The sequence below is a fragment of the Struthio camelus genome, chromosome 18 (assembly GCF_040807025.1).
Source record: "Struthio camelus isolate bStrCam1 chromosome 18, bStrCam1.hap1, whole genome shotgun sequence".
Taxonomy (NCBI): Eukaryota; Metazoa; Chordata; class Aves; order Struthioniformes; family Struthionidae; genus Struthio; species Struthio camelus.
Window position 1 is genome coordinate 8,576,316 of NC_090959.1, and position 572,229 is coordinate 9,148,544.

General features: G+C 37.9%; 4 protein-coding genes and 1 long non-coding RNA gene across 74 annotated transcripts; 3 read left to right on the forward strand and 2 right to left on the reverse strand.

The window, feature by feature from the left end:
- Positions 1-2,972: 2,972 nt before the first annotated feature.
- On the reverse strand, positions 2,973-89,648 carry ZMYND8 (zinc finger MYND-type containing 8). 25 transcript variants are annotated; one of them, XR_011135339.1, is made up of 26 exons: positions 88,949-89,199; positions 87,479-87,590; positions 86,677-86,832; positions 68,833-69,066; positions 58,887-58,957; positions 43,700-43,848; positions 39,224-39,442; positions 38,184-38,297; positions 35,478-35,570; positions 34,217-34,304; positions 33,617-33,672; positions 32,463-32,540; positions 31,497-31,612; positions 29,920-30,401; positions 26,284-26,424; positions 21,237-21,389; positions 19,872-20,375; positions 16,319-16,693; positions 14,029-14,219; positions 12,846-12,926; positions 11,596-11,674; positions 9,483-9,722; positions 9,155-9,312; positions 8,686-8,850; positions 7,653-7,742; positions 2,973-4,438 (listed from the first exon to the last, which is right to left on the reverse strand). XR_011135339.1 is itself a non-coding variant. In XM_068912580.1 (25 exons), the coding sequence occupies exons 4-25, from the start codon at positions 68,844-68,846 to the stop codon at positions 4,337-4,339; spliced, it is 3,519 nt and encodes a 1,172-aa protein (XP_068768681.1). In that variant the 5' UTR covers positions 68,847-69,066; positions 86,677-86,832; positions 87,479-87,590; positions 88,949-89,199; the 3' UTR covers positions 2,973-4,336. The 25 variants fall into 25 exon arrangements, 22 of the variants coding, with proteins under 22 accessions (XP_068768681.1, XP_009669374.1, XP_009669379.1 ...); XR_011135340.1 differs by having other exon boundaries at positions 7,653-8,850; positions 39,224-39,367; XR_693582.2 differs by having other exon boundaries at positions 7,653-8,850.
- A 223-nt stretch (positions 89,649-89,871) lies between these two features.
- Positions 89,872-114,254, forward strand: LOC104141673 (translocating chain-associated membrane protein 1-like 1). 8 transcript variants are annotated; one of them, XR_011135343.1, is made up of 14 exons: positions 89,872-90,128; positions 95,824-95,884; positions 98,661-98,779; positions 100,022-100,138; positions 100,245-100,303; positions 101,051-101,135; positions 101,470-101,540; positions 101,622-101,726; positions 103,927-104,070; positions 104,944-105,104; positions 108,128-108,303; positions 110,171-110,247; positions 111,660-111,835; positions 114,079-114,254. XR_011135343.1 is itself a non-coding variant. In XM_068912654.1 (11 exons), the coding sequence occupies exons 1-11, from the start codon at positions 90,009-90,011 to the stop codon at positions 108,199-108,201; spliced, it is 1,116 nt and encodes a 371-aa protein (XP_068768755.1). In that variant the 5' UTR covers positions 89,872-90,008; the 3' UTR covers positions 108,202-110,164. The 8 variants fall into 8 exon arrangements, 1 of the variants encoding a protein (XP_068768755.1); XR_011135342.1 differs by lacking the exon at positions 114,079-114,254 and adding an exon at positions 109,480-109,617; XR_011135347.1 differs by lacking the exon at positions 114,079-114,254 and having other exon boundaries at positions 103,927-104,080; positions 108,128-109,617.
- Positions 114,255-117,459: 3,205 nt separating this feature from the next.
- Positions 117,460-216,322, forward strand: NCOA3 (nuclear receptor coactivator 3). 19 transcript variants are annotated; one of them, XM_068912622.1, is made up of 25 exons: positions 117,489-117,631; positions 142,938-142,979; positions 150,714-150,787; positions 183,712-183,787; positions 191,160-191,267; positions 192,972-193,144; positions 194,093-194,193; positions 195,198-195,372; positions 195,923-196,111; positions 196,372-196,473; positions 197,311-197,451; positions 198,706-198,853; positions 199,795-200,183; positions 200,419-201,299; positions 203,074-203,209; positions 204,359-204,547; positions 205,070-205,309; positions 206,906-207,032; positions 207,557-207,728; positions 208,528-208,824; positions 210,087-210,191; positions 210,661-210,886; positions 211,107-211,281; positions 211,868-212,009; positions 213,034-216,322. In XM_068912622.1, the coding sequence occupies exons 5-25, from the start codon at positions 191,179-191,181 to the stop codon at positions 213,043-213,045; spliced, it is 4,209 nt and encodes a 1,402-aa protein (XP_068768723.1). In that variant the 5' UTR covers positions 117,489-117,631; positions 142,938-142,979; positions 150,714-150,787; positions 183,712-183,787; positions 191,160-191,178; the 3' UTR covers positions 213,046-216,322. The 19 variants fall into 19 exon arrangements, with proteins under 19 accessions (XP_068768718.1, XP_068768728.1, XP_068768732.1 ...); XM_068912618.1 differs by lacking the exon at positions 150,714-150,787 and adding an exon at positions 124,842-124,914 and having other exon boundaries at positions 117,498-117,631; XM_068912620.1 differs by lacking the exons at positions 117,489-117,631; positions 150,714-150,787 and adding exons at positions 117,857-118,047; positions 124,842-124,896.
- A 1,783-nt stretch (positions 216,323-218,105) lies between these two features.
- SULF2 (sulfatase 2) lies at positions 218,106-380,923 on the reverse strand. 21 transcript variants are annotated; one of them, XM_068912643.1, is made up of 23 exons: positions 380,708-380,861; positions 303,361-303,469; positions 282,053-282,237; positions 280,146-280,390; positions 273,664-273,903; positions 260,876-261,027; positions 257,133-257,302; positions 252,736-252,886; positions 251,148-251,323; positions 247,210-247,338; positions 246,169-246,225; positions 245,212-245,341; positions 236,044-236,251; positions 229,562-229,805; positions 227,476-227,572; positions 225,593-225,687; positions 223,952-224,011; positions 223,340-223,509; positions 222,625-222,767; positions 221,758-221,881; positions 220,413-220,443; positions 220,051-220,107; positions 218,106-218,937 (listed from the first exon to the last, which is right to left on the reverse strand). In XM_068912643.1, the coding sequence occupies exons 4-23, from the start codon at positions 280,318-280,320 to the stop codon at positions 218,907-218,909; spliced, it is 2,640 nt and encodes an 879-aa protein (XP_068768744.1). In that variant the 5' UTR covers positions 280,321-280,390; positions 282,053-282,237; positions 303,361-303,469; positions 380,708-380,861; the 3' UTR covers positions 218,106-218,906. The 21 variants fall into 21 exon arrangements, with proteins under 21 accessions (XP_068768744.1, XP_068768754.1, XP_068768743.1 ...); XM_068912653.1 differs by lacking the exon at positions 303,361-303,469 and adding an exon at positions 253,445-253,512 and having other exon boundaries at positions 380,683-380,834; XM_068912642.1 differs by lacking the exon at positions 303,361-303,469 and adding an exon at positions 377,912-378,071 and having other exon boundaries at positions 380,683-380,792.
- Positions 380,924-536,829: 155,906 nt separating this feature from the next.
- On the forward strand, positions 536,830-540,191 carry LOC138061550 (uncharacterized). Its single transcript, XR_011135378.1, has 3 exons — positions 536,830-536,916; positions 538,849-538,924; positions 540,153-540,191. It is a non-coding gene; the product is annotated as an uncharacterized lncRNA (long non-coding RNA).
- The last annotated feature ends 32,038 nt before the right edge of the window (positions 540,192-572,229 follow it).

Genomic DNA, 572,229 nt, shown 5'->3' on the forward strand with positions numbered 1-572,229 from the left:
CTGCCACTTCTAGCAAGTCTTTCATTTTGTGGAGTGTAACACAAAGCACCTAGCTCGTAACAACTAAATCAAAACTTTGAGATAAAGTGTACCAAAACAGGTTATCTTCTTAGGTCTCTTTTTCTTCAAACTTTTAGTTATTCAGTTAAAACAGAGCTTGGATCTGAAGCATCCAAGCAGCTTTGGCAAAAATCACATTTGGGCCCTGCCCATCTGTGAATAGTTCAGATACAACAGAATAGCTCTTTGTCAAATAGCCAGAAAATTGCAAAGTAAATAGTTGCAAAATATACCTCGCTGCTGAGGATGGAAAAAACACATCATAATTTTTCTATTTTACCAATTTCTTAAGTTGAATTTCTTTCCCTGCAATTCTCAGGTTTAACCACTGGAGGGCAGCTGGACTTCACAGTAAACCACACAGTGCAGAAATGTGGACATACCTCCTTCTTCCTGTAGGCAGTTGTGTAACAAAATCTTAATTTAGTGAAGTCCATATCAAAACTCTTCAGTCTCAGCAGTCTTTCCTGACGAATGTTACTTAAGCAAAAACAAAATTCTCAGCATTTTACCATTTTCATATGAAAGATACTAGCGGACAGATAAGGCAAGCACAGAAGAGCTGACCGACACTTGGCAAGTTCAAGAGTGGTATTTGGTTTAAAAAAAAAATCCAATGACAACGAAAAACCCTTTACTTTCCAAATGTCTTCAATTAAGGTGCAGCTGTACAGCCATTTTAAAAACTAGAACAGCCCTTGCCCTGCATATTCATATGAGCCACTATCATTCACAAAGCATAGGTGTTAGAAGAAACAGGCAGTTTGGTCTCACGGTTCTACCTCTTTGTGTAAAGGACAAAATGGGACATCAGCCTAGACGAAGCACTGATAGCAGAATTTATAGCACTGCCTTTACACTGACGTACCTGCCTGTACTGAGCCTATGGCCTTGGAAGGACTGTGTTGCACCTAATTAACTGCTCCATGTTCCTCCGCTATATAACCACTTACATTTCTATTATTTGAATACTGAGAACCAAATTAACTGGCAGCAGCACAAGAAGGTGACAGCCCACTGAGAATGAATTCTGAAATCCTGCATCCTTAGCCTGCCCATAGTTTCAGTAGGAGCATATTCGCCTCTCTCCAACTAAAACTGCCCAAAGGTAGGCTATGACTACTGCAACAATCACAGATACGTGGCACTGATCCAACTTCTGGATCAGCTGGTCTGCTGCTCATATCAACATATTAAGTTCAGGCTTCTAACCATATCATGTTAAACTCCATCTAGATCATGCCATTTTGAGGGCTACAACAAAACCTCAGAGCACCTTGAATGGAGTATTAGCACATACTATTTGAAGGATGTAGGATTGCTAAAGTTACAGAGAGTTACAACGTTAAAAGAGCTTTTTTTCCTCTTTGCTCCAAAAATATTGCCTATAGAGCAAACTAACCTTGAGCTGACGGGCTCAGATAAGAATGTCAGTCTCCCCTCCTTTCCTCACTGAAAGTCCAAGTGATAATGAAGATTAAAACTGGAATTCCAAGACAAGCTAATTTTGTTCCCCCAGAACCACAAGAATCAGCAAAAATATGTCCACAGGCCATAGAGTAGGTCATAACAGAGGATGGTAAACCAGAGAGAGCGCCAGTGCCTGCAGCTGAAGATGTGTTTTGCCAGGATGATATGCTGGCCAAGGCCAAAGAAGCCTAAACGGATCAAAACCCCTAAGTCAAAAAAAGGCAGATCCTCCACAGAGTAGGGGGTACTCTATACGTAAGTGATGGATGCAGCTTGTGCCTAGCCATGCTTATTTGCCCATATACTTAATAAAGCTGTAGCCTATCTTTCAAATTCGTATCATATGCCAGTTCTCCTTCCATGTGTCCAAGCCAAGGACAGAAAAACAATGTACTTCATACTGTAATCAGCTAAAATGTGAAAAACAATACAGTCACTAGACTATCAAGATTATACCTTCATCTTGACCTGATAAATCCTGTTAAAATCCCCCTCTTCATTGGGATTGTGTCAACTATTCTTTTACATGAGGAAAGAAAACAACCCTATTATAGAGGAAACAATACCCATTAAAGGAAAAAAAACCCATAAACACTGAAATAGAGGCTTCAGAAAGCATCCCGTTTTCCTGTAATACTCTTTTTGACTTTTCATCCTTCATTTTTCCTTCTAACACAAGATCTTATATCAGTGATAGCGATTACAAAGTTACTAACTCAACATTCATAATACATGGGGCAAGACAAAACATCATTTCAAGCTTTCAAGATTTGCACTTCTCTCTAAAGAGTAGCAGTGGACACATTAACTTTAGTTGTTTTACAAATGTATGTAGTAAAATAGCTACATGAGTGGGAACTTTTAAGACAATATTCATATTAAGATTTTATAATGAGCTGCCTGTGTTTCTTCTAACAGATAATAAGATGCATAGCAGTCTCGCCCATTTCATACGTTCTTAAGAGGACTACAGCAGTACTCATCATGGAATCCCCCATCTCTAACCCACAGACATAACTAACAAGACTACAAATACCAGTCCATAACGTCCAGCCTCAATCCAAGTAATGAATAAATGTTACAGAATAAACGCTGGGCCTTTGTTGCTATTCAAAATAAGAGAAAATGAAATGCTACTGAGTTTTATACATAAATGGCTTCTTATTTACAGACTGCCGACACTGCTTTGTTTTTTCCCCAGTTTGACAGGCTGGGATTCAAAGGTCCCACACTTGTGAGACTGAACACCCTAACACAGATAACTATGATCTGGAGACTATGCAGAAATATACATTCATCCAGATTGAAGGAAACTGGAAATTCCGGAACACAAACTATTTTTCTAAAACAGTTTAATAAAAAATTGTGAAGTCTCTTGAAAAATTGGAGAAACCCAAAGCATATTGCGTGTCACCTGTATCAGTCACAAAGAAACACAATCATCGAAAAAGATATTTAAGTTTAATACAAATTTTATACAAAGAAAATGTGAAAAAATACTTCCATATGCTAAAAGCAATTATGCTTCACAAATAAGGCCAGCTAGGCTATTTTTGACACAACTGCAATTCACGAATATTCTGTTCTCGCTTTTTTCTTCTAATACTTTTTTCCCTCTAATATGGGTACTAGCTGGAGACTGTACAAACCGCATTCTTTTATAAACAATGGGAGAAATCAACATGACTAAAATGTACAACAAAATGTACTGGAATGGTATCATACAATTAATTTTCTCATATACATACATCACCTTTGCTTTGTTCAATGCTTTCGTTTTACACAACATACAAAATGGTACTACAGTATAAGTGTAACAGACAGCATTTTCATGGGTTACTTTCTCTCATACTGTACTGTTTCATGCTTACATAAAAACATAAATTCCATCATATAAATAATACATGCTCTGGCCCAGCATCAAAAGTCCTTTGCCCATGTTTCCTGATCCATACATTTCTCCACATCTAGTTCTTGTTCCACTTGAAAAACATTTCAAAGTCCTTTTTAGAGGATTTTTTAAAAAAGAAAACCGAACGGTGAAGCATAGGAAAAAGCTCTACTTTTCTTGTCTTTGATATCTCTGATCAGAAATCATGCTACCAACCAGCTGGTGTTATTCTTTCCAACTTTTCTGATATTAGGCTGAATGAAATTTTAATTTGTTTCCTGTAAACAATATAAATTTCAACAGTCTTGTCACTGTAAAAAACAAGGTAAATACCCTCTTTATGTATTGCAGGTCCACAGACTGGAAATGTCATAATTTGCCTAGGACAATTAACTGAAAGGATACACTTCATCATTTGGTTGCACAGAAAGAAATTCTAATAGAGTTTCAAAGTGCAGAAATTGTTTTCAATCCAAATGCAAATCAAGTTGTTCAGATTCTCCTGATTACCAAACATTAAATGATTTGATGCGCAACTTCAATTTCCCAAGACCAGTCTTCAGTGTTAGCTTGTGATAAGGCTGTTTGAAACCTTCCTTTACCAACTTCAAACGCTCTTTATAAGTTAAAGTCAATACAAATATAAAAAGGAGATGGTACTCTAACTTTAATGACATCCACAAATTGTACATTATTTACAAAAGAAGCATAGATTTAACATGGATCTTACCTGTCCTCCGCTTTTTAAGCCAGCGCTAATGCTTTACATTAATGTAGTGTAGTAAATGCTTTGTACACATATACAAAGCTAAAGTCTGAACCTTTGAGGTTAATCCAAAGAACTGTGTTTATTTTTCACATTTCTATTAGACAGATTTATTTATTCCAACAATTGTATGGACTTCTTGTTAGCAGTTAGACTCTTCGTACTTGGACTGGCATTGTGGTCTGAACATACTGAACTCCAGTTCTCATTGCCACTGTCCCAGCAGAAGGACTTACCACTACAGGAATGGTCTGTGGATTAAAACCAAGAGAAACATATCGTTATGTTAAAGGTCACATAAACATGACCACAGAAATAGAGATTTATTTTCCAGGGAAAATCCAGAGCATGTTCTAGCTTTGTGCAAGAATTAATACCTTTATTACCGCAGTATTACCTCATTCCAAGGCAGAAAGTAGTGTTTTACTTACTTTCCTAAAAGACAAGGTTTTTTTCTTTGTTACTATTACTTTATAATTACAGTGGCAGGTGGTCCTATAGGCACTGTACATACTCTGCCTATGCTTGGAGAATTAAGTTTTCATAGTTATTATATCCAGTTATGTATTTTCCCCAAACTAATACACAAGGAGAGGTAAAGGGCTAAGAAAATCCTTTGTCATTTGAAAAAGAGTTTTCATGAATCAAACTGGAGTACAAAAATACCCTTATTTAAAAGCATATCCTTGTTACATGTTACTTAAATCTTTTTCCCCAAAAGGAACTCCTTCCTGCATTCAGTTGACACAGAAGAGAACATAAAACATTCGTTTGAACAAAAAAGTACTTTAAGTTAACTTTTGCACAAATCAATAACAAAACCATCAACATTACTGGAAACTATCTCGTACTCCCTGCAAAAATACTAATATAGAATAAACTTTGCGCTTTCATCGTGCATATCATGATTTAGAAATCTTAACAACAGAAGTTTCAGGACATCTCTAGAGTAACTGATTTACTCTACGGTAATCGATTCTACAGATGGAGAGACAAAGGCACAATAATGTTAAACAATCCGGTCAAGGTCACATCACTCTGGAAGATCTGGAAAAGGATTTATTGAATTTTGAGTCTGAATCTTAACCTTCCTCCAGAAATGTGAGGAAGTTCAGCAATTCTATACCATACAAACTGCAAGTATGTTTCGATACAGTTCCACTGATGCACAACTGATGATCAAACAAATGCATCCATTTCAGTTCACAAGGTTTTAATGTGGAAGAAACAAGAAGTGAGATTTTGAGGAATCTGAAAGGGATGCACAGGCCTCTCCCATGATATTAGCGTAAAATTCCAAAGAGAATATGGAAGAAGAAGTACAAGTTCACTGAAGCCCAATGTTTCCCCACACTGTTTTAAGGAACGACATTAGTGTCTTGATGGCATTTCAACAAAGGTTGTGAATATCCCTACTGAGATTACATCCTAGAGTGTTTATTAGTGCCTCTGTGACAAAGTCTTGTCTTCCAGAAGCCTACCATTCCATTCCCTGGAATGCAAAGATGATGAACTCGTATTTTCACAATATTTTAACTGCAGAAAGAATAAAAACCAAACATGGAATCAATCTGCTAGATCAATTGAAGATTACTGCTATTTGGTAATCAAAGGATTTCGGATGTGTAAGGAGAGTTCAATGGAAATGGTACAAAGAAGATTTACTGAAAGTTGTTCAGAGGAAGAAATTCCTAGTCGGAAACAAAGTGCAAGTTGAAGCCTAAAGAAGCCATTATATAAGTCATCATTCGTATTACAGGTGGGGAACTTAAGGTCGCCACAGTGATCTTTTAAATATACACACTTAGACAAATGAAAAAATAAGTTTCAGTTCTTATAGTGATCAGGATATGGAATGTGCAAGACTCTCTAAATGTGTTAGGATCATTCCCTGAGAGGTAATTTTTCCACCTCTGCCAGTTTTTCCACAAATGTACATTCTGCATACATATTAACATGCACTAAGATTTAAAATTATTTAAATTGCACGTGCAATCATTAGCATACAGAGGTGTCTGTAGCTGTGCAAGACTTATGCAAATATGTGTACAAAGTTTTAAGCATGCACAAATAAAGGCTGAAACCTTGCAAACTCTCCAATTATGTTTTACATAACGCAATATGCTTTGTATTACAGAAAACCGATGAAGATAATGGCCATTTTTCTGAATATTACACGAAACCGCCTTATGATCATTAAACCTCTCAGCCATTTACAAAGAACCTAACTTGTCTGATGCTCGCTACTGATTTTAACACACATATAAAACCTTGTTGTCATAGCAACTCAGTCCAAGTAACTTGGGGCCAATCCTGTGAAGATACACAGTGCTCTCAGTTGAGATACAATGAGTTGAGTTAAAATGCTGTCAGGAATGTGAAAAAAATCATGATACCCAGCTAAAAGCAGTAAAATTTTTGTATGCAGTATGATGGCTATGAATTACTGTAATGTATGTCTGTGCGTGTGTGTGTGTACACACACAGACACAGATACATACTGACATATATATGTTGCAGCTGCTACATATATATGCCTATGTGTAATATATATGCATATATACACAGTAACTTTTATAGCAAATTAGGCCTCACAATCACAGTATGAAAATTAATTTAAATTGTCTAACTTCAGTCAGGAAATGAACTGAAGTTACCTAAACATGGGCTTCTCCTGCTGAACCCACCACTGAGACAGGACATGCAGTTCAGTTACCAGTGTAATATAAGCATTTTTCTTTCTGGAAAGAAGAATGTCAGCTCAGATCCCATGCTGCCTCTGAACTGAACACTGCAGAACATGACCAGTTAAAAGAATGTGATATTATGGCGCATTAAAACAGAAAAATGAACTCACTTCTGTCCCATCTCTGGTGACTGACATTAGGGAATTCAAGTGTCCTTGGTTAATTTTCAATGAAAAAAACCCAGGACTGATTCCAACGCTATTTCTCATCATTTCACAATGCTAACGTGCAAGACTGCCTAGGAGATAACACTACTGATAAATACATTTTTTCCCTTAAGAGTTACTGAGATGTCACAGGAATATCAAGCATAGCTCAGGATTAGTTAAATCTTTTTAGGATACCACAGACAAAAAGATATTTAAAAGATATTTAAAATGAATTCTATATATTTACATTGATGTGGTCAAGTAAGCACATGAAACGGACAAATAACTAACGTAATAATGTAAGATGGAAGTCTGACTATCCTCAGCGCCTTAGCTATACTTAATGACAACTTCTGAATCCTTGTTATAATCAACGATGAAATGAAAGATAAGCCAAGGGTGGAATGTTGCACAGCAAAATAAGGCATTTTGCACTGCAAGTTGAGACTATACCAGTGAATTCATATCTTGATAGAACAGCAGACGGAGACAACCCCCCAGAAATACTGAGCAATTTTAATGCCAGGAACAGTGCTACTGCAGACTGTAAATGATGATGTTGTACTTACAATTGTGGGTTGAGTAGTTGGAATATAGGTGGTGGTCTGCGGTACCTGGACCAGTTTTATAGGCTGGTTGCTTGTCACACCTGTTGCTATCTGCAGAGACAGCACAGGCAACCTCAGTAGAAGTCTCAGCTTTTACATAAATTCCACCTAGTTATTATTATTATATGAAATTTATGTTGGATGTTTTGTTTGTGTTAAAAATTGGCATCTTAATGAATTCACAGGTTACTTCTTTGTTAATAAAACAAAATTCAAATTATGAACATGATTGATGTATACAGCATGATGTTTCAGCCTATGTGAAAGCAATTACAGATTTGTATAATTGGAATATTCCCTGGCAGAAGTCCTGGTAATTTGACTTTCTCCCATCCCATTCCCCTAGTAATACAAAGGATGTGCATCCACAAGCAACACACGTGAACACTGACTGAGCCAGAGAAGTTCAACTAACTTCACCAAAGTATTCCGGTGGAACAGCACATCCTTCTTTCCCTTTTCAAATCTGTTTCCCAAGTGACTCCCTTGGAGGAGATGTCATGTCCAGAGATCCAACATCAGACAGTACCAAAAGTGCCAAGAAATGAACACAGCTCTCTAGTTTACTATGCTTCCCAATTCTAGAGGACTATCTGAATGAGACATCATGCTGGAATCACAATACTACTGAAAAATATTAGTTTGCTTTTAATATTTTAAAATACAACAAGGCTCCTACTGATGGGGGGATCATGTGAAAGGGTCTGAAAGATCAGCCCCCTGTAAAATTTTTCATTTAATAAATCTTGCAAGGGCAGAAGAAAAATGCTGCTGAAATTGGTAATAGTCAAGCCCTACCTATGAAGCAGAATCTTTTCTATAAACATTTTTCTATATACGCAATGTTAAGTCCCTTTTATTAGAGCATTCGCTCATCCTTGCCTACTGAATGCTATCAGAGTAGATGCTATGGAGGATTTCGTAACTGCACACTGCTCCGTTAACTGTAGATCCAGGTGAATTGCTGTATCAGTGTTATGGAACATTGTGGTACCCTAGTGGCAGTCTGTTGTGATAAAGTAAGTTGATTTGAATGCAGGTCTTGAGCTTGGCCTCTGAACCCCCAGGCAAGAAGGGCTTGGAAGTGCTGCAGTCAGTATTGCTTATCAGAAGGCAACTTGTATCGAAAGATCCAGACCAGAAGCTACACTGATGGGTCCTGGAGAGAGAGAGAGAAAGAGGTCCAGTCCCCCTTGGCTGGAAGGATGAGTCAAGCCAACACAAGGTTTTATTGGGAATGAGTGGAGGGGAAAGGGTGTTCCCAGAGGACAGAAGGAGTTTTTTTGGCCAAGATGAAGAAAAAAAAAAAAAAACCACAACTCCCTATCTCACTCCCCAAATCACACACTCTGAAATATGCAAATGGTCAAGAATTCCTGGCTGATCCAGGGAAACCTTTAGGGGTAGATTTAAGAGAAATCTTATATGTTATTTTTGTTTGAAGTGACCACAACGATACTCACTGTAACACCCTCTTTGCTTTTATCAGCTGAACCTTCTTTTTCCTTGGGGGTGCTGGCTGTTTCTGCAGGTGTAGGCTGCACACTGGAACTGGGCTGGGATGATTTATTTAATGTTTCTGTGCTAATTTCAGTATCTGTTTCTTGCTGTGTTGCAGTAGCTAAAATAGAGAAAAAAGACAGAAAATAGCCCCTACTCATGTGCCAGTCCACGGTCACTCTTTTTCACAGGCACATTTGCACCCATGCAAATGAATAATATTGAGTCATTGTAAATTCCATCCACCCTAATTCCCTCACTTGTGAAATAAACAATCCAGAGCAAGAATACCTGACTGCGTGCAGGATTTCATATGCTCAGGCCAGTGAGCTTGCTGGCAGGGATAATCACAGTAGCTGGTATTCCAACAGCAATAAAAAATGGCCTCTTTCTTGCAGTTGGCACACCACTGCTTCTTTTTAGTTTCATCCACTGCTTGCTGCTTTTCCAATTCCAGCTGCTTTTTCACCTCAGCAATCAAGCGATCCCGTTCCTGTTCTAGACTCTGACGCATTTCAGCCATTGTCAGCTCTACTCAAGATACAAAGAAAGATGAGTTGGCATTTCTTCCAACAGCAATGTGCAAAGCAATAATTTTTTTAAGTTTAAAAGTCAATATGAAATTGCAACTAATAGCAACTTAAAAGACAGTGAGCTTGAGCGTTTCTGATTCATACTTCCTGAACAAATGAGTCCTTCATCCCCTTTTCTTATTCTGACAGCGTTATTCTAACCCTTAATCACCACCTACCACTGGTATAACGCTTTATTCCTAGATGTCCCACAAAAGATCAGAACACAGGTGTACCAGATGCAGCATAAGCACAAAAAGCTGCTATTAAAAGACTTTGTCTTTAGAAAACCAAACTGTCTCTACAGAGAATCATGTTTCTTCTCTTTCCTTATGAATAAATAACAGCTGATCGCTTCTTCATTGTGCCTTGGTTTCTTTACAAAGAAAAATATGAAAGTTGCAAAGGGAACCCTGATAAAGCTGCAAAAGCATACCACTACGGAAATAAAGCTGTAAATTTGAGCCTAGCTTTAGGATTGCTCTGAGAGGCACACATTATTGATGTAGCTGTAAATGGATACCCTCAGTCATTATGAGGAGGGAGAGAGAGCAAGCTTGACATAATACTTCAGAAAGTGGGCAAATATGAATAAAGCACTCCAATGGCAGCTACCGTGACTTAGGATGAATCTTTGAGTCCTCTGAAAAACTCTGAAGCTGATATACATTCAAAATATTACTAAAGGTGTTTATTTAAATAAACAGTACTGTAAGACTGGTGACCCCAAGGGATTTTAACGATTTTTTTCCAAGTGTCTGAGCACACCTAGACGTTCAGTCATTCTGTGAGTTGCAGCCAAGTTGTTGCCATACCCAAGTAATTCTGAAGAATGCTGTAACTGGACTGCAGAGGTGGAGAAACTGGCCTGTTCTGATTTGAAAGAGCAAAATGCTATGAACAAACCAAAAGTATGAGTTTGAATATGGCCCTTCTCAGCTGCAAAAATTCAGCCCTTGGCCCCACCTCCACTCCAGATGTGCTCTGCAAGAAAAAGGCAAAAGGTGGACTAGGATAGTATTACACAGTCCTAGGGCTGCTTGGACTGCATGTAGGTTAAAGACGACTAACTTTTTCTCACTCAATTGCAATCATCTTCCCACAGGCAGTGTATTAAATAAATATAATTTATGAGGAATGTCATTACAATCACTGTTTCATTTCCTGCCTATCCAGCTGAGTGAATGTGAAGTAAAAATCCCCCTCTTTGGAGGGAACCTATCTGTTTAAGCCAGTATTTTGATCTCCTTTCACTGACAGGCTGGCATCAAGATTGAGTCAAGGCTGAAGATTAGTCAGTTTCTTTAAAAATAAAATCTACTGACAGCTAATTTGAATGATAATGTCAGCTACAAATTCTACAGATCTGAGGATGCATGTGCCCCTGGAGGCTATATTGACAGAACCTGGTTGGAAATAAGACTCCACACCCAAATCCATATTACTATGGATTTTGTTCATATAAGAATTAGCACAAACTAATCAGCATAAAATACCTCTAACAGAGTGTCTCATAAGGATGGGTTATCCAACGATCCATGAATTAAGAAATGAGTTATTCTAACTCCTAACAAAAGTCCTCTGTAGCCTAAATTCCTCTCACGGGGCTAAAGCAACACCTGTTGTTTACTAAAATGCACAGATAAAAGTAACTCTGAATATGTACTGGAAATGTGTCTATTAACGTCAGCACAGCACATTCTGTAATGTTTTCTGCCCTTCACGTGGGTAATTTATAGTATCACACGATGAAAGTAAGGTACACCACAGGTATTTCAATTTTCTGTTTATGATCAAGACTGACAAACTGTTTTTGACTGCTGTTTTCATACCTAGATTATGCTTCATTTCTGAGAGTTCCTGTTGATGTAACCATTGAAGTTTTTCTATCTCAATCCTCAAACGACGAATCTAAATATTAAAGAGTTAAGATTTAATAACAACAGTGTGGAGTATGTAATTCTTAATTATTATATAGAAAAACACGCCCAAAATAAAAAGTCTGATTATCACTTACACTAAGGCTCCTTTTCATTAGAATGAGGACAAGACCACAGTCAAACAAAAAACAAAGTCTAAATTATTCTAAACTCCTTTTTGCTAGATTTTCCTGCCATGAAATGGACAAGACTGCTTGAAAATATGAAGCCCTTCTATCAAAACTTGGTCTTTCTTCCTCTGAAATTAGTTGAGCCTCAGATTTCTCTGACTGGATTCAAAATCCTCTCTCTCAGGTTTTCTTTCTATTCATTTGCATGCCATTTGATTTTTTTTTTTTTTTAACTAGATCAGGTTTATGAAAGTATGTTTTCATTCACTGTGGATTGGAAATACAAATAACATTGCTCTCAACAGTAACTTCTTTATTTTGGTTAAAACAAGCAAACAAACCATCAGACACTTCTACTCTGAGCTTTCTCTTGCTCACATTTGTGACACAGCATAAACTGTGTACAATCAGCTTTCTCTAAGTTAAAAAAAAAAACATTTAAAAGATACCGACTATCACCTCTAAAGAAAATGACAAGCAATTTCATACTAAACGCATAGTAAACAAAGGATGATAATATGGTCAGCAAACTTAAAGAGAAGTATTAAAAACTATGGTCATAATCACATAACTGGATAAGCTATTATACTACAAGTAAATTAAAATCCTCTTGCTCTGGTAGATAAATACATGCTTTAAAAAATTATGTCTAAAAATTATTTAATTTCTGATATCACTCTGGTAAATCCACACAGAAGGAAACACAAAAACAGATTCTCAACAGAAGCTAGACAATTAAATATCTTTAAGGATCCGGGCTTGATGGCTTACTGCTTTTTTCTGCCTAGCATGTAGGGCCCCCATCTGATATTTTTTCAGTGTATTTCTCTACCACACTAGTCATTACTTCTACAACATCACAGCAACCAGGATCTCCAGACAGTCTTAACTCAGACTATTTTGCAGGTACAGCTATAAGGTATGTATCTCAATTTAGTTACTGAATACAGAATTTATATACATTACACTATATTACAATTTTCTAAGTTAAATATAACCAGTATTATTTTGCTTTTCTTATCTTACACTAACCTCAGCTATTGTACTTCCAGTGGTATTTTTGGAAAGATCATTATATATTTCAGTCATTGTTCCTTTAATGGCATCCATCATCTGAAAGATAAAAAAGAAAAAAAGTTTCTTTGCTATATGTTTTTAATAGATACCCATTTTATCCTGCTGTTAACCCCTCTAATATGAACTTAATATTACTATCAACAATGTCACATATCCATACATATATTTGCCTGAGTCTTTTTAGAAGGTAGAAGAGAAAATTTTTTGATCAAGGGTCTGATTTTTAAAGTGATGCTGCCAAGATGGACGATTGTACCACAATCCTGAGTTGGTAAGCTGGTTTACCTTCTGACCTCCAGGAAATGCCATTGATATAACTTATGAGCAAAAAATATAACCATAAATTTGGGGAAGAAAAGCAATGGAAAAAAAAAAAAAAAGAAGAAGAAATAAAGGCATTTACTGACAATCCTGATCTCTGACTGACAATCCCACCACATCTATATGGTTGAGGAGGATACTGACAGTTGAAAGTCGAGATTAATTCTGCTACTTTTAACTTCTGGGTACTCAACTTTATTACCTTATACAGTATTCTCTTTGACTTCTTAATTTTAAAATCTAAGAAAGCATATCAAAAGCTAATCTCCCTCCCCTCACTGTGACTATTTATTTCGACAATCCATGTATTACAGTACATTTTCTCATTTACAACTTGGCTTGTTTTAATGCGTGAATACATGCTTACAAGTTGCCATCTGATGAGGCTGTACAGTGTTTTAAAACAGCATCACTTTTTTTGTATGTATTACTGAATACAAATGATGAAATATTTATGTTTACTGTAAATTTGACACTTTCCTAAATACTGAGGGGATATCTAGACCTTCAAGAGGACATACAGAAAATGGTCCAAAACACAGTGCAATGTAACAAAAAAAAAAGCAACTGGGGGAACATGACAGGGAATGGAGCTAAAATATCTGGGCCCCTGAAGTCTATCCCATATAAACTGTGGCATACAATGGCAGCGTTCAGTCAACTGTACAATGACAGCTCTGCACTCTCATCCAAATCCAGCCGATACGGCCCAGCCACACAGAACAACCTAATGCTTACTGATTTCAAAAGAAAATTTTTATTTCAGAATTTGAAATGTCAAAATAAAATTTCAGGAAAAACTTGCTCAAGAACTTACTTTGCTAGTATATTTAGCAATATCTGCAGCCACATCAGCTGAAGCTGTTGCTATTGGCAAGTCTGTATTAACTGAAGAAGAAAGTGTACTTGCAGATCCAGAACTGGTAACCATAGAAATAGGCTGAGTACTTGTAACTAAGGTTATAGTTGATGTAGAAGTGCTCTGGGTGATCTCTTTTTGCTGCACAGCTAAGAAAAGAACACATACAGATGATCATCAATCACATAACAAATATGAAAATGAATAGGCAGACTTCTAACTTTAATGTCTGTTAAATGTATGCACAGAGTCATTTCAAGGCTTTTATTATTTATAAAATGGTGCCATTTACTCAATTATACAGCACCCAGCCACTGAACCATATACAATTACAAGCTTCCAAAGTAACTAAGTAAATATAACTTCTAAATGTAAAAGTTTTTGCCTGGCTAATACAAAAATCTCCCTCAAATTTGCATTTTCCACAGTTTTGGACTCCTCCATTCCACTTCCTAGGAATTCACTTCCTAATCACTCAACTTGGAGAATTCCCAACCGGTATCACACACATGAGCACAGGTTAGCCTTTAAAATTGCCATTTGTCGCGGTTTTGAAATTTATTATTGAATTATTCTCTTTTATTTTGAAACAAGATTTTTTGAGCCACTGTTCAAGAAATTCTGTTTTTGCCTTACTTCCTGATGTTATTTCCATTCTTTTGTTATTAACGCTATGAATATTGTTGGTTTTCTGTTGTGATATGTTTGCTATATATAAATTCAGGTCAACATTAGCCTTTGGTTGGCTGCAGAGCAAGGGATGCAACATTAGATTAACTCATTAAAGCAGTTTTATTATGAGAAACCTTTGCTTATCCTTCTTCATTATTTTAAGCAATCTTTAACTGTGGGTACTAGTAAAAATCAAAATGAGAAAAGTCTCACCTTTTCATCCCTAACAAGTTATGTGCCTTTTTTTTTTTTTTTTTTTTTTTTTTTTTTAGGAAGATACATTTCAATCTATTTTTAATGATTCACATCATAAAAGGTCTCTCAGTTGCTGACATCCTCAAAATAGAATTTTTTGAAGTAAAAGAAATTATTCAGATTATCTGTATTCAGTACTCTTTCATTTATGCCAATTTAATATACAAGAAAACTATATATTTTACAATATTTTCATCTGATATATTTCTAGCATATAATACTTCTGACAGAACACAGCTATGATACAGTGAATAGTAAATATATTGATAAAATAAACTTATATATTGAATATTTAAAGTTCAGTCCACACTATTAAGTCCTTATATAAAAGTATGAACCTAGTAAAAATAAGAATTCACAGTTTCACATTCATTTTTCTAACTGTTTTTTTTTTTTTTTTTTAATCAAAGTCATACAGTCTACAGGTAGAGAGATATCATTTCTTATTCTTAAAGGACTGTTCACAAAAGCAGTTTGGGAACAGACAAATGTCACTGATGTATGTCTGTACTGCGCTCCCTGTTACTTATACCTCTCTTCTGCCAGAAATTACTGCCTTGACAGCAGTCTTAGCAAAATGGAAAATACTTGCATGCATCGGGCACATCAGTCAACAGTCCAGTTTATTAACTAGAAACTACTAATAAGGCTAGATTTGCATAAAGTTGCTGGTTTGTGAAGTGAATCAGTTTAGGCATGGGCTTACATTAGCACATGTCTAATACTAGGGAAACCTCTCTGTCAAAGGGATGATAAGAAAACAGTGGTGGAAACATTTCAAAATGCCATTCCTGTTTCAGTGTACTAGCAATGCAGTCCTGTTAAGTTCATTACTCTCGTTAGCAACAGGATTTCAAAGACAAATGCAGTCTGGGTTAATTTCTCTGTCCTCAAATTATACTCTAAGAAAAACTGTACAAATCAGCTTCTGGTCAGATAAAACTGGATCCAGTTTGTAGAAAATGAGATAAGAGTAGTAATCATGCAACCGGAACAGAGTTAATGATTTTATCTTGTAATCCAGAAAATAATTCAGTTCGCTCTCCCAGATCTGTGATGGCTGAGAATGGCAAAAATATATATACAGATACATATACAAACTTTTTGTCATTATAATAAGCAGACATGACTCTAAATACACACCAGAAAGAGCAGGTATGGTGAGCAAAGTTGTTGTATTTTTAAAGTCACTTATCAGAGTAGAACCACACTTTGAGATTTTGTACATATGGAGGAATTCCCGGTTAGGCAGCCTTGGAGAACTGAGATCACTACTGGGGAATTATGGCATCACGGGCACATTGAGTTAGAAAGTGTATACCTTTAACTGCTTGTCTTGTCTGATATCTCGTCCCTTGAGAGGACTGAGGTTGCTGTGACTGAGACTGCTGGCTCTGCTGCTGTTGCTGCTGTCTCTGCACCTTCTGCATGTGCCATTTCTGAGAAGAAGTCTGAAATTTATTTGAGGAATTCCACACTACTCGCTGCACAGCGGGCGCAGTTTCCTTAGGTAGTAGAGGCCTCTGCTTTTTCACAGGGCTTCCAGTGGCTGCAGATGGAGCACTAACAGTAGAAGTAGCACTAGTAGTTGCTGTTACACCAGCTGGTGGAGTCTGCGCTGCAGAGCGGGTAAGTACTGGAGTTTCTGGTGGGGGCTGGGTGCTTGCACTGGAAGAAGGTGGAGTTTTACCTAAAACTAAACAAAAGTAAAATGTAATACGAGCTTTTCATCATCACATTTGATCTATAACTTCCCATCTTTTTTTTTTTTTTTTTTGGAAAAGAATCACATGCACCTTCCAGTCTACCTTGAATTATATTCCTCAAAAATTTTGTAAATGAAATTCTATCAGTAAACTCATTTCAGTCTAGTTGAAGCTAGTGGCAATCCAGAAGTACTAGCCATTAAAGAAAACAAAAAAAGTAAAAAAAAATTCAGAAAACCAGCCTGACCTTCTCTGGAAGATCAGAAGTTAGCATCTGTTAGAGCATGTTTCTGAGTTACCACTAACACCTGTTACCCCAGTTTCTTTAAGAAGAAAAGTCAATTACACTCAAAAGGAACAATTAGCTAAAGAGAAAAGTAAATTTTTCTTCAAATTTCAAATTTCAGCCACGGCAATACCAAATAAATGAAGGAACAGCATGCTAGAAACCTTCTAAACAAAATTGAACTGGCACTGACCATCAAATACAGCGTATTAAGATTTCTACATTAACTGTGAGGTCTTCCAGAGTTAATAGCTGACTGTTCCACATATCAGAGCCTACTCCCCTACTATGCAGCCTGGCAGGAAAACATTAACATTGGTCAAAAAAAATATCTTCACCGCAATGGCTTGTGAGCTACTTGCATGGATGCTCTTAAACATATTTTCGTGCTGTGACTGAAGTGATTTTAGCAAATCCTCTTCTGTGAAATAGTAAGAGACAAGTAACTCTTTAAGACACCCAGTCAGCAAACAGGTATCTGAAAGCAGCTGTTATCTTGTAACAAGCTGCATCAGCCAGAGTGCGACTGCTTACAAACAGAGCGTAAGCAGAAGTTCTTAAACAGGCAGTGTAATTAGGCCAAGAACTGGAATATAGTATCCCATCATTACCTGTTTGTCAAGTCAGGGAAAAAAAGGCAAGAACGCTTTAGCTATAATAAATAATAAAAAACCTAACACTGGACACATGAAATCCTTGTTCAGTCAAAAGGAACATGCAGGAAATTTATTCACACTAGAGTTGTGATACCCGTTCAGGGCCTTTACCCATTCAATAAAGCATGGCAATAAACAGTCAAGCTTTGTTCTGGGTAGTCAGCTTGTTCAACGCTGAACCACTTGCAGTGAGAGAATCCTTACAGAATAATTAAATAAATTTGAAAATCAATTTCTATCTGTTGCGTACAACAAGATTCTCAAATCAGCAAGAACACTAAACTGTTTTAATTTAATTTTAACTTACATTTATAAGAAAAATGGCATCATCTCTAGCCATGCAGTTGCAGGTGTAGGGTTTGACTTGGATCAAAAATGGTAAATTATTCCTCGTGATTCACCACTGCCCACTCTTACTGAGGATTTATCACTTGCTGAATAACTAGTATCCTGGGCCCCACTGAAAGGTTTTTATATACCTCAGCTCACCTAGAACATGTTAATTTATTTTCAAAATCCAGTGGCTAGAGAAGTCCCCTCTTCCTTCACATGACGAAAACACTAAGGAAATTGGGAAATCCCTTTCCTAAAGGTCTAGAGATCTTTTCCCCCTGTCTCTGCAAAAGCCGTAAGAAATTCATCCCCTTTACAGCACCAACAGCAAAGGGGTAATGAAGCTGAGTGGTCCTCTTGGTGACCTGTCTGAGCTTGGGGCAACTAATACAATGGGACTCTTGATCCCACTGGCAAGCTCCAGTACACGAGTTAAATCTCAGGCACAATGTATTTTAGGAACTGGATGAGTCTTCCTAAGCTACGGCCAGGAAGAAGATGTCTGAAAGAGAAGGCTGCTGCCTTGTCAGTTTTCAAAAAAAAGGGGCACAGACCTTCTGATTTGCATGCGTCAGGTCTCCTTCCTGAACTGAGGGATTTTAGTATCTGAGAGTCATGAGTAAAGCCTTGGAATCACACACTGGACAACTTATATCTGGAGCATATTCATACAGTTTTTATATGAATATTTAAACTCACTTTTAATTTCTTTCAGAATATGTATTATTATTTTGCCTATGTATCAGAGTCAAATTTTAGATTTACATACTATTTCAACCATCACTAGGTTTAGGTTACCAGTTATACATGAAGCAGTGATTTGGAAATTAATATAGCTGCCTTGATTTATCAAGTTTTAAACAAAATAAGGAACAGAGAAATTATAAACCTCTCCAAAATAATATTTCTACCATTTTTAGTTTAACATGTATGCCTATTTTCTAAAATATCTCATAGCAATATTTATCCATTAGGTTCCACTTTTTAAGATTCAAAATACAGAAGCACTAAATAAGCTGTCTTCTAAAGTACACTTAGCAAACTGATTAAAAATATTATAAATGTTCTAAATAAAATGATTGAAGTAACATGCTGGGTAACAGAGAAGAAGAAAAAATAATATGAAGAATATTTGTTTTTAATTTCATTTTAACCTATTCTGTTTTTCTATTTTGTTTTGTCAAAAAGCTAACATGCAGAGCACACAGTTAGCAACAGCATTTTACTCAGTAGTTCAGTATGCTTTCCCTTTACTTTTACTAACACATGAAAATACTACATAAGGGACAATACATATGATTTACCTGTTCTTTACATGTGATTTACCTGAGAACATTTACACTGGCTTTAACTGGACATTATACAATTTACATAATAGATTTAATTCCAACTTCTGCTGCTGCTGCAATTTTGGGAGGTTTATGGAAATGCTAAAATTTCAGCCGAACGTCATGAAAATTTGCAAAAAGAACTCTAAATTGACAGAACACATTATATATGTTTATAGCTCTGTGCTGCTGGAAGGAAACTCAAAGAAAGATTTTTTATTTAAATCAGAAATTATAATGGGGACTGAAAACCTTTTTTTCAGAGTCACGAAGAATGAAAAATCATTCACACAAATTAATTGTTTTGGCATAGGTTTTTTTAAAATATTTTAATGCAATAATAAAGCTAACAGCTAAGGCTTCATTCAAATTGGCTTTGATAATAGTCCTAAAGTAAAGTTTGGAAAAAAAAAGGGGGGGGGGGGGAACCATTTCACCCTATAATCTTCTTCAGGAGGCATCTTAATGCAATAATAAAGTTAAAAGCTAAGGCATTCTGTAACTTGGATTAGATAATAGTCTTTAAGTAAAGGAGGAGAGAAAAAAAGGAAAGATTTCACCCTACCATCTGGTTTAGAAGGCAGTTCTTTAGGTTCTTTCTTGGTTTTCCGTCCTTCACGCCCACAATGATCATCTCCTAGGTCGATGACAAGTTCACTCTCAGAATCCGAGTCCAGCCCTAGATGCACAGTTGGAGAGTCCGTTTCATCTTTACCTTTCAGTTTTTCTTTTGCAGGATGTTGCAAATTTTTTCCCTTTTCAGAAAATTCTTTTTCAGTGTCTGTAATTGCCTTTTCTTTAACTGGGTCATCTGTTTTCTCCACTTCTGGACTTGTGCATTTAAGTTCCTCCTTGTCTTCATTCTGAGATGGGGGCTTAGGTTTTTTTTTCAATGTCAATGATTCTTTGTCACTTCTTGCACCTTCCTTGTCCTCTCCATCTTCTTGATCATTCTTTGATTTCTGATCCTCATCGCTATATTCACTGTCACTGGTGTCAGATTTTTCAGAATCTTCAGAGTCACTGTGTTCTACTGCAGTATAAACAGCTTCAGATATTTCATTTATTCCTAATTGTGGGGAGGAAAGTACATTCCATGCTGACATCAGACTGACTGACATTACCAAAAAATACTCTAAATGCTGGAATAAAGTACATACATACCATTACCTTAACTGTCAGTCCTTAAACTATCAACACCTTCCTTACTGCCCTATCTCAGTATCAAAATATGCAAGAATCACCTTCCAGATATTCTAAATCATGCTTTATTAGATGTAATGGACCTCCTTTCACCACTTTTTTCCATTACCTCTGAGTTGTAATTTGTTCAACCTAAGACCAATGCTGCCAGATATTCACAGGAATAATTTTTATTGACGCTAAACCACCGTAAAAATCAGTAACGCCATTTATCTGGTTAAGGTTATTTACATACATGTTTGCAGATACAATTTTAGACTCCATAAGTTTTGTTAGAAGAATCTCTAATTTTTCAGTGCCTACAAAGTCTTTAATACCTGCTAAGTGCTATACAGCACTAATGTTTTGTAACAACAACCAGCTCCTGTATGATTGGATAGATCATTAATACGTGTAACTGGAATGAGCTAAGTATAGTTCTGAATTTTTAAAATTACAAGCAAATAGTAAGACTATAATGCTGTCAAACTATCTAAATCAGAACGGCATAAGATCAGATTAAAAGATGAAAGCTTGTTGACAAAAATTTGAAGTATCAGGTTCTATTATGTTTTAAATTAAACTAGCTAAGTGCATTCCATTTGCCCTGAAGAGTTCAAACATGCTCTTATCTTGTTTTAATGCATAAAATATTTAAGGCTTTACAATTTGAAAACTTTTTCAAACTCTAAAAAGTTTCTTCAAGTGTATCCTTCAGGTGCTCATTGTATTCTTGCAACACACTTACCAAGTTGTGCTTTACAACTCTCTATTGTCTTGTCAAGATTAAGCTGGAACCTACTACGGATCTGTCGTTTTGGTGAAATGAGTGGCACGGGGGTGGACTGCTGTTGGACTGACTCACTCAACTCTTTCAGATCCATTTCAGCTTTGCTACGATCTAAAAAAGAAAAAGCAATTAAGAAAAATTAAAAAAAATCATGATCTGTGAAAGACAGAAATGTTACTGAGTAACAATGTGGGACCATCTGAAACATATTTCATTTATTTTATAGCTATGGGCTGCAAGTTCTAAACAATAATTCTAAAATGACTTTACTACAAACAATGGATTTCTCCTTTCAGATGCTACATATTTCACATTCAAACTGCACGCACTAGTTATGTGCAAGTTTTCTCTGCTATGCGAAATTATCAAGTAAGCATCAGTCTAGCCTTGTCAGTCATCTGACAGTACTTCCAGTAAGCTGCTGCTGTTATTTACCACTAGTAGTACATTTCTTCAGAGACTGAGAAATTGAAAACAGAAATCCTTATAGTCATAAATCAAAGTTCAAAAGATAAGTTCAGGGGAAGAAAAAAATAAATGTTGATGGTTACACGAAAAATTAATGATTCAAACTTTTTCAATATATGCCAGCAAAATCTTCTCTTGAGCTCTCCCATACACTTAAAAGTTTTCACTCTCAAACGTATGGACCTGTCTGCAAAGAGTACAGACTAGAGTGATAAACCTAAAACTATCTTAGCAACTAAGCTCCACTTTTTTGTCTCAATTTTTCCACATAGGTGATATTTCTATTCCATAGGCCTATCCTCTACCCTCTGCCAAAATTGCTGTTTGCCTGACAGTCCATTGCCTGACTCCTGACAGTCACTCAGGGAGCTAAACCAGTTTTGGGTTAGTTGTCTGCTTGAGGAGGACATAGAGAAAGGGGAAGGAATGAAGAGAGGAATCGGGTTCTGCCCTTTGGCTCCCTGAACTGGGTCATCACAGGATCAAGTAGGAGCCAATGCCATATTCTGGGAAAGGGGAGAAGCCATGGAAGAGAAGAGGCAAGGCAACACTGGCACAGATGTGAATTTATGCTTCTCTTAAGACTGTCACCGAAGCACAATTAAAGATGGTCAAGGTCAGTGTTGCCATTTTTTATTTTTAAACATGTGGATAGGACATTTTTTGATGTGCGATTCATAGAGAATAAAAGTGAAACAAATATGAAGGACTAAGCCAGTGTTTCCTCTGGTCCGACATTCTTTACAAGCTTCAGCTTAATATCAAGGTACCTTCTAAACTTAAAATTTAAGAACCATAGTACAAAATGACTCAACCTCAGCAGTGCAGGTGTCAGAGTCAGATTTTGCCATTCTCTCTCCTACCAGGTTGCAAATAGAATCCATATTACAGAGAGAGCGCTTCCTTCTTTACCTGCTAAGCAGCTCATGCAGTTCTCGTTTACTGCTAAAATAAGTTTCCCATCTCCTCCAAGGGAAAGGCAGAAACTTGTATGGAACAATCCCAGGAGCCAAACACACAGGCTATAGTTTGGACCATCCTAGCTTATAATATACATGTAGTATAGACAAACCAAGAAGTCAATCATCCTTCCTAGAACCAGAGAAACGATCATAAAAGTAATAGTGAATTTCACAGTCCTCCTATCACACTTCCATACTGGAAGAGGCTAAACATAATACAAACTCAGTCATCACTCAGAGCGATGTAATTGTTTTCCATTGTTTTCGAATATAAAAGACAAGGCTCCAAGTCACTTAAGTACTTTTGAAACATTTGCTCTTTGTATTGGAGATGAGTTTACTAAATTAGGTTTCTTCCTCCTGTGCACTTATAGATGGATAATATCACTTTTAACCTTTTGTAAGAGATGGTCTTCAAATTTTAATTCAGCTCAATTCAGGAAGATAATTTTCTGGATGATATGAAGTACACTGATTTACAATTTTGGAAAATATTTGGCAAGGAACCACAGCCAATTATTGCAGCATGAACTGCATGGTCGCTTAAGGTAACTTGTAAGCTAGTGCTGCCTTAAGAATGGTTTTTTCTGACAGTGTTTGGGTTTCTCTGCATAAGGAAATGGAGCTAAAATTCTCCTTACTCTAAACAAGGCTTCTGAGATTGAAGCAAAACCAACCCAATTCAAAAAGTGCACAGATCAGATTATCTCATTTGAACCAAACAGATAAGTGAGTTAAACAAATTACTGACAACTTCTGTGCAGCCTTCTAAAGCATAATCATGCAATTTTATCCTTTAAATAATAGTATGCAAGTCCTTGAATCTTTTTCTTCACAAAATGTTCTCCATCCCAGTTTCAGCAAAACAAACTGATACAAAAAAGATATTTCTTTCCACAGTTACCAAGTGACACTTAAAAACTATGGACTATAGAAATCTAGGTTCCATATGCCATATAAGGTTCTATATTCTATGTAAGGAAACAATAAACTTATTTCGTTTTCCCCCCATAATATTCTTTAGCTCCATCACCCAATCTACTCTAATTCCACAACAGTAATACTAATATCCTGCTTAGCAGAGAAGGTGATTCAAAGACTTCACAGTGGAAGAGATGCCTTTTACAAGGTTTAAATAGTTTTAATTTTTTTGCTTAATTTTTAAAATAGTTTAAATAGAGTTCTTTTCCTCCCCGCTGTGAGAAAATAGGATAGAATATGAATAACAAAGCAGAGCACCAAAGAAAATTAGTCAAATCACAACTGCAAATCACAGCTTAATTGAACTCTGGCTTTTATTTAACTGTCCCAGAGAGGCTGAAATAAAAATCAAATTTCAGAGTCTAACTTCCATCTAAACTGGCAGCAGGTAACCCTGCTATATACCAACTCAAGTCTCCTTGATTTCTAGGTTGGAAAGGTAAGCTATTGGCAAAGTTTAAATTTTGTTGTGATGAAAGAAATACTCCTAAGAATTAATTGTGTTAGTATATTTATTTTCTAAAACTGCACATTTAGAAAGCAATTAATGAATGTCATTTACAGTGCTGAAACAAATAAGACATCTAGTTCCAGTGCATATGTAAAAAACAGACTTAATGTATTTTACCGTTTTTTTCCCATTGTTATTCTAGATATTGCCAGAATAACACCCTACAAATACTTACAGCAGTCTCTTAAGTTTTGTTCCTAAATGCCGTAAGAATGTATAGTGTTGCTGCAGGACATGGCAAATACAGAATTACCGTTAGTTAACTACATAGAAGGATACAAATATAGGCAACAATAGAAGGAGGCAGGAAAGATGAAGACGAGAGACGCTCTAGTATTTCCCCAGGGAACCCTACCTCTTAACATATGAGAGAAGACTCTATCCAATCAACAAGGTGTCACTGAAAAGATGGGGACTTGCAATTTGCTTTACTAATGTCAAATTATTAGTAGAAAGAAAGCAGACAAAAAGGCAGAGAAATCCACCGAGGAGAAATGTTCAGGTTCTCCTCTCCCATCACTCCTCTAAAAATTTTCACTCATTATTGGGTCAAAGTTGTTCTTCAATCTTTTCTGCCTTTGTCCCTCATACAGACACAGGTCTCACGCTATCTGGAATATTTTCTTTTTTTCCAAACCATCTATGTATAGTACAGCTTGGTCATTCACATAGTCCGTTTTTCACTTCAGCCGGTCTAAGAGTAACTACAGCTGGCTCACACGCACTATTTTTCTTTTCTTACTGCTATACTGAAGGAGAATCATAGGAGCCCTTCTAGTTCTCTGCCCGAAGTATGTAAGTGTCTTTCTATTCTGGAATTTCGCTTCTGTTTTTCAGAGAGTTTTCACTTTTCTGTTTGCGTTACGCTTGACAGTAAGGTACAACGAGTCATATCTGAAAGCCATACAACTCACAGACGAATCTATGCCTGGCAGAGCTGACACTATCTAATGGGAAAAGGCTGCCATTTTCATGCCTAGCAAAAACAGCATGTTTAGCAAAAGAAGCTTCCCTAAAGCTGAACAAATAACTGATATTTTATCTGAATATGTGCTGTTATTTTACAGTGACCCTCATGAACCATTACACCAGGTTTTCAGTTCTGCCTCATTTATTCAAAATATTCTACGTCCCAGCTAATGTCTCCCAACTGTGATTTACACCATTTCAGCACCACAATATTTCTTAAGGTTTGTTGCAAATGAATCATACCTCAGATAACAAGACAAACAGCTGCAGTAGAGCAGAAGAAATGATTTTATGGTTCTGTCAAACAGACAGCTTAACACTGGAAAAATAGACTATAAGCTTGTTTCCACAGTGAAAAGATCCGTAGCTCACCAAAAACATGAATCCAACATTCGAGCTCAAGCCCTCCTGGATTTGTCTAAGACCCAGGGGCAGAAACCTGTCTCTTCACGTAATATCACATGAATGTAACATGTAGCCAGTATTCAAACACTGAACCAGAACACAGCATGATTGAGGAAACCTATTTACATCAGTTTGGCTTTCAGAACTATTTTACCTAGTTAGTACTTAGCCACCCCATCTTTCAAAATACCAGAATCCCCAAATTTACTTTTTAGGAGTTTTCAAGACATCGGCTAATTCCTTTCATCTGTATCTTTCCCAAGAGAGGGATGGTCCACTGAGGAAGCGATGGGAATGTAGCAAGGGAGATGCCATAGTAAATCCTAAATCCTAACAACCACAAGAAAGCCTTGCCAACAATCCACTGAAAAGACTGAGGGGTGAAGAGTGGCAATGTTCACGTGCCTACAGACCTTCGAACCTCACCCACTGTTTAGAAACATTAATTTGTACAGTTCAGGTAAATATCATCCTTGATCTACTTCCTTTCAACCGCAAGAAGAAATAGTAATAGGACCTTTCAATTCCACTCTTAAAAACAATAAAGAATAGCTTATTTGATGAAACAATAATTACATACATGCTTCCTTTAAGGCCATTTGTCCATCTAAAGCCATTTACAAAAAAGTTTGTTCACGTTATCTTGTACTGACACCACCGTAATTTATTCAGCTGTAACAGTATTAGACTTTCAAAGGTCAAGACTAACCAAGATTAAGATTCAGAATGCTTCCTGGAGTGGAAGTTCTTTCTTGCTTAGCAGAAATTGGTGTTGAAGCTTGAGGAGAGAAAGGTTTGGGGCTGCCTGACAAGCTCCCTGCTTGACCCGTTCTTGTTGGTGCTGGAGAAGCTGAAAAAGCACAAAATTAATAAAGACAGATTTAAAAATAATCAGAATAAAGCCACCTTCACTGGGACAAAACAGCTTTTAACCCTGTAACAGCAGGGAAAAGATTTATTTAATAGTTTCAACTTTGTATTACACCTCTCTTACAAACTACAATTATTGCTTTAATATTAGTTTAATAAAAAAGAAATTGTACTGAAAATAATTTCATTGCAGCTGTTCTGTCAGGCCAAATGTGCATTTACCCTCAAAAATACTCTGTTTTAAGTCACTCAAGGGTTTCTAGACTTCAAGACTTGGTTATTTTAAATGTTAATAAAGTCTTGACACTCTGAATTGGCACCTTTTTATTTCATGCACGCAGGTAAGCATTAAAAAGACCACCTACCCCAGTTTCTAGATACTTTAACAGAGAATTAAAAGCACAAATCACAGTAAGTTTAATGAGAGCAGCTCGAGATCAGTGACCAAATCTCTCAGATACAGTAACAAGATATTCCTATATATACACAGTATAAGCAAAATCCTATGCTTTAAGTCTTCGGAATATCCATGAAGTAATGGCTCAAAACCATAAAACTTCTAGTAGAAACAGCCAGACAGTTTATAAAAGGAAGCATCTGTAGGCTGCTACCTAAATAAGTAAATAAATAAACAAACCACTCTTTTCTGCCAGCAAGTCTCATTTCTGTCCATTTAATCTCTGCCTAATGCTTTGAATATGTAATCTTAAACTCACTGTTGAACTCTTGTTCTTTCCCAGCACATAAAACGTTGCCTATATGTTTTCAGATTCCTAAAAGGTAGCTATGTCCACTGTTTCAGTAACTATTTCCAAGTTATTTTCTTCCTTTCACTCACGATACACAACAAAGGTCAAAACCTATCAATGGCATCCAAATACAAACATTCCTGTTGAAGCATAGGGCAGTGATACTACTTCAACTTTTTTTATAGCCAACAAATAACTTAATTTAAATTCTTCTCAAAACATACAGATTCTACATGATGTAAACATTACAAAAGTTAGTGTTTATAACAATATTCAGGTAGAAATGCCAGGTGAGAAACTGAATATACTAGTTAACTGCTGTCAAGCCAAATTCAGGACTTTTATGTACTATAGGAAAGGGTCAGCAGGGCCTCACAAAAAGTTAGAAAAAATCCCTAGAATTACTGTAATAGTCAAGAAGCTAAAGATTAGGGTAATATCTACCATCTTCTTTTATCTTTATCTGACAAAACAGCTTTAATATGACTTTCCATGATTATCTCCACTATTACAAAGAAATAATAACGTGGTATAATAAAAGCCTTACATTTTAAGACAAACAAATCTGGCAGCTACACCTTTTGTATGGAAGCTGTATACAAATATGTTCACGATAATTTATGTATAAAATGATTTAACTTGGAAGAGTTTCTCCTGGAGTCAGCTAATAAGTCAAACTGATTTAAGTCTAGAGATTTTCTGAGATTTGCTTTCCTTTGTTACATGAAAACTTTGATAGTGAATTACTCCTATTCACTTGGCATTCTCTACTAACAAATCCATGTATTTTGCTACATTCAAATTCCTTACAGTTACCTTATCATCACTTTCATAAGAGGGATAGAAAGCTGTGAACGCAAATTTCATATCACAAGATACTTTTTGTACCCGAAGTTAGTTTCATGTCCTATCCTTTATTGGGTAGGAAGAGTAAGATTCCTAAATGGCTACTTGTCAGGGCTGAAGTACACTCTTTTTGTTTCTTGTAGGGCTACTGTCCGTCTTGATTTTCATGTTTGTCTGCTTCTTTTTAAGACATTATTAAATAACACTGCTGAACAAAGGAATAAGCATTATAGTTTTATTACAATTATTTTTTTAAAACGTTAAACTTACCAAAGGCATGTATGGCATGCTGTATCTTGGCACTGATATCTCTAGCTCCAATACTGATCTCAAAAGCAAAAATTCATTAGATCTCAAGCTTACTTTTCCTGGTCCTGATTCCTCCTTTCATATGTACCCATAACTAGTAACACAGGACTAAAAAAAAAAGTGTACATTACTGGTGCCCCAATACAGAAACTGAGTAACTTAGCCCATATTGCTGCTGTTCACCAAAACCTCCCTAAAAGGTAATCCCACTAGTTTGAAGGAATCTTCGACACCTTCCACAGAGGTTACTGTAATACTAAACTGTCTAAAACAAAAAGCTAGGAGGGAAAAAAAAGACTTCTCTCAAAATTCATGCAAATAAAAGGAAAAAATACATATATATCATGGCTTTTTCTAAACCTAATTCTTCTTTTTGCTTACAATTTTAAATATAACAACATGAAATAAATTCTATGATATTGTCCACATCAAAGCTTAATTTAAGAAACTTGTGCTCGCTGTCACGCAACTTGAACTAGTTTTTTCCAGGCTCCAGATTTTTATATACATTCATGTATCTTTTATATGTAGTTGTAAAAAATTTTCTCTGTTCTTTCAGCTCTCAAGGTCAAGAAGTTTCCGCTTCCAAAAGGTTTCAGTTTCCACTGAAATTTCACCTATTTATATGCCCATATCTAAAACTACTCTTTGAAAAGAAACTCTGAAAAACTGGGCTCTGCCAAAAACCGTACCAAAACCATTGGTCACATTGGAAAATTTCAGTCATTCAAAAAAATGCAACAAAAAAGTTGAAAAATTGTAAGTTTAGTTTGAAACAATTATTTACAAGTAAACTATTAGGCCAGATTAGTAAAAGTTTATCTTCAATCAATTTTTAAAAATTACCAAAAAAAAAAAAAACCCACAGTATTTTCTCTAAAAACGGCAACTCACAACAGACTGATTTAGCTTTCTTTACAAAGAAATCCTTTTATCCAAAACTGAAGTCTTATGAACAGTCTTACTAATTAATACATCACACCATTTCTTTCACATATTGATGGTTGTTATTTTATGGATGACATATATAAGGCCCATTTAGATAAAGAGGTTTGGCTGAGTGTCACAAAATTAGTCAGCAGTTGATCTGGGACTACACTGGAAGTCTGTGATGTCCAAATTCTGTGTTCTTTAGTCCTTTTTCCTTTTTACCCACTGTGCCTATCGCAAGTGTAGTTTTACCATATTTTAGCACTCAGTACTCAATGGGGGAACACTGTGAGTGAACTAAGCTCACTGCCTTGAGCAACGGCTATCAAATTTTAAATAGAATATTCCTAATCATGGCATTTTTAATATCTATTTCCACCCTCCATTCACTTTGACAGTTACAACTATTTCCTGCCATTTAAACTGAAGGTTTTTGGTCACTTTCAAGATGATTTATTCCTTCTCAGGGCAACAAAAAGGACTGTTATTTCTTATGTACGAAATTGAAAGTTCAGTTCTTTTTTTTTTTTTTTTTAATAAAATTTCTTTATAAAATGATTAATAACTTCTGTCTTTGAAAAGCACATTTAATAAAACTAGTGCGTTAACCAAATGCAGTCACGTCTCCTCATTTTTTTTACCTGTGTTTTTGTCAATAAAGTCCATGGATTCTTCACTTGCGCTAAAGTGACTGGAAGTTGCTTTTTTTTCCGCATCCTGTTCAACATCAGATCCAGTGTGGACTGATGAGTTTGTACTCATTGGTGACCGTGGCATATCTGTCAGTGAAATCCTACGACCTGTGCTACTGCTCAGCATAGGCTTGCTCATTAGAATCTTCGGTGATGCTGTCATATCAAAGTTCAGTTTGATTTTCTCTTGTTTGTCTGTCTTTGCAGTTCCAGCAGTTGGGTTTGCAGGGTCTAATAACATTTGGTATTGATTGTTGGGAGTATATGGTGTCCGGAAAGGTGCGTAGTTAAATACCCCAAACTTTCTACGAATGTTATCAACATAAACCTCCATCTCTTGCATTGCACTGTTGAAGATGCTTTTAGTCTTTTTCACAGAAAAAGGAATTTCTTTAGACATGAGGTAGCAATTATTTATTGGAACCCAGGCCCTATACATGAAACAGAAAGATAATCAAATTTAATATTGAGGATTTGACATTGGCAACTTTTCTGCACCAACCAATTCATTTTATTCTAACCCTAAGGATATGCACACATCAGATACTTTCAAAGGACCATGTCCACTTTCCTTTTCTTCTAATAATTCATTGCTTAGCCTTGGTAAATAAGTAAACTGCACGTCTTAGACTACCACTAGTTTATTTCTTCTACTCCAGTAACACATGCAACACAAATGAACACTGGTCAAAAATGACAAGACATTTCTAAACAGAGTATTCCATATAACTGCAAGAAGACCACTACTAAACGATCTTTTGATCAAGATGTCATAGCTAGCAGAGAAACAGAAAAAGCAGGTTAAAAAGCCAAGACTTCCCAAGCATAACACATTCTTAAAAACATGTAAACATTTTAAAAGGTAAAAAAATGTAGAAATTTTATTTTTACACCCCATGCCAGGGTGATCAAACTCCACAATACTAGGAAAAATTTTATCGGCAAGTTTTGCACAGATTTCATTTATTTTTCAGCCACAGTCTAAAACCTTGCCTTCCAAAATAAGAAAATTCCAGGAACTTTGACCTAAATATATCATGGCCATACACAGTTTTAAAGTTTAAAGTTTTAGTGTTTTAATAACTATATAGATTCATATTTTCAATTAATGATAAATGAACTAGTTTTTTCCATGGCTACCTCCATCTAAGCAGAAGGTTGACAAGTATAAAAAAAAAACAAACTCCTTCCTAGAGCAAAACTAGCATTTGCAACATTTTATATTTCTATTTCTTTTTTAAAATATACAACAGTGTATTTACTCCCATAGTGCTTAGATAACGTACACGACACTTTTACTGGCCTCTTTCACCTTTAAGAACTACAATTCTTTGCAGTACAAAACCATAGTCACAGGAAATAATTTGCATATTGATTGAATGTTTAAATATATACATATTCTAAAGTATTATACAGTTTATTAGGGTCAAGCTTCAAAAGACAGGACAGCAGAAACACTGAGAGTACAGAATTACAACAACAATTTCTTAAGCACAGCCGAAGATATCCTTTGATCAAATTCCTACCTGTCATGTTGGCCAAAGAAACGGGCATCAACTTGCCCATCTTTATCCCTCAGTGCTTTAGCAGGCCAGAATGGAAAGCCTTTGAGTTTAGCCCAGACCAAAGGGTGAGGATTGCTCTAGAGGAAGAGGCAAAACGCAGAGTAAGAAAATATAAGCAGTTTTACCTTCAAAATCAGGTACCCAACACATTTTTAAAAATTGTATGTATGTATTAGATTCGATCAAGACAACGCATGCAAAGGCATTTGCCAAATACAAGATACCATTTTAATACATACTTTATATATAAACAGAGAAAAAAAAAAAAATTACACACAATATCTTAAGTATCTCAAACAAACACTCTAAACACCCTAGCCCTAATAAACACCCTAATGGCACTTTTTAGTTTATTTTTACTTAGTCCCTTCCAAATATTTGTTTAACATAACCTAAAATTTAGGCCTAATCTTTCAAAATCTCTAATTTCCACTTAAGTACAAGAGATGATTTGATGCATTACACGCTTCCACTTAAGAATCCTAAGAAACCTTTCCAAGCCTGGTAAAACATTAAAAATAGACCACCTATTAATACATCATAAAACAAAATCCAGTCTAAATTCTCAGATCCATGCCTACAGAAACTGACATTCACATTTCAAAAATCTCATCCTAAGTACCATATGCAAATATAGGAGTATATATTATATTTGAGGACAGAGAAACTGACAACTGGCTGTTGACACCCTCTGCAAACAGTTATTTCCGACTGAATCAATCGCTTTGTGAAAGCAAGTAGTCTGACACCTAAATTTGTTGATATCATCCACAAAGTGAACGATTTGCCATCACTTTGTAAGCTAGAGCAGCTTTCCTTGACTCAGTAACCAGCAGAGGTTTTGCAACAACGGAGGAATAACAAACAAGAGTGAAATGGAAGTTTTAGTTTAATGCATTAGCTAGACTAGCATAATCTTTAACTTACACAAGGCTCACAAAACCAATTCTCTCTTTTTTGGCAAGCAGCTAAATAACATTCCGGACATACTTCAATTTCATTCATCTGAAAAGAAAAAGCAGTTATTGAAGAGTTTACACATAATCGAAGGTATGATGAATAAGTATTATTATGGTAGTCTGTCCAGATTACTAACATCAATTTTCCACAAACTGATGGTCATAAATTGACCTGTACAGATTTTTACTTCCTGTGAAAGCAACAGGGTTTTGAGTGACATCAATCTTTTTCTACTCTAGCTGCACATTCCGGTTAATAAATCAGTTGCATTTTTACATCTCTCTTCAGACTATATTCTACCATTTACTCCAGTGATAAAAATACATCCTTTGATGTTGTGTTTATTCCAGAGACAAAAACAGAACCTCAGAGTGGGCATTTAATTTCATAAAAATTTGTGCAGAATCAAAAATATTTTATTCTTCATACTCATATTATATGAACTAGTTCAGAAATTGAGTTCCAGTTAAATATACTTAATTTCTACTGTTAAAAACTGATATATCCTCAGATTCATGTGAATCATGGATATTTCTGTCAACCGGGGGTCAGGAAAGCATTTGGCCTCAATAAAAAGGGCTAGATCATCAGATAAATCATATCAATGAAATATAGTTCAAAAATGCTACATTTAGAATAGCAATTTTTTTGTAATAGGAAACATTACGGATTGTCACTGAAATAAAATCAGTGCAAATTATCAGTTAAAAATGGATGCAGTCATTTGGGCATTCATTTACACTTTGCATATTGTTACAGCAAATGAACCACCAAAAATGCATCTATGAACCGGAAGATCTCAGTCTCTTCTTCCAGGTCCACATATTCATTTAGCAGGTAGGTGTATTGCTCCAGGACCATGTCTCCTTTCCCTTTTTTCCCCTCACTGAAAGTCTGAATTACACATAGCGAGTATTCTAATGGAAGACAAATTAGCAATGCCCTTGCCAAAATCATTCTGACGGCCCTAAGTATGCACATCTAAACGTAAGAAAGACTACAAAGACTGTATTTATATAATGCACGTTATAAAGCATTTAATATTTTACTCAAATATCTGAAATAGAATTAATGATTTAAAAATACAGACAGAACAATTAAGTTAACTGGGATACACATACCTCATGCTCACAGATTTTGATGATGACTTTTGCTGTTTGTGTCAATTTGTGATTTCCTGAGGGCACAATAAAGAAAACGCTTTAATCAAGAAAACTGTCATATTAAAATTAAAATAAAAACAACAGATATTGTTTGAAAAGAAATTTAGGTTAAAGACAAAAGAGAACATCTGAAAAGACAATTTAAAAACAACTACGTATAAAAGTAGTGGGTAGGTCTGTCCACACAAGCGTAACACAGTAACTACTCTTCAAATGTTACTTTCCAAGTCTATTGCAGCCTGCTCACCACTGATTTACTCAAGTGACCAGCATGTTGTATCATTCATTTCCTCAGTTAAGTTTCCTATAAAGGATGGCACCATGCAAAATACTAACACATACCTCCTATTTGAAAATTTTTAAGGTGGAATGAGCAAGTGTCAGCACAGACAATATTTGGTCCTAGAGTTATATAGTTAGTTATAGAGTTATATGCTTCGGTGCTACAGTAATTAACAGGAAGACACTTTCAGTCAACTGGAAATCTACAAATTGATCTATGACTGTATTCACTCTGAAGTTTTCTCTTCTAGGAAATAAGCAGATATCAATATTTACCCCCATTGTAAATAATGCAGTTGTGCAAAATCCATTTGGCATCAGCCAAAAATGCTTCAGTGCAACCGTACATTTTCTTTTTAACATTCTGGAAAGAAAAATTTAAGAATACGTCAGGAACCAGAAATGAATTAAAAGTGACATCCTCTTCCTAAACAGTTTTCCCTATCAATTATACTATCAATGTGATTACTTATGTTTGGTAAGACTTACGATTCTAAATACTGAAGAATCTGTCCAATTCAGCCTACCTTTTGACTATCCTAAAACTATAGGAACTGTCTAAGTGAATTCCAAATAATGAATTATTTAAATCAGTATCTTAAACTTTCCAAAAATATGTTAATTTCCTGAAGCAGTGTTCTGCTCAATGTCTCTGTAGGAAATTGAGTACCTGATTTCTTCTACTGGTGTATTACCGCTCCATGGCATTTGTATTTTTTCAGTTTTCTAAGACCCAGACAAAATTATAGGTCATATTACATGACAGTAGGCTTGATTTTCCAGTCTACCCACTGGGTAATGTAGCTTCATGCAGACAAAATTAGTAAAATTGGCTACACCTTTATACCATAAAGACGTCAACCTCCACTGTACGGGCAGGGTGAATGAAAACTCTTAGTGTCTCTTCACCTTTTTACCAGGTCCTAGCAGAAGAAAACTCTGCAAAGCTCTTCATTAAAGCAGGGGAAAATGGAGAACTTTTTCATAATTTGAAACTTTTAATGTATTATTAGACTGAGAATCAAACTCCTATACGTCAACCTCTTGACTGTTTCCTTTTTCTCCCATGCCTCAGGGCACAGAGGAGATTACAGTATTTGCTGAATGATCAGTAAAATGAGCCTGGGCTGGTCCCTGCATACATACACTCAAATGGTCCCAAGGCAAATTAATGGAACGATGATCCACTGATAGCTAGTAAACACCATGGTCACATGCAAACTCTAGTTAATGAGGTCTCCTCACACAACGATTCCTGGAATCAGATGGGTTTATATAGGTAGAGATCATCAGTGTAAGTTCATCTGCTTTCATATTATTTTTACTGAGCCTTTGCTACCAGTTCAGACAAAATCATGGACTCGCTCTGTTAGCATACGATTGTTTTTAAGCTGTAATAGAACTAACATCTGCAATAACAAAAAATAGTATCAAAATAATTTCAAACAGTATCTCTCCCCTTCCCACCAAACACCCCAGAAACCTGAACAGCAGCAATTAAATTCAAGGAATCTCCATCCTTTGGCTTCATGCTAACCTTTTCTAATGTACAAAGGTCCATTGGATGAAAGATATATTCTGCATAATCTGGGTGCTGATCCAGTGAAACTGGCTTTTGAAATGGCTCTGTCTGTTTGGAAAAAAAAAAAAACAAACTGTTTATTAATACTGAACTGCTTCACCAATCATGTGGTAGTGATTCTTCTTTTAATACTACTTCCAATTGGGATGTCAGAGAAAATTCTTTGAAGATAATTACAAAATTTGGTGAACTAATAAGAGAGGAAAAAATGCAGGCAGAACAAGAGGAACTAAACAGTCTCATTTAACAGTTTTATATATATATATATATATATATATATATATATATATACACATATAGAATGTAAAGAATTACAAAGTTTGGATTTTTGGAAAATCATCTGCAGGTGAGGGAGTATCAAACCACACAACAGTTGAGGTTGGAAGGGACCTCTGGAGATCATCTGGTCCAATCTCTCTGCCCAAGCTAGGTCAGCTAGAGCCAAGTTTTCCAGGACTTTATCCAATTGCGTTCTGAGTATCCCCACAGATAGAGACTCCACCACCTCTCTGGGCAACCTGTTCCAGTGTTCAACTGCTTGCAGTGCAGTTCACCACCAGCAAAGAAGCTTCTTCTTATGTTCAGATGGAATTTCCTCTGTTTCAGTTTGTGCCCGTTGCCTCTTGTCCTTTCACTGGGCACCCCTGAAAAGAGTCTGCCTCTGTCTTCTTTACACTCCCTCCCCAGATATTTTTAAACATTGATAAGATCCCCCCTGAAACTTCTCTTCACCAGGCTAAACAGCTCTCTGCCTCTCTTTATATGACAGATGCTTCAGTTCCTTAATCATCTTTGCAGCTCTAAGAGACTTGAAAGATTTTAGCACAATGAAAATACCTTTAAAAATCTCCTATTAACTAGGTCCACAAAACCTCTTTCTCAGATTCTCATTAGAATCATAACTTTTATAACAATAACACAAACTTAGTAATACAGACATGTGCAAACTTTTATCTGTGGGGCTCTACATTTTATTTGCTTACGTGGCGGGGACTGCAGTTTTCGGAAGATAATCAATTAAAGTACTCTGGCACCAAAACAACAGATTATTAATTAAGTGCCTAAAGGGCAAAAATTCTTAATAACATTCATTAAACATTATCTTTCTAATTGCATTTTCAAAACATCTCTATTGGGAATTCAATACAAACTAACATTGACACTTTGCTTCTGAAAAGCAGCACTTAAAATTTCTAATGGCTCATTCTAAAAGCATAGTATTTACCACCCCACAGTAAAAGAATTCCAAGCGCCAAAATTTGTCAGTACTTAAAGAGTATCCTTCCCCCAAACTGCCACTATTGTTCTGCTAAAATACTTATCATAAGAGAGATCAGAGTTGCAAAGAGCCCACAAGTCTGCACATCTGATTCCTCCTCCCCTGCCCCCAACATCTTTTACACTGCAGGCACAGAGACACTGCCTTTGCTCCTCTAACTTGAACAAGAGCGCAAGTTAACAAGAGTTAAGAGAACTCTTTAAGAGAACTCTTGGCAATTCATCAAAAGGACATCTTTCTTTACTTTTTTCTTCACGCATGAAAACTCGATAAAGCTTCCACAGTGAAGAATGGGGGAGGGGAACAGTTGAAATGCAGAGGCACGGTGATTTTGAGGAATAAATCTAAGACAGATATGAGGAGAAAGGTAAAAGTCGGGTGAAAAGCTTAAGTCAGTTTTGACCCTGTGATAAAAATTCATAGATCAGCAACCTTATATTGCATGAAAGCTGATGGCACAGGTCTTCGGCACATCAAGGAAAATTTCTTCACTGTTTCACAAGTATATTCACAAGTACTTCTCAAGTGTATTGTAACTTCTGTGATAAGCACAACTTCTACTGACAAACAGAAGCCAGGTTTTCAACTGGTATAACCAACAACATGGCAATGTCTGTGCCTAATCTTCTTGCCCATGTAACCAGACTGGTAAGAGGTCATGCCTTCCAGTTCCCCTGAAAGCTATGCCAACAGCCCCTTGTATCAGAGCGATGGCCTTGTCCCCTTTCGGCGAGTGAGAGAAAATAAGTCCCACTGGAAAGGCACATTCTATTTTCACTAGACTTACTGAAATATTAATTTAACTCCTTCTTCAATTGTCAGTTAATTCCAATAGCTTTTATAGGAACACTACAGGGAAAGATCTCAACTTCTGTTGCCTCGGATGCATACTGACATTAACACCTACTTCCTGTGTAACCATAAGCAAATTACTTAATCTCTCGGTGTCAGTTTTTTCCATTAGAAAAAGAGGAGGACGTGTAAGAACATCTAAGAACAATCTAAATTGTGAGGACAAATCTGTTCATACCTTAACATAGACAGACACTATTTGGAACCTCAGGGGAAGAGTGTAAGCAGAATAAACAAAAGAGCCATACTGATACTGCAAAGATAAGCCAAATCAGATCATAAACATTCTCCGTAAGTTGCATCAAAAAACTACATTTTATACTACAGTATATATAGTACTAATAGTACTACAGTATATGTAGTCTAAACTAATCTGTCTGTACCAGACAGGTGGCAAGCAACACAGCCCGCTGATTACAATCTGATAAAGTAACCGAGGATGGTGGCCCACAAAACAGAGCAGAACCCAGTATCATGAAATTCAAATCTAAACCAAAAAAAAAAAGAAAGAAAAAGAAAATTCTCCTTACCCCTGGCTGTTTCATTTTCTGTAGTGCAAACTTCAGTAAATATGATAGCTGTTCAATGGTGAGCATTGTCATAGCTTTACTCTGTGTTTCTATGCATTCTGCTACAGTGATTTTCTAAAAATTAAGATTATAAAATATTTTATTAGCAAACATTTCTAGGTGAATTCTTCTCCATTAAAACATTCCAGTATTATTCAAATGGAAGATAATAACTATCTCATAAGAAACACAACATTTCTGATGATGCAGTGTAAATACTTCAGATATGGTTTTTATTCAGCTTCAATTCTGGTTATGTTAGCTCCCCCCCCCCCCCCCCCCCAAAAAAAAAAAAAAAGGAAAAAAGAAAAAGAGAGCAAAAAGTAAAAGAAAAAGGAAAACTACATTCATCTTCTAGATCACGCAAAGTGAATGTGTGAAATATAAAAAAATTCCCAAATGCAATGCAGGTTCACAGCAATGTGAAGGACTTAGAAAGTCACCTGAGCTTTAATACAATAAATGGTCGAAGAAAAATGTGTGATTAACTGATGTTACTTTTATTAAGGATACTATGGTCCTAAGTATTCTTTCCCCAAGAATCACTGGAGATGAATGGTTAAATTCTCCCTTAGCCCTACAGAAAACAACAGTAATAATATCCACTTGTCTAGGTATAACCTACAGCGCAAATTTTTCGTGCACTGTTGCAGAATTGATCAGTTCATTAGAAAAAGCATAAACTAAACTACTCAAAACCTCAGAATGTTTTCAGAATTAGAGGTGTCTGAGGAAGGGATGACCCTCTGGAATGGTGCCTTTTGTAGAGATGGGAATAAAAACAAATGCGAAGATTCATGGTAAGAAGGCAAAACCAATCCAGGCAGGCGTGCATGCACGTGTCTGTACATATAGTAGTGAGGTAGCTTTCTGGTACAAATCTTTTTTGTTCCTTTTTCAAAAGGTAATTATAAGAATAAAACAGAAAAATTTGAGAGTTTAAAAAAAGCTGCTTAAATCTCATGAACAAAAAGGGAAATCACTCCTTATCTCAAACTAACCTCACATTCTGGGCAAAACCAATCCCCCTCTGGTTCCGCTGTCAGTTTCAGACACTTAGCATGATAAACCCGAGGACAGAGTTCACAGCAGAGGACTTGGCCTTCCCGATGACAAACCCAGCAATAGAAATCATTCCGTCCATCCTGTGGTACAACATCAACAGGGTCTGTGGTGAGTGGCTGCTTCATATAGTAAAACGGACCATGTCTTAGTTCTGACTGAAATGTAGGCAAGAAAAACAGGTTTGGTTTCAAAACAAATTTGCATTTCCAAATAATATTCATAATATATAAACAAACAGCAGTTTACAGAGCTTAATTAACATTTATGCAGGTACAAAATCTTATTCATTTCACAAAATCATTCATGAAGAGGTTTATTTCATATTCAGGTGCCAAACGCTCGCTTAAATTAAAGACTGAAAATGACTTTGTGACAAGCGAGGGCATCAAGTGCAATCTAAAAAAAAAAGGTCAGTAGACGCTTTGAAAGGCAAGCCTAGCTTTTAGAAGCTAGAGGTCCCAAAATTCTCAATTCCATGGGGCTTTGCAAGCTGAATACTGCAAGATACTTTGCGGTGGCTAAACCTGAGATAACTGAAGAAGCTAGTCAGTCCTCAAATAAGAAGTTGAGCAACATGCAAATCCGACCTAAACTGCAGCAATTTACAACCTTGCACAATGAGGCAAGCCAGTGCTGATTTTGGTTAATAAGGCAATCTGTAAACTAGGATAACACAGGAGCAGAATAACACCCTGTTCAGCCATCTCTGCCTCAGACACAGGAACCCTGGGAAAGATTTAATTCACATGTAAATGTGTATCAGAATTTAAGACTCTCAACTACCAGAATTTAAAACTCTCAACTACCACAGCTTTGCCTGCACTGGAAAACAGTGTTAAGGTCGAAAAATCTGCATGAACTAGCCTCTCACTTGAGCCCAGAACAGCTCAAAGGATGACACAGCTTATGTTAAAAAAATAAGAAGCAAAGAGTATGGGATAGCCAAAATGGGTCACCAGATACCTAAAGTTCATTAAATGAGATTTGAAGAGCTGCTAACGTTTCTTGGAAAATTGTGGTAAGGGCGGGGGGGGGGGGAGGAGGGAATGCAGAGATACAACATCATATTTGTAAATGACAAGGGAACTTAGTTTTCTTTTTGGTATTAATTATAGGGATGGTCTGCTGACGAGGGCAAGGTGGGAAAATCCTGAGTTTTAGGCAAAGTTTGTTCACTGTTATTTTTTGTTTGATATAAACACATATGCTCATGGCACAACCCTTAACTATTGAACTGACTGCTTGTAGTTTGCAGAACTATTCTGTTTTGTTCACTGGTGATTTTGCATGCTTCCTACGCCATTTATGCATTTGCAGGCTCTTAGACCCTTGAACTGTCACTTGCCCACGTGACCCCAGAGAACAGCGCAACGATATGCATGCTCTGTACTTCTGCAGCATCCCGTACAAAACTAGTCACACAGGACATAATTAAAGTCATCAGAAACCACCATCCAACCAGCTTGACCTGTCGTCTTTTTAGATTTCTAACGTTACAAAGGACAAGGCCTTTCAGTAGGAAGGTTCGGTAAGATCCCGTGGATGGGCAGCATAAGGCCTTATCCACATTTCCAATTTATTAATATTTCAGTCATTAAAACCTAGATACAAAGGCATAGATAAACCCAAAGTAAAGACCGGAAAGTTGCAATTCAGAGTGAAGCAGCATGTTATGCTTGCAGTTATATGCACCACAGGTGTGAAACCAGTATCTCAACAGGTCATACTTGGAGATGCAGCTATGGGGCATTGTCATCAATTGCAGACAAAGCAAATTACCAAGAGAATTTAATATGTATTCTGACTTTGATGTGCGTATAAGCAGTAAGCCCACATGAACTTCCTAATAATCAAAGATCTTGTTTTAAAACAAATATCCTATAAATCTATTACACAGAAACGAGCATCATTATTTCCAAATAGACTAGAAGTCTGTACTTCCTAGAAGATGAGAGGAATTAAATTTCTGTTTGAGGATGAGCACATCTTTTAGATATCTATCACCTTAATTCAAGTTTAAGGACAAAACACAGGGTTAGAAACGAGACTCAAGAAAGATCCAAACAACAAAACTGAAGGACTGAAAACGAATGACTCAGCTGCTCTAATCAGCTTGTTCTAATCAGAGTAAAATGTTTGAAGAGTTTAAAAGTTATTGAAGGAAAGCTTTTTTTCCTCTCAACATTTTAACAACTAGCTGCTTCAAGCTAAAATAGCTGGTAGCTTGTTTTTAAGTCTTCATTAAAGTTATTAAGACCTTTATAATAAACAAAAAAATTGAAGAAAAACACAACAGTATTGTAGTATTATTTTGGAAGAAAAATACTACTTTTATGCATTCCAAATTAATATTGAAGCTAGGTAGGAAAACAAGCTGCCAACTTCAAATACATGATAACTGACCAATTAAGAGCCAGATTTTCCTGATTTTTTAACCTTTCTTAGCTAAATTCTTCAATCTATAACTCTTCACTTGTATTTAAACACTCTAAATACCTGTTGGCACTGTTCTGAAGATCTTTTCCTGCAACTATGATTTTAGTTGACTGTATCTTGAAACACTCACACTTACTAATGTGGAATAGTATGGTAGAGCTTTTTAGTGATGCCGAAGCTTTTTAGTGATCCATGTCAAAATGGATTTATCAGCCAATGAGAATCATAGCTAACGGCCACATTATATCCGAAACCTAATTTGACAGCAAAGCAATTAACTCTATGCTTAGCTCGCATCTGTTCAGCAGTAAAAGGACCTCTACACATCAGTCTACACATCTGTCTTTATAGCAACGCCTGCTACCACAAAGAGTGGAGTTTTGCACCTGCTTTAGAAACAATCGTCTCCAGGCATGCCCAATTCAAAATTGACCAGATATGCAAGATGATATCTAAATTAAAAGCAACTTTTGAAAGCTAGACAAAACAAAACACAATATTCTTAATTGTTAACTTATGATAAATATGGAAAAATAAATGTCTGTTTGCTTTTTGTCATTAGATATACAATTTTATTCTATCCTATACAATCTCAAATCTGAGAGACCTGAAAATCAGAAAAGGATTTACTGAGGGGAATGTATTACGTTTCAATACCTCCAACTGTGATTTTGCATGTATTTTTAAATGCATGAACAAACACTGGAAATTTGCACCTGAGATTCAATACCACTGTTCATATAATTATCTCTACACTGCACAGGTGAAAGCTTAGACTTTCAGCAGGGCACCATCCCCCCAGTAAACATCCAGGATGAAGAGTTTATACAGCCTGCAATGAAGCTCAGGAAAATCCAGACCCATTGAACTAGTTCACTACACATGCTATTACTAGACCTCTCTATTATCCTTAAATAAAACACTCTTGACACTGAAAGTTCTCTGGTAAGGTCTGATCTATTCATGGCCTTTGTTCCGGAATAACTATAGTGATTAGGAATCTCATTTTCTTTTTTAACCAGTACAATTGTACCCAAATAACATTTAACATGGAAGCTATTATAATAGGAATAGAAGTCTTAAGCCCAGAGAACTTAATCCTGCGTTTATATGACACTTGCAAAATTCATTGTTTTAGAGCACAAAAGCACTTCAAACAACACACAGGCATGTCATCTATAAATCAGATTAAGAATAATTTCAGCAGGGCTAAAAATTGCTTTCATGTAACCTCCTCTGGGATGACCTAGATGCTTTTCAGCAATCACTACTCAACACAATTCATAAAATCTTTTCACCCTCATCATACAACGAATCAGCAATTTTCAAGATCTTCTGGAGTCAACTTCTAAGAGCTACAACAAATGCTATAAATTCAGTACTCAGAAGACACTGAAAATAATAGTTTCAGACATAAAGAGTGTAAAAAAAACCACTAGTGCAATCTCTGATTCAACTACTTTGGTAGCAGCAGCAATTTTGAGGAAGGGGAAGAAAACTGACAGAGTATCAAGGGAGCAGCTAGACTTTTGTTAATAATTTGCAATAGGAATTACAGTAGATAAGAGGCTTCCCCTCTCATGACCATATCTTTCTTAATCCGAGATATCGTATCACTGAATGTTTCCTTAGTAATAGCTTTAATTAATAACAGCTCTTAAAAGTAAAATTATACACGTAGTCCTTAATAATCTCTTTGCTAAAAAATCCATTTCCTGGTCATAGGTCTTTTATTAGCTTTATGAAATAAATAAAAAAGGACACAGGTACTCTTTCTCCTATAGAACTAAAAAAAAAAAAAAAACCCAAACCCAACTTATAATGTCAACTCTTACAGTCACTGCATTCAGTAAAGAATACCTACTTCTTATAGTAGGAACATGGAGCTTACTAAACAAGAAAGAGCTCCTGATCAGCTAGCTGTCTCTATATCCTTATCACACATCCTAGCATATCAAGACCATGACTTCTTTTACCTGCTCTTTGTTATTACTGTTCAATAGACCAGGTTTCTTTTTCTTTTTTATAGGACTCGTTGATGCATCTTGTGGGGAGTGGCCATTGGAAGAATGTGGAGGGCTGGGAAACTTCCTTTTTTGTGCTGTGCGTTCAGCAGAGCCAGGATCTGTAACAGATACAAACAACACAGTTAAACGAGTCCATAAAACAATTCCTAAATTATTCAATGAAAAACATTCAACCAAATTTATGGTTTGTCGTTCACACTCCTTCACTAAACAGACTACAAATTCTCAATTGCCTTTTACCCAGTTACTCACAAAACGGGAAGCAGTGGGTTGGCTATGCAATGCTACACCTCCTACTATGTAAATTCTCTACAGTCATTCAGATTAAGATGAAATATCTTTTCTTTTCTCAACGAATTCTGCCTATTAATCTCATCTTAAATTTTAGTGTCTTTAAAAATATATCAACTATTAAATTCTGTAGTTAAGCAGAGCACCCTTCCATGCTAATTTATACCCTTTAAAAGCAAAGAAATAACATTAACAATTCCGGACAGTTTCAGCTCATGTATTTAGGAACGTAAGCAACAGAAGTTAAAACGTAGTAAATGATGAGGCCACACTTTCTCTTTCCTATATTTAAATAAATCTACTGAAATGTTAATAGAAAAACTGAAATTGTCCTATACTCCTAAAATAAATGTGCTACCTCAAGTATTCAGCCTGCTTATTGGATTGTAAAAAGATAAAATTAAGATTGCAAGACTCCCACTCAACTTTGTCTACATCTTAAATCACCATGCTTACATCTGTCAGAGCTCATCTGCCACACCGCTAAGCAGCATATTCGTTATTGAGCTTCAGAATTGAGTTGCTCAATTAAGAGCAACTGCTCTAACCACCTGATCCAGTTCCTGAAAAGTTCATGCTGCAGAAGCTCACTTTCAAGTGGCTCTGAACCGCTTTTTTTGAAACATGCACAAAATTTAAGACAATTAGAAGGAATCTGAGAGGCAGCTCTACCGGTTTGTCCCAATGAGTATCTATCACATTAATTTTCACATCTGCTTCACTCCTTCAACTATGCTAAATAATTGAGTTCTTCAAAGATTTTGAATCGATCTTTATCTGGTCACTGTCTTGTTTTCATTAGAATACTTAGGAGGAATTATTTACAGGCTTAGAAGAGTTAATACACTTGAAAAAGTCACCGACAAGCCTATCAGAAATAGCCTAGGTAAAAACATGAGCATTTGCAACTTCATTTCCTCAGAACAAAATTTAATATATTTTAAAAATTTTAATAATTAATAAATATGGAAAGTTCAGCTGAAAGAACTTACTGACATTTTCTGAAAGAAACAAGCACACAATCAGCTGCAAAAGACAATCAGCGATCAGTGAAACCATCTTTGACAAAACAGAAGTGAATGTTCAGACTTTAACATCTGTTTAACTTTTCCTTAAACTTGTCATACATATAACAAATTAAAATGATATCTAGATAAGACCCCAGGGTGGCCAGAAGTCACCACCAACAAAGTGAAACAACTGAATCTTCCCCAAAGTCGTTCTCATATTTTCGATTTCATACCCATTTGTGCTATTGCAAATGTTTTCATGGCTGTGCAGTGAATGAGTGATGAATAAATCTGTTTGAAAAATAAATTTCTTCTGAGTAATTTTTTCCACAATCCCATTCACTGCACAGCTACACAAATGCTCCTAATGGCATCAGTGAAGAAGTTATGCTGGACAGGACAAGCAGCCAAAAGGAGAAATGCTGCTTTAGAGAGTAACGCCACCTTGAAGGTTTTTGCCAAACTACAGCTTTTGACAGCTATTACTAGAAAGTCAAAGTCAATCAAACTGCTGGTCGCCATGATTCTATATACCCTCGCTCCTGGATTGCCCTTTCAGGGCTCACTGGACCACAGCCTGAGTTATATCAGATTGCCAAGTCACCAAAACTCATTGAAACACTTCACCTGAAGTCTCCAATGAGCATCAGAGCTAGCAGAACAACAGAGAGCAGCTTCTCAGGGGGTCTAAGAATGCATTTAGATCTATTATCAATAGATCTCAATTCACTATAAAAAGGTCCACTGAAAACTACTGAAAGTTGCCCCTATGGAAAAACGCTGAAAAACACAGCGCTAGACCATTTCACATGGGCAGCGGACAAACATCTTTTCTCCACAAATGCCTCCCAACCTGATTTTAACTACTTACTGAATGAGGTAATTTTGTTGAGTTACAACATAGGCCCTCTTCCATCCTCCCAGAAAACACTTACTAAAATTGTATTATGAAACCTCCACAGATACCAAAATGCTGCACTACAGGGTTGAATATAGGCAGATAATATTTTACTCTCATAATTCTTTACATCTTACTTTACGTTTATCCCCAAATGACAAAACGGCATTACTCCCATCAGCACTGCTATCATAATCCATTTATCCTTGTGTGAGGGAGATACACGCACATTTTACATCTACAAGGCCAAAAGCTGAATTACACTTTTGTTAGCTTAACCGTATCAGGCAGTTAACATTCCTAGCCTTCTACCCCACCTGTAGCAGATGACCTGGAACCGCAGCAGGTTTTAGCCCAGCCTATTAATCAAATTTGATGCTGAAAACTGAGGCGCTTCAGATGCTCGTTCAGAAGTGAATCGGACGTCTGCCTCAGAAGCAACAATGCTCACTGGAGGAGCTGGCAGATGGTTTGAGCAGGTTACATCTCAGGCATCTGATTTTAATCCACTGCCACCTGTTTGTCAGGGCCCTCTGTTAGCAGACCAGACTAGTCAAGAGTCCCAGCTCCTCCTAGATGTCATTTCTCTTGGGGAGCAGATGTTCCCCACGGCCTGTACTATTTCCCAGTACCTTCAGAAGTCTTTATAGAGGTACCTGAATTTGAACAGTTGTCACCCTAGTCTGCCTGTATAGCCATTAGCAAGAGAGAGGTGCATGCAGGCCACGATTCACATCTTCGGGATCTCCAGACTTACCTCCTGTTGTACTGGTAGTTAAGGGCAAGCATGCTCACAACTTAGGTACTTCAGGCAGGAAACTGAGGTTATACGGACCGAATTCAGGTCTGTGAGTTTAGAGCTATGAACCTACATCAGTGGAAAAGCTTCGAGTGGCTTGTCAGAACAAATCCAATATAATTCCCTTCTACAACAGAGCAAAAAGCCTTTACAGCAAAGCCACAGATATCAAATAATGTGTCCCGACACTTTCTCTTTAGACATTCTTTAGAGTGAGCTAGGAAAACACAGTTCAGCTGAAAAGCGTACTCAGAATAGTTCACTGCCAATCTGAAAAGTTACACTGACTAGCATTTAAAACTAAGGTAATATGTCACATAGCATCCGTCTTAGAGGGCCTACAGGCACAAAGAAGAACTAGATTAGACTTCTACATGATTTCTGCATCTTGTACATATGTGGAGGGGAAACTGTCAACAGGCAGTAGAATATTGTTTGGAATAATCATTTGCACAAATGGAGATAGGATCAACAACCTGGGCACATTTCTTTAATTAAAAAAATTATTTGGGACAATAATATGAGCATGAACTAACTATAAAACAGTGATTTTGTTCTGTTGTGAAAAAGGGTAAATGACACTGTGATGTAAAAATAAGAGTGATAAATACAATGTAATCTTGATGTTAACCTTGAAAAGCTTGCTTACATGCTTAATTGTATTGAAAATAATATATTATTTGTTTAAACACTCAGAGTGAGCGGAAAAAATGAAGCAATGTCAATCTCCTACAGATACCCATGAAGCCAAGCCACACAATTACTAATTCAGCAAAAGTTTGAAAAAACACAGTCAAAAAATTTGAAGCAGCTAATTCTATTCATAATGTAAGCTCAAGAAGCACTCTAAAAGCATATTTCTACACTCACTACGTTTTTAAGAGCATAGGCAATTCACATGCATGGGAGAAAATACGTAGAAAGATGGAAAAGGTGTAGCGCAAGAACTTCCTTTTGTGCAAGAAGCAGTATTGGTCCACACCGAACTGTGAAAACAGCAATCTTACCTATTACAGCTAGTAAGGCACTCTTTTCAGATGGGACCAGATGCATGAAAGATGTTAACTTTTACCTAATCAGCTGCAAACAACAGCATTTTTTCAGTTCCTGGAGCTTTTAACTTCCCCCCCCCCCCCCAAATGTAAGTCAGCACAGAAAAGAGCAGTGATTTTGATTTCTTTCTATGCAATTCTAGGGAAGATCCGGTGCTATGTGATGACTTCTGACTGACCAAAAGCACAGCAACATACATCTAGCTAAAGACTGAGCATGAAAAGCTGATAAATAAATATGAAAACTATCACTGATGTTTCAGAAAGAGGACAGAAAGAGGATAAGGAGGATTAAACAGAGAGGGGGGAAGGAATTTAGGAGCACCTGTTCATCTTCAATTTTTTTCATCCAAAACAGCTTCACCAGGTTAACTACACATGTAATTTTGACGATACTAGGGAAAGTGTCTGCCGCTGTAGGCACAGCTATTTGAGCAGTGTCGCCTAGCAGAAATGCAGTGTCAGCCATCAGAAACTTTTCAGATGACGTAAATTATAAAATCTGAAAACTCTTCCTAAGTTACCTCTCACACTAAGAAATGATTTTTTCCTCCCCCCTCTCCCTTACTACACTTGCAGCTAAGATCAAAAATCAGCTATACTCTGTCACGTCTAGGCTGAATTAACCCAAAACATTCTGTACGAGACCATTCCTGTTACTTGAATGACTTGTTTCAGTTTAAATGAATTTGGCTCCTAGTCCTTTAGGGACAAAATTTACACTGATTTGACAATGCAAAGAATTATCAGATAAGGTACGTCACCTAAAAGTGTGAAAAATATGTCTGTGCCCACCCTCACTGAAACAATTATGCCAATAAGAATCCTAATATAGACACAACCATGCCGACAGAAGACTCAGTTTTTCAGTTTGGCTAATCATGTACAGAAGGTGGCAGAAGAACTCCTTCGGCTGGCATATGCTTCATATATTCCAAAAGAGCTGAGTCAACAGAGCTATACTGGAAGAAACATTTTAGCATCCGTGTCAGCTAAACCAAAATCTGCCATTTAACCAAAGGGATCACACTGAAAACCAAAACAAGTTCTGAATTTTACTTTTACTTACAGATTGAAACAGAGGTTACTCAGCATAGGAACTGTTTGCATTCAGAGGGATCAGCAAAAACAGCATCAAGCCATATCGTTTTTCAGCTATCACCACAAGGCACAGAACAGGATGTACAATATAAGTCTTTGTTTCTTCACTATAATCTGCAGTCCTCAAGAGGGACTTTCTCCACATTCCTAAGGGAAGTTATAACTAAAATACTCTTACCGTGAAGTATTGACCATGCCTTTAATCCCTGTTTTCCCACAGCAGAGATCTGCAAAATTGTCTGTCTCTACTGCAAACAGCATCCTGAAAGTACTTGCAGAGCCCTATTAGCCTCGGGGTCTCTCCTGCAAATCCCTCACCATAACTCGCTGAACAGATTTGAACATTTCTTTCCTGACTGTACAAATGCAGGCACAGCTTAAGCCAGGAGGCGAACAGGAGAGTGCTGTTGGACTTTTCTGCCCTTTGAGTTCCGTTTCTTACTACCAGCCACAAAACTGCCACGAGTGCAGCACAGCAGTTTCCTCTCAGCTCTTGAGTCTCAAATTGTGGGCATTATAAAAAAGCTGCTGTGACACTGCACGTGGTGCCTCAGCTCTGGTAGAAAAAAAGAAAACGGAATGCAAAGTTTCAGTCCTTCACCCGTGCCCTGCCTCCACAATGTCACCTTTCTCCTGTTTAAATGCTGTTTTTTTCTGCGTTAACTAATTCAGGGTCAGGTTAACAAACTGTTTCTGGCTAAACCAGAACAGAACTGTGATTCAGTCACAGATGAATCCAAACTGAAACAAGTACCGATTCAACAGTAATAAAATAATAATGATCACACAGACATATGCACTTAGTTAACTGGTTTTAAAATCTACGTGCATTCAACCAGTGTAATTTTCTTGTGTGGCTGAAGCCTGAGAATACTAGGGATTTTCAGATATACTAGTGGTGACTCATAGACAATAGATGAAAACAAACCTGACATATATATTTTTTGTAACTGACAAGTTATTGGAATGCGCAGAAATTTTCTTGAGGTAATGTAAAAAGCCACTGAAAAAAAATTAAGGAACAGAAAGGAAAATGGCAATGCATAGGCTTTTTTTTTTTTTTTTTTTTTCCTTTCCCCCAGATTTAGTTGTGCTAACTGAACAGGCTAACTCCTTTGATGATCACTTGGTTGGTATGACATCATACCAACCTGTGAGGGACCTAATCATATGAACGATCTCTATTTCAGTTCAATTAAAATCAGAATAACATCCACTGAAGTTGTTTGAGTTACACTTTCCAATTCTAATTAAAGAATGCTCAAGTTCCATTTTTTGGAGAATTTCTTTCAACAGCAGCGCCCAGTTAAGCAACCTCAGCCTCTTGTTCCTCCCTGGCTCTTCCAACTGCGCTAACAGAGTTTATGGAGCTGTGCTATGAACCAGCTCAAGAAATTCATCCATATTAAAATAACCTGTGAGGAGGAAAGGTAATTTTTAACATGGATCAGTTCCTCAGTGCAATTCCTTTTACTACTTCATACCTGTATAAAATGAAACAATTCCAAGAGGAAAAAGACCAAATTGGAACTATTCAGTAACTTGGTAACTAGGATACTTACTTGGGAGGTGGATTCAAGCTTCCACTCAAAAAGGTGCAGTGAGAATTTCTCTCTCTCTCACATGTCAAGCAAATATTTCAGAAAATATGTTTAACAAGCAAGCATGATCGCCTTTTGGAGAGTGGCTCACCCGTACCACTTCAGTCACTTGTCAGTCAGCACATATCCCTGCAATCTCTACTGCTGCTTCTAAAAAGTTCCTGTCATATACTGGGCAAGGCAACCTGAACTAAACTTTTCACAGACGGACACCAGTTGTACACCCACCACTTCTAACTGCAAATGAGATCTGACTCGCACTGATCTGAGCCCTCAGAAAGATGTTAATATGAAATGTCCTCTGTACTAAACGAAGGGCATTACTGAAAAATAGTAAATGATCATTTCATTAAAGATTATATGATAAACTATCTGTACAATTGAATTAGCTTGCCAAGCAATCTTACGGTACATATTTCTTGATTTTGAGTAGGTAATGTTGCCTTAACATTATTTTAAAATTGTGTTTCCACTGCAAGTGAAAAAACAGACACTTCAAACAACCCTTTAAATCCTCATTAAAAATTCCTTGCTTTTCATCACTAGTTTATTATTAATTCCTCTGTAATGTTTCCAAGGCTGTCATAAGCACTTACAAGGGCTCTCTCAAACCACCCACTGGGGAATGACAAGCTAACCTGAGCTTCATGTAAAGCTTGAAATCATGGTTTCAACATGCCATCATGTGACTAAAGGATCAGTAACTACCGCTCCCATGAGACAGAATAAAACACGCTTAAACCCTAAAGCAACTTCAGCTTCACATTTTATGACTATTTTAAAAGTCCATTTTCCTATGATGGCAATCCAGTTTTTAAGCAGATAAACTATGATATTGACATAATACTAGAAAATCAAGCCTATAAAAAACAACAAATTTTACGTTCACGCTGTATCTCTGAGATCTCATCTTTCCGCAGTGTATGGTCCATAATGCCATGACCCTATCTTCCACGTTCTATAGACTGCCACATACTGTACTGTAAGCATTCCGTAACAATGATCCCTAACAACTGAGGAGCTCATTTATAGAAAATGCCGAAAAGTAAAATGTTATTTTTCTTGCTTCTTCTATGATACTCAAATGGGATTCCTTCTATAAACACGCAACACCAGTGTGCCATACTGTAAAACAACACAGAATAAACTGCTCAGTATTGAAGACTTATTAACTTTGTCTTATGTCCTCTTATGCTCTCCTTTACATAAACCTTTATTTCCAAACGCAGATACACAGAGCGTGCAAGTTAAAAAAAAAAAAAATAAAAAAATAAAAAGACTATTGGAGGAAACTGCAATGTCGTTCTTACCATCATTATGTTGCTGCTTTTTTTTTTAATTTAAGAACTTGTCAAAGCTAAATGCAACTCAAATTAATCCACACTAAAACCAAAATTTAATGGTGTCCACATGTGCATTTCTAGATATCTAATGGAAACACCATAATTACACTTGCATTAGTTTCTCTACCATTTTACCAATGAGAGCTCAAATCCACAGGAGGATACAGATATCTAAGTCAAGGCTTCATAGTACCCCTCTACAGATATGCTTTCCTCCCTTGCCCTTTCTTTAGCACTGGTATTTGTTCAATCAGGAAGCAAAACAGCTTAGATAACTGACATGGCCAAAAAGAAAAAAAAAGGAAGGAAAAGAAAAACTGATTTCTTTTCAATTGAATCAGCACACCAATAAGTCACAAAGTGTCAGCGTCAGTATGAAGGAAAAGGACAGAAACATGTGGCTGATATGAAGGAGAGCAGAAGCTGACCTATTTCAGCTACACTGACTTAAAACTTGTTATCCTTTGCACTGAGGGTACAAGACAATTAGACAAAAGCCTGTGTATATTAGTCTTACATTACGATTTTCAAATTCAATCTCGCAAAAAGGTCAAGCAAATAAAACAGTTTCCCCAAAAGTGTGGAAACTGCAAATAAAACAGTTTCCCCAAAAGTGTGGAAACTGCAAGAAAAAAGCTTTTTGTTGTAGCAAAGAATTACTCACTTTGTGAGTTGGCATGGAAGGGAAGAAACAAATTTGACACTTCAAAATAAAGCACTGAGAATCAAAAAAGTGTCTCATTATCTCAACTACATCAAATCTACTATAATTCCATGAAGAATATTAGGTATTTAAATTCTATATCCAATTTTCTTACATCTTAAATACTATTACTTTTAAAAATGTGCTATTTTAAAGTGGCAATATCTACAGCTTATAGAACAAAAACATTTCTCTTCTGGAAATTTTCAGTCAGAAAGGGAAACTCAGAAACATGTTTGTTTAAACCCGGGGGGAGGGGGGGGCGGGGGAAGTCTTTTCAATATGAGTGGTAATAAAGATAGTAAAATTATCAGCCATTTGTTTTCCATGTGCCAGAGACAACATCATGTTTTTTTCAATGGAAGTGTTATTTTAATCTTCCAGGGAGGATAACGGACATCTGTAAACTGAGCCTGAGCTAGTTACACCAATAAAAGCTTCCTGTGGTGTAAGTAGGTCTTTGGTGTTTCAAAGCAAGGGTGTCAAATACGCAAGATTCTGATTTAGGTTTCCAATTAGAAACCTAGATAATTGTTTTATTTAAAAGTTTGACATTTGGCCAAAGCGTTACTGAAACAGACCTTGCCTAAGCCTACCTCTCCCAACGCTCCTTCCTAATCCCATGCTTTTATTATGATGACACAAATACTTGTGCCAGCACTTGGTAAACCAAATCATGAAACTAAATAAGACCAAACGTAACTGAAAAGAAAAAAAAAGTCATTAAATCAGTTTAACAAAGAGCTCACTTCATACCTGGAAGAAATAGCTGGACGAGCATAAAAGAGAAGGTAGCACGAGCATTGGAACCAGTAGCCAAGGGTGAATAAAGACTGCTTGAGCAGTCATTACCCCACAGAAACATATGCTGAACTATGCCTTTATTTAAAAAAAAAAAAAAAAAAGGCAGAAAACTGCTTTCCACCTAGACAGTTATTTCTTCTCCCTTCCTTCCTACCCCTCAAAAGATTCTGAATTGTACGTATTTTAAAATGTAGCGGGGGAAAAAAATCAATGAAGAATTCTGAGAAAGGAGCAACACTAACTCCAAAGTCAATATCATTACAGTCTGATTGGATAAAACAGGCTTCAATTAATAAGGTGTACGGATTCCAGAACTGTGAAGTCTCCCAGTTATATCAGTTTATTATCAAGAATGGTTGCTAACAGATTTATGATCTTTCAAACCCATTACCTGTTATACTGTAACAAGCCCTATTATCTTAAAAAAATTAACAAAATCATAAATAAATCTGTCAGAACCTGTATTCAAAACTCTGAAGCATTTTAAACTTATGCCAGAATTTTGAAATACGGTGCAGTTGCAACCACTAAAGTTTAGTTTACATTAAAAAAACTTCAACTGATGCAATTAACCCTATCTAGTTGTTTAATATAATAAATAATTGAAGTATAGTTGTGTAAATCCTGATGAACTCCTACATTACAGTTTTGGACAAGTACAAAAAGACACCATCGCGTTTCTACAATGTAGGACTTTGGAAGATACAGAATAGGAAGCACTTCCCAGACTCTTCCAATACAAGAAAAATAAGCTGTTTATAACCTATACCCCGCCTTTAGGGAGACTTATCGGCCCAAGACACTCTTGAAGACCCCCTGTTGATTATTAAGTAACAAGGCCTCTTTTCTAGAGATAAAAGCCTCAGGCTATACTACTTTCACTGGAGCATTCTCAAACTACATTTCACATTGGAGCAAAAATCTCATCGCTATGTGATTAAATACTTGGTATCGCCGCAAAGAAAATTGATACACAACGTACTCTTATGAAATTGTTACAAAACACATAATTCATTCTGGAAATCCCATTTTGCATTCACATTCAAAATATCCCAACACACATACCGCCATTTATCACTGTGACAAACCCCTAAGGCCAAAACCTTAAAACCCAAACCTGCAGCAATGCACCAGCTGTAGAAGTCAAATTCTCACCATTAAGTGTCTCAGCATACGGTTTTATGATACAGATAAAACTATCTAATGACTAGCGGTCACTGATAGGGGTAAGTCTGCTCCTAGCAATGATGTCTCTCCAATTCCTTAGTAATCTAATTCAGGGAGCTAGGCAGGTAGAAAACTGCTTCTACACACAACTCCTTAATGAACTCAGAATAGGACCGGGTAAGCATCAGCATAGCTGCAAAGGGATCATGAGGAATGTATGGCTGAGGATGGGAAGGAGAGAGTGAAAAAGCCCTTTTTTAGTGACAATTAGTCACTAGACAGGCAAATAGCTGTGGTACTAGTCGAATTACATGAAACCTACACGGAAGTCCATTTTCCACTGCAGCTAACTGCTGTCAGTAGGTAGTTAGATAAATCGGCAGAAAACTTATAACTTAATAGACTGAGAAAGCTCAGTGAAGAGTTCGCTGTTCTCTAAAGAGAATAAATGCAAGTGAAGACAGAACTGCATCAGCCAAAAAATCAAGCTGGTTAGGATATGGAACCACAAGCTGGACATACTCGGAAAGTTCTCCAGAAAGCCTTGAAAGCCCCATCTTGACATATTTATTAAACAAGGTTAAAAGAAAGTCCACAAGGCTGGAACAGAAAAATAGCACGATGCTTCTCTCAGACCCGTTAATATCATATGCAGATAACCAAATATTATAATAATCTATCCATAGCCTTTCTCCTTTAGCTAAATAGCTATCATCTGCTGACTTTGTTTTGTGTTTTTAGATTCCTTATATTCTTTTTAAGATGTTATTTCCCATTTCCGGTGCTCAGATTCCTTATGCCTTTTATTTTGATCAAAACTAGCATAATTTAAAACCTCATCTTGAGCAACGTTGCACACCCACAGCTTAAGCAGATTTAAATCAGACCTGCTATGGTAACTTTCCTTCCCTTCCCCATCCCACTAGATGTCTGTCCCCACAACTTTTTGCAGACAGGCACTTGTGTGCAATCACATGATCAATCGGGTCCTGATGCAGGCAAAAATTAATACTACAAGAACTGACCCATTTTCAGCTAAGCAGCTTCTTGATACAGCTTACTATGTGGCAGCACAAGCATCAGTGCCAGCATAGGAAAGAGGTAAAAATAGGTATCTGGAGATAAGGACGTAGGATTGCATTGCTCTCACCTATTACTATAGAATCACTCTTATATAGCACATTCTAAAGCATAAGAGGCCTCAGCTATGGTTTTAAGCTTTAGTTTCATTACACCTAAACTGATCTAAATGCTGGCTGCCAAAGCTCTGTCCTTCCTGTACCCAACTGCTACTATATTCCTGCCCTCTCTTACAGCAGCTCTGGCAGTCTCCCAAGCCATTTCAGCACAGTAAGCTAGTAGAAAACTATTCACATTTTATGGTTCAGTTAGTTTCCTGCCAGCTTAGCTATGGAAGGAAGTGGATAAAACTGCAGCATCCAGCAGTTTGACCAGCTTACGCTGCTTTGAAATCACTGCCTTACTTAACCAGTTGAAAAGGCTACATTGACACCCTTATTGCAGATCTAACAACGCACATTTCAGCTTAGCTTAAAGTGAGTTGGAACTGATTTATAAAATATCAAGCTGCTTATACCAAAACCAGAATGCTCGTAAAGAGGTCTGAATCAGGTTAATTGCTTATAAAGCACTTTAACTGATTTTGGTACATCTTTTTTCAGATGTGACCTCACATACCTTTTTCTGCCTTATATACTGTATAACGATTGTTTCAAAATTCTGTTTCTAACTTTTGCATTGCAGGAGTACCGTACTGAACTAACAGAGAAACTTGTCTCAATTCAATTTACAGAACGCCAGAGATTCATTTTCGCTGGCCTATAATATGGCCAACTCTTCTATTAAGCACATGACATTTCTGAACAACTATCATTCCCTTTCATTTTATATGAAAAACTACATTCAATGAGTATAAATTTCTACCACAAATTCATAAATTAGGAATACAACTTTAAAAAAAGATGGCTTATAGGTAAGTCTCAAAATTCCTTTACAGTGTACACCACTTCTTCACTGACAAAATACATACCTGAAAGTGGCTGGGTCGGTTTGTTGTTGTTTTTGCCCCAAAGGTGGTGCTAATACAGGTTTTTCCCCAACATACATCTCAAATTTAACAAACCAATTACAACAAATCAGTAGCTAGTTAAACAAACATCAATTTCATTATTATCATTCCATTCATTCTACTTCTGTTAAGTTTAATCTTTACTATGGTGATATTTGTCCGACAAAGACCTAAACTAACTAGCACTAAATCTAAACTAGCACTGTGGTGATCCTGCCTTTCTCTTCCAAACCACTCCCCTTTCGGTTGCTACCAGGGCTTGCCTATGAGCTGGCTCAGGTAGCTGTACTGACAGTATAAAAACGTGAGCCGTTTTCTAACAAACTAACTCTCCAAGGGATCAGATGAGCACCAGAACCAAACCAAAAGAAGCAGCAAGATCACATGGCTTAGAGTAAGGGTGGGAAGATGAAAGAATGACCCTTTCAGTGACAATGAGGTATTAAATCAGCTCAGAGCCTTGGGAAACGTCATCCTAACTTTATAAAAAAAAAAAAAGCAAAAAGTCTCCTGTGGGCTTAATTCATTGAAACAGTTCACCTTGAGGTCACATCAGCACTAGAACTGATGTAAGGGGATTGCAACCTGTTTGTATGGACCACAAATCTGCTTCTGAGCAGAGTAAAACAACTGTGCTAAAATGTAGCCACCTATATAAATAGGTATCAGATTCATAAATGATTTTTAGATACAGAATATCGCAGTGGGACATAAGTGATAAGTTAGCTCACTTGATACATGTGAAATTCTTATTAGTACTTACATGTGGGCCAAAGCCTTTCTAAGGTGAACTGATGGTGAGATTTCATGAGTAGCTAAATGGACCGAATGATCTCCTTTGTTCTCTTTCATCGGGTTCTGGTACTCACCAAACTCTTTCATGAATAAACTGGTCACTAAAGCAGCCAAAGAATGTTTCAGTTTTTAAGTTGGTTAGAAAGTTCAAGTGGCTGGGATCTGACAAGCATCACAGAGGAAGTGGTGGGAGTACAAAGCTGGGAGCAGGGAGGACCACAAATCCCCCCTTTCAGCAGCAATCATTAAAGCAACAAAAAAGTAGTTAATTTTCTGCTGGCTTAGTAAATTGAAACATGGAGACAAGTAAACATCCAAAGCAGCAGAGGGATGGAGACTGACATACAAGACCTGGAACAGAGGAGGGAGAAAAGGACAAGGAGAAGGGGGGCCACAAGGAGCAAGTCCATCTCTTTTGATCATCTAACTATGTCATCTAACCGTACCATGAGAGCAGGAACAAGCAAATTGCTGTCCATCAGCACAGACAAGGACCTAAATTTAATTTTATAACCATGCTGTCTACCCAGACTCCTTAATTTAAAACAGTGGAATACAGATGACCTGTGCCATGCTTTCAAGAAAATTAAATCTGCACAGTCAGAGTTAACAAGACTATGACCCCTGTAGTAGAAATTTGAAGAATAGGTGGGCCTGTGCCAGAATTTAAATAGAATGGTATTAATCCTTGCCATGGTTTTACAGAAATGGCTTTTCAGGTAAACTGAGCCACAAAGTCAAGTACAATAGGGTATGGAAAGACAGTTGGTTGCCAACTACAATGAGTGGGGGTAGACACTATTAAGCACAAGTATTCTGGTTGAATGGCATTTCTGTTCCCCCACTCTAAAAGACAGTGGGATTATTTACATTGATCTAAGCAGCTATATATTAGGCTTTCTTTGTTCTGAGAGATAACAGCATTTGCCTATAGTAATTAATTCATATGAGAAACCCCAGAAACCAGAGGGATGGAGATTCTCAGGCCCCTACAATTCCAACAACTTTAGTTCATGTCAGGATAACAGGGTGCACCGTGAAAGTCCTTCAAATAGGAACTGCTCACTGGACCATTTCAGCAAAAAAAGAAACGTTAAGGTTCTTGTTTGTTCTTAGGGTAATTAGGATTAGTTACTACAGGAAATGCTACCTTGTTACCTTCCCCTACACTGCAAATTCAGAAGTACTTCAAAGGAAAACAGCATCAGTGAGATGATATAAGAGGCTGACATTTTTTTCAGAGACGTAACCAAAGTCTGTTATGCATAAACCAGAAATAACAAGTGCAGTGGGAAGGGGAGAGGATTGCAAAATATAATAAAAACTAAGCTACAATTAAAAAAAAAAAGTAAGCTGTAATATTGTTTTCTATTAACTAGATCAGTAGTCTTTACGAAAAATACAAGCCTAGTCCAGGTTAACCTCATAGCAGGATACAGAATTTGTGCTGTAGAATGTAGGTGACATATTCCTTCTCACTCACCTTTGGATCGAGTAGAGATATCCATCCCCTCCACCACCTCCTGCTCTGCCTTTATTTCCTCTTCAGCCAAGCTGCCAGAGGGAAACAAATGAATTAGAAGAGTGTTAGACTGTATTATTTGGACTGTATGTCCAAATTCACGTACAGAAGTTGAAACACTGTCAAACACAACTATGTTAAGATTTCTGATGAAAGCAAAGGTCTCTTAATTGTCAAGAGTTTATACTGATCAAAATGTGTAGGGAAGCAGTCCTGGTCCACATGCACGCTGCATGCTACCTGTTACAAAGGTAACATTTTCATAATATTGAACAGGCACTGAACTTTAAGACAAACAGAACTTCTGTTCCTCATAGCTCATAATCTAAGGCCTCCATAAGCTGTGTGGACCAATTCCAGATGACGTTCAAATGCTCACCAGCATCAGTGAGCAAATTAGCAAAAGGAACAATTTATCAATGCAGAACAACTTGCAAAATTAGAACCTAACGTGCAATTTCAAAAACTATTAAACAGATAATGTTAAGGATTTTGAAACTACACTGTAAAACAGAAAAACAAGTATTTATAGTTTATTGGTAGTGCAGCTACACCAATTATTATCTATAACAAAGAATAAACAAATTAGAGCTATCACTCAACCATCCAATTTTATATAGCCAGTTTTATTGTACTCCAGATAGGATTAAGTACCAATTAGACAGCACACTGTATGTGACTTTCTGATAGTCTACCTTCTGCCAGTGATTCCATTCAAGAAAATAACCCTCCGCATTTTGCTAGTTCAATAACTCTGGGGAAGGAAGGTAGAAGGGAAAGGAAAAAGAACTAGAGTAAGTACTGAGTTAATAGTTTTGGAGGTTTGACTATTACAGACGAAAGACAACGTGTGGTTGAAGCAAGCCCAAATTCAAAATGATAGACAAATGCAGTTATGGAGCCTGAAGCAGCAGGCATCCTGAAGCTGTCCACTAACACAACAAGAGCAAAACGGTCAAACAGGAAACAGACCTTTTCCTCAGAAGCGACAATTTACTGTCTAGTTTGTTAATGTTAAGTTGTCATTGATATCATTTACATTAATATGGTAGATTGTGAACTATTGCTGCTACGGAGCAGACAGAGATCCCATTCAGCCATCTCAGCTATAGGGACAGCTATTTCTAGCATAGGGGCAAAGAGAACAGCTAGAGACCTCTGCTTTAGCCACTGTGGTTAAATCTGCCTGAGATAGTTAATCAAGGCTTTGAAACAACACTGAGGACTTGGTTATGCTTAAAACACAAAAACTCTCCAGGTGGACAAACAGTTTAAATTAGCGAGATTGCATAAGTTAAAACAGTTCCCTAAACAAAGTAAAACTTACCAGCAGAAAGACATTTTTGACTGGTATTTGTCAAAACTACTTTTAATCAATTATCAGCTACTGGGGGGCTGGATTGCAGCTGCTTTCACATTTCTAAATAGGACAGCTATGCCAGCAAAATGTTTAAACATAAGTGAACCAAGCTCAGTGCATGGAAGACCCAAAGCTGAGAAGGCCCATCAACTCCGGAAAACATTATTCTATACTTGCCATTCATATGTATCAATACTTTACAAATGAAGCTGTTTAAAGCCATAAAACAACGAAGAAAAATTCTAGTCTACCAGTATCCAGTCTCCCAGCTTGTGGGTCACTCAGTTTATTGCAGGAACAAGAAAAGGCACTCACGTGACCAGAATTCTGGTAAATGCATCGCACAGTTGACCATACTACAATGCTTCTCAGATTTATTTTGCATGAGCAGACCAAATGCATAGCATAGTTGGCCATACAACAATGCTCCCCGATTACAATGCATGGGCAGATCAATTATACTTGCACATTTGTTACACCCTTTCCCAGAGGGCCTCCAGCAAAGAGAAGCTGGCAGTGTATTGCAGGCACCAAAACGTTTCATGCACCACTTGCCTCTGCCTGTTCTCTTTCCAAGGGTTCCTAAGCAATGGAAAGGGATGGGCTTACAGGATAGGCTGATTGTTCTCTTCCCATGGTGCCTTGTTTCCTCCCCACCTCGCTTTAAAACCCGATTTCAATATTACCACCGAACTGTAAAAAAAACTATTAAAACAATCAACTTTTATATATGTAACAATATATACTAATTCTGTCAACAATGAAGTAAGCTAGCTGTATGCATTAGCTGCTTTTAAAATATAGATCCAGGTTCACCACAGATTACAACATAAGTCACTACAAGACTGTTTGAAGTCTCAGGATCATTTTACACAGGTTGCTTCTCAAAGGGATGGACTCCCCAACCCCTGACTTAATGTTCCAAAAAAATCAAACGTTAATTTTAACTGAGGAAGTTCTGTGATTAGCTCACTGGGCTGCTGCATGAGCAGTAGCGCCATGCAGAAAGGAGGAAATGGGAGTGCACCACATATGCAAACGGGGAGAGAGAAGAAAGAGGAATACCCTTTTGGCAGCAGCTCACATTTAAGTTTCATTTAAGCCATCATGACATTCCAGACTCCATTCGAACGTATCAGATGATATTTTGTTCAGATCACCAAACCACAGTGGAAGGTGATACAGCAAGAGAAAAGAAGGATACAGTAGTTGCTACAAATCAGTATTATGAGGCACAGAGCTGTGCAAGAATTCTGGCTGAGAAATGGGTACAGCAGATCAATACAGCAACATAGTAGCAGAAACTCTGCTACTTCTTACATCCTTGACCGAAGTAGCAGGGGATGTTACATAGCTGACTGAAGATGCTTTGCACCTGAGGTCCAAATCTAGCACAGAAAGGGTATTACAGGTCAGGACTCCTACACGTTAGTTACAGTATGTAAGAAGGTGTCTTCCGCTCTAAATCTGTCTCTCCCCATCTAAGTTAGGAAATTCAGTCAGCTCCTTCATCACCTTCTAAAGTGTTCTTTCAATATATCAATAGAGACAACAAAAACTTCATAAACAGTTCCAAGATTAACAAAATATCTGGACTTGACACTTCTCTGCTGTATCATATAAAAGTCAGACAGATGTGATGTCTGAAGATAGCTTCTCCAAAGAGGTTAAGTTTAAAAGAACAATCGAAAATGCATTCACACATTCACCACTAGACACAAAAGTTCTTCATTTTTGTTAGCAATGATGGTACATACATCCTATATAAATATATGCACGCTCTGCTTCACCCATAACTAAAACAAAAATCAACAAATACCTGCTATATCATGAAAATTAAGACTTCGAGAACAGATTGCATCTGTATTTTCTCTGCTACAAGTCATCTCACTCAATTGTTTAAGGGCACAAACATTTAAGTATGTACAAAAATGACTGAGATTTGTCTGAAAAATTCAAAATGCTGAGAGGAGGAGGAGTTAAATAAATGTATTAAACACTTAGAGAAGACATTCAAAACTCACGCTGACCTTCAGAAGCATCTCCCAGTGTTTTATGTGCTGTAATGTATTACGACTTGACCAACATGACATTGTCTGAATGGGGCCAGTGATGGCTATAGTGGTAATCTTAAAGACTGAAGTTTGTAAATAAATACCAGCAATTCACAGCAAGTTTACACTAACTTTTCTAAAGCTGAAAGATCTTTTTACCTTTGCACCTTCCACCAATATGAGCAATATTCTGAAAACGCTTTAAACAGCACAAACTTCTGAACCCAGAAATGTCATTATCAAAAGATTTCAAGTGAAATAATTCAAGAAGAACAGGTCCTTAATGATAGCTTACTATTACCCGCAATAAAATAAAAAGAAAATTAAAAAGAGCATCAAAATAACTGCAAACATCTGGTTCTATGGAAAGAGTAGTTGTTTGATCAAGTAGACCATTCTATAGAGCTGCATTTGAAACAGATTTCATTTTTGCAGGATTGAGAGCTGTTACTTCAGATAGGATGCATTACTATTATGCGTGTGTATTATGAATGGGATGCCCTGAGGATGCGGATCAGAAATGATCCTGGTATATACTCAATTAAGTACCTAGCTGAGCTTATATCACTCTGAGAGCTACTCTTATTTCCTTATTAAAATTAATGAACACAGATGAACATATGGTAAGAAAATAATTGATATTTAAGCTTTGCAAGTTTCACTGTCAATTGACTAGAACACACATTAATCATTTAAAACTTCCCATACTCATACTGACAAGACTTAGTAAAAAAGAAAAAAAAGAATTTTTTTTTCTTAATGTTAAAACTAACTTGTTTCACACAAATTATTTTAACATGACTGAATGAGGGGGGATGGGTGCAGATTATTCTTTTAAGGGATAATTGCAGAGAAAAAGAAAAAAAAGGATTGCAAATATACAGGACTTACTGATCCTTATTTAAAAAAAATGCAAAAGGAACTTATCTGCATGATATTTAGAAGATGTTCTCTATTAAACTAAAAAGAGCTTTTTTCTTTTTTTTTTTTTTAAATGAAATTCAGTTTTTCAAATTTCAGACCAATAAATAAAATACTGACTTTTCTATTTAGGAAAATCATTCCTGCAGTAGTAGTACTTACCTGAAAAAATGTACACATACAAAAATTTTTAAAACTGCTCTAATCCATATCAACTACGAAGAGCAATTAAAAGTTGCAGATGAACTACTGCACCTTGACATTTAACCAAGAAAAACTGACAGATATGGAAAACCACTCAAAACAGCCAATGCCCACATACACGGTCTAGATCTACATATGGGAATAAACATATTAATTTAAAATCAATAACTATATATTTATGGAATTTTTTTCCTTTTAATTAATATAAAACAAAACAAAAAAACACCCCACTGATTTAAGATTATAAGCACTAAAACTGAATTTCATCCTTAAGATAATTCCTGTCTCTCCCACATCACATTTGTGAGCAGCAAATATAAATAATGATTTCAAAAAAACTGCATTCAATAAAAAATTGAAAAAAATATTTGCATGCCATTGCTGAATAAATAGCAGCTTTGTATAAGCACTCACCTATAACAGTCTCTTACTCATCGGTAGCTATGCTATTTATGCAGGATTCTTAAAATGGCGTCTGACAGCACTGCACTGCCTCATTCCTGTACTGTAGCTAAAATGGTAGCAGTTTATTCAATAACAGTATCTCTTGTTTAAACAGCAGTGCTATATTCGAAGCAAGCATCTAAATATCAGAAATGGTAAAGTATGACAAAAGGACACCTGACATCCAAATGTTTAACTAAAAAGGCACAAGACAGGGAGTTTTGTGAAGTCACAGGTTACTAAGGAAATTGCTCAATTTTAGATTCACTCTCCGGTTTGAGTCTCTCATATTTTATGTTTCCTTTTGCAGAAGCCCCTGCAAAATGCTCATTTTGTATTACGCATTTAATACACACAAAACGCTTGTTCAGCTATACACATACAGCAAAGCTTAAGCTAGCCACCTCTGAAAAAATGCAAAGCAAAAAAATTTTTTTTTTTAATTTAAAAATTACTTAGCTGCTTTTTAATACCTCCCTCTTATTCGGTGTACATTTAAACTAGCTCCACAAAAAAGAAAATCAGGGAAGGGAGAGAGACCTTTGGTGACACACTGTCTTCTGTAGGCTATCAACTACAGAACTGAGGCCCAAGCAAGGCAATCACAATAGTTAAAGATTTCAAAACCAAACAACTCAATTTGAGAACAATCATATTTGAAAACAAAGGTTTATATTGGCTACATCAAGGATATTAACATCCTGTTACAACATGGCTTTAATCCCACAGTATGAAACCCAGATGTCATGACAACTGCCAATAACGGGTTAACTTCCGAATGCCAGACAATGTCTATCAAATAAATAAAATTCAGTTCCTATGCAGCTATTTCTAAGTTAGACCTTAACCCATGAATACAAGACAAATTTGTTAATAAATATAAAGAAACAAAGTTCTAAACCCAGTTTAAAGGGCCAAGCTAGATGGCCTACTACAGTGGTTTTCAACATGTGGTTTGCAGACCCCTCAAAGTCCATAGACTACTTCTAATGGGTTTGCAAACAATAATTAAGTTATTCAAACCTACTCTAATTGGCTTAAATTCACTAGAATGGGATTCATATGCCCATGGGAAAAACGTTAGGGATCCACAAAGAACAAAAGTTGAAAACTACTCGCCTAGTGAACAATACTACATTCTATCTGGGCAAAGGTTTATGTTCAACCTTTAAGATATTTAAGGGATTCAAATTAATACGCTGAATTCCAGACTGGGAGGAGGGGATCTTTTACTGAGATTTATCACCCCTTAGCCAATTACATTGCAGTTGCACTATTACCATGGAAAACTGACCATGACCTATTACTTTTCAGCTATTGGATCCACATGGCCAATACACCGGAAAACAAAGCAACCCCCCCCCCCAAAAAAAAAAAACAAAATAAAAAACCCCAAAATAACTTAAGCAAAACTGATAGCCCACAATGGGAGAAGGCTCAGGAAGAAGAGCCAAATGAAGTTTGTGGACGCTAATACAGAGAGATAAATCTAAATACCAATTTCTGGTTTTTGAACATGAAGTCCCTTTCAGTATACGCCTCTTTAGCTTCAATTTAGGTTTTTGTCCACATTTCAGTATTCCTGCCTGACTGGGGGGGGGAGGGGGGGTGCGGGGTGGAGAGAAGTGTCACATTTGGAGTGGTTTCTACTCTGCACTTTTTTCATTCTCAGTATGTTAAGTAGTGTCATTTGCTCAAAAAGTCACTCAGTTTTTCCCTAGCACTATTTAGCTTCCAACTAAAACAGTTTGTCTGCAAAGAATGAAAAGAGCTATGTAGCTTTTAAAAAGCTACTGTTTTCATTGTAATTTATAATCCAGATCACTCCTTTGTTTTTCCCCCCTACATTCTCTGTCCAGCTAATTACAAAAGTAACTGGATGTTGGCAGTAAATAATAATGGCTAATCATATTCATCCTGGGCAATCCAAATTCCTCTTTAGTAGCCAGAAAATTTAAAGTCCAATTACACGATTAACTCCTAGTTACATTAGAATAACGGCCACTTACTATAAGCTGAATAAACCTGAGCTACATTGCTTCATACAGGTTCTGTTTAACTGTGATAATAACAAGATCCAGTCCTGTAAAATCTTGGGTAGAAAGAATACGTGCTCTCTTTCTTCCCCTGTGTCTATCGCTTAAACAAAACCCCACATTCCATCTGTCCTGAACAGCAGAAAAACAGCACAGAGTGCGTCTTATTATGCAATCTATGAAAGTCAGTGATAACATCATACCTTGACAAAGCACCAAAAATATATGAAATTCTTCAGCTTGGCTGAATTTGCTTTACTTAGATGGAACAAAGATGGTAGAAATTTCCAGAAGGCCTTTCTCAGTCTTGCCACTGCAATTGTCAATCTTTAACCTACCCTCTGCTTCTATTGGCTCAAGCACTCCATGGAGCAGCGCGATTGGGCTGATCTGTAAAACAACACTGCTGTCTCTACCTTGCCTCAGACATCTTGCTGCAATGCAGACATTTATTTTTTTGTGAACTATAAAAGAATTGTATTTGAGTGATTAAAAATAGTGAACTTTAACAGACCCACGATGCTACGTTTCATTACATGCACAAGGACAGCTTATACAAATATGCTTCACTGTCAGCAACGAGTCTAGAAGTGCAGATTTGAAACAGATCCTATTTTAACAAAACCTGTGGGAGCCATTTTAATACAAGCTTTTTGATTGCAGATCACTTACTCCTGCTTCCTCATATTAAACAAATATAATGTTGTGCAATATTTAAGACTCGAAGCAAACTGCTAGTGTGTATGAACTACTGCTATGAAAATTATGTCCAAATGTAAACTGTTTTTAGCAACCGAAGAACAAAAAATAGAATAACTTCTTAGCTGTGTCAGCAGCTTTCTCTATGCCGAAAAATGCAATAAAGGTGCATACAAATCTACTCTCACATGTAACTCAGTGGTACAATCCAGCAGTGTTTTAGGTTGCAAACTGAACAAGACATTCTTATCTAATCCTTTGGGGTGGGGGGGTGGGGGGCGGGTGGGGGTAGAAAGAAGCAAAGTGAGATATTCAAAGAAATATATTCATCCTAGCAAACAAGTAACCAGACGTTTATGGCTAGGTTACAGAATGTTATCAAATACATGACAACCTTCTATAAAAGTCAGCAAGTAACAGTGCCTAGTAACCATCATTTGCAAAGCCACCTTAGACCAAAGTTCTTCCTTAAATCAGGAATGTGTGTGGACTACTAAAAACTACGCAAAAATTAAATTAAAAGAACCAAAGAGCATCCCTGCTTTGCTTTCATAACTGTATTGGTGTTCAGTGAAAAGCAGATTGTTAAAACAAGCATGCAAGTGTTACAATTAAAATGTCAATAAAGGGCACAAAATGTTTAAAATTAGCTATAAATCAAGCAAGTTTATCTGAGATTATACTTCATTTACTATCAAAAACATATGCTCACTAAGTATTATTTACTTAACTGTTTAAGGTCATTTCATTGCTGAGTACTAGCACTTTCATCACACCTCAAAAGCCTAAGGAACGACCAAACTGCACTCTACCCAATAAGCATGGTAATTAAGGATCTATGCATAAAGAGCAAGTAGAACATTTTTCACTGGCCTTAGGTAAACAGGAAGTATAAGCTTCAAACTTTAGAAGCAAATTATCAAAAAAACAGTGCATTCAAATTAGAACAGTTTACATGAACAAGTCCCTTACAGTGGAAGCTAAACAAATCTCCTAAATTTTTATATGACTAACCACTAGCATTACTTCACCTACTGGACTAACTGACCCACAAAAAACAAAATGTTTGGAAAACTATTAAAAACGTTCAGAGTAGCAGCATGCTGCTTACTTACCAACTGTTCAAGCACCCATCTCATTTTTCCAGTTAAGAAGATACAACAGGCTGGCAGATTTGGGAATTGATCAAAAAGGAATTCTTTGAAATAATTACGCAGCGTTAAACCAAAAGTTAAAAACAAGGCAAAAAACAAGAACGAACAACATGTACTACTGTCATGAACCACATATGATTTTATATCCTCTGGGCTCCACAACACAGAACTGTGGCTGATACAGTGTAAAACAAAAAGGCACAGATAAAAGGTACATTAGTTTATTTGGACTACGTAAGAGAAGAAAGCTAACAGTTCAAAAACATTTTCCATAAAGAATCAGATTTGTAAACAGATGTATTGCTGCATTTAATTGAGCAGCAACCTATTTCCAAAATCTGCAGTATAAAAACTCCCTTTCAAAGGAACAAAATATTAACCATACATTGTCCCTCAGAAAGAGAAATACGTTGTATTAATTATTCCTGCAAGAAAAAAAGTTCAACAATCATTTTAAGTTAAGATAAGCTGCATAAAAAACATGATGCAACAGCACACAACCACCTAGGCCCAATATCTACAATCTGCCATTAGCACTTTTTGCTGATGTCTAGGTTTTTAAAAATCCCATATTTTCTCAGAGATAACTTATCTTAGCTATTCCATTCACTGTTTAGAAAGGTAAACTTGCCTGTTCTTCTGTCTGCCATTATCCCTGCTTGACTCCCTGTAGGGCAGTTAAATGCATCTGCTCCCTAGCTTCCATTTTCTCTTCAGCAGGCATGTGACACAACAGACAATAGTGCTGGCAAACTGCTCAGAGAGAGAAAGCTTCTTTGGAATACCAGGATCTTGATAAACTCTAAAAACACCATCCTCCTGTGAAGAAGTAGGTATGCCAAGGCTTTGCCAGTCTGCAAAATAAAGCTGTGGCTAATGGCTACTAACCATGTGACCCAAGAAAGCAAATTTAAACAGTTTCAACTTAATAAAGTGCTGTGGTGTGAGTTTTGCACAACAAATCACAGAGAATCACACTCTCAACCCACAACTCATAGGTCTTAGAGAAAAAAAAATGTAAAAAGTAAGGCTTACCTCTGTGGATGCATTGTTAACACAGTGTTATGTCAATACTTATAAAACATGGAGGACAGGCTCTCAGTACTCAGACAGAAAGGGCTTGGCACTTCAGCTTGATGATCTGTCTTCCCAATAAAAGCTAATCCTGGATTGGCTACTTTGGTAAATCCGAATGTAAAGCTTCAGGGGATTGGCTGAAACACTTCCTGAGCGATTATCTTTGTGCAGCTCTGGCAAGCAGGAGCCATCCTGTGCATAGAGAAGACAGGCTAAGCTAGGCCCGTTTCAGCAGGAGAAACTTGAAAAGAAACCCCAAATGCGGGCTCCCCATAGAAAATACATAGATTTTCGAGCAGAGGGAAGTGATCACAAACTGCCTGCCTGAGCAAACGTGTTTCAGCATGTCATTGCTGAAGGCATCTGGATATTTTAAACCTGCAGGAGGGAGAGTTCGCACAGGTCACAAAAGCTATTCGTTCTAAACGAAAAGCTAAAATCACTTTGCTGCTACTTTGCAGAGTGTCTCACAGAGAAAGCCAGACTTTGCAAAGAGAAGAAAACACTGAAACTGAACAGGCAAAGCATGGATCAAATTTAAATAGTGGAAATTCAGATATAATGTTCATATTCCAGAATTTAAATATATTAATACCTATTGTAGCAACCATATACCAACAATGTAATTTCTTTAGACACTGTGGTAAGCAGAATCTTAAATAACAACAAATTATTGTCTGATTTCTACCAAAAACCATTATACAATTTCAATTGCATCATCAAATAGAGTGCTGCCATTCAACACATGCCTTCCCTGTTTATAAAAATGCTGCAGAGGATAACCAAAAATATCAGTATTGCACCAGGTACTGTACTCTCAAATTCCCACCCCCCCCCCCCGGCCCCCACCTTTCAGCCTGCTAAGGCTGTCAGTTAAACAAAAATCTGACTTCCGTATTAGTCGGCTGCAGCTGCAGCTTCCTGTCTATTAACCCTGTAGGACTTGGTACTTTTTAAGACATGGGCCCTAAAAAGAAATAGATTTCTCCATATGGTATGGCATCAGTTTTCACATAAACATTAGTACAGATCTTCAGATTTTTTGCTTTAGCTTTCATCTTCTACTAAAATTCTGCAAGTGAAACAAAATGAGAAAATGGCATATAATCTTGAATTAGAATACAATGCATACGAACAACCAGTTTGATCTTGAGCCAATTCCCAAGCATTTTATTCAAAAATGCTTTCATTTCTTTCCTCAGAACCCTGTGATTCAGTTTGTTTTCCTAACGCAGTGAAAGTGGGCGGATTTATCACTATGCCAAGAAGGAAGAAAGACATAACTCCAGACAGAGATTTTAAAGGCCAAATTTTGACAAAGGCCCCAACCAGCCTTCACGTTTGTATTCAAAATTCTGCATCTGTATTAGGTAGTTAGGTATTATCATTCTACAGCCATCAACAAATTACAATGAAAGCTGCAGATGAAAAGGCTGATTCTGAAGCATATTGCCTTTTATCAAAGAATTACTTATGCAAGAAAGGAAAATATTAAATCTTTCTCTCTGCAACTCCATTTGTTTAAAACAATAATTAGCAAATAACAAGCTAAAATAACCAAAGCAAAATAAACATTCTTTCACTACTAAAATGATTTGATGCAGAGTCTAGGGTAGTGCAAAAGCAGTCATAGAAAATCATCTCTCACAAATCAAGGCCAGTCACCATCAAAATATGCACTTCACTCTAACTCACCTGAGTGCTAATGACCCCCTAAAACAATCACCACGAATAAAACTAATACCCTCCTTTAGCTCCCAAGAGCATCTTTCAGGGTATAACTATTTTAACATACAAACCTCTTTGCTGAGAGCCGGCATGACTCATACCTGTGCAACTCAATAAAATTAGTAATCCCACTCTGCATTGTCGCATACTGAATTCAGACTATTTCTGAGATAGCAGTCATTGTCTCAGGGAAACTGCCGAACCATCCTATCACTGTGCTTACTTTTTTTGTGTACTTGTGTTCTAGTCTGCACCAGTGGATTAAGAGCCAGAGTCTCTTAATGTTCATCTCTTAAGTAATTCTGGAGTCCCTGCTGGAAGCATTTTCCCTTTTTAGCTTTGACACCATTTTTCAGGGCAGAGAGCAGGAAGGCTCATGGACTACACTGGCAGTTTGTTCTGTTTTAGGAATGTAACAGAAACAGTGCTGCTATAAAGGGAATCGTACAGCCCTCTACAGCAGCAAGAACACACTGGAAGTGCATGACGTTAAAGTGAACACTTGCAGCAGTTTTAACAGTTCACACAATTCAAGATAGTTTTCTTTTTTACCGTATACCTAAAACCCTCTGCCACTCAGAAACAGCACCCCCCCCCAAAGCAAAAATATCCAAATTTTGATTTGTCCATGCAGTAAATGTAAGTAAGAGAGGACTATCACCCATTAACATTTACTATCATTAATTGACTGCTCTGCTCTAATATTATTCTATTCAAAAAACTAAAATCCTAATCCCTATGAAGCACAGCAAGGGAGTAAAACTAAACACACAGCATTTGTCAATGCTTTGTGCTAACCAAGACCTGACTCTGGGAATGCAGTAATGCTGATGGTGACTGGGAACTCTGCCAAACTGACACACTTGGACCTAAGGGAAAGAATTGGCCTGCAGCAGACAGAGGCAGAAGCAGCAGAAAAGGCCTAAGGTCCTACCCTCTTGATTCAAGAAAATGGAGGCCTAAACACAAAACAAAAGTTTATAAACCTTCAGTCATTAGCTAGCAGAACAGGGACAAAAACCTAGAAAGCCTCTCAGATAGAATACAGCGTTTTTATTCATCTACTAGGTTACTCTGCTAAGATACATAAAAGAATTCTATCTGCTCCTTCAGAAACAAATCAGGGAGAGAAAGCTTGACCTATGTTTCTCTTTATTTTCTTGCCCATACACATAATTTAAATAGGAGGTACAAATCCAGTAAAACGATATACAGGTACTTCTGGAAAAACTCAGTAGATTCTGTCTGTTAAGCCATAACTAATGCATTCCCTACTGCAGCTTGAGCAATTCTTTTACATAGGAGGGGTGCATTTTTTCGAGGGGGAAGGGAAAGAAAGGAAAAGAAAACAAAGGAGAGAGAGGGGGGAAACTAAAAAGCTTTGTTAAAGCAGAAGAGAGGGAGGAGAGATTAGATTAGCTAGTATTTGTCCTTTTCAATGCTTTGGAGATGTTAAGAGACAACAGGGGATTAAAGCAGAAAAAAAGAAAGAAAACAAGGGAAAGACGGAAAGCAAGAATATAGTCACAAGGAAATTAAAAGACAACAGTGTTACAAGTGCAACCTACTATATTTAGGGTCCTTTGCAAAGACCTGTGCAAAATCTCCAGAAGGTGCACTCCTCAAGCATCACTGCCAAAAGATAGGCAGAAAACAATGTTGTAAGGGACTATACTACTTAATATACACTGAAAAGCCCTCAAATTAAAGTAAATAAACACCAGTAAAGAACAGACTTGCCTGCGTGATTGAAGCAGGCAGTTTGGATATATGGCCTATAAAGGAATCCACCGAAAACAGTGCCCGGGGGGGGGGGGGGGAGGGGAGGAAACGTCAGTGGCAAGGAGGGAACGAAAGATGGACAACAGATCAAACTTTCAATGGTAACATTTTGAACAGATATACAAAAGGAAAGGGGGAAAGTCATATTCCCGAAGGATAACCAGAAAACGGGGAAAAAAGTTGCACTAAGGACTTGTAGCTCGGTCCCAGGTTTCCAAGTCACCGTATGAGAATCCTAATTTCTAGAATGATTCATGTTCCTAATCTAATTCAGTATCTTTCCTTTAGGGAGTTTCCCAAAAACTTCCCCCTTAAGTCTCAATCTGCTAAGGTATCATTAACTGCTTAAACTCCACAGGATACGACTACCCCCTCATACAGAACCCAACAATAACTATCTAGAAAATAGTTCCTGAATGTTTAGAATTATGCTGCATGCTGAACTTACTGACCTGCCTAAGAAGATTGGTAATTCTGTAAATTATCAAATACTCTACTGGAGGGTGTGTTTATGTCACATTAACTGATTTGCCCTTAAGCTTAAAGGGCTTTGTGGCCAGATGCATGCACGCATTTGTCCTGGTGAACAATACCTTTGAATACTTTTGGTTTAGTTTATTTGTTCTGACTCACACTGATCACTCACTGTCTGCAGACTGAAAAGCTGTTTTTGTTTATAATACACACTGAATATCTGGTACGTTATGAAAGTTTCTCTTGACAATCATTTTTAGTACACTGTGTAACGTATCTCATGTACATTGCCTTCCATGTTCAAACATCTGCCAAAAATACCTCATAAAACCGAAAGCCCCCTTGAGCCCTTTGCTTTAGCAGCTGTAGCTCTTTTAAAAGAGATGCTGCAGCCAATCTCATCTTAAGGCACAAGCCCACGTTTTTCAGCCTTTTCACCTCTGAAATGGTCTCTCCAAGATTTAACAGCCAGGAGCAGGGCTGTCACATATCCTATGCAAAACAGAATTTTCATTATTATATATTTAAATTATATGTTCTACACGAAAAATCTAATCATCTCACAATATTATAATCATCCCATATTTCATCTGCAGCCAAATACTTTTTCAGATACCTGGAAAGCAGCTGTGAGACATCTGCAGATAGACTGCATGTCAAACCTAAAGCATATTCACCATGCAGTCGAATTGCACCTGCCATAGCAAGTGGAATTATCATGCATTCTCTGTGATAACATGGTAACGAGTCCAACCCACTCACTGCACAGGCAAGCTTTGTGGGTATGGGGATATATAAATCCTGCATAAGACTACATACAAAATCCTAAAGGTAGTTTGCATTTCAGCAAGTGACTCCAATGCCCAAGTGCAAGATATCCTGCATTCAAGCACTTATTCTGACATTGTATTCTTCCCAAGAAGATAGAAGACAGACTCTACTGCTAGAGAAGAATTATCTAGGACTGGCTATGAATAATGCTAAACCCTAGTCCCATTGCTATGATTTTTCTCTTCTCATTTTTCTCCCATTCAGGAATCACTTGGTTAACATTTGCAATAGTAAGACTGATTTTTTTCTTCATTCAGAACATACAAGAACCTTTTTTTTTTTTTTTAAACCAAAACTGATTATCTTACCAGAGGGCTCCATCAGCTAAAGCTCATGTAAAATATTTAAAGTGATGGAATTACAAAAATACTGCTACTGCAGTACTTTTCCTCTCTTTCAGACTGAGAACTCTTCGCAACCCACCATTGCACATCTAGATAGCATCACACTTATGTGTAAGCTCCTGCTCCTAGACACAGTAAATTTACAGTCTGACCTCAGCTTTAAGACTCTGCATACTACAGCTCCTTCCTTCCTATCTGATATTCCCATTGCTACGGGAATTCATCCAATTTTTCTACTCTGATTTGCCTCTCACCAGCAAAGAGTCTGTTTCTTTTTCCACCACAGAAACACAGTACAATCACCTTCATAAAGGCTTAACCCACAGTTTCACAACATTTCTTTTATCAAAAGTACCAGCTTAAACATCTCACCATTCCTCCCAGCCACAACAGTCTGCTCAGTCACTGTCTGCATGACTATGTAGAATGGGATCAGTGAATAGACCTTTTTTTTTTTTTTTTTTAATCTATTGGGTTAGCTTTAACCCAGGACAGGCACCAATTCACAACAGTTCACAATGCTGCTGCACAAATATTTGTGGTGGCATGACTGAGAGGGCAGAAATGAGCAGCTCGAGTAACTTAAACCATCACTAACACTAAAATAAATTGTTTTGAAAATACACACTCAAGCTCTGCATCTACATTTTTGTTTTACAGAATTTATCTTAATTAATGTTTTGTTCATGCCTAAATGACGCTACAGATTTGTCCTTGCCTCTTCAAACTTTGTGAAAGGGCAGGAGAAAAGAAAGAGTTTGAAATATAATCACATCTCTGAGAAGCAGCAACACTTTTTCCAGCTGTGGCTTTGTCTTGTGAAACCAGCTGAAAGACTTGCTCATAATTAGCATACAGAAAGGGCTTACTGTAAAGACATCTATACCCACATCAGAGAACATAATTCTGAAAAAGGAGAGGTAAGAAATCATATTGTATTTATTCTACTTGCCAATAATATAAGATTCAAGTGTGTGTTAACTAGGTATACAAGTAAGTCTTAGCTATGAGACTTATTCATTATTAAATAAACTTTAATATGTTTTTTAAAGTCATAATAGCCTTGAATGACATTAGAGTGGACAGATAGAGTTGACAGTATTCAGAAGTGACAACATTTCAACCATGCAAGGACTTACAGAACAAAAGTAAAATAAATATATTTCTGGGTTGAAGTCACTACAGGTCCAAGAACAACTCAAGCACAAATGCCAATTTACCTATTTCTAAAGCATTATTTTGACACCATGTAAAACAGTCTTGCTTTATTCTGGCTTTTAAAGATATCCTGGGATGTAACACACTAGGCACTACAATGCCAATGGAAAATGAGTTGTGATATTACTCTGCATTTCAGGCTGTCATTAGCAATTCAGGAAATACCAAGATATTTCACAGCAGAGCAAAAAGAGAATTCTAAAAATATTTCTTAAGCAATTATATGCAACATTCATTCACAGGCTGTTCAACGATAAAATTAGTACTGTGACCCTTGTTTTACTGTCATTCTGTCCACCTCTCAGCTGTATTTCTCTTTAAATCACTTCAGTTTCCACCCATGAATTTTGCACCTTTTTAATCTCATTTGTGCGTTCAGAGATCTACAATTATCATCGTTTCTTTCAAAGGATGTGGGAATGTATTAGAAAACAACCAGTCCTGCATATTAGCACTGTGCAAACCTTTTAACACGGCAAATAAACGTGATTCAGAAGAAAAGGATTTGCAAGCTGATATAATTATATTATATTTAACAGTTCATTTTCCTTCACTATGGCAAAAAGTATTTAAAATACAAAAGGAAAAACTGTACTGACAATTCTAACTTTAGGATGCAAACCAAAATCAAGTAGATGACCTTAATAAAGCCTGGCAAAATAAATGTTCCCAGCTTAGCCCACCAACACAGACCAAGGTGGATTCAATTAATTCCTTGACCACTATTGAATGTCCCATGCTTGTAAACCTTACAGAGAGGTAAACATTCAAATCCATGAAGATGAAGAAGAAGCTTTCTAAACTGCAGATTTATCAAAATAGGGCATTATCTTCACATATACTTAGGGCTTAGCTCCCAAAAGAGCCCTCAGAATGTAATTAAACAGGATAGTTAAGCTTATAGGAGAGCTTATTGCAGCTGAAAGGGGCTCTCTTATTCACCTCCCCATTCTTAGCCACATATTCCTACTTCTTCCATTGCAGTGGATTTATTATTTGTATGACCCTGCAGTGAGCCAGTTCAGTGGGCTCAATCAGCAGAAAATTAGATGGAAGAAGGGTGGGATTAGATTGTGCAGCCACAAATGGTAGGGGGAATGAGTGGGATTGTCCCTTTTAATAGTTAACAGCTGTTAGATCAATTCAAATCATCTCATCTGTCCCCTCTCTTCCGCAAAGACATTACTACGAAAAGAAAATTTTATACAAATATTAGCCAGTTCTCCGTATTTTCCGTACTTTTAACTTCACAGTGCTGAAAATCTCCCCATATAGCCCCTGCCACTTATCTACAGTGTTTTGGGTGAGGTTGGCATTTTGCAGTCCTGTGAGTAAAATGAACCTTTCAGCACTTGGTCTTGTTTCGCTCTGTAAGAATCTATATTAAAAACAAGACAAACATCACAAAACCCAAACCTACAATATATTTGCAAGGAACTCTTGGGTTTATTTAAATGTGTATGTATTTGTTTAGGAAAGCTTAGATCTTGATGGAAGGATAACATGGAATACTGCCAGCATTTCAGACTGCACCTAAAAATCGATGCTGACACTTTTTTCTGACAGCCCCAAAAATGAAGAAAGGGACTGAATGAGCCATGAACAAATACTACTCTCTTTTTAAGAACTAAACAGCATGGTTGTATAAGGCATGTGCAGCAGCAGAAAACCCAAAATGCAACTGTTTGCATAATCTAAAATATAAAAAAAAAAGGTCTTACATGACTTGTGTATAATTGTTAAAAAGAGTCTCTTTAATATTGCTTCTGTTTGTGAAAGATTTGTAAAACAAACGCTTTAACAGACAATTTCTAAAGAGCAATTTATTTGAAAGTTAAGGTTGTCATTCCTGCTTGCTGCTTATTTTTAATTAGAAGTAATCTACATACATTTTTACATGCATTTGCTCCTCATGCTAAAACATGATGAAAGTTTATATAAATGTTCAACAACATTTAACTATTTCTGTTTTGTATAGTTTTTATAAGCTCTTAAAAACAATGTAAATTATTTAAAGGACAAGAAAGTTAAAGTGCAGAAGAATCAGTCTTGTCCTATAACAGCCTAAATTTTAAATCTGTAAGCCATTCCTTATTTGTTGTCAAAGGCCAGTTTTTAAGGTTGGGGCCTAGATTAAACATCTCTGTAGCTTTGTAGATAAAGTATATGAACATGTCTTCACCTACTTTTGCACGTAGCCTAACGAAATGAGATCCTGATCTTGATTTGGATATTGCTATAGCATAAATATGTAAAAATAAACTTCTTGTTTATATAAACACTAAGGACGTTTTATCCTGACATGTATCTTAAAAAAGATTTTTAAAATTATGTATTTCTACTCACTTGGATACGCTGCGATAAAATACCCCTATTATACCGATGACCAAAAGCTGTTTTCCTCACTCTATTTGTGGGAGGAAATGGTAACGGTGTGCCTACACCGTTTTCTAAATATGGTAGAAGTGTAGCACCCCCTAGTGTTCCTTTACCGGTCATTACACTGGAATTAAAAAAAAAAAAAGTCATACCATCACATATCCAGAAACTGCTATTTAGAACAGTTTTTGCCATAGGATTCAATATTCCTTTCTGATGCAGAAATTAAGATTTATATTTCAGAATTATGTGAAATGCTCACATCAAAATACGACCCCAGTCCCCAGAAGAATCATTTTCCACTAACTGAGCTCTCTGAAAACTACTTCTACATAGTCACATGAAGGTTTTGGCCTAGAGACTTCACTGATCTGCCCGAAAACCATAGACAATTTGAGGGTGAAGCTCTCCTCGAGGGATACCAGAAATCTCTCCACTGTGGCAGCAGAAGAGAAGCTATCAAAGAGCACGTTTATACCCTATACTCAAATCGCATCTACTGGTTGATGTCAACGCCAACACCAAGGCTGAGCCATCCCATACTGACCTGTGTGGCTCTTACACGAGCACTCGCCGTTCTGGCCCTCGTGAGGAACCCTGGCCAGCAGGGTGTTCAAAGCTTTCTTTGTGAGGTAAGCTGGGAACAGTCCATCCTGCACTGTGATGGAAAAGAAGAGCTCACACACTTCTCACTATGCTAGAGAATGACCTTCTAGCCACATCACGTGCCTCATGAGTTAATTTAATTCTGGGGAAGCAAACAAGCGTGATGCATTGCTAAGTCTCAGTCCAGACATTTTTCTGCCATATAAGTTTACAGTAAAATATCTAGGACTACATAAGCAAATCTTAGTAAACTTGAACTAAAACGACAAAAGCTAGAAGCAAACTCGGGAACAAAATTGTTCTTGTACACTGCAGCAGCAGGCAGAAAGGAAATTGGGGGTCCTCTGCCAGAACGTTATCAGGCAATGAAAGAAAGTACCACCACCAGGGGACACTCACATAATCCCAATAAATACATATTCAAGAGAGCTCAGCATACCCGTGAAAACACTTTCTGAAGAACAGAAAGATATACGGGCCCTCAAAGCACTCCTCTAATTTCATCACAAATTATTACCAAATATCTTCAAAGATCTGTCAACACTAGATGACATTTAAAATTAGCCTCGTCTTGCACAAAGCAGATTTGATATTATGAGTTTTGATACGTCAAATTTTAATCCAGAGTTTTGCTATAAAGCTAACTAAAAATCAGGCAGGTGTGTCTGAGCTTCTAAATTTACATTTTTCTTTTACATTAAAAGCAAGCAGCTGCAACCAGGATGTCACTCACTCTGAACAAACGGAATATATTCCCATATACCTCAGAAAATAGAAAAAACTGTCATTCTTTCAAGTGGTATTGCAATCATGCTATTACAGTGTTACAGGTTAATCAGGAAAGGACATAATGGCTCAGTTCAGAGTATCCGTTTTCTCTGCAGTAACCCAACGGGCACAGAGATCTAATTCACTTAAAAATGCCATGCACTACGCGCCTTGAGCTCAGGGATGGGAGAATCTCCAATCACAAATGTATTTTCTTAACCTCTGGTCTTCCTGAAACTCTTTTAAAGATTTTTTTTCCTGGTGATGGGAGGAAGCCGCCTCACTGTGATAACAATGAGCACATAACACACATCAAACTACCCTTCTGAGGAATTCTTTTTGAGAAAATTCCCAATAAAATTCCCATACAGCACAAATACATTAGTAAAAGTCAGTCTCCTCTGGACAGCACGATGGCACAGCTAAACTCTTGCCAGCTAAACTTACAGAAAATAGCTACACTGGACAAAACGGTTTTAATCAGCCTGCTTAACTACGCAGTGCTTTAGAAATAAACCACTCCACTTCTCAGCTCAGGCAGCCTGAGAGCTGTTCAGTTTTGTAACTAAAAGCCCAACTACTTTAATCAGTACAAACAAACAAACAAAATCTTCCTACTTGAAGAGAATAATTCAGACACCTAGAGAGACATCTATTGATATTGTAGATGTCCTAGGATATCCCACGTGGCCTCTAGCTGTCACTCCAGAGGGCCAAGAATCTTTCATAGGTCCCACGTCATATGTGTCTGCTCTGTGAGGACATCTCAGCCCCCAGAGAGCACTACAAATTGCACTAGATACCTCTGTTTAGGAAGCTAAATCCCACCCTTTGAAAAATTCCTGGATTAAACATAGTTATGGTGCTGGTTAAAAGACACCTGGAATATCAAGGAATCAAGGAACAGTCAGAACTAAGATATCCAGGCAGACAAACAATTTACAGAACTTTGTTCTGAACAACATTGTTCAGAACAGACTAAAATGACAAACATAACTACAGGAAGAAGGAGAGAGAAAACAGAGTATTTCTGCAGGACTAACAACTTTATAAAATTCCTTGCAAAATTCTATCATATATATAAAGTGGAAGCTACGATGAACACATCTGGCACCAAACTGCACGAATTAATACATTTAAAATATATACATCATTAAACCACAGAAGCATAAAATTGAGTCTCTTAGCAGTACATAGAATGATTTCTCCTCTTAGGTTCCCAAGTGCGCACTACTTACTACCACTGAAATACTACAAGCGATAACTCTCACTGTTTTGTACAGGCACACAATCAGGAAACATTACTATATAGATTTATTATTTTTCTCATGTTTTCTTTTGTGGGTCTAGGTTATACAAGTTGTATTTACAAAAATACTAATTTTAGTGTTTCTATTTACTAATTTTCCATTTTTCTCTAGTGTTTAATTGGTGTGAACATTGCACAGAAAAGAAATGATGCTGTTGTTATGGGAGAGTAAGAACAGATGCTGGCAGAGAACATATTAGTGGTCAACAGCTGTGAATGAATATTCCTTCTCATAGGAGAGAACCAAATAAGTTTAAAAAAAAAAAAAAAAACACTTGTTCCTGAAAGAGAGGGGTTTCTGTGCGTCCGGTAATTAGGCACTATTAGCTGCCCTGCCCAGGCTCTATTGGCAAATTGTATTTGCATGACCTCAGCCTGATAGTTTTCAACCGTCTCACACAAACTTTCAGTTTGTAATGTGAATAGTACTAAATCATAACAATAACTCCATAAAAAATGTTCTCAATTCCCTATTAAAGTTTATGTTTTATTGCACTTTTAGGAGCAATAAAGGTCAACAATGTATTCAATCTTTGTTCATTTTTTTAACCCATTTTAGGTGATTTGCTCCTAGGTGTTTTCATAGCTGAGCAATACTACTGTAGTATGTTCACGCACTACTGCATTGATACTAGCTCAACTGCAGCAAAACAAATTTCCAATAAAGGATTAAATGTAGTTATAAATATTGATTCATTAGAATAATCTTTAGAATGCTAAGAAATAAAAGCAGCTTATCCACCCAGATAAAAGATAAAGAAACATCAGATTAAAAAAAGGTTTATTTCCAGGTCCAATTATTTCTAGTCATTAGTTTTTCCTTGACAGAATACTTAATGTATTAATGCATGAATGAAATATTTGTCTTTGCATTGCAGGGTCATCTATTTAAATGTCAGTTTAATAGCTCATTACATAAAACCCCAGGGTGAAATCCAGGCCCTATTATCTCCAGCGAGGCCAGAGTTTCACCCAGGACGTTCATCTGGTTTTTCAGTGCATGGAAATTACGGTCTTTCAAGGACAATAAAATCTCTTCTAGGCAAATTAAAAATTATTAATGTATCTAAGCCCTTCTTGTGTCTGTTGAGCAAGTTCTGGAAAATAATAGTTAATAGAAACGTTAAGGTGACAGAAACGTTAGAGGGACGAGGAAGAAACTTTCCATCCTATTTTCATTAATCTATTTTCTTGTATTACTGTTACTACTTTGCAATTCTCAATACTTTGATTTTACGCAGCACTCTCCAAACACTTTATAAAAGCATCACCAAGCCTATTTAATAAATGGGAAAAACAAGGAGGGGAAATAGTTTATTTTCCTCCTGTATATGACAAGGTAAACCCAATGTTTTGAGTCCTGAGTGATCAGGCTGGAATGTTTAAGAAGGGGAACACTGGTTCAAAGAAAAGGGTATGCATTCTCTCTTCCTTTTGAGCTTAAACATCCAAAGGCTCAGAAAATTGTTCAGTATTTCTTCAGGCGACTTCTGTTTTTATGATTCATCGGTGAACCATAAGATGCAGGAAAAAGGCATTAAAAACATGAGCCTTTTCTTTCCTTAGTAAAGCTACATGCCACCTTCAAGCCAAAATAACTTTGGTTGCACAGTGTGAACAAGACCAAATACGTTAACACTGCGAAAAGGCTTCTTGGGAAATAAGGCTAATAGTAGGGAGTTCAGCTGTATCTAAATCATTGTAGAAACATGTCTATCACCTTGGTCATGACCTCTAACAACAGAGCTTTTTACAAGCCAGTCTTGACAGTGCGTATTTCTGATGCACACAGATTTTGCTGCAAAAGGTTAAATTTAGGTCTTAACACAAAGTAACGCATTTTTGGCTCTGTTAAAAACTCTGCAGCCTTTCACGGGCTTCAATCTGACAAAGGTAAACAGAGATGACTACTAATAAACGCTCATGGCTCATTTTCATTGTTCTCTATACAGTCAATTTATGAAGGCCTGCCCCAACATCGCTGCTGACTTGCCTTCCTTTTTCAAGCCGTATTGCCCCTTCATTCAATCGAAAGTCACCATACTCATTCTGACATAAAACTTATTCAAAGAAAGGGCATAAAATAATAAAATAAAAAAGAAGAAACATAAGTGAAGCAGATCCCAATTTTATTGGGATCGAGTGGGAGGAAATGTCTTTATTTAGAAGAATTAAGTTTAGGAATTTGTTAGAAATTATACCACACAGGACAATTTTAGTTACCTGAAATTTACACACTTGAAAGGGGAAGAAAAACATAAAATTTTAAACATTTGCATAGATTGGACTGCAAAATCCTGTTTGTAGCGCAGTCTCCATTCTGGGCGATTTTCACGACCAGACTGGATAAACCCATGTTCCACCACATCTGATCTCACAACTGGACCCTGCTTTAAGCAGGAGGTTGGACTAGATACCTATCAGAGTCCCCTTCAACCCAAATTTTCCTACGATGCTATGATTTGCAAAACAGTATATATTTCTGTTTTAAAGCTCTCTTCTTTCTACTCTATTAATAGTCTTAAACATTGTCAAAGGTAAAGTTCAAGGAAAGTAAGCCTGTAAGATAGTTTTTCTAGCAACGAAGTCAAAGAACAGGGCAGAGCTGTGCTTGCCTTCCTATTTATGTTTTGGTGATGCTTTTTAGGTGATCATGAAGAATACAACAAAGAATCCAACGTATTTGGGGGGGGGGGGGAATACATAGAGAAAGAAGTTATTCACAAACTAATCGTACCAATAGGATCAATATGCAGTCTCCATATATCACATTATCAATTACTCCAGACTCACAGCCCACCTCTAGTGCAAACATATATACCGCATTTGAAGATTTATGCTTATTCTTCCTTTATTAGCCAGCCATTTTCAAAACCATGAAAACAACTATGCTGTGCAGCTTTTTGGTTTTACTGCTATATTATTAACCTAAAAGGGACAAAAAGGGAAAAAATTCAGGGAAAAATGGGTTAATATATACTCTTACAAAATAAAATGCAAATGCAAAGTGTTTTCTGGAAAATTTTTACAGGTTTTTTTTTTTATTTTATATTTTCCTTAAAATAGTTTTTTTTTTTTTGTTCGAATTAAATCTGCCCAACACATGGCCAAAATGTAAAAGTTTGAAAACATAATGCACTAATGTATTATCATTATCCAAGCTGCAGAAAAAGCACATATTACTCTGACAACGTAACATTAAATAAAAGTGTTTACATTTTCTATTTTCCAGAATGTTATTTCTGAGATAACAGTTTTTTATATAACAGTTCTAATCAGTTGGTGATCGTCAAAGCTGTTCTTCCTTTTTGAAGGACTGCCTATTTAGAGAGACAGTCTCCATTCCAAAAGGGAAATGTACGATCTCATTAAAATGGAAACAGCACATAAGTGCATAAAGATATGTGTGGAAATAGATCATCGTTACTTATGTCACTCATATGTCAATAATATCTAAGCAATTACACAGACATAAGTGACAAATTATAATATAGCTTTGTTCTTTTCTACTGTGCCCATTACTCCAGCCATCTAAAGTAAGCTCTTTTCACATCAAATCATGGATTTACACTGTATATATTACTTGCTTAAATGATTACTGTTTTTCAATGCAAATATCCATGTTGTAAAATAACGTAGTTTCAATTCCAAGTAGATATATTATGAAATACACTAAATACCAAAACAGGGTTTAAAACCTAGCATAAACTAAAATACAGGGTTTTTAAAATGTACATTAAAGTAGATTCTACTTAGACAAGAACTGACTCTTCTATCTAGAGAATCTATTTACTACATTAAAGAGAGAAATGCCTTAAACCTCTCTATTTTTGTGCAACTATACAGACCTCTAAAATAGCTTAGAAAGAACAACAACCCACCTAATACCAACAAACAGACCCCCTTGGCATAAATAAGCAAAACATAAGCAGCTAGATGGCAAAAATCATCTTCGTGCCATGTTACACTACTAAGATAACATTTTACAACAAAAGCAATACAATAAAGAGCAATTTTATCTCAAAGGTTTTACTGAAACACCAATAAAAATGGCATTTTCCTTGTGATCTGAAAGTTGAATCCAACATTACTTCTTTTTAACTGCACAGTTAATATAAGACTAGAAAACAAACTAGAAACTAATTTTAGATAAAAGCGATAAGCTGACTTTTGTAAAAATAACTAACCCCTGCCAAACCAATCATTCTATTTCAAATTCACTGCCTGTCCTTTCCTTCTAGAATACATCTCATGCCATGACAAAAAAATTCAACAACATTTGATCTTCTAAATAAATTGTGCTCTTCATCACTTAACAGACACCCGTAAAACAAAGGAGTGAAACTAGACTGCAATGGGATTTCTAGCTTGAAAGGAGAAGAGAGCCTCAAAACAAAAGAAAAGGTATTATAAAACCAGAGAGACCTAGGAGCTTGCATTAGAAGTACTGTCTTTTAAGAATGCGCTACATTAATGTATGCAGCAGTTGTTCCACCTGCTCTGCAAGTAGAATATTCATTTACTTAATAGATTCTAAATAAAAACTGCAATCAGTCACCACAGAAATTGCATATCGTTATATAAGAGGCAGTAATTGATTACCAGATGCTGACATTGAACGGGATTTCTACTTTTGTTTTTCATACAAGATAGCTTTTCACTCTTATACGCTACCTAAAATCTAGAGCCTGTTTCCCACCTTTCTTAAGTTGCCATTCAACTACATATTACAGGAAAATGACGTCAACTACTGTCTAATTTTGAGGAGGTTTTTTTTGATGTATGATTCCCATTGAGCATTTTAATTATAGGACAGAGGCACAAATCCATACTTGTTTCACTTCCCTCAAACCAGTTATGTGACCTACCCTGTACATTACTAACAGTTTTCCTTTATTGCAGAGATAGCAGATCTTCAAGAAACAGGCAGATTGTTCTCAAATTGCAGCGCAGAATATTCCGAATTCACTATCGTATTTTTAATACTACAACTGCTATCCCTTTTTTGCACAGTTCCATTTTTGCAAAACTGAGAAGCATTTTTACTCAATGACTAAATCTTGAATTTTAATTTTTACAGAGTCTGCTTCGTAGTGCCTTATGAAAAGGAAAGAAAAGCAAGCAATACCATGCAGAAACATATCAATCATACATCCAGTTCAGAGTCCTGACTCTGCAATAACGACTGGATCGTATACTTCAGAGAAAGGGCCAAAACTCTATTTCCCGTTGTGAGAAGTTATACTGTAATAGAAAAACTCCCTTCTGAGCCCAGCTAATTCTTTAATTCTCAAATGGACAAAGATTGTTAGGCTCCTGTAATTTTCATTTCAGCTACTATTGTTTAACTAGAACAGTTTTTATTTTAACTAGAACTATTTTTATTTTGTTGCTGTGGCATTTTATTTTTCTTGCTATTAATTGCCAAATGTTTAAAATAAGCCTGTCCCACTCAAGTGTTTTCCTTTAGGCAAAGGATAGAGAAAACATCAGACATGCATGTCTTCTACTTCCTCATATCTTGTATCTGCCATATCCTTCTCAAACTAAGGTAGGACCTTTCCTGCCACATACGCTGGAATTCCACTAGCTTTAGGAAGATTCTCTCCAGGCAGAAAGTTTGGTGTAAAGAGAATATTTTACAAAAATATGGCCTAGAAATCCTGATCCTTTTGTACTTTGCCTTGTAAATCCTGTGTATTAAGAACAGACAGAGAGCAAAACAGGCTCAAACAGATCAACCCCCTACCCTCAAATATTCCTGGGCCCAGAACAAGTCAAGGGAGATCACCCTCATTTCAGTCACACTCAAATGATGCTTCCTCTCCTCCTGCCATATAACTACAGCTGAAGACTGCAGAAGGAAATCACCCATAGGAGGAGCAGCAGTAAAAGCAGGGATATGACAGTCCAACATTTGCAGACAGGCTTGCCTAAGACTGTTTTTCCCTTGGTGGTTTGCTCCAGTCCTTCTTTCCTAATGCTTTACCATGTGTGTCTGTGGCCCTCTTCTGTTTTCCCCAGCTTGTCTTTTCCTATGTAATCTCTCTCCTCCCCAGAAAGTCCCAGAAGAACAAAATTAACGTGTTTTGGTGCCAGTGGACTATTTACTGCTTACGAGGCATGGTTCTTCCCCATAGTGAATCTAGCTTGTCTATTTAGATCCTAAATTCTGCTAGATGCGGTCTCTACGCTACTCAGTGTTTATACGGTGCCTAATACAAAAAAAGCCAACAACAAAATACCCCCCCTCCATGTTGGCTGGCCCTTTAACACCCCCCCCCCCACACACACACACAAAAGGAAATCATGCAACCAGTTTGAATGTATTTGCCTAGTGATTTTTAAATTGGGTTTACTTACCCCACGAAAATGACTAGTGCTTTCTTCTTCCCTGAATTTACTCCAATTCTGAATTAACTCATCTTATTTAACTGAAGCATAAAATAAAGGAGTCAGGTTGGTCATTCTTAGCTACTTCAGCATGGTCAAGCAGGTCTCTGGTTGATTTCTACAGCTCTGCAAATAGCATTAATAAGTGTAATGATACAACTACAGAAAAGTTTAAACTGCAGGTTAAGCTTTTTTGTTTCATTTATTTAACAGAGAAAATATCTATGAAAACAAGTAAAAAAGGAAACAACAGCTTTCTTGGCTAAGTTAATTTGTTTAAAGGAGAGGACAATGGAAATGACCCACTAGGAGCCAAAAAAAACTGAAGCAACCTTCAAATTAATTAATGAACTACCAGTACTCATTAATGTATTCTAGAAGAACCTACTCTGCTCTACCAGAAAAAGGGATGAGGGGGAAAGGCTGTTGCCATGACAGTGACATAATTTAGAAATACTGATGAGAAGATGCCCATGTATAACGCAGAAGTTGTGGAATCAAAGAGGTAAAATACTTGAGACTTTAAACCTGGAACTTAGAGCTTAAATAATATAGATACAGAATTATGAACCAGGCAGGAAAGTAGATAACCAACAAGTAAGTGGGTTGTCTTTTGGCAGGCCCACCCAGTTTTGTCAGTTTTCAAATCGTAAATATAACTTCTGAAAAGACACCTGAGAAAAGTAAGTAAATGTAAGCAACAGAAGTATGGCATTTCACTGACCTCTTTATATGTATTTATATAGTGCGTTAAACAATAGAGTTTACTTACTTGCCAAAGACAGAGCTCAGCAATCTCAAGTCTTCTTCAAGACGCGCATCATACACACATTGGAACGAAAGGGTCATTTCACTTCATTACCTTAACATGATGTTGCCCTCAACTGCCAGAGGAGAAAAACAGAACTTGAACAGAGGGTTCCACAGGGTTCTAACAGGTGAAAAGGTGGTCTGAGACTTCACTTGAGCGCCTTTTTTTTTCCTCTTGCCTCCCAGACACAATGTTTTTAACTCCAAAGTAGGTTCAAGACTTTTGTCAATTCAAATAATCAGTTTAGACAACTGTTAGCTCCTCTTGTGCACAGAGTATATCTATATTAGAAACTTAAGTTAGTAAATGTACAAAGGCAGAAGTCAGTAGATATCTCTAGGAGCAGGTACTTGAACTCAAATACTCGTTTAATATTACTGTAAATTATCATATCTGACTGCCTCATTGTATCTCATTGTCTAAATCAGTTTTATACCTAGCAAATATGCCTCAAGATTCATTTTTCTGAAAAAATATTACTAGATTAATTACAAATCTTACTTAGGTCATGTATTAAAATTGAGTTTCTTGTAAGAAAACATGCATCGATGCAAGTGGGGAATCGGTAATAAAAGTTATCTGCTCCTAAATTTCTTTAGTTTTGTTTCAAAATAAAAAGTCAAACAACATTGCTTGTTTGGAACTTGAGCAAATATATGAGAGCTGAAGTTTATGCTGAGACTATCTACAAAGCTATAAACATAGAACGTAAAAATATAAAAATCCAAATAAAATGAATAAAAAAATCCATAAAAATATAGAGCCCTATAGCTTTTTTCTTCTAGAAAGTCATGTTCCCAGTTCATAAAAATACAGACTAGCTTGCTCACCGATATGGGACAAAAACGGTGCAAATTATATTAAAGGGGTATATTCTGGGTTGCAAAACCACATTCCAGGCTTGTGTTTCTTGGTACTGCAAATTCCCATTTCTATTTGGCATTATTTGCCCCTATCTCTAATATGTTTCCAGAAGAAGGGAAAAAAATTTTGAATCATAGTTACAATTTCAATTGGGGATACTCTTTTTAGCTTAAGAAAAAAGAAAAATAGTAATTATAATAAACAATTAAGTCTTGCTATTTTATCATTTCCTTTTCATCAAGAAACCAATAATGGTTTGTAAATGATTTACTGCAAGTATTTTTATTTAAGAATCCCTCTTTTTGGCTGAGGTAAAGCATATGCATGGCCGTTGCCTCACCAAACGTCCGTATTGTACAAGCGCTCTGTAGCAATGCTTAAATTCACACATAAAATGCAGCTTCTGAATACGTTACCTTGAAACTCAAAATGAGGGTAGAAACAGGAGCATGAGTATTGTCAAACTGACTAACTAGGAGAAAGCATAACAGAAAGGAAATTCTGTGGCACATAGAAACCGCTTCAGTGAGCCTAAAACATTTAAAAATCAACAGGTAGCAAAACTACCTTCAAAACGGAACTGATTTTTTGGTCCTATTTAGCAGCTGGCTCCAGATGAATCATCCCTTCACTGGAATCAGCAGACGCTATGCTCCCCACAGCAGGGGAGGCATCTGCGTGCAAGATGGAAGCGAAGTTCTTTTTTCCCCTTTCAACCTTCTCCTCTGTGATGCCATCACCCCCTCCGGCCTTCCCCTGCCTCGGTCACAGTTTTGGTCAACCGGTCTGCTTTCCCCCTTGAATTCCAGCTAGAGCCTGCAGGTGGCCAAATCCTCACATCTCTAGGGCCTCAAAGCACCTTTTAGCCCCTCCCCCTCCATTTCAATGGAAATTATAAAAAAGGAGGGTAAGGTGGGGATTTCCCAACAGCTTTTCCGTTTTTGCCTAGCGGTGGTGAGCGACCACTGCCCGCTCGGAGGCGGAGAGCGGGGCGAGGAGCCGCTAGCCGGCTCTGAGGGCGGCGCCCGCCACCTGCGCAGGCGGCGCTCCTCGGGCCTGTGAGGGGAGCTGGCCGCCCGACCTGTCTCGCTCCCCGCGGGCCCTGCGGCGGCAAAGCCGCCCTGTCGTCCCCGGGGCTGTGGCGAGCCCAGCCCCGCCCCACGGAGACCGGCTCGAGCCGGGCCAAACCGGACTTGCCCGCTCCCCACAGCCGCCGCCACCTGCAGAGACGGCGAAGGCGCGCCCCGAACGCCAGCTGAGCCAAGCCCCGCCCACCGACCACTATCTGTGGGGGGGGCCTCCTGAGCAAGCCCCACCCATCCGCACATGGGACTGGATGAATCCCGCGTCACTCATGTCGGACCCCCGACTCCAGTCGTGAGTGCCCGACTGCCGCTGAAGTACCGCCCCCCTGGAAACCGCTCCTCCCGGCCGCCTCGCGACTGGCTGCTAGGGCTGCTAGTTAGAGGTCGTCTTCAGCTTGATTGGCTGGCCAAGGGTGGGAGGCGGGCCCTGGGAGCAGCGGCGTTTACTGGGCGGGAGGTGAAAGTGGCTGCCGCGGGGCGGGGGTGGGGAGGTGCTGCTCCCCTCGGCGGGGCCGCCGGGGCCCTGGGCGCCGTCCACCGCCATGGGGCTCCGCCGGAAAGCCAGGAGCCCGGCAATGCTGAGCCACGAGTTCGTCATCCAGAACCATGCAGACGCCGTGTCCTGCCTGGCGGTGGGCCTCCTGCTGGGGCTAATGTTCGAGGTACCGGAGCAGGGTGAGGGGCCCGGTGGGCGCCGAGCCGCGCAGGGACGCGAGGCGACAGCGCGGCGCTCCGGCTTACCTCCGCGGAGCTCCGCCCCGTACATCCCCGCCGTTCGCCTCCGCGCCGCCGCTGCGCAGCTCTGCCCTCTCCCCTCTTCCCTGCCGGGCTGTGCCCCGGTGCCTCTTTGCCCGGAGGCCTGTTGGCTGCCTGGCACCCTGCCCGCGCCCCCCTCCGCGTCTCGACAGGAGCTTCGGCTTTGCTCGCTCCCGCTTTGCTGCTCGCTCTTCGTTTGTTTGGTTTTCTTTTTTTTTCGTCCAGCTTTCCTTCATCTCTGCATCTGTTGCACGCCTCGCAGCCTCCCGTAAATTCCCTTTTACTCAGTTCCGTTCCCTTGAATAAAAAAGCTCCTGAGACCCCTTTGCTTAGAGCAAATTCGTGTGTCTCTTGGTCGTGTGTGAGAGTTATTTACTTTTTTTTTTTTTTTCCCCCTGTTCAGACGTCCACGTGGTGAAGCATGTAGGAGCACTGTTGCAAAGAGGGCTTCAGGCAGCCACTGATGTTTTAAGCAGGCTTAAACCAAATGGTAGCTAAAAACTGCTTAGGCGCCCTTTGCACCGCTGCTCCCTCTGTTGCTGAGTCAGCTCGGTAGTGACGGATGACCTGAAGAAAAACGCAAGATTTCACAATCTCAGACTAGTTTCTGAATTTCTCTTTCCCTTTGCATTTGAAAGTTACCGTACAGTTTATTTCTATATGCAAGCAGCTTATTAGTTTCTTGGGTTGTGGCTGTTCTCTTTTAGACATCTTTTCCCTACCTTTGGGACAAAACTGTTGTGTGTTGCCGTGTGAGTCTATTAGGCTGGTGTCGAGTGTGTGGTAGGGCTTTGTAAATTAATAGATAACTTAAATACTTTCCTGAAACATTTTAACATCAGTTGGCTGAGATGTAAAATCAGGTTATTTTAAAAATGCAAATGCTTTTAGATTCTCAGAGAAGATACTTCCCTGCAGATGTCTTTTTTATTTTTATCTTGACCCACTTCTGAAACTGTTAAGGATACTGTGCAGGAATAGAGTGGAGAAAGGAGTCAGCAACAGTCAGACAATTTCCTTCTAAATGTTGGACAAATCCAGTGTTGATGTGTAATAAATTATGTCTATGATATGAAAGTTAATATGTGAAATGCAGAACTGATTTAAAAAAAAAATAACTAGGCCCTTGGGAGCTGAGGTGAAAAAGGCTTTTTAGTTAGCTTTTAAGGAGGAGAGTAAATGCTTGCACCTGGGATAAAACATTCATTTTAGGATTCATTCGCATATGTAGAACTTCTTATGTATCTTGTATATGTTACTTTTTAATGAGGTTGCCTTGTGTGTCTTTGCTGTTCTAAAAAAAAAAAAAGTGTGTTTTCTGGAATTCAGTCTCTAAATTCCATTTGTCTTAGCTCAGACTTTGTATGAACACAGGAGTTGTGCTTCTGTAAGTAGCTGGTAAGTCTACTGGTATTTGGAGGTACTGTGCAGCTCCCCCAGCGTATTTTTGCTCTGGTGGTGAAGCTTACCTCTTTTATAGGAAGAAGAGTAAGCCAATATTAGTTAAACCCAAGCATAATTAGCAGAATATCTCATTTCTACTCAGAATAAATCTGAAAGTTTAAAATTTTGCAGACTAGATTCCAGTGTAGCTTTTGATTATTTTCTTTTTATTGTGTTTGTTTGACTAGACTTGTGTGCTTTTTATAGTATAACTTAAACGTTCTGCATGTCCGTTTTTGATGCAAAAATTATCTGTAGATTGGGACAGCATTCACTTCTTATGCAGAGGAACGATGGTTCTATGTAACAGGTGATAAACGGTTTTGTTGCCATAAGTATAATATTAAAAAAATAAATTCTGTACAGCCTTTCATTCTATTGACAAATTTTTTTTGGTGCTAGACCTCTGTCTCATTCACCGCAGAAAAGCACACAGTAGTTACTGAATGAAACCTATATTTCATTGTTCACCATGTAGGCTTTGTACCATATTTATTATGTGTAATACAAACTCTGACAACCAAACAAAACTACTGATGTTTTTGAGTATTTTTTGTGACGTTTATCAAGACACTATGTTGAGTGCTTCATAAGTGTTACTGAACATGCCTACACAGCTGTTATCCCCATTGCCTTCTGGTCTTGATTTCCTCTCTATATTAAAGTGAAATTATTTTTAGGTTTTGAGTTTTGGGGCACTGAATGACTACTATTTTTTTTTTTTTTAAATCAATGTTTTTCAGAGCATTTTGTGCTTGCTGTGATTTCAGCTGCAGCTGTCAGTGGCAGGTTTCCAGATCCAACTTGTGGTACCTTAGATTGTACACTTACGAACTAAAGAATGTACAAATGAAACTTTTTACAGCTGACTACCTCTTTAATGATTTACTCAGGGCTGTGTAGTGACATCAGAGTAAATACAGGTTTTCTTTTCTAGGTGGCATTCAATTGCCTATATCCATGAGGCCATCCAAAAAACAATAGGTATGTTAGAGTTAGAAATTAGCGTTAGTATGTAATAAATTAAATTATAAGAATTTCTTTAAAGGAAATTCTTATGCATGGTTGTTTTTCCACCTTAATTGTGCTTTTTTATACCTTAACTTTGCTAATTATTATGAAGTCTTTAGAAGTTTGTAATGAGATCCACTCTGATTATAACATACTGAGAAGGGGCTGTTAAATTTAGTACATAACTGCTATTTTCTTTCTTCTTCCTTCCCTGAGAATCTTTATACAGCAGCCTTTGTGTGTCTAGTCCCAGCGCTTTTCTTGATGAGAGAGTGGACTTTGTCTTTGAAAGAAACTGCACTTTCATTGTGCACGGTTCTTTTTAAGCCACTAGTGCAATCTCAGAAAAATTTCGTGTGACGTCCTTCTAAAACAATTTCCGTTGTTGCTTGCGTTCTGTGGTAGGGTGGCCACAGATACCGCTTAATGGAGCTCCCGTACTTCCAGCAGAGTGGAACATTTGTGGTATGTTATCGGCTTAACAGACAACCAGAAAAAGTAATAGCTAATGTGATGGGCTTTAGCAAGGTTACCTGCCACCTTCTTCTCCCAAAGTGCGTGAAAAGTAGCTTATCCTCACAAAAGCTACTGTCCTAATATATCTTCAGGAGATAATTGAGTATGATTTCAGTCCCCTTTCAGAATGAAAGGAGGCTGCCGTGAACTCAGAGAGCAACACTTTTTTTTTTTTCTTTTCTTCCAGAAAGAATATTTTTCTCCAGACTTTGAAGGGCAGCCCTGTGGTTACAAACCATAAATTGAAAAATTGCCTTTCACTGCCTTTTAGCTGGACCATAACTTCAGGTATCTTTGTGGCTGTCTATAAATCTAACAGTTAGTGCAGTGCAGTGAGCCTGTATTGTAAAAGCAAACTGTGTCATTCTTCTAGACTAACTTGCTTGCAAGTTTTTAAGAATTCTTCCTGTACTTAAGGAATTTTGTTAATTAAGTAATGATGTAGAGGGTATTCTGTATACTTTGTTAAAGTACAGACCTCAAGGTTATGGAGTTGTGACCAATACTTTTGTTTAACTTACAGATTTTTCCTTCTGTTGTCTTTGCGATTTGAGCTGTTCTGCATTTTGTAACGAGGCTTCTCTCGGAGCCTGCAGTCATTCTCTCGCTCCAAAAACAGCACAGTGAGGGCAGAATTGTTGACCACTTCGGTATTGCTAAGGCTGTCAGGAAGCTCTCTTTTGACATGGGCAGTGACAGGGAAGAGGCATGTCCCCTAATAAAGGGGTCTGCAGGACGTACCATGGTGCTGTCTGAATGCTGTGCCACAAAGGAGCCTGTTGCTGTGGGTCCTGAGTCGTAACTGACTGAAAGCAAGCATCGTTGTTTTAGCAAGATGCTGATGGCATCAATACCTACGTAACTATATTTTCTCTGTCTGCTAGAAGCAAACAGTTGTCAGTGAATTCTTTGCACTTTCGCTGAATGAGTGTTTTAAGTTGTTTTTGCTGCTTTGGCTGCTTGTTCTTCCCCTCAAGCAGACACAAGACTTTGTGTAGCTGACCAGTGCAGCAGGTTAGGAAACTCATCTGTGTTAAAATTAATAGTTTTTCCTCCCTCTTGTTTTGCCGAGTCAGTTTTAACTTATATAATTCTGCTGTCCAATTTACCGTGCAGCTACTTGTGATGACACGTGCGGTGCAGAGACAATCAACTGGTGGTAAAGAGAAAGGCCAGATTGCTCTTCCTGATGGTAGTGCTGGCTTATGCAAGCTTAGCTTGTTCATGGAACTGCAGTGCAGTCTTACAGTCAATTTTGTATGCCAGAAAAATCACTACTTTTTTTTTTTTTCCTTACTGAGAATTTCTTTCAAAAGTGCTCTTCAATATTATGACTCCTCTGCTGCTTAATTTCACAGGTGCACTCCCAAACCCGTGTACGTAAATGATTTGCCTCCCCCTCCCTTTTTTGTTACAGAGGATGTTCTTCTACCTTGTTGTGCCACTTGCTTACTTTGTAGCTGGGTAAATTTGTGCTGGTTTTATATGTTCCAGTATGTTCTTATTTATATTTTTAGCAGTTAGGTTGTGTAACATGAGGAAAAATAGCTTTCCTTTTTTAGTTTACGTTTCCTTGTAAGTCATCTCTATGAAATCCAGTTTAAGAGAAAATGTAAAAGATACAAGAATTTATTCTCCTTTCTTATGTTAACTTTCAGTTAATGCCTGTTGTCCATCTCTGATTTATGTCCTAGATAACGGAGTGCTTGCCATCATAATAAATGTATTTGCTATTGGCAGTGTAGGATGTAGTTGCATATTGCGTTTTCTGCAGCAATGAAACCGGTTAGTTTTTCCCCTCTACTCACTTCTTTCCATGTGCTTATCAGTCTCTCGGTTAGATGAGCGCAACTGTTTCTGAAGTCATGCAAACCAGATCAGTGAAATGTTTTCAGTTAAACTTAAAAATTATGTTTGCCTCTTATCACTCAGTCATAGGTTCTATAAGCCGTGCTGTAAACCAGATGATAAACAGTTCCATTGCCATAGCTAAAGGCTAAATACACTGCAGCATGGGAGCGGGAAGAAGTTGTCGGGAGATACAGATGACTGAAAACTTTTTAACTAGCTTTGCCACTGGAGAAAAAGTAGCATGAAAGTATGCCATTGCCTACTTAGATTGTACCGTAGTTCTTAGAAAATGTTTGCTTTCTCTGGCTTGATTTATCATACAAGGAAATTCATGGATGGATTTTTTAGTTCTGTTATTCTTTGAATACCCAACTTATTTATGCTCGCTCTTAGCCAATATGTCACTCTTGAGTATCTTGCAAGGTTAGCTGAAACTTTCTGTCTGCATTAATTTAAAGGATCTTTTAGCTTTTGAAATAACTGAAAGACGTTTGCACTTCTAAACACTTAAAAACGTTATTTAGTACAACGGTGAGTAATTGGAGCCTTAGCTAAAGGGATGTAATTCAAGTTCTGACTCTACGCAACAAACGTTAAAGGATTTGCAGCATGACGAGCCTCTGCGGTTGTGGGAGATGAATAGCACTTTCGGGACCCCTTTGATTTAAATCATGTATGGGAGAACGTTTGTTGATGCCATAATCTTCTACTTTTGGGTGTTTATAGTCTAGCTTGTTTGAAATATCTGATACCTTTTTCTTGTCTCTTTTTAAATTTCAGGTCACAGCGAAGTACGTCATCATCTTTATTACTGTGCAGTACAATGTCACCTATGCCACTGGTAAGATTAAATCAAATGTATTTTGTTTCTGTGTGATGCAAGAACCCAACTATTAAGAGAGTATATATTTTTTCTAAATACTTGACTTTTATAACACAGTAGTACTCTCATGTTTGTCTGTCTGCTTTTGGATTTACTAATACTGTATTTACTAAAACGTTCTAGTGCTCTCTCTGTTGCTCGTGACTAATACTCAGCTACTTTTCCCATAGTTAACACTGCTACAAAATCGTACTGATATATGAGAAACATGTTCTTTCTAGCTTTTGATACATACAATGGGAAGTTATTGAATAGCAGAAAATTATTGTTAAATTCTAAATATCTGTTGCTTATTCTTGATTTTTTTTTATGCTCTTGATAATAATTTTTTTTTTTTAACGTTTCAACATTATCACATTATTGTTCTTGAAGAACTAGTATAGCTGATTAAAAGCATATTTTTAGATACAAAAAATAAGGGAGACTAGTATGGATTTTTTTTTTACCCCCCTAAATATTTCCTTTTCGTCAGTCTTTTGTAGCTGCTGTACCAAACACGTGACTGGTAAGAGGCTAGTGGGATTTCTCTATTTGATAACTTAATTTTTCATGATAGTATTAATAACAATACACTATTTCTAGAAAATCTTACATGGGCATCACTAAAATTAGAGAAATTGAAACTTAATTGACGTTTTAAATTCTTTAAAAATTAATACCTGACAAATATGGTCTAGAGGACCCTGTTTGAGCAGGAGGGTTGGACTGGATGATCTCCAGAGGTCCCTTCCAACCTCAACCGTTCTGTGATTCTGTGAAATTCATTTTAGCATCTATATACTTGTATAACTATGTTTATAGTAGTGTCTTTCCCCTAGAGGATTGCTTCATTCAGTTTCTTTTGTCTTACACGTGGCTTTCATCATAATTTAAAGCAAACTATCTGAACCTTGTGTTGAGAAAAAGCTCATAAATGTATTTCTTCACAGCAATTTTCTATGTATTTCCAGAAATTAATCTTCTCAGTGTTTTGAAAAAACAGGTGCCATGAGCCACCCATTACAGATAAGGAACTAAGGTACACGTATGTTAGAACAAAAGTCATCAGGATTCTACAAATTTTGGCTTCCAAACCAAACAGACCTCTGTGCTGTGACTGTTCCAGACAGTGTAGCGCTTTCACTGCGTTTAATACATTCAAAATAATGCATTGATCAACTTCTCTTACAGTTGTGAGTACACATTGTTTCTGCAGACTTTTCCTGAGATGCCTCATATTGAAAACTTGAGGCATACGCAGTCAGTGGACTTATGTTTAGCTAATATTTGAGCAACATCAGGTAGGAATCTCATACAGCAGAGACAAAAGTAAAATTCGTTTCTCAGAGCAGTTACCAAGATGCTGTGATGTGAGCCTTCATAACGTTTGGCATTTATATATGATAGCTATCACCAAGGCATAGCTTCCTTTAGTTTTATAGGTGCGGATGAGTTCCACACAAGAAATTTTAAGGTCTCAACTCAGGCCCTCAAAAAATAATGAAAATGTAACTAGTGGATGTCCTTTTTGAAAAAACAGTGCTAGGTACCAGTCAGAAATAGCATTTGATATGCAATTACTTGTACATTGGTTATGTCACAGGTTACTTTCAAACATCAGAACAGGACATCTTACGTATAATTCTAAAAAAAAAAAAAAAAAAAAAGTCCAGTGCGTGAGGACCTTAGTGTACCATTCACGTTATAGGAAGCAGTAATTGCTTGCTTGACACTTTCTACCATAGTTTACTTTAGAAAACATGTTTTATGATGACTATGTTTCTGTTGATCTATTTTGGGCAGCATCAACCAAGCTTGATAAAGGGTAAACGTCCTAAAGACAACAGAATTCTTTGACATTTATGAAAAGTGATGGCTGTATAGAGAAGAAACATCCAAATTAATGCTGTCACTTAGAAAGCAAAAGAACGCAAATTTTAGACGTGCTAGCCTGCAAATCAGGATGAGCGTGCTTTTGAATAGTCACCATACAAGTTATTTCTTTTCCATTGCAGTCTCATAGATGCATAAAGGAAAGTGAGGTTGGGTGTTTGTGGATCAAAGCTGACACACCCCTATGAAACAAGGCTTCCTGAGCGTTACTTCTCCTTATACTTGCTTTTTTAATTGAATTTCATTTGCGTGCTCTCCTCTGGTTCAACGTAGTAAATGCAAACTTTTGAAGTGTTGCTGTGGCAGTGGGAACGTTTCTTTATTTTTTTTCTACAATTTTGCTTTTAATTTATGAGAACATGTTACTACTTCTCTAAATGTAAAATTATTTGTAACTGCGCAACATCTCTTATAAAGAGGGAAGTTACTTATTTGTTATTGACCCATGTGGTTGAACTCTTTGGGGATGCTATCCTCACTGTATAATTTCTTTCTTTCTACATGTAGTCATGCTGCTTGAGATGGAATTTCATTTGGTCTCTACCAAAGTGTAGAGTCTTGGTTTTGTTTTTGTTTTCTATGGCCTAGTTGAAAGAAAGAGATAGAGGCTGCAGGTCAGTATGTAGAGCTCTCAACCGTTCTCTCCAGGTTTGTAAGTGTAGCATTGTACTGAAGAAAGAGAGGATTCCAGCTTATTTAATCAGGTACAAAATCCAATTTGTCACAACTGGATAGTTTAGAATCCTGTTGCAATTCAACAGAGCTTCCAAAAAACACAGATCACTAGTGCCCTTTCTCAATTGCAGAGAATACCTCTTCATAAGAAAGTAAAATGTATGTTAAAAGCCTTTTTCTTTTTCAGATGACAAGAGCGAACACATTCATTTTTATGGCTATGGTCCAAAAGACATTGCCACTATCTTCTTCTACATGCTCATAGCTATTATTCTGCATGCTGTGATCCAGGAATACATATTAGATGTAAGTTTACTACTGGGATATAATTTATTTTGATAAACATACTACTACTAGCTATCAGTTGCTTAGCAGTTTTTCTTTGCGATAAGTATATAAGCCGTGATAGAAGAAATAGCTTAGCGTTTAGAAGCGCTATTATGATTGATCCTTTTGTTCTTAGACAAAATTGCAAATAGACTTTGACACTTGCATAGTGATAGTTCCTCAAGTTTTCTCTAACGGTTTTCAGTAGTATTTTTTTTTTTTTCCTATAGGTAGGTGTGTTACTTCATATCCCTAAAATACCTAATGTGGTAATCAACTAACAAAAGATCTTTTATGCCTTCAATTTTTTTAATGTTATTTTATATTTTGTTTAAAAAACAAAACCAAAAAAATAACGTTTTCCTCAAGTGTTGTTCATTTGGAAATGTTCTTACTCTTTTATGCTCTTGTGTGTTTAAACACATGTGTAAACGCTTGTAGTTTGAAAAATACAAAATAAATGCTGTCGTTCTTTTCTAATACTGATTTAAAAAAAAAAAACCTAGCATCAGATCTTAGATGGTGAATTTTATCAATATTTCTTTTTTTGTGTCTTTTGGCTATTTACATGAGGACTTTTGCTCATAGACCTTCGAGCTTGGACTGAATCTTTCTTATTATCATGAGTTCCGTTATTGTGCAACAATGGATATTAAACGTTCATGTCCTGCTCAGAATGCCTGTGAATGAGGCTTGCTGCTTTAGATTCCTAATAATTTTCAGAAGATCAAAAAATGAAAATAACTGCATTGTGATAGGTTCTTATTTGTCAGCTGAGCCTCAATAACTTCATCATATGCTGTTTTATACCAACTCAGTTGCAAAGTAAAATGAATTTGCCGAAGTCATCGTGCAGACGAATCATTATTGAATGGCCTTGCAGTGACTTCACAAATAGGTCATGTGAGTCACAGAAACTCAAATGTATTTAAATGTGCAAAGAGATTTGAAGAATTTAGCAATACAACTGTGATTCTGGGGGAAAAATACAAATGTCTGCCTTTATTGTCTGAATATTTTCCACATCTACTTTGGCAGCGAGTTTTATTGAAATCAATTGTCATATATGCTTCTGCAGATCGAGCTCTGAAATGGTAGGAGCTATGTATTTTGATTGAGGAACGGGAGATTAGAGATGTAAAGAAAACAAGAGCGAACACTAACTACCAAATAGCATTCTTCTATTAGAAATTTAATTGTTGATCTGCTTTTCATTTCTAGAAAATTAATAGACGTCTGCATTTGTCAAAAACAAAGCACAGCAAATTCAATGAATCGGGACAGCTAGCGTTTTTCTACTTGTTTTCATTTACATGGGGAGCAAGTATTTTGACTGCAGTAAGTAAGTCACCCTAATTGCCTTTTTATTTATTTATTTATAAAATAGATTCAAATATTAAGAAGGTCCTTAAATCAATGCCTTTTTTCTTTTTTTCCTCTTTAGGAAGAATTCATGATGAACCCAACCTCACTGTGGAAAGATTATCCCCATTCTCGTATGCTGTAAGTGTTTTAAAACCTGATACTTCTAATGATTCAATTTTAAACTGCCTGGGATTTTGGGGACTACTAAAAAGGTATTGACATTGGTACATTGTGAGAATGACAGCTAGGTGAAAGTAGTTTCTTCTGTTTAAAAACTGTCAGCTATTCTATCCAAAGGCAATTTTGCGATGCTTTAAACATCAATCCAGCAGACATTTGCATGTGTCTTTAGTTGTGCCGTGGCAGCTGACTTAGAGTGAAAGCGTTTGCAAGATGGGGTATATAATAGGACAGATGAGATGTTTCACGCTAAAGAAACATATGTGTGTGGGAGGGTGAATGCTCAAATTAGAGGGGATATATAGCTTGATTGTTATTAGGATGCCTTACGAAATTGTGTTGTTTGTCATCCCCCCCCCACCCCTTTTTCTTCTTTTTTTCCAGTGAGTATGGTACATGGAAGGGGGAGGATATGCATTTTTAAGAAATGAGTTCCACTGCTCAAGGAACTGCCTGTTTTTCTTTTTGTTTGTTTTTAATACTATTTCAACAGGTGATTCAGAACATGCTATCAAGAAGCGTATAGACGCTAATTCAACAGACTGTCACCACTGAGTTGTTTCACGTGTGCAGCACCTATGATTTAGGAATCATATAATTAGCCAGAATGAATTATTTTAAGATAATAAATTAAAATCTTGTATCTACTATTGAAAGCCTGAAAACTCATCGTTTTTTGTTTTCTTCATCTGAATTATTATTTAGTTTTCAGGTAAAATTCTTCTATATTTGCCAGATAGCCTATTGGCTTCATGCACTACCAGAGCTATACTTCCAAAAGATCCGAAAGGTACGGAGTGAAGTCCTCAGTACAGTTAATGGCATATATATTTCTTTCCGGTTACTTGTATTCATATTTTTGTTTATTTATAGTAACTAAATCTTTATTTACATATTTATATATACAGTTATCCATATTTGGTTGATACATGTTAATGGCTTGTATTTGCTAGCTTATTTAGTCTGGATTGGAAAATTGCATTATCTGTAGGCGTCGAATCAGATGTGCTTCCGAGAGATGTGTACAGTAGTGAGAAAAATAATCAAGAGTAATGAGTTACATGCTTTTCCTTTGGATGACATAGCTAGACTGTAACAGTGTATTATAATTTCTCTAATTTTAGGAAGATGTTCCAAGGCAGCTGTGTTATATTTGCCTTTACATTGCTCATATCTCTGGTGCCTATATATTAAAGTAAGTGTTTGCACGTTCATTTTGAACAGATGAGTTTATGAACTTCACAATTTTATTAATTCTATTTTTTCTGTTTTATAGTTTGCAGCATTTGGGGCTAATTCTGATGGTACCTCACTATTTAGTGGAACTCATTTTTCATGCCTCACGTATTTTCTACTTCAGTGATGAAAACAAGCAAAAAGGGTAAATCTTGCATGTATTAATTAATATTCAGAACTTTGGATACTGTTTGCATATAAATGTGTTTGCGTGAATGTAGAAGTGCTCAGGTAGCAAACCTCACCTGCTCTGTGCCTGATACTGCTTGCTTTTAATTCAAGCAAGTCGTTGTCACTATATAGAGGAAGAAGCAACTACGCAACTTCATAGTTATCTTAATAAGATTTTGCTTAGGCTTTTGTTAAAGTCCCATTTGAATTTGCGTTGGCTACTTTGGTTTCTATAAGTTGCCTCTTTGCATAAATGTTTGCATATAGAGACGCTCGTTTTTAAACAAGTTAACCTAAGAATCAAAGGAGCATTCCCCATAAGTTTTTGCAGGTCTCTCCTTTTTTTTAAGTAAGAGTAAAAAGGAAATAACTGTACAACAGAGGAGGTAATGTCTAAAATGTTCATAGGTGATAAAATCTCTTCAGTTATGTTTCTCTTGAATAAGATTCTCAGCTATCCTGGAAAGGAGGAGTATGAAAGTAATGCATCCTTTGGAAACGAAGGAGATGCACTGAGATACTTAACTGTGAGGCGTGCATGCTAAGAATGACTGCGTACATTTCACCCTCTGAATGCAAAGACTTTTGGAAGTTCTGATATGAATAAAACAACATTGTCCCCTTTGGGTGTTCTTGGCTCTTATTTGGTCTTCCTTTGCTGTGCAACTGCCTACCTGGAAGAGATTTTCATGTGCATCTTGCTTTCTTTCATGTCATCTTTTATATATAGGCAGCCTCCTTTGAGGCAATCTAATGGTGCTGCTCTTTCTGATCTTCTCACGAGATCCGTTCATGTCACTCCTTAAAGCTAATAATTAAAGTAGGTACAGTAGAACGTTCTTTGCAGAAAATCAATATTTACTGATGCAAATAGGGAAAATGGGAGAAAGCTTATGTTTCATGTGTCATATTTAACTGTGTTTTTTTTGGAGCTGTGAGCTTATCTGCTTTTCCATATGCCATCCAAATGCATCAAGGCTAAAATACTGATTAGAAGAACATCTTTTTCTGTCTTATGAAGCATATAATGGTCAAGTAAGCGACTGTGTGCGTCTTTGGCTGGAAAGCAGTTATCCCGTGTGCAGTATTGCCTCAATTTAAATAACTGGAAGTGGAAATTGGATTTCCTGAAAGATGATATGCAGAAGCATTTGGGGCATTTTATTTCTATTACAACATATAGCACTTGTAATTTTAACTGTAGAAACAATACAATGTCAAAAGCCAGGTATTTTCCTTGCCCAGCATATGTTGTTTCTACTTATGGGTTCTACATTCAGACTCTGTAGCTTTCCTCAAAATCTTGTTTTGGAGGGGATGGAAGAGGGCTGCTTTTTTTTTTAAGTAGTCTTGCTTACTATACCATGACAAGTTTGAAGTGCAAGTTTTCTTCAAGTTTAAAATCGGTTGGACAAGCTGATTTTTTTTCAACGGAGATTTTGAAAAGGTACTCTTTTTTCACGTTGGTATAGCCTCTTTGAATCCGTTCATCAGTCACGTGATATCAAGTCTCTTGTCTATAGAAGTCTTTATGTAATGTAGTGGCAATTACCAATATGACCATGTTAATTTTTAGAATTAATTGCTGTTGACTAGCACTCTGAACTTAAGGGTTCTTTGCCACATCCGAGAGCAAAAACTTCCAGATGCTGGAAGTTTTTAGAGTGGCATCTTGCTCTGTTAACTATAATGTGAAAAGGTTGTGATTTGTTACTTGTTCTTACTAGCTAACTGACTATTGTTCTTTCTCCTCTTAATCTATAAACTTCTGCTTGTTAAAAATGCATATATTGCCTTGATCTGCCAACTATTTAATATATGCATATTATACCCTTATGCTCATCTTTCTGGCTCTGTAACCTCACTGCTACTTACAAATGATTCACAGCATGAACGTCAACTTGAGATGTACCTTTGTGCTTCATTGTGCTTTCTCGTCAAAATAGCATGTAGTTTTTTACTTTTGTTCACTCAGTGAAAACTCATTTTCTATATTGAACACTTTGAGGCAGGACTGAATGGTTTGGAGAAGACCAGGAGTTTTTCTGCAAATGTTGGCTCCTTCCTTCCCCTGTTCATTGCTGAGAGAAGCTTAATGAAAAGCTCTGTGTACTATATTGAAAAGAAATGGACTAAAAGGAGAAAGCACATTAATTTCATTATTTTGTTTCCAGATTTACCATTTGGGCTTTACTTTTCGTAATGGCACGTCTTTTGACCCTAACTTTATCTGTCCTCACATTTGGATTTGGTCTGGCAAGAGCAGAGAATCCGGGTTTTTCCATAGCAGATGGAAACTTCAATGTACTCACTGTGAGGTATAACAAGGCTAGTAGGCATTCATGCTTTTGTATAGTGTGGCATTTCAAAGTATCTTTTAATATAACAGTGCAAGATGATGATGTGCTTTGAAGAGGCTACCTCTCTTCATGTCTTAGAGGTGACGTTTTCCTCTGGGTTTTTAATGGGAAGGGAAATTTTGTTCTCTTTTCTGTCATCTTTTCACAAAAGTAGTAAAACAGATTATATGGGAAGCATAAGACAAAAAGAGAATTTCTTTTCAGTGAATTGTTGATTATTGTCCAAAAACCTGGGATAATCATCTCGTGAAAGCTTGCTTGTTTGTTTGTTTTACTTTTCCTGTGTCCACTATGGGCATAATATCATTTGGAGATATTAATAATATCATTTTTTAAAAATAATTGCTGTTTGGGGCCTTCCTAAAATGTTTTCAAATATCTTTTGTTCTTGCTTGTTCATTTTGATATCTGATTCCTTTTTCAGCCTAAGCTTATCACTTTAATATCACTGTTGTTAAAAATGTCTGGAATCAAGTAGGTAGGAGGGTTTTTGAATCTGTATGATTTCTCATTTGTAGTTCAGTTGGCAGGCAATTGCATAACAGAGACCTCTTCTATCAGCCACTGAAAGCTAAGATCATAACTTGATGATAAACATGATTGCTTCTATAAATATATTTGCATGCAATTCCCATTTGTTTCTCATGTGGGTATACACCCCACCTTGAGTAAAGTTTTCTGATACATCTGTTTCCCGGTGATATGAAGATTTTAGTTGTTTGATTGGTAGACATTTGGGGAAAAAAAAAAAGCAAATACTGATTTGCAGTATGTTCATGGACAGCTGAAACTTTTATCTAACTGTCTCTTAATTCTCAAATCTTTTATTAGGGTTAGCTGCCTGACTGCTGTTTGTCTAACACAGGCCTGGATGATGTGGAAATTTATAAATTTCCAACTGAAGAAATGGAGAGAGCATATTCAGAACCAGATTCCTAAGAAAAAAATAACTAACATAAAGAGCAAACCAACAAAAAAGGAACCAGACAGAGGTCAGCAGCCTAATGTTTTTAAGCTGTTTCTAGGCTAAATGTTTTTTATACAAGATGCATCATCGTATATCTTTCCTTTTTGTAAAAGAGCAAAAGCGTCCATCTGTTGACATATAGAGAGTATAGATAAAATTACAGTTTCTTCAAACATTGGAAAATATTTTTCTCTAATTCCATATTGCTAGCAGGACAGCACACTGTCTTTAAAGTTAGCACTGAAGAATCCTGGAAGATCTTCAGGACTAGTGTTATTCATTTAACTCTGCATTAATCTAAATGCAAGGAAAGTTTCATGAAGCTGGGCTTAATGATTCCAGGTTGTTTTTCTTTTTAAAACCAGTCTTTCACAACGCTGCCAAAAGTTGTTTAACTTTATTTCTACTGTATCTCATAAATTGTTTGTATTATATTCAGACCATTAAAATTTAGTTCATTTGTTTGTTCTATATGCACGCAGACACACCTTGTAAAGAAAATTTCAGCAACTGAAAAGGAACATTGCAGTACCTGGCAAAGGACAACTAACGGAGAAAGACTTTTTATTAAATGACATTATATAATTTTCAAATTCAAATGTTTTCTCAATTAGATAACTTTATATAATTTTCATAAATCCTATTTAAGAGAAATTTCATTTTCCTGTTAGTAAATATATGCAACACTGGAGAGAAATATGTGTGACAGCTTTGGGATAGCGTCTCATGAAATTTGGGTAGAGCTTTGAAAAACACCGTCTGTTGGGAATTCTACCACATGCTGTCTCTGTCTCTCAAGTTATTCTTTATGTATTTGGTTTTACTGAGAAGGGTTGAAGCTCTTCACATTCACAGATTGCTAGCTCTGAGTCAGCGTTAGCTGAAATCAACTGGAAGATTCTAGATGAGCACAAGGGTGTTAATGACACTGTTTTTCCTTATCCTTCCAGAGCCGCCTTTCTGCTCTGAATAGAGCTGCAGGTGCATTTGTTTCCTTCTCCAGTCTTGTAGGTCCTTCTCTCCTTTCCCAGTGAATAACTTCATTGCTTTTCTGGGTTGCTGTATGAAATTAACGCAGTTCTTAAGTTCCCCAGATGATTATGGTCTGGAATAGCGGAAGTGAAATCCGAACTTATTGACTTTGTTTTGCTCCGGCTGAGCAAAACAAGGAGCAGCAGAGGCATTAGAGCTCTCTGATTGAGTATGTGGGAAGATGTTCACACACTGTTTATCAATTAATCTTACTTCTAATTGCAAGAGTACTCACACCTGGAGAAATATTTTTAAGGAGAGCTTGGATTCCACTAAAGCCAGTAGTTTAGTTTCAGGCATTGTCTACAAGTCGCTTTCTAACCTCCTGAAGGTAATAGACTCTCCCTGTCCTCCTACCCTTAAGAATGCAGACTCAGTTGCAGTGAATGTATCTACTTAATGGTTAGTCATGATCTGCATTGGATCCCAACAGTGTAAGAAAATAATATATATTTGAGGTGGTTAGGTGTGGAGAGTTCGTGTAGCTGGTAGTAAAACATAATAATCAAGTTCCGATTTAATTGGGAAAAGGAAGGCTAGGAGAAATTAAGTGTGCCAAAAATTCTATGCACACTGCTTTGTTTTGTCTGTCCTGCTCCAACTTCTGTTTGTGCTTTGGCCTGATGGCACAGAAGGCTGATAAGTGTGAAAGGGCCTACTATCTAGGATAGCGCATTCTTTACTGGTGTATGGCTAATAACACTGTATCATAGGGGGAAAAAAAAACCTGAGAAATTAATAAAGCTGATATAAGAAATGATGAACAGCTAAACTAAAATCTCAGTTAAAGAAAGATGTCATAGGAGAAGAGGGGATGTGGATTAATACTTGGCTGATTAGTAATTGATTAAAAGATGGGGAATGGTCAATTGACACTCTGAAGAGAACTTACCAGTGGGACCCAACAGGTTTCTTTTGGTGACATATTCATAAATAAACCAGTGAGGTGAAAAAAATCTGTAAATGAAGCAGAATTATTTCAAATCCCTGACAGCAGGGAGTGGCAGAAGGATCTTGCAAACATGGAATAGATAAAAACTGGCGGATTTAGTATGCAGTTTCTAGATTTCTAAGCTACTTAAATAATGCACATTATGAGAGAAGGGAAAAGGGAATTAATGTATACATACACAACATTGTGCTTCAAATTAGCATTCATCTGAAGGGAGAGATTTTCTAAAGTCAGTATTTTTTCTGCAAACGTCAAGTTGATGCTTTGCTGCAGTCAAAAGCAAACAAACAAAAAACTGGCTAGAATGTACCATTGTTTAAATCCCTGTGTGTTTCTACATCCTGAAAATTGGATGCCCTTTTGGTGACCCCATCTGAAAAGACTTAGACTAACACCAGAAAGGTATAAAGAAAGATGACAGTAAGGGGAGAGATTAAATACCGCCTAGCTTGAAAAAGAAAGGACTGATAGGAGATACGATAGCGTTCTGAAATGCTAAGTGATTTGAGCAGGCAAATACCAAATGACTGTTTGCTATTTCTCACAGCATAAGGCTAGAGGATTTTCAATGAAATTATCAAGTAGTATGTTTAAAACAAACGAGGATATAAAACCCAGAGAGCTTGCAGAAGTAATTTGCAAAGAAATTTGCAAAGATATTAAGAGGTTTAGTTCCTGAGGGTTCAGCCTGTCAGTAGGTATTGTTAAAGCAACTGTATAAGTGCAATTTAGGCCTCGAAGTCCCTAACCTCTGATTTTTCTGGAGCTTGAGGGGAATTATGTTGGTTGGACCACTCTGTTTGCCTCATTTATATTGTTCCTGAAACCTCTTCTACTAGACACTGTTGGAGACGGGGCGCTGGACTAGAAGCAACTTTTGTCTGACTGCTGTTCTTATCAACTTTGTATGAAGTTCTTAAAAATTGTAGGTGCTTGACTCCAAGTTAATTTATATTGAAGCAAATATGTAAGTGTTCTTGAGGTGCTAGTCTAATTTCAGGATTTTTTGTGTGACGTCAGGTTGTGTTTCTGCTTATTGTAATTTTCCCTGTTTAAAATTACAGCTAACTTTGTCAATGGAGCAGCAAAATTGGAAGATGGAGCATCACCAAGAATAAGAAAATCAAAACCAGTATAAGCTAATACTAGAAGACAACATTTGACAGAAGACTGTAACTTAAAAAATTGACCCGGCAAAACTATTATTTGGATATCTTATTATGTAAATGGACACTATCAGGTTAGATCTAAAACATTTTTGTTAGTAACTCACACTTATGACAACAGATCATCTTTAATCTAGTTTAACCCAACAGCCTCCTTCAAATTTCTCTTAGCTTTGACAAGGAAAATAGGCAAACCAGTTTGAATTACTGGCTCTGTGATCAGAATGTGATCAGAAGTGATCACGTTTTTATAATATTTGCCTTAGAGACCCTTCAGGATGCTATCTAAATGATCTGTTTGTTTGTTTTTTACAAAACCTGTAGTTTAATCTTTACCCTGTTTTGGGGGGGGGAGTGGAGGAGGAGAGGAGGGGACTTGTTTATACTTCCAAAGGGCCAATATAGCATGCTTGCAGTCACATGTTCCAGAACTTTTTTCTCTGTTTGTTTTTTTTTTTTTCTTTCGACTTATAACTGGTACTTCTTAAAGTCCTGAGTCTACTACTGTTTTAGAAAGGTGCTCAAATAATGTTGTAATGAATGTTTCACCAAACACCATTTCAAAGCTCTTTTTTTTTTTTCTACTTTCTTTTTTTAACCTGTAGATGATCAGTTATTTTGGTCTGTGACTCGAGGTTTTAGCTCTGTGAAGGCATTATTTTTCTCCTTACATGAACACTATATTTGGATATGATTTTAATTATTAATACGCTTATATTAAAAGTGCTTGTTTGACTATAAAAAGATGAATGGTATTTTTGTAAGTAACTCTAGATCTGAGGCTGGTATCTCAACGTTGTTTGTTTCATGAACTCACTTTCTTATTTGCTGTAACTTTTTCCCTGTGCAAATAGATTGTAGGAATGCTGCATTAATTCACGTAAGCCTTTACATTTCTACTGAAAATGTTTACCGTGGTACTAGGATACATTTGTTAATATTTTTAATAAAGCTGTAAAAAAAAATGAGTGCCTCACCTGGTAAAAGTATCATCTTTTGAGCAGTTTGGGTGACAATTTCTTAGCCTTTAAGTATGTCTCGGCATGCTGCTCACAAGACAATGCTTGCCTTGATGTATACCCGCAACTGTAAGCCTACGCTACCTGTAGGGTTTGGGCAGATGTAGCCAAAACCAGGGGTACAGGAAAATCTTACTAAGAAGGGAAATTGACAATAAGTTAAAGACACTGTGACTAAAGAATGAAGAATGATTAATTTCTTTGTTTTCTTTTGTTTTTTTCCCCCTACAGTGATGCAGCAGTATTCCAATCAGAATGTTTTCCCTATCCTTTACTCCAAAATGCTTGAGCTCAGTTTTTTCAAAATGGGAGAGCAAGTACACCCAAGTTGCCCGGTTTTTAAAAGTGAATCCAGACACAGTGGCTTAGGTGCCATATCAATTTCTAAGCACCTAAAACTAGACAATTTTGAACTTTAAAGATTTTTTTTTTTTGCTTTTAGTATTATCAGAAAATATGTTCCTAATGTTACTATTTGAATAAATTGATAACACTACCTCTGAACGTTCTTACTGCATGACGCTCATGATGGCCATCACGGAAAGTTGGTGCATGATTTTTTTTTTCTTTCTTTAAGATTATCGTTTTTATTTAAATTGCTATTTTAGAAATACAAAGTTATTTTCAAATATTAGTATCAAATATACCAGTGTGTGTATGGCTGCTGCTATATTGCATGTACACATACTTTTGAGATAGGAACCTCCTCCTTCAAGCATGATGAAACTCATTTCTTTTGAAAATAAAAATCACTATCTATAATTACATTAAATATTTGGGTGCTTACAGTAATACCAAATGCATGAAATTCATTCTAGGCTTGTGCCTTATGAAGATGTTTCAAAAAAACTGCTTGCTACAAAAAGGCTACTTGCATTTCAAACAGTGTTTCTGGCAATATCACAGTGTAATTATTTTACAGATATGCAGATGATTCCACTGAATTTACAAATAATGAAGATTAGCAGATTGGTGGAACGAGTGGCTCATAAGCCAGAGGTAGATGGTTGGATTTCTTTTAAATCTCACATTTTTCCTTTCTGACTGAGTAGCAATGAGTTGTCAGGAAAGTAGAATCTGCATGGGCGGGGAGGAACTCACAGGAGTACTTATGTGTATTTTAATCGATTTGTTTATTTTCTCAAATTTACAAGAGTAAGACAGTTCCATACTCATCTCTGTGATTGCCTATTTTTAACTCCTTTCACACTACTGAATTTAAACTTCTGATGTATTCCATGCTTAGAAAAACCTCTGTGCCACATTCAGGTATTCTTTCCAGGTATTAAGTACAATAATTTATAAGGAAGATCTGAGACGTAAGTCAGCAATTCCCAAGTGCTTGCCAACTTCTTTTTAATTACAACCTTTGGGATCATTGCCAAAACATCTGACGTCTTTGAAATGACTCTTCTCTAACAAAATAGTAAAACCTATTCCAAACTCCTTATGTAATAGCAAGATCCCCAGTCAATCCAAGCATCTCATTAGGAAGTCAAAACAGAATGCACAGTTGCATATGAAAGTGTTTAGCTGAACGGGTTCTGGCTAAAAGACAAACCTAAGTTGGGGGTAGCAAGAGTAGTGCATACTGCCACGTTGTTGCTAAGTCCCATTAATGTCAAAGGCGATTTTCAAAAGTGTTAGGAACACACATCCAAAGTGCCATGAGACAAGTCGGGAAAGCCTATGCTTAAAGTCTAGGCTAAGGAATATGCAACCTGTTAGTGGTTGCGGGGGAGGGAGTGTTGGGCTTTTTTTAGTTGCTTTTTTTTTTTAAAGGTGGCTTTGCCAGTTTTTTCAGAGACCTAAGCTGATTGCATTTGTCATTTTGAGACGGTAGTTTGAATGTCGAATACAGTAACAATCAAATTAGATGCTGACTCATTCCGGTTTCAACCACGTAGACTTAACTGAAGTTGCATAAAATCTCCATCAGCACGGATGCTGAGGCATGTGCCCTCGTCCTGTAATACTGCAATGAATGAACCTATTAAGCTCTTTTTAAGACTTTAATTTATATAAATTGTAAGGTTTTTAGAGCAACTTTATGTTGTATTTTGTCACAATCTAATAGTAAACTTCATATGGCAGAAGTCCTTTGCGAGTAGTCAAATGCGCATCGTAAATTAAAATATTACCATGCATCAGCTTTTTGGGGAAACAATTAGATCCTCTTATTTTTAACCCTCCTTTCTTCTTGGGTGAGTATGTCAAAGTTGTTTTATCTTGTGAATATTTTTTTAAAAGATAAAATGGCATTTTTTTAGGCAGTGCAGAAACAGTTATTTTACAATTTTATATCTCAGTTTTTGAATGGAATGGTACAAATGAACAAATTGTCTTTGTTTCTGATGGAAATGTAACCAAAAAAATTCTTTAGCTGATACGTCTTCATCTCTGTTTCTTAGGTTCTGAGTTGACCGCTTGACATGGAATTGAGTGGAAGTTTTACAGTGGCATAAAGATGTGGACAGTGCTGTTGCTCTTACCTGCTTCTGTTTAAGTCCAGTAAACAACCGTAACGAGGCAAAGCAGGCTCTAAAGTGTAGGATGTGTTCAGAACTCAATTAACTCCAGCTCTCAGGTACACATGAGAACTTCTAAGTGATCAGTATTGTGGAATGCTGCTTAACTCTCTGTAAATAATTAATTAGTTTCATTATATTGTAGATAAGTGGACTGGGGTAGGGAAGGCAATGTTTCATCTATACTTGTTTCTTAATATTAAAAGAATGGGTTGCTTCACCCACTTAATTTGAAAGAACGTGCACAATGCCTTTCTTGCACCGTCTGAAAGGTGATTCGTCACAAAAAGTGCTAGTAGTTAGAGAAACATGTAGAACATTGATATTGTAAACTACAAATATTTAGATGCATAGTTTGTAGCTGAAGTTCACTTTATGGTTTTAATCATCATGAGCAAGAGTAGTGTTTAAGAACTAATAATGGTTGTAACTTTTTTACGGTTATCACCTAAAGTTCTGTAGAGTTGCTCTACGCTTAAAGCAGCAATGTACTCAATATTACATTGATAAGTGTGCGACTATGTGATTACAACAAATATACTGATTTGTTTTTAATTGTTGCTAAACTGTATTTTCATTTCAGTTAATTGATTTATCTGTCCTTTTCCAGTTGAACAATTAGAGTGTTGAAAGGCTTTTTTGTTTTTAATGCATTAGGAAAAATGAATTTACATAAATATCATTTCATCAGTCACTGTGTAGGCTAAAATTATGCTTAAGTGAAAGATTGTTACAAATAGCTACTTTTGCAGAAGCACTACAGAACATTTTAGGTAGATTTTATTGTTTGTTTGGTGTGTAATCCATAGCACAAGGCCTATGTGTTTTAATGTATGTAATTTATTCACTTGATATCAGTGTGGAAAACCCCCTCCTTTTTTTTCTGGTTGGCAGTGTTCTCCAACTAGGTATTTCTGATGCATCTCACTTCAGTCTGTAATTTTGTTTAATTTCCTTTGACATTAAATCATCTGTTTTATGACTATACTAAATCAATTACTTTTGGTAGACTGGTCAGTTCAGTAGATTAGCCACAAGAATGGCAGTCAGGGAAGAAGATATGTAGGTACTTTGGTTTTATTGAAAGTATGTGTGTGTGTGTGTATATATATATATATATATATATATTCCAGTTCTTTAATGTTTTTATGCATTTCCTATCAATGTTGGTTTTCTTTGCTGCTTATTCAATATCAGGAAGACTTTTCTATTTAATCCCTATGATACCTGTGTTAATGTCAAGGTCTTTGAATTGCTAGATATTCTCCCCAAGTCCAATCAAGCAATTTGCAGTCAATCTGCTACAAGCTATAAGCATACAGAAAATTTATCAAAATAATACAGAAGGCAAAGCAGGTTAAAATTTTAGTCATCAACCAGTGCCGATTCAGCCCCAGAAAGCCCGGCGATGATGTGACAAACTGTAGTTCTGCTTAACCTGCTTAGTTCAGAGGACTCTGAAATGAAAATTCTTTGGTATTTGATCTTTTGAATTCATAAAGTTTTGTCTGAGATTTTTGATTTGGGGCATGAGGGTTATTTTGTTTCTTTTGCATTGACTATTGCTAATTATTTGGGGAAGAAGGAAGGAATGGAAAGCTACTTTTGTCCTGGAGTAATACTGGAAAACGTTGTTGCATAGGAGAGGTGTTTTCTATGGGAATGTTCTTGCTATATCCTTGCAAAACATGTCAGTGTTTTAAAAAACAATCCTGTCAATAGATGGAACAGGAAGAAAGCTGAGCTCAGGTAAAACTTCGTATGAAGATTGCTGTTGATCGTGCTTAGTGTTTTTTTTTTAATCTCTTGAGTAAAGAAACAGGCTGAAGAAACAGGAGTTTTCTCTTGCACTAATTGCCTAAATAGAAAATGATCTTGCAGAAATCGGGAGACAAATCCGTTATGGAGAGAGATGCCCTTGTGAAAGGGAAAACATTGTTTTGGGGGAAGAATAATAGCAGATAGAAAATGGTGACTGACTGCATTATGGTCATAGTAAAGATGAATGGCAAAGTCCAAAAGATGAACTATGCGTCCTGTTTCCTTAAAGTCAGTGCTTCCATTGGCCTTTTATTGACTGTGAAAGTGTTGAGATCAAATTGGGTTGAATTAGCATGTTACATAAATCAAGCTTAAATTCAAGCTTGTCTCTCAGTGCATATCATTGTTGTTACATTTGTCTAAATGTATTTACAAGTCTGGCCAGATAGGCTACTTTAAAAGGAAAATGCACCAGCAGGTGGAGCAAATAGATAAAAATGCTTTAATTATACAGTTTTACAGCTACATTTATTATTGTCAGTTTTAGGAAAAGTACAAAATTTTGTTTATTAATTCTTGAAGAGCATCACCTATCAATGAAAAGGGAAAGCATTTTATCACCATATCCTTCATTGTATAAAGTGGGAACTACATTTGAAGTTAACTTGAATTCTCCTTGTTTGTAATTACTACAAAAATAAATAAAGGTTAAAAGAAAAAAAAAAAAAAGCGGATGCGATATTTGTACTGCTTTCACACGTGAAGTTCTCAATTAGCCTTGAGCCAAAAGTGTGGTAGATACTAAATATCCAAAGAGTTTATGATCCAAAGGGAAGAAACATGGGTAACCTGCTGTTTGCCAAAAGAACATATATTGCAGTTCAGTTTACCTTGTTTTTGTTGCTGTCAGTCTTTAACCTACCCCTCTCTTGCACACCTCCTTTTATGTCACCCTAACTCTTTTCTGTTATGATACCGAGATAGGAAATCTGTCCTTACCAGCTGGTTAGATTTGCATTCACAAGGACAAGCATGCATTTGTAATTGATAGGTTATTGTGTAGTGTAACTACAAGGTGAACTCCAAGGTGGAGCTGCAATTGCTTGTTTTTCCAGAACTTGGTGTACTTGGATTTCTTTTACTTTGTATTGTAATGCTTGTTTCAGAGGCAATTACAACCTCAGAATATCTTATAACTTACTCATAGGCACCTAACACTAGTTTGCCGTTTTGGGGAGGAGTGGGGGGAAGTTACTGGAAGGTGTACTAAATGGGTTTACTTGCCTGTTCTTCTTGAATACTAATTGCGTCTCTGTTTCTGTAATGAGCTCTGTATGAGTAGCTTGGCAGGACTTAAGTGCAGTGCATTAGTGCAGTAAGGCTCCGTTCCCTCTTTTCATTATTTCACACTTTCTACATTTTCAAAAGGAAGAGAGCATTTTTATGTGGCTGCTTTGTGAGTACCTAAAACGTAGGTATACCATGTTCCCTACTTATCCAATTTTAGTCTACAAAATCTTCAATTCTGGTTCAGAAAACATTTATGAGTACAGGATTTACTCAAGCAAATTGAGGCATAGGTGGATTGTATTTAGTATCTAAGGCCTTTTGTTTATATCTATCTATAATTTCCTTAGTTTACAGATGGCTAGTGAACTGGTATTATGAGGTAGTTTGAAAACAGTCTTTTATATATAGAGAGAGAGGTAAAGAATACCTCTGGTACTATTGTGTTCTTTTAAATTTTATCCCAAATTGTGTGTGTTGTATTAAACACTTAGTTCAATTGACTGATATTTTCTTTATCAAAAAAGAAAAAATTGAGCTTGTTTATAGCAAATCCTCCACAAGCATTAGTTAGCGCTAATTTTCACCTCAGTGTTTTGATTCAGAAAAAAACTGATTTAAAAAATCATGCTTCTGAAACACCAGGGAAGTTATATGGCCACAGGAGTATATTCAGGTTGAAGGAGAGATTGAAGACTCTTCATTACTGATAACATACTTGTATTTAATAATACTTACAAAGTATTATAGGTTATTTCTGAAATTTGTTTTTTCCCCTCTAGAGTTATTTTTCTAGCTTATTAATCAACTTTAAATTGTTTACAAGATGACTTAAACTGTTACCTTAACTGTAACTTAAAAAGTTACCAGATATGTTTCAGTCACTTTTAGACTTTCAGCTTCATTTAAATTTTTAATGTGTATCTATAACTTCATGAAAGTACTATTGTTTATGTAATCTTTTTTCTTCATGCTTAATTATTTTTAAGAATCTTCTGTCTGCCTCTTATCAAACAACGCGTTTTATATCATTTAGAAGATAATTACATAATACTTTGTCCCTAATAGATAAACCAGAGTCCACGTTGCCTTGAACGAGCTTAAGTGTATGACACCAATCTAAAAGTTATAAATAGAAGTATTTTTTAGCTGTGCAAGTTGTAATACTTGATTTATATGCTCTGAGTTCCCTAGTATAAATTGTCCCGAATTCATTATGTTGTGACTGTAGTAATTATAAATTCTGTGATGTAATTAATGCTGGAAATTTCATTTCCCTTTCTTCTGTGTGTGGATGCAGGTCTTGATTTTTTTTTTTTGATTTGTATTTTTTTAACCTTTTATGGGGTTTTTGATTTCCTTTCCTAGATGAAGGAGCATAAGTGAGTTGAGTCCTTAATATCACTCAGGGAACTACTGGGAAGCTAGTTCCAAGGATGATTAATCTAATAAAGATTTTCTCCTCTTTCTTTGTATAGTGTGGCATAAAATGGTTTTAGGTTTTTTTTTGCTGCCCCAACAACTGGCTTTCCTGCAGGTTTTTTTTTTTTTTTTGAAGCAATGAGAAATAACATTAATGGAAGATATTTAAAAACGTAAATTGCATCAGCACCAAACTAAATGGAATTTTTAAAAAGTGAGGGATGGTAGGTTTAGCGTCCTTAATAAAATTTGTGAGTAATTTCATGCACCAGGCAAGTCATTCAGACCTTCCCAATTTGAAAAAAGCTGCCTGGAGGTGGCACTTGTTTTTCTCTTTTGTCATGCTAGCTTTTGCCTTGGCTATAAATTTTCATGAACGAAGGAATAAATCAGCTCTCCCGTCAGTTACCAACTGAGTGACATTGCAAGCAGCACCGCTGCCTCCGCAAAGCATACGACACCCCCAAACCTCTTCCGTAACAGCGCACCATGCTGTAGCTTTTTTTTTTGATTTATCCTCTTTTATTGTTGTTGTTTACCCTTTTTTCTTTTTGTTTATCCACTTTCAGATTTTTTATCCTTTTATTTTTTTTATTTATGCTTTTTGTGTTTTTTGTTTTTTTTTTAATATATGCTCTATTGTTGTTGTTTACCCCCTTGTTTTTTGGTTTTGTTTATCCGCTTTTCTTATTTTGGGGGGGGGGTTGTTTATGCTTTTTGTGTTTTTGATTTAGGTTTTTTTTTTCTTCTTCTCCCCCCTGCGTTGGATGGGACAGAGCAGGCAGACTGCACGGGCCGGTGCCGGTTGGGAGAGGCGTGGCGGTGGTGAGGAGGAGGGGGCAGCGGGGGGCGGCTTGCAGCCTGGCCCGCTGTTTTAGCCCTCCGGGAATACAAAACGCTCCTTTTCTTAGAAGTCGACAGTGATGCGGACCCCGGCACCCCCGCGCTTGACCTCCAGCACGGGGAGGGCCAGTCTCGCGTTTAACCGAGGCGCCCTGGCGGCGGCCCCGGCGGCCCCCCCCCCCCGTCCCCGCTGCGAGCGGGTCCCGCCGCCTCCCGCCCGGCCCGCGCCCACCCGCACTGGCTGGCGGCCGCGGGGGCCGCTGGGAGCGGTGGCTCCGGACACCTGCGTGCGCGGGCCCCACCGCGGACTACAGCTACCGTGATGCCGCGCGCGGGGGGCGGCCCTCTCCGAACCACACGTCCCGTGAGCGCTCGCGCGGGGCCGTACTACAGGTCCCACAGTGCCTCGCGCGGGCCGGTGGCTCCTTTCGGGGAGGCTGGTTCCTATTTAAATCTAGGCAGTGAGGAAAATGGCGGCGTGAGGCTGCGTGTGGGGGAGACGGGGAGAAGGCGACGTAGCTGAGCTTTGGCTCCTCTCCCAGGTGAGTGGGGTTTGGAGGGAGGGAGTAGCAAGCGGAGGGAGGAGAGTTCTGGTTCTTGCTTCCCCCGCTTCTAGCGGCGGGGTGGGACTGGGACGGGGGAGGCAGGGCTGCCCCTTGCCGGGGAAGGGGGCAGCCCGGGGCTGGCTCTGAGGGGCGTCTCTCCTCGCTCGCCGCCGCCCCCGCCCCGCGGGGATGCGCCTCCTTGAGGGGAGGCGGAAGGGGAGTCAGGCGGGCTGTGCGTGAGGCGGGGGCGAGGGGATTCCCGAGGCGGTGTGTAAGCGCCGTTCCCTCTTCCCGACCGTTGTAACTTTACGAGGTCCGCGCGTAGCTAGAAGGGGCCTTCCTGAGGCGGTGGCGGGGACTAGTGTGCGAGCTGAAGGCTTCCCATGTCGCCGTGTGATGCGCGCGTGTGTGGGGTGAGTTCGGGTGGAGGTGCCTCGCGCAGCACTGAGAGACTTGGGGTTGCTTTGGGTTCCCGAGCCCGTGTCCAGATCGCCAGACCCTCTCTCTCTCTCAGCCTGGGTGGAAGGGGTGCGAGGGTGAAATACCTGGGGTAGCCTGCCCTTCATCGGGGTTTGTCTGGTACCGAGGCGGTTCCAAAGACCTTGTTACCTGCACGCTCCTCCTGATCATCCTGTAGCCTTGGTAAGTTGCAGAGGTGGCTTCTCCTGTCGTCTTGTCTCTAGTAATAAGGAGATGGATGAGAAATATTGGAAATAAAGGATGATTTCCGTACCTCTTACCCATTTCTGTCTCAGAGCGGTAATGAAACTGCTGTTGAGGGATGGAGGCAAGAAGCAATTTTTTTTTTTTTCCTGAGGTCACAGACCAGTAGCTGGAAAAGGTCCTGGTGATTCTAGGGTACAACTGGGTGCGTATGGGGAAAAGGGGGGTATCTGAGACTGACGTAATTCCCAACATCCTCTTTGTGGAGTTTTAAAGTTGGTTCTATATGTGGTTTCTGCTCCTACTCTTCAGTGTAGTTTCTCTTTTTTTTTTTTTTTTGTTTTAAGAGAGGCTTCCGACTTTATCAGCTTATGCAGTGAACACTGTTTTAAAGCTCTCTCCTTTAGTCGGGCAGTATCTCATTCCTCTTTAACCTATTTAAAAAAAAAAATCTGATTCTGCTTTTAAACGGTTTATCTAAAAGTTATTACAGAAAACGTTAGGTTGGATTCCATCCAGAATAACAAGACAAATTTTGAAGTAAATTTGGAAGTGTGGCAGTCAGTAATGTCTAGCTATGTAGTATCTGTAACGCAGTTAAAACAGACACTTTAAATAAGAATCTTAATCCATCATCTTTATTGTAAAATAAATATTTTGTGGTAAAATATATTTTCTACTTTACAGTGAACTGCTGCACATGAAATAAAGATGTGTGTGTTCTGGATTATAAATATAAGGTAGCTACATGGTAACAAGTAAACCCAGCCTTAGAGTATGGATTTAGAGGAAACAGACAAAACTGGGTTGCATTTTTTGGTGCACGATAACATATAGTAATTGTATTCACTGTTAAGTGTTGTTGTAATAGGCTGTTTCTCTATTACTCTAGATCTGAATCTCATTCAACTCTGTTACTACAACTAACGCTTTTGTTTTTTTATGTAGCAGTTAACACCAGTGGATTTGCTGCTGTGAAATGAAGCTAGAGGTTGGGGGATGAGGAAGGGAAGTGATGGCAGACAGAATAAACCCAATATTCAGGCTTGCTTTAAGTACCTTGCTTGGTAACAAAGTGCTGCTTCCAGGCTGCTTTTATCTTGGCATGCAAGTTGTAATTTTTTTTTTTCTTTTTAATTCTTCATTCGTAACCTCTGTTCATTCTGGGTTTTGATTCATTAACTTAGAAGTTTAGACTGTCTGCTTTTTTTTTCTCTCCATAGTATCACTCAGACTCTAATGTGTAGTTGAGACAAAAATACAGAGTAGGAAGAAGGAGGAAATTTTGTCTACAGTAAAATGGTATCTTTTGATCATGTGCTTTTTTTCATTAATCCTGGACAAGAAATCACAGCTAAAGCCTTCAAGATTGATTTCTGTATTACAGTTCCTTAAAATAAATTTTATTTTTTAAGGAACTTTGAAAAAGAAAGGATTTCTTGGTTATATTTGTGTGCAAAATGAAGCCTCCATTGATAGCATGTAAAATGATATTGGATGCTACAGTCTGACACTGGAGGTTGCTTCAACTCCTGCATTTAAATGAGCCTCCCTCTAAGATGTGATCTTGACTGACGGTATGATACAGGATATTCTGTATTATGTTAATAGAAGCGATTTGATTATGAGTATTTAGAAATAGCTTAAATATTGTTCTTATTTGTTTTTATTCTGAAAAATGGAGGTGAGGGGGAGACAATATGTGTGTGTGTGTGTGTATATGCTATTTTATATATATATTTATATATATATATATTTTTTTGGTAATGCTAAGGATATGTGAGGATGGAGAAGAATACCTAAACGTGAATGCTGGGGCAGGGTGTCTGTTAGCTTTTTTTGTATATGTAAATCTGTTGACACTTTTACATGTAGCATATTAAGGAAGAGGCATTTGTGAAAGAATTTAAACACAACTGATTAACATCAGAGTGGAAATGTATTCCCCAGCAGATTTAATATGTTGCATTTAGTTAAGTTAAGGTACATCAGGTCCTTTTTCACCTGATTGTAAATGGGAGGTGTACTTCAGGAAGACCTTATTACTTTAAAAAATACTTTTAGTTTAAAGGATAAATTTTATTTTTTAATTGACAGTTATCAATAAGCTGATTGTCTGAAGCAGAACAAAATTAACTTGGTTCCAAACTGAATCTCATTAGGGATTTTGAGTCTTTCACATAATTCATGTGACTGTTGAGGCTTGGTGCTTCTAGATATACATACGTGTTTTCCTTCATGTTGTCTAGAGCCAGCCCTGTTTCTGATGTGTACAGAGCGTTTCCTTTCCTAAAGGGGGGGGGGGGGGGAGGGCAGCAGTTGCTTAAGACAGCATGCTATTTAAATGAGAGGGAAGAGAGGACAGTGGGATCACCAGAGGTTTTACTGCCAGTTTTGCTTATAACCTGGAAAGTCAGGCTTGCTGCTGCCAAGGAGCAGCTTAGGATATGTTGGAAGACACCTACTTCTAAGATTGAAAAGGGTTTTCCAGCAGCAGTAGTCACTGCTTTTGCAATAGACAAGAGGAATGGAGGTAGTATGGCCAGCTCTACAGTTACCTATCTAACTTTGTCTTCTCCTGCCCTGTGTTTTGTTTTTTTATTTTTTTTATCCCCTCCCACACTTGTCACCTTCAGTTAAATGTGAGCCAGCTCTGATCAGGTGCACTTAAACTGTTTGTTAACTATTCTTTGTTAGGTTATGCATCGTTGCCCTCTTGGAAATCTTACTTTAAAGTTTTTTTTTTTTTTTTTTAAACCATCAACTTATGTTCTTTGAAAGCTATAAGCATGGATTGTGCCATGACTTCATGCTTAAGACCATTAGAAAAACCATTCCTGCGTTTTATGAGCAGGAATGTTCTAGAAACCTTAAATTGTAAAAGTTATCTAGGAAAGGTAGTGATTATTAGGTCATGGCAAGCAATTTTATCATGCAGGTTGTTGCACATGTGGCTAAACTACACAGAAGTCTTGCCCTGATTCATCAGGTGCACCTGAAAATGCAGGTGGAGAGAGAAGAGGAAGGCAAAAGAATAATACAGCTGTGTTATATTGCTAGCCACAGTGACTACCACCTGCATTTGTGTAGGCTGAATATGAGTCTTTTTGTCACAAAGCCTATATTCTTTACTGTTTCCACACTTCTGCGCGTGTCAGGATGTGTCAGATCCACGAAATGAGATAATCTAGTTCCACAGGTATTTCCAGAAGGCCTTTTAGAGACACGTTTTTGAGGTTTCACAGAATCACAGAATGGTTTAGGTTGGAAGGGACCTCTGGAGATCATCTAGTCCAACCTCCCTGTTCAAGCAGGGTCACCTAGAGCATATTGCCCAGGATCACATCCAGACGGGTTTTGAATATCTCCAGGGAAGGAGACTCCACCACCTCTCTGGGCAACCTGTTCCAATGCTCTGTCACCCTCACAGTGAAGAAGTTTTTTCTCAGGTTCAGATGGAACTTCCTGTGGTTCAGTTTCTGCCCATTGCCTCTTGTCCTGTTGCTGGGCACCACGGAGACATTTTTGTTTGTATGTATAGTTGCATGGACTGGATGTGACTGAGGATTTTTTTTCTTCTAGTTATCTGTTGCGTGGAAGAGAGAAAATTAGTTGTCTGCTTTTTCAGAAGCAGCACTGAAACAATTTGCGTGGTTAGAATTGTTATCAAAATAATACCTTTCACCTATCTCTTGTGTAGTTGTAGGCTAGCACTATTTTTTCTTGGCAGCTGTTGGAGGGGGACTAAATGTGTGATAAGGAGAAGCAGAAGTACCTTGCCTCTCCCTGGTTTTGGGGACTGTAAGGCTATTTAATGCATGGATGGAACTTGCTCATCAGGGTTTGCTGTGTTTGCCTAAAATCTCCACAGGGCTATACAGATGTATGTGTATGCTCTTTCTCATGAACTTTTTAGGTGAGGTGAAATAGAACTGGATACGGTGGCTTTTTTGTGGTTCTGATAGCTTTCCCTCAGCAAACTCAAATGATAAAATAGTCAAAAAAAAAAAATTCATTTTTATCATTAGGCCATTCAAATATGTTTTTGAATGGTATTTCAAATATTGAAGTATTAAGTATAGGCAGTGTTCCCTTCAACACTTCCCTTCAACAAATCCAATTTGCATATGCTTTCTAATGCAAAAGGCTTTCTATTTTAAGTTCTTATTTAACCCTAGGTTTTACTATACTTAGAAATACGTACAGAAGAGCAGTTAGTGAATGTAGGAAGGGGAGAAATAAAATGACTCTTGAGAAACCCACCTAGACTACGAAAATAAAGCAAGTCAATAGCTATTGGCTAAGGCTATTTGCCTATTGTCTTTGAGGAAAACAGTTTGCGGATTTGGGATTTGCCTGCCACTTTCATTATATCGTTATAGAAGATGGTTCATTTGATGTTAAGCTTTTTCTTTTCAAATGCCAGTGTTTCTCTGGGTCATGTGCACAACAAAACTGTAATGCATTAAATTTGGGGGAGTTAACTGTAACAAAGCCGTTAACCCATATCTTGCACCCCTTCCAAGTGTCTTAAAAACCTATTTGTTTGACTTTATAGTTGCTCACAAACTAGACAAGACTTCAGTGTTGTCATGCTGTGTCTAGGGAAGCATCCATCTCTTTCTGTTATTGAGCCAAGTTGTAGATATAGTGGTGATGATACTATGTGATGGTGTATTAAATGAATGTTTCCTTGGAGGTGAGAAGAGATCACTTTTAGCCAACCATAGATGTTGAATGTCTTTCCTTTTCTGTAGTTATTAAAAGGTAATTTTAAACTTTAGAGGAAAAAAACTTTTACTTCCATATATTATACTTTATTTATAAACAATTTTAGTAGGATGAAATGCTGTTTTTTCTCCCTAATGAAGAGGGAGAATAGGAGCTTTAAGGCAAAGGATCTGTCATAATGCCTAGCCTGAGACTCTTTAATTACAGTGATTATTAGTGGCTTTGCTTTGCATGGAAAGCTTTATATTAAATAGATTGACTGCATCATAACTTCAGTTTAATGCTTGCAGGTAGTATATTAAAATGCAAACTGTGCTGCCCCTTCTGGGCTTTCAAAATATTAATAATATGACATTAAGTCCCTGAGGAAGTGGTGGGAAATTTAAAAAAAAAAAAAAAGGGGGGGGGGAGGGAGGGGGGGAGCTAGGGAGGGCTGGATTCTGAGCCTTTAAAGCAATCCTTTTCTTTATGAGCTACAGCATTGCTGAGACTTGTTAGCCAAGGCTGTGGAAACTAAATCTCAGTTTCCACTGCCTATCAGAGAGGGCTACAGTATTAAACTGGGTTGCTGTAGGCTATGCAAAGGCTCTGGTCAAGATGTTATTGTTTTCTAGAGGTTAAGGTTTGTCATCTTTGCAGTACATCCAAACACAGGAATCATGCAAGGTGATAACTTGGATAAAAATTTGATTCAGATGTATCCTTGACTTACGAATCAACTTCAGTCAGAAGGAATGCTGCTTGCACTAGTGAAATAAGCCTTAAACCAACTTGTCTTCTCTATCAAATGAAGATTAAAAACATTCAATATGTAAATGCAGCCAAAATGGGGGAAGAGCTGTGTTTGTTGTGGGGGGGGGAGGGGGAATGCTTGTTTTTCATATATGGTAAGCAGAGTAGAAAGCTGTTGGAAGGGAAGGCTTAACATGTTTTGTGGAGGTAAATCAATAGTATGACCAAAGAATTTGTTTGCAGTAGTAGCACCTCTAGCGTGTACCACTGAAACTGTGTTGCATGGGGTATGATAAAACCTTTGAGCTTCCCGCTGTTTGAGCTGTGAGATTAGTTGGGGAATGCCTGTTTAGCACAACTAAGGTGTTATCCTGCTTTGCTGTACTACTGTTTGGAGTTATGAACTGTAGCTCTGAATGTTAATAGATGTCTTTAGGTCCTTGCATATTGTCACATAAATCTGATATGACTTAGGCATATTATTGTTGCAGTGTGTGAACTTTACATAAATCATATCTTTACATGGGTTTGGTGTTCTGGCAACTCTCTATGAGAGAGACATCTTGTCAGACTACTTTATAATATAGCAAACACTTCAAAGGTAACGGCAACCTCAAACTAAATCTTCTGTAGAATAAGAAAAGCTTCCTCCTCTTCATTGCATCATGGAGCTGTTGACTTTTGCTGTTGCTTTGAAGGATTTTTTTTCTATATGCCGTTTGAAAACAAACCCGTAGAGTAGACCACAGGTTAATCTTTTTACTAGTATTGTGCTTCGAGAGTGTGTGTTTTTTCAGGTCGATGTAAAATGAGCTTCTTTACTGAAGCTTATCTTCTCCTAGAATGCAGTTAAGGAATCCTTAGTCCTGCGGAGTTTCTTTAGAAAGTGGAGAGGCATGAGAATGTTATTTAGTTGGTCTATTGGATACTTCATCAAATTGGTATGTTTCTTGTCTTGTAAACTCTAAATTATTACCTCTTAAGTACTACCTGTTTGTCATACTAGCTCTGCTGTTTTAGCTTATTCTCTTGACTGGGGAGAAACCACTGCATAACTTCTGTTCTTCTCTCCATCATGCAGGTGTAAAATTAGGAATGTAAAAGTTGACTTCCAGTCCTCCTGAAGCTTTCTGAAGGTGAAGGAGTTCATCTAAGTGAGATCTTTTTTTTTATTTTAGCAACTCAACTTTCCTTTCTTCTTGTACATTAGCTGCTTGTCCAAATTCTTGGATTTTTCTTCACTAACAGGGCTTACAATTTTGATACCTCTCAGTCACTTAGTGATACATACATGTGAAGGGCAAAGAAAGTGATTATGAAGTGTAGAGTATTGTCTATGGTTAAACAGTACTCTCAAAACTTCGCTTGCTAAAACCTTTATTTTGAAACAAGTGCAAGTTAGGAGACTTTAAGAAATTGTCTTGTTGATTAGAAACCTTAACTTTCACAGCTTCTCTGACAAATTTGAGAATATGTCAGAGAATATATGTTTTTAGAAGCTGTAACCTGCAGGTAACACTCCCGGGTGTCTTCCTCAAAGACTACCAGATGATGCAATATTGTAATCTGATAGCAACAGGTTGCATGGTTCAATCGGGCAGACTGTTTCTCATCCTGTGCTCTTCTGAACTGAACAATTTGGGCATCTTATTTTTGTAAGAGCTTGCACTTCTGTAGTAGGTAAATATCTATCCTTGTGATGCTCGTGAGCCACCATTTGTGTTGTCCTTGTATTAGCCATTGTAAGTGGTTGTAGCTGCCTGAAAAGACATTTTGTAGGCTCTTTAATAAAAACTTAGAAGAGCAAGAGGATAATCTTGGGAAGGAATTTGAAAATAGTTCAAGTGTTTCTGATGGTTCTCAAAGCCAAAGAATGACTAAGCAATGGAAGCTTACAAGTAGTGATGTAGGTTTTTTTTTCCATGTTGCTCATCTGAAAGCCTCTTTTTTTCTTACTTTCTTTCTTTCTTTCTTTCTTTCTTTCTTCTCCTCTAAGCAGGAGGCAGCCTGTCACTGCTCTGAGCTCTAACTTGATCACAAGGTAAGAAGTACTGTAGCATAGTGAGACTGCTACTCACAGTCTCGCAAACAGCTACTCGCTGTTTGTGCCTCACATTGGCAAATGAATGATAAGCTCTACGGAGGTTATTTTACCACTTGCTTTAAATGATTCATGGGTGAAATGTTACTTTAGAAATCTTATGAAGACAAAATCTGCCCGATATAAACAGGCTTCTTTCTTGACTTGCATAGGGAATAATTAAGTTTTCTTCTTTTAGACCTCTTATTAGTCTTTTTCTTACTTAAAAACATTGTCAAATATTGCTGTGGGGTCTAGAGGGGACCCTAACACTGCGTTGGCTTAATGCTCTGTTGTTATGTGCTATTGGCCAAATATTGAATGCGCTTAGCTATTTATGTCTGAATAATGGTGTGAAGTCAAATGCAACTTCCAGTGCTGACTCAGCATGAAAAGCTTGGTGACAAGTTGGCGTATGAACTTGCTCAAAGTGCATCACTCACCTCTTGTTGAACTCTTATGTGACTTATCCTGGGCAGTTGTAGATGTCTTTCAGATGTTTTCTAACTTTGTTAACGTGAATCTGAGGAAATTATTTGTCAGGGAAGTCTCTAATAAATTTCAGTAAGATGTAGGTATGCATGGTAGAAACCAAGCGCACCTAAGAACTTGAGATCGTATAACAATGTGGTTGTGTTGCTCTATGTATTTTTCTCTATGGTTCCTTTACATTTAATATCAAAATGCCCTGCCTCGCTGTTTGAAACATCCTAAAGCAATAGGACAGGTCATAGAGCAGTGGGTGAGGGGGAAAAACGCTTTTGCTCTTCTACCTAATGGTAGAGGAGTTAAGCAGAAAGCAGAAGAAAATTCAGAAATTCAGTTGCCGAAAAAACTGAAGTGACATGTATTCTCTACTCCAGTATTCTGAGTAAACTTTTTCTTCCTGGTTCAGAATAATCAGTCTGGAGAACTGTTTAGTATTCTTCTTGCACCAGTCTGAAGAACTAAAACCTAAGGCAACGATAACATTTCCCTAGTTTTGTCTTATACTCTAATGGTAAATCTAACACCTCATTGATCATCCTATGGGGATGTATTAGCGTCTTATTGCTGTTCTTGTCAAATATTTGATGGACGTTTCCATCAAATTCTCTGTAGGCTAGTGAGTCCCCAGAATAGGGAAACTTCTGTGTGGTATGCTTCTGGCAACTACTATATGTGTGAATGGGTTGCAGCTAATACAATCCACTTGGACAAACTTTTCTGAAATGTCTTTGTAGACAACTGTTGGGAGTACACATGTGCGCATGCACACACAGCCTTACTTTTTGTAAGCTCTGGTTCTCTTATTTCTTGGAAGTTTATGAACTAGGAAATAACAGTTAAAATAATCATTTCTCTTATTCACAATGGTGTATTTAAATTGATTATCCATTTTCTAGTGGCTTACATCTTAAGGGGATGATCTCAAATCAAAAATGGCTACATCTTTTTGCCAGTGACTCAGGTTGTTTTGTGTAGTTTGTTTTTGGGTTTTGGTTTTTTTTTTTTCCAGACCTTTTCTCCTCCTCTATAATTCCTTCCCTTCCCCCACCCCCCCCAAGGCTGTACTAAAGAGGGTGGTCAAAAACAGGGAAATATGGCTGCTGTTCCTCTGCCTCTTGTGTTCTTTCCGTCTTTGCTAGAAGGGACTGAAGTAGAGATAGCAGCATCTTTTGCTATGGTACTCTCTTCCCCTGCCTTCCCCACCCTTTCTGGATGCCTTTTAACATTCAGAATTGGGATGTCTCACTCAATGGACAGACCTCAGCATGTGGCTTACCAGAGGACCTAACATTCAAAGTAATGCTGTTGGGTATGTATGGATTTTAACTGTTTTAGCCAGTACATATAAAATACCTTTGGCTTGGCTCAGTGGTAACTATTAAGTGTTGTAAGAGAGGATCCTTACAGTTTACTAAAGGAGGCTTAAAAATATTTACTCAAAGACATGCTCTGCTATATCTTTCATTTTGACATAATTGTGTAATTGCCTTTTAAACAAGAAAATGTAAAGGAGCAAATGGATCGAAGACACTTAAAAAGTACCTTATTTTGGTTGCTTACTTGTTTAATGGCATGTGTTGTCATATGCATTATCCTCTCATTTTTGTGAATAACTTGTGTGCATGCTTAAGAGCTTTAGTTTCCCATTAAAGGCAACATAATCCATGAATGCTTTATCTGCAGATTGTTCTCTTGATTAAATACAACAGCAGCACCTTTGCTGGCTTAGAATGTCCTTTTGACACGCATGTGGCTATGTGCACCCCTGTAAGAGGAAGGCTTGTATTTTAATTGGTGTACAGAAAACTGAGAAAACATCTTCACTGACTGGAATGGCTTCTGAAGATGTTTTGTATTGCACTAGTGGGTTTTTTGCAGAAACTCCTCGATTTCTGGGTAATGCATGTTTGCAGCTCATAAATAAGACTTGTAGAGGTGAGGCATAGAACCAGCACTAGCAAATTTGCTAGACTTGTATCGGCTGGCTTAATGACTGTATGAAGGTAGTAGTGGCAAGCAGCAGGGACCCAGTGAGATGCAAAATGAGTGAAGGTTTGAGGAGGAAAATTCAAGAGCAGCCTTCATTTGATAGTGTCGTCCCCTCTATAATTTGCACTTGAGCAGAAAATACAAGGTGTTTTTTCCTTAACTGCTTCATCTCATGACCTACCCATGCCATATGTAGCTGGACCTCGGATCACCTCACCAGATTAATACATAGTATGGTAATATTTCAGACTGGCCGAGCAACGCTTCTGGTACCTGAATGAGAGTGGGTTTTGTTTCTTTTGTTTTTTTTTAGCCTTAGCATCGCTCTGTCGTCAGTGAAACTTTTGCTTAAACTAAGAGTTCTGTCTAGGCAGAAGGCTAAGGTTGTTTGGGCTATGCATTTGAGAAAGCTTTTAAAAAAGCTTTTTAAAGCAGTGGAAAATTCCAGGCTTCACCAAAAAAAAAAAAAAAAAAAAGGGGACATATGAAGTCCTGGTCTAATAACTGCTTTGCAAGAAGAGAGAAATATGAAAAGGAACCGCAGACGTTCTGGATGTCAGCCTGTGAAATTTTCCACTATTTCCTTTAATAACATGCAGGCATGCTTATATTGCTGGAATTTCAGTTAGAAGTCTCACTCTGACTGAAACTCTAAGCTGCTTGGTGAGCAAATGCTCCCTGTAAATGAGTTGTTAGGAAAAAAAAGTTCTTGTTTGTAAGAACTTCTATTAACCAATGACTGAATATGAACTGTTATATTAATCTTGCCTCCCATTTCTGGTATTATAGTTTGCATTAACTGTTGCTTTTACTCTTGTATAAGATGATCACCCCAAGTGACAATCCATCTTGTTTCTTTCTTCTGATAATAAATCTAGACTAATATTTCCAATAAGGACTATGTGCTGCTAGGCTAGAAATTTTAATTTTCTATACTAGAAGATAGACATTAGGAAATGCATCCTGTACTAATCATATTCTTCTGTAAATTAACTAACTTTAAAACCTTTTTGATGGTTGTTTATAAAAAACATTGTAGTTTCAGATGGACTGGTGAAAATAAAACTGAAGGACTCTACAAGTTCAGCCTCGTTTGTGTACCTCGAAGCTGTTTTCTGTTGAATTCTTCTTGTTTACCATGAGGCTTCCTGACCTTTCTCCAAGATCTAGAGGACTCTGTACTTTGAATGTACCTTGTCTTTCTGTCACTACAGATATTCATTGTTGACTTGTGCTCTTTTGGGTCAAAGCCTAAAGAATCCTTTATATTAAGTTTTTCTGCTTTGTTGAAATGCTAGGATGGGAGCTCAGGTGGTATCTTGTGCAAAAGCAAGCAACGTTGCAACAAACAGACTCCCTTCCAGCATTAGTTGAAAAAATTAGCAACGGAGTCCTCTGAATGCATTCCTGTGGAACGCTGTCTTCCTGAGGCCGTACGGTGCACTTCCCCAGTAGCTCATGCCAAGTCAGGGCTGTTGTGCTTCCTCCCTTTTACCTCCTTTCCCATTGCTCTGGAACTGGGGCTCCTGCAGTCAGCAAACTGATTCAGTTGAAAATTGACCTAGCCAAAATAAAATAAAACCACCCAGACAACTTCTTGCCAAGTCAGCTTACCACCTAGTTGCACAAACTCCAACGCTAGTGCAAGGGAGCGCGGGTGGGGTGGGACTAGAGCATCCACGCTTTATAAAAATTTAAGCGGCATGAAGCTCTTGCAATACTCTGTTTCTGAAATAAACATGTTATGAAAGAGAGCCTCAGGCAGTACCTGGGCATAGGAGAGATTCGGCACCTTTTGTCTGCCCTGGGACCTGAAACCTGGAAGAGGTGGTAGAGTTAACAGTTACGTGTTATTACTGGTAGTTTCATATTAGTTGTATCTGCATTGGAAAATTTAACTTCATTCGAGTCAATAAGGGCTAAGTAGATGTATTTAGTGCTGTTCTGAAAACTGATATTAAGAAACCAGCAAGCACTTAATGTGAACTTCTTACTAGTGTAATTCATAGATATTACTGAGCAGAATAACCTACTGAAAGGGGTAAGTACAGCTATATGCTAATTCAGGGTGGAATTAAGCTATCAAATGGATGGCTTCTATAGAGGCTCAGAAAATCAGCAACCTGGTGGCACTGGGTCTAGTGTTGAAACATTTTTTTTTAGCGGGGCTGTAAAAACAGAATATTTGTTGCTCTTTGTTGTGAAAGAACTCCTTGTTTCTTGTTTTTCTCCTATGCTGCTGTAATTAGACAGTGATCTTTCATAGGCTACTGCCTGTGGCCTTCATGGTTTCTAGGTTGAGGTTAAGGACTAAGAACAGAATAAAGATCCCAAGTATTTGGTGATGTGTATTTCTAAATGAACTTGAAGAGTAGGCTGATACACTATAAATACTGCAGAATATTGAACCTCTAATCACTTAGGCTCTAGCTTTCACTTCCACAACATCAAGATTAAAACTTTTTTGTCTAAAGACTTTTATGGAGACAAAAACAAAAAGGCAGGGGAGGATGACAGTACAGAACAACTTTTGTATGCAGCTGTGTCTTATTTTATACCAAGAGTGCCTTTCGCGTCTAGAACTAGATTGCTTCCAAAGTTAACCTGCACAGCTAGGCCAAAATAAACAGCCACATGCAAAGCTGAAGATGAATTATTGTATTCTGATAAAGTATGTTTATCCCAGGAAGCTATTGCTAAATAGAAACATATTCAATGTTTATATGAACACTTATTCAAAAGGACATCTGCCAATGCCCGTACACAGATTGATAGGACACATGTCAATTTAGTATATAGCTGTCTTGGCTGCACATTTGCAGACACGATAAGAAGTGGGAAGAATGGCATGTAATAGTAACTGACAAGATCATCAATCTCAAATGGTACTTTTTTGAGCCAAAATGGCAGTTTCCAGACCTCTAAAAGCAACGCGGCTGAACCTTTTTGACTGGTGTTAAGTAATTGCGCTACAGCACGCAGATGCCATGATAATGATGATTTAGGCCCTTGTTGAATCTCTGCTTAGTATTGCCTGAAAACTTTCTTCCTGTTTTCTGTCTACCTGGTCTTTTTTCAATTGCGTATTAATTTTTACTACACCTTTTATGGCAAAATATGTATTTCTTTAGCTTTGTTATTTTTCTTTAGTGTTGCAGTACCATATGAGATCAGGGATGTTACACATCGTGTTACCCATCGTGTTATTAGGTTATTAAGTTGTGTAGGGACAATCTAATACTAATATCCTCTGTTTTATGCTTTCCTTGACTTATGTTTATGTATGGAGCAGACTTGATTTCCTTGCAGGGAACTAAACGACTGTTGCTTGTGTAAAACCGCGCTTCTTGTGTCTGTTACTTCCAATGTTGTCACTGTTCTCTTCTGAGTTACTGCATTGTCTGCCTTTCTTACATCAATATCTGACATCACTCACGTTTCAGTGATTTGAAACCTCAGGTCTCAAGGCTCAGCAAACCAAAGCCACCACTCAATTTGGTAGAAATACATGGCCAGCTAGAAGGGAGATCTTATTAGTGCCCACAAGGCCAGAGAGGCTGTAGTGTGAGCTTGTACCATGTTGATTATAACATGCAGAGAGATGCTGTAAATTCCTTCAGTCTAGGAGAAGCCTCAGTCAAATGCATGACTTCTCTATTTCAGCACCTCCGTAAAAAGTATCCCACAGATACAAATTTTACGGGCTGCTGAGATCACCTAAGCAGGACAGTATCAAAAAAGAAGGTGCAGGTATGTCTATCCGAAATGTATTTGTATTTTATATATTAGTCTAAGTAGTTAAGTGGCGAGAAGCTCATCTTATGAGGGGAAGGGTATGCTTTTATTCTTTCTATAGCATTTGTTTAAGTAGGTGGTATGTTTTGAAAGGGACACTTCAGGTAAAGAAACGTGTTCTATTAGAAGTGTGATAATCTGTTATTCTCTGGGTAATAAGACCAAGAAATCTATGAAAATGAGTTTGAGGGGAGTGATAAAAGGACAATGAAGTATGAGCAATCTTATTCTGAGTCGCTATAACTTAAATTTGATGTGTTTAAAGGAGCTTTATGCTTTTTTGGAAAGAAAGCAAGGTTAGAGACAGCTCATGCAGTTGTCAGTTTCTCTGCTTGCACAGCATTCTGAACTTACCCTTTCCTCTTCTGCTCAAAGCCTCTGTAACTGTGCATGCTATGTAAAAGGAGATAGTGTTCTTCCTGAATTTCCCCTGTAAGCTTGCTTAAATGCAAGCTTTATCATTGGCTTATCAATTAGCAAAGCGTGCACTTTGAATGGAGACCTAGCACATGGACTAAATATTAGACTTTCTCTTGAGTATAAAAGTATTGGTGTTAGAAGGTACAAAGTAACATTTTTCCAAACTCAAAGTAAATGCTTCATCTTTTTACATATGTTTTAGAAACAAAAACATATAAACCTATGAATTATCTTTACCCTGCTAACACTTTTTAAAAACTCTACAGATTAAGTTCCCTGCTAGGGTTTTATCACAGATAGTATCACGGCCTTTGTGGATGTCTCTTTCCATGTTTTTCCTCTTCTCCTAAGCAAAGATTGAGAGAAACACAAAAGCTAACTGTAGCCTTCAGCCCAACTCCTTTATGTTACAGCTGACAGATGGAGGGGCTCCACAGTCGTGTTTCGGGGCAGGTAATAGATTGGCTGAATTAACTGTGGGCCAAACTCTTTAGACTGGAGTGTTCAAAGGCCTGTTTGAAAGTGTGTGTCTTTGCTTGTAACTGGAATTAACTCTTAGTTGATGCACCAGTTCACACTGATGTGGAGACTCACGCATGTTGTCCTTTATGATATGGGAAACCTGTGAAGTGAGCTGACTTTTTTTGAGGCAAAGCAGTCCTAACTCTTGTTTCCAATTAGAATACACAAATGTTCTACCTATATTAGAATCTCTCAAACGTCAAAACTATGAGACTTACGTGATTGGTCCTTCTAGTTTGAATTTGAGAAAAATGTGGATCTTGCAACTGCAGTTCAATTTTAATCTAGTCAGACATTAAAAGCTTACTTTATTACAGTTGTCTAATCTGTTCGTTAATCCTTTGTCTCTTAAACAGAAATGGTTCTACTGAACGTTTCTTTTAAACAGCACTCTTCCGTTTCAGAGATTTCATTTTTATTCATACTTCTGCAGTCATTTGCCTTTTCCTCGTCTCACAAGAGCTGATAGATAGTATCCTATGTAGAGAAAAACAGTTTCAGGCTATGACTATTTCAGTTAGTGCCAAGTTAGTTTGGAACTTTATTCAAGCAGATGAGGTTGTACAGGTGAAACAATCTTCTGGCAAGCAAAAATAGTCCTTTGTGCTCCCATTTTGCCCAAGTTTGACACGGTAAGGCTCCGGAAAGTTTATTTGTATCAGAGAATTTGAAAGACAACAAACTTTCTCAAAACTATGTGATATTGCAGGGCTTCTTCAGCAGACTCATTTCTGGAAGCAAGGACTACTATCAGGATTAACACACTTTGAATAGCTTAAACTTTCAGCATTGTGTGTGTGGGGTGGCGTTTTTTTGTTTTTTGTTTTAAGTGTACTGCTGTTAACTCTTCCACTGTGTGGACTCTTACAACCGTGGCCACTTGTATTCATATTGAAGCATCAGATGTCTATTGCAGTATAAGAGGTTTTCAAAATGATTCAAAAAAAAATCTAGTAACTTCCTCCTTAAATATTGAGGCACTAATACAAGATAGATGTACTTATTATAGATCTGTTGTACCAGATTGGTGGTGTCAGCTGAGGATGTACCACATTTGTGGTGGTGTTACTATGGCAACTGCCTTCTAAGAGCTGTCTCAAGGTCACTCATCAGTTGTAGCCTGGAGTGCTTGCTTCTTAAGCAAAATATCTACACCAAACAGATAATTCGGAAAATGAGCACTTTGCTTTGAAAATGCAACAGTAGGGATGCAAAGCAGTATTTTATTTCTGGGTTGAGGGAAAGGAGATGCTCTTCAGTTGCTTTCTGTATATTCTGAAGCTTAAGGTACCAAAACAACTGCTGACACTGGTGGAAATTTAGACAAGATGGTGAGAACTGTAATGCTGAGCTGAGAATTCAGTGCTCCTCATACTTAGGGTCTTCTTGAATGAGACATCCAGATGCATCTAAGTCATTGTGGATGTAGTTAGTGAGTGTCAAGCAGTGTTTTCAGTCTGATGCACGCTATTTCAGAGACAAGGCTAGAGAAGGAATTGTTTGTGAAGTTGATCTTATGTCTGAGGTTTTATAAGATATTATGTTGTAGGATGTGCAGATAGCATTAGACTAAAACTTGATTTGAATGGAAAAAGTGTTATTTCCGTGCTTCAAATAGTTAACTGACTAGTAGCATGCTACCATATTTTAGTTTTCCTTTTTCCTTTTTCGATTTAAACTCAATTTTCCTGTTTTGCCTCATTCTTTGGACTAAAACAGCTGTTTGGAAGCAACATAAGCTGCCATTGGACTCGGCAGTTGATATTATGGCTAACTATGTTTCAAACCTCTTTTGCAGAGTGGTTAAGCTTTTTTTCTTGAACTTATGTCCATCTGTTATGTCACTGTACGCTTTAGTTCTTCTCCCTTCCCAGTGCCCGTTCTCATAACACAGTTTCTCAAAACAGCCGTTTAATCCCTTCTCCTTTTGCCTTTTAGTCTGAACAGACCCTGTTCTGATTTCCTGTCAAGAGCACGTACTAGCTGTGCGCTCGCTCTTGTGTGCTTGCTCTCAATCGCTTGTGCTGTTTTTTTTTTTTTATTTTAAACTTCAGGTTAGTTTCTGGCTTCAGAGAATTTTGTTATTTCCTAAGAGCATGATTTTTATATCTTGTACTAAGGAATATCTTTCTAGAGCTGTGCCCAGAATCATATATGTAAACACTGCTGGAGCTGTAGACCAGGAGTCCCTTCCTAGGGGCCCAGTCTAGAACTGGTTCTGAGCTGGGTTTAGTGCCATTCCCTAGAACTAGGGCAAAAGCTGTCTATTGTTAATCAACGTAACCAAGAGTTAAGTCTCGTATTCAAGACCTTTAAGAATTTGGGTTACTTGTTTGAAATTTTGGTATAAGCAGCTTTAATTGTTGTGGTCCACAGAACCCAAGTAACCATCCATAGAGTTTTACTTGAGCTACACAGAAATAGCAGGTTAGTACTTTCTATTGCCAGATTATAGGATATACAGGTATCTAAGGAGGGAGTGAAAACGCTTTAAAAAAAATAGTAGTCCAGTCTCCCTCAGCCCTCAATAAAACATGCCTAGACCTAGTAAGAGAGAAAGTTGTACGTTTCCAACCATTTTTTTTCTGTTAAAAGAGGGATATCCATTGTCTCTACCTTAAAGTAGGCCTTCAAGAAGTGTTCACACAAATGTCTAGATTTCTTTCTCCAAAGCAAGCAGTCTATAGCGATAAACATACAGACATTTTCATTCTATAATATGTGTTAATGTTGAATAGTGTGAGGTCGTAGCAAGAGAAGAACGACTTTCACTTACGCCACAGAAAAAAGTTTTTTCAGGATGTGATACGCAAGTCACTTCCACATGACATGAAGTAGCAGCATATAGAAGCACTTTCTGGTCTGCAAAGTGAGCAGTTTTACACAGGCAACTTAGAAATTCCGCAAAGAGAAGTATTTACTGACAGATACTCGTGTGAGCCACAGGGCTGGCACCTGCATCAGTAACTGCTCAAGATGTGCTTCTAGTTTGAGAACCATGGAAGGTACAGCCTTGTCACCCAAAACTGTTGGTGCAACTCTATAGCTGTGCCATCATAGGATGGTTACCTTGTTGCTTTGTTCTGTTAGCCTGTGCTGAGCTCCAGGACAAGTTTATCCAAGTGTTAAACTGAACTCTTACAGAATTCCACATCTTGGCTATACTGCTGATAGAAAGCAACTTCAAAGCTATTTTGGGCATATTTTATGCAGATTTAATTACAAGAAAGCATTGCAGAGCAGATATCTTCAATATTAAGAGAAAAATCAAATTTGTTTTTTTATGTGCACTCAAGAGGGTTTCACAAAGTGACTAGGCTAGACTTGTGGGTCAGCCTCTAATTTCCTATATTCTTACTGTGTAAGAATTCTCCAAGAGTTCTGGGGAGGGGGAGTCTCTAATCTTCTACAGCTGCTACATATTTCTTGGGGGTACAACTAACTGATATCTTTTAACAGAAGCAGGTGAGCTAAGATGCCCAACAGGGGCAATCTTTTATTCCCAGTATACATACTGACATTGGACAGGATAGGCCCAGAAGTTTAGCTATGCTAATTGCCTCAGCCACTTGAGAAGTTTTTTTTTTAGTTTTCAGTAGCAAGGCTGTTTCAACTTTCTAATGTAATACTTTTAAACAAAAGGTTGGATACTTTCCTGTAGTCATACTCCCTTGAAAGTTTCTTCTGTTATGGAGCCTTGGTATTGAGTAATTCCAATCCCGTCTAGACTTGTTTTTTCTGGTGTAATAAAAAAAACTTGTAAGTCTTCCAGGCTTTTTTCCCTCCCCAAATAAATTAGCAAGGTGATTCACTAACACTGTATATGCATTTTGGGATTGGGAGGGAAGGGGAGATTTTAATGTACTCTGTTACTGTTAGAACAACAACCGAAAAATCCAACAAAATAAGTAACCGTGGGTTTGTTACTGTGCATGAAATGGAACATTTCTCTTCCATAGTTATGCTGGCTCCATAGGACCAATAGTGGAATAAAATAAGTAACCAACAGCCCTACAGAATTTAGCTAAATCATGTAAGACTAGGGCTATTGGTTGGGGGGGGGGTTATTGGTTGGGGGGGGAGGGGAGATGGTGAGGAGGGGACCCACAACAGAATCCCACAGCAATCCCTACAGCATAAGAAGCTTATTCTAACTTGCCTAGGGTATTAAGGTAGCATTTTTAGCGTTTTCAGCCTAAATTAAAGGCCTCAACCCCAAACCAAGGATTGCAGCAACTGCTCTGTATACTTGCATAGAAAGTCCTCGTGCATTTCAGTATTACGTTCAAGAACATGGAAGGGAGGAGGGGAGAGCACAGTTAAGTAAATGCTTAAAGTCTTAATATAAGACTAGCCATCATCAGTTTTTCTGTCTAGTTTTTAGCTGATCCTTTATAGCTGGAGGACTTTGCATTAAGATTTGTTATGTAAAACTGTATTGTAAATATGTTTTGCAGAACAGATGAAGTGGCTTTGCAGTCAAAACTTTTATTACCTCTCATGAGAGGTTTCATCAGTTAGACTTGGCCAAAACATCACATTTTCCAGAAAAACAGTACCGCTGGCTTTTGTTTGGGGTTTTTTGTTTTTTTTTTTTTTTTTTTTACAAGCTTGGAAGAAGACTCTAAGGTATAAAGCTCTTTTCCCACAGACCTAAATCAACTTAAATTCCTCTCTCATCAGCTATCTTACCAGTTCTTTCCTTGTTTTAACCACAAGAATTTCTTCATGAAGTCTGCTAGCATGTTATCTACTACTTTTCTTGAATATGCTTTGCTCCATGCAGTTACTTGCAGTCTTAGAACATATCCTTGTTTGTCAAAAAGCTAGAGAAATAGAAGGATAAAGCACAGATCAAGAGTCAAAGCAAAGAATATGCAAGTGGTTAAATAAGTCTGGACAAGAAGAAAATACAGCTTCTAGAATTAAGATGTCTTGTCTTTTTTCCAGTGGGGATAACTTACATACATTGGTTTTGCTACCATATACCCAGATGTGATTAATCTGTCTTCAGGCAAAAGTTCACTGCAGCATTATTCTGCTATTCTATCTACAAAGATATTACTGTTGTGTTAGAAACATTAAGTTCTATATTAGTTACGGCTTACTGCTGTAGAGCAGAAATTGCAGATCTCTAGACTGGCATAAGTTAGTTTAACCCTCTCAGAGAAAATAAGTTACTGTTTATGTGTCAGCAAAATAACTCTGAGAAGATCAATTGACTGTTTTGCTACCAGCCACCTGAAAGCTTTCAACATGTGGCATAAGCACATACACGTGGCATGGTCTCTGCTAGTGCTAACACTGTCTCTAGAAACACTATCTCAGATTTCAGTCAGTCATGATACTAATAGTATCATACTAGGGGGGAAAAAAAAAAAAAGGGATTAAGGAACTGCTTAAAGCAAAGCAAAGGCAGCGCTGGGAAGAGTAGCTGTCATGGAGGTGATCAAGAACCAGAACAGCATGTTCCAAATTTTCATTGCCTCCCTTAGCCAGAGTCTAGGTTTGGCTCTAGACATGATCCTGGATTTGGCTTTAGGGATTAATCTAGAATTTGCCCCAGGAGACGTTCCAGAAACATCTGTAAAAATGTTCCTGGAAGCACCCTCAGTGTCAGTTCTAAAAGGGTTTGGATGGTGGGTTGGTTTCGGGATGTGGCTACAGAATTGGTGCTGAGGGGGGCTCCCAGAGACTATTCTAGAAATGCTGCTAGAGGTGATTCTCAGTTTATCTGGAAACAAATCCTGAAAGTCTTCCTGCCCAAGGTCCTAGAAGGGCGCTCAGGTGCATACTAGATGGTTCTAGACATGAATCTAGAAACAGTTCTAGAGATGATTCCAAAACCATTTTCATTGCTGCTCTGAATGCTTTTTAAAAGGTGACTAAAGAACGACTCTAGGTGAGTCTAGGTGTGGCTCTAGATCTAACTCGGAACAATAGCTAGGAAACAGGTTCTCCGTGCTCAAATCACATTGTAAGTTTACTCTTTTTATTGTGATTGTTACAAGCCCTTCCCAAGTTTGGCCCTTTGCTCTGAGCACTTCAGTTTTCTGTTGGTAACGAAGCAGGCCTCTGAGGTCTGGTGTTTGCATGCCATGCATGTAAATTCTTGAATGGGTTCTGGACTCCAGGGTATGTATCATGTGATAGGGACGCTCACACATACAGGAGCGTTCAAAACCAACTTACGTCATCTCCTAAAGATAAACAGATGCTCACACCTCTTCCCTATTTTTTTAGCATCCTTGAAATGCAAAAGTATCTTAAAGGGCAGGTTTGTTTTCCAAAGGCTTTATCTTTCTCTCATATCACTATTATGTAAACTCTTTCCTAATAAGTCAACTACGAGATTCTCTCGGCTTGTTTGGCCTTGTGAAATGCTTTAAAGAACTCTCAAATGCTGAAGTTTTGGACACTGTGGCAGACCCGTAAAAGATACGTTAATCGAGTTGTTCCATTACCGTCAAACGATAGGACTGTGAAGATTTCCTCTCCCTATGAGCTGGAGCAAAGGGGGAGTCTAGAGTTTGTTTTTGAAGTTTTGAAGTGAAGCCTATACTTGTGAAGGGCCCAGTGATTTTGAAAAATAATGGCAAATAATTAATTACTACTTTCTAAAGCAATACATAAGCCTTGTTTTGGTATACTGTGACAATGGGAGATTTTGTAACTGGGTTAGGTCTAAGTAAATTAACTATTTGTTCGGCTAAAGATTCCTTTTGTAAATACATTCAAAACAAGTTTCTGCATCGAACCAACCTGTCAGCTGCTCCTAATCACTTCTCATTAGCAGTAACTTAATATTTGAGAAGGGACTTGACTAAAGTTAAAAATGGAACATGTTGAACTTGACATGAACCTTAATATCTTTTTCTAGCTTTTAAAAGGGTTGTATTGTGAATGATATATCATTTAGTTTGTTTCTCACTGATTCAAAATATTGAAATGAACTGTGATATGCAGCTGAGCTGCTGTGGTTGCGTTGTTTACGTTTTGAATATCTTATCTAAATATGTTACTTTACAAATTTGACACAATGGTTGAACTTGGAGATGAGATATTTAATTCTTACCAATGCTTAGCTCTGAAGGTGGAAGTAAGCATATTGTGGAAGACACAGGACACAACTGAAGTATATTTGTGCTCAACATGTGGAAGAAACTTGCTTTGTTTACCTGGGCTTTGGATAAAGCCAGTGTGGCAGATCAGATATTTTCACTATATGGAATTTTTTTTTTTTTTTTTTTTTTTTACTACAGTCTTAAAACATGTTTCCAGTGTTCTGTGAGCTTGATCTTTACAAGGATCCTTCTTTATTCTGCTTAACATAAATTAATTGATTGACTTAACTGCCAGTTTTACTAGTTCCTTAATAGAAATGATACACTGACCTTGACTAAAACACTTCTGCAAAGTTTGTTGCATGAAGTTTTGGTAAAACTCTTAAGGAAAATAACTGCCTATGTAATTCTCCTAGCTCTGAGAGAAGCTGCTAGTAGTGGCTTGCTTCTCTCCATTCTCTAAGGATGGTACTTGATTTGGCAGCTACACCTGATCATGAGTTATTGTCAGATTTGTCATAGCAGCCTAGAACACGTGAGTTAAGAGAGCTTTCTTTTCTGGATGAGTGACCGTACGTATCCTTAGCTTTTGATTTAGGAGACTTTACCACGATGGTATCTTTAGGGCTGCATTTGCGTGCCGCTCATTTGCGGCATGCACGTGACCTGAACGGGTAGAATGGGCTCTGTAACTGCAATTCTTGTTTGGCTCAGGTGGAAATTCGCAGTACCTTTTAAAACAGCGGCCTTGACACCTTTTGGTTTGGTGCGGGATTTTTGTTTCTGACCTTTTTAGGAGCAAAGAACCTTCCCAAGCTTTTGTCACGAGACTCTCCGGCTGTCACTCTTCTTGACTTTTGACTTTCTTTCTCCCCTCTTCTTCTATGTGGTTCCTTTTTTGGAAGAATGTGCCATCTCTGCCCTCTGCTGCTAATGTGAACAGTAGTTTTGATTAGGTATAATCAAAGATTATAAGATTTCTTAAATGAATCGTGATCTCGTTTTTGAGCTTTAGTGCATACGGTAAACTGGGTAAGAGGTACTTCCCTGTGTAATGGAATTACATATTTGTCCAGCTTTCCCCGAATCCCCCTTCCTGTTGCACAGTGGATGAGAGCAACAGGGGTGCTCTCAGGTAAGTCAGGAGATATGATGCTTTCAAGTTGCTGTTCATCAAGCTCTGACACAAGTCCTTTAGGGGGATACTTACTAGTTGATGGGGTTTCAGTGGTGTCTGAAGGCCTTTTAGTGCGGTGTTGTTCTCTTTGGGGTAGTGTTGGGAAGAAGAGTCAGTTTTCTTGGTTATTCCAAATGCAAACGTCTCACTGCTTTGACCTCATCTCATTTTCAGAGAAGCACAGGGCATCAAGGTAGCAGTATGGTCACTCATACTCGGTGCTCAGCACTGAGCAAATCAAGATCCCTGCATTTTTTTTTCAGCCCTCTAATCCTCTCCTGTTTTGGGGAAAGATTGGTCAGATGCTAGTCAGTCAGCAACCAAATTGTGTCCAAAGAGGTGGTGCTAGCTCCGACTTGAGGGGTAGCTCTGGAAGCTGTCCTGGGCTTCTGTTCTGTGACTGAGCAAAAATTACTCCACACTCCCTTCTGGAAGTGACTCTAAGAGTGGCTTTACTGCCTGATCTACAGCAGGCTCTGACCCAGCTGTAAGGGTGACTTACGAAACAACTTGAGGAGTAGTTTGGCTGGCTCTGGAGGTTGGCTCTAGATCCACCTCTGCATGCAGCTCAAGATATATCTAGATTCAGCTCATGGCCTGCCTACATATGTCTAAATTTATCTAGCTAGATCTGGAGTGAAAAGGTCAGGAGGCTTGGGAGACTGGCTAAGAAACCTGGTGTTAGTGCTCTGATTGCATCAGGAGTTTGCAACAATTTCAATTAAAAAAATCTTTGTTGCCTTCAGCCCATCTTCCTTTCTTATTTGCTCAAGAGCTCTCTATATAATAGCTTAATCTCCACAGCTTGTAGTTGTAGCCTCAGACTTAACCTGAGACATATGGCAACCTTGGATCATGAGGAAAATCATTAACTGTTGCAGTGATGGTGTACTCTCGTCTGTGATCTTTATGCTTAGTGATGTATAGCCATCCTGCTAGAAGCAATAGATTCCTGTCCAGTTTTCTTCCACTGAGTACAAAAAATCTTAACTATAGATTATTCTGTGAAAATGACAGATCAGTGCTTAATAGCATTGAATGTTGTGGATTATTAGCAAAGAAAAAAAATAAAAAAATTGAAAATGCCATATCTTTATACATTCATGTTATGCCTTCCCCTTACATAATGAGTAATTCTGGTCTATGCCATATCAGAAAGAGTACAGTGGATTTAAAGGTGCAGAGAAAGGTAACAAAGATCAAAGCTACGGAACAATTTCTGTATTGGGGGGAGGGGGGGAATAAACCAACACTCTTGTGCCATCTCTTTTGCCTTCAGAGGATCAGACAGATCTGTATGAAATAATCATGAGTGTTATGGAAAATCAACAGGAAGGAAGGGTTTTACTCTTTAGTCAGTTTGTTTATTTCCCTCCTGTTCTTTATTATCAGATGCCAAAGTTAAAAATAAAACTGGTACTTTTGCAGGTTGTAGAGCTCAGCTACAGACCTTGCTGCCACAGGATATTGTACCTGCTACTAGTTTTCATGGGCTCAGAAAGTATGTTATATACTCTTCCCGGTAGCTGAAATTCTCTTCTACAAACTTGGTCCTTCTGAACTAGGAAATGCCTGAGCTGTAGCCTGTGAAACGTAAGAGCACGCTGGAAGAGAATCATGCATGTACCTTGTTCTTTCTAGGCATTCCTACTGGCTTTCGTTGGAGAGAGAATACTGGGCTAGGTAAGTCTTCTGTTTGACTTAATTGTCCAGGACTACTTTGACTTATGAGATGTGATCCAAACTTTGATTTTTAGGGGTGAGTGAGAGAAGGGAGGAAGTAGTTATCTTTATTTTATTAAGGGAATTGAATTTTCTTATGTTGTATATTAGTATTTTTCTTATGTTGTATATAGTCTGCTCTGCTCTACCTCTCCATATCTGAGGAAATCCACGGTATGACCTGACTGCAGTATGTGTTACAACATCTTATGCTAGTAGGCTTTTGAAGATACTTGGGCTGTTAAAGAATGTTGCTCTTAAAAGTTGTGGGATGGAGTGATAGCATCTTTCTATTTATATATTTCCCATTAGTTCTTAATCCTCCATGTGGCTGATACTTGCGTTTTCCTACTCCTGAAGTAACCAATGATACAAATGCTTTGCTCAGAACAGTCCTTTTGAAGCAGTAGTAATGAAACAGAATTTCTTAAAGTTGTTTAGGGCCCAGAGTGGATATGACGCTAATCATCAGGTTTTAGTGCCAATTTTTGCTGTAACTTGGGGGGCTACCAAAACATAACTTAGCCTTCAGTATTCAAAGAGACTAATACGCCGAGCTGCACACCTATTGCTGGAGCGTGAAGCCGATCGCTTGTCTGAACATCCCTTTCAGTGGGATTTTTGGCCTCAGAAAAGGAAGCGCTTCCTCTTCAGAGTAGTCTCTAATAGTGAGATCAGCCTCCTCGCTCCACAGTTCAGCAAGGTGCCCTGTAATAAAATTAAAGTGAGCTGGCTGGAGATAGTGCAAGAAAATGCTTTGAAGAAAGATCTCTTCTAAGCACAGAAAAGATTACTTGAAGTGTTTTGTTTCAGATAGTTCTGCTAGTTTAAATGTTATGGTTCCTAAGCAATGATTTGCAGACAGATGCCACACTGAGGTAAAATAATATGTCCTAGAGAGAACTAATAAATAACTTCTGCTCTTGACTGGATGGAGGCACATGACTAAGCCTGTTAGTCATAAATCTGCTTGCAATGAAAAAAAATAAATCTCAGCATTTATAGTCTGAAAAACAATATATTAGACTTAAGTTTTGTAGGCTCTCTGCTTTTCTTTCCCTGTGTTATGCTGTATGTATCTTGATATTGTATGTATAGTGTTTTTCATAGCCTTATCTATGTGAAAATTTAACAAAGTAAGCTTCCTACTAGTGGAAGCCCAAGTATAGCTAGGGTTTTTGTAGCTTTCTGAATTTTTAACATACTGTTTGGTACACTAGAAGCCCGTACAGTGGGCTTTAAAAAGATGATGATAAAGCTGTTGCCATACCTAGAGACAGTGTTAACAACTTTTCTGATAAATCTAATTTTGACAGAGTCCAAGAATATAAGGTTCTGACAGCAGCGTACCTAAACATAATTTCCCTTTCTTAATTTTCAAGAATTCCATGTAGGAATGATGTACTGTAATAGAGGGTTACTTAGCTGGACATATGTGTTATGATCTTGACTGGCAAGAAAACACAAGGAATCAACTGCATTGTATAGGTGATACATTCCTGTTATATGGCATAAATGCATGGCGAGTGCTAGCTGATTAGTTACCATGTTCGATATGCTTACCAGCCGCTAACATACATCTCAGGAACAGAGGTGTGCCTGGATACTGGCTTTAAAGCTTAGCATCAAGTTAGACTTTGAATTAAACTGAAAAATGACCTGAAAGCCTGGCAAAAGAGAACACGATTTGTTTAAATCACAGTGGATGTATATTGGCTGTCTTGTCAGCAGACAAATGCTGAAACAGTGGTTCCCCAGCTCAGAGTTTTATTGAATGTAAGATATAATTCAGTTGGTCTACTTGCATGGGAACTAAAGATCCAGTGAATTTAAAACAAAACAAAACAAAAAGCAAAGAGCAAAAACAAATAAAAAAACAAAACAACACCTCTATCCTGGCGTTTCCTCCAGTGCAGTTTATAAAAAATATATAAAATTGGTTCCTAATGTTGTGAAACTACATGACTATTTAGCCATTTATCTACAAACAAGGAAGCCACTGGATCTGGAACAAAACATTACAAATGTGCTTGGCACTTGAAGGGGAAGGATGTGATCCATTCTTCTGTTTTTGGCAGTCAATGACCTCTTGTACTAACTTTCAGTATGGCTGCAAATCTCCCTAAAATTATTTGGAATTTCTATGCTAATTATGATATTTTCAATTTGGAGAATTCTGCAGATAGACATCAGTGTTTGACAAGTGCCATTTGCATAAAAACTTTCATGAGCAAAACTGGTTTTCTAAGAGGTAAGTAGCAATTATAAATATGCCTGCTGTAGTAATCCTAGGGAGCTTAGTGTCACACTTGTAAAATGTTTTTTTAAATGAAAGTGAAGGGTTTGTTTCTTTTATAGAGCATTAGAAAAACTAGAAGCATAAGTTTGTGTAGTGGAAGTTCTTGGTAAACAGTAGAAAAGCTTGGACAAAAATACCAACAATGTATTATGATCTTCATTCAAAAGCATGCTGCTTTTTCTCTTAAAAAAAAAAAAAAATCCTTTGTGGTAAGCATTCATGTGAGGTAAAGAATATATATTTTGTGCCCAGTAAAGATGGGAGTGTTAATGGATGTATGCAAAATGTAAAGGGGAGGGGGTCCAGGAGATGTTTATTGATCTAAACAGGGTATGTTTTATCAAAAACAGTGTGGTGACACAATCTTGTGATTAAGACAGAGTAGTGTTAATTATAACATACTCTGTTATCTTAAACCCATTGACTAATGGTAGCAGTTTATCATTAGGCTGCAGTACATAATTATCTGATGGTATTGTGCTTATTCTAATGTTATACTGAAAATCACAGGAAATGATTCTAGCATCAATCCAAACCCTCCTAACAAAGTTAGAGCAGGCTGCTCAGAGCTTTGTTCTGTCAAGTTTTGGAAGTCTCTTAGGACGGAGATTGCACAGGCTATCTGGAACCAGTTCCAGTACTCAGCCATTCTTTGACGATTGAAATTTCACTTGTTGCAGGTTGTGAACACTGCCTCTTGCCCTTTTTTGTTGGCATCAGAGGAAAGTCTGTAGCTCCCTGCTCTATAACCCCTCTTTAGGTGCAATTTTCCGTAGTTTGTATAGCATTGAACAAAGACACCAACCTTTGTTTCTTTCTCTTATTTTTCCTATTTAGTTTTCAGCTTAGTTTTTAAAGAATTGATCCCTGAAATCTGTGTTCGCTGCAACAATGACATGCCAAACAATATTACAGCTTTCAGTTTTGCTCAGTAACTTTTAGTAGATGCTCTATGTAATAACCATGGGTACACAAAGGATGGGGAATGTTTGAAATATAACAAGATAACCTGAGTGTAGTGTGGAGGGACAAAGAATTATTTTGAGAATGACCCTGTTTTGACATTATTTTGCAGTTTAGTTGAAAGTAGGCCGATAAACTCTGTTAGTTCCAAAAATGTAGTGTAGTGAAACATGCAAAAACAAGGAGAGGAAAAGAGGAAGGGTGTGTGTGTGTGGTTTTTGTTTTTGTTTTTTTTTAAACTGATGACATGCTCAGACTTACTGGAACGTTATAGATGTCACTTCAGATTTTGAATATTAAGTATTGGTGTTCAACTAAACAAAGGCCTCTGCCATAAGTGTACTGTACCTGTGTACACTGAAATTTAATCATAGGGATATTTTGATTACAGCATTGAGCTAGGAACATCTCCATATTTCAAGGTCAGATCATGTCTTAGACGTGTTATGTTTTGCATTAAGTAGCTCTACTTTTCATTCTTTACAGTGCAACAAATATGTGAGCACTGATAGCGTGCATGGAAAACTTAACTATTTTGGTTTCATTTCTTCAATAACTTCCTTTGCTTTTGTTTTCTAATGTCGTGCTCACTCTTCAAATTTGAGAGCCTAGTTACGGGCCAAAAAGTTAGATAACTTACACTTTTTATTACGTTTTAGGTTAGAGGATAGCAAGATCTAATTTGAAAAGCAAGAGGAATATTTTTTTAAGCTATTTTAGTGACCTGATGAAGAGAAACGGCAAGGGGAATTCTTGAAAGCGCTCTAACGCATCAGGCGTTGAGGCCATTAAGGGCAATCTGTGTGACTGCATATGCAATCTGAAAACGCCTACTAGATAGCTGCAGGAGGGAGACCCTGCCTTCTCCCCACAGCACCCAAAGACTTTTTCAAAATATGAACCTAGGGTTTTTTCTTTTCAGCTGTGGATTTACTCACTACAGTTCAATATTTAAGTAAACTGAGAATTTCACATTTTAAAATGGTAATGTATCCAGAATTTTGACTAAAATGAGTTACTTTACAGTGTTGAATAATTATATTTACTGACATTTATTGTATAACTTAGTTCTTGTGCAAACATACGAATAAATGTGTGTATATCTTGCATCTGCTGACTAGCAAAATATGCTTAAGGCAAGTCAACATGATTTATAGATTATATTTCCTTCCAGCTTGTGTGCCTCCAACCCTTATTGGCTGGTGCAAATATTTCCAACTGTTAAATCAGTGATTTAATTGCCAGTTGAAAAATGTGTTCTGAATGCATATCCTTTATCAGAAGTTGAGGACTGTTATTGGGCTGTATTTTTTTTAAATCAGTCTGTTTACTCTTTATATAAATGTGTCCTACGTTGAGCATCTCTGAAACTCCTTGTGTACCCAAGTTGGGCAAAGGCCAAGGTAGGATACAAGTCCTTGACGGAGCTCAGTTGTCCGTTATTAGACCAATTCTATCAGCGTTTCGTATAGTAACGAAGGCAGAGTTACTTTGCTGAGGTAGTAACACACCTTGGAGATGATACAACAGACACAACTAAATCTATAGTAGGCTTTTCTGTCCACTGATAGGTGGCAGGCCCTCCTACAGCCTAATAGGCAGGGACACAGCAATATGTGCTCCACTGCGTATGCACAACAAGGGCTAAAGGAAGAAGCGTTAGAGTTAGGATTGACAATACTGTTTTAAGGTTTTTGGATGACCTCCCAACCTTAAAACTCTACAAAGTTACATTCAAACTATTAAAAAGCACATGGAAAAATGTACAGTTCGCTGTAACAAAATTTCTGCTCTGTTTGCAAGCAAGGTTGTCATCTGGCCTCCACAGCACAGACTGATACCGCTCGGGCTGCGCGAACGGGCCTGCCTTCTCCGGGGGCTTGATACCGCTCGGGCTGCGCGAACGGGCCTGCCTTCTCCGGGGGCTGGTTGCGCCCCCAGTCTGCTTTTTTTACTGCAGTCTGGAACTGGAGGGGGGGGTGTTGGCCTCTGCTAATCTCTTGATCCTGCTGCAGCCTCCTGTTTTGTGGATGCTGTGGGTGGGTGGGGCAGTGTAACCTAGAAAATGTCCCTGTTTACTAGCTGCTGTGCTGCCAGCCGCTTTAACTGCTTCAGAGCTGGCAGGTTATAGACAAGCTGCACTTGGTCTTTATAATGCTGTGATAAAACATGTTCTGTCCTGTCAGCACCGAGGAGCTGTGCAGGGACAAAGCTTACTCAGTTAGATAAAATACTTGAGGGTTTTGGCAAGTGGTTTAAAGCAAAACTGAGCACGTGCAAATAAAGGCACTTACAATCTGTGCAGCTCTCTTCATTGGGGCAGCAGGATAAAGTTTAGCTTGTTCTAGGATTTGAGCAGTTTCTCTTCTAAAGCTTTAAGTTCTCAGATTGCATAAAAGGTTATATTTTGTTCAACAGAATTCTCCACTCTGTTTTTAAATGTGGTTGAACCAATTTTATGCAAGTCTTGGGCCAAAAGTAATCCTGGGGGAAAGGGGGGGGGGTGAGACAATCATTAAAGAATGAGAACAGGGTTCTGTGATGGAAAATATTAGGCATCTGTAACCACAGCTGTAGCTGTGCCCGCATAGGTAATGATGTGCTTTAGTGTATTTTTCTATTTCAGGCAAAGATGTCCACCCTACACTAAGAATGTTATTTTTCTAATACAGAAGTTTGTAAAAATTAACTCTTTCAGCAGATCCTCTGAATTTTAGGTTAGTGTGAATTGTCATGTCAGGTATATCAAGACTGTTTTAGAGATGAAGTATATTAAATTGTGTGTATGTTCATAAATAAAGACACTGGGGCCCCTTTGCCTGACAAACAGATGCCCTTGGGAAAATGCCTGTTGGTGTGTGGTGTGTGGTTTTAAACATTTCTTAGCAATCCCTCTTTCCTCACTGTTTGGTACTCCACATTGAAGAGTTTTACTTGTACATTCAGAAAACAAAATAATGCTCCCTCTTATTTGGTACAGATTTTATTTTCATGACCTGTAAGCTTTAATTGCATCTGGGAGTGGAAGAAACTACATCTGTTTGGCCTCATGCATAATGCAAATGTGGCATGTTTTTAAAATAACTTTTTAAATATCTTAGAAATCATCTGTGTTCACCTGCATTTTTAAATGGGTTTTGCAAGCAACATATATAGTCTTCAGAAACTGGAAAAACACATGTTGTAGACTTCTGGAAAAAGCTAACATGCTTTCCTCAAATGTGTTTTCCCTAAGTGGCTTCAGAATAGGGCACAGCATAGATTGGGTGGAGCCTTGGAGTCTCAGTAGGATTGAGACATGCTGTTAATTCAAGGGCAGTCTCTTATTAGCTTCATGAGCTGCGTAATAAAACATACATGATTTAAAAAAAATGTTTTTTTTCAAGGGAATTGCATAAAGTTTAGTAAAGGGCCCTCAGAATTTCTCATTTGTTACGAACATGCCAGTGCATTGCTGTAAATTGTTTTTGCTTGGAAACATGTGATTATACAGACTTAGACTTCAGTTAATAGGTCACTTATGTGGTGATCTAGTAAACACTTCTAAGTATTACACAAGTTTTGTAATTAGTGTATTTTTGGAGAATCTGTGTTAGAAATTGCTGGCATCTTCTTCCCATCCCCCAGCTGTAGAGCTCAGAGGAGTCTAGTTTGCTTGCAGCTGCAGCAGTAGGCATCTTTCAGGAAGTGACCTTGGCTTGTATTAATCAAATTCAGAACACACAGAAAAGCTTCTTGGTAACATGCTGACTTGATGTAAAATTTTATAGCATCCATTTTCTTTTTAAATGAGGCCATCTTACAAAATGGGAATCTATTTATGATATCTCCCCTTAACAGATTTTTTTTTCTAAAATGACATGGTATTTAGAGAAGGTAAAATAACAAAAACACTGTTATTGAGGGGAAAATATCCTTTGATATATGGTAATTAAGTGTTAAATTACTGTTGGCAAAACTAACCTAGCTAAACTATGGAAATACAGTGTCATTTGCTAACTTTTTTCTTTTTCTTTTTTTTTATCTTTTTAAAGCAAAGTAGAAAAGCTTGGTAATGAGGCATGATCTTAATCAGCTGCGATCTTCAGGCCACCTCTAGCTTGGTGCATTTTAATCACTTACCTCACGGTAGCTGTGTTAAGCTATTCTGCTTATTTGCATAGATTAAGAAAAGAATTTACCTGGGCCTGTTCAAGAAATCACTGTTATTTGACCTTGCCCACCAGCTGGATAATGTATTTTTTATTGGTTGCTCTTAAACGGAGTGCTTGACTGTTCCTGAAGCAGCTTAGGGGAGTACTTGCATGATTTCCTTCATCTTGCCCAAAACTCTTCTGTGAATTGGGTTATAAAAATGGAAGGTTGTTGACAGGATCTTTAGCTGGCATAGCTGCCTGTAAGAGTGTCTGTTTATGACTTTAGCCTTTCCTCAGGACCTATGCAGATGGCTGGGACCAGCATAACTTTCATCACTACAGAGTGCTGTGAAAGCTGTTAAGGCTGTGGGGTAAGATAATTCACCAGTTTTCAAACTGAATCTTTCTGGAGAATCAGTAATACCGGGCACCTGACTAATGCTTTTCTCTCCTGTAGGTTGTCATGTGTATTATCTTAAACGATCTAACAGCTGGTTGGTTTCAGGGTATGGAATATTGAGTTCTACCTTAACTGGAACCTTCAGCATAAGCCTCTTCTGCATTTTGGTGGCGCATTTACTCATTTTTATTTCCTCACAACTGTATTTGGATTCTGTCAGTCTTTCTGCCCGTGTTAGAAATCTGACTGCGTTCTCAAAATACATGCGTTCTCAATACACGTTCTCAAAAATGTCCTGACTTGATTGCTACAAGCTGCCTGTTTGGAATGCTTAATTCCATGTTGTCTATCCTGCAAATGTATGCAATAACTTATCATTCTACTGAGGATCATGTCAAAGCTGCTAATCATTCCCTTTTAGGTTGCTACAAAACCCTGCCCTTTGTTAGGTTGAATATACTCTTAGTTTCCCTGTCTGCTGCGCTTGCTTTCATTTTTTTATACATCTCTTTTCATGCTGCCTTGTATTCTATTTGGTATTGCACCAAACAGAGAACTCTTCATCCACATCTTCCTTTAGTTTGCTTTCAGTCCTCTTTCCTATAGTCTGCAAGGGCCAATGAAGGGTGATTAGATCTGTTGCTATGCACGCTGAAGTGTAAAGTTAAAACTTGCTTTTTAAGATGAAGTGGATGCCAAAACATAATCATAGATTGCTATTCCCCTGTCATTCAGTACTTGCTGCCTTCAACATTTTTATCAACTGTCCAGAGAATAAAGGTAGCCCCAGCCCTGATTTTGGGGGACCCCACTGCACTTGCTGAGTTAGTCCCTGTGATGAAACTGCATTGCCAGAGCAATGGTATTTGGACTCTGGAAAGGTTTTGTCATAATTTTGTATGTTATGATAACTTTAAACCAGAAGTACTGATCAGAAGACAGAACTCGGAACCATTGATACTGAATGGAGGCACACAGTGGAACCTAAACCTTAGTCTTCACTCACTTCAGGACTATGGAGCTAGAGGAAGAATTTAGATGTTTTGCATACCGAAATAAGGAGGACAGGATCTATAACATATCTGCTCAATTTTCAGACAGTTTAGACTCTCCTACCTCTGTGGCTATGTGTTTGCTCAAAAGGTGGGAATTGATGTACTTAACAGCATGACTGATGCAGCAAAGCAGTTTCTATTGTGCTTTGCTGCCCAGGTTCTTGGTGTCTATTAGAATTCATACCTCAAGTAGGACTAAGCCTAAATATTGATACACAAATATTATTCTATTATCCGCACTTTCAGGCGGATGCCAGGTTGCTGTTTAACAATATTCTCTTCACTGCCAAGAGTTCCTTAGAATTAAATAACTTATCCACTGAGTAGATGGTCAAATAACTTCCTGCTACTTAGGATCTTGATCTAATGGTCCTGTGCTTCTCAGAGTGTTCCCACATGCTCTGAGCTTCCTGAGCCTAGGTAACTGACTTATTTTAGCTTGGAAAGCAGGTGACCTAAACTTCACTTTCACTGTGAAATTTTTAAGCTCTTCTGTTTTTGCTGGGACCTTGCCTGAAACTTATTTCTGAATTTCCATTTAAGCCAGCTAAGAACTTCATATCACAGTTTCCCAGCTATGGAGGACATAGATACACCCTTGAAAGTTCCCTCATGACTCTGGTCATGATTTTCAGTATCATCGTATCACTGTATTCCTCTGTAGCCTTGTGTTTTCTAATGGTCAAGCTACCTTTTCAGAGGATAACTAAACGGCGGCCACTGTGCTTTCACAGTATTGCCAATCATGATCAAATATCAGGGCACACTTAATCTGAGTAGGAGCCATCTTCTTGGGAATGCACGTTATCACAGAGTGTCAATATTACCTATTTTGTAAACCTGTGACAGGCATCCAGATAGGACACGGTAGGTAGCAATTCTAGGAAGCAGTGGAATCAGTCCATTAATCAAATGCACCTGAGGCTCATCATTCTTATCCCTTCCCTGTGATAGTCTGCTAGCTGCCACAGTAGTCGCTTACCCTAGTTTAATTAGTCCTGTAGTAGGGTTTATACTATCACAGTATGTGACAATAGCTTGTGTAGGCAGCTGTATATTTAAGTAATGTCTGATGGAGGATTGTAGGTGCTGCTACTTGTTTTCCTGTTGCAAGATTGTGAAGACCTGAAGATTTTCATGAGGAAGAAGAACCACTGATTCCACGTGCATCCATGTAGGGTGACTGTACCTTTTTTCTTTCTTTCTTTTATGGCGTCAATGTCTTGAACCATCAGAGTATTATTGATGCTATGGAGACTCTGGACAGCGTTGGCAGCAGTGCTGCTCTTCAGGCTGCCCAGTTTTATGCCAGGGCAATATTGATTTCTTTTTTGGACGAGAAGGAAAGTAAATCACTTTAGATCTTGGCTGTGTGTTAGGAATCCTTTCCGACAATTCTGTTCTAGTATTCCCCCCACCCCTCCAATCAAGGTCAGTCTTTCCTGTTTGCCAAGACAATCTCGCTGTTGTCACTTACAGTTCCATATTTCAGCGCTGCTGTGCTAGTGCCCTGTATCTGCCCTGCGATGACTGAGCTGCTTTTCACCTCACACGGGGGTAGGGGACCCACTTCTGCAGTTCTTAAAATCCCGACTCACTCCGACGTACTACTTCTACGACGCTCCTTTCTCACTTTCTTTCCACGCTAAAAAGCAAGCCTAGCTCGCAGGGCGTTGCTGCGGGCTGTGCCGCGCCCGCTGCCGCAAAGCGGGGAGGCGAGGAGCTGCGCGCCCCGCGGCGCCGGGCGCCGCCGGGCCGCCAGGGGTTAAGGGCCGCGCTGCGCCCGCGGTTGTCTGCAGCCTCGGCGCTCCCATTGGTTGCGGAAAGGTGAAATTGAAACCACGGTAAACTTTTGACCCTGTAGCAGTTCTTGTGGAACGCCTTCCCCTTGCCAAGACCAGAGGTTCCCCCCCCCCCCTTCCTGTATTTATTCTCTGTGATCGTGCCGTGCTGCATGCAGCCTCTCCAGGGGAGGGGGGAGTAGAGGAGAACAAGCACAAGCAAGTAGTTTGCATGTTCAACTAACGGTAAAGCTGCAAAATATCTTACTACTTGTGCCAGCTGTCCTTTAAAACTCTCATCAGTAAACAAGTAGGAATCCGTTTTTCAACTTCCAAGATGGTTTCTGTGTGGTTTAAAAAAAAAAAAAAAAGAGTCCGAACTGATGCTGACTATCATGGCTAATTAGAAACTAGGGAAGGGAGGATGAGTCATCAGACACTGGCATGCCGGCTGCAACGAGCTCTGCTCCTTAATAAAGGATTTGTTTTTTAAATTTTAACATAAAAATGGCTTCTTACTGAAACCGTAGGTGGAAGTGTTCTCGCTACTTACTTCACAAGTTGGTATGTTAAATACGCTTTTACCTCTCAGACTTCTAATTCTTTTTTTTTTTTTTTTTTTACTATCTTTTTCAATTCTTGCATATCTTCCATAAATAAAGGAATGTATTTGTTCAGTCTGGGAAACAAGTAACGCCAGCTCAACTTAATCCACAGCGTGCAGAGTGTAGAAGGCTTATGATAGCCATGTTACTGTACGATTTTTTTTATTTGGGTAAGGTGACCGCAACAAACGCGGGAGCCTGTTACAGTGCATGTCACCTCCCTGCTGCACGGATTCTGGCCCTGGAAAAATCCGAATATCTGTGGTCGAGTACATCCACCTTCCCTCTGTAGCTTTGCCAAACCAGACAAATTAAAGCAGCATTACGTTTTCAATGAAGTATGACTATAAGATTTAGTTAATTCATGTTTCCTGCCCCTTAAACATGTCTGTCTTTTCACTGACAAAAGAATAGCTGACTCGGTTACTTCGGTGCGTCAGCTGCCCCCTCCCCCTCGCCGGCACAGGTATTAGCCTGCTATTCCGTCCTGCAACATTAAGCTTACTGAATGTTAAGTGCCACTTAATCAAGGAATCACTCAGCGCCTTACTCAGAGATAACATTCAAAACTCTTCCTTGACAAAGGAACTTGGCTCTTGACTAGTTCAGGCCGCTGTTTCCACCTCTCTAGCGGCTTGTTCTTGCAAATAGCTTTGTCAGGTTTATATAGCATGCTCATTTTCCTAATGAGATTAGGGTGGGGAGGAGCCCTCAACTGCTGTGATTTGAATTTTGTAAAACGCAGTTGCATGAGCAGCTCTTTCCTGGTTAAGAAATGTTTAATTTACAGCAGCGTTAGCACCGTAGGACAAGATTGTGAAGGTTTGGTGTCGGCATTGCTTCAGAGTGCTCTTGTTCTTGCTACAGTTTTATCTGGGAATTGAGGAGGGAGTCTCCTGAAGCACTGCCAGCAGCATCGAGGGAACAATGAGTATAATATGATTAATAGCAGATCCCCTGCCCCCTCTTGTGTGCAATTCTCCTTGCAACAGCAAAAGAAACATGTGCTTGTGATGATAGTTGGTGGCCTCCCTGTTTGTTCCAGTTAGTGTTCCCAAGCAGCAGCTATTATATAGTTTATTTTTCCCTGCTCCCTGTGATTCTTTGTTCTGTCTTCACTGTGCTTGTGTGCGTATTGTCTGCTTCGTCCGCCTTCCCAAAGGAGCTGCGCCGAAGCAACAAATCATGTTGCGTATCACAGTGCAACGGGATAAATGCTCTTCTAAAGGAGAGAAGAGCGGTTGAGCAACAACCATTAAGAACTAAGAATCACTTGTGAGCTCCATTATTTAAGTGTCATTTAAATGTCCCTATCGGAAAGGTTTCTCCTGTACAGTTGCCTGATTGCATTATGGTAGCATTAAGTGCACATGTATTGTGGTGTTAATCTTTGTGAATTATTCTTCTAAAAGTTAAATTGTGTATATGCTAGAAATGGGCAATCTCTTAACACGTTACTGGATAAGTCAGCATTAGGGTAGGAAACTGGTAAAAAATGAACACTGACTCTCAGACTAAAGAAACAAACTCACTAGACTTGTAAATCCTGTAACTTTAAAGAATCCTTTTTTTTTTTCAGGGGAGTGGGAACTGGTTGATTTATGGCTTTTGAAGATTATTATTGACAGCTATTGAACAGCAAAAATCAGTAATGCAACCTTTATTTCTAATAAAAATATCCTGAATGCTATTATCAGTGCATTTTGTAACCTGAAAGCACGGAATGAGAAGTCACAAACTGAAAATGAACTACTAAGCTCTGTACTTTTCTACTCTGTTTATTCAGGACAGGCTTTGAGGTTGGTTGCATCCCTTCAATTTCCTTGTGCAAATTGCTGGCTGCTTTAGAGGCAGCAAAATGTCCTTTTAGGATTTTTTTTTTTTCCCCACCAAGAATTCCAAGCTGCGAGAAATGTGAAATGGACAAGTTCATGCTGAGGTCTAGCTGTTGTCTGGAGTAAGCAGTTCCTGTTATCCTGTTTTTCTGAAAAACGGAAGATGAGGAAGAAGAGATTCTAGAGTCCGGCCTTTCAGTTGAGCACGTGGCTTTGTATTCCAAAAATCATTGTTGATACTCTGCTTCTATAGTCTGTCTCAAAGTTTCTGCTGGTTCATTCCCCTGGGTCATCTAGTTGCACGGTGAGCCAGTTTCCAGGATCTAGTATTAAAGCCAGTCACCTCGCACCCCTGCCTCTCCTAAATGAATTCCTAGGTGTCGGTTCTGGCATAAATGAGATGCTGAAAATAGCAGGCCTGCAGTTGTCTAGAGGCTTTGTTTTGTTTTGTTTTCTGAAACACTACCAAAGTGTTTCTGCCTTCTCTGCTTTTATTTCCTTTTCAGTTGGAGGTGACACTTCCTATCTGCAGTCCAGGTGCTGCTCCTGTCACAGGATTCAATAAGCAGCTTTTTCCCTGCTTCTTCCCAGGCAGTTCTGTCGCTATCTTGTTGGGGATCTCCAGTGAACAGTGAACTCTTGTCCCTGTGGGTCCTCTGCAACAATGCTGGCTTGAGTTTCCAGAATGTAGATCCGTCTTTGAAGAGCTGTTAGATATGGAGACATACCTTTTAATAGGACTAAAGGTCCTTTGAACCAACTTTCAAATCCAGTTTTGCTCTGTCCTTGGAGCAGGTTTATAACAGCAACTTCCTAAAAGGCAGTGAATAAAATCAGTGTGTTCTCTCACCTTCCCTGCTAGCATCGTCTTAAGCGTTCTAAGTTCTCTTGCATGCTATCAGGATGCAGCAAGATGAGTAGATACAAAACTTTTTAAGCTGTAGACATGTTGATTTTTTTAAGCGTACGTGTATATACTCAGAGTCTTGTTTCTCCAGCACTAGAGTTTAGGAATCATTGTCTTTAAAATCTTTTACATGTATATGTGAGTGCATGTGCATGTACGCGCACACAAAACTATGCAGAACAGAGTGGTGTGATCCTAGCGAAGCAGATTTTCTCTAAATACCTGTGAATTATGTGTAGCCTTCTGCACTTTCTTGAAAAATGTGGTAAATATAAGGTTTGGTTGCTATAGCTGAAAGGATTTTATGCTTTTCTGTAGGTGGTACTATCTACAGAGTTGTTGCTCCTACATGTCTCTGGGTTGATGTGCCCTAATAGGTTGTTTTAAGTTGAGATCTCAGTCTCTCAGACCACAAAAAGGGTAAATCTTTGTTTTGCTACTGACTTTTAACTGAAGGAGCAGACCAGGATGTTTATTCTGCAATGTTTTCGGAAAAGTCTGCTTTATTTTCATTATGACTTTAAAACCTATTTTCCAGTTGTTTGTGTGGGACTTCTGGGGCTAGGGGCAGGACTGGGTAGGATTGCTCAGAGCAAATCCACCTGCTAACATAGAGCTGTCCTTGTCATTCACCTCCTCTTTTTTTTTTTTTTTTTTTTTTTTTTTTGGTATTCCTGAAAGCTGCTCTTACCTATCCTAAGTGACCACCAGCACTAGTTTCTCCAAGCTTTCTTTCTGTTGTTCATTGAGTAAATAGCAGTTGTCCTGTAGGTTGATTATCAGCATGACCCATCTGGCTCTTTCTCAAAATAGTGCATGAAATTTAAATAATAGAGAGATTGCATCCATGAACAGATGCCAGATGGAAAACAGAAAACTGTCTGAAATGCTCCATAACTGTTGCATTCACCCGTTTGTGGTATGTAGCCTTCCTGGAAGGCTAAGACAACAAAAGGGATCAATTTTACAGTTTGTGAAATCAAAACTTCTCCATGGCGTGTCACTGCACCATGCCCATTGTTCACTCTCTCCAAATGGATGGATGTCTATAGAAATGCATAGTTTTCTCCAAAGTAAGTAAGTTAAAAGCGCAGTAAAATAAGTAGTCTATATTAGTCAACTTTCATCGTCAAAGTAAAATCGGGGAATGTCCTGCTAAGTCAAGAATCTGATGAAGACACATAGATTCACGGCAAAAATGATATGCCAGCAAAAACGACCGGCCTTTTGTAATGCTAGCTCCAACAGGACATTGTAGCCGTTTGGGGATGATGCTCTGGATGAATATGGAGGATGAATATTTTTTGTTTTGGATATTGCTACTTAAACATACTTCTGTTTCAAGCAGTGGAACAGAGAACTGTAATAAATCTTTTATAATAAATCTCAAGGCTATGATGTGATGGAGGCCAGGAAAATTAGCTGTACTTACGTGCATATTTTGTAGCTGTAGGCTCTGTCTGTCCTAGGGAGAAAAATAGGGTCCATGTTTACTGAAGATGGAAAACTATGAAAAGAAGTTTGTTTTATTTTCAAGAAGAAGTTCTTATGTTTCATGGTAGGAGAAGTAATTTTACTTTTCATTCAATGCCTATTTAACGTAATTATAAATTGAGAGGGCAGAACTGAATTATCCTGGCTATGCAAATGGAGGAGAAGGAGGAGGAAAGGGAATTGCAAGCTCTATGTTGGTCTCAGTATCCTTTTAAATTGATCTATGATTGTCATTGTTCACAGAAAAAATACCTGTGTAAATAGTGGCATTTCCCATAATATGCTGGTAATAATGTCAAGAATTTTGAATTAATACTTTTAAGTGGTATATGGCAAATATTTGGCATAATATATTATGCTTCCTTTGCACTTTTCCAGCTTCTGATATTCATTAGGTGATCTGTTATTTCAAAAGCTGTCATTCCCCTTCTTCTCCCTCCAGTACTGTTAAGGTAGGAAAGGCAGTTCAGTTACTTTGTTTTGAATTTCCTTCTTTTTTCATTTTGCCTCTTTACAACCTATGTAATGTTGTTCTCCTGGGTCCTGTGTCAACTTCACCGGCTCATTGTGGAGACAATATTTAAACTGAGGATTTAAGGAATCTACTTTGAAATATCTTAAAACTGAAAATGAAGAAAATTCAAATCAGCATGGAACTTCCTTAAATTTGCTGCAAGAGGTACAAAAAAAAAATGTTTGGAGAGAGAATAAAAGTTTAAAATTGAGGTTTTCAGGAGCTAAATAACAGGACGTGGCATGTGAGAAGAATAAATTGGAGCCTTATGTGTTTGGGGGAGGGCGGTGGAGGAATCCTGTTAAATGAAAAGTCAATGCACTTAAAATTGGTAAGAAAAATTTTGCCTATAAACTTAAGCACATTATATTGGACAAGTTATTAACATCTTAAGAAGCATTTTGCATTTTTTGGATAGGAGAATATTTACAGCTGTAGTTTGTAGAATTTGTATTTGAAGGATATTGTATGGTATATATTAGTTTCCTACTAATTCCTAGAAGCTAAAGCTGCCTTTTGTAGACTTGTTTTCCTCCTCACCCTTTTTCAGTACAGATATGACATGGCATGATAAATCCTATGATCTTATGGCAAACAGCTGCTGATAATCAACACACTAGTGACAGAAACACTGCCATTATATTAAGGAAATACCCCTTCTCTTTGCTTGCTTTTACTATCTGTCAAAGCATGATTAGTATTGTTGCATGGAACTTTTTTAGTAGTATACTGTTCATGATATCTTCACAGTGTGCTTCAGTTAAAGGTTTCACAAAGGTGCGGGGTAGCCTTTGAGAAACTTTGAAGGCTACCCATCATTTATTGGCTCCTCAAAAAGTTAGGAATATGCTGGCTTGCTTGGCTGTAAAAGCAAAATTAGTCTTTACTTTTAGAAAACTTAATTCAGTATATTTAAAGTACAGTCATGAAAAAAATCAGCCATCTTCTTGAGGAGTGAAGGAGGAAGGATTTAGTGGTTTTTAAGAGTGTCTTTTTTTTTTTTTTTTTTTTTTTTTGTTCCTGTAAGCTAGCAGACCAAAGATGATATTTTATTAGTGTGTTAGGATCTCTGATGGGTAGCTGAAGAACTTCTGCCCTGCTTGTGCTGCGTGACAGCTGTTTGCCAATTCGGAACCGTTGCAGTTTGCAGAATTGTATTTTAAGACCCCAGTTTCATTTTGCTTAAAACGCTCTGCTGTGATGTGAGTCACCTGAGCAGCTAATAAGGAACAACTTGTCAATAACTAGCTGGCCACGTGGGACTGGCCGGGCAGTAAGCAGTAATCTCTTCAGTTGCCCAAAGATAGTACTATATCCCTTCTCGCTATTCAGAGTTCTTCTGCAAAGATCCTAGAATTTTTAAGAACATTTAGATCTAGGAAAGACGTGTAATTTCTAAAGCAGTACCAATAACTATTTGGTGTTTACTGCAAAATGCCAGGACCTGTGTGGCCCTCCCATAACCCAAAGCAGTGATATCATTTACAAATAGTGGAATTTTAACTCTTTCACTACAGATGGATGAAGTTTACCTCTCCTCCAAACTAAATTTCCCTTTGGTTTTAAGAGCAAAAGATTTCAGGAAGGAAATCATCTAGTTGTCTTCATAAGAATTATGAGGACAAAAGGAAAATTAGAGAATATCATTTAAAGACTAAGCAAAATTTCTAAAATTTCTCAATGAAGTATTGCATGTTTTCTGTAATGTTTTAAAACTTCAAATAGGAACTGTAATGACTGATGTGAATGAACTGCTTTCAGCTTCGCAAGGTATTTTTACTGGTCAGTGGTAGGTACAGTGATACTTAATTTGACATTTTTTGTCATTCTTAGTACCTCTTCTTTCCTTTCTTGTATGCCTACATACACTAATATGTGAATATATTTAATAATCTTTCTCTTTGAAGGTAGCCATTTTGAAATGTTGATATGAGGATTATAGCATTAAGAAATATGTAATGTTGATACCGGTTCACTTTAAGCAGAGCACGCAAACGTTGCTTTTGAGAACCATACATCGTCTTGTTGGTATTAATAGTTCATTTATTTTAGGTTGCAGCCTTTTCATTAGGGTTTCTGCCTTGATTGTTCAGTTCTAGTATCACATCACCAGTGTTGGTTTCAGAGCAGTTGCAATGAATTCTGCAAACCCTGCGTGCAAGGGGAATTTTTCATACTTTGCTGTTCCTTATGCTATAAAAATCTGAAGAGCCTTTGTATACAGCTGAAACTCTAGTGTTTGCTCTGATTAGTGCTTGTAATGAATGACCTTCTTGGTCAAGAGATGTCATTTTGATATTTACATTGCTGCAGATACTGCGACTTTTGGCAACTTATCAACTAGACTTATGACTCTGTTTTCAGCGGTTATTGTTTGATTTTTGCCGCAGTGATGTTCAATGTGAGTAGTGAAAGATCATTTAGATCAACTATTATGCCTATAAATAAGTAGTGGTCAGTTTTCAATTTCTTTTTTAAATAAGAATTGTGAACACATAGGACACGACTATTTTTATTAGGTTATTATTGATATTCTTACAAAACATCAAATAGACTGGAATAGTGAGTTTAAATAGAAATTATTCAAATTTAGACACCAGGTTTAACACAGGTCATAGTACCAGAACATACAGTTGAACAAACAAATAGTTAAACTCAGGGGAGGTGGTGCTCCTTGCGCTGTATCTACAGGTATGTTTCTAAATAGCCTGGGAAATAACCGGTTCTCAATGCAATTTAGGTCTTCTGACAGGACAAAGCATAGTTACTGCATCTTTCCTTTTTATGTTAATAAAAACATTCAGGTAAAAGATCTTTTTTTTCCTGCTGAAGATAAAATTTTGAATAAATACTACTTTTGACCTAAGTAATTCTGCTGGAGCAAATGATAGAGTTCTCACTGAATCCCACGGAAGCAGAGTTAGACCAATGATAAGTGCTTTTGAAAATCCCAGGAGCAGTGTATTAAGTTTCAGTGGATCAAAATACTTGTATAAATACAGAGATGGAAAGTCCTTGATACAGCACAAGTACTTTCTGATCTTTCAACACAGCGAGCTTTGAACCTGCTTAGGAAAACTATCTTGACACTTTTATTAAAAATTCACAAAAGACTATCAGAGTGCTTCAGATGTACTTGCGGAAAAAGAAACCTGCTTGTTAACATGACAGTCACAGTGAAACCTTTTCAAGTACATTAGTACCAAGGCACTGCCTGACTTGTTAACGGTAGCTTGGTAATCATTTTTCATATACACAAAATGATAAATTAAATCTGCTTTCAGATGGGGCAGCTGGAAAACCAGTGGCTCTTAGTTGGACTGCACAGTAAATAGGAACAATTGACCTATTTATAACACATTTGAAAGCTTGATGGTAAACTCTGAGAACCTGATGCCCACCACAACCTTTTCTGTACAATTAGCGTTCCCATATTTTGTTCGCTGCACTCTACGTCGGCTGATTCTGCAAGAAACAATTAGAATTTTATAATTAGTAATTTAAGATGACAGGAAATGTTTTAAGTTTGTACTGCTGAACGAGACCTTATTGTAAGAAGTTTTATTCAAGATTGTTATAATCAATCCCACAAAAAAGGATTTTTTTTAAGCTTGTTTTGCTCTTGACTGTTTTGAACCCATCTTCCCTTAAGCTGTGACAACTTTGTCTATTTTTGCACGTCAGTCTCATACTCATCAACACAGGAGAGCAAGTAATTGTATATTTATGTAAATTGTAAAAATTAATTGTAAAAATAAATAAATGAACAAATAAATTGGCAGTGAAAATCGAAAAACATTTTTTTCCTCTTATAGTTTTGTTTGACTATAGGTTTCGTGTTGAATGTGTCCGCTTTGGTAGAATATGTGCATTAGGGTGTGATATGTAACTTTTACCAGAGATTTTGAAAATACTTGCATTAGTATCAGTGTGATGATTTTATCCATGTAGTGTTACCCCGCTTTCATATTTTCAAATGTTAACTTCCAAACTTTTGACCTTCGGTAGGTGTTGCCCTGTATAATGCATTATATTCAGCTGGCGAAGTAAAAATTGCATTTTTCTGGGCTCTGATTTCTGGAAAAAGTAGTGTATATTGGGCTGCATTGCCTGACAACTGATATTTATCAAGAGGAGCAGGAGCTTTACATGAGTAAAACACATTTTTAAGCAGCTTTCAAAGCTTTATGTGTATGCACGTTTAGCGTATTCTTACAGCTTTGGACATTTTGTTTGCAAAATGTTAACTCTCATTAAGATGAATCCAAAATATAAATCCATAATGTGTTTTTGCGTATTGCATTTAGTAACAGCATTAACATTATGTAGACTGGCACTATAATGTAAACCCCGTAAGAGTAAAATTAAACGTTAAGGCTGAAGAATATCTTTTTCCTAGCAAATGTTTTAGTGAACTTCAGAAGTAGGCCAGTGAAGTATTTGTACTTTCAGTACACTGAATTGTTTTGGATGTATGATACTGTTTCATAAGCATACAGTTCCTAGAAAGCATGAAATTAAATACAGTCAAAATGCTATTTCTTACTAGAATAAAATACTGAGGCTTCTGTTTACAAACTTTTTTAAAATGGAGGTGAATTTTCTTGCAGTGATGAACAAATGATTAATAGCCGTTTTGATATCTTTGTGAACAGTTAGTATTCATTTGCTAAATAATGAAAAATTTGTTCTACTTGCTTGAAGAATGGTGTGATTGTCTTAAAATGTTCAAAACTATGTAATTGTCCTTGCTTAATAATCCCCTTAACGTTATCTGGAAGTAATAATTATTTTCATATTTAACAAATTTTCTGCTAGTCTAAATAGTAAGCTGGACTATTTTTAGTCTCATAGTTTCCTGTTACTGCAGTAACTCGGCATATTGATAAACAGATCACGCTGGTCTGCTGCCAGGTAACTTGAAACGGTATGCGACTCCTAAAGACAAAATGCACGATTATGGTTGTGGTCCTCATCTTTTTAAATTCTGACCAACGGTATAAGGTACATTTCTTTCTCCTTAATATCTTATTAACGTCCATAATAAATACTTACAGTTTGTCCCTTACATATGAAAGTTATTGCAGGTGACCTAAGAAATGGGTTTTTTCTTTTTCTTCTTTAAATAATATCCAAATTGCTCATGTCAAAAGATGAATTAAACCTTATTGTAGGGCTATACTAATATGGATGTTAGGAAAAAAGTTAAGAAAATGTGTAATTAAGGATTTTCTAAAATCTTTTTTAGTCTCATGACTAGAAATTGTATTCAATTAATGAACATGCTATTGCAGCTGATAAGGACTAATGATGCGAATCACTGAGACCATGACAATGCATTGAGTTATGCTGAGGAAATTAAACTGCTTCTAATTTTATACTGCTGCTTTCTTCTTTTCCTAAATTTTCTATGTAGTATTCAGTTTCCCATTAGTCTCTTGATATTAATACTACTTCCACTGTTACTGTAAAGGTAGAATTGAACGTGATGGCCTTTTCATCTCTTTGTTTTCCTAAACTATTAAAAATTCATAATGAAGAGTTACTTGAAATCTGAGGATGTTCATACCAATATCGTAAGTAGTATTGAACTTTTTTTCACGGTGCGTTTCCCTAACGAAAGACTTATTAATTAGCTTCTGTCCTGCTTTTCAGTCAAATTGAATCTTCTCTTCAAAATAGACAGGATATGTTTTCTTTCTTCTCTCCATCCGGTGAACAATCTCATTTTTTTTTGATTCCTTTAGTTCTTCTGTCTGACATAAAAATCTCTTGGCTGATATACCGATCTCAATGTTAGCAGGGTTAGATTCTGATAAAATATCATGCCACCAGGATGTTTTTGTCTTGCAATGCCAGGGCAATTGCAAACAAAATATTTCACTGAGAAGTCTTCACATCTTCTTAATAGGCAGGGTAAGCACTTCATATTAAAAATCCAGTATTGTTCAATATCTGTCACCCTTGCATAAGTTCATGATGTATGTTGCAATCTAGTTTTTAAGACAGACTGTAGCATTTCTGGCTTTGTGTCTCTAGGATTTTATGTACCTAAGACCATGAACCTTTCTGAGTTTGGAGGGCAATCACAGTCTGAACTGCTTTGCAGAATTCCCATCCTCAGTACTCTGCTATTATCTCTTTTCACAGAACAGGAGAGAACTGTGTAAGTTGTAGTAAGAAGAAATAATTAATGCGTGCCATCATAGTTGAAGGCCTGAAGTCGATCTGGAGCTTCAGTCTCTGCCAGACCAGTTTGTTATAAATTGGAGATTCAGGATGGGATTTATTTGCTCCAGTTTGGCAGCAACAGGTTTTTAAACATTTGTTCGTCTCCAACACTTGGAAGAGGCAGAGCAGATTCACTGCATATTAGTATTGTTTTGGACTAATATCAACAGAAATTGTGCTTGTAATTGCAGCAGCTCTTAAATTCTCCCCATTTATTTGCTGAACTTAAGTGGACTTACTTTGGTCTGATCATTTCAAGACGTTACTAATGTGTAACCAGTTATTAGAAGTCCGGTAAACAGCAAGTATGTCAGCGGGAGATGACATTAGAAAGTGTCTCTTAGAGCTTTTTGGTCTTGAAATAATCCATAGATTATAACTATTGTCCTTAAAAGCTTTGCAAATTCGTTTAAGGAAATCAACGCATCGATTTATGAGAGTTTAAAATTACAAAACAAATCGTAACAAGAAAAAAGTTGACTTTATTTAGTAGCTTGAAGACCCTTGAGAACCCTAAACTGTAGTAGTAAAATTTGATCTTGCAGACAAAGTATGCTGTATTGCATGGCAGGAAATGTCCTTTTATGAACAGAAACAAAAAGTAGTTAAAGGAGATGTGCCAGTATTGTTGCTTTTAATTACCTGTGAATGTCTCTATATTACAGATAATTCAGAAGATCCGTGATGTTTCGTTTCTCTCTTCAGCAATTAGTATCCTGGGTAGGATGATGGGCTACTGGACCTGTTACAAATGTTAACTTTTTTCCTCATCAGATGTGTTCACATACTTTTATTCTGTAAAGTCTTCCTTCCTCATCAGTCCTCCCCTGCCATATGCATATGCCAAAGAAAAACCCTCTTTCGTATGTGCAAACACGTCCTCACTGAAGAAAGCGCTTGTAAAATCTTACGTTATTTTTCTTGAGATATCTTGGGTCACTATTGCTGGAAATCCAGGTGATTTCTCATTGCATTGACAAACTGTGATTTCTTTTTTCTTTTTTAAGCTAGTAAATACAATATTTTGTTGCAGTGAGTTGAAACTTGGCTGGCAAGCTTGTTTCTTGTCTAGGCCCGTTTTTGGTTGAATTGCAATCTTTATTTCACATTTGTAACACACAAACTGCCGAAGCAGGGGGATAGCTGCGACGGAGGTAATGAGAGGAGGGTAACTCTGACTGGCTTGATCCTATCAGGTTTGTGTGACACTGGCCTTAAAAAAGGAAGAGGAATGTATTAGTGGATAAAAAAATTGGCGGTGGTTTATTTGATATAGAAGAGTTGAAATGAATCATTTTGTGCTGTATGTGGGAGTGAAATATTGCTATTAAAATGGTAGAGACTGTATGCCTACACACATGCTGTGTGTGTGTGTGTGTGTGTGTGCGCGCACACATCTGTATAGTCAACAACAGTGTATGCTTTGCAGGTGAATAAAAAAGGTCTTAAAAGTGAAAACTAGGTGAGAATCTTGCTTTCTGAGTTAGAATTTAGCCTACTGTCTTAATTATCTGTATGTGTTCAGGTACTTGTTGGAGGGAAATACATTTCTGCCAGTCAAATTTTTGTTGCTTTATTTTTTCTTTCCTTATGAAGTAGCTGTCGGTGTCATGATACAGACCTGTAGATGTTAAGAATGTCTAGGGCTGTATAAAAAGCATTTTTATACAGCTTTGTTTTAGAAAGCATTCTGCTTATGCCTTTGTTTTAAAAAGCATTCTGTAGTAGCAAAAATGGAAGAGTTACTTTATTTTTATTGTTGCTGGACACTGATATTGAACAGCAAATTATATAGGATAGAATATGGTGAAATTAGCATGCTATAATTGTGCTGTGCTGTTGCTACAGTGATTGGGTGCAGAACTCATTTTACAACAGCGAAAATCTTAAAAATGTGCTGCAGCATAGGCACTGTATTTGCACTGTATTTTCTTGTTTAATATTTTCTTGAGTAATCTTAGGTAACTTGTCCAGTTTCAAATGTACGTTAGTTCACTTGCACTCTAGAAAATGAGGGAAGTGATTAGCACAGAGGTAATTTTTGAAGACCTGGGCAAGTCTGTGTGCTACTACCCGATTAAGGAGCCTACATGCCTGTTGTACAAATGTTTATGTTACCTACAAGGTAAAATGTAGGTGTAAACCTACATGGTAAACTGTATCAGTATTACTATGCCGCTGTACTTAGTCTTTCATAATTATACTGCTCGTGGCTTCCCTGCTGAACACTTGCTCAAAGTAACATAATTTGTATCATGTTAGAGTGTTTTACGTCCAGTTACTTTCATCTGAGATATGCATAATGTAGATATGGTATTTTATTTATATAATAATGTAATAAGTTTCCTCATGTAAAACTCAAAATTAAAGGCTTTTTTTTTTTTTTTACAAATCCTTAGCTATGCATAGTTTCTCATGATGTGTTGATGGTCAAGCACCTCTTCATTCACTCTCTAAAATATTTTTTGTCTAGGTTCATTTGCTTATTTTTGTTTTTTCGTGATCTAAATTATTATAATGTATTTTATCTTAGAGTAATTTTGAAGGAGATTTAGACGCTACAGCCAATGTTGTAGTATTTAATATTTTTCATATTAAAATATTTCTTAGCGTGAGAAGGAAAACACAATTGCTTGTTGTTCACATTTGTATATGTCTGTGTTGCAGATTGCAGTATTGCCATTTTTTTCAAATCTCATTATATTTGCTATTTCTCTTCCAACCCCAACTGTGACAATGACATGACTAGCAAAGCATCTCATTTTTCATTTAAAAAGAAAAAGGGTTTCTGTTCCTCCAGTACCATAAAAGAGAATTGGAAAATGTTGAGAGTTTACCCTGAAGTCGGACTGAAAAAAAGGGGAAAGCAGAGAAGACATCTTTGCTTTTAAATGAAATTCTAGGAACAAAAAATGCCTTGTAGTTTATTTACATAATAGGGGTGTCTGATTAATAATGTTTAAAAATATTCAGATTGCTGTTACTAAAATAAGACTACTAACCTGGGAATTCAGGGATTCCACGCTGGATTTCAGTTCTTTTCGAAGAAGAAATCAAAGTCCTGAGAACCATGTGAAGTGCCTTTGACTGCCTGGGTCCACATTATCTAAGAATCTGTATTATTGAGTATTGAAAGAGCTGAAGTATCTTTACTTTTACCTCTAACTTTCTGAAGCAGTTTAAGGAGGGGGAAAAGACCGGAATGTGAAGTTTCACGTATGTTATGATAGAGATGCGTGAATAGCGTAGAGAACGTTGAAACTGAGACTCCATGTGCTTGGATAACTTCTGAGTACTGACAAGGAAGGCTTGTCAGCTGAGCAGCCCATCGTAGAGAAGAGTCTAAAAAGGTCTTGTGAATCCCCTTGCTTATTGTTAGAAGTAGAAACCACATATTTTTTAAAAAATAGGAAGAGAAATGTGAGTTTTGACTCTATTTTTGGCTAGATATATTTCTAACCTGGAAATTAAAAAAAAAAGAAAAAAAAAAAGGTGAGTTGCACAATTCAGTTTTTCGTCAAACTGTTTCCCTTGCTCTCTCATTAGCCTTTGGCTGAGAAATGCTTGAAATTTGGACTTTTAGCAAATAGTAGATGTTCAGAATCATAGCACTATATTAGGATAAATCCTACTAGTTTTTCTTAAGCTTAATCTGTACTAAGGAAGCTTCCTTGTAAATCTGTATCAACAAACCTCTTAGTAAAATCACATTGCATACTGGCAAAGGAGTCTCTATCCAAGTTTTTGGAATAAAATAGACTGTAGGTAAATACATTTTTGCCACTGCACTTGGGCATTTCAAGCAATAAGTTTTAACAAATTCAGGATGTCAATACATGTTATAATGATCAATCTGAGGATCCTATAGCTCATAAAGTGATTCTGTGCAACTTTCATTTTCTTTTTCAGGGCTATTTTTTCTCTCAAATAAGTTTATAGAGTAAAAGAGCAGAGTTTTCTGTTTGATGAGTAAGTATTTTTAAAATTTTTGTGTTCAGTTGGTTAGCGGTTATCCACATTAAGGTCTGCAAAAGCCATCTTAATTCAAATCAATCATATTCACTTTTCAGAAATCTGTATGAAGAATACATTCTCAGTGTGCGTTCTTTCTCCTTCCATACTAACTTCCCTCCTTACAATCACTGTAGTTTTCCCGAAAGACGTTATCAAAACTTTATTTCTTTTAATATTGCTGTGAATTTCACATTCATTTCTACTTCATTATTTTGTTTTCAATAGAATCTGGTTTAATCTGCAAGCGCTCTTAGTGTTTTGGGAGATTTTTGCTTTAGGATATACTGAGGTCTTAACGTATTGGTTCCTTGGGTATTCTGGCAGAGTTACAGCAACGCGTTTTTCCATTTCTCAGTCAAAATGGGGTCAGGCCAATGTTTCATCTAGCACCATCTTCTGTTTCCCAAGAGTGGCAGTAGGAGGTAGCATATAGGGAGAGTATGTGAACCTAGACGCTTTGCACAGTCCTTTAATCTCATGCCTCCCGCAGCATCCACGGTGACTGCATTAGGGATGTTAGATCTCTACCTGTTTCCTTAAGTACCTGTTCATGAACCTGTTGTCCCTGAATTTATCTTGTTCCTCTGGAACCCATCCTCACCAGCTCCAGTGATCACAGGCTCCAAAGGTCCACTGTCTACGGGCCACAGAACCACTTCATCATTTAAACCTGCTAGCGTCACCTAGTGCCCTCCAGTCCTGGGACTGAGTAAACACTGGTTCTATATGTGGTTTGTCGTCTGTCTTCCTGGGTTTGGAAACTTGAGTCAGCTCTGCCTCAGCTCCAGGGCTCCAGACGGAAGAATCTTTGCCACCTCATAAGGTGGCTACTCCATCGCCTAGATCTTTGTAGCTATCCTTCTGTAGCTCCGCTACCTTTGCCTTGAGATGCAGAAACCAGACAGTTGTGACTATGCCATGGTTTTATAGAGTGGCAAAACAAAAGTTTTATTCTCAGTGTTCTTCCTGATGGTGCCCAGCCTTTTTGTTTGCTGTTGCTAAGCACTGAGCTGATTATTGCAAGGAGTTGTTGCTGATAAATCTAAATGCCTCTCCTGGGTTGCAACTGCGAGTTCCGAGTTTAAGCAGGATTTAGATCCCTTCCAGACTCCCTGGCAGTCTGTGAAGGCTTTCCTTTTTCAGAAGTCATGCGGTGTTGACTCTTCTGCTGCAGACATGGTTATCCATGTGCTCAGTGTTCTTATTCTTCAGGATAGCTTCTACCATATGACATGGATTGAAGTCAGACAAGGAATGAACGTCAAATTCACTCGTCAATTCGTCCATAGTTCCCAAGATTCCCTCCAGATTTCTTCTTGTAAGTAGGGGTTGTACTGGTCACCTGCTAGTTCTCCACTATAGTAGCAGTTTGTGATGACGGATTATACAGTTTGACTAGCAGTTCTGAAGATTCACATTTGAGTCCCTCTTGGATGAATGGTATCCCCGTGACTGATTAATGTCTAGTGTGTCTGGTTTAATACTTCCTCTGTGTTTCCCTAAAATTCATCTTACTCTTGCAAGCTGTTTGCTACAAAGAGCATGCTGGGTATGGGAATCTCCCAACTATCTTCAGCAGCAAAGACCAACACAAAGAGGCTCTCTGAGCTATGGCTTTATCCTCTCCCAGTGCCCCTTTTGTGCCTTTGTCATCAAGAGGTCCACTCTCCCCCTAGCTGGCTTCCTGCTTTTGATATATTTAAAAATCTTTTTACTCTCAGGGAGTGCTGTGCAAAGCACTCTTCACATTCGTTTTTAGCCCTCTGTTTCCTGTTTACATTACAACTTGCCATGTTTTGTGGGCTTTCCTGTTCTTCCCAGGTGGAGAGGCTTTCCACTTTTTAAATGCTGACCTTCTCCCTGTGGTAGCATTCCTAAGTTTCTTCTAGAACCATATAGGTGTTTTTTGATGTCTTTATTCTCTCCTCCAGAAGCTGTGTAGGTGTAGCAGCTGTTATCAAATTCATTTGAGAGCTGGTGTCTTCTTGTCTCTTCCTCTCTCTCTCTCTCTCCTCACCATAATCCAGGCACAGGGTGACAGTGTAATCACTTTTCCATTGTGAGTGCTGGGAGTGCGCGGTGGAATATCACTAGAGACGTGGAATTTCCTATTCTACACTGCTACTAAGCTGCATATTGTTCTTTAAACACAATTAATTTTATAGAGAATAATATTATCTTTGAGAATTTGTTTGTTTTATGTGCACACGCGTTTACTGATTAATGTGCTGGTTTCCTTTTCTTCTTTTTCTGTTTAAAATATTTGGCTTTAATACTTTGAACTGGAACTACAAAGGATGTGAAATATTGAAAAAATAAATATAATATTGTAATGTGTTAGAAACCGTAGAATATAAATTTCACATGGTCTATATCTCTTTGTTTAATGTAGAAAAGTATTTTGGCAGCGTTCTAAGTAGTTTTGAAAATTGAACCGTGACTCAATTCGTATACTTTAATTCATACCTAAATCCTAAACTTGTAAGTTTTAAATAACTGAGAATTTGCAGTGGTTGTAATACTGAGTATTTTTAGAGTGTCTATGAGTATATCCAGGAAAAAGTCATGTTAAAAATGAAGTTACAAGATTTGAAATGCCTTTTTGCACTTATATTAGATAAGTATACAAACCCAATTAATTCAATTTTAAGTAGTACTCCTGTAGGTCTTATAAAGATCCTCTAAATACAACTTCAAATCTGGAATTAAATTAAAAAGCCATCTATATTTTAATCTGTGAACAACATCTGGGGGGAATATGATCTTTTTTATTTTCTGCTCTCTATTTCAGCGTTTCTCTAACGTTCTGATCTTGTTTCCTTGATGCCCAGACAATGATGTTTTTTGAGGTTCATACAAATGCTAGACTTTTATTTGTTCCATGGATATATCCTTTCTTTTGATTGCTTTTATAAAATGTGTGCATCATACCTAGCTGGTTACTTTTTCTCCTCCTCCTCCTCCCCCTCCTGCAAAGATTCATTTATTTTTTCCTGCTTCTCTGTGTTTTAGTCTGCTTCATGACTTTCATCCAGTTTTTTTAAAAAACGAATTTAGTTAAAAATTCAACAGGAAGTAAGACTAATTGAGTTATGCCACATAGTGTTTCCTAACTGCATTTTGCAAAATTATTCACATTTTCATTTTACAAACAGAAAAGGCATGCTCCCCTTCCTCCCCCACATCCTCCATAAAAGCCTTATAAGGAGTCTATTGTCTCCATTCATATTGAGATGTCACAGATGTGTATACTCTTCTGAATTCTTTTCTCTCTTGCAGCTCTAATGACCGCTGCTCCTTTGATTCCTTTCTCAGGCAAATTGGCATAGGCTATACAAAAAGAAATTTAGGTCACAGATATCTTTACGTTATTCTACTTGAGTGAGAGGGAAGAGTTAGCTCAATATGTACTTGTATATGCTGTAAGTATATGGCAAAATATGGCAAAATTAATCTGATCCAACAAACATTAATTCACCATCTCAGATACTGTTGCCAAAGGAGTGTACAGTTTTAGTGTGAAATAAAAACGTGCAGTTGAAGGAGTATTAAAGCTATATTTTTGATTCTTTTTCTAGAAACTGTAACCTAGTTCCTTGTGTTTATGTGCCTCTATACTGTTAAAACAACTGGATGTATTAAGAATGACTAGTTTTAAATAGAATAACTATTTTTAATGTAGTTTCACTTCAAAATGAGTGTGGGTATGTATGTTCTCTTTTGAGAGAAGCCCACTAGCTGCCCTCAATACCAGATTCCCTCTCTGTCTGTCTGGACAGTGCATTTAGGTTTGTAGCTCCAAAGATTGTAGGTAGCTTTCTTTAAAATACTTGGAAGCCCAATTATGCTCCATACACAGACCTGTAATGGTAGGCAGTTTGTATGTGCTTATGGACAGTGTTAGCCACACAGATGTGCAGATGTTTTAAGTTGAGCAGATAGTGCCAGTGGTCTTTTATTCATTTAGAATACTTTTTCTGTAAGCAAAGTAATCCTTTTTTTTACCTGCTCCTCAGATCTGCCGTTTATGTGTAGCAAAAGCAAGCATTTGCAAAAACAGGAAGCTGTTTTGTGTTTTGCATTACACCTCTGAACTGTCTTATACCTTTATGGTTGGTTACTTGATTTTCCAGTTCGTGTTATATTTAAAGTATACTAGCAGGTCAAGCTTTTTATCACTTCTATAGGCTGTTTTGCATGTTGTCTGGTCCTGCTTTTTAAGTAAAATGAGTACTCAAAAGGGTAAAAATTCCACTGATGCAGCATAATTTCTCGTTGTTTTACAGGATGCAGTGATTAAATCTAAACGTGTTAGCTAAATTATTTAAGCTGTTTCTCCTTATTGCTTGTCTTTTTTGTTGGTGTTTTGTAACAACAGAATACTATTCTCTGAAATGTTTGTGCCCTTGAAAGCGCTGTTTATTTCAGCTGGCTGCAAATTCATGACAGCCAGCAATGCAGTTTATGAAATGTTGCACCCCTGAAAAAGGGAATTTTTTGGTTTTATTTTTAAGTGGACAATCAGTATTTCTGGCGGTCGAGTGCTAGACTGATTCCCTGGAAGTGTAGGAGGTTACGTTCTGTAGAGCTGACTTTGAGCATTTAGAAAGTATGACGGAAAGTACTGTGAGCATTTTTGGGTGGCTTTTATCCCAGCTCATCTGCTGTGAAGCCAGAGCGCCACTGGCAAGGCTTATTTCTCCCCATTAATTTATTTGTGCATAGCTTTGCTACTAATACCAACATCCCTCTTTGATGCATCATAAGGACTGGATCATAAGGGTCTTTCATTAGACGTTATATTGTGTTGGGTTCTTGGTCCTCATGCTGTAGAAATCCTGAGAGATTGCAATTTTTCCAAAGTTAATATCAGAAACTAATTTGTTAATTTTATATGGTATTCGTACAAATACAGAGCAGAATACTAGGCTTGTCTATACACTAACATAGAAGATTCTTGGAACTGCAGCATCTGATGGGGTACCTTATGCACCTAATTTTGCCGTGGTTTGTGTAAGTGAAAGGCAGACACTTCAAATTTTCCTTTTTATAGTCAAAATCAAAGGGGGGGGGGGGTCTTTCTGTTGATGGTTAGCGCATTCCATTAAATTTTGAAGTTGATCTGATATAATTAAAGTTCCAGAGTTGTGACTTCAGAAATACTTATTTTTGGTGTTAGCACTTGGTCAGTTAAGAGTGAAAGTAGTTTTTTGTATCATCAAGCCTGACCAAAGATTAGGTCTTTAAGAAGTTTGCAGTATCTCTCAGGAGACTCTGTACAAGCCTAGAAGAAATTATATTCTACTGTTCCCCAGTAATTCCACAAAGGCAAACTATGACAGAGCTTTATAGGAGTACTCACAGGCATAAGGACTGCTCTTCAAGGATTTGCCGGTTTCCAGCTGCTGATAAACTTTTGTGCCTGTTAATAATTTGTGATTATTCAAGCGCTAGGAAATGACAGATGAAGTGAAGAGGCTGATACACTAAATGTATGGTGGGATGATTAATGACTGTGCTGTTTAAGGCACACAGGCATCAACTAGATCATATCTCATCTCCAAAGAGGAACTGGTGCCAGAAGGAGAACGGGAGAAACAAAACTATGACTAAACCTTAAAGATCATTGTAAAGAGTCTAGATTACTTACAGCTTTTAATCAAGAGGCTTACTTTTTAAACAAGCCGATATAAAAAGAATAGTTAACTTTTTTTTCAGCAATGCAGTTGTAATTAAAAAGTATTTTTGCCTCTGCGTCTTGACACTTGAAAGTGTTTACTTCTTCAAATAAACAAGTTTCTTAAACTCCGACCTCCATACCTTTGATTTAGTGAATACTCTCGGGTCACGTACAAAATTCAAAGATTAAATAGGAAATACTGGGGGGGAACATCCATTGCAAATAATAGCTGTAAAAATGCAACATATTCATCTGCTTTGGATGCTTTTCTGTGTATTGTTTGTAGGGAAGTTCAGAAGTTGGCATTAAGCTTGCTATCCACTTGACAGAGATCACGTGTTAGAAACTGATAGTGTGTACAGTAAATGTTTCATTCTGACAAATAAGTCAGTTTTGCTCTTTGTTTGAAGGTATGTTTTGGTCTTATTAGTTTTTTGATGCAAATGCTTTTTGCAGCTGCAAGATGACTTCTGTTCCAAAATTTAAGCTTGCAGCGGGCAAGCTCTCACAAGGAAATTGCTGATATTTTGCCCAATTTTTAACTGCTGCCCTGGAAAACTCTGGTTTTGAACTGATCTCATTCTAAACACATTTTGTATAAAACTATCGTCTCTCTAAAATGAATGAGATTTTGACATGAAAGAGTCTGATTCAATTAGAGTAATGCCATAGAGCCATTGTAATATTATAATTGTGTGTAACTTGCCTTTCTCTGGAAATCTAAAAAGCAGTGTTTGCTTCCTTGAGACACTGGTAGAGTAGAATTACAGACCAAAAAAATGCATGTATATAATATCTAAAAGCATATTTGGACACATTCAGAGTCTCAGGAAGGAGGGTGGACTTGTTGATGACTTGGGGAGAGTTTACATGTATTTAGTGAAACAAACTGAGTTTTGCTGATTATGTTTCCTGTTTTCACCAAGAAATTCATAAGCACTTTCTGTTTTTCAAGTGTCAGATAGTGTATAGCTACCTCCAAGAAAATGAGAATTGTTGCTACTGAAAACTTGCAGACTGAGTTCTAACTATCCTGAAAAGGTATATTTGGAAAGTTGCTTCCTCCCTTTTAAGGAAAATTAATTCCCTAGTCATTCTTAAATTAAGGTAAGAGATCTCATATCTTTGTCTGCTCACGTAGGAAAATGTCTCCGTCACTGTAGTATCTTACAGAAGCTACTGTATTCTGTAAGAAGAAGGAAAAAAAAACACGTAGTGATTGCCTAATTCACCAGAGCTTTAATTAGTGCAGCGATGCTAAGGATTTTCATGCTTTTCTCGAAGTAGACTATTCAACGTATTTTGCAAAGCATGCATAAATTAATTAAAGTTTACTTTTGTGTGTAACTGTCAGCGTTTCAAAAAAAGCCCTGGCTAAACTTTGAAAATTAGATTTTGCCAATTGATTGCACTTGAGTTCTGAAACATTTGCAAACTTTTTGCTTTGATGTATAAAAAGAAATTGAAACCAAATGGATGTTAAATTTTTCATAATCACCTCAAGTTGTATTTTAAGGTGTTTTATTCAAATACTTAAATGCTTCATCTTTTTAGACTTCTGTATGGTAATCAAAAAGGTATGTAAGTCCATGTTAAAATAATGAAGGCATGTTAGTTTATAACTGTTTTATGCTTCTTTGAACTGAACTGAGATCAGTTACAGTTTTCCCTTTTCCCCTCCCTCAGAAGTACCCATTAGGCCTGTGTCTGCTCTTGAGTTTTCTCTTCCACGTCGCAAGCCTTTGTCAGTTTAGGATCTAGTTTTCTTTTTATGATGCGTCAGTGCAAAACAAGTGCACGTACAGAACTTGTATTGTATGTGTGACCATAAGTTTATGGCATTTAGATGGATATTTCTGGACTCTTCAGAATTTGTTTTAAATTTAGCAAGAGAGAAAGAAAAATTAGTAATAAAAATTATTTCTCATGTGGAGTAGTATAGTGTAGTATTTTTTTTTTTACTTTTTTTTTTTTTTAACTTACTGAGTTAGTGAAGGGAAAAGCAAATAGTTCAAGTTCTGTCCTGTTTAGAACATCCAGTTCTAAATAGAGTTACATTGCAAGAAATACTGCAGCCTTGTCAACTGTCTTCAGTACTACTGGTAATATTATCCATTCCATAATCTCACAAGATCTAAATTTTCAAAGATCTCTAGGTCTCTAGAAAGTATAGAGACCCTGTTTTTGCCACCACTAAGGATATCTTGGAAGTCTAAAGATCCACGTTGCAGGCAGAAATGTCAGTGTATTGAAATTCATGATAGGGGTAAAGTGAAAGAGTTTTCTTTTTTATACTTGTATTATGAGCAGATTTAAGGAAAAAGCATTGTGATTGAGATTTATATGATCTCTTCTAGTAATTGAATTTTCATTTTAAATCTGCACATAATGTGATATTTACATATATTTTTTTTCCGTAAGATACATTACTCCCAATTTTTTAAGTTGCGGCATGAATCGCATCTATTATCTACTGCTAGTTAGCACTTTGTATTTGCCTTTGATATGATTGTTACCTATTTTCTGTGAATCATCCTTCTGTACCGAATCTGTTCTGTGTAATTGCAGTGACTAAAGTTTGTGCTGAAAAGGATGTCACATTATTGTAAAGTCTAGTGGTCAAGATTGTGCAAAAATTGAAGTCATGTAATTAACCAAGGCATAAACTTTTATTAGGTGAGAAAATATGTCCACTTAAAGACAAAAACAAAGAAGTTAGAAGTAGCTCATAAATTATTAATGTTTGCAGGCTTAAATCGTCAAACTAATAGTTTCATGTTCTAAGGTTCTTAATTAACGTCCAGTTCTAGTTTAGAGAGATCTCGTAGCTTGGGTAATAATCTTAATTTAAATATTTTTTGGCAATATGTACTTCCATCGTGTGATGTAGACACGCGTTGTGCAGCTTGCATTCTTCCTATTAATCTGTGGATTACGTAACAAGTCAAATGGCACGGCGGCACTTACGAGTTCGTGCATCTGGAATTGGGAAGTGACTCCTCCTTTAACGCTCTTGCCTTGGTGCTTCCTTTGTAAGCTCCAATAAGGACATTTTGCCCTATAAACGGGACATGATTTTTGTAAATTTCCTACTTTTTAAGAATTTTTTTTGCTTTTAGTAACTTTTTATCTAGAGCAGATATCTAGTGCACTGTCCAGGCTTATGCTGTAGGAACTACTGTCTCTCCAGGATGAAGGGGGAAGAGTTTTCTGCTTTTAGAACTTCATTAAATATTAATACAAAAACTAGGTAGACCACATGCACTTCAGTCTGCCACTGACTTTCCTGAGCTGCTTCTCCTGTTAAAGTGGCTGACTGTACAAAAAAGCACACTGATGTCTGTGGCTTCTTACCAGCTCATTTGGTTTATCAAGTCCTGTTACAGTAGCCCAGATACCACATCCGGTTTCTTTATTTGTGGTGCTCGAGTTAGGGATTTTTTGTTTAAATATATATACATGTACACATTTATATTCAAATAATTGTTCACAAATTTTTCCAGATTCAGCTCCCTAAAGACTTGTCTATGTTAAGAACGTTCTAAGCATGCTCTAAAAGAGTCAATCTGAGGCCAGCACCGATACTAAAAGTCTAAATTCCTCCTTGCAGTGCAGCAGCTAGGAAATTAGTCAAGGTTAAAGGCCACCTGCAATATTTTTAGGCCCCATGCGTTTGCCTGTTCTTCTTGCCAGCGTCATGTAAGTAGATGGTGTTGGCTGTCTTGTATCCAACTGCCTTTTCCTCGTGAGAGCTGTATCCTGACAAATATATTTGGCCAGTTGGGTTAGATTCCTGTTAGAGCTGGGTTACGAGGGCAGCGTTTGTTCTGAATCTAGACTGTCACTCACGTCCCTTCAGATCCATAATGAGGCTCATGAACCACTTCACTGCGGTGCTTTGTGCAGGAGTTGGCAGGTGAGAAGTTTTCACAAGTGTTCTGCAGTGTACGGTCAAGGCACAAAGACCTTTTTTATGACCAGAGTTCGCTAGAGCCCCTCTTTGTTCCTTTTGATTTATTATAACAGGGTCTTACAGCTATTGCTGGGGCTAGTAAGTAGGGACGTATAGGAAACATATTAGCAAGTAATGACAGTCCAAAAACAGAGCGCAGGTGTTATTTCTCGTGGAACAGGAGAAGTGCTCAGGATGTGTTCCAGCTCTGCCCATCCTTTAACTCAGTGTCCTGTCGTTTTAATACATGCAGAGTGAACACGGCTCGAGTTAATTGTCATATCTGAAAAATAGCAGACTAGTGCATAGTGCTTACTAAACACTGCGGGGATATTGGTAAATGGAACCTGACAAGGCCTGAAAAATTACAGTCTGCCTAAGATGGAATGTATAATGTAAAAAAGGAGCGTGCCGAGTTAAAATTGTTTAACGTGTTGCAACAAGGTGTGCTTCACTGTTTCCCAGATCCTAGATAGTGCCTTTTTATTTTTTTTAACTGACAGCCCTGATTCAGTGAAGTCTGTGTCCAAATTATTTATTATCTAGAAAATGACTTTTTTTGGCTGAGTTGGGGGGAAAAGAAGAGAAGTGAAGAATGATTAAATGCATATGTTTTGGAACAGTATTTTATTAGTACTTATGCACTGATGGAAGTGCCAAATCAGGATAATGATGTATCAATACAACTAGCAATATGTTTTGCTTTTTCTTTCATAATGTACGCGTAGATGCTTTGATAGTAAAAGGTAATTAAGCCTTTTAGGTACAAAATAGTTACGGTACACCAAACCTTTCTTAACTCTGTGTACTTCACTTTCATCATCTGTTTCTGTAGTTTGTTACATTGTACTGCCAAATTCACAAAGCTGTAGTTAAGGTTCAGTGGTATTTTTTCTATCTGCTCCATTTTTTGCCCTGCACAGGTTTAAAGATAGGTTGCCCTAATGTACAGTAGTTTAAAGCACAGTACTTTCTATTTGATTTTCTGTTTAAAATATCATATTCATTATCTCTGGAACACATAAGGAGGATTACAGGTATAATGCTTTTTCTTCCTTCTTTCAAAATGTTGCCTTTGTGTTTTAACATATCTAGTACATTTGACTATGAATATATAGTATATTTTTAACATTTAAAACAGAGTAGCTTTTGCTTTCTGTCACATTGTTGCTGTCTGTGCCAGAGGCAGTAGTATCGCTTGTCAGTAAAATGATTTTCATTAAAATTGTGTGCAGGCATAGTCACTTCTCAAATTTTATTTCATTGCTAAGACCGATGAGGCTGATGTTTACCCTTCAGCTGAGACTGTCATTTGTGGTTCAGATTTGTGATAATCGTTTCTTTGTGTGAGTATATTGCTCTAAGAGTGACTGTTTTCCTTTTTCTTAGAAATTGGCTAAGAAATTATTATATATGTTAAACTTTGAATGAAATTCTAATATATTCCAAGACAGAGGTAACTTTTAAATCTGCTATCCTGTCAGTTTATCCATTTGATTTTTCTAACCCAGTTACTCCAGCAGGACAATATTGCTTGGTCCCTGTGACAGAGTCCATGCTGTGCCCTTGTCCCCTAGCCATTCCACCCAAAGGCTAATGTAGTCTGTATATTTTAAACATTTTTCAAGTGGATTGAAAGTTTGACAATATGTATGTTTAAATTTGAAAGCTGGGCTGTATAGCTTGTGGAGTTTGTTCCTGTGAGGTGTAAACTGAGTATACCTGTAGCTCCTCCTGAGAGTGGGCAGATCAGCTGCAGCCGGTTGAGCTCATTGAGATGAAAACACGCAGAGTGATGGTTTTTGTGTAAGCAGTCTTGTTCTTTGGTTGAGTAGTTTTTAGAGAGGAAACAGAGTGCTCACGTGATGCCAGTGGTACTGGTGTGGTGAGAGCTAATGGAGAAGCTAGCTGTAGGGACACAAATGCTGATGGCTTTGAGACTAACTAATGCTTAGGGTGTGACTGTGCTTTAATACAGACACTCAAATACCCTAAGCTAATTCAGGTAAAGTAGAAGAGCAAACGGTGTTGAAATATCTATATATATTTTTATTTAAAATCTTGAGAATTTCCCTGTTATCTCTGTATTCAGAAGAGGAAGCATGTAGCTTTAGAGTACGGATCACAGAATTGAATTGTCAGCTTGCAGTAGGTGAGAGTTCGGGTTTCATTAACAGGAAAAGACCCAGTATAGAAAAGAGGGGCATATTTTATTTTTTCATTTAAATGTCTTAGATGATAACAATGTAATGACTTCCTGGATTGTATAATTTTAATATCCATTTTATATATTTATAGTGGTACCTTGAGGTGTAATTTACTTTAGATATATGGCAGAATTTCACTATACCGTATTTGGTGCTAGCTTTTTGTTAGCCTTATTGGATAAGGTTTTCGTTTCTGTTTCATCTTCCTTTAATTCAATGTGGTCCACAGAATAGCTTTTAGAGCATCTATCTTGGTTGCCCTGCCAGTTGCCAGTCCTTGTAGGATGGTCCTCCGAAGCGTTCTGCCGGACTCGATTAATGCAAATGCTACTCCAGCTACCCTTCTTACCCTTCGAAGGCCTTCCTGTAGGATTATTCCATAAGCGAAAGGTTGCTTTACTGCAGGACTTCTTTTGGAAGTCGTATTCCGTCTTCCGTTTAGACAGCTCGGGTGTTTACATCCACAGAATGAATATTCTGCTTGAGGGGAATAGAAAGGGAACGTTCTGAAACTAATTTAGGTAGTGTTCAGGTTTTTATGTTTCTTTCAGATTAATACATTTTTAGGGTTTCTCTCCTCCCCCTTGCTTCTCCAGTCCCACAGAATGCTTTTGATGCTTGTCAGAATTGTTACATAGGGAAAAAATGAGAGCATCATTTATACTGATTTAGCTACCTTGATAAGCTTGAGCAGTTGAAAGTTGCTAACATTCATGCTTTTGAGAAAGAGTTATGGGTCTCAAATCTCCCTCATATTTCTTTAAGTGATTTTGTAATCCAGCTGTCATGCATAGCTCAGCTTCTCAGTGAGACTCTTGTTTGCAGTTATATCAAACCACCTCCATACTTGCACAGATGTATGCACAGGTTTATCAAGCTATTGTAGAAATCTGAGGAAGGAATAGATTGGGAAAAAACTGAATGTCTCGCAGAAGAGTGGCCTGCGGATTAATTTTTAATACACTTGAGGGCTGCTTGGCTTGTCAGTATAGTCCACCAAATCAGATTTAAAATTATGGGACATGTTTAGTTAATCTCTAATTGTCTGTATCCCGACATTCACCATCTGAATGTAATTTATGGTACCTCTTTCTTTTGTAAATTCTGTCCAGTAAAATCATCAGTAAATAGTTTTTGAAGCCCTTATGGGTGTAAGATCCCAGTGAAGATAGATGATAGGCTACAACTGAGTTTAATATAGGGTTGTTTTAGCATTTTTACAGAAATTAATAGCCAAAGGATTTGATTTTCCGTGATGTTGAAGCAAACGTATCTGATACTGCATCCTGAGATTTTATTCTTTTCTTTTTGTGCCTTCTTTCTGGTTTTCATGATTAGCAGGGGTTGATTTAGCATGAAATGGTGTTATAGAAGTCTTTAATTAGGAGATGGTTTACTCTTGATGCTTATTCTTACGTGACCACATTGTCGATCAACCTTCTAATTGGTAATTCCAGTTCATATCAATAAAGCTACAATCAGTATTGTCAAAGGGATAGTTAAAACAGTAGTGAATGTGTGGGCAACCAGTTGATATGAAAAGCTTCAGTTTAATTGCTTAAGAAACGAGCTACTTGAATAAAACTTCTTTACCTGACGGCTATTGATTATCGATTAAGTAGTCCGTGTAGAAGTATCACTTCTGAAACTCTCGATTTTGGATAGGACTATGGTGTGTGCTTTACAAGTGAATGTCTCATAAATATTTCCCAAGAGCAATTTATTTTTCTAATTAGCTTGAGCAGCCTCTGCTTTACATAGTGCTTCAAGCAGTTTTTAGTAAATCAATTCAATCACACAGCTGTTGTTGAAACTTTTCTTAAGTTACTGTAATTCTCTGTAGAGACCCGGGTTCTCACTAATTAGTACACTTAATCGTACCTTGTGTAAAATGCATGATGATATGTATTAATCAGTCCCAGAATTTCATAGAAAAACAGGGTAGCAGAAACCTGAGAGCGTTTATAGCTTTGAAAACAGTTTGCTCTTCTTGTATAATAGTTACGTACAAAGCAGTATGCCGACAAAGGGTGGCTCTGCACTTAATTTTTACTTCCTGATTATAGCTTTACAAAACATCTGACTTGGCGCTGCAGGTTTAGATTTTTAGGCCGGCCCTTTTAAATATAAATCTAAAGTTTCTAAGAACAAACATCTATAGTAGTTTTGATGTTTCTTCAAAAGGAAGGAAAATATTCAAGTATAGCTTTAAAATATATGTTTAGTTCTTATCTGAAGGAAAATTTAGCTTTCTGGTGGCATTTGTGATGTTAAGGCTCAGACTTTTGAAGTGTTAAGCACATAGCTGCGTTGAAAATTTGTGAATGGAGCTCCATCACTGTCACAGATGACTTCCTTCTCTTTCTGTGTAGAATATAAAGGGGAGAAGTAGAGCAAGAGCTCACTGAAATGCTGTTCAAGTGTAGCATAGTATTTGGAACCTTTCTGAGGTTTTACATTTAGTAGTTATACTTATTGTAAGGGAGTTTTAAACTCATTTGACAGATTAGAATATCTGAATATTGAGTATTTTCTTATTTGTAACATTATTAATATCACCTAAAAAATGAAAAAGCAAGCATTATTTTTTCCCTCATGTACAGCCTTTTCTCTTTTTCAGGATGTGACTTAAAATGTCTTCTGATTCTGAGGGTCCTCTGAAAAATATGCTGTGCTTGAATGTTTGCTAAGGACAAGTAAGTAACTGATTTCATACTTAGACTGTATGTACCTGATAAGTTTGTGCACGTACATATAGAAGAAGCATGAAGTTCTACAAACAAACAAAAAACCCCACGTCACTACTGCCAGATAGTGAGTTTTCTAAGTTTGTTTTCTTGTGGATTTCTATCTAAAAAAATGGGAATATGAATTGTTTCTGTGTTTCCTCTTATAAGAAAAGAAACGTTGCATAGTTTCAATAATATTTTGCATCAGAGGTTTCACAGGAAAGCTATCATGCTGTTTATATACATGTTTTTGAGGGAAATATAAATCAGAAATAACACATTTTCACTGAGAATATGCAGTTGCTGAATGCAGTCTCCTCTAGTTTTATTTAAATCCATATAAATTTAAAGATATGAGGCTTTTTTTCTTAAAGCGTGAAGCAGTTAGTTTATTACACATTGCGTCTTAAAGAGCTATCCGAATTATGGCTTAGTTTTTAGAAAGAAGGATTATATTTAATATTTTAATGTTACGTACATTAAAAAAAAATCCAGGACGTCGTCACGATTCATTGGAAAGGACCAGTTTGATTTAATTCTTCATAATTGGCTTATTCAGGGGAATGCTAAGAGCCAATTTATCCTTTTTCCCTAGTGGAATTTTCAAACAAGAAATCAACTCAGACAGAAGAGCTGCCAAACATGCTGTATAGCATGCATACTTTTACTGTAATGAATATACCGTGTATACCTACTATAGTAAAAGTTGGTATATTCATGGGATTAAAGAAGTGATGAAAATGCCTATGCAAATAATATGAATTTTAAAATAGTTGTGATATGAAGTTTTAAAGTAATATTTTATGGCAGTGCTTTTTGGGGGGTTTCTTTTTATATAGTCAACTATTTCAGCTAACGAAATACAAAAACTGAATCTTAAATATCTAATTGTCTATGTTTTTGGGGCCCTGATAGGGCAAAGTTTTCCCTGTTGCTGTAACATTTCGGTGAATAGATCTTTCCTCTACAGCTAATGAGAAACATAGGCACTAAAGAATAATGCTCGAGTTGGAGGGGAAAACCAGTGTACTGAAAGACAAAGTGGGACAAAACAATCTAAAGCATAAGAAAGGAATTCAGTCTCTTCACACCATATGCTTAAAAATAAATGCTGTAGGTTAGCAGCATTCCAGTTTGTGTGAGGTTACGTAAGAGATGGGTAAGACCAGGGAAGAAACTACTGAATCGGGCTGAAAACTTTCTGCGTAGTGTGTTTAGTATGTCTTGATATCCTTTCCACTCAATCACTCTCTAGTAAATGGCTTTAGAAACTTCCCAGATTTGAAATACACTGTGTTACTGGCATGTGCTTCCTTTTTTTTTGGTGGTCGAGGACATGTATTTAGAAGAAATTTTTTAGCCTTTCTAAATACTGAAACCCTGGCAGGTTGAAAAACACTGGTCTTTTAAATGCTACTACCCTGTACAAATACTGTTATAGTGGATAGATTAAAAACTATTAGAAATTATTCTACCTGTCACATGGAGAAAACATCACCTTTTTACCAATTCATCTGAAGTTTTCACTAAGAAAAGAATAGACCCGACATGTGAAAAGTATGTAGTATGTTGCAAAGGACGCTGACATGTGCACTTTATTCATAGGGATAGATATTTTTTTTTCTAACCCATTTACTGATGAGCAAAATGGTCTTTGTTATTTTTTACTTCTTTTTTCCCCCTTTTTGGTGAGTGAGTCTTGTGAGTCTTTTGGAAAATTTATGATTATATCTGAAAAGATAGACGCCGGCTATCAAATTGTAATGCAAAAACATTTCTAGTACTTGATATTTACAAGCAATCATGGAAGTTTGGAACATTTTATCCAAACACTGCTGCCTTTGGTTCCACTCTGCTGGTGGAGGTAGGAATATCAGCATATACCAAGAATTTAAGTGGTACTGCTACCACTGGTGGAATTAAACAGCGATAGTGATAAAGCAGACTTTGTTAAGAAAAATGGTGTGTTAGATGCTACATGTGAAGTGAGGAGCATAAATCGTTGTTTGTTGATAAATTCACACCCCTGTTTCAGACTAATTTTCTTATGTCTTTTAGTTTTTATTTTCTAATTTGCTGCAAGTATAAACCTGTGGAGGGCCCTGGTCATAGGTCCTTCCATTCGACTTCAGTCCTCTGTCTATTTCAGATGCAAATGTGTATCTTTCTAAATTATTTGGTGAGAGCTAGGGCTGTGTTTTTCTAAATATCTTTTCATTCACTCAAAATGGCTCTGAAATGCTAAATGCTGGAAAATCACACTGGGCAGAACAAACAGGGGCTTATTCCCATCTATTTTGAAAAGGTAAATGGAGTGTAGCATGAAACATTTCTATTTTATAAATTGTTTGATGTAAATTAGAATGTATTCCAATACAATGTAGTAACATAGGCACAACGTAGTAGCATAGGCACGTAGAACTTAAAATTAGTTGCTGCCTCTGTTGACATCAGACTAGCAAACGTTAGAATATTATTATATGCATAGGAATTATCAGCCATTAAGTACTTGGTTTTAAAATTTGTCAGTCCCTAGATATTCCCTCCATAAATTATGTAAACTAGGAACCAAGAAATTTGAGAAAAATCTTCTTATTATTGGATAGAAGTTACGTTCTACGTTCTCTTTCATCCTTCTATCTAGTCAATTTGTTGTAGCTTCTTGTACTTTAAGCACATATTTGCATACAAATTTCATTAAAAATATATAGTAGTATATACTGATAGCTCAGATTCATAATTCAGAGATCTAATGTTAGTTACCCTTTTATGCACTAGCCTTGCTATCCACTTTTTGAACTTTTACACGCAACTTTGAAGAAAACTAGCAGAATAAACGGATTTTTCATGAAAGTGGTTGTTGTCATATCCATCAGTTCTTCTGAGTAAAAATTGTATGCTGAAAGATTATTGTTCCTGTATTTTGGATGTTTAATGCTGTTCTAAAATTTAACGTCATTTCTTATACTTTACTGGTTTTGTATTATGACGGGGCTGTGCATTAAGTCAAAGAAAGCTAGCTTGTAAATTTACTTTCATTGAGCAAATAATTAAAAGAATTTCACTGTATAATTTGTCCCTTTAAAAAGTGCTCTGCTTAGGTCAGTAAGGCTGTGCAATGTAACTAATGGAGGAGTCTTTCTTACACCGTCTTTCGAGCTAGTGTTATAGGTGCATGAGCCAGAAATAATACCGTTGCCTGTTAGCTCAGTCTACAAAGATGGCTACGTTAATTTTTCTTCATTTTACTGGTTAAAAATGCACCAAAGGGTTAACTTTTGAAAGCTGTGTTTCAGAATTGTCTTTTAAAATAAAGATTTAATTTGAAAAAGTAGTGAATTTATTTTGGAAAAAAATATTTAGGCTATTAGAATCATGGTTTCATAAACTGGTTACTCTTTTCGTTATTATCTCACTGAATGATAGCTTCTGTTGGTAATATTTCCTGTACCAGGAAAATTGATTTGACGGCTAACAATTTGTGCTGTAAAGCCATGCGTACTGGAAAGCAACTTCTGTGATTTCCTGAGCTAAGCAGTTAAGAGTTGTTCTAGGCTTTGCATGCTTTCTCAGCTTGTAGTAATATTCTTACAGAAAGGAAAACACACGTGCAGGGGACTCAGCAGCTCCAGACCTGAAGAAACTACCACAAATTACTCGGGTAAAATAGTAAGGAAACAGCCTGCACAAGTTACCTAATTTTTCTTCCTTCTTAAAGTTTCTATATTCAGGCACTAAAAGGTTTTCTTGAATAGTAGTAGTGCTTTATTCTTGAATATGCGTTATGTTTCTCAGAGAACGGGCCATAATTTTTGATTTTCTACTTAATCGTATTGTGAGTTATCTGTCAATACAGGTAAATGCTAAACCAGAAATGGCATTTCCATTCTAAATAGTTTAATGCAACCTTGTTCCTTGCAAAATTACATTATGTTGAAATTTGTATCCTAGCTGAAACGTTCAAGTATTTAACGAGGTTATATGTATTTGGAGATCTCCTCTTAAATAAAAGAATTTACTCTTGGCTTCTGACGTTTTTGCCGTGCCCACACCCTTCCTGAGCTGTCCTCAAGTCTTATCGTGTTTTAAGCTCTTCCTTTCCCTTTCCACAATAGCTCTAACACTGCAGCATTATACTGTGCCTGGGAATGCAGTTTCGGGGAAAAGCACCAAGCCTGGATTTTGCATGTGTCACCTACAGAATGACTCTTAGGATTCAGCCTTAGCCATGAGGTCTGTAGACATGAGACCTTGTGAGTCATATGTTCTGTTGAGTGTCATCTTCAGATAATCAACTGCTTTTTGCATGATCGTAGTCTATTTATGTAATTTGTTTTTGAAACTGCCTATTTGTTCAGATGAGTAGTTTTTCTTTCCAGTGCTTAAGCAAGAAAAATTATTCCCAGGATTCTTTTAGTTATACACTGCCATCTAGTGACTTCTATGCCCTTGACAATTTATTTTTCTTGTGCTCAAAGAAGGCGTGTTGCTACTTCAAATGTGTTGTATTCAAGAGTTTTGCTCCCAGAGGAATATCTGACTGAAAAAAAGTCTTCAGGCTTGCTATTCTATCTGTATATTGGGGTTTGTATTATCGATGCTTTTTTCATAGCAAATAGTTGGCTATAATATCACCTTATTATCTGTGGAGTCCATGACCGTATTTGTGTAGTTAGGCATCTTTTGTAATTGTTTATTTCAAATCCAAGGGTATGTTTTACTGCTGTTTTTAATTTTATTGTGATTTAAAAGGTATATTATCCTGTTCTTGTATATAATTGAGTTGAAGGTTGGTTATATACGTAATTTTGTGTTAAGCATTGTAACATTCATTTAGCTACGAAGAGAACTCATGCTTTAAAGAAGTGCCATTTTACTTCTGAACTTTGTGTACCTCCTAGAGTAACCCAGTGTTTGCTCCTCAGTGCAGCCAGGCGGTTCTCTGTCCCGTCAAGCCTTTGAAGGTTTGTCCTCCTGTATGAAGATGCCCTTCTAAATTCTCCGCCCATAGCTAACATCCTATGATAACAGTATCAGCTATTGCAAGCAACCTCAGTGCTAACATAACAAGTGCTGCTTCACACAAAGATGTTCTTGTGTGTCTTTGCCCTTTGCCCCAGTTGAATCAGCCTTAGAAAGAACTGAGCAATATTACCTTTTGCTGCAAAAAGCAAGGAAGCAAAGAACTCAGTCAATTAAGGTTAATACAGTAGAGGTGGTCCACACGTTTCAGTCACTTTTGTTTTGACATCTTGTCCTGGAAGCACTTAGTAGACTCAGGGTGCCTTTCTTAGGCTGTACTCCATTTTTGGTCCTTTACTGTCTTAAATGTACAGAAGAAACCCAGCTGCATATATCACACAATAGTAGGTTGGTAGGGACCTAGTCTAGTCTAACTCCCTACTGAAAGCAAGTCTAAGTAGACCAGGTTGCTTAGAACATGTTCAGGCAAGTCTTGACCTGTCTATCGTCTGATCATGATCTGTCTGTATAAATTTCCAAAGATGGAAGTTCCACACCCTTTTTGGGCAACCTCTTCCACTGTTTGAGCGCTCTCATGGGTTTAAAAAAAAAAAAAAAAAAGTTCCCCTTGTATCTAATCGGAATTTTTATCAAAGATGATAGAGGGTGGTCTCGTGATGACATCTAGACCTCCTTCAGCACCCTTGGATGTATCCCATTGGTCCCAAGGGCTTGTGTACGTCTAATTGGCTTGAGTGATCCTTAACTCTGTCTTCCTCTAAATGAATGAGTGTGAATGATGCCATAAATAAGGACAAGGGTGTAGTGTGGAAAGCAAGAAGAAAACAACGATAGAAAATTCTACAGTTGCAGGAATTTCGGAGATAAAGAACTTCCTGGATATCTGGTACCTTAATATAAACTTCCTTTAGGTGAAAGCATATCTGTCAATTCTTTGTCCTTGTGATATGTGATGACTGACTCCTAGAAGTTTGGTTAGCCTGAGCCAGTTTTTATAACAACTGTAGTAATGGTGGGATTTTGCTTGTGGTGGTCCTTGAGAATTTTTTTCCTGAAAGATTTATTAATGCCTGGGGTTCTGTGTTGTGGAGTGGTTTCTCTCCAGCTTATAAGTATAACTGTTCTAACTAAGTCGTGGGGACTAGTTACTGAAGCTGAGGCGTTATTGCTGTATGAGGTGAAGAACTGGAGTCTGAACTAGATTTCAGAAAATGGGTTTACATTTAATTTGGAAATTTCTATAAAAAGGATAGAATAAACTCAACTTCTGCTAAACTTCTGACTGCCCAGATGTGCTTTGTTGTTATTACAGTACCTAAAACCAAAGCCAAATGATTAGATCGTTATACAGTTTTGATTATGTTCTGAAATATCTTATTTGGATGGGTAAGTAACATAGATCTGTCCAAAAGGTTTTTTTCTCCCTCAAAACATAGCTGATTGTAACACAGCAAGATATGGTATAGTTGTCTTTTCTCCTCTTTGATTGTGTTCCTTTTTCCTCCTGAGAGTAAGGAGAGATGAGCGTCATGGATGTATAGTCTGCCAGGTTTGCTAAACGTAACTCCAGTTTAACAAAAGCAACCTGTTGTTTTACTGGTTTGTGTCCTGATCTTTGCTGCAGAAGCAAAGTTGAAAGAGTTGAGATCTCGAGTTTTGAAATCGTTGCTTACCTCATCCCTGCAGTCTTAGAAAACTGTGTTTGTTTAGAAGGTTGTAGCGCGGGATATGAAGTTAAGCCAATAGTAACGTTTTGAGTTATAAATGGTAATAATAATCTCTTGGTTTTATACTAAGTTACGTATAAAACCAAGTACAAAACCCTGATTTAAGCCCGCTGATCTCCTCCTAAGAATGACAGTTTTTTGTGGCTGCGGTCCTTAGGTTACATGAAGAGAAGAAAGGAACGCACAAAAAAGGAAACTTTATTCAATGTTTCTGTATTTTCAGTGCTCTGATCACCCATCCTGTATTGCATTAGCGCATCACTTGCCTTTTCATTAATGGTATCTGACTTTATTAATAGTATTTAACTACTTTTTATACATAATATGTTAAGTTACCACTTTATTTTGAAGTTATCTAAACGTGCATTAAAACACTGAGAAATTTTGTTTATTTTCAGACAAACTGGAGCTATAGATAGATCCCAGTGTTATGGTGCAAACTTTAAGGTATATATATGTATTTCCAGTAAAAAGATCAACTTGGAAGTCTGATTAAAAAGAAAAAACTTACCTGGATAGTCTCACCTTTAAATTAGATAAAGAACACTGAAAAGCAAATTGAGGGATTTTTACACTTTGAATTATTATTCTGAGGGGTTAATTCATAATTCTTTCTTTATTGCTTTTAGTTGCTGATGTGTGATCAAGATGAGCGGATTAGGAGAAAACTCCTTGGATAGCTTGACTAATGAGTCAAGGAAGCGCAAGCCATTGCCCTGTGATACTCCAGGTGCAAGGTGGGTTTATACAGACTTTTCCGTATTTTACATTATGTAATTTTTTTTAATGTTTCAAGTTTTAATTGCAATTTAGAGTAAGTTCTAGCTAATCATTTTGTTCAGTTGAAAATTTCTTTAGGCTAGCTTCTGTTGTTGTGAAGATGCAACTTTACTATTCTGTGCAGAACTGCCAGAACACATGAGCCACACCTGGCAATTAGACTCTTGCATAAAACTTAATGGAGTGAGCAAGTAAGGAATCACAGTTTGAAACTGTGATTGCAAGACAAGAGAAATAATGCTTGTTGCTTCATAAAAATTAAAAAGTCAGCATCTTATGTCTGATAATTCATTTGGCAGGCCTTATATCAGGTGGTTAGGGTCAAGTGCGGAGTACTGTAACAGGTTGAGCTCTTTTTTGATTTGTCCATACTAGGACTCTGCATGCAAATCTCAAACCTCGGTGTTCCATGCTATCCTCCTGCCCTTCACCTAACTCTTTTTAGAGATTCTGTTTTCCAGGGGACTCTGTTTTCTGTCCTACCTTGTTGCCTTCCACCATATGTTAAGGGTTTCTGTGTTCTCCTTTGATGTTCTTGTTCCCACACAGTATTATCCTCTTAAATTTTTCTCCAGTTTTACCAAAACACCAGATGTTACATCTGTACTCTTATTTCTCCCTTTTATTTGCTTCCCCACCATCCCATGCTAGTTTCCCCATAATGTAAGAGACTGTATATGAGATCCTCACGTTCTTCCACCATATCCCGATGTCAGTCAGTGAGCGTCCCTCATTCCATTTTTCTCTTTCCCTTTCTCTGATGTCTGTCTATCCATTCAGGAATTCAGTTTTTTTTTCATCACCATTTATTAACTGTCTTTACCTTGCAGGTCCCTACTCTGCCATATGTTTTCTTCTGGTTGCACTAATCACCATTTATTAACTGTCTTTACCTTGCAGGTCCCTACTCTGCCATATGTTTTCTTCTGGTTCCACTACTGGCCCATTATATGTTCTTGCCCCTTCCCTTTCTTCTGAGTCTCCCTTTTCCTCCTCTTGGCGTTCTCTGTATACAGCACTTTCTTTCTGTTGATTTCAGGCTATGGACAGTGTATTTACTCAGCACATTAATCTATGTAGGAAGAGGAGTTTCAGGGGCATATTTTATCCTGTAACATTAGGTTGCCTGGGATTCTGATTTTCCTGGATGTTGAGATGGTATTTTTGTCCTGACGCCTAGAAATTTCTCTGAGATACCGTCTTCCATATACATCTTGTTACAAGCAACCCAAGGAAGTCTCATGGAGTGTTAAAATTCCATTTTATTTCTGTAATAAACTTATAAACAAATCGACAGGAACTTTTAAGGCTAAAATATATTTTCTATATGAGTGTTACAGTTTTATAATAGGCAATTGCAATTTTCATTGAATTTGACAACAGTGAAATCAGTAGAGAATTTTTTTGGATTAATAACCATTTCATATCTTCTTAAGATAAATTTCTACTTAAGATTCTTGAAAAATAAAACAAAACAAAAAAACCCCAATACACAAAGGCACACACACACAATCTCTTTTGGTTTATATTTGCTAGGAAAGTGTCTACTGTCTAGGCTTTATAGATAGGTGTTACCTCTGAAGTACATGAAAGCTCCGTGTGAGTGCAGCTTTTGTTTATGCTAGAGTATATGTGCATGAAATGCTGTTTCTGTTTCCTAGTCTGACCTGCAGTGGTGAGAAGCGTCGACGTGAGCAGGAAAGCAAATACATTGAAGAACTGGCTGAACTGATATCTGCTAATCTGAGTGACATTGACAATTTCAATGTCAAACCAGACAAATGCGCTATTTTGAAAGAAACCGTGAGACAGATTCGACAGATAAAAGAACAAGGTACAGATTTCCCCCTTAAGACAAAAGAAATCATAGTAGTTTCTTTCCAAAGCAGCAGTTAGTTACTTGGATAAGATGAAAAAAGTGGGAAAAGGCTTTTCATTCTTGATATAAGAAATGTGTCAATACTAATGCTCAGAATGTAAAATGGATTTGATATTTTTTTTTTTTTTTAACTTCATATAATCATTAGGATCCAAGAAATCAGGTACAGGAGCCAGTCCACTGTCTCTGGTGCTGATTGGTTTGGGGGTCACAGATTAAGCTAGGATTGTGTAAGTTATTTATGTCCCTGGCTGTACATGACACCTTCTCCTTGGAGTTTTCACCTTCATCACAGGTATGGCTGAATAGGAATCTGCATATGCTCCTGATTCACCACAGATTACAGCCCAACATATTAATATAAGTTGCTATCAAATTCTGAGTGTGAATCCCTGCAAGGCTGCAAAATGCACGCACATCCTATTTCATGCACCCTGCTAAGAAGGTAGCAGTGTCTCCTATAGACAGAAGGGGACAGGGTAGAAGGTGCTGATGACATCTCAAGACTGGGATCAACGAGCATGAGATAATCAAAATAAAAACAGGAGGAAGAGAGGTGCTTAAGGAATTTGTGTAATGGCTGTGGGAAGATTCATCAGGGATTCATCACACGGATGATCCCAAAAGCAGTAGAAGAAACGTTGTTCACAAAACAAAGTGGTGGCAACTTTGATCCTACTTTAACTGTCAAGTCAATTTATGTGAGCAGAGAGTTTGGCATTATGTAACCATGACATGTTTTTCTGCTCATAAGCAACCAACAATATATGAGACTCCTGTCTCATCAATTTTTTTTTTTTCTTTTGCCTTTATCCCCAGGCTTCCCAGAATCTGGCTTGTAATAGTAAAATGCAGTCCTTTTATGAAATTCTGCTTTTTTGAAATGTATCTTTTGGGTTTCAGGAAAAGCAGTTTCTAATGATGATGATGTTCAGAAAGCTGATGTATCTTCTACGGGTCAAGGAGTTATTGATAAGGATTCGTTGGGACCGCTCTTATTACAGGCAAGTACAAATTATATCCTAATAAATCCCTATTGAAATAAATACTTATATCGGGTGAAACTATTACTACAAGATTGGTGGCTTTATTGTAATAAATAGTATGCGAGGACTATACAGAGCAATGTTTTAAAGGGTCAGAAATCAATCACATTTTCTGAATTTCACTAAAATAGTCTCCAGAAGGGAAGGCAAAAAAAGCATTTGGATTTTTCTGATAATCTTGGGCTTTACTTTCTTTTCCTGCAGCAGTAATTAGCAAATTACTACTTAATGCAGTGCTTAGCAATTCAAGGAGTATTTTTCCTTTGCTTTAGAGGGTAACCATTAAAGTAAATGGATGAAGTTTTATTAGGACTAGAGGTCTTAGAAGTATGGTGGGGTTTGTTTTTCTAAAATGTGGAGCATTTTAAACAAATATTGCCTTAAAGAAAAATAACGTAAGTATTACTGTTAAAAGAGGTGCGTAACAGATACTTTTACCTTAGGGCTAGAAAGCCAATCCCATGCAAGCCTGTTAAAGCACTTTTAAAACTTAGTTGTTTTAAGAATACATTGAAGTGTTCTTTCAGTTAAGAAAATACAATATTTAAAGAGGTAGATAGCCATTCTCTTCTTACTGTGATTTAAAAGGTATACAGCAGTCACTTGCTGTTGGAAATGTTTTCGTGTTCCTGTCTTACCACTTGCTTCCAATGAATTTTTTCTTATTTCGTCAGCTATCGAAATATTGTTACAAATTCGTTATCTCGTGTTCAGATAAAACAAGAATAAAAAACGGCAGCTAGTTATCGCTATGAAATAGCTAAGTTGTAAAACAAATGAATAGTTTGTTTTTTGATATTGAAATCATTCCTTAATAGAAACAATTTTCCTCACAAAAAAATTTAAAACTTCTGCTTTTCCCTGACAGGAAATTGTAATTTGACGTTTATCATCTACTTGTTTTTTAAACTAAATTATGTTCTAAATTATGTCTTGTGATGTGTTGTTGTGTTAATATTTAGGCATTGGACGGTTTCCTGTTTGTTGTAAATCGAGATGGGAACATAGTATTTGTGTCAGAAAACGTCACACAGTATCTGCAGTACAAACAAGAAGATTTAGTTAATACAAGCGTCTACGGTATATTGCATGAAGAAGATCGGAAAGACTTCCTGAAAAATTTACCTAAATCTTCAGGTAATAAAGTTTGACTTACTGCACTGGTACTAGGCTATTTGAAATGAAACAGAGAAGAAAAACCCAACTCGTAATGGATAACCTTACAAAACAAATTACTTATACAAAGAAGACTTGACTTTGAAAGTAAGTTAATCTTGGAAAATGTTAGTATGTTCTTACGAAAACTTACCACTATAAATGAATGTACTGTAAATTCATATTCTCTTTTCACCTTTGCAATTTGTTTGCCTGTAACTTAAAGCAAGGATACTAAAGGAATACGCTTCTTAAAGCTACGAGGGTAGCTGAGGTAGTTGCCTGCTTTTCAGATATGGGACTTTTCAGCTGTCCCTCAAGTATGCACATGAAAGTATCATGGAGAGGATAGCAAGTGTTCTTTTACTTGGTTCTCAATGCGACTGTTCACAAGGTATAGAAATGATGGTATATTGAAAAAAATGTTCTTTAGTCTCTCTAATAGAGCAGCAGGGTATCTAAGTTAAGAAAAATTGGTTATGAATTGATTTTATCGGAAAATCTTTATAAATTTTTACTATGTTATTTTAAGTTAATGGAGTTGCTTGGACCAATGAAACGCCCAGACAGAAGAGTCATACGTTTAATTGCCGGATGATGGTGAAAACCTCTCATGATCTTTTGGAAGATGTAGGCAGCCACCAGGATATACGTCAGAGATATGAAACAATGCAGTGCTTTGCTTTATCTCAGCCAAGAGCTATGATGGAAGAGGGGGAAGGTAGGAAACCCTGTGCAATTCCTGGGCAGAAAAGAAATCTCTAAATGAAACTTTTTATCACTTGGTATGTCTTATGAAATGTGTAGTTTCTGAATGGAAACTCCCATTTTTTGAATGGAATAGAAGCAAAAGGCAAAAACTTCAAATCCTGTATACTTCCATCTTAAGATTGCAAGACACTTGAGCTCTTTTATTGAAATGCTTTAATAGTATAAAGTAGGAGAGAAATGAAAGCAAAAACATTCTTTTTTTAAATACAGATTTGCAGTCCTGTATGATTTGTGTGGCACGTCGTATCACAACTGTAGAAAGGGTATTTCCAGCAAATCCGGAGAGCTTTATTACAAGACATGACCTTTCAGGTGAGAAATGTACCCAAGATTAGGGTTTCACATCTCTTTTCTCCATGTGCTCTTGTTTGGTATAAGTAAAGTAAGCTGAATAAATTGCATATCTGTAGTGACTAGCAGAACAGAATTTCCAACTGTTCTTTTGGCGAAGTGCCGTTGTCAACGGGTGGGGTATAATGCCAAGTGTGGGGCACATGTTCTGACTGTATACTAGCAGAGTTACAGAAGCATTGTTTGGAATCCTGGTACAAAGTATTACTTATGTTGTAATGTGGCAGCTTTCACTCTACTTTCCTTTACATGTGAAAAATAATTTAAATAATAATTTAAGCTAATGAAAGTTCTTTAGCATGTTTATAGTCTTCTACAGTATGTGAGGAAAAGTGTAGTGTGTTTGACTAGAAATAAAGATATACAGTATCCAGATAGGGCTTTTGCAGATGCCCGTTAATGTTTATGATCTTCCTCTGTAGATGTAGTTGCTCAGTATTTTTGAAAATTTGAATGTATATACATCCTTTGGGTACCTATAACTTGTGATAGTGAAAGTTGCTATGTATTCTCTAAAGCTCTGGCATTAATCAGTGGATGTTGCGATTTCCTCATACTCTGTCATCTAACTCTATTTCAGTATTGTCTTTTTATCAAACAGCTTTATATTCTTCATATTCAATAGCAGATTATTCATAAATGTAACTTTTATATAGTTAAAGTTTGGCATTAGGGTGATGGATGGTTACAATGGTGGTATTAGAGTCTTCTGAGGTGTTGCACTGTATTCATATATTGTAGAAAAGTATTGGGGTAGTCATAAAGAACGTATCTTGAGCGTTTTATTTCTCATAACAGGCAAACTTGTCAACATCGATACAAACTCATTGCGGTCTTCCATGAGACCTGGCTTTGAAGATACAATTCGTCGGTGCATTCAGAGATTCTTATGCCATAATGATGGACAGTCATGGTCAAACAAACGCCACTATCATGAAGGTAAAAATCTGTTTGCAGTGTTTGATTGCACTGTTTCCCTCAGTGGCTGTATGTTTTTTTCTGAAAAAAAAAATGCTACCTGTGTTCATTCTTTTTCATGTTTTCAGTTGGTGCTAATACTGTGACTCATGTTTACAAGCTGAAAGGATATGACCTCTTTCGGAACAGTAATTCTGATGCAGAAGTTGCTTTGTTTCGGTAGTATGTTTGCATAATTTTCATGGAGAATACCAGATGCATGATCTGGGAGTCGGAAGTAATTTATTTTTCCACAGATGGATATAGCGATGGCGGTGACAGATTCAGCTGTATTTCTGTAATGACCTCTTACCCTTGTTTAACATTAGTTTGACTTTATTTTTTGGTAACTAGTCTGAAGAGTGCTAACCACTGGCTAATACCTTTTTTCATGTTATTCAAGATACAAGGCTTCAAAATATTTTCAGTATTCTAGTGTTATGTATTTTGTAATGCTAATTTGATTTACCTGATAGGTAAAACAAAGTACAGCCAAGTCTCCATTAAGAAAGCTGTAATTTTCTATATGTGTTAACTTTAGCTTTTTTGAAGGATTCACAAAGTATTTCAAAGTACTAAATAAGGAAAAACTAGTACGGGCAGAAAATGGAATTTCCATTCCATTGGACTTAACCGCTTAAGTGTAATCCTAAATTTACAAGACATTTGGAGCTCAGATTTTTTTTTTTACAAGATACAGCATTGCAAAACCGTTTGGTATTGACTTTGAGACACTTCAATGAAACTTAAATGCTGACTTCAAAATGAACCATTTCTTACATATTGAAATTGACTTTTATGAATTGGTTTGCACTGAAAATTTGGACTAAAAGCAATGGTTTCCACAATATTCTTGATAAAAAGACCTTTTTTTAAAATTAAAAATCCTCCATTTGAAAGCTTCCTAATTTCATTTCAATTGCATATGAATTACCTGTATATTTTAGTGCAGTTGAGATTGACGTGTTGATTAGTCCTTCTCCCCAAGGAGAAGCCACAGAAACCTACTTATCTAGCCGTGCAAGTCTGTTAACAACTTTAGAGCTTTGCCAGATGTGCGTGGTTAGCACAAAATACTACAGCATCAAATTAACCTTACTTGCTTTTTTTTTCTCTACTGTTTTAGGGAGAATATATGGAGTTTTTCATCTTGGGCTAACGTAAAAATCTGTACTGTGCTTATTAACATTTCTTGGACTTTCAAATATAAAAAATATTTGTGTATTTCTTTTACAGCTTATACACAAGGTCATGCTGAAACACCACTGTATCGGTTTTCTTTAGCGGATGGTACCATAGTGACAGCACAAACAAAGAGTAAACTGTTTCGAAATCCTGTAACTAACGACCGCCATGGATTTGTCTCTACCCACTTTCTTCAAAGGTGAAATCAGCAGCATCTGTTTGTCGTTTAAATACCATAGCAATTAAAAATAGATCTGATTTTGGCAAAGCCTGAAGAAACAATGTACCAGAATATTTCATCTGATTAAAAATAGAACAGAAGAGGAAAAACTTGGGAAGCCGAGTTGCCTAGTGCGCAAATAAATGCGTGAATCTAAGAGTTTTCAGGCCGCATTCTAGCCTCCCAACTTATCTGCAGCGGAATGATAGTCGAAAGTCAGGGTTTTCCTGTCAGAAGTGGGTTTTTTTCCTCTGTACCTGCTTTTGGAGCCTGTGTTATCTATTCCTTTTTCTTCAGAGTTAAGATTTATAGTGATGAAACACTGGAAATAAAAGCATATAATTAAGTATTTTTATCTTACGCTTTTTAATTGCAGATCAGTAAAAAAGACACCAAAACCCCTTAGAACGCATCATGGATGATTCAAAGTTAAATGTACTGTAAATAGCATTTCCTGTGACCTGTTCTCGTTGATTGCAAGAATAATTGAAATGCCACTCTGGAGGGAATCTGCCTGCTTCTGGCATTAAAGTGCCTCCAGATGCTGATCCATGGGTAGCTGAGATTGTTCAGGGCATCATTAATGTGCACAGCAGAATGGTGTCGTGCATTGACTCAGGGAGGGAGTATAAGATAGAAGACATTTAAACTGATAGGTCTAAATAATGGCTGGTGATAAAAGCATTTTAGAGGGGTGATCCTATATGCACTTATAGCTCAAATGACCTAAAGGACTGAACGCTTCTATAGTGAATGAATGAGTGGCATGGTTTAGTTTTGCTTTTGTGGAGTTACTTGAATTCTCACTGCTCTTCTTGAAAAATTATTTGATAATGTTGTTCTCTCTCTGTAGCACTTGATACTGAATAAGATTTTACTTTATTTTCTTGGGGTGTCTGGGGATGCTGTTGAATTTACAGAGAACAAAATGGATATCGACCAAATCCTAATTCAGTTGGGCAGAACATCAGAGCACCTGTGGCTGGAAGCACAAATTCCGTTGCTGGTATTATGAACATGTCACCGGGTCAAGGCATGCCGATGCAGAACAGGAACTATGGCATGGGGGATCCCAGTGCAGTGAGTCAGCTAAGCAGCACTCGATATGGAGGCCCTGGCAATATGGGGCCAATGAACTCTGGACCAGGAGTGCAGTCCTCCACTTATCAAAATAACAATTATGGGTTAAATATAAGTAGCCCACCACATGGCAGTCCTGGCTTAACTTCCAACCAGCAGAACCTAATGATATCTCCCAGGAATCGAGGGAGTCCAAAAATGAGTTCACACCAGTTTTCTCCAGTTACAGGTATTTTATTTTTTGCCGTAAGCTTTTTTAAGTTCTCTTTTCTCACTGTTTTCTGAATTCTGTCTTTCATCCTTTTTCTCTATGATGTTGTATGTGTTACTTGAATACAACGTATGTAATTTCTTCGTAAAAATTTATTTTAAAGTAATTAATGCAGCAGTCATACATAATCCAAAAGGAAAAGCAGATACAGACAGTAGCCTAATTGAAGTTTGATCTCTATCATGTAATACAGGTGTGCACTCTCCAATGGGATCTGCTAGCAACACCGGCAACAGCACTTTCTCTAGCAGTTCTCTTAGTGCTCTTCAAGCCATTAGTGAGGGGGTTGGAACTTCCCTTCTATCTACCCTTTCTTCACCAGGTCCAAAACTGGATAATTCCCCAAACATGAGCGTAACTCAACAAAGTAAAACGAGCACCCAGGACTCCAAAAGCCCCTCTGGTTTGTATTGTGAACAAAACCAAGTGGAAAGTTCCATGTGCCAGTCAAACAGCAGGGAACTTCTTGGTGAAAAGGACAGTAAAGAAGGAAATCCAGAGGCATCTGAAAGTCAGAGAGGACCATCTGAAAGCAAAGGGCATAAAAAGCTGCTTCAGCTACTCACATGCTCCTCAGATGAAAGGGGACATTCTACAGCATCAAACTCGCCTTTAGACTCTAATTGTAAAGAATCTTCTACCAATGTTACCAGTCCTTCAGGAGTTTCCTCATCAACATCTGGAGGGGTATCTTCCTCCTCAAACATGCATGGGTCGCTCCTGCAAGAGAAGCACAGGATTTTACATAAATTGTTGCAAAATGGTAATTCTCCTGCAGAGGTAGCCAAGATCACAGCTGAAGCTACTGGTAAAGACACATATCATGACGTTAGTAATGCGGCCCCCTGTGGAGAAGGCACTGTCAAACAGGAACAACTGAGCCCAAAGAAGAAGGAAAACAATGCTTTACTGAGATACCTATTAGATAAAGATGATGTTAAGGACCCACTTTCCAAAGAGTTAAAGCCTAAAGTAGAAGGCGCGGATAATAAAATGGGACAATGCAGTAGTTCTACTATTCCTACTTCTAGTCAAGAAAAGGAGATTAAAATAAAGGCAGAACCAACAGAGGAGGTAGAGTATAATGTAAAACGATAGTAATGAACAAGCCAATGTTTTCTTCTTCTTTTTTTTTTTTTTTTTAAAACATGTGTAAACATTTCCAAGAAAGTTCTGCAAACTTCCTGCAGAGTTCTGCAAACTTTCATGCAAATGGCATGAAAACCTGTGCTCAGGTTTTACTATAAACGACAAAGCAAAAACAAATAGATCTACAGGATATATATAACCGTATGTGCTGTACTGAAATCTCAGACTAATGCTGGCTTTGAGATATAGTGCAGTTAGAGTAGTGTATATTTGCAGATTATTATTTAAAATCAAATCTTTTAACATCTACAATTTAACATAGCACATGTTTATTTTTATGGCTCATTAGGAAATGGAGCTGTTAGCTGCCTCTGTATTATTTGGTAATGCAATAGCAAAAAGTAAAACTTGCAGAGAATACATGATTTCTTTTTTAAAATATAAACACAGCATGTGTAATACTTAAAATAGCTATAAATTCATTGGTGTTAGTACTCTTTTATTTTTTTAAATGAAGGAAAATGTCCCAAATATATAAATAGACACACACACACATCTATTTATATATATGTATATATAATATATATGGTATTTTCCTGTATTCTTTTAACTGTAACAAAATGCATTCACAAAACTGGGAAGATGCCTTAAAGCGAAATTAAAAATTATTTATGCAGTTGTCTTGGAAGAAAATTTTTGGTTAAAAAATAGAGCCTTTGTGTTTTTTACTCAACTGTTAATGATAAGAAAAGATTTGAAAAGTGTTTGAATCTGTTTCTAGAGTTGAAATTCCAAGAAATGTCATGATATTACAAACTACATCACCAAGGAATGGAACACTACTGAAATCAGTGGTACACTTGTTGGGGACAGCTGTTCTTAAAATTGTAATGCTTAGATAATATTTCTTTTATTTAATTATTTAATATCTCTTTACCTAGGTCACATTTGGAACTGCTTCAACATAAATAATGCTGGTCAGTAGGGCAGAGTTTACTGGAAACATGTTGATAGCTTAGAACTTCGTTTTCCCAAATCACTAATAGCTATGTAAACAGAAATCTTCTGTACAATTTCTTGTATCAGCTAATGGCTGACCACAAATTAAACACCTCATAACATTTTTTTAAATACCATTGAGGAAATAAGTTGTTAACAACTGTGCAGTAGTACAGGTGTGTAGTTCAGCTACTTGTTCCTGAGAACTATGAACCATATTCAGAGAAGCTTACTTTGCAAAGATATTAATCTGCTATCTATATAATTTTAATTCCGTTAAAACTGCATCTGATTTAAAGGCAAATTTAAAAAGAAAATCAGGGACATTATTGGCCAGAAAAGTCTCTGAGTACTTTTCATATGTTGTTATGTTTAGCAATGATCAGTTTAAGATATTGCAAATGCCAGATACGTTATTACCAAACAGGACACATTCATGATGTTGCTTACTGTAATCTTTGTAATTTATGATGCCTGAAATGTTTATATGCAAAGGTGATTTTCTTTTTATTTATGTATAGTACTTCCAGTTTCTCCTTAAATTCTTCTTTCTCAAAATTAGCCAGACAGAATACTCTATAGAAAAGTAGCTAAGTGAGAACTGAAGTGCTTCAGAAATGAGGAGAAAGCCTGAGATGGTATTGGTGAACTAAGGCATTTATCTCTTGGGTATATCCTTTAAGATTAGTAAGGAGCTAAATGAAAGCTGACAGATGGCAGTATGATAATAAATAACCTTGGTATTTTGTTTCTTTTTCAGATGAGTGGAGATTTGGATAATTTGGATGCAATTTTAGGTGATCTGACTAGTTCAGATTTTTACAATAATGCTATGTCTGCAAATGGGAATAGCCTTGGAACAAAACAAGCATTATTTCAAGGAACTGCCCCACTGAGTAAGGAATTTCATTTGATGTAACTTTAGTTTTAAAATTGCTGTTTTCTCCTTACCTAAGGTAAACATAATGCATGCTCAGATTCTTAGATAATACTTTTTTGATTTCATACCTCTTCAAGGGCAAATATGAAGTAAAAGGCTAATCATGCTTCCATAGGCTATTATATTATTAGTCTGAAGGGCAATGTTGACAGCATTTATCTACTATACACACCCTGAACAAAGTTAACCCCCCACCCCCGATTTTGTGGTTTCTTCTGGGTTTGTCCAACATGGATTTCCTACGATGTCACCAAAGGCATCAAGAAAAATATTTTTGGCAGTTGTAAACTGAAACAGAGAACTTTATTCCTTGCAGATGACTAGGGAAAGAACACGAGATTAGTGGCAAGCTTTTGATTTCCCACTTATTCTATGTGAAAGCATCTTGTGGCTTGCAAAATCTAATCAGTAGTCCTCCTCTACATTGAAAGGAATGACCTTCCTTAGTAGGAAGGTGAGTGGGAGAGAAAGATAAACGTCACTAATAGACCAGCATCATTACAGAGGTCACTTCCGTTTATAATAGTGGTCCTCTCTCCGTTATGTGTGGCAATAGGTTGCTGAGTTAACCTTAGAAAGGTGAAACATGGATAATGCAAAATATTACTTCAGCTACAGGAAAACATATAAGACCAGTGACAATGTTGGCACAGTGATATCTAAGCTAATTAGTTCACATGGTACAAAGTGTTCAGGAACACATTGCTTCTGGATCCAACCTGAGTCAAGCAAAACGCCATTAGACTCGTCTCTGCCTCCATGTCAGAAATAGCCACGTGCTGTACAGTCCACTCACATATATTAATAAGACTGTAATACTAGGGTATTTCAAAATGTTAAACATGGGTCATTACTGAACTTAACTTAAAATGAGCCTTTTTACACATAGGGCCAAAGGCATTGCGTTTGGCTTTGGCAGTAAAAAGTGTTAACTGTGTACTCAAAATATGAGTAAAGTAGTGAGAACATAAACAGAGTTAACTATTCCTGGCCTGTTAAAGGTGATATATATGTACCTTTACATAGATCAAATTTATGTAAATCATGACTAGTACTTTTTATTTTTAAGTTTAAAAAGCACAAGTGTCTTTTAATTCTTCAACAGGTATGAGAAGTCCACAAGCTGTGCAGGCTGCCCGCCCACCTTTCAGCAGAGCCATGTCTTTGGATAGCCCTGTGGGTTCAAGCCCTCCAGTGAGGAGTGTCAATGCATTCTCCATGCTACAAAAGCAAAACTTAATGGGTGGAAGTCCAAGAATGGTTGAAAACCAGGAAAATTTTGGAGCAAATCTGGGTTTGTTGATTGCGTACAAATAGATCTCATTGTAAAAGAAAATGCTTTCACATAAAAAATGTTGCAAGATTACAGTGTGAATTCTTGTGAGAAGAAGTCTTAAAAGAATGTTTTTTTTAAAATAATCAACACCTAAAGACCTTAATTATTATTCCCAGCTAAAATTATAGGAACATAGCCATTTACCATCTGTGTGTATTCCCAGGACTTTACTTTTGCTTAGTAGTTAAACCATTTTTGACTGTTACGAGTTTTGACTTTAACCTATGCTTTTAATGTATGTAAACAAGAATAGGTAACGATAGCAGTCAGTCATTAATATTTTGAAATATGTTTAGAGGAGCATACTCTTTAGATGATATAAAGCTAGACGTGATAAGCTTTACCTGCTTTTGTAGGAATTTAGTGAATTGCTTTGTCATTGGCAGTTGTTATTGTTGGTTAAAAAAAAAAAAATCTAAAACTCAAATATGTAAAATATTCTGTGTGAGAAATCATTATCTTCTCTGCTTTTCATTATAGCAAGTGGGCCCAACAGAAATGTAGCTATGAATCAGCATCCGTCAGGAGACTGGGGTCTGCCAAACGCAAAGGTTAACAGACTGGAGCCTTCAAGCTCTCCTTCGATGTTGAGACCCGGACCCGAGTTTAATGCTTCCCTTCCCAGAGCCGCAGTGGGTGGTTCTATGTCTGGGTTGCCCATTCGTTCTAATAGCGTCCCTGGTACAAGACCAATGCTACAACAGCAAATGATTCACATGAGTAAGTTCTTTATATTATAATGTTGTACCACTCAATACACCCTCATTAGTTCCTCAGTAAGCATTCATTATAAGAATCTTTCCAGTTTTGGTAGGACGCTAGCTCTGCTTACTCTTGAAATAAAGACTGTTATTCTCCCCTGACTGGGGCAAGCCAGTTAGACCGTGGGATGCAATGTAAGCTTAGTAACAAATGATTGTGTTATATCAAGGAATGGTGTTATTTGATGACTTACTGGTGTTCTTGCTGTTTGGTGGTATCTGTGTGTTTCATACACAGATAATTCTTGCTGAGTCTCCAGACTTTTTGGGGTAGTTCCAGTGTATTTCTAGTTCTGAAGTGCAATAGTTCTCTGCTAAATTCCAGGAGCTAAATTTCATCTATGATTATATGTGAAGATACTAGTGTTGTGATGTATTTAAGTCATTTTACTTGCTATCTAATTTGTTTAATAATCTTTAAACTAAACTGTTTTTTACAGTTAGTATTTTGGTAATCAGATTATCAAAGCTTTTCAGTAGGTATTTCAAAACTCTTGTCATGGGCAGGGTCCAAACTTTGTATAAAACCACACTGCAAATACAGGTTCTCTTTTAAGTATTTGTATTTGCATGGAGAAACCAAGCTGTATGCCTAAAACGTAAAGGCAGTCTTAAAGTTCTAGTTTTGAGAAGCCCGTGTTTTTTTCTGTTCTATGTCTCTAAACATGATTTAGCCTAGAGCTGAAATTGTCTTGACTAACGTGACAATACCGGCAGGTCCAAAGATTCACGTACCACTACAGCCAAGGAACACCCTGGCACTCCTTTGCTCCGTTTTCATCCTGGAGCTTGACAGGGCTGTTACTAGGAGTTCTCTTACACTGACAGGCTGTTTCAAATCGACATGCAAACGTAAGGCTAAATCTGGAAAAAAATTTATGCCGTCCTTTACTGAATTAGAATTCCTCAGTAGCTTCTTGGAATAGGTATTAGGTGACTCCTACAGATACTGGGAAATAATGGGATGGCACAAGCTGTGTAGTGCTGGATGTCTGGAGCAGATAACAGTGGGTGATGTGATCGCTGGCTGCCTCAGATCTGCTCCTGAGCCCTGGAGGCTTTTAAGGGTAGAGTGGAGCACCAGAAGGGGTGAGCAGGTAGAAGGGCCGCACACCGAAAGTCATTGTTATGCAATTTTCATTTGATTTTTAACTCCATTTAGGAATTCAAAATGCCAAACACTGTTAATGTCACTATGACGATGCAGATTTGCTAATATCCAGATTTCATTGGCCAGAAAACTCATTTGTAATGATGTAAAGTTAGTGCATTGGTCAAGTTCCTATTTTAGGGATTTAAAGCTTAGTAATAGCAATTCTGTTCTAGTAGGGCAACAGCTTTAGATTACTATTGTATTCAAAATCTGTGGTCTATCATGTTTCTGAAATAATCTGAGTGTGAATTTATGTATGTATGCAGTTTAAAACATGCTGATTGAAAGCTCTTGAAGCTGTTTGATAGTTTATATGATCATTCGTAATGCTTTGTTTGAACACTGGATAGCACGGTGTCACCTTTTGTTTTTTTTAAAAAAAACAAACCTTTTGCTTCACAGGGCCGAATGAGATTAACATTGGTATGGGTGGGAATCCTTATGGGCAGCCAGGACCGTCTAACCAGCCAGGATCATGGCCTGATAACATGCTGTCCATGGAGCAAGCATCTCGGGGTTCACAAAACAGGTAGAAATGAGGATAGTTTTAAGATGAAGTCTAAATGCAACTGTTGACTGTTTGTCAGAAGAATTTAAGATGTAGTAAAATCAATGTAGCATATATAATGGGTATGAGGGATTGGATCATAGTCCGTTTCCACTTCTGTTACTGTTCTGTCATCGTGTGACACCACGTACCTTTTAACCCAGCTCCACAAAAAACAAAAAACATTGCTAACAAAATCAAACCATGCTTGAACTGGGAGGGACAATGAGATGGGAAAGTCTTAAATTATCTCTCTCTTGCACGTGCACAGGCTAAACTTTAGATGCCCGGAGAAGCTTGATTGGAAACAGGAAAAGCCGAATTTGGGTGCATTCAGGGTTAGATAGCAGTTGAGTGGACGTTTCAAGACCTAAATTTGAGACTTAAGTCTTGAAGTCTTACTTCAGTCTTCTGGGTTGTTTTAATCTTCCAGGCCAATATACTATATAAAACTATATACATGTCTTTGTGGTCCATAATGGCTGTAATTGTGTTTGTACTTATAGACAATTAGTTAGAAGCTCTTTGGATGACCTTTTATGTCCGGCGCCAAATGTGGAAGGGCAGAGTGATGAAAGGGCACTTTTGGATCAGCTGCACACATTGCTAAGTAGCACGGATGTCACAAGTCTGGAAGAAATTGACAGAGCATTAGGAATTCCTGATCTTGTAAATCAAGTAAGTAAATGGAGATTTTGGCAATTTATTTTTCAACAACCTGTATTATCTTGGTACTTGAAAAGAAAATGAAGAGAGCTTCCTCACTCACTTGCATCTCCTCACTTCATTGCCTCCGTTTTCCTAAATCTGCCTTTTGAAGAATCTACTTTGAGTAGTGATTTTTATCGGAGAAGTTCAGTACCGATTAAACTTTTTGTGCATTATGAACAAATAAAAAGAGATACTCTTATCTATGTTTATAAAATATACCTTGGTATATAATTTAGGGCAGGGGCATAAATCATTATAATTCTATCAGCAGAGAATGAGTTGATTTTCTTTAGTATATCTATTATCAGCAGAAATATGTTGCGAAATATGTTACAGGTAGTAATGTGTTTGCCAGGATGACACCTCCATCTCCTCTAATTCAGCTTGGATTTGCTTGGCTAGCAAGTAGGAAAAAGAAATTCTGTTAGGTAATTTGGAATTTACTGGAAAACACAAAACCACCCTGTCATTTGTACAAACTGCAGTTTAAAAGTGCAGAATAACTTGAACAATGAGACTAGTCTATTTACGTAAGCAGTATGCAACAAAGCTGATTTAAAGATAAATAATAATGTTTTATCATCGCTCTGCTATTTTGTTTTTCCGTAGACAAAACTAGTAGCAATTTATCTGTACAACTTTCTACTCAAGAAACTATTTGTCTTAATATGCTATGTTAGTTTTATTGTTTCTTTAGCCCTTCCTACTGAAAGAGTAGCAAAACCCAGTGCCTTCACTAGCAGTATATTCTTTATATCTGTTGAAGGGGCAAGCTTTGGAACCGAAGCAAGATTCATTTCAAGGTCAGGAATCTGCAGTTATGATTGACCAGAAGTCTTCGCTATATGGTCAGCCCTATCAGGGGCAAGGGGCAGCAATGCCGGGAGGTTTTAGTAACATTCAGGGACAACAGCCATCCTATAATTCAGTAATGAATCAGATGAGCCAACAAAGCAATTTTCCACTTCCAAGTATGCATCCTAGAGCAAATGTGATGAGACCTCGAACCAATACACCAAAGCAGCTCCGAATGCAGCTCCAGCAGAGGCTTCAGGGGCAGCAGGTAATCTTTTGGTCCTGCTTTTACATTTTTGTCTTGTTTAAGAACAGAAGGAAGTACACACTGAATGTTATTGGTTCAGGAATATGGAAATTCTAATTACAGTTGATGATCAAATAGATGGATCGTTCATTTTAACAATGCTTTTCACACGGACCACCTATTGCAGTAGAAGTGAAAGAACCTTTATTAGGACAAGTGTTCTTCCTTCATCAGCCTCATTAGCTACCGACTGGATTAGTTCCTGCAGGACAGGGCATTATTGCTATTTAAAAAGTAATCCTATAGTACATAGCTCTGGATGATCTCATTATCTTTGTTCAGATTTTGTCCTTTTTCTGAAACTCATTGAGTGGGACCATTAAATGGGCATTTGCATTTTTCCTGCAAATCAAGTATTAATTGATTCCTTTCATTGTGTTCTCTAACCATTTGTGCTTATTGAAATACTGCTTTGCTTTCCCTCTACTAATTTGATCTCATTTTAGATACTTAGGATGGAAGGAGACAGAGTGCATAAAGCCACAAAGATCTTAACACCGTCTTGAAAGCACTGCTTTAAAAAATAATCTGTTGCTGGATGATGTCAACATTAATTTCCTCTTGTGAAAATATGCTCCAGTAGAATAGAGTCATGATATCAGTGGAGAATATGAAATACATTTTTAATATGGAAAATACTGGCTAATGAAAGGAAATGCTGAGGCCATTCTGAAATACACTAGGACATGACCAAGTTTTGGATAATAGAAAATTAATAGGTAAAACGCAGAAAACTGAGATGATGCTGTGTGACATGGAATGGCAATGTTTAATGCTTAAGAAAAAGTGTGTTTGTTCTTGGCTGTTCAGTGACACTAATTCAGCCCGTATAGTTTTGGGGTATTACAACAGAGAGGGAAGGAGACAGAAGTTTATTTTTTTAAACAAAGCTGAAGTCTGTGGTTATCCTTTCTTCCCAAAATATGATTTGGAACAAGTATTGGTCTGCTATATATTTGTTCTTAAAAAGTTTTAAGTCTCTGTGTTGTCCGCCGCTCCCTCCCCACCAAGCCAGTTAATACTAGACTGTTTTGAGGGGTTTTCTTTTTGTGTGTGTTTGAGCTCAGTAACAGATAGTTGGGTACTTCAGGTACATCAAACAAGCGAAAAAGAATCATTATAGATTCAAGAGGTTTTATAAAGAGTTTTCTGAAGGACTTGCCACTACTTTGTTTAGATACTGATATTTTCAAGGTAATAGTGCTGAAATGTCTCTTTCTAAGTTTATGAATCAGACCCGTCAAGCGCTTGAAATGAAAATGGAAAATCCAGGCAGTGGCAATACCTCAGTGATGAGACCAGTTATGCAGCCACAGGTGGGATCACAGGTAAGTAATTATGGCACTAACCTTTCTGAAACAGCAATTTTTAAATAGAGGCATCTTTTGCAGGTCTGCTTAGAATTTGGGCCTTCATTCATGTTTCCACAGTGCGTATTCATTTTTTTCCCCTGTAAAAATAATAAAAAAATTTTAAACCTCTCCTATTCCTGAGATTTCAGGGGAATCTGTTTGTTAGGTCACGCTGTTGATACAGTGTGCTAATAGTCTTTTCCATGTAGGGTATGCTAGATAGTCTACTGCATCCTCTGTTTCGCACTAATGACAACTTAATGAAAACCCTTATCTGATATTTCGATGGTTCTTGTATGGGCTATGGGTTTTCTTTACTTTCTGCTCTGGTAATGGTTGTGCTGGGTCTTAGAGTTGGAAAGAGTGTTTGAGAATTTATTGATTCTGACATGAATTTATTTGTAAAAATGTTTTCTAATATATATTTTTTTCCTTTGGGGGTTAGCAGCAAGGTTTTCTTAATGCTCAAATGGTGGCTCAGCGTAACAGGGAGCTAATAAGTCATCATTTTAGACAACAGAGGATGGCAATGATGATGCAGCAGCAACAGCAACCTCAAGCTTTCAGTCCACCACCAAACGTGACTGCCTCAGGAAGCATGGATGGTGCTTTGACGGGCCCTCCAATGGCTCAAGTTCCTCCACAGCAATTCCCCTATCCACCTAATTATGGTACTAGTGCTAACATGCTGCTTTTTTCTCTCGTCTTCTTTTCCCTTTCTTCATTTATTATCAATCCCAACTACCTAAATATTGATCATTGTGAAACATGGAAAATAACTCCTACAAAAAAGATAACTTTTCCCCCCTCCCTTCATTGCAAGAAGATAAACTAAAAATGCTTGGAGATGCTAACTGAAGTATATTGCCTGTCTCTTCTTTGTCTTGTAAGGGCTAAGCCAACAACCTGATTCTACATTTAGTAGGGTATCGAGCCCTCCCAACCCAATGATGTCGTCAAGAATTGGAGCCTCCCAAAATCCTATGATGCAGCATCCTCAGACAGCAACAATGTACCAGTCACCTGAGATGAAGGGCTGGCCATCGGGAAGTATGGGCAGGAGCAGGTAAACATTATAACTATAACCTGTGTCTCAAAATTTTTCTTTCATTTTCCCTGAAAGCAAAAGCCATGTTAACTAGCCTATCGGAAGAAAAGTATTTCAAAGAGGAAAAAATAAATTAACTCTCTAGTGTCTGTATTGTCCTTGATCTGCTCTGGTTTAGGAAACAAACTGTGATTAAATATAGCTTATGCCTAGTCCCAGTTATTCTTATTGGACCACTGCAGTCATTGTAACCAGAAACAATATTTAGTCTTCACTTTTAGGAAAAAAACTTGGGAGAAAGATAAAAATTCAGTATTACAATATGCAGTACAGTCTTAATTAAAGCCTCCAACAGGGTTACAATAGGAAAGGCATGCACATATTTCTGTATGTATGTAAGAATTCAAAATTCCTTTTGGGAGGGGAAATTATTGTTTTTACATTAAACAGGGTGAAGGTGGAGAAAAGTAAATGTAAAAATAGTTTTATGCTTCTGGTGATTATGTAGTTTTTCTTTCGTGTGTGTCACAGCTGGTGCAGGGAAGGCAATATATCATGGAGTAGGCTTCCTGGAGGTAATTCTGTTTGTCCTTTTGTGCTTCAGTTCTTTTCCACAGCAGCAGTTTAGCCATCAAGGTAATCCTGCAACTTACAGTATGATGCACATGAATGGCAGCAGTGGCCATATTGGACAGGTGAACATGAATACCATGCCTATGTCAGGGATGCCTATGGGTCCAGACCAGGTAAGTTGTATATAATGGTTAATTCTGTCATTAAACAAAACTGTAAAGATTCAATAGATCTGTCATCCTTCAAAGTCTAGATGAAAAGATCTATCGACTCAGTTGATACTGAGTACAATTTGCTTCAAATTGTTCTTCTGGCACAGTCCTGTTCTCAGTTATCGTTTGTAGTTACATCCGTGGAGCTACCTTTTGTATGTCCCAAGAGATAGTTTATTTTTGATATTTAAACCAAATCCATGATGAACCTAAGCGGTATACTGTGATTAGCTGTTGACTTTCAAGTATCACAGGATCAAGGCTTAAACTATGCAGGGATGCTTAAATACTTCTGAGCCTGGAGAATCCCGAGAAAGCAAAGCACAGAGACTGTGAAAAGCATCTGCAGGCTACACATAACAGCCCTCATGAGTCAGACCAAGAATCCCAGTAACGCAATGTCCTCCTCCTCGCAGAAGCTAATGGTGATTATCCTTATGAGTATGCCTTGTGGATGCATAGCAAGAAACTGTGGAAAGTTTAGGCCTAATGTTTAAAGGAAAAGCGAGTTAATAACAGACAATGCAAAGAAAGCTGCAATTCTAAATATTTTTCTGTTGTAATCCTTCCACAAAACGCCAAAGGATGAGCAACACAGTATTCAAATAAATTTAAATTTACTCAAGTCACTTTGTCTAAGGTTCTTAAGAAACTCGTGAAAAAAATCCAAGGACTTTTAGGGGACGAGCAAGGTTGTGGAGGACTGGACAAAAGCAAGCATTATATAAGAGGAGTAAAGGAAGGTGAAATGTCAGATTTTCCGAAAGCATGTGTCATACTGTGACGATAACCAAATAACACTTTTAAGCAACTCTGGGAGAGCATTTATTTTCTACAAATTTATCTTCAAAAGGAGCACTAAACCACTATTCTTCTGCTTAGAACTTGACCTGACAGTACTTTCCTCTTCAAAATGCAACGTTGGTCAGTTTTTCAGCCAAGGTTTTTATTTTCTCTGATGATGCTTTCTTCTTTTCTTTAACAGAAATACTGCTGACACCTAAACTCGTGATCTCCAAACAAGAATGCGCTCTATTAATGATGCACTAGTGTTACAAAGGAAAGCTGCGCATTCTTCATGGCAACTAGTACTGGCCTTACGGAAATAAGTGATTTTTCCAGCTAATCACCATGATGTCCTAAGTTACTTCATTCAGAAGAAAAAAAATCACAAAAACTTTTTTTTCATAGAAGCAGTCTCTGTATTACTGTATATTATGGTGTACAAAAAAGGTCATAAATATTTTTGGCGCTCTGCCTCTAGAAATGTGAATTTGGCAATGGCATTTTAGTAAATATGATGGGTAGACTCCTTGTATACCATGTCTGTTTACTGTAGCTATCCAAAGCCCTTAACTACAGGCAGACAAAAGTGCCTGGAGAAGTCATGGTGATAAGAATTTTCTGATTTCTCTAGTAAGAATATCTGACAGAGAATGTAGTTCCTAGCCTTGACTCTTTTATATGAATTCCTGAATATAAATGCTGCTTTTAATCTCTTACCCCCAAGAGTCAGGATTTCCCAGGCAAAGTAGCAGTGCAGAATGAATTGGCACATACTATTCCAAAATCCTGTCTATTAATGACAAGGGGTAAAAAAGAGAGGATAATAAATTTAAATTATTTAAACACAATTGTGACTAATATTTACATATTGATGTGCAGCTGAGTGCACTTTATAAAAGACTATATAATGGATTAATGCAATATCTTTGATAAGGACTTAATATGAAGGTAGGGTGTACTCATGTTCCTTCTCAAACACAATCTATTTAGAATTATTTGAATAAGACTGCATAATGTAATGTTTTCTGTGTTTGGAAATTAGAGCAATAATCTTTCATCTTTTTGAAAATAAACTTCAGAAAACTCAAGGCCAGGCACTGCTGTCTGAATCAGAATTTTGCAGTCTTTTTGTGAATAAATTTTGTAAATAGGATCTTTAAGAAATTGTATTATATATATGACTTTTGTAGATCACTAACTCATTTTTGCAGAGTTTGTGAGGCTAAATATTTAACAAAGTTGATTTCTGTAAACTAAGTGTAGTTGAGGTCCAAATAGAAAACTTTTTTTTTTTTTTTAAATTAAATTTAATGTCTTTGAAGCTGGGTGACTTTGGCCCACATCTCTCTCTCTCTCTCTCTCTCTTTTTTGGTCTTTGACACTTCATTTATTTTTACATCTTTAACATATAGCGTTTTATAAAAGACCAGTTGTTAAATGCTTTCTCCACCTGTGAGCACTTTGTTACATTTCTTTTTACATAAGGCAATTTAAAAAAAAAAAGGTCTGCATTGTAAAATGTTATGACTTGTCATGCCAGTCATGGCTTATATGTTGCCTTTTCAGTTGATGAATCTGGATTATGTCTTTTTTGGTCAACGTTAATGAACTCTAAATGTTCTTTGAAGAAGTTTGTCCACTGCAGAATATTTGTTGTTACATGACATCCAGAAATCTTGCAGGTTATTAAGTCAAACTTTAACCAAACGCCTGCACCTCATTGGATTGTTCTAATAGTAATGAATGTATTTTCTAAACAGGTTTTTCTCATATCAGTATTTAAGTTTGGTTAAAAAATGACTCATACTGTTTGCAGATAGGTGTTTTATTTCTCTATTTTGGTTCCCTAAAATGAAGATCTTGTTGCAGTTTTTCCAGTTTCAGGCAGTTACAGCAAGTCAAACCTTGAAAGTTTTGTAAGGGGTGACCCGGCGATGTTGACGATGTGTGGTGCTTTAGTTCTGTTGTTCACTGTGTAATGGAAAACTGACTTCTCCCAAGTGAGTAAAGAAAAAAAACCTCTGTTCTCGATTGCTTTTTCTGGAACTGTAAGCCTGAGGTGGTTTTATTTTTCAGAATATTCAGTGATCTTCTATTTTAATAGAAATAACTTTCACTAGAAAAAAAATCTTATAAATGTCATCCTTGGCACGCAGCCAGTTGTATTCCAAAGGGAATGTAGATTCAGTCGAGCTACTTTATGCAACCCCATCTTTGCAATTAGTACTGAGTATACAGGTGAGGTGGTAGTATTTATTTGAAACCTTCAGTCCAATTCATGTGTGGTTTTTTTAATACAAAACTCTTAAAAGCCTAAGGAACTTTTATCTCCTTTCTTATGTCTTAGAACACGCTTGTTTGTTTGTTGAGTAAGTTAAGTGCTGCCTGCTTAAGTTGAAAGGCAACGCTCCCTTGTTTTTTTTACATTAAATCAAAGTAGAACAATCTTTGTAGTTGTTCATTATATTGATGGAAACTACAAACCCTGATTGCTTTCATTAGGTGAGCTCTTGGACTTTATACGTTGTGCCCTTTTAACTTTTTTTTAAACGAGTGATTCTGTTTATACATCTACGTATAACTGACTGATGTTATAAAGGATCATCATTTTCTCATCTGTATCTAGAATGTTTGAGCTTTCCAGTACCTACTTTTTTGCTGAATCCAAAGAATTTTAGTTTAAACTTGATTAAGGGGCGGGGGGAGAGGGGAAGGCCTTTTTAAAGTGCATTGATGAAATCTTTCTTGGCAACACTGATCCTAAATACTACATCTAGTTTGAAAAGTTTATCTACTGCAGTAAATAAAACTGTCCTTGATATCTGTTGGCATTTAATTATCTCTACCAACTCTGTTTTGGTTCTACAGCAACAGAGTTTTCTGAATGTTTCTTTTAGAAAAAAACAACCAAACAAAAAAAGCACCTGAGTAACATTTCTCAGCAGTAAGCGACCAGTTTAACTAGTACAGCCACCTTTGATCACTGTTGCATACTGAACATAGTTTTGCTACATGTCTTTCTTTGTTATTCTTTTGATTGCAGAAACAATGTTTTTATAAAATTCACACATAGTATTTTTATCCAATCTTGTCCTAAAATTATGCTTTTAAAGTTAGGAAATCAGGACCATTTTTCAGTTATAAGACAAAACTATTTGAATGTTGTACCAATTAGCGCACATTTTATTTTAGAATTTATGTATGTGCAGACTACCAGGTGACAGAATGATACAGCAAGTATGAAACAGTGTAATTCTGAGAGCAATATTAAAAAGAAAATTCTCAGGAGAAGGCATACAGTATTGAGAATTGCATTTAAGTTTAGTTTACATTAAGTTTTGCTTGGAATATCTGTATCTTTATTTTGCAAAACAGAAAACCATGAGGACTGATTTATAATAAGAGTTGGTTGTAAGGTATTACTGCTCTTCTGATTTTTGTGTTTGGATGTTAATAATGTAAATAAAGGTTTCTATTTAAAATCAGAACTTGGTGACATAGTGCGTTAGCTCTGTAGTATTTTAAGGCTGATAACTATCTGGAAAGGTCAGAGAAAATCCTGTACTATTACAAAAACGCTGTAGCCATTACTAGGCAGAGCTATGTATAGCAAATGTTTGGTTTTCTTTTCCTAGTTGGCTGTAAACACTAAGAGCGTAATGACTTGGACCTTCCATCTGTGAGATATTTAACAACTAAAGTTGTACGTACACTGAATAGTATTAAAATCTTTTTCAGTCTTAAATGGCAGTCTTATGCAGAGCTGGAAGGCAAGGCAAGGAGTAGTAGCTTTTCCACCTAACTAACTTGGCAATAACCTACCTTTCATAAAATAAGTAAGTTTCTTCTTGTATAACAAAAGCCCAGCAGCTCGCTATTTTGCATGCATATAAAGGGATGCAATAACTTGTCATGCTTCTAACTGATATGCAACAGGAGTAGTAACAGTGGCCATGCAACACCTTCCCCTTGGCAGAATTTTTAGGCTGCACGCAGAGAAAGGTAAGTCAAACTTTTTTTTTTTTTTTAAATCTAATCTTGTATTCTTCCTGCATACTGATTGGTAGTGGCAGACAGCTAATACTTTTCTCTGGAAAGCAGTAAAAATGTGTTTCTAAAAATGTTTTCTATATGAATAACAAATATGATTATTTTTTACTTTGTATTGATCCAGGCTTTCATCATCTAGCAGATGTTTCTTTCCTGATGATCCACTAAATCTGTAACAGGTTGTAAACAGAAGCTGTAGTTAGATTAGGAAACACAATCAGATATTATTTCTGTGATGTAAAAAAAAAACTTTGAAGAACATTTTGGAAAGTATTAGACTCATTCATGTGTGCCACAAATACAAGCTCAAGCCTAGTTTCTCTATGACACATACAATAAAAAAAACCCCAGTGCCAGTTTTTGAGAGGGTTTTTTTGCTCAGTTTCTACATTCAGGTAGAGTTTTTGTGTATGGGTATGTGGTACCAGAGATCTGTATCCCTGGTTAAGTAATTCCACTCGAGTTTCCTAATGTGCAAAGCAAAAGGGGTATCAAAATCTTTTCCTTAATGTATTTTGTATGCTGTGTTTCTAGAAGTGCAAGTTCATGTTTTGAAAGAATGTACCTCTTAACAATCAGAGTCAAGGCCACAGTGGGTTGAGTCTTCTGTTTTAAATATTCACTTCATAAAATGTAGGTACATCTCCCAAGCCACAGTAGAGATCATTACTGACGTTGTAGGCTATTGAAAGGAAAAACTCGACACAGTCCCTCTTGCATGTGCCTCATAACAGCGGCCTATTAACATGGAAAAAATGTCTAAATACAATGATCTCACTGTTCATGCCTGTACTAAAATGTGTTTAAAAACCAGTCTTTTTATGGAAAATACTCAGATGCACTCTGTATGCTGTGCTTCTTTAGTAGAATGGTGTTTTTTTCTCTTTACCTATAAACAATAACTCTCATTCAGAAAATCTATTTTTCTGTAGACTGAACTACACTATTACATTTTATTGGCCACAAGAATAGTGAACTTGTTGGAGCTGCCTCTTTTAAAAAGAAACATAAAAGTTGCACTACTAAGCAAATGTTGCTTTCTCAAAGGAAGTGTGTTGGTTTTGAACATACAATATAATATTACCACATAAAAAGACTTCATACAAATCTGATTTCATGAAAATTTAAGATGTACATTTACTGAAAATTTTCAGTACTTTTAAAAATGGATGAATTCTGAAATGTACTATGTGACATTAAGTAACGTTTTGAGAAATGGTATGTGGACATTCCACACTTTTTATTAACAAAATTCTTCACAACCTGAAGGAGTTTATTTTCAAACAGTATATCGATCAGTATGTACATTACCCCCACAGAAATCTGGCTGCTTGTTAGTCAAGATTTTCTCTAGAGGTGTCAATAGGACGGACAAGTAGACATTGAACTAAAACATATCCTCAGAGGAAGTTTGAGAAATACCATGATGTTGAGACTATTCAATGCTGCTCACTTGAATTCCTGAATCTCTTAATAGTTCTTTTCCACCATTACCTGTACCCCGGTTAGAAGCAGAAGCGTCCATGTTTTCTAAATCTTGCTTTACAGTTATACTTGGCTTTGAAATTTTTCTCACGCCATTTGAAGATATAGCTGAACTGAAAAAAGTTTTAAGTTTCCTCCCACAGAAATGTCTTTGTGTACACTTTGCCCACTGGGATGGCAAACCTCTTTGGGATGCAGCTGCATTTCCTCTTCTGTCAACTCCAGGAACAGTGTTAGTGGTGACTTCTTGTAAAATGCCTTGTGAAGCAGGTGAGGTATAATCCAAAGCAAAAAGCAGGTACAATAGTGGATTTCAGAGATCTGTATTCCTGACAGCAGTTTCCAAAATTTCACTGCATCTATTTAATTCACTAGACAGTGCAAACATTCTATCTATTTGAGCTTCAAAAGTTCATCCAGTCCTCCAGGCTAACGTTATAATTCTTTCTGAAATCATACACATTTTCATTTAGTCTGTACATGGATTCAAGTTCTGGCCAGTTCATATCCTCACTGAGGTCCAGCAGCTGGGGGAGATTAGCCCTCCCATCCTTCCCACAGTTGTCCTCTTTAAAGTAAAACAAAACAAATATGATTTAGTGTATAATATGCTAGTAGGAAGTATTTGGACATATACTTCTAATAGTTCCATGCAGGAAAAAACAATTATAGGTGATCCACAGTGTTTCAAAAATACAGCATATGTATCGCACAAACAATCAACTATGTTTGAACCTGTACAAAACTTTTATCTCATTAACTGTAGCTCCATTTGAGTTACAAAGGTATCGCTTCAACTAGAAATAAAAAAATACTACAACTAAATGAGCAACTCCTCTTGGATGAGCTGAGAATGCCACTCTACCTATGAAGGTAATTGTGCATGTTTTTTTCACTATAGAACTTGAGAAAGTGTCTCAACCCTCTTAAGAGGCGCTTCAGAAACACAAGATACTTGGCAAGTCAAAGGCAGCCCAAGAACCCACATTGTTTCATTTGTCACAGTATCTTTAAGTTTATATCTCATCTTTGGGCTCTGGCAAGTTGAGAATTAACAGTACTACACTAATTAAGAATATCTTCCAAGTTTTAAAGGGCAGTAAAACCAGCAACAAGCAAACCTAGATTTTAGTATAATGTCAGAATTACCCAAAATGCACAGGTCTGTCTATGGACAAAGAAGTCTCCTTTATGTTCCAGCTTGCCTTCTTTGCTTACAACATAACAGGCTACGGTGGGATAAATAACAACGAATCGCATGCTGCTCTCTCTGCTCTGAGAAAATGACAGCCACAGCTTTGTTACTTCTGGCTGGTGTGACAGCTAGACAGAGTCTGCAAGTTTAAATTTAGACACCACCAACATAATTGTCTCTAATTTTTAATGGCAGTTAAGTACAATTAAGTTTCTTCAACTGAGAGTTCACCTTTGCTTCAGTTTGAAGTTGCCCTGACCTTAATGCTCCCAAATTCCCAGAAGGTATGTACTAAGAGATTTAGCACAGAAGTAGTTGTCTGTAACGATGGCAGTACCATATTTCTTGCATAATTTAGCACTTCATGAGAATAGGTGATAATGTTAAAAAGGTGCTGCATGCAAAAAAGGAGATGTTAGGGGGAAAAAAAAGGTAAGTAAAAGCTAATTAAAAGCTAATGCTTTTCATGAACTGCTCCCAACTCACAGCGACTTGGAAGATGATGGTCTCTTCACATCTGGCCACTTTCGACGCTGAAACTGCCTAATTTTCAAGCAGCAAAAGGAGAAAAAAGTTAACCATCACCAAGAAAACCACCAGCACTAAGTCTGAAAGATGGGAAAGGAGAAGAGTTTAGCCTAAATCTCTAAAAAGATTAGAACATGCTGTAACATTGAAATAGGAATCGCTACAGCAGTCCAAAGTAATCAGGATGCAAAGATCTTGCAAATGGAGTTCCAGGCAATTTCTGTCCACTTCATTCCCAACCCCGCATTCGTAACTCTTTGGCATGAAGGCCGTACTTAAGAACAACAACTTTTTTTTTTTTTTTTTTTTTAAATATATACCTGTATTGCTCGTAGCTTCCATCTTTAAGCCCTAAGTAAGGAAAAATTAACAATGTTACTAAAGCATTGCCTGCAACAGAATAAGGTATCAGGTACGGCACAATTTTTAAAAAGTAAGACTAACTTCAAAATATAAACAGATAACTTGTATTGTCATGATAAATATTTGCATACATGTTCACTGGACCTGTTATTTTTGTATTTAATCCCTTATCTAGGTAAAATGGGTTGTAATTTGGGATAGGTTTCTTTTAAACTTTTCTGGAAATGATCTTCAATGGTGTATCTAAATGCAAAAAACCAGTGGATTTCAGAATGTACACTATCACTATGTGGTGCATGTACTGGATAAGACCTACAAAAATATTTTGGGCTTTGGGGGACTGAGGTAGATAACAGCACTTTATTTGGGGATTTGGGGTCTTTGGGGTCTTCGGGCTCTAAGGGCTGTAAGTCAGTCTTTTAAAACTGTGTTTATCTATCTCCCCTTAGTACAATTAAGATCACATAGACCTCAGTTCCAAAAGAAGTTGTAGCTTTCTGTTTGCTGTCATCATTAAACATAAAAAAAAAAATTACAAATATAACCTGGATTCACTGAGTAGATGGCAGACATAATTTATGGGATAGAAAATGACAAAGCTAATCTAGAACAAGAATAAAGACCCATTTGCTGCTTGGAATTTAAAACCATAGTTAGGAGAGCACATCTTTTAGTAGCATAATGTAGCCTGTCTGCCTCCCTCCTCAGATGTGCTGTTATGTTACAGTGACCTTGCATTGAAACAGATTGGGGAAAAATGATCAGCTTTTAAAGTTATTTTTAAGCCAGTTTACCACAAGGCTGCATGGACTGCATTGTCTCTAAAAGCAGTGTTTCTAAAAACTATGCCTTTAGCTAGAATGCTAAAACTATGCTGATGAACTTGTTGCCAAAGAGGTTGTGCAGTCTCCATCCTTGGAGGTTTTCAAGACCTCACTGGATAAAGCCCTGAGCAACGTGTGGTCTGACCCTCATAGCTGATGCTGCTTGGAGCAGGAGGTTGGACAAGATGAACTCCAGAGGTCCCGACTAGATAGAATCATGGCATAATGCAAGTAACTGGGCAGCGGCTGTTACCGTACTCTTTCACCCCTTAATCAGTTTTGTTCCTCCCTCATCTACTCCTGCCCCACCACACCCTTGCCTTATGGTTCAATATACTACTTAAGTATCAGTTTCCAGAAACACGACTTAACATCAGCCTCAACAGGACGTTACTACAGAACTGATACAAATTGCATACTGGTAAGCAAGACAGCCATTTCTTTTGAGAGAGTTGAGTGTAATGAGAAAGGCACTTACCCAGATCCATGTTCCTGGTTCTCGGGTTGCATTGTTTATATCCTTTGCAGCTTCTTAGTTCCATGAGCTGGATGTGCAGTTGATTGAGAACATCTCTATCTAGCGTATTCACTGCATTGATTAGCTGCAATAAATAGCAGGTCTTGTTAGAGAACAGAGATTGTTATGTGGTTTGGTCACTTTCATAAATGGAATGCATATATATGGTTTATTACCAACAGGAAAGAAGCCAAAACATACGTTAAATGATTTAGGCTTCATCTACAGCTTGCACCAGCACTGTGCTATTTTAATGTAGCATCAGTATACAACACTGACATGCTGTGCTATTTCTAGAGTTTGTAATCTTCGGACTCATCTCAGTGGGCAGCCAGGACCCTCGAGGTTTTATCACTCTTCTCCACAGCTAGAAGTAGACAACACAGAAAAGAGGTTTTTTTCAAAGCAAGGTAAGCTGCGTGGGTGTAGACTACTGGGTTTATATGTCTGTGACAAAGGTTTGGGAAATTACATGGTCCTCGCTCAGGTTGTTAACTATAGTTGAACAGTATCGTCAGTGACAGCTGCTAACAGTCCCCTATGACAGGAAGAAAGAAAGAGTCCTGCAACATATAAAATGTCTGGTTCAGGTCTGCTCACCATTTTGTTTTCGTTCTTTTTTAATTAATTGGTTTTTGAGAAAATAGCTTTCTTGAACTGCGATCAATCTGTGCATCCCCATTAAGTCCATATATAATTTATTGTTCATGCTACCAAGACTTCTAGCAAATGCATATTTAGCAACTCAAAATGAAATAAATTCTTACTGCAGAAACATGTTAGATTGTTATGTTTTGATATTTCCAGAGCTGTTTTATGATCAAGTACCTGATATGGATCGGTATTGAGATCAAAATACTCCAAAAACCCAGTAGCAAATTCACAAAACAGGAAGTTGTGGGTCTCGTTGATTGTCCTCAAACACCAGTATGTGTTGTTGTTGGCACTGGTACAGGCACAGAAAGGGCCCACTGCAAATTAAAGTTTAAGTGTCGTAAAGACGTAAGATATATGTTGCTGTTGTTAAGCACTGTTAAGTACTGTATCGCTTTATCCATAGACAGTTACTGTCTTACTCCTGAGCTCTCAGCAGAGAGTGCTTTCCAGCACTAGGTTCTTGTCTATGCCCAAGGACACTGCTACCTGTACATCTACGGGCTGGGCTAGTTGCTTTTCCCTCTTTTTTCCACTTGGGAAACTTTTGAGCTGTCGGTGAGATAATATACATAATAGCAGTCGCTATTATAACCAAAATAATATGGTGACATAGAAAAGCATGTGCTGTACTGCAGTTAAGACTGTTGTCTAACGTTTGCTGGCTTTTATTTGCAGTCTGGTTTTGGTTTTTTTTTTTTTTTTTTTTTTTTTAACTCCCCTGCCTTTTGTAGGGCAAAACGAATGCCAACACAGATTATTTAGCACGAGGAAGATTGTGGCTTTGGCTACATACCTAGTGGTAATGTTACTGCTGGAAACCCAGAATCCTAGGCCGGCCTAGCCAGGACCTTGCACCCACCTATTAGTTAGTTTAGAGTATCCTTACATGTCCACAGGGGGGCAGTTTGCCAGTGCTGGTTGTCATGGGTGAAGCAGGTCAGACCAGGCATGCTGCATGTGTCGTTGTTTTTAATTCTCTTGAGCAGTTTGCGCAGTTTCTTCTTTCGCCTCTGTTCTCTAAGCAGCCACAGCCTGTCTTTCTCCTGTAGGGCTTTCCTGCACACAGGAAACATTAGGGTCATGCAGACTCTGTTATACTGGTATATACCTAAAAAAAAATAAGCAGCTAATAAAATAAGCTGCTTTTAGGGAAAGAAATAATTGGTATTTTTTTTTTAAATAAATGGTCTCTCTTCCAAATGGCTCTGGAGATGACTCTTTGCAATTCCACGGTACTGAAAGGAAATGAAGCCAAAGGGGCTAATGGGTTTGTCTGAAGTCGTCTCTGATGTCACATTTCCCAAACCAGGAACCTGACACTCACAACTTATAAGCTCTGCTTGTAAAAGCTTGGTTCCTTTCCCAAATGCCCGTTTTCTTTTTAGTACAGGATGAACGAACTATTACTATTGCCTTTGCTTAGGGCATAACTTGTGTGTTTGGACCAAATGTTTACACCTTTGCATTTCCTCTTTCAAAGAAGCAGGCCTTCACTTACTTGAAAGGATGAAGATGAGATCCTCTATGCCTTAGTTTGCTTTTGTGTTTCGAATGGTAACTGGGGGGAAAAAAAAGAAAAAGGGGGGGAAAAAAAAAGCATTGTTGATGAACAACAGAAAGACAATTGCTCATGTTCATACCACACTTTCACCCTGGATTGGAAGCAGATTTAATCCGGTGTCACCGCTTTGATTTACTCATTAAGGGTATGGAAGGTCATGCATCTCCAAGCCTTGTTGCGTGCCCTTGCTGCTTCAGATGATGTGTGCATAGTGTCATCTACTGGTCTAATACTGTACTACAACATGCATCCAAAGATGGTTTCAGTTAACAGTTCTCTATTTTAGTCATCATTAGCTCTTGTTTCCCTACACTGGGCAGATAAAATCAATAGATTTACCACTGTATTACATATATCTTCAACTGACTGTTCACTAATTTGTTCAGATAACAAGATGACAAGCTCATTCTATCTATCTTCCTGCTGTTTTCCCTTATAAGTGAAATAATTTAAATATCAGTTACACTTTGTGGTTTTTGTTTTCTCCGCTGTTCCAGGAAAATTGAAACTGTTTTTTGTGATAATATGTATGACCGACTACTGCCACTGTGGCTACTGTGCTCCCGGTGCCATCTGGCTCACTGCAGCCTCAGAAATGGCTCTGTGATCACAGCTGCATCTAGCTCTTTGAAACAGTTGTTTCTGAGCAACTTTCTCAGAGGCAAGTTCTATTTGTGTTAACATTTGATTTTGAAAGATTTTCTGATGTGCTTATTTGTTGAGCAAGAGCTTGCTTGCCCCCAGGAGGTTTCAGGTGTGTTTGAGCCTTCTTTGCATACTATCCACAGGCCTATTTTACAGCCATTTTGCAAATATTTGACTATATGCGAAACTAACTATACAGAGACCTGATACACAATCACCATTTTGATATTCTCTGTTGCATTTAAAATTTACAAATCATCTACATGAGCAAAAAAAAAAAAAGATCTGGTGCACTGAAATCAGTGATGGTTACAGAATTACAGTTACTCTACACTAACTGATAAATACCTGCTTTCCCCTTCTGGCACAGCTACTAAATATTTTATTTCAGTGACTGCATGTTATGAGGTGATACGTTCTGGCCTTGAAAAAACAGAATGGGAAGAAATTCTCTTATCTGATCACTCTATTATCCCACATACTTTACACACTATTCTTATTAAAAGAGCTTCATGTATCACTGCAGCACATCATTAATAATTTGCCCTTGTGGAAGGCAAGTTTTAAGAAAAAAGCCTGCAGCTTAAAATATTAATTGCTGGTATCTAATAGCAGCAGCTTCAGTATGACAGCGTTAACTAGCTGAGTGGCTTAAAAGCCATGATGTTAGACTTATTACACCATCACCACTTGACACAGAGGTAATTAAACTGTTGCCTGGCCAGAAAATGAGTCTTGTACCTCAACAGCAGTCCAGCTCTCCAAGACAGCGTTAGCAGATGAAACATACTCAGCTTATTTTCCTGTCTAACAGAGACAGGATAGTAAGTAAACAAAAACACTTAACGAGATTCTGATCTCTCCTGTAAAGATATAAATTATCAGCTACAGTTGCATATTGTAAACAATTACTCAAAAGTACACAATAAATACCTTATCTTGTTGCAATCACATTCTTCAGGTCTCTTCTTCTTCAGATGACCTCTCACCTCCCTCAGGTTTTTTATTTTATTTTGCAAAGTTTCAATCTAAAAAAAAGTAAAGCTATGCATTAAAAAAAAAAAAAAAAGAGCATGATTTAGCCTTGCTCTAACCCTCGCCAGTCCATTTTGCTGCTACAGATGCTTCCTTTTCACCACCTTCCAATGGCTCCCACCACTAGCAAGCATTTTCAAATGCTCTGTTTTCACAAACACAAAACACAGGAAATCTCTAGAGGAAATTAAAGCCGGGAGAAAAGCTTTTTTGGCACAGTTTGCCTGCTTTGATTACACAAGGTGGAAAGCAGAATGTGGTGCTGGGGAGAGGGAGGGCAGGATGTACAGCTTTCGGTAGAAATATGCTGCAGTTCCACTGTGATTTTTCTTCTTGCATAATGCAGGATATTTGCAAAGGGAGAAAGGTTACCCAAAGGAAACCAAAGCTCTTAAAGGTCAGCCTGTTACAAACATGCAAAGGGGCTGGGGAGAAGGTGCTCTCAAGTCCCCTCTTCAAAAGGGGCAAGTCTCCATCATTTTACGTGCCAGTCTTTAGCAACACTGGGCCATACAGGATATGATTTAGCCATTAATTGTGCCACTCACATTGTTTATTTTTAACCTCTACTTTTTCAGTAAATGAAACACCTGCTTTTTGTTCAGTCTAGCTCATATACAGTCTAGCCCATCTACACTCAAACGCATATTTCAGGCTTCCACCTTGGTTCGTTATACAGCAGAAAAAAAACAAAGTCACCCAGTCTGAACAAAGACGCTACTGTAAAGCTACCATAAGACATCAGTGACTGTAAAACTAATGGACATACATGAATGGACAGAGTTCAAGAACAATCTACAGAGAATCCAACCTTGTGACCCTAAGTAAGTCAGGAGCACAAGAGGACAGAAGTGAGCTCTCATTTTCTTTGGCACTCTATATAGCCTACATCGCCTGAAGACTAAAAGAAAGACCCAGAACAGCAGGGTGATACTGAAGATGCTTGAGCTACCTTTCTTTAATGCTAGCAGACCTAATAAGTTTTCAGTATCATCTGCCTTGCTGATCTGCTAATCTGTACCGTAAAGGCCAGCCAACAAGTTCTCACATACAACTGTGCTGTGAATTCATGTGATTTGCTAGGAGAAAAAAGAGGAGGTCCTGCCTTTATGCTCTGCTTTGGCATTTGTTCCATCATTAAGTAAGTGTCTCTCTCTCTCTCTTACACAATAAATGTAAAGTGTTTGAGCTTATACTCTTCAATATTAATGACAAAAATGTTAGAGAAAGTCTTTTTTAGAGGCAGACTTCATAGGACAGATTCTGTCCAGGTTCTTCATATCCATACGTCTAAGGAAACCAATTCAATTTCCAAGTACAAGAGTTAAAAATGAAGCAGCAAGCAAAATAAATAGTTCTAGGATCACTGGTTAATGAAGCTCATGTTTCCTTAGATTTATGTTTCATAGTTGAAAGTTTTTTTAGAGGAATGTTGGGGAGCAGTGTTAATAAGATGTGAGATCCAGCTGAAATTTTTCCCAGGACTGAGAAACCTGTAAGTCTCTCCCGCTCATCTCACAAGGGTTATGTCATTTCTCAGTTGTTTTTTCCAGTTGCAGTTCTCAATACTCAGCATCTTGTTTTCACAAACTTGTAGTAGCTTTATTTAATCTAAGAAATCTCTACTCTGAAATCAGCCAGTGAGTTCAAAAGGTTCCAGTGAGGGACAAAGATACCCAGAGGCAGACAGACCCACATACAACAGCCAGCATGATTCTGTCAGCTCACAGAAAACCACGCTAAGAACACACTGCAAATGCATGACTGATGACATCACTGACCTCATGGTCAATATGAAGTTTATGGTCCTTCCAAGCTTGCAATGACCTGTACAGATCTGTGTCACACTGAACAGTATCATTCTCCAGGATATAGCACCTGGGCATGGGAAAACAAATGCATTTATTACTGTACACACACAAAAAAAATCCCACCAATGCAAACAGCTGGTTTGGGTAATACGACCCAAGGACCCATGAGACGCCAGCTTGGAAATGACATGCAGGATTCCAAACAAACAACATTGTTCATTCAAGAGACTTACTTAAGAGAGTATCCTGTGAGCCAGGAACGACGTTTGGTTTCGAGCTGCCATGGAAATTTTTCAGAAGGAGAAAAATAAATGAAGGGGAGAATATCCCTATAAAGTAGAACCTGTTGACTGCTTCACTTTTATATGTAAAAAGTGTTCTGCACAGAGTTCCTGTTTATTCATTAGGCTGTCTACATAAATAATCTCTACTAACTAGCAAGCACTGAACGCATTGCTCAGAAGCAATTTTCCTATGCGTAATTAAGTGATATGGGGGTAGGAGCAAGGAGAAAGTGTTTCTTTTTAAGCTGTATTAGGATACTGCAAAGAGGAAGGGAAAAAAAAAAAAAAGGAAACTTTGCATTTTTCTACAAAAGGGATAAAATTTTTCAAAAACATCTCCCTGACTTCACAAGCTAAATACCCTTTGACAATATTAAGTGCTTGTGTTTTACTAACTTCTACTGCAATCTAGGCTTTTAAGATTCTTTCAAAAAATTGACTTAAATGCTAAGCTGAGAAGTTTATTAAGGGTCAAGACCTATCATGCAGTTATTTTTGAGTTCTTGTTTAAATTAAAGCTCAGTTTTTTCAGCATTCCCTTATTCATACGTAATTAATTCCTTAATAAATAAGGAATACTTATTTATTCCTTTATCAACTTACTTATTGCTTTATTTATTTTCTGTAAACCACCTCACACCTGAATGTTGTCCCATTGCTCTCTTTTCTGCAAGTGTTCCTGGAGACTCCTCATGAATTATGTACAACCTTCCTGACAGTTCCCTGCATGGATATGAGATTCACCCCATCTGGTGAATAAGGCAGCAAAATCAGTTTAACTTGCTCCAGGAGAAAAGCACAAGTAGTGGTTTATTGGTCTTGAACATTCAAGAGAGATGGGGTAAGGAGGCACAATTCTGCTGATGTCAGCCTAGCTACGTTTCCTCATGTTACTGAGTCTCCAACCCTGGAAACAGAAGTTAAATGGAAACCACAGGTTTCAACAGCAGCTGACTGGCTGATGCATACTTACATGAGCTAGTCGTTAAACAATTTAATGAACGTAATCAATAACGATTGATGGATTTCCTGATAATTCACAAGCAGAAATGGTGACTAAACTAATGAAATACAGTTGCAGATACATTATCAGCCCCTAGACTTGCACGCTGAGGAACAGACTTTTTAGCCATTATAGTGTCTTTACAAGCCCACACAATTCCTTCACCTCCCTCACTAATGTTCAGTTTCCCAACGCTCCTGGTCCATCCAGCTTTCATCCATGACATAGAATTTCCTTTCCTAGCACTGGCTACAGTGCTGGCTACTAGCTTCGAGATGCTGCTTCTTCCTTTAGGACTGATTTTGGTTTTGAAATGCAAAACAATAAATGACATCAAACTAGGTCATACTCCACTTAGCGTCTTTGACCTTCAGACAGGCTAGGTGACCAGGGCGCTCTGAAACTTCCATGGGTAGAGCCATTCCTGGTTTCAGATAAGGATTATAAAACTGCTGCAAAGAGTTTTGCCTGTCCTCACTGGAAACACGCACTGATCAATGATTACTGTCTCCAAAGCGTAGATGGCCTACAAAAGCATTGCTGTAGTTCTTCAATGGCTTCCTGCCCCACTACATGTGATGACAAAACTAAAACAAAACCTAAAGGTGTTGCATAGATGAAAATCAGAACTTTAGTGAAGTTAGACTGGGTAGCCAAAAGAGACCCATATGGAAGGATCTAAACAAAATGCTTATCAAAAGTAACAACACATTTTTGTAAAGCAGCCATTCAAGCAGCACAGGCTTACAGACATCTAATGTGTACTCACCTGTGAGTCACTTTTATTAGATTAGGGGCTGTATACTCTGCAATGCCACCAGTGCCACTGTATTCCCCCGTGTCTCTATCTTCCTCTTCACGAGCAATATCCCTCTGCATCTTGTGTCTTTTGGTGATGTTCCTTGGTAAGACCGGTTGGTATCCATCCTCTAGTCCGAAGTTGTAAACCTCTCCGTCCAGCTCAACAGACACAGAACGGATAGAGCGATTCCGGACATAGCTTGGTTTGTACTCTGCATGGAAAAGGCAGAGAACAGGGTAAGGGGGAGAGAAACAGCATATACAGTTTGGCCACCGTTGTGGTTTTCGTGAAAAACTAGCCTATATCGTGAACATTCAGAATTAACTGAATGAGAAATGGTGTTTGTTGCTGCTGTCCTCAGAGCTGCTGCCTCATTACCTTTTGCAAGGATAGATGGTACCTTAAAAGATGAGGGAGAGGGGCTGATATAATCCAAACGCATAGAGATGGCAGGGGGAAAAAACCACGTACTCATACAATATCACTTTGAGAGTTAGAGAGCTCTTTCAAAGAAATTCTGCTTTTCCCCCCAAGAGTCACGAGGTGGCAGTAAGAACTTAAAAACTAAACCTGACAATTAGGAACAGCAGGGTAGTAGGTCATCCTTCCAGGCTAGATCTGTAATGCTTTCTATTGTCTAGCAACAACTGCTCCAGTGATAGGATCCCAAGATTTGTCCCAATTCCAACAGCAAGTATTTCCAGTGTTCAACGTGACGCTTTTCTCAACTCCACAGCCTTTCTTCAGGGTAAGTTGCTGTATTCTATGGTGAGGGGTTAATATCTGAATCTCTATCTATCTACTGCTGCTTCTTTTCTTTGCAAATATACTTCTGATATGCAGACTAGACAGTCTGCACAAAGCACCAGCCCCCTGTGCTTTGCAATCCCTCAGACTTTGTATCTGCATTTGCAATCCAAAATCAAAATGAAACATTTGCTACCCATTATCGCTACACAGTTTGAGACGTAATTTTTTTGCCATTACTCCTTTCCAAACTTCTCTGTCCCCGCATAAATCCCCCAAGTTCCTCTTCTGTTTATTTTGGAACTGCAAGAATATATCTTAGTTATGAAGTGTAAATCTGTATCTAAACTTCCCTAACACGGGATAGCGTCCACCTCTGGCCACTATTTCCTAATTATTGTCAACAATTGCTCAGAGTCACTCATTACATGAAGCAGGCCACCCCATTTATTGAGAAAAAAGTACAACCTGACAAAGTATCACAGCCTAGCCTCACTTTTTCCACCTGCACAATGCCCGATTCTTTTGCTCCATATATGTGGTTTGGAATCATCTATGACATTACTGGAAACAAGCAGGTCTTGGCTCCTGTGGTCACCTTCTTTACACAGAGCTGAAACAGCAAATCACACTAGAATGGACTGACTTCTGCAGCGTGATGAAGAAAAAGTGCCATCATTAAGCCAAAGATGATGACCAATCTTTATGGCAATTCCAAACTGCATAGAACAGCCAATTTTCTCTAAGGGATAATCTCCACAGCAAAAGAAATAAAGGAATAGGAGGTAGAACACAGCCAAAATTGACAAAAGAAATATTCACATCAATCGTTGTGCTTTGGCCTTGACACAGACTTTTTTCAAGAACCCTTCTATGAATTCCAAACGGATCACAGTCTCAAAAGCTATTTTGAAGACTTTGGGAAGAGAAACAAACATCTCTTCCCACCTGAAACTGGTCCCAGCACTAAATTCTTGTCAACGCCACACACAGAAAGTAGAATACCAGCTGGATTGTCTGGCTCAACACATTTTCCACCTGTGGCTCAAAGTTTATTGCTGATATTAGGCCACGTGAGTCACAGTTGAAGGGAAGAAAAAAAAAAAAAAAAAAGCCCTCCCAACTGAGAAACTTACTTCAGGCACCCATTCAGGAAATACTTGAATAAATGAGAAGGAACCTGCAATCTTTTCAGGAGTAGGAGGAAGTTCCAAAAAGCTACACCATAACAATTACATTCAAAGTGTAACCTCCCATTTCTTTCATTGTTCCCTCATTTCATCTTGTTCAGCCCAGCCAGCTAACTAGTTTACCTTCCTTCCAATTCTAATACGCCAATCCAGCTCATTAGACCTCAGCAAACAGCTGCAGGGAACTGTAGCCTACACGTCCCTGAAGAATTAGAGCCCAGGAGAGTTACTTCTCCCTTGTAGCCAATCCTAATCCAACCTGGTAAAGAACAAATTGGTCTGGAGTGCGACAGCTCAGAAAGGACTTCTTGTATCGCATTATCACAATGCACTACCCAGAGAGCTGACTAAATGCTGTGATTAGTACCAAACACTTATCATTTTCAGAGGAAATGGTTAAAATATTTAATAAGATCAATATTCACCTGTGCTCTCCCATCAGCAAAGTGCACTGAAGGCATAAATTCCCGACAAAATTACTTGATTGTCCCCCAGGGTTACGCTTTGCTCTCCAGGTCATTTGCCTGCACACATAACCCACAAGCAAAGTAGATCCAGCTGAATCTGGAAGTGGAGTCTGGAGCAATTTAAGCCTAAGGAAGCTAGCCACTTTTCAGGGCCACAGTTATCCTGCTTTGTCTTCCTGAATCCCTTGACAAGCATGCTCGTCGTCTTGGGAGCCTGAAAGGAAGTACACTGTTCTGGTCCAGATTTCCCCAGGCTGTCTGGAGATACACACCCACCTGACTTTTTTAGAGCTATTTTTTGGTTGCATCTCAGGTTTCAGCACTGGAGTGTAAAAGCATGAACTGCAGTATCTGAAATTATCATTCAATTGAATAAAGTGAGGTAATACTTTTATTATAAAACAAGAAACTTCATATCTGACATAAACTTGCCTAGCCTTCAGGTTTACATTTAACTCTTCTCACATCCTCAACACTCAAGCCTTACTACTAATTTTGCAGCTGCCAAATTCATGATTAAACACTGAGACCATTCAGAAATGATAGTTCTCTCAGGGATAACTGGGAAGACCATAACCAACTGCAGCTACGGTATGGCAACTCCGCCAAAGCAGAAACATAACTGCTCAGCAGGAGCATTAGCAGAAGAGAGACGACTCTTGGTCTTCCCCGTTGCCACTTATTCAGTGCAGGTGGTTTGGATCTGATGTATTTTCCAGCACCACAGATGACCACAGAATAAGCCAGTAAGCAAGGATTCTGCTGCTAAACATGTGCCACAAGCAAAAAATTCACCACTAGCCTTACGAATACCAACTTGAGATTTCCAGAACTGAGTAGAGAAGCAACACCTTTTTTAAATAACACCAAAGGAAAATTAGGTACTTTACAGTTAAAAAGTTTGAAGATATCTCAAGTGTCTAGAAATATGGATAGAGGTGTTTTGTCTTAAGCATTAGACACATAGGGACTTCACAAACCTTATTTGGAATCTGTGTCCTTAGATATTTCAAAGGGAAAAAGAAATCTTCTGAAATTCAGTTTCCTACAACTGCCATTAAAAACTTACTTCAAATTCATTCTCTTTAAAGTAGTTGACGTTCAGGTAATTTGCATAACAAATAAAGTCAGGTCTTAAAACACAGGAATTTTGCTACAACACTGAGACTACCTCAAAAGAACAACATGATAATTGGAGTAAAAACGCACTAGCCCCTTTGCACAGACCTCTGTTTCTCGTTTACAGACGTGTGTGGCCTATCATTTCTCTACGTGCAGCTAAGTAACTCCTTTATTCACATGCACTTGCTCATCACAGTAGGAAAAGATCAAATTCACAGCAAGAAAACATAACAGACCACAACGCAGCCCACTATCACTTTTAAACTTTCCTCCTATTGCAAAGCTTGGCTTCATTTTTCTTATAAAAATGAAAACACACCAAAGAAAATAAAAAGGACAGAGAAATGCAAACATTTGTAAAATATTCCCAGCACCCAAAAGCAGATATACCAAATGTTAATGCTTCTGTGTTTCTAGCAAGTAAAAGCTTTGCAAGTGGGTCGTGCGCTTGTACATGACCCCGATGATACGTTCACAGCATGACTGTTTTGCTACTGAATTTATTCAATTTAGAACATATTCTCGCTTGCTGAATGCACTGGTGCACCTGACCAGGCGTCCGGGCCATGCCTACGTTAGAAAGTAATTCGTTTATCAAAACATTTGGTGCTCAGGCCCCTCTATCTAAATTTTATGTGGCCTGTGGCAGGGTGGTAACTTTGGACTACGTTTGGTCTGGTTCCCCTGGCCGTACATCCTCACCATTCGTGAGTGGTGTGAATCTTTCCAAAAGACCGGTCCTCGTACCCCATCGGGGGCTGGAACACACCTGAAGCACCACAGCAGCACAGCTTCCAACCGAGTTTTCTGCAAGTGACTGTAGATTAAAAAGCAGCAAAATTGCTCTGCAATGCATCCCCGCTGCACATGGGAAAAGGGAACGATCAGGAGACTCCCTTCAAAGCCACACTACTGCTATGAATCAAAGCATTAACGTAGACAGGGCCTATTCCAGTTTGAAACTTTAATTTTCTGTTTATTTACTGTTCAATCTGACAAAAAGCATTTGCTGGCATTCAAGTAGGGCTGCCGCACGCCGCCGCGCACTCATTGGTCTTCGAGTACCAGAACCCCAAGGACTCCCTCCGAACCGCGCAACCCAGCACGGACTACCCTTTCTCTCCCATCCCAGGACGCATGAAATGGGACATAAAATACCCCCACGCAACATCAATATCCAGGTCACTCTCTGTTACTGTTTGCAGAACGTTAACCGGATGGGCACCGAGGCAAGGCTCCGTTTTCTCTTTTGACAATTTGCAATCCAGTGAGCCAGATTCCTAGGTAGGCTGTTTAATAAACACCCCGGTACGTTACCTTGACGTGTACTTCTTTGTGCTTATGTCCTTTCAGCGTGTGATTTATTAGGTAAGTGATGTGAAAGAATAGCCAACACCAAAGCAGTCTGTGTCAACAACAGGTCTCAGCTAACCTCTTCCACTGTATACCACACCTCGGATGTGGGCAGAGGGAAAAATAAAGCATCTGTAGTCAATTATTTTACTGAAGACACAAGCAATGGGAACATGATGGCCAAGATCCTATCTTACGCTGCTTGAGGATATGCCTTGTGGGCCAACGCGGCACTGTATGCTGAAAGGTACAGTGCAAACTGTCTCTTCTGAGCAGAACCCTGGGGAAAAGATGTTCCGATCCCTTTGCTGATGGTATCTTTGCAACCGTCACTTCTTTGCCTCAGTCTCCTTCATACATAAACTAAAGGTAATTATACACTTAATCACCTCCTCTGGATGTTGTGAAAATTAGTTAATGTTTAGGAAGCACATCGCAGACGAAAAGTACTTAAATAAGTGTTAAGCATTATTAGATGGCATTATGTTGCCCTCACTTAAATTGTTTTCCTCTTCACATCTAAGTGCCTTCGATCTACTCCTGTTATTTGACTCCCCATAACCGAACTTTCTTTTCTGTGACTTTTCTAAAAAAAAAAAAAAAAAAAAAAAAAAAGGCAAACTGAACTGCAACCTCTAGTGTTATTTAAAGATTGTCTGCTGTGCCACGTATATAAACAGCAAGTATAGTTGAGTAATTTCATCCTGGAACCAACAATTTTTTTCAACTAAAAAATTAGCTTAGTAGGTACTAATCAGCTTGCAAGGTAAATATAATGGGAGAAAATCAATTTAAACTCTCTGTTTGAAGCTTGTGCCAGGTCATTATAGAGAAAGACTAATCTGCTAAATAATTAAGGCTCTGCATTTCTGGAGTGAGACGAAAGAAACATTACAAGTGAATAATAATTCTGTGCTGCCATTTGCCTCTTTAATCTATAATTAGACTATGCGCTTCAAACATAGATGTTAGCCTGACTAAGGTTTAAAACCGAGCCAGTGGAAAAGGCTTTCTGAAAAAGCACCTGCTCTGTGCCAAGGAAACTAGAAACAGACTCATCCCCTTTGGACGTGATCTCTGCTTAAAAGTCAGCCTTGGCTCTGCTAACTGAGCATAAGGAAAAGATGTTAGAAGCAAGCAGCTTCTGTAACAAAGCGCGCACATCCTTATTAAAAATAAATTGCTGCAGTAATGGCCCGAAGCACTGCAGTATCTACTGAAAATTGGAGTACTTGCTATAAAACACTGTTCAAGTTTCATGGCCTATGTAAGGATGCGCTGCTTGCCCCTTCAGGGTGTGTATGGCAATTCCTGGTTTCAAAAGAAATAAATATATGGCCCTATTTTGGATCAAAACATTGCTCCTCCTACAGACTGAGGATATTTTCAAGTCTGATTGTCCAGTAAGAGACACCCAGCTTCATATTTAGATGCATAATAAATAGCCTGGTCTTCAACGACATCTGTAGGTGTTCAGTGTCCGTGAAAATCAGGATAGTTATGGGTGCTTGAGAACAAACTCATAACAGTTTTCTAAAGCAGAGACAGAAGATGTAGTGGGTTCACTTACTCTTCTTGGAGAAGAGTTTCTTTCTCCGTCCGACGTGGCTCAGCTTGTATTCATTCTCTTCACAATTGCAGTCTTCACTATTCCTGTTGTAATAGTTGGGCAAAAGGTTTGAGGTGCCTTTGCTGTTGCCTGCAGCTGCCAAGTTTGCCATTCCCTTGCACTTGTGTAGCTTGAGCTTCCCGCTGGCATCTTCCACACACTGCCATTTCTGGAAGAAACATTTGATCAATAAAACTCTGCCTCAAACTCTGCATTGTCTAATGGCCAGCTTCTGTGATCTACCGGAGATTCCTCATTACAGTAAGCTGGAGCTTATCTATTACCTGCCACCAAAGCTGATTTCTTGTAATGTTCCATTCTCAGACAAAACAGGAACTCTCCAGAACACTCCTCCAATTGTTTCTGGGAGGCAGAACAATGGGAATTGCTTAATAAAATCAATATTACTGCTAAAATCATGAGGGTGACAAGTGGCAAGTCCCAGAAGAGAGAACTGTGGCATGAACCAAGGAAGTTCAAGACTCATCCACAGGTCTGAGAAGGATCTCTGCTTACAACCAGGTGAGTTTGCCAGGCTGGCAGGAATCTATGCAACTGTCATACCATTGCCACTGTCATACCATTGCCACTGTCATACCATTGCCACTGTCATACCATTGCCACTGTCATACCACTACTGCTTTAAATAGAGTCACTTTCATTCCATTAAAACAGAGCCAGGCCTTCTTTTCTGAGGAATCTCCTTCTCTTTCCTAGTTTACACGCCTGATGGTGGGATGAATTTATTCAAGTTGTAGATTCCCTTTTTTTTTGTAATCATCTGATCTAAGCCTAATCATCTAGACACCTACAGCCAATGGGGAGGAACAGGCAGTAGCCGGGTATAATTCATTTCATCCTAAAGCAGACATATAAGAGAGAGGAGAAAAGGACTGCCCTACACAAGTGCCTATTTCTCTTCACTGACCTTAAAAGGGTCTAGATGACTGGATCAGATATGGATGTCTGTAGTCAGATGAGATTAATTCCATCCTGAACATTTCTCTCAATAGCTTTTCCCATTAAACACATTTGGGCTTTATGCAGTTTAACGGTGAGCTGAACTGGATGCCTGTAACATGATAATCCCTCCCTCTTTCTCTCAAACTAGAGAAAATCTCATCTCCTTCAGTTTGGCATAAAAGTGCTTACCCACTTCCCACATGCACCACAAACAAATTTTGCTTACTCTTTTATTTACCAACACACTACTAGCTACTAAAGTAGGCTTTGGCATACATATAACAGCCACTGTGATTTTTGTTAGACTGCCTTAAATAGAGTCATTTGGAAACACTTAAGTTTTTTGCTGAGTCTTGAGAGGGGTTCCTCCTTTTCTGTATTACAAAATCCTAGATCAGTGCATGACTGCCTTCACCCGTAAAGCAGGATACTTTTTCCTAGAAGGGGTGCAGAACAAAAAAGTCTTTGAAGAACAAATTACTAAGTCTTTTTTTTTTTTTAAATATCTAACATGGACTGATGCAGTCTGCAGTTTGAAGTAAAAGTTATTCTACTAGAATGAATCTTTTACAATGAAAAAAACTGTAAAAATGTTTGTTGCTATTTTCCATTTTGATTCATGTGAATCTTACTTTGGAAAATATACAAACAAATTGCATTTTCCACTCAGTAGAGCTCTCTGCTGTTGATATCCGATATATTAATAATGAAGGCTTTTTCCAACAGATTCAAGAGATAGAAAGTTAAATGTCTCGATGGAAACTTCTGTAAATAAATGCTCTGACGCATGGCCCCAAAATATTTATTCTCCATTTCTTTCATTTCCTATCAAAAAAGCAAGTGATGCTCATTTCCCCTCTCCAGGTGAACTGGAAGAATTCCTTTAAATTTTGGTCTTTAAAGTTTGAATCTTTCCAAGGCAGCTGTATGCTAAAGTGAAAATATCTTAAAGGCTTTGCTGGAAGGGCATGGTGTATGCGTCAATAGGCCCATTGCTGAATGAATGCAATGCAGAACTATGTAAACCACTTCAGAAGCAAACATTGAACACATGTTGCAAAAAGAGAGTTTCAGGCTCTTATTTTTTCTCAAAGCAGATACAGGCATGTGTGCAAATGTGTCTGGGATCCTACAATTTACCCTGCTTGCTTGTAAGTACAAACACAAACTCTGTAGGTCAACATCATGGCTATATCAGATGCAGTCGTTCCCACAGGATGCTTTCAAACTTAGGGAACCGGGCAGCGGTAGGAATGGAACTGTGAAAATCCCTGCTTGACAGTCACAAAGCTTTAACCATGGTGAATTCTGGCATTTTAAATTTATATCTAGTGCACAACATAACATCATGCAAAAACCCATGTCGACCCCTGGAAGCAACTAAAGTATTTTATAAGTGGTAATCATCTAAATAATTAAGCCCCAGAAGAACCCTAAGTGCCCCAGAGATACTCTGGCTCACAGTCACAAATGAATACCATCCAGCAGCAAAATATAATTACGTATAAACAGTGGATTAACTCAGCCAGCTAAGAAAGCAAAGTGCCCTTAGTTCACCACTTGCCCCTAACTTTTTAGGTCTTTTCTTCATTAAACCAAAAGATATGTTCCTAAATCAGCTTCTGTAGCTTGTAATATCTCACAGGAGCTAAGTCCTGAAACACAAACTAGAGACCAGTGGAAAACACAAGCTCTCCCACAATCTTTATCTCAGCTCAAGTCAGAACTCCAGAGCAAGAACCTTCCTTTCTTCCTGTGCTGCCCCACAGAACAGCTCCAGTCATCAGATAAACGGCTTCTGCAATACATTCTGAAGTCCATCCAGCTCACACTGCGCAAAACGTTCCAGACACTTCATTCAGTCATTAAAGCAGTTCCAGTTGGAGATTCACCACCATCTTTAGGCAGGCAGTGCCAAGGCAGTGGCTGTGCTGGTGCTTTCTGCCACCCACTGGGTTGGCCTTCTTCTAACACTTCCACTCCATCCTCTACCGACTGCACAGCACACGCTACTCAGTTATTCCTGTGCGATTCAGAAGAGCCTGGGCTATATTTAATGGAGGAACTAGTCCTACTTAACAGAAATCTCGTTCAAAGGTACGCTGTGCAGTTAAAGAGAAGACAGCTTGTAAGATATGTTCCCCCAAAGCCTAAACTACCTGCTCTATGTATCAACAACAGCAAATTAGGACTGCAGTATCAATGTAACATGAATCTAACAGCAGCAGTTGCAGACCAAACAGATGCCCTGCTTCTCTCCAGTAAAGCTATTAACCTTGAACATGCAAATAACCCCTTAGTGGAAAAGGGCGTGCTGTATTTTTCTGTGTGTCAGAAAACCATGATTTCTCTCACAGCCTCCATCACCATCAAGTGGTTTTGCATTATTGTTCATCAGAGCCTTCTTGCCACTGCAGCAACTACAGATGTTAATTCAAAGTCGTTACTTGAGGCCCAGTCAGAAATAAATAGCCATGACTTTCCCAGTAGGATTTTTCATGCAATTCACTCATTTCCTCAGTGAATCTCTCCAAATCGACACTGTTTTCTTCGGGGAAAAAGGGCTAATCGCACAAGTGCTGCTAAGAGAAGACTCCAGACGAAACGCACAGATTTCAGGGCTGAGCCCTGACTCATCATGTCAGGTCTCATCAGCTCCTCTTTTTGTTAAGGAAAAGAGATACCGTTCCCTCTTACAGAGAAGTGAAAAGTGAAACTACGCCTGATCTGCTAGCAAGGCTCCTTCCCTAATGGTTTTAGCATTACAGACTCTAGGACTGAAAGTTTCTCCGTGATAATGAAGTCCTTGGTCACTGCCAGCAACCCCACAAAATCACTTTAGCAGCATTCATCCTCTTTAGTTTATGAAGATGTTTTTGGCACTCCATTCTTGTTGCCACAGTGGATGTTGAGCTCGAAACAAACTGCTGTAATGGCTAGAAATATTGTAGCTTCCAGTCTAAATTTATTTTGGAGCAGTAGGGCCACATTTTTTTCTTGTATGAAAAAGTATGCTTTATTTAGTTTTTCTCCCCTGCCGTGGTTTGCTCCCGGTGTTTTCTGGGCTAATCAGGGTAACACAGCAAAATCCATAGAGAGACATAAGCCCCTTCTCTACAAGAGGTAATTCTACAGCTTTCGCTGGCAGCTTGTCCTGCTGCTCAGATGCTACAGGTCTGAGGAAACAGTCAACCTGAATTTCCCCTTGTCTGTCTCATACACGTTACTTCTTCTCTGTTCTTGGTGATTGACCATAATTGGCTCCTGTCTTCTGTACAGTATCTCTTAGATTCCTGCAAACAGATGTCTCCCTCCTCAGCTATTTTTTTTAATAGACTGAACGTGGCCAGTTCTTCAGCCCATCCTCACAAGGCTTATTCTCTTAATCTTCTATCATTTTTGGTTTTTCTCCTCTGCACCTTCACCCAATTTATCCATCGGCAAACGATGAATCTAGTTTCTTCTATTTCATGTCATTAGTATACAAACAGCACTTCGGGTTTTTTTTCCTTTTTTTTTTTCCCCCCCCCCTTTTTCCTCATTCCAACTGGACATTATTCCATTACATTGGCTCATGAGTTTTGGAGAATCTGACCTCTGGGCTCTCAGCTCAAGTTCATTTGTCAAGCACTACATATCACTCAAACCTTAAAATTACAAGATGAACTGACAGGAAATCTGGGGACTCTTTAGTGTCCCCACAAGCTATAGCTGAAGTGAGGCACGTGGGTCAACTGGTTGGCACGCAAATGAAAATTTAGCTGAATATCTGATTTGAAGCATTACAATTTTATAATTAATTTGTTATTACTACAATAATTGCATTGTGGTATCAAACGGTCCCAAATGCTGTGTTAGTTACTGCAGAAGCTAAGGAGTGAGCGCATCCTGCAACCTAACCGGGAGCTGGAAGAGTGGTGAAAGAAGAAACAGAAGCACCGAAAGGGGAACGGATTTGTCTGGGGTCCCACACCAAGTCTGGAACAGTGCTGAGACTGAAGCCAGTCTCCTGACCTCCAGCTCGCTGTCTTTTGAACTAAACTACACTGCTACTCATGTCGGGATATTTTAAGTATTTGGTTGTTTTTTTTTTTTTTTTAATGTCAGTATCAGTTTTGGCAAGCTACATACAACATCCACTACTGTATTGACAGGGATTTAAAAAATAAATGTCTGTTAACAAGAAATGTAAATTTCTTGGTTTTGTGAAGCAACAATGAGCAAAAAGCTCAGAAAAGCAAAACAGCTTCTGGACATCATTATAGGCTATTCCTGGCTAAAAGAGGAAAATAGTGTTGTTAATTACAATTCTTGATAAGGAATACAATCCTTGAACAACAGTCCTTAATAAATCACTGTGATTTTAGTTGTCACGGTTAGTTGCCTCCTAATGTTATCAGTTAGAGGATTGGCAAAATGTTTAACGTATGAAGTTGTTGATCAACAAGTCATTTCTTGTTGTAAGCGCAGGGATCCTAAAAGGTGCTGAGCACGTGCAACTCGCACTGAAGTTCAGGAACTCTGAAGATCCACCTGATGAGCAACAGCTCATTAGTTATCTGGATTCTAGCTGGTCTGATATGCTTCACTGTTGTCAACAGAACCTAAATTCCTTAGTAACCTCAGGATATCTCTGCTAGCTACAGCAGAACCGGAGAACCACATAAGAGAGAGAGATCAAAAACTTTCTTCCCAGCAGTTAAAGAAATTCCTTATAAAATCTGATTTAGTTTCCCAGGTCTGACTAATAACAAGCACAAGCTACAGGGCCCTCAGGAAAAGGAGAAGATGTAAACCATTTTCTCTACTGCTCCACCCTTGGCACTAAACAACAGCAAATGATAATTATGGGGGCAGGAACATGATCTAGGGATACCACTTAGAAACTGCTGTAGGAAAGCACATATGAGTCACGATGATTTTCATCACTGCTATGCCATGCTATGTCAGAGAATTTGGGGGACCAAGGGAGTAAGTGACATACTTTTACTTATGATATCTTTACGCCACCTGGTCTTTTCCTACAAAAAAAAATATCCCTTCACGATCCTGGTACAGCACGAAGCAATCAGGGAAGGTTGTATATCTAACTTGTCTATTTGCAGAAGATCTGCTGGAAACAGAGCACAAATTTTGGCATTTTGAATTTCCTTTGGGAGAAAACAGTCATATGAAATATGCTTTTTAACACTATGGAAAACAAAATTCTACTTGTTTTAAATCTGCATGCAAGCAGAGCCTTGAAAAGAAAAGGGTTTGAAAAGGAAATAATGTAAATTCAGGCAGCTATTTTTCTTTGCAAATTAGAAATATTATTGTACTATACCAGTCCTGTTAAAGATAAAAATCATATTTTTCAAATGTACAGCACAGATTCCCTATAGCAGTCAGCAGTGCTGCAGGTATCACACATTTAGCAAACGTGCATAAAGTTGGCAAATGACTTAAAGGGAGATTTTGAGCAGCTGTTGTTATGATACTGAGGAGTTGCTGGGAATACTCCACAGAGCAATGCTGATATCATAACTGGCTTCCACAAAAGCACATTAACGCAGGCCGCCAGATAAAAGTGGGTCAGCTTCCGCTTACCAGCCAGTTTAGAACGAAAGGCCGAACTACACCGAAGAGGAAGAATTTGTGTGCAAGTCATTAGGCACCAGGATAAATGTTTTTTATTTCATGTGGGAAGAAAGAGCTCATCTCTCTAAATCCTTGAATAAAAATGCCGAGCTGCTCTTTCATCTGAGGCTATAGTCACCCTTTGTTGGGTGCAAATAACTAACACGGCCAAACCCTACTAAGTGAAAAAGAAAACATGGCAACACACACATTCCCATTGCACTCAGAAGCATTTACATATATTATGTTGCCAAAAAAACCCCACATAACGGACTATGAAACAAGGTTTTAAACAACATGAATAACCTCATCTCCATGATCCTGGTGCTCTCTTATCAAAACGATTATAGGTCAAGGAGGGTGACAGAGGTTTGCAAAGGAAGAGCATTTGGTGGCGACAGAACAGTATTCACCAACTTGCATGCTCACAAAGAGGAATTTCAAGTTCTCCATCTCACATTCACAGCTTTCTTCACCTCCCCTCTGCTCAAAACTCTGTCCTGTCTCTTCTCATTCACTCCCCTCCTGAGTTTTTGTCCTCCATTTGTGCTTCTCTTGCCTTCCTACTCACACTTCACATTCTCTGGCACTTCTCAGCCTACCCTGTGCATGGGGTAGCAGCTTCCCCAAACCTTACGAGTCAAGAGAAAGACTCCTAATGACTTTTGCAAACTTTCACTGAATCCTGACCCGGACTTCTCTTCATCTTTATACCAGGATTTGAAAATTCACCTCTTCTACTAAACCCTCCAGATACTGTTAAATGTACAATAACTCAGTGCCTTGTAGGGTCAGGAGACACCTGCAATGTAGCCACTGTATCTCTATAACATAAACTCCCCCAAGACAGTGGTACGTTACTCATTTGGGCTCATTCTACCTCCTATGCAGAGCTCGAACAGCATCAGCAAACAGACAACAACCATTTGTCATTTGAGAAGTTATTCTTGCTTCACTCTGAAAAGATTTTTGGGTGCACTCACATTTAGGGACAATTTACCCTCAAACAAGCACGTTCATCCTCCACTGATCCTGCTGTCTAGACAGAGTACCAGGACATATTCTCTGGCGAGGGGTTAGATGGATTGTGACTCCCTTGAGAGCCCTTCCAGGCTCTAATTGACTTGGTTGTTAGGCAATTTTTCCTGATGTCCAACTTAAATTTCTTTTTTGCTCAATTGCACCCTATCACTTCCAATCACGTTTGACTGAACTGTTCAAAACAATTCTTCTCCTCCCAGTCTCCTCACAATGAGGGTGCAGCACACACATCTCTTATTAGCACACCTTCGCTTTGAAATGTATTGGCAATTCTGAGTACAGAGTTGACTTTTTTTTCCCTACTTCTTACAGATGTCGAAGATATTTTATTATCCACAAAAGAAAATATAAGCCTGTGCATATGTGCAGACAATACAGGGACGTCCCCCTCTCTTCCATAACTGAGACGTGGTAATTATAGTAACAAAGCCTGAATGTGGCTCAGTTGCCTTATGCAAAGAGACAGCTTCTGTGACAATGTGGTCTTGGAAAGTCTCACTTCCCCTCTATCTTTACAATAATGTTTAAAATAATTGGGAAGACGACAACAAGGAAGAAGCTGAAACATCCCTCAAAGGGAAAATACTGATGGAAAAATAAAAGCCTTATTTCCCCAAACTACTGACAGGATAATGTTGTAGCAGAAGCAATGACTTTCCCCCGGATTTCTCAAAGAATGTGGCAAATTTAAAAAACAATGACTTGCTCCCACCCATCTAAAATTTCAGCTCCAGACATCTGATGACAATAAATTACTGCACAAAAGTTAGTACTTCTTTTACTCCAGTATTTTCAAGAAAAAGAGGACGTCATGATCTCTTTGTCCATTAGAAGCCCAGGAGGAAAAGAGCAACTGGAAAATGTTTGTGCATATAAACTGGATCCAAACACTTAAAGAACAATGGACTCCTTTCAGAGGTGCACTGAATTACATGATCTGTGCAGCCAGAAGCAGGAAGAAAACACACACAACCAACTAGACAGCTTTGCGTCTATTACACACACGGAGACTGCCTGCAGTTGTAACTGCCATGTGTTTTCACTGTATATTTTGCTAAAAGTAGGGATAATATTGAGTTCACAGGACATTACTACTCTGTTACACAAATCCAAATAATAATAACAAAATGAATTAACCTAAGAATTCAAAGCAAAGGGAGCCATGTGCACTTGGAGCAGGCTAATCTGTTAGGCTCACTGCAGCTTCTCATCAGTAACGAATCCCAAACTGCAGTCTGTTTGGGGAATATAACGTTAAAACAGCCTAGGTTGTTCTCTCTCAGTAGTCGGAAATCAATACAGGGCCACCTGAATCAGCAGTTTCTTGCCTGACAGTGAGTCTCATAAATGCCATAATACAGTTTTGAGCAAAGGCTACAGAATGAACTGCTTGATTGACAAGCTGGCATCGACAACAAAGTGAGAGACGCTCTCACAATCTAAAAGAGGTGTTAAGCTTAGCCCTGATGCGACTGCTTACTTTCAGCCAGGGGCTGGATGCCTCACCTGCCCAAGCTGTTCACAGGCCGTCTGATACTCAGCTCGCTGACAGAGGTCTTTCACACGCTGGTATTTGGGTAGGAAGTTTTCTTCTTGGGCATCTACCTTCTCATTCTCTCTCTTATGCAGTAGTTTACTGGAGTGGAAAAAAAAAAGATTTTTCTGCATTAAGGTTAATTCCAAGATACACATATTTTGCTGGAAAGGCTCAGATGAGTAGGTTATTTTCCAGGACCTCCAGCATTGCTGATGGCCAAAAATTAACAGCCCAGTAGAAACTAGCGCTCCTCCTCTTCTCTAATAACACACAAGTTATTCATCTCATGCTCCAAAGCGGCATACAAAGGCACACAAAACTAGAAAGTCTTAAGTTACAGAGTACACACGAGGAGCCAAATACCTAGCAGACACCCCCTCCCATTCCAGGTTAAAAGGTAAAGCTCTGCCATTTCTGCCCTTCTATAGATATTAATATTATAAGTTATAAACAACGTAGTCTAGACCACCACACCAGCATGCTACACGGCTGCCAGGCTGGAGATAACGACGGCCCACGCAAAGAGGCCATATCCTCCTCAGCATGCCAGGGCTGCATTTTGCAAACCTTTCATGCCCGCTGTTACGTATGAAGGCACAGAGGAAACGGCCAACCAGACAGGAAAGGTAATTCTTACTCCCGTGATACGTGTAGGAGGGTGGAGGGCAGCAGTCAGAGCAAAACTCGATGCCTTTCAACCCCCAGTTCAAGCGTACCCCCCCACCCTCACCCCACCTACGCAGGCTGTAGGCAAAGGCCATACATTCCCTCCTACGCACAATCACTGCCACCAGGCACGCCGCAGCCCTCTCCCGGCTGGCCCACCCAAACGGCTTTAGGCCTGTGGCAGAGTGTTGCTTTGGCTCTAGCTAGTCAGTGTCCTTCTATTTATAGAGACTGGGCTTTGTGGTTAACGCTTTCCTTACCCCCTCTCCACTAGGAACGAGTCTCTCCACACCTTCATCTTTTTCTTTAAATGGAACCTGAGAGGAGAGGAGGAAACAAATTTGCGCAAAGCCGGTCATCAGGTCATGCCCCAGCTTTCTCTCCCACCCCCAATTCAGATGAGAAACACTGTCGTCTCGAGGGGGCATGCAGCTCTAGGAAGCAAGCGCATATGCCTCTCCAGTGCTAATCATGAACAAACACAGAACAGATTTGTTCTTGCAGGGACAAAATTTGCAGCAGATTCACACAGTGTAACAACTATTTCAACCGAAGCGCTTTTAAGGCACAGGGGATTAACTGAATTGTCCTTGATCACAAAGGATCGCAAATTAAATCAGGATTTCCCGAATCAAGTTTGGACTCTTAGCCAGCACACCATCCCTATAGTATCCTATTCTAAAGCAGCTGCTCCTGCTCCCCCTCTCCCTCTGCCCAACTACTTATAAAGCAAATCTCCTTCTTTCCATCTTCCTTTATACTAGCTGCTGATCTTCTCTACCAAGCATCCAGTCTAATTCTCCTCCTCAGCCTTTTTCTAATGAAAGTTTTGACAGAAGGTCTCAAATAGTAACTGTGCAATTCTGAGTGCTAGTCTGTCTTTACGTCATAGTGTAAGGGGATACACAACCAACCCTTTCAACTCAGTTATGCTACAGTTTATTCAATATGAAATGCTTTGCTAACAAATGATGCCACAGAGATATTTCAAATCTATAACTCACGGAGCTAAAAACCTTCATGTGCAGCCTACATGTGCTACACTGATTACATTCAGTATATCCAGGGACTGTATCCCATATAGCTAATATATGAGCCTGACAAAGCAAAAATAAGTGAGGTCAGTCACATATTGCTAAACAGGTGTTTAGATCTTCCTATGAATGATGCACTTACACAGACGGTCATTTTATTATATTTTCCTTTCAGTTTAGCTGCACGCTGCTGAATACTTGCTCGATCTCCCTCTCCCTATTCCGTACAAACACATGCATGTTTACGTGCACCTTTCTATTTCTTACCTATTCACTGGTCTCTCAGAATCCAGAAGTTTTAGAATGGATTTACCATCCATATCAGATGGAATATCCAGTCCGGCAATATCTAGAATCGTAGGTGCAAGATCAATGTTCAATACAATGTGAGGATTCCTGAAAAAATATGTATGAGAACTGGTTTAGAGTCCCCGAGCAACTACAGTAACTCCAGCTCTCCCCTAAAGAGCCCAGGCATCTGAAAAAGCTTATTTTGCGACATCTGCAAAGAACAGAAGAGGACACAAATCCCATACAGTCAGTATTGAATGGAATTAAAACGTAAAGTATCAGCAAGAACTTAGCTGCATAACCTCAAGAGGGACTAACATGAAGGTTTAAATTTTAGCACAGAGCATTTCTGAGAATGTAAAGCAGTTCATAAGGCAAGGCTACTTAATTATTGCAAAGGAGGATTCAAAACTTTCAAAACATGAGAAAGCCTCTCCTTGGGTGTCTTACAGAATCAAAGTTTCTGCCAAATACGCTGATAACTATTAAAAAGTAAATTTGGCAGGTAGCGCACAGTCTTTATCTGTTTTGAAATACGGTATAGACATATGTACCTCAGAGCTCACACCCTAGCAAGAGCGTTCTGAAGAGAACATGGGGAGAAATACTTTGCCAACTACTACAGCAAATAACTAAAAGTGACGGATAATGTAGAGTGTGAGCCAGAAAAAGGTAAGGGGTCAGGAAAGAAAAAGAAGGGAGGAAGCAGTTATGGAGAAAGCAAAAGGGAAAGTAAAAGAACAGCTTTAACTCAGATAATATTATTCTTTCCAAGCGCAGAACTATCCATTCTGCAAACACTTATCAACAGCTCTGACTCTCAAACGTCAGAGCTGTTTGCCGTGCTCTGTTACTTAGCAAAGTCATGGCATACGCTCCTCAGCCACCACAGTGAACAAGACAACGTTTGAACTTGAACTGATTTCAAATTACGTTAAAATACTGGAGCCAACTCCAGAGGAGTAAAGATAGTTCCCATCCCAAATCCCCTTGAGCTGCCACGGCTAAACATGAGAGGGTTCCTGGGTTACACAGTCCAGCACTCAGAAGCTAAAAGAACGTCCAGATTCCTAATCACGTCACTTGTCTTCACTGTCGGTCCAGTCTGGCAGAACTGCTTTCAGCTGTACCTTACAAATTTATTTGAAATGCATCTATGATGCTGTTGTGTAATAACTCATAATATCACATGTATACATACTGTTTATTAGCTGCATACTATTTCTTTTTCTTATTTCTTAAAAAGAAAAAACACATGGAAGGCATTCAATTTTTTCAAACGTGGAAGGAAAAAAAGAAAATAAACATACTGCTATGCTGACAACCTTCTACAGCACTGAGCCTCAAGAATGACCCTGCTATGATTTACAGGCACAAAGGATAGGACAGGACCAGATGGGCTGCTATATATGCCAGCGCAGAATTCCAGCTCAAGATACAGGAAAGAAGCAAGCTGCTAAATTCACACTAATTAACGATACACCATTTAAAAATTATTACCTTTTTTGAGCGAGCGGGCAAACAGGCACTGACAAGAGCATGGATGATGAATTAAATCAATGCACCTAATTTGATTTTAATTACTAATAATTGTGGTGTAGCATATTTTGTAATAGAAATGAGAGCTTAGTAACGACTTGCTACAGTGCCTGCTATTAAGTCTTCCTTCGTATCAAAAGGGAGTCACGACAACTACTCTGCAGGAAACACATAAGTTTGATGCAAAACACGGATGCGTGAGATTCTCCCATGTAAAGAAATTCAGGCTGAAAGAGAGGATAAACTTATTATGTTCCCTCTCCAAGATATTTTATCCTGTTCTTTCTTTATGTTCTACTGCAATGGGTTCTGTTCTGTCAGGCTGACTCCTGTAATTTTAGTAAAAATATTTTTTCATCTTCAGAAGCCACACAAAAATAAAAATTAATAGGAAGGTGTCACAGGTTTTATGCCTGCCTAGGGGTAAAGATCCCGGGACTATGAGCTGGCTGGCCTCCAGCACTGTATGTTGCAGAAAAACTAGCTCAATCCGCTCTGGCCACATTAGCATTGCCTCTTCATTGAGGCCAAAAACTGCAGTTGAATGGAGAAAAAGTATGCATATACATGTGTGTGGGAGCATATATTATAAATACATAGTATAGGCATAAATATATACCTATACACACATACACATATATTTATTTAAGAGCAAGTTCTCAGGAGGCTAAGCCATCTCACTTGAAATTCTTCGCTGCTGCAGAGACTCCTGTCCGTACTGAGGTAACCCTGTTTATTTGCACCTAAGGAACCCCTGCCCTACAATCCAGTTTGTAGTGTAGGGAGCTCTTAATCTGATTTTCTATTAAACCAAGAGACAGCTTTGACACTGAAAAACTTCTTATTCTTTGTCACTTTTAACATTACAGGAAGCGACCCAAACGTACCTAGGATTTCAATAGATTCCAACCTCACCTACGTTTCATCTCCAAATTGTAGAATTTCACAGCACCGCTTCTCAGTGGAGTATTGAAGCATCTTCTGTTTAGAACAGCTGTCAGTCAAGTCCCTAAGGCGCTCCCCAGAGGCTTGTCTTTCAAGCTACTCCTATTCCTCTCACTGTCCTTTTTTTCCCTCTTGTCCTAACCCCTATCTGCTCCACTTCTCTCGTGGCGTCAGACCTTCTCCTTATGTCACCTCACCTTAGAACAGTCTCCTGTTCCTCTAGGAAATACACCACCTCTTCTCTCTCCAGTGATACTACTCACTCGGAAAGTCACGTGTTTCACTGAGTTGCTCAGTGCTGACTTCCACAGAGGCAAAAAAACAGATCTTCAGTACCAAGACTTCACAACTTCAACTGAAATCAATAAAAAATCTGGAAACCTGGTACAGAAAATTAAATCATCGTGTCTCAAAATGTTTAACATTCAGATTCCACCAGGTCTGCGCTTTAGGAAGAGATATTATTTCACACGCATAACTGCTCTAAAGAATTTACAAATACACAGCGCAATACCTACAGAATTTAATTTTTTTTGGCTTACTGATACTATGAATCAGTGAATTGAACTAGCAAATGGAATGACATTTTTTATAACTATTTACTACTTATACACAATTACTCTGCTACACACTAGATCTGGTCCTCTGTAGTGAAGAAAAAAAATTGTGCATGGAAGACGATGCATGTTAATTATACTAAAGCACGCACACTGATATAAAGAAAAGGCAGCAAATTATAGCACTGTCCAAAATCATTACTTAAGTGCAAATATTTGATATTGAAATAATTGCTTAGAATGTATATTTACATAATTTCTTAGCTGATGAAAGCTACCATTTTAATTAACAGTCACATTCGGCATGCTTGTGTGTATCTGACAAACAGCCCTAACCATGTAATCGCAAAGGATGAACCAAGGAGACTCTTTTGTGGATAATACTCTGTAAAGTATTACATACATTCCTCACAAGCTGAAATAAGTGATGCCACAAAATGATTTGATTTAAGTCCAATAATAATCATCTACTGTGCCAGTGAACATTACACAATGCAGTTTCACCTGGAAAATGTATTAGTTATGGGTATTTCTTTGCACTCCTCAAAAGGAAATAAGTGAGCGTTTTCTAGATTAGAGACATTTCCAAGTAACCGTTTTAACTGCATCCACGAAAGTGTAGTAACTTGGACTGTAAACCTGTGCAAGGAAAAAGGTAGTGGCAAGAAGCTTGATTATACAGTCACACATGCCATCAATTTTGCTGCCTGAGTAGACCTACTTTGCTGCCAAAGAAGAGCAGGTAGTCAGTCAAAGTAGGCATAACTTTGTGCCTCCACTTGGATGCCAGGTCAATATGATTCGAGACGTGAATATAACGGATTTTTCTGGTCACAACATACGCACACATATGCATGCTAGCCAAGAACTTACAAGGACCCAGCCTCCACATTTGGACCTCGGACATAGAAAGGAACTCTGATATCGAACTCATACGGCATGGACTTTCCTTTCACTAGCCCAAACTGCCCAATATGATAACCATGGTCAGCTGTGTATATTATATAGGTATTGTCCAGTTCACCGGTTTCAACCAACGTATTATAAATCTGAAAAAAAGCAAAAAAAAAAAAACCAAAATATGATATTCTTTGCATTGCATGGTAATATATACAGAATTTTGGATACAATTTTCTGCCTATGTATAAACTGCACATAAATAACAACACTCCAGCATGCCACTGAGTTATTCTGATGGACTATTCTGAACGAATAGTCTGAATGAATATTCTAAACCAAATTTACTAACTGAACATTGTGGCTATACATTGCAGGGCAAATCTCCATTTTCTGTATTTAGGCAAACCATTAAGGTGCTAGATTTTCTAAAGAGTTTCGGTTCAGTATTTTGCCTGAAAGTTGTCAGGTTCGTACCAGATACATCTGGTACTAGAGATGAGACTTTCAGGGTGAGCATTTTTGAAATCCTCTCTTCATCTTTATCCTTTTACTGTAGCAAACAAGTTTAATAAAATGAAAGCATTGTGAATCTCATGCTTATTTAAGCAACACTCAGCTATCCTGCCTCCAGACAAATGAGTCCTCATTATGCAGAATATCTGCAAAATCTCTCCCAAAGAAACATCACTCAGTCAAACTCTCACTAGCTGGAGAACTAACATGAAGAATTAAGAGAAGCTTCAACCATACTTGTGGCTGCTTCTAGAGATTTAAATGGGAATCTCGATGTGCTGCTATCTGATCCATCTAAGCAGGTTCATTAACGTGAAGAAGAGATCATACTTTCCTGAATCAGTAATTATAAGACATTACTAACAAGTCAAAGCAATGCTATCCAGATAATCTCCTCCTTGTCTTACAGGATTCCACTTATTTCATGTTTTACCTTTTTGAATAAGAATGCCAACAGATAAGCAGTACCTTGCAACACCTTTAAAGCTGACTTCTTGCAACTGGAAACAAACCTATTCTTTTTCATAGTAGCTTTTAGCTAGTTCAGATATTTCTGTTCAAGACGCCCAACTCATACTGTGAGATTACTGTAATCTCATCGTTACATAATGCAGGTAATTCAAAAAAATTCCACCTATATATTTATTTACTTTGTGGATTTAACATCCTGGACCTGCCTTACCACAGCACTATTCCAGTTAGGACTGGTCTAGTTTCATTCCTTTCACCAACAGGATATACATTTTTTAAATTTATGATGTAAAATTTTTTCAGGTGATCCCTCTCCCCTTAATCAATAGTGGGTCTGTGGCAAAAAACCAGCTTGCTTACACCACCCACCTCACAGTGCCTATATTTAGATGCAGATCCTTACATCTTGAATAGAGAGAGAACATCCTCAGAGGTGAAAGCACGGCACACTATTTAAAAATCCAAGCAGTCCTCCTCCTCCTCCCTCTTATATCCACATGTGACACAAGCATTTCGTAGCTTAATTCAGGAAAAAAGTACCTGCTGACCTGAGGAAAAAAGTGACTACTAATCTTACCATCTCCATAGAGTCATCCACAGACATGAGTGTTTGAAGGCGCTTTCTCTGTAGCATGTTAGTGAACTCCATGTGTATAGGTTTCATGGGACCTGTATACCTCATTATCCAGTGCTTGTCCGGGTTTGGAGCATAGTTATAACTAGGAGTGCTAAGGAAGAGATGAAAAAGCAGAATAATTTAGCAGTATAGAAAAAAGCCACAGTAATGTACACCAATAATTTCTATTTGATCAGCACTATAGGACTGACTCTCTGAGGTGCACAAGAAAACATTACATTTAGCTTGGAAACATTACATTTAGCTTATCCTTTCATGTTCTATATGAAAGATGGGAGAACGAGAACAGCTCTGTGGGGAATGAAACCTATTGAAAGAGTAGACGCATATTGTTCTAGCAGCGTTCTGACTAACATGCATACATTTCAAGGCCAAGAGATTGGCCAAGAGATTAGCGTCAGAAGCCTAACACCATAACTGGGAGGTATCATTTGAACGAAGAGCATGAACTATTGAGTGTTCTACTCATGTAATTGCTTTGCTTTCATTCCGTGCACATAAACACAGAATATTATTGTGCAGGCTGTTTAACAATAACTAGCAAAATTGCTGAAAAGTTACTGTTAAGTAACAGCTCTTTTGAATTCAGCGTGACTGGCCACTTGAATACTTTAGCACTCGTGTACCCAGAGGAGCACAGGTACCCTACCTGGTAGTATCAAACTGCATGTGAACTCATGGCAAGTAGAAGTGGATACAAAGCCGGATTTTAAAGACCTGCCAAGAAAAGCAGGGGTGAGGGGAAACAGGACTGTATTTTCTAGACACTTTCCAGCTACTAACTCTTTTATGATCATCAGAAACTCTCAAACTACAAACTGTTGCGTTCATACTAAAGAAAGATAATTAAAGTTGCTGCCACAACCCCAAGAGCTGGATTTGATGTCCTCCTGGAATCTCACAGCCCCTTCAAGTTCTCATGATCCTGTAACATCATTAAAGTGATGAGGATGAACATCACTGACTGTCCATTAACTCATGTTGCTGGCAGTTCCAGAGATTGCTCTTCTATGCATAACTACATTGTTCTAGGTTAGCTGGATATAAACAAAAGATTTATGTTGGTATACCATTATCATGATGTTAACTCTTTGTATCAACAGCTCACTCTAGAAAATTCTACTTATAGCTTACATTTACAAGAATCATTATTTTTACCTATCTATAAATATTCCTAAAAAGTCTGTTATTACTCAATACTGAGAGCCACATGCAGATTCTAAAATATTAGAAAAATGACTTTTCCTAAATGATTTGTTGAGGCTTTCTTTCTCATGCAAAATAATTAGATCAGTCTATGCAAACATGCAAGAGGGGGACACAGTAACACAGCAAAAAATAGCAGACATTCAGTTATTTTCTTCTTTCTAACACACAACTTCCTGACAAATTCAGCTCATATCTGGAAAACATCTACTGTTTTTACATATGCAACAGAGCAGCTGGGTAAGTTATCAACATAAACAATAGTAATATAAATCGAAATTTCCCCTTGAAATAATGTTTATGTAACGTATCTCTGAATATGATAGATAATCTTAAAAGCTTTAATATAAATATGAAATTAATAATTTGACAGTGAAATGTTTTATGCAGAAAGCCTTTGTTGGATGCTATCTGAAAAATGTGCGTAGGCGGCAAATGGAGGATTCTTCATATAGGGAGGACAGGGCCAATGTTTATTCTCTGTGTCTTGCTAATAGCCTCTTGAATTTCAGAACGTTATTGTGGCTGAAATAATGACATTGCTCCTTTGAAAATGCTGACAGTTATGGAAACTGTTGCTATGTGATGCCCAGAATGAATCAAAAATGCTTGGCAAACTCCTTTTCAGCTTACTTTGTGATTTCCTGGCTGATTTGAAACCTCCCGCTGTTTAATCCAACCAAAGCCCATGATTTTCTTTGATTACTACAAACGTAACCCTCTTACACTTAACAGATTCGTCTGTCTTATGGACAAAACACACAAAATATAACATCCCTAGAAGCTGGGTAAGATGACTTCTTCAAATGTACTCGGAAGTCAAGTCCTAGCCTGATTGCATTTGATCTCGGAAAAGAAGGGTAGTAAAATGTACCCTCTACACAAATAATATTTGTGATCACTGTTAAACCGCCCAACTGTTGCATCCTTTGCAGCTGTCAGTATATGCAGTAAAAAGGGAAAACCAATCATGTGGCCCAGGGATTTGCTACGTGAATGCTGGCTGATGGGGATAATTTTCAAATGAAAAAAAGACGGCAAATCAGCGTGTCAGTTAGCACGAGCATTACAGTCACACCTTCATTTTGCTGTGTGGATACAGCTTAAGCATCAGCATGTCTGCTTTACCAATGCTCCTGCAGGAGGAGGCACAGAGACGCTTCACGGTGTATCGCCGCCCGGTTCTAGGACTTGGCAGACTGCTCAGTTGCTGCTTTAGGACGACTCACGAGCACAGAAGCGTTCTACCCGCATTCTCCTTGCGCCCTCCCTGCGTCCACAAGGTAGCGAAATAGTGAGAACTACCTACAGCCCGTTATCACTGACAGATTTATCTGTCACAGAGGGATTCCCTAGGATGTGGGAGCAGGGGAAAATATGAAAACCAGAGGACTAATTTGCATATACAGTGAGGGAATGATGCACTTCCTGCATTTTTCGTTTCAGTCTTAAAACCAGGCCAATGAAAATCCTTATACATTACTGTTACGTAACGCTATGGAAAAGCGTCTGAAATAAGACTGGCTGTTTCTTTGCACAAAATATATATATAAAATTCTATTTTATGTGCATATCTAAAAAAATAATACCATTCTGTAATCTACTATGATAATTTGTTTCTTTAGAAACAAAACTTATTTCTGCAACGTGATACTTCCCATATAATCATCCTAAGAAAGGTCATCTGCAATTAAAAATATTTTTGTGCAACTATCTTATAACCAGGAAGATAAACCTAGTTTGCATGAAAATAAAAGTTAAACTAAGAGCAAAAGGAAAACAGATGCAGTTGATATTTTTCCTTGCTGTCCTTCCTCAACTCCTTCTACTTCTTTTTATCAAACCACCATAATTAAATTACTACAGAATGCTGTTTGATAAATGACTATCATCTCTGAGACAAGAATGCCTTCCAAAGCAAATAAGACTGAGGTAAATACTAGGTACTAGCAATAGCAGAAATTACTCATTTGGCATTTCTGTAATTTTCACTTCAAAGAAACAAAAACGCGCAGAAGATGGCAACCAAACAAGAAATACTACATCGCTGTAAATCCGGGATACATATTCTCTTTCATAGCACAGCACAGAATAATGAAACATATCATTCTAAATTCTGTAATACTTAGACCAGAAAACAAAGGAAATTTTTTCTCTCAGAGTCTCTTTTAAATTGAGTGAAAAAGCTCAAACGTATTTCACTGGACTATGGACTAGTGCTGGGCAGCCTTGGCTACCAACTGATTATTATTTCAATCAATTCCCAGTTTCTTCACAAACCCCAAGTAAAACAGGACGCCCCTTGGAGAAAAAACGTGCACGTAGAAAGACAACTACAAATGTTGAACGTCGGCAAAGGCACAAAGCCAGCAATCGGAAAAAAACTTGGAATGTTTTCCGTTTGGTTAAAACGCAATTTGGGAGGATCGCTCAGGTCAGCAGCATGTGAGGAGGTGTCTGGACTACCCAGTGCAGCGCTATAGCGTTCTACCTATACGCAGGCTCTCTGACCATACGCGAGAACCGTCTCATCACAGTGTTGCGCTGGAGCTAACGCGTTAACTGGGTAACCAGGCTATAGTGTTTCTGGCACCTGTGTCATTTTCAAGACTGGGTAGATGTAGAGACATACCAACTCATTCAGAAATAGCCAGACCACCTAATGTGACACTGCAGGCCTCTGTTCCCTCTCTTTCTGTATAGAAAACAAGACTAACAGCTATTGCACACTACGTGATTTTTGGTAATATCCATAAACTAACACAGTTTGTGCATACGGATAGGAAGATACAGTTTCTTCCTCTGAAGAGATTACAAACCAAGAAGCAGATTTTGATCCCCCTGCTCAAAATAAAACAGTGATTTACTTCCCAAATAGTCTGTCACAATGTCCAAAGAATTCAATGCGAGCCTTTCCATTTATCTCAGTAAGCTACAGTTTTGAGTTCTAGATGTAGTAGCCATTCTCAAGATACTTGTACTGTTCTGAAGAAGTATAAAAATCTCCAAACTCTTTCTGTGTATGTACCAAATTTATGCCAAAAGTCTTTAGGGCAAACATTTTTCCCCCAGAGGTACCCAGTACTTTTAAACTCCTGAACCTGGAAACACAAGGGTTTTCTTTTCCTTACATGTGTTGTGAGGCATTAGGAAAGAGATGTGAATACTGAGGGGCTGAGTCTTCAGGACCATGAGGAGCAGCATGGCTTATAACCATCAATACAGGCCTGTGAGGATACATCTTCTTTGAGATTCTGAAGAAGGTAATACTGTCATTGGTGATCAGATCAGTTAGATAATCCTGGAAGTGGAAGGAAAAGTTTAATGAGATACTTCAACAATAACTTCAAGTTGGGGGAGTGAGATGGCAAGGAGAAGTCTGAGGTATCGTAAGAAACAGGAAAAAGGAAGCTACTTAGCTCAGAAAGGGTGGAGGAGGGAAAAAAATTTAGATATTAAAACTTCAAAAACTAAAATGAAATCATCCTCTCTTCACCGTCTAGAAATATAAAAAGCAACAGTTCCATCTCAGAAATAAATGACACTAAGATCAACTAGAAAGCTTTCTTCCCAGAAGGCATAATTAAATTGTGGAGATCACAATGCTAAATACAGTAACCATATACTAACAAAGAACTGAAAACTACAGGCCAATTTCTTTGCTTTCTGGAGGTGAAATTTTCAAGGCATGTAGTCCCTCCTTACCTTATAAAAGTGCTTTGAAAATTCAAATGGGCTGGTACTCATTTTTCTTAACACCCCTCTGAAGCATCGGTCACTAAAACTAAGAGACGTTGGACTAGTTGTACCAAAAATTTCATTCGCTCTACAGATACAGTTACAATCTGATAGAGATGTATCTCTATAAAGTAAATTACTGGGAACTTAGAAAACGCCTTCTGGAAGACGCAGACTGTCTATCTTTCTGCTTTCTAAAAAGCATCATGTACATCTGATATCTCCTGGAGCTATATAGATTAAAGACAGTATTTTTTAACAATATGCCACATTCCTTTCCTTGGGCTACATTACGGGAACTGCTGCACATAAATCTCTCTCAGACAAGGGTAGGATATGATGGGACACACAGCACTGCAAAGCTGCTCCTTTAAAAACAAAAATAATAACTGTCATGTCATAGCTGAATGTAAAATCAGACATAATGGCTGGCTCCGGTCAAGTGAACAAGTACAAAGCGTGGTACAGACGGGACGCCATCTCCCTTTAAGTACAGCTTTCTGTCCATGGTTCAGACGCTCTCTCCCCTTTACCACTGCCAGTGTCCTTGACCTAAGAAGTCAGCTGTCATTAGTCCAAAAAAAACCTTTTTCATTGACTGTACTTATTTTTTTCCCCCTAAATTATTTCCTGTGCATCCCAGAACCAGGCTGGCAGCCTCCGTTTACAATTTTACATACTAGTCTGTGCATGCACATGTCTGTTATGAGACTGCTACAGTTACGATGGTTACTGATACGATATTTTCAGACATGAAAGCAGGTGTAAACAGACATAATTTCATCACGTTTAATTGAAGGATCTTCATTCCTAATGATTTGCAGGGGACAGGAGGACGTACAGTAAACCAGACCACAGCAGAAGTGACTTCTGAACATCCATATAATAACTGAGATCATACTTCTAGCTGAGAATACTGGACCGCTCTCAGAAATGCCCTGACATTTATTTAAAACTAAAAAAAAAAATTAAAAAAAAATTTTTTTAAAGCTGATTGGTCAGCTTCTTAAGTATGTAACTCATCTTTGGTTTAGCCATTAAGAGAGAATAGTTTTCAAATTCCATTTTAGGGATGAAGATATTGCACCTGGTCAAAACATCATTCAAATTAAATGTTGCAAAACCAAGTATTTACCAGGCCAAAAGACTGAACAGAAATATTTCCTCTAACAGATTTTTTTTTAAGGCTCCAGATTGTGGAGTTGCAGTTCATTGTGCTAAGGCATACAGAACAAAAAATTCAACTGATAGAAAAAGAAAAAAAGTGAGTCAAGTATTCCGGCTAGAAAATCTGAAATGATTTGCAAAGGTTTGATTTTTCAGAGGATAACGCTTAGCAGTCACTTTGGAGGACAGAATTAAATTAGTAATGGGCTTTTCTAGTTTTCCACTGGCACATGAATTAACATATTAATTATGTTAAGTAGAAAGGGTCAAAAAATAATCTCTCTGAAGTAACTTCACTTCATTTGTTCTTTGCTGGAAAATTAAGTTTCCAAAAGAGAAGAAACAAACACAGCAGGAAGGAAAGATATGCAGCCTCATATTTCAGCTTCTGTTTGTTCATTTGAACTCCAATATTAACATCAATGTGTGCTGCTGCTCTGCACACTATCATCTGTTTACTATCATGGTATTGTATTACGCAAGAATATGAAGATTATCAAACTGTTTATACCTTTATCAGTTTTTTTATTATCAAATTCAGTAAGAAAAACTGAAAAACGAAAATCTAAACATTTTCAAGCACTATATATATACAATAGAGCTGAGGACATCTGAATTTCAAGTTCCCTGCTGGTCCCTTGTTGCAATAGGGGTCACTACCCTACGAAATCACTCGCCTCACACTGTTCCATATAAGATTGATTTCCATCTAAACATTTTTGGTAGCATGGCTATAAAGATTAGCTCTCTCATTTTTCATAGAGGAGAAGGGAAATAAAAGAGAAATAATTCTGTTCATCAGTTGTCCCTTCCCCTTAGCAGCTGGTAATAGAAAATGAAACCTTAGAAGCCTAAGTTTCATCTTTCAACACAAAACACGTTAAATTAAAAAACAGCAAATGGGGAGGGCAAGGGGTAAATCACACAGACATCAGTCTCTTAAAGAAAAAAGTGACTGTGAACACATTGCTAATGAAGCAAAATTATGGAGGAAGGATTCGTACTCGATAAGTAGAAAGGACACTGAATTACTGTTAAGCAAACACACCTCACAAACGAGTACTGTGCAAGAGAGTGAGTCAACTTTTTAAGTTACACACTACATAAGCTATAGCCATTTACTGATAAATTTATCCATAATCATATTCCACAGACTGTTTAGGCTATTTTAGGAAATCGCGGAAGCTGGTTACCTTGGCAAGTTCACGCTTTTGGTTCAAACAAACATACCCCTGTCTGCAAACATTTAACTGTTTGAGCTGTAATGTGTGTTAGATGAGGAAAAAGAATAGTATTGCATTGGACAGTGAGTATCAAGCATTTTAGTAAGTCTGGCCAGAGTAGAGCATCTTTGCAAGGATTTGAGGAAACATATTTGCCTGTAACAAAAAGTGGAAATACATATTTAAGAGTTAAATTCTCCATTCATTCAGACAGTAAAGTCAGAATTATTATATAACATGCAAGGATACTATGAACTCTCCATGACATTATGGCTGTGAAGCAAGTTCCTTAGATTAACATAAAAAGATGGGCCTAGCTGGAGGGAGCTGGTTTCTAATCTCATTTACACTTGTGTAACTCCACTGAAATCAGTTCTGTACTAGGGGAATAGATGACAATCAGACCTGGCACACAAAAATTAAAGTACAAGAACAGAAACAGTCACCACACAGAATTTAAATTCATTTTCATATCTTCAGCTCATTATAAATATATTTATAGTCTCAGGATGTTTTATTTATATTCCCACTGCTGCTAAAAACGTTTTCAGTAACATGACTCTTCAGCAACAGAGGATAACAGAAGGTCCAAGCGCGATGCCTGTTGGGCTGTAGCTGACGTTACAGGCAGCAGCTTTCAAGTGTGAAAAGAACTCTTTTGTCAGACTAAAACCATAAAGCGTTTGTAGCTTTCTTGCAGCTATAAACAAATGTTAAAGGATGAGAAATAAATTAGTAGGACCTACCCTGGAGTAGTCATATCCATGTTTCTCCTTCACTCCATTTCTACAGAGCGTGTAGTTGTAAAATCGAGAGTTTTTAAGCAATCCAACCCATTCTTTCCAACCAGGAGGCACATAGGAACCGTTGTATTCATTAAGGTACTTTCCAAAGAAAGCTGGAGGTAGAGAAAGCAGAAGTATATATAATAAGAAGGTGCACCATAAACACCTCAAAGATACAATATTTAACAATACTCTTTCACTTCTGTCTCTTCTGACTGGAACTTTGTTTTCTTCATTCAGATACATATAAGGTAAGAGATAAATTATGAAATAACTTGTAAAATTTGGCTTAAACGCTCCCTTTATTTCTTTATTTCCGAGCTCCATAATGCAATTCTTTTGATTTTCAACTGGAATAAATAGGACATGAACTGGACAACAATTACAACTATATTTTCCTTAGCGCATGATCCTTCAGACTGAGACAAACAAAACAAAAAAAGTTTAAAATAGTGCCAGCTGCCACATTATCTCACCCTATCCTGAATCACCAAATTTAGCTACGCTTTTCATTTCGGTTACACCCACTTAAGCCACCTCCACCTAGTATCTGGCAGAAGCAGCGAAGTCAGTAAAAGGAGGCTGGCTTGGGAGAAATGCTTTTAAATGAGCATCATAAATATGATGAGATTTTAAACCTGCTGCACAAAAGAAGTGAAGCAGCAGCCTGTTTGGCAGAACAAGTGCAGGGAAAGTACAAGGATCCTTGCAGAACCCAGGGTAGGCATCTGAGCCATCCTCCCAGAACAGCATGCTAGCCATGCTCCTGTAAACCACAAGAGCATAGACACAAATTACTTTGCAGAAAATAGTTAAGAAAAATGCAAAGCACTAGAATTCTATGGGGAAAACACAAATTCCCTAAGATATATGATGTACTCAGTGATGCTTTCACACCATTCCAGTTTTAAAAAGTGAATTCTTTTTAACAGTACATGTATTTCAACATTCGTTTATACGTTGTCATCACTGTGCAATTACAGGAGATATTGTACTGGAAGATCCCACTCCTCTAGCCAGTTATTTAAAGCTTACAGGTAAAATTCTTCTTGTGTCTGCAGTGTGATTCAGCATCTGATTTTCCATGCTCAGAGCTCTCAGAACTCAATTGCTGAATGGTCTGGTAATACAAGTTAGCACTGCCACTACCATGGTGACCAGCACAAAGATTATTACACTTGTTCCACTTGACGTTACACAGATTTTTAATTCAGAGGCACACAGTGCCTGAACCAACTCACACTGACAGTCCATGAGTGAACATCTGTGCTTCTAGAAGGGCAACAGAAGATCCGAGATTGTGGTTTTAGTCCTAAATTAAAGCTTGTCTCAAAACGTAGGGGATTTGAGCGCGCAATTTTCAAGTTACAGCCTACAGTGTCTGATCCTGCACCCCCTTCAACTTGTGTACATACAAGAGGCAATACTGTGGAAAGAGTAGACCAGGTTTTCAGCCAGTATACTTTATTGAAGTCAATGGACCTAAGTCTATTTTAGTAGCCTGAATATCTGTCCCAGAGTAAGAAACTGAGGTACAGAACAGTATGCGAGAGCACTCCGCTTCATTAATTGATAATGCTTTTCCTTTCTATAAAAATACGAAGCGTGGCATTAGCAGCATAATAATATAATGAAATGGTATAACGTAATGGAATAATTTGACAGGGAGTAGGCATACTGTGCACTGCATGTCCACAAGGTCCAACTCACAGTGCTTACGTAGAATTCAAAAGCACATTTTGAATCATCCTCCTGAAGAAAATTGCAGTGTATTCAATTAACGTGTGTTAGTTGAGCCAAGAGAAACCGAGAGACCATTTGACATCTTTCTAAGCATTTGAAAGAGATGGAAGTGCTGACAGAATTAGGATCTATATCACGGAAGATGAGGGCGGCAGATCTATTGGGAGATAGTTAATTAATAAATTATTTGAAATTACCCTGTGCTTTTGAACAATTCTGCAAAAGTAGGTAAGGTGTTAGGCTATTTTATAGATGAGCGGCTTACAAAAGGGTTAAGTAACTGATAAGCAGGCTGCAGAAGGGAATTTGTTTTCCTGTCCTAACTCTAACTCATGATGCCTTCTTTAAAATCAAGCAAAGTAAATTAGCAGCCATGAACAAACCATATTACTCAGGCAGGGGCTTGTACACACTTGTTCAAATTACTTTTTCTATGAACAACTTCTAATTTTTAAAGAGTGAAAGGCAACCCACAGTGACTGTGGGTAATTAAACAGTACAGCTACACATTTTTTTCTTGGCCTGGTAACAGTGAATAACAGATTGAAACACTGACCACCATCTACAGTAGCAGATATGCACAAGGTGGTGCAAAGCCTTTTGTCCCTTATCAATGTATTATATACAAACAGAGATATATTTGGCAGTATTGCTCACCCTGTTCATGGAAGCTGAGCTTCCAGTTTACCAGTCCGTTCCTAAAGCCTTTGGCTGAGCCAGCTGAAGAACTCAGGAAAGAGGCATTCTGTAAAGGATTACTTCATTGCTATTCTGCAGGGGCATTAAAGGAAAGTCTGGCGGAAGTTCCTTCCAGCACCTTTTGCATACCCACCATTGTACGTTCAGGATGTCTCTATAATCTTTCATGGATGTCAAAGTGCTTTAAATAATTTTCTCTGCTGTTTCCAGTCTTCCATTTAACATCTTTTCCTTTTCCCCCTCCTTCTTCCTTCTCAGCCCTTGAAAGGCTCATTATTTAGAAACTTCTAAACATCACTCCTCAGTACTACAAAATATTGGGTTACCATAAAGCTCTCTTAATGCTGGTGAAAATTTTTGATTTTGGATCGTAAATGTTCTCTCTAACACAATTTTCCACCTCGTCAGATTAGTTCACCACCAGCGACAGCTGCTCACTAGAGCACGCATGCCTTCAGTACATCCAATTCCAAACTGCTCCAAGATTTCATTAACAAACATGCTCAGAGACTGCTGTTTGAGATGCTTAGCCATGTTTCTCTACCCAGGCTATGAACTGATGATTAAAAAACATCCACATGGCTGTTTTCAATAAATGCAGTAGGAACGTAGCTTTCTTTTGCTTTAAATGCTACACAAAGCAGTCTCTCCTAAGACTACATGAAACAGGATATACAAGAATTGAGCCCTTTGTACGCTGTAACCATTTCCGCTGGAGTTCATAACCTTATAAAGTTCTTTTCTCTAAGTCTCACCCCAGTGATAAGCACCTGGAAAATTCTTTGGTATAGATTAGAATTTTAACATGAGGTTTTGTTTTGTTTTTTTAAACTCTTCCTGAAAGGAAAAAAAAAAACACGCAAGAATTTGCCCTGTGCTACCAATTAATACAAAGATCTGCTCTGAAAATAATGCAATTGCAGATACACAAGGTCCAACGCTCGTTGCTTAGAAAGCAATGTAGCATATTGTCAAATGCTGCATAAAAGCAAAACCAAATGAACAGACATTTCTGTCTCAAAAATATTCCAAGAGGCTCCATTGACTGGAAATGTTCAAGCTAGTTCTATCCATATCATCTACCTTTTTCTTCTTTAAATAGCAATTCTTTTTTAATAACTCCCTAAAAATACCTTTTGAAAATTAAAGGTATCTTCAAAGAATATTCACATATCTTCACGCTTACTTGGAAGTGATTCAGGATGGATCAATAAAATGATGCCAGGGATCATTCATTCCTTTTTGTTCCATATAGGCTGCCCAACATTGAGAGTTATACCTAACAGACCTTTTCCTGTTCTCGCACTTGAAGGAGTCAGAAGGAATGCCGTGGAGGTCAACAGAGATTCACCAGTATCAAACTGACAGATCAGAATGAGACCCACAATTTCAGTCTTTCATTCACTTTCCTTGATATAGCAGTTCAGCTCCAATTCTCCTCATAGTTAACTCTTCCGTTTAGACATAGTTCTGTTAATTACTGGTCAAGATCCCTTACTCATTTCACTAATAGCTTGCTTAACAATACGATCATAGTACTTATGTTCATTTTAAATAAGGAAAGGGGATGAAATTAAGAAAGGAATGTACGAGAGGGACATTGGTAGTAGCTGCCTGACAGTGATACGTTCCACTCCATTGGGAAGTACTGAAAGCTAAATCTCCTGTGATATGTAAGGCAAGTCAGGCTGTGCACTAAAAAAGTACACTCCAAGGAGCAATGCTGCCCCAGCTTTGGGGGATCAAAGAGCCCTTTCAATACTTCTGAGGAGATCATCGAGAAGATGGAGCCAGGCTCTTCACAGCGGTACATGATAAGAGGACATGAAACAACTGGCATATATTGAAATGAGAGAGGTTCAGACTGGATATAAAGAAAAACTTTGTGTTCACAAAGAGGCCAGTCAAGCACTGAAACAGGTTGCTCAGAAAGGCTGTTCAGTCTCCATCCTGGGAGGTTTTCAAGACCAGACTGGATAAACAGACTGGATTAAAGCCCTCAGCAGCCTGGTCTGACCTTACAGCAGACCCCGATTCAAGCAGGCAGTTGGACTAGAGACCTCCTAAGGTCCTTCCATCTGAATTATCCTGTGATCCTATGATAGACTTAGGTGACTTAATAGGCCCACCTTCAGTAAAACTCACATGACTCCAGGATTTTTGCATTTAGGACTGTATTTGTAAATACTCATGCTCTCTTAATAAATATTGAAGCTGAGAAAAGCAAATTTCAGCTTTTCATTACTACTGGACAGTAAGCTCAGAATTTATACCACGCATCTCTCCTTCTGGAGTCACCTCTTCATCTCTTCCGTGCTACTTAACTGTATCCATCTTCTATCTTACTAGCACACCATTAAATTGCACTTACCATCATGACTGTAAAGTTAAACTCATATTTTAAAGTCTTAACCTTCTATATTTAGACATGAATGTTGTGCATTAAGTACTTTAATTAAATGTACTTAAAACACTTTTTCTGACATACTTTAACCACCACCTTTTCAGGTATCAGCTTAGGTTTTGAGTTGCCAGTCTTAAAGTTACTCAGAGATTTCTTTACTCCTCTCAGATGTTTTGCTTCTCTACCTGATACTAGTTTTTCCCAGCTCATAGTTAAACAATTAGCTAAAGTTGAGCAATTTTTAAGGTGGGGGGTGGGGGGGAAGGGGGAAGCATTTCTGATCTTATTTCTGCTGTATATCTAGCAAAAATTACTTTCAGTACTTTTTGTCCTCTAACAGACAATCAGAGGAAAGCGGGTGAGAAAGCATTCTCAGCATGGCTAAGTATGCATGTAACAAGCAGTAAGCCCAAAGGTCATGTCGGTTTTGTGATTCTGTATTCACAGCACGGTCAAATATACTCTTAAACTGACAACGTATAATGGAATCAATCCAGTGAAATTAATGGATTTACAGCAGTGTAAGTATGGGGTATCCGAGAGGAAATCCTGTAATTTAGTTTTAAATTTGGTCCCACAGGAGATAGTCTTTCCAGGAGACATCAGTTCTCATTATGTACCCAATAACTGACTAGATTTTCAAAAAACAGTAATCTTGAGTGCTGAAGTCACCTAAACAGAATGGTCCCAGTTGGCACCGTTAGTGACAGCAAGAAACATGACATGGCTGCAAAGATTAAAAGATGTGACATTAGTACCAATACCTCAGTAACTGGACTAAACCTAATGGGCTGCTTAGAATATTTTCCAGGAGGAAAAGCGCAGCTTAAGATCACTTTTTGTTTTCAGATCCCTTTACTTCCGTCAGTTTCAGGACGCTAAGGGTAGACTGGTCTCCAAGTGCTTTTCTGCTTCTCTTTCTGTCTAAAACAGTCCTTGAAATGATGAATTCATTGAAGCACTTAATCAGTTAGACTAAGTATAGAGACACACATTTTATTTTGTCCTGTTGCACATGATGCCCCAATTCTTCTCTCTTCCACAGGACACTGATAACTCAAACTTTTCTTGGAGATCTCATGTTCCACCCACCATGACAGGTATATTAAAGAGAGAGAGTTTTAATAAAGGCTCTTATACATACCACTATTCTATGTAACTTGGATAAAAATTATCCTTATGATTCATGAAACTAGCTGAAAGAACCATATTTTATGGTGACTGGTAGCCAGTGCAATTAGAACAGCCTACAGGCTTCCTTGTCAGGCCAGTGGATTAGTCTGATATCTAGCAGGAAAAAATAATCTTTATGACACCTTTGTTCCTCTTCCTGAGTTGGCATTGCGCATTCCTCAGCTGTGGCCAAGAATCACTGCAAAAAGCTATTTAATGAATTGGGAATTAGCTGAAGGGGGGCAGATGAGGCCAAATTTTGAAATGGTCAACAAGGAATCAGATAGGAGAACACTGATAGTGAGCCAAGTCTTGCCCGTCTTTCTCAGGTGAGCAAACTCCCAGTGGGGTCACTTGGCCAAAGCCCCCTCTCTTTAATGCCCATGGCACAGCTTACATAAATTCAGCAGAACTAGAATTGCAAAGCATAAATATCTTTCTGAAAAGCTGTCACACATGCTCTGAAAGCAACTGGAAAAAAAGAAAAAAAACTTCACATCACGATTCTGTATTACCACTTGATAGGAGCTGGCTTAGAGTGTCACAACAGCACCATTTCCTACCCTGGGCTGTACAAGAGAAAGCAGGAATGCTGGCTACGTGCCTCAGAGCGCTGCTCTACAACACAGCTCACTGTCACTCCTCAGTTTGCTCGGTCCTTGGTGGCCATCCCTGACCACTCAGATTTTACTCAGAATGCTTCCCAACATCAAAACCACCACAGCAGCAAGACATTTCATTAAACATTCACCATGGGTATCACTCCCTCCTTTCATATACCAATGGTCACAGAAGAACTCTAACCTTTAGATTTATCCTCCACTCTTCATACGTAATATTTCCTCCTCCACACATAAAAAACAAAAGCCTTCTCAACAGTGCATTGGCAGGTCTATTTTAATAACAAACAGCCCAAGTAAGAGCTTAGCCAGCTTAACGCTTAACCTTTATTAAAATACCAAAGTCGGCACGATGCTATTTTGTCTACTCCAAAACAATTTCATTTAGATTCATTTTGTCTATGTTTTGAAGAAAATGCCTGATTGCCAAGTTCCACGGAGATCCTGAGATAATGCTGTGCAAGAAGAAACATTTGCCCGAGTAAAGGCATTAATCCACCTTACTGAAGGTGAAGTACACCTTACTGAATCCAATTAAGAGAAAACTCCAACCCCAGTTCAATCCAACCACAAAATTCCTTTCAACAAGATATTCAGTGAAAGAGAAGAAATTTCCACCGTAACGTATTTTCTATCCATTCACCTTTTACCTAAAAAATAAATAAATTTGATACCCAGGTTGTTTATACTTACTCGTCTCTTATATTTCTTAAATGCATCCACCTCCAAAACATATACGGTCCTCTCAGAGCATCACAGAATGGTTGAGGTTGGAAGGGACCTTTGGAGATTATCTAGTCCAACCCAACCCCTGCTCAAGCAGGGTCACCCACAGCACATCGCCCAGGACCCTATCCAGATAGCTTCTGAATATCTCCATAACACATAACATACACGTGAGGCTGGGAAGCACTATTACCTCTGACTTAGCAGGGGAGGCACAGGTCTCGGGCTCCCTCCTGCCACTGGCATGCACAGAAATGCACGAGGATGGGCCAAGGCAACAGAAGTGCCACAATGTTCTTTCTGCAAAGTCTGTTCTGAAGGCATTGGCCAGGCTTTGAGATCATCGCTGTTCTGCTGTGCACTTTATTAAAAGATGACACACAGCTTATTGTTTCATCTCTGAACTTCTGTATCACTAAGCTTGTCCATTGCCCACTAAATTTTGTATCACTGCTGTATAGGACAAGCATATTACCACGTGGGCCTTGTTCACACCTTTGAGCATATCGAGGAAAGACCAGCTTAGGGAAAACGTATACAGTAGATTCCTAAATTACGTTGCTTTGATCATTTTGAAAGATTTCTGCCAAAGAACCGGCATTCTAGAAAAGCAAATGTGCAAATATTCTATTAGCTTTTAGCTATTGTAAATGCTATGAGATGATAATCCTATTTCTGAAGAAATACCAAGCTATGAATTGCCCTTGCTTGAAATGAAATGTATCATTTCAATATGATACCAATCAGTACGACAAAACTACCACACTTTCAATGCTAGAGGTGGCATCCTTTCAGAAGAGTACTTTACGCGAGGGAGGGAAAGAGGAGCTTTTCTTCACAGTCTAAAACAGACAGATTTAGGGGAAAAAATAAGAGAGAGGGTAAGAATCAAAGAAAATATGGTTGGAAAGAAGTGAGCCACAGACTTGGCTTATTTCTGTAGTTACGGTTGCATTCACCTCAAGTCTCTTGGGAAAGTTTTATTGGACTGTGGGCTGGCTAGCTTGTGGATTTTAGTCAGTGAGCATATAACAGCTAGGGCACTGGAGTGTGAATCACGGGAGTGTGAACGGAGTTGTTTCTCTTCCTAACTTTGCTGTTTACCTGCATGTGACCTGGCAGAAAGTACTTCACTATTCTGTCTCCGCTTCTGTCCATCCTTTGACTCTTTGGGTCACTGACTGCCCCCTACCGCACAATTATACCCAGAAATCAACTTCAGGTAAGTCTTTAAATATTTCTGCAATAAAAACAGCAACCAGCAACTGTAGCGAAAAACAAAATCTGCAGCAGGGAACTGATAATCTTAGAATTTGCTACTGGCATGTATCTGGACATTAAAATCAGATCACATATTTTTCAGGTTCATTCCTCCTTGAATAAACATTTACCAATAGTCTTTTCTCCTCTTTCTTACAATTTGATGTTAAAATCACTTTAAAATGTCAAAGGCTTGGACAGTGAAGTGGAAAAATAATTATTTGACTGGAGTCAGTCACTGTATCTTCTTAGTCTAGTACTAACGGGAGGAAATGGAAGATTGTCACTGAATTTCAATGAATTCATTAGTTAATTATTGTAAAGCCTTGTGAAAGTGCTAAGTATAATTATTACTTTTATTCCCAGGAAATTTTTTATAATGGCAGAGACAGACCTCCCATAATGACTCTTCTCTAGATTCAAAATACATGAATGGTGCAAAATGGCATTTATTAATTTTTTGCATAATTCAAGTATGAGCTTACCAGCAGAGTGAGATATTGAGACATTACCACACAACAAGTAGCTTTTTCCTCGTTAATAGGTTCATTTAACTAAACAGGGTTAGGTGTACTATAGGGTACTCACTCCTCTATAGGAATGACGAAGGTAAGTTGGCCAAAATTTTTATTGCATTTGCTGCATACTGAGCCACATTAAGCCCTAATATAAAATAACAGAACTCTCACAGAAGATTCACTGAAGCAAATGCTTCCTTCTGCCAGGCTGAATTTGGCCCACCATCCCTAATTCTGTTGAATTTAATAAGATAAACATGTCTTTTCATTTCCTGACTGTAGATAAGGCTGACAAAATATTCTGGAATCAGTCACCAGTTTTAAGACCTAATCATTCAGACAGCCAGGCAAATGGAAAAGGGAAGCTCTTCTCATTAAGCAACATCTATGGGAAAGTTTAAATTTGTGTTTCAATAAAACATCCCGGCATTTGTTGTTGCAAGACACAAGCATGCAAAAATGCACTGTGCATTTTAAAAGCTGTCTCATGGAAAGAGATGTGTATGTTCACAGAAAATAGCACATTCTTTCTGTAAATGTTTACACAGGAACCTTTGGCAGAGAAATTCTCCGACATTCAGAAATGTTTGTCACAGGATCTTTGTTTCTCTTACATTCTAATCATCTCTTGCTCCAGGCTGAAGTATTAGCGTCCACTGTTTTAAGTTACTGATGATTCAGATTTTGCTTACATGGACTTTTTGTACGATTAATTCATCAATTGACTCGGTATGTTTACATAAGTTGTCCTCCTTGCATAATTTCCCACAACGTGTAACAGGACAATGACGTGAGAAGCTCTTCAAAACAGGACTGACTGTTCAACATACTGAGATCAGCAACTTGGTGTCTACACGTACTGCCTATGTAAAGAGAGCACAGCCTTGTAGTCGCTGTTCATGACACTGGCATTTTTAGCAGTGAGACAGCTTACTGCTGAGGAAGACGTACCTGCAACACCCACAGTCTTGATGGCTTCAGGAAAAGCCAGCCTTTACACTGTCATGATACGTATTTTTATAGACCCACATAAAGTGACAGTGAGCCTTCCGCGTGGTGGCTGATATCCTGGCTGGTAAAATCAATGACAGACCTTCCCTTGAGCTCAACCTCTTCCTTTCACCTCTATTTTGCCATGTTCAGTGCCTAGCACATAGTAGTTCAAACTTTTTAAAATACAAAAGTTGAAAAAATTCAAAAAGTGACAACCAAGGCTGAAACTAGGAAACAGTTATAGGAAAGTCATACCTCTAGCTTCTCTCACATTTTTTACTTTCAAAAAATTGTGCAGGAGAATCCTACAGTGCACTGACCCCTCCGTTCTGCATACCATCGGCACCCTTCCCAAAGGCACCAGCAAGAGCAGCATAAATCTGGCAACTGGACAAGTCTGTACAAATCAAAACTGCAAATGCCACTGCCACAGGAAAAACACTACAATGCAGGAAGAATGGTCACAGCAGAATTTTGCAACAGCAGTAAAATGTAGGGAGATCACAATGAGTAGACATACAGGCAAGGAGATGTGAAATGAGGGGCAGGAAAGAGAAACAGGCAAGGAGATGTGAAATGAGGGGCAGGAAAGAGAAACTGAGGGAAGGTGAAGTGGAGTAAGGTAGTAAAATTTCTTCCTTCAAGCTTAAAGGAGAGTGAAAAGAGAAGAGGGAGAACACAGGGAGAAAGCCTGGGTTATGAATTAAGAAAAACCCAGCCTCCTTCTCAAAATAATAGCTTCCTCACTCCGGAGTGCTAAACTTGCATACAAAAGCAAGCCTGAAAAGGCTTTATTTCTCATGGCCTTTTCTTAGAAAAAGAGCAAGAAGCTGAATTATATGTTTTTGCAGGGCAAATGAATATCACCGTGGACCTCAAAAAAAAAAAAAAATCTACACATGAACTTCTACGCTTTTTGGATCTTTTGTTCACTGCCACAATGTTCAAGGTGATTCCCATCTCAGAGGAATTGTACTTGTAACATCCAAAATACTCTTCTTAGCGGATTACTTTTGAAAACTGAGAAACTGAGTGAACAAAGCTTCTACAGTACAATTTCCTGCTGTTTCCAAAGCAGGTAATTCTGATTAGATTTTTCAAAAAAAACGGTAAAACACACCTTCGTACCGCTGACAGTTCTTTCATATTGGTAAGCTCTAGACTTTAATCAGAGATCAGAAAAGAACAGAAGTCTTCAATAACGGCAGCTTTCATTAAAATTCGTATAATAAAATATGTTTAACTTCATGAGGATCTCATTTACACCTGAAGATTAGAAACCCACTTTGTACTTGTAAAAGTACTATTTCTGTGTTCCAATACCTTTAGTTTGCAAATTAGCAGTGGTAGACTGATAATACAATATAGAGTCACTAAGATCTTGGGTCTAAAATTAAATATTAAGTTAATGTAAAAAAATACAAGAAATGAACACCAGGATACCTTCAGTAGCTGTGGAAGTTAGTGGAACTTGCAGGTGCTTGAAATATTATCACTAAATATAACAACTATTGCAATAGACAAATATCAGTGAAAACAAAATAAATGCTTAATAAAGAATAAAACATTAACCTTGGTTTGATGTTTATAAAATCTTTGATATTAATGCCAGGAATGATAAATGGTGGGAAACAGCAACCAACTAATCAGATATGTGCATTTCCCTTAATTTATTCCTTCCCAGATTGATTCAGATCTTTATTTCATAAAAACAAAACAAGGAAATTACCTATTTGTTTTAAGACCAAGCTTTTGCTGTGATGACATGCAAACCTCACGTGAATGGTTAGAAAGAAAAAAAAGAGTAGTTAAAAATACTATTTAAGATGTATACTAGTTTCTAGAAGCCTCGTCAAGATCAAGCATCATGTACTATAAATCCAAAGCACAAACATATACTATAAATAACAACTATAATACTATGCTGTATATACTATAAATAACATGAACCAATTTAGGTTTATGCCCGTTTCTCAGCATGACAAAAGGTGTCAACAACAAACTGACAAAAATACACTGTAATGGGCAAGGTCTTATATCTTATGTCTGGAGAACACAAGAAGAAAATAGGTGTGAAATAAATGTTCCGTATTTTCTGAAATCCTTTTCACAGGATCTTTATTCCTAAGGAGCACTGCATGCAAAGAGGATTATTTGTTTCTCAGGAGTGCATTTGATCTTGCAGATTACTCCCCAGCTGTGATTTATCTTAAACAGCTTTCTAGGAATGGACTCTCTAGAGAAACCAATCCAGTTGACAGCTCTGCTCCAAAGCACGGAACATGGAGCAGTCCTTTCTCTTCTATTCTTAGTTTGATTAATATATGCTTTTTACAAAAAATTCAAGTAACTCATTCCTCTCCATATCTTTTTTCTTGTCTGTTCTTACTCACTTCAGGTAATTGCTGGCATATTTTACACGTTCTGTGCCTTAGGTTCCATCATATAACAAGATACTCTGTTCCTAGAGCATGTACGCTATTTTATCCTTCCCAGTTTTTGCATTCTGCGTTGCTCCAGTCCTTTACGAGAACAAATTAAAAGGTTATAAACGATGGCCTCTGTTCTGAGAGATCTAAGGCACCTTTCAGATAAAGCCAGCCTTGATCTTACCTGTCCTGTATCCTGTGTTGTTGAGATACACAGCAAACGTACGTATTTCATGCTGAGCTTGCCAGGACGGAGAAGAACAGTTCTCATTGTTAGTGTAAGTGTTGTGGTTGTGGACGTACTTCCCCGTAAGAATAGAGGAGCGAGACGGGCAGCACATCGGTGTGGTCACGAAGGCATTGATGAAGTGAGCCCCTCCATGTTCCATGATCCGCCTTGTTTTATTCATCACTTGCATTGAACCTGGAAGAAAAAAAAAAACATCTCAGAAGGATTTTCTTGTTTCAGTCACAAGAGCCAACAAAGAGCTCTCTCATCCTTATCAGAGTTGCCCCATTGCTTTAAGAAGGCCCATATATTGAAGTCTTAACTTAGGTTTGACTGAAACTTGTTAACATAGATGATGATGCATTTTTGAATGTCTTTCTCTTTAAGCTGAACATCTTGGTAGCACTGTAGCCAAGAGGTTACTCTGTGCAGCCTTTCTGAAGCCATTAGTACTGTTCCAGTAGCTGAAGGCAAAACTCAGCATGAACTAGGCTGAGACAACGTGGCCTGAGGATGAAATTCACTTTGTGCAGCAACTCTGATCAAAACTTATGTTCCTGAGCATTATTTAATCTTTGGTTTGAGCAGACATCTGATGCACTGCCTTTTGTGCTAACCTTCTGCAAAAGGCTGAGGACTAAAATGTTCTCTTCCCTAATATGAGACATTAGCAGGTATGGATACTTTATATTAAAGTAAAGACAGAGTAAAGCCCTCATCAGAATTTCCCAAACCAGCCCACTGAGTTCTGTCTATCCATTTGATCAATTTTGATCAATTTTTTACCTAAAACTCTCTAAATTTTCTTAGGCTTGATTCTGTAGAACTAAATTTTTTAACGATTTCATTTGGGACAGATAACACTGTGTAGTTTATAACCATCATCCTAAAACAAACAAGCAAGTTTAACCGGCAGGGACTTGGATGACTTGGGGTAACGGGACTCAATCTTTTTGCCAACAACTACTAAAAGCCACACTGCTGCCAAACGGCTATTCTATTTCCTATTTAGGACAACACTTTGGACTCAAACTGGATCTTTACCATAGATATCCATCTGACAAAATCTGCTCTCCATATCAGAGTCCTCCTTAAACACAGAAATATGAAGCATCAGAGAAAAAAAAAAAGGATATTTAACTCCCCTCATCTATTAGTGTCTGATCATGAAAACTACATCAGAGTAACCTATATTTGATCTAGAAAGAATTTCCATTTTCCAGAGACATTATAATGGTACCTGTCACCAGTGTAACCTTGCAAGGGAGAGTAAACCTTTCCACCACCAACCTTCCCTTCCTGTTATGAGCAGGAAAAGCCAACAGACAACACGGCAGTGAGGATACAGGTTTATGCTGGAGTAGGTTTGGGGCTAACTTACCAAGGTGGAGTTGAATTAATAGTTCAGCTTTTATCAATGCATCCTGCAATCATCTGGCACAAACTGTCTGTTGCTTCTGTCAATAACGGGTTTAGGTTTTTTCTAAGCTCTTTAGGCAGGAATTTCATTACAAAATTGCAACAGTAAGTTGATTTGATACAGGGCACATTGATATAACCAGGAGTCAAAACCTAGAGGGAAAATGGTCATAAGCCACATACGAAATCTGGCTCTCTGGCACCATGAAGGAAGGTTAATTGCTACTGTAGGTAATTTTATCTTTACATTGCGATGGCATTAGTCTTATTGAGATCATTTCATTGGAATAAATAAAAGATCTGTTTGTGCATTTTTCAGATCAGAACATCCTCTGTCACATCACTTTGTCACAAGAACTAAGGCAGGTTGTCATAGTCCCCCTTTAGAACTTATTAAACTGCACATATCAAAAGGAAGATCTAGAAGGTCAAGAGGAAGATCCTGAACAAAGCAAGATTTTGTTGTTATCATAACTGTAGGATAAGTAAGTGTGTGTTGTGGGAGCAATCGCCTTTTCCTCAAAGGCACTGTCTCAATTACAGTTATAACAGTCAGGTATGTGAGCATGAAAACTGTGGATGTTTCCTCTGTGGCGTCTTATGAGCTAGTCCAAGAATGAACAGGCAGGCCAAAGGACTGTTTTGTCATTCCAGTGTTAAAATAAAATTTAACAAGCCCTTTAAATGACAGAGGCATCCGTGCATAAATAACAGGACATGTTAAGTCTCCCCTTGGGGTCAGTAACCTCCTTTAATAAAATTGCTGTAATGACAAGGCCCTATATATCAACAGTCTTTAATACAAAAACATATGATCTAATCTGCTTCCCCTGTCTGAGAGCTAATGTAGAGTGACAGATCAGTGGAAGGTAAGAATCCAGCATACTCTTCTGTGCAGTCTTAAATAGGCCAGCTTTAAATATTTTAAACAGTGTTAAACCAGCCAACCAAAACTTTTTTTTCCAGTTTGCTTCCAATACAAACACAGAATTGTGGAAAAAAAAAGTTGGAATTGATTTTTCTGTGGCAGAAGATTAGTTATGTGTTAATTAGCAACTGGAACCTCACCAAACTACCTTTTCTTGAGTTGGAAAACCTTCTGGTGTGTCATTAGCTGATGCACCAAGGAAAGTTATGCTTTGAAGTGTCAGTGTTTTATTCAGAAACTGGCCTTTTACTTGCCTAAAATCACTGATAGGAAATAAATATGACTTAGTTAAGTCTGAAATATCTAAGTTATTTTCAAAAAAAAAAAAAAACCCACTCCATAGGACTCCTGTGAAAAATATGAGCGTTTTAACAATTTGATGCATTCCAGCTGCTTGCTGGACAAAGTGAAGCAAGAACTAGGTTGAAACTCCATTAGGAATTTGTGTAGCATCCATAACTTTGCTTAGTGTCTCTTCAAAGTTCATTATAGGAATAAAGTGGAAATTGTGACTAATACAATGGGGAAGACGCACTAAAACTACACATATTTTAAATGAGGTCTTGACACTGAGGAAAAGCTTACACATGTGAAGAAGCTAAAAGATATTCAAACGCCCATGTAACCTGCAGTTACTCCAAAACTGTCAGGGAAGATGCATCATGAACCTCTAATCTCATTCACTGAGAATGGAGGATGGAAGAGCCAAAGTGATGAGGACGGAAAGAAACTTCCCAGAAACCCAGAAAGTTTGAGTTAAACTGACAGCAGTAAATATTTTCTTCGGTGCAATCTAGATTTCAGGATAGACGGAGTATTCACACAGAAATACTCCTATTTGAATGCATAAAACGACTTTAAAGACAAAACGCACAGATTTTTATATACACATTTGTCATAATTCTTAAGATGCACAATATTGCATATTGTTTATATTTCCTGTTAATTAAAGAAATGCCCAGTTAGATCATCATCTAATTCATCATCAGTGATACCAGCATGAAGCAATTTATCTTGCTCACACTTTACAATAGATATGTTCCTGACCTTAACCTCACGTTTTAACATATTAGCAAAAATGTCTATGCTAAAACACTGAAGCGCTGATTTTATTTACAAATGTTACAAACAAAAGAATATCTAATAATGAAAAAGTTTTAAATATATTCAATTCCCCAAAGGTATTCCTAGATTTCCTATATATAACAGTATATTATAATGTATAATTCCCATATTATTTAGGAAAAAATTATGCAAATCTAATACTGGAATATAATTATCTGTACTACTACAGGAAAGTATTATTAACTGCTCAGTATGAGGCTATAACAGAAATTTGCTTTAAAAAAAAAAAAAAAACCAAACCCAAAATATTGACTTTCTCATTAATTGTATTTTATTGCCAGATGTCACTTAATTTACGTTTGTTTTAAAGAGCTCCAGTTGTTGAAGAGCTTGTATTAAGCTCCAGGTGACTTAGCCTACTCTGAAGCAAGATTTCCAAAATATCCAAAGGCACGTATGTTAGCTGGACCCTTGGAACGTTAATTAATACTCTCTCCTAAAGCCTATTAGCATCCTATTTGAACCTTATTAGGCAGCTTTTTTTCCTCCCTTTTTCATTTTAATGAAGCTCTAAGACCCTAATCTCCATGTGTGATAACTAAGAAATGTTATCTTCTGTGCCACATTTGTAGTTTTACAGTGGACCAGGTAGAAACGTACGGATCTCCTCTCACCAAGATTTCTCTATCATAGCTGAAATGTCTTCTAAATAATCAGATTTTTCTCCAGACATAAGATAACTAAATAAGCTAGTTGTTAAACTACAGCAACGTGGTAGTCAAATCTAATTAAACTGGAGATGCTGAGTCCCTCACACAGGGGACATCAGCATTAGACTAACTCAGACTTACGTGGCTCTAATGGGGAAAAAAATTATTTGGTTCTAATTAATTCTTTCTCCTCATCAATATATTCCTCCTCCTCTTAATATTCAGCTCGTCAGTACAACACTCTTGATTAGACAGACAACTGAGTGTATATGTTTCACTAGCTCTTGGGGTTCTCACTTGTCTTCTCCTATTTGTACCCAATGCAATTTGCACTGGCTCTCCTTTGACCTGGAGACTTTGTATACTTTCCATCAGTCCTTTCCTTTTTTCAATATAACGCTGGGGTTTAGTTTCCCAAGTAACATGCATGAGTAATAGCAGTACAAATAAAGAAAAGGAAGTTGAACTCCTTTCCTGAAAGGACATCTCCTTCTGGCAAACCCCACCTGCTACTGGTACATTGTTAAATCTATCCTAAATTAAATAAAGGGAAGGCTGTTAGAGCACTTGAGATTGTGTGGTCTTCCCTTTTGCCTCAGAAGTAGCCCCAGAAGAAAAATAAAAGCTCCACCATCCATCAGTTACAGAACATTTTTAGAAATAGCTGAAATCTTAGTTATGCAGAGCTTTCTCTTCTACATTTCAATAACTTCCATGCTTTCCTTAGCTTTTATTTGTAATTCACATCTTGTTTTCACCTTTCTTAAATACATTAACCACAGTCCCCACAAATGGCAATTTGGAATAACTTGGACAGCTCACCAGACAATAGACAAGAATAAAAATTAATTCAAACAAATATTGGGTCTCAAGAAACCATTAATGGCAAATGAGGAATATCACATCTCAGCTTCATCAAATGGATTTTCTTCAGTTGGATCCTAATTTGAGTGGACACATGCCCATTATGCTTGAAATTGGAAAGCATCAGATAATCAGAGAAGAGAAATATACTGCCCAAAGGACTTTGACAATTGCATCACAAGCAAGCAGGCGAGCACAAAGTGGAAGATGATAAATTTTTTAGGACCACCTTCTGAGCCTGCAAGATAATGTACTTAGGTTTTTTTTGAATATACATTATTGAAACGCTGTTTTTTTGTATTTTGTCTTTTGTGACCAAAATAACCGTTTTTCCAAAAAATAGTAACAACCAAAGAAATCCTTCTGATCTCGCTTATTTGAACTGAATTGGTATTTGTGGGGTTACTTCTACAACAAGATTTCTCTTTGAAAAAACTGCAAAATCTACAGTCTTGCAGACATGCAGTAATACTGATCAAAAGGAAGCTTCTGTAAAAACATTGTCATGCTACTATGATAAACTTCTCATTTTGAATAGTAACTGTATACGTAATAAAAATTAATTAACTCTACTATTTTGTTCCATTTCTTCTGTTTTTTCTGTTTTTTTTTTTTCCATCCATAGCACAAATTTGATGTAGTAACTGTCAAAAGAAGCAGACCACACATATACAAGCTCTCACCTTTCAGATGAATCAGGTTTTATATCCACTTAACAGTGTACTTATAATGTAAAATTATTAATATTAAACTGCTCTGTCTTAATCGCTTCTCCTAAATACAGACAACATTTGGTAAATATAAGCTTGTTTGAGAAACAGAACAAACCCCAAACTCTGTTAATTCACTATTCCAAATCATTAGGCAAAGTGTGTGTTTAATCTTCATCTCCCTTCTTCAACAATCAACATACTGTTGAATAAGACAGTAGAATCTTTGCATACTAAGTGATTTTGGTCAGTAATTAACTGTGTATCTACATGGACAGTACTGAGAATACCATGTATATGTTACGTAACATGTAAGTAATTAAAATTAAAATTGTAATTGCAATTAATGCCTGCAATTACACAAAGAATTTTGGTAATTATATGGTGCAATAACCAGTTATGAATTTAAACCTACTGCTTTGACATGCGGCTTCCCAGTTTACGCAGGCAATTGCCAGAAGCATAGTTTAGGCATGTAGACACACACAGACAGGCAGGAATCTCACATTTCCTCAGAAATGGGAAGCTTGACATTTTAAGTTGAAACTACCATTTGCTATCCTTGAATTGCATGCAACTGGGAAGTATTTTCCACATGAAGAAAAGTTTTAACTTTTACTACTTACTCATTCTACCATATTTTTCACAGTGAAAAAAAAACAGTTTGAAAGCAAAATCTAGTTCCAAGAAAAAGCAGTACCATACTTGTTAGCTAAAATTCTCTTTTTATTGGGCTCTTACCAAGTTCTACATCCTGATCATCAGTAAGAACAAGGATGATGTTTGGACGGATGTTTCTACGGTCTCTTTGAAATCTTCCCTTCAGACGCTGATTTAACAGGAAAGCTGAACTTCCATCCAACAGTGATAAAACAGTCATCATGAATAATCCAAGGACAATGCTATGCTGTGCCATATCGTGCTGATGTAGTGTTTTCTCCGAACAAGGTGTCTTGTCTTCTATTTCTTTTTCGTCTGCAGATCTCCTGCAAGGGAGGAGAAAAACAAGTGTCTATCTATCTCCCCCAAAAAATCTTAACAAATGAACAGCAAGGTTCTCCCCAAAGAAGTGAAAACATAATACATCTGAAATAATCTAACTTCTAAGAAAAAGAAACAGAGGACCTGCAGTTTTATTTTGTCCCAGGTGGAAGTAGAAACTTGAAAAATTCACATTTCATAAGCTTTTACCTACGTATGCCATGAAATTTTTACTCTATACTGAAATTTGGCAGTAAGTTCAAGAATTTAACAAGGGACCAAAATTTCTGCTTTGATACATTTAAGGAACAACCTTCTTCCTTAAGTTTCTGGGATATTTTGAGTTGAGTTTTGTTTACTGTATCAAAAATGGAGATGTTGAAGAGGAAAACAGGTCTATCCACATTTTAAAATGGGACCAGGGTAAAACTTACTGAGTTAACAACAATTCTGTAAATTCATAGAGAATCCTCAAATAGAAACCTATTTCACACTTCACATAAACTATTTTCTCTTACAGATTTCATTAGAGCGCAGCAGGTTGCCCGAGTCCTGGAACTATGGGATGACAGTGTTTGAAATCTGCTACAGCTTTGACGATACCATGATATACTTTCACAGTATCTGTTGGTTTCCAAAATTTTTTATTATTATTAATAAATACATTTTAAGGCCCACTCCTGCAACTCCTCCCACTTTTGGGAATGGATGCACAGAAATTTTTGGCACTGCCTATGACTTCTCTGCATCATAAATAAAATATTGCAAAATTGACCTATTTGCAAAACAGAGCACAATAGTGATCCTGCTCTTGTTAAGAGTCAATAAACAATGTCCAGTGATTCCTCCAATGAGATTCCTAAAAATGAATAACTATATTGAAGCATTTTTGAACTTAGTTTGGTTGGTGATCTTCTGGTATAAAAGGATTTTCTCTTGCTTTCAGAAGTCAAAATACAAGTACGAAACTGTATTGAAAATATGAAGTGCTAATTATTTCATCAGATCCATTGATCAGTGAGTCAGTTTTTGATGAATTCCCTATTTGCTGCCTGCTTTTTCCTGGACTGGTGCCAACGATCTCTTGCAATGCAGTGGAAATCAATTAAAAATCACACAAGGGAGACTATCTGCTTTTCATAAAGACCAGAAATGCCTTAGCAGAAAGAACCTAGCACGGTGTGTTTTACCCAAAGAAATACACTGGCTATTCTGTTCCTAAAGCCACTTGGGAAAATAGTTTTTCCTCCGGCAGATTATTCCATAGCCACATTATTACTTCACCTCTGTCGGCATCTGTTCTTTGAGATAAACTTTGAATGAGAACAGTCTCCTGCAATAGCAAAACCACTAATCTGAGAAATCATACTCAGCTTCTACGTTTATTTAAAAATATATATTGAATTTTTGTATAAGTCAACAGACATGTAGCTATAGTATGATGCAATATTTATTAAGGCTGTTTTCCAAAAATGTACACTAATAGGCTTTTGAGAAAAAGAAAAATCTTTCTTCCTTACTTGTCTCTTCAATAAATTTCATAAGTGGGTGAAATTAACTTGCTTTATAGAAACAATTACTTTCAGAAGTTTTAGCACTTATTCTAAAGGATAGAGAAAGGGAAAAAAAAACTTGACTTCCTAAAATTATAGTTACAATGTTAGTACCTCTGCTGCTGCTCAGAGATCTGCCAGGCTGTAGCAGAAGGAACACCGACAAGTCTTATCAATTTTCATTCCTCGTATTCAGAATTCCATCTGCAGCAGTGCAACTGGGAAGAATCATGTCAGATTCAGCGTGTCGCTACTATCTGGAGTAGTCAAAAGCAGCTTGAGAGGCAAACCTGGACCTGCTTCAAAAGAGGAGGGGGAAAAAAAGTTAGTTTAGCAGGCATATATTCCTAGACACCAGCTTTTGGGGAGTAGCAGCAGAGAAATGGCTCCTGCTCTTCAAAAATGACCTGACATGTACTTTCATTAAAAAAAAGAAATAAAATGATAAAATAGATGTTTTCATTACACATAAGCATTTTTCTGAAGACCTAAAGGTTATTTTTGGTTTTTTTCTGCTCTATATTAGCTAACTGCTTGCCTAAATAACAGCTTTTTTACCGACTTTTCTTGCAGCTTTTAAAAGGCTGCTCATTCCCGTTATATCTGATCATACCTACATTCAGTGAAAAGTATTGTGCATACAACAGTCTTCCTCGCATTTTCCTCACTTCTTTTAAGCCAATGCCTGGCAGTGCACCCACAATGCCTTGTGACCTCGCTGCCTCTCTCCCCTCAGCCTGCTTTTCCTTGTAGTTTATTACCCCCCACTCACTCCGTTGTATCTAAAAGAAGTCCCTAGAGTGGTCCTTATCTATAAAATACTTAATGCATTTGGGGAGGTACATAAACTGCTCTTCCACAGGTATTTTACCCACGCTTGTATATTTATGGTTAGAAGAATTAATGTTCTCTCTGAGAGGATACTGCAGGGGGAGGAGAGAATTCCATGTCAAGCGCAACAAGCACCTTCTACCAAACCTGTTATCTCCTCCTCAACCTCCCTCCTCACTGCAGATTTCTCAACTATTCTGATGCGTTATGTTCCTGTTATTATCAGGGTAAGTACTGCTAGGAACCAGCTCAAGGCATATAATTACGTGCAAAACTCATACCAATAACTCGGTAGGAAAAATTAACGCAATTTCAGAAAATAACCTATTTTTCGTAATGTGTATTCACATAAGATAGGCCACTACTAACAGCATATTTTGCAGTGCAATCTAAAAGTCAGCTTTAAATAGCTCTCCAAACGGCAACAGAAGATTCCCTTGCATAGGCTGCCAATGGTCAAATGCAGATTGATTTTTTTTTTAACCCCTAGCCTTTGGTGAACTTCAGGGAAAGAATATGACATAAGGTCTCCCTTAATAATGCTTTCCTCATCTCTGTCAAGAGCTGTAATCTGTGGCTCAACAGAAGTCAGCAGAGTGCCACAGCGATGCCCTGATCTGCCTTCACTTTTCCTAGAGCACCCCCTCCAATGATGCATTTTGATCTAAGCGGTACAGATGGTCCATCACTTTACGTGCCTCTGCAGGCCATCCTCCAATATTAGAGATGCTTAATCTGTAGTGGCTCTCATGAGAATTAGGTATGCCTCTTATTTTCTCCCAGATTACATATATAAACTTGACAAGTCTGGTCACTCCTGTTCTATATTTAGGCAAGTGCTATCAGAAATTTATGAAATGCTCTTCAGCTGGGGCATCTAGCCAAGCTTTATTAAGCCTATGAAACCTTCTAGCAGGCTGCTTTAGAGAAAGTCTGGTCCTCTTATTTCCCATAGTTTACTGCTGAGTTTAACAAGTCCCTGACTCCCCTCACTGTCTAAATTAGATACAGCTGCCTCTTTTTGCTCCTAACTCCTATTAGCATGGGGAATGAGAACAGAGTCAAACTCAGTTCTCCTGTGTGGCAACACAAGACATTAAAACTATTTCACGTTTTAAATATTGAAGAGATAAAACTAGATTTTACTGCATTTATTCTATGTATACAACAACGTAGCTAAGTTCAGTTCCCAAGCAGCATTTACACTAGGGAAAGACTTTTTCTTTTTAATATTGCCTTCAGTCCTTACTGTTGGTTCTACAAGGAACACGCAAGGAACATGCACAGGGATCGCCGGTGTCAGCTCTACCCCCCAGATGGTCTTTTTTAACATGCTATTGATTAGTATTGCTTGACACAGATGTTAACAGGCACTGTGCGAGAAACTGTAACAACAGACAGTAGCCTCCCAACATTGCTAACGCTAGTACAACTAAACCCAAAATATTTCCTACAGTCCTGAGTTACACTCAGCACAACTGTCCTGAGTGTAAACCTAGTGCAACTTCACTGCAGTCAAAGAGTTACGTTATCCCAATATAATCAGAGCAGAATCTGACTCTTGTTGCAGTAGAAAGGTATGAACATTTAATGAGCTAATTCCTATATCAGGTATGTAAAGTTACATTTACGTTAATTAAATCTTCAAAGCTTGGCATAGTACAACTCCCCCCCCCCCCCCAAAAAAAAAAAAAAAAAAAGGTAAGGCAAGTTCAACTTGCCTAGCAGCTACAGCAGAACAGGATAGCAGCATATAAGCCACAAAGGGGAACCGCACCAAGGGAAAACAGGTTAGCAAAAAGCATCTCACATCTGCTCTGGATACGGTCGGAGCCGATACCAGGTACTATTTAAGTGGACTTAGGTGTGCCATTTGTCCAGTGTTTAAATTCATGGAAATACCTGGTGCTGGATCCATTCCCTAGCAACCAGCCCAATTAAAGAAGCACTTTGTCAGTTAAATAGATTCTGAGGTGCTGCTGCTGTTCTTTTAACTCTTGAATCAGTGTTGTAGATCCCTAGGTTTAGTTAGATCCCTTTTTCACTAAAACTGTTAACCACCATTTGAAACCATTAAATTTTGTCTGTAGGAGAAAAAAAAACAATTTTACATGCGAATTGGGAAAATTCTTGTTTGTAATCAAACAGGTTCCCAGGCGAAGGAAGGCTAGAATCATGATATATGCTGCAATCTAATGACGTGCTGTGTTTTCTTGTAGTATTATACCTTCTGATTTTCCTTCCAGTCAAAAGTTTATGAGAAAGTACAAAATCAAGCTCCCAGCGCTAAATGTGACTCTTAAGGTTACAGCTATACTCACTTACCTACACAAACTGTAGCTAAAGTATTTTTATTTGCAAGTATCTACCCTTTCCTTCAGAAGTCACGAAACCAGCTTCCAGACTTGTAGGAGCACTGAATTGCCATTCAGATGTGCTCTTTTGAATTGCTCTCCTTAAGCTAGTGAATTCTATACCAAAGCTAAACGTTTATCAACGGCAAGTTTACTTTCATTGCAGAACCTCTTCCCTAGTCTATAACTTTATTTTAAAAAATAATTTTAAAATTCAATTATAATTTTCCCTAGGATTTTAAAAGAAAACTTTTCAATAGCACAGTATGCTCTCCGTGACTCCATATCGTTCTTTCTATTTCATTGCTTGTGTATTACCAGCAGAGCTTCCCAGTAATGCTTAAGCAGTCCTCGTGTAGATTAAATTGTTATTTGGATCCCCACCATCCCTACTAATAAACATACTTTCCTGCAATACACACAATAATAACCCAATAACAACTTGATAGAGATCGGCATTGTTTCTCCACTATATATGTTATCTTGGCATATTTATAAATTAAAAAGCATACTAGCTGTAAAGACAGTTACATTAGCAAGTATAGCACTAGCTACAGAATTTTACTTCTGAAAATACCAAAGTGAATGAATGCAAGAGCTTTAGGAACACTAGGTAAGAACAGTTACTGTTACAGATACATTCTATCCAATAAACAGATTTTTTTTTCTTTTTATATAGTTGCATGCAGAAAAAAAAATCACAGTCTATACATACATACACAAACCCGTATATCCATATATTACCCGGATGCACACGATAATTCATGAAATGAGAAGCAAAACGCTAAGGCATCAATTGCCTTTAGACACGCACCGAGAGCCCAGCCACGGCCACCCCTCACGCACCACCGGGAGGGCGCAGGCTCCGCGGCCGGCTCCCCTGGCAGCAGGGCCAGCAGCCGCCGAGCCGGCACGGAGCGCCCACCCTGCCCTGGCGCGCGGTGCCGGGCAGCAGCCCCGCGGCCGGCCATGCCTCGGGGGGGCCCCCGCGCACCGGGCGGGGCGGCCCGCGGCAGCGCGGGTGCAGCTGCCCCGACGGCGCGGCCCCACCGCCTCGCCTGCTGCCTCCGCCGGCCGGTGCCCGACGCCTCTCGCACCCGCTCGCCTAACCCCCGGCGCAACTTCCAGCCCCGCCCCAGTCACCTATGCAGCGGGAGCGCGGCCAGAGCTGCCCGCCGCCCGCGGCGCTGCCCCTCCGCCCAGCCTCCCCGCTGCCGCAGCCCGGCTCGGCCGCCGGCAGCCCCCGAGGTCGCGGCACGGCCGCCCGGCTCCGCGCCGTCGCTGGCGGGGGAGGCGGCGCCCCGCCGCCCGCTCACCCCCGCCGCCGGCGCCGCTCAGCCGTGCCGCGCTGCGGGCGGCGCTCTCGCTGCTCGCCCGCGGAGCCCGGCGCACGGCGGGGCGGCGAAGCGCATCCTCCGGCCGCGGCGCCGGGCAGCAGCCGAAGCCCGTTGCCAAACAAACCTTTAGAGGAAGCGCTCGGGCGGGTGCTCTTTCCCCCCGCTTCCTCCTCCCTCTACCTCCTCCTCTCCTTTCTTCTTTTCCCGTTCAAAAAGTTCATTTACCTCGAGGATCCTCCTCCCGGGATTGACGCAACGGCCCGGCGGCACGGGAGGGGAAACCTGCTCCACCAGCCCCCGGCTCGTTCAAAGTCCAGCGGCAGCACGGCGGGCTGCGGCTCTGCCCTCCCGGGGGAACCCCTCGCCGGGGGCCAGGCCGACGGTGAGCTGCCCCTGGCTGCACAACGCCTTTATAACAGCAGAGGGGAGAGGCTAAGGGTGAATTAATTTTACTGCCCCTCGTACTTTATGCTCTTCCGGGCTCCTCAGGCTGGCGGCTGGAGGAGCGGCGCTCGCCGGCTCGGCGCAGGCCTGCGCAGCGCCGCTGCTGCCGCCGGGGCCGCGGAGACCGGGGGCTGCCGGCGGGCAGAGCGCTGCAGCGCCTCGGCCCTGCGAGCTGCCAGCCCGTTGCACGCGTGCAGGTAGAAGGGGGGGGGGAACCTAGAAGCCATTAACAATTACGAAAAGCTTAATCAGGTCCTTCAAAGTACATTAGGTGCCATTTGCATCACCTAGAATAAATTAAGTTCTACTCCTGGTATGTCATGGTGTTTGGGCTTAATACTAAACATTAAGTATCGTTAGTGAATTCTTTAAAGACCTCTTAGATGCATCTCTTTCAAACATGCCGATACATTAACGTTAAACTTTTTAATTTTCTTCAAGCAGTCCCATACCGAGGTAGTATCACACATGTAGTATAAGTTACCTCTGAAGTTATGGTCACTTATTACATCTAATATTGAATTATTGATGGAAGAGACCATAGATCACAATTTCCAGTGTGGCTGCCAAGTTCCATGATTTTGAATTTGCGTCTTTAATGCATGCATTAGAAAATATACATCCAAAAATAAAAAGAACACTATGCCACAGTACTTTTATCATAAAATGATGCTACAGTGAAAAGGGTTTATGTGGTTGAAAATGGCCAGGATATAATTTTCCTGTGCAATCATCAATGGAAGAAGAGTTACGAGTAAGCACCAGATAACACACGCTTACTTAAGCAGCTGCAGAACCAGAGGGGAAACGTGATGCTTTCCAAAAAACTCTTCGGGAAAAGGACTAGCTGTAGTTTTAAGGAGAAAAGCCAGAGCAGAAGAGACTAACAGGAAGAACAATTGAGTTCTAGAAGTAAGTATTTTGAAAAGCAATGTAGGATGCTTCAAAACAAATGTTAGTTCATTGGAAATAATTTAGACTTTTCTGGATAAGGCTAATTGTCTTTTCTTCCCCCCCCCCCCCCCCATTGTTTTTAGGCTTAGCTAAGCACATATTTGAATCTAAATCAGCAAAACCAAAATAGCACAACTCCCTGAAATTGTTACATCACTACTAAGGTACCAAGTAAGCTTCTACAGAAACAATAATAAACTATATGAGTCAAGACAATTTATGTCAGTACAACTGCATCCACACTAGGGGCTGCAACAGTATAACTGTATTAGTATAAATGAACACTCCCTTCCATATTGAATTGTTTTAGTACAAAAGCTGTGTGTAAAACAGGGGCTACACCTACCTAACTCGTTGATAAAAATTATGATGCTTTCTAAGATAACATTTGACCTTTTACTAGTAACTGTCATCTCCTGTTCAATTTACAGACAATTAAGTTTTACAACACATCTGTGAGCGAAGGTGTTCCAATTCTGCCCGCTTTAGAAACGAAAGAGTAAGTGCCAGATAAGGCAGATGAGTTACCCACAGCCAAACAGACTTCCAGCAACAAGGCCAGGCACAAAAACCAGCAGCTCCGAGTTCCTCTAGCCTAGCCTTGCCACCTGCAATATGTAAACTCTACAAACTGTCTCTAAAGAGTCTGCCAACAGTGACCACCAAGCCAAATGACAACATTAAGTGTGCTACAGAACAGTCCATGTTTTCCATTGGAGAAAAAGATGTACAATCTCCCTTTTTACACCATAACTTTTCCAGAGCGTTGTAAGTGGGATTTTTCACTGTAAGAAACATGTGACCTAATAAAGTTGTGGTGTGAATTTAATTAAACGATTCTGTGATTCTGTGATCTTTGATTGAATTTTATTTTAGGTTGGAAGGGACCTCTGGAGATCATCTAGTCCAACCTCCCTGTTCAAGCAGGGTCACCTAGAGCATATTGCCCAGGATCACATCCAGACGGCTTTTGAATATCTCCAGCAAAGATACTAAAATTAGTATCAGTGACATTAGTATAGCAATCTAAATTTGATTTAACATTGCTGGAAAATCTGCCACAATAGATCACTCATTTCAACAAAACATTATATGCACCTCACAGTGAGTGCATGTAATTTCCATTAATGTTAATGGCAGTTATGCAAGTGCATTAAAAGGATAATATACCCCCTGGTTTGTGACAACCCTGTGAAGTGTAAGGTGCTTCCTACTGAAGCGAACGGAGCTTCCATCTCATACATTTCAAAAGAACTTGTTCTGGCACTGTTACAAAACACGATGGATAACAACTATTATGCATACATGGTGAATAGTTTCCAAAGTTAAAGCACGTCAGTGATTTCAGCAAGTTTTCGCATTGCCAAAAATGTGAAGGATATAAAGGCACTTAAAATAGTGTGGTTTATTTGAAGTCTGTGGTAACAGTACCATGCGAAATCACCGGTAAAACAAGACGCTCTAAAAGCCTATTGGAGAAGGATCCATAGGGAGAAGGATCTATTCAGGTATCTACTTTCTAAATAAACAAACTCTCTTCATTCACTAACTGGAAAAGGATTCCACTGCTGTATGGGGCTCATCACACCAGATCAGGAGTTCAAAGGATAAAGTGAAGAAGCAAGTTTACTCCCTTTACTCCCACACCAGAGCTTTCTCACTGTACATCAACTACATTTCAGATCTCTCTCACAGCAAGCCATTTAACAGCTTAGAATTATTTTACTGTACTTCAAATATTAACAAATGTTACTAATTAATTTAGTCTACTATCAACTGTACACAGCTTCAGACCTCAGAGTAACATATACGCAACAAGATAAAAATAATGAAATCAAGAGGAGAAATAAATGTAGGAGCATTGTTTTACAAAGATGCCTATGAGAAAAACAAGATTTAACGAGTAACACTTTTTTAAGCAGTGAAAGTCTGCATGAGATGGAAAGGAGCAAAAGGCAAAGCAAACAAGCCAAAGAGAGGGAAAGACGTCACCAGCTCTGCGACTCAGGAAGACAGAAGAGAAAGGAAAGGCCAAAAAAGGCAGAAAAGGTAAAACTTCGTACCACCCTGAATATTAAAAAAAAAAAAAAGTCACAACTGCAGGTAATGCCTTTGTTTCTTTATAAACCATAATTGAAAACAAGGAACTGGAGAAAGTTGATCTTAAAAAGACAAAATCAGTGTTTAGAAAAAGTTACAATGAGAAATTACATATTCTGTAGTTTCCATACTAAACTTAATCTTATGTTAGGACACCTCTGTGAAGACTGAATCCTAGACAGGGTGGCACAGAAAGAAGCAGCAGCAATGGGGGAAGGAGAAAGGAGAGTGATTCAGGACATCCAGTTCTGCTCCTTGCTTCAAAGACTTCTGTGTGATCTTGGAAAAGAATTTTCCAAGTCCTTCACAAATTTAGAGGTAGAGAACACATCTAAGAACTTAAGAAAATATCCCACATCTAGTGAAATTAGGAGCAAATAGATGTGCAGGCATTTCTTTGAATACCATCATACATCTATCCACATTGTTAAGACACCTAAAGCTCTTTAAAAATTGAGTCTACGTTTTCTCTGCGCACCTTACTTTGCACTAGTGCAACACAGATATATATCCTGAATAACGTATGTTGCAAAGTTCACTAAAATACAGATTTGCACACAATGGGGAACCACTTTGATCCAGTTGGCGGATACTGGCGCTCCACACCGTTGTCATCTCATCAGTTCAGAGACGACAGCTGACATTCAGGGGTCTAACAGGAACTCGTAGGGAACCGTCCCCCTGCACTGAAGCACACCGGGAAGAACAGGGTGTCAGCAATACAGAGAAGCAGCTTCTGGGAAATGAGGAGACAGTCACAGAGAGTCCAAAGTCCTTAAAAAACAAAAAAAACAAAAAACTAAAACCAAAACAAAAAAACTGCAAAAGACAGAAGAAGAAAAGCAATGTGCTACATGAGGCATGTCTTTTTCACTGTTGCCAAATAGATTGCACTTTCAGTGCGCAGAATATTGCTTTCTTCTCACATTAGGTAAGATAGAAAAGAAGGGCTGACTTGCCTGTTTTTAAATATCTCAGCCAATGCCTTACAACTCTTATTCAGACTTGCTAATCTTTGTCTTTGTAGTTAACTCATCACACGTAAACCTCTCATATGATGAGCAGTTTTGACTTCTCTTTTCCACTTTCGTATTTTTAATATACACACACACACGTTCAGAGCTGTCTTTAAAGACCTAGAAATAAAGCCAGCAACAGAAGACAAGTCTTATCTTACTTGCTTTTTCTCAGTATAATTCGTTGCTATATGGGATCCAATGCTCAGCTCCTTGATCCCACATATTGCATGGGTTTTACATTGTGGGCTCCAGCATCGTCCTGCTGAACGTAATTTTGTGGCCAACTGCACCAATGTTATCTTTTAAAGTGAACTGGCGCTTCCTATAAATACACAATCACATTATGGAGAAAGTGATTTATTCGTTTTGAGGCATTATGGAAATGGAAGAGAAACGCAGCTAATGAGCAAAGGAAGGGGGAAAATTCACCTTGCTGTACTGATTCAAATGCTAAGCAAAGAAACGCATTATCCTCCTCAGCATGAAAACACCGATTAAGCATAGTATACTGCATGAAATTAAGTACAACTATCTGAGTAAATGTTTACATTGTTCCAAGGATCCATTAATATAGTTCTAGTCTAAGATTAATCAAATATGTTTTGATCATAACTCTCAGCAGTAGATGCAAGACACTTAGTAAACAGAAGAGCAAATAAAAATCAGGCAAAAATGATGAGAAAGCTGTAGCCATAGCAAAAGCAATAGCCCAGTGCACTGATAAAAAGTGATAACTTATCTAGTTGGATAACGAACCCAAAATAAATCTTTCCTGGAAAGTTAAACAAAAATAAGTAAACACTATTTATTAGAACAATTCTGGAGTTCACATACAAGATTAATATATGTGTACTGAACATTAAAATTATTAATAAGGCTCAAAGGTGCATCTGAAAATCTGTATGGAAGATGTAAATTCAATATAGCACTGTGGGTCACAGAGCCCATATAGAGAAGAAAAGAGAACACTAAATTAGTGAAAAAGGCCTTCCTTTTTCCCCATGTGTAAATAACCTTTAGAAGTTATTTGAAGGCCAGCAATGATTTAATAAAGAATTGGACAGACATTTTTGTACATCCTGATCTAATTGTCACTGGCAGGCTTTCAACGTATTTCAGTAGGGCGCACACTCAGAATAGGAGGCTGATACCTGAAAATGCATGCATATAAAACAATGGGACAAGAGTCAACCAAATACCTCCTTTAACCAATGGTTAGCTACGATCCCTTCTCATCAGAAAGTGGTACGTGATACAAAACACGGAAGCCTAAAGAAAAGTTCTAATGAGAGCAAATACCATAGAGAAGTCAGTACCACTGCCCTTAGCCCTTATTTAAATAAGGGTTCCTAAAAATAGTAAACTTTGTAGTAAAAGCAAACAAACAAAAAACCTCTGTGACTGTTTAGTAACAACTATGCTCAGATTTGAAACTGTTGGAACACCAAAATGAATAATAAACTGATACAGAATGGATAGAGCAGAAGGTTGCATCTTAATACAAGACTACAGTGTTCATTCTCTTCTTTGGCCCACTGTGCATTGAAAGTTAGTCAGGGACAAACACTCTCTCCATGCCACAGCAGGGCACTCTGGCACCTCAGACCAGTCATCTGCATTTCCTGCATCTGACAGCTCCCAGACTGCAGAAGACATCTGGTGTGTATCTTGTAGCTCTCTGCCATATGAACATTTAGTTTGTGGCTCTTAGGTTCAGGTGAATTTACTGCACCCACAGCAGGGAGTACAAGTACCTTCACCCACAACGAGCTATTCTGAAGGCACAAAGTCCACAGAAGAACAAAAAGTTGCAACTGGAATTCACTTCCATTAAAAGAAGGCAAGCTACAGCTTACTGTCTGCTTACTCTGCCTATCATGAAGTCTTCTAATTATGACTGTTTAGCAGCTCCCCCTCTCTACCTACCTCAAACACTTTTCATGGTAATACAGATATTTGGGCCTGAGGGAATATTTACATATTCTAAGTTGGACTTCAGATGCACAACTTCTAGAAACATTAGGAAAGCTCATGCACACAGTCACCAGCATCTTGCACACGCAAAGAGTAATGTAAGTCACGTTCTTGTCAGTCGCAACAATAACATGAGGCAAACTTGCGGGAGGGTGATATCTTTTATTAGACAAACTGTTAAACATGGCAAGGAACAGACACACCCTCAGCCACACCAGCCATTTCTTCTGGTCTGAAATAGAAGCAGCGATCCTCAAAGCTAAACTGCTGAGTTTATGTTTTAATCAAGCCATCTGAAAGAAAAGTAGCTCGTGTCTCTGATACAGGAAGGCTTGCTAGCAAGGGAAGAGGAGACACAGCCTAGCCCGTTAAAATAGAGAAGTAACTCATGGCCTGAAAAACGTGGAGGCATTAGTGAGGTGGGGATACAGGATAAATCAAAAAACAGGTCGAGAAAATTATAATACTCATAAAACCAGTCTTTCTAACAAGTCTATCATTTTTGCCTTCCATTTGAGTCATGAATTTTAATATTCAGGCTTATCTTTTGAAGGTGCTTTGTAGAGGTCCCTTGAGGATCAGAACCGATTCATCAGAGAGTGGTTATCTTGTGAGAAATGTTCACTAGTCATTGGCATCTCTTATTTACTTATCTTCTGCAAGGATTCTGGTGGTTTCTCAACTCCTACAGTTTCCATAAGGTAATTTAGTGCATTTGCTTATTTAGTGCGTTCGCTATGTTCTCTGAGGACTGCGGAGACTCATCGACAAGTATATAGGCAGTTTTGATAATATTATGGTAGCTTCATGACTCTCAGTGTAGACAATATGAAGCTGTCCAAAATATTCAATGCATATAGAAAAAATATTCAATGCACATGTTCTTAAAATATTATTATTTTTTGAAAAGTTTGCTTTTTAATTACAAATCAACAATTTTAACTTGTCTCTAGGTGCCAAGGGCAGAGATTTATATGATGTCTAAAGGAGACTAAATTTGTCCAAATCTTTCAGCTTCTTAAAAGAAAATGAGGTAAATACTGAAATAGAAGCATGTCCCGTCTCTGCTGGGGAACGCTTTACTATCACGTCCAAAAAATTAAAAATATAGAGTTGAATCCCCTTATGTGAACTTTAGCATCACTCTCTTAACTTTAGTGTTTGTGCTCTCCTATAAAGAAGTGATAATTAAGTTCCTGTCTACAAAAATCATACACCATGACTACATACTACACTATTAACAACGACCAATTCAGTAATCTCCAAAACGGCTCTTGCTACCCTGTTTCCTACTATTCTCATTTTTTTGTTAAAAAGTGAGAATACAGTCATATAAATAGGTCCAATTTTTGTTCATCTTACAAAAGTTTCAGGCTAATTTTAAGAGTTGTCTAAAGCACTAAAAATAAGTCTTCAGCTACCTTCTGTGTTCACAGTATTGTGCAATTACATTCTTCTTTTATACGTTATACAAGTTAGTAAGAGATTCCAATGCCCTAATCTGACTAGCATCCTGGCTTCTACCTAATCATCTTAGTTTCAACCTTTTTTTTTTTTTTCTATTGCATAATTAAACATTCTAGGTGATTTATATCTGTCTAATGTGTAAGCATATGACAAGATCCAGCCAAGCCCCTTTTGCTATTCAATATTCTCACTCTGCCTTATTATTTGCAATCATAATTTCTCTTTTCACCTGTGAAAACTACTTACCTCTATGTCATTTTCTCTAGACACATAAGAAGCATCCTCTGTATTTACCATTTAAAAAAACGTAGCTCATCATCATTGTAGGAGCATTGCTGGCTGCAACTATATTTGGCAAAGAACAAATTGAGCCTGATTGGTCCCTCTAAATGTTGTTTTGATTTTTTTTTTTTTTTTTTTTTAAAAACAGCACAGATGCCCTTCCTGGCTTAGAATACATATTATTTCCGATTTCAATCCTACTTGAAAATGATGGTCTGATCCTGCACTCCTGAAATCAGAGAGAATTTTAGCACTGACTCTGGTAGAAGCAAAGCCTGTATTTCTATAACTGCCAACTCTCTCTATTACTAGTGAACAGCAAATTACAGGTTAGATTTCTCTCATACAGTAAGTCCCATTTACACACCTAAAATGGAGAAAATTGATTTTTCACAAGTGCTTAGCACCCACTGGAAACTGTTCCGAAAATTTTTGTAGCTTTCTTAGGTCAAGAAATTGTGGCTGACATTCTCTTGATGTTTGGCAATACAAACTTTTGATTTGCACTTTAATTAGCTTTACGTTATTATTACACCTTACTACTCTCATGCTTGATTACAGTTACAATTATTGAGAAACTTGCTAGTTCTGAAGTACGACAGAGACCAGCCACGCTCCTACCCAACAGCAGAAATATGTGGGTTTATTTCTTGAGAAATTAAGGAGTTTTTTTTCCAAGACAGGACCGGATACTCTTAGTTGGAAAAGTTCTTGCCATGCACTAAAAAGCTGATACTTAAACTGTAGATACAATTGTAGGTACAAATCAGTTTGTTAAAACGTGCTTTTAAATTCAGAACCCCTTTTTGAAGATTTGGCTCTTCGGTTTTCCAAAAAAAAAAAAAAAAAAAAAACCTGAGTAAGCTGTAATATCAGCACATAGCTTCTGAAATATCTACCAAGACATCGCACAGATTTTTAGTAATAATAGTGGTAAAAGCAAAAAATACAACTGCTCTTCTCTGAATAAGAATGAATAGTTGGTAATGCGTCAATTAATATTTATAGTTCAGTATAAAAGCGTTTTGAATTTAATCTACTGGCAAAGAAACAGGTCAAAACAAACTTCAAGCTTAACAATAATTTCCACGTGAATAAATTAAAAGAAGGTGGAACCCTTTTGTGAATTAAACCTGAATGTTTTATCTGAAAGCTCTGGTTGTGGTAAGATGCAATTCTGAGGTGAATTTCCTATTCTAACAGACTTTGGCTTGCGTATCTCTACATGGACACAAGGATCATAGGCCAAATTTTGTTCTGATTTGCATCACTTTAATACAAAGTAGCTGAAATAGCCTAGTATATCTTACCAGCAAGAAAGCATTTAAATGAACAGAAAAATATTTCAGCAAAAGCACTGTGACACACTTGCTAAATAAGAATCTATTAAAGACTCCCAGTTTTAAGACTGAAAACCTCTAAAAAGCCCTAGAGCAATTTTAATTTTTTAAAAACTATCTTGGGCATAAAATTCTTGCACAATGTGTGTCCAATATCCAAAATGGGAAAAAGGAGAAACATATGCAAATGAGATCCCAGTCTCAGACTCATCAAGTCAAAAGCAAAATGAGTTATATCAGGTAGCACCTGTCTAGAATGTTTGTTTTTAAAGCTGCATAAGTTAGTAGGTGTTTGAAATTTAAAGTAGTGTGTCATTTGCCAGAAGGAAGTTGATAATACTTCAAATACTAACAACGATGGAAAAAGCATTAAATTTTTATGGGCAGTAATGTTTCTCTATAGTAAAGTTAAATATCTCTGAAAGCCATCTCTATTTGAACCATGCTTATCAAAGCTGAATGATAAGAAGTTAAAAGCAATATTTCATCATCTTTTCCAGTTTGTGTAGGCACTGATACATAGCATTTACTTCAACGTATTGTTTAAGCCTTACAAAGACTGTGAAAGACACTTTTCACTAACAATGGGGAAAAACTGTTCTATGAAAAAAAGTAGATTTTTTTACTTAAGTATTCTTTTATATAGATATCTAGTCTAGTAAAATTCTAAACAATTAAAAACTGAAAGAGTCCAAATAATATTTCCAGAGTGCACTATTGCATTATTTTTGTTTAAAATTACAGTTTGTGAAGGAAAAAAGTAGCATTTTGAAAGTATTCTTAGACTTCATCTAGCATTTTTTCAAAACTAGCCTCAAAAGCAGAGAGATGAATGATGTATATTCACTTCACTTGTTGAACTGAGATTTTTCAAAGATAAAGTTAAGTTTGGAATCTTCTGCCGCCAACTAATTCTTCCTCCTTTCCCCACCTGAAAATCCTCCTTTCTTTTTCCATAGCTATCTGTAATAGCCGTGTTTACAACAAACCCTAAGATTTGATTTCCCAATAGACAAGGCTAGAATTTGCAGCTTGCAACTTTTCTAAAACCCAGCCAATTCCACAGACTTTAAAAAAAAAAAGTTTCAATTTGGAATTCAAACCAGCAAGGTTAGTAATGTTTAAGAACTGTTTTGAGATTTTTCTGCTATAGAACATAAGGTTTTGATCCAAAAATTTAGTTTAGAACAAGATTTTTGGGCTGAGCCTCCCTCTTTGTAGCTCAGTGTAAATTCAGTATGTTTCAGTATACAAACTGCGCATATCAATCTTCTGGAGCAAGCCCATGCAGAATTGCCTGGATAAATCCAAATGCTTTACATTGAAATTCCGCAGGGGAAATAATAGCAAAGCTATTCCAGAGATAATGCCACAGACTGCCAGATTTGAGTATAAAGTGTGAATGACCGGCATTTCCCTATGTATTTGACCTTCTCTTGCAATCCAAACCCTAAGCCTGTTGTTTGGCTGATACTGCAAGACAGGAAAATGACATTTTCATCTGGACATTATACTGTCATATGGCAATATAATTCAGATTTGAGGTCACCGAACTTTGTGGGTCATTTAAACTTGGCAACCTTTGGCTTTTTGTAGATGAAAATATAAAAGTTTTAATTTTGTTAGGTTTTTAGTTCAACTGGTTTAACATATCTTAAGTTCTCAAAATAACTTTTATTTCTTACCTATTACTTTCCATAATTAGATCTCAAAGGGTTTTACAAATGGGGTATGGAATCTTCGTTATATTGATTGAAAAACTGAGCTGTAGAAAGGTAAAATGACTCACTCAAGGTCAACTCAAGAGGCCAGTGACCGACCTGGAAACAGATCTCCTGGGTTCCAAACCACTATTCTATTTTCTAGTCTAGCAGTTTCCAGCTTGAAGCCTGTGGACCCTCTAGGCCTCCACAGACAAGAGCAAATTTATTGCCAGAAGGCATAAATTCACTATACAACATCTACACCTATAACAGTGTGTTACCAGATCTGCAAATTGAAATAGATTAAAATGTCTAGGCTAAGATTAAATCTCTAGGCTACATGCAATCTTTAAGTATCTGCCTTGCTCATAATAGGATTCTATATATGCATCAGAACATATTAACTATCCTGTGCTAACAGTTCTTGAACTGCCAGCACGTGGAAGGTCTTTCAGAGTAGTGCTGCCAACTAAGGCCTCAGACAATTATGCTCTCTAAATTGTCACTCATTTAGATAACTCGAACAATAACATATGGTAATAGGCAATGCACATGGACTCAAAGAAGGCTACTGAGCAGCAAATACATAAGGACTGCCCAGCACTACTCAGAAGCTTATGGGGCAAACCAGGTACATATGTACGTGTGTCATCCGCATGTGCTACGTGGGCATGAAGGTATGCTCGCTCCAGCACTTACTGGAATAAGCAACATGCACATATATTTCTGCTAAGGGCAGTGGGGGAGAGGGGTACAGAGCCCAAAGCAATAACCTTCCCATGAAACCCACAGATCTATATCCCTACTGGTGTTAAAAAGAACTGAAGAGGACCTCAAACCACTGCTCAACACAACCTTAGTGAAACAGTTTGTACTTCCCAGATCTGGTATTCCGAGTTGGATAGACATATCTATACTAATGACACATAGCTCAATTAGCTCAGTTGTTCAAGAACCACGCAGAAAACAACTATAGAGGGAAGAAGTTTAAAAAAAAAAACCCTATGATTCTGATATAATCACATGACTGCAGGTGACAGATCTACCTCGCTTAGAATTTATTCCCGCTCTTTCCAATTTGGAGAAAAAAAGGCAATGAGGAAAATATCAAGATATTTAAGATGGAGAGGCATACTTGAGGATCTCGCAATACCGATCAATAGGTAGCCTGTTTACTTTGATCCACTAAGGGTCAAAGACATCAGCCCAAGAACAAAAACAACAACAAAAAATACAAAACAAAAAACCAAAACTAAGCAACCAACAACAGCAGCAGTGCAGTGTTCAAGATGCAGAAGAACATACCATGTTCCAGCTGAGCCCTTTTCATCAGTCTTTAATTGGTCTCCATTCTAAAAGCTCTTAAGAGACTAAAGTTTATTAAAACTTAAACATAATGCATAATTGTCTTTTGCAGAGCTGGTAACAGTCAACGATGATTATTTACAAAATTTGCATGCCTGCACTAGTTTGTGTCTAACAACAAAATGCCTAGAGGATGCTCCAATACCTAAGCATTGTGCGTACGCTTTCTTCAAATCATTGGGAAATTGCACTGCTGCTAACAGCATCTGAAGAAAGTTAGAAACCATTGCACATAAATTTTTGTCTTGTGATCAAATCTGAATATCAAAGAAACCTCAAGGGCTTGTTCTGACTTTTTTTAAACACTTCTTTATCAGACCAGAACCTTTTTCTTCCAATAGCGTATGTTTTCCTTCCTTCCCTCCTGAAAAAACTCAACAAGTTCTAATTTACCCAAATACACTCCCAGTTGTGAGCACATGGCTGATTAATTTGGAGGTACGAATCTCAAGTTGAGTGACAGAAGATTCCTTGCTGCTAGAGCCGTGGTTTTGAAAAATGGCACAGTGAATTTTAGGATGCCCTGAATGGATCAAACACATAACAAAGTGTCTGACTTTAAGCCATTCCGCCAGTTCAGACATGTTTAAAAATGTTGTAGGAGTAACTTTATCCCAAGAGACTTTATGCTTGATCAGGTTTCACTTCTCCTCCCATAGTTTACCAGAATAAATCACGAGCTTGGCTCAGTCTGGCAAAAAGTCCAATCTAGACCTAGTTTATACTTCCAGATGATCCAGTACTGCACAGATCTAATCTTAATGATCACATAATACAGTTTGCAAATGTGAGGGAGTGGGAGTGTTAGCATTTGCCTATCAGACCTAAATATGGAGCAAAAGATCAGACAAACTATCTCTTTAACAGGTTCTATTAGAAAGTAGGGGCTCCTCATACCTTTTAAAATTGTAATCTCATGGCAATCCTTCTCAGAAAGTTTACTGTAGATATTTCAAGCCTCCTTCCTTCAGTTTGCAGTGTGTCAGTCTCCTTCTCCTCTCACTAGGTTTGACAAAAACAAATTCAAGGAAAAGACCTGCCCCAGTGACACTAGAGATGAACTTAGGTAAGGTAGGAGCTCAAGTTTCTTTCTAGCTTGATCAGTTTAATGGAAAGAAAAAATTAAATACTATGACAAATAGTTATAGCATGACTATGGATACTATTAACTGTGGTTGGATTTTTATATTCTCTAGCTTCTTTCGATTTTACTTAAGATATCTCCCGAATTTTTTTCCTGCATAAAAGTCAGCCCCCTGTTCTCTTCTTTACATGTCACCTTTGTCAACAGAAACGACCTGTTCATCTCAGTGCTTATTCCCACACCACTTTTACTGATGTGGAGAACATCATACAAATGGTTCAACTACACTGATCTGAGGCAGCGTACGTGAAATGGCAGGTTATGTTTAGCAGCACTATTAAGTGAGATTAGAATAACCAAGCTCAGTAGTTTTTACAACTTGAAATATATTGCATTTAAAAATAGTCTCACAGGTCGTTCTACATCTGTGTTTATATGATGATGAATCCTTCTGCAATTTAAGCACTGAAATATTTTGTCTCCATCCTGACACATTATCATAAAGTCTAAGGATTACAGTTAGGATGGCTATTCCCAGGGGCATAATATTAGCTGCATATGAGATTGATGTTGGTAGCTACAGTGAAGCATAATACCACTATCTACTACAGCAGAGCATTAGACGTTCTCTTGCTGACCTACAGCTCTAAAAATAAGCGTTAAGTGACATAAATAGCTTTGCAGTAGTTCCCAAGTTAAAGAGGTTGAACTATAATAGACAAATTACATACAGTGCTATGAATTCTTCAAGTACAATTAAAATGCTTATAATCTGAAACCTGCAATTCACATGCTTTCCTACGTACCAAATACTCAGACAATGCTTCAGTTCAGTATTAAGCAAGCATATGAAGCTACACGACAAACACAGATAACACTTAGGTCTCATGCTATCTTGATCTCAACGGAAAATTATTTTTCAAAAGTCTGGAGAACACTCCCATGTGTTTGGCAACTACTAAATTTTAGCTACATAAATCAAAGGTGATGCATCCTCAAAAGCTTGTAAGGACTGTCCAGCATCTTTTATAGCTGCAACTTTATTAACACTTCTTTTTATCTCCCCTGATTTAAGAGTAGACATGACTTCTCATGACTTACCAGAAAGGTCAAGTAGATTATTAAGCAACTAATTCTGTGGAGTTGAATGAAGTCAGAGCGGGTACCTTAGTGAGCATCTTCAAGCAAGAAGATAAGCGTCTGTTCACAATGATTTTAAATTATCGCTGCAGATTTATAAGAACGCAAGAGGTACCTTGTTCTCCCCCCTTGCCCCGTATTCACGTAGAACACGGTCAAAAGGAACAGAGAGCAATGAGCAAACTGCAAAACGTAACAGTAACACGAAGTCACTTTCAAAGTTGATAGCCACTAATAGAGATAAAAGTCAAACTATTTTCATCTCCCTCTCCGAAAGCTTCCTTAAAAGAATTAGACTTTTAGATGTAAGATATTTCATGCCACTGTAACATGCACTGCCATTTAGCTCCATCACACTTTTCCTCCTTGTCCCACCTACTTTCCCATCATTCAGGAAGTTTTCCGGCTGCGGTCCGACTGTTCAGTACCAGACCCATTCCTTCAATGGACCTATAGAGAGTGGGGGACACAGCAGGCTCCAACATTGAAGGCAGGCAAATACAACAGGAAGGCCATGCTGGGAAAAGAAAGAAGTGTTCCTTGTAAGAGGGCACAGCTAAACCCAAATACGTAAAGGGAAGAAGAGGTTAGTAGCCAGAGTTTCCTCCCTCCAGTCAGCCAGGTTCCTTCATTCAGTCAACTGAAGTAAAAATCAACACGTTATGATTAAAGAAGATTTTCTGTTAAAGGGAGAGGTTTGGTGAATAGACAGTATGAAAAATACACTGTATGTCTTTAGACTGCATACTAAACCTAAGACAAAATGAATGGACTACTAAAATGTCATATTGGTTTACATTTGCCTATATTGCTTTACGTTGCTATTTCTTCATACAGCTCATGCATGGCAGAAAACACTCATATAGCCTTCTCCACCCACCTGATGTGATCCTGCTGATATATCAGCATTACGTACTGGTATCTAAGTAAAGACTTAACAAGATCTACTCTCTACAGAGCTTTTAAGGAAACACTGCTACAGTTGAGAAGTTTGTAAGTAACACTGGATTCAATCTCCTTATCAACAGCTTCAGAAGAAAAAAGGAATTAAGCCCTGTAAAACAGAACTTTTGAATCTCAAAATCTAAAGCTATGGTTCCTAACAAAACAGTTTAAATGTGTGCAGCAGAGAGTGACCTGAGGTATTCGGGTCTAACAATTTCAAACTCAGTCTCAGAAATCATGGAGTTCTGTTTACCAGTTAGTTTAGAAACCTAGTTATCAACCCTGCTATTCTTGTGTTTGACTACTCTTACCCTCATTTTGTCAGTGGAGAGCCAGTATAAAAAGGTGGTCATCCGTTTAAAATCAGTCTGACTCATGAGAAAGCAGCAGAACTTTACCTCTCCTTTGAGTAGTTAAGTACTCAACAGGGGGTAAAACATTACATGTAATGCTGTCCATGCCATGTTACAACTGTACTAATATAAGTAATCATAGACATGCAGAGCAACAGGAAACAAAGTTCAAGAACTCCTGATTTTTTTTCTGACAAGACGTTTCTCTGGTGAAAAAAATTCACAAACCTCACCTCCACGAAGAATTAAGTGCACGTCAAACTTTTTTTTTTTTTTTTTAAATAATGAGCCCACACTATATATCTTTACATCAAAAAACCAAATCTTTTGAAATCATGAATTATATTGCACACCCAATTCTCTACGTAAATGAGGATGAACAAGACAATGAACACTCGTTGTCACTTACACTACTGGCAGATACTGAAACATTATGCTGGTATGAGCGGTACAAGAATTAAACAGGAATGAAGTAGTTTCAACATTTGAAAAACCCACTCCAAAATTTGAGCCAGTCAAGGTCAACAAAGCTGGATGGCTACCAGGCTTGTTGCATTTTGGAATATGACAAATGACTTCATCACACCCAAAAACGGTGCACTATTTTGTTTGCGGCACAAAGCCCTCATCAACTCTATTTTCCTGGCTGTTTTCCCATCTTCATTTCTGCAGGTGAAGCCCTTATCAATGTCTTAACAAGCAAGAATTTATCCATGTTCTCATTACGTACTTTCACATTTTCACCTCTATTCTTCTGTTCTGCTCCCTTTATTGTTCTCCAGCTTGTTTGGTACACTGCACATACCCAGGCAGAACACGTTGAACCTATGAACTTTCACCTTTAAAGAAAAAAAAAAAAAGGTATTCTACATAGAACCCATATTGTATAAGCTCATATTCTCCCAGTTAGATCATAATTCAAATTGCAGCATTTTAGGAAACTAGCTTCTAGCTCGAGTAGTTGATTGTCATTCATCCAATAGGAAAAATTGCCACTCCGAGGACCCTTATCCTTTATAAAAATACTTTTCCTTACAGTTATGCACGAATATAAAACATGTTTTAAATGAATCACATTACTTCCTATAACACATGCTTCCTTCCTTATTGTTGTGTGTCAAAACAAAGCAAATTTCAAGCCTTTGATATTGCTTGCACTCTGGCTCGAAAAAAGGCCCAACCATTTATTTTCCAAACTAAGGAGCACATGAAAAGTAGAACTTGTAAGAGAGTGCATTTTTAGCATATAACAGATTGCAAGCAGTAAAGCTACAATTAGTATTTTACTCTAAGTTCTGTAGGATCATATCAGATGCAAAGATTGACTGCAGACAAGAATCTACTCACCTAAATATCTGCCACTAGACAGCTGTAAAAAAGGAAACCACCCCAGCATTCACAGCAGTAGCACACATGTATCACAGCACCACTCTCTCCTTAGCATGAATTTGGAAAGGCAAATAAAACTTAATCACATTTTTAACGATGAAAAATTTGAAGTTTATGTAAACTTCTGTTTATATATTTTAATTTAAGCACTGGCTGCAGAAGGGTTTTAGCTACGCAAGCTCCTAGGACATACTTAACTGAACAGCAGGACCAACTAGATGGGATTACACCATTAGTATAAACAGTGGGCAAAACAACTGGGTTTATTTGTTAAGCAGGCTGTGACTGCGTCCCAGCCTGGTGATGATTCTCAACTGGACTACATGCTGGGCATATAGTTTTTTTTGCTGTAAAATTAGAAAGTATATCCACTGCAGCTCTGTAGCATTTTTTCCTGTTTCAGTTACTACAGCTTTTCATTTAGGTCACAGGTACAACATTGTGTTTTTAGAAATGAAGGTTGAAGGTTTCCTTAGGTAGCCGGATAGTTCAACATACCTACAGATTATAAACACGCTTTCAACTTTAGAAGTGGCCTAATGTAAGTGAGTGTGTGCATATGTATACACACATATATACACATATATGTATTTATATATTTTGTGAGCATGTGTGCACACACACGTGTATGTTTCTGAACTGATGTAAAACAGGGATTTTAAAATAAACACACACACACACTCTTGGTATCCTGAACATCTCTTGCAAAAGAAGAAAAACCCCTTAAAATCTATAAAAAGTGAATCATGCCTTGTCCTGTGAACCTCTCCAGAACAAATGTCATCACATACTGCACTGTCTGAGGGAAAAATATGGCATCTGCAAGACTGTTTTGAGCTTTCAAAGGAAATATGCCCTGACAAGCTCAATAAATGAGCCAAAGTTTATATGTGAAACATTCTGTGAAACTGTAGCTTGGAAAATTCCAGTGCAGAAGAAATGAGAAATGAACCCTTTAGCAAAGTTGTTCATTTCTAAAACAAATAAATAGAAAAACAGACAAGAGGGACAAATTATAAAACAGCTAGGTGTATGTGTGAGAGAAATGGGTTAATTTTTTTTTTTTTTTTTAAAAACAACTTAAAGGGGAAAGATTTTTATTTCAAAAAAGTACTGAGTAAGTGCCAATGTTTCTTTAAAGAAATGAGCCTTATATAGCATATTTATCAGGCACTCCAGGGATTTGTATAGCAAATACACGTCAGTTATTTTACAGAGAACTTACTAATCTGTTTATACTCCTATAAACCATCCTGCTGTGAGCAGGCATAACATAGTGTATATACTGATCTTCTGAGGGGACTCTGAAGACCCACATGATAGACTATTTTCCATACTTTGACTTACATAGCAAATTCATTTTATATATTGATATTGCCCCCTTTTTTTCCTTGGCATACCTGTAATGAGGAGTGCTGTTCCCTTAAAAGGGGGAACAAAACACTCTCGAAGCTATGTTGGGGGCTCTTTTATTTAGAAAGCTGCATATAAAAAAAGATAATAATTCAACTTATATTGTTTGACCTCCAGTCTCACATTTAATGTTTATAATCAAATTAGACCAGTACAGAGGCTGCATCTTTTCATGCATTTATATGACACTTCGAGTCCTGAAGCCTCAATTAAAATACAGCCTCTTTTGGCTTTTCTGAAATATATATTCATCATTTGGAAGATAAAATATGATAAAAATCCTAACAGCTGTAAGGCATAACGCTCCTGCAAACCAAGAAACCTATTTCAGATGCCCTCTGAAATGTATTGATATTTTGTTACTAGAGTCTATGATATGTCAGGCTTGCATTTTTGCACGTACCTGTCATATCCAATGGCATTCACTGCTACCCTAACTGAATCAACTCCTTCATTCTTTATCAATGCACACTTTCCTCTGCAAAGTGTCAGACTGTTTTAATGATTTATTTATTTCAAGTCATTTGGCAGTAGCTGGAAAGTGCTCTAGATGACCCTGAGTGAGCAGGGGGATTGGACTAGATGATCTCCAGAGATCCCTTCCAACCTTGGCCATTCTGTGAAGTCAATAGGTGCATGTTAAAGTTATTTTTCTTAATTATTTAAGGCTTCTGAAGAATTAAAAAAAAAAAAAAAACACCTTAGCATGAATCGAGCATTCACTAAATAATGCTCAAATAATCAGAATCCCTAAAGTCTTCTTAAAAAGAAATATGGGACCTGACAACCTAACTTCAAGAATAACCATCAGAATAACTAACATGCCTAGGAACACTACATCCCTCTAGATGCAGGTTTCTGCTGTTGCATATTGGGTAAAATCTATTGATATTGGCACACTGACATTGACAGATAAGGAGCAATAAAGATGCATGGACACCTTCTTCTAAGCCCTTGGTCACATTCATTGTGTGATTAATGGATGCTGCATTTGTGAAAAAGGTGCTGTCATCATTAAGGATTTCTGAAACATTGTTCCAGCATGTTTTTAAATGCAGCTGAGGTCAGCACTAGGAGATGTCAACTAAACACTAGAAACTCCTGAAGCAGCTCCTCAAAGATATAAACAGTACTGAAGATACAGTTGACATTCAGCAGAAGGCGGCAGCCAGCTTGAAACCATAACTCTTTTCCTGGTTTTGAAGGTGTTTGCAAATTGGTATAAGCACATAATGAACTGAAATGAAACTTGTCTTGTAATGAGTACATGTAGTGAAATTCTTCTAGTAAGACAAGACTATCAATAAATAAAACGTTGTGGTTATCTTTCTCGTGGACAGAAGAGCCTAAGTTCAAATGCTCATTCTATTCTATAGAGAAGTATATCAATACAAAGTTTTGTCAATTAGAAGTTTCCCTTTTATTCCAAATGAGCATATCGACGTTTAAAGAATGAGAAAGGTCCTACCTAATACATTTTTCTGTTCAAAAGTTTCTCTTGTGTACCTTTCATATAAAACAGAAGTTTATACTGTTTAGAACGATGTGAGAACTGATCCAGCATCACTTCCTACAAAACAGACGTAGACAAACGTTAACTGACTTTCCAAATCTTTATCATACATCTCTCGTGCTTTTTCCTGCAATGCCATAGGGGACCTTGAGGAAGGAAACCCGTTTCTTACTTCATAAGAAATTTCCAACATGTCCTATATGCCAAATGCTGAGGGATTTTATTATCTTCCTTGCAGCAACAATAAGACCATGAGTCATTTCGAAAGGAGCAAGATGAACAGAGTATGACTGGCATGATTACAACATTGCTTGAGATTTCATGAAGCCAGTCCTTCCAAATGAACAGTAAGGCTTCCAAAGTGATGTAGAAACTACTTCCCAGTATGCCCAGACAGAACTTGCCTTGAGGAGAGAAAAAGCTGCTGTAAAGCAACTTCTGCTGCAGACAAAAGACATAATATATTTTATGTGCAAGAGAGGGAAGAAAATATGAATTTAGCTTTCATAGGTAATGATAATTACAATGGTTACTATAGTTTTACTACAACTAAGCAAGTTGACTTATTAACACCCGAGACCTAATCAGAAGCGTCTCTGCCCAAGGAACATGAGTGGAACCTACGTACATGTTTCTAAGATGCTTAATTGTAAATCCGCCATTGTCTATACCACAGAAAGCTAACACAACCTGATTGTTTTTGCTATTTACCATAGCTGCTAGATATCAAGACAGAACTCTCTAAAATGTTAGTTTCCTCACAAATGTCCTCGGTGAGAACAAACAACATGCTGTGCTGCCTTTGAGGCAGACCTCAGCCTTCGCTGTCAAGATTTAGCTAATATACCCCTAACCTTCCCTGTGCACCTCTGAATTCAAATGAACAAAAGCAGGGTAGAAACAGCCTCAGGATTAAGGTGGAAAAAGTCTTTCTCTCTCAGGGCATCATATTGTATAACACACACAGACTCCCACAATATGGGAGATAAACACGCTCTCCTTTGTGGAGTGCCATAGACTCTGTCCAGCTCCCCACACCTGACATTCAGAGCCTGAGAGTTAAAGACAACCCATGGCGTTGTAACTAAGAAGTATCGGTAGTACAGAGGAAGCACGTGCGTTAGAAGATTAAAGCCTCTAGCCTCTTCTCTCTCGGTCCCAACTCTGTAAAGCGGTAATTGCTACTCAGCGTCTCTGTGGGAAAGGTCAATTTGTACAGAATCAGTTTGTGACTTCAGGAAAAAACCTCGTATTATTCCTGTTTCTCAAACTCTGAAAGTAAATTATAATGTATTGTTTTTTTTTTTTTTTAAAGAGTTAAAAAAATTATTTAGCTACTGTGAGATCCTTAAAGGAACCTTGCATAAGAAACCTTTTCTCCTACAATGTTTGAGGAAGAAGATACTACATTTTAAGGAGTTCCTTGTAAGGCCGGGGGGCTCCCTTCTCAAGGCAGTATGCGGGTCCCCCTTGGCTATTTTCAGACAGGAAGAAGTATGCTATTTACCCCCAACCTTGGTAAGTCACAGTCACTTTCAAACATAAGAAATCTTTTCTTATCTGTGTATCTAATCCCCTGATAGTTCAGGTGCATAAGGAATGAAAAGCTCAGATGCCTTTGGTTTGGTCACTGATAGCCTGAAGCACTCCTCATGCTTTAGAACAGAGCAAGCCCACTGAGATGGAAAGACAGACCTGTTCCTTCTGTCTGTTCAGACTCCAAGCCCTCAAAGCGAGGGTCTGTGCAGAGCGAGTCAAACTGTTCCCATATATCCCAAGTGGTCCAAGCATTTGTGAACAGTGAGATTTATGGCAGAGCCTAACTCGGAACACTATGAAACAGCTGATGTGAGGAGAAAAGCCCTGAAAACTTTCTTCATAACAGGAAGAAGACTCTTTTGCCCAATTTTGATGCTCTCTCTTGGCAGCACTGGTCTGGCTTTGCAGGATCCAGAGTCACAAGACTTACCTGTGCTTTAGAGAAATTTTACTTCTGTGGGACTCCTCTTAGCCAGGTTAAGGCTCACACAATGCAGCTGCAGCTATCAGGGGACTTGAGAGCTTCCACACCTGCCCAGCTTAAAGCCCATGCCTTAACAGTGCACTTCAGCAGGCTATGACAGCAAGGCAGAGTCTACTCTTTACTGGCCCCTGAAAAGCACCCATAGCCCTCTCCGACTTGGCTCCATGCTCACCAGCTCTTGGCTCCATGCTCCCCCAGCTTCCATGGTGCTGCAGCAAGGCGCAGAGATGATATACCGGATGGAAACAGAGGACTAGAGCCCTATTTCAGTGACTCTCTACCTCAGAGGAAAAGAGCTAGAAGCTCATATGATGAAGTCATTACTGCAAATGAACACACACCAGGTTAAAATACAAAATGATGAAGTTCAGCTGGCAATTTGTTCCACTGCTGAAGGCAGAAAAATTGATGGCCTGAGCTGAAGCGAGGGCCATAGTCCCAGAGCCTCTAGCAAGAACACTGGTCCGCCTCCAAACTCCACACCCACAAGTGAAGAGCGATGAGACACTTTTTTTTTTTTTTAAATAATTGTACATTAAAAGTATCCCTGGTGTCAGTTCACTGACTGAATAAGGTCATTCCAAGAACGTGGCTGCCAGAACTTGTTTGCTCCAACTATGTTACAAACTGACAGATAGAGAGAAATAATTACAACTGATCAAAAAAAAATCTAAACCGTCAATATAGACAGTAAACAAATCCATGTTTTTAGATCTCTTCCCCTAAAAAAAGCTCCAAAAAGGCAACAAAAGTCACAAAAGATGAGAAAGGGAGAAAGAAGCATATGTCAGGTAGTAAGAAACAACAGAAAGCATGTAATAAAGTCTAATACAGGGCACTTTACATTCAGAAGGACCTGGGAGTTTAATGATGCGGCCAGACCTATGGAGATGCTGATAACTGCTGCATCCCACAGGCCCTAGGGACTTCCTGCTATTATCTCCTCCCTGGCAAAAGATTTCTGCACTTCCCTGAGCTTGTCTGCAAACTTTTTGCAATGCAGACTTACTCTTAGTCCTCAATATGTATGGATGGCTTGAAGCTATCTTAGACCTTCCTCTTTGCTGGGCTGCAAGTTCCAAACTCTTAACAGTACAGAATTTCAGCCAATATCCTAACATTGTTTTCTGCAGGAGCTGAGCTGTCCTGGAAGGTTTTCTTTTCGAGTATGGATTACTTTTAATTCTCAGAGGTTGCAGCTACAAATAGCTAAAACACTCCTCTCCTCCCCCCCCCCCCTTTCTTTTTAATCATGTAATAATTGACACACTCTCCATTTCTTTTATATTTTCTTCTTTGGGCAACTGTTCCGTCTCTAGTCAGTCTCCTTAGTAAACAGCCAAGCAAAGAATTAAATTAGATGTTTGATAGTATCTAGTGCTTCTATCACTAAATTATCCTTTAGAAGCTCTGCTAACTTTTTATGATCATCTTTGCCTTATATCCCCAAAAAGTGACCATCTTCATGTCTTAAGCAATTTTCCATTTTTCTGCGTCAGTATGTACAATTATCTCAGTCCCATTTTACAAAACTGAGCTATCCCAGTCATTTTGCATCATTTAAACATTTGAATACTGCTATCCTTTTATGCACATTCATAGTAACTGATATTAGCTTCCCCCCCCGCCAGTCTTAACACCTTTGAACAGAAAGTTTTATTAACAGTTTTCCTTTAAAAACTAACCATACTAGACAAACATAGGAAAAGACTCAAAATAATTTAGTTTCAAGAACTTAAGCAGAAAACAGAATCTGATTACTTATACAGGACACAAGGCTATTCTACAGTAGACTTTCACCAAGATACTGGTGCGAGTCTGAGGTCTATGACCTCTGGGCTAACTGTGTCAGCAAAAGCCCCTAGCTAGTAAAGGCTGTACCTTTAGAAGAAAAACCTCAAAGTAGCTGATATTACATTACTATGCCCATGCAGTGATCAAGTTAGAATAAGCAATACTAGTAAACCAGTATTTCAATCCTTAGAAACAAAAGCCTGCTACGACTGCTCTGCTAATACAATATACCTAGCTATCAAGATTTATAAATTTATTTAATACCGTAACTTAACTTGCAACCTATGAGAAGCTGGATGCTGAAACAGGAGTATAAACGTGGACCTTGGCCAAATTGCTCCAAGTTCAGACACAGCCTGAACCCAGAATAAAGCCTTTGAACTATTATGTGAAATTAGGAATTTATGGCAGCAGAACCAAGGTAGAAAACCATTCTAGCTTTATTTTCTGCCAATACAAATGAACAAATGAATCAAAATCTCATACATATTTCAGAGTTAGATAAAAACTTGACTGAAGCACCACAGCAAGATTTAAATTTTGATTTTTTTCCTTCTTTATTACATCTTACACCTGTGAGTTCTGCTATTCTGCTGGCAGCCTACACCTTCCAAATTGTACTATGCTATCCAGACTTTCCAGAGACTTAAGTAAAAGGACAGAATTCTACCAAGTTATTAATATTTCCTCCCATTTATTTTATTAACTGTACTTAAAATATGCTGCCTAATTAAGTTAAAAATAAGTTAATAATTAAGAGCTGCCTACTTAAAGCTAGTTATAAGCAGAAAAACAACCACACACCTATTGCCATCAAATAAGTGAATAAATTTCAAGCAAAAAATTGGAAAGCTATAGTTATGTGCACAAATGATTTACTACAAAAACTACAGAAAAATAGCTCATCTGTAACCAGAAGATGCTTTGCCCACCAAGAAAGTATTACATACGGCAGAGCTATATAAAAAGCACTCTAGCTACACTACAAAGTTTGCATGCTGGTTTCCTTATGCAGCATGTATTCTGATACTACAGAATCACTGGAGCACAACAGGCAAGGATGAGGAAGTAAGATTTCTTTCTCTGCATTTTAAACTGGCTGCAGCAGATGCCTTTTTTAGTCCTTGGAAGATTGATGATTCCATTATTTGTAGTACTCAGCAATAAATCTCTGAGTTTAGGCTAAAGTGAGCACTTTTCCCTACTTTGCGTCTTCCATTACACTGTTATTCATCATGTTTAATCATTCATTTACCTTTGACTGCTACTACACTCGGGGAGGACTGGCACATTATTGATTTTTGACTTTTACCCTTTAGAAGCTGGGTAAAGGGTTTTGTGACTACTTAATCAAAAGTGACATGACCAGGGCAGGGGAGCTGCAGACCTTGGGAAATAGGAGCTAAACAACATGCCAAGTTATGATGAAATGAAATTAAGAGTCAACAAAGGAAGCAAATTATGATAAACTGAAAATTAAAGTGGATACCCCCAGGAGACTACAGAGTACAAAGCACTGCTCTGCCTAGCAAAATACATTTCTGGGAAAGAGGAAACTGAACTCAAGCAGGGAGATTTACAACTTCAAATTCCCACAAAAAGAAAAAAATGCAAAGCATTATCTGCTAAGGGAGGGTCAGATGATTTAATTTGGCTGAAATATGTTCTCAGTTGCTTATAAACCTTTTTTCCTCAAATAGAGGATGCCACTTCAGCACTCCACTAGCAAACTTGCAACTACAGTAACACATACTGACTTTTTTTTTTTTTTTTTTTTTTTTTAAATCGCAGTTGATCAGTAAACAGAAAATAAGCTAGCTATTAAAATTTTAAAAACAACTCTGCTCTTACCTGGAAAAAGTGCAGTTAAAATCTTAACTTCTCCTTGACTTCTACTATAACACATAACAAATTATTCAATAAATCTAAGCACAGTTACCAACTTCAAATCAATAGTGTGAAACCAGTTTTACCATGCTATTTTAGACAAAGATGGAAAAAATAAAAATGCACAAGATAATGGTTAAAAACGTCCGACTTCTTGCAAAACCAATTATACACGTTCTGTCTTAGAGAGAAGAAAGAACTTGAACTTCCTGAAAGAGCTCAAGCTCCTACTTTTTCCTGGAATCTTCAGCAGTGGTTTTTGTGGCCCTTGCCTTACAACAGAGTCATCCTCGTTGTCGTAAGTTATGTCACTCCAGTTCCACTAACCTCGGCACAAGTTATCATACCTTATCAAACTTGCTTTTCTTTAAATAAATATTCATTTCAATTTTGCCCAACTGTTATACACTCAGAAGAAAAACAGTAAATCAAATGCAAAAATAAAAGTCAAAGGTGACATTCTTGAACTAGCTATTACATATATTTTACCCCTTTCTGCTGTAGATTTTACAGAGCATCTCAAAGGTATGAAAAGAAACCTCTCCCTGTTACATAGTGGTCATAGTAAGATTAATTAACCAAAGTCTGTTCATAATAATGGTCCAGTACTGCAGCAAGTCACGTTGTCCTCCTCTGTTCCTGTTAAAGTAATCTGTCCATGCAGCACTGTTTGTCTTGAGAGACATGATCCATCCTCTACTAATCCCCGCTGCAAAACCTTTGCCTCCCGTACTGATTTCACATCTCACACTAAGGATTCCCCACTCATAATCCTGCATTTCAGATACCCACAGACATGTAGATGCACTCATGTTCACATCTATAACTTTCATCACCACAGATGATTCGGAACTGTTGTGAAAGAGCAACTATCGCAACAAGCAAGCCTTTAAATTACTTTCTTATTTTATAGACCTTGGCTCAAATAAGCCATCTGAATGGAATTAAGATAAGTTCTTGAACAAACTTTAAAAAAAAAAAGTCAGTCACTCATGCCAGAGCATTATCATTGCTAGTTCTTCTCTGAGCCATATCACACATTCATTAGCTGGGACTGAAACTAGCTGACCCCTATTGCACGTAGTAGGACATATGCTGTTATTTTGAGCCACAGCCTAAAATTGCTTGAACTTGGAAGAGTGGATTTTGTTATTTAAATATTCTTCCTCTTGAGGCAGGCTTTTGAATTTCTGTTGACACAAGCTAAATCTAAGAGGTACCACTGCCCATATAAAACATAACAGCAAGAAGATCACCATAACAAGACTGAGCACAATAGAGTATTTTGGAGCTTGAATAATAATTTTAAAACTATTAAAGGACTTTGGAAAGAGATTATTAGTTTACACCACAGAGAAGACCATTAGTAGAGCCCTGTGGGAATCTGTATTAAGACCTGCACCATAAAATATATTCACAGATGTCCTAGGAATAGATGAAAAGTGAGATGTCAAAGTTTGTTCACAAAACAAAATCATTCAGGGTAGGTTAAACAAAAAAATTGGAATAAATTCCTTATTATTGAATAACTTGTTTACAAAATGGCAAGTGAATTTCAAAGTCAATAACGCAAAGTAATGTATATGGAGAAAAACAAGATTAACTATTCATATACCTTGGTGGGCTCTAAAGTTGCTATTGACTTTCAGGAAAGACTTCAAGTCACGACAGAGTACTGTGAAAGTTCACCTCAGTGCTCAGCAACGCTGACTAAGACAATAATATTAGATATTAACAGGAAAGGGCTACAGAACAAAACAGAAAGCATAACTATGTCACCATATTGATCCTTAATTTGCTCACATCCTGAATACTGATTACAGTTCTCTTCCCCTCCCATCTCAAAAAATGTAGCAGGAGAAATACTATAGAAGAAAAATAAGTTAACCAAATATAAGGAATGTCTTCTGTAAGAGGAGAGAATTAATGGACTGGAATTTGCAAAGATAGCATATATGATAGCAGATACAATGGGTAATATGATAGAAATCTATAAAAGGATGGAGAAGATGAACAGGAAATGTTTTATCACAACTTCTAAGAACCAGAAGGAATCAAATGAAATTATCAAGCAATACATTTTAAGACAGGAAAGCACTTTTTCCATATTAAATTATTTCCATTATTAAATTGTGCAACACACAGGCAAAAGATACTCTAGAGAGCAAAATACATGCAGGTTAAAAAGTGATAGGGAAAACTCATGGAAAGGCTATTAAATGCATCTTTTAACACTGAAGTCCCAATGCCAAAGTTGGCCATAAACTGTAAGGGTATGGTGGGAAGATATATCATTGCTTTCCTTGTTTTCATATTCTTTCCTTAAACATTGGCTATAATCAGCATACCATGTTTTTATTTGGACCTTTCAGGCCCATTCTTATGTTCCTAATATAAAACTAAAACCAAAGTCGGGAACAGAATCAAGTAATTTTGATTTATATCGTACATCACAACAAACAAGCAATATGAGAATACAAGAAGCAGAGTTCGTAAGTGCTGTTCTCATTTTCACAGTGTCCTGGGAAGGTTCAATAAAACTCCTCCTGTTTGTTGAGCACCTCACCAATTCAGAACTTTATACCTAATTACCAAAACAAATGGGGGGGGGAGGGGGTAAGGGAACCCACTGATCACAGAATATTACAAAGTATTAAAAATATTCTATTCTGAAGGATAAAAAAAATGTACTCCTTTGTGTACAGGCGAGAAGCGCGAGTCATCAGTTTGCAATTAAAGTCTCAGGCACATGTCCTACACCTGCACCACTCATCTGTCAATGACTGTTTAAGCTATGGTAAGAGTCTGCCAAAGTAGTTCAGCTCACATGCTGGCCCACTCTAATGCCTCCATCTGGTGATTAAAATAAGACATTTTGGCAAAGGCCACTGCAGACTTTCTAGCAGGACACGTATTTTGTTATGTGCAATTGGAATACATAAGGTGTATCAGCCCCAGAGTGACCGAAATCTGGCTCAAAGAATTTAGAAAACGTAAACAGGAGGAGCAAATCAAACAGTTCTGATAGGAAAGGTGGTACAATTACAGGGGAGCAGTAAGGCTATATTAATTGAATGAAGATCATAGATAACTGTTCATGAAGGTGAATTTGATCTTTTAAAATGTGATGACACAGGAAGCTCAAGAAGGGAAAAATCAATAATGATGAATCTTTAAAGATAGTGCACATGCAGGCTATGCATACAAGTAAAGGATGGGGTGACTCTCCTGGCCAGACTTTCAGATATCTTGCAACAGATACTTTCAAAAAAGTGAGAGTCCTTTAGAAGAAATGTGAAATGGAGTACTTCAGGACTGCACCACACACACAAATTACCAGTTGATTTTCAAAACCTCGACCAGTTATACCTACACGCTCTCTGCACTGGCCAGTTTCTCACAACCTGTTGCATTAATAAAACAGCTTAGTAACACAGGAAAATAAAACGACAGGGTTCCTACTCCATGAAAACCAATAAAATTGGCTGTTACATCAAAATCCTTTTAAAAAGGAAATTAAAGATATGAAGTGAAAGCGGAAAATTCTCCTGTTTATGCCACTGTAACTGAACCTATTCATGCACAAGACACTCACTTGAACTTGATATGAGTCAAAGAGTTTTTGCTTGTGCTTCAGCATAGAAAAAAGAGTAACATAAAATACAACGTATCTGATTTGGCAGTCTTCAGTGTGCTGGCAGATCATCGAAATCGTTGCTGGAAAGGTATGCTGAATCCCTGCTGCTGGGGTGAATCATGTCAAGACAATCTGAGGACAGCACATTCAAAATCAAAATTGGTCAGAAAGCTAAAACAAGAGGAAATGAAGTTTGAAGACTACTGATGGCTTTTTCCAAGAAAACTGCCAGACATGTAAACGCATCTACTGATCATATAACCAAACCAAGTTTTTGTTAATTTTCATGAGGGAGCAAAACAAAGCTATTGCATTAGAAAGACCGCTCCCGCATCCTCTTCAAGCCAAAATGAGCCCCTGCTTCATGCAAAAATCACTTTTTAAAACACATTAAAAAAAAAATTGAAAATTCAAAAGGGTCAAACTGCCAGAAAAATTCCAGGGAAATATTAAAACATGGCCAAGTTGGAAGTGAACAAAAGCTCTTGCTCATAAGCTCAGGTGAGCAATGTATCTAAAGGTCATACTACCTGCTCCCTCTATAAAAAGACTTTGTGTTCCTTTTACCATGACATGTCTTCCACAGACCTGTAAGGCAATGTTCTGTAATGGTCATCAGTACTAGGCTTTCAAGGAACTTTAACAAAAAAACAACAAAAAACCCCCCATGTTTTATATACAGCACAAAGACTTCATTTAATATTTCCTTCTTCATCACTATTATCATTATTTGCAGGAGCTCTGAGCAGTAGGTCCTTCTGTTTACTCCAGTGGAAATATTTGGCGTGGGATATCAGCAATTAGCAATAACTCTGACAAGCACCTCCAAGTTCCGCGCTACCTTCTAACCTTACTGCCATCAAGTCCCTTCGTGAGTTCTCTTAATCCGGCTCGAAGTTCAAGCTAGCTCATAGTGATGCTGTGACCAACTTCAGAGCAGGAGTTTTGCGGAAAGCCAAGAAAGCAACAGTTAGTTAGCTCCACAGCTGCATGCAACACAATTAGAAGGATATTGTTCAAGAAATAGCAATTGAGATGAGAGCATACAAATTTCTGTATCATTTTTCATGATTTTTGCTCCAGTTTAAAGAAAGAATTTAAAAGTTTCTCACTAATTACTACAGCACATTTATAACATTTATAGATTTCATATTTACAACAAAAGTATCTGTCTTCATCACTAGAATCCTGCGTTTTAGACTCCAACAATTCTTGTTCTGCATGGTTTTTAGTCCCTTCACTGACAGAAAAACTAGCTGTGGAAACTCGCACTGAGCCAATCCCTATAATAACTACTTTTCTGATACTGTGTGGCAATGCACTTTGCTTTTATTGCAATCACATGTCATGAAGTACTCTCAACTGCAATAACAGAACGCAATTATGTCCCTATTATATTTAATAATTTGGCTAAGTAGAACCAAACGCTCAGTGCTCATACTATTAACAGCAGTAAATCTCAGTAAGACCAGTTTATCTGGATTAATACTTTACATTACATATATATGCTTTTATAGAAAAAAATATTTATATAAGATAGTAAAAACTTTTCATCTTTTATGTGATTGACATAATTTTGTTAAATTGCAGAAAATCTGAGCCAAGAGGAGCTAGATGAAACACAGCTGAGATGACGTGTACATATTTCATTTTTAAATGTGTCACTTTGTTTTTTATTGTTTTGTTTTTTGCCATTCAGAAGACTAAACCACTTTTATCCCACTGACCTACAGTATGGACACATGCCACTTACCAGTTGCAGCAATACCAGTAAGGAACCTCACCTATGCTAAGTCATATTAATAACCTCCAGAGCATAGCCAAGGTTTCCGAAAATTGTCATTACACTTTAATAACTTGCTAAGCATTCACACTGCTAAAAACAGGGGCAAATCTCAGCTATGCATAGCAGCACTCTCCTTTATGACATCAAAAAGGCCAGGAAAACTGCTCATCAGTGGGATTTACCCAAATTGACTCACTAATGCCTAGCAGAAAGGTGGAAAACTTGCATATTGCTGTGGCAATGTGTTTCTTTATGTATAAAAAAACAACAACAACAACAAAAAACCAACCACACTTGGGTTATGGTTTGTTGCTGCTGTCCCAGAGAAAATAACCTGTCACCACTGCTTTTCATACATCATTATCCTATATTGGCAATAGCTGCTCAGTAGTTGAACACATCAGTGCTTCAACTGAGTCTCTGGAAGAGCTATATAGACAAATTTTGACTGACTGAATCCTTTGTCTCCCTGCTGCTTCATCCTTAACTTCTTTTACTGCAACAGTTTGAAAAGCGAGAGCCAAACCTATTTGCATATATGACTTAAAATGAATATTCCCCATTCTCGTTCAGTTCTAACGACTGTCATGACTACAGCTCCCAGCAATTGGTTCTCTATGCTGCCTAATAACCTGAAAAGAGCAGCAGCAAAAATTAATGGAAGCCAGGAATGGAATAATGGAAGCTTGCTTGTTATTTAGACCCCAGAGACCTTAAATTTCACAGTTCCTGGTTGGTATCGTGCTTTGAATCATAGAAATACCCAGACGGCACAAAACTGATGATGAAATACACTGTATCATATGATATCTGCCCTGACTACTAAGCAGTTAATTCAAATCAGTGCAGTTTTGAGGATGCAACACATAAGCAGGGTATCTAAAGCCAAAATCATAAAAGGTTCACTGTAATAAAGCGGATAGTGGAAGAGTGCAAAATCAATATACTTAAAGTAAGCTCTGTTACTACACTGAACACAGAGATACCCTCAGAGATAACAGGAGCAAGGCAGCCTTATATGATAGTCTTTTATCACATCCTAAATAGCCAAAGTCATAGCACCGCGGCTTCTCAGCACCTGTAAGGATACTAACTGCTTAAAAAGGTTTATTTAAGCAAACAGGTACAAATCTAGTATAGGTAAACAGAGAGCCCCACTATCTACTAACAGGACAACTCTAATGTGTGGGTGGTTGCTCCTAGAAAAGATGTAGCTGTACATTTGTGTCGCTTTTTTTTTAGTGGCTATACATACATGCCTTTCTTGAATCCAGTTGCATGCCGATCCAGACTTTGGCACGCAGCTTAGAAAAAGAAAAAAAGAAATAAAGAAAGCTCATTTGGCAACAAGAGGCCTTCCTGAAAGCACAGTAACTGAACTCTGACACTACTTAGCTTCTCTGAATCAACAGAGACCATTCAATTCAGCATCTGCACAGCAAAGCTAATCACATTCTAAACTTTGGGGGTAGAGGGTGAGATGAATTAGAAATCTGAATTCTTAGCAAGTAAAATAGGAAAGCATCGGTCAGTTTTGGAGAAAACAAGCAAAGAAACAAGATCTTCCCAATGGCCCCTTAGACCAGAGAAAATGAAGAGGTTTGCTTTGGAGTATTAATTCTCTGTCCAGAATACATACATTCTTCCATTAGATGTCCAAACAAATATATCATTCTTCTAACATCTCTGGTATCTAAAGTTTACTTTGCTTTGTGAATCAGCTATTAAAACTTCTCTCTTAAGAAAGAGATTTCCTTTTCAGTATTTATCCCACATTTACAGCACCATAAAATGATTATTTTATAAAATAAGCAGTACTTGCAATGAGGCGAATTAGCCTGGAGTAGGTGAATTGCTGAAACTCACTGGCAAGAAGGTTTATGAATAATTAAGTAGCTGATATACAGCTGCATTAGCATGAGCCTCTTTTTCAGAATGCCATATTTCTCAGTATGACATAGGCAACACTTTGTTTCTGTAAAATACAGAGACTCTTAAGTCTTCCTTTTTTGGTGTGGTTTATTTGTATTTTTTATTATTATTATTTATCCTTCTTTATATGAACTCAGATTATTATATTTAACTCTGCAAAATGTTCATTTTCTGCTCAAGTTCAACATATTGCTGATAGGATTTCCTTACAATTCTTTTTCTTGTTTTCAACTCCTTTAAAATAAAAAGGCTACACATTCTTTAGGTAGAAATAAATTGCACTTTCCCAGCATTCACAGTAATCACATGAAAATTATTATTCTTGAAAAACAGTATCATTTCAATTTTAACATATTGCTAGTACATTGGAGTGATCTTAATTCCACCTGCAGAGTCAAAAAACTCCACATAATTGCCCACGTCTTAATGACCTCGGGCTTTGAATACAATTGTTGTTCTTTGCACACACTGTCTGTCACTTTTAATGCTTGGGTATTGACATTGTATCTCTTTTAGGTTCTTTGCAGCCCTTTAACGATCATGCCAATTAATAATGCATCATTCTCTCTCCACTAGCTAATTTTAATTGCTGTAATTTATGTCCCTAGACAATACTTGCACTACAGATGCAATCTATACTACTATGAGTTAGAAGATCACACTCTCAAGGTCCCTAGCAGATAAACAACACAATTCCAAGTTCATGGACATCATCTGCAATTGACATCAATTACTGTTCAAGGAAACAAGTCATGACATTACAGGTAACAAACAGCTCATTTTTATGTTCTGGAGCAGAGTGAACTTCACTGTCAAGGCTTTGACAATTAATTAGAGCTTCAGAGACAGGGCTTTACTGAGACACTCATACTTTGAAAAGGGAAAAATCTGCCTAAAATTAGCAATAACAGAGGTTTGCAGTTCCTGAATAGAAGTCTATACTGCTGCACAGATATTCACAGAACTATACGAAAAACACCTTTAGGTGGTATCAGTTTGTTGCCTAAAACTCTGAGTCCTTGCCTACAGCCTGAAACAACGGTATTGCATAAGATGGGAACTGCAGCTTTTATTAAAACATGTTTGCAGAGCTCACGGGTACAAATGAAAGTGTGGAGAAAAGAAAAAAAGAGGCACATAACTAACTAGTACTCCACTTTGCAGACACCCTGAAATCAAGGGCGTAACTGAATAATCTAATATGGGGCAAACAGACTTCAGTTCATCCCTTTGCTAGCATTAGGGATGCTTCACAAATCATATTCTAGTGCTTGACTCAGTCCAGCCTACTTTGACCCACAACCCTGCTAAGTTCAGCCTCTCTATTTTTACTGTCATCTCCTATTACTTCCAGTCTCCACTGTCAAAACCATAGAGCTCCTTGTGCCATTTTCTCCCACTTATCTTCCAAACACAACACATCACACCCTGGTCTCCCTAATAATTCTCCTCAAGCACATTAGTCCATTCATCTCTGTCCGACGCACACAAAAGTATTAGGACAACCTGCCATCTGTATCCAGATGCATTTAACTACATGAACAGTATATTCCATTTTGTTTAAGTGGTAGATTCCCTCGCTATACTAGGATATAAGCCTTAGCTTAGCATTTGTTACCAATATAAGCACTACTTACAATTTTGCAGGATACAGAAACATTATAATTACGGCCCTCAAGCACAAAAGTGTCCATTATTATTATGCAAACAAACATGCACAAAAGTTCAAAACTGAACTCTGTAAAGCAACCAAATAAATGTACTTGTACAAAGTGCAGCAGACAGCATAATTTGTCCCAGTCGTCTGTCTTTATTTGATCCTTCCTCCTCTTTAATCACAGTATTGCTTTGTAATATATGGGATCACTAAACCAACAAAAATAGAACGAAGAGCAAAACTTGTGGCTTGCAGTGCATCTATCATCATTCAGCTTTCAAGTGCCTGCTAATGAAGCTTTGAAATAGTATACATCTTTAACTGGTCTCCAGTGAACTATATTCTTATATGGTATCCTCAGAACTCATCTAAAATGCTCCATAAATTTAACGGCACAGAGCCAACACAGAGCCACACTTCTTTAACTTGCTTCCTCTTTTTTTAAATCAGGACTGAAGTTTGAATTTGCTGTTAATTACCTCTAAAAGTCAGAAGGGTTAAAGTGTGACAAACAGACAGGTCAGGTGGAGCAGATTTTGGGGTCCTTTAGCCACAGCTGCATACCTTGCTCTGGAACTCAGAAGCAAACCTAGAGCTCAGTTCCTGATGTTCCCTTTCTGCTGGCAAAGAGCTTCTGAGGCCAGTGACAGGATGCGCCTCAGTCCTTTCAAGCAGCTGGCCCACACAGAGGATTAGAGCCTGTTACTGTTAGCACTTATGCACTCATCAAGCAGTATGCAATGGCATGGTCCTGAAGGTTCCCATTGCTCTTCTCAGACTGGCCTGCAGCAGTCTTCCACATGATAGCAAAGCAAACAAACCAAAACCAAATCAACAACCCAAACAAGAACAAAACCACCTTCCACCACAAACAACATAGTTAACTATAAATTATCCTATTCACGTCTAACCATTAGTGTTTCCTGTTGACTGTTTGAGGGATCACTTAAAACAACACTTTTCCGCAGTTGGCAACTTACGTTAAAACGGCCACCCTTTGCTGGGTGTTTGTTCCGTCTCCTGAGATGCAGAAGCACTGCATGTTCTAAACTGCCAATGAAGCCAGAGATGTGCTTATCATAAATATACTGTAAAACGCCATAAAAAGGCAAAGTCATCTAGATAAATCAATCCCCCAAATTCCTACACTGTTCATCCAAATTAAACAGAAACTTTTAACCTGAACTGCATTGAGTCTATCTTCCTCTTCTTTGAGGCAGTGTGAGTAACAATACCTGACTTGAAATTACTCTGTTACTCACAAAGTATTTAGATGCTACATTGAGAGTTACCATGAAAGAACAAGAGAGGTTAATAATTCTGCATTCAGGGGTACAACTGTGTACCACCTGATAAAAGACACATCAGGACAGTAAAAAGAAATCTTAAGTAGTTATGTGATGCAGTAAACTACATCTGCCCTGCACAGTAAATGCAAGATAACAAAACAAGGTCACATTCAATCATAATATACCTGCACAAGGGACTGAATTAAAAGAACATTTGAGTGCTCAGCTTTACAAGCATAAAAATAACTTGAAGGGTGTGTGCGTAAGTATTTAAACACATCACAACCTCAGCTGTTAGAACAGCTGTGACATGTTCACAATTGGTTCAAATTCAAACTTTCAATTCTCACAGACAGACATTTGCATCTCTCTCATCAGCCTCTTCAATGCCAATCAGCTTTCACTTCTGCACCTCTCTGAGCTTAGTTTTTTGCAGGTAACTTATCTTTACAGTGAACAAAGTTGTGGCTTTTGAGGACCACAGACACTTGCTTCAACGCAGAGTCAACATATATCACCAGTTTAATGAGATCGAATCTGTGCATGCAAGAGCAGCACATTTCTCAGTGAATAGCTCCTAACAATATTATTGGCTGCAGAAAAGTCAAGGATCAGAGCCAAACGTACCACTGCGTTCCACTAAAACTTCCTATAAAAAGGGAGATAAAGCCAGATTCCTAGGGCAGCCGAGGAAATAATCACAATAAAGTTGCAGTTCTACTGAAAGCCACACACAATAGCAAGGTCAGCAGAGTGGTGTCTCTCAGTGGTTTAGAAGCAAGCTTATATTAGATTTCTCTCTAGTAATTCACACGTGAACTGCCAGGCAATTTTTTTTTCCCCCTCTCCTGCCATACCATACTCTGATCAGTAATAAGTCAACCAAAGAAAACACCTAACACTGTTTCATGCATGAAAAACAAAACAAACCAGCCAACCAAAACTAAAAAGCTCCTTAAACCTACTCTGTTGTATTTCTTTAGTTTCTGAAATATTGAGCATAGCTTCTACATTACTGTGAAAAGACTGAGTTGTAGCAAAGCTAAATCCTACATGCTCCAAACTCCTAAGACTGGAACAGCTATAAAAGAATTCACTGCATCTACAGCTAGCAGCTGCTAGTGTTGTAAATAATTTTATTTTAATTATAGAGCTTTTGCAGAGTTTCTCATTATCCATTTACTTAAGTACAAGCAGGTTTAAAGGCTGCAATTACTTTCTTGGCCTTCAGCATAATTCAAGCTGTTCAAAATATTCACGATGAAATCTAAAAATCTAAAAGTTTTGAAAGGTAAAGTTTCTTCATCTCTGTTTGACTTCTTGCAATGAAAAGGTTTTTTTTGGTTTTTTTTTGGTTTTTTTTTTTTAAATAGTAGGAAGAGCTGCACAATTTGTATGACCGCACGACAGGGTTTGTTTTAAAATATCTAAAAACCAACCAAACAAAACAAAAACTCTCAACCAGCAAAACACCCTACAACTGTTTATACAGAATACTAGATAAGACGCTACATTTTGTATCGAAATACTAGAACATAAAAATACTGTTCTGGCAAAATTAAAACCACAGGAACAATTTTCAAAATTGGTTCATCAAGCATTTCAACAGTTCTCACAGCACCTGTCAAAATGTTAAAGCTGCCTACAACAGGTAGTCTTATCAACCACATCTTGAAGTTTCCAAGGATTAAAACAGCTGCTGACTTTTCAAAATATGCATCCAATACCAAGATGCGTTCAGGTTCAGATACAAGCACACTAAATCTGATAAGGGTCCATTACAGAACTATCCAAAAGGAACCTTACCAAATGAAGGGGTAGCAATTTAAAGGCAAAGAAACCACCAACTTCAGACTGGAATGAGTTGCTTGTAGGTGGTGACTCCTACAGGAGTCCCAAGGGCCTAACCTTAGATATTTGTAACATGTGCCACCAGAGCTGTGGTCTATGAAGATATTCAAAGCTAAACGTCCTGCGAACAAACAGCTGACAGAACTACATCCTTCTGTGTGCACTTGAGTTACTCTCATCATGGCTCCAAACTACAAGACTTTCAAAGAATAACCAAGGTTAAAATGGATCCCTGGAGGTCATCTGGCCATTGTTCAAAGTAGTGTCACTTCAAAGCACCTTTGGCTGCTTCGGGCCTCGATCAGTCAAGTTTTCATTATTTTCAGGGATGGAGCTTCCACAAGTCCCTGGGCAACTTGTTTGAACATTTCAAAATTTGTCAATTCCAAATGTTTCAACGTTTGACCAAGTTTTTCTGTATGATACATACCATAATTCAAGAATTTGGGAAGGCTAACAGAATCAAAAAGCAAAGTCTAAAGATAGCGAGGACTATTGTTCACAACTGATTTCATAGGATTGAGGGATGGTATCAGCTGCAAAGCGAGATCAAAGCAAGGTTACAAAAGAAAGAAAATAGAAAGAATGTTGGAAGACTTCTCTATAAGACTACAAGACTTCTCTATAACCTTCTAAACAGGTTTAGATGTTTGGATGTTGTCACCTCTTCTCAAGCTAAATGCTGTGTTCTGAATTCAGGATGACATTAAGGAAAAGTTGAGTGAATTTTCAATATACAGAAAAATAAATTATGCTCCAAAGTAAATACCCAGCAACAAATTTGTCCTGGAATAACTGAAGTCAGAATCTAGCAAATATTTTACTACAATAATATTTATTAATTTAAAGAAGGAAGTTTGTGTCACAGCTATCATTCCCAGACTCCAACTCTTGCATGTAAGTAAACTCTTGAAACTAACATTTAATTTTTAATATATATGTGTGTTTCAATTAATAGATACTCATTTTCCCCTACTGTTGACCTGCAGGTCAACAGTGTCTCATCCATTAATATATCACAAACAAAACATACTCTGATTTAACGTGGTATTTTAAAATCTCTTCTGTAACTTTTTGACTATGTAGGCCAAGCAATGACTTAAGTTAATTTTATATTACAAAATTCATAAAAATAAAGAGTCAAGTCTAATTAACATACTATCTTAAACATTTGCATTCCATTGGAATGGCATAGAGAAATTTTATAAATCAGAGACATCTGTGTCAATTTTTCTTCTACAGATGTGGCTTGTAACCACTTTAGCTAATTGATTTTGTCACTTCATGAGCAGATACAGGCTTTGAATCAAGTTCTTTGTAAAAATGACATAAAACACTTGACAACAGATTAATAAGGATGTATTGCTAACACCACACATTTAGCTGAAACAAAATTAGAATTCTGAAACTGATACCAAATCCATATTAATCAATATTTTCTAATTTAAGTCTTTTCTCAGTCATGCCCTAAATTGCAGCATCATATGAAACTTACTATGCCAGAATTCCTCTATACAAAGGCTGAAGCCACATATAAGGGCAAACAAGAGAGGAATAAAAACCTACCTCCCATATCCCCGAAAGTCCAGATTCCCCAACATTAATGACTGGCAGCATTTAAATTTGGGACACAGTTTGTCCTTTATAGATATATGCTAACATAAGGTGAAATAGAAAATGGGTCCTTGGAGTCATTTTACGAGCGACCCTCATTGGGTTCCTTGCAAGGAAGGGATAGAAAGCTACTAAACAGGTCACCTAGTCACGCCTTAAGGAAGCTTCCTCTGCTCCTTGGGTGAGTATTGTCAACTGCAGCACAATTCCAGACATGAAAAAAAAGTTGGCCAAGTTTTCAGACCAGCAATGGCACAACCCCCAAAACAGTTACTTCCACCCGCTGTTGGTCACTGCCCTCCCCCTCTTTGTGAGGGGTCACCCTGCACCCTGCTCTTTTACATTGTTGTTGCAGGAAAGCAGAAAGCCCTTGTTAAAGCTGTCACTGCAAAATGAGGGCGAAGGGCGGAAAGAGAGGGCGAAGGGCGGAAAGAGAGGGCGAAGGGCGGAAAGAGAGGGCGAAGGGCGGAAAGAGAGGGCGAAGGGCGGAAAGAGAGGGCGAAGGGCGGAAAGAGAGGGCGAAGGGCGGAAAGAGAGGGCGAAGGGCGGAAAGAGAGGGCGAAGGGCGGAAAGAGAGGGCGAAATAAACCAAACCAAGTTTTAATTTATTCAGAAAGCACTGCAAAGGGTGTGACAAATACAAAAGCGGTCTCATAAAATACGACCAAGAAAAAGCAAGCAGTAGAGAGCAGAGGGAATATGAACAGCTTGTCTAAACAGAAACATCAGAGGTAATTAGCAAAAGAGCAGCACAGATGTTTGCTTCCCTGCTCCAATAAAAGGTAAATGGACTGATCTTTAAATAGGACATGCTTTACAGATTCCGTCCTGGCCAAGAGCTCAGCTATAGTATTAATTACGCCAATCTGTCATCTGCATTTATTGTAAACGACAGCATTTAGGACCACTATACTGCAACAATTTCAGCCACAGTAGTCACTCTCACCACATCTTTCCATGAGTCAGACATCTAACAGCAGGACTAATTCCCAGAATGGGCTACAGAAGAAGATACATTAGTGCAAACAGCAAGGATCAGAAAAGAGGAAGATGGACTACAGTCAGTTGCGTCTTTCTGGTATGCACTACAGACTCTCACAGTCATGGTCTCAGATTTGGTCTGCAGGTCTTAAACTAAGCAGGCACAGGTAACTGTCTGAAAGCACATGCAAAAGATTGTCTTCCATACACATAGGACTGACAGTCTTCAATTTAAGGCAAATGTGACATGGTTTAAAAATCTTAGCTGAAGTTGCATCTTAGAATACTAAGATCACAAACCTGACAGTTTCATTCAGCCCAGAGGGCAAATTTTACCACTTGCTTAAGAAGCCATACTATCAATGAACTACATTCAGAATTTTAAATCCCTCCTGCCCCAGATTAAGAGATCACCACCACACCAGATCATCAGCTGGCAGAAATCAATACACCTGTTAAGCTTAATGAAGCTACACTGCTTTACAATAATGACCGTTTTTTCCCTTCAAGTTTTCTCAGAAAAGTGGCAATTTCTGTGTAGATAACAAAAGTTTAAAAAAATGTTTTACTTTCCATTACTTCGAAAAAGATTTCCCAGAGATTGTGATCACAAAGAAAATGATTTTCTGCATACAAAAAGGAAAGTTTGAACTGTATTCCTCAGGCAAAACTACTCATTGGTAAATAAATTTTGAACACATCTACAAAACTCCTCGAGGACCATCTGAGTGAGTTTTAAGTGACACAGAAACAAAGCAATTAAGATAGTACGAAAGGGGGTCATTGTTGTTTTTTTAAATTTACAAAGTCAATAATTGTTCTTCTATAGACAAACACCAAGGTAAGGAATCAAGAGTTCCAGCATCAGCAGCTCAAAAATATTACCATGAATAAATTGTTAAGAGACAAAATAGCATGCACAATTTTACTTTATTCTCACCTATGACTACAGGTGTTCACTTACTAAAAATCACACTTCAGCAACACTTGGGCAAAGGCCATGATTTGAGATTTTCTCCAGAGAGACAGCACAGCAGCACAGCCGCATTGGTATGTCCCCCCTTCTAAGGTACTGTTTTATTCAGGACATGAAAACCAGTATCCCACTAAACTACCAACAGTTTTTTTGCACAACACCTGAAGGAAGTACTTCTATGCAAGCCTTAACTAACACCAGTTAAATACTGATGGGACTGATCATCAGACCACCACTTTGCAAAAGTATTCATAAGCGATCTTTTCTTTCCCCTGCTTTAAGACTGGTTTTAAAAGGCTGCTTGTAACTATGGCCTCTCAGGTATTCTTTTATCCCTCAAAATGCCAAATCTTCAGATTTGGTACTGAGGTAGAATTTCTCATCTCTGCTACAGCAACAGACAAAGACACAGGGAATTATTTGTGATGTTACTAGGTCTAGTGCTGCATGCATAAACCTGAAAAAAGCAGGGAAAGGCCCCACAAGGCTACTGTAGCATTAATACTTGCAACATCGCAAGTGCACGTTGCAAGTGTCTGTGCACACACAGACACTGTGATCTTAGCAGAGTTAATTCCCAGACAGTCTAATTTTCAAAAGTGCTGAATACTCATACCTCCAGATATGGAAGTAGAGCTATAAATAATCAGCACAACAGGAAAACCCTGGATCCTGATCCCTATGATTCATCTGCTTTTGTTTAAATCTAAAGTCTAAATCAAGTTATGATAAGAATAGGTGACTCATGTGAAAAGGAATATTTAAAACTTCTGAATAACATATTAAGAAAAATTTTAAGAGTTATCATTCTACCAATGTTATTAATTTGCATACCAGAAGCAACAGCTAAAAATCAGACATAATATACATCACTTGAAGGGAAAGAAGGCTGAAAAACTGCCGCTAGATTAAGAAAGCGGTATTACATTAAAAAAGTGAACCATGTTACACATCCTAGCTATCTAGGTGTCTTGAAGCTTGTAACATAAACTTAGAATTCTGTCTCTATTTTAGGACTTTCAGCCAAAAAGTATTTCATACAAACTTTACAATGAATTTATTTAAACAAAACTAACTACATATGTCTGCTGTAATAGACACTGCAGTGAAGACAGTTGAGACATGAAATGTGAGCACTATGTTTTTTCCTGAAAAAAGATACAACTACAGACAGTGAACTAAGTTATTTAACTACTCTTCTTGCAGAAAGCGATACTTCATAGTTGAGCACATGTATTTGCTAAGGAGTGACAAGGTAACTCTCAAAAAGGATACTGAAAGCTTTTACCATGAAAAATTGACATATTCTCACATGTATATTGCATTATTTTATAGAAGACTGTAAGTTCCCCTTTAAGCTCCTGGCTAGTGCAAATCCTCTAATATCTTATTAAAAAAAAAACCTGGAACCAAGCCATAGTAACCTCTTCACACTTCAGGCAGTTCATGGATCCTATTTCACGGCTCATTCAAAAAGAAGATTAGAAGGACTTTTTCCATTTCATATATGAAATGGTTTAATTCACAAGGGATCCAAGTCAAAGCAAGTATCCAAAAATAGTATGCTTCCTGTATAAATTGTACTTTGTCATCCCAATTAAACCATGTTGCACCTGCACAGTCACCAATTGCCATTGCTCCTTTGCGTTTCAGAGTATAAACCCTACAAGTAGGGAAAAACTCAGCCTAGGTTTTAAAAAAAAAAAAAAAAACAAAAAAAAAATACCAAACACCAATATCTATTTTCTACTAAAACAGTAAATATGTGATCAACTTTATTATTGGTGATATAATAAAATGTCTGTAGTAAGAAAAAAACGGTCAGAAAAATATTAATTTACAAAGAACTTGGATCTTAAAACAATCCAGAGAATTTGCAGTTGTGTTTTTTCAATAAGAACAGAAACTGTCTACCACTACTTTTGCAGAAAGTAACACCAGGTAATTCAGCAAAGAATAACAAAAGTTAAATCACATTTATATTAAGTTTTATTGAGTTTTTTTGGCAACTCGTCTATCCTAGTGAAAAATACCAAAGGACCCTAAATAAGTATGACCTCTGACATCCTCTTCATCACCCAAATACAATTCTTTCTAAAGCCTATGATCTCAGCATCACATTTGACAAATTTGTTATTCTTGTGTCTTAAAAGCAACATAAAAATAGAGGCTGAGGCAGCTTAGCTGAAACCCATGAAAAATTAAATCTTGTGCTAAGTAACTTGCCTCCACAATCAGAGGAAGATGTAAACAGTTTACAGCTGAATTCCAGCTTTCATTCTACTTGTTCTCTCTTGTTTTTATTATGTGTACTTATAGGTTTTTTTTATGAGCAATATGGTAAATTGCACTCAGCCATTTTCTTGCACTAGTACAAAATATATATTTATTAGTCAATAAATTCAATAAACAATTCTGTCCAGTGATAGTTTTTGCTGCTGTTATTTAAAAAACAAAACACAAAAAACCCCAGCAACCACACACACTGTAGGAGGCAAGTTCAAGACATTACACTAGATTCAAATTTCACCCTCTGCTCTGAATATGGAAGGGAGAGTCTTGCAGCTGAATTGTCCCAAGAGCAAAACAAAGCAAAACCCCATGCTGCCTGAGAATCCCCATTCCCGTGTTGTCAGCAAACACGTGACAGACTTTCAAGCAGCGTGTGCACTTCATCCCTCTGCCCTGCTGCTTCTAATAAAGGCTGACAACTTACTAGTTCAGTCAGCTAGTTCTTTGCTCAACAGCAAAAGTGTCTTGAAAGGAGCTAAGTGACTTGGTTAAAAAGGACACCATGCTGCAATATGCTACGTCTGATTGGGCTGATCTGTTTAGATGACACCATGCAGTGCTTGGGCAGTAATATGCTAGCTCTGGAAACACAAGCAGTGTGAGCACATTAACACGTTACTAAACACAGTTAATGAACCCTGAGTCTGAGCAGGGCTAATTAATCCAGCTACAAACTTTGACTGATGCTGACTGTGCGCTCCCGCTTTTCTTTGCGGAGGCAGGGGTAGGGGAGAGTGGAGCTGGGATTTTTGAAGAGTTGCTGAGGGCTTAGAAGTGCGGCTGCAGGTAGGGTGCTTGCATGCAAAGAGCTCTACTACAGTAAACTAGCTCAAATTGAACAACCCTCCACCTTCTGAAACATTAGCAACAAAAATGCATAATGGGTACTTTTGACTTTTATCTTTGTCTCTGCTCACAGCCTCTAAAATGTGACTCTAATCTTTGCAGTTTAAAAGGTGCACTAGGAAATTTATTAATTCTCACAAAGTATTATAGTATCTTGTGATGAGAATGATGGAAAACTTCCACAGGAAATTACATCTATATTCAAGTAATCTGCTCAGATCTCACACTGGGGATAAGAAAAAAAAACCCCAAAACAAATAAACAAACAACCAAAAAAAAACCCCAGAAAAAACCCCACACCACAGACAGACAGACTTGCTGGGCTACAGGATTGACAGTAAACTCTATTCTTGAGCTCCTCAGCTCTTTAGTGCTGGATTCTGCAACACTAGAATAGAATTCTTCTAACACGTTACTTGCAAAGCGCACTAAGATAAAGTTTAAGCACTTCAATATAGAGGGTACTAGAAACCCTGAGAATGGAAGGGTCTACAGCGCATTTTCAACAGTAATTCTGGCAAACAGAACTCACGTTCCTTGAAAAGCACATTCCACAACTCTCATACAATTTCTGCTTTTTGGAAAATTAAAGGTAGCAGTTTTAGAAATAAAATACATTTAATTAAAAATATATATCTATACATGATGTAGGTCTCACTGTTTTAAGTATAAGCATTCTTAAACTGACTGATTTTCCATTACCTTGCCACACACGTCACCTTGAAACTTCTCAGAGCAGGGACCAGCTTCTGATAGCTTCTTGCCCAAGAAACAAGGGCGGGCTAGCTACTAACATGACTGGCTGCTTCCTCAACCAAGTAAGTTCACTTCGAATTCACCTGCATCTTCCAGCCTTGCACTGTGCTGTCCGGAGGTATCTTCCCTGCACATTGTTATTTGGCCTAGGTAGTAAGCCTGACTAAGGGTTCCATTTGCTATACAGAGGCAAGAAACAATTTACACATGCGCAAAGTGATTAACACACTTCTATGTTAAAAAAAAAAAAAAAAAAAAAACACACACACCCACTTGTCCAGTCAAGATCTAAATAACTGAAAAAAGTTCATACTGGCTGACAGTCTTTTGAGAAGACCATTCTCCATTTTTAAAGAGTAGTTTAAATTAGTCTTCCTGTGCCTTAAAAGACGGAAGATCTACCTCTGCAGTAGATACCATAGGTAATGTTCTGATACTATCATGAAATAGAAGTGATAAGCCTGTTATACCAACACAGTAACGAAACTCAAATAACCACAGAAGTCTGTTTTCTGAAATTGTTTCATGTAAGTCAAAAACCAAACAAAAAAAAATCCCACAGAATTAGGACAGAGTGAAAGTTTTACACCTTGACAGTGAAAAATTAGTTGATTAATTTGATAAGAAAAGCATAATTACATTAAAAATGAGGTGTCCAGAGATGGCATAATAGAACTAAAACAAATGAAAACACCTATTGGGTGATGGCGGCATAAACAGCCAGAGTAAAATTAAGATCTCTTCCATATCCTGAGAAAGAACTAGGCTTGTTACAAGAAGCAAATTCTTTCCGATTCTTAAGGATGAAAGCCTTAGCTCCTGCTTATTTATTTTTACATTTTCAGTGCTTCAGAAACCCTCACAGTCTTTGCCTAGATTCACATAGCATTCTGAGTTTCTGCACACTCTGCAAGGAGGTTTAGCACAAAGTAATTCACATCACTAACTCTGCATTCCAAATTTCAAATCCAGAAGAGAGATGCATTTAAAAAGTAACAGATACAAAACTGTCCAGCAGAAAATAATCAAGTAGCAGCAGAGGTCAGCCTTCTTCCCTCTTAAGAGGGCATTTTGGAAACAGAGAAAGAACATTGGTAGGAATAAAAAAATAAATAAACAAACAAACAAGCTCTCTTTCTCAGAAATATGGTAAAAACAAAAGCATTTATTTACAGTTGCTCAAAGATTTTCAAAAACTTGTTGAGCTGCATTTTCAAGGATCAATTAAAAATCTTTCATCTTCCTTTCTTCCCATACATTCTCAGAGCTATCATTAGTCCCTCAATATCAGAAGAAAAGCTAAGTTACCTCAAAAAATATAGAATTTGACTCAAACAGTTAGAAAGACACAATGTTTGCAGTTTTCTCAATGCACAGCTGTGGTAACATTTCACCAGTGAAAGAACGTGCATAAGCATCAGAGGGATGGAACCAGAAACTGGCAGGATTAATGTAATGTCTTGCTTTTGCGGAACTGATGGCAATACCTACGAATTCCAGTAACCCAAGGAGTTTTCCTTAGCCCATTTTTAAAATTGAATAGGAAACAGCTCATTTGTATGCTATATTATACTGCAGAAAAGAGTAAGTGCGATTTAGCACTGTTTTCGTAGCTTTTATTATTTGTAGACCCTTTTGTTCATGGGTCAAAACTGCTTATTACTTTTGTCATGATACTCTGGAGTAGTACAATTAGCATTGAAACATTAAAGCAATATCCGAAAGGTTAAAGCCAAAAAGAAAGCAAACAAATAAACAAAAACAACTCACACAAAACAAAACACCACACGCAAAGTGTCTATACACTCTTTCTTTCCCCATGCCATATTCTTCAGTTATCGAAGTAATTCACAACTCTGTTCAGGGACAAACATGGCTTTCCAAATAGATCTTCCTTCTGCAATCGCTATTTCTGAACCTGTCAGTTCAGAAACCTGAAGATATGCACGACAGCTGAATTACAATATTTAGAATACTTAATAGGAAGCCTATTACGTCTAGAGGCTAGAAAGACTATTTTCTATAACTATACACTCAATGAGTGTACAAAACCAAAGAAAACCCCCAAAACCACACATACAAACAAAAGGATGTGCACAGGCTTCACATCAGGAGAAATACTACTTAAGGAACAACAAATATTTTGTATGGAATTTCAGAATGACTATGAATTATGAAATCCATGGCCAAAAACTTTTAAGGAATACACTGTAGTACTTCTCGACTGAATAGGGTTGCACACTGCATGCATAAACAGCTGAAATTCATATCCTGGATACTCACCAGGTTTTTAAGCAAACTATGACGTCAACCAGTTAGTGTTAGACCAAATGCTTTCTAACAATAAAGTCTAGAAATTGATTTTCTGCTACTTGAACATGCATGTGTATACATACTATGATCATACACCTGCTTCTGAAACATCTAATGGACCTTTAAATCAAACAGTTTGTGTGTCATTAGTAGCTCAGCTGATCTGCCAAAGTAGCTACCTAAACTGCATACGTTTGGTGCCGAGAAGACTTCTCGCCCAGTGACAGATTCCCTTGGATATGTTGGTATTTGTACAGATAGCTCAAATAGATTAGTTTGAGTGATCCATTTGCCGTCATATTTCTGATTGCAGTACAGCTCAGTCCTAAACAGAATCTGCCTAAACTGCCCACACTCCCACACCCACTTCAATACCCCTTTTTCCACCTCACACCTGGGTTTGGGAAGTTAGGATGCAAGCAAGGTGCATACCCTGAGACTAGAATACATTAACAAAACACACCTACACCACAGCTTGTGGAGAACGTGGTGTCTCTAGACTGCCATCAAGACTTGACTTGACTGAAATGCCAATTTAAGAACCATAATCACCTTGGGTGAATTTCAGACTAGGAAATTAAGGTCAACAATTTGTTTTCATAACAAGATAACCTCCTTCTATTTTGCAGTATACATTCAAGAAAAAAGTTTAGAAGTTGAAAACTAAGAGTAATAGCCATTTTTCCTTTTTGATCTTTTATTTCCAAGTAACACTGTATCTGTTCATCCCTACATCCGAGACGTTACTGATGAACACATACACTGCAGATGATGCATGAGGGCTAAGATTGTTTGTACTGCATATCACTGGCCTTATCTACAGAAACTGCAGCTGGTCTAGGACAAGATAAAAAGGACAGTTGTCTTAGATTAATAGTTGTTTTGGAAAAGAAAAAAAAAATGCATGCAATCTACCAGACACACAATCTACCCTATATAAGCCAAGTAGGCTAAATCATTCTGGCAGAAAAGAAAACAAGAACTTTTCATAATAATAAATCAGAATTAGATACAAACAGGCATTTTCTTAACTAAATTTCTGTTTGTATTCTTTGAAATACAGGAACTAGGCAGCTAACAACTTAATTATTTAATGGTTTCTAGTAAGGAATATAGGAAGCCTCAATTTTATTCTCTAACAATATTCATTATCACAGGAAAAGGTGAGATCTGAAGACTGCAACTATTACATTAACACTCTTTGAATGTTAATTAAGTTCAGTTCTAAACCTCTTCTTGTTACACGACTCAGAGATACTTTCTTTTGCATCTTTGAAGACATATAAAGAGGTGCTTTTGTATTAACATGAAGTTTTCCATTTGAGTGTTTAGACTGTACTTCCAAAACTTGTAGAAGGCACATAACAGACAGTGATCAGAGCACAAGCCTGCCATACATTAAACTGATCACAACTAGTATCAAGCTGTAAACTGAAAAAAGAATTTCAATAAGAAAGCTGAATAAAAAGCATTCAGAAATGGAGACTAGAGAAACTATTGCAAAAAAGCTGCAATATTTAAAATATTTGATTGCAACAAAAGGTCAGTAAATGCATTTGAAGTGTACTGCGTGACTACTCTACTTTGATTAAAAGTGCTTTTTCCACCATAAAATTAATCTGTGGTTAATGAATTTTCACTTGCTTCTATCCCAGATTGTGCCGATGACATACTATACAGCTTAACATAAACTCACTATCTTTTCTAATGCTGCAGTGTATCAAGGCCCAGTTCAAAGGGGCCATGTTCAGGCAAGATAAAATGCAAGTTATTTCTTGCCATTTCTTTCCCACCATCCTTCAAACAGCTATTTTCAGTCATGTGGTAAGGGACAGACCAGGAGGTCTGTCATCATTTTTGAGGCATCACAGCCAGGCTGTTGCAATAGGGGATCTTGTAATATTAAGCATTCAAAAAAGTTTTGAGTAAGAAAGAAAAGTTAAACACAGAAATTTTCCCCTTTAAACCTACCGCATACTTCTTCCACAGCGATCCGTGACCAGATCACCTCCACAACAGTCTGCCTCTGACTTTGATGTAAACCTTCGAGCATCTTTCTTTTCAAAGGTTGGCCATACATCCCTTCACGTGTATAGAAGATGCACACTGTAGTAAAGCTTTATAGAGACATTTTACTTTTTCTGACTTCAAGGACAGTTGCTACAGGATTCCAAAACAAGTTTCACCAGACCATCAATCATTATTAGTCAGTTCTAGCACTCTTTCATGAGCACACGTCTATGAAGTTTCTTCCGTCCCAGATAAAAGTGTTATTTATAAATAGCCTTCATAGAAGCATCACATCTTTAAGTGCAGAAGGCCTAGTTTCATTAAATTTGACGTTAGAATAGCCATCATCTCCGTTTTTCCAGCATTACAATTACCATTCACATCAAAGTAAATGATGCAAAGACATCTAAACATTACCAATGCCACAGTTCAAGAATGCAGTATGCTTGCAACTAATAAACTAACTCCTACTGCAGAGAATTATCTCTGTTATCAAGGTACTACTATGTTAATCTACAGCACCAAGTTTGATTGGAAAGCACTTCTGAAGAAATCTTTACAAGTCTGTACATTAAAAATATGTATCCAGATACAGATTTAGCAGAACAGCTTCATGAAATGATGGCACTTGTTAACTAAAAATTATTAGACAAACAATTCATACCGTGTAGGCCCTCATGATTTCATTCTAAATGCTATTCCTAGTTCCATGCCACAAAGAGAGATAAAAGGATGACATAACTGAGGAGGCATTAGAGCGACTGGATTTTGTTTACTATGCTTCATTAAGATCTTGTCTACAAGCAAAGTAAGTCTGGAGTTTAGACTCTTCTTCTAGCTATTAAGTCCAAGTTTCAGATTGTGGCATCATCTATACCTAAAACATTTAAGTATTCTGCAAACTATGTAATGACATCACATACATGTGTATAACTGTAATAATTGCCACATGAAAACATGCAACTGTAGACAGATCACCTGTCCAAGATGACTACTATATCGCATCTCTGTTCAACAGTAACATTTCAGCTATCAGTACTGCAGATGTTCTTCCTTGTGAGCAGGACATGCTCCTTAGAAGGTATCTACAAAGAAGTTAAAAGCAGTCAAGGTGAATACAAGTGCAAAAGTTTTCCCTTCCCATCCCAGGTCTTGTTTCTAGGGTAAACTTTTTATTAAGTTCTTAATGATTTCATAAAACTTCTCTATTTCCTCTAGAAAAAGGCAAAGGTGCACTGAAGGTATATGTTGCATATGCACAATACACAGATGATCCTTCTTAAATAAAACATACATTGCATATCTACAGTATGCCAGAAGTTCATTTTAGTTTAAAACAGATAATTTTCTAAAGCTATGTTACATGTACCAAAAACATAAGTTTCAGCTAACGCAGGACAAAAACTAATTTCTAGTAAAACTGTAGGAAGAGACATGAAAAAGCCTCCTAGTTGTATTAAGAGACAGAAAGCTTAAATACTATTAAACAGTTCATCAAGTCATAGCCAACACCAGAAAGCATGCTCAAACATAGCAGTATTTTAGAACTTTTGTTATTCAGATAGGCAGATCCTGGTTCAGCAACATTCAAGACAATGAATTTCATAGATGATCAAATTTCAGGACTGGGCTCCTAACGATCATCCTTGAACAAAGAATTTTGGGAGTGGAGGTTGCTTTTGTTGCTTTTTGAGTGTTCAGTTAGAGTGTACTAGAAGATCTATGCGTACAAATATACATATATACAAACACACATATACATACACACACACACGTCTCCACGTAGTCAAACCTCCTGCTCAAAACAGGACCAACTATGAAGTCAGGCCAGGTTACTTGGAACTTTCCCAGTCTGGTCTTGAAAATCTCCAAGACCGACCTCCTTTCTAACCTGAATTTTCCTACTGGGGGAGGGGGGAGGAACCAGAGGGATGGGTATGTGCGTGTGTGGGTGTGATCTTGCTTAAAGACATTTTCAAGTTCAACGTTTATTCAGAATATCCAGAGCTGCAACAGCAGCAAAATGCACATACTACTTATTGGACAAATACTCAAATGTGAAGCCTATCATATTCTTTATGAACAGGTATATTTCTCCTCATTTTTGCAGAAATCATTCTAGTCAAAAACAGCACAAAGAACAACATATGATTTTCCACACTCACTAAAACCTCATTATAACATACAGAACAAAATTAAGTTGTTATAAAAGGGGAAGAATATCAGAAATGGAATGCTTACCTATTATCTGTGACTGGAAATAACTAATACATCTAATTACCCTTTACCTGACTGGACAGGTCTTTTTCTAGCTTATGTGAAAAAGGAATGATTAAAGTACTATTATCTTCACTGGCACTACATATTTTAGATAATGCACTTCTCCAATAAATCTGCCAAGAAAGGATAATTTGGACTGAGTAATATTAGAAATACAATAACAAGAAACATGAGGATGTATTTGCTATAATATTAACCCTCTTATTTAGATTCCTGCATTTAGTGAATAAGAACTAGAATAAAATCGGGTTTCTCCAGAATGTAATTTAGGTCCTCTAGTTTAGGAGCCAATTTCAAAGAGATGAAAAAGCATCATTGCAATCTGGGCGCTTGATTTACTTGATGCAACTTTTAGTACAAGATACCAATACTCTGTGAAACAATCACACAGTTTGTGTTCCCAACATCTAATAAATTCTCTAGAGAGCACTGTTAACTCCAACTGTGACGTTTTGTTTCTTCAGTGTTAGACTCCCACACTCCTACATGGTACCATAATTTATCCTCATAGCCACTGATAGACCGTAAATTTACTGAGCAGTGCAAGATTGCTGCCTGCTTCAAAATCAGGGCTCTTTTAATAATTGCTGTGTTAGATGAGGATTATACTACCTATTTAGTCAAGAAGCAATGCAATAACTTTGAGTACCACAGGCTATAAGTGGACCAAGTATGAAGAGGGAGAGAGCAAGTTTCTGGATTTATGTTGTTTACTTTGTGGTAAGGGTTGAAAAAAAATAAATAAATTTAACAGTTCTTACTCTCCTGCTATTATAAGAGGAAGATTTTACTCTTCATTTCACACAAGTGTGAGGAATGTAGTGTAAGTGTGTAGTATGTGAAGAATGCCCTCATATTTAAAAGGTTTCTTTCCATCAGCTACTGTTTAGTCATCTTCTATTACCTCAGAAGTACTGAACAGAACTTACTGTTGACTCATCACTGAGGAAGGGAGTATGCTGGAATGGCTTGGCAGACGTGCAGGCAGGCAGAGACACTATTAACTTCTGTTCCGATTTAGGGACTGTTGTGCACTCCTTCCTCAAAGTAAGAGGAGATGAAACCTCTTCTACTGAGCACAGGAAGAAAGTGGGAAGGAGAGAGGGTTTTTGTTGGTGGTGGTGTTTTTTTTTTTTTTAAAAATATTTATAGATACACACACACAGCGTGAGACTTGCATCCCTTCTATTTTCCTGGAGTTTAGGAAACTGTAGATTAAGATTCCTGTACATTTTGTCGACCACAGCAAGGGACCACCGTAATCTTTGTGAAACAGATTTACCTTGCCCTTGAGTAATCCCAGGAAATTCAAATCCAAGCATGCTGCTAGAATTCTGTATTTGTTTAGCAATATCTGTTGTTCGGTTTGACAGCCACACTGACATGAACCTTGAGAAAATGTTGCTTTGAATTACAAATATCCAAACATCCTCCATTCTACCGTATAGCTCTAATATCACTAAACAGATGTCCTTCCTATAAACCTTTAGATTAGGATGAGACTCCACAACGTTAATTAGAATTTGCTAATTTTGCTTGGTTCAATCTTAGCTTTAAATAGTCATACTAAATATAATTGAGTTTTCATAAAAACATAGAGAGACTAAAAACAAACAATCTGTCTCCTAGAGACTCAACTATCATTTCTTTACCTGCTTGCCATCTGTGACCTCCGTAGTGCTTTTGGGGAGGAGGGGGAAGTATTAGAAACTGAAAATTCCAAAGAATTCGGTCATAGATGTACCCTTCATGATAGGAAAACTGCTGTTAGTTAAACACTGTTAGTATTCGTATTATTCATCTCACCCCTATGTTTCTTAATATAGAAATACATTCATATAATCCTTTACTGCTACAGCAGATTAGTGCAAAAACTCCTATCAGAGTTTTCCTGTGACTCAGAATGACAGGCTTTTGATGCTATGTGTTAAACTATTGAAATATTTGTCACCGGATTTTACTGCCCTCTCCTTGATTTGAAGGGTACATGTTCCTTCTTTATGGATGGCAAGAAATTCCTATTTTCTGTCATTCCAACTGAAGTTGACAACCAACCATGCATCTCAGGAATCCTATTTCTTCCTATGACACACAGTTAAAAGTTTTGTCTAGCCAAAATATTGTAGCCCAGATCATCTGAAAGAAGTAAGCTTATTTTAATAATGTTTTAATCGAAACCCATACAGCACTGGAAAGTCAGGATTCATCTAGCACTGAGAAACACTTAGTGTATCATTCACATCTCTATAGTTCTGTTGAAAGTTAAAGTCTGATAGAACTGAAGACTACACATGAAGCAAACGGATAAAAATCCAAGCCTCACTGAAATATCATGAGCTCTGTAGAACGGTCAAACTTTCCACAGCCAAATCCTGCCTTCTGAAACAATGAAGGTGATGAAAAACATTCAGATAAAATATCAGTATTCATCACTCTTCTCCCCCCCCACCAAGGGAATAATAGTCTTTTCTTATTTGTTACCAAGTTTAAATTCATTTTTAAAAGGTATCTTTTTTAAATTCACATAAAGCAACTGCATATCATTCTGCATACCCAAAGTTAAATGTCTCAGCTACAGAATTTGAGTAATAAAGGCTACATATGTTGCTAAGATTCGAGGAAATATTATGAAGAATTCTGCACCCAGTAATTGAATTGCTGTAGTTTATTGCTCCAAAACTACTTGGTATGGCATGCTAATTCCAACGATCGAGTCTACACAGCACACTGTAAATTGTTTATGCAGACCACGTTTATGATCAAGAGGAAAGATGCTACTAATTTTTGTAACTTGGATAAGGTTTGATTAAGTCTTCACACCAGAGTAATGGGTACAGGACTAGGGAACTAAAAGGGAACCAAAATAAATGTTTATCTGGTAGAACTCTTGATCGTTTTTATTTATTTGCATCATCAGTGATTCTCCGGCAGGCAAGCAAGCACCTCACAGCAGCTGATAGAGAACACAGATTGCAAACCATCTTCTACAGAAGACATAGCTGAAAGAAGTAATTAAATGCATACTTCCCTTCATATATTCTGCAATTAGTTTGCATGGAAATAAGGTAGAGGTGTGACAAATATTTTCGTCATTCCTGGAGCCACAAGAGAAAAATACGTTAGAATTTAAATTCTAACTCTGAATTATTGTCTGCACATATTCATCAAGATTAAATCTCAGCAACTTTCATTTGTCATTTTATATAGTTTGTCAAGTGCCCTAGAACTTCATCACAGAATATTTATGCTTAAAGGATAAGCAGTCATAGCAGTAGTATATACACAGGAGAGAAAGTGCAAGGAAGAGAGAAGGTGCATGAAAATATTTTTCTTCTTTACGGGCAATGATACATTCACAGCAACACAACGAACACACAATTATAAAAAAAATTAAATTACAATTATTGCATTCATGCTCCATGCTGCAGTTAAATGTGTGGTCCACCTGAAGAACTGATATTATCTATATATGCACATGCTGCTACTTCCTGCTGTTACCATAATGGATTATTATTCATCAAATGCTTGGAACACACATTCTTCATTGCAACTACAAATGACCGACTATAGCTAGGCTATTGCTATTACCAAATGTCAGGTTTAGAATGATTACCGTTCTGCAAATAAGATAGTGTTAAAAACATCAGGAGGTAATTTTATACATCTCTACATGACTCCACTTTTCCATTATGCCAGATATAGCAGAGGAAATTCACTAATTCACACTAATGAACAAGGGGATCCCTTACAAGTTAGTTAGGAAATGTGTGACATGACAGAAATTAATCACGTACATTGAATCATGCTTGGAAAACTAGGTGTTATGTGTGTTATGTTTGGAAAACTAGGTTTTCTTTTTAAGAAATTCTGATTAGTGCTTCATGTGTTTAGCAATTTAGTAGTTGAGGTATCTATCTGGAAAAGTAGCAAATTTGCAAAAATATGAGATCTCCCCATGCTATCTGCTATTTAATCTGTGATTAGACTAGAATGACAAAATTGCACCTCTGTGTTATGGGATTTACATATTACAGTTTCAAAAGTTCTACTATAACATCTTCTGTAAGCCATTAACTAACATCATTTTACTATAGATTTGTCTGCTACATCCCAACACAAACCCGTTCCTTTCTTCTCCCAGCTCTTTCCATTCACATATTCACCTCTATACAATCATGCTCTTCTTCCTCGACCCCAGTACCAGCTCTTCCTAAATTATTCAAACTACAATCAGGCCAATAAGTACTACATCTGATTCCAAGCTAGTTTTGCACTGTTTAATGCATATACAGACCAACAAAAATTGGTCAACAGAAAATTGCTCAACTCAAGCTTTTCCCTCAGTTTTTTCCCTGGAAGAAGCCACTTCTCTGAATCACCCAACCATCAGTTTCTGAAAACATATCTGTGCCTCTGTCTCTCTGCATAATTTGTTTAGATTAAGTTACAAAAATTATGGAAAAATTAGAATCCAGTTTTCAAAACATCTATGATGCCATACAGTAATACATTACTGGTGGTACCAGTCCTCTACTTGGGCAAGGAAACAGGTTTTCATGGATGCCAGCAGCAGAAGAAAAAGGAGAAACTTAAGATTCTTGAGTTTATAGATAAAAGAATCTGTGTCAAATAACACATGCTTTCCTCCAGCCACCCAGTCTTGCCCCCTTCTGTCCTACATTCCCCCTCTCAAGGTCATCTTGCCCCTTATTTTGTGCATCTCTTCCGTTCTTCTCTTCCAGGGAGTCCACTCTCCATTTCTCAGGCTTGTCATCCTAATCCTTTTTTTCTTTTATGCCTTTATGAATGCTTTGCTCCAGGCTACATGCGTTCTACCTGGTGCTGCAGGTGCTACCCTGGTGCTGAGTTTCATTTCCAGTCCCTCCACAGGGCTCCTGCCTGGCCAGGCTCCAGCCTCCCAGTTCCATCACAGCAGTTACCTTAAACTGAGTTCCAAGAGAGCTGGCAATACAGGAACTACTATAAAAACAGGGTATGAAGTTTAGTCTTTCCCTCCTCCTTTCTTCAATTTAAAGTTCAAATTGCATCTTATTTATCCTGATTTAAGATCGGGAGTACTTTTCTTGAAATCTAAACAGCTATACTAGTAAGAGGAAAACCAGACCTATAGTGTGTATAGTAGGCCTAGAACTGTTTATTGAAATAAATGCCTTCACGTACACAGCGTGAATTGGTCCCTTTAAAGATCCCATATTCAGAAGGATGGAAGGGAGGAAACGCATTTCTTTTTTCTTTCCTAACCTGTCAGGTACTGCTGTACTCATTGCATCTGTTGTTGAAATGTTAAGTAAAGAGCTTGAAGCTTTGCTACTATTCTCCATTTCCCTTCACTTTCTTGAAGCAAAGGGTGTCGCTTAAGATGTCCCTTCAAAGCAGAATCTCAGTTTAAGTACATCACGTAGAGACAGATCACTGCTGTGAATCTAGCCCAAAAGGAATAGCTGCTGGGTACACAACCTGGCACTGAACGGGAAGAGAAAAATTAGCAAGCATAAGCAGCACTGCTCACACCTCCCTCCTCCCTCCCCTGGGGGGGGGGAGGAGGGAGCAAAGAATGCAGGGAGATGGAAGAAGAGAGAAAAATATACCTGAAACTAAAAAAAAATGCAGGAGCAAAGACTTTTTGAAGTCTCTATTTCCACAAATGTAGCTATATTATACCACGGTACCACTGCAGAATTGTATCTCCGTGCATATTTTACAATTGTGCATTGCATAACTCCTTTGGAGACTTAAAAGTAAGCATAATTATTTCTATACATGGTACCCAATACTCTCCATTGTTTTATACAGCCTGAGTGGTTTTTTTTTTTTTTTTTTTAAATATTAGAATGAAACCTTGATCCTTTTTCATTCATGCACAGTGTTCCAGCGTTCCTGCTGGAACCAAAATACTTTATTGCATTCCATTGAGAAAGGCTAAGATCAGTTCTATATATGGACAATTCTTGACAATCATGCTGCATTTTGATTTCTAAACTACTGCCATGTACAAAATAAGAAAGGTACCACTTATTTTTCTTGTTAAAAGAAAAAAAGTAAATATTTTTTCCCAGTTTCTCCTGGGCTCTTCTGTGTCACTGAAATACTGAAGAAAGATATTTTCCTCAATTGTGGAAATACTTCAAGAAATTTAGTTTAGCCACACTTCTCAAAATTGTTGCTGGTGCAAATAATAATCTTAACTAATATCAGTTCAAAGAAATGCAGCTATCCTCAGATATAAGAAGTTTTTTCAGAAATGAAGTAAGATTTCACTGCTGCTGTTTTCAGTTTATCTTTCTGCACACTTGTTTATTTCCCTTCCTTTCCGTGTGTTATGACACATACCATCATTCACTAGAGTTGGCTTTTTTGTTGTTTTTTCCTCCGGCATTATCACCTATAATCATGCAAGAAACCATGACCTTGCACAAAAAATAAACATAACTCATGAATGAAACAGCATCCAGTTCTCAAATACCCAAGAGAGCACGCATTCAGAGGAGCAGCTGATATATAAGCTTCTGAGAATGACCGATGGTGTCTCTTATATGCTACCTACAGGCAAAAGAAAACATCTTCGTAGGCTTTCAAGCACACTGATGAAGAGCCACTGTACTTAGCATATAACTGCAAGGAATACAGTATTTGGCTATAAATCTTTCCATTACAGGCCAAAAATACCCATTAATTGTGGCCTAAAGGTCTCAGTTTTGAAACTATTTGTATTTTGCAAGCAGGCAGGGCACATGCTGGGCAGAGTTGTATCAAAAAAACAGTACACAGATGGAAGAAGATGGAAGAAGAACAAAAGGCAGGCATCTAAAGAAACTAAAATATAATATATATATATATATATATATATATATATATATATATATATATATATATATAGCAGTGACCAACAGAATGTTTACTCAAGCAAAAACAATGAAGAATACAATTCTTGCACATCTAACATGGAACACTTGCCAGACTCTTTTGGTGACTGGCTATTTTAAGCTGCCAAAACTTACAATCCAAGCTGAGCCTCTCTGTCTTGTCTTAGATACGCATTCACTAATTTAAGCATGCTACATAGAGACTTGTGTATATCACTCAATGCCAGTCATTTTAAATAGTGCCTATGAAATATCCCTAATAAACACCTATAAATAGAATTAATAACCTATGAGCACAGAAAGACTAACAAAAAAGCTAAATACATCTAAAGATAAAAAACCCTGTGATTCCTGCTTTTAAACTGTTATTATAGTAAGTCAATCTATCAAAAAATATATATATTTATAAACATGAAGGGTATCTGATAGATTAGATCTATACCCACTCCACATTCTCAATACCATGCAAATGTATACCAATAATTCCCTGCCTGCATATAACATCCATGACACACACAGCATAGATTTTGAGAGTTAGGCTAACAGCAAAAGTCTATAGGTAAAGGAGTTTGAACCCTCTGGCATCAGGCAACTTATGGTTATAACATACTCAAAGGATAGCTGTTTAGAAATCTCAGCACCTTCCCATAATGCATGGGAAAACAAACAGTAAGGTGTTTATATTTAAAATGTGTTTTTCCAGGATACAGTGTGCATTATTAGCACTAAATTGATTGTATAGAAAGCACTTACAAGTGCAAGAAAAGCAAACACCACACCAATGAAGAGAATTTTGATTTGGTCAGTAATATAATTAAGGACCACTAGGGCTATTAAGTACCATTTTATACATACAAGTTTCTGTTAATAGCATTGCTTAAATCAAGTTCTATCAGTATGCCAACCATATCTACTGTAATACATTGGGACCAGCACCACCAACTTAAAATGCAACCAATTCCTGGATAAACATAACATAAAAAAGCATTATGTCAGCAGGATCATCACCACCTAAATCCAACCTCTGTCCTACTTCCAAGTGCCAAGGTACGATACTTCAGAGAAAGGTGAAACCCATTTTCTCTCCACTAATACTTTTTCAGCCAAAACATGCAGATTTACACAGAAGGCATCCACCATCACTTTCTGATCTCTACAGATTATCAGTTTACATCCTGCAGCATGATGCTTGACTCAAACTACTTCAGTGTTACCCAGCTCATCTAGAATGTTTTTTTTAAATTAACTGCATAATACATCTGATTAACTTACTGCAGCCAAGAACTGCTATAGCAGATGAGTTAGCTATGAGCTATACACTTCACAATTATGCTCTTATTTACCATTCTAATGTTATTTCTTTTTAATTCCATATACTACTTCATTCTTAAGCTTGGGAACAGGCTGAGGTCTGCTCTTAGTTCTGACAGCCCCCTTTAGTTTTCCCTCTGAGGCACAAAACATGCACACATCCTGCACATGTACATCCTCATTTCTTACAGAAGAAAAATTCTATGCCAATCTCTGCTACCTTCCTTTAACCTCACATACTCTCCCCTTCTTTATCTCCCTTCAATCTCTGATCACAAATATATGGCTGACAGTTACCCTTCTTTCAGTACTGCATCTGAGGAGAGCCAACATGTCAGATCCACAAAATGAACTAATAACTCCCCTTTCTCTCTGACTACAAACAACTTTCCTTCTCGAGTTGAAGAATTAGGATCTTTTCTTCACATGCTTACAGTCCCTGAAAACTGCTGGCAACTCAATGAGAGGCCAACTACATAAATCATTCAAAATGAAAGAGCTGCTTAAGCTGTACGTGACCTGAAACTGCTGGTAGATTTTTGGATGTCCACATCTCCTATAGGCAATGAAATATTCTGTATATCTAGACAGTGACACTCCAAACCTGCTGGACAGTCAGAGAATAGGATTAAGAAGGAAGTGCAGGAATTGAGAATTAGCAGGGATAATTAATTTTTTTGAAGGACTGCAACACTGCCATTAATTTCCTTGTAGCATACAGAATGTAGAAACAGTGTCAATCAAAAACATTTAAATCCCAACTGTGCATATCTTTTAATCACATGCTCTGCATATTGATTTTAATATCAACATATATATATTACAGAGCACAATATTGTTACTGTGAGAACCCCTAAAAAACCTAAAATCAACAACACCCTCCCCCCACCTTCCTTCAGAGGAAAAAGTTTTCACTGTTATTCTGTGGATATTAACAAGAGTCTATCTACGTCTTCTACCAGTTTTCTCAAAAATAACTCTGGTTCAAGCTTAAGCAGACATCTGTCTTCCGGACTAGATGACCTACTAGGGGTATTTTGTACCGGACGCTTTGTCTGCTGTTTGTTCTTAATTTATTAGTGCAAGATTTCAGTTTAAACTGGAATACACTTATACTATAAAAAAGATCCTCTGTAGCATCAAGCTTTTGGGAGCTCTAACTTCTTCACATATCTAGGCCACAGGATAAAATAGCTAACTTAACATTTGAAAAGATCAATCCTTTGAAAAATTTTCCTGAAAGATAACACTGAATGATGTTAATCAATCACATTTGCGTACATATTTTGGCAACATCTTGGATTTTCTAGTGTTGTACAAAGAAATACAGTATCCTCTGCAAAGCTATCAGTGAAAGGCAGTGACTTTGAAACGAATAGTGGAAGCAAGAAACTGGAACAAAGAACACTGAAAAATACTACAGAAGAAGGATAGGGCAGAAGGACTCTAACTTCTAAGATCCTAATACCACCAATATGTAGGCAGAACAGATTGTTTATAGCTTTTTTTGCTACCATTAAGAAATTGCTAGAACACATCCATTTTATTTAAAAAGAAAAGACACAAGTATAACACATGCCAGCAGATCAGACTGAGTAAGGATAAGCTGAGAAATGCAGGGTGTAGTTCCTCCCCCCTTCCCCCCCCCCCAAAAAAAAAAATCCATCCCCTCTAGATGAATACCAAACAGAAGAGATGTTACTCCACTCTTTTTCAGTCTCTTGTTTTGGCCAACGATTTTCTACTATAACTTTTCTTTTTAGCTACCATGATGAAATCTATTTGATGGCTAAACTAGCTAAGTACAAAAAGAAGCTTCAGTAAAGATGGGCTCTCACTGAACCCAAAAAAACTGAAGCAAAGCTAGTGAAAGCAAATGGGAGCTATCAAAGAAACAGCACAAATTCAAGCAAGGACAAAGCAGATAAAACAATCTGCAGCCTTTGGGAAACTCTAGTCTAATCATTACCACTGAAACTCAGATAGCCAAAGCCACCTCAAGCATCATCGTCCTTCCAGCTACAGATGACAAGATGACTCGGTCTGATCCCTTCAACTATATAACTCCGCTCCAGCCACGACAAACAAAAGAGCTCACAGTACCCCTATGATTTGCAGCCTATACTGGATTTAGTTCAGCATCCTCTGTTTTTGTGGGTTCAGTAATAACTTACAGAAGCTGCTTCTACCCCTGTTAGGTCATTACACAGACCACCCTGACAGAAGAGCAGAGCAATAACCTGATAAAAATAAGCAAGCTGTGACAGCACAGATCTCCACATAAGCCATGATATCTCATCACCCTCTTTGGCAGATGCTTTGGTAAGTGGGTGATATTTGCAGGTCAACTCTAAAAATTCTCAGATTGTCACGTGGAGGACCTTGTTGCACACGAAGTCAGGAAGGGCTCTATGTTTTCTCTAGTGAATTCTCCATCGTGCATGTAATGAAGGTATTCCTCTGTTGCAGCCATGCATCTGTTGCACTCTGCACTAGCTCAGGTACCGGAGATACAGAGGGATGCCCACCTTCATAACTGAGGCTGATTGGATAGAATTAAACAGATCAGACAAAATATTACTTCAGCTGCACCTCATTTGAAAGGAGACAGTCAATACTTAAGAGCAAGAGATAGGGAGCAATGGGAATTACATTTCAACTGTGAAGTCAGCCTTGCTTGGAAGGGGTTCAACTAAATGAGCTCCACAAGTCCCATCCAGTCTAAATTATTCCATGACAGATATAAAAGTATAGTCAAAAAGCACATACAAGATTTTAGTTTACCAGGATAACATGGAAAAGTTTTTTTCATTGGTATATACAGAGCAATACAACAAAGATTTCTTGCAATTAAAGCTACACAAATCAAAATCTTGCGCAACTGATTTTTTTTTGTTTGTTTTTTGTTTGGAAAAAAAAAAATCACACATTGCCACCGACTTTAAAACAACTTATGTAACACTATCAGAATGCTCAGAAGGAACTCTGAAAAGGTATGGTCTCCAGGGATAAGACTTCTCCCATCTCTTACATTTTTATGCTGCACTTAAATACAACACAAATTTGAAGTATAGTTCATTCACACTCTCATAATTCAGCATAAATGACATGCATTAGGTAAGGTCTGGAGAAACTTGAAGATTTAGCACAAGAAGAATCAGAGGTTCTGACACAGACATATAACTGCAGCTTCCTTTACTATAAAGCTGCCATCACAAATTTACAGATGGAATTTGCTTCAGGGTTTTACTAAGGAGCAGACATCGTTCCTCTTAAGTATTTGGCTAAACCTAAAAACAAGCAGGACATCATTTCCTACTAAAGATGAAACACTTGGTATTTCTATATAATCATACCAAATGCAACACAAGCAGGAAGAGGAATCAAAATTGTTACAATCCGATGTGATGAAACAATCACAGAAAACTGTCTCTCAAAACAAAAAAAAAATTAAAAAAAATTAAAATATTCTTGCCCAATAGCTGGCTGCTATATTGACGGGACAAAACGGAAACACAGGTACTACTGAAGACTAACAAGTTTCTAGTCGTACTTGAACTAAGCAAAAATATCTGACATCTGAACTTTGTGATCAGCGCAGACTTGCATGTGAATGACTAACTGCAAGAGAGAGTGTTGTCAGACATAATTTCACATCAAGTGACCAAAAAGGTCTAATGCATTTATGTATGTAGACAGAGTAACATCCTATGCAGATTATGTATACTAAACTGACATTCATCTCTGTATAAACATGTCAGTGCTTGGTCCATTAAAAAAATATATAGGTTTTAAAATAATTATCTTAAGTGAATAATCTTATCTTGGACATTTTAAGCTGCAGCATTGCCATACAGCGTGCATAAGCTTCTTCATTAGTCTGGAAAAGTTACAAAAGGGGAGATTCAAGAGTCACATCATCAAAAAAAATCAACTTAGAGACATGTAAGTATGTCTCTTCGAGGTGTGATGAGTAACCCAGCTCACCATAATTCCAAAACGCTAAGCTTTTCCCCGTTCAGAGGTAAAATGCAGCATTCATGATATTTCTAGTAGTAACTGTTATAGATGCTTTCTAAAGCCCTGCACAAATTTAAAATACTTTAACATCAGAAGAGCAAATATTAAAGAAGATTTGAGCTAGTAAGCAGTTTTGTGTTTTCACTTCCTCTGCCTTCACATAAAGACTGAGACTAGGAAATTACTACCAGGAAAATTCAGACAGGCAGTACAGTATAGAGGGTTAGTCTCAAATCAGCACGTGCCTGAAATGAACCAATTTGCCCAAGCATTCATACATTTCATTTCCATCACCTCAGGATAGTTCTAACAGTTTAGTCAAAAGCCAAATCTGGTCCTGTATTGATTTCTTTGTTCTTCGACACCTCATCACTTGTTAACATCACTCCTTCGCATAGGCTAGCCAAATCTGAAAAAATTCCTCTATTTAAACTTCCAAGTAAACGAAAACAAAAACAAACACCATAACAAGAAGGATTTGTTTCACATACAAGTCATTTATGCCCACTTGTAAACAACGGGTGCTTCTACTGTAACAGCTAGCTACTTACAAGATCCTTCCCCATCTAATATCTGTTAGCAGAAGTAACATTTATCAACCATGCACCACACCAGAAAAGACATCATGGTCCTGCAATCCACCTAAGCGAGAGCATCAGTCTACCAGCAATTTTTCAGTTGATTTGGACTAAAATTCCCCTAAAATAACGTGCAGTACAAACAAATGAGACAACGGAAAAACTGGGGGAAAAAATAGCCAATAAACACAAATTAGGGGCTAAATTAAACATTGTTCAGAAAGGGTAAATACAGACAGTCTAGATTATTCAGTTATGCCAATTTTTAACTCTTCAAGCTAAAACTTGTAGTATCACAAGCTAGTTTGGTGTCTATTATCTCAGTCTCTCCCAGTAGCTACATACTACTGGAAGCTTAAGTAATGTTCACTTACTTCCTGCTACTTGGGCTGGAGATGTAGCTAAGAGAAGAGTCAGAGATTCAAACCCAGTAAAAAGCTATTCCACTAACCTATGAGGCAATCGATAGACTTAATGCTCTGTGTAAGTGGAAACTTCTGCACATTCACGCTTCCTCACTTTGTTACAAGTGATGCAAGAAGCCAGATCCTTAGAACAAGATTTTTCATTGACTGAAAACAGAGTCAACCACATCTGATAGAAAGAAAGCTTCTTTGCTGCCATTACAAAGAATATATTGCCATGTTTCTAGGATGGAAAAATGAAAGCTGTTATTTCTGTTCACTAAAAACAAATCTTTCACTACTTTTCCATCTCCATTTTTATTTAAGATTTATATTCTTATCAGGAAAATACTGTTTTCCCCCCACATCCTGAAGTTTCAAGCTTAGATTTGTTGCACAACCTATAGGTTTTACTAACTGTAACCATGTTTGATAAACACCGGGACACTTTCAAACACAGCTGGAACACCACAAAAGGGAACAGTGTTAGACCAACAACGTTCTTTGCAGAGTAACCCAAATGCAATACATCAGGTTTGATAAACTAACATTTTTAGGACTGCCCAGGAAGCCTTTTTCCTATTCCATCATATTGCAAGTCTTCAAAGTCAGCCCTACTCAACATCAAAATGAAACCAAGACCTTCTGGGCAAGGGAAACGCATGAGGATGAGAGTTTTCAGGTTAAAAGGGGCATAAAGGTATCTAAAACACCCCCAAAAACCCAATTGACGTAGTAAATGTTCTAAAACAGGGAGGTTTCAAATCTCTGCACTGCCATTTTCTCCCACACTAGGTAAATAGTCCGCTCCCCGCTGCCTCAGTAATCTGCTGGCTATGCTAGCGTAGCTCTTACCTATTTTCTGGTTTTGAGTAGGTATTTCATCGTAGTAGTCTGAATCCCCCTTTTCAGCAAAGGAATACAGAAGACTGTGGCAAATTCCAATTCTTGATGTATCACATTTTTAAAAAAAGTATTCTCAGATAGACTTAGACATTTGACATCCTTTTCCAGTTGCACATAAAATACCACTGCAAAACCAAGTTTTATTTTCCAAATAAAGGTAAGGTAGATGTTAATAAGCTACTTTAAGTGCTATTCCTGCTCATAACAGCCACAGTATAAGGCACTCACACTGTTAGAATAATATGTTCTGGGCCTCATTTTCCCAACATTCTCTAAATTGCCATGGAGTGCTACAATTATAAAATAAAGTGCCTAACAATCCATGATATTTACTACAGAGGTATTACATACTATTTTCTTATCAAAAAAGCAACAATTCTCCTAAACATTTTAAAGCTCAAGGAAATTGTTATTAGAAAAAGATTTATATGCTATAAACTATTCACAGTTCCATCCCTGGAGTGTGAAATTAGTGACTGAGGAAAGATTTCACAGGAACTTAATCTGAGCACAGTGCTGTTGCAAAGGATTTGCAATTTCGGTTTCTGCCAAATCCTTCGTATTTGCAAGCTGCTGTAGTTATTCATGCAAAGCAACAGATAATCAGAAGCGTCTAAAGCTTTTTTAGATTTATATTAAACATGGAGCTCTTTTCTCGCTATCGATGTGTATCTAATACCTTAGGCATCACCAGGTCATATCAGAAGTAAGCCCTAGGAAAGTTCTGAAAGATTTTAGAGTTCTGTCACTCAGATTTCATGTTTTAACAGAATTCTGAAACCTCTTTGAACTCTATTTACAGCAAACATCAGAAAGGATGCACAAGAGGGTAGAGTTAAAACTTGAAGTTCGAGAAGTACACAAGTGAGTAACAATCTCATTTTAATTGTTTATGGGCTTTTGTACATTCATTTAACAACACTTCACAAATCCAAAATAGTGAATTCCAAATTTCAGTAACACATCTATTATCGCATTAAAACATAACGATCCCTTGGACAAACGACTGCAGCTTCAGCAACACTGGAAGGTGGACAAGGATATTTCCTTCACTGATACACCTCAGTTGAGTGCCAGGAACACACACAAATTCACCTGTAGCTCAGTTAAGTCTCATGACTCAGTACCTAAAGAGTTAAGAGCAAAGGCTTCCCAGCCCTCACATTCATATTCATCTCAGCCTCTTCTTTCCTGCGCTGGTCAGAAAATTCAGCAGCTGCATCTGAAACCCAGCATCCAAGACCAAGAGAACCCACACTGCTGTGCAGCAGCAAAGGAGCAACGCATCCCCTGGACAGCTCCAAGGTGGCCATTCAGGCCATTAAGGTGGCACGTACATTGTAGCAGAGGCCTTTCACTGTAGCTCCATATGGCTGGATGTATGGCACGTTCACCCTTATCAAGGGGCTCAAGATGCATGATTTGAATAAGGGGAGATCACTTTGTTCCCTGCACCATCCCTTTCCAGTTTTACTTAAGGTGAAACAAACAAAGCAAGCCCGAAAGTCCCCATGCAAACTCATACAGGAAGAGGTTTACTTGTGGTACAAGCACCAATAACAGACAATAGAGACTACTATATCTGCCAAAATGCCAGCATTTTGTTCCAACAAGATAGCTTCAAAGAGAAACAGCCTAAAGAGGTAAAAGCATATACAGCATTCCTTTATACGGAAGGATACTAGTACAACTGCATTCAAGTCAATTGATTCAAGATTATTATCCGGGCAAGAACAGAATATGGCATAAACAAAAATTAAATTTAATATTAAATTCACAGACTTATGGTTATCTCCCTCCACTTCTAAACCATGAATATTTTCCCCTACATTTTCTTTTCATTTGCTGAATTTTGGTTTGACAGTCAGGTGTTATGGAAAAGTGACATTTTTCAGGCTTTTGAGTCAATTGGATAGTGAAAAAAATTTCAAATGATTCTATTTATATTCAATGGCTGAAACTATGAAAACTAATTCTACAGAATTTGATACAGTCATGCTTTATACTTTCTATAAACATTCTGAATGAAGTATTGCTTTTGCATCACTGCGGTTTAGGAAAACACTGCTGCTTAAGATAAGTTTATCTCAAGTGTTATCTTGGGAATCTTGCACTATCTGGAGAGGGCATAATGTCTTATTAAATCCTGCCTTGAAGAAAAGTGGCACAATGCAGATAGCTTACATTCAGCACTTATCCAGAGTAGAGTACAATATACTCAGTATATATTCTTACCTGCTATTGTAGAAATTCAGGTTAGGCTTTCAATCTGAGCAAGTTTTCCTCCTTATACTGGCTCAATAGCACTGACTTCAGATTTGTACAAATTAACATACATCTACATAAAACTAACTTCTCTCATTGATTTCTTTTTAAATATAAAATAAGACAATAAAGAGAGATCAATTCCTAAGCTCATACTGATATATGTGAAGAGCATATTCCTTCTCTAACAAAAGCTTGGGATTTGGCTCCTCTCAGCTCCCAATGAAGAGAAGAAATTTCCCTATAAATTTATGAATAAGGGAATTACACTCTGTGTAATTCCAATCTTCTCAGTCACAGTTGTTTTTTTCCTCTAGCTGTATGAATACTCAGAGGTGAAACAGGGAAAGGACCCATGGAGACCACCAACAAGTCTGAAATCTTGTTAAACCACTAACAATACCAAAACTAACAGACCCTGACAGAATAAGCTCATAAACAGAAAGGACTTAGCTGTGGGGCACTGTAGTAGCTCCCTTTGTACATAGAATTCCCTGCACTCTGTGATGACTGTCAGAAAAAGTTTTCATTCTCCAAGATGCTCCAGCCGGTAAAGTGGGAGGGATTTAATATCTCATGACTTAAAGTCAAAACATAAGGAATTTTATCTTTCAAGAAACACAAAACAAGTAACACAAAACAAGACTGATGTTGACATTCTACTTTTTCCTACCTCACAAAGAGCAGGAAGACTACAGAACATTTTTCATCATTTAGGCTCAGGCACACCACCACAGCTCAGCAACGTAAGAATCATACGTCATCATCAGTAGTATTTCTATATATTCACGTAATGTTTTTCCCTTATAATAAAAAGCAGAGTTGCCCCCCTGCATATGATGTGGCGGATCTCAGGAGAAAGGAACTGGTTCAGCCACAGACAGAATGTATGCAAAGTCCTGTTTGGACAGCAGTGCCTTCAGGGCAGCTGAAAAAGCTTATACAGTCCTGTCTCAGGAACATCTTTTCACATTTAACAGTTTTACAAGCAATAAGGAAATGAAGACAGATAAAAGAATACCAATTCTCCCCAGCTGGTGGAGGTAGCTGGGTCCCTAGCAAAATTGCAGAAGATACACATGGCAAGCATACAACATAGACAGAGCTTACTCTGGGTGGTGCTCCAAGCTACGTGGCTGAACAGAGCAAATTCCCAAGAATCTGTTTGTGGAAGATTCTCCTCCTTCTCTCAGTGTTGCATATTCTTAACCTAAAAAGCCTCACAATAAAACAAACAGAAATCTCTGAACAAGTGTCCTATAGCTTAACAGAACAGCCCAAGCTTTTGCCTCCCCTGCAAAACCCATCCGTTTACATGGCCAATGCAGAGGACTTGGGAGTGCTGTAGAACTGTTCCCATCTGTTCTCTGCAGAGCAGCTATTCTGCAGTATAAGGCTGAGCAATCAGTGGGCTGTTTCTACCTGTTCTTGTTGGTGCCGCAGGCAAAACAAAAATAACGGAGGATTTCGTTCCCAAAGGAAACGTGTGGTAAGAACTACAAGGAACAGGCAGAGCAGAAGGCATCGTCTCTAAGACGGCTGTTTCTCAGTGCCTCAAACCGTAAACCCTAGGTGTCCTACAGGTCAAAAAAGCTTCAGCTGGTTTTGGACTATGCCTAACCCAGTATTCTTGCAATACTGCTAACAAGTGCTTAGTAGGGCGCAGCCACTCCCTTAGTGGGGAGTGAATAGGCATGAGTATGTGACTCTTCCCTTGGCATACCCTCCCACCTTCTGGCAATCTCTACTTTAGATATTTCCTTATCTAGAATTATATCATATCATGATTAATGCTTATCAACAGACCTTCAGTCCATGAATTTATCTAAATCCCTTTTGAATTTGCTTGTACTTTCGCCTCCTAACGGACACTATTAATGTTACGTTTAAGCTACAACTGGACATATACAACTAAACAGGTAAAAATGGACCGCTATTTTAAATATCTCTGTCGTTTTTGATGGAAATAAAGTTCACAGTCACAGAAGTGCATCTTCCAATTAGGACCATTAAAACAACTCTGGAATGAAAAAGTACTTACAATTTGCACAACTTATACAGCTTTTTGTCTGATGTTTCAAGAGTCGGAGTAGCCAGTGCTGGTCTAAATTCTTCTTCTAATTCTCTATTAAAAAACAAACAAACACATACACACACACCATACAAACAAAAAAATCCCCTCAAAACCAAAATCACCAACCAGACAGATTGGAAAGTCTGATTCCAGATTCAAGCTTTTCTTCTGCTAACAATGTTTGACTCCATCCAATCTCTAGAAATTGCATTTAAGAGCAAGCCAAAAATTCTAGTACAACCCTTGTCACAATGGGGGATTCATGATTGTTCTGGCTGCCTACAGTCATGTATGAGGGAGAGGTGTCAGTGAACCAAACCCTTTCCCTTCTGTTCACCATTACACAATATCCTTATGCCAACTTCAGCAATTGCTTATGTGGCAGTGAAACATTAGATGAGTAGTTAAGTCACACTGAATGCAGTTTAGCAGTTGTAAAGAGACCTAGTACCATGCAACTAACTAGTTCTCCATGGATCACCTTGAAGTGCTCCATGAATAACCATGGATCTCCAGGCTGGGGGTGGCGAGGTGGAAGAAAATCATCACAACCTAATGTGTTAGCAAGGAGGTAAAACAGTAAGAACTTATTCAGGAAAAGCCAAGAATTCTCACCAGGAGAAGTAGAACTGGTTTGGGAAAACCTGGGACAAATGTCCTCTTGGTTAATCTGTAGGATAGAATCAGCACGCAACACTGGTACTGTTGTTGTGTCATACTGTCATGCAAAACTTATCTAAAGAGGCAGTAACTTAATACCTGTGAGTTTCTCTCCCGCACCCATGATACAGAACTGATAAAATCATTTTATTTTGCTGCCATGCAGCTCAGCATAGGATAATTTCTGCACCATGGAAGGAACACGCTACTGAGAAGTAATAAATATGACTAGCCACCTGCCACCCCATCTATTTTTAGCTACCTATGGTTCCTAAAGAATCATCATCTCACTAAATAACTACAACTGTTGCAGATTATACTGGGGATGAAACAGGCTACTGAAAGGTAAGGAATCTTTCATGTCATCATAGCTATACTCTCCTAGAGGGAGCAGGGGGAGAGAGAACACAACAAGCCACTATCCCTGAAGTCAGATGTTTAGAATAACTGTTCCTATCAAGCATAGGAACTGCTACTATGAATGGGAGTTGACATCTGGTAACCAGTCCTTCTTGCTCTGCCGTTCCTCGCATGAGTATAATTTAATTTCCTTAAAAAGAAAGCGTATTTCATGCATGAACTCACCCACTTGGAGCAGAATCCTATTTCCACAGAGAAAAGTGTTATTCAGATCCACTCTTCGATAAGATCTTTATTATTGTATGATTATATTCTCATTTACATAACATAATCACATAATAATAAAATTGCATTTGTTGCAAACTGCCCTGCCAATATCTGCACCAGTTCTGTTTTAACTTAAGCATGCAGAAGAGGGGAGTCTGGGAAGCTGCCAACAATAACGTCCTGCACGTTAAGCAAATAGTTTGTTTCCTCCAGAGGAGACAGATCAATACTCAAGGAACAAAAACAAAACCAAGAAAAGCTAAAAGCTTAGTCATGTAAATCAGGGTGGAGGAAAAATGAAAGAAAACTCCTCATTGGCATTCTACAACTTCTGCAGACCCCCATGGCCCATTAGCTAATTTCTATTAAAACACACAGCTCTAGAATAATAAGTGCCAGTAGCACATTTCTAAAGGTTTGTCGCAACTGAAGTAAACATGTCCCTGTTCCCAGGACACCGAGAGACAGAAAATTAACCAGAGGTTAACTGGGTCATTAGCTAGAGCACAATATAGGTCACTGCAGATTTAATTTAGTTTGTATTCAACTAAAGAATCAAATACAGCAACCAGTTCTCACAGCAGGAAAACAAGTAACTTACCAGCATGTTAACGTATCTTGGATACCAAGGCATCAAGTCTGTCATTATGATTCATACCACTTTTAACTAATTTCACATTATTTTGATGAAAAGATACAGTATGTACACACGCTCCCACAATTAGAAAGGTTCTGAATGCAACTATGCAAACACACACAAATATAGAATATTAAACATTGTATAGTCTGTTGTTACCTTTTTTGCTCTGCAATACATTTAAGCAAGCTTTCCCTCATAAAACAGAACTGGTAAAGAAGTAACGATACATGAATCTAATCGTAAAAAGTTAAACAGGTGAAGTACAAAACATAAGATTTCAATGAGAATTTGACCAGGACCTATTTCACATGTAGATACATTTTTGCCTCAACACAACCTTTTATAAACAAACCAACAAAAAAAATCCCTCGGTATCTGTAACAGGAAGAGCCCAACAGAAAGATCAAATGTTGCAAAATTGATTCTATTAAATAGATCAAACATTTAGAACTGTTTTTTATCTAGTACATCTCACATGCATCATTTTAGGAAAGACTCTGCACTACAGAACGGAATTCAGAAAGCGAGACTGCATGAAATAAAGAATGCTTTAGCTATGTCAAGGTTTAACGAGCGATTACCAACTCGGTCTGTTAAAAGTAAACTGCCTTAATTTCCACGACCACGTCATGTTTGCAGCTAGTATGCTGTTCTTAACCATTGTCACTTTTGTTGTTGTGTGAGAAAACAGAAAAATACTAGAAGTTGCTGCAAAAAGATGTACTATTAAATAAACATACTAAAGAAAAAGTAGACGAATGGTGGGGGAAAAGGGGCCAAAATTTTAAGTGTGATATGTGACACTGACCAAAAAAAAACAAAACACACACACACTTTGTGGTAAAGAGATAAACTGATTTTTTTCCTTCAAAAAGGCTGTCTTACTCTGAAATACTAGCTTTGATTAAAAGTAGCAATGAGATTTAAGGAGCTAACAGCAACAAATTCCTACTCAGTCTGAAATACAAAGTTAAAACAGGAAATAAGTCAATACATTGTTTAAAGAAGTGCTAGGCCTGGGAATAAGGTTAGCAACACAGGTACAGGTACTGTAGCTTGATGCAGCCCAGTACCTACTGACCCCAGCATCAACTAAATAATTCAAAACACAGTAGCAAATCATAAGGCAAGCAATTATTTCCCATGAATGACAGAATTAAACAACTCTACTTGAATAGTACAGCTGCAACTAATTGCACTTTTATACCTGGAGCTGATTAATCAAGACTTGAATTACAGAATGAGACAGGAATAGATTAATTTGTTTAAACAAGATATTTTTTTGTGTATAAATACAGGGAGATCTCCTCTTGTTCAGGAAGCAACTCTAGAGAAAAATATGGGGGGGGGGGGCGCAGAGGTGGAGGAATCCTCTTTCCTTTTTTATATAGGGTTTTCAAGCATATCCTTCTCAGCAGCTATAAGAAGGATTTCTGCACATCCCAGCCAAGCATTGGAACCAATATATTCAGCAGTCCAGTCCTTCCATCTCCTTGCAGCTCTCTGAACAGTCATTTCCATTTATTACAGCTACATCTTTCCACTTTAGCTGGGGGCATTCCCCCTGCTACCTTTCAGTTGACTATCCTAGGTAGCATGGTAGCATCTTTCCTACACTAACAGGAACTTCTTTCCTGGAAATCCCCCAACGTTTTCCTCTGTCCTTCGTAAGAGCTCCACACGTGCACACACCTCAGACACTTTCTTACACAAACATATTGATCTCTAATCCTAGAAATCCCTAAAGTCAAACTATAGTCTCAGAGGTAAGCAGGCATTCAAAGTCAGAATCTGAAGATCTGGGAAGCGATCAGCAGACAAGACTGATGGGCACTGGGAACAGTACAGACAGGCTTCAAACCCAAGGATTTTTTTTCCGCTTTTTGTTTTAAGTCCTTTCACCCTTCTCCCTCTAAAATCTTGCAGTGCTACTTTAAAACAAATCTAGTGTCACCTCCAAAAGTTATTCTGTTTTCCAACAGCACCTGTTTTCAAAGGATCTGAAAACTGGCTCCAATAGTCTTATCGTCACTACACTACTGGACTTATACATAATATCCTTTCTATGCTACAGTCACTATCAAATTACTTGTTTACCATTCTCCAGTATTTGCATTCTACATGGATCAAGCCTCAACTTGATTCCTTGTATTTTTGCCAAATTTCTTTCTTCTACCAGGTGCAGAAGAATTTCCGCCTGAAAATTAACAGGGCGTTTCACCTAATTCTTACTACAGTTAGTCGCAACAACATGCAGAAAGAGCTTGGCACCATGTAGAATTTGGCCCTGTTATTGCTTTTGACTTTGAACATACTTGCTTCTTGTGTAGTCCCCATCAGTCATGGGCAGGGCTTCTAAGACCACATAAAGTACCATAAATAAGTTAATACACTGTAGATTTTGGCTTTTCTTTTTCTTTACAGGCACAATAATACCAAAATCAAGCTGCTGTATACCCCAACTCCCTGCTTAAATTCTATTTGTCCATCTGATTCCTAGTATGTAAACTTGCATATATATGTTTACACATATATATAAAAACAGAATGATTTGATTTTTGTCTAAACCGTTCATAAGAGAAATAAGTGTAATGAATGATTTAGATATTTTTTCCTGCCTTGGTAATACTGAAATAGGCTCAGATCCATGCTTTCAGTGCTAGCATTTGAATCCTCAGATTAAAGATTAATAATGTATCTCACACACACACACACACTGATGAATGCATGATTCATGACAGAAATAAATGGCAGGTTCTATTTAAAGTCTTGTATTGCCATGAATAGAATACTAAGGCGCACATACTGGAAGGCAAAGAGCAAAAGGTGCAATTTGCTAGAAGGAAAAGGAAAAAAAAAATTCTGCTTGCATGTGGATTTGAGATCATTTTTTGTAAACCACGTCTGCACAGCTAATTTATCAACAAACCACTGCTGAAAAAATAAAGCTATCAAGGAACATCATTAGACTCCACCAATACTTACTGTCATAGAGATTAGTGTACCATTGCAAGGTTAGACTGCACTGACATTTAGTGATTTTCTTAAAGACCCATCTGCTAGAAATTAGAGATTTAAAAAGTTATGTCATAAATCACTAGATTTTGTAGTTGCACAAATACAGAAAAGCTCAGAAATCTGTACCTAAGCAGTTCAAAGAACAAAAGCTTATTTGTACTACCTGGTTTTTGCACTGAAGAATAATGAATTTCAAATCAAGTGTTGATTGGCTATTTTTTTTTTTTTAAAAAGATTGCTCTGAAGATCTTGGAATTTGATGAGATGGAATAAATAAATCAAAGCAAGCATTTCAAAGTTCAACAATACCAAAGCAATTTCCTTCTCTGCTTCTTTGCAAAGCTACAGAAATTTGGCTCAGGAGTTTGTATCAGGCTTAAGTTCAGGCTCTTACTGAAACTCACATCAAGGGCCTAACTAAAAAAAAAAAAAATCAAAAAAATTAGTGTTTAACTAAACTAAACTCTATAGTACTTTCCATTCTTGCTTCACAACCGTGTGAAGATACACTTTCTCCAGTAGAGTGCTGCCTAGAGCAGATGATATAAAACCGAATAGCATTTAAGACACCAGAAGTTCCAACTGAATCGTCAGCCTGTACAACAGAGTTTCCACACCATATGCTTTAGTCTCATTAATGCTTGCTGTTTGTTTTCTCCCCTCCTCCAACAGAGCACATGCAATCTGCAGTAATATCTGAAATTCACAGCCAACTAAATGATGTTTTGTTGCCACAACCTTTTTGAAATATGGTAACAAATAACATTTAGTAGTTAAGTTTATAAAGACTAGCTGGGAAATTACGTTAATAGGCAAGGAACTGAAACAGTTAAGAGATCAGAGGATGGAATCCTCAACATAGTCTAACCTGAGCAAAATCATCTTTAGAAAACATCAAACACATTATTGGGCTATCATAAGATAAGTAACTTTAATTGCTGCCTCTTCTGAGATACAAAGTTTACAAAGGATCTAGTAATCTGGCCTAAAAATCTAGTTGTAAGTTAATGACTTAAAAATAAATTATAGAGAACAGTTAAAACTCTTTGTTGAAAATTTATCTTTCAACCTGCTGTTTCTGCATAACAAATAATTTCTTCTCTTCCTCTATTGCCACCTTTTTTGTTGTTCTAAATCTTATTCTAGTATCTTGAAGTTACTTCCCTGCTCTTCATGTAACCTTAGTGATCCATACTCAGTGAAGGGCTCAGAACTAGGTAATACCACCCAGAAGAAAGCTCTGGGAGTCATTGCAAAAAACACAATCTAAATGCAAATGCTCAAAAATTGTCAAAAATGCAAACATATGTTTTAGTGAAAAGGTACACTTATTGAGGAAGAAAATCCATTAGGGATTATTAACTGCAATGGTATAAACACAGTGCAAGGAAGTTTAGGAACTTGCAGAGCCAGAGGGACTTCTGAACGGCATACTGAATGCACCTCTACGTTTGTGTCCCTTTACTGTACTCTAACATGTCTACTCTTGGTTGCAGCTAGAGGCAAGGCACTGGGCTTGTCAGATCTATGTACCTGGTACCTGCCTTGCTATGAGAATGAGAATATTGGATCAGACTAAAGCCTTACCTATCATCAGTGCCTCCAGTATTATTTTTACTGTTTTGAGATTCCTAAACAGTTATTTTTGAAGTAGACTTACTGTGTGACAAGTTATTTTCCCATTTACCTTGAAACAAAACAGAGGTACTCCATTGCCCAAATTATGTATCATTACCTTTGGTATATTCATTATATTACTGTTCACAAAACCACCATAAAAGTGGAAAGTCTCGGAACAGCTGTGCAACACCATTATCCTATTTAGTAAGGCAGAAACAGACAGTCTCCCCCCACCCTGCAACTGAATAAATGACACGGCATGTCACAGTAGCCATTTTCCTGGCTCCCTCTCTCATTTTGCCATCATTTAAGGAGATCAACTATTTAGACACCATCACACAATATTATAAGTTATTCTAAAGAAGTAAAGACAAATGAAGCTACTTAAGGAGAAGGCTAATCCTTGATATTTCAGAAGAACTTGCAATAAACTACATTGTATTGAAATTGATTTCAATCTCAGCCTTATATTTTCTACAAACTATGCGCCAAGAACAGGATTACTACAATCTAGTGATCAAATCCTACTTAAGAAATAATATGTCAAGCTCAAATCTACAGTAAATAGTCTCAACTTGGAACTCTATTTAAGGTCTCTATCACAAAGAACCGTTGGCATCTTCTTCACAGGTTTCCATTTCAATTGTAACAACTTATGTAGCAACGGTTTCTATGGAACACCTGCTTCCAAAGAAGAGAGAATAATATAGAACAAGTTCAACAATTTCTTTTCAACAAGAGATAATATAACAGAACAAGTAAACTTGGAAGATTTCCTTGGAAACATGATGCAACACTAAAGATACATGTAAGTAAAAGAACCCTGACAGCTATTTTTCCTAAGGCTACTGCAAGAGAAAGTGAAACCACACCTGCCAAGATTCAGCAGGAGTAACTGAATCTGGCATCAAAAGTTTAGAGGAAGTTACTTCCTCAGCTACTGGTCCTTCCCTCTTTGTCAGCCGAGCACAGAAGATGAATACAACAAACATTATTTTGCGGTTTCATGGGCTATTACTCTAGGTTATAACCTCTCTAGAGGTAGGCAAAGTTCAGTCTAAAGTAAATTAAGTCTAATTCTTACAGGACAATATTTTTGCTTTTTTCCTGCAGAGATGATGATTCATTTCCTTTGATTGATTCCTCTACTGCAAACATTTCTTCAGCTTGTCAGAATAGTGAAGTGCTGGATTATACAATACAATTTTCTAGGAAGTTGACAGATGCTCAGACATTTCATAGTAATTGACTAGGATTTAACAAGCTTAGTTTATATTGTGCAAAATAAATCAAAACTAGACAGAGCATTTCCTCCTAGTTACCAAGGGAGGGATGGGGAGTATAAAAACCACAATTATAGAAACTGGCATACTATGGTTTGATAGGTGTTTTTAAATCCTGATCTGCAAATCAGTTTAGCTAATTCTAACTGAGACTGTCTCCTCAGCCAAAAAAATATGATCAGCAGTGGAAATGAGCAGAGAGTCACCAAGACAAATCCAGAGTTCATATTACAGCATGCCTTTTATCAACTTCTGGAATATATTTAAAGAAAGATCAAAAGCGTGAAAGTCATTTAACTGCCTTTAAAATAAAAATTACAAAGATTCATAAATAAACTCAGAAGCATAACTGGAAATTCACTTAGTACTATACCTCATAACTTCTGTGTTCCTTACCTTTTGTGACACATGCGCAAGACAGAGTCAAAAGGATACTTAAATTTACATGGCTGACAAACACACATGTCTATATGGACAACCAGTAAATTGGAAAATTCAAACTTTGGTTTAGACTTGTTTTAAGTCAGCATCATTTTTCAATAGTTTGGAATCTGTCAGATAGAGAAAGGAACAAGCTTATCAGTTCACTAGACTAAACCTTGCCTGTAGTTTGCTGCTTTCTAAGTTTTAGTCACACCTTGTTCCTATTACAGACTGTATATCAAGAATTAAAAGCATGGATCACTGTTCAGAGAAGGCAGCTAGACTAATGTTTTATTATCCTTCATTGAATAGAGGCAACGGGTTTCCTCAAAAAGCTGTCTAGTTTATCCAGCTCTCCCAGACATGCTCAGCTACAGTGAGTCATTCTGATACCTGTTTGTTACCTGCTCCTTCCTATCTCTCCAAGAGAGATTTCAATCCTCCTTCAGCAATCTCTTCCATCTTTGCAAATCAGAAGTTTTTACAAATATCTAGCCTAAATCTGTAGTGAAATTTAAAGCCATTATTTCTTGTCCTATTTCAAATGGATAAGGAAAACAGATTATTTCCTTCTTTAAAATAAGATTTGATGTATCTGAAGATTCATGTCTACCCCCAGTCTTGTCATTCCTAGACCGATCACCAGTTTTCAGTCTTTGCTCATGGGTCATATTTTCCAGATCTTTGAGGTTTTTTTTGTTACTTATACCATGTCACCATGCGCACAGAAAGGTCACCTCATCACCAGAATAAATTACTTTGTTTTTATTTCTTTCAGCATTCGAGCAACTATTGCCATCTCAAAGCTGCTGAAGAAATTACGTGGTCTTCATAACTGGCAGCATCACTAACTTTTAATGCAACACTGAAACATCTCTGAAACATTTTATACTCACATTATTAATGAAGCTGTCTCTTGATTGTATTCACTTTTAAAAGTGAACACATTCTTCTGGCAGTTAGTACTTCTGGTTTGATTCCACTGCTTTAGAAAACCATTCTCAATTTAAAATGCTTTCAGTATGAAATAACATCCTTGAATTAAGTAACTTATTTCACTGGAAAAACCTTAAATAACTCAGTGAAATATATGTTTGTCATACACAACCTCACAACTGCTCCTACTTACTGTGCTGCGGCTCATGTTGCAGAGTTATCTCAAAGCACACACACAGGACACTTTTTAGATTAAAGTAAGCTGGAAGATGCACTTCAGAGGCCTAATTAGGACCCACTACAAACGTTTGTTCAGATTCAGTTAAAGGGATCAGACTAGAACTGATCGAGAGTAAAATACCTCAAAATGCATATAGCATGGGAGGTCCTCAGCACCAGCAAGGGCTGCTTATATCATACTGCTCTACTTAAAACGTAGAAGAAACATCTAACTACATACTAGCAGATGAAGGATGAAGAAATTTAGCATATGCTAATTGTCAATCAGGAGCATAACTTTAGTGCTAACAAGTACTCTGCTTTTGATGCATTTGGTTTCCTTGACACATAAGCACATCCTCCAGTAAGTTTCTTCAGATACGCAATTAAAGCAAGGGAATAACCTAATTTACCCTCCATCATATCACTTACAGAAAACACCAGAAGCCTTGAAGGCTTCAGCTTTGCCATCTTTTCTCTCTGCAGTCCTTAACTTTTAAACTTATTCATACTCACACATACAAACCTCCTTTCAGAAATAAAGATTATGAATAGACTGAAAAGTCGATTTCCCTTTTTGTAGGTAATACTTTAAGTTATTAAAAACATCCTTTCTGTTTTGCGATGTTGTTCATCAGATCTGTTGCTTTAGCTTCTGCTCAACTGCTCATTCACAGTTTGAAAAATTCCTACAGTATTAAGGCAGGGTCAGCTGTTATTGCAACACTGCATTATAGAGTAAAAATGATTTTTCGCTACAGTAAAAAATATTTTTTTAAAAAAAGTATTTTTGGCTACAGTCTATTTGAACTTTTTTGTCAGAAGACATTTAAAAAGAAATCAGTTTCAAGTCAGTAGTTTCACTGTGTTCCAATAGCTTTATTTTTAGAGGTATTTTTTCAGAACACTAAGGATATATTTATTATCAGTTATCTTTAAAACTCTTTTCTGACATTATATATACATGAAAAAAGATAACCAGTAAGTCAGAAGGAAAAAAACAACAAACCTCAAAGATACTCAAGGAAAGTGGCTTAATTCTGAAATTCTGTTTGGATATCTAATTGGTCCAGTCTGTAGAGGTCTCCGCTTTGTGAAATCCATGCTGCTTCACTGATATTTCAACTTCTCCTTAAGAATTTAAGCAGAGATACTCAAATCTATCTGCTCACTAAGTGTACAAAGTCACATTAACTTGCTGCATAAGAGTTAATTCCAAGAGAGTAAAGAATCTGCAAAATCCAGAGTATTATTACGTCTCTGCAGACCATAGCTCAGTATAGAGATACCCAAGCTAGCTCAGAGTAATTTAATCACATTAGCACTGAGGTCTACCAAATGAGGTAAGCACAGAGCTCTGCTTAGGTCACAGACACAAATACACCACTTTCAGGACTCGAGGAATCTCATCTGGAGCAAGCTTACCTGAACTGCATTGTGTGGAGCAGCCTGATCTCTTTTAGGACTCTGTGGTTAGCCACTTGTTCCACCCCTTGCAGTTAAATATCACTACTCCGGTAGAGCACAGTGGGGACTGGAGGGTGGGAGGGAGGAAGGACAAGAGAAAGATGAGCAGTTGCCCAAGAGTATTTGGGTAATATCAGGGATGGGGGCACATAAAAAATGGCAAGGGGACCCCTATAACGAAGAAAGGTGCCAATATGCCTCCTTCCAGGACTTCTTCTAGAAGATAGTGTCATCAAAACATTCTGCATTTTTGTCCTTTCCCCAAAACAGTCCAACATATCCATGACAAATCAGAGACAAGGATTTGAGGCAGGAGATCCAGCGTGGGGATGTTGCATCAGATCTACGCTAGATATTTTTTGTCTACTCAAGAGAACTCCTTATTTCTTGCCTTAAAGCAAATTAGGAATGGCAGGGGACTAGAAATCTGGCCCAGAGGTAATTATTTTAGAAATAATTTGAATAATAGAATGTCCAAGAATCAGACACCTGTCACTCGTAATTCAGTCAAGCTCTGCTGCTGGCTCTGAACCCACTCTAACAAATCCCAGTAAAAGTGTCAGTGACAGGAAGAAGGAAAGGGCTCACTGTTCAGCATGAAGCTTAAAACAGCCAGTTCTTAGAAGTAACTGTGCCTTATAACACAGCAGAAGTGAAGACTTTAGGCAAGGAAAAACCTACTATAGTGGTAGTTTAAACTGTTGATTGTACTAAGGTAAACATACCTAGTTTTGTTGGAGTCCATACCCTTAGGCATGCCTGTGATCTCAAAGATTCTGATTTTTGTTCTAATAAACAAGAGCTCCCTTTTGCCTTTCCAGTGGTTGCTCAGCAGTCATGTCACAGGATTGCCGAAGACTTCACATGCAGACAAAACTCCTGCTAGGTTTTAAGACCAGGCCCTACAAGATAGGCATCAAGTTTCTAAGCATCAGTAGCTTCCAGTACGTACCTCATACTACGCACCACATACACTACAAGGGCCGTCTCATCACTGAAGATGCTATCGATGCAAATGTGGAAGGCTAATGAAAGTAAAGACACACAATAACATCGATACCTAGGCCTTTGCCTAAGATCAATGAGAAAAACAAAGTCCAGCACAGAGATGATGAAACAGATACTTAGAACTCTAGCATGATGAAAAGTTATCAAACATTAACTTCACTGCCTAGAAAGCTGATTTTATGCTGATTAAGAAAAGAATAAAAAGATTCTTACACTGCTGTACAAGAAATAGTAGAGCATTTTCACTTGGAGATTTAAAATACTTGTTTCAAAGTCATTCTTATCTACAAAGAGATATATGTTTGAAGAACATTTTGAAAATTGTGGGAAGAAAAGTCTTCTTTCTTAGCAGTTCCCTTCTTATTTTATATACATAAGCAGAGTCAAGTAGAAGTACTGCAAAAAGCTTATTTTTAACCAGATATACACATCTGAGATTTATCCAAGATAGATATCTGGTATTTCTTAATCTGTCTTTTGACTATTCTCTTCTGCAGGTTTTAACAAATTTCTTCTACACACACAAATACAATTCCTCTTCTCTTAGTATAACAGCAGGGAAAATTTTAAAGGAAGAAAACTTAAAAACAATTTCTGCATAAAGATGAGCACATACATAGGCTGAGGGTTAGAAACGGCACTAGCACCTCATTTGTAAGATATCTTTGCAATTAAGATTCAAGGCACCACAATACTCCAGCTTACCAAACTACATACAGATATCACTCTTACTACTACTGTCACTGCTTCGATTTTAGCCTCAGCTCATTTTAACTGGCTTGCTTTCATATTATTAGCAACATAAAAATGAATATGCGCTGTAAAATTACTGAGAAGTCGAGTCAGGCAACTCTGTCACGCTGGTCTCTTCACCACCATAGTTGCAATTGCCTCCAAGCTATGTCAGGAACATGCAGTAAGAGATACAGTCAAACAGTATCCACAGTATAAACACACTCTTCCTGGAAAGCAGACTAATATCGAGTAATCAAGATGAAGAAGCAAATTCAGTAAGAAACACAAACCTTAAATAAGCCTTGCATAACTGGAAGAGTTTCATTAAAATGTAGAGTAGAAATATTTAAAGATATCAAGAGACAAAATATACTACACAAAATTCTGTACAGAAATTTGGTTAAACAGCTAACTCTTTGATAAAACGGTATGTCTTAGAATTCATTTCCTTTCAAACTTAACACTCCCTATTGCAAACACTACTGCACAGTAACACGAGGATATGTGGTTCTATACCTATATTAGCTATACTTCCTAAATAACAATGTGAGAAGCCATACAGAAATACATCTCAGTAATCCAGTCAAGTACCAGCAGACCACAGAAGACTGATTCAAAGATGAGGGATCACTGGACTTCATCAACTATGCCTTTGCTTCAAGTAAGAAAGGAGTTATGTTCAGCTCCTATCCCTCTCTGATGTCTGTCCAACCTGTTAAACTTCTTAACTCTCCTGGGCATTCTACTCCTGTTCTTTGAAATGCGATGCAGGAGAAGGCCAAGATCATCCCACAAGTTTAGACAAATCTAGCAGATGTTTGTACTATGAGCCGTGAAATGCTGTAAGCTTATTTTAAGGAGGGCCTCCTCATGATCACTAGAAACAGGTCACACAACACTGTCTCATAAGAGGACAGAAGAAAAACCACAGACCTTCTCAAAATCTTGGGTCCCGGAAAAAGAAGAAGTTGTTTGAGTTAGCATCTAATTCCAGGAACACGGCTATTTCCATCATCTGTTAGAGTCACCTTTCTGTCCACAGCCTGTGCCAACTGACACGGAAGCAGAATTCTCTCTCTCTAATCTGGCAGTCAATTTATGCAAGAGCACGAGAGTGATCTACCTTCAGAACAAATATCCAAATCCTCCACCTGCCCTCCCACGTAGGAGTCACACCATGTATAAATCACATACATTCGACAGCACCCAAGAATCTGGAATGAAAAGAAAATCCTCCCTGTCCCTAGAAATACAGGGAAAGACTTAAACAAGGAAAGTGTTTCTCTTTCACAGGTTCAGCTTTTAAGCATTACCAGTGCCATGCAGCTCTGTTCATCTCCTGATACCAAAACATCATAGGACACACATGATGGTACCTCCAAGAGAATTGCCAAATTCAGCCCCCTCTTCTCCCTTCCTACAGTTTAGGAAGTGTTGGTTTGGAAAGCAAAGCCTTTGCTTTTTGAAAGATTCTGGTGTGCTGAAAAACATTTTCTTGCTTAAAGTGTGTTTCCAAATCATATTTACAAAGACGCGCTGCCTACTGTGGTACATCCCGGAAGCATCTAAATAAGTATGAACAGATGAGATTGTACTTGAGCTATGATTACTATGGAGCTATCAGTTATCTTAGCCTATACCAAACTGTACGCCTTACTAGCTTGGAAGGCACATCCTAGAAAAACTAGCAGCAACAATCTGCATTCGAGAACATTCTAGGCAACGGGGACAATTGGGACAATTTTGAAAAACTAGAATTCTCTTGTTGTTTAGAGGCCTTATAAAAGGGTTGCTATTGGCAAAGCCAGCTTTCAGGTGAAGGGAAGAAAAATACAGTTGTTAGCTAATCAAAAGTTAAACCGTTCAGCCATTTTTAAGTTCTTAAATTTATTGCAAGCTATTGAAATAACTGCTACATTATCTCTGTTCTTCCACAGATTGGCAAGAAGTTTTGAAGTCTCTGAAAATTATTTGTAAAATGAGAAAAACTACTAAGTCTGTCTGTCTCTTCTTAAACTGCAGTGATATTACAAGCCGATAAAAGCAGGATGAACTCTCAATTTGGTTTTATTGTTGGACAGCGCGGCAGCTTGAGCCATAGCTCTAATGAGATAAACAGCAGTGGTTAAAACAAAGTATTCAGTCATGCTTGAGAACATTGCTGCAGGACCTAGAAACTTCACCCATAAGTTGCACTACTGCAACTTTTACCATGTCCAGGAGCTGTTAACATCTCGTTAACAATCTAACCTGACACTACAAATTCTCTACAGCTGTATTTGGGAAGAGTAAGACACTTGCTTAAGAACATCTGAGACTGGATTAAGGCTTTTCCTGAAGGCATGGTGAAAACATTCATCAGATAGCATGCAAGTTTGTATTTCATGCAGTCATCTGATGGAAACGGAATCAATGTGTGAGCCCTTAGTTTTAATCTTGTGTATAACAGCTGAATAAAATAATAATAAAAAAGATCTAAAGCTGCTAGTAAGAAAAACATGACAAGATGGACTCAAAATTATTCAGAAGATTATAGAAAGCATTAATTGATGCTACAGGACTTCTTTCTGCAGCGCACTGCTGGAATACTTGCTTAACAAAACCAGGACAAATCCCAGCTCAACAGTAGCGCTTGAAAGAAAGAGACACCAACATATGCGCAAGTATGTAAAATAGTCTCTAGCATTCTTCACTGATGTGAAAAGAATATAATGAATCCTTCCCTGCTTAGGGGTGAACATTTTTGTCTTGCCAGAGGACAGATTTCCAAAGAATGATATTTACATTTTCCTACAACCTGTAATTTTCTCATTTATCATTTGTCAAGGCCCAAAAACCTTTTACAGCGCATAGGATGTTTGCATATGTTTAATGATCCTCTTACCAAAGAAATTTCATAGTCTGAATGAGGAAATTAGTTAATATCGCTGATGTTGCTAATTTAACACCATTAATGTCACACTGTGAACAGCTACAGAACCTACAAGGTCTTATATCCTAGCTAGGCTCTATGGCTTACAAGTTTGTTTATCAGTAGACAGCACTGAGGATAAACCATGCAAATATCACATGTGAGGAAATCCTATAAAAATTTTAAAGACAGTCATACTTACTCAGTAGTCTGACTACAGAATCAAAACTAAAGACAGATCATTTGATAGTGATTTAGAGCCACTAACTGGAACTCATCTATACTCTTACAGCTGCCTGCGTACTAGCATTTGGAGCAATCAAATTAAAAACTGAGAGGGTCACAGAAATCATCACAGTATTTCTAGACCTACAACAAGATCCAGAGATGTAGTGAATTAAATAGATAGCAGAAGACAAATTGCAATGTTACCTTCAGTTGCAACTATGCGTTTTCATCGTCCTCTGTGCAAAACTGAGGTACGTTTTGTAAAGCGATTTGTTTCCTCACATACGAGCTATTTAAAACAAAACAAAAAGAAAACTTTCTACTAGCAAACCCACGTAACTTTTCTGGACATCTCTGAAGTCATCTACATGCTTCCCTTCCCCGATATAGAATAGCCAGTAGAAGTAGAATACAGGGGAAAATAAAATTTGATGAAGGCTAAAAGGTAAATTATTTTAAAAAGAGAGTAAACGCATAAACCTAGCTACTTGTGGAATGTACCAAAAAGTAAAGGTGGGGAAGGGGAGTGCAAAACAATTCCCTTGCAACAGCAGTAGCTAATAACTTCAGGATGAATAGTAAGAGTTTACCAATAACAAGCATTTCCCTTAATCTGACCAGTAACAGATAAATATGATGCATTTTTGTTGCAAAACCAAGTTGATAATTCTAAATGGTAGTCAGTAACACAGCCAGTTTTTCACTCTTTCCACGCCTAAAGGTCTCTGCTAAAAATCAGAAATTGCGTGTTGGCCCAAGACCGCAGGGGTGGTGAAAACTGGTGATGAATTTGAACCAAATTGTAGCAAATGGGGGGGGAGAGAGGAGGAAGTTACAGAAGGAGGGGGCAACAAAACCACAGAGAAGTGCTTTGGAATCACAGCTTTACAAAGGAGTGACGTTCATTCAGAACATGTCTCATTAAACTTGTTTGAGCTCTTATCTGACCGAGCTTACTGAATATCTCAACAATGCAGAGACAATTTTATTAGATTCCACCTTATTTTGCTCAGCTAAGCAGGCTTGGTTTAGCTTTGTAATTTTTGTAATACATGGACTCTCTTAATCCAAACACATCAACTTGAACAGCTTCTTCAAAACACCAAACAATGAGGTCTGACCCAAGGAAATCAAACAGTCCATTAGGTAACCCGTCCAGCTTTGTACTAGTCTTTTCTTACTATGCACCTGTCTCTGAAAAAGACTTATGTTTCCTGAAGTAATGAATCTCTAGAAACACACTCCTATTCCCAACAACTCACCCTGGAGGCACATATCATGCACGTGGCACAGTCAGGTTCGGACAGCTACAGTATTAAATCCCAACATAATAAAACAACCTTCCTGGCTGGCATGTGCACCTTGAGAAGCTCTCAATTTGCTCAATAATAATAAATAAAATAAAGTCCCTACTTCCTCACATATTGGAGGGATTTCTCCAGGTCCCTGACTCAAAACAAAACTTTGAGTTTCCAAAGTGTACCCATTTTTAAATTTCACTTGTTTTATACTAGTTCATATGCAGTTTTTCACTATAGAGTAATATTAAGTTGCTGAACTTGACCCAGGAAATAAACTAGATATTACTAAATTCATCAGAAATGATTTTAGGATTATATAAAAGAGATTTATTCAAAATGCCCATTCAAACAGTACTGCGAGAGAAACACGACCACTCATACTTGTTACAGCATTCCTTTACAAAGTCCCCTGCAGTTGAAGGTTTATGACATATCCAAAGAGCGCAACGATTTTTCTTATTTGACACAGATACAAAACTATGTGGCCTTGAGGAAGAGACCTTTTGATCACAGGCATGCCTAAGGATATGGACTCAAACAATTCTAGATATATTTACCTTAGTACTTTCGCCAGTTTAAACACTGTTGCCATATATATATTTATCTGAGCTACTATCAAAAATTCAAATAGTATAGCACTGTCAGGTTAACAATTTTTTTTTTTTTTTTGAATTAGAAGCAATTCAAATTATTCCTTGCTGTGGGAAGGGAGAAAAATTCATCCAGTAACAGAACTCTAAGTACCAAATACATAAACATTTGTTCAAGAGACAACAGGCAATAACAATTTAATTGCACTGGAGAGAATATAGCAATTCAGAGAGAGTTTAGAACTAGTGAGCCAATCACTGTAAATTAATACCTGGAATTTGCTAGAAATCTTGTTCACTACGCATAAACTCAAGTTCAGATGACAAGAACTTGTAACTAGTTAAAAATACAAAGATCCACATATTTTATTATGACTCTTAGCTTAAGGTATCTTCACACCCCATTTTAAAAAATTAACTATTATAACACTGCAACATAATCTCATAACTTTTAATTAAACCAGGACAAAACTGGAACAAAGGAAAATGAGGAAAGTAAACTGATCTTCACAAGACCGTCCAGTTGATGTTACAACCCTTACTTTTCCAAACAGTCCTACCAAGTATTTGGTGTGGGAGAAGATTGAAATTTTAGTTCTTAGGTGTGCATCGAGCTTCATGAATTTGGCTCCTCAAGCTTCCTTAGAAGGAAGCTGCAACTTCCCAAACAGCATACTTTACTTCTTTCACACTCATAGAAGTGGAATGTGTTGGATAAGGATGCTTTTGTTTATTTATTTTTAGCTTTGATATAAGTAATAAATGCACATCTTCATGAACTACCATCATTTTGATCTACATTCTTTCCCTCCACTGAATGACAGTAACAGTGGGGTAACATGCAGGGATAATACTGCAAAAAAGGATCTGTAAAGAACTTGACATTTTTAGACTTCAACAATATTGAAGACAGAATCCAGAGGAGAAATATTAAATTTATTAAGAGATCTAATCAAATCTGCACAATAGGTCTGTTGATCAGGAACTGCGGAGCCCACAAGACTACAAGTTTTCCTCATTCAGCTTCAAGATTCTAAGTGACAGCAGCTTCTGATACATGTCAGCATCTTGAAGATCCCCAGCCTTTCTCTCCCAAATATTACCAGAAAATGCAAGTTTTAAAACACACAGAACCCATATTAAATGCGGTAGTCATATTCAATGACTCAATGTCAGAGATGGCCAGAACTGTCAGATCACAGCAGTAACACTGGTGATAGTACTTCTTAACTCAGGGATCAATAAAATCAGCTTTCCACGCTGGCTGCTGCCTCTCCAAGATCTTCAAATCAGAAAGTCAATTCAATTACTTTCCTTTCTTTTAGGAACTGGGAATAAAGTGCTGCCTATTCCTATATGGGATATGTAATGAGATTTTGTACAATTTTCACGTTACCCCTCATGAAGTATTTATATCTATAGCCACTTCCCCATGGCCAGATTTATTACTACCCTTAATCCTACAATAATATATGCAGATTAGAGACAACTCTGCAGCCTGTCTAGTAGGCACCTCTTTATTTTGACACTACCTCCCAAGAACCCATTAAATAGAGCTAATTAGGACTAGTGGCTACATGTCAAAACCTGTATTTCATCACAAACTGCTTAAACTCACCGAACTGTGAGCTACTATCATGTTTTTACTGTGGAAGGTGAACCAACGCATAAGATATAGGCAGCAAATACAAAATAAGAAACTAAATTTTAGAATGAACTCATTAAAAATTGTAACTACATAAGTTTTCTACAACTTTAACGAAAAAAACACCCACTGATATAAGAGAACCAGGTTAGAGATGTCAATATGCCACTCTATATATTCTATGTTTCTAGTTACTTCAGTTTACTGTACATAAATTTAGATAGTAAAAACATTTGATATGAGAACTGTATCTGTGTTATAAAGGCTGCACACACAAAATAGGGTGTTATAAAACTAAAATAAAGCCAAAGTTACTCTATGACTCTCATTCTGCTTTAGAGAAATCTTCTCCTAAACAAAGTTTTGTAGGGTCCATTGTTGGACCTTTCATATTAGTTAGTTTTCTTAACGTCATTTTGAGCACCAAAACAAATTTCATCCCACAGCCAGGATACAGATAGAAAATTCAAGTTTCCTTTTAGCTGTGGCAAGATAAGATGATTGTAGACACTTACATTCACAGGTCAGATAAATTTCTCAGTGAGACATCCTGGGGCAGCCACACAAGACTGGCACACCTGTTTCATGTATTCGCTGAACACTGAAACTCAAATACAACTCCTTAAAAGAGGGGTGATAAAATATCAAGCTTACTGAGGTATTTTTACTGCCTCAGAAGCAGCACTTTTTGGATGCTGAGTCTTGCTGCAGATATGTGTACTTTCAGCATCTGTATTTGTAGAAAGGTATAGTTTTATCTAGTATTGAGATAGGTCTGAAGTAACATTCTAAGGAACTCAGAAATAATACATAACTGTTCTCTTCTTGCAGAGGTCAACTGCTGAGTAGTTGAAATTCTCCCTTACCAAACTTTCATTATCACTCTAGCATTTCTCTATACATGCCTTTTTTGGGATGGGGGTGCAGGTGATTAGCAGTGCAGATGGCTTCCTAAAGTTAAACAAAAAACCAAGTCTACTAAAGATCGATACTATTGGTAGAAAGAAAAACTAACAACAAACAAACAAAAAAAAAATCACTCTCGTGACAACTTTTCATGTTTCAAATTATATCATGCTTTGTACTGGAATGAAACCAAGAAACCATATCCTCAAAAACATAAGCATATTCGAACATCCCATTTTATATTGAAAACATAGGCCTGTATTTCTTTCCCAAAATGTCCACCCCAGGCCTGAGAAATTGGTCCAGCATATTGATTTAAAAAAAAAAAAAAAGAGAGAGAAAGAGAGAGAGAATGACTTGATCTGAACTGAAGAACTTCTCACCTGCAGTATCCTTAATAGAGCAGGTTGAATTTAAAAGGCACATCTTATTTATGCTTCATGGAAATTGGCAATAGTATGGAGCATTCTTCACTTATCAACAAGTTCAATCACTCCTTGAATTTACTTGTGCTCTGTTCTGAACTTCACAGAGAAACTACTGCTGTAGATGAGTAAGGGAAGGATGTTGAGAGGAAAAAGAAGAAAAAAATATGAATTTATATATAAAAATTTATATATTTGTATAAATATAGTACAATTATCTGGAGCAGATTTTAATCAGTCTATGCTATCTAAAAAAACAAGAAGTTAGAGCTAGTTAGAAGTCAAATTAATTTATTTCTAAAATAATTTTAAAGAGAAGAGAAAACACAAATTCACCCTCCTAAGTTGTAGGGATTGTGGAGACATCTGCGATATCTTTATTTCTATTTTTTACTGTAATAATAGAGTGAAGAAGAGTCAGTAAATACGGCCTATGAGTCTTTTTGCAATAGCTCCTTTGTAAAAGGAAAAGTATTTACATTTATCTTCACTCCTGATATTTATTTCAAAAATACGTATCTGCCATTACATAGCAACAGTATTTGCACTCAGATACACAGATCAGTTATATTTGCAAACTGGATACTGCCAATTCCGAGTTTCTTTTTTGCAGATGACTGCCTATTGTCTTTTTCACCTAGGATCCTCATCAGAGATACTTTAAGTTAGAAGAGTGCAACATAGACTTTTTTGTTAAAACACATAGAACCATATCAAAGTCTCATATATTCCAGCTGAATACATTGATTAATGAAATACTATTAGTTACTCAGGTAGAGCTGTTACAGATTTTTTTCTACTCTTTTAGGAGGAATGATGGAGGAGCTACTACTGAGAGACAAGACTTTAATCAAGAGGGTTTTATACAACAAGAATTTCAGCTAGAAGTCACCTGCAACCAGACTCCTCACAAGGAGTCTGAAGCAAAAAAAAAAAAAAAAAAACCCCACAATATTACATACCCTAAACGCAAGTACAGCAAAAAGGGTTCTTTGCAAATGTCAAAGCTCAGGAAAGAGAAAAGTCCATTAGATACTTTGAGAATCACACTTTATTTTCTAAATGAGATGAAAAAAATCCCGGACATGAGAATTCCCTCATGCAAACTATAAAACATATGTGGTAGGAAAAAACCCAAGATGCCAGGAACCTCACCTTGAATCCCAAGATTAGGGTGGAAGAGAGTCCAGAGTTCACCTGAACCACCTAACACAGATCAAAAATAAAGCTGGCCTATTTCCATTGATATATTAAGGTGGGTGTTTGTTTTGTTTTGTTTTTCCTCTCATATTCCACTTCCCAGAGACCAAGTAGAATAGTTAAGGTAAAGCTGAGAAAGACAGTAGGGGATTTTGTTTGGTTTCTAAACAACATACTTCTGACTTTTTAAGTTTCCCTCCTGCAGGGCATACTACGAAACGCAAAGATTAGTTAGATTCTATGAAGAGGACTGAGTTGGAGGACTCATGACATGTTTCAACCACAGCAGATACCATTTTCCTCAAGCATCATCCCCACATGATTCAGTTTTGTTTCCACCTAATGAGAGGCCAAATAGAAACACTGAATCAACATTAGCGGGGGTGTCAAAGTACAGTAATATATTTAAATTAGCTAAAATCTTAGTTGGAGACAAGGAGAGAGGGAAGGGAAGAGAAATGCTATGCATGTAACTAGCACTGAATTACTCCAGTAGCATCCTCTGGAGAGCTCTCAACCGCATTCAACTCTAGCGTGTAAGTCCTCCCGAGCACGGCCCACCAAGCATCCCTCACACGCGTCCACGTGCGCGCACAGGAACCTAGTCGCCTTGCACTGCTGATTACTTCGGGAATGCAGCTGACACCTACCAGTTACCAGTCTTTCAGCAACTACTGCCCTATGGCATAAAGAGATATTCACTGTGAACGGCAGAGGAGTTTCTTATTGCCACAATGAAGGTGAAGGGGGAAAAAAAAAAAAAAAGGAATCACCTTTGCACAAAGAACTTGTGTCTTCATCTACTGACTTTAACATTAGTAACAGAAAAGCAAGAACATACGTGCATTCATTCATATGCTAGCAGGTTGGGGAAATTAAAGAAAATGAGTCACTCGCGGACACTGCACCTCCGTACACATAGCTATATCACGCTTTCAAGGAGAACAGAAAAACAAGCTAACGAGAGACCTACCTACAACTCTACCAGGTCTCTGCCTGGAGCCGTCAGCCTCGCGGTGCTGCTCCACAGCCCAGTACAGAACTAGAAACCAGAAGTTTTTAGCACAGCGCCTGTTATTTTCCAGCTCAGCCTCTGCCTCACTGCGTGACCTTGGGCAAGTCACTTCCCCCGCATCCCGCCTGCCCACCTGACAAGCCCTCTGCAGAGCTCCGAGGACGAAAAACCCGCTAATTACTCACAACAGGCAACTCGGCACCGAAGAAGCCGAAACGGGAAAGGGGGGGAAGGGGGGGGGGGAGAAGTATTCCTCTCTTACAGGTGATAAAAATCTCCCCGACAGTGACACAGCCTCCCGCCGGGGGAGCGTCTCCCCCCGCTCCCGCGCTGCTTCCATGCCGCACGGGTTAACCCGGCGGAGGAGCCGGCTCCGGCCGGCCGAGCGGGCGGCTCGGGCTCGCCCGCAGCCGCGCAGGGAGCCGAGCCCTGCGGGCCTGCCGCCCCCGCGCCCGGCCGCCACAGCCCTGCCGCCGGCCCCAGCCCGGCTGCGCACGGAGGCGACGTTACTTACTGCACCCGCCAGGCGGAAAACTCACAGGTGGCCCGGAGCCGCCCGGCGACCGACGGTTGAGAGGCGCCCTCCGCCCCGGGGCCGCGGGGGCGGGAAGGCGGACGGCCGCCTCAGCACTCGCGCGGGGAGCGAGCCGGGGCGCGGCGCTGCGTTGCGTTGCGTTGCGCTGCCCCCGCCGCGCAGCTCCGGCCGCCGCCGCCGCTGCCGCCCTCCCTGCGCGGCGCTGGCTCTCCCTGCCTCCCGCCCTTCCTCCCGCCCGGCTCGCGCCGCCGCCGCCGCCGGCCAATGCGGGCCGCGGCCGGGAGCCGGCTTTAACCATCTGTTGCGAGGCGCCTCCTCCAAGCGCTGCCGCCTCCCTGGCCGAGGGGCTCCCGCCCAGACACCCCGCCGAGAAAGCGGGGAGCCGGGGGAAGCTCTAGGCCCCATCTCGGAGCCCTTGTCCCCCCCCCCCCCCAACGCCCTCAGGGGCTGCGGCCCTTACCCCGCCGCCCCTCCCCCACTCGCCTCAGGCTCGCCGCGCCCCTCCCCCCCGTCCCCTCAGGGCTGGCGCCCCCCTCGCCCCCCCTCGCGCTCCGCGCCCTCCGTCCCTTTCCCCTGCCTGGCACCGGCCCTCGCCTCTGCGCCCCCTCAGCTCCCTCCCTGCCGGCTGGGCGCCTCCCCGCAAGGCCGGCCGCCGCTGTGGGGCCCGGGCAGCCCCCCGTTAGGTGCCAGGTGGGTTGGGCGGGTTTGCGGGGGCCGGGAGGGAGGTGGGGGAGAAGCAGAGAAAAAGCGCCTGTGGGGTCTAATCCTCCTGCCGTTGGTGGCGGTGAAGTCCTGACTTGGTAAAACTTCTTCGCTTCCCACTTAATAATCAGGGTTCTCCGCATGGGGGACATGTCAGGAGGCTGGCCGTGGTATTGCAGGGAGCGTTATGCCTCATCCGGCTTGAACAGGCATGAAACAGGCTGAAATCCGTCTCTGTGTGTTTAGACTTCGTAGCCATCTCCTGTGGAGAAGCTGTGCCAGGAGAATCAAGAATCTCTTTCGCTATTAAAGTTGTTGTGAGTTTTAGCCTTTCTCGAAGTGTGTTTTTTTATGTTCTGCACTGGAAAATTTGGCACAAAAACGTGGGCAGCCTGTGTGCAGTGTCCCTTGTTTTGGGTCTCTGTCTCCACCCCGTGTGACAGTAGTTCTGATGTTCCCAGTGCAATTGTAAACCTTCCCCAAAATAGATCCATTGTTCCTCTTGTTTCTAATTTCTTGCATGTATCCCTACAGAATTCAAATGCACTGACAGAAATATAAAACAAATGGGTAAAAGGAGTTTTTAAAATAATTTTGTCATTATGGACCTCCCCTAATCATGCTTTTTATTCCAGTACCTACATTTTCTGTTGATTCTACACAGAAAATCTGGAGAATGAGAAGGTCATTTTATTTTGGGTTCTGGGATAATATTTTTATGAAGCAATGTCAGGAAAATGATGCAAATTCTTTTCTACTCTAAACAACTTGAAGTTAATAAAACAGTCTTGAGACACATTCTGTGCAAAAAAAAAAAATGTTTATGGCATGGGTTAGCACAAGTTCTAAATGACATTGTGTCCTTTTTTGAAACTGTCAGACTCTTGTTTCTCATCAGAGCAGTTTATTGAGTAGTGAGTTACTGAGAATTGAGGTGTGGGTATGTGGACCAGAATGTGGACCGAATATGATTTGCAGGACCACTTATTTCTGTGTAACCTTGTTACAATTACTATGCTATTTTGAGAGGTATTTTATTGTGCTAGTGTTAAGGTAATCTGTTCTCATTGGCATGTGTATTGTCCCTAGCTGGGTAGTCTTCTAGCTAAATTAATCATAAGTCCTTTCTTTTTTTTTCCAGAAAAAGTATGATTTCTGAAAGTTGTCAACCACCTATTCTATTCCAATGCTGTTACAGAATTGCTTGTAGTAAATGGTACAGTGTATTATCCAAATGAACACTTCAAATATGGAATACGTTTTTTTACCCACCAGGAAGGCTGTATTTTTGCATTAGAGGATCTCAATATAGTTGAGATTTATATTGTTTTTACAAAAGATGTCTCAAAAAATACTCAGAAATACTTTAAATGATTTGGATTTTTCTACTGAGACCCCAGAAGGATGAAATTTTGCCCTTATAGATGCATGTGGAATGCCTATAAATCTGAAGGGAGAATTTGTCATTATGAGATGTTCTTAAGGAACAGTTTATATATAGTTATAATTACTAGAATGACAAATTAGCTGGTGAATCTTCCATTAATCTTATAACGCTATTCCCAACTGTAAGTTATTCCCATATATGTTCTAATCAAGCCTCATCATAATGATATGAAATATTGTTTCTACCGTTACTGCAAGGTATTTTCTTACTACTCTAAGAATGTTACTATTATTGATTGTATTAAAAAACAGAAATTCCATCTAACATCCTAAACCAATTGTCCTAGGTACTGAAGATATACATACAGAGACACTCTTCACTGTAATGCTTTGTATGCTATCAACAGATGTGGAAGTCAAACAGAGGATGGTAGAAAATGGAACAATCCACAGTCAAACAAATGGACACTGAAACAGTGAGAGCAGAAGTTACTTCTTCAGTCATACAAGAAGTTATGGCAGAGTCCAAAAGCATCTGCAGGTAAATTGTGTCTCATTCCACTGCTGTAGTAAGCAAATCTCATGTTCAATACAGAAACTACACCTTCAGTCTCAAAATGTTTCCCCGTGAAGCCTTTTACCTCACAAGTAAAATGATTACTGCAAAGATAGTTACTTAACTTTTTTTTAACATATGTTCTTTCACCTGGATCATTACAGTTTTTATCACTTAGTTGTATAGATTTAGAAATATGAAAAATTCTTCATACATACGTAATCAGTATCATGTATTTCATGGATGTGATTTAAACAAGATTTGAATAGACCAGGAACATGCCATCAATTCAGAGGTTTTCTTCTGTTTTTATCTTTGCTGCTATCTTGGTATGTGACCTTGGGCAAATTGCTGAACTTGCCCGTGCATCAGTCTTTCATCTGTGAGATTAGGGATAGTTACTCTTAATGAAATGCACTTTATTAGTAATAACATTTTGTGAATGTATTTGTATATAAAAATGAACTAGTAAATAGCATTTTCAAATACAGACATCCAGTCATTATCCATCATAACAAGATTTTCTCCTGTTTCATTGAAAGCAATATATACTTGACAGTCTATATTACTTAAAACGAAGCTTAAAAACTAGGCAGTGTTATATATTAAATATAGTAACAAATATCTTAAAATCATCAAAGATCCTGTGTGAAAGTCTTTTAGAGTAAATAATACGCTGTGTTTGCTAATTGGTCAAGTAATTCATCAGCAGTGCGTGCAGAGGTAAAGCTGTAAGCAATTATAGTTTGGGAAACTAAAGACTGTTCAACAAGAATGAACAGTTCTCCACAGTGTTCAAGGTAAAGAGCACTGAAAAAGCTTCCTGAAAAAAGCTTTATGTTTCCTTCATGAAAAAGATCTTAATGCCTTATTGTAAGAGTTCAGTGAGAGTACGATATCGCCAAGAAAACTATTCAAAAAACTGTTTTAGTGTGATTTCCATGGGCAGCAGATGTGCTTCACTGGAATGAGCCCTGAAAACAACATCCCTTGCCATTTACATGTGACATGTTAGCACTAAGAATTTTGGTTTTTTTGGGTGCTTTCAAGTTGCTTCCACCAACAAGAGATTATGTGTGCGTTACATACAGTTACTCTGTAACTTTCTTGACATATTCTTTCTTTATGCAAAGTTGAGAGAAATGCAAAGTATTAAGCTGATGCTTCTGTAGAGTTAAAAATATTGATATGCATTAACTGCAATAATCAAATGTTTTTTTTAAATCCCTAATGTCGTAGAAGATCCATTAACCTTAATCAATCCAACACATCTAACTGTGCTTGCCCACTGCCTTTTTCCAAATACAAATGTATCAAGTTACATTAATAGCATCAGTAATTAAATAGCAGTGTGAACTCAGAAACATACCTTAAGATCCAAACAGTGCAAATTTGGGCCATTGATTACAGTTTTTGCAGCAGGCTATTCTCTGAACTAAACCAGCCAAAATCATGGGAATGGAACTGAGCATATGAGTGCAAAGACAAAGTTTGAATTTTAAACTCCTGGTTTTTCCATGCAAAATAGGTTAAGTTCTCAGCGGAAAAAAAACTTCAAGATTGAACAAACTGATCAGAAACGTACCTTAAAGCCTTAGTCAGAAAGCAGTTGCTTTGTTATAAAGACAAAGCAGATTTTTGGGAATGTTGCCACTTTTTACAAACTGCTGAAAGCTGGGGGTTGTTTTATTTTGATTTTGTGCCAGTCATGACTCAGGAGCTGTTATGAAAATGAATGTGCTGTTTCAAATGTGGCAAGACCTAGTCTAGATTTAGCTAGTGCAGCAAACTTAACTAAGCAAGCAAATTCATCTCAGAAGCTGCAGTACTGAAACCGGTTGGAATATCATTTAGGTGCTGACACTACTGAGGAAGCAAAAACATTGATGGCCAGTGCTAACCACTGAAAGTGCAAGGGGATGATAAGTGAAATGTTATGTTCCCATCCCACAGGGCCACATCTCCTGCTTACAATCAACACCTGTATCTGATAGCTGAAGGGAGGGGGGACAGCAAAAGGCACTGCAAATGCATAGGAAGCAGCCGTCTGTAAACCTTAGAGGATAAGGCAGTTGACTTCAAGATGAGTCTTTCTGTGTAAAGACAACTATGAAAACTTTCAGCTTTTACATATGCTTTGATAATTGTGGTAAATGGTAAATACAATCTCATGTTTCCTACCTTCTTACTCAGAGCATGTTAAGGGAAATGGATTATAACTTCAGTGCTAACAGTGAAGTGTTCAGCAATAACAATGTGTAGCTTCTAAAGCACTTCTCTGTTTTGAAGGGCTTTGCAAACATTGATTAATTAATCTGTTCTGTGTTCAGTCCTGGGGAAGCATACAATCCTTCCACTAAACAGTTGGGCTTTGTTGTGGCTTTTAAGAGCTGAACTGTGCTGTGGGGTCGGGTGAGTGAGCACGTGCAGAGAGGCAGCATTGGAGTGATAGCTGCTAAAAGCACACTGTTTAGGGAGCTACAGGGAACAAGCTTAGCAGTGGCCGTAAATCTTTTCCTTTTCTGAAGTGCCAACTGATAGAGGTAAATAAAGCCTGATTATCTCTTTTCACAAGTTAGACTTTCTCTTTGGTGTGTGTTAGACATAAAGGCTGGTTACTGTCCTAACACAAGGATCACAGTTATCAAGTTCCTTCTGTTACTCACGCATGCTCACACATTGCTTCTTTTTTCTGACTTTCCACCTGTGCAAAAGCAAAACCTTTTCGTATTAGTGTCTACATTTAATCTAAAATGGATTGAGTTTTAGTCACACTCCCTTTTTAAGCTGGAATTTCCCTTTTCTGTCCAACACATCAGGATACACTTGTCTGCATGCATTCACTTGCACTGACTGCCTTAATTTCAGCTTCCAATGGAGCTTGCGTGGGACTGCCCTTTGGCTTTGTACCATCTGCAGCCTCTGCCTAAGGACACTGATCTTGCCTTTGCCAGCCAGTAACCTGAATGATCTAAATGATATGTATCCAAAAGTTAGACTTTTAGAGTCTACCCACAACATTAACAACTGACAGCTAACAAATTTTATTAATTTGAGATGCACAGTACAGTCATTATGGACTACAAGTATATATATCCATTATAACCAAGCCCTGCCAAAAATACTGTCGCAACAATTGCATATATCGCGTGTCTGCTTTGCTATGGTGTTTTATCTGGCACTAGAAGTTACGGACTAGAATATATAGTATGGAATATATAATATGGACTAGAATATATAGTTTTTTTTCTCTCTCCATTATGCTGAGAAAAAGCGCCTTAAGGAGGGCAAGTACAAGGAGTCATTTCAGTGGGAGAAAAAAGAGGCAGAGGGAGAAAGAACTTTGTATACTTTAGAATTCTCTGCCAAGCTGCTTACTATAGAACCTTCTGCAGACATACTTTGTAAGCAGAGATTCCTTGGACTCTAGCGGAGGACTGAACATTTTTTGAAAAGATGTATAGCTTTACACTGCAGGACAGGGTTCACATTATTTACTGAGAAATGGCTGGCTGGCTGGCTGCCAAGTTGAAAAACACTTCCTTGCTAACATTTCAGCTGAAGAAAAAATGAAGTAAAATAAATACCTCAGTATTACTTTATTACAGTGTTTAGACTCTACTTTTCAGATGAAAAAATGAAATTTATTACAGCGTAAATGACCCCCTAAAGATCTGAAAATTGCCAGAGCTCTCTGTCTCTTCCTTTCTAATGAAGCTTTGCAATTTCCCCAAAGTCAGAAAGTTGTGATTATACCAATAGATCATGCCTGTGCATACATATGCGATGTGTACAGAGGAATGACATCCTTTAATTGTATTTTTAATGGGAAAGATCAAATAATTCCATGAAATATGCTACAGGTCTCATGATTGATGATTTCATTTTGAACAAGGCAAATTAAAAATGAGATTGAGAGCACAGTCTTTTACAGTAACTGTGAAATTACTCGTTGCGTGTACAGATTTATGCTTAGATCTCATACTTACATTTGGTATGCGTTGAACGTGCATGTGGCATCTTTTCTGGTTACAGATTCATGGATATTTCCTATTATTTGTACCTTTCAGAAGTAATGTCAATCAACAAAAATGCAGTTTTTGCAGAACTCCGTGAGAGTTCTCTGCTTAGAAAATGCTTGAGGAATTGAGCACTATTATCATTGGGAAATTTTTCCTCCTGTGTCTGAAGGTTGTGTTTCACACATACAGTGCCACTCCAGGTACACTTGTATGTTAACCAGTAGATCTGTACTTTGTAGATGAAGAACAGAAAAGCATGTACTCTTTAAGGCTTTAACTCAGCTCTGAGTTAAACTCTTCTTCCACAGCAAGCACTGGTCTGTTGCTGTCTTAAATAGCAGAGGTTAATGGGCAAGCTGGATTTAAACATTTTTCCTATTAGAGATCCAAGATATAATAAAGCAAACAATGTATCTATAGGCTAGGCCACACAAGCATAAGTTCATAGATATTAAGAGAAGAAGGAAGGTTGTGATGGCTTAACTTGATCTTTTGGCATCTAGGGTTTCTGATTATACTGCAGATCTTTCAAGCGTCACTAGTTACCGCTGTCTCTTCCATGGTAACTGTTCAATACGTCATATATCGTTAGGCAGTATCGTAGTTATATATGCCATATATCTTTCTATATATTCAGCAAACACTGATTGATCTTTCGGGCATGCAGTTTGAACCACAGTGACACTTGAAATTTGCTGCTCTCCTTCGCCACTTAAAAATCTCTAACAAAAAAGCCATACAGGTTTGTGAACTTTGTTCTAGACTCAAACCAGACCTGCATGTGTAACCTACATCTCCATATGTATGGAGCCATATTTGGAAACTCCTGGGTCTCACAGGTGCTTGACTTGAGACAACCTGCTTTTGCTAAGGACCAGAGATCATATGCCAAAGCAGAACTTCTTTTGGATTTTACTGTTCTCAAATATATACACTAAATGTGTCTCTATGCATACTGTCTACATACTGTAAATGTGTGTGTAGGTCACAGTTTCCCTGGGACTAAATGTGTCCATATAAACATGTCTTTTTTTGAAAGACAGGCAGATGTTGGGTGTAAGTCAAACAGCTTTAGATGTAAGTTGGATTGCCAAGGGTAAAACAGGTTCCTGACGCAAATGAGACATCACAGTAACATGTCCTTTTTTGCACATACCTTTCTTTAGATAGAAAGCAAGTGTACAGTCCCATGCTGAGTTCTTCCTGCTGCTTGGCATGTTCATATAAAGCAACAGAAATGTTCAAAGATTTTAATAGCTTTCTTCTCATGCAAAGAAATTATCTTGAAAGACATTTCTGCTCCCACCACAGTGACATCACATGCTATAGCCCTTACTTGTATGCATCTTAAAGTTTTACCTTTTAATTTTGTATGTGCAGAGCAGAGAAATCTGAGCATGCATATGGAGGGGGAAGGGATTGAGCTGTGCTGCTGCTAGAAAGCAGGAACAGCAAATGCAAAACCCACCCAGAGGTTTCCATTATATGGTTGTTATGAAAGGAACTGAATTGTGGGATAAACGCCTGGGCCATTGTTTGGTTTTTAACTCATTCTTCACTCAAATGAAATCCCATGGAAGTAGACTGAAGTTTCCCAGAGAAAAACATGAGTGAGAAACATGATTTACATTCGATTTTGGTTTTTGTAAAGGATTAAAGTTATTTTGTCTGAAAAATCCATTGAGACTGAGGTCTTGCTTTTTTCTTAATCACTTTTCACCAAATAGGATCTTTTTTCAATGTAACATTTATATGATGTCACACAGTATACCAAATACTGTTCTTATATTCCCAGAAGTTACACAGTAAAAGTTAGTTTGATATGCCTAGCACAGCAGAAGTAAGGATCACGATTTGGCAAACACCTGTTTTTTTACCTTTTCAAGCAGCATGTAAACATAAACATTTATAATTATTTGTAATAGTATTTATTTCTATGCCGTGATGGCATTGCTAGGAATAATTGCAGAAAGATAGAAAATTACCACACGAGGTTTGCAGCCTAACAGCATAAATTCTATGGGCCCTTGCAAGACAAGAGCTTTAACTGAAGTCCACACGTTCAAGTTTGGTCCCTAAAATACATAAATCATACTGTTCTGGATATTAAATTATATAAGGCAATGAGCATATGTTCTGCAAAGGGATCACAGACAATAAAGTTGATCTAAAGCAGAAGAGATTTGGAAAGGAAATTCAGTAAACTCCTACCATTGGTTTGGTGGATTCACTTTTAGTTTTGAGTTTCCTGAGTTGTGACATGTTTGTGGCACTTTCCTGACAATTTTTTAGCATAAATACTAAATCATAATGTGCCCTAAATGAAACATTTTCTTATAATGATGGCTGCATATAGGCATCATTACAAAGGAAATTCCAAATACATTTTGCCTTTTATTCTGCTGAGAGGCACTTATCATTTGAGCTCTCATCCTGCTGCCTGAGCAAACTGGTTATATGTTTATTTTAACTGTTTCTTGGCAGAATGCATGAAAGAACTGAACATGAAGGAATATTATAAATTTGTTACATTCTTTTCGGTTACGTTTGCTGTGTTTCTCACTTTGTGCTTGCAACAGGTCAAAATTACTAGGGACAAAAAAGAATAGGCACATATAAGTAAATCTTCTGTTCTGTGTTTCCTTCTGTTTGATTTTAAAACCTGAAAGTCAAAAATCCCATTTTTATCAACTCCTGTGAGGCTGCAGTTAGTGCTTCTAAGAAGAGCGGTGGTCAGCTGATCCATCTGTAAAACCTGATAATATAGAAAATATCTGGCTATGCATGTTCAGTGGATACATATGCAATTTTAGATGACTCTCTTTTATTTGAATTTTTGAATCTAAAAGTCAGTCCCTCTCTTTTCTCTGCAGCACATGATGTGCCCTTTTAATGCTAGATAATAGAGTAATACACTTAAAGTGTAATCTAACAGTTTTTCCAGCTGACATTTCAGATTTTTTAGAAAAGAGCAGCCCAGACAGCTGTATTGACTGTTTGTTGGGTTTACGTCCACTTCACTCCCGACTTCATTTGTCTTATCTTCCAGTTACTCTGCTCTTTGCTGCTTTATGATTTATTTATCTGAATATAGCCTTTTGATGGTAGCAAAAGGCTCTGTTATAACTAACTGCCAAAAATCTCTTAGGCAATTTTCCTCAGTTTTGACATCACATTTCAGACCTGGTCAATCCAAGACAAGCTCTGTTTGTTTGATTTCCCTCTTATTTATTCCATATAATAAAATCGAGTTCTTTATAGCTCAGATAAAGTAAAAGGAGAAATCCCAATGGTACTGAGGACAATTTGTCTTCTGTTGGAGAGCTCCGGACTATTCTTCTCCTGTTCTAGAAAATAATTCTGTGTGTAAGACTTATGTTTCTTTGTCTTGCCTCCCCAAGATTTTATTTACCCTGAGTATGAAATGGGATCCTTTTTTTATCTGAAAATTTATGCTGATGTATAAACAATAAACACATAGGCTAAAATCATAATCAGATGAATCTATGTGTGTTTTATTTGTTCTCTGTAAAAAATATCAGTCTTCTCCTTTAGGATTTCCCTGAAGACATCACTTTCTAATGCCTTTAAAAGAGGTTAGCACATTTTCTTCTGGGTAGGGGTGATCTAATTTGCTTTATTGATTTATTTGGACATTTCCATTTCACTTATTCATTCTAACCTTTATGGGTTCTGTTGATTTCCGAGGCAGAGAAAAAGAACCATACAGTAGAAAAATCAGTAGGAAAAAAAAGGGTGAGTGAGGAGGACAAAAGATGAACAAAGCGTAAACACTGTGGGAGGGAATAAAAACAATCTGTTAAAAGAAATAAAATCTTTAAACTTGCTTCTTGCTTGCCTACTATGTAATGCCGTTATTTACATTTATGCACAACCTCTGCAAACTGTGAGTGAGGAGTTAATTAAAATGATAATACTTTTGCTTACTTTGAATCGGTACTGGAGAATTAGGCTCCAGATACATTGCTTAATATAGGACTCCATCCTTCACCAGCCTGCTTTTTGGCAAGAGTTTCAATATGTACTAACTGCCGTATGATTCCTTTTTGTAGGAAAAAAATTATTAAGCCATATCCTGGACTGCATGCTGTCTCCTTTGCACCAAAATGGTCAATAAAGCTTTCCTAAGTTGGCAGCTGCGCTTTCTCCTGCAAGAAGGAATTTCTGGCTAAGGGAGAGCTGGCTAACAGTCACCTTGGCTTCTAGCTGTGGCAACTGGTATTAAGAAAGAGAAGATCTGGAATATTGTCCTTAAAATTGAAACTTCAATAGCAACAGAGACTTGCACTATTTTTTTAATTAGGCCCGAATCTATATTGCTTATCATTTCCATCTGTGCTTACCTGTTGTGCATGAAAAAGAACTCTTTCAGGAGTGTTGTGATTTTACTTTTAATAGGTTAAACTTTTTTAGATTATTCATCTTTTTGTGAAGAGTTTTTTCCCTCTAGGTGAATGTTTAACTATAACTATGAAGAAACTGACTTGATCTCCCTTGGGAGTAGACACGCTGATTCCAGGTGGAAGCTTCTTTATTTACTGTTCCTTTTCCAAGTTTTGATGCCCTATCCACCTTAATATCTTATCCACGATAACTGTGGTCCATTAAAAGGTGTTGATTCAGGTGCAGGAAAAGTAAATACTTAAAAAGGAGGTATTTAATAAATTCAGATCCCATTATTTGGAGCTCATAATATGGTTGTTTAGCACACAAAGATACAAAGTATCAATCTGAACATCCTTAGGTTTGGCATATGAGCCAGAAGCACCTAAAACACAAAAACCAAAAGGCTTTCTTTAGAAAATGTGTTCTAAGTGTCAGAGCTTTCATCTATACTATTAATATACCATGTACAATCTCTGTAAGGAGCTAAAACCACACTAGAGTCTCTGAGTTTCCTACTATATATGTAAAGGGAGTCATTCTTACAACAGATAATGTATACAGTATTGCAGCGAACAGTTACACAACAATATGACATTTTTGTTTTATAATTGTTTCCTGTTTCGTCACAACGAACTTAAATCGTTTGTTGTCTTACAGTAGATATGGTTTTGTTTTAAAGCTCTTGTGAGGATTTGAACCTGACAAACCTGGAGGACTTATTTTACCAGAGGCAGTAGACCTGAGTATGTGTAAGCAAACTGTTACTTGCCTGCAGGTTACAAGTTCGAGAATTTCAAGTGTTTGTGTGTGTCTGTCACTGAGATGCAGAAGACATTTTGGAGGTCGTAGTTTCAAGTACCACGCATTGGGAAAGAGGAATCTTTTATAAGTATACTCTTTCCCTCCAGCAAGGAGTCGGCAACAGAGGGGCAATTCACAGCTTTAGGTGAACCCAAAAGGAGAGCGCTCTAAGCTGGTTTTTCTAAATTGAACTAATTTACTAAATATTGCATTCCTCGAAAAAATACTTTAAATAGCCTCTAGGTTTTACTCATCATCTTGATGTAGTCTAAATGGCTTTTTCACCTCTGTGAAGTATCCGATAGGATCTGCTTTCTTGCGCTAGTACTCTGCTAACATTGTGTGATGCTGTGTAATAGTGCTTCTTATCAGTTCCTTCAGAAAGGAAAGCAGGGCAACGGTAAGTTTTTTCTTTATACTACCGCCCATCTTTCACATAAAGACATGGCCTGCTCTTGGGCGTATCCTGCCTACCTTTTGATTTAAAGACTTCTTTGTAGTTTTAAGGTGATTTTAAATGTCCCAATCCATTAAAACATTTATCATTTACATTCCAGCCAAATAATTTTCTTTATGATAAAAATATTTTAAAATGTTGTCTAATGGACCCAGAAAGGGAGCTTCACTGTGCATTTCGTCTTTGTCAAGTTTTTACATTCTATTTATTATTCTTTGCAATTGCACAGCTGGAAGCCTGTTACATTGCCTTTGCACAGTTCTTTTATTGAGACAAAATGAAAATGAAAAGGAAGAGACTGAATTTTTGGATTAATACTGGCTACAGATCGTCTGTGTTGGATTAAAAAAAAATCCTGGTAAATGGGTCAAGAGTTTGGGAATGAGATATGGAGTTGTTTATATGAGGCTGTAGGATCAAATCAGTTTGACCCGAGCTGGTCACATCTGATGATCATTACTGTTTGGTGGTCTTTGGGAAACAAGCTTATGGGTTTTTGGGAAACGAGCTAATCCCTGTACTTCTATTCTATTTTTATATATATTTTTATATATATAACTATGTATATATATATATAGAACTATGGTTCTACATACTACACTACCTTCAACTTAAAAAATCCAAAATGAAAATATACGTTTCATATGCTGATGAGGAAGAGTGGAGGACTATTTATTTGAAGATCAAATATCAATTTTGCTTGGGCAAATATATATTTACATATGTAATTACTTTGATGAAAGCATTTGTCCCAGACAGGTCCAAGGTATATTTGCAGTTTCTTCAAATATTTAAAATTTGTAGCATTTGTTTGTAAAGTACCCACCAGTTTCAAAATAGGAATGATAAAAAGCACAAGTGAAATCTTATGTGTAGGTCATATGTGTATATTCTTTTGTTAAAAATTCTGTGTAGGTTGTAAAGAGAGGCTAATGCAGTGCCAGTAGGAGCTACATCAGGAATTGACGACATCATTATGCGGGAAAAGATTTTGAGAAGCAAGACTTCTGTAGCTTTGTGTGAAAACATCAAAGGATAGGGAAGATGATAAATGCTGAACAAATTCCAGATTTATTTGATTGTATTTGTGACTTTTAAGAACCATGCTGCATTTTGCTCTTTCGCTAGCAGTTCAAGACCAAATAACCATGATTTAATTGTAACCTTTGTTATTTCTGTTCTACTGACTTAGTGCAGAACCATGTAACAATCTAAAGTTTGAAATTCATTTCAAAATGCAAAGCAGTTTGACCTATGCAGAAGGAATCTGTAAGCATGTTTTCTAACATAAAAGGAATGTTAGGATCATATTGGGAAGAAGGTTAAATGTCTAGAAAAAAACTGCCAGATACGATGTTATGCAGCTTGAAAGTCTTCTGGAGTTCATTTCAAAGGATCCATTTTCTGTTGCATTATTTTGGGAGGGCTTTTTGATACCAGCTGATATGCTTCAGTTTATAACATTAAATGACAATTTAACACTTTAGTGGCATGAGCAGAATTATAGTGTATAAAATCAAAAGTTTAAGCAGTATTGTAAAGGAATCTGGATTATTATCCCGGTAACATTTTTAAATTTCTCTGTTGTTTACTCCTTATTCCTTTGGTTAACTGTTAAATTATATCCCTCAGACCTAAGTTCTTTATTTTGCATCCTCATAAAAGCCATGACAACATTTTCCAGCAGTTGTCCCAAATGTGTGCAATATTCAAAATTTAAGCTATAACATTTTAGATTGTTGCCGTAAAATAATATCATACTTTAAGAAGAAATTTCATTATAATTTTAAGAACAACAGGAACCTAAGAACTCCACGACTGGATCTTCCAATTTGGCCCCAACACCTGAATAAGTTACCCCATATTTAAACAATCTTGTTAATTTCTTTACGTGATTGTTATCTTCTTGGGTCAAGAATACTGTCTTCCCAAATGCCTGTATAATAATCAGCATAATACCAGCTACATACAATTCTGCTCAGATAATGTTTTAATCCATCTGATGGATTTGACTTTTTTATCTATTCATTTCTTCCTGGGTGAAAAGCAGAAATATGGATCATAAGTTGTATCTCCCAGCAAAAAATCAAAAAACCCTACTAAAAAACACGAAGAAATCTAACAGTAGTATATTGTTTAGAACTTTAAATGGGTCAGAGTATAGAAGCCAAGATTGCAACAGTATAGTTTAAGACTACAAGAAACAGCATCTTGATTGAAGACTATAAAACAAAAGACCTGGCATGCCAAGCTGTAGCTTCAGTGAAAGCTGAGTAATACTGCTGCTTGCCTTGTAATGTATAGACAAAATTAAAACCAAACCTCCATGTCATTTTGCTGGTGTTTCTGCTGCCTTTTAAAAAATCTGTGAGTGATTGCAAGGTGGTACCTTTGCTTGTAGAATATCTTCCAAGCACGATGCCAGTGCTCTCTGAGTTCATTTTCTCCCTTACTGCCTAAATTTTTATTTCAAAGAAAATGAAACTTCCACCTACTTACCCATCTTTCTTGTGTGTTATCCAACTGGAGTCAGAAAGATATACAGAACTTTCTTGCGTATTTCTCGACACAAGATCGGTGTAGCTATTGACAGGTATCCCCTGCAAAATTTTGTGCCATCCAAATCAGTTTTTGTTGATTGTATCATTCACTTCATTGGGATGATCCTTGTGAACGCTGAGACTTGGCTTATTGTGTTGTTTGTTGTTGAATCACATTGAAACCTGTAGCAAAAAAGTGGAAGTAATGAAAATAGGCATCTCTTCCATCTGCAGCTGAGGTTTTAACGTCTTGAATGATTACATTTATTATAAAGTTTATAAACAAGACTTTATATATAGAGTATACCTGGACAGATACACTCTCAATGCACGTAGGTAATTTGAAAAATTCGGAGTACTACTATCAAGCAAATAAGGAATAACTCTTTCCTTTATTGTTTAAAGTATTTTCACTGTATCAGTGACAACTTATATTATGTGATGTGAAAATGTATGGCAAGCAAATCTCTTGCAGAACATTGTTATTTTCATTTTGTAGGTAGAATTGCAGCCAGGACAGTCATCTGGATTGTCAAGGAGGTTGTGTGGCTTTTTGTTTTTTCTTCAAGATTTTAATTTTTAGTTTATAGTCCTACAGGGTTTCAAAATGTATTCTGAAGTTGCAGGCCCTTTTATGGTCTTCTTAAGATGCTCTACATTAGAGTTGCTCTATAGTTTCATGCAGCACAGATCAAACTCTGAAGAAATTTATGTTAGTACTAAAATAAAATATATTTTACCTTTTACATGTGTCGTTGATTTCAGCATTGTAATAAAATGACTTTACCTATGTGACTGATGGTATTCTCCTTACTAAGTGACTGCATTTTTTGCTTGATATGTCCAGGAATAATTAATATATTTGAGATTTCTGTCATATTTGGCTGATATTGGACAAATTAGGTATTTTTCCATCTATTCAGCGGAGGGATTAATTTGGGCACAAAGTAGAGTTGCTAGTGTAGCTTTAGCACTGAGCTCATTCAAGCATTTCTGCAGAGCAAGGCATTGTACCACAGTGACATACGTTCAGGAAGGCACTTTATTATGAACCTAAAAACATTTTTCCTGGCAGGATTCAAGTAACGTGATTTAAGGAAGGTGAAGGAATCCACGTGCAGTGCTTTGAAGCTTCAGACATATGTACTGGCTTTTACCCTTTATATTCTCCAGTATAATGAGGCCACAATCCGTATCGTAATGCTAATAAATTGAAGGTTTTATTGAAATAGATTTAAAATACGCAAGTATAATGGAATATGCATTACAGGAAAATATGCATTACTGTTTAAGTTGATTTACAAGTTAGAAGAGCGGGCATGATTGGAGCACTGTTGCATACAAGTAAGTAGGTGAGAAACTTATATTGCTCACAGTGGATTTTTATAAAAATTCTTATAAACAAGTTACAATTGCAGCACAGACTGTGTTTTCTGTGATCAGCCATGTTTGTTTTTGTTTGAAATAACTGCTAAAAAAAACCCCTTAACAGTTGGCTCAGTTTCAAGGTCCATTGAGTTACTTGAGTTACTTCATTGGAAGGAAACTGCAAACATAAGCCTCGTAACCTCTACTACAAATGAAGGGAGTATGCTATCATCTCTTCCAAATAACAGATTCTATGTGTTTATGTTGCTTCGCCATGTCTTTCTGAGAAAAAACATTTGATTGTAATGTTGAGTAAACCTGAAAAAAGCCTTTATGGCATCACAAGTCTTACAAAGAAATTCAGAAAGATTCAGGAATGATTACTTTATACATTAAAAAATATATATTTGTAAGTATGCATATATATACATGTATATATATTCACCTTCCTCCCCAACATTTACTCCTTTATTGAATAAATTTTGAGTTGTCTTGGTTGTCTGCTTATATTCAAGGTTTCCTTCTCTGCTTCAAAGGCCCTAAGAATCAAGGTGGTCCAACCTGACCAGCTGCTAGGGCTGTGCTTGAGAACCCTCTTTGTCCCCTTCCACATTAATATTTGCCGAGAGAAAACAGCAGTCTCCCTCCTCAAGCTGCTTCAGTAGCAGCAGCAGCAGCAGCTTAACTTACTCTCCTGGGCTGACAGATTGACATTAGGCTCTCTGGGAAGGCTACTTTTGCCTTGTTTGGAAGGGTAGGCTGCTTTCACAACCACAGCTAGAGACATGTATGGGAAAGAAGAGTAGGCAAGTGGGATAACAGTTCCGGGGGAAGAGGGGAGGAAAAGAAAATCTAGTTATTAGGGAGTTATCGTGTAACTCTGAATTAGGCATTGCATATTCGAGAATCCTTATTCCCTTCTCTTCTGGGGAAAAGACGAAGTGTTGGTTTAACAGCGTAGACTGTGAACAAATACTAAAAGACACTGATTAGGCCACATATAATTATTTCCTTATTCTGTGTCTTGTGAACTCATTTGTGAATGTCAATCTAAGGGTTACTTTCTTCGGCACATCTCTTCAAATGCTGAAAAGAAGATATAGCTGGAGACAGGTAATGGAAATATCATCATGTCCAGATTCTGACCAATCTGGCGTGTCAAGATATCTCCAAGTGGAAGAAGGAATACCCCGTAGTTTGTAGATTTATAGCAAACTAGTCTGCCTATGGGCTAAAAACATTGCAAAAGCTCCCAGTGTTCAGGGTGATTAGCATCATATCTCTTCATCTCATCCTCTCCTTTGCTCGGATACCAAGGGAACCCTCTATATTATTGCTGCACTAAGGGACTTCTGGCTCCTTTCCCTTGCACTCAACTCTGTGTCACCAGCATTGTCATAGGTAGGAGCTGTGGTAGATGCAGATCCTCTTCAAAAGGTCATTCCATTTCTTTTGCTTCATCATTCTTTCTGCTTTCTTTTAGGGCTCAGTCCCTATGGTTTAGAGGATTAGTGCTTCTTTTCTCCATACCTTTCTTGTCACACATTTGTCTTCTGCCCTGATAATTGACCTTCTGCTCTGATGTACGTAGTTCCAAAATGAAGCCTTGTTCTCTTTTTATTCCGTATACCATGCCTGGCGATATCATGCCATCAGTAAGGCAGATAATGCCAAGATTCTTGCATTATCAAATCACTATAAAGTACCCTTTACACTGTAAAGTATGAGTGAGCATCATCTATTTGCTTCATCAGTCTGTGTGTGATGAAGGGAGTTAATGTATTCTTTTATTTTCCCTGTGGGATGCCAATGATCTTTTTTCACAGGAGTATCCTTTAGGGAATGTTACTGTTTAAATCGCAACCTCAGAGCTTTGGTCTTGACCACTAGTGATACCTGCCAAAATGGAAAAGTGACAAGGGTATGTATACGAGCTCTGGTTTTAATTCCAGAAAGTGTGGTTCTCACCATTAACTTTACTTATTACATGCCTTTTTTCTTTCAGATTTCTATTCTTAACCATAGCATTCACCCTTTGTTTGTCTCACATTTTTACTCTTTGAGAGGAGCAGAGAGACTATAGAAAGTCTTGCAATTAGTCTGAATTTTTAAAACTCATTGTGTTACTTAGCAAATTATTTGCTAAATGTTATGAGCCATATCTTCAACTAAAGTATGAGCAAATCTGTTGGCTCTGATGAGTTGCTTCAGCTGTGGCTCTAGCTGTAGCATCTAGAAAGGTACCTCATTTATTTGTAGTGGCGCTTTAATCTGTGGTTTAGAGAATAAGCAGCAGCGACTGCTACTCTAGCTTAGCGTGGTTCACCTTTGTAACCAAAACACAGTATGTTCTAGAGATGGAAGCTACTGGGTTTACTTGCTATTTCCAGCTGAGTGTGATGTGCCTAATCTTAATAAGAAAATAGAAAAATAAATTAAAAGGTTACCTGTAGGGTATCAAAGAAACTGGAAAATATAGTAGTCAACAGTGCATCGAAGTCTGATAAATCGCTCGTTGAGTTGCACATATTAGCTTTAACTTAATATGTGTGGTAGCATTTATGGTCTTCCATGCAGGAAATGCAATGCGGAGTAACTTTTAATACTAGTAACGGTATGATAGTATACAGAATTTCACAATACTAGGGCTCTGTTGCACTAAATGCAGTGGGGACAGGTGCTTAGACAAGATCCTACCCAAATTAATATGTTATCTCAGTAAATGAGGCAGACAAAAAATTAGGTTACGTGAAATATAGTTAAAGAGAACATCACATAATTCAAGTGTGTTGTCCAACAACAGATAAGATGTTTTTATCAGAGATTGGAACTGAACACTGGCTTTATCGCTTCATGTATTTTTTTTTTCTTAAGGTTCAACATAACACATGTTAACCAGAGGATCAAAGCTTGCCTTCTTAAGGAGATTTTTTGATCTATTTAGGTGTAAGTGAAACACATTATGGAATTACCATGGTCAGGGACTTTAAAGGTAGATGGTCCTGTTCTCAGTAGTCACACAGTGTATTCGGTGTCAGGCTCACAAGCCAGCATTTACTACACGTTTGTGTCACAGGTGTTTAGAATTATGTCTGGAGATGTGGGACTGCTGAGCTATAAGAAGGCAAGTGAATAAGGACTGAAAGGTGAGAAAAGGATATTTAATGTTGCACAGTGGAATACTTTTTTGCTTTCCTGAGGTCCATCTTAAACGGTGTGAAGGATTCAAGTATATCTAGTCCTTGTTAGTGCTCGTTTATTGAAGATCCCCTCTTGCTAGATGAGGAGAAGAGATTTGTCCATAGAGAACAATACACACGCAGTGAGATGGGGAGGAAGCTGGGAGATATTGATGAGTACCAGCAGCTGTTTCGTACTGGAAGTTCCTGTTAATTTTTCTTTTGATCTGCAGCTATAATTCCAGTTATGCAAAACCGTGGATTGTACAGTTACTCATTAAGTAGACGTTTGGTGCCATTTCTTGTGGTGCTGATTGACGACAACAACTTTAAAGCAGATTTAATTTTTCTACAGTAAATGCTATAGTTATTTTGAATAGTATACAGGGCCAGGATATTTAATGGGAGAAGTGCCTTAAAGGTAATAAATGCAAGAGTGAAACAAAGCATTTGTAGCTTTCCTGATTTTTTTAGATATATTTCACTCCTCAGTGAAGCACTGAGTTCTTTAGTCAGTCTTGTTTCCTTGGGTCCTTCAGTTGCTAGTAGTCATTAAAATACTGGGCCACAGTCTTTGCAGGTATGAATTGATAAAATTGTACTGCAGTCAGTGGAGTTAAGCTAGTATGCTACCCAAGGATATGGCCCATTAAAACTGTGTAAAATTTCCAGGAAGTTCTGCCATTGGACCAAACAGCTGGGTTTATGAACAACTCTGATAAAATGTATTTTTGTCTTCGGAGTTCATGCACAGAGAATGAAGACTTTGAATATCATGTATGCTAGAACTCTGAAAGCTCCTGAAAGAAAGAAGTGCACTCTTTCAGACAACAAGCTATATCATATATTGCAGTCTAGTGCTACTGGTAAGATGCCATGTTTTCTTTACTGAAGAAAAAGTGGAGAGTTTTTTCATGTAACATTTCTTGAAGCAATATCAGCATATATAGCAAATACCAATCCATTTAAGTCGTAATACTCTGTAAATTCAATTTAACGTACTAAACTCCTAAGCACAGAGCAGAATGTCTAAAAAACTCAGGAAACTTTAAGTTACAGACTTTAGGATTTTATAATTTATCCTCTCTCTCTTTCTCTCTCTCTCTCTCTCTCTCTCTTCCTCTCTCTCTCTTTCACTCTTTCTCTTTCTTTCTCTTTTTCTTTCTCTTTCTCTCTCTGTCTCTCTGTCTTCCCATCTTTCTGTCTGGAAATAGTTTGTTGTGTCAATTCTTGCTGGCACTGGATTATGGATCCTCCAGGCACTGGGCTGAACTGACTTGTCTGACTGCTCCATGAAAGTTCTGGCATGTGCTATTGTTATGCATGTTAATAAAAGACAGATTATACTGGTCACTTTTTTACTGCATGTAGTCTGGAGGAAGCTGCATGGTACAGTCTGACTATGGAGAAAGAGCACATCAGGACTAAAGTCTGGAAATTATTTTAAATTAGTATGAAGTTTTAAAGTAAAGAAATTAGAATTCCTGGTGCCCTGTTGATGAGTGGAGATGCACAAAATAAGCAAAAAAGAAAAGAGAGCAAAACTAAATAATCAACCTAATGTAATTCTTCTAGCTATGTATAGACATACAGATTACCTGCCAGTTAAGCGTGAGGATCCCTTTGTGCAGCTATTCTAATATGATTGTAGTAGAAGTTCTAGAGAGGCGAGCAACTGCTAAATTCTTGTTTGCCTGAAAGTTTGTTTTGGGCTGTTTTGCTTAGTTAATTTTTGTATCTCTAATTGTAAACTGTAGTAAATTATAGGCAAAACATCTTTAGTAATAATGTTAGCATTAGTTGGAACTGCTTAAAAATATACTGTTAGGTTCTCAAAATACATAAATGCTGACTGTCTAAGAATTTCATTCTTAATGCAGATATAATTGCCCTCTTTTTATTTGCCCATTTGCAAAGGCTAGCAGAAATAAAAAAGACTTGCAGATGCATAGGCTCTGCCTCTTTCTCCCAATAAGGTGCAGGTAAATGAAGACTGTTACATTACCAGCAAGCTATGCATCTGTAGAGTCACACCATTTACCACAGAAGGACATGATCCAACAGGTTAGAAGTGAAGAATTTGTTCTCAGTCTTAATTCTGGTTATGCTAGTGGCTCTCTATGTGATCTTGGAAAAGTCATTTCACCTTTCTGTACTTTACTTTTCCATGCTAAAGTATAATTCATCATCACAGTTTCTTTAAGAGAAACTTTGGACTTCATCTCTGTTTTAGATGAAATGTCAGGGCATGACCATAACCTCTTGCTAGCATGTCAGAAAAGGATCCAAATTAGAATGGGAAAGATTTTATGTTAAACATCAATATTCAGGAAATCACTTCTAAGATGGGCTGTCTCTCATAAATTACATTTCTAGGGGATAAAACACAACAGCTGTACACGTGGTAAGGTATTTATCAGTCTTCAGCATGACATTAAAAACAGCTGTAGTGCTAGGCAAGCCCGTCCTTTTGTGCATACTGGAAATAGCTCACTTTGTATGAAAAGACCACTGTAGAGAAGGCTGTTGCAAGGCACTGCTCGTTGCTAAAGTCCTATAATGAGGCTTTCTGTATCAGCCACAGGACACGATGCGTGTATGCAAACTGAAGGACCTTCCTTTACACTTCCTGGGGTGTTGTACTGTATTTTAGAGAATCTCCTTCCTTACTTGTGATCTTTGGAAGATTTCCTGAGCGCTGATATAAGTCCAGTCCTACTGCATCTGGAGTGACTATTAAATCTTCCACCTAAACTTGGTGCCGTGTCCTGCTTTTGTAGTTTCTTTTGTCTGTTATGTTGAAAGTGGAGCCTCTGGATGCCAGACATTCTGCTGAGGAGATGTTTGGAGGATCTGTAAGCGTGCCTTCAGCTGGGACCAAAAAATTCTTATAACGCCTTATGTTTTTTCACTTGCCTCTGATTGTACAGTATCTTAATCGCTTTCAGCCCCACTGCTTTTTGTCACAACGGATTGTGGTAATTGTCTAAATCATACACAGGCCTTTGAGGGCCAAAGCACTACCTTGTTCATGTTTCACCTATGAGTACTGTATATGCTCAGACCTGTAGAGTTAGGTTTCACTGATATATAAAATGGCAATGTTTTCACCACTTTCCTGTGTTGCAGTACTCCTGATGCTCATGTGTTGTATCTGTGCTGCACAAGAGACAGCCAAAGGGCATTTTGAATAGATAAAACTGCCTTACTTGGAAAAATTCCCACTATTCACTTGAGTGAAGCGTATTGATATGCTTGAGTGAAGCATATCCTATTTAGATCTCAATAAGTATTTTCTGGTGTTGTTTCCAGACTTGCATTTCATCACTGGACACGTGCTACTACATAGGAGCCTCACCTTTCACATCCTTAGGTTAAACACTTATTTGTGCTTTTGCTAGTTTGAGATTATTAGATTATTGAACTTCTTTCCATTTAATGGGTTCCCGGACAAGTGGTGTGCAGAGATCACAGTGAAGTCAAAATGACATTGCCTGAGGGTTTTATAGAAATGAAATGTACTAAAAATGGACCAAGCTCTGGCATGTCAAAACAGGGGGAAAAAAACCTAACACTGACCATCCGTGTCTACAAAAATAAGGGGAAAGATATGCAACTTACCAGTATATTTCTGTCTGGAGATATTACTGTTAAAACTGCAATATTACTTGCTCCTGGATTTTGAGTAAATGGGCCCTTGTAGTGAACAAAACCTGGGATTTAGTGGAGATTTTTGTTAAACTTGTAGATAGCTTTGAAGGTGGGACTTCTCATAATCAAAAACTGTGACTAGAACAAAACTATGGAAACATTTTTGGAAAAGTCTAATGTGTGGGATTGATCTGACTGGTGACACTGATTTCATTCCACTTGTAAACTTTTTTTGCAACAGCAGAAATGATTACTGTGTTATAAAATTGGGGGGTAATATTTGCATGCCCTTTAGAGTCCTGTTAACATCTGCGTTAAATGTGCACTTCTATGGGAGGTATCAATCACTTTGGTGTTGTATCATTGTATCATCACCACTATGGCCCTATTTTAGTTGAGGTTCTACATATTAAACACTTTATTTCAACAAGATGAGCTTGTTGGCACTGCAGACTTGGAAGATGTCACTTTTTGTGTATTTCCTTCAGACTGTGGAATATACACATTTCCAGCTGCAGCATACTTCCCTAAGGCTGTGGTCTGGGCTGCCATCTGAAATTTGTTGTGTTGACCTTGTTAATATTTTAAAACTGAATTTTAATAACACCTTCTTAGGATGGCTGTTCTTGATTTTTCACATGTTTTCTTGCTGATCTAACACATTTATTTCTGTCTTCTGGAGAGAATATGTCGTAATCCTAATATGTACGCTATGAGTCCTTACTTGACAATATGTTATTCAATGGAGCTGGCAAATGTTATAGATCACTTCAGGTCAGATGATTGTACTATGATTTAAATTTTTAATACTCAAAGACCCTTACTGTAGTATTTTGCATGGATACGTTTGGATACACATATCCTATGCTTTATTCATCGAAATAAAATTCAGCAACATCTTGCCACTTTTTACTGATGTGAGTATTACAAAAAGTATCAAGCAGCGCTTTCTCAATGACCAGAAGCAGAGCTGTTTTTCACTGATTACAGAACTTAATTTTCAGAAACAAATAACCCTGAAAAGCAAGATGTGTATCTGAAAATATGACCTCTCTTTTAGTGAAATATGCTGATCAGGAGTAAAAATATGTTGGAGTAAAAATAACTGGAGTAAAAATATGTTTTCACTTTTGCTAAATATAGTAATTTGCCTTTTACGCCTCACTTTGGGCTTACAAGGGAAGCCAGTGGACCAGCACTGCTGGACTTTAGGAATATACAAGGAACTTTAAAAGCGAAAGAATCTGTTCTTTGCACAAAGTTCTGCTGACACTGCACAAAGCTGTCCTGCAGCAAAGTCACTCCCAGAGACCTCTTATCATGTGCATTTGGACTCGTTACTCCCTGCTGGGTCTGGCATGCCACACAACAGCTCTTGTGCTTTTGACTTCTGATTTGCAGCTCTCCTAGCATTTCCAATGTTACTCAGCTTTACTGATGCTTCTTAGTTTTGATTTTTGACTCTTACAATATGCTGAATCTCATACCTGACCTGCTGCTTTGTAAAGATGTTCAAAGATGCTTTTTTGAGGTATAATTATAACTGTACCTGACAACTTAACTTTAAAAGGAGAATTGGAATTCTGCCCAGTTCAGCTAATTCTAAGCACAGATAAACTTTGCGTTATTTAAAAAGAATATGATCTTCAGTTACTGTTCTATATTCTGTACATAGAAAACAAGAAATAATTGATCAAATAGGCATATCTGTCCTATAGAAATTGGACATGTTTTCTTTTTATTTGATCCTTCCTGTTAGTTCCCAAAAGACTCCAGGCATAAGTTTGAGGATTGCATGTCCTATAACCTTTGAACCTCTTATTTTATGGTGTAAAAGTAAGTTTAGAAAAGCTTTTGAAAATGTGAAGCTAACAAGCCCATTTTTCATTTATGGGGGAAAAAATAAAGTATTTAATAATCAATACTGCAAGAAGTCATAAACAAGTGTTGTTTTTTTTTTCTTTGTGTGAATGAATTGCTTGACCGGCTGTAGAGGGCAAAGTTTAGAGAAAAATTTGATTTAAGGGTGGCTGATCATTGCACAACACACATTTGTGTATAGCAGGTACTGCCTGAGCTTTTTACAGATTATTTTAATTGGTGCTTTTGCTCATTGGCTTGACTAATGTTTCACCAACTTTAATGACTTGGATTAATCACATTCTACCCTTTGTCAGCTTGTGCTGCGGCACGTTTGGATGAGATTTGAGTTTATAACAGTGCAGTTAAGTAACAAACACCTATCTTATCTTTGGCAAGTGTTAACTGATTTTCTGCCAAACTTGAAAATGAGATTTGAGGAAGCGTTGCAGAGAGTCACCAATAAACATTATTTAAAAAAAAAAAAATTGGTAGCCAGGCCGAATGTGGAAGATTTATGGGTCCGTTAAGGAAATAGACTTAAAATTTTCATGACGTTGCTTCTACTTTTTCTTTTTGACTAGGATTAAAATAAGACTATGTAACTGAAAAATTAGCTTTGTCTATTACAATGCTGAAGCAATAGTTTTATGTGTTAGGGCTAAAACTGCAGAATCTAGGACCATTATTAGTATTTAGTAATTCGTCTGAACCAGCAGAGGGAGCTTCTGGTTTTGGCTAACTAAAGAAAAATGCCCCCCTTGACTTTCTACAGTTAAGTTTTTTTTTTTGTTATGAGAGCTTTCCTTTATTTACATCTCTCCTCTACTGAAAAATGTTGGGAGAATAGTATAAATAAGGGCAGAACTTCCTGATTTTGTTAGTTGCCTTTACAGTGACTTTAATAACTGTCCTTGCAAGTCTTCTGGCTAAGAATGACTACTGTCTGAACAAGCCTGCTTCATCCTCAGGATAATGGTAATTTTTTCTTGGGTACCACATAGCCAGTACATTCTGTTGTAAAATAATCAGCCATAATTTGTGGTCTTTCCCCACCTCTTGCTCTGTGGTTGTTTAAAATCTCTACAAGTAATAATTTATTTAAAATCTCTACAAATAATAAATTAAAGAGTATGTACTTGTGTGTCAGAGCACGTGCACAAAGTTCCAGAAAATTATGAAGAATATTCTGTTAATGTTAGAACTATATCAACCCTATTTGACACTCAACAAGAAAACCTTAATTTAAGAAATTCAGTTTGAAATGCTCAGAAGTGGTCAGGTGGCTTTATTTCTTCCAAATTGAAGTCGTACTTCAATGAAATCAAGGGTTGGCCAGTGCCGAACACTTTTGAAATTTTTCCCTTCAAAGCATAGCATTTTAAAAGAATTGCCTTTGTAACATTCCACTCATCAATAGTTAATTCATCATTTGAATTTATTTGAAGGAATCGGATTTTTAATTCTATGCAATGTTAGCCAATTACATGACAGATGAGCTTCAGCCTACTCTTTTGTCTCTTGCTTAAGCAAAAGTCCCAGCAAACTGCATTTTAAAACTAGCCCTTGTCTTCTATGGGAATCTATGTCCTAGAAGCAAACCGCCATCCACAGTTGTCTTCATTTTCTTCCCCGCTGCTTTCCAAGTTCAAACAGTGCTTTCCCCAGAGGCAGGATGATGTTATTCAACTCTTTATTAAGCATGTCAGCTGTAAAATTAATGCACAGGTATATAATCTTGCAATTTTACTGTGTACTGATTTGGACTTAGAGTTTTCAGACAGAGTGGCTGTGCTTTAACTAGAAAGTGTGAATTTGGGATTTGTAAGTGTACGCAATGCCCATGTGTAAGTGTGGGCTCAAAGATATCAATATTGATGGAATTCATGAAATTATAATGAAGATTTGGAGACAGGGCATTTGCAGAAGATGTCAGCTAACTTCTGATGGCTATGGTTTTAGTATATTTGCAATTATTTTCTTGAAACATTATTACAATGTCTGATGGGGGCTGAGTGATGGATTACAGCAAAATATGATTTGGTGGTAGAGGTCTTTTTAAGGAGGATGTTTTAATGTACTTACTTACAATGTATTATGCCTTCAGCTACAGTCTATATTCTAATTTTATATTATATTTATGTGTATATCTAACTTTTATATTATATTTATATATAAGGACAATTAATAAGTCAAACAATTAGTAGGATGCTCTGGGTCACTAACTGCAGTCTGTTGACAGCTTAGTATGCAAAGATGAACAATTCCATTTTCTGTCTTACAGTGATCAGTATATGGTGCTATGCTGGTCTTCAAAAACACTGTAACACTGTAATTTCAAGGTTAGCTCATTCATGGTACATTTACTGTGACTACATTGGATAAGGGTATCTCTTAAGTATCCTACTGGGCATAAGACTTGCCCAGCATATCATGTAATGATGCAAAGAAAATCCTCTGCAGTAAAAATCTTAGAATATTCAATTCATTCCTCTGTGACAGCTGTCAGATGGAAAACAAGACTAAGTAGATATTATCAAAGGGTTGGTATTCTAGATGAAAAAATCTTAATGAGGCTAGCAGGATAACCAGATTGGGATGCTCTGAAAGAACCACTTCATAATTCATTAAATGTCAGTGACCCTAATGAAAGCTTCATTTTTTTTTAAAATGCAAAGCTAGTTATGAAATGTTTCTAAAATTTTAATGCATGATTATAAAATTCTACTGCTTTTTCTGTTACCAAAAAGGAGGAGAAAATGTTGGGAGGAAACAGAGAATTTTCTCCTGAAAAAGGCACACTTAAATACAAATTTACTAATATTTCAGCCATGTAAGATCCCTTCAATCTTCTTGACAAGTGCCAGTTAGGGGTATAATGAGGACAAGATCAGTCTTCATGAAAGCTAAGTTTTTGTTTTCTTAGCTGCTTTTAATTGACAGATAACACAGTGGACAATTACTAGTTTAGAAGTCTGTTTCTTTCTTTTTGCTGTTTCTGTTTACTTAATAAAAGCTACACATACAAACTGAGGTGCAACTAAGCTATGTCTACTACAGCTTGTTTTACTTTGCTGGAAACATTGCATCTGCATAAATACAGTGGCTGACATCTCTTTACCTGGCTCTGTTGCCAGCCTATGCAACTATCTGGACCTATCAATTTGGAGATGACATCTAAATAAAATGGCAGGTTTTTGTCAAGATACAGAAAGACACATTCATCTGAAAGGTTTTTTACAAACTCTCTGTCCTGTGGGACCAGTTGCCTCCCATTCAACATTAGCTGAGCTGCCTTACCTGGGTGTCCTTATTTACAGAATTCCAGTCACCTGGTGTGTAAAACCAGTATCATTGATATTTATTTTCTATTGAAACTCTGTCCCTCATCTGAAGAGCTTGCATTGTTCTTATGCTTTGCAGCTTATTTAAATTTTGCCCACCACCTGAAGTGGCAAATTCCTTCCTTTTTATTTTAAAAAGCAACCTTAATGAGTAGATTCTTTTATTTTCAGTATGAAACATGTTCACCTGGTGATGAGCATCAGGCAGCTGAGAAAAATCTTATAATCCTCAAAGGTCACTTTTATCTAAGCTTGTCAGCAGAGTGAATTTTAATGCAGCTGTAGAATTTTGCCTAATCTTCAAATTCCTCCTCATTATGTTGCATCGTTTTTCGTTTTATTTCCATTAACACTTCCACGTTTGTAGCCAGCTCTGTTTCTTAATTGACATTTTTATGCATTTACTTACAGAAGTGTCTTCTTTTAGCCTGCTGCCTATTCGGATTGCAATATCTGAATGCAGTAATTAGTTTCTAAAATAATGTCCTTTTTATTTTCAAAAAGTTTAGGGTTTTGCTGCAAAGGATAATATTTTCTCTTTTCAAACAACTTTTTAATTTTCTAAATGTATGTAAAGAGTTTAGGGTGAAAGACAGTGAATTAAGTGAAAGTGGCAGTATTGCCAACTTAAAATGCTGAAAATTCATGAGTTGTGCCCCCTCATTCCCTCCCCCAAACCATTAGATTTCAAACAGAAATAAAGCTGGGATTTTTCATTTGCTTTATGAGAACTGAATATTCAGGATCTCTCTAATTATACTTTTTTTACTGAACTGTATATGAAGAAAAATTTTTAAAGGTAAAGACTAAGTAGTTGCATAATTCTAAGAACTGAGACTCTCAAAAGTATGGTATTAACTTGCTATGGTGTAATGAGCTGGCAACGCTGAGGAAGAGCTGGGCAGAGGAGTCTGACCTGTGTTGGTAATCTTATTTAAATGCATGAGGGGAAGGAAAAAGAAGATGTTTGTATAGCTTTTCCTTACAGATTTTCAGTGCAATAACCATTAGCTAAGCAATATCATGTAGGCTTTTAGTCAGGAGTGGACCTTGAGGACAGACTTGAAATATGAGAGCAATAACTGCTAGGTGTCATCCTTCCCAGTCTATTGTAGCTCTTGAACAAGGGTGGTATTTATATCTGGTCAAAATATTCAGTGTTTCGGTAGTAAGAGCTACAAAAATCCAACTGCATGAGTCATTTCCAGTAACTGACACTGGATGCAGGATTTGAATCCTGCTGGTTTTTCAAGCTTCTGTACAATTCAAATGGTTAAATGTTAGGCAACTGACCTATATTTTCTTCACAGTTTTTTAAAAACCTTGTGGACAGAGTGATCTGTTTACCTTTCCCCCCCCCCACCACATTTGCCAAATAACATTCTGTTTAGAGAAAAGCTCAATTACATGCAACATTCAAGACAAGCCTTATCTCTCTTCCTTTCTTTTACTGTCAGTGTCTGGATAGCTTTTGGTTTTATATTTAGGCAAATGCAGACTGGTGGTTGTTTGCTTCATAACAGGAAGGGATTCACGTTGTTGTATTAATGCATTGCAATAGCACTTTCAAGATCTACTTTGTCTTATTTAATATTTCTATTCTTCAGGTCCTCTTCTGTGCAATGCAGAATAGGAAAACAATTGATTTAAAAGGATATGTAGTGACACTGTGATCTTTAAAGGAAATGAAACAGTAGACCTGTACAGTAAATGCTAGTTTCATTATTGCTGTTAATAAAGCAAAAATATATTTTGTGTCAGTTGGATACCCCATTATTCCTCCCTTTTTCTGTTGATCTCAAAGTTAGATGGCTCCTGCCACAATTTGTACCTGTTTCTTTTTGTCAAAGCTAAATTTTTCCTATTGATATTTCCTACTGAAACCTGTTAAGTCTTCTTCAGAGTTACTCCCCTTAAATATGAAGCTGACTCTCTGTCTTAATCACCCAACCCTTTGCAGTCACTATAATTTCACTAGTTACTAATTCTTCAGGTCTTCCAACATTTTATTCTGCATAAATGTAAACATGGTTACAAAATATATTACTGTGGGTGCTTTAATTCTAAATTATGAATATTCAGAGGAATTTTTATCACAGCATATTTAAAATATAAGTATAGCATTTGAAAATACTTACTATTTTGATTTGCTTTAGTCTCGACTTTAGTATCAAGAAATACAGCATTATACTGTTTTCCCTTCAAAAACTGAACAACATGTTGTTAAAAATGGACTAAAGAGCTATTACTGCTTTTCAGAATGAAAATCTGAGTTGGGGGGGGGTTACTTTTCATTCTACATCAAAAAGCTATAGCAAAGCTTCAGGTAGGTTACATAGTTTTAGAGACATACCATAGAACTGGTAATTTATTTTAAAAACACACTTTATGGATAGATATAGATAATTAGAGCACCTATTAGGAAAAGTGGAACTGTTTAGACCTACAACTTGTAGAAGAAACAGAGGTTAAAAATAATCATAGTGATAACTAATCTCTGTCTGTCCCCACTTTCGGATATGACTAAATTTAGGTGCTGGAAAGGACAGCTTGGACATTTTGGATTTCTAAGCAATCCAGCAGCTGATGGCAACATTAACATGTCGTTCAGGTGGAGTTCCTCAGACACAACCTGAAGCAGAAATGAGCCTTATATGACAAAAATATGACCTCTCTAAAGGTTTAAGGCATTTAATTTTGCTTATGCAGCTACCCAGTTGTCACCACCTTCAGGGTGTAATTTAATGACAAGCTGCTTATACCAATATAGTGTTACACCCCATCTCTTGTAGTTGTTTAGCCTTGGGTAGCACTTCACTAAATTATTAATGTTACTTATTGCTTCACACAACATTTAGTCCCAACATCCAGCCACATGGGTACTAGTTACTGCTTGGTCGATTTTGATGACAAAAAAACCAAATTGAAACCATAACATTTGTTTACTCAGAGCACATTAAGTTGGTAGTTATCAAATAAGAACTGTATTCCCACCTTGAATTACCTTGAAAATAAAATCAATAGCTTATTTAAACACAGGCCAAAGGAGAAAAAAAATAATTGCCTTTAGGAGAAGAAGTAACAAGTTTTGCTTAGAAAGGAACAATGTTGATAACCAGCAGAAGGGATTTCAAGGCAAAAGTGGGATACACTGGTTGCCAGAGGGAATAAAAACAGCAACCAGTTTAATGCAGTTTCTTTATTTTTATCCAAATCCAAATAGTTCAACAAGCGTCTTTTAAATTTACAGTGCATTATGGCAGAAGTAATAAGAATAAACACATTCATGATTCAGCTGTTGATTCAAAGTGGATTTTAAGTGTTTCCATTTGACAAGCTCTTTTAGAAAATAAAGTCTCCAGCTGGTACAATGGCAGTTAATCAATACTTATGCTTAGGTAGTAAAACCAATCTGATTTAATTAAAATACCATGTTAGCCTGTGATCAGTCTATTTCAGATTTCTCAAGTAGGCTGTGCCTTGGCTACTGTCTTCCCATGCCCCTTTCTCTCCTGTCTTGTTTCTTGCTTAAATTATCATTTACTCTGAAATAATAAGCAGTATCCAGTCCTTAATATCTTGTGTGAAGCTGTCACTAACAATTTAAAGCCAAGTGACTTCCAGCATGTTTGAACTCTTTCTAAAAGATTAGGGCATATATTAATGGATATACTGCAGTAGATGGATAACTGCAGTAGATGACAGAAGATCTGACCCTTTAGTGAAGTCTTACAGAGTTTGAGCCAGTTCTTTTCAAGTTAGTGACAAAGTTTGCCACAGTTGGTCAGCATCTCGTACTGAAGCCACTGATAGTGCTGGAGGAGTTCAGTTTGGAAGCGCTGCTTGAGCAGTTTCTTCCTTTGTTCTGCTGTAACTCCACTATTAGCATCTGCTGGCCCAGCTAGCAGAGGGCAAGGTTGTTTAAGTGTTAGTTTAAGTTAGTGGGGATTTGTGCTGTTTACATCAATGACACCTGGCACAAGAATTCATCCAGGTTCCAGATCCTCAGAAGATATTCTTTCAGAGGTCTACACACTGTCTTCAGGTAGTTGGCTGCAGTTCTAAACTATGGTAAGAGCCTTCAGAAGCAGAGGACTGGCATTCCCTGCTATTTTATGTCCAAGATGATTGCATATTTGTGTTTATTTTGCCCAAGGGTAAACATGCTGCATTCTGACATAGCAGGTTTTGGGCTGACCACCTCAAGCCAGAGTCTGGGAATGCATGTTAGCACCACTGAAGCTAATCATCCTTGGAGGGAACAAATGTTTTTCGTCTCCCAGGTTTCAGCTGTCAGCATAGATTTAGAAATGCCAGGTTTTTATTATGGCAGCTTGTGTAAGTAGATGGATATAACTTGCACAGTAAGTGATCTCCATGGGCTATAGTAACAGCAAGTGTTTACAGTTAGAATGGAGTTTGAAAGACCACTTGATACTTGCATGTTAAGAAATGGCTTCTTTGTCTGCTATTTCTTTTTTATTTATGCAAATCATGAATATTTAGTAATATGGATCTCAGCAAGGCTGAGCTGTTAACTTCAAAAACATTAATGGATGGACCCATTCTAATGTTTGTTGGTGACATATGCAACTTCAGTGTTTATCTGTTGACTGTGTTTGCCAGAAAAGTTTGCCAGTGCAGTCCCAATCCTTGACCAGGTTACAGAGGTGCTCTCTGCTCATGATTAGGGATTAGGTGTGGTCACCAAAGCTTTCCAAGTGCAAATTGTCAATGTTTAAAAAAGTATAGTTTCAACATGAGAACCTTTGCCTATCCTAGAAATGTCTTGAGTTATATAAAAAGCTCAAAGTCTAGCTGCAGCTAGTCTAATCTGCAGCTCCTACTGTTCTAATTATATTTTTCATTTTTAAAGGGCTAATTTCAAGCTTACTGAAGTTATTGGAAAAACCCTCAGAGGATAAAACTGAGAATCTTATTTACTTAATTTGCTCAAAACCTGACTGGTGTGCAACCCTAAAAATCAGGCACCAGATGAAGGATGAGGTGTATTTCTTGTCCTTAAAATAATTGCAAGGAGCACTGTGTAGAGAAAATGTACTGATCTGAAAATTCCTTGTGCTGTTTTGTTTGAATGTTTCTTATTGAATGTTTCTTATTCCGGTGGGTATTGCTTTCCTGAACAACTACTTTACACAACTTTCGCATAGTGTCAGGTGCAGTGGTTCTGGAGATGATGTCTCCATCTGTCTCTATTTGTCTCCAAAATTACCTGACAACTGACATGAAAAAAATGCATGATGGGAATGCCATTTCTCCCATTTTCTAGAATTCAAGCGTTGTAAGCTGATTCATTTCGTTATCATATGGTTCACAAAGCATTGAGGTGTCTATTTAGGAGGTGCTTATTGATCCATAACTTGAAGTTTTCAAGTTATTTCAAGTTATTTCATTTTTAGCTTTTCAGATTGTGCCAGTCCATTCTGTGGTATACTGAGTGCCCCAGACAGATGCTGAGTGTGTTCCTTTCACAGTGATTTGGGGCCCAAGATCAGATCCCATATATTGTCCTTTCAATATTAATGTGTTTTTTTCACTTCTACTATAGATCCAGAATATGTAGCCTTACTGTTCCAGTACACAGACCCGTGTGTTACGGGGATCGAATGGTTCTCTTTGTTCAACAGGCAGAGTTCTGCTGCTGTTTTGTGTCACAAGCAAAATAAATCTTAAGATTGCTGAATATGTGGAGCATTGCAAATAGAATCTATTGACAACAAAGGACAATTTGACAGTAAAACAGTCAAACACATTTTAAGTTTTAACAAATCACACTGAATGGAACATCGTAAAGGGAAATGAATACAATCCCATGACTGTTGTATTGTTTACAGGGGTAATGTGCAGAGCAAGCTTTTTCTTTAGAAAAAATGAATTTGAAGTCTTTTTTTTTCCAAAGCCATTTTAAAGGCATATTTTACAGTGTTTTGTTTCCCCGTCTTTGTATGTTCGATATTGTTTTCTTCACCCACTTTAAAGTCTGACAGCCGTTTTCCCTTTTTGTGATTTTCTCCTTCCTAGCTGGATAAAAATTGTCTCTTAGGTTTAGGAAAGAAATGACAATTAATTTGTCCATCTTATTTAACAGCAAACATGTGGCTCATAAAACAATAGTGAAACATGGATGAGTTAAAACTACCTTCACTAAATACTTCACTACCTTCATTAACATACTACTGTCAATTGCATCATTATTATTTGTTTTTTGGCCTGTGGAGTTTTGTTTCCTGAGTGTTTTATTAAGTACCATTGTGGTACAACAGCAAGTTTGCCGCTTCAAAAATATACGTGTGCCTTCCAACGTAATTAAACAAGATTATACAGATATTTGAGGTAAAAAAAGATATATCGAGTTGAGGCATTTTGTAGTTTGTGTTTGAACGAACAGCACACGTTTCGATAGATGGGGACTTGGTAGGATTTCACTTCACCAGAAAGTTCCATTATAAATTGCTTTCAGATTTATAGTCTAATGAAGTTTTTCAGCTGCCTCCGCACAGTGTTCTTGCTTTGTGAAGTAAGTAGCTTTAAAGAATCATATGGAAAGTATCTAGTACTAAAACCTACAGCGCTGCAAATTACCTGGGACTTTGTAAGCGGGTAAAACTCACCTCTGCCTAGATTGCTTGCGTCATTCAAGTCTTCTAGAGTGAATTTCACCTGGTGTGGCTGAAATAATATGATTGTATGTAGTCCTTCTAACTACCTGTGCTATGCAGACAGCCTAGTGTTACTATGTGTAAAATCCTTGGAGCAGGCCTGTTGTTCTGACCTTGTTTTTGGTTAAATCGTGGCAAAGAGCTCAAAGAAGAAAGTTAATATAGAGTTTTCCTTAAAGCTTCAATGTTAATTTGGCAGCAAAAAAGCTATTCTTAACTTTAAATTGCAAAATACACGTATTAATTAAGGCTTGGGGCCCCTCTGCAAAAGAATAGCTAACAATATTCTAATGAAAATTGTTATAAAGAAACATGTTCTGCATGTTATTTATTCCTCCAGATGACTTTTTTAAAAATCAAAACATGCCTGTGAAAGCACTGAAGTTCTGTTTTCTCAGGATATTTAGCATGGAAAATCAGGATCAGTCTACAAATAAAAATGGTATGGGAAGGGCTAGAAATACTTTTATAAATTAATATTTTCCTGACTTGCTCTTTTTTAGATACATTTTTCATAAAGTTTATTCCGTGTGATCCTTAAAAACTGGTTGAAGCTCTAATTAAGACATCAAACAATATTTTTATGGGGTGAAATAATCTTGGTTTTAACTTCTCACAATAGTTTCACGCTTTTCCTCCATGACTTTCTATTTTGATGACAGTTGTTTGAAAAAGCAAACACCTTCCAAGAAAGACTTTCTTCTTTTTTGGAGCTGCTTGAAGCATTTTTGGATAGGGTAAACTCTACATTCATCTTTGTGTCCCAGCTATAAATTAATATTAGTTTTGATATGAAGGTTAAATGTTAAAGGACTTACTGTTAAGCCTGTGTTGAGAAAACTTGCTCTCACTTATCTGCTGGCTGAAGGGAAATATATGTCTTTTAGGCCTTGACCTTCTGTGGATTCCTGCTCTTTAAAGGCTTCAGTGATTCACAAGTCACTTTGGGTACAGATAGGCAAATTGAAGAGGTCACATAAAGGATTTTACCCTTGTCAGGGACACGATAGCTTAAAGTTAACTTTTTACCCTTTGAGAAATAATTTACTGCTGGGAAGGGAGTGAGGACTAATGGTTTTTACAGCCCTTAGGTCATCAAAGAGTCACTTAGGAGTCTTCCACTGACTTACTTTTACTTTATATTAACTGCTTCTCTATGCCTTAGTTAATCCAACAGTAAAATAGATGTTCCTGAAATTTCTGAGGTTTCAAGCTACAGGTAATGACTGTAATAATGAGTGAACCTTATTGATTCTTCTGAGGATTTTGAGAGGAATACTTATACTTGTGAAACATTTATCCATAAGCTTTAATTTAAAGAAAAAAGTTTTGTGTCATATGTTTGGTTTTAGTTAGCAGGCAGCATTTTCAACAGTTTGCATGCCAAGCTCTTGCATATGCCAGTCAGGTAGTTGCACATGAAGTGGCTAAATAGGAGCATCTGTCAGTGTGCTTGCAGAATGTGGTGACCATGTGTCTTGGCACACTACTGCACTTCATTCTGTGTGCTTGTCCCCATTGTGAATTTGATTCAGTGTGTCTTGTGAAATGTTCACATACTGTACGTTATTATTATACTGATGGTAGAAGTTTTAGGTTGATACAGTATATATAGAAAACTTGCTATTACTACAGATCTTTTTCAGGTAAAATGCATTTGTTTGAAAATTAAGCCATGATCTTCTGTCTTTTATGGAACACAGATAACATCTGTGAGTTTAGAGTGATCTAACAGGATTATGAAGAAATGCCTCTAAGACTCAGGTTGAGATCTTGAAAGCTGCTTAAAGGATTTGGATGCCTCATCCCCATTCACCATGATGGTTTTCTTGAAGGATGGGAAGGATGTTCTGGGAGGAAGGAATTAAATGGGGTTCAAATCCCTGTGCTGCCTAGCTGACCTTTAGCCACCCATGCGTTCTCTTTGTGCCTCTGTAAAATACAGATAGCAGTATTTGTAGGGGATTATAAGACTAACTAGATAAAGAAATGAGTGCTAACAATATTGGAAGAAGAGCCATAGAAATACCTGAGAGAGGTCTTATAGACAGAAATTGTCACCTTATTTTATAATTTTATATATGTATATATAAAATTATAATTATATAATTGTAATTCAAGACCTAAGAACTTTCTCTAACTATTTGGAGCCAGCCTGCAGTATCTATAAATCATGAATGGTTGAAAACATCTATCTGAAATGCAGAGAATTCCCAGGAGGCTGATCCTGAGAGTTAGCGAGGAAAAAGTACATCTTTAACAAGTGTGGCCAGTTTCATTATCTGGTTAGTTATGCAGCACCAGGCTGCAGTGAAGCCATTCAAGGATGTTAAGGAATGCATCATCAGTGTCAATGTAGCTGAGCAACTGAGACACAGCAATCCCAGAAACTCAGAGACATCATTGCCAAGCCAGTGTTTTAACCACAAACCCTTCTATCCATGGTGACTTTTTCTACTGACAAATCAAACAGGGTCAGCATGTGTTATATTGCGTAATTTCTCTCCATTTGAACCAGTTAAAAAAGTTCCCTTGACAAATCTCATTCTAACAAAAGAATGATTTTTCTAATAAAATCATTAAAGAAAACTTCATCAGAAAATGAAGATAAATCTGCCCTACGATGAAACAACACAAAACTGCCACTTTCATTTCCTGAATACCTATATACTTTACCTAGTTATTTTTACTGTAATAGTCACCATGGTATCTGACTGCCTAATTTTGTAAGCATGTAGATGTGAGACAAGTAAGTGATATTTGCTTTCTGTTTTGAAAGAATCAGACTGTTGGAGCGTTGCTATTAGGAATATTATAAACCTGACAGCCTATAGTGGCTCACACATCCCTGAAAGCATATTAATGTACCGTAAATACAGACCTGAAAAATAGGACTCTTAATTTTAAAAAGTCTCTGTTTACCATTACTTGGCACTGTATTTACTTATCTGGAATCTGCAAAGCTGTCACAATTAGCATATTTCTAAGCAGGTTGTTAGAACATAGATGCTTGTGTTTTACTAGCAGATAGACAACCCTGTTAGTTTGTGAGAGAAGAAAATGTGATGGTATAAAATATGCAAGCTCAGTTTCTAGTAATAAAAGAACACGGGAACAAGTGTTCTGTTGCTGTTGTTATGTTGTATTTTATCCTTACAACTGTGGCCTCATATATATTAAAAAATTCACTAAAAAAGAGTAACTGGTTTAAATTAAAGGTCTGAGTGGGATAACCATCTGCCTTTGATAGTTCCACAGAATCACAGACTCGTAGGATAATTTAGGTTGGAAGGGACCTCTTGAGGTCTTTGGTCCAGCCCTGGACAAAGCAGGGCCAACTTGTCTAGTCAGGTGTTGCCTATCTCCAAAAAGAGGCGTTCCATGCACTCTCTGGGCCTCTCTTCCAGTGTTTGACTACCCTCATTTTGAATTTTTTTCTCAACATCTGCTTGAAATTTCACTTGTTGCAACTTGTGTATATGTATAATACCTGTATAGTGAGTGACATCTGAACTCAGTGTTATGTGACCTGATGGTTTTAAGGAGGGGAAAACAGAAGGTTCTTGATCCTTCAAAGCACTGAACTTGGGTCTTGGATATTCTCTGCTGAGTATGGTAAGACTAATGGATATGTTTAGTGCTTAGAGGAAGAAAGGCCTCTCTATTTTTTTTTTTTTTGGTTAAGTTGAATCCAAGAAATGAGTAACCAAAGCAAGTAAAAAAAAAAAAATTGTCAGTTGTCATCCAGCTGTTAATACAAGGCTGTAATACAAACTGTGATACCTATAGAAGAACACTTTTAAGCTGCATGTTAATCCAAGAGAAGAGGCCTGAGGTGTTTTTATATATATATATATATATATATATATACACTTTTTGGTGCCCTTGAAGTATTCAAAACAATAAACCAGCACAAAAACAAACAAACATCCCCCACTTACAGGTTTAATAATTTTCTGTAAAGAGTATCACAAACCTTTTTGGTTTAGAAAATGAATTTGGGTAACATACAGGCAACCTTTAATAACCTGCAATTTAAAGAGCACCTGAAAGTGAGTGGGCTGTGCAGTCTAGTTGCTATATGGCTGGTGGAATTGAAACACCACCTCCCTCCTACAGCAGGAGGGTCAAAGAATAGCTATCCTCTTGCACCAAACCAGAACAGATAGTATGCCTGCTACAAGAATACGGCAAGGAGGTAGAGTGCCTTTTGTCAGTAAGGTTAGGCTATTCACAGCTGTCAGGAGTCCTGTCCTGGGAGCAGCTTTGTTTTGTGAAGGTTTACCAAGTTGCAAGAAGTACCTTTTGTGCACTGGTGCTTTGTGAATATACATGTGCTCTCTTTGTCCATTTTTGGCATAGAAGCTGTTAATGGTGATGGAGTTGAAAGACGTTCCTTATCTGTAAAGCTGCAATGCCCCCTTTTCAGGATTTTGCTCTCAGTATTTCTTAATGCACTGCTTCATTTCTAAAAAAAACAGTGGCTGTTAGAATGAGTTGGGAATGTCTGAACAAAATGCATGTGGTAGAAACAGGTGCTTCATCATAACTGAAACCTAGATGGGACTTAGCAAAAGCTGGTGCGTCAGGCTAATACAATATACTACCACCAGCAATGGCTTTCCTCTTTTCTTGTATTCATTTTTCCCCTCTCCTTAAACACACATACACACACCCCCCTTTCTTATCTCTTTCTGACATACTTTGTGGTTTGTGTCTTTCCGACTTTTTCTTCAGGTCTTCAGTTTGTAATAAGGTGCTAATCTAGTCATTTTAGAGCTGAAAGCATTTATATTAGGTATTTTGGAGACCGCTTTGATCTAAACATATATTTTGTGGATCCGTGCAACAGCAGGAAACCGATCTTGATACCCTTCTGCTGTGACTCTTCTGTATTGATTTTGTACATTTTGAAAACAGAAACAATTGTCAAGGTATTTAAATTTTCCATGAAAAACAATGTTATTTGGTGAACTGCCCTAGAATTTGTTAATTTAGAGAAGAATTAGATGGTGAGCTTCTAAGGTCAAAGAGGACCTTAGTTTGTCAGTTTATCATGGATCTGAATACTTCCCTAGGTTACATACAGCTATACAGTGTTGAAAAAAATATAGATTCACTAAAAAAATCACATGATGATAAAATGAAGTAAAATAATCTCTCCTCCGCCTCCCCTTTCTTTTTTATTGTTTTACTTTTTTAGTTGCAAGAGACGGTGGATTTGCTTATGGACAGAATATTGCTACAGCAAAGTTCAGGTCTCAGGATTGTTGCCAGAACTCTCAAATTCATAGCATTTCCACTTTTTTTGTCTTTGAACCTAATGGTTTCATTTTTACTTTCTATTCTGAGTAACCATTTTGCAGAACAAAAATCTATTAAAGACATAGAGTTTTATCTAAATTCTGCATCAAAATAAAACTTGGAAATTAAATCATTCTAATAAAAAGGTGTAAATAAAACTGGATTCATTTTATCTAGGATCTGGCGTACCAAATAGTTTTAGAAACCAGAAGCAGTCTTCTGACAAATTTGGCCTGAATTGTTGGTTTGTTCCGAAATTGAAAGCAAAGTGAACTCTGCATCAGATATGTAAAGCCTCATTAATGGCACCCTAGGATTTTTTACTCTGTGCTTTTTTTGACCCTAAAAGTGAGAGTTTTCATTCAACTATGATAAAATCTTTCACTTACAGAAAGAAATTTGGCTGGATGTCTCCCTTTTTCCTTTTATCTTCACTACAATTTTTGCTGAGAAGTAATACATGCACACCTATTTGTAGAGGTGTAGGAAATGTGTACATATAATTTGGCTGGAATAGTTAACATGCATAATAGCAAAAAGAATTTTGCAATCACTGATGGTAATGTTTGATTTTCATGATATTTGCTGTGCCTTTAAAGATAGCTCATTACTGTGAAGTTTTAAAATTCTGCATAATGAAGGAATTATGCAGAATAGGTAGCACAGGTAACACAGGTAGCTTTTGCAAACTAAAATCCAGCTTTGATTCTAGTATTGAAAAATCAGTGTTTGTTTAGCAAACTCTCCAATAACGTTTATTAGTAATGTTCTCTGGATTTTTTATCACTCAGCTGTGTCTGTATTTTAATACAGCTGTCTTGACTTCAATTCTAATGTCCTGGAGATTTTTGAATATTCTAAAAATAGGAGCAGGCTCTTTCTTGATTAGTGCTTAGTTTCTCTGATTGTTCCAAGCAGCAGTTCTTGCACACTTCCCCCCAACCCTTAGGTGGAAGAATTCCCAAGTGACTTAGTATGTTCTGAAGACTGTTATGCTAGCTGATTGTGATGCATCTGATATACCGTAAAACAGAATAGTGTGCAAACGAGAAAATAGAATGCAATCAGAACTTTCTAACTTTTTCATATCCTACTGGAAATCAGTCCACAGGCTGTCCTTAAATTCTGTGCTGCCCAACAGTAGTTGCCTTTTGTTCCCTAGACTGGCAAGGGCCAGGTGATATCACTTCCTCGAGCTGCTCTCTTCTAAAGGATCTGAAATGGCTACGTCAATGCCAGGAAAGAAGCTTATAAGCTTGTTCTAGATACAGCAAAAGTTCTGGGGCCAGCTGGTTTTCTTTTCCAAGCTTTCTAAGCTTCTCTTCCCTTCTAGTTAAGATTCTCCTGTTTTCTACAGTGCTTTGTAGTTTTCGTCTTGCCCACAGCGGCTCCTGGCTCCCAGTGGGTGCTCCGTATTACTTAGCACACCAGTGATTCCATCTCCTTCCTGTTCCTTGTGGACAGCTTTTCCGCCCCGACTTATGGTCTATTTTCATAGACAATTGCCTGCCGGTCCAACCATCATTCCTCTTGAAGTTAGGCCTTCAGTGCCCTCTGAGCACTTATGCAAATAGATGAGAAGGAAGCTGATCTACGTGTTAATTCACTTTCCCTTCTCCTTCCTGTTCCCTAGACTAAAGGTTTGTAAATTGTGCCTGGGATATTTATAACACATTTGATTCTTATTAAAAGACCAAGGGTATGTATCACAGTACAAAATGTTGGTGGCTGTGACAGGGATGATTGTTAACAAGTACTGTGATGACACATGTTGATATTGAAAAAAAACAAGGAGGAACAAATCTGTGTTCAGTTCATTTTTAACATCAACACCGTTCACCACTTCTGGATGGAAGCAAAGCTAAAATGAAAGCCCTGCATTATATGATGCATAGCAAACTTTCCAACATTTCAGACAGCTCTTAAACCCAACTAAATGACTTTTTTATTGCAGTGTTGTAGCCATGTATTATCCTTCTATTCTGAAAGAGAGACTCAATTGTTCTGCTCTTGAGGTATCTCTGCCTGATAAACTCTCTGTTCCAGGCATGGATCATCAGGGCTGCATGCATAATTTGTCTGAAGCTGATGAGCTATTATTTTAGCATAATTTTTTCAAAACACCTGAGAGATTTGGATGTTCATTAGCTATTAACATTGCAGAGAGACAACTACTCAGTTTATAAATGGCAGCAGTACTTTGTGTTTAGAACTCTTGTTTACTTACGGCAGTTTCATTCCCCTAGGATCCAACACTATTTTCATATTTAATCCAAATGTCCCTTCAATTACTGTATCTTTTGTAAGGCTCACTAAGTGACAGAGCTTTCATTTACGTGAAGGGTAAGGTGCCTTCATAAATTCCCAAGTTAATTCTTAAGCAATTACTTTTACTGGCAGCAAGATTAATGTATTGTGAATGTGTAACAAGATCTCTGGGATTACTCACCCAATCCAGCTGCTCCTGGCTCCAGATAGATTATTGCAAGTAATTATTTTTCTAATTTATTTTTGTGAGAGGTGGAAGAGTCAGGGTCATGGTTTGCAGGAGCTTTAGGGGAACAAGAGTATGCAAGCAGTGTTGAAGTCTAAGCAGCACCCCTTGAGGTATCTAATAGATATTGACAGAGAATTTCATTCTCTTGCTGATATATGTGAACGGAAGGGGCAAGCTTCTGAGACCGATGCTCTCACCGCAACGTCAGTTCTCATGCTGATAAACAGCTCTTTCCATCTTTAAACATTTGGCAAACATCAGCCTGTTGATGTTGCTAAGCTTGATCTTTCCTCACTGTTGATACTACATATAATTACAGAGCCAGTTCTTCTCCTATTGCTCCTTCAGCACTCCCTACTGCCAGGCTTCCTCTACTTTTCGACTGTCTTGACACTACCCTCCTGTCAGTTACAGTCAATCCATTGTGTGTTACTTTGAGTTACTGCATAAAAACTGATGTTCTGCTGTAGCTTAAAAACCAAAATAGTTGATGTTGTCAACTTTTAATGCAATTAATCCCCCAAATCCTTTCACTATTAATCATACGTCAAGCAGCTTTTGGTAAATTCATTGTATCTATCATATTCACCAGAAAGCCTGTTTCTTTTGCCTCCACGATATTTCCTCTCACCCTATGTGGTATAAAATTCATGAATATTCCGTTTATATGAAATAAATGGAAAGTATGCTGCTTCTCTTCTTTGTCCAGCTTGATATTTTCCTTGATACCACAACTTTTTTGTGTTCTGGTTACACTATTTGTTGGAGAGAAATCTTGTTTCTTATTTACCGTATTACACCGCACTCATAATTAGCTGTCTTCGATATGAGCATTTCAAATAGTGCAAATATATATATAACAAATTTGCAAATGAAAGTATTATTAAAACAATCAGCAGAAGTTAGTTAAAGAAGTGGATTATTTTTCTGTAGATCTGCAAATGTTGTTTGCTCAGGTTAGATTGTCTTTAGAAAAGAATATAATCATTCATTCTTGCTTTGAGAGGTTCTGTTTTGCTGAAATTAATAGCACAAGAAAGGTAATATTTTACTGGAAACAATAAACATCTAAATTTAGCTCTTTGTTGGAAAAAAAAAAAAAGGCAACCAATTCAGCCTCTGAAAGGATAAAAGAAAGGAAACAGCTTTCATTGAAAGACTGTACCAAATAACAAACTTCAGAAAATTAACTAAAATGCTCAAAGTTTATATCTTGTACCATCTTTTATGGGCAAAACAAATTCTGACCATAATTGAACTTATGTGATTGGGAGGAGTAAATTCTGCTATGAATATGGAACTCTTTTATAGTAGTTCCATAAACGTCTTCATTTTCTTTGAATAAAATTCATTGTCGTGGGTTTTAGCTTTGTTTTAAAACCTAAGGATATCTTAAAGTGTTGTTTGTACTTTTCTGGGAGTTTTGTGCCTGTCATCTTTCCTGTTTAATCACTGAGAGCCAACTTTGTACATAGTAACATGTTTAGGGTTAAAAATACTTGGCACTAGCAAACCATCTCCCAGGAATTTTTAAGAGATTTGCAACTGTTACTCAATGGAGCTTATAAAAGCTCTTGTGATTCTCTGTTTAAAGAGAAACTAAGGCACGGAGGGGTGAAATGAACTGTCTGAAGTCAGTCAGCAAATTGCAGCACTGGGAACGAGATTTTGGATTGCCAGGCTTGCGTACAAACTTAATGTGGGGAGCCCATTCCAATGGTCATTGAACTCAGTGAAAGGACTCCTGTAGCTTCACAGATTTTTAGATCAAAGCCTATGAAGCAGTAATTCACTAGTGGTATAGCTCTGCAAATGGCTGTTGCGATGTAAACTTTAGCGTTTTACACTTCTATTAAGCTATATAAAAAAATCATTCCTGCTGATCCTGCTTTGTAAACCTTTCATGTTTCTGTCAATCTAATTCCATTAGCTGCTTTGTAATTGTTCTGCTGCTGGTATGCAGTGTGTTGAGATGATGTACAATATGGCTGTATGTCTTGGTCTCTGAGCTTTATAGCTGATTTGGCTGTCAAGAATGATGAGAAAGGTTTGGATGCAATTGATGCTGCATTTTGTGCCCTAGCTGAGATGTAATTAATATTGCATTGTGGGCCAGGGGTATGTGGAGATGATCTTCCAGGGTATAGTGAAGTTTTGTGTATTTTAGGGGTCTGTCTCAGTGCAAGCATTTTTGGGTTTCTGGGTTGTCACAGGGACTGCTCAGCAACTAAGGCCAAGTTGCCCAAGAATGTAGCTCCTGACTATGGCTTTTGGTGATAACGTACTGCTTTTAAGTGGCATTGACTGCCCTACTGATGTTTTTTTTTAATTTCTTCCTGCTTTTTAATGGTAGAACTATTAAGTACAGTAAACTACACCTGTGACCACCAGTCTCTAAAATATGCTTAAAGCAAAGGGACCAATATCAGTTGTATCCCGCTTTTTTCCTTTTTTTTTTTGCTGGCTTAAAAGGCCACTGCTTTGTTTTATGCTGAAATCATACAGGTACCATCATCTTGTACAGAATCCTTGCATTTTTTAGTCATCAGTCTGCCACCCTGTTGAGGAGCAGACATTTCAGTACTAGTTTTGCCCTGTGCATTTCTTTCCAGTATCATTAAGACCCTTGATATGCACTGGTGTCACGCTCTGCCTACTCAGCTGCAGGAGATGAGAATCTTTGTTCGGGAGCAAAGGGAATCCTCTTTACCGTGAAGGTAAAGCAGGAGACTTTCTGCAGGCAAGTGGTAGAAACAGACTCATGCACATCTGATCTAAATCCATTGTTTTACAATCATCTCATACAGATATTTGTTCTTGCACACATTTCACCTGAATGTGCACACTGTTGCTCTCATCTGGGGTTTACATCTGTGTAGGGGATTTGCACACTGGGATTTGTGTTTTTACTCTTGAATACATAGTTCCTCAAGGACTTTGTTCTACAAACTGCTTCTACGGTGAATAAAAGCCTTGGAACCCCATTTTACATGGTGATATTACTGAACACTTCTTTGGTGCATCTCAGAAATATTTGCAGGTAGCTATCCATAGCAAGCACATGGTAACTTGCCTGGCCTAGTTCTTCTGTGGAGGAGAGGAAGATTATGTGAGAACGGAACTGTTATAAAGCTGTTTAAAAATAAGACTGAGTACATTTACCTCATGCACTCACAAAACAGAAATTAATTTACTGCTTTGTATTGTGCCAGGATGGGCAATTTTTTTTTTTTTTTTAGATAAGAAAGAGATGAAGAAGGAAAGACTACTCTGGATCTGCTCGTTTTTAGCCTCTGCAAAGCGTAATCAAACTAGGTCATATACGGAGCTGTGTCTCGGTCTTCTGTTTGTGTACGTTGTTATTAAACACATCCTTCTATTTAAGATAAAGTAAACCAACAACATAAAGATAAATATCACCAGCTTGTAGCTTCTGTGAACCCTGATGTCCTGAGTGCAACAAGAGCCAAATGCTGTTTGCAGAAAACCAACGAAGCATAAAATATGGCAGCATGTGTCACTCCCTGTGTGCATTATTATCTCGCGCACATTATCTGAGGCACCCCATCTTGCGCAGTGTGTGTCTGAATAACCCCCTGCTGTTGAGTGGATTCATGCCTGCTGTTCATTTTTGAAAAGTCATTTCGTACAATTATCCTGCTAAATATTGATAGCTTTCACCACTCCAGCCACGGCTAATTAAAAGACACACTGTGTAAAATTTTAATTAGGATTCATGTCAGGGTGAGTAATGATTAAAAAAAAGAGAGAGAGAAAAGAAAAACAAAAGTGCTTAGCGTTTGTGGGGAGAGTTTATTTATGACCTGCTGGTTTGTTGCTGAAGCTTTTTGTCTCCTCAGATTTATTTCCCCTCCCAGGTTGTTCTCAACTCCTGATCTGAGGGTATGGAAGAAAAGAGTTGCTCAGTGTGAGCCTGTACTTCATGCATTCCCAGTAGAAGGCTGTATGTTTTCTACTGTGTTAGTTGCTATCCTTTCAATTAAGCAATAATGATTTGAGGAACCAGGCATTTCCTGGGGATTGATGACCAGTGAGCAGACTTGATCGTCCAAAAAATAGATAGCAGTCATTAACTTCAACTGGTCGTTAACTCATAGGGAAGCATCCTATATACCATTTTCTATTGCAGATAATTCACAATAATCATAAAAGTGGTAAGGGGTGAGACAGAAAGCATTGCCCTTTATTTTAACTTACATGCCCTACATAATTTCATTTACATTACAACTTGCATGCAGGTACTTCTCATAAAGTAATGCCTAAAATTTTAGGCATTTGAGTGATAGCTGTTGGGTATGTGGAAGCTTTGGAAAGGCTTTCAGGCTTTTCTGGCAATATTGACATTTAATGAACATAGGTTTTAATTGAAAATGCCTAGAACAGGAGTGAATGATAATCTGTCAAATGTTGTTTAAAGTCAACAGGCCGCTTTGGGAAGATTGTGTGGTGAAATATGTCTGAGTCTTTTCTTGGTGGATTGCTTTGATTCTTTCACTGCTTTCCATATTAGAGATATTTAAATTTATATATTAGATAGTTACAAGTGTGTCCCTCATACCAGTCACTTTTCTTCTGCTAATATCCTGCCCTGAAATGACATTACTGAGATTGTGACATGCTGTCTTTCTGTGTTAACAGTTTGAGACTGTTATTCAGTAAAGGCACTGATAATTTTTTTGCAGAGTTTGATGAACAGAGACCTAAATTATGTGCTTTCTTTTATGAGAAATCTTAAACCTAGGAGGAACCTGGTTCATAGGTAAAAGTTCTGGAACTTAGAATATTTATGAAAATAACATTTGGCTATAGCTAAAACTTTCTACAGAGGTTTTTTTTTTAATTCTTGGTGTTTGGAGAGAGGTCAAATCCAGGCAAATAGTTCAAAGGACCTTTTGTTACAATAATGCTACCAATTTATGTAGGCTATATTCTTCCTGTATTGTGAAGGAAGAATGAGAATTGTAAGTATTGCTGGTTAGAGTACGTAAATGATCCAGAGTATAACTGATGGTAATTGGTGGAGAGAGTTCATTGTTTAGAGACGAAATTGACTGGGTGTAGAGAAAGAGCAGTTTACATTCATAAAATGCTGAAATTATTAGCTTAATAAATATTAAAAGAAGACATATAGGAAGGAGAGTTCCAATGCTAAATAATTGCCAGCTGAGCCTTTATTATTTGTCAATATATCATTTATTTATGGGCAATTTATTTTTATTGATGATTTCAGAGCTCCATTAGCTATAATTCTGAGACTGTTGCATTCAGTACCACCTGAAGTTGCTGGTTTCACTAAGCTGAGAGTCTAAGATTGCCTGTTTGATCTATGCTTCACCTAACTTTTAATGTAATGTCATCACAGAATATTCTTCAATCTTGTATTTATTTATTAGACTAAAATAAGACCAGCAGAAAAAAATATAGATCACTTAATGTTATGTGAAGGCTCTAATATGAGTGCACCGAGTTATTTATATATAAATGGTGATTGTGGACTAAATTTTAGCTTAATTTTATATTCTGCTGTGATTTGGATTTTCCTTTAGACAATATAAACATGATGACAGGTTCCTAATTAACTGATTTACAGCTCTTTTGGAACAAATGGTTATTAATATTCATAAATGTTTGCAACATTTAAACAGATGTACAACCCTGACATGACAAAAATGTATACTAATTTGGAGATCTAAAAAAGCTCAATGCTGCTGTGGTTCTCAGTCTTCCAGCATGAAGAATGCTTCTTTTTAAGTTGGTGCTTGTCTTCCCTGGCAAAATGGTAACCCTTGCTAATGAGCAGATGTTTGTCACTGTGGTACATCTGGCAATTTGTTTTTAACATGCTATGGAGCAGTAGGGGAGGAAGCCATCATCCTCAAAGACATAGTATGCTGCAGTTAACAAGTTGATTTCAACCCATCTAAGCTTGTGGTACTTTTGAAAGTGTCACCTACATTTTGTTCATTAATCGATCCAGTGGGAGCTGAAGAAACATTGTCTGCTGCTAAAGCAAAGTAAGAAGAGATTCACTCCAATCTTAGGTGTGTTTGGATCAGTCTGTAATCGAATACATTTAGGTCTAGCACTTTATTCTTTTCTATTCTGTGCAGTTAACTTTTTATCTCCAGGCCAGGATTCCCTGTGGCAAAAGACTGCATAGCGTGCGTGGCTGCTGCAGGACATGTGCGAGGGTACAGTGTAAACATATCCCATGCCATGGATCCACCTTGGGTACTTTGGGCTTATTAGGTTTGACTCTTTGTGCCGACCCATAGAGTCACTGGGCATCTCAGCATCGTGTTTCCACAGAGTCCAGATCCTGCAAAGATATTCTCACTCAGGCCAACTGCCAGACTGAATCAGCTGTACATTCACACCATGCTGTCCCCAAGCTAAGAACTCAGAACTCTAAGGCACATCATTAACTACCTTCTAGCAAACAGCACTGAGCACATTACTTGCTGAAGGCATGGTCATACTTTACTATGCCAGTTGGCCCTAATTATAACTTTTGAATTTCCTGTGGCCATAAGTAATGTCAGATGGTTTGCAGGCAGCATACTGTGTGTGAACCATGGCTGTGTATCATTATTGCATACGATTTTACAGCTACTGCTCAACCCAAAGGGAGAGAGTGTTTTCATTTACCTCCTTTCATGTAAGGAGAAGTTTACTGGCTAACACTTCCTGTTTTTGCACTCTCTCAAACTTCCTTCTCTCCCCAGTCCCTTTTGCATTCAAACCATCTATTGAGACATAGGTTTACAGGCATGTGGCAGGAGACCTTAACATGTAAGTCTGCATCGAGCCCTGTAGTCCTTACAGGACAGAAGATGTTGAGTTCAGTCCTCTGCTTTAGTGTTCTGAAAGTGATTGTCACCTAGAACGCCTGGGTTTCTTTAGCCTGTGCCTTGCTGCCATGTCCCATTTAGAGATTTTCAGTTTGTTGCATGCCCTGCCCTTAGGGAAATTTTTGTGCAGTTCTCTGGACCTTATAGCCACTTCTAATTTGTTTACTTTGTTAGCGCTGGATTTGCTAAGTCTGTCCATCTGAACAGTCACAAAAAATATTGCTTAAATTATCATAGGGAAGTGGGTTTTTTGCAAAATCCAAATAGATAGGTGTAAAGTATCCTTATTGAAAGGATCAAGAGACAAGTGATCTCAAGTCTGATGCAAGATGTAAAGCAGGCACTGCAGCATGACCTTGGGGAAACAGCTGCAAGAAATCATTCTGTAACATTGATTCTGTCTGTGTGCTAATTTACATATTCGTAAATTATATGTATGGCTTATATAATCTCACAGTAAACTCAGGGTAAATCTGTTGGTTACCATAACTTCATTAACATATGTGTCACAGCAACATTAAATCATACTACATTCATTATTTACTTAATCTTACACCAATATTCAACCATTAAAATAATAACGTCTTCACAACATTTTGTCTCTTACAAATTCCATGCTCTTTTATCTAGTCAAAACACACTCCACTTGATATATCATAAAAATAAACCAAATATATTCAAGACCTGTCTTTTCAAAGGATTTATTACCCTGTTCTGCAATTAGCAAAAACAGACACTTTCCATTTCACAAGTAAATCACCTTTCCCATGTATTGCCTATCACAGAGTCTTTATTTTACAAAAAACCTTTACAGCTGAGAGGTCCCTCTCGTAAGAGAAACACTATAAAGAATTATCCTTGCCCTCTGAGTAAAAGAACCGGAATGATCTTACCAATTTAAATCTACAATTTTATTTTTAAATCATATTTGGTTGAGTTAGTTAAATTCTCAGAACCACAATAATTCTTAACAGCTATCTAAGAAAAAAAAAAAGAAAAGAGAAAAATTTGTGGGATCAAGGCTTACTGGGAACAAAATAGAAATTTGAGTTGGTGACTGGTGACAGTCTCATCATAGAAAAACTGTAAATCTTTTGTAACCATGCAATGCTGCTTGTTTGCACTGTATATTATTCAGTCCATTAGTCTTGTTCCACTTACTAAGCTTCACTGGACACATAGCAGAAGTTGATGGCCAGTGTTTTCTGACTAGTTTCTCCGGTTACCATTTTCCTTGAAACCACAGGTAACATTACTGTGCCAAATGCATCACACCTATGGGTTCCTGAGAACAACAGTATCTACATAGTGCTTTCTAAATTTGAGTTTCTTTTTGGGGAAGCATTTGCACATGTTCCTTGTAGATGTCAGCTTCCAGAAAAAATGACAAAATATGTGGTGGACTGCTGTGTAAAAGCATCCATGTCTGGGTCAAACACTGGCAGAATACAATGAGTGAAAGGGATTTGGAATGTTAATGTAGAACAAATTCTATTAAGAAAATAAAAATTGTGGCTTGGATGAGGTGTTGTAGTTTCTTGGGATGTAACTGTCTTTTAAGGAAGTTTATGACATGATTGCAAATGTGTATCTTTGGATTTCTGCCAAAAATCTCTTGGATTAGAAAAAGAGTAGAAGAAATACAAGTAAGTATAGCCCATATCTTTGATTAAGCTTGGAATCTTAATGCCTTAATACAGTATTCATTGTGTATTCACCATAGGTCAAAGAAATTATTTTCTTTCCTACAGATTTTTGTTCTGCCTGCTCATTATTGAAAAATTAATGAACTTAATCCATTCATCTTATTCTGGATTTCATTAAACAAGTGGGCTATTTCATGTATGTCCTAAATGACAATTTTTTCTTCTAGCTATCCCTTAGATTTCCTGAATAATTGGATGAATCACTTTATCAGGCTCCTCCCTCACTCCCTGTAAGATACAGTTAATGTCTTTCAGTCCTGCCTTATCTATGTAATTCAACACTGGCATTCCTGTACCTCAGAAACTTCCAGTCCAGTCCAGTTCCTTAATCCTGCATTTGAAGGATTTAGGACTAAAGTCCTTTAGTTACCTCTATGTGGTTTTAGTTTTTGTTTATAAGCTAGTTTTGTAATTGCTCTAACTTGGTGTTCATAAGATGGTATTAAATAATCAAAACACATAGCTTAAAGGAGGCTACTTTGATGTTTTTACAGCAACCGAATTCATTCTATGTGCCAGTTAAACAAATTTAAAACTGAACTCAAAAAATGATACGACCACTGGCAGAACCTTCAATTACTGTTGGACAATATTTTACGAGTTGGAATAATCAAAATCTGTCACAGGATTTAGTTTTTTGTTTAAACTGAAAATTGCTTTAGTTTTGGAACTTAATACACTCTGCACACATCCTTTAGATTCTTGTTCATTGGCGTATGCTGATAGCGTTCCTACTAGTCTTAAATTGTATACACTGGGTCTTATTATTGTAGGTTCCATAAGAACTCCCATTAGCCAAGGCTAATTAAAATTCAGTCTTTCTGTTATGTGAAAAGCATGGTAAATACAAATTAAGTCCTCTAAAAATCAAATGGAAGAGCTACAGCTTAATCTTCCTTTTCAATTCTATCTTTGTATTCTTCCATTGGATGAACTTCATGTTTCTGCAGAATGGTGTTCGCTTTGCTGTATCATTTCAGCTGGTTACTATAGTAGCTTCTGTATATTGGTTTCTTTCTTTCAGAAATTCCAATTTTGTACATTCAAGAGCTGAAGGTATCTGTAATTCAATAAGGGCCATTTTATTTGTGATGCAGCTTGTATTTGAACACTGGGTAGCTATAATATTACAAAACCTCTAACCTTCTGGCATTTTCTTGCTGAATCTTGACAAAAGAAACTTTTGCTTTAACTTCTGATTTTTCCAGTTTAGTAGCTACTTGCGAATGTCTCTGATTCATATGTATTTTTAATAATTGCAAGGCACTTTCTAATTTTACCTTCTTAGGTTGAGAACCGTTAGTATTCTTTATCAGATGTTTAGATGTGAGCATGCTTTCGTTCCCTCAAAGAATGGTTTCCTTTGTGGAAGCAGCTAGAGGGGCCCAAAGTGCCAGGAGAATAGAGGGAACTAATAAATCCATTAGCATTCACTAGCTTCCATAGCATTTAATTGCTAGTTTTAGTTGTTCAATTTACAAGTTCTACTACGTTGAAAGACTGGCACTGATAGGATGTATGCTGTTTTTGTGAACTTCCCAGGGTCTGAAAGTATTCTTGAAATACTTTGAAAAACGTATTCCTTGGTCAGGTTTGATCTTAGTGGATTGAACTAAGAACAATCTGTTCCACTGTTAGTATGACTGTAGCCAGTACAGCATTCATTTTCAAAGGAAACGATTCTACCTGTTTAAAGAAATTATATATAATTAAAGTAGCAATTTGCATTTTTGCAACAGGGACGTTTTGTTTTTGATTATACCCTGACCTATCAGCATGAATAAGCAAATCCTTTTTCTTTATGCAAGGAGGAGAATTGTTAATACTTGTTAAACTAATACAGTGGGGATCCAAAGGAATACCAGACGTGTAGTTGCTCATGCAAAGATTGCTAATCTCTTGTCAGGCTCCAGGACAGACTCATCTTCTTTGATGCATATTAATGAAGAGAGTAATACCTGATTGACCTAATTCCTAACACTCAAACAATTTAAGCAAATTGCTGCCATCATAATTTTGGAAAATCTGACTAGTTTTTAACATACACTCTGTAAGTAACTGCTACCTCTTTCTTTTTTCTCATAACACGTGCATTTTTTTGCATGGTCATCTAAAATATTGATGTCATTTGCAGTTGCAATGGAAAAACTAACAGCAGTGGCAGGAGGGAAAAGAGTTACCATTCGTTAACTTGAAGTCATTTCCTGGAGCATCCGGTTCGCAGAAACTTCCATTGAGGTAAATTCTTTAAAGCTTGAGAAATGGAGATGTGTGAAACCATCAGTATGATAGGTCCCTGTTTTGTTGTCTTATGTTATAAGAGTGTCTGTAATACATATTGCATTATGTTATAAGAGTGTCTGTAGGGTTAATATCACCCCACTGTGACAAGGCTCAGTAGCCATGGAGATATCTGGTAAGGAATCTGTTACAGCAGAGGTTGGTATGCTGTACCAAGTATCTCTGGGTATACTAGGCATCTTTAAAGTAGTTGTACTGGTGGCAGACAAAATTGTGTCTTGTTGTGCGGTCTGTTGTGAGATGTGAGAGAGTTCTCCCTTGTCATGAGATGAGTAACTATAGGGGAGGAGAGACCAGAACTAGGGTGTACCAGGGCTGCCTGTTCAGGTCTAGCATCACTGTTACTGTGCTGTGCTGGAGATGGTAAACTGAATGACCTGCAGGTAAAATTGACAGCTATCAAGTCTGAGTGAAAATATTATGTCTTTCAGTTAAGTAACATCTAGAAGCATTCTGCACTCTGTAGAGCAGTGGAATGCATTGTATCTTTTATGCATGTCTGATAAATCATGCTGTGATAAATCATGTATTAAAGATGTGTATCTCTAGGCCACTCCAGCCATGAATGAATAGCAAAGAGAAAATCTGGCAAGATGCTGGCTGAGAAGACAAAAAGGACAGTTGGAGAAGAGCACAACTTGCACTTCATAATCAAGTGCATCAGATTAAAACTCAGTTAATATAATGAGAAAAGTTTCAGTCTCATGAACTAATACAGCAAAAGTAAAATTCAATTTTATTGATATATCAAAAGTGACACTCAATCTCAGGGAACAGTGTAGCTGAGAAAAGAGCAGAGCTCATAACTGTGTATAGCTTGCAGACTTCAGGGAAGCAGGTATGGCCAGATAGTAAAACTACTAAATAACCAATCAAGAACATTCAATTTCAAAATGTGTATCACAGCATCATCATCATCAGTTTTCAAAGAGGACCCAAAACCAAGATTTCAAACAAAAAGACAAGAGCCAAAGTAAGAGAGAAAATACTTGACATAATGAACAAAACACACTTAGGCCAGCTTGCTGGTTTGAATTATTTAGTGACTGTCTATTTAACATATTTCCTTAATTTGTAAGCTTGTCAGATTTAAGTCTGTCCCTCTGAACAGTCTCAAAATCTTTAACGAAAGAATTAAGTAGTTATAACAAAACACAGGAGCCCTCCAACTCACACCCCAACCTGTTTGAAATGAAATGAACAGCAGATATTGCAAGATGATGTTGGGAAACATCTCTGAAAAGTCATTCTTTAGCACCTATTCATTAATTTATATGTATTAATGTAATTCATGAATACTATCGGTCATATGCATGACCTACATAAACTGAGGACAATTCTATTGGTTACCATTGCTTCTTTAATACGTGTCACAGTAATATCGAACTATCACTGATTTATTTACTTAGCCTCGCACCAATATTTTACAATTAAAAAGACTATCACTTCTCCCCACATTATCTATATGAAAACAAAGCTGTTTTGCCTAGGCAAAACACACTGCAGTTTTAACACGTTGTGCCACTAAGAATCAAAAAACATTTCAGGCCTCTCACTTCATAGGATTTCCTAACCCTGTTCCCCTCTTATCAAGGGTAGACACTGGGCAGGTCAAGGGTAAGTTACCTTTCCCACATATTTCCCAGCACAGTTATAGTTTACTAGGCTTCTATCTTTCAAACTAGACTCAAATTTCAATGAAGTTTGTATGACCCAATTTTCAAACGATTGCTCTGGAATAGATAAGGAGCAACTTCATTGTAGGGATGGTCCAAGGTCAGTATCAGAAGCATGATTATTTGCGTATTCCTAGCTCTCAAACCAGTGGTGTGGGCTGGCAGCAATTTCATGTATTGAAATGCTAATTATATGTTTTACTTAGTAATTTCTGAGGAAGTTAATTTGTTTATCAGGCAGCAACAGGATCAGTAACAAGGAAAAAAGGAAAGAGGTAGCTCTGGGCACCAGGAAAATGACATTGTGTTCAGTCATGTCTGCTAGCTCATAGACTGATACATTATTTTGTAGGAGGCATTTACGCAGAGATTGGCAAGGTTCAGGAGGGTTCCATTTAAAGAAGTTCAGTTAAAGATCAGTTTAAGATGATGTATCCTTTTCTTGTTTGGATTTGTTCCACAATTTCTGATTCCTAAATAGCTCTGGAATCGTGCGTGTGCATGTGTGTGTTTGTTTTCTGTGTGTGTACTTTCTTTTTTTTTTTTAATGATACAGCCAAGTTTCTGTTTCTTATAGCCAGGAATAGTTCAATGGCTTTGGAGAGCAACCTTGTAAAACCTGAATGCTTAGGAATAAATCCCAGCAGTGCTGAGCATAATTTTCTTTAATTTGAAAATATGCAAATCAAATAGGGCATCCACAGAGGCCGTTTATATTGAATATCTTAGCTTTGATCACTGTTTGTGATGTCTGATCTAAGGCACAATCATTCATAATTAGTTAAGCTTCTAACCCTAATCAAGAGAGAGACCTTTCAGTTATTTCATGTTGCTTCGAATCATTAATGGCAGAAACAGAGAAGATCACATGGATCATTCTACTGTCTTCAGAACTCCCTGATGACTTCTCTGCGTTATCATTTCTACTAATAATTTAAAATCTTGTAAATCTGCAGTGATAATATGTTAGATGCTTTTCCTGTGGGCTATACTTTATTGTCCTTCTTCACAGTGTTCCCTACGTTCTGTCCTTGTTCTTCTTCACGGAAGGATTCTCTTTTATGTTTGCTCTGGGCTTTCACTGAACTACACGTCCTCATGTCAAGCATGCTGTGTTTCGGTTTCAAACTATTTGGCTTTGTGTACCTCGGACCCAGACTTTATCCTTGAAACCCATTTTGTCCTCCACCCATCTAAACCTTCTGCATTTCTTAGGTGTGTAATTGCCTCCTGAAAAAGTTGTGTGGGAGCTCAAATACCTGTTTTGTAGGAGCTTAAATGTCCATTTCTGGGCATATGCCTGTGAAGAACAATTTCAGTCCTTGAAAATCAGAGACAGTGCCAATTTTCTTGTGTCTAAGTGCTATTCCAATTCATAACTTTGGCATTTTTGGCCTGTTTTGCCTAGTCTGCTCCAAGTATCACAGATTCCTGCCAGATTTGGACTTTGCACAGCAACAGAAGGAAACACAAACATTTTCCCTTAAGCTCTCCCTTACTTAGTAGCCTGCTTTAGGATAATACAAAGCAAGCTATCTTTCTCTCCAGTGGTTAACGTGAACCCAGCTCCTTCCTTTCACAGTACAGTGCCATACTAGCAGGCTGTAGAGGTTTCTATGGCATTTTCAGTCATTCGCAAACTGTTTCCTTTTTCATGCAATAAATTAATATTTATTAGAGAAGAAGGAAAGTGTGTTAGAATAATGCTTTAGCCTGCCAAGTGAGGCATTTCTCAGGATGCAGACCTAGGTCCTAACAATTGCTGCATTAAGTGTAGGGGTTTGGGAACCAAGTATCTGCTCCCATTGGCCTGTTAGGGTTAAATGCCCTGATCTTTTGGCTATATTTATATGTTCTCTGATCAAGTAATTATTCACTTAGAATGTGTAAAGTAAAGCTTTTATTAGAGAGTGTTGAAATTCCTATCCTAGAATAGTCTATAGTGTAAGAGTTAGGGTACACTCCAGGGAGGTTCAAGTATCTTCAGCCATGGAGGGAATTGAACCTGAGTTTCCCACATCCTGAGTAATTGTGCTAAACACAAGAGTAAAAGGGAAAGTGGGACACGAGTATTAGTGCAAAAGGCTGTTTTTAGCAACTTAATTTCACTTTTTTTCCATCACCTCGCACACTTAGGGTAATACTTAGTTCATATTATTGAAGCAATTAGGAAGTAAAGCAGACCGAAAATTAGAGTTACCAACTATTGTTGTTTCCCTTTTTATCATAAGGGCAAACTGGTCCAGCACTTGTATGGCAAAAGGTAATACAGTAGTGTGTAATACAGTAGTATGAACACAGTTTCTCTGACTATATGCATGTCCAGTCACTGGGCATATTAATAGCTTGTGAAACATATATCTTTGCATACTTATGTGATTTGATCACATAAGTGATCACGCATAAGTATGAATTATAATAAATGCAATTAGGTGCAATTAAAATATTTTTTGTTTTGATTTCACTGTCAAGACAGTTTTTTTATTTTTTAAGCGTTGTAATAGTGGCCCAAGCCTCCTGCCTGGTATTTTTGGTCAATATTTCTCATTACTGTTGTTTTGGGGCCTTTTTCCAGACTGTACCCTGCCCGTGTGCCAGTGCAGATTTAGAAGTGCATTGATACCGCTATGCTCCACAGATCAGTAACGTCCACTAACAAAAAGGCTGAACGCTTTGTCCTGTGTTGCCTGAGTTCCATTTAAAACAGCAGTGCTAGAAGAGTAGCTTTGCTCCTTCCTCCACTCTTGTTAATCAACAAAGATGCATTCTCTGCTTACCTTTATGAATATAAATCCAAACTGTCCCAAAAGGCAATGCAGGAAAATTACCTATTTGCTACTAGAAACGTGCATTGAATGAAAGGAGAGGTCTCTCCTCCGATGGCAAAACTCTACCTGCTGCACATAGATTTGCATTTGAAAGAAAATATTCCTTATTCCCCTGAGGTTGTGTTCTGCTGCCATAACTGAGCTGAATGGTGTGGAATTCTTTCTCGTCATTACTGTTTGATGTGTTTGGGATCCAAATATATCGTGGACACAATTTCAGTGCGGCTGCAGTTGTAACTAGGACCAAATTAGTTCTTGCTATTAAAAAAAATAAAAATAAAAAATCTCTCTACCTCTCTCCCTTCCCAAAAACAAATGTCGAAGGAACTATTTTAGCAGAGTTAATATTCCTTGGTGTGTAAGTGCTTGTGGGTATTACAATTGTTTTATCTCTGACCTGGAATACACCTTAGAGTATGTTTTTAAATTTTAATTTTAAATTTATATAAAAAAATCCTGCGTTCTTGAGGCTTTGCTCATGTTTAGATGCATGTATCACTGTTTCCTATCTATGCTTATTCACTGGCTGTATATGTAAGTCAGTCAATATATTTTGTGTTAAAGAGACTTTTCCTTATGTCTCAAAAAATAAATTTGAGGTTTAAAAATATTTTCCTCCCATCATGTGAGAGATCTCTAATATGGTTGTCCACACGCATGCAGCACTACAGACTCTGGTTGCTTACTTTAGCCTGGAATCTTGCCTGTCATCATAGGTCCTCAAGGGAGAGGACCCCGACTTCAGAGGGGCAAAAACACATTTATACCTAGAGTGGAATTGGAGAAGAATTTAGCCTTCTGTCAAGTGAGCAGGCAGGAAATGTGCAAATTCAAGCATGGTAACAAAAATGAATTAAAGCTGAAAGGGGAAAAAGAAGTAGACTCAAAAGTTATCCAGAAGGAGGTCGGACAAAGAAGTAGGGATGGCAGAGCACAGGAAGAGAGAAACTGAATCAAGAGACTTGGCTTGGAACAAGAGGTAAGGCGATAATCATGTTCGCATTTGTAAAAAGGACACTGGAAAAAGAACATTGGCAATTCCTCGACTGGACCTTTTGTGAACCCTTCTGGAGGAAAACTATTGCAGCATAGCTACACTGAATAATTAATTTTAATAACATGATAATTACATATTCATACTTATTAATGAATTATTGAATATGGACATCCTTCAGATGAGTATATTCACTTTAATCCAGGGTATTAAATAATATAGTCTACAAAATATCACTATCTAAGTTTGAAATTCCTATTTGAACATCACTTTGTCTTTTTTTTTTAAAAAAAATAGGTAGATATTTTATTTAACACAATTTAAAATAGTAATACATGCACAGATGTCCTTGTTGAGATCTGGCAACCATAGCCAAAAATTCTGTGCTGCATTGGTATTGGTTTTTTATGAGAGGTGGCATCAGATGATCACTGAACTTGAGTTCAAATGGCAATTGCGGAAGCAGTTAGACCTAGTCTACACACAGACTCGTACCGGTTTGGTTTGAACAGAGTAACTCTATTTGTAGTTACTCTTATTTCAGCAGTTAACATGCTTACTTTAAATCTGTTTCTCATTAACTTTGAACTAAAAATACACAATCAGATGTGGATAGCTGTGTGATAGCTTGTTCACACACCAATCTAGTTTGTTGATTGGACATATTAACATGTGACTGTGGTCAAGCTAGTAAGTCCTGCACCAGCATTTTTACAGGCTTCTCCCCTTGTTTTAAAACATCAGTGCAAAATTGCATCTTAAATTAAGGTTTTATAACTCTTTAGGTAAACAAACTAAATAAAATTCTGCTCTGCTCTGTTTATGGTAAATCTAGAGTAATTCCGCTGATGTCTAAACACTAGAATTGTTCTACTGAATTTAGGAATTGTACTTGAGAGTAGCCCAGAGTAGAATTTACTTGATTGCAGTCACTTGCTTTCTAGGAAAAACATCTGGGCAGTGCTGGGCTCCATCAGTTTATTGGATTGTTATGTCTCTTTTTTGCTGTCTTCTAAACTCTTATTAGCATATTATCTGAGAGTTTGGTCCAGAGCCTACTGAGATGAAAGGAAATGTTCTTTGCAAGTTTACATGATGGATTAATAAATATTTAAAATTGCTTCAGAGAAACGAGAATGTTCTATTGAGTTCTGCCTTTACTCTGTGGAGAATCTTAAGGGAACTCACAGGCCTCTGAAAAGAAATTGTAAGAAATAATGTGCTGAGAGTATCTTCCTTCTGTGTTTTCTCTCAGGGGTATTTGTCATGCAACGTTATTCCATCAAATTGTCAGGAGTGCCTCATTTGTTTAAGTATTTTCTGCTAAATGTGAGACTTAGGTGTGGTTCGTTATATTGGTCTGCTTGTGCTCTCTGCACGGACACATGTACCATCAGGTTTCTGCTGTTGAATGTTCAGCAGAAGTCCCTAGATAGGCCTCTCTGCGTTAGTGAAATTCAGCTGCATCTAATCAAGAGAGGTTGCACCAACATTTGAAATAACTGAGTCAATTCATATGAACTAGTACACCTTTACTGTTACACCTTTGGCTCTTTTCCTTCTCTGGCATATGTAATTCTATGAAATTTATGGAAAACAATAATTGTTTCAGCAATTGCCTGTACATTCGAATTTACATGAGTGCATGTGAATAAACTGAATAAACCATGTCTAAATTACATAAGTTATATAAGTCTAAATCAGGAGTTACTCCAATGTTTACTCTGGAATTATACCTAGAGCTGAGCATGCATTTGACCCAAAATTTTTGTGCATAAAAGTGTGTGGGGAAACAGTGTGCAAGAAGATGGTTCCTCTTTTTTGAAAATTCATTTCTGAGCTGGAAATCAAGCATCATTGTGAAACAAAGCTTATGGTTCTGTACTGGCTGCGCTGCTTCCTATGCATATACAATCATGTACCTCACCTGAACCTGCAAGAGCCATCATCTCTGAGGACCCAGTGACTGTAATTCAGTTTTTTTGTTAATACTACAGAGACAGTCATTTCTCGCTAAACAGTGCTGAGTGATGTGTGGTGATTTCATGATCTTATGCAGGGATTAGGGAGTTGGAGCTAAACTCATTTTCTTTAGAGTCACATATTGGCCTCAAACCATGCTTCATGGACCATGCTGATAAAAAGCAAATGATTTTATTCAGTTCACATTAAATTCAAACTTCAGGCCCTGGAGATCTACAGAAATAATGTATTAACACTTATCTTACAGAGCTGAATTCTTCTAGGAATAGCAATCCCTCAGCAAGCAGAGCAGAGAAAATGCTAAAGCTTTTAGGAGTCTGGCATTTAGTCCTGAAGTAGGCATTGCGCTATGAATTACTTTTTGAATTCTGTGAGTGCACTTTTCAGGGGACACTGTGCATGCTATTCCCAGGAGAATCACAGCAGTAATATTTGTATGCGCTAAGGTTAATTGTAATCTTCTCCAATATTACAGAAGAGAAAAGCAAAGGAGTCTGAAGAGGCCAATATCAAGTCCATCACTTATGTGAGAGAATCCCTTCAGGTTTAAGTGTTTTTTTTTTTTTTCTAGTGGACAGAATAAGAAAAGGAGGGACAGGAGGGGAGGAGAAAAGGATCCAATGATAGAATCTCATTAAACAGATGTTCTGGCTGATTTTTAATCACTGTGTTTTCCTGTTATATTTGTACATAATAGCAGCATAGTTGGCGTTCTGCTGATTTGGAGGAGGGAGGCATTTTCCTCTTCAGTACGCTGCTAAGAACATCATATTTTTACTGCATCATGATTCAGTGTCACAAATACACTGGAAGACATTGGAAAATTGAAACCTAAATGGGGAAATTAACAATATGGAAACTGAGATGGGTGGATGTATCACGGAAGAAAAGGGAGACAGATGAACTTTCTAATGCTGAATCATGACAAAGAAACCATATTATGAACCTTAGCAATGAAATAGAGCACATTTTTATCCAAAGTTAAATACTTATAAACATCTCCAATATTTCTTTGGTCGTTGAGTATCATGAATGCACAGGAGGATTAATAATCCACTTGCAGTGGAACAGCAATAGTCTATTTTTCTGGTATCAAGAAATCTTTATCAGCATATGCAATTCCCTTTTCCCAGGTGCAGAAAGAGCTTTGATTTCAGTGCTTGTCACTGTTACAAGTTAAGGATAAGCTTCAGTGAGTTTTTGTGCACTATTACTCTCGATCTTACTTGATCAGATCAATGGATACTATTCCCCTAAATGATCAAAGCAGGAATGAAATGAAAACATAAATTAATGCTTACCTCCAGTTAATGTAACTGGTTTGCTTGTGAAAAGAGACTGGTTCATCTAGGAGTCCAAAAAAGAATTAAATTTACCAATTGATGCTAACATAACCTACAGATATTTGTATAGCTTGCAAGATTTTTAACGTTATCTTTGTGTTTAAGAAGCATGCTGGCATAGCATTAAGTGTTTGCAGCTATGCCTGGCATCCTGTGTTTATTTAGTAAAAAGGATTAGATGGATCCTACTGTGTCTCTATGATTCCTTCATAATTAGGCACAGATAACTGGGAGGTATAGGGACTGCAGCTCTCGCATCAGCATGCTCTCACACAGCAGACACTCTCCCTCTAATGTGAATTGCAGCACTCTGTGCAATCCAACCCATGCCTTCATTTGCTTGCTTATCTTTCCTGTTTAAAAGCCAAAGTGAGATGAGTTAGGGGCTGATTTCACTGAAAATGGTGAAACGTTAAGGATAGCAACAGGAGCAAAGCATTGTCTAAATTACAAAAAGGAGAGAACATGTCAGGCAATGTTGGCTAATGGTAGCCCTGGAATCACCACAGAGATGAACAGTCCTATTCTTTTTGATTATTTGCATTTTAGGGGCACCTCATTCTCTTCTGTTGAACTGTGCCCCTTCTGAAAATATTGCAGTACATACTAAACAAGCTTCACAAAATGGAGGAATTGTTTCTTCTTCAAGGGCAGTTTTATTTTTGTATGTTTTTACCACGGAAAACATTGGCTGTCTTGTCCGAAATGTCAGTTAATTTTTTGTTGAGTTGAAGTTCATAACCTTTTATATCCATAGCTATGTTTTGATATGCCAGTCTAGATAAAGATCACCTGACTATCTGTCCCTAAATAAGCTTCATTTCTATTGTGAAACCTTTTCTGCAGGGGCACTTATGAGGTAGCTGTCATCTCTTTGCATTGCAAGATGTTCTAGACAGTCCCATATTTATATGTTCTGCCAGCAGCAGGCTGCATCCACACCTCTTGCTGGCCCTGCTCTTCTAGAAAATCTCCAGTTCTTCTACTTTTTTCTTAATCTGATTCCCCAAACTGGAAACGCTATCTTTATTTCTCAGCATTTCCAAATGGAGTGGAATAAATTATGTGTGTCTTACATATGACTCTTGTAAGAAGGCCTCCCAGAATGAGATTTGCTTTTTTTATATCAGCATCATGTTATTGATTCACTAGAAGCTTTAAATGTTTCTCTGCTGAACTGCTGCCTTGCCAGATGGCTCCATTTTGTGTTGTGAATTTCATTGGTTCTTCCTAAGTGTACAGCATTTTGCACTTACCTTTATTGAATTTAACGTTGTTGGTTTCAGATTCTCTCCAATCTGTCAAGATCATTTTGAATTCTCTGCTTGTTCTCTAAAACGCTTGCAGCTGCCTTAAACTAGATGTCACAGGCAGATTTTATAACTATCCGCTATTATTCAAGCTGTCAGAGAAAATATTTTTAAAAACTGGATTTAGGACATCTCCCCCAGAGAACCTCACCTCAAATATTTTCACTATTTGACAGAGGAACACATTCTCAGCAAGTTACTTATCCTCCTTATGCGATTCCAGTGAGGACACACGCCAGTCCTTCCTCTAGCATTTGTCTCTTAGTACAACAGTGTTCCAAATCAAGCAAGGCTTACTCCCTAGAGAGTTTTGGATTGCTTCACTTTGTGAACCATGCCACAGGTGTACCATGCAGCAACAGGTACATCACTGAAACTCCCTCATATAGTAAAGGCTTTATTAATCTATCTATCTCCTTCATTTGGATACCATTCTTTTTTTTAACTGTGCATATAAAGCAGAGTGTTGTACCATCACTAGCCATTTTGGGATTGTCAAAAATCACCCATCTCAGCAAAAGTTCTGCATTAGATAGAAACTCTTGGGGAACGCAGCAGAAATAGTCTTCACTGGACTTAGCAAAACTTGTGTCTTCACTGTTTATGCTATTCTTATAATGTTCTGATTCCCTATTATAGATGGGCTAGTCTTCAGCTGAACTATCAGACATTTATCTAGAATAGCCAAATATATTATTTCCCATTTTAGATATGAAAAATACTGTATTTTCACAAAATAATGCAGGTGAAAGGGAAGAGCAAGAAAGAAGCCTCAAGCTGCCTGCAGTTCAGTAGCAGTGTGGGCATAATGTATATGTATGGGCAGTTTATCCCATGGCTCCTTTATCCTTAGTACCCTCCTGCCTGTGCTTCTCAAAAGTCAGCGTCCCTCAGCAGTCCTTTGTCTCCTGATTTTTTCCCTGTTGCCTGCTCCTTCTACCCTAATGGAGTCTTCCTCCTTCCTCCTACCTTTTCTATAATTTACCTAAAGGTGTGCACTATGTAAGGATATTCTTTCAAGTGGTTTTTTTTTTTTTTTTTACAGAGATATGAATTATCCAAGGTATTTGTTGTATAGGTGAAAATACATGGGTGAGTCAGTTTCTGTGGTTGTAGTTTCAAGTTTCACAATGACAAGATTGCGCATTCACTCTGTGTCGGTATATCCTAACACTACAAATGCAGCCAGGTTGCCAGCCCTTATCTTTTGCTCTTTATAGGAAATATGAAAAAGGTAATAATACGTACATGTGCAATGTGAAGAAATCACATGTTGTGCCCTGGAGCACAACAAGGTTTAATACCCAGATTTACTAAACAGAAGCACCATGCAAGGCCTAGCTACACACAACACTCTGGCGTTCCATAAACTATACGCTGAGGAAAGCTATGGATTCCAATTTCAAGGGATGCCACAAAGTTCCTAACTAGGGAATTCCTTGCTTTATTTCTAGGCTTAAACTTCTATAAATGAAGAGTTTCTTCTTTGGAGCAAAGCTCATCTGCCTGTTTCATCTCTGAACTAGAAGGAGTACTTTGATTATGAATCCAATTTGTCTTTGACTAGAGCACAGTAAGCTTAACTAAGTAGGGTACTTCTCCAAGATGTGGGAGACCTCGGTTCAGACTCTTGCTCTGCTAGATTTGAATCTTGCTTTTCCATATACCGAATTAAACAGATGAACTTTGTTAGGGTGGACAACTTTCTCTGACTTGAGGGTAACCTACAGAAATGTAAGCATGACATAGAGCCACAGAACTTACATGTCGTCGTTTGGAGACTTTTACAGAAGGAGAATTTATAGGTAGAAGATCATAATGGTTTCTCTTTTTTTGTTGTAGTACTATTGCTGGTTTCCAGATGAGCCTGGCAACGCTGACTTCAGTTGCTCACCTGTCTTACTTGCCTAGGGATTTGAATTTCTCGACAGTTCCTGTGTCAGTATGGCTTCACTTCTGGTCATTTGACTTAGCTCTGCAGCGGGATCATACATGAATGCCCTGCAAACTGTCTGTGGTTCAACAGCTGCCAGCTGACCAGCCTTAACCTTTGGGCTGTTTTGGGGTATATTTGCCTGTTTTTCTCTTTCCCCTTTTGAAGTTTAAAAGAAAGTTAAATCGCAGATTTCTACAAAACAGAAAAACATTTCCTGCACTATTATGTAGGGTTTATTTCTCTTTGTGAATGCTTAATCAGTCTGTTATAAAACTTTTTTGAGTCCTGAATTCCCATATTTGAGTGTGCGGCCTTTTCATTAGCCCTATACTCATGCTTCCTCTCTGACCCCTTGAGCCACTGCTGTCACTTAGAACAGGATCAGCACTTCTCAATCTAGTTCACAGGGTGTTAGCTTACTGGGGAGGAGGTAATTTTTCCTTAGCACAGTGCTGTCTCTACTGACCAGTAGCATTATCAATGTTAATTTGGATGGAGATAAACCAGCGTGGTATGACAGAATCAGTATCCTGCCTTTGTTTCACACGTCCGGTTTGGTTCTCCCAGCAGCATGAAGTACAGACTTGCATTACGTGTGTTGCAGCTGATCTCCCTTTGGAAGAGTTCCTGTATCAGTGAATAGACCCATCTGTTTCTTTAGTTTGTTTTCCAGACTGGCACCTCCACCAGAGCTTAGCAGTTCTGACATCATTCGCTCAAGGTTGAAGCTTGAATTATCTTCAGACACATGGAGCTTTACTCACAGTCTTACCTCTTGGAAGCCGTTATTTACACAGAATCTTGAGCCTCCCTAAAAACTCATTGTAGATATCATGACTGTTGGGTAAGGATTAAAAAAACTCAAAGGTGAATCCTAAAGGTTCTGAACTCCAAGAATAAAAGGATCTAAAATTGATCAATAGATCTAAAAAACCATTCTAGGGTTCTCTTGTCCTTTTTTTCTGCCTAAAAGGCATTGGCTCATGATTTCTGAATGCTTGAGGTTCAGACAACTGGTGTGTAAGAGCTATACATCATTCTCTTATTTCTGAAGTGCTTAGCTAACTGTGTGGTGGACAGGTTTTTTGTTGCACAATAAGCTAAACGGAAGTAAAAAATATTTACATATGCAACTGAATATCTGAATTAATTATGTACACAAAAGGCCAAAAACGGTTATTTGTTCACAATAATTGTATGTTGCATTTGATTGCCTAGATTGTGGGTAATATTCATAGTCAGAATAGGTTTAGTATAAACTAGGAGAATACTGGCCAGATCCACAGTTATCTAAATCACTGTGCCGATTTACAGTAACAGAACATACTGTTTCATTGGCCTGGCTTCTATCCCAAGCAGTGAAGCCATACTTGTTTGTTTTATATGTGAAGATGCTCAGTAGAGACCTGTTACAGAAAAAAAAATGACTTGAACCTTTTCTCCAGAGGTATGGGGATTCATGTTTTTCAAAGTAATGGTACTACAGTGGTGGCTTTGAATCCAAAGAGAAAACTTTCTCTGAGAAGAAGGAATTGATGACAATATAGTGCTGATGGGCAGATGGATACTGAATCTCAGAGCGTTTACTAGAAAGTCACATTGGGAAGATTTCATACAGGCAGCAGCTGGTGAGATGCAGCTGTGCAATCAGTTCTGCAGAAGAGTACACACACTGTTTAGTTCTCTCAGTGTAAAACTATCTCCTGGATCACCACTGTTCCACATGGATCAGAAACATTTACTGCATTTTATTAACTGGAGGCTGATTTTGTGCAGGACCTATTTGGAAGAAAAGGTGAGTCTTGCTTTTTAAAACACAGCATCTCACTCAGCAACAGATTCCTGTAAGTTGTTTACTTACACCATGTGCTTTGGGGGTCAGAAGCTACCCTTCCTTTAAGAGGAGATATTTTAAGTATCATTTTATGCTCTAAATAACAGAAGGAATGAAAATATTTCTATCAACGTTACAAGGTAACAGAAACCATCTTAAGTACAAGTGGCTTTTTTTTTTTTTTTTGAAAAGCAGGTTAGAAATAGAAAGACCTTAGTATTTCAGTTGACTTTAATGGCCTCAGGATTTGATGCACAGCCTTTATTGCAATGATCAGATATTTCAAAACAGGCAGACATATATCTACCAAGGAAGTGCTGGGTTGCTGTGGTACACATCTGATCGAAATCATCCTTGGTGGGACACCACCAGATATTGTGCCTGAAGCTCTCTGCTTTTTTCTACTTGAATCTCCCTGGGCCCAGTGAATGTCTTTGGTTCCAGCCTCTCTGGTGTACCTCATCAACCAAGAACATCTGATTCTGCTTCAGGGTAACAGGATCCCTAGGCTGAATAGTCCTACTGACTCCTGAAGCTTTAACTTTGAGTGTTGAATTTATGGCCTGCATCTTCAGAGACACAGGGAGCCCTCACCTGCACTGTTTCTATTTTGGTCCTGAGCCCAAGCAGCCAAACCTCCAGGAGTGGGAAGTCGGGGTGGTAACACTTACCTTCCTTTCCCTGACTGTGTCTCAGAGCAATCTTTCTTCTTCCCTGGCTTTGGAGATCCAGCTTTTATACATGGTTACTCTTATCTCTGTTAAATGTTTTCTTGTCTTCTGCTGCCTGACCTCTATCGTGAGTCAAGAGAAAACTAGATTCCCATATATGTGACCATCTCATCATTTTAAAGTGCTGCCATTTGAAGGAGAGAAATGAAAAAAGTGTGGCTCTTCTGTACTTCTGATGGGGAGAACAGCTGTTGTGACAAACCTCTGTTATGAAATCATAGATTTCACACTTCACATATGCTTTTCAAGATTTTTTACTGTGATTAGAAAAGAAAAATAATTCATAATACCAGTCAGAATTCCTACATAGTATGTAGATCCTCAGATTATTGCCAATGTCATACTCTAATTGCTTAGTGTGGCCCAGTAAAAGCACTTATAAAGAAGTTGAACTTTCATTGCCCGGACTGAAATGGTCCATTCTTTGTGCCTGAAATTAATGAGCAGCAGTGTCACTTGGTCTAACAGGTTTGAGCTACATTGATTGCTAAGAATTCTGGGTTATTCTTCTAGACCTATTATGTTTTTTCCACTTTCTATGTTTATTGCTGCATTTATAAAAGAAAATATATTGATACTTTGAAAATTAAAGTTGGCTGGGTAGGAAGAAGGAGAGAAAAAGTCTTTCTGGCTTTTGGTTAGTTTGTTCGCTGTTTTAAAAACGTGTAAATAGCAAACTTCTTATTAATCCTGTTTTCAAATACGAATCCTTTTACCTCTTTTTTTACTTCTAGAATTTCATCCAAATTAATATTATTTTGACCCTTTGAAAGGATATCAAAATATTGAAATATTGAAATATGTTTGAAATATTTCAATAAAAAACTCCATACCTTTGGTGTTCTTTTTTGTTGATATTTGGAAGCCATTTCCAAATAGTGAACTTCCTAGTGGAAAAGCTGTGGAATAAATTCGAACAGATGTCTTAAATTTTGACTAAATACCACTTCCTGTGCCAATGAAACTTTCAATAGAATGAAGATTCTCTGCGAGTATAGGCTCTTTTCCCAAGGGAAGATTCCACAGTATATATTTGTACAGTAGATTAATTCCTCCCTAAGATCTGTACTGATGCTTTGTCAGCAAAGTTGAAAAAGGAACAAGAGCTACTGTGATCCAAGAATGCAGCTGGGTATGTGCCCAGAGCTGGGTTCTGTCAGACCCAGGCTGGTCAGCCATAGCTCAAAAGCTGGAGAAAAAAATCATTGTTAGTAAATACTGACTAAAGACTACCCTGGGATGAGAATCCAAGGCCTTATATTTGAGAATAAGAAACATTTGTTTTATTCAAAAGTGGCTCAGGCATGTTGACTTCTATCTTATTCTACAAAAACTTAGGGGAAACTGTTAGCATTTTCCTCAAGGATAATTTTGTATTTTTATCAAGCAAAGCTTACAAGCTCCTTTTATTATGCATTATGCAGTCAAAAAGTTGACATTATAAAATCAAATTCCTTTCATGCCTTGAACTAATTACTGTGCCCTTTTCAGTTTAGGTATTGCCATGTCATGAAATTCCTTAGCTAAGTATTTTGAAAAGCATAAATTACCATGGCGAACCCAAACAAGCTGTGAAATGACTAACAGCTTCAGCTTTAATCATCTGACCTATCTTGAAGGAACAGGACCTCAAGTGCATCATTTCTGTGACATGTCTCTGGAAGTTTATGGGACATCATGCATATCCAGTTAGCAATTAAATACTTTAAAATATATCATTTGAATACTAACATGTCTTCCTGCCTGGGAGGTTCCTATTTTGAGGTAGCTGGTACCTTTGTAAAATAAATATTGAAAGCAGAGGTCTTTAACTAGCTTAAACCTTCCAGTTCTTCCCTAAGCTGATTAGAAAGAGGTTGCATGCTGTTCAGGCTTCTGCTGCTCACAAAAGCTCATTTCCAAACCTTTGTAAAATGTTTTAAAATTCTTCTCTTCAGGAACTTGCAAGAAAACCAAATTGAAGCAACAGCTACTTTGTAAATACCTGTCTGACTATCAGAAAACCCACAAACAACAAATCTGATGCTTCTTTCTTACCTGAGCAGAAGACGTTCTCCTTATTAGCCTCAGTGCTGTCTAATTGTAGACACTTGATTTTCTAGTGGCCTGCCTCTTTCTGGATGTAAGGTGTATATTTTGCTCTCATGTCACTTGCGTACTGTGCTTACAGTTTGAAGACTGTAAGTGATGTCAAAGACCTTTTCCTGTAAATTGCAATGGTTTTGGCATAAAACTGAAACGTAAGATGCTGTTCATCAGAGACATGAATTTGCATGCTCTGAGTACTTTTTTTCCTTCCAAATAGGAAGCCAGGGTGTGCGTTCTACATGTGACTCAGGAAAGAAAATGAGAGACTTAGGTGAGAGTGGTTTATGGATGTGGCAGAGGTAGAGGGATGTATGCTAGAACTGCAGTATACTGCAGTATACTGATTTGGATTAATCTGGGGTGTTCGGCTGAGAAGCCTATGCCTAGGGAGTGTACTGCATTGAACCACAAACCATCAGCAGGTTAATGTCTCCTTTCTCAGAAATAACAGGCAACTACCTTTTCCTTCCCACTCTTAACAAAGCAGGGCTGTTAGAAATGGCAAAATTGTGTCATGCCCTTCCAAAGTAGAGGTGTCCAAAAATAGGACACTGAAATCAAAGCCAATGGAAATTTTCTCTAAGGTATGACTTAAGGTGTAGATTTAGGAACTGTACAATCCGTTATAAGAACCCAATATTAAAACTAATCCTTCCTGGAAATGTTTTTTTTTAGATATAAATTATCAGACAGTTTGATCTCAGCATGGTATTCAGAGAAAATCTTCTGTTACTATTTTGGCTCTGTTTCAAAGAAGGGTATACAACTTGGAGGTAGCAAAGTTAGGCTCTTTGGGACGACATAAATAAATCTCCAAATGCAGCCCCTGTAAATTTTCCCCATTGTCACAGAAGGGTATAGTTCTGTGTCTGTGACCCAAACATCAAAAATATGCATTGTTCATGAATGTGAGGGCACCACGCTTCTGCTTCACGCCTTCTCTTCTTTTGTGCTTCTTGGCCAATGGTTCCAAACCAAGCATTTTAGAATTATTTACAGGGTGTATTGCAGGCAGTTGTAAATATTACTGTTTTCATTATTATTTTAAGCAACAGTTATGCTTAGGCTTCTTTTTTTTTTCATATGATTGCTCTAACTCGATGATAGTGGGTAGTTATTTTTGCCAGAAAGGCATACTCCTTTTCAATAATACATATCTGCTCAACACTAGTTGTGTGTACCCCAGAGAAATGGGTGAGGTGCCCAGACCTCAATCTCTTGTGAATTTCTGGGCAATTTGGAGCACTGAGATTGAAAGAAATGAAACCCAAATTTGATCCGTTATCCACAAGCACCTCTTTTCTTCTCCGTCAGAGGAATTTAAATCCATTAAGGTGACATCTCAGAAGTAAACATCAGTTTATTTTTAGGGAGCTGTCTAAACAGTGAATTAAATGAGGCATGTAACAAATTTAGTAGAAAATGGAGCTGGGTATAAATCAGAATATACCATTAAAAAACACTGTCACTAAGCAAACATTTTGAATTGAACAAAGTAGAACAGAATTCTAAGGAAAGAACAATTTTAGTAATCTCTTTATAGTGGATTATCATTGTAGATCAGCGTGTAAACTACAAAAGTTAAAATACAGAACAATAAAAATCTAATTATTTGATTTGCAGGTTGTTTGTGCTAATGGTTCAGAGTGTGATTTAATATCCATCAAAGTTAATGGAACACTTTTATTTTCATTGGATTTTGATTTGTTTTAGGAAATAGATTTCAGCTACCTATAGGGTTTTTCAGAGAATGATTCTAACAACATAAAACAAATTCCACAAATCAGTCCTTTTGCAGATGCAAAATGTATGGTTCCACTGAAGTCAATAGACATGTTGTCAGTCTGTTTAACACAGGAGCAGCACAGGTTTACGACACGCTGTTCTGCTCAACTAGAGAGCATCGTTCAAACATACTTCTCTACATTCAGGTTCTTCATATTTAATTTCCTTGATGCGTCACAATGTGGAAAACCTTGTTCCAAACTTGCGTGAAAATACAAATAAATACACCCTGGGCATACCAGGAACTTCAAAAGCTGCAGGCAAAAGCTCTCTATAGAAGTGGCTCTCAATAGAAGTGGCCAACTGTGTAGAGTAGCTAGCTACTACTGTTTTCTAAATGTGTTGCTTCATGATTATTATCACTCTCTGTCATATGACAAGTTTTATTGTTTTAATTTTATAATAAGAGCAGAAAGAAGCTTGAGGTGGAGAAGTAGTAGAGGGAGGGGCTCCAAGGGTCTGAATTATTTATTCCTTTTTGCACATCCAACTTTGGTGCTCTGTCTTGTAATGCAAAGAGACTTCCAAGATAAGGAGATTATTTCTATCATTTGAGTGTTACAGAAGTAATTTTGCATAATTTCGGTTTCATAATTTGATGGCTTTATTTAGGAAGGAAGAAAATAATAAGCAACTGAAATATTATATGTTGCAAAACACTTTATCGGTGTCATTCATTTAGAGGCTCACACAGAACAGAAGGATATCTGCTCTGATTTTTGGTGCTGTGTTTATCTGAGAAGTACTTAGTTAAAGACAGATGAATATGATTCATTTAAATATACTCATGCTTTTAGTGCAAGGGCCTGAAGCTCATACTAAATATGAGCTTCATATATTCATATATTGATATATATTGATATATATTCATATAAATGAATATACAGCTATACACAGGTGTTGCACATATACTTTCCTTTCCACCCTAAAGGTCTGCGCGAAGGCAGTTATTTAGGAATACAAGGCAAAGATATGAAAAATCCCATCTTGAGCTGGAGTTTTGGTGAAGCCTAAGGTGAACTGTAGTTATCAGAATCTGAAGCCCTGAATACTATATTTGCCACCATTGAGTTAGAAGAATAACACTATATTGATAATCAAACAGACCTATAAAATGATAAGCTATTGAATACACAAACTAGTTACTTTCAAGATTCGTAATACTTCCCCCTTATAAAGCATATGCAGCGAGTATTTTTTAAAGCAAACTGTTAGTGTTGTACCAGTCCATAACAAAAAGGCATGGTATTTGACCTGTATATCTTTAAAATAGGATTTCTGTTTGTTTACATTGATGAGGACTTTGCGTGGCCGAGAGAGTAATCACTTCTAAAAGAAGACACTTGCAGAAGGAACTGCTTCTCCTTGTTTCTAGGCTTCCAATCACTGCCAAGAAAAGGTTGGTGCATCGGGGACTACTTCATAGTGAAGGCTAAAGATTTCACAAGTAGGAATGATAAATAAAATGCTGGAATATTAAGAATGCAGATTAAAGGTTATGTGGTTGTGGTAAATGTAATGCATTTCTCAAAATCTGGTTTTGTTAAAAACACTAAAATTCTTGTAAGTTAGCTTAATTTCATATTGTCTCCTTTTCCAGAAAGTGAAGTTTGAAAGTGATACACTTTTATATTCAAAAATTAACAAGGAACATGGGACATATTTGTGATTGGTAAAATCTGGTTTAACATGCTTCAGGCCTAGAACGAACATGCAGCTATTAAAACAACGCTGCTTGAAACTTTTGCTTTCCTTTGCCAAGGCTGGAGTTGAAATGTTTTTAATGAGATGAACAAATACGCTTGACGCAGTTGCAGCGCGATCTGTTTTCCTTTCTCATTAACTGGAAATGAATACATGTTGGGGGAAATGGAAAATAAAGGTATAAAAATGTAAATGCAAAATAGTTTCTGTGACAGAGCTTTGTTGTCAGGTCTTGAGAGGTGTTCCTTTGTAGTGGCTACACAAAGGGGCAACAAATGTATAGCAATTGTGGCACGCTGTAAAATCTTACTGACCTTCCAGAAGTCTAGAAAGTTGCACGTCACCCAGTGGTCTTCAACATCCTACGTCTATGTTTCTTTTCATCCCCTCGCAAGATCAGCTTAGTCTAAACATCAAATTTAGGTATCACGAGACGCAGGCTCTGAGCTTTAAGCTATGACTTAGCGCTCACTGCTCTTTTCTGCTGGTGACGCTAATCACGGATGGAAATGAATTCAGCCAGGTCTGCTCTGGTCATGGTGGTAAAGAATTCGCCCTATTTCTGCCCTGAAATACTGTTTTCTTTCCCCCGATGATGAATTCTGTGTAGAATGCTCTCATCACAAGTGCAAAAAGAAAACAGATGTGTTTACGTTGTCTCCATGGAGACACACAGACACAGGCTAAATTCACCCGCGCATCAGGGAGAAGATTCCCCTTCCTTTGTCTTCCAGACACGGAGGCTTGCGGGGAGCATATCTGAAAGCAAACCAGACAGAATTCTCTAGAGATCGGTTTTTCCCCTTGTCTTTTCAGCAAAGGTTTCTTTGTGTGATCCTTCAGCAAAGATTCCTGAATGGTGTGACAGATGTTTGTAGTTCCACTAGGAATTCAGTAAGAGTTTAAAAGATCCTAACTTTTATTAACATTTTAAGCAATAGTAAACAGGTAATTCACTTACAAATACCTCATTCGTTAGCTCAGAGATATTAGTTGTTTCAGTTTATTCAGTGAGCACATGCTATTAATTAGGAATATTCAAGAGGTGACACAGAAGCATATGACAATTCCTTCTGTCCTTTGTTTCTTCTCTTCAGGAGGATCCCTGAATAGGTTTCCATAGACATTAATTGGAAAATATTTTTCTCTTTTTTTAAACCCCTTGCACTTGCCTGGGTTCATGAATCTTTACAATTCACCACTATGTTTCTGAGAGCGACTGTGTTTTGGCCGTGCCACACATCATGATTGAATTTGGTGTGAGTGTTTTGAGGCTGGTAGTGACTAGGGAAGGGAGAAGACTCTTCCCTTTTTCTGCTCTTTTTCTAAGAACTGTTGCAACTGTAGTCCTTGCCCTCCTCGAACAAGTACGCTCTTCAGTTTCTGCTGAAAGGGCCCAGTGCCTTACAGTTGCACTGGAGACCATGATTTGTTTACAAGTCACTCAGAATGGATTATATCCTTATAAAGTGATGAAGTTTTTAAAATAAGTCATCTGAAACAAAAGAACAAAGTGTGAGCATGCACAGATACTTATGCTAAGCTTTTTCAGTTGGCACATGAGTTTTTTCAGATCATCCATGTGTATTCAAGCTACTATTCAGGAAAATGTTCCTTGAGCTAAAGCTAGTTTCAAAAAATCTTCATGTAAAAGATTAAGAATTAGCTTTGTTTTGTTGGTATTTGGGGTCATTAAATTTAAAAATTAATTCAGATATAAACTCCAAGGAGAGAAACAGTTCTTTGGTACCTTGAGATTCATTTTATGAAAAGTTTTTTATTTTTATGAAGTTTTTGTTTTCATTTTTTAGGGTGAGTGTCCTATAAATCTGCATGTCAGTGCTTTCTGTTCAGAAACAGTACACAGTCATTTGGAAATACTGATTTTTCTTGTCTGAAAAACTCAATCATTCAATTAAACAGCAAAAATTACACTATCTGACTTAGATGACCATTTCCATAATGAAAGTGAATGGCAGAAAAAAGAGCATACAGTGGGGGAAGAATCCAGAAGTAGATGTGAGTTCAACAAAAAATGTGTATTTCAGAGAACTCTGTACAGAACGTGATGTGAATGAATAATTTGTAAAAGAAAAGAGGATGGCATGCTCAAGCTGTTAAATACAAATAATTCCTCCAGATTTCATCATAAAGCTTTAGTTTACCTTTAGTTACGACATTTCAGTGCTAAATGAGTACTTCATGCATGTGAATACCCCGTTTAACAAGAAGTTGCTGTTTATCTATATAAAATTGTTCTTGTGCATAAGTATTTGCAAAATGAAGGCTTTAAACACCATGTATGTTAAGCCTTCTTTCTGAAAAATATTCAGAAACGCATATTCATAAGAGGTGGCTAAAACCAGAATCACAAAGCTTTCTCAAAAACTTGCCATCAACTGTTTTCCATAAAATATTTTTTCTGACTACTCAGGGGATCCATCTTCTTATTATACTTTGGACTTTTTATTGTCAAAGATAACCAAATATTCCCGTAAATTTGGTATTGTATTTTCCCTGTGGTTTCTCCCAGGAGTTATAATTTAAATATTACATGTTCCAGTCACCTCTGTAAGCTAGAAGACTGTAACTGGACTTAATTTCCTATGGTAGGTGATATCCTGGGCTTGCTGTGATGCACGTGGAAAATCAGTCAGAGGGAGGGTAGATACAACAAAGTAAATATAATCCGAACTAAACTCAGATCCATAGAGGGGAATGAGACCATACGGTATATGACCTAATTTTTCTTTTTGTTTTTCTTCCCCCTTGAAATAAAGTATTTTGAAGAGGAGATTTATAACACGTTTTTTCATCTTTACCTTTTTGGTGATGATAGGAAATCACTGTTTATCAGCTCTGTGCTACAATTTACTGGATTTAAAATAGTAATTTATGTTGACTAAAGAAAATCTTACTGGAGTTGATTCTAAAATTCTGAAAGAAATCTTGGCATTTCTATACTGTGTAAAAATGGTAATCTTGTGTGGGTGGTACGATTTCTGCCAATTCCTCTCAGGAAAAGGTAAAACTCCAAGGAAACCTCTAAAAGAAAATAAAGCCTACCCATGGCTTCTTTGCCTTCAGTGCTTAGATATCCTATTTGCCTTCACTATCACCTCTCTTCCCCTTTCCTCCCCCAGACTTCAAAAATCTTTTAATGCTATTGCAAGCTTACTTTGCTGCATTTTGGATTTCACCGTTGTGCCTCAAGGGCTGAAGCCTTAGTGGATCTGTCGCCTAAGCTTAGATGTCTCAAAAGCTGGTTTCTACTCAAGGTAGTTTCATTGTCAAGGCAGTTCTCCATACTTCAGAGTAAATGAACGCAAGTCTAGCAAGTACCAGGGTAAATACGTACCTATTGGAATTTGGATCTGCAGCCTAGAGCTTCAGGGATGGCTGCATTTACGTCTAGTGTGGAAGAGAATCCAAAGCCTTATTCTGTATACTCTATGCTGTAACATCAAGTTTGTGCTTGTGCTGCCATACGAATTGTATTTCTGTAAACATTTTGTGTGTTACATGAGATTTAAACAAAAGCTTTAGACAGTTGCTACGTTCACTGGGTCTGTACTGCTGCCAGGGAGGCTGGAAAAAAAATCTGTCCTAATCATTTTTCATTCTTTCAGATCTACAGCTTGAAAATTCTCTGTATGAAAACCAGTGGCAGATTTATTAAATGCCACATTCAAGATACGTTTCATCCTGTTTCTGTCATTCCAGTCACAAGTTACCCATTTCTTCCTTTATGATACCCCAGTCTTCTTATTAATGAGGCCTTCCACCTTTTTGTCATCTGCAGATTTCATTGTTTCATTCCTATCTCTTGTGCTGTGTGAATGTTAATGAAAATGTGAAATAAGACCAGTCCTAAGTTGGAGCTCCAATGAACATAAATCAAGCTTTTTAGGCAGCTCCTCACGCACCTAATTAATCTCCATCTCTGCTAACTTTAGTAGTAATAATTTCTACTATGGCATTTTATCAGCTGCTCCCTTAAAGTTTTGCTAGATTAAGTCTGCTGTATTTACTTAGAACATGAGTTACCTTAGCAAAAAAGATATTGTATTTATCTGGCGTGATGTTGGTAAAGCCACATTGTAATTTATTTTATTCCCATAATCCCTGTGTCTTTAATTACCTTTTTTATTCAACCTTTGTTCTAAAGCTCAGTCCAGTGATTTTTGGATTGAGGAATTCTTGAACATTTTCATAATGGGGAGACATTCTTAATAGAGTGCCTTGTGGACACCACGTTCCCTTGCATTGTCAGCAGGCTTGCAGCCATTGTGGAGGGCCATAGTTTTGTTTTTGGACAGTCAGAACTTTGAAGCGAGGAAGTAAACTTTGTGAGTTTGTTTGTCCTCCATTTATTTCACTTTATTCTCCACTCTAGTCTCTGCCCTGATGTCTGGTCGTTGGCTGTCTTGTTTCTTTCTCCACTTGAACGCTGTTGCTCCTTATTTATGGCCGGCAGCTTCAGGCCTCAAGGTGGTGCTTAGTGGATGTGCTTTTATTTCTTGTTTAATATGTAGGGGAAGTTTCTAGCTGACTCATTTCCTCATCTTATTATGTTGCAAAATCAAAGCTCGTGCCTCTTCTTTCTTTCCAGGGGTTTCTGTGGAAATGAGGAGAGCAAGGCAGCTCCTTGTAGAGCGTAACTTGGGAACTGCTGTTGCAGAAGCTTCTTAGGCTTGCACAGAGCAAGGAGATAATAACAAGAGAGAATCCTGAATCATCAGACAAGGAGAGAGAATCCCCCTGTCTGATGTTCCGCAGACTAAGCCTTCAGAGCTTGGTGTCCTGTGTTGTACACAAGGGCAGTGACTGGGCCAGGAAAGAGAGCAATATGGCTTATGTTGATGGTTCACTTTGAAGCAGGTGTTCTGAACTGCAAGCTTTCTTGCTGTGCTAAGCTCACACATTCCGCCTTTGCACTGAAAAATTGATAGAGATTTCAGATAACTAAAATGCCATGGCATCCTGAGAGCAGTTCTAGTATAGTTGACACTGACTTCAGTGAGAATGATCCTGAGAAATGGAAAAAAGGTTTCAAAATCATGGGTCAGACCAAATCCAGAGTCTTGCTTGATTTATTCTCTGATGAAAGGCTGTTTATTTCCTTTGTTTTTTGCTCATGCTGACTAACATATATAAAGACTATTGTTTAGGCAAGTGTAGTGATTTTGGATTCCAGTGCAATCCAAATATACTTTCGGATATGAATGACATACTTTAACCTTTGTGGTTTCATCTTTTGTTTTGAGGGAATGACCAGGTATGCACTGGGATTCATTATAACTTTAGAAACACAAGTTACAGATGTGAGGCGGTAAAAAGATCAGTTGCCAAAAACCAGAAGGATAGTGACAGCGTGTTAATGGAGCTGTATCCTGAGGCAATGCAGAAATATTTGGAATTCACTGGTGTGCCAAGGCAGCCATGTAAGTGCAATGTATTGACTTGTGCTTACATTTGTAGGTCTCTGCTGGATGGAGGGTATCAAGCCTGTGCATGTTTGTCTAAATGCTCTCTGCTGACTGAGGTAATTGGGATTTCATCGAGCCAAAAGGTCTTGTGTGTTACATTTTCTGCCCCTGGAGCAGTTAACTGCCAGCCATGTTATGCGTGTATATGCTGTAGCAGATTGTTTCCCCTTTGAGTGGAAATGATTAAGTGGCAGCCAGCAGAAAGGTAACAATCGAGGTTAGAAGCAATGCATATCTGTCTAAAGAACTGGAGTGGTCATGTTCGGACTCTTATTCTAGGACTCTTGTTTAGACAAGCAGGAGATCTGGGACCTGCTGCGAGTGTTCAAGTTTGGACAGGTAAACTTGCCCTTGAGGGAGTGTGTAAATATTCACTTTGCAGATGTAAGCTTAGCATGTCACTTCAAGAGTTCAATCTAAATTACGTGTGGCAAAATAGACTAGATTTTAAATAGTGTTGGGATCAGAAGCCCTTTATATGTAGACAGGAACTGATGTGAAAGCAGAACTTTTCTTATGTGATGCCTGGGACAGGGAACAGAGATGAGACAAATCCATCAAAATCACTGAATTCTCTAGTCATGCCAAATACAGTTCAGTAGCAATGAGCTCCTGCATGTTTCCCACATCCAGAAGGGCCCAGCCTGTCTAGTCCTCTTATCTGAATCAGAAGGGCATCTTTTTTTCCTCAGCTAGCAGTTATTAAACTGGGGATAAACTGCAAGTAGTATTTCTTCTTTAATTGTCTGGTACTGATAATGTGCTTATGTTGAATGCCAGTAATTTTGGAGTGAACCTATTCCTCCTCAGAAGGGCTGAGCCTTATTCTGGTCTCCCAGCTTTTTATGAGACTATATAGTGTCTTTGGTTTTAAAGAAATTATGCCTGGTCTACATGCTTATACATGAGATCGCAGGGGTATGAGTTTCTCAGCCTGGTAACAGGCATGTGATAGTCACCTAGATGTCATAGCCTGTTGCTTTCGGTCTTTTATGAGACTTGGCACTGTGAGCAGAAAGGTGCTGGTTTTGGCTCTGTTTCCTTGGCTCTTGTCCTGTAACAGCTAGCCAGATAGCATCCCTCCAGTGGGATGATTTTCAGCCCTTGCCTTTCCTTCAGGTCAAAGTGATGCAGACTCTGGACTGATGGTGGTATAAGTCTCCTTCTGTAGCCCCTGGGGTCCTAATTATGCTTCCTGAATATCAGGCTTCCCGCCAGCCAGCAGCAATCAGCTGTGACGTATGCCAGCTAGAGCTTCCCTCCTGCTCTAGACTCTGACTCACAGCTGCCTGCTGCGCCTGGCTTAGATGTTAGGCCCCCTCCATATACTGGGCCATGATCCCAAAGATCTGTTAATCCTTAAATTAGTCAGAGATGCTGGAAAATGTGAGTATCCTGAGAGGAGAGTGGGAAGCTATTTGGATTTCAGCAGAGTGCTCCTGCAGCACGGTAATTGCAATTTCATAGTGGTGCAGACTGGTAAGGAAAACTTGGATTTCAGCAAGTATTTGCAGAAATACTTTTTGACAGCTTGGAAATGCATTCCACATTTAAAAAGTAAATAATAATAAAAAGGCTATATTAACATTATGCATTTTCCATAGAGATGGCAGGGGTCAGGGCTCTTCTTTATCTCCCAGAGGAAGGCAACAAAAGCAGACATGGAGAACAGGCAGAAGTGAAAGAGGCAGGAAATCTCTCTTTTTTGAAGGTGCCATTTGTTTTCAGAACCACACAGATTATTCTGGCCCAGGTCATAAGAGTGCTGATAAAGCAACTGGCAGACAAGAGGGGGCTGAAGCATGGAAAGGAAGAGATTCGAAGATGTTATGGGCCAGCTGCAATCCCCCCATGACAGTCAATGCAAGTAACTTTAGACCTAGATGTTTGGTCCGTTTACATGCCCCTGATTTCAGTGGGAGTCAGGAACATAAGCAACTTTGTCTGGGCTGAGCGCAAACCTCCATGCTCCATTTCCTTTCTGTAAAATAGGATCAGAAACAGTGTCCTGCCTTGTAGAGGCATTGAGGATAAATATACTGCAGGCTATTAGGAGTTTGTGCATGGCAGTAAAAGGGGTCACATTCATAAATTTTAGGGACTGAAGTGACCACTGTGAGCTTTGCCATATCAAAGTTTTTAGGAATGGAGAGACACAAGGCAGTCTCCACGGCGTCTGGCACTGTAGTCTAACAAATTTGCTAACAGGACTGAGCTCAGGTGTCAAAACCGCTTTAGACAGAGTTAAGTTCTCGTCTGCCTCCTCTGCTGTGTGCCAGCGTAGAAAGAAGGGAGGGAAAGTACAAGCAGGCAATGCTGCTAATAGTGAACCAGAGAGATCAGGGGGAGCTCCTGAAGGGATCCTGAACTGAGCCTATTCCTTCCATGTTGTGAAATTCTCCTAGACTTTCTTCTCAAGAGTTTGACATGACTGTAATCTGGGGGGAGGATATACTGAAATGTTTTAGCACCTCCCTGACTTTCCAAATGGACATTTCTTCTTTCTGTATTTTTCTTACAAGGGGAGAACAATTTGGCAGCAGTATTGAGTGGGGGTGGGGGAAGCTGTTTAGACTGACTTCATCTGTATGAGCTGAAGAGTTTCTTGAGCTGCAAGGTTTGCTCTAAACACGTGTGCGTTGTGTCAAAACTAGGTGGTAAAAGGCTGGATAGTATGAGGTAAGTGTTTAGAGAGCTAGTTGACATCCTGAAAATTACCAGAGACCCTCTCTTGAAACCACTTACACGCTCGTGCCGGGCTGATTTTTGTGTCAGTTGCCCAAAATCCCCTCGCAGAGCTGGGGAACATGACACCCGTGCGGCTTGCGTGAGCTCTGTCAGCTCTGTTGTGGGTGACATAGACAAGGCCTGCATTCTTCACCTCTGAGCGGATGGCTTGAAGCCATGGGGGACAGGGCAGGTGGAAGTAGGCTGGGGGTGGGGAGGACTTGTGCTTCAGCATGAATGGTATTATCTGCGACACTTGCTTAGACTCTGAAAGAATTGAAAATTACTTGAGTGTTAGTGCCATTTTAGGGCATGCTGTAGAATTGAATTAAACAATACTATTCTTTTTTGGAGAATTCTATATGGTTAAATTTTGTTCTTTTTTAAAAAATGCAGAATGCATTTTCCGTATCACAATTTTGTAGATTTTTGTAGAGAGATCTACAGAACTGTGTTAACTTTCTGTAAAGCCTGGTTTGTTTACTCTACTAGATTTTTCCCATAGTGGAAGTCTTGCCTGAAATCCACAGGGCAGGAAATATACATGCATAAGAAAATGAATAAATAATTTGCTTATATAATAATGTATAAAAAATATACCAGGATTAGCAGAGAATTTTTTATGTTAACGTGTTTGAAATACTTTATTTACTGCATTTCCTTGAAGAAGATAAAGTTACTGTGGATTAAACTTTTTAGTGTGTGGAGGACAGAACAGGACTGTAAGTACCCCTCTTGTGAGGAATTTGTTGGGGGTTGTGCTTGTCCTTTGCACAGGAATCAGTCCCCTTTTTTGCAACCTGAGTCAGTAATGACAGTTCTCACTGTGAGACCATACATATAACCAAATGCAAATTCAAGGAGGAGGCGCTATGTTCTCTTCAAGGTCAGGGCTATCTCAGGTTTGTTGACACTACTGGTTGATTTCATATGACAACAAGGTAAATAACTCTGCAAAGCCAGTTGGTCTAGTTAGCTGCAGCTATGGGTAGATTAAGTGCAAATCCTCTTTTAGGCTTGCTGCCAAAATGTTTCAATTAAATCTGCACCACCAGAGGTGACAATAGTTTGAGGAAAGAGAAATAAGCTGCCAGCGTTTGACTGTAATTGGCAGTTTCGGTGGAGAGGCCAAGGGGTAAAAGGGCTGCCCAGAATAAACTCCCTTTTCACCTGAAAAAGCTGTTCTTCCAGGGAATGGCTGAGGCCTGCTGTCAGGGGACTCAGTGTGGGTTAAGATCATACACTGCTGCCTGCGCCGGTCTTGTTGTGTGGATAAACAGAACTTGTGGTCTCTAAGGCTGTCAATCTGGCTTCTTTCAAAAACACATAGGGGTCTGATCTCAAGTCCAAAGAAATTGATAGGAATCGTTCGATTGACTTTGGATCAGATTCAGCTTCCACAGCCTGCTTGTTGTACACCTCACCTAGAAATCTGCTGCACTGATTCCTTTATTTGAAAGCTAGTATTTATGTTAATAAATGCAATGCAATAGTATATTCTTGTTCTACAAGGGGCTAAAAGCCCTCAAGTCTCCTGCGCTTTCTGTGAGCTAAGGCTGGTCAGTGTTCTGGAGGGCTGAGCCCCGACAGAATACGAGGTGTAAGTACAGCTTTTTGTTTCCTAAAGAATCATAGATAATTTGAAGATACCTCTACTCTTTTCCCCCCATCTTGTAAAATAGTGAGGTTAATTGTTACGTGCTGGAATGTATTTCGTCCTGTCTTTTCATTTTGCTTCGCCTTTATTGTAACTTGGCTCTGATGTGAGATTTTGTTTATAGTCTGTATGTAAACTTTTATTTTATGGCAAGGTTTGCTGTAACCTTACTCTGAAGCTGCATTCTGTTCTTCCCTTCCATTCTCCTTTTCTTAGTAAACTCACTGTACTTTCTTTCTGGAAATGTGAAGCCAATGAAAACCGCATGGTGCTATCTTAAAAGGATTCCCTAACTACAAGATTTGAAACTTCTTTGCACGCCAAACCTTGGCTCTGCCCCTAAAACACAAACCACACAATCCACATGAAAGCATTTGTCCTTAAGTAGAGTCATGTCAGGAGAAAGTTTACAAGAGGCAAATCCTTACTGTGCCCATCTTGACAGTCTGCCCATGCCACCCATTTCATGTTGAAACAGTCATTTTAACAATAATGTAAAATATTTCCAGGTTTTGAAAACCATTAGTTTACTTGGTTTTGGTCAACTAGAAATCACAGAAATACGCTGTCTAAACAGTTCACTGAGGAGGTGATCTGTGCAGCCACAATTCTCTTCTTCCAGATGGCTATTTGTTATGCCCATAAATCTCAAATAAATCAATAGTTAGTGACCTCTCTAATTCTTTTTCCTTCATGTATTTCCTCAGCTTCTTCATAATGAGCAATTGCTAGAGGTGTCAGTGAACACATTTTGTCTAATTATGAACCATTCCAAACATTGTGGATTGGAAAGTTCAGCTCTTGCCTTCAGTGTTTTTGAGAAAGACTAGGTGGAGAGAAAAACAGAGCAGGCAGAGTGGAAAGTTGTACAAAGAAAGGCACAGAGCGTTAATTAGGACAGAGAGGGGAAATGGAGAGGAATATAAAGATAACTTCTGAAATGCTTTGAAAATTGGAATCTACTGAGCCTAAAAGCCATGTCTATAGGAGATAAATATTATCATCATATTTGTACGAATGGGCTCACAGAAGATGGGGAAATTAAGGACAAGTCACAAGAGAGCATTAGGTGCTGTAACCCCAAGCTTTGCAGCACCAAGTTCTTGGATGTCCATTTGCCCAGTGTAGCTAGAGCTTAGGGTATGTCTGCACATATTTCTGCAAACAGATACACGTTTACTCTGTAATGTAAGCTGGCTGGGTTTCAGTTAGCTCTAACCAGGAGCTGCACAGTCATACAACACCATGCTTGAATTAATAAGCTTGGCCTCTTCTAATTACGTCTCCGTGACTTCTGTTTCAGAGCCAGCTCACGGTTAGTCAGTTTCTAGTGCAAGTAAGATTTGCTCTTGTGTGTCTGCAAAAGACTTTATAGATGTATCTAAATACGGGTATATTTAGGTAGTTTGCCTTAAGCATTTGCCTAACATCCTAGTTAATAAGAGATACCAGAAAGAAGGTTCTCTGTGCTTCTGAATCAGGACTTGTATGCTCTTTCTGGACAGGAGGGAAGCCCCTCTCCATGAGTGATGTTCACAGTTCTGGAAACTCTAAACGTGGGAAGAGGTCAGCTTTCCTAAGTCATTCCGAAGGAGATTATGTGGTTGGCAATTCCACCTTATGTCCCCCCAAACAGCTCTGTGAGTTAGTGTGGTTACCCAGGTATTGGACAGCGTGAGTTGTCAAAGCCTGAGGCTGTTCTGTTTTATGCCAAGCCTAAATTCAGTTTAGTGCTTCTCCCGAACTAAGCCAGAAAGCTAGAATGGGTTCCTTTTTAGCTTCTCTTTTCCTTAAGTTACTTGCAGGTGAAACTGGATGTTAATGAAAATAGTGTTCTCCAAAACACACAAAACCCAAAATGGTCAGCACCCATTGTGTACCTAAGGACACTATTGTTAGTGCTGTTTAATGTGTTAGTATTCCCAGGAAGAAGATCATTACAGATGTCATGCGGTTAGGCCTAGAACTCCAGGGACTGAGATACATTGCTTTCATGCTGCTGTGGAAGATCAGTTGTTCAAGTCAAATCTAGCAGTTGCCTAATATGTCATTTGTGCTGCCAGCCATAACAATTTAACTTAAATTATTATGAGTGATTTATTTTGTTACATATTCATAGTTAAGTTAAGCTGTTGTGTCTCTGTTTACTGTACTGCTGTTTGCTGGCAGATGGGGGAAAATATGCTGGATTGATGACTCAAAGATGCTGATGGTTATAGTTCTAGTGCTAAGCTTAGAAGGTAACAATATTTTTATATATGTTAATACAGAACTCCTAAGGAAGTCAGATAAGTAGAAAACTTGGCGGAAGGGACTTATATGTTGGTCTTTATATGTTAATCCCTTAAAATATTTTATCTTGTACTATATTTTACTTAATTTGGAACCATCTCCTTGCTTATCGGCTGTTAGCATGTTATTGGAGATGTGATTCTAGACATCTAGCTTCAGTTTACTTTACCAAAAGGAATCAGTATTTGGAAGTAACAAGACTTCAATTATGGATGCAGATTTTGCAGCTCATCAACAGGACTTCTATGTCTATATCCTTATTAAAATGCTGCAAATCTTTTGGGAGGTTTTGACCATATAGCCTGTGTTGTGCAGGTTTATGTAGTCCTCTTCTTCCCTCCAGATGATTTTTAATTCCATTGTGTCAAAAGATGAAGTGGCTACTTGATCCATTTGAATCTATTCAATTAACGAGGACAAACTGAAAGAATTACTGACAATAGCCTTGAGTTCAAGTGCAACTCTTGCAGTGGTTAGGGGTGCCCCACTTTCAGGCTGATTTTTTTTAGTGGGGTTTCTGAGCTATAGTGGGAATACAGTATTGTATTCAAAAAAATACAATAAATAGGAATGTTAAGCCAGCTGTACATTAATCATTAAATGCAGAAGAGAATATTGCCTTACCTAGAGAGAAGAAAATAGGTCATCACCTGTATGATGTCAGATGAATCTTTGTGTAGCTCGGTATTCTATCACTCAACTGCATTTCACTTTCTAATAGATCACTGGAGTTATAAAGCTATCAAATATGGTTTATTACTACTACAGTAACAGGATGAGATATTACTGCAGCTAAAGACAGGCTTCTTAGTACATTAGCTGCTCCTTTTGGTTTTGCTTCTGCATTAACTAATGGGTTTGCCACTGTCTGCTGTCAAAAGATAACGTTTTGCAGTCCTAGTACATTGCTGAGATACAGCACTAAGGAAGCCACCGATGTTTTTATTGTTTAATGCAGAGCAAATTATCTGTAGATAGACAGGGAGAAGGGACAGAATCAGCTGAAATTTAAACACAAAAAGAACGTAACTCTTTTAGCCATTTCAGTCACTTAAACAATGGCTTTTGGAATTCACCAAGAACAACCAGTGTTTGGTTTATTTTCATTTGATGTGTTCACCCTTCCCAGGAAGCAAATGATACACGTGCATTTTGAACAACGGACATACAGAGAGGCCATTACTTCTGCAGACACTATCAACTTGTCTTATTTTCATGACTACAAAGACCCAAAGAAAACACAGATCACACTTTATTGGTCTAGCAATCTATGGCATGTCAGTTCCAAGACAACCGTGGGACCAGGTCTCAAGGTTAAACAAGAACAAACAAAAGCCAAATACATTATTCCTGCTGACATGAGGAAAGTAGTTCTTTAAAAAATGAATACATAAATCCAAATTGACTTATGGTCAAACTTGGCTTGTCACCGTTAACTTCTCTTGCCACCTACTGTTCCCTTGATCTTGGCTATTTCCCCCTCTAACACTCAATATACTGAGATCTGTTTGTTTTTACACAATGGTCTATGATTCTTTTCAAGTTTTAGCCTATTGTTTAACAAAACCAACATTTTGGAATTCACACTTCACTTGTCTCCATCAAAACAGTTAAATCAAGTTTAAATAGATTTCTAAATGCCTAACTGATTCACTTATTACACTCAAAGGATGAAGCAGGATGCAGCTGGTACTCTAATTAACAGTTTGTTCTTAGGGATACAGTTTGTTAAATATACTATGTTAATATCTTTTGTTCTGATGTGTGCACAGTACAAACAGAAAAACATTATTCATTAGGTGTCACTTCTAAAAGAGAAATGACAAAAACTCTTCAGAATCTCAGTGTAACCTAATTTAGCAGTAATGAGGAAGCTTTTAAACAAGAAAATAATTTTTAGTGTTTGAAACAGACCTTATATAGGTAGCACATTTTCGTACTATTTATGTAGATGAGGAGACACAGGTTTTTATCGAGAACATTAAAACACGAGAAGTTATCTATATTCTCTCTTATTATGGATCGTTCAATCCGCTGTTAGTTGAAGTTTACATTTTCATTTCAACGTACAAAGATTAAAAATTATTCTTTGGGCGAGGGAGAGAGAAGGATGATTGTTTTTTGTCTAATTCAGAACTTGCTGATTTGTTTTTCCTTTCTCAGCAAATTTGCTTCATGTGATTTCATAGAGAAATCTGTAGTTCCCCTTCACGTTTCCTGTCATGTGTATTTGCCATTCTGTCGTTTCATACATTTCATTAAAGACCTTTGTAATTCCTGCAGGCTTTCATGTAGAGTTCATTGATTCTGTAGATCTTTGCAAATTTAATTTTAAAGCACATGTTTTCTACCTTGATTACACTAGTTCTTGCTGTTCTTCTGTAATTATGGGCCATTAATCATGCCACATTATATCTTACTCCACAAATGGTCTCATTCTTCTTAGGACTACTTACAGAGTAAGATGCTCTTCAGTATGACCTATGCAGAAACCAGAACAGAACTGCAGCTCTCAAGGGCTTACTGAATCCGTTCTTAAAATGGCTAGGTAGGAGTATTGCTCACAGCACAGTGACTGCTAAGAACTCATCCAGCATCTCAGATGAGTTTTGCTGACTGTGCAACAATGGGCACAATGCTTGTAGCAGCTGAACTGCTTGCAGTAGTTAAAGGTAGGCAGAGGATGTGAACAGGAATATTTGACTGTTGTGTAGATGTGCCCCATCTGCACTGGAATCTGTTTTAAAAAGTCTGCAGAATACAAATCTGAGTTGGGATACAATTTGCCTGAGTAAAAAAAAGTGCATTATTCCATGCTGATCTTTAGTACCGCCAGTCTTTGTATTTAGTTAATTAACCAAATTGCTGAGTGTATGTCAGTATGTTTGTCAGAGAGGCAAACACCACAAGGTTAATTAACTGGGAAAATTTTATATGCAATAATTATTCCACTTTCTCTAGTGGTAGTCTTCTAAAGAATTTCTCCTGTAGTATGAAAAACTAGCCAGAGCTATTCTGAATAAGACTGATCCCAGATCTTCTCTCACTAGTTCACAGTATGACTAGTGTGAATTTTTAATGTCTGCAAACAACAGTCTGTTAAGTATGAAATCTGAGATTTTCACCATAGCTGAACAGATCAGAGGAAGCAAGTGATTCCGATTAATATATCTACTAATGTTAAGAGATGCTCTCTTCATGTTAAAATTAAAATAATCGAAAGTAATTTAGCATCCAAGCTGCCATTAAATTCCTTTGTCTCCTGGTCTTTGTTACTTTCCTTTAAGTTGCCTTTTAATGACTGTGCCGGAGACTTTTCTTTTGACATAAAATTTCTATTAATGTTTATGGAAAAATAGTCTGGCAGATACCTTGGCCTTTCAATAATACTTATTTCTTATCACTTGGGGAATGTTTGTTTTTTTTCAGACGTTATGAGTGCTGTAGTCATACTTGAAACACCAAACAAGTAGCTTTGCTCTATTTTTATAAAGTAATTCAAACTCAGGCAGCAATTTAACTTGTTTTCTTCCTGCTGTTTTTGTTTTTCCCCTATAGAACCACTGAAATCAAATTCAGTCTTCACTGCTTGCCAGTGGTAAGCAAGAATGAAGATAGACAGACTGTCAGGAGGATTCTTTTGTCAGCAGGTTGCATAAAACAGCAACATCCGGAATGTTTTCGCTGGTTACTTGCCAGAGACATATGACCACTCTGGATCAGTATACATATATGTATGTACATATACACACACACATACATAAAATATGGGCCTGGACTGAATAATCACTGAGCTGTGTTTGATTTCCAAAAGCCAAGTCCAAAGATCTATCCTGCAATTTTTAAAATAAATCAACAAAAGTCTCCTCCATACCCCAATTTAAAGGCCTTAACCTGGCAATACTGAAATCCTTAAATTTGTAATAGAATTCATCATTAAAATACACTTCATGTTTTGTTGTTAAACTTCACACATCTAGTCTACCTGCTAACACATACAGTGTCCAGTAGATAGTGAGAAATATTTGCTTCTTTGCTTCACTCATAATGAAGCACATCGAAGAGAAACTATGCACAGAGGACCCACACATGGACCTAGGACTACTTTAAAGCCCTATTTCAGGGTTTAATGATGCATAAGGCATTCTTTGGGCTCTCCCTGCTGAGATAATTTCCACTTGGCATCGTAAATGAGAAATGGAAAGCTTGGGCTTTGGCCTGATAGTCTCATATTCAAGATGTCAGAAACCTGGATGCTGTCCATAAGGCAGAATTTAGACTGATGCCGGCATGCGTTGGCATTCGGCTGCACTTACCACAGCAGGTTCATGGGGTGAGAGAGACATTTTAGACTGAGAGCCATTCACAGAAATAATTCTGTTCCTTCAACTTCCAAGGAATGATTTTAGAGGAAGTGCAAGCTGTAAATATGATTGTTCCTACACTTCATACAGCCTACTAAAAACTTGCTGTAGGCTCTTTAGGATACTTACAAATAATATTACAGATCTGTAAAATGATATATGCCTATGAAATGGTGATTTTTATAGAAAATATTTTAACAACAGAATACAGAAAAAGAAAATCTCTGTGAATTCAACAACAATTGAAGGCAGGCCTCTTAAAGTAAACCGTAAGTATTTTTATTGCCCTGTAAGCATCACTTTCAAAATTTCTAGCTCTAGTGAGGTTACAGATAGAAATAAAAAACAGCTACCAAATAGCCAAATGTTTTTTTTGAGTTGGCAGATATGATAAACTAGCAATTTTCAATGTGCCAGTTAGGCACTTAGTGTAGCAATGTTGAACTCAGATGTTATCCCATTCTGCCTTGCTAGCATGCAAACACTTCTCATTCGTATTACATACTGCTTAAAACTCAAACTGTCCATCCTGCCATGGAGTATGATGTGGAACTTGACTGTTTCCAGTAGTCTCGCTGGTTGTGCAGTTGGGTACAAGCCAATTCACAGCTCAGCATAACATATTAACTCCTTATGCTATCGATCTGTGTTGCTATTCACATCTTTCTGCTGAAGTCTAGCACTGTGTCATAGCCTGTCCCCCCTGCCCCTACCTTGTTCACCAGGTCTTCTCATTAAACTGGCGGAGATTATTTGAATAACTCAAGCCAACTCAGATGTGAATTGGCCAGGGTTCCCAGTGAAGGTGTGCGTACTGAACTCCAGTGATGGCCTATTCACTGCGTGTTGAAAGCACACAGGTTACAGGAGTCTTCTCTGTAAGCACCTTCTGTGTTCTGGGTAGGTGGAAGCATAAAAGCAAGCTCTTGCTAATAGAAGTGATTCGTCTGGAGGAATTTAGTAGCTTTAGCTTTCAGTTCAGTGTCTTTTATGGGAATTACAAATTTTGCAGGATAAATAAACCTCTTTGACTTCTATATAAAATATAAGCAGACTTGCAGTTCATCAGCCGGTGAAACACTCTCATGCACTGTGACTGCAGCCATTTGAGGGAATCCTTGCAGAACTTAGCACCCTTGTACCTGCACTTGTTGCCTTTGATGGCTCCAGAAGGCCCTCTAGTCAGGAAATGGCTGTGGCAATGCTTTCAGTTGATTTGATATGTAGATTTAGTCCAGTTCTGGATTCAGCTTTGCTTTCTAGATCTAGCTGTTTCCTACACTTACTTTCTTCTGATAGATATACCTCTCTAGCCAGAGAGAAATTCCAGCGCATGAAATTATAACTAAAAGGAATTTCTACAATACTGCAATACCGTTATACCATTATAGCCATTATAAAACTGTTATACCACTATAAAAATTGCCACATTTGGGTGGAAGTTAGTTTTCAAGATATTAGGGTTGCCTGATGAAAGGCAAGGATATAACATTGTGAATGAAGTTGGCCCTAACATTTAGATGTACAGTGTTGTGATATATTATCATATTATTACTAATCTTACAATACTTTTTTCCTTAAAGATGTTGCTGCTGAGGTCATGTGATCATGTGAGAACTAGAGCCGCCATTAAAAGAAATCTGATGTTCTCCAAGTCACAGAGTAAAGCTTGAAAATCTAAATTGGAACGCCCTGAAACAGAATATTTTAAATTGTAAATCTCAGGTTTCATTTGCTCTGTACTCATTTAAATACCAAACTATTTTGCCAAATTTATTTTCAGGTTCCATGTTGCCTAAAATATTCAGGAAATGAATTATCTCTAAGTTACCTGTGGGGAAATTAACTTTTCATAATTCCTAGAGATCCATGAAAACATGAGAGAGAGGCATTTTAGTGATTGGAGTCAAAATGTTTTATTTAGAGTAGTCTATGCTGGGCTTTGTGAATATAACTTTATCATGGACAGATACACTTTCTGGAAGACAAAAAATAAAAGTAAAAATAATGAAATCCACCACAAGCTAAAGAGTTGAGAAATATCTTTAAAAAGCTAAAAAATAGATCTTATGAATATTTAGAAACAATGTGAAAAGTCAGCATGCGGTGTTGCAGGCTCTTGAAATGCTTGGGCTGTGTTCTCAGACATAATAGTTCTGGGGCTGGCACCCGCACTTTAGCCACAAGTCACCTATCTGGAGCGTAGTTTGAACAATAAGTTAAATATCTTCGGCTCCGCTCCTCCCCTTTTTAGCAAATATAATGGTGTAACTTACTGTCGTAGCTTAGTTCTTATTCTGAAAGTTCCTAAAATATCTACTTGAAATGATACACAGCATTTACCCTCAGAAAGCTAGGTTTTTATTAGTAATTGCTACACAGAGATGTCAGGGGCATCACAATTATGTCTTGTTATAAATGAGAGGGTGTTATTGGGGTGTTTCCAATGTCACTTTATGATGACTGTAAACAAATGTCAAATATTTAAAGACAAGCTTTGAGCTGTGCAAATCATAACTAGCATTCACTTTACTCAGCACTTAAGGTAGCACTTAGCCATCCCATGTAGAAGCTTATGTAGGAAAGAAAATGAAGATTTTTGTGTATTTAAATGTTACTGCAGGAAGAATTTAAAGGGGTGAATCTAATTACCTGAATATAAACGTTAGTCTCTAAAACAGTCTAGTTCCTGGCTCTTGGTTGTATCCTTGAGAGTAGGTCTGCACCTGTTTTTTACAGGCACTGTAAATATCAGGTAAACCTAAAAGACTGAACGAGACTGATTTGAACAAATGCTTTTGATGTCAGTCAAAAATGTAACTCCAGCAGCATGAGTCCGTGGAAATGATTCTGAAGACGACAACAAAGTCATGTCAGCCTGACAATTTTGTTACTGACTTGCTGTCTCTGAGTTGCACATATTTTGGTCATATACCATTTTGCTTGCGGATCACATGCTAATGAGGACAACTGAATGGCTGCATTAGTGTGCAGGGGAAGAAAGGTAGGGAATGTGTTTGACATAGAGCACACCAAGTAAATTATCGAGATGATACATGTCCATTGAAAATAATTACTGGAACAATGGCACAATAAAATTGCAGTACTGCAGCATCTTGTGACAACTGGGCTGTTTACCCATGACACCCCTAGAAAGTCTAAGAGAAGGTTCCTCCAAGTGCACTTGAAATATACAGGAACAAATATATATATGTATATATTGAGTACACTAAAGCATGCCGCTCCTTCATAAGAAGGTATCCATCCATTATTCTTAATCACTTCCCAGACATGCTGCAGTCATGAACAGAAAGACCTAAAAGGAAATAATTTCTTAAGCTCTTTCAGAAACAGAAGATTCTTCTCTTCATTAAATATTTACGGTACAAAATTAATTGCTTCTGGCCTTGTCTCTGACAAATTTCTATGTACACTGACAAAATCGACTGTTTCTTTTTTTCAAAGCTTTAATGATGGAGCATTTTGGGTACACCTGTGGCGAGTTGAAAATTCTGTTAATACATTATACCACATTGCTTGGCACTCAATAGACAACATCTAGACCACTGCATCCAGTTCTGGGTCCCCCAGTATAAAAAGGTTTTGAAAAATTGGGGCTGTTTCAGTAGAGGATTACCATAGTGGTTAGGGGCTCATGCTCAGAGAAAATAGGCTGAGAGAAATGGACTTGTTTAGCCTGGAGAAGAAGGGGTTTAACAGGGACCTAACAGCAGCCTTCTGATACCTGCAAAGTAGGTAGGTATCAAAAAGACAAAGCTAGGCTCTTTGCAGCGGTGTGTGGCAGGAGGACAAGAGACAACAAGCATAAATTGAAACTGGCATTGGAATAAGCTGCCCAGAGAGGCTGTGCAGTCTCTGTCCTTGGAGGCTTTCAAGCAGTCAAGCAGGATGTGGTGGAAGATCCTGCTAATCATAGAACCATCGTAGAACCATCATAGAATAATTCAGTTGGAAGGGACTTCAGGAGGTCTCTGGTCCAACCTCCTGCTCAGAGTCAGCTATGAATACAGACCAGCTTCCTCAGGGCTTTATCCAGTTTGATCTTGAAATCCTCCAGGGGTGGAGGCTGGACAACCTTTCTAGGGAACATATTTTAATGTTTGACTGTACGAGTGATGAAGACGGTTTTTCTTTTATCGATTAGAACTTCTCTTGTTTTGGTTTATGCCCATTGTCTCTTATCATCCTGCCATGTCTGGCTCCATCTTCTTGATAACCTCCTAAAAGATAAACTCCTACTCAGTATGGGAGGAATAACAGTTTCAGACACTTGGTTTATGTGCTTGCTGAGAAGCCACTGAAGCAAGGCTGCTATCTGTGGGTTATGACTGAACAGCTCCAAGTCAGAATGTGCCCTAACTGTAGTGATAGTTGCTGCAGTAGTGATCTTCCTGAAATCACTGATGGCTTCAACTCATCGTAGGAGCCCAGAGGTGAGGGTTAAGTTGGTGTGGGTCTCAATTTGAATATTTCTGAAAGTAACTCTTTTAAAGCCTCTCCAAAAGTCTGGTTATTGTGGTGTTTGTGCCCTTTTTAAGAAGAATTAGGCCACAAATGACTGAAGTTAATCACTGATTTACTTTTCAGAGCTGTAGAGAAAAGAACAGGTCAATGATGTGGTGAAAAACGGTCACTTTACCACATGAATACAGGCCAGTTAAGATAATTAAATCTCTACATCAAAGCAGGGTTGGCAGGGAGTGAGTGAAAAAGGGGAGGTAAGTTGTGCAGGAAGCAGGAATGGGATACAGAGCCCTTCAACTCAGGTCAGTGACAAAACCCCCCAACACAAATGCTTTGCCACTAATTGGCACCTGTGATGACAGTCGCAGCATAGAGGTCAAGGACTGAATGGACTATGTAGGCTCAACTGACCATCCTCTAGGTCGGACACGAGGCGCACTGGTAAGGCTCGGGGAATGTTGTATTGTGCTTCTTTTGCGGGCAAAGGGAGAGTCTGTTGGGTTTAGCATGTTTCATGACTACTGAATGTTCTTTCTCACCTGAGCACTCTCACATATTTGGGTAAACAGGACAGAAACAATCATTGGGTTTAAGTAATGTTGAATTCTGTGTAATAGAATACTATTGCAGGATATGCTATATAAATGCTAGTTTTATTACATCTCAGCCAGTAGTACATACTCTATAAACATTTTATGCTTGAGAGTAGAGTAAAACTAGAGTAGCGTATCAAAGAGATCTTGAAACAAGAGAAGCAAAGGAACAATGGCTTGCTCAGTCTTTCTATTTACTCTGACCATCAGTTGCTTTGTGATGCATAAGTTACATAGTTTGTATTCAGAAACAATTGGCAAAATTAGATACTGAAAGGTCATAGCAAATTATAACATAACGAACCAAATGAGTCCCTGATGGCTAACTCCTTCCAGTGAGGATGAATATAGCCTGAGCATGTGTTTCACAAATTCTTTCCTATGAAGAAGGCAATTCTGTAGGAATTGTTGATACCTACTGCACAACTTCAAGTGGCATTGCTACGTTAATGCTATTTGAGATCATAGAATCATATAAAAGTATGTTTATAGCATATGCATTCAGCAAGGTGTAGTTTATTTTCTTCCTTCCAGGGTGTTAGTGTTTTCTTGCCCTGCCAATAGAGGAGCCTCTAACATGTTGTGATTTTGAACAACCTGCAGTGACTGTTGAAGTACAATGAATGGCATATCTACAAGTCTAGTGTGAATTCTCACTGTCCGCATTTTGTACTAAAAGAAATGAATATAGTGCTTCCAAGTGAAATTCGTGCATGTATATCATTTATTCACTTGCACGTATCTTTCAATACAGACATAGCGGTGCAGGTTAAAAGTCAAATTTCAGTCTTGTTGAAGCCCCACCCTTTTCTCAAAATCGTGTTTTTCATTTGATGAATAGCAGTAGAGATAGCAATGACAAAGTGTGGATGTACTTTTAATGCAGCTTGTTTTATTTGTTACATGCATTAGTCCTGGCAAAGAAGTAGTCACAAATAGCACATTGGTGACCCCTTCTTCTAGGTGCGACGGCAGGGCCTCGCTGGCTGAGAGTGTTTTTTCCTGAAAGGACTGTTTTCAATCAAAGTGCGAAGCAGCAAGCAAGCTATCCTGCTTATGATGCAATAAAACTTTGCCTAACGAAACTAGAATCAGCACTTCAGTTATCAACATGTCTTCCAAGGAATGAACATTTGCTCACACTGGGAAAAATGCTTGGCAGACTGTGCAATAGTGCCACCTGGTGATGACTGCCGGACATGTTTTTCGAGAGGAGAGGTCTAAAATAGCACGTTAGAGGTGCACACCATGTTTGAAGTATCCCCGTTACTTGTGCAGACTCAGAAGCCTAGAGCCATGTGTTACAGTTGATAAATGACAAGAACAGCGGTTTGTTGGCATGATGGATGTGCGAGAAGATTTCAAGTAATTACTGTTTTTTTAAGGATAGGTTGGCACAATGGTGCACACTTGCACCATTCCTTTTACACTTACCACTTAAGGAAGGTGGAACTAATTTATTGCTGTTTATATAGCCTTTAAGGCTTTCCAGCCCTTCCTACATAATCGTAAGCGTGTGAGAATGCTGTGTTGCTGGATACAATTGCTCTCTTGTTAGGATCCACGTAAAGAGATGTTCAGTCAAAGAAGCAGCCAAAACTTTCAGCAAAAGCAGATAAAAGTAAGATGGCAACTCGAACCAGATGGAGTTATGCTTCTTCTGTGTATATAAGATTTCTTGTGGTGATTGTAGCCCTACCCTGCCATATGTAGGTCACTTGGCTGGCAAGCTATTAATGTCTGCTAGATCTGTTATAGTTTTTGCGATGATAAATGACTTTCTTTCCTGGGAAAATGTGTGTTAAGATTAGCTGTGCGTTTACCTTCTTGACAGACTCAATGTGGGCAGAGGAAAACGATTAACCTATTTAAGATCAAATATTTTGAGGAAGAAATTGCATGGAGGAAGAGCCAAGCAGCAGTTCCCTTGTATAAAGAGAGCGTGTTCAGTTATGTCCAAACAGATCAGTTATTTAGACTGATGAATGGAAAAGATTTATTTAATGATAGTGTTTTTTCAAGTTATTTGAATAATTTCCTTATAACCCAGTCAGAACAAGTTAGAGTTATCAAGAACATTTGTGGGGGGAGGAAGAGACGGAGAGGAGTTTGTCCAAGAAAATAAGCAGATGAGTTCACCATCTTAAACTCAAGTGGGTGTTGTGAATATGAAGGGGGAGAGGAACTGGACACAGGGCTTGGCAGTAGAGAAGTTAAATCCTTCTAAGGAATGGGAATGGGAACTTACTGGCTGCCTTCCAGGAATGGAGGCAAAATGAGGCTAGCTGAGGGAATCCAGTGATGAGGCAAATGAGACAAAAGATGAAGAATCAGTTGAAATGACCCAAATATAAAAGATTACAAAGGAGGGGAGATTTCATCTCCTTCCTTCTTGGTGGTTTGCCATATTTGGCTCTGGCACAGAGTGCTGAACTAAAATGGGGCTTTTATTACCAGCTTGAGAGAGAGAAGTTTTGTAATTCCTTTTAATTTATGTTATCGAGTGCTTTTATTTTATGGGCTTGACAAAGACCAAAAACACTTTTGTAAACTTGACTTTATCTGTGCAGCATCTTTGTCAGGCAAAGTGGAGCTGGCTTGCTTTGATGTTGGCTAAGCAGCCACTCACAGAGCTGAGCACATATTTAATCTTCACTTTGACACATCCTCTGGTTATTAAAAGATTCTAGCATTTGCCTAGACTCCTTGTCATTGCTGTATGATAGGGACTTTGGGCACTTTGCAGAAAGGAAGGAAGGTCTTAAAGTCTACACTTCAGATATCCTGTGATTAGATTACGAAGAACAAGAAGTGAAGTGAACCGATCGGGAAGGCGGTTTCAGCAATCGGTTTGCAGGGCAGTCCTGTTTTGGCAGTCAGGAAAACCTGAGTGCATCCAAGCTAGTGGAATGCGCAAGGTATTGGAAAGCATTGCCGCTTTAAAGGTAAATTCAGGTTTTCCAAAACTCAAAGGTGGCTGTGATTGAGAAAGAACTAAGTGACCTATTAGGTGGGAGCAGTGGTGCTGATGGAGCCTCCTGGCTCCTGCTAGTCAGCACAGAGATGAACAGATCCCAAACCTGCATTACCTCCTTCCTCCTCCCATCACTTCTTTCACAGCTGACCACAGAAGCATCTTATTTGTGCAGGGATTTATGATGGTGTCAAAGCTGGCAAATAAACAATGGGGTCAGCTGGGGGAAAGAGAAGAAAAATCATGTGGAAGAGCAATGGAGAGTAAAAATGCATGAAAAAAGAGAAAGGAAGCATTCAGAAAGGAAGAAAAGAATAAGACTGAGGATATATAGTGGTTAAGAAAGAGAATGAACAGGAAAACCTGAGAAGCCGGGTTTGCCCTTGACGGTACAGGAAGGGAGAATGGCCTTCTGTTCCTAAAAGGGAAAATCTATCCAAACTAGAGATGTGTGAATTGGTTGGCCAAAACCCCCCCTAGTAAAATGCAGATTCAGATTGACGAAATAATTTTGTGCCTCCCTGCTGAATTGTTTTGTTTAAAGGAGAAATTCTGAAAAAAAAAAGCATGATACTTCCGAAAACAAAGTGTTTCAAATTTTTATATTAAAAAAAAAAAATTAAACCTCTATATCCAGTTTTCTTACAGTGAATAAAAAGTTTAAAAGTTTGAAGTCAGCAAAAAAATATTGGTTCACTGGAAAGAAAAAACAGGGAGAGGCTTTGAGGTATTAATCTGAAAATAATGTCTTTAATAATTGTTTTCTAGATTGGTGATGAAGTAAAAATTCAGCTGTTTACGCACATATATTCAAATGACTTACCTAGTACTTGTAACGTTATAACGTACATGAGTGTGGGATTTCTGAATTTGCTGTAGCACATGGGATTATTGATCCATCTGGAGAAACATTCTGTCACTAGCTTTGCCCAGTTCCTGCCATTTTAGTGGAGACAGACAAACGGAAACAAATCAGTTATTGTTCTCCCCTCAATTTGCGCTGAAGTACCGAAGTTTTAGAGAAGGGAAGAAAATTCCCGCCTGACTCTGGCAGTACTCCCTGGCCTATAATGCCTGTTTTCCTGATTGTTGTCTTCCATGACTATGCATTTATCAGTTGGTCTTAACATTACCCAGCACTTTTCTCCAGCCTAGCTGAAATATTTGAATCAATGGCATCCTGATGATAGCAAATGTCATTATATCTGTTTTGTGTTTAAAGAATGTAGTACCTAGCTGCTAAGCAAACCGAGTAAAGGGTTACGTACATTACTGCAGTCCTAACCGGCATGAAGGTGACAGAACAGAAGCGCGCAGAATTCCTCCCTGGTTAATTCCGTGAGGGTGGAAGCGGGCATGCAGGGTGATTGTTTTTACACCGCTTAACTTCAGGCATGTGATTTACAAACCTAAGTTAAGAGACTAATCTCCCTTGGGTTCTCATATAGCCAGCAGAAAGAAATAATGCCTCTACTATCTCTTACAGGAACAATACAGACTAACTGTCAGATTCTTCATTCTAAAATAAGTCTTTTCTATCATTAAGGATGAATCACCTATCATTTAGTAAGAGATCTAGGCTCCTATAGGAGCAATACAGTTAATTTGCCAGATTTGCAGGAACTTTCTCTGCAACTGCCATATTTCCTTCCCACTAAAAACCAGAAATCTCCTTATGGGCTTTTCTTTTGCTAAAGGCCGGGACAAGGACTTAGCAATCTCCTGAGCCTTTGACTTTGCTGCATCAGTAATAATAATAGGGAAAGAGAATATCGTTGAAATTATTCTTCGTGTAACATGGATCAGCACAACGCTGTTGTTAATAAATGAGATAGATAAATTTATTGACTGTGGATAATGGAGCATATTAGTCATTGGTAAGTGTAGTCACAATGAAGCTATATGAGAATCTGAAAGAGTTTAAAAAAATAAAAACAAAAAACAAAAAAGTGGTCTAAATTACAAGCTTTATAGAACAGTAGAGCAGACTTATCCTCTGACTGGTATCCCGCTCCTAGAAACTGCCTTCTGGTAGGGACTTAACCACTATCGGTGATAATCACTAATGAACTGTCCTCAGAAATAACGTTCCTATGCAGTACGGTTTTTAAGTGTTGACCAGTTGGGAGATAGATGCCCTTGCCAGTGTCTTTCCTTGCTTGGCAGAGACCTATTTTTAGGACTCGCCGTTGGTTTCTTTCCTGCATTTTGGAGCAAAGCCAGGTCTGACTGGAACCCAGCCTTGCTGGCCAAAGGGAGATACATTTTCCAGTTCCACTTTCTTGAGATGCGGGGGAACAGAAGCTGGTTTACTGGTGGCGTTCTAAGAAGGTAAGGCTAGTGCAGCAGTACCTCTGGCTTTAACAGACTTCAGTGGCAGCTGAGTTATCTCACCAATTGCTTTGTGCAGTCTAGTAATATTTGAACTTCAACATGTTTTTGAAGCATGCAAGCGCTAAGAATAGTTTTACCTGATTAATCTAAAATTACTTAGATTACCTTAAAACAGAATAGGTTTAACTTCTTCAGTCTCAGGCAGTGGCCTGTTCCTCTAGATGAACACAATTTGTAGAAGCTAAAGAAAGTAAAACGACTTTCAGAAGTATACAGAGAATTTATATACTTTTACTGTTTGCCCTGGAAGGAGATTATTTTAATCAAGAGAGGATAAGTGGCTCCTGCAATTAGTAAAAAACCCATGATGCATTAAGAAGCAGAATTACAAAATCAAAAAGGAGGCTAGGAATATCAGTGAGAACAATTTGCTCCTTGGATTAAAGCCATTGCAGGTGGATACTTCTGGTCCAGACCAGAAGTGCCCAGCCTTTTCAGGGACACATTTTCTCTAGCTGTGAATAGGATCCTATACTATGCTACGCTTCGTCCACACCCTACTCGTATGAATGCACCTACTCTGTATACACACTACAATTGGTCTGTTGCTTCCTGGAACAGCTAGATATGTACTGTACCATTCAGCTGCAAAAAGACCATGTAGCGTCCAGAACAGAAAGCTGTCAGATAAAGGCGTCTGCGGCCAAAGGATTTCTTCAGCCTGCAGCTAAGGAGCAGTCCCAGCAGAGGCAGCCCCAGAGGAGGGACAGGTTGAATTGATTCTATCAGTGGGCTGTATTTGGTCCACAGACTCTATGTTGGCCATATCTGATTCGAATCAATTAAGATACATATATATACCATGGTCTTTACATCATTTATATTGCTTTCTTGTTAAAAATCAATATTATATACTGCAAAATAGACTGATTTACCAGTACTATCTTTGTCAGGAAAGCCACTGCAGTTCAGAAGACAAACAGCCTGTTTCATCTACTTTTTGTCCAAGGACGCAGGACTTGATCCCAACTACACTTAAGTGAGAGATTTGCTGATGTTTTCAATTTTACTCCAGAATCTTAATTTAACAAAGACTCTCTGTCCCCTAAACTTCTGAGAATTATAGTCGCTTTTTTTGTGGTGCTGACGCTCTGAGATTTAGGAGCTTAACTTCACAGTTAGGCATGCAGATAAAATTCATGTGCTTTTACTTCCAAATCCCCACTGATTGGTAAACTGAGATTGCTCAGTGTTAGCAGAAGGTCCTTGAAAAGTCTAGTCACTTCTAAAAATAATATTTATGTATCTGGTATGCAGATAGGGCATTAGGTGCTTAACCTTATGCATACAGATTTGAACATACTGGTTTAAACTAGCTTGCTTTCTTTTCCTCAACTCTTTCTACTGACTCAGTTTCATCTTTCTAAATAAACATTGCTCTGAGTAATGAAAATGTTGTAGCATATAGGAGAGCCTCTATACATGTAAAAATAATCCTGTTAATGTACTGTACAAATCTGAAGGCAAACTGCAATTATATTCTGAAGGATTGTGGAAATTTTCCCTGAATATTTTACATAAACAAGTCCATTTGTTCATTCAATAAACCAGGAGCACTTCAAAGCAATGGTTTACATTAAGGATGAAACAGAAAATTTAGGTTGGCAGAATTCCATCCTTATACCCAGAGAGCTGTCAAGCAGATACATAAACATTAGGGAGCTAATATATTTATACTGAAGGGACAGCTCAAGCCAAAAACATAATTTTTGGATGGAACATCCTGATGTGTTAGTGCATACGCTCCTATTAGTGGAAACAAAATGACCAGTGTTGGCTGGTGAATATGCTTTGGGAGACCTGGCTTAAAAATTCTACAGAAGCAAGTGTCCAGGAACAGGCTCCTCTTCAAAATACTGCTGGTAGAAGGATTTATGCTTCTCGTTGTCAATTTGCTTTTAGGACTACAGTGAGAAATTTTAGGTCACAAAATCTGAAAATGTTGTGAAGTCAAGTTTAGGAGGAAATAGTTTCTAAATGAGAGCAGGACGGGTGTCTCTTGTGTTATACTGCAGGAGCATAAGCCTCTCTCACGAGCCCTTGGGAAAATAAAACTATGCTAGAGGGTAAAGCTGGGTAAGTACTGTAAAGCTGTATTCATGGGTATGTATTCAAATGCGGTCAGTTCAGCCACACTCAGATTGTTTTTTTCCTTTTTATTTTTCATTGCACCTTCATATATACAGAGTTTTGTTCATCCCACTTTCCAAGAAAAGCTATGTATATGTATTCGTATGTACATATAGGCAGATACACACACACGCACACACACACGCGCGGACACGCACACACACACGCGCAGACATACACACACACACACACACACACACACACACACACACACACACACACACACACACACACACACACACACACACAAAAATAAAGGCAGTTAAGAAAAAGGTGCTAGTTACCTGTTTACTGCATGAGGGACACAGTAACTGACCGTGTAACTTGGGAGCAGTTTCACAAAGTGCTGAATAGTCAAAAACAATTAAGAAGCAATAGTTTTTCAAATACTGCCAAACTGTAATATATTTATGAATAAAATTATGCATAACAACTTCATAAATACCAAAGTCTATTTTCAGACAATTGTAAACAAATGTTTTAAGCATGTCATACATCGTTTATTGCAGATAAGAAAAACCCATATCTAACTGCAAGATTTGCTCTGTGTTCTTCTCTTATGTGTATACGAGGGTGAGGAGATTAATTGCAGGGGACCATATTTGCCAGCAAAAGATAAATCCTTTGAAGGAAAAGGGCTAACTCTATGAAAGATTTTCACTAGCTGCAGAACTGTCTCCTAGGAGCTCTTTAACAGAGTCTTTTCACAGAATCCCTCTTTTAGGGGGTTCTTCTTTGTGGTGGAGTATCTTTGAGAAAGAAACGGTAGACTGACATTTTGGATGGTACTCTGCTTATTTTAGAAGCTAATGAGACACCCTAAAAGCCTTCTCTGTCCTTCTCTGAAACTGAGAACCCTCTGTGAGGACAAGGAAAATTGTGCTCTGGATTGTGAGAAGCCTTTTTTTTTTTTTTTCAGTTGATTCTTCTGGGGTCCCAGAGGGACCAGCCCCCTGACTTGAGCGTCTAAACTGGGTACCTAATGTCAGCCAGTTGTGAATGCTTCTCAAGAACAGAAAAAGTTAAGAAGTACAGAACTATGGCCTTGTCTCTTTTACTGAGTCAATATGAAAATCGTAAATGTATTATTAGTGCAATATTTCTTACCTTTTGTCTCCTAGAGGATTTGAGGTGTTTAAGATGAATTGTGTGTTTCAGCTTTTAGACACTGTAGCTGCTTCATGGGGTAGGCTGAAGGAAGAAAAAGAGGGGGGAAAAAATAACCAAATAATAAATACTTCATGATGTATCAGTTACATTCATTATAGTGCAACTTTTATGCAAATATTTTAAAACTTTCTTTATCTATTTCTGGTTTTAGATCTTAAGTACTTTGCCTAAGCAGTAAAGGGAGGGTATGGGGAGGTTCTGCCCAGCTAACAATAAAGGCTAAGAGTTGTCACAAGCATTATTACTGCTGATGATAGGCAGCAATATGGCATATTTTCCTCAGCTAACACAATGATACTTATATGAGCATCTGTGCATAAGCCAGGCCGTGGAGAAGCTGAGTTACCTATGAAACCTTGCTGAGAACAATCCATTTAAATAATGTGGTTTGCAGCCTGATCCTGTCTTTCCAGATTCTGTTTATACAGTTAAAGCAGTGCAAACATATACTAAAATAGCCGTTTAAAAAAAAAAAAAAGCTACCAGGACTTTTGGAAGCTGAGCTGTTTCTCATCTGTTATGAAGCCACCTAAGCTGACCTTTCACTAGGCCTTCTTCCTCTCTTGCCAGCATAGACAATACTTCAGGGGCCTGAGAGACTGACAAAACCTCCAGCTGCCTATAATCAGAACAACCTGTAAGGTTTATTAAGGTTTGTGGTGAAGGCCAACATATCCCCTGCTTGCCCAGGGGAGCAGGAGAGGGGTGTAGAGTTGAGCACAGTTTAGGGTCTGGCTTTTGTACTGCTGTAGCTTGTCTTAGGTCTTGTTTATTTAAGCAGTGAAAGAAAACAAGGTAGTCCCTGTTCGATACAGATAACTGATCCTAGGTTGGGGTAAGGAAATGAACGAATAATCTCCTGAAGTATCTTCTAGTTATATATTCTATAGACAGTCTTCCAGTGACTACATTTTTCAAATCTAGACCAGAATGATAACTTTCAAATCAGGATGCTCTCTAGTGCTGAAATGCCAGGGTTCAGATTGATTGAATCAGCATATAAAACTCCCCTAATTTTGATTAACCAAATCCCTACAAACACAAAAAAAATAAAAAGACACCTTAATTTGTGGAAGAGAAAGAGAAAGAACGAAAGCCGAATAAGGTGATATGAGGCTATTTCTCTGCTTGTGAACTCCAAAGGCAAACTCGCTGGCGGCTTGCTCCCAGTGGACTGGGTCAATCAGAGAAGCTCATCAGAAAGAATCTGAACATCAGTATGAGAAAGACGTCTAGATTAACTTCTCAGCCCTTCTGTCCCCTCTTTTACATTCTGTTATGATGCCAGGTTTTTAAAAGGACCTTAAGAAAAAGTTGGCAATGGGAGCAGGAGGGGAAAGAGCAAGAGAAAGAAGATAGTAATTCAAACCTTCAGGCTGGCTGTTCTTCCTGAAGCTGTTGTGCAATGCCAAAAATGCTTATGTGCAGACTTCAAGTGTAATTTTGATCACTCTCACCTCTGATAAATTTCAAGCCAAGAGGTGGAGATGGTAGAGCATCCATGCTGTCAGGAATGCTGGCGTTCTCCCCGGTTCTGGGAGCAGGATCCAGCTGCCAGGCACTGATTGATTGAACCATCTGGCTCTGCATTATAGCTGCAAGAATGCAAAACTTGCATGAAACCAGATAGGCATCATCTGTGCAAAGCACTCATTGGATTCAAAATTGCTACGTTGATGTTAAAAATGGTATGGCAAAAATGATCGATTTGTTATATCTCATATCATCCAAATGATTGTCTTCATTGAAACAGTTACAGAGGAAGTTCATATCTGATTAGAAAATTAACCACAGTCATTAGACATTAGAGAGAGAAAAGCTCTATCCCATCACTGGTAAACAAACAATGCATTGATCTCTAATTGCGGTTGCATATTACTCCTTTCTCTTATGTGACAGGATATTGGAGGACAGATGTACATTTAAGAGGTAATAATTTTAAGGTAATGTAACTTTCCTAATAGGCAGATCCAAAAAAAAAAAAAAAAGAGTGAATTAGTTCTTAGTTCAGTTTAGGTTTCTCTGTGCTTATTGAGGCATCCTGGCACACAGGCAAGGTCAGAGATTGCTCTGACACTAATGTTTATCTCCAAACAGGGTATTTACCATACCCTCTATTCTTTGCCAAGCCACTCCAGTAGCTCTTACCTGTTTTGCTAGATAAAATTAATTAAATAGGTTTTCAGACCCTAAAGTGTGAAAGAGGCAATTCTGATTCTTTGTGCCTCTTGCAGCAAAAATTTTTCTGTAGGACTTCTTCCTTTATTACCAGCCTTATAATGCCTTAGGATCGGCCGGCTTCCCCGAGCAGTGAAAGACACCAGCAGCGGGTGAAGAGTGCGAAGCTCTGAAGCCTCAAAGCCTCTCCTCTCCCCAGTGCTGCAGGAAAACTGCTTTCATTGTATCACTGTTTTCATAGGTCAAAAGCTAAGCAGAAATTGGACAGAATTATTTTACAGTGAAAACAGTGGATTCTTCAATGGATATTTCTAGTGCTCTACCACTGAAATGTTAGGAATATTACAAGATCTGATTAGAGATTTATTTGACTCTATTGCGTATCATATTAGCTAATAATAGCTAATAACATGAGCTGGATTACAATAGCTGGAAGTACTCAGGATTCTCTATTCATGAACAACATCTTCAGAAGTTGTTTTAAAAATGCATTTCAAAATTTTGCATATACATAGGAAATATCCAACATGTAAAGAGATTGCTTTTTCTTCTGAGCCCTTTAATATTTAAACTGCATAACTCAGAGTGCCTTGCAGTCTTTAGGATTTATATACTTATTTAGATTTACTTAGATTCACAGGGCCAAATGCAGAGGTGTTATTTAAATTCCTTAACAACTAAATTCAGGCTTTCATATTTAATAATACATGCTCCCTGACAGTATATTCACTCTCTTGCTGTTTAGATAGGTCTAATTAAACATGCAATGTTAGAAGAATGTGATTTGTTGCAGGAAAAAACATTAAAGTCAGGAAATGCCAGTTTATTCATGACCGGTGTAGTCTCAATACAGTCTTTGGCTCTTCTGCTTGTTCCCTGAATTGCAAAGATCCTGTGGAATAAATATCATGTTATGATATGATTAAGGACTATTTCATAATGCAAAAGCTCAAAGGTGCAGGATTGATTGCGAAGGCAACAATACATCTGACAGGTGCTAATGTTCTAGTACTTGACTTTGCAATAGAATGAATGTCCTTTGAAGTAGTGTCCACGTATGTGTGGGTATGTGTGTGTGTTTATATTCCTAAGGTATGCGTGTGTGTTTATATTCCTAAGGTATGTGTGTGTGTTTATATTCCTAAAATTGAAAGAAAAATGTGCATGATACTCGGTCCCATGCTACACCAAGAGCAGGGTTGCGTCTGGAAAATCCATAAGCATGGAGTAGACAGCTGCCACTTGAGCTGCAGAACTAACATTAGCCAGTTGCAGAAGATCACTGTTTTTAACAAGCAGAGGGATCAACCCTGGATCTCAAGAAGTACCATGAGCAGTTCAGCCTCGTGTTTTTCTCTCTCTTTCTTTAGTTCGTGAGGAGAGAAGAGTCTCTGCCCAGTGGGTGGGACGTAAGCTTCTGGCATCATATGTTGTTCCAGGAAATGGTCATAAAAATCTCTCTGGTCTTCATCTTCCTGCTCAGGATGCAGTGGCCAGGGAGTGGGATTGTTCGAAGCGAGGCTGTGTCCTGGTCCAGGTTAACTGTTACGTACTCGTCCTGCCCTGCCCCTGCCCCTGCCCTGCCCTGCAGCACTGCGGTTCCCCCTGTGCAGGTTGTGTACTACTTTAGTTATGGAACGGTCTGGAAATAAAATGATCAGTGATTTTGGTATTTGGCCAAATATCCTTTGAGAAAGAAGAGGGAGAGAAAGGAAGCTAAGTCAGAATGGAGTTCCAAGAAACACAGAGTCGTGTTTTTGCTGCAGAAGTTGTGTGCGTAGATGAGAGAAACCCTGTAGAATTAGGAGCCTTAACAGCTCCTCCAAAATAACGGTTAGACTGAGGTGAATGTCTGCCTTTCTCTGGCTCTCCGCTGTGCATGTCACATCCACGTGTGCTGTCAGCCCTGGCTGTGCGGTGTCTCGCTGTGTCTGTTGAGCCGGTGCTGGGAAGCTGCGATGCGTATTCACGCTGCAGGCAGGCTGCTCCATCGCACCTGGAGGCCACGGAGGAGGCCGCTGGCTGCTCCGAGGCTGGCTCCTCGGGGCTCCGGCTGTCGAGCAAGGAGACCTGAGCTGGGCCTGCTGCAAGCAAGGCACAGGGCCAGGCCAGGAGGGAAGAAGCAGCTGCCTTGTGTGGCAAGGGGAATATGACCTTGGGAGCCCTCTCTGCATGGGTAGGAGGACCGAGGTGCTTGGTCTGTGGATGGCACTGATGACCATTTTTGAGGAAACATTTTTAAGTTAGGGAAATGGGGATTTGTAAACAGCTGTAGTTAATGTGAGAGGGGTAACTTTTGCGAGAGGAGTGTCTTTGTAGAGCAAAAGTAGCGTGTGGAAAGGAAGTGGAGTGTGGGACGTTTGCTGGTAAAGAGAAATTGGAAACAACAAATGTTGCTGGTGGGAGTGACAGGGAAGAGGAAACATACAGCAGCAGTGGGTGAGGGGGATGGGTTAGTCAGAATCTGTATATTTCTCCCCATATCCGTTTCTCCGCTCTTCCTCATCCTGAGATGTATTACGCTGATGCATGCCCCTACAGAGAGAGCTCTGAACCCGGCGTACCCCGGGTTCCCTCAGGCTACCCTTATTTACATTGATTCTTTAACTGCTATGGTTACCCCAGCAGGGTCCATATCCAACATGAAATTAATTTAGAAGTGGTTTCTGAATACAGAAAAAAATGCTCCAAGTTATTTATTTTAGTAGTAGCCTAATACCAGTTGTTTACTTCTACTGGACCCATTACATTGTAAATGTTATTTGCCATAGTGAAACTGTAATGTAAACCTATAAACCTTGATTTTATTATACCAAGTTTACTTCTCTGGATAGAAAATAATAGACTCTCCCGGCAAAATTCACCTCTTAATCTACATGTCTGATCTTGAATCTGGTATTATTATCTCTTTATCATGCCTCTCTCATGAGAGAAAATCATAAGCAAGATTCACAATGAAGTGATAGGAGCATTGCATTTTAAGTTATTATTAAATCTTATTTATTATGTTCTGAACACTGATGAGGTATTTGGCATTGCCCAGATGCATTTTAGGGAGCTCTGGTCTGAATTTCGCAGCACCAAGTGACAGTTATGGGCTTGTATGTGGGAATAAAAACAAAGAAGAAGCAAAAGGTACAGAAGAGCTGAGAAAGGAAGCAAGTATCTTTATCCTATATATTTCTATATGGAACTAGTTGAATAATACTAGGAAGTGTAGCTCTTTTAATTAAGCAATGTCTTACCTATAGTACATGAAAATAAGCTCTTGAGTCGAGCTGTTGCTACAATATTGAATTTCTTCTTCCCTTTCCCCAATTTTGCAAGTAAATGGTAGTAACTGAACGGGCCTTTTGGTATCCTTGTCCAAATGTACATCTAGATGATTAATATGATGAGAGGAAGAGTCTATATGCCTTTTATTTATCCTCTAACAGACATGTTTAGGACTTTGTTTAACTTATATTAACATTGTTGCCAGCAATAACTATTAAACATTATTTCCTTAATTTCAGAATCTAATCAAGATAAGATGACATGTTGATTTACAGTAAACATTTTACTGGAAATCTGTCTATTTTACTAGTGGTACAGCTGAGAGGAGCATTTCCCAAAGAAAGTGACGTCATCTGAAGCTGGGTTCAGCAAAAGAGGAGGAGTGAAAGGTATTCTTGAAAACAGGTGCAGATCTTAGTGTTCTCCAGCCTCTCCTCTTGGCCCAGCATCACGTTAAAGTATCAGCTATATACAGAACATGGTGCACAGCATTGATGCACAGCATCATTTGAACAGGCAAAGCAGTGATCGCTGCTAATTGATAGATGTACTTGTTTGAAGGTGGCCAGTTAACTGAGATGCTTTTACAGACATGCAGTGTCTGCAGATTTGTATGGGCTCTTGGCAATTAACTGGTATGAGCTCATTCCACATGTCCAATAACAGTTTACTTGAACAAATTTACTTGCACAGCTTTACTTTGCATGGTTTTAATTATTTCCAAGTGTATATATCTCCTCTTCCCATCACTAGAAAATCCCAGTGAGAGTTTGATTCATTTTGCTCAGGATAAATATGCAGAATATGCTGAATAAAAGGATTTGGCTAGCAGACTGTCAATAGGAAAAGAAAAGTAGAGCAGTGGAAGGAAAACATAGTAATGTAAAAAGAATCTTTTTCTCTGGTATTTGCTGCTTTCTAAGTACAATCTTAATCAGATGTACGCATGTGTGTTATATCCATGAAATACATATGAACTGAGTTAGTAAGGAAAGGAGAGGAGAGCCTTCCTTCAGCTGGTGCTTAGTTTATTATAGTCAGCCCTTGTAATTTGTGTTCTTTTGAATTAAGACTATCCAGAGGCTCTTCTTACTCATTAAAATTTGATTTAAACACACTGAAACCTAACAAAAGGTTTTCAATAATGTTAATGAGCTTCAGGTCTGAACCTTATGTTTTATAGTCTTTTGAAGACTTATTAAAGTTATTGATGAATTCTGCAGGTCTTTTTATGCATTCATGAGAGGAAACTGGATGCCCAGCAGCAAAGACCAGAATTCCGTATCAGTGTGTTGATATCAATAGCAAACATGATATTTAAATAAGGAAATTTATGAGAAACCAGAATGGCGTTCCAGAGTGCTGTTAGCTTGTTCTCTGAAAAAAATTCATTCTAATGCAGTTTACTTAAACAAATTTTAGACTACAGTTATACATCATTTATCAGCACAATTTGTAATGGTCATCTAAGATGCAAATTAGTCTTTGAACTACCTATGTTTAACAAATTTGGAGAATAACTGTTGAGTGATCTTATATGTGAATAAGAAAATCTTTTCAGAGTGGGCATGTGTGAAATTATGTAATTACTTACAGCTTTTCTTCTTGCAAGCAAGAGAGAATGTTCACAAATGCATTTTTGTTTCATTTTCACCATACTAGACTGAAACATATTTACCTAAAACAGTCGTGTCTTTCATTATTTACAAGAATGCAAATTTATTCTCCAACAATTTGTGAAAGGGAAAACAGATGGAATTTAGTAGATAAGTTATTGCAAAACGTTTAGGCAGTTCATACAAGAAGGATCAAACTGCAGTGATAGTATTACCTTTAAATGAGTAGCTTCTTAAAACAACTTCTGTCATATAGAAAAATCTGTTTTCTATTCTAAGTAGTCTATTGATTTTTATACAGTCAATCCCCATCACAATAGCCACGTAGGTACTCTTATAAAGGGAATTTTGAGCTAACCTAAGTAAAATATCCATGAAAAAATTGTTCAGCCTCTTACATTATATAAAACTCATACATGTCATCTATGAAACAAATAGGGGGTTCTTAATCTTTAGGACAATTTTTTATTAGTCCTTTTATAAGCCGTTTAGTTTCATCAGGACCGGTTCCTAGTAATGTCAAATTAATGTGCCATTCTCGAGAAAATTCTAAAATGCTGCCAGCTGCCACTTGCTTTGAAATGATACAGAGCATTTGCTCCCTCTTCTACATTTAGATCCTCTGGCATAACTTCATTCCTGACCTTTCTTAGCTTCTTCGCCATTTAAACTGTGGAAAGTTATTATAGTCGGTGTCAGTCAAAGTACAATCTGATGCATGGATATCCATAGCTGCCAGGTGAGGACTGATTGATGATGTGACAAACTATCCAGAGCAGAAATCAGTTGGATAAAAGAGAGAAGGTTGTGTTATTGTCCCATTGTGGCCCCATGGGCATATATGGTTCAAGTAAGCTTCTAAGTTGACTTTTAAAAAATACAGTGCAGATCTTATATATGTTTGTATGTATACATACACACATATATATGTGTGTGATTATGAGAAAAACTGTTATTAATGTGAAGGTACCTTAGTGCTTAGATGTTACCTTTGAGAGGAAGAAAATGGTCAGAATTTTTTTCCTGGCTTAACTGTACGAATTATATTTTCTTGGCCCATCTGAGACAATTCTGTCCTTAGTGTAAAACCCTTCTGTAATTTTTGTTCAGTACTGATACAAAAGCAGTTCTTCCCTCTTCTAAATATGTCTATTTCTGCCTTTTTATGCCATAATATTGTATAATGGAGAAAATATTATCTGGCATAGAGCAATTTACCTGTAAGATCCCAAAGCACTCCGATTATAATGAGACACAGTGCAGCATCACTGCAGAGTTGCTCAAAGCTGTTCATAAATAAAATGCAAGAATGCAAGAATAGACATGGAAAAGTTGGTTTGGGGGGGGGTACCACCCCCATTTATTTCACCTCTGCTGCTTTACCACAGAAGGAAATACGTATAATGTGGGTTTTTAGCACACCTTCCCCCTCCTCCCCCCCACCCCGCGCCAGAAGTTGTGGAAACGAAATGGAGTGTATATAAAATACTTCCATGAATTAACTTATCAGAGTTAATGTCCAATATTCATAATATTTTCCCATGGCTTCCAAAGCAGAAAAGTTGAATGATGCTTTTCTTAGAGTTTCTTTCTTGATTTGCATGGGGTTATTAGGGTGGTTTATTTCATTTTGGAAGGTATAGACTCATTTCCACAGAAAGCCATTTGTGAGGGATTTCAACCAGTAGCCTTATCCCCAGGGCAGAATATTCCACAAGCTGAAATCTTCCAAAATTCCACCTAGCTAATAAGGAGGCAAAAGCAACATGTTTTACTCAAGAAGAGAGATATATTACGAAAGAAGTCTGTATAGAGATAAGTACAAATATTTTATAAGAGTGCAGAACACCACCCATGCTAGATATTTCATCTGCAAAGCTAGCAGCTGTGGAGAACAGAACAAGGATAAATACTGAAGAAATGGGGAAAGTGGGTACAATACCTTTCAGCTTCATTAGCTCACTTCAGACCTGAATTTATTCTTAAGCCTTTAAAAGCTCTTCAGCATTGATCTTTTCTTATTCTGTAGTTTCTTATTCTTCCTTGTATTTTAGAGAACGGAGAGGGAAGCTGATGACCTAGATTCTGCTCTTGGATTTACCACAAACTACCTATGTCATACTTGGCATATTGAAGCAAATAGTCTCTCTGTCTTACAATATGAAATTAAGATAATATTTCTCTACCTGTCTGAACTGTTTTAGAGGAAATTCCTTAGTGCTTGTGATGCTCTTCATTTTGGTGAGCACCACAGAAAATAACCATAACTTCACTAAAAGTTTGCAATGGCAATAAGTAACGGATGCCATATTTTTAAACTTTTGCAAAACAAGGTTATGCATCTACCCACAGGAAAATCTCATTTGTGCATACAGTTTACAGTAATCTGTCCTCCTTGCTATACAAGATGCTTAGAGGCAAAGTAGGTTTAAAAATGACTGGAGAATTGATGGAAGAAAAATCTACTAATAGGTATTAAACACCAAGGTACCAGTTCTCACTCAGGCTGTCCATAGACTGTAAATTGCCGCAAGCTAGGAGAAAATTTTGAGAAAGTATCCTGTAACCTTCACTCAGCCTTTGCTGAGTCAGAGCACAGTCAGAGACAAGGTATTGGGACAGCTGAACCTTTGGTCTGACCCAGGGCAGCCACTCCTACGGTCTTTAAGCTTTGTAATCTTAGTTTTAATATTCCTCTGGCTGTGTCTGAACAAAGATCAGTGTAACTGCCTTCTCCTGAGTATGTGTGGATATCCAAAGCGCTAGGTTCTCCTTAGTATCCTATTGTCTTTCATTTTTATATCATAATATGACCAGACACGTCAGTACAAAGTCCAACAGAAAAAGCTGCAATTAGACTTCACAAATGATATGCATTGCTTCTGGTGTGCCACAGTTTCATCTCAACGTCTGAATTGCTGGTGCTTTGAAGTGAAGTCTGTGGAATAATAATGCACCAACCTTGTGGGTCATTTTAGTGAGCAAAGAATTAAAAATGGAAAAGAATTCCTAGTATGAAAACACTGTCTCCAATGCGATCTCGCAATCGGTTATGTTGCAGAAATTTGTGACACGTGCTTTACGCACTGATGGGGCTAATAGAGTAGGAGGTGGAACACTAATTACAGCGCAAAGCAGTGCTTAAAAGCCCTTGGCAATACTCAGCTACAATAATGTGTCCTATAGACTTTTTCTAGGTTTCGGCATCTCAACCTGGGGTTCAGTCTCACAGCCTTTACTCAGAGCAGCTTCAAGCAAAGGACCCGCTGACGTCAATGGGAGTTGTGCCTAAATAACAGCAGCAGATTCTGGCCCCTGAATTGTAACTCTTTGTTTAAAGTATTTTTCCTGCTGGTTGAGGCACAATTTATGTACCTTTTAATGGAAGATTTTCATTTTTCAGGCTTGCAGTGGGAAGGAGAAGTGACTAACCTCACGCACAAACTTAATGGAGCCCTGGGGGCATCTGGGAAGGATAGCTGCGAGAGCTCTCGCTGCTTTCCATTTGAATGCTACATTAGTTCTTGAATTTAACTGAACTCAAATAAGACCACTGTCTCTTCACTTTTATAATTATTGTGGGGACATAAATTCAGCAACATGTGCTTGGTCAGCTGTCCTGATTTTCTCCTAAGCAGTGAATTTACAGCACACACATGCTCTGAGGTGATTATTCCGTTATAGTTTATGGTATCTAAGCTTTTTTCCTGATAAATCTAATTCATATGGATTGACAGTTTAAACAATGTATTTTCTGGGTCTCAGGAGGAAACGTATGGCTTTTGGTTTAGTAACTTACAAAGATTAGGTTTTGCATAATGTAAATCTGAGGTGGGTGGTATTTTGTCTGTAATGCTATGAATGCAATTAGTGAGATAAATACAGAGCTAAATTCATTTTCTCTGAAAAAAGGCAATCTGATTGCTATGCAAAAAGCACCTTTATTTGCAATACTGCCGCTTCATAATGTGGTTAGCAATGCACAGAGTGGCATTTTGATTTGCAGCTTTAAAGAATTCTGGGATGAATAAAACATGAAATTAATTGCCAAAGAAGAACCTCTGCCAAACTAGATGAGATCAGTGTTCTGAATGAAAGTATAACCTGTGACAGGCTCCATTCCACTCCCGAAGGAAATGATGTCAAAACCAGAAAAGGTTAAATAGCACTTCAAATAATTTAGAGCAGCCAGGGTTCCTTCCTCTTCAGATATAGGATGAAGATAAACACATGCTTATGTCCCATCATCCTGCGGCAGGTTAAAACAGAGCTATGAAAACTATCAAACTTCATGCTTTGTTTTAATAAATGTGGATCCCTGTGCTAGTTAATTTTGAGCTGGGAAAAGCTGTTAGGAAATGGAGGAAGGGAGAGTAGTCAAAACCGGATGCTTTGTAATATATGGGGTCCTAAGTCCATATATGGAATTGTATATGAAACGTCCAAAGTACCTGGAAAACCCTGCTGAAAGCAGTGGTACACTCAGCAAGTCCAAAAGTAATGCCCCACTCTCAGTTTAAGAATCTAAGTTCATGCGTATATGTTTGAAAAGGTTGAAAAAAAGGCTGACCTTGAATCTCAGTTGAGGTAGCTGTTGTTGAAGTGAGCTTGCTATAGCCATAGATGGATTTATAGGAGAAATTTAGGGAATCAGTTTTGTGTCACAGTGGAAGCCCAGAACAAATAGAAAATGCATATATAATTTTAGGAAACATGCAGTAGTGAATGTTATTTGGATGCTATTCTTTACACAGCTATTAAGCTCAGCTGAGGTTTGCTGTGGATTTGCCTAGAGGTGATGGAAATGGATGAATACAAAGAGTTTAGTAGCTTTAATTTGAAACTGTGGTAATCTTGTGATTTTACTTGGGAAACAAATAAAACCTGATTGTTTTAACTTAGTTTGTCTTTGAGCCCACTTGAATACCCCATGAAAGGAAAATCCAAGAAAGCAAACGTATGAAAAAAATTTTAAAAAACAATCAGACAAAGATTTTCAAACAATGACCAACACGTTTTAAGTGCTAGGAGAACTGGTAGAGACTTGAGGAGATACTAATACTGTTGGCTGGCCTTGTTCTACTCTTCAGAAAAAAAGGTGATAAAGTGCATGAAGCTCCTCTAGCAGACATCCTGTGGTCTGAAAGAAATTCCCATGTTCAGAGTCCGCGTTCAGTAGCTACAAGGAGGCTTCAGAGTGCCCTCCTGGGGGGCGTGTTGTAAATAGACTGCGTTTATGTTAGAAGGGACGCACCAGAAGCAGAATTTCTGCAGAGCTTTTTGCCCGTGCTGCCGCCGGTGAGGCCGCTGGGGGAGCGCAGGTACCTCGCGCAGCCCAGGCTAGCCTGGCAGCCTCCACTGCGTTTCTGAAAGGCGCAGAAGGAGCTTAAAGCTGCAGCTGCACTGTCATCCCTGGCAGTTCTCCATTTAGTGATCACTTCTTGACAAATACAACCATACTGGGGAGGAGCTATTAAAATAAATGTCCTACCAACATTCCTGTCTCATTTCTATCTGTTTGCACTGATTTTTGCAATGGTGTCTTTTTGTTACTGGTGATAGGTCTTCCAGATTCATTTGGAGAAGGAAAAAGTACAGAAGTTTCTGTAGGTTCTCACAAGCTTCATCAGCTGCGGTCAGGTAGCTCAGTAACTTGCCTAACGGAGTATCCAGAATCAGTCCCTATGCATTTGTTTTGTTTGGAAAGAATGGCAGTTAGACTAGCACAGGAGCAGAACCACGATGTTCTTATGGGGCTTTCGCTATGGGGGAAATTAATAGTCCATCAAAGGAGGAGGAACAACACCTCTCTTCTTTCCAGATTTGTGCACAAAATACGCACACACTCCCCCCAACCCATACACACATGCCTATCTACAAATACAGATTTTTAAAATTTAATTTCCCAGTATGCTTTTAAAAGCTCATAAAACCACGTGTATATGTGTCCATTGTGATACAATATAATAGAGAGAAGAACTACCAGCTGAAAGAAGATTATTTTAAGCCGCTTGCTCTACTGAATGGTTCCAGAGTGCTCTCATTGAAAAATGCAGCTCTTCTGGAGGCTGTGACTGAAATGAATCTTACTGACGAGACGTATGAGAATATGAACTCAGTTACAGCTTAATTCTTTTGTTTGTAACTAGAATGGTGATAGAGGTGGGAGAAGGAGATGGGAAGAATTTTGGAAAAGCAGTGCATGACCAAATATTTTTTGCAAAATGAGTGTAGATTTCTTAAATTTTTACTCATTTCTATGTTAATTATGAATTAAAAGGTTCTTTTATTAATAATTAGTAAGTTTAGGGAGATCATATGAGCATCTGGTGGAACAAGAGATAAGCAGAATATTTGTCTGAATAGTCTTGGAATGAATAAGATCCTCACACCAAAGCAATTTTGTTGTCAACATTTGTCGTACTTTTATTGGTGTATTTTAGCAGGATGTTTTTCTGCAGATCTATGAACACCAATGACGTGAAGAATCTTTACAAAAAATGGAGAAAAAAGCTAGAGCTTTCTAATGAGAAATGAATATCTATACCTTGGGTTGTATCTGCAGTATAATTAACTAGAATTTGAGTTCTTTCACATGTAAATTAAGTCACTGAGAGCACTGCCAGCTGTAATGCTTTTCTCTTTGGTTATAGGGCTTTGCAGGTTTGCAGGCTACCTTTTTAACTGAATATTCTTAAAATTAAAACTTTTTGTGTCTTTTATGTCATCGTGGGGTTTCAGTACTATCACATTATGTTATATGGTCCAAATCATACCATGGTCAACTTAATTTGAGGCTAATTAATATGCCTTCTTAAACTTCTCCAAGGAAAGCAGTTAATGGAAGGGCACTGCAAAGAACCATCTTATTTTAGAATCGGTAGTCTCAAGGGGGTTTCCCCAGTGTAAGGGTATTGGTTCTCTGTATTCATGCTATTTCAGTAATAACAAACTTTATTTATTTGCATATGAAAAACTTCAGCTGTGTTTGTCAGAGCAGACATGAAAGAGCTTACACAGTTTAAAATCTCACTGAAACATGGAACCTGAAGTAGGAGCTTGCCGTTGTATTTTAGCTCACAGTGTTGTGGATCAAATTTTCCACTCTAGCCCCACTTGTATGATTATTTGCCCATGCAAGTATTCAGTTTACATTTACAAACCTAGAAGCTAGGTCGTGGCAGCTGAACATTTATCTTGCTGTAATTCTCATATTTTTCCATTTACTTGATTAATCTCTATGCAGAGGGGATCTCAAAATGTTAAAAGAGAGAATGCATGGTTCCTGTATATGACATAGCTATGAAATAGAGACTTCTGTTTGATGGATTAGGTCGAGAGATGATGGTTTGGGAAACTCTGGATAATGTTATGTTTTTCTAAATGGAACCATAAAAGCATCCTCCTATTCAACAGTCAGAGGTACCTTTTTGGAAATCTCATGTTTGCCAAAGTTTGTGAGTTGTTTACACACACAGGTTATGTATTTTATTTGAGTTTGCATTAAGTCAGCACAATATCATACTGCTTGACGCTGCTACCACTGTTCTCACATGGAAAGAAGGTTTGTCATACTGGTATAAAGGATCTTTTTATATGTGTACTAGTGTCCACATTAGAGGTTGTGCACATATCACATTTTGATTAAAGAAAGAAGAATTAAAAGCCCAAATCTTTAAGCTAAATAGCTGTACTGGTTCCAAAACTGGGTTAGTCAGGCATAGAAGACTGGAAGGGGGGGAGGAAAATAAAATCCAGCTGTAGTAAAACTGCAGGGGATTCAGAGATTTTTGCTGAATTTAAACAGACCCAATGACTTTCTGGATAGTCATATCCTAGGCAAATAGGGCTGGAAAGGACCTTGAGAGATCGTCAGAGTACTCCCTGAGTTCCAAGCCAGGAACAACTATGTCGTTTGCAATGCATGTTTGCCTAACCTGTACTTAACAACCATCACAGCTTTCCCGTAGTGATTTGGACCATTGATTCACTTTCCTTACTGTTAGAATATTTCCTTCCATTCCCTGCACATATTTAAAGCCTGTTGCCATGTTTCCCCTTAGTCTTCTAAGACTTAAAGAGAGTTTATTTCAGTCTCTCTTCATAAATCATGTTTTCTAGACCTCTGGCCGTTCTTGTTCTTCTCTGGATTTCCCCAGGTTGTTCACATATTTCTTGATACCTAGGGCCCCTGATTTAATGCTATGTTCCAGCTGAGGTCTTAGCAGTGCTGAATGGCCTAGGATTATTACTTTGCCTGTCTTGCAGGGAGTGTTACTCTTTAAGAAGCCTGTGTTTATGATTACACTTTTTTGCAAAAGCATGACCTTGTTTATGCATGTTAGCTGATTTCAACTTTAAAACCCCACATCCTTTATGAACAGATACTTCCAAAACTCTCTGCTCCTTTCTTGTCTTTTCTTTGCACAGTTGGTTTGTCCTACATGTCATGCGTAGCTGTTGTCTTTTTTCATTTTCGTTATTTCTCTAAATTTTTTTCTCAAGTTTCTCAAGATCATTTTGCCTTATAATTCTATCCTCTGGTCTGTGGTACCTATGATCAATACCTGGATGTACTTGCTGGTGGTTAATTTTGTACAATTCAATACTCTTGCCAAAAATACCCCATTTACTATTTCTGGTGATCAGCAAGGAGGTCGACCTCTGTTTCACCTGTTCCTTTGCTGGGACTCATGTATGGGAAATGTGTGTATGCATGTGTGTGCATGTTCTGATACATATAATAGGCAATATCAATTTATCTCCTGAAAAACATAGATTTCACAGAGGGTGCCGTCAATGTAATGTAGCACAGTATCACATAAGAACTGTGCGTTCTGGTGAACTCTGCTGTAGAGTGCCTGTACTTGAGCCTACCTGATCCCATAATGTGTGTAGTATACTTGCCAGCCAAGCTGGTATATGCTCTAGCAGGCAGACCTTACAGCAAGGTAGACATTTTTCTCCTGTACATTTCTTTCAATTGTTTTGTCAGAAATTTAATTCTGAAAATCTAAAAAGTGAAAAATTCATAGTCTTCAGAATTTGCAGGACACATTGATACACAACTTAATGCTATCATCTGAAGAATGCCAGAGTGAATAAGAAAAGATTGCTGCTTCTATACACTGAGAATGTATGCTAGTGCTATATGTGTAAAACTGCCAGAGGGTATTTTTCTTTAGTTCTGACAACTGAACAAGACTATTAAGAACACGTCAAAAATTTTCTTTTCAGTCTTTCAAACCTGCCCAGGTTCCTTGTTGGCTTTGTGCCTGTTTGAATCTTTGTCTTACATCTGTACGGTCATCTCGATTAGATTTTAACGTGAAAGCCTGCTGCACACGGCCTGGTGAACTAACATGCGGGGATAATGCTCATATGCTCAAAGCTTTGTGCTTGAAATTGCATTTTGCTTTGACAATGACAAGTCAGTTCCTGGATGGCTCATATGAAGGGTCAAATGAAAACAGGAAACCGAGAGAATGCAGCAGTTTCATTTGCACAGAAACCTGCTGCATAAGTTCTTAGAGTTTAGGCTATGGTGGTACCTTTACAACCATCTGTACACTGAATCCAAGTGTGAAATTCTTCCTAGGTATCAATCTATTAACTTCCCTGTAATGACACCAAGGGGGCTTTTAAGTTTCAGCTCACTTTCAGCATCGCAGGTCACTCATTTACATCTCACTCATCTTCTGTGTTGTTCTTTTGTTCAGCTTGACGCTGTTTGCCTGTGCTGAAGAAGACAGGACTAACTGATTTGCCCTGTAACCTGGGCCTTCCTAACGTGGGAGCAGGGAATGTACAAAACTGAAGTTTTTGCAAATCAATTGTTAATTGTCTTCAGTGAAACTTCAAACTTGTTATACCTTGTCATTAGCTTTATTACTGTTTTTTGTTAATTAAGAATGAACAGAGAGTCATAGCATCCAAAATTCTTACTGAGATCTCATAGGTTCTCTGTGAGAAGGAGTTCTGCAGAATTGATTCTTAAAATTATGTGACATTAATGATGGAATAACTGGAGACAGAAAGGGAAGATAACGATTTGTGAGTTAAGTCGTACCAGAACCTAGATCCTCATCTACAGCAATACAATTTAAGCAGCGTGAGTTAGGTCATTTGTACTTTATGTCAGAGTATTAAGCAACAGAATCAGAATCAGGACCAGAACGGCATGGACCCTCTCTGTCTCTCTCTCACATACATAGGCAAAGAAAACGCATCATGTTTTGTTTTGTTTCTTGTAATGGAGATGGTATTGTTAACCAGAGCTTGACAACCTATGTCTCTTTACAGTGGATTTCATATTCTCTGCTGATCTGTCAGAAGTGGGGTATCCTGGAATCCATTTTCTAGTGGAGCTTATGTCTTCAGCATTTCGTTTTGGAATGTTTTTTCTCTTTGAGGACTCATCATGTTGGAAGCAGTACAGTGGACAAACTAAGCTAGCCTAGCAAAAAGATCTGCAGGAACATCTCACTGACAAAATGAGTTCGGGGTAAATTTAAAAGTATGTACTACATTTGTATATGGGAAGTAACAGAATGTTAATTAAAAATCCTGGAAACGCAATATATATCAAATAAAATGTAGTGGAAAGTAAATAGGCATATCCAGACTGGCACTCTACAAATCTTTCCATTTCTTCTTGATTTGAAATAAATATGGAAATGTGATCAAAATTCAGAAGCCATGTAATTAACCATCAAAATTTTTGCACATTTATATGCAATTTGCATTTATTCCACCAATGGGCCACTGATTTCTCCTCATTCTATTTTTTAGACTTGTCTGTTTATCTAATATAATTACGAGTCTGAATAGCAGACTAAGAAGAAGCAGAGGAGTTATTGCATAGCTATATGATTTGAGAAACAAAGATAAATTAGGAAAAATTGCCTCCTAAACATAATTAAAATGGATCAGTTCTAGAAATGTAGTAGATAGCATTGCAGAGTCCAAGCTTGCTTCATGAAAACACTGGGAGAAAATTGCATGAGGAAACTTGGTCATTTTGTGAAAGCGGTAGTATTTTCTCACACAAGTTTGCCATTGCTGTGCACAGCGCAGCACTTGCTCTCCCCGGAATTAGGTGTGCTAGTATGTTCCCGTACAGAGTTCTCACCAGCCGCAGAAGCGTGCATGCAGAACTTTGTCTCCCTCTGCCGTGGTTTCTAAATTGTGTGTTAACTCCTAGTATAACAGAAGTTAATGTGTGTAGGTGTGGTGTTGCATTTTTGGGGTATAAAACTGATTGTGGGATGTGTATGAGTATAACCCTGTCTGAATCTAATTGGAGTTCTATGTGAACTGCATTATGTCTTTTGGTACTGACAGTTAATATATATCTCCAAATATTTGGAACAGGCTGAGAATGTGGTCCTATGAAGGTACTGAAAATATAACCACCTGTTTGGAAGAGCCCAGATTTCCATTCAGAAATTTGTTTCTTGAATTTTTCACAGATAAACTGCGTTTGAACAGTTTAATATATTTATTATGCTCATATACTCTAAAACTGTGGGTATCTTATTAGATTTGGTTTTTTGGCTGTTTCAGCCAGTAAAGCTGAAGCTGGGCAGATGGATAATACTGTGGAGCCAAGTCAAAAATAAAAAAACCTCTGTCAAGACAATGAAAAAAAAAGCAACAATAAACAAGCTGAAAGAGGAACGAGAGCTAGAAAGAACACCTGAAATAAGAAAAGGGGCAAGTGAGCACTTCCTGTGCTCACCTTGAGATCACAGAAGTGATGGGCTAGTGACACCCCAGTCGTGGAGTATCTGAGGGTCCTCAGCTGCTTCTGACATCAGAGACAGTCAAAGACCCTCAGGGCTCCCGGTGGGGTCATCACTGTGCGCTCCGATTGCTTTTGCAGTTCTCCCCCTCCCCTTTTTTTGTTTCCACTTCTAAGCGAAGCAGTTCCAATCTCATCTGTTTGTTCTCACACATGAATCTCATTATTCCTGTAGGCACTTCACCCATCTCAGAATTATTTCTTCTTATTATATCTTTGTTAAGATTGTGTGGCCATAACTGAACACAGCACATCAGAGGAGAATAGGCCACTTACTGATGCAGAGGTGCTATAAGGTTTGAGGATTATTGTCTAGTCAATTCCTAATGCTTTTCTAAACATCTTCCTGATGGATTATCCATGTCAAATACAAGTTTTTCATTGAACTATCTGCAGTAACATACAGGATTTTGTGCTGAATTGTAAAAGTCAAGTTAGCGCTCCTCAGTGTAGATCAGTTGTTTTTGAAGGTAATTGCTTTCTGAGAAAAAATAGATTTGGAATGCAGGAAGAAATGGCTTTTTTTGAGCTTGTTATTCTATGAACTACTGCAAAAACTTATTTGAACAATTTAAATCATTCCTTGCCATAGACAAGCCATAATATACAAGACCCCTTTCCAACAATAGTCAATGTCCGAAAAATTAACCTTAAAATACTCCATGGCGTATTCTAGTCAGTGATTACATCAATATCAGCAGAAACTAGAACAAAGAGCACTTTTTCTTGTTCTTTATGATAAAAATCAAAGCCTTAGGATGAAATTTCATCTCAGAGATACATTTTCTTTACCTCTATGGATGTGTAAATATGCATATAACGATATTTTAAATAGAAGTCTAAACTGAGACCCAGGTTCTAATTCCTGTAGAATGTCTATGTGTTTGTAAAGTGGCCAGCCGGTTCCATCGCTGCTATCATTCCCTGTCCCTGCTTGTGACAAGCTGCTGTATCTGACAGTATTTCTGTAGTAGAGCTAACCAGTTATGGGTATACTATTCCTCCTTTATTTCTCCACCATTAAATGCTTCCGTTTCCCTTATTAAAGACCAAATGTATTCGTATCCTATATGGCCTTAGTATCTGCTGAAAATTATTTATGTCAAAGCACTAAATTCTGAAACTGAAGCCAACAGAGACAAGATTTATCATTCGGGCAATAACGCTCACATCTTTTTAAGCACCTATATTGCTATTTTATTAATATAGTCTTGTCCTCATTTTTTTCCTCTTTACTTTTTCATTAGGTACACTTTCTCCTTGGCAGCTCAGTGCCATAACTGTATTTCAATTATAGATTAAGTGGCTTCCACAAAATTAACTTTTTAGTGGTCTTCTGATATGTAGTTTAACTTGTGTATCTCTGAATGCCCTGAACATTTTTTTGCTGCTGACATTAACATTATGACTCTATCGTACATAGACACTGAGATGTTCTTCTGATGAATGATCCAGAGAGGCCTGAGTCTCTAGGAGTTTAGGCTCGATTGTTTAAGATAGAAGTTATTCAGCAGCTCTCCAGTGATATTTTTAATTAAATGCCAATGAACATGCGTTTGTCCCCTGATGCCAGTCCAGGTTTAAAATTTCCATATCAGAGGGTTCTTCCCACTCTCCTACTCCACAGGCCATAAGAGTGTCAATGCTGTTAGTTAAGACATCTTAATTTTAGTATAATGTATTCCATCTTTTTATGTATTAGTGCTTAATTAAGTAAGAATTCCAAATAATGAGATGGCGAAAAATAAATTGTTTTTCTCCTAATTAAAAATACTTCCAAATAGGAAAAAGTCTCAGCAAGTTCCATCTGGATAACTCAAAGACAGAGGAAAAAATGCCAAGAAAAAATGCTTTTGAAGGAAGCTCAATTAAAAACACCATAAAAGCGTGAAATGCATAGCACTGAGATTAATAGGGATGAGAGGAAGGAAAGTTAGCAGCAAAGGATCCAGAATGACCAATACCATGCAAAATGGGAGCATAGACAAGTATAGAGAAAGGAGAAGGCAGGTAAACTACCAAAGAAGCATAGTACTACAAGCCTTCTGATTGCAGTGCAATTACACTAGATTATGTTTTAGACACATTACCTAGCAGAGTAAGCATTCTCCATTATTACTCAGGTGCCAACCCAAGTGGTTACACGGTAAAGCATCTCCAGGGGGAAAGGGAGGCCAAAGGAAATGTGCAGAACAGCCAAATCCAAAATCCATCATGTACAGATTTTGAACCTCTTGGGAAAAGTGACCATCAAGATAACTGCCTACAAAAAACCCAACTCAGAAAGGTTCAAAACGCCAAGCACAAAAATCTCCAAATTAATAATTCTGTCACCATACATATTAAATAGCTCCATCTGATCACAATGGAGGAAATTTAGTAAGTATTGTTGGTTATTTAAAATCCTACTTGTGTTTAACCCCTCAAAGCCTGGCATTTTGTAGCTTGTCAGCCTTAGATGATGTTTGTGTATGTGCATGCATGTACAATTAGTTTCCAAATAGTTTATGGTTTTTCACAGCTGCTTGGAAAACAGTACATAGTGAAAAAAAGGTACCGCAGACCTAGCATGCATCATGTAGCTTTTTCTCCTGGAACGTTCATGCTGGAGTTGAGCTGTTTTCTGTGTCTGATTCTCTTACATACTCAGCAAGGAATTCAATCGAGTAGCTGCGCAGGCAAGTAAAGAGAGCTGTAGGCTTTAAGACATAACTCATTTTATCCAAATACTATAAGAATCAGTCATGCTAGAATCCTTTCAGTGTACTCAATCCTCCAGTAAAATATATTTATCTAAAGATAAAACAGTACAAAAAAAGAATCAGAAGCCTTTTGTGTTCTTTGTTCAGCGGGTTACGTTGCTTTTAGCTGCACTCTAGCATAGAAGAGCAACTGTCTCCTCCCACAAATTGTGCCCTTGGCCTTGCCTGTTACTATGGTAGATGTGTATTATTTGGAATCAAATGCCTTTGAGTGACTGACACTCAAGCAAGTCAGGTATGCAGGTCACTGCAATATGTCTGTTCCATTGCAATTACATATACAAGTCCTTGCTGGCACACTTGGTTAGTCTAAAAAGCTATTAAGCTGGGGTGGTGCTAGCGGATTTCACTATTTCCATATTTCAAATTTTTTCAAAAGTACCAGGTTACATACCAGTGCAGTCATTTGCTGTTGCTGGTTTTATTACAGTGTATAGGGATTTTCTGTGTTAAGAATAAAATTGAATACCTTATCAATGCACCTTGTAGTAAATGTAAAATTGAAGATGCATCTCCTGGATTTTATATTAGTGGGCTATAATGTATGTAAATTACGGTAGAAGAAGAAATTATCACTTGGCTTAATCATGGAAAGCTCCCCAGTTTGTTTCCTAGGAAAAAGCCCTTGCACTTTTGCATTACCATTAAGCCTTTGGTATGGTTATCACTTCAAAATTAGGTAATATGATATGACAAGTCATAACTGTCATGAACTCCCAGGGGCTCCAGATCCGTAGGTGTGTTGCCTGGCTATCTGCTTGTAGATTTCCGTGGTTAAATGGGTAAATGACACTGAAAAGACTGTCTATGAAAGCATCATAGACAGAGCAATTTGCTTTGCAATTCAGGTGTGAAAGTTTTGAATAATTAATGTTGTATTTGAGTTCCTTTGGATTTTTATTTATCAGAATATTTTCACATTCTCCATTAAGGTGTTTAAATACAATCAATAGAGAACAGCTACAAGTCAAGATTAAAATTATGCCACTATGTCTCACTGATAGTAACTTATTTTAAGGATTCTTGTTCTTGGAAATGTTTAGCATTACCACTAAGCTTCAGTTTTACACAGGATTATTAATCTGACTATCAATCCTTGGATCTTTGAACTATTACTTTATGCCTATAAGATACTTCTGTCCTTTCCACCTATACAAAACATTTAAAAAGCAGGATAGTAATCCACATTCCTGTCTCCTGTGAAGCTGTTCTGCTTAGCCAGCTCATCCTGTTCTGTCTTGAAAAATGTTTGCAAAGATTTGGTATTTTCTCTGTCAGGCACAAACTCTATGGAAGATTAAGGCATACATTTTCAGAAACACTTGGTACAAGCATGTAGCACAGTAGGTAAAAATATCTCAACATATTTTAAAAGATGTGAATTACATAGCTGCCAATCTGAGCTATCAGGCTTCAGTTAGATTATTTATTTATGCTGATATTAGTGAGGATTCTGGTGTTTAGTTACTTAACACTTTCCAAATACAGGAAGTTTTTTTGCAAACTCTCACTCTGCAATACAGGCAAATGGATGTTTGCTATTTCTCAGCTGTCAGGAAACCCCTTAAACTATAGAAATGTCTTTCAGAAATTCAGAAATGCCTTTCAACAGAAGCAACTGCATTAAGAATAGAAAAGGAATTATGGAAGTGCTACTCACAAATGTAAATCTACAAAACCCTCAAAATATAAGACTTAATATTGACAGTTGATTAACTCAATAATTTTGCACACAAGTTACATTTTACAGTGAATATTTCAGATGGAGCAAGGAGTATAATGGCATACTGTATATAGTGATATACTTTTAGCTTTGAAAATTGTGACTTTTCATGATGTTTCCCTTTTTATTACTACTACGACTACCTATTTTTAAGTGATATGTCTTCTTTACTTGGTAGGTTGATGAGGATTGGCTGACGGATAGGATCTGAGACCAGAATTTTCAAGAATGAGTGAGTTACGCCCATTTTCAGGATGGCTGAAATAACTGGTCTAATCTTAAAAAAGGCAACAGCTCAAGGAGTTTCCAGTGATTACATTAATAACTGTTTGGTGCTTGCCTTGTTAAAAAACAAGTCCACCGGTTTATGCGTGTAGCTTAGGCTACTGTGTTTTAGAAGGCTAGTTTCTGAAGCCTGTCCCTGATTTTTCGTAGGCTGAGTTGGAGGGAGACTCCGTTATCTACGATGTTTCCTAGACTTTTGCCATGAACTACGAAACCGAAAACATTTTTAAAATGCAATTTTTATTTTTCAGAGTCACTGTTTTGAAAGTTTGTGTATCATTTTGTTCAGTATGCTTTTGTGAGATTTTAATCATTACCAAGGAATTCACACATCGCACTGAACTTAGAGTGCTTTTTATTGCACCCTTTAAGAGTGCTGCATGTTTCATTACAGCAGTGGTGAATTTGGCCATGAACTTAAAGTACTTTAATGCAAATAAAGTACAACTTGTTTTTTTAGCATCTAAAAAGAGATTTTAAGTCATGGAAGCATATAGGTGAATGGATATATGAAGCATATATGACCACCGAACACATACACAGTATTAATTTCACTTTGGATTTAAAATCCTGTTTCTTGTACTATAAAGAGATATTACACTAATTATTCCTAAAACAAAAAGAGTTTTTAGAATAAACTTTCACATCTTTAAAAAAAAAAACTAATGGAATTTTCTTCCCTTGTTGGTCAGGATTGCTGTCTGTGACAGTGTACCGTTAAATTCTTATCTTGTCAGTCATATGTCGGTTTTCCAAAAGCATAACTTCATTCCATTTACAGGAATTGCAATGAAATCACCTCTGGTAAGCAAGAATCTTATTTATCATATGGTACTTCTCTCCTTTCACCAGAAGTGATTTGTTATGCAGAAGTTACATTGGTGGCAACATCAGTATAAAGCACTATTTTGCATTATTTATTGAAAAGTTAAATGGCAGCCCGTGCCAGACCGTGATGGTGTAATTCCTCCAACTGACAGATCTATTTCTTAAGTTAAAGAAATGTGTAAGTTCCAAGTCAGTTTTTTTCCAATAACTTACTTCCCTAGGCATCGCTTGCATGTTCCTTCAGTTCAGCGTTAATTTGAAAGTATTCATATTCCAGGAGGTCTTGTCATGTCGTTATTTCAGGGGGGCATATTATAATTGCACGGATAAAACCAAACAAGACTTTGACCAGGCAAACTCTGAGAGTTGTTCTGCTGCAGGGTTGCGGTGGTAGAGGCGAGGATTATGGCAGTAGAACACTGAAGACCTTTTTTTTCAAAAAACAGGAATGTTCATATTTTATTTACTCTATAATAAAGGCAAAATGTTATAGTTTTTCTTCTTCCACATAATAATTAGAAAGAAACCTTAGTTTTCCAGGATAATTTTGCCTATGAAGTGGCAGTTAGGATCACTGAATATTATTTTGAGCCTGCCTCTTTTCTTTCTTCTCTTTCTACTTCACCTTTAGAGGGTAAAAGAAGCATGTTAGGATGTTGGTGCCATGTAGGTTCCTCCTCTTCTCATCTCAATAAACATCCATCTCTGTGAAGATGAGAGACAAAGTATACATAGCAAATTCCAGATTTTTTAACTGTGTTTACATTATTTTAACCTATTTATAGCAATATACCTTTTTTCCATGAATCACACTTTGTAAAAACATCGCATGTGTTTGCCATAGAAATATTATCATAGGAAGTTTCTTAGGGAAGATTAGTTGCACAAATGCTATCCATGTGTATCATGCAAGAGCTTTATATATGCACAGATTCATCAAGGGACTCTTATATGCTTCAGACTCATCACAGTGTTTCCATTGATTTCAGATTGATTTCTGGATGATATGCTATGTAAGACTGAAGCTTATAAAACAGAATTTCTGCATTGAAATGTACTTGATCCCATGCATAAAAAGCTGTCTTACAAATATCTTCCTTAGGGCAAAGGGTCTTTTCACTGTGATAAAACAAAGCCCCCACAAACATAGGCACATGTTGAGTAATGTCCAGTTAAAGGCATAGTGCAGAACTGGAATTTCAATTCAGGAGTACAATGTGCAGAAATACAAGTTGTGAGGTTTTTGTTCTGAAGTCAAATCCAGAGCAGGTGTGTACCACCTGTAAGCTGAGGAGGAGAACATCATAAATTGGAATCACGACATGAATTTGTGATAAGGCAAGAGTGGAAAAACTCCGCCGTATCCGTAGCGCTAATGATAAAGACAGGATGACCATCACCTGACTGTTCTTCCTTACTTCATTTTTTTCTTTACAAAGACTGTTAAGAGTCCTCCAGTCTTTGGTCTGACACATTATTATTTTTTAAGTCAGCACTTAGAAATGTTGTGGAGAATGGTTAACTACCAAGTCCAGTATGTAATTTAAAATGGCCAGTCAAGTGTGTCAGGAAAAGGAATACTGCCAGCTCTTATATAAAAGTTGCCACTATATGCAGTGAAAAGTTGCATCAGATCAAGTTGCTTTGGTGTGTTCTGACCCATGCAAAAAGACTGATGGAGTAATATCCCCCTGTGAACTTCTGCTTTCTGCTCAATTATCTTTATCTTCTATATCACAAGAATACGTTTTATTATAATTATAAATATATTTACACCACAGTGCAAAGCATAGTACAGGATGGTCAAAGTTAACACTTAATTTACACCTCCGGCTTAACAGCCTGCCAGGACACTTCTGAGACTGCTTTTGCTTTTGGGATATAAATCTGGGGAAAAGCTTACTCTCCAAGTACTTAAATATTTATCTCTTAGCAAAGTTGTCTGGTAACTTGCTGCTCAAATTGATTTCCCCAAAATGCAAGTCCAAGAGATGAAACAATCCTTAACTGGGTTATCATAATATCCATGGTGACTTGAATCTCCTGTGTTGTTGTTGCTATAACAGTATACATAAAGAATATGTGCATGTGCTTATGTATGTGTTTCTCAGTGGATATGTAAGGTTTTTATAGAAAATACTGGAATTTTGCTGTATCTCACAGATTAATCCTAAATTCTTTCAACCTGCTTTGTCTACTACAGGGAAGAAAAACTGGAAAAAAGCTACTTCTTTAAAAGCACTTTACATGCTCTCTTCAGTCAGGAGAGCTGGTTGTATGACTAAGATTAATGACATGAATTTTTCACATTGGTAGCAATAAATTTTGTATTCTCTCTTAATGTACTGTTCCATATTCATGGTTTTTTGCAGTAATGTCTATGTTGTATTGGCTAAAAGCAACAACAAAACAATGTTTTTCATCAGAGCTGGAATTAATAAAGCCTAGTTACTAATGACATTGTATCCCCACTCACTCTACTGCAGCAACCCACATCCCCCTACAGTGCTTCCAGTTCCATCCCACATTTCCCCGCTCTTCAGCATATACCCAGGGTTCCCTCCCATTTTCTTGCTGTCTGTTGGGTAAGAGGCAGCATGTGCTGTGACTGATGGTAAATGAAATGTGCTGACATATATGTGCTGACTGGGTAGCCACAAGGCAAAATAAGAAGAGGAAAGGGGAGAGAAATGAGCAGAGAAGGTGTCACCCCTTAGGACAGACACATTCTTAGTCTGTTTCATGTACTGAGGTCTTGAATTTCATGAAGACTGTAGAAACTTCACTGTTTCTGAGACATCCATCTGAATATCAAATATGATTGAAATTAGTGAAAATTGAATTGAATTGGATTCAAGCAGGCTAAAAAAACATGAGATTTTGAATCTATTAGATCTGGAAGAATCGTAGCCTCTGAAGTCTCATTCCCAGGCTAAGGAAACCCACCTCACCCTATATTCAAGCAGTTTTTCACCAAGTGTGCATTTATGCTGTTGTCTAAGAGCACAGAGTTCTCATGGTGAGTTTAATGCTTACATTTCAGCTTTTTTTTCCGATCTGGTGTCAGAACAGATTGTAAGGTAAATTTTTACTCTTTATGGTGGGTGAAGGAGAGTTAGAAATTGCCATGAACAACATGAAGGAGCTATATACATCTTCTGACCCTGAGTGGGACTCTGCCAAACTCAGTTTGTTGTAAGGAAACACACTGGAGGGTTGTAAACAGGATGTGATTACAACTATTTCCAAAACATAATTAATTGACTCATGGAAATACTATTTCACCTTACCTTCATTCCTGTGTGCACTGCTCTGAGAGTCTCGGTATGTTAAGTGCATACATGTAAGAGCATAATAGCAAAAGAATGAATCAGAAAATAACATGGGCTGTGCAAAGATCTTGTAGCAAAATTTGTAATTAATTGCTCAGCCACAGCGTTTAGGTAGAAAGGCAAGTTCAAATTCAGTATTCCGGAGGAAGAAAGAACACAGATTAAACGTGAGGCCAGTTCTGAGATCAAAGATGCTTGAGAAGCGTGGTCATAAATTTAAGAGGAGTGAAAAGTCTTCCCCCACCTCAAGCCTGATGATGTTGAGGCAGTTACCTGACTCCAGTGTTTTATTAACATGGTTGCTAATTAATCCTGCAAATCTTTGCCTTCCAGACATTCCAAAGAGAAAATCAGTATTTGTTGCACATTTTTCTACTTTAGATGAAGATCCACTGTTGCACTTAAAACACATTTTTCTTCTTATGCAGTTTAAATTAACAGCTTCCAGGCTATTGTAAATTACTATTCTTGTGTAATTGTGCTTAGTTTAGAAAGGCTTATTGCATAAGAGAACTTGTAGTGTATTTCAAAGAGATATTAATAATTTAGCAAGATTTTGTTCAGTTCTTCTAAACATTTATTCCTTCAGTATTGCTTCATTGGTGGCATTTTCACAAGGAATCATGGTGTTCAAACATGCCATGCAGTTTTACTTACCTTTTTGTAAAGCATTTTTTTCCAGTTTTAACAGATTTGTTAGTGCAAGTCAACTTTCATCCATATTTTTATTAGTGCTGGCATTTCTCCTGCTCTTATGTTGGTAGGCAAACCGTTTTTTAGCCACCTGAATGTGGGCTTATCATGATTTTCATCACCTATATAAAAGTGCTAGAATCTCATGACAAACCTGCAGAATAGATAGATGTACATTATTACCATTTGTGCAGGTGAGGAAAGTAAGCATTGTGCTTTACTAATGACAGCTTGATGGAGCAGTAACTGCCAAAACTAGACACAGGTTAGTCTGGATCCCTATTTTGTGATCAACCTCTCAAACAGGATATTACTATTATCTAGTCCACCTTGAAACAGTTAATTTTCTAGTTTAAATCCAATCAATTTGAAGAGAACCCTCTAAAAAGGAAAACAGTTTATATCAATTAGTAGAATCAAACATATGCTAGGTAGGTTTGCAGAGATGCTATTTAGAATTCTCAAGCAAAGTTAGGGCATGCACATATTTTGAAATAAAATATAATATGTCACGTGATTGTGACAGAAGGGGAGCTGAAATGTAATAATTTTTAAAAGCCACAGAAGATGCTGTGTAAAAATCTAGAAATATTGATATGTCACCTAGTTATTGAGAGAGACTCTGTGACAGATTTGCACAGCATATGCTTTGCAGGACAATTTCCTTGGCACATCAACAGTTAAAAGGCAGCTTGTATTATTTGTTTCACCTGAAGACTGCCAGGCACTACCACAACCAAGTGCCTGGACTGTCTGCCCAGGACATATGTTCACACTGGTTGGCCAGCTGGCCAAAGAGCTAAGAGATACATCCACTCTAACACGACCACTGCCTGTTGGAAATGATGGACTCTGAATGAGCCAAACTGCATGTACTGCCTGTTCAGGTGCACTACATTTGTCAAAGTGTGATAAATCAGCAATTATATATTAGATCCTTTTTCACATTTTTGGGGTCACTAAGCAGCAGAAGGCAATTGCAAAGAGGAGGCGGGTGACAGGAGATTGACAGTGAGGTATTGCAAAAGAGAGAGAGGATAGGGTCAGTCTTTAATAGTGTTAAAGGCAGAGAGTGGGAGCATGGGCGAGTGTTAGGACATTTCAGGACTTGTTGGGAGTGTCTGGGGACATGAGAAGTGGGTGATGTGGGAAACAAGAATAGGGAAGGGAGCATGGGAGGGAGGTGGAAGATGGTAGGGGTGGGAAATTTTCTAGTGATACAGGGGAAATAGGGAGCATGGGATGGTTGACAGCAAGTAGAGAAGGAGCATGGGGGCAGGGTCTGAGATGGACGTGCATGTACCTTGCGCTTTATATATATGTTCAGGTCTGAATGGCCTGAATATGAATGGAACATGAATAAAACCACCTGGTAAGCAAAAATGGCTTGCCAGATAAGGTGTTGATATATGTGTGCTTTTTGAGGTCTTCTTTTGCAAGGAGGCAAGAGGTGAAAAGAATACAAAATAACTGAAGTCTTTTTAAGAAGAGTAAGACTTAGCAAACATCAAGAGGTGTTGCGGGCATCACTTGCAGGATGCGCTGCCTGGAAGATAGTGTTTGGAAGTTCCTGAAGGAACTGGGCATCCCAGTCCCTTGGGACTGGTAAACATCAGTGAACAGCTAGGTGTATCTAGCGTGCTTCACAGTTTGTAAGATATGTTTGCTTTCTACTAAATAATAGTGTGTTGCTTGAAAGAAGGGTTCTTTAATTATCAAAGTTGTTGTTCTGAAGGAAAGCGCAGATGTATGTCAGACTAACTGATGTAACATGGTGGATACACTGTGACCTTCAGCCTTATCTGAGACTAGAGAAATGTCATGATTTACATATCTTCTCCTAAAAGAGAGGAGGTGAACCGAAGATGCTGTTTAACAAACTTGGAGGAATTAGGGTTTCCTGAGTAATATGTTGGTCTTTAGTTGAGATCCGAATTAGATCATTCAATCATTGTTAAAGCACTAATTTCAGTGCTTCCTATCTTTCTCAACAGACGGAGATGTATTTCAAACTATGTATATATTTGAATGAGACAAGGCAAAAATACAGATAAGTAAAAATAAACTAGGACTCAAAGTGCATTTGATTTTTCTCTTTAAAATTGAAATGCAACTTAAACAAATGCTGAACATCTTGTCCTCTTTGAAGCGTTTGCTATCTCTTTCATGAAGCTAGTTTGGTTACAATTAAAAAAATATTACTGTGTAGTGATCAGTGTTCTTGTGTTTAATGCATATATCTCACCAAGAGAGTCTCTGAATACAGAAATTAGAGTGATGAACTATTAAGGTGTTGAAATTTTACAACACAACAGTGTTATACAGCAGTACAAAAATTGAAGAGGTTTGTAATTTTTGTACTGTATACCATGGAGGCCCATGTTGTTTTCATATCTGGCACCAAGGAATGACCATCTGGGGAGGGACATCGGAATATTAACTGACTTCCATGAGCCTCCAGCAACCTGAATGCTTCGTGTGTTACTCTTGATGGCCCTGAAAAACATTTTTCACCGTTTCTTCCAGTCTTCAGGAAAACAAATTCTAAGGAGTGTAATATATTAGAGTGGGTGTATTTCTAAACTGAACTGTCTCTAGGGTAATCTTAAAATACAGGGCTGCTGCACCACTCTTACACACAAAACATGGATGCATATGTGCAGACATGATTTTCGCTGGCTGCAGCTAAATATTATAACGAGATTTAGTTCTTTTGTAAAGCACTTTAAGGTCTACAAATGAAAACATTGTATAAGAGCTAGGTATTACTATTTTTATTACTACCTTCCAAAGATTGTTAAGGGCACCTAGGGTGTTGGGTGGTGTCCCTTTAATTAGAGATTAGTAAAAATGCAAATAAATAACTAATGTACTTTTTATGGGTTTACTTTTAGACATTTGAACAATTTCTAATGGAATGTTGATAAATCTCTATTTTATCATCATTTGTTACTTCATAGAGAGTCTTAAATTGTTTATTTTTAATTTTGAATTGGATTTTGAAAATTCATCTTGGGATACATATGTATTCAGTAAATCTGAGACTTGAAAGAGTATGGCTAACTGAGCAGAGAATGGCACATGACATTGGCATCCCGTGTGAACCTGGGATGGAGAATCCACTTGTTGGTCGGTAATGGAGAGCGGTGTTGTAGTGCTGTGAACTTGAAGAAAATAATGTGGGAAATCTTGCCACTATTAAATAAAATGGAATTTTTCCCACTCATTTCAATAAAGCTAGAGTTTTTCTCCATTAGATTAGCATTTCATCGTGATTTGCATAGGATAAATGTAAGTGCTCAGTCCTTCCCTTTATTTAGCCTTAGAATTAAAAAAGGATTTTTCAACTCTGCAATTTAGAAAAGGCCAAAATGAGTTGGCAGGTGAAGTGTTCATTCTACCATCAGCTTTGCCATTGAAGAGCTTCTATGCATATAAGCAGTTATTGGAGTTTTCACATGCATCTGCCTTTGCAAAATGCATGCCTGATTGCATGCATCATATATTCGTTATGTCACCACAGCTGCGTATACAGCATGTGCTTCCACAAATGCTTACTTGTTGTAATTGGTATTCAGAAGTGATTGTGCGGTTTTTTAAGCACCCTGATGCTTGTGTGTGTGGTTGGCCAAGTTTTCAGGTTATGCTAGGCTGCACGATTTGGGACACTGAAGCAAGTATAAGAAGTGCTCTATCCCAAAAATGGAACTCCTGTAATCTGAAAAGTTGAAACCATACTGAGCTGAACCAGAACGGCAGCCAAACCTGCAAGGGTAGAGGGGGGCCACACTGAGCTGCTGCAGAGCAAGTGTTTCCTTTGGGTCTGTGTCCTACAGCCCTTGGTCATAGGGGCGCTAGGAAAAAGGAATTCCTTGGGAAATCTCTCTCTTCTGTACGGTTTGATTTCAGGGAAGTGGCTTAAGTCATATAGCTACAAACTTGCCTAATGAACTACAGAGGACTCTTCCAGGAGGAGCTGCTGAGAAGGAAAGTGCTTATTTACAGCTGGACCTCTCTAACTCTGGAGCCATTGAGCCATTCTTCTCTTCCTGTTTGGTGCTGCTAGCTGAGCTTCTGTATCAGCAGGACAGTGCCAATATTGCACATTTTTCTTTTCTTTTTTTTTTTTCTGTTGACTGAAGAGAGGCTTTATGTATGAGCTAATTACACCATGGTGTTGCTGGTACTGGAGTCTGGCTCCCAAGCCTGAAGGGAGGAAGAGAGCTCTGCAGTGTGACAGTGTCTCAGCCAGACAGCAGCACTGTTAGCCGCCATCTCCTAGCTGAGCCCCAGGTCTCGCACTGGACACAAGCAGAGTTCCCCAGCCTACAGGCCGGGGCTCAAGTGTGGATTTAAAGTGCAATGTAAATAGATACATCCTTGCTTCATTTACAGAGATTTGATTCTCTCCAAGAGCCAAGAAGTTTTGTATTTTCCTCTGCGCAGACTTTACAAAGAGAGTAGAATGAACTCTGACTGATATTCATCAATAATCCAGATACAAATTAGCAAGAATTTGAATTTAAATTAGACATTTTAAAAAGTCAACCCTATTGAATGCCACTGAGCCATACATCAATTATAGCAAAATATCTTTTATGAAATATTTAACCTGTTACTTGAGTAACCTGGAAGGGTAAATAGTAATTTCTGATGCCTGTCTGGAAATCTAAGATCTGAAAGCAATCAAACAAGTTAGGCTTCCTGGGGTGTTTACTTTAGTGTACAATGTAGAAATACTTTAGTATTAAGATCTAAAAAAGTATGCACAAAAAGGAGAAGTGTTCACATGAAATATGAAACTTTTTAACAAGCTATTACATAAAAGGTTTCTGCAGAGTTCATGTTCTATAGACACCTTTCTTTTTTAACTCTTGGGATACCTGTGTCTGGTGGCATGCCATTATCTCCTCTGCACAGAGGAGGAAATTGCAGTGTATAAAAACTATTCTGATCTACTTGTCACTTGCTGCTGGTAAAGAATTTAATGTTTTGGGTAACAGTGCTATTATTAGCATTATGTGGTTTTAATTTTTAATTGGGCGTGTGCTGAGGTTCTCTGGGAGGGAGGAATATTTCCATAAGCGTGAAGGATTAAAAGTGCATTAAAACTGTTAATACCTGTTACCAGGCAACACATTAAATTTTACTGTACATTTCTGTAACTATAGAGTTACATGACTTCTTTGCAAAGTACCATCTGAAGCTAATGGAGAGAATGGCATAACTGAGTGAGGAAGGAGTAACTCAGTGGCAATAGGAATTTGACTCCATCTGTGGTTATTACGACAAGATGTCCTCCAAGACTGGGTGTTTACCCAGTTTGCTGGCATTGATCCAGAAGTCTCCAAAACAGCTCATTTTTCTTTCTTTCTTTCTTTCTTTCTTCTTGCTAAGGAAATTGCCTATTTAGAGAAGATCTCCTCTGGGGTTGCAGAAATGTAAGGAAAATCAAAAGGGAATGGTGACTCTAGATCATTATTGGAGTACAATGACATGGCTGCCTGGGGAAAAGGAGACATTGCCTCCTCAGACATTGCACTATATTTGTTTTAAATTTATATTAGTACAACTTCATTCGTAGGTTGCTTACAACTTTTGCAAGTCTTTTGTTTATTTTTCAAAAATCTCCTACAAATGATCTTGAATGATTGAGGCTACATTTTTTAAAACTTGGCAAATGCATGCAGAAAAGTACTCTTCTAAGCTGTACATACGTTTGCCATGATTGTGAGTACAACTAAATATAGGATTGCAGATGTACCTGATTAGCTGACTGCAGTTGAATATACAAGGACCCTGTGCACTATTAGTGCAGGTATACTTGCACAACAGACATGTAATATTATGTACAGTAGTAAAATATAGTTATTAAAATCAAAAGTTTTGTTGGGTCGTCAGTTCATACAGGTCAGGAATACAGAAGAGAACAGTTTTGGAATTGCAGCCTTCTAAACAGTATTTCTTAAAAGTGCAAGTTATCCCTTAGAAGGGCTTTCCATCCAAGTCTGTTTTGCCACGGAGGTAGTGAGTGATCTTGTGTGTTCTGAAAAGGTATAAATGAATTCTTCGGCAGTTGTTGTGGAAACAGCTCTTTACTTAGCTTGAAAGCAGGGACAATGCAGGCTACAATGGTGTAAAATTGTAATGAATCCTATCTAATATCAATCTATCTTCATGACGACAGATGCCAAGTTTACAATACCTCAGTTGGCATACTGTGAATACGTCGTACAGCTATTCTGACAAACTTCCTGTATGTTTTTGTGGATTTCGAAACACTGTTGAGGGTGTGGAAGCTTTTTGTTCCTTTCTATCTCACTAGAAATAAGTATAAAACTGGATACCACTGAAATCCCATGCAATAATAAGGTCAGTTTAGATTTGTATGTTTCCATTTTGAAATGGGTGATAATTAATGACATAACTGAAAACTTATCCAAATCAAGACTGTAATTTTAAAATGAATGGCACAATACTAACAATTTTAAAACTTAAATTGAGAACACATTTGTTCCTCATTCCAAACTGTGATAGTTGTTTTAAAAACAATCCATATACTGTTAATGCAGCAGGGCCAATTTTATCCCTCATGCAATACCCAACAGCAGCCTGCTGGATTTATGTCAGACACTAATTTTAAATTGTTGGCTTTTTTCTTTGAAAATCAGTTGCATTTTGCATTCTCCTTCCTGGAGATGGCTGTATAATTTTGGAGTGTTACACAACTTCACTAAAGCCTTGATTGCCAATGTCTGATCCCATTCCAGAGATTCATGCTTGCCAGCCTCATAAGAACATGGTCAAGTATTTTTCTTCTAATCCCACTGGATTTCCCCAAGGAGCAAGAAAAAGAGTTACTTCATCACCTGGCATGTCAGCATTTTGCAAACCCACTGCTGGTATTTCAGTCCTCATGTTCAAATGGAGTGGGAGAGCAAGTCTCGAAAGCCTTGTCTCCAGACTGTAGCATAGACTGTATATATCAGTTCTTAAAAAACATATTCTAACATTCACCTGAGCCTAGTAAATTAGTTTTATTATGGTACAAAGCAAAATATATCCAAAAGGAGACTTTTTCATTAAATTTCATTGATTTATTACATGTTTTTCCTGGAGTCTAATCCCTCGGTTTGAAATATGTCATCACAAGGGCAAATCTGTGTATGGTACATGTAACATATGCCATATATCTATATTAATTCGGCCATTTGCAAAAAAATATATAACTCTACAGTGTATTCATTATCTAGTATTGGCTATGATTCAGTGGCTTAAGAGAAGTTTTAAAAACTTTCTGGAAAAAAATAAATTTTGCATCAGTGAAAGGTTGCTCTATGTTTTTTTTTATTTCAAGCTTTTGAGCAGAACCATCATCACTGTTCTTATGCACCATTATAAGTATTTTTCATTAAATCTGACTTCTAAAGTGCAGCTTGGAACATCATCTCTGGTTTCATCTCTGGCCGATGAAACTTTCTTTGATACCTAAATAAATATAATTTGGGAATTTGTTTTACATATAAGCACAGTATATTGCAGTTACAAATATAGCACACCTAAAAGATGACTGCAGCTCTCTCTAGAACAGATTCAAAGCATCTATTCCCTTTCTGGGCATTCTGCTAAAATGGAAATTCTAGAAAAAAAAAAAACCATAGAAATAAAAAAGAGCCAAAGGAACCCTCTAGGGAAGAAATGCTAATTAACTACTTCATGGGACAGCCGTGTCAGCTTCAATGCATGGCTCTACCTGGGAGAGGGATCTAGCCTGTTCAATACTAATCCTAACAACTTTTTTCATATTTATTTTGTATAAAGCAAGTCCTATCCTTGCTTTGGTAGGCAACAAAGACTTTTACACTAAAACTCAGAAAAGCCTATAGGAGTGTATCATTTTTGCCTTTGATCTTTCTGCAACATTTTCACTGGCATGGCATCAGTATTTTGTAGGTCTCAAAAAAAGTTTTATCCTTGATTTTAGAGATGAAAAAATTTGGGACTGCAGTCATCCATACAAGGCAACTCTGATGATTATACTGGACCCTTATTGCATTAGTACCTTTCACTTAGGAATTTTGATAGGCTTTAAAATATTAATTGATGACACTTCACAAATCCTAGGTGAGGTAGATAAGCATTATACTTACTTTGGGGGATTTGGGGAAACAGCTGCTGTGGTTTTTGGAAAAAGTGCTGAGAAAAAAGCCTTAGGTCCCAAACGCTGCATGACTTGTCTCTATGAATGGAAGTTAATACAAGTTAAAAGTGCTGCCACATTGTTTTCCTTTTTCTGCCGTATGAAAGCCCTCCTTGAGCTATTAAAAATCCAAAATCAAATATGATTATTGGCATCTGAGAAACAAGAATAATAAATATTTGCCTATAGACTAGGGAAGCTTTCCTGCTAACACAGATTAAACTTCGGTATCTTCAAGGGTCATAGGAGCTTTCTCTCTACTGAAAGATGAGGTTTGATTTGAAGCTCCAAAGCCCATTTGATTACCCACTAGTAATAATAATCATAGACTTTTACCTGGTACTCTAGTTTGTTTAGCTGCCATAAGAATTTTTTACTTGAACATTTTCCCCATTACAGTTTAGCAAAAAAAGCTCCTAGTCTGTTTGAGAAGTAATAGCTGGATCCCTGGCCTGCATCAATATAGTATAGTCCCATTAAATTAAATGAAGCTATTCCAATTTACACCTGCTAAATATCTTGCCTGGTAAGAGTAAAGCAACAAGGTGGTAAAGTAAGAGCTTTAGCACATTAACTAATACAGCAACTAGCTTTGCACATTAACTAATACAGTAACTAGCTTTGCATCTGTTAATGACAGACAGCAAGGAGGATACACATCCATTTGCTCCATTCTCTGCCAAATATTGTATACAGCTTCACTGTGTATTTCTCAGCCTAATTCTTCACTGTAAGCCCAACAAACAGTTTAAGAAAGGCACTAGGCATCCTTCTGTTGACTTAACAAGGCTTTTTCATTAAGCCCTATTTCTCAGACTATTCTCAAATTGTTGAGACAACAGTTGCAGCATGCCCAAATGCCAGCCAAGAAACAGCAGTTCCAGATGTAAAACTGTATGAACGTCGTAGATTCCGCATAGAAGATTGGAATCAGAAGGCTTTTTTCATTTAGATTTATTTCAGAAATTCAAGGTTTTCTGTCCAAAACAGTCCCCCATACCTCAGTGTGCTCTCTTATAAAATGTATATCAAACAGAATATTAATTGCTTGAGCTCTTGATAATGACCGTATTAGTAGTCAAGAATATTTTAAAGAATATAGCCACTATGGAGTATTATAAAATACAAATTCTTTATTTTCTGTACTATGTTAAGAAGAATTTATGATTAGTTTGGATTTTGTCTGGAAAATTCCACTGTCTGGTGTCAGATCTTTGTTGTCAAATACGAATTTTGAGTTCTACTGAGAAAATGGTAAAATCTATTAGTCTGTAAGACAGGAATATCATAGTGACAAAGACACAGGTACTGTGGAGGATTTCATGACCTGTATTCCAAATTCTGAAACACATACAGGAATTGTGCAAGCCTTATGCTCCAAGGTTTTCTTGAAAGAAGTTTGAAAGACTAGCCCTAACCCTAACGTTGCAAACTCTTGAATGGAGATTCTGCACCATCTGGGACAACTGCTAAAGTTCTGCTGTTGTGAAGGTAAAGTAAACTCCTATGGACGTGGGAGTGTGAATTTGGCACTTCGTGTAAGTCTGTCAGTGAGTGTCCCATTGCTTGAAGAAACCTGGCTTGTGGGGAAATGTTGTTGCCCTGCCTCAGAGATGAAACATCATTAGACATGAAAAATGCTTTGTAGCGTATGACCAGTGTTGTTTTATTAAATGAAGCCCTATCTTTTTACACTCTTTAAACTTCTGAATGTCAAGTAATCACCAGAACCCAAAACAGGCTTTAACCTATTAACTCTCTGCCATCTGGTGGCCTGCCTTGTTTGAGCTGATCCATTTCTAATTTACGCTGTTAATTCCACTGAAGTTAGTGGCTCTAATATGTCCCTTGTGGTTAATGAACGTGGTGAGGAAATAGCATTTGGTCCACTTTTGTCCCAGACCTTATCGCCGCGGTTCATGCAACACCCAAGTGATCTGCAGGTTGCCAGGCCCCTTGAAGAATCAATAGGAAACTTCCTTTCATCAAAGCAGTGGAAACTGTATTAACGTTGCTGTGGATGAAATCTGCCTTTGGCCACCCTCGTCTTTAAAAAATGACAATGAGAGATTGTGTTACCTACTTGGGAAAAAACTGATTATTGAGATGGCTGATAATCCGCTTCTTGCCAAAGCTGTCATATATAATTCTTATTTATAGCTGAAAAGCATTGCAGTAAGTGTTTATATTGCAGTTCTCTCCTTTTCGGTTCTTCTTTATAGCCCAAAGGCATGTCAAATTTCCAGACTAGTTCAGATCTTCACTTCTGTAAAAGGTTAAGATACATTACACAGCATCTACCCTAAAGCTATGCTCATGTATTATCCTAGTGTTATATCTTATCTAAGACTGGTATCCTTTAAACAGGGAGGGAGGAGATCAATATGGTAGAATGGTTGTACTTTTAATTAAATATTTAAGGTCATGGTTTGTATACTAGTGGCATAAATAAAAGGTTAGATCAAGTGTGAGAGCTGTAGCAGAACTGATCACTCTGTGCCTTGCACAGTCCTGATAGCTTCCTTGAATGTATACATTTTAGGCAATTAGGAGAAGGCAATTTATGATTTAACACTATTCACACTTAAAAGATAAAATATTTCCTGTATAGTGAATCTTCCTTGTTTCATAAGATTCAAATACAGCAATAATCACAGGACTCAACATTCATACCGGGCAGTGCTTTATCTCTTCAAAAGAGCCTTATAAATGTAGGCTAATTAATCCTCCTAACGCCTTTTAAGGTAGCTAAGTACTACCGTGAATTGGGTTAGATAAGGGTCGTCTGGCACACAGTAAATAAAAATGTCACTAACATTAAAAATATAGATATAACAATGGCATATTGTATTCTGCAGTTACTGGAAATCATTTGACTCCACTCCAAATTAAAGTTATTCAGCCTATTAATACAAAGATGGCTGGCGCTATCTGTCAGTGTGATTGCAATCTCTCAAGAGAACATTGCTGGCTTGTGTTTCTATGTAAATGGTAAGAGTGGTCCTAGCTAAATTAGGAAAAAAAAAGTTCATTCATTATTGCAAAGCTATGCTTGAGGAACTTTCCATCCCCCCTTTTTTTTGCCTTATTCTATTCAATCCATTTTTTCTTTGTAGGATTGTCCTCTCTCAGTTTGTGTTGCCTAATAAGAAAGAGTCAAGTTTGCTCAACTTTCTAAGTTTTTTTAGATTCTTTTTCTATGTTTTATGTGTATTTTTTTTACACTGAGGGAAAGAAGAAGGCATTTAAACCAGTCAGTTAACAGGGATAGAAAGCAGTGGGATAACAGGAAACGGTGGGACTTGTTAACATCCTGTAAAATAAACAGAGGAGACAGAAAATCCTTAACAGCTAGTGACTGTCGCAGTAACACTGATCTGACTTCCACCCTAAGAACCAATAAACAGCAGGACCTGTTTCCCGAAGGGGAACAGCCCTTCAGCTACCTATATCTGCCCCTCTCATTCCAGTTCTCAATAACTTGCTTTACGTGAGTCTGCTTCAAATGTTGTACGCATTTATACATACCTTTATATATACTCCTTAAAATAGCTGTGCCTGCATAATTGTACTTCTTTCTCTTCATCTGGTAGGCGACATGGTCTGTTTTAAGTATTTCATGAAGATGAAATCTCTTTGGCTTGTTGAGCACTGATCTCATTTCTTTTATTCCACAATAATTCTCTTTCTTCAGCAAAATCTAACTTTTCCAGGTTTGTTTCTTACTTTGATTGTATGGCACTAGAAGGATTCATTACTGATAACCTGGGGGGGTCACAGATAGTACTCGCTAGAACTGAGGTAACTTTACAAGAAAATTTTGTAAATATGTTTACCAAACTGCCTTTTGTTGTGATTAAGCCTCTCTCCATTTTCAGTACATGAACACTTTCATAAAAAGTGAATTTTAAACTCTATTCAAATGCTCTTTCTAAAGCTACATTAACATTTTATTTCAGTGACCATTTTACAGAGTCACGGAATCACTGAGGTTGAAACAGACCTCTGGTGATCATCTAGTCCAACCCCTAAAGCATGCTCAGCTAAAGCAGGTTGCTCAAGGCCACATCCAGTCGGGTTCTGAATATTGCTGAGGATGGAGACTCTACAACCTCTCTGGGCAACCTGGACCACCCTCACAGTAAAAAGATTTTCCTTAAGTTTAAATGGAATTTTCGGTATTTCGGTTTGTGCTCGGTGCCTCTTGTTCTGTCACTGCATACCACTGAGAGCCGTCTGGCTCTATCCATTTTACTCCTTCCCATCAGGTCTTTGTGCACGGTGATAAGCCTGAGCCTTCTCCTCTCCAAACTGAACAGTCCCAGCTCCCTCAGCCTCTCCTGGTATGACAGATTCTCCTGTCCAGCAATCATCTTTGTGGCCCTTTGCTGGATTTGCTCCAGTGTTTTGTACTGGAGAACCCAAAACTGGATACAGCATTCCAGACGTGGCCTCCCCAGCGCTAAGTAAGTAGAAGGGAGGGATCAATTCCCTTGACCTGCTGGTTACCCTCTTCCTAATGCAGTCTTCTTTGCCACAAGGACAAATTAATGGCTTTTCTTCTGTTAAGCTGCTTTCCAGCTGGTTGGCCCCCACCCTGTGCTGATGCATGGGGTTATTCTTCCCCATGTGCAGGGCTTCACATTTCTCTTTGTTGAACTTCATGAGGCTCCTATCAGCTCATTTTTCTGGCCTGCCCTCTGAACAGCAGTCCAAACATCTGGTCTGTCAACTACTCCTCCCAATTTTGCATCATCTGCAATTTTCACAGAAAAAGACTATTTTTAATGTTGCATACACCTGGGTAGGTGATAGCATGTATCTGACTCAGATGAACAATCACAAGTAAACGGCAATGCTTAAGATCTGGATTTTTGGACTGGGAAGCAAACCGCAAATTTAGTGGTTAGGAAAGTTAGGAAAGGAAGTTAGGAAAACTGCAGATAAATCCATGAAATAAATTCCAGTTAAAGACACAGTAAAAATGTTTGCCCATATACATTTTATGAACAGAAAAATGTAGAACATGATGTCATAATTTCTGCTGATAGTTATTTATTTGGCTATATGACAAATTTACACCGAAATGGGAACATGTTCTGTGATGAGCATACAATTACTTGATTTCAGCTTACTGCCATTCAGCCCTGGAAATCTGCATTATCTTAGCTGGTTCTCTCTCAAAATACAACTAGTATGCTGTCAGCAAAGACTTTTTTTTTTTCCTCCACACTGGTGTTTTTTCTCCCTCATAAAAATAGGATCAATATGTGAATACTTGAAAATCAATACTTCCCTCCCCCTGCAATTGCCTTTATAATTGACTTGGACACACAATTTTCATCATTTCACAAACCAGCAACTAGAATCTGATGAAGCTGCCTTACACTTTTTCTCCTGGCCAGCTGAGAACTCCACAGGCAAGCAGAAATACTGAATGAGATGAGAAGGAATGGTATGGAGTCAGCTGCACTGATTTTGTCTGTCAAGGAAGTAGGAAGAGGGAAGAGATGCAAACGGAACGTACCACGCATACTCAGGGATCATCATGACTTCTTAAGCTCTCTTGTAGGCTGTGGCAAAGATTGTAGCCCAGGCGCTATGCTGTTTTACATGAGGCGGGGATGGGAAGACTGTATTCAGTTCTCAGCAGCAAAGGGCAAAGCCCACCTTTGCTTGGCACATGAAGCTTTTTGCTTTGTGCATTACAGCTGGATGTGAGGGTTGGAACCTGCTTTCTAGCTGATGTCGGGAGAGATATCTATTTGGCAGTTTTAAGAAATCAGTTTTTGCAAGCACAGATAAAAACGATTAAGTAATTATTTTAACACGATCATCCGGTACTCTCAATAAATTACTCAGGCTGTCTCTTAAGAGTTCAGTTTTCTCTTTTACTGGCATCTCATTCTTTATATGCCAGGAAAATATCCAAGGACTTTTCTAAACAGTTGGGTAGTCATCCTTTAATTTCTACGTTAGCCTCTCCTATCATGTGTATGTCCTCATCTTCATTCTGTCGTCCGTTTCGACTTCTCACTGTCTGATATTTTATATCTCCTCAAAGACTCTTTCGTAAGCTTGATTAGTCTTTGCAAATGGTTGTTCAAAAATGTTGACCCTTTTTTAATGCTTGTGTATTTATTTTTGGTTGTGGAATATATATGCCTAGGGCAGTCATTAATTTTTTTCCCCGACTTGTCCTGCTTTGTTTCATTTAATTATTTCTTACATCATTGCAAAACTGACTTTTTGGAGAAAAATTGCTTTGCGACACTTGCAGTACTTTTCCTGTAGTCCTGACTTTAGATGGGTGTTAATATTCAAAATGAAGTCTCCAATTTGTGTGCTCAGAGACAGCTCACTGAGACGTGACCAAAGATAGTTTGCTCAGTGCTTTGTTCCTTGAATTTAATGTACATGATACTCATTTACTCTATATCCCTTTTGCAGGGCTCTGGCAATATAAAGGAGATTTACATTAATGTTCAATTTGTTGTCATCATAGACTGCTGACCCTGGAAGTCTTGGGCAATGTCCAGACAGTCAAAATCTTCCTGTTTGTAGCAGTTTGTTTTTAAACTTTATGAGATTTTTAGTTTATTATCTCAATATGGAGATTCTTCTTTTTCTGCACTGTGTATGAAATAAACATTATGGTTCATCTGGACTCTTTGCATCCCTGAGATTTTTAGCTATTCATTCCAGCCGTATTATTCTTTAATGCTATTTAATGTAAGCAGTACCCTGAAACTTTTGTAGTGTTTTTATTCCTTGATTATAGTTCATTATTACTTCCTCTTAGTTTAGCCATTGTTTCCTCCAAACTTGTTTCTATTTTTTTTTATGATCTAAGTGTTCATTTTTTAACCCCAGAGCTATTCAGCCAGCTGTTCCAAGAGCAGTCTTTGGTTGCATCTCACCAGAACATTTATTTCCACATGTCAGCTCTTATCTAGTTTTTGCACAGACTTTCATAGCTAAACTTAAGAACTAACTCACTTGACAAATGAGTATTTTCCTCTATTTCTTACCTTTAATACTATCTTTACTATTTAATCTTTAAGCCTCTCCCATAACCACGATGCCATCATATATACAGATGTCATGAGTACCAAGCCATTGCCAATTATAATCTAGTTAAATCCAGAGTTCTTAGCTTTGAGATTACTACAAATCCAAGATTTCTTTTGAGAAGAATTTCCATCTACCCATTTGTCTTTAATTTTTGAGCCAGCTTTGCTAAAGAGGACCTTCTTTTCAGCTGTGTGATCGCCTTGCCTTTCTGCATGCCTTGATACATCCGATGGTGAAGCACAGAAGCAGCACAGAAGTAGTAAGCTGGGGGAGCTAAAGTAGCTTTACACTTCTTTTGTTTCATCACTGCTACACAGTCCCATAACTCTATGGACATATGAAAATACAGTGGTTCACGAGTGATCTTTCATAAATTATATCTATACATCGAATCTTTCAGTGATATGTACTCTGCCCTCAGGATGTCTGAACTTGAGCATGTGTTGGTCTTACAAAAGGATCCTCCAGAGAGAGAGATGTATGACCTCTTCGATTTTTGCACCAGGAAGGTTCCTCCTTGGTTATGTCGAGGGCTTTTGGAGATTTTCTTTTGGATTAAGGAAAAGTGCACCTCACTGACCACTCAGCCAAGCATATAGCTGCCACTTTTGAAGCTAGATGTGCAAATATGATCTCATTAGTCTTTTGTGTATACTTAAAAATATGCATCTAAATTGCTGTTATATTTATTTGGAGCTGAGTCATTTTCCCTCTGAAGAGGTTGGATTTTAAAAGACGGCACAACTTTACAGTACTTTTTCCAGGGAATATGTTAAGTCTGGTGGTCGATCACTCTGTGGCACACTAGATATCTGCTCTCGGTCTCCACAGTGAGCAGCATTCACCTCTCACTCTGTGTTTGCGTTAGCATAATTCTGCCCTGAGCTCACTTCCTCTGAAACCAAGCTGAAACTTCTTTTTCGTATAATGGCCATATTTTGTATTGCTGTATATATCTGTTTATAATGACTAAGTCAAAAAAATATAGGCATGCCAATAACTGTGAAACTATAAGGGGTCATTCTTTTATGTATTTGTTTTGAAAGTTCCCAATATGTTATCTTGAGATTTTTTCCACAGTAATTTTTACACTGAAATAAAATCTCCTTTGCATTTAAATGCGTCCAGGGGAACAATCAATAAAACTACAGTTCCAGCTGTGCAGCAACCTACATTATTTCCCCAGTGAAGTTAATGCTTTATAGTGGCAGTAACATATGGCTGTATTTTGTGGTGGCCAGAGATTGCAGTTTCTGCCTTTTCTCCCTTTAGGCCCCATTGAAAATCTTTTGTTATCACTGAAAATCACTAGTCAAATTCAGGAGATATTTTTGGAATGTTCATGTGCCTGCTTTTCAGGATCAACCAACTTCAAACCAAAGAGTATCATGTATTGGTGAATGAAAAAACAACAATTTATTGGATGGCTACCATACTGCACGTTCCTATGGAACCATGAAAAAGTCTTTCCCCTTTCTTTTATTAGGAATCCACCAAGATATTAAGCACAATAGCCTCTTTTAGAGGAGCAAAATTGAATGATGTGTTGTCCATGATGTCAGTGAATTGCTTTGATTTGAACTTTGTGAGTTAATTTGTGTAGGTTTATTTAGGGTTTCTTTGTTTCTTTTCTACCAGTTGCATGAAAGTTGGAAAACCAGTCCCAGGAAGCTTAGCAGATGTTATATTTTATCTCTCCCATTTAAAAGAAGGCTTGTGATCATGTCCTGAGAGAAATGCTGTTTGATTAGAACCTATCCTCTTCTCAGAAAGTCCACAAAATTTACTCTGCCTTGGGGTCTACACATTTAATATCAGATAAAATAGACTGAGACTAGTTCTTCGGAAGATATAAAGAGTGAAAGATCGCTTTAGAATCAGGAGGAGATGGGAAGAGTTTGTTGTTTTTGCAGTACTGCATACTGTAAAAAACTTGTAAATTTTGTTTATGTGTTGGGTAGCAATTCAGCAGTTAATTCTATAGAGCATAATGAAGAATAGACCTTAGCAAGCATGGATTAATATGTCCTGATCTCATGCTAACTGCCTTTCAAACTGCAAGTCATAAAACTAGTTTGCAGATATAATTGTTCTTTAAGAAAACCCCATATTTTCCCTATTTTTGAGCCAAAACCTGCAAATTCTGAGATTGGTTCAGACCTGATTTAATTTAGTAAAATTCCATTAAAGTCAGTGAAAATTTTGCTCTTCATAACTGATTGAAATTTGTCCCACTGTTATAAACTGGACTCATTTCCACACATTTACCTGGTTTTGTAACTTGAAGTTTGGCAGAGAAAGTAAATGAGATCCAGTACTATCTCGTTTGTTCATCAAGTGCTAGAAACGCTCTATTTCTCTTTTCAGTGACGCTCTTATCTGAAAGTTGTGCACATTCCTCTCTATACCATTAGAAATGCAGTTAATGATTTTACCCTTGGCCGTTTCGACAGTGTCACTGAAGAAGCCATAGTGCATAGTGCATGGCCATTTGCAAAGTTCTTTAACATGTAGTCTGTGGATGGGGGTGGCATTTTAAAGACGAAAAACAGAAAATGAGAATGATAGTGATGTACTTCACCGTTCAAGAAAAGATGCTGGATGTCTCTTGTTGGAAAAGCTGGATGGACAATACGCCTCTAGAAGGAAAACCCTGACTGGACTGGGTTTAATGCTCTGTATTCTAAACGCTGCTATTAAGAGCACCAACTTAGGCTCTTCCTGATCCAGAGCCAGATTTATAAGTTTGTCATAAACAGTTCATCAGCAAGTGAAACTTAGTAGGTAAGGAATTACAAAAGTAAGTAGCAATTAACTTGAAATAAAATGTTGGTTTCCATTGCTATTTTGTGACATCAGGAAGTCTGACTTTGGCTCCTTCTTCTCAAAATTCAGCGTTTTCTGTCTGCAGCAAGACAAACTACAGTTATCTGTTACCTACAGGAAGCAGATAGGATTTATTTAGCTGCAATGCTAACATTGTCCTCAGTGTCCTCAATGTCCTCAGTGTCCTCAATCCTTTTATTGTGTGAACTCCTATCCTATAACCTTATTCATTTAACAGGTTACTTCAGCACACACTTAACTTTAAATCTCTAACAAAACTGCATTTAAGTGTAAGAACAGAGTTTTCAGAAACAGCAGAAACTAACCTAATTTTGAAACCTATGCAAGTTTCACCACCAGTTTTGGTGCAGACTGTAAGGTTCTTCAGTAGTATTCAGCACTAGCTTATATAGTTTCTCAGTAAAAAGGAATTTGAACTTATAGTTACACTGTTTGCTAAAGTGGATTTATGTTGTTATGGGTATTGCTGCTATTTATAATGCTGTAGCCGCTCAGCTGAGAGCAGGTCCCAATGCAAATGATTCATCCAGGCTATACATTAGTAACCAGTTGTATGAATGTTATGAATCTTTTTCAGAGTCATTCTGCTGAAATTTCATAAATGTATATGACAGACATAAAGAAAGTAACCCTAGTTTTTGTGCCAATAACAATAAATGCCAGTGTATTTGGATGATGAGGGAAAAAATTTCTAATTCTATTTTTAACTATGCACATTGCAGCATCTCCTAAAGACAACTAAGCATTCTTTTACCAAGCTGAGCAGCTTTTTCAAATTTTTGTTTTCTTGAAGTGTTGAGTGTCAAATATTGGAATTCTGGAGAATGTATCTCTGTCTGATTCTGTCTTCTTTGCATCCATATGTAGCAACAGTATGGTAAATAATTCTTTAAGTAACAGTGTAAGAAATAATGGGCATAAACTATGTGATGGTTTAAACAAAGTAAACAATTCCTTAGTTAAATGATCTGTGCAATGAAGTAAAAAGTAAGATGCTAAGGGCTGTTACATTGTGATCTTTAGGATGTGTTTGCAATGTAAATAACGTGCATTGCACATGACGAAATGGGGGGAGTGAGTTTTTATAATCTAGGAATCTGTGTGAAAATTCAATATAATTGAAAAAGAAACTATTGTGTTTTGCATGCCTCTGACTGTACCCAGAATAGCCTGAGAAAGGTGGGTAACCTCTTTGCCAGGCTAGGGAGAATGATAGATCTTTAAAATTTAGGGACAGCTTATTCAAGGTAAATCACCTTGTGGAGTTCATCTAACCTGGAATGTTAACAAGAGGGTACTAACTCCTCTTATCTGAAGGAGAAAGGGGAAAATATAAAATGTTTATAGTAGGAAAAAAAATAGCAAGGGAAGTTTCTTTGAAATGGAAACATCAAACACAGTGTTCCAACATCAAATGATTCTAAACCAGAAGCTTTTTGAAATTGCCATGTTCTCCCAAGCCTGAGCTTTGACCCGTGCTGTAATGATACTGACCTCTCTCCCAGAGCAATTTGAGATCTTCTGACGAAAAGTACAACTTGTAGGTATTATTAAGCAGATTGAGAAAGAAAGAATCCTAAGACTGAGATTATACAAAGGATTTAGTTACATGAAAGGAAGGTGTATGCCCTGCTTTTTTGGTTGCCTACATATAAAATAATTTTATGTGTTTCATTTTAAGTCTCTTGTCTCATTTGAGCCCTGGCAAGAAAATGAGGCAATAGTAGTTTAATGAATAATTGCACAGATCATTAATGACTTACTGAATAAATCTGTTGAAGGGGATATAGTTCTTCAGAGGATGCTGTGTCTGAGCTAGTTTGACAATATACGAAATTAAAGGTTTACTTGGGAAGAGAAGGCAGGCAACTTTAAAGTAAACTCCTCAGGTACTGCCTGCAAAGCTATCTTAGACGTACGCAGCATATCCGGGAAAGGCAGAAAAAGAGAACGATTTTACAGTCTTCTGTCAGTACTAGTACTCAGCAGTGAGCTTGTGTTCATTTGCATAAGTGAGATTTGGGAAAGGTCCGTGGTTTGTATAAATCAGTCTGACCCCATTGACTTCAGCATTTTATCCTGAGGCTCAGGTCCTGGAGTATTCTGATTTCCTGGTTTGTTGTAGCGTAACTCTGCTGCTGATTTCGCCAGAGTTCCTCCTGGTTTGCTCTGGTGTGAAGGGGACCTAACAGGGCTCTCACCTTTGGGAAGGTGACATGAGTCCTGTCAATTTTATTTCAAACATCGGTTCAGTCACTGCTTCTATTGGCATCTCGATTAGAATTAAGCCAGTTTAGTACTGTGGGGGTTCCCTGTCCTATTGCAATTCACTATGGTCATGCATAACCACGCTTGTGTTTTATTTCAGATGACAGGAATAAGTACATTATATTGTTTTTTGAACTTAAAATTTTTTTTCAAAGCAATTTATACGCATTGTTTTGAAGGATTGTGATGATATAAAAATCATGCTTTCCTTTCTAAACATAAGTACTTTTTGAAACCCTTTTATCTCTTTTTTTATTCATGTGAACAAAATTTTTAATTTGCAGTATGTCAACAGTTAATATGATCATCCCCAAACCACCAGCTTTGTCTCCTTTTCCCTTTTGCAAGCGCCACACTTTCTTACCAGTGCATCTCTTCGACATTAATACAGACCCAAGAGTATTTAATAGAGTGTATGCTCTCTCGGCCAAATCGTTACCGGACCTGGGGATATAGCTGAACCAGCTGCTTTGAGGAATTCTGTGGAGATCTGATTTTGCTCTCAGCAGTAGCAGAGAAGGTGTATCTGAGGTGTGCATGAAAAAGACTACTGCGTCTTTTTACCCCGTTCCCCAGTTCATTACTGTGTGCCACAGTAGAATACAACCTACACCTTTTCCTGCACCACAGCACAATTCTCCCTCTGTCCTACACGGGCAAGACTCATGTTTCTTTCACTGCTGAAATCATGGGCATCTCTGACAGCTCCAAGTGTTTTTCCAGTCTTGGAACTCGGTGTAGTTCAATTGTAACTGGCACCAGTTACATGAATCCCCTGATTCAAGTCCTGGGACCCCCTATCCACCTCCAAGCCTCCTAATTTAGTGAGATTTGCTTGATAATGAATATGAATTTCCAGGCTCTCTAGAATACTCTGATTTTCCACGTGTGTAAATTCATGAACTATTTTGCAGTTCTACCAATTTTATGCATAAACGATTATAATTCTTAGGTACCGATTATTCTCGTCAAAGGCTCAGATTTTTAGAACTGTGCATTTATTTCTGCTTGTGAAAAGTGTATATGCCCATGTATATCCATATGGCTTGGAGTTATTATGAGTGCATGTAACATTGTGCTAATTTTACATGGTGGCACCCGTTTTAAAAATGCATGATTCTGAGACATTTTATGCACTTCTGTGGTTGGATTTGATCAATCTATATCCTGTCTTTTTAAAGTACATTTTACATTTGGAGCTATTTAATTGATGTTTCTTATCTTTTTGTTCCGTTCTAATGTGACTGTTGGAAGGAACTGGAATCTCACCACTCCTTTAGTCTCATTTTATTTGCGTTTCTGCCTCTTAGTGGATGTGGCCCAACTAGGCAATGATCTGCAGCTGTTTCTGCATCTCTCCATACATCAAAATTGAAAAAGTTCTTTCCCTGTAATAACTCGACACTACCTGACTTTGTTTATACCATAGTTCATCAAAGCTGGGGAATTCTTAAAGCTCTTGAAGAATTGTTTAGGATTTATGTATTTTCATGGTACGCACAACTTCCGTTTTGTAGTGATTAGACAGGTTGCTAATGTGCAGAGAAAGCTGAGAGGAAATTATGTCCATGAACTGGCTCATTCACACTATATCACACATTAAACTATATACACCTTCTGAAAGAAATTTGAGTTATTTCAGTTGGTTTGTCCATCCCATAATCTAGGTTAGCCATTGTGAGAGGAAAATAAATATGTAAAAGTTATTGGAAATGGCTGCTTTCTAGAAACTGAACTGAGACCACCAGCTCATTTAGAGTAGCCTCCAAAGAGCTATCAAATAATAATGAGTTTTGGTCATTGTTGACCTGAGGCTAAATTCTACTAGTGCTTGATAGCTGCAGTGCAAGTTTCCCTGTCCCATTCCCAACCATCTGAGCCAACCATCCCGTATAAGCAATTGCAGATATGGGTTGCTATTCCCTTCTACAGAAAACTGAAAAAAGCAACACAGCAATATATTTGGGTATTAGCACAGGAATGATATAGCTTACTTTCATATATGTCTTTTTTAAGTCCTATACTCCAAAAGTCATCAGATAAACGAGACTCTAATGCCTGATGATTGGAGGAAAACTTCTCTGATTAAAGACCAAAATTGATGTAATATCAATCACTGCTCTTTTTGATTAAGTACCTCACTAATCTTTGTCACAGTATAATGACTATCCTGGCAAACAGAGTTTGATTGCTGCAGGCAAATCATTTACATTAATCAAATAAAGTAAGAATGATAGTGATGTACTTCACCGTTCAAGAAAAGATGCTGGATGTCTCTTGTTGGAAAAGCTGGATGGACAATACGCCTCTAGAAGGAAAACCCTGACTGGACTGGGTTTAATGCTCTGTATTCTAAACGCTGCTATTAAGAGCACCAACTTAGGCTCTTCCTGATCCAGAGCCAGATTTATAAGTTTGTCATAAACAGTTCATCAGCAAGTGAAACTTAGTAGGTAAGGAATTACAAAAGTAAGTAGCAATTAACTTGAAATCACTGCATAATTAATATTTGTTTTCATGATGTTAAATGTAATAAAAGGCAGGGGGGGCCTTTGCTCTTCTGACTGGACCAAGAGAAACAGCAATATTGTCTCCTAGATATCTTTGTTATGTAATAAATTCTGGAGATTGCTTGTTATTTGAGGATAGGAAAGCATCTAGCCATCACTTTAGGAACTGGGTACAATACAGAAGCACTGCTGGGATCCCTAAACACATGCTTATCTGCAGCAAAAACCTCTTGGAGCTTAGATGCATATCAGGAAAAATGTCTTGTGAGTGCTGAAACTGCCAACCTTCCTAAAGAAACAGTTCGCAAGTTCCCATGTGATTCTCAAACCAGTCTTTCTTTCCCAATCTGATAGCTGTTTTCAGGGCCATGTCTTGGAGCTTTGCAGAGAAAGCAGCTGAAGTTACTGTTTGCTGAGGCTGACTGGTGTACCTTTTTCCCTCATCAGAACCAAGACCCTACGGTGAAGAGCACTCGCTTCTAAGATGTGAGAGACCCAGCCTGATTTGTAGCAGGGACTTCATCTTCCACATGGCAGGAGAATATCCTCCTACCAGGCTTTTAGGTACCCTGGGAGTAAAGACATCATCTTTTTGAGGCTGTCCCATCTGATGGAAATAACTAAAATATACGCAGTGAATGCAGAGTAGAAGAGGTGCTTTATAGCCTGGTGACATTGCTCCAAGAGGCTCGACTGAGGTAATTCGCACAAAGTGAGCTGAAGTCTTTCATTCCTTAAATGAGACACCCTAAAAATTAGATAGTCCGTCTTCAGGGCATAGAAGAGATAAGCTGTGGTGGCTAACTGTGAAAGGGTTCTAAATAAATGGGATGTGAGCACATAATTCATGGCTGCTGTGTTGCCATTGGAATCGATGAGGTTATCTAGGAATGAATTTAGTCCAGTGCTAATAAAGCTACCAGCAGAGTTGAGACAATAACATTTTTCTTCTTGGCCATGATTGACTGAAATCTTTCTCCTGTCATATAATCAGTAATTGTAAGATGCTATGTACAGCAGTGGTGCAACAGAAATAATAAATAACCTCTGCACAAAGGATATATGGTCAAAGACTCAGAGAACACAGCAGCTTATTTGAAATAGCAATACATTAATAGTCTTTACGGTAACAGCATAAGAAAAATGAACTCCATTTATCACTTAATTTACCTAATTCAAGTATCATATGTATCAGGCCTTCGTATTACTTGATGAAAATTATAAACAAAACAAAGATGATTTGTCAATGGAAATAAACCAAGGCAAAAAAGATTACGGAGAAACTTAAATTTAAAATCCAAGGTCTTGATTTCCAGCACATCAGAAATCTGGCTGAATAGATTGAGTGTCCAATATGCAAGCACAATTGTTGTAATTTTATGTGCCTGTTAGACATATATTCATTCAAATGGATGGGCAGTATCCAATTAGGCTGTGCGAATCAATACTCTATTTCTCTATGCCATTACAGCAAATGAATGTAGCCCTATGTTTTCAGAAATTTCAAAATGACTTCTAGATGCAGAGAAGGTTTGGAAAAAGGGGAAGCAAGAAATGAAGCTGTCTAGTAGGCATTCATATTTTTAAGAAGCTTAGCTTGACATTTGATGTTTGGCCCAGAGTAATCATTATGGCTTTTGCCCAGATCTCCTTGGTAACTGAAGCAAGCCAAGGGGATAGAGTATACAACATCGCATATATAAGCAAAATAAACATTAAAGTCACCTATCAGATTGTATCTCTGCTGTGTACAAATGGTACAAAGACATCTGCTGCGGAGACCAGATTTCATTTCTTTATGTGAAGAGTTTCGTGTTTTAATGTGATGGTAAGATTAAAATGAGACTATTTGAAAGTCAAAATTTGAGCTAAAGGGTGAATTAAAAGACTTAATTTGGTATGAGCCTTTCACATACACAGAGAAAGAGTATTCTTAAGACGACAGCTTTTTATCAGCTATGAAAATCTTTGAATGATGTACTTGGTGGAAGGCACATTCGGATGTGATCAAAGGCACAAATTTACTGTCTTTGAAAAACAAGAACAAAATTTCCCTGTCCACCAGTGCTCCTCATATAATATAAATAAGCTTCAAAACAGCTTGATTTCTTAAAAATTATTCATCCAATAAGTATAGAAGAGGCCTAATAGTGATAGTGAGCGTTCAGGAAGTAGTCATGGGATATTCAGCACTGCCATTTGGGAGTATTTTGGTAATTCTTTCTTATCTTACCTTGCCCTTTCTGAGACATATTGTTCCCATGAAAGAATATAAAAGGAAGACCTGGAAATTAAGTTCCGCCTTTGAAAGTCTGTATAACAGACAGATAGTAAATTTTTGTTCTGCTTTTAAAAAAATGTTCATCCAGCTAGCAGGTAGAACATACGGCAGGACATAAGTCTATATATTCCCTAGAGGATGATGAGAACTCAGCAGTGTGATAGCCACGTCTTAGTCTGTTCACTTCGTTCCATTTCTGCTCCCGTGTATTTTCCAGTGTGCCAAGGAAATAGAATGTTGTTGATGCTATTTTTGTGCACTTGTCATAATAATATGCTGTAGGAACAAAGAAATATCAGTGATTATATAGTCATGAGATAACACATTGTTATGCAACTGATTCTAACAGGAACAGAAAATGCAGCAGACAAATCCATTGTTCCGATAGCATCTCTATTTTGATGAAAAAGATTCAGTAACAATAGGTAAGTGCAGTAAAGGAATGTGGATGTTGTGAGAATTGAGATTTTAGTGTCATTTCTATCACTGAAGGTTGTTGAAAAACTGAAAGAAAAGCAGTTGGATATACTGACTGCCAAAGAAAATCGGAGAAAACGTTCCAGCCAAAATGGGGTCATTTAAGATTGTGCCTTCCTTCTTTTTTTTCCTTAATGAGAGAAAGGGAGGGCTACTGAAAATAAAAAGGATAAAAGTCTTTCCTGAAGGTTTTCGTGCCCCATGGTCCTTACATAGAATCAAGCGCTACTATACTTTTAAAAGCTCCAATCAGAGGAAACCCCAAGGACAGCAGGATACCATCACTTACAAATACACTTTTCTCTTGGGAACACAACAACAATAAAAACCCCATTCATTACAAAGTTAAGAGAGCACAGATCTGCCTAGTCCTTGGTCCTTCTATCGTGTCCAGAGTAGCACAGCTCACATAGATCTCATCATACGCATCAACTTGCTGCTGGAAGAAGGTGGAGAAGTTACTTACCAGTCCCTGTAGTCCTCATGGAAAACAAATTAATTAGAAGAATTAGGTTAGTGGCAGGCTACAGTATAGTTACATAAGCAAAGTGTATTTTCTGAGCTCTGCAGAAGGTCATAACTGCAATAAAATTTCTTTTTTTTTTTTTTTTGGAATATTGATGCTAAGGATGGTTGCAGATAATACCCTTTTTTGTTTGTTTATTCGTTTGTTTTGAAAAAGCACTCCAAGGACACAGAGCTTGAAAAATTCTTTGCAGGAGATGCCTCAACAAGGCCATGCCATCAATACAGATGTTGCATAAGTTTCTGAAGCTCCCCAAAAAACCCAGTAATGCTGATATATGTGCTAATATGCATGAAAGCGTTTGCCCATCTTTTATATAAGGTAAATCAGTCCCTTTCTCACCTCTGTTTCTGGATTAGCAGTACATAAGCAAAAGGGAAGACAAATAAGATAAACTTGCAGCCAGCCTCCAGTAGTTATCCATATGTATGTGCTTATCGATCACCATTCCAGAGTATATTCAGTATAGTTTATTTTTCAAAGTACTTTGCAACTAACATGGAGTGAAAACTTCCATATGGACAATTCCTGAAGAAGAATTCTAGTGCTGACAGTTCATGCCCTTGGTAATCTTGTGATAATGTTACTGTTCATTTATATCTTGTGTTTGTCCTTTCTGTCTCCTTGCTCAGGACTGTCCTTTTTTACAGGCTCAGTTTTGTTGTCATCGTCTTCTTTTGGAATCGGAGGAACCAATCTGAATTTCATATCTAGAAGAGAATAACTTCAAGAGATTTCTTAGATGCATCATTTCAACTTGTACTGTTGAATCTCTCTAACCCCTTGAGACATAATAGCAGTCAATAACAACCCAATAAAGATATATATATTTACGATATTCATACAAAAGGTTTGAAATATTTTATAAGTAAGTCAATCATTTCTGTGGCTTCTCCTTTCCAAGCAAACATAGCAATGACATGTATTTGAGATAGGCTTTCTTTTTCGTCTTTTTTTTTTTTGCTATATAGAGCATCTATTATTTTCTTTTTTAATTTCAAGTTTCATTTATTCAGATAAGTACTTTGAAAGTCCCTTCAATCTATATTGCTTACAATGTTGTACAAAGCTGTTTTACAGTGACCTCAATTTTTCTTTTATCAATCACTCACACCACATGTCACTTCTATCCACTGGCATACTCAGAGTATTGGCCTGTTGACTCGAAAAGGGGAATAAACTTTCTTCACTGCATTGTTGGCTTTGTCATTCAGGGTATGCAACAGTTGAGGGATCTTAATGCTATGACAAGAGCATGCACAGATAGACCTTGTGAGTTAAGGCTTACAGATAGCTTTGGAATTGCAGCAGGTTCTGTGGGGAGACAGAGAGGAACCAGGACTCTGCTTGTGGAGTAATCCCATTCCTCATGCACCTAGAGAAGAAAAGCAGTATTTTTTCTGTCACCCAGCTCAGGATGACTCCCATTTTTACAGACCTTGAGATTTGTAGTGAACATTTTCACAATTACTCAAGTAGAGTTAGGATTATTTAAATATATATTAGCACTCAGTGAAAGAACATGTTTTGGGGATTGCTGAATGGAGAAAAAATTCCGTTCAGACACTAAAGCATGGAAACTGGGTTCTTAGTTCTAGAAGTGCACATGTGTCTGTGTGTGACTGTGCAAGTGTCTAACTTAAACTCTAAGGTTTGAATATGGTGGCTTTCCTAGTGAAGATGGGACTAGAGCATCTAGATGTTAAAGCTCTCAGAGTTCAGTGATTTTAGTGTGACCACTTGAACTGTCAGAACCTGTTAATGAAGTTCACAGGCACATCCAGTTACAAGGATTTGAAATCTCTTTAGACGCGTAGGGCTCAGTGTTTTGGCAAATGCCCTTTTTTGGTTCCCATGTCTGGATTGATGAAAGTTACTAGAATATATAATCACTGCAGTGCTAAGTTTCTTAAGGAGTCACGCAGGTCTGGAAATCCAGTCAGCAGTGCAGCTCTTAATTTATTTGCGTAGGATAAACGACGGTGTGCCGCCAGCGCCTGGGGTGATTACCTCGCTTTTGATATTTTTGTAAATTTCAAAGATACAAACTTCAATGACTTGGTTAAATCTCTACTAATTAGTTGGAGTTCAGCTAATGTATGTATTCCTCTAGCAATCAGCAGGTGTACATTGGTGTCAGTGTCAAAAACTGGATGGGAGCCAGTCCAGGGCTCATTATCGCACCAGAAATCCTTGGTCGCTAATCAGTACTCAATAAAGATTAGACAGTTCCCTGCCGACACTTGGCTATTAAATTCCATTTATACTGTTGCCCCATAAATACTGTAAATTCTCTTTCATTAGCACACTTCACAAAACCCTTTGAAAACAGAAGTTTCATTTGAGAATAACTGAACAAAGTGGAATCTAATTAGGCCAGAAGACCCCAAACCACCGTCATTTCTCAGAGTATAATAATGCCACAGTAACACTCTTGAGGCTGTTCTGCTCCAATATTTCCAAATAAATGTGTGGCATTAAATTAAGAGGGCTTATCAAGCTGGGATGTGTTCTGGTCTAAAGGGCAACAATTTCTAGATGCCCATGAAGAGAACTGGGATTTTGCAAGTTAAATTGCACTGGTAGTGCATTGCTGCAATTGAAATAACCATTTTCTGTGGTGATGTCAGCTGTGTCAGTCTGTCCTTCTAGCCATTTATCTGTAGCCATAGATTTCTGTGGTTTTTGAAATACTTTTTGAAGATCACATATATTTAAGCATATTTCCTTGGTGTTTACAATAGCGGTAATGCTGAATCTCATTGGCACTTATTTGGGACTGATAATCAGACAAGCATTGTTGATACCTGAAAATCTTCTTCAGAGCAAATAGATTTCTGTTAATGTGAGTAATCTTTCATTTATGTTCTTCTTTTGCTTTTTTATTTGCTTCCCTGCTTACTCACCCACACATCCTTGGGTCCTCTTTCTACAGTTGAACCCTTAGGAGATTTAGAATTGTTTTTAAAATGTCTGATCCTTGATCTCAGTACAAACCAATCTGAGCGCAGATGCACGTTTGGCAGCCATGCCACTGACATTTAATTTTAATTTCACTGAGGGAAATATTTGTTTGTTCTTCATAAAGTCATTTGTTAATGTGCTGATAAATCTTTCTGTTTGCACTCACCGGTGATGTGTATAATTGCAGGCCTGTCTTGGGAAATTATAGATGTACACTGCAAGCTGTGGAGAATGGATAGGCTAGTAAGCATAAATATTTCTAACTACACCCTGAGTCCAGGTGCTGCATTTCCTGTGTTGACCTGCACTGTTGATCTTGTTCCATCTTAATAGCAACCTTGAAACAAACAATCACTGTGCTGGTATCCCTCTTCAGGAAGGCTGTGCAGTGCTGCTGAAAGAAGAAAGTTACTTGGGTACTTGGGTTACTTGGGTGTCCCCGAGGATATTTAGGGACAGATTTTTTTTAGTTAGATGGAGAATTTTCTTATAAAATATTTGTATTTGGACAGGAAAAGTACGGTAAAATTTCTGATATAATCTAGCCTCTCACATAAGCATGCTGTATTTTTTCTAGCATTTGGATATTTAGAAAGATATAAGAACTGTTAATTTAAAAGGTAAGTGTGCAGTTGCAACATGCAAGAAGTGATAATTATGCATTTAACCATGTTTACATAGTTAGATGAATAACATCAATAAAGATCTGATACCTAGCTGAGTTACCGTGGCTTAATGAGTTACCATGTCACCTGAATAATAGTAAAACTACGTGCGTTCTTTTAGCTTATCGCAAATATGAACTCAAAAGAAAGTCTTTTTCACCAAGGTTTACTCTAACTGATTTAGCCCACATTTCCTATGGGCTAAGAATATGCACATAGTAATTTAGTGTAAAACTAATTGGTGCATGATGAATACTTAAATAACAGATAATTGGTCCTGTATCTGAGTCTTGAGAGCTTTTTCTTATCTGCAGTATTCCTGGAGCTATTGGATTAATCAGAATGGCTTCATCTTTATGACAAGGTTTGTAAAATCTGTGGGGATGCCACTGAGTTCCGGCAATAACAAAAAATATGTCCATGAAACTTTTTGAAAATTTACTTTTGTCCTGCTGGTTTTAGTTTTGTTATTTAGGATATGCTGTTTTCCAGGCTTCCCTTCCCCCATCAGTACACTGATTTCTGCACTAGAGACCAAGGGAAAGTTTCCAGGTTCAAAAGCCAGCTATATGAGCAGGACTCAGAAAGTGACATACCTCCATCACTCTCTATTTCACTATGCCATTATTAAGAACCTCTGCTGTGTTTTCTACGTAAGTAAACACCTTTTACTTTCTTCAGTTTTCTTCAGGGAAAATGAGCAAAGAGAGAATGAAATCTCCTGGTCCTTGTTTTGGTGGTACATGGTGATTTTCCACCCATTGGAAATGAGCTCTGGGCAAGCTGGAGGAGCTGTTTTCTTGATGGTATCTCAAATGTTTTAGACACCATAAACTTTGAGCAAAACCTGCTGCAAGGAGAAATTGTTCATTCTCAACAACTCAGCCAAGTTGTAGCCATTTACTCTTAGCAGCCTCTTAGAGTCAATTCTCGGGCAGTGTCAGATTCTCAGCAGTGCAGCTGAGTCATTCAGGATGTCCTATAAACGTTGAAGGATGCTGGTCCTATGTGGTTTATGTATCTCACAGCACAGATCATATATTCTGATTAAATAGAATTCCTTTAAGGCTTAGAAGTATAAAATACTGTCATAAGAATGGTCAAGGTAGTCATATGCAGCTCCCGAGCACTCCCAACATAGGTGCCCGTCTGGGCTGGGTTACCTGCTCAGCGGACAGGTGCACTGTTGGAATAAGGTCTGATAGGTATCCTGAATCCTTGCTGTCAGAGAAGTGAGCTAGTAGAAGCTGCTAATACTGATGTTGCTTCATCACCCTGGGACCCAAATGCAGTTATCCCAAATCCTTTCTGTCATTTCACTTCCTGCCTCTGAACTCTGTTAAAGGTCCCTCTCCTGCTTGGCCCTCTGAGCAAGTGTCTTGTGGCTTTTGACAGCAAGGATCATTATGTGCAGCTTGTTGTCTGCAGAAGACTGATCACCCTGTTCTTTTGGATTGCCCTTTCTTTTTCAGGCTTGATCCCAGCAGTATGTTTCTAGGGTATGGTGTACTCTAGGGCACATAGGAACAGGAAACCGGACTGAAAGATTTTACTAATACTTTTATAATAAATCTGTAATTACCAGAAATTGTACTGCCTTTCACAGTATACTGAACTTCGGTGATCAAAGGAGCAAAAGAAATTCCATTTGCAATGGAAGAGCTCAGATATCCCTTTGAACAGTGATGGGCACACTTATTACTTCGTTTCTTTATGTCAAAATTCATGAGCGTGGCCCCAATTCTGCGAAGTCCTACTAAGAAAAAACAAGGTAAACCCTGCTTATTTAGGGTGTTAAACACAACCTCTTCATTTTTTAGACATGCAGAAATCCTTCATAATGAAGTGAAGGCATTAATATTATTTTGTAACCTTGGCAGCAGCTGCGTGCATAAAACAGGAATATATTCCTTAAGCTGATATAAAGATTGTGGAAACAATAAGACCTGGGGAAGAGAGCGTGTATCTTAAGTGAAGGAAAACAAAGGGGATGTCTGTGCAGCACTATGCAGACACCTGAATTACCACCAGGGAGCTGCCAAGCTTGACTTGAGAAGTCCTGCTCAACAAAGTCCTTCTCAACAAGGCTATTTAGCCCTGTGGAGAGCTGCACTAATACGATTATGGGACTTCTGCTGTGCAGGATTTCGTGCTCAAAGGCAGCTAAAATCTTTACACAGGATTAGAGCATACTGCATAGAAATACTGTTAAGGAATCGCTTGGCTGTATCTGATGGCATGGGGAGAGGGTCAGTGTCCTTGAATGTTTAGTAGAGCTCAGAGCAGAGCAATGAAGCAGCAAATGGATGTATGCAGTATATTCTGCTTTGGTTGGATGTGTCCAGTGAAATAAATTGGAGTTTTTACATTGATTTTGATAGCAAACACTACCAAAAGAAGACTCTCTTGCTCTGTATGTAATGGAATAATCTATAAAAGTAAAGCCTATTTTTATTATTGGAACTGGCCAGAGTAACAGCTTAACTGCGTTCAGAATCTTCAGTGATCTTTTATTTTGTAGGCTTGCTCCCACTTGGGCTTGGTATTTTTACACCACAGTACCTTCTGCCTTTCATTTATCAATTTGTGCAGTTTCACCAAAATAATAAATCATTCTGTCCTCTACAAAAATCATAATCTGTAATGACAGTGTCAGGAATGAGAGCGGCAGTTTGAAAACATTAGGATGCACTGAAGGAATCTCTCTATCCATTGTTTACAATGAAATATATGGTGGGAGGTAAACGTGGATCATCACTTTCTTGTGCAGAGTAAATGAAAATTGACATACGTAGCAATCAACTGGAAGACCTAGAAATAAGCCCATACATAATCTACATAATCAGGCAAAGCCTGTGATATCTCACTGTTCAAAACCTGTTATTTCTTTCTTGTTTTGGCTGAGGCCACTCCATTTCAATGGAGTCCTTAAAAATCCAAGCTGACTTCTGTCATTAGGAATACCAGAATTTTGCTGAAAAGTTTAATTCCCTGCTTGTCAATGCAGCAATAATGTATTGAGTAATGACCAGATCTTGTATTCTCCGTAAATTTGGTAACTGTATCCCTGCTTGGGATGTCCTCTACACATATGTTCGTTTGACAGATTAACACAGGATATAGTGCTAATAATTTTGCTTTCCAATGGAATGTGGATCATTTGTGTTGCTATCTATATATATATGTATATGTAGCCTGTTTTAACATCAGTTTTGTGTGATGATGGACCTGTCCAGATTTAATATAGAACAGCAGCTATAAAAGTATTTGGCCAAGCAAAGTATTGCAAAGTATTTGGCAGTATCTGGAAGAGGTCCATATACTGACTAACTATAGAAGATGTTAAATGGGCATAAGGGCATAGATATTGGCTTTGAGAGTAAGCATATAAGTATGCAAGCTATTCAGTACATGCAGCTGGTACAAGTGCTTGGGTACATTTAGGTATTGTGCTTATGGTCAGGAATGAGCATCTCAAGACAGCAGAATGGCAAATGAAGGCCTTATTGGTCTTTTACAGCAGGCGGGCTTATTTCTGCCCAGAAAAGAGCTACACTCAGATATTTTAAGCGTGATCATAGGATAAATCAAAGCTATGATTGATGCTGTTGGTTTTTTGCACTCATGTGACTTGATTTCACAAGGAAGATATGACACAGCCCTGTACTTCCTCTGAGCTTTTCATCTAGCTTTGTGGTAATTTCTTTCTGCTCTTGGTTCTGCTCACAGACTCAAATGCTAACTTTATTTCCCTTGAAGTAAAACGGGAATGCTAGCGGTAGCAATGCTAACATATGCAAGTCTTAACGGGAATGCTAGCGGTAGCAATGCTAACATATGTAAGTCTAATAAGATATTAGTCCATGCATGCACAGGATGAAGTGCACATAAGTCCATGTTTTCAGCATGTTAGTTTTGCTTGGTGTTTGTGAAAGCTTACAAAGTCTGCCTCTGTTTCCACTTGTCAGGCTTACAAGCAATTAACATAGTGGCAGACATCACTTCACTACATAGGTAATGAGACCAAATCAGGTCGTTAAATCACCTGAGAGAACATTGATGTATATGATTAGTCACGTGTGAACTACCACTTCACAGATTTATGATGCGTTTTTGCAATACTTACAGTGCAGCCACATCCAGCTCATTGATGCTTGGAGAGGATCTCTGATCAGTTAAAGGCCTTGGCATCTCTCTCCTCCAGGAATTAAAACTGAAATCTTCCAGAATTATATTGCTACAAAGATTTAGAATCTGTACTGTACTTACAAATACAAATGGTGTCCTTAATTGGTTTGTTGATCCCAGGATGTAACCAGGATATATTTCTTCTTGTTTAGTGGTTATAAATTCTATTTTTTGGAGAGAGCTAGAAATAGACGGTTGTTTCCTGAGTTTTTTTTTTCTTATCAAATTTTGAATCTTGGAAGATTTTAGATTCTATATAAGTAATGTGGCCCCTTCTTCCCTTCCCACATTTTCCTAAAAATAGCATTGGTTAAAAAAATTTATTGTTTTTCAAGAGAAATGTCTTTGCCCTGTTTAAATCATAATCAGTTCAGACACCGCCTTTCTCACTGCCTGGGAGATGATGATCACTTTTGCATTGCACCATTACGATGTCATCCAAAGAGGCAGCAAATATTGCAGATTAATGCTGCCAAAATTGAAGTAATTATTCTCTGAAAAGTGACAGGCATATTATTAAGGCCATATGGCATTATACATAGTTGGTGTAATAACTAATCGGAAACAGCAGTATTTCTAGGACATGAATGTTTGGCAACATATACTTGACTAAGAGTCTTAGTATTATAAATATATGTGTTTCTTGCCAGGAAACCAAGGAAACCACCTAGTCTTAGGAAAGAAATCACATCTCCTTTCTAGCAATAGAGATAATTAGAAATAATTCTTTCTATGAGGTGTTTCTTTTTTTTTTGTGGTTGCTGTCTGAGAGTGCACCTTGTGTCTAAGTGATGCAAAATTACCGATTATTATGTTTGACCTTCTTGGAAACTGCTAGGACCTTCACCATCCCGAGCAAGTTGGTGAACTAGAACAGGACAAGTTTCTTGTGGAAACAGGACACCTGCAAATGCAGTACAGTTGTCTTTCTGCTCTGGCTCTTAACACATGTGGAATGAATACGCATAGCAGTAGTGAGCTTTAGTTTCAGATGGGTCTTGCACTGTTCTCAGTAGAAAGCAACTTCTGAGATAATTTTGTTAGCACTGTAGTCATGCAAATGCAGTAGGACTGTTACCTTTCCCTGGTCTCTGCAGCAAGTCCGACCACATAGTAACAGACAAACTGAACACAGCTAAATGCTAGGCTTTGTCTCTTCAAATAGGGACTTTTCAAAAGTGTCCTACCACCCTTTAAGAGTAAGGAAAACTGAGTTAGCTGCTAGCAGACAGAGCAGTCTCACGTGCAGGGGCACAAGACACCGTTCCATGAGATGATAGTCCACAGTGAGCTGCTAGTGGGCCGAGCAGAAAAACTCGCCACATTCCATTACTGTAGGCACTGTGTGCACAAAAAACTGTCATAGCACTGGGACCACCGGGGGAATGGTGGGATATGAATGAACTGTTTTTCAAAATTAAATGTCTTATCTCTACCTGCTCTGTTGTGAATAGGAATTGACAACAGAAAGATGGAAACTTCAGGCCTGGATTTTTTTCCATGCCTTGTATATGACTTTCATTAAGGCGAAGTGCCTCCTGCTCCGGTTTAGGTGGCTGAGTGAAAAGGAATGCCTGTGCTCATGTCAGATTGGTTAGCTGAGTTGGTACTTTTCCACTTGTAAAACTGGGCTAGTAATTTAGCCTGGGAACTGTAAGGGTCATTTAACCACTGTTTGTGTAGTACAGAAGAGCTACAGAAGAGATGAATTAATTAGACAGACATTTTATATTCACTTTATGCATTATCTGCCCCACTTAGGCTCCTCTTCAGCCCTAGAAATTGGTTAGACTGAAGAAGAGAAAAAATATTTTTCAGAATATTCTCTTTCACTTGTACTTGAATTCAAGTTACTAAGTGGTCATGTATCTGCCCATGCTTTCTCGGGGCTCCAAGATATTTATTTTATTGTTCCCTCAGAGATGCCACAAAGAAAACCCTCCGATGTCCTTTTTTGGTGTCCTTTGGCCTTCTGCCACTGATACTTCACCTGTTTCAGTTACAGAATGTTTAATCATGCTTTAACATGTATTCTTCTCAGCATCCTTTTAACTCATTTGTAGACATTTAAAATGCCAGTTGTTCTCATTTTTTTTTAAATGCAGGGAAATGGAGACAAAACTTGCCATATGAAAGAAACTACAGAAAGACAAATTAATACACGACATTGCTCTGTAATCTGAAACTAGTTACATCAGGAATTTAAACTTGACCCGTGGTAACTCACAAAGTAACACTAATGAAAGTAAACATACACAGATAAGCTGCCTTGTTTTTGTTGAACTTACATGCAACTGATTATAAATTTACTCTTCTAAGCATATTCTGAGAAACAAAATCATCTTTTATTTGGGTTGGCATATCATCACTACAGCCACCTTGATTTCAACATGATGATGTATTGCTCAGAACAGAGGCAGAGAGAACAGCAGTTCCTCTGTTCTTGGTAGGTCAGACTGAGGAAAGAAAGCTCCTATTGGAAGTCTCTGCTCTGGTAGGACTTTTAGTCCAGTATGTAATGAGTAACTGCTGTTCCACTTGAGCAGGCTGTCAGGTTAAATATGTTTCTGCAGTGACGCTTCCGGCGTAGCTTGGTTAATGCATATGCAATACATGTATTCAAGTAAAATAAAAATGAAATAAAATGTTCAATGAGTGTGTGAGCCAAAAAACCTTCTGCCATTTTTATTACTAAGACTGATCAGCTTGAGTGTAAAGCTGCGTTTCCCTAGAGCAGAAAGAGAGTCCTCAGGTGTTTAGAATTTTAGCACTAGTACATCCTGGTTCCTGGCGATATAAAACAGAAAATATAAGACTACATGTCTCTTCCCCATGGGAATAAAAGGCAGGGTGACAGATGGATGTAATAGTTCCAGCCTACGGACAGAGGGAGAGCATATTATGCCCCTTCTTGGAAATGCAGACTTGCCTGTAGGAAAGAAGGGCAACCATACATGGTAAGCCATGTGAAAAAGAGATCCAGAAACCACTGAAGTGAACAGCCATCTATGAGTCTTGGAGCCTTCTTTGCACAGGTACATTGAGGTTTATGCCAGCTTTTAGCAGCTGATGACCAGGAAGTGATATAGATGCTGTCATACAACTGATGTCGGAACCAGATGTAGTCAGGAAAAGTTGCAGTTGACTCTCTAGGAGTTTAAATGAGCTAAAACATAGAAAGGGTCTTCTTATGCAGCACTGTTTTTCTTGTCTGCATTAGAGGCTTGTACTGAGCACCTTCTGTTGCTGAAACTGGGGCTAATCCCCTAGCTGATGTAAGATCCTCGATTTCTACTTCATGTAGGTAACAACTGCACAAAAAAACCCTCTTCCATTTAGAGAGGTATGAAAAATGCTTAAATAAGGCAGACTAGCTTCTGTTACTGTTTAGCAGGTGAATACTTTGTGTGCTGCAGGGCATGATGAGACAGGGAGGGAAACCGCAAACAAGATTGCAGGAGCAAGGACATCTGCTGCTTAAAGACAAAGCCGGTGTAATTGGAGTAACTGAAATGTGGCCAGTTCAGGAAATAGGCTGTAATATTACATTACCCAGATACAGAGTTTAAGGACAGGCAATGATAAAGGAGAAGGAAATATGACAGTAGAAATGAGGAAGGACATTATGCTGAAAACAGAACAGTCGCATGGATGGCAACTCAGAGACACCTTGAACTTGAGGCTAAAGACTGAAATGGTAAAACAATTAGAATGGAAAACAATTACTGATCTCCCAGGGCTAGGTGAGAAGACAGATCAGGAAATATTTATGCAAATGGAGAGCTGTACTAGGGCTAGGACATTGATCATAGGAAACTGCAATTACTCTGACATTGACTGGAATGAGAATTACGGAGGGACTTAGGAAGCAGAAGCTGTATTTATTGACCAATTTCTTTAGCCTGCATCTTGACAAGCAACAAGATTAGAGGCCATTTGGAAAAAGCTGCAGTAGTTAAGAGACAGAACACATCTGCTGACTCTAGTTCTCAGGTTGGATTAACGTTAGCTGGGTGTTAGGACAGAGGAAAATTGATGCTGAGAGTGAGCATGATTCTTATTTCAAGATATGGGGATGAGCATGATTCTTATTTCCAGACATGGGGAATTCTGTGTGCTATTTTGCTCTTGGATCTGTAACTTTTGGGTGAATTGAAGTGGATATTATTTTATGCGATGACATATCCAGTAGTTTTATCCTGACCTAGGTTTGAAAAAGAATCATCAACTGTAATTTTTTTTAATTTTAAACTTTTAAGACTATGTAGTTGCTGTAAATATGATTCCTGATTAAGATCAAGGAAGTAGACAGCAAAAGTTGGGCAAAAAGACAAAGCTTAGCTTTTGTAAGGGACAAATGGGAAAGGAGAATTATACTTATTACCTGGGAAAGAGGTTACGAAATCCTGGAAAGTGACAGGCCTGAAGCAAATTTCAGATCAGAGTTTTGATTTTGAAACAAAGAAAGAATTTGGTATTTTTAGAGAAAAAAATGTGAAGAGGTGGTTTCGATAAGATGTTGTAAAGAAATAATTCCTTCTAAAGTTAAAGTACTGGAGTGAGATTAAATAAGCAGGATTTATTTTCACTGTGACATATATATTATGAGAGTTATGGTAATCACATCCAACGAGAACACAACTTCCCAAGTTTTTATCGTGGGTAATATATACCATATAAAGTTGATGAATATGCAGATTAGTTTGAGATAAAAAAGTGACAGACAATGGCTTTTTGGAGCTGTTCTCCAGGATGACATTTCCTTTAGCGTGCTTTTCGTCTTGCTTCTGACATGGTGGAGCTGTACTGTGGCAACTGTCTGTCTTTGTTGGAACTAACTGATTCTCTCACTACAAACAGTTAACTTATGATTTTTTTGGTGCATTCGAGCACATATCCTTATAATAACTTTGATAACTTTGTGACTACATGGGGAGTTAAACCAGCAAGCTGACAGTAAAGACATAAGTCTTTAGAACTTCATCAGATGGTTGAAGGAAATAGAAGGAAAGCAGAGAGAAGAGCGTCTACAAAATCAGCCACACATAAACTTCTAAGTCCATGTTACATCCATTCCTTTTTACTTGTATCCTGCAGTGAGGATGCAGGTATGCACAGGTTCAGGATTAAACAGTTTCTCAATACATGCAGAACACGCTTTTTCTCATAGGTAATTTCCAGTAAAAATCTGACTGCACTTCAGGGATCTCACATTCCCTGTGAGCATGCACACAAGGGTGTGCAGAAACAGTACGTGCTTAGTTTGCGTGTTAGCTAAACAGGGCAACTTCATGAGCTCTGGACTGATGACTACCGATCTGAGCAATGCACAATGGCTTCCAGAGGTAAGCTTGAGCTACCGCTCTGTGGATGTGGACTGTGATACTTTCAGCCTCCAAAGACAGATCATGTAAGATATGTTCATCAGTTTGATACACCATTGCTTCTTTTGAGGAGACTGTTAAAATAAGGGAGAGAAAAGCAATAGCTACAACCTGCTCTCCTTACTCTTTTAGAATTATTATAAAGCTGTGATAGAAAGGTGTCTATTCACTTCATGTATACAATTTCACACAAAATCATAGGAAAAGTTAGGTTGTAAAGGACCCCTAGATTTCATCGTGTCCAACCTCTTGCTCAAAGCAGGGCTAACGTCAGTGTCAGATCAGGTTGCTCAGGGTCTTGTCCAGTCAAATTTTGAAAACTGAGTTTTGAAAACAAAGATTCCACAGCCTCTCTGGATAAACTATCCTAGAGCTTTACCACTCTAATAATTGTTTTCTCGTCATATCCCATTGGAATTTCGTTGTTGCGACTTGTGATCTCTTGTCATTTTATTGTGCACCTCTGAGAAGGGCCAGATTCTGTCTTATCTGTAACTATCCATTAGGTGGTAAAAGGCTGTAGTTCAACTGCCCTTTTAACCTTCTCTTCTTCAGGCTAAACCCAGCTAGTTCCTTCAGCATCTCCTTGTAGGCTGTGTTCTCCAGCCCTTTACTATCACAGTGGCTCTCCACTGGACTCTGTCCAGTTTGTCAGTCTCTCTTTTGTACTGAAGGGCCCAAAAGTCACATACACTACCCCAGATGTGACTTCGTGAGCGCTGAAAGGGGATAAATATTTCCCTTGACTTGCTAGTTAAGCTCTTGGTAGTGCAGCCGGGTATGAGGTTAGCCATCATCGCTGCAACGGCACGCTCCTGACTCATACTGCTTGTCCACCAGGACCCCCAGATCTCTTCTGAAGAGCTACCATGTAGCCAGTCAGTCGCTAGCCTGTATGGCATGGGGTTATTCTGCCACAGGTGCAGGTCTGCGTCTGCATTTGTTGAACTTCACAAGGCCCATTCTTCCAGCTTGTCTCAGGCCCTTTATATTCCATCCCATTTTCCTCCACTGAAACCTCTCAGACTTCAAGAAAGTGTGGAGTGATCTGTGGGAAATTGCTTGGAGTCAGTGAAGATGCAGAAGGCTTCAAAATAAAGACTACAGAGAAGAAAGTGTGTATTCGTGCCAGTAAATTAAACTATCAATCAAGAATGAAAAAAAAAAATTCGCAGTGGGATTCAGTAAATATACAAGCAGCAGTGTTAAATATATACACAAAGAATATAAAAAGTATTTGAAGAATCTTCCTGAAAATAAGCTGTGTGAGTAATACTGGCTAATGGGAGAAAAGCCATCACTCTCTATATTCATCATATACAGTAATGTTTAACAATAACACTTTTTGATGTGCATACAGTCGTACACTATAAAGCAAATAAATATTAATACCAAAGCTATCATTTCTGTCTTTGAATTGTAATGATATAGGAAGATAAAAATCTTACACAGAAATAATGCAGACTCTGTTCATGTTGTTTTCAGTAATACCATGGCAGCAGACTTCCACTCAGGTGACATACACTGAGGGGCCCCAACATAGACATATATTTTCAATTCATTGAGAGACTAAAGGCTGCATTTAATTTACATATTATGGCTGAAATTGCAGCTGCCACTCTCGTTAGTGACGGACTGCAACAACTACCCAAACACAAGCACAGTCTTGCTGAAGCCAATGGGATCATTCAAAAGTTGATTCCTCAAAAGCTTACGTTCCATTTACCACCTAACTCAGCTGAAGACAGTGACAGTCTCTCCAAAAAGGGCTGGATTGTTGTCACTGCAAAGAACTTCATTGCCCCTTCAGATGAAGGGGTATCCTAAGTGGAGGCTGTTTGCATCCACAACTGGCTAAAGCTGGACTGGCTGTTGTAGAAGCACACGAGTTATTGCTAGAAAGGCAGTATCAGTTCTCAACAGGCCTGGGAGATGTGAGTTTATTCTAACATGCTCCAAGTTGTGTTAACGTAACTTTTCAGCTTCTTGGCTTGACGTGAAGGTTAGCAAGCTTACTTGGAGCACACATGCAGTATGCTCACATTCACTTGCAGAATACCTTTTTGACATAGCGTGATCCAGCGTAAAGCTAATAAACTTAGGGGGTACTGTCTGCAGTGCCTTAGTATAAGCCCACAGAAAGCTATAACCTAGAAGGGACTAGATTTTAGATGTGTGGGGGATGGAGGATAGGGTAGTGTGGATGTGGCTAATAGCAGCCTGCAAAGAGACAGCATGAGCAGTGGTTCTGTCTGTGCTGGGCTTAGTAGAATGAGTTTAGACTGACAAGGCAGGGACAAATATTCCTTCGAGGACACACAGGTGATAGTAGTTCATCCTTAGATCTCAGACAGACCTCTGAAGCCATTGCAAATACCTATAGCACTTCAAATGAGAAAGATGCAAAGGAAGTTCCTATCCTGTAGTCCTTACTTACATGGTCTCTCCTATAGAAGTCTTAAATGCCACAAAATGTAATTTACAGGAAGACCTTTGTCTTTTCAGATGTTCACAAACCATTGAAAACTAACCTGTGGTGTTTATTTGTAATGAATATTTGATTTAAAAAAAATCTCTTATGGGAGCTGTTTGCTGGGAATATTCATTATTACTTTGGAAGTGTTAACTCTTTTGACTGGACAAAGGGGGAATGTTATATTCCTCTACTCATTTTGCCAGATTCTCAGTTGGTATAAATCTGCATATATCTTTTGGATTGAGATTAAGGGAGTAACATTAATTATATCACACAAAGACCTGTCATGGTAATTCAATACATTTATAACTCTCACATTTCCAGAACAAATACAGTTTTGAAATGTGGTTATCATTAATTCCCTTTAATAGCCACACCAAATTCAGTATATCGATCAACAGTCCTGCCTGGATAGTCCCTCAATAGAGTATTCACAGATCCTGAGCAAAGTGAGGGAAATAAATACAATTTTAATAGAATTCTTGTGCATATATATTTTGCAAACCCAGAGAGAAAGAGTTTCAGGCAGAGGCACAGAAGTCCCACTGCCTTCCCACGGAAGGTAAGTTCAGGAGGGATGTGAGTACGATGAAGGGTTGGCTGCGACTGAGGCAGAAAAAGACTTACAGAGGGTACACAGGATATGTTCAAAGGGTAACGCGATAGTTACTGTATCTATCTGTAAAATTGCAGTGGGGGAGGAGGGATGCAACACGAAGGGACAACAGGAGGAAGGAGAACTGCCTAGCTACGTGTCCAGGGCCAGGACACTGGCACAAGAATATTGTGCATTTCACTGTGGAGCTGCCTGGGGGAAACTGGGTCATTTCTGCGTATTCAAGTTCCTGCTAATGTACAAGCTCTAGAGCGTATTTTCACAAATAACACATTAACATACGGCTTCTGAATACCAGCTAGAAATGTCTGTTGTTCTTTCTGCAATATGCAGATGTGATTAGGGCTAAAAATAACGCCTAACTGAAAGCTCTGGGAGCTGTATATCGTTTCAATAATTTGTCCTTTTTTCAAGACACCACAGAAATAGTGAACATAGCCACAGAAACAAGAGTAAGAGCTTAGCTATATTCCTTCAGTTATCTGCAATGTAATTTTAGTCACAGAGCTCTAGCAGGCTGTTTTCTGCATTTCTTCCCCCCTCCCCTAAAGGCCTTGTCTGCATTTTTGGGTACCTTTTTCTGAGAAGCTTTGGTATGCAAAGGAAGTTACTGCCATCTTCTGGTCAAGCAAAAGAAAAGTAATAAAGCTCATAGCACATCCACCCACTCGTGAGCTGTGCAGTCAGCCACCCCAGCAGCAGGGACTCTCTGGGCGGACCCTCGGGTGTTCGAGTCAGGCCGTGCCAGCGCGAGGGCTTTGCTGGCTGTTCATCAGACTGTCCAGAGAACAAGGGGATGCTTAACTTCTTGTATGTTGGCAGCCCGGTCCGATGGGCCCCAGACTAACCTGAGATTTGTACATGGCTCCATCACTGGTTTACTCTAAGTGGAGACGCATCATTTATCTGCGCTATAGAAGGAGGACAATTTAAGCATTTTTGTAATAGAAATTGCCTTAGACTTCTCCAACAAAACCCCTTACAGGCCAACATAAATTGTATCATCCCCTTTTGTAAAATCTGTACTTTTATTTTTGTTTTCTGCAGTCACCATTTCTATACAGGCCATTCAAGAGCTTAAAAATTAGCTGGGGTTAATGGCAAAAGGCACACCTGAGAGTCATCAGCACTTCTCAACTAGTCATTTATTGCCAGTAAATGCCTTATGCTGTCTTTATTACTTAAATAATATTCCCACTCCTGCATGTAAAAGAGGATGAAGTGATTGTCTTTGATTTATTGCAAATGATCATTTCCATAAAGCATTTATGTTTCCCTGTGAGAATCTAATCTTTGGTATGATTAAATCTTCTGTAATCTTTCTTCATCAGAAAATTCTGGCTTGTATGAAATTGTTATTTTTCCAAATACAAATTTGGAATTATCCTCTCCTGTCATCTCCTTCTCAATGCCTTGCCTTCTTTGTGACCTCAGAGCTCCAAGGCAGCAGTAATTTGGAAAAAAAAACCCAACAGCATTTAAGTGTAGCCACCTTTAGTGTGAATCTGCCAGCTAATAAAATGTAAAGGTTAATCATTTCAATACTAGTGTGCAATTTATATCATAGTGTCTGGAAAAGAATAATAGGTACGGAGGCAAATGTGGAAAGTATAGTTTCAGCATTTTGAGTATTTGGCTCATATCTTATAAGAAAAGAACCCCAAAAGAATGAAGCCAGAGGCCTGCAGCCATGCGTCACATTAGGCATAACCATGCTTCTGCATGTCCTTTCTGTGCTATAATTCCACATATCTCTCAATGGTCAAAAATTGTGGCCAGAATTTGACACTTCTTCCTAAATGCAAGACTAGGAGTAAAATTTAATCTTATTTATATTTAGTCATAGTTTCCATTCATATTTAAAATAAAGTGCAACAGTCTTTTCTTCCCTGCTGTGTAGTCTGTGGGACTTTCAGGTTAAAGGACTTTCTATTTAATGATTTTTGTGTTCCTACTTCTCAAAAAGCGCGGAGTAATTTATGGGCTTTCTTTCACATGCTCAGTAGGCCTCTGCTCATCTCATTAACTATTTCTAGTAAATTATCTCAAAACATTTGTTATGTCCTGAAGATGCACATGCTTCTATCATTTGTATAAGCCAAATATTCCATAATGCAGGAAAAAATAAGAGTATGTGAAAACAAAGGCAGCAAAACAGATGATTGTAAAGAGCCTATCACCAGGAAATAATTTAGAAGAAATCAAACCTGATCACGTCAATTTTGTTTTAATTATCTTCAATAGACAAGATGAATGCAGATTAAGGTCTTGACCTGTCTTGGCTATAAAGCCTGAAAACAGCAGACAACAAAGCAGGAATGGCAGCAGATTTAATCATGGATTTCACCCACATTCAGCAGACCAGCAGGGCACTCATTTCAGAGACTCATAAGATTATTCTTTCCTCTCTGTGAAATCCTCTTGATACTTTCTGATTCACTGACAGCATCTAAGAACGTGCTCTGATGTGATGCCACTAACAAACGAATTATCTCTGGAACTCATGCAATGATCAGGTTTGCAAAGGGTTTCATTTCTAGCCTCCTGATTAATCTTTAAACTCACTTCAAAAAAAAACTTATGAACCTCTCTGAACTGGGTGTAAGTAAAAGAAGATTGCACTTGTTTTCCTGTTCTGTTCTATATTACACTGCTTTTCTTTTGGTGAAAAGATGAAAACAGTGAAGACAACGTGGGTTTTCATCCTTTGGATTTACTGTCAAGACTATACTTTTCTACATCTGTAAACACTATGGAGGCCATCACATGTGGTAGACTATAACATTCCTTTCTACTGAAAAAGAGAACATTATTGTTATCATTTTTCCACAGGGTCCTTTCTCCCTCCCCTCCCTGCCCTTCCCCTCCTCTCTCCGGTGATGTAAAATTGAAGTCCATGATCACTATATAAAAGATGATGGATGCTACCAGATGATTTTCACTACGCCTTTGGTGGAGGCTGCTCTCTGCACAAGCTGAGTTAATAGGGCAGATTAGCTATGTGCTTGTTGTGTGCTTTGTCACCAAGTCAGCCCAAGTTTACCAAACAGCATTCAACAGTGGGATGAGCTGAGCCCTCCAACTTTGCACAGACGCCGATGAGAAATGCTCATGTGAACTGTTTGTTCAGATATGGGGCCTTCAGCTGCAGCAGAGAGCCATGGTAAGCCCCTGGCAATAGTAACATCCTCAGCTGCCAGCAGCCTTCTTCACGGAAATTTTAGTGGCCTATGACTGCACCCATCCGCAGGCAACCAGGACACTCCAGAGCCTCAGAAAAGGGATTCAGATTTTACTGAAGTACTTAAGAGTGAAGTCGTACGACATGGATAAGCCAGTACAAGAGCTCAGACCTAATGAAAGGAGGACACTCTCACTGTGCTTCCCTCCCTCACCTTGTGCTGATCCATTGAACCTTGCTGTGAGCTGATTCAGCTTGCTAACTGAGCGGGAAAGTCACCTGTAAGAGAATGACTGCTTTCTGCTGAGTTAGCAAGTTGTATCAGCTCAAAATAAAGGCTGATGAGTGCCAAAACTGGCATGAGATGGGGTTGGAACTGTGTAGCTGGACCTCTTCCTGGCTGCAGCAGTGCCTCTCTGCGCACCCTGTGTACCCTTGCTCTTTGTCAGTTAGACAACCAACCCTTAAATTTAAGTGTAGATTAACTGCTGTGCTAAGCAGCATCCAGAAAACCTGCTGTATTTTCATCTGTGTTCTCCAGCATCCCTTATTAAATCACCCTGTTGCACTCACTACACGATTGAAACATCTGTGCACAAGGTAATCTGAATGCAGGGAACCAAATTCTCCTTTCCAGTACACGGACTGTACTTTTACCGCTTTCACTGGAGATAGATTTATAAAAACAATTAGCCAAAAGCTTTTTAGGTCCAAGACACTGTTGATGAAATTCATCTGTAGGAGCAAGCATTCATTCTTTAGCAATGACTTTACTTTTTATGTCAAATGATCATTATTCCTGTGAGAAAGCTGGGTTAAATGAGAGAAAAGGGCTCCCTGAAAATTTTTTGTAAAGCAACTCTCTCTTATGGTGTTTTGAAGCAGGAAATGAAAGAACTTAGTCTGTACTTCCATGCTCTTCTGTTTTGTGGAAGGGGGGAAAAAAATCAGGTGATTAAAGCATAACATACCCTTTTAACTCTGCTCTTTCTGAGACTTTTCACATTCTCATTTCTTATTACAGTTGATGAACTGTAAGGGATCGGTAAGAGAGAGAATGGATCATGCACTTAGCTTTACCATCTGACTTAGTTAATCTTCCAAAATGCAATTTATTCTGAGTGCTAACTGCAGTGAATTTAATGGAACATGGGGTTAAAGTGAGAAACTGGAAACAAATACTGTCTATGTAAAGGCCAGTCAATAACTGAATAGTCTGATGATCCTAAACCTCTCCCGCTGTAATGTGACTGGAGCGTATGGAAAAGACATGACATTTCAGTGCCTACTAGCATCAGCTTCCATTACTGGTCATACCACTCCGAGTGCGTTCAAACCATGCTGTTGAAATAACATGAAGGGAGTGGGAGTAGAGGATGTGCTGTCTTTTAAATCGATTCTGAGGGATTTTGTAGTTTTACAGAGATTACAGTTTGCTGTGTATATGGTTTTGGGATACATATGGAACCTCTCAGTATGTTTGAAGATTTTTATGGGCTTGTCTGTCTAAAACTAATGGGGCTGAACATCTTTGAAGCTAGTTATGTGGAGTCTCTATAGTAGTCCATCATCTGTGGTTTCTCCAGATGAGCAAGCAGGGGGAAAAAAGTAATATTACTGGAGGGATATTATGCAACAAATCATGTGAATGACATCATGTGCAAAAAGTTACGAAGAGTAAAATTCATTTTTAATAATCACCCTTAATAGTGATCATTCAGTTGTATCGATCAAAAATTGCTTTCTAAGAACTATTTCCTGTGACTCCTGGTATGTTTGCTCCTTACTCCTATTAATAATTGGGGTAATTCATTTAGAGGAGGAGACTGGGAGAGATTCCTTTCATTTCCTTTGACTTTCAGAGGTAAGAAACAATTTCACACCTGTCTGAGAGTCATTCAGCTGCTGCAAAGAGTATCACTGGGAGGACCAGTTTAAGGCAATTACAACTAATTATCTACTTTGGGGCTACAGTATGTGTTGGATCTCCTTCCACCCTTGCTGGGTAGATGCTTTAGTTCTATATGCATCTTTGTTTCAGAAAGTTGATTATTTTATGTGTGTGTATACATACACGTGCTATTTTTCTGAATATAATGTATTGGATTCAATGTCCCAATGACAGCAACAGCCAATTTTTCCCAGTGGAGCAAACTGAATGTGTATTTCTTTTCTTTCTTTTGGAGATCCAGTGTCCCTGGGTGTCATTAAAAAACCGAACCTAGAATTCTTAATGTGTTCTCCTTTCAGCATAATATATAGGCAACATAATTGTAAAGGGATACTGAAAATTGCTTTGCTTAACAGTTTTGCAGTTTTATTGCCTCCCCCCCCAATATTTTGCAAAATCAGATTCAGATCTAATATAGAATTAATTTGGAAAAATGTATGTATGTGCTCTATTATGAATTTCCTTGCAGATGAGTACGGAAGTGTATTTTCTACAGCAATGAAAACTTACATGATATTAACTGTTAGATAGTATTTGGCTGTTTTGGGATAGGAGCAGAAAAAGCTAGCTGCATGGACTGTGCAGTGACTACCAGGGACTTTTTGGGGGCCATAAGCAAGGTGGCTTGGGCCAGTAGAAACCGCTTCAGACTGGAGAAGAGATGAATCCTGTTCCTTCCTTTGCTATCTTGACATGGACATGTCATTGAACTTCCTGTATGTAATTTCTAACATATAAAGAGGGATAAGGATATTTATCAGCTGGTAAATGCACAGTGTCTTTAGCTATTATGGCTTACTAATGCAGAGGTATGCTGAAATTGTAGGTTTAATTCCACTACTAATTGGAAATTAGGAAGTTTCCGGGAGCCTTTATCAAGAAGAGCTGTACTAAATAGGATTGCGGCTTTGTAAGCCATGGCTTCTTGACATAAATTATTTCCACCTGCTTACTTCTGTATTTGAAAAAGCCTGTTATTTCACTTGAAACCAGCAAGGTCTTTACTTAGTGCTGCTAAATACTGACACTTCCTTGCGATTTAATATATTTTACCATTTTATTAGTATACAGGAATAAAAGCTTTCTAGTAATGAGGAATGATGCTAAAAATATGTACTCTCCTATGAATTTTTTTATCACTCTGAGACTAGACTCAGATAGCTAAGGCAGATTCTGAACAGTGTTTCTGACATGTTTAAATGAAAACGAATAACTAAAAAAACCAAAGGAAACTCACTTGATGGAGGCAGAAACCCAGAGCTTCTCAACAAGAAGATCCTTGGGGAAAATACTGAGAGGAAGGGCAGGAGGAACAGTCATTACAATTTTAGAGGAAGTACGGTTCAGTAGTTGGAGGAAGCCTAAGAAATGGAGTTCTAGCTATGCTGCACAGGAAGCTTTCTGTATGACACTGGGCATATTGCTTGGGTGCAGATTCTCAAAATTCTTCAAAAATGTTTGGAGGCCTAAACCATAAGAATAATGCATGGAGTATTTCAGATGCAGGTGCACCATGGAATTACTCTAAAGCATAATAAGGTTTTCTGCTGTGTTTTCTCTTCCGTTCCCAATAATTCTATTGTTTTAGTTTCTTTACGGTTGCCACAGAGCTCTGAACTAATGATTCCAGAGAATGGTCCACAAAAGCTCTGAGAGATTTTGCAAAGCTGAGGAATCAAATTCGAAGCCTGACTTGGTACATCCAGCAAATAATTAATTTTTTATATCTTTGCATTTACTGATGTTGAACTTTAGTTGCCATTTAATCATTTAAGCCACTCATTTCTGTGAATTTCTTCTCTCTTCAATTAGTTCTTTTCAATTAACTTCACATTTTGTTATCCTCAGTAACATTTTATCATTTGAAAATTTTGTCACAAGATGATTTACCCCTTTTGTCAAATCATTGGTGAACATGTCCTGACAAATCCCAACATATCCAAGAAGCGTACTGCTAGTAACCCTTATTCCCTGTGAAAACTGTCATTTGTTTCTTGTCTTTCGACAGATTTTAATCAAGTCCTTTCAGTTGGGTTTAATCTCTGAGCTCTTGGTCTCATTTTCCATCTGTAAAGTGAGGAAGTAGTGCTTCCTACTTCATAGGGGTGCTGTGGAGATAAATGCATTTCAATATTATTGCAAGATAGTCAGAAGCTACTGTCAGAGGGGAAGGAGACACGATAAGTGCTTGATCTCAAAATAGAGTTTGGCGATGAGTCAGACTAGGAACTGGGAAGTCCTCTTAGGTCTAATAATGTAGATATATCCTTAGTGAGCAAGGAAGGAAAGATGTTCGTTCCATTACAGTGAAATGTAAGAGGCAGATATAAAGCCAGCACCTTTGGAAAGAGTAATAGAGTCAAAAGGACACACATTAGGGGTGAAATATGAGATCACTAGTTAATGTAGGGATTTGTTTCAGCCCTGCATTGACTGGCAGGTGGTGAAAGATTCAGATGAGGCACTCAGTGACTGCTAAACCTAAAGAAATATGTTGGTAAATAAGAGGTCATGGTCTAGACTGCATCTCAAAATCCTAGCGTAACTGTCTAGTAAGAGATATTAATGAATATAGAAGCACTTCCGGCTGATGACATTATACTGACAACTCTGCCATCTGTTAAATTGCTTTAAAAAGTAAAAATACTTCCAATACTTTCCTAGTCTTGCTATTCTATGTAAGTAAACGCTTTTAGAAGGGAGAATTGATTTTATGCTATTGGTAATAGAACACGTGATGATTTCTGAAATAGTATATACATAGGCAGGAGTTAGACTACTGCCTTTAGGGGAACGTTTGGTTCACACTGCTTGTCAAAACAGAAAGGCTGGAAACTATTGCTTTGGTGTATGCACATTTGTGTTACTGGGCTTGGGTTATATACCCTCTAGAGCAGTGTGATTCCACAAAATTTATGGAATCTACACTTGATTTATGCCAGAGTGGGCAAAAGAAGTAAGACTCAAGGTTTGCTATTTCCTGCAGCAGGACACATTAGGTGATGTACTGGTATAAAATTGCTTATTATTTTACAAAAGTGTAATAAAAAAACCCTGAAAAATACAATAAAGCTGAGTTCATGTGAGATCAGAGATAAATGATGCATCCTTTCCAAATCACTCTTTTCCAAGTACTGCATTCATGTGATGGCTTCATTAACTTTCATGCAATAATTTGCAGATAAATTCCATGCAAAAAAAAGCAAGTATTCGAGCACTACTGATAAAATAAATTTGATTTTTGCACATTAAAACTATGATAAAGCCATACTAATTATTTTTTAATTATCTCAAGATGAAAATACGTCACTCATGTAAGTAATTTAAAGCTGATTAAATAATAATGATTCCTTTCTCATTGCTTTAAAAATGCTTATAACCAAATTTAATTTTAAGCAGGATCAAGAAAATAATCACTCGATTCAAACATTAATTGCTAATTTTAATCCTAATTCATTAAAAACAGACCTATTTTTTGCAGACCCTGCAGGGCATTAATTGACTTTCTACAAAATGAGTCATTATTTTGGCATGGAGAAGTATTTTTCAAACTGTGAATCATGACTACCAGAAGGGATTGTGAAAGAGCTCTAGGGGAGCTTTGACTTCTTAGAGGCAGCAGCCCTATTTAACAGCAATTCAGTTCCTCGAGGGTAGGATTGGAAAAGTAGCTGTAGCTGCTAGCAATCCACACTAGTTAGGGAGCTGCTAACTACCTTTGATTACTGGACGCATGAGAGTGGGAGTCAAAAAAGAATCAGGTTTTCCTAATGTTTGATTAAAAACTAGCCTAAAGCATTCAGCTTTACTGAGGAACTGGTACAGGGTAGGAAACAGTTTAGATCGGTGTAGAAGAATGAGTGTCAGGAGTTTTTATTACTTGCTGATCCATTGCTTTGTAAATAGATACATCATCTGCACAGTTTGTTCAGGATTTGGTCCTAGAATGAGCCTTGCCACTACCAGGACCCCTTTTGTTGTTGCTTGTTTGTTTTTTGGTCTAGCATATTTATACTAGTTAGCCTCCTATGTTATTTAGACTTCCTGAGGGTATCTTTGGGGACAGTACCAACACCCTGACTGTTACTGGAGCCATAATTCAGGTGTCTCTTTGACTCAGACAGTTCTCCAGGTATTCACATCTGTGTTTTTGTATATTTTTTCTATTTTTCTTCTCTCACCTTTCTCAAAGTGCAGCCAGTCCTATTTGTACACAAAGTGAAAACCTTTGCCCAGGCTTTTACCATGTTTTACCTTATGTTAGAAAGGGAAGTGTGGCCGTAATGGCCCAGAGCAAAAGTTCATATAGGTTTGTACCTAACACTGGCCCAAACTGGATGCCTAATGAAGAGCACAAAGACAGAATAAGTTTACACGTTATTTCTTCTGAATATTTTTCCAGCTTTGAAGAACTTGCAACTCTAGGAATTCCTTAATGAAACATGCTTTCTGGATATTTTATAACCTTGAATAGATTTTTTTTTTAATGTGAGTTTGTGAGGTTTTTTTCCTTGAAGTGATGTAAACGTTATTATCTGTAAATTCAGGTGAAAGAAGTTCCATATCTTAACTGCAGCTTATGAACGCTCTCCCCTCCTGTTTTTAATAGGACTACTAACTCGATGGCCGTCCTTTCCTTTCCCCAGTTCTGACGGGGCAATCACACTTTGCTGGCATTCCAGAGGCAGATTTCCTTAGAAATATTATATTGTATCCATCTAAAAAATAGCTCCAAGCTTTAACTGTCTATATCCTTGCCAAAGATGGTCACCTTTATGCCTTCTCCTATATTGTTTTCAGTGGTTGAGCACCACTCCCTAAACACATTCACAAAGTTAACTCATTTTGTTTTTCAAATCCTTTTGCAAAACTCCCTTTAGTCAGGATGCCTTCAAAAAATTGACACTAGAAGTAAACTTTTGGACTGTAAATTCCTTTAGGACAGGACTACCTTTTTGGTATGTGGCTATAAAGAGTTTAGCTCAATGACTAAGGGCTCCTAGGTGATATATTAATAAAAACCACATTACTATATCAGTAATTTTTCTGTTAATAGACTTTAAGCCGCAATGTGATTATTATAACCCTAATTTAATATATGGAATAGTTCCACCCATAGATTCCACCCCTCAGTTCCTGCAGCTAATTTAACAGCTCGTTTTTGCTCACTCCCACTGAGTGCTTTTCAGTCCAAAGTGAGCAGAACCCCACCTGAGGGGCTGCACCAACATCAATCAATCAGTGTTACTTTTAGGAAAGTTTCCTGGTGAGCAGTCTATTACACCTATTAGTTTTACCCTTCTCTTGCTTTTGCTCCCTAGAGAACCTTAATCAGAGGGAGAGCTGGACACAACTTCTGAGTTGATTTTGTGGAAGCAGCGTAGCTACCAATGGGTCAGCTAGGTCCCTGGAGTAACGGTTAGCTGCTGTTTAAGGGGGAAAAATCATGATGCCTTAGTTAAATGGTCAATGTAAAACAGAGCGACACATAGAAGGCAGATGGTCATTTAATTTATTAGAAAGTTTTTCGTAAGAAGAAAAAGATTAAATCGCTGATGAGTATTCTCAGGCTTTTAATGAACATGAGGACAGCAATAAAAAAAATTGGAAATGGAAATCACGCTGAAGATTAAGGCCTTATGTCAGCTGTAACAAAAACCCGCCTAGCATAGTATAGTGCCAAGTTGGCAAAGACGACAAGTACTGTGTCCTCCTCCCAAACTGTCCTGTGTGCTTGTGCCTGCAGGAGGTGGGCAGCCCCTAGCCTGGCAGATTTAAAATCTAGTTCTCCCCCTTGGAGAAGTTGAAAGCAGATAGTCTCTGGGTGCCCTGCTCCTGGTCCTGGTCCAGTCAGGCTCCAGCTGCCTCCCTGCAGGAGATCTCGGCAGCTGGTGGGCAGAGAGTAGACAGTAATCGCAGCAGCAGGAGTTTGTCGCAGCCTCAGCCTGCTCCTTGGGGACCCTCAACAACAGCAGCAGCAGCAGCAGCAGCAGCAGCAGTGTGCCCCTGGGTTAGCTACTGTCACTGGTAGCTGTACAGGAAAAAGGGCTGCCAGAGACCCTCCAAGAATAGAGGTGGTGAATTGGTGGGTTTTTTTTTTTTTTCTCTCATATGCAATCTTTTGCCCTGTTGCTCTAAGGAGGCAGCCTTTTGCTTCACTTCACTTCTCTACAGGCTGTGGGTGGGGGTAGTACTGGTGGTCCTAGTGCAAGTTCTCACTGTGAAGCTTCTGTGGTGGTATTTGCTCTTTGCTCAAGATAACGTAGGAGGCCAGGCTATTGAATATTGCTGTCAAGACTGTAAGGTAAAAAACTGGCACAGTCACAGTCTATGCCCCTCACTTCCCCTAAGCAGTAACATGAAAAAAATGCAGACATCTCAGCTGATTTCCAGTAAGGAGGCAGTTAATTCCTTTCCCAGTCACTTGGTGATTGCCCAGATGATTAGGATCAAGTGGGGCAGCAGGCTGGAAAGAAAGGGCCAATTAAGTTCACAGGGGAAAGAGGACAGGAACTCTATAAACTGATGCTGATAAAGTAGGTGGGAAATGCTGATAAAGAGAGAGGGCGTTCCTGGGGGGCATGGGGAGGGCAGGGGGTCTTAGTGTAGGACCATTTCAGCATACCTCTAATCTCTGTTACCCTCAGAAGGAAAGTGTATTAGCTGAGGTCTCTATTTCTTATTCTAAATTCCTAACTGTTATTACACCTTATTTTTCTGTTTTTCTCTTTCCTTCTATGTGGGCTCTTTCAGTTGCAGAGGCTAAAATTTCCAGTAGAATAATATCCCTCAAAACTGGAGAAGTGACTGCACAGCGCTGTGATTTGTTAGTGAGAGAGGTGAGACATGCACCAACTTCCTGTTGTGCTGATTTCTGTCACTGTTCTCCAGCACAAAATGCTGCTTGGAGAGCGGCAGCCTATTGTTTAATGCTACTACCTATGGCATGTTGGCTTAGTTTCTTTCTCTTTGGTCTCTACCCCAATCTCTTATATTCAACTGTTTCTAGGCCAAAGCAGGTCTCTTGTTCAGGAGTTGCTGAATCAGTAGCAGTTTCTTGCAAATGAAGTGAAAATTAAACTACTGTTAAAACCAATGTTTAAAGGCGGGTCCTTGCCTTATAATAATGTTCAGACTACTAGATTTTGAGGACTTGGAAATTTGCCAAGCTGATTTTATATACAGACTAAAACCTAACTTATCTCAACGTGCAATAATGGAACAAAACAGGATTTTTTTTTTTTTGCCACAGATATAAGTATTTTTGACTGTCTCTTATGACAGTGTTTTTCTCTATTGCTACAAACAGAAGGAAGACCAAATTGTATTATCTAGATCAGAGGCTTGGATGAAAGGATTTAATTCTATTTTATTCTCTTCTTTCTTGGAAGTCTGTTGAATCCATTCAGGTGTGCAGATTCAATCTCTTCAGTAGGTTCTTCCACTGAATGCAAAGTCTGCACAAATGCAAGCCCCTGGAGAGACAGGAGAATGACAAGGGTCCTATTTTAGAGACAGAGCTGAGAGTACTGACAAGCTGAACGTATCAGAGGCAAGAGGCATTTATGAGTACACCAAAACAATTTCATAAGTCTGTCTGGCTGTCCAGAACATCCTCCTCCTAACTGCTGGACTGCTATGTGATGCAATACATACACCATGGAAACACTAAATGTTGTCACCAATTGTGATATTCTGAATAAGTGCCAGAATATATAAATCTGAGTTAAATACTTTGAGGGAAGAGTCAAGTATCTATGTCAGGGAATCTTAGATGCCCAGCTGACGAAATCAAAGGCAGCAATACTGCTGCCTGTGTTTGTCTTCATTTTTGCCGAGGAGGGGAAAGAGATCTAGTTCTTTCGTCCGTGCTCTATAAAGACAGAATGCAGTTTGCATGCAACAGGAAAGAACGCTCTTAGTTGTCTCTTTTTACCATAAAACAAAAAAGGATTTGACCATCAAATCCAGTTTTCCTTTCTCACTCTTCCTGACATCCAAAAGGTTCTGCTTGAATAGCAATAGCCCAAGTAATTTTAATAACCCAACATAAATATCCCCTGTTAAAATATCTTTCAGCCCTCTAAACCCAAGAGGAATGCTCTCAGTCCTGTCCGATAGGAGAAGACGCATCGCTTTGGCCATCTGGGCAGTGGTTTTTGAATAGTCTGATTTCAGCTCTGAGAGACACAGAGCATACATCACAGCACACACGCACCAGTGACACCAAAATGACAACATACATTAGACAATACAACACAAAAGTTGAACAAATTATATTAATGCACTTTTATCTTAATGCCGGATACACATGCGTAGTTAAAAATACATTAACATGAAGAAAAATATAACACTATTAGTACACTAAAATCCCTCAAACTTAACTGGAAAACCCCTCTCAATTATTCTGTACATTTTTTTTATTTTTACAAAACAGTTAAAAATGCCAATCCTATAAACTGATATAAAAATACCCATCTCTGGAACAGTTTCCTAAAACCATGAAAAATTGTTTCATGCAAAAACATACTATACAAGGTGTGTCAGTTCAGCCTTGCCCCCCTGCCCAGATGAGGTAATTTGCTCTTAGGTGCAAAATGAGTTGCAAATGCAGTAATGGTATAGCCAACTTACTCCAGCTTATATAGTTGATCATCAACCAACTTCCAAAAGCCTTGTGAATTTGGACTAACCTATGGTCCAAATACAGTAGCCGTTCCTGCCCTTTGTAAAAGAGGAAAAAAAAAAAAAATAAAGGCCTCCCAAAAGGCCTCTGGCCTCTTCAATTTTTAGTTGTTCTGCGAAGTTGTACTAGTGCGGCGAGTTTCAGCTTGTGGGCTCTTAGCTCATTTAAAAAACGTCTGTGACAGGTAAGCAGGAAAAGCAAACCTATTGTTCTAAGCTCGTCAGGTCCTTCAGCTGTAATTCAGCCTTGAAGCCGGTGTGCGCTTCAGAGTGCAGAAGAGAAACCCAGTCAGCTGATCAGGGCTCAGGCCTGATCTTTCTGCTGCTACGCTTGATTTCTACAGTGCTATCCAAACTGGAGTATTTAGTGCCTGATTCTCACCACGTTTACGAGACTTGGCAGGAACAGAAATAAACAATATGATCTGCATGCCAAACTGCTTAATAAAATAAGCAGGATTTATGGGGGCTACTCTGAAATCCAAAATTAATATCCTTTTGCCAAGAGTGTGTTTTTCAAAGGTTATTCATCTAACTTAAGTACCGAATGCTGATACTGCTTAAATCAAGGCATAGTGACTGCTGAAAATAAGGGAGACTGTAAAAACTTCACACATATAAATAATGAGTTTATTTTTTTGACAGTGAAAACAGATGTGTTAAATTAGGTTCCCTGATTGTGTGTATTAATGTATGGCACTGCTGAGTCCTGAAATGGAGCAGAACAACTACATGAAAATACACTCGGTTGTCTTTCCTCCAACCCAGTGCTGCCAATTAATAGAGTTATGGAAATTAAATGCAGAAACTTTTATATCCATCTTTGTGATTTTTTTTTCTATCTAGCATCTTGTTTTTCAAGTCATTAGAACTATATAGTGTTTGTAAAGCACTGTCAGTTTGCAAAGCAGTTGTTTAAAAATTGTGTCTATTGACTCTTCACAATACCGGTAGTAAGAAGGTGGTTCCCTTTGCCCTTTTAATAGATGGGGAACTGATGCAGGGAGGAAAAGTGACTTGCTCAGGATAGCAAAGGAGGTTGGGCATGGTGAGACAGAGAACTCGGAAATTCCTGCCTTCAGGACACTACAGTTTGTTCTTTGTACACTGAGCAGGACGGCTGCTTTGGCGATGTAGTGTGGTGATGCTGTGACAGTGGCCTCCAAACTGTACTGTAACAGGAACCAGCAAAGGTTTCTGCATACAGAGGCCCAGAAGGACAGACTCCAATGGCAAGTTAATGGTCTCCTGGTGTTAAATCAAAACAGTGATTCTTATTCTACAAAGCAAGACAGATAGCGTTTGCTGTTTGAAGGTGTTTCTCCCCATCAAATTAGATAACTACTGCAGCTTGCACTGAGTGGCAAATGTGAACTTCGGCTTCACTGTAGCGCTACACAAATACTGGCTTTATATATAAATTATACTGGGTATTATGGTGAATCAATGATACCTTAGCTGTAAGCCTACATGCTATGCTTTTGTGAAGAAGTGGTTTTTTCATGCTCCCCGCCCCCCGCTTTTACTCACGAACAAGGCCCAGGTGCTTAGATGCTGGCTGGCTGCATAAGACATTTATGATGCCAGATATTATGACTGACAATATATTATATTGCTGTTATGGAAGTAGGAGTGTTTCAAATTATTTTTACATTGAAATGCTGATCGTTAGCACTTAGTGTTTTATATCTTCAGATCACTTTAGAACAATGAAATAAATAGTGTTTGAACTATTCTCAAATAGTAGATGGGGGGGAGGTTCTGCGTATGGCTATTTACTGAGACGAACTTGTGACAGAGGCAAAGGATTCGTCACAGCCCAGGTGGATTTTTCTTTTCAAAGTTTTTTAATTCTAAATGGAAATGAGATGGTTATCTAAATCTATGCTTTCTCATTTAAAAAGCTCAGTATTTCAGTCTGCAGGACAAAGCAGAGGCTGTCTCCGCTCGCCTGTGTCTTAGCCGAACACAGCTAGTGCAGGCCACAGGCCAGCACTGGACTGGGAGGGACCTTCTGGACCCACTCAGAAAGGCTTTGCTGTTGCTGTAGGCACCATCGCTTACAACCTTTCTTAAGCTTTATAAGCAACTTCTTAAATTTTGGGTTTTTTTTTTTTTCAGATCTTGATAGAAAAAGGGTTAATAGGGTTGAGAACACTTTTTTTTTTCCTAACCAGTATTTATCCTCAATTGGTTGTATGCTGTTTTCTCCTTGTGGTTATAGTTATGATTAGCTTGAATGGTCTTTACCTTCTTATACGGTTAAAGACATCAATTATAATTGTGTCTCAGATTAAATAAATCAGCTTTCCTAGTCTAATCTTGCAGCCTGGTCTCTCCTTTATTGATACCATCTTGGTAGCTTTTCTCAACATCTGTCTACTGCAATTCCAATTAATTATCTTTAACATTCGGTGTCATAACTGTATACAGTTGTCTAGATAAGAGCCCACTAGGCCTTGCACAATGGCTTGAATACGTCTCTCTCAGTTGGAAATGTGTCTCCTGGTGCACGCTGAGCTCTCATAGCTGTATCATACTGACTCTGAGTCATCGTCTGACAGACCGCTAGCCAAGGTCCTTTTATTATCAATTAACAATAAATATAGCAGACTAT

Excerpts from the sequence above, each read along its gene's own strand:
- ZMYND8 (XM_009671078.2), bottom strand. Across the intron at positions 20,376-21,236 it reads GAGTTGTAAAGCACAACTTG|GAATAAATGAAATATCTGAA; the intron begins GTAAGTGTGTTG and ends CCCCACAATTAG. Across the intron at positions 7,743-9,154 it reads AAAGCAAAGAGGGTGTTACA|ATAGCAACAGGTGTGACAAG; the intron begins GTGAGTATCGTT and ends CTGTCTCTGCAG.
- LOC104141673 (XM_068912654.1), top strand. The coding sequence starts at position 90,009 with ATGGGGCTCCGCCGGAAAGCCAGGAGCCCGGCAATGCTGAGCCACGAG. Across the intron at positions 100,304-101,050 it reads TATCCCCATTCTCGTATGCT|TTTTCAGGTAAAATTCTTCT; the intron begins GTAAGTGTTTTA and ends ATTATTATTTAG. Across the intron at positions 101,136-101,469 it reads ACTTCCAAAAGATCCGAAAG|GAAGATGTTCCAAGGCAGCT; the intron begins GTACGGAGTGAA and ends CTCTAATTTTAG.
- NCOA3 (XM_068912617.1), top strand. The coding sequence starts at position 191,179 with ATGAGCGGATTAGGAGAAAACTCCTTGGATAGCTTGACTAATGAGTCA. Across the intron at positions 200,184-200,418 it reads CCAGTTTTCTCCAGTTACAG|GTGTGCACTCTCCAATGGGA; the intron begins GTATTTTATTTT and ends CATGTAATACAG. Across the intron at positions 201,300-203,073 it reads AGGCAGAACCAACAGAGGAG|ATGAGTGGAGATTTGGATAA; the intron begins GTAGAGTATAAT and ends TTTCTTTTTCAG.
- SULF2 (XM_068912636.1), bottom strand. The coding sequence starts at position 280,320 with ATGGCACAGCATAGCATTGTCCTTGGATTATTCATGATGACTGTTTTA. Across the intron at positions 246,226-247,209 it reads TCTGAGAGACCAGTGAATAG|GTTCCATTTAAAGAAAAAGA; the intron begins GTAAGAAATAGA and ends CTCTCCTCTCAG. Across the intron at positions 236,252-245,211 it reads CCTGTGAACAGCTTGGGCAG|AAATGGCAGTGTGTGGAAGA; the intron begins GTGAGGCATCCA and ends TGTTTCTTCCAG.